Here is a 576716-nt window from a genome sequence, read left to right as displayed (position 1 = left end):
AATCCTTATAGCAACTCTATGAAGAAAACACTATTGTTACTGGCATTTCACAGTTGAGGAAGCTTGACCATTGTAGCTGTGAGACCTTGGCCATATCACTTTGCCTCTTCAAGTTCCAGAGCTAAGACCCAAACATAGATTTTTCACTCTCAAAGTCCATTCTCTTACACACAACAGCTTCTCTTCCCAACACCTAAGTCATGCTCTGGCTTAAGAACCAGAAGTACAGGGATAAAGACTGAGCCTTCTGCCAGAAATTATACTGTAATGAACAGTATTAACTCAGTGGCTATTAAAGGACAATACTTTTTTCTCCAGGACCATGATTCTCCTTACAGGCTTGCCATGATTTCTTTTCCACCTGCTAACCTTGTGCGCTGTGACTCTGCATGCTGTCTGGCTGTCCCATTGAGAGGAGACTGTGCAGAGCATGGCATCTGACAAAATGCAGGTCGTTTCTCTGAATGAGCATGATTCATTCCTGTCAGTTAAATTCAGAGGCAGGAGCCTGCGCTTCTCTCACTGGGCTGCTAAGAGGAACTGCAGGGCATGAGGAGACAGTTTAAAAATTGAAATATTCAGGCTGGGTGTGGTGGCACTGGCCTGTAATCTTAGCACTAGTGTTTTGATAGCAGAAGAGACCACACTGGTTACCTGGTTGAATTCAGGTGGATCACCTGAGGTCGGGAGTTCGAGACCAGCCTGACCAATATGGAGAAACCCCATCTCTACTAAAAATACAAAATTAGCCAAGCGTGCTGGTGGGCACTTGTAATCTCAGCTACTCAGGAGGCTGAGGCAGGAGAATCGCTTGAACCCGGGATAGGGAGGTTGAGATGAGCCGAGATCACACTATTACCAGCCTGGGCAACAAGAGCAAAACTCCATCTCAAAAAAAAAAAAAAAAAAAAAAAAACAAAAAAAAAACGAAATACCATGCTTAATTCCATATTGAGAAGGGCATGCCACTTCATCTCAGGGAGGCCTTAGGGGGCAGAAGTTTTGAAAACACACTGAAATGGTCCTGGGTCCTGATTTAAAATGTCTCTATTCAATTTTATACGAGGCACTTGCTTTTTGCTTGTTTTTGTTTGATTGTTTGTTTTCTCTGTTCCTGAACCAAACTCATAGTTTGTTTTCAGTAGAGAGGGGAGGGAAATCATGGACATTTTATATTTTTTCTTCCTTGAACTATAATCAGTCTCAACCCTAAAGGCTCCTAAAGTTAAAGAAGGGTCAGGGTAGAGAAGAATCCAAAATATCATTGTTTCCTTTTTATAAAATATTCTTTTGTCACTCATTAAATTTATTTGCATTCCTTTCATTTCCATATGAATTTTAGGATCAGTTTCCCAATTTCTGCAAAAAAAAAGATAAGATAAGAAAAAAGAAAATGCATTGAATCTGTAGATCAATAGGGGAATGAAGCCTGAAGCCATCTTTATGGTTTTATCTTCTAATCTATGAGCATAGCATGTCTTTCCAATTTGTTTACCTCTTTTAATTTCATCCAACAATGTTTTGTAGGTTTTAGTGTAAAAGTCTTGTACCTCTTTAATTTATTCATACATTTTATCCTTTTTCATGTTGTTGTAAATTGTTTTTAAATTTCATTTTCAAAATATTCATGGCTAATGTATAGAAATATAATAGATTTTTGTATGTTGATCTTGTTTCCTAAGACTTTGCTGAAATTGTTTCCTAATTCTAGTAGTGTTTTGTGGCTTCTTTAGGACTGTCTACATATATAAAATTATCATCTGAGAACAGAGGTAGTTTCACTTCTGTATTTTCAATCTGGATGACTTTTAATTATTTTCTTGACTAATTGCCCTGGCTAAAAAATCTAGTGTAATATTAAATAAAAGTGGTGAGACTGTCCATTCTTGATATGACATTTATCTTGATGACGTTGAAGAAGTCCTATTTGTAGGTCACTGAGTATTTATTTCACAAAGAGTCGTTTATTTTGTCAAATTCTTTTTTTACATCTGTTAAGAAGATCACTTTTTTTTTGTCCTTTATTAATGTGGTATATTACATTGATTTTCACATTTTAAAACAACCTTGCATTCCTGGAATAAATCCTGCCTGGTGACTGGTGATTGTATATAATACTTTTTATATGTTGCCGGATTCATTTTGCTAGTAATTTGGCTAGTAATTTGCTAGTAATTTAGTTTATTCTTTTTGTATCATCTTACACCATGGTATCAAAGTAATACTGCTCCCATAGAATGAATTGGTAAGTTTTCTCCCCTTTTTTATTTTTTGGAAGAGTTTGTAAAGAATTGCTATTATTTATTCTTTAAACCTTTAGTTGAATTCATCAGTGAAGCCTAGACTTTTAGTTGTAAAAAGGTTTTAATGTACTCATTTTTTTTACTTGTTTTGAATCTATTTCAATTTTTTGTTTCTTCTTGATTTTTGGTAGTTTGTATCTTTCTATAATTTGGTCCATAGCATTTAATTTACCTAACTTGTTGATACACAGTTGTCATGGCATAGTATTATCTTATATATATTTCCATAAGGTCAGTAGCATCCCCTTTAGGTCTTGATTTTATATTCCTTATTTTTTATTTCTGTATATTTTCTTTGACCTTCTAACTAAAGATTTGTCAATTTTGTTGGCCTTTTCCAAAAACCAAATTTGGGTTCCACTACTCTTTTCTGTTGTTTTTCTATTCTCTATTTCATTTATTTCCAGCCTAATCTTTATTGTTTTCTTATTTCTTTTTGCTTTGTATTTAGATTTTTTTTCTAGTTTCTTGAGGTAATGTTTAAGATCTTTCTACCTTTCTAATATACACATTTACAGCTATAAATTTCCCTCTGACCATCAATTTAGCTGCACTTTCTAAGTTTTGATATATTATCAGCTTTTTTCATCTAAAAGTATTTTCTATTTCCTTTTTCCATTTCTCCTTTGACCTATTGATTATTTAGAAATGTATTGTTTAATTTCCACATATTTGTGAATTTCCCAAATTTACTTGTTTTTAATTTCTAATTGCATTTTATTGTGGTTATACAATACACTTTTGTGTCATTTTGATCATTTTAAATTTATTATGGCTTGTCTTGTGGCATAACATATGGTCTACCCAAGACAGCTCCATGTGGTGTGGGATGGGATGTTCAATAGATGTCTCTTAAATCTTGTTGGCTGATAGTGTTGTTCACATAATTTATTTTCTTGTGATTTTCTACCTGTTGTTCCAGCTATTGTTGGAAGTGGAATATTGAGTTCGACATCTATTATTGTTGAATTATCTATTGTTACTTCAATTTTGTCAGTTATTACTTCACGTATTCTGCGGCTCTGTTAGGTGTTTACCTGTTTATAATGTTACAACTTCCTAATGGATTGACATTTTTATTATTATAGATGTCACTGTTTATCTCCAAAAATACATTTTTGTATTAAAGTCTTTTAAATTTAATATTAATACAATCACACTTGTTATCTTTTATTTACTCTTTCCATGCTAATTTTTCTCCATCCTTTTACTTTCAATCTCTTTTTCGTTGAATCTAAAGTATGACTTTAATAGAGAGTACATTGTTGAATAATACATTTTTCCAATTTCTGCCTTTTGTTCTGAGTATACAATTCATCATTTATATTTAATATTATTGTATATTATTATTATATTGATATTATAGTAAGATTTACATTGGTAATTTGGCTGTTTTTATCTCATGTCTTTCTGTGCTTTCTTCTTCCATCACTGCCTTTTGTGTTAGATTTTTTTTTTGGTGGATCATTCTAATTATATTTTTGTTTTCTTCTTTACTACATATTTGTATGAATTATCTTAATAATTTCTCTGGGAATTATTATTATCATCTAAAATACTCTAGTTAAGATTAATATCAACTAAATTTCAATTGCATACACAAACTTTGCTGCATAACAACGTTTCCTTCCTCCTTCTTATGTTTTATGTTCACAGAATTACATCTTTTTATATTATAAGATCATTATACATTATACAGTGATATGGTTTGGGTCTGTGTCCCCACCCAAATCTCATCTTGAATTGTAACCCGCACATGTCCAGCAAGGGACCTTGTGGGACGTGATTGGATCATGGGGGCGGTTTCCCCCATCCTGTTCTCATGATAGTGAGGGAGTTCTCATGAGATCTGAAGGTTTAAAAGTGGCAGTTTCCCCTGCTCTCTCTCTCTCTCCTGACACCATGTGAAGAAGGTGCCTGCTTCTCCTCCCCTTCTGCCATGATCGCAAGTTTCCTGAAGCCTCCATAGCCATGCAGAACTGTGAGTCAATTAAACCTCTTAGGTTTGCAAATTACCCAGTCTCAGGTAGTATATTTATAGCAGTGTGAAAACTGACTAAAACACACAGTATAGGATCATTATATATTATATAATCACAGTTTTTTAATTATTACTTTTTATAGTTTTTTAATCAAATAGAAGAAAAAAATTATCAACAAAAATAAATTTATGTTATCTTTTATATTTACCTATAAAATTACCTCTACTAATGCTTTTTATTTCTTTATATGGATTCAAGTTATTATCTAGTGTCTGTTCATTTCAGCCTGAAGCCTTTAGTATGTCTTGTAGGGAAGTTCTGCTAGCATTGAATCCTTAGTTTTTGTTTATCTTGAAATGTCTTCACTTCTTTTTAGTTTTTGATGGATAGTTTTCCTGAATATATAGTTTTGGTTGCAATATTTTTCTTTCAGTAATTTGAATATGCCATCTCACTGCCTTTTAGCCTCTATGGTTTTTGATATAATGTTAGCTGTTAGTCTTATTGATGAGACAGTTTTCTTTTTTGACTTTTAAGATTCTGTTCTTGTCTTTGGTTTCAAGAGCTTGACCATGATATATCTAGATAGGAGCATCAGTCAAGGTTCTTCAGAGAAGACCCAGTAGGACGTGTGTGAGTGCGTATAAAGATATTCATTATATATAAAATACAGATATATGAAGGCTGGTAAATCTCAAGATCTTCAGGGTGAGTTGAGTTACCAAGTTGGAAGCTCAGGAGAGCTAAAGACCTGAACACCAGGGCCAATGGTGTAGTTCCTATCTGAAGGCCAGAAGTCTTGAGACTCAGGAAGAGACAAAGTTTCAGTTTGAGTACTAAGGCAGGAAAAAACCCAATGTCCCATTTTGAAGGCCATAAGGCAGGAAAAGTTCTCTCTACTTTGAGGATGGTTGGCTTTTTTATTATATACAGCCCTTTATTGGATGAAGGCCACCCACATTATGTAGGGCAAACTCTTCTACTCAGTCTACTGATTTAAATGTTAATCTTATCCAAAAATACCTTTACAGAAACATCCACAATAATGTGTGACCAAATGTCTCAGCACCTCATGGCCCAGACAAGTTGACATGTAAAATTAATCATCATAGTAGGAAAATCTTAGAGTGTATCCTACTTGGAATTTGTTGAACTTCTTCAATGTGTAGATCAAAGTTTTTCATCAAATTTGCAAGGTTTTCAGCCATTATTTATTCAAATATGCTTTCTGTTCCTTCTTCTCTGTCCTTCTGTGAATTTGATTATTGGTACACATAATGGTGTTCCATAGGTTTCTGAGGCACTTCATTTTCCCTCATTTTTTCCCTGTTTCTAAAACTGAATGATATCAATGTACCTATCTTGACATTCCTCAATTTTCTCTCCTGCCTGCAAAAATCTGCTGTTAAGCCTCTCTGGAAAATTTTTAATTCAATTTATTGTACTTTTCACCTGTAGAATTAGTATTTGACCTTTTAAAAATACTTTCGATCTTTTTATTAATATTCTGTTTGTTGAGGCATTGTACCACACTTTTCTTTAGTTCTTTCTATATAGTTTCCTTTAATTCTTTGAACATATTTAAAGTAAATAAATACGTTGTCTAGTGAGTCCAACAAACAGGCTTGCTCAGGAACCGTTTTCACTGACTGTTATTTAATTTTGTTTGGCTGTTGCTGTGTATGGGGACTACTTTCCTGTTTCTTGTATGTCTCATAGATTTTTGTTAAAAACAAAATGTTGGTCAAGTGTGGTGGCTCATGCCTGTAATCCCAGCATTTTGTGAGGCTGAGGCAGGTGGATCACCTGAGGTCAGGAGTTCGAGACCAGCCTGGCCAACGTGGCGAAACCCTGTCTCTAGTAAAAATACAAAAATTAGCCAGGCATGGTGGTGGGTGCTTGTAATTCCAGCTACTCAGGAGGCTGAAGCAGGAGAATTGCTTGAACCCGGGAGGCCAAGGTTGAAGTGAGCCGAGATTGCACCATTGCACTCCAGCCCAGGCAACAAAAGCAATATTCCATCTAAAAATAAATAAATTAATTAATTAATAAACTGAAAATGTTAAATAATATAATGTGAAAATTCTAGGCATCATGTACTACCTTCTCCCAGTGTTTCTTGTTGTTGATGTTTGCTGCTCTTTGTTTGTTTAGTGACTTTCCTGTATTAATTTTGAAAAGTCTTTCAATGTAGTACGTAATCAGTGAAGTTTTTGTTTGGTCAGCTCAGTGGTTAGACAATGATTGAAGAGAGATAGTTTTACATAATGCCACTAATAACTCTTTTACCCTTTGCTCTATTGCATGTTAGGGCATATCTTCAATTCTCCAGCAGTTTATAATTCTGCTTTAGACTTCATGAGTTGCTTTGAAATCCCTCAGGGTTAACCAGAAGATAAGATCTTCCCTAGGCATGCACACATCCCTGCACATGTGTGTAGCCTAGGGGTATAATTGGAGCTCTCCAAAGCCTCCTATGGACATCTCATTTTCCAGATTTTCATTTTAAAATTTTTGGTCAGCCTCTTGTCTGCCCCAACTGTTACAGCTACTTTAGGCAACTGATGTGATAAATAATTGCCACTAATGGATTTTTCCAAATGTCTTGGAAGTAGGGGTTTGCTCATTATGTGAGCTCTGAATCAGGTCAAATAAACACAAACTCTGCAAATAAAGACAAGTCCAGGAATCTGCCAAATACGTCAAATAGCAACAGTTCTCTGGGGATGGGAGCTTTTTCAGGCACTCCATACCTGTTCTTCTCCCTGCAATGATTGCTATACTGCTAATTTTCATGTTTCTTGTGTTTCTGAGCTGTTATTTCTCAAGGCTATTATTGAAGATTTTACTTCCACCATTCTTCTTTTCTGGATAAACTTTTGCTAACATTCATTCAAGTAACTATCCAAAGATATTTACCCTTACAAACCTACTTTCAATTTCTAATAAGAAAAATTTAGCTAAAAACAAATCTGTTTATACATTGTATTTACTCAAGTCCCCATGAAAGAGTCTCTGTTATCTCCTGTCAAGTTAGATTTATTAAGTTCAGAAATTTTTTGTGAGCTGTATGAACTGTTTTAAAACTTTTGTCCATCAACTTCTGTAACATACATTCTAATTAGAATGTGAATAATGCACTTTCAAACTTTAAACTAGTTTTCTTGAATGTCTAGTGATTAAAGGTGAGGAAATAACACCGTATCCTTGGAAATGGTATATTTTATGCTCTTTTTTTTGAAAATAAATAACTATCATTTACTCTATATGTAATTGTGGTTCTTAGTACATCTATACTTTCTTCCAATACATTGTTAAGTGACCTTTTACTACCTGAAGTTAAAAACTTTGGGAAATGGTATTTTTAAACAGTATTTTAAAATATCACTGATGTTAAAATATCTCAGCTTTTCTCAAAGTGAACAAATTTAAAACTTAAAGGAAATATATGAGTACTTACTTCTAGTTGATTCCTATCCAAAGTACATAACTTTCATAATGTTCAGTAATATAATCTAAAACTTCTAGTAGAATACATGGCCCATCTTAAATATTACTACATTTTCCAGCCTTCTTGCAGATAGATGTGACCATGTGACTAAGGTCTGATGGGTGATATATAAATAAAAGTGATATTGGCAACTTCGGGGTAGTAATCTTGCTGGGGTGTAAGGGTATGGTTAGCATAAGAATCCTTACTCCTTCCCTCTGGGTGGAATATAGATGTAAATCCTGGAATTGCAACAGACAATTAGATCATGAGCTCTCCATGGGAATACAAACTATATGTGCTTCAGAGCCACAAAAGCCCAGGTCCCTGACGTAGTGGAGCCACCATAATCACTCCCATCCAAGTGCAAATCTCAATACCTTTACAAGACAGAGAAGAAAACGCCATCTTGTTAAAGCCACTGTCATTGGGGGTTTGCAGGCACTACCAGATGAATCTAATCTTACCTGATACAGCAATTTGCAAAGCTTAAACTTACTTTTCTGAGCTAGTGAAGCTATTAAATACATTGCAGAAATTCAATTAAGTTACTCATTGATGATCAGTGTTGCTCAGTCAGAATAAGCTGGAGGAAGTCTCTCTGCCACATAATAAAATAAATATTCTAAGATAGAACTATTTCTTCAAACACTAAGGTACATTCACCCTTATACCAGTTAATTTCCTATAAAATTGAAGTTGGCCTTCTTTGTACCTTCAATCAGTTTGTAGAGTTGTGAATATTCATGCATTAAGAATTTGTGTCTCTTTCGCTCAGCAATATTATGTGTCTCTGTTATATATTATTTTTCATTATAGGATTCAACACTCACAGTCTCTGAAAGGTCTCTTCTGATTTCCCTAGGCAGAATTCACTACCGCATATAAAATGCTATGGGTACCCATATCATTTTATAAACAACTCCTATCACTGAATTTAATACATTATAATTATATTTGGTGTTTATGCATCTGTCTTGTTCACTATGCTGTAAACATCTCAAAAGAAGTGATAGTGTTCTATTCATCTCGTGTTTCAACACTTCACACAGAGTTTATGCATGGTATATTCTATTGGTTTTCTATTGCTGAATAACAAATGGCCACATATTTAGCTGCTTAAACAACACCCGTTTATTATCATACACTTTCCATGGGTCAGAAGTCCAGGTGCATTTGACTAGGTTCTCTGCTTATGGTATCACAGGCCAAAAGGAAGTTGTCAGCCAGGCTGAGCTCTGGGATCTGGGGATGAATCTGCTTCCAAGCCAATTCGGACTGTTGTCATAATTCAGTTCTTTGAATCTGTAGGATGCACAGGTCATCATTTCCTTGCTGGTTGTCAGCAGCGGGGCACTCTGACCTTCTAGAGGCTGTCATGTGGCCCTTCCTATCCAGAAGCCAGCTATGGCACCTCAAATCCTTCTCATGCTTTGACTCTCTCTACCTTCCATCTTTTAAGATGGAAGAGCTTGAACAAAAAGCTCTTCCATCTTAAAAAGGCTCACATGATAGATTAGACGAGTGCAGATATTTCCCTTTTGAAATGTAATGTAACATAATCCTGGGAGTGGTATCCCAATATTTTCACAGGTTCCACCCACGCTCAAAAAGGTACAGATTATACAGGTGATGGAATGTTGGGGAGTCATTCTTAGAATTCTGCCTATCATGTAGACATTAAAAAATGCATTTAATAAGAGAATGACCTTCCATATGTTGAATTTCCTTAGCATGTAGAGATCTAAAATTTTAATGTTTTAAATTTTATGTTCTTTTTCAGTCACAAAAAGCCACAAGCACACAGGTACAATTTCATCTGGTAGTATATTCAGTATTCTATCATGAAAGCCTTAGGAGCTTCAGTGACAAGCCATTAATAATTGCATCAATAATAAAGAAAAAAATTAAAGCTCAGAATGAAATATGTAAGGTCCTAATAACCCATTTCCTACAGCAATAGATGTTTAATCACTCTACACTAAAACAACTATTATAAAAGGGCTATGTGAACTTTCTAGGACAAAAAGACCTCCTCCAAGGAGACCTTCTGTCCCTGCCTCTACAGAGAGCAACTGACCTTTTTCTAAATAGCAATAAACAAACCAACAAAAAATCACAAACCTGTAACTGGAAAAAAACAAACAAAAACAGTAAACATTAATAGTAATTACATAGATGAAGTATGATTAGAAAAAGGTAATTTGGATGTATATAGATTATATTTGCATCAGAGTTCAATGACATTTTGAATATAGGAAAATAAGCTCTTTGATCTGTATATGTATAAATATATATGTATAAATATATAAATATGAATATATTTATACATATATAATATATGTATATATAAATTTTTAATATTTAAATATTTAAATTTAATATGTAAATATTTAAAAATATATTTATATATTTATACATATATGGATATATATAAATATATATATTTGTACATATACAGATCAAAGAGCTTATTTTCCTATATATATATATATATATATATATATATATATATATATAAAGAGAGAGAGAGAGAGAGAGAGAGAGAAAGAGAGAGAGAGAAGTAATCCGCCTACCATAGAATGTGAACCTAGACTTCTTTTTGCCAAGGTCTACCTAATTCCCCTGCCTCCACTTTTACTTCCGTGTGCAATTCTGTGTAGCTGGACCTTTTGGCCTTGCTCTAGTTTCCAGACACTCTAAGATGTGAAATCATGTTAGTTAATAACTTAGCATTAAGCAACCTCCAACAGAAGACAATGGTACCTCTAGACTTTCATTTTTTTCTCTAAATCAAAGTTCTAGTCACCATGAACTTGTTTCTAGAGATGCCATACTTGCTAGTAGCCTGGTCCAGAGCCCGGGAACCAACACACATGGAAAGAATTCTCCTCCCCACTGCCTGCTGTAATTACCTCTGCTCGTGATTCCATAGGACCTGCTTCCCTTGTCTATGTGCTGCCCACCTTCTATGCTGCTCAGTGGAAACAACTTGGAATTCTGATACACATTTAAAATCACCATTGTACCTGCCTTGTCCTCTGAATATTATGTCTGACTATGGTTAGGCCAGCATTTAACCACGATCTTCTGCCAATTCCAAACTCCTTTCTTCTTTTTTTCTTTTCTAAGCTGTCATTTCTTAAATGGCACCCAAATCTCAGAATATTACACTTGCCTTTCAGGTAAAAAATATGTGTGTAGGCAGTGTCATAATCTGTACACGCTTTCGAGAATTCTTCCAGGTATGACTTCCAGGTATTCTTTCACAATTCTTTCTGGATGACTTGTATGTATATGTCTCCCTTTTCTAGAAACATAGAATATTTAAAATGTGGGGAGAAGCTATCTCATACAGTAATAGTAACAATTTTAGCTGAAATCTAAATCTATACACACACACATATATATAAGACTTTATATGTGTACACTGGATATCGATAGAATCCTTCCCTGCAAGAGGAACCTGAATATGTGTGCTGTTTCCTAGCATAGAATCCCATGAAAATGTGTGAATTTCAGCCTTATTGATGGCTCACAATGAATGTGTCCTCATCAGTATATATGGTTCCCTCCTTTCCCTCACACAGAGGCTATCAGGAATCCTAAAAGCAGATAAAACACCTCTTTAGTGAATCACCTTCCTGCATATTTTTTTGCCACCAGCCAAGGCTCTTGGCTGCGTGTGCTACAGTCAGCTTAGATTGCTACCTTCCACAATTCCAGGAGTTTTGCCATCATAAATTGCAGCTTGATTGATTTTTTTCAATCCTTGCTAATTCCATGGAAAGAAGACAAATTTCTGGTTTTGTATTTGTCATCATTTTCCCTCTTTTCCTATTATTTTTCTGGATTGAACAGAAAGTCAGTGCGTCTTCACATTTTGATGCCTAGGTTTCAGTTGTCTTCCAAAATGTCTCTGTTCACTCAGCCTTTGAGTGCCTTTCTTCTTCTAAGGTTGTCTTAAGCAACTGTAATGTTAAATGTCTAAGGCATGCTTTCCTGTTGTTTAACATCTATCAAAAATAGCCCTCCTAAAATAAAATAAAGTAAATGAATGGCTTAAAAGACTTGATATGACCTGCAAGTATTGCTCCTTTGTAAGTCACAAGTCTGATTTTTGGCATCTGTTGCTCATGATAATTGAACAGCTTTACCAGAACTCACATAGGTTGAGGCTATAAACCAGAGCCTGATGTGAGGGTCAACACACTGTCCCCTGAGTAAATATCCACAGTCATAACTTAGCATATCCTAATTATTGTAACGACAAAAAAAAAAAAAAGAAATCAAGATCCTCAGCTCTATTGAGCAGTTTGTCTTGCACCTGGATGAGACTATGCTTCTTGAAATTATTTTCCCCAAGACTCCCATTATTTTCCATTGGAGCCTGTCATTTGGAGATTTTCCTGATACTGCCCATTTTCTTCAAGTCAGCATCATTTATTTCTATTGCTTAAACAATTTTAGCTCACCCTACAACAATTCTTCTACTATAATATTTCTAATCCATTCAAGGATTAAAGGATGGTTTTTTACTCCCTTCAGCTGAATATATTTTTTTCTAGATCTGCTAGTTATTTCTTTAATAAAATGTTATGTCCAAACATGTGAAAGAGGCTCCGTCTAATTTAATCAAACTTGCCTGCATTTATTTTCATATTCCAAATATGTTTCTTCAGTCTGGTCTTCAGAGGGCAGTTATTTTTCAGGTCAGAAAAAAAATTCTTATTTGAATCATTTCCCACTAGCAACTGGGAATCCAAAGGGGGAAAAATGAAGATTCTGTTTCTCCACCTTTAGAATTTAGCCTGATATGACATAGTAGAAAACAACTATCTTGAGAAATATAAAGATATGTGTGGTCAAATGGAGATGCTAACTTTATCTATCTATATTGTCTTAGTCTGTTTGTGTTGCTATAAAGAAATACTTTATTCTGGGCAATTTATAAAGAGAAAAGCCTTATTTAGCTCACAGTTCTGCAGGCTGAAGAAGAGCATGGTACCAGTACCTGCTTCTGGTGAGGGCTTCAGGCTGTTTCCACTCATGGTGGAAGGTAAATGGGGGCCAGCATGTGTGGAGATCACATGTGTGGAGAGAGAAAGCAAGAGAGAGAGAAAGAGGTGCCAGGCTCTTTCCACAACCAGTTCTCACAGGAACTAATAAGAACTCACTGACTTCTGAAAGAATGGTGCCAAGCCATTCAAAAAGAATTCATCCCCACAATCCAAATACCTCAAATTTCAACATGAGACTTGACAGGGCTAAATAAACCATATCCAAACCACAGCACATATGGATTGGTTGTTTAGATAAAATCGAAGTCAAAACACATATCAAACAATGTATCTTTATCCAATGGAATGGAACAAAAAGGGCATGCATTTTTTAGAATCAGAAGGCAAAGTTCAAAAGTACATAAGGTATTGGTAAATCCATGAACTTCAAATGTAGCTCAGTTGAAAAACACTACACAACATTTTGAAATCAAATATGAACAGAAAAACTGAGAAACTAAACAAACACTTTTAAAGCCATGTGAGTACGTATTGATTCAACAGACTCAGCACTTCTAGTATATATTATGTTATATACTCAAGTATTAATGAAGATAACTCAGAGCCATAAAACTTACTAAGGCTTTTCACTTACAAGAACATCCTATGAACAGCTTTTTTATATATAAAAAATAGCAAATGCTGCATTTTATTAAAAAAAATTGTTGCAAGTTTGGCAGTAAGTCTTCATTCAAAAACCCACCTTGGGTTATCAAAGGTTGAAAATGAATTTTAGTTTTCATCCTATGTACTCAGCCTTATCAATATGCATAAATCATTATGTTATTTTGACATTTAATACAAATAAGTTGATGGGGTTTTTGCATGTTCCACTTAAGGAGTTGAACGATGCTGGGTAATATGGCTCACATTTTTTAAAGTGCGCCTGAAGGTCTAAATGAGATTGTGTACACATATAAGAAAAACACCTTGCTTTTTCAAATTTCATACGGGAGTTTGTAATTTTAAAAATACAGCTAAAACAAAAACCCGGAAGTGATTAAATAAATTTTGCAAGCAGCCAACATATGTAATTAAGGTTCATAATCTTTATGGATATAAGAATATCTTAGAGGCCATATACTCTTAATTCAGACCAAATTCTACTAAGTCAGAAGTTTTTGTTTCTAAGCTAATATCAGATTGTAGTAACACACTGAGGTGCCAGTGAGGTTGTTAGAGGCAGGCACAATAAATGAAACAATGGCTAAAAATTGAGAGTTTAAAATTGAGAGAAAGGTCAGAAAAAATATAAGAAGCAAGTAGGAAAGACTTCTGTGTCTGGTTGTGGCTGATATGATTCTACTGTAGTGAACTATCTTTAGGTAACATCTATAAATTCTGAACATTATGCAGAAAATACTTGCCTGGAGGAATAGAAGAGTGAGCAAAGAAAAGCAAAATATAAGAACTAAAAAGGGGCAAATGGTCATGAAGAAACTCTTGGGGTTGACAGGTATTCCCAGTACCTTGATTGAGTTATTGGTATATATATATATAAATTACACATCTTAATTGTGTAAAAATTATTGTCAAATACAATTGTCTACAAAAGTCAACATGTCAAAATTTGTGGAATGCAGCTAAAGTAATTATTCAAGGGAAATTTGTGATTTTCAATTTATATATTAGAAAAGAAGAATGATCTCAATCAATAATTAAAATTTCTCCCTTCAGAAACTAGAAAAACTAGAGCAAATTACAATACAATACAGGAAGTTAAGATAAGAGCAAATGTTATTGATAGACAACTTACAAAAGCAGAGAAAGTCAATGAAACCAAAACTTGCTTCTTTGAAAAAAAATCAACGCTATTGATATACTTCTAGCTGGGCTAATAAAAGAAGACATGCCCACACACACAAGTGTGTGTGTGAGTGTGTGTGTGTGTGTGTGTAGAGAGAGAGAGGATAAAAATTGTCAATATCAGGAATGAGAGAGTGAACATAACCGGAGATCATCCAGACATTAACTAAACAAGAGATTATTATAAACAATTTTATGAAAATAAATTAGAAAATTTAGATACAAAAAATTCCTTGGTAGATGTAAACTGCAAAATTGTATTGAAGAAAAAACGGAAATCTTTGATAGCCTTAAAGGAGTCAAAGAAATTAAATTTGTGACTAAAACCTCCCCACAGACAAAACTTTACACCCCGATGGCTTTACTGGTGAACTCAAACATTTAAGAAAGGAGTAATACTAATCCTACATAACATTTTTCAGAAAATAGAGAATAAAACACTTTCCAACTCATTTTATGATGTCAAGAACTGACAATGACAATACAAGAATAGAGAAGTGCAGAGCAATATTCCTCATGAAAATATAAAGTTCTTTCCCAGAATATTAGCAAATAAAAATGCAGCAACATATACAATTAATAAAACATCATAACCAAGTACTGTGTATACCCAGAAAAAAATTCATTTCAATCTGAAAACCAGTACAATTCACCATGTTCATAGAATAAAGAAAAACTATCATATGAATGTATCACTATGCAGAAAAAAATTGACAACATTAAACACTGATTTACATAAAGGTTCTCAGCAAACCAGTAGTAATTGGAAAATTCTCCAATCTGATAAAGGGCATTTATGTAAAACCTACAGCTAACACCATAGTTAACTGTGAAATACTGACTGTTTTTGTGAATGATCAAGAAAATGTGAGGATGTACAATAACATATTTTCTATTCAATATCCTATTAGAGGCTCTAGTCAGTGCAATAAAACAATAACAACAAAAAGGCATACATTTAATAATTATTCTGCTCTTGACCTTTATCACAATTACCTAAGCCTACCTGTCACTTGACATATTGTTAAAATGGCATTCACTTATTTAAAATTCACCTAGAACCCTAGGTCCCATAAAACTAGAACTCAGGTTTTTCTGTTTTCCCTCCTCAAAGTTTTATTGAACTTGAAATGTATATATGTCTATATATGGTAAACAGACTCTTCAAGGTAACATTAGACATTAATAGACAGACCTGTGAACACAACAAAAGTCATAAATTACTTTTCAGGATACAGTAGAGCCTTGAACAACACACGTTTGAACTGTGTGGTGGTTCCACTTACACGAAAATTTTCTTTTGCCTCTGCCACTCCTGAGAGAGCAAAACCAACCCCACCTCTTTCTCCTCCTCCTCAGCCCATTCAACTTAAAAAAGGCTAGAATGAAGACCTTTATGATGATCTACTTCCACTTAATTAATAATAAATATATTTTCTCTTTATTTTCTTAATATTTTCTCTAGCTTACTTTATTGTAGGAATATAGTATATAATAATCAAATATACAAAATATGTGTTAATTGGCTATTTATCTTATCAGATCATTATATAATAATTAAAGGGTAAATTCAGCAAGAGGCTATAACAATTGTAAATATGTATGCACCACAAACTGGAGCACACACATATAAAAAGCAAATATTACTAGAGCTAAAGGAAGAGATAGACTCTAATACAGTAGGAGCTGGAGAATTCAACTCCCCAGTTCCAGAATTAGACAGCTTATCAAGAGAGAAAATCAACAAAGAAACCTTGGACTTAATCTGCACTATATAAGAAATGGACTTAATAGACATTTACAGAACATTTTATCCAAGGGCTACAGAATACACATTCGTCTCCTCAGCACCTAAATCATTCTCGAGAATAGATCATTTGTTAGGACACAAAACAACTTTTAAAACATTCAAAAAAAAAAAAAAAGAAATAATATCAGGTATCTTATCTGACCACAATAGAACAAAACTAGAAATCTGTAACAGGAGAAATTTTGGAAACTATACAAAGACACAGAAATTAAACAATATGCTCCTGAATGACAAATGGATCAATAAAGAAATTAAGAAAATTGAGAAATTTCTTGAAACAAATGATAATGGAAACACAAAATACCCAAACCTATGGGATACAGCAAAAGCAGTACTAAGAATTTTATAGCCATAAGCACCATACATCAAAGAAGAAGAAAGACTTCAAATAACCTAACAATACATCTTAAAGGACTAGAAAAGTATGAGCAAACCAAACCCCAAATTAGGAGAAGAAAAGAATAAACATCAGAACATAAATAAATGAAATTGAAATGAAGAAAACAATATCAAAAAATCAATGAAATTGGTTTTTTTGAAAGAATAAACAAAATTGACAAACTTTTAGCTAGACTAAAAAAAGAGAAGATCTAAGTAAATAAAATTACAGATGTAAAAGGAAACATTAAAACTGATACCACAGAAATTCAAAGGATTATTTGGGGCTACTATGAGCAACTATATGCCAATAAACTGGAAAACCTAGAAGAAATGGATAAATTAGCAGACACATATTAATTCAACTTAACACAATTGAACTACGAAGAAATCAAAAACCCGAAGAGACCAGTAACAAGTAACAAGATCAAAGCTGTGATAAAAAGTCTCCTAGCAAAGAAAAGACTGGGATCCAATGGCTTCGCTGCTGAATTCTACTAATCAATTAAAGAACTAATACCAATCCTCAAAGTATTATGAAAAATAGAGGAGAACGGGAGACTTACAAAGTTATTCTGTGAGGCCAGTAATACCCTGATATCAGCCAAAGATACATGAAAAATATAGACAAATGTCCCTGATGAGATGCAAAAATCTTCAACGAAATACTAGAAAATTGAATTAAACATTACAAAGATCATTCATCATGACCAAGTGGGATTTATCCCTGGGATGCAAAGATGGTTCAATATACACAAATTAATCAACGTGATATGTCAGATCAACGGAATGAAGAAGAAAAGCCATATGAACATTTCAATTGACACTGAAAAAAGCATTTGATAAAAGTCAGCATTTCCTCATAATAAAATCCCTCAAAACACTGAATATATAATGAATATACCTCAACATAATAAAAGGCATATATGACAGACCCACAACTAGTATCATACTGAATGGGCAAACACTTAAAGCCTTTCCTCTAAAATCTGGAGCATGACAAGCATGTTCACTTTCACCATAATTATTCAATATAGTACTGGAAATCCTATCTATAGCATTCAGACAAGAGAAAGATATAAAAGACATCAAAATTGGAGAGAAGTCAAATTATCCTTGTTTGCAGATGATACAATTTTATATTTATAAAAACCTAACAGTCTCCATCAAATAACTATAGAACTTATAAACAAATTCAATAAAGTTGCAGGATACAAAATTAACACACAAAATCAATAGCAACTCTATATGTCAACAGTAAACAACTTAAAAAGAAAAAAACTAATCTCTTTTACAATAGCCACAGGTAAAACTAAATACCTAGGAATTAACTGAAGAAGTGAAATACCTTTACAATGAAAACTATAAAACATTTATGAAATAAATATAAGAAGACACACAAAAAATGAAAGATATTACATGTTCATGGATTGGAAGAATCAATGTAGTTAAAATGTCCATACTACTCAAAGCTATCTACAGATTCAACACAATCCCTATTAAAATACCAATGACATTCCTCATAGATACAGAAAAAAGAATCCTAAAATTTATGTGGAACCACACACACACACACACACACACACACACACACACACACAGAGAGAGAGAGAGAGAGAGAGAGAATAGCCAAAGCTATCCCAAGCAAAAAGAATAAAACTGGAGGAGTCACATTACTTGATTTCAAATTGTACTACAGAGGTAGGGCAAACAAAACAGCATGTTACTGGCATAAAAGCAGACACATAGACCAATGGAAAAGAATTGAGAACCCAGAAACAAATCCATACATTTACAGTGAACCCATTTTTGACAAAGATGTCACAAACACACATTGGGGAAAGGACAGTCTCTTCAATAAATAGTGCTGGGAAGACTGGATATTCATATGCAGAAGAGTGAAATTAGACCCTTAACTCTTGCCATATACAAAAGTCAAATCAAAATGTTTTAAAGCTTAAATCTAAGACCTGAAATATATAAAACTACTAAAAGAAAACTTTGGAGAAACTCTACAGGGCATTAATCTGGTCAAAGATTGTTGAGTAATACCTCATAAGTATAGGCAAGCAAAGCAAAAATAGACAAACAGGATCATATCAAGTTAAAAAGCTTCTGCACAATAAGGAAACAATCAACAACGTGAAAAGACAACCCACAGAATGGGAGAAAATATTTGCAAACTATCCATCTAAAAAGGGATTAATAACCAGAATATAAAATGGTCTCAAACAACTTAATAGAAAAAAACTAATAACTGGCCGGGCGCGGTGGCTCACGCCTGTAATCCCAGCACTTTGGGAGGCCGAGGCGGGCGCATCACGAAGTCAGGAGATCGAGACCATCCTGGCTAACACAGTGAAACCCCGTCTCTACTAAAAATACAAAAAATTAGCCGGGCATGGTGGCGGGAGCCTGTAGTCCCAGCTGCTTGGGAGGCTGAGGCAGGAGAATGGCGTAAACCCGGGAGGCAGACCTTGCAGTGAGCCGAGATCGTGCCACTGCACTCCAGCTGGGCGAAAGAGCGAGACTCCGTCTCAAAAAAAAAAAAAAAACACTAATAACTTGATTTTTGTAAAAGGGCAAAAGATCGGAATAGACATTTCTCAAAAGAAGGCATACAAATGCAAACAGGTATATAAAAGGTGCTCAACATCATTAATCACCAGAGAAATGCAAATCAAAACTACAATGAGATATTATCTTACCCCAGTTAAAATGGCTTTTATCCAAAATACAGGAAATAACAAATGTCGGTGAAGATGGGGAGAAAAGGGAACTCTTGTACACCGTTAGTGGGAATGTAAATAGTAAAAGCACTACGAACAACAGCTTGGAGAGTCCTCAAAAAGTTAAAAATGGAGATACCATACAATCCAGCACTCCTACTCCTAGCTGTATAACCCAAAGAAAGGAAATCAGTTTATTAAGAAAATATCTGCACTCCCATGTTTATTGCAGCACAATTCGCATTAGCTAAGATTTGGAAGCAATCTAAGTGTCCCTCAACAGATGAATGGATAAAGAAAATGTGGTACATATACACAATGCAGTACTATTCAACCATAAAAAAGAATGAGATCCTGTGATTTCCAACAACATGGATGGAACTGGACATCATTATATTAAGTGAAATAAGCAAAGCATAGAAAGACAAACTTCACATGTTTTCAATTATTTGTGAAAGCTAAAAATTAAAACAATTGAACTAATGCAGATAGAGGGTAGAATAATTATTTTCAGAGGCTGGGAAGGGTAGTAGGGGAGTGGGAGGAAGTGGGAATGTTAATTAGCACAAAAAAATAGAAAGAATGAAAGAGATCTAGTATTTGACAGTACAAGAGAGTGACTATAATCAATAACTTAATTATACATTTTTAAAAAGTAAAAATATAGTTGTATTGTTTGTAACACCAACGATAAATGCTCGAAGTGATGGATATCTCATTTAACCCAACGTGATTATTATGCATTGCATGTCTGTATCAAAATATCTCAGGTACCCCAAAAAGATATACACCTACTGTTTACCCACAAAATAAAAACTATAAAGATATTTAAAAAGGACTCCAGTCAACAATAGACTATTAGTAGTTAGGTTTTGGAGGAGTCAAAAGTTACATGTGGATTTTCAACTGCATGGTGAGGAAGGCTCAGATCCCTTAACCTCCATAATATTCAATGATCAACTATAATTACCTCCAATTACATCGAAGTCTCAAAAAGCTTTGCCAATTCCAGAACAGATTAAGAAGTTATACTAGAGCTCATTTTGGCAGGTGAACCTTATAATTTTAAGTATTCCCTCAGATAACACTTTACTTGCTTCACAGAAGCCATTTCATGATAGCAACAGTTTTTTTTTTCTCACCAACATCCAAGAGTCCAAAGGAAAAATAATGTCTCATGATCTCTTCTACTCCCGTGTTGAAAAAACATTTAATGCCACATTTTCAGTTTGTGTAACCAGGCAGGTTTTCTGGATTATGTTACCACAGAATTGAGGTTGACAATTTCCCTTAAAAAACTTTAACATTTTAATTATGAACTACCAATCATAATTTTTTAATTTTATAGCAAAATTTGCTATAAATTTTGGCGCAGTAGGTAATGGACCCCATTGTTTTATTCTTGATTACCATAAATGATGTGATATGTGCAAGTAAATTGAAATGTATAAAAAGTGTTTGTAAATTAGCCACATGCTACTCAAAGAAAATACTTGTTTGGGTATCCTCCTGTTGGTTTAACAGGCTATTAAGGCGTAATGCTGCTAATAATTCTTGATATCTCAATTATTTCTAAAAATGTTTATTAAGATGTGCAGTGCGAGCTTATGAGGTCAGAGATTTGGTGATATCCTAACATGAGACATTTGGTTTATTAATGGATTGAGATGCTTAGCAGAAAAGAGGAAAGGATATACTAGATTACCTTTTTGTAAGAATACAAATAACTTTTCACGAAGAAAACAACATTAAGTGCTTTTTTATTGTGTGTGGGTTTCTTTACATTCTGTCCTTTTTTTTAATAAATCTATTATATAGATTTTGTAATTTTTCAAGCACTAAGACATTGTAGCCTAATTTATCAAAGAGAAACTAATCAAAAAGTAGACAACCTTTGGAGAATGACTTTATCAGGCTTAGGAAGGCAAAATTTAAGAGGAAACTAAATTTCATCATAAATATCTTTCACTCAGCAAAAGCTCTTATTTAAAGTGTTTGGACTTCCTGAAACACTTCTACAGTTAAAATTCATTAATTTTAGCAACAATGAGAAGAGTTCAAACAACATAATCCATTTTAACTCTCATCCACAATATCGACTCCTTTTCAGCCTTACCTAGTTGTTAGCTATACTACAGAATGTAGAACTCAAAATTTGGTATTGAAGAGACAAAGTGTTTGAAACCTCTGACTTCATGTTCTAATCAAAGCCATTTCTCATTTCTGGGTTCAGCGATAGTCACTTACACGTTTTTGGATGTGGCTAATGCCAGGTCTCCTGTCTGAGGGTTTTCTACCACCAATATCCGTTACCTAAGAAGTATTCAAAATGATGAATACTAAATATGCACATTCTAAGTTGTTTAACAAAAACACTGTAAATTTGTCATAAGTATCAGCACTTATCAGAAATACCAGCATACGCACTCTTTTGCCGTCTTTCTCCCTCTAGTCTCTACCTTCTTCAAGAGCCCAATTTCTGAGAATATTAGGGGTAAGTCTGAAGGACCCACTCAAAATCATTACACAGCAGTTATTATAGTAGCCAAGAAAAAGAAATTTCTTTTTGCTTAATGTAAGACTGACAGATTGGTGTAGTCACTGGGAAAGTGGAAACTCAGACCCATACTGTAGGAAATTGTGATTAAAGTGGGACTTAAAGAATCAGAAGTGGAATCTTTATAGAAATACTTATAAACTAAACAAAAAGAATCAGAAGTGGAATTTTTACAGAAATGCTTATAAACTAAACAATACATAAAGCATAGTCACATTTTTCTTGCTCTATTGAGGTATAATTGGCAAATAAAATTGTATATATTCAAGGTATCCACTGATGCTTTGATATATGTATATATTATGAAAGGGTGACCATAGTCAAATTAGTTAACACCTCCATCACCTCACATAGTTGCCTTTTGTTTTATGGTGAGAACATTTAAGTTCTACTATCTTAAATTTCAAGTATACATTATAGTATAACTATACAGTATAACTATTGTCACCATGCTATACATTATATCCTCAAACTTACTCATTTTATCATAATCACTTATTTTGCAAACCATATCCATGTGTATGTGTATATGTATTTGTAAATGTTATTACGCAGGTAGGAAGAATATGGAAGGATCACAGTTCTATGCTAAAACTATCATAATAAGAAAAAAACAATTAAATGCTAAAAACAGTATGTGTAAAAAACTTTATTTTAAAAAAAATCTATCCTGAAGCCATATCAAATCATTTTACCTTCTACTTTTTAAAAAGGTTCAATAAAGGTAGCATGGAAGAGTGGAGCAGAAGACTGGATAAGTGAACCATAAATTTGCATTTGGATGTTGATAACCACCAGCTGGGTGAGCTTGAGTGAGTTAATCCTCTCTGAGCTTTGCTCATTTGTGAAATGATTGAATTCAACCAGGTAACCACTGTGGTCTCTTCTGCTATCAAAACACATTTGAGTTTTACAAAATAAACTGTAAGAGTTTACAGAGAAATTTAAATGTATTTCAGGTGTCTAAACCATTATTAAGACACTGTGTTAACTAATTTTATAAAGACATCTATCTTCTTACAAAACAGTAAACCTCAGATCGATGCTAGTGAAGTCCAAGGTGATAGCAATTGCCATTTTTAACCCTATTGGCCTTTGAACCCCAAACCACAGGCTTCTTGGGAACAAGGACCTTGTGGAATCATTGTTGTGTAATTTAGGGCATGCTAAGTGCCCAATAAGTACATAAAAAATATTTAAGTCTTTTAAGCTCAGAAATCTATTTAAGAAGTGGAGAATTATTTGGCATCACTTCCAGAAAAAAACCTAAAATAAATTTTAAAAAAAACAAAGAAATCCATTTTACTGAATTTTTGTTTTCCATTTATCAGACTTTGAAGAACTCTGACCTTACTTGCAGCTGGTTAGGAAAAAGCCCTTTACCACCCTTCTTTAAAAAAAAATACCTAATCATTTTATAATTGCAATAGAGCATAGCAACGCATGTGGCAACACTGATGGATATATTTCTCCTATGAACTTGAAGCTTGACATGTATGTACCTGAACTACAGATTAATCAACATGCAAGCGTGGACTGTTGTGTCTTGCTGATTAATTATGCTGAATGATGGATTCCGGTTTAATCACTTTACCTGATAGATGTAGAGAGCTTGCAAATGACAGTCACTGTATCATTTCTCAATAAGCTGCTTTCTAACCAGCTTACTGAAGAAACTTCAGGAAGTTGTTGTTCCAGGAAAAAAATAAGTACACACTTTTCCATGAATAACTTTACATTTCTCTAATATCTTACACCTTAACATTTGTCCTCTGACCAAAAAATTATATAAATACAATAATTATCCAGGAATCCCATTGTCTGGAAGTCTGTCTGTCTCATCCTGGAACCGGAAAACAAAATTTAAAAGGTTAATAGGATTTATAATTGGTTTTATAATGTTAAGAAAATGACTCCTTAGGCTAGAAAACCATTGACTCATGGTTAAAATTACCTGTCTAAAAATAAAAAAAAAAAAAAGAAACATAGCTATGAATAAGCCCTCTGCTCTTAGGAGGGGAATGCTAGTTTGATTCATAAAAGAAAAATTGAAGAGTTGATTGATAATTTCTCTATCTGAAAAAAAGGATATGTGACACAATTAATGTTTTCTTCCTAGAAAATTCAGTAGGTGGTCCCTAAGGATAAAATAAATAATATCTGAACCAAGTGAGCTTTAACAAATTGGTAGCAATTCCTACCACCCACCCCAGAGAAGTTAATCTCTTCTTCCCTTTTCTTTCATTGCAGGTACCTTAGCATAGCATTTTTCACACTATATAATTCATTAGAGTTGCCTGAGTATGTTTCTATCTCCTCTATTATAGGTAGTGATGGCCTGGAAAACAGCAGCCATTTTATAAATATATATATATTTTAAAAATATACATATATTTGAGTCCTATATATATATACAGGACTCAAGGACTCAAGAAGCAGATTTTATATATATATATATTTTATATTTTTTTCATTATATATCTATATATATGTATGTATGCATTTTTTGAGACAGATTTCACTCCCATCACCCAGGCTGAAATGCAGTGGTGTGTCAGCTCACTGCGACCTCTGCCTCCTGTGTTAAAGTGACTCTAAATACCTGAGATTCTGTGAGTCAATTTGTTGGAAACGGGTGCTCGGTGTCACAAAATCAACACTGAGACAAAGGATCTCTCAGAAAGGCTTATTTACTTTCTGCAGAAAGGGTGCCACTCGCTAGCAGTCTTGCCGCGAGAGCACACTCAAACAAAGGAGACGGGGACATTTATAATCTTTGTAAACTCACACAATGGTCCTATGGCTGTGTCCCATTTCCATTGGCTGGAACGAGACCTCACGTTCTAAGCTTGACCCAATTGGCTAACAGCTTGAAACTTTTCTAAATAGGCAAAGGGGAAAGAGGACAAAGAAAAGAGGAAGCTAGTCATGAGAGGGTCAGGAGGGTTTCCAAATAAGGAATGGCGTGCACTATGGTTTGGGGCTCACTTAACCCTGTCCAGGCATGCCGGGTCAAGTCAGAGCAGCTGCATTTGAACATACATAGATATGCATAGAGTACAGAAATGACAAACTCTTTATGGTTTTAAGAAACTTTGAAGAACTTCTCCATTCCTCACACAATTGAACCTCTTTTCTTTATAAATTACATAGTCTCAGGTATGTCTTTATAGCAATGCAAGAATGGTCTAACACATTGAGTAATGTCACTGTCTAAAAATTTCACTTGCTGACACCTGCTCCTATTTTCATACCAAAGCTTAAACTCTTTCTACCATGTATACTGTCTGTATCAGCCATGCAGAAGTTCCCATAGTCATCATCACCAGCCATCAGCCACCTTTCAGGGGGCTAAACCAAGGTATGACTGGTTTGAGACTTCGACCAAGTTGAAGTTGTAAGGAAGATTTATGGTGCTGTCTCTGAAAAGTAAAAGAATTAGTGACAAGGTTTCAGGTTAAAAAGGCTCTTTTGTGGCAATTACAACATTAGTGGAATGACAAACAGTGTTGAAAGTCAAAGAGCCTTGGGTTATTTAGGTAATTTCTTTTTAATTTATCTTAAGCTTCAGTTACTTCCTCTGTGCAATAGAGACAATGAGTGGGGAGGGAAGGGGAAGAAGAAAGCTTAGTATGTAAAGTGCTTAGAATAGTACCTAGTTTGTTAATCTTGTATAACTATCAACTGTATTCCTCTTTTCACATAAAAACAAACTACAGTTAACTCAATAAAAACAGTCAGCAAATAGATATAGCCCTGGAGGTTGTTAAAGTAAGTACTGAATTGAACCTTAAGGCTCTGATTCAAAGCAGAATGAAGGAAAAATTGTAAGCCCTTCTCTCAAGGGGCATTAACCCTAATAGACTTTGAGTGGTGTAGAAATAGATCCAGCTAGGCTTCTGCCTTTTTCCAACTTTGGTGCTGCAAGGCAAAAACGTTTGAAAGACTCTAGTCAAGAGTACAACTGGAAGCCCATGCACTTTATGTCTAAATATTAAAAATTATAAATGAAGCTATACAACTATTAATTAAAATAAGCTCTATCCTCTGACATACAAGTATATATTTATGTAACTGGGCAAGTTATGTTTGAATTTACTATTACTGCACACTGTGGACTTTCCTGCTAGAGTACGGTGGTACAAGGAGAGCCGTCTCCAGGCCCTTGCCTGCCCCAGCTGGGGCTTCATGGTGAGATTCCTGCTTCATTCCACTGTCTTCAAAAGAAGACCCTTAATAGCCCCTTGGGCATGAGAGTGAACGAAGTGGAGGCTAGTGCCTTCAGGTGGAACGACTCAAGAAGCAGCCTTGGATAAGCCCTGGAAAATGATTCGGGGTCACATAGACAAGGACCAGGTACTAAGTGTGGTCTGGAAGGCAAGGTGCTGTCACCAGATGAGGACATTCCCTTGGTCTTATGCTTTTCTGGTTTCAGCTAGATGGAGACTAGAACAGGGCCCTCTAAAGTCCAGGACCTGGAAAAGGAGCCCTTCTTGCTCACATCTAAGGACAAGATACTTAAGGTGAAGATTTTGGTAACAAAAGGGAAGACTGCACCCTGAGCACAGAATCGGGAGGCCTAGGTTACAAAGTAGAATGAGTTATACCCACAGATAAAATATCAGACAAGTAGTTACATATGTGTTGCAACAGTGGCACAGGAAAACTTCACATTTGGAACTTTTTTAGTCTTTTTTTTTCTTTCTTTCTTTTTTATTTTCCTCTCTTTCTTTTTTCCCAGAGTCTATGTATGTGCACTGTTTTATTATACAAAATTAGCTTTTTTGTGCGTTTCTGGTCAATTTGCAGAAAAGGTATGTAGTCCTTGAGTCTTTTTAATAGAAAAATTTAGACAGCTTTTATTTAGGTAAGGAATCAACACCTTTATGTGCAAAAGCCTTGAACTGTTCTTGCAAATAATACAGCCCACCTAAGGCTCTCTGCCCAAAAATCTATCGACAAAAGATAATAAAATCATTTATAGTTTTAAACTAAAGATTTAAAACATAAAATTTTATTCTATTCTTTCTATTTCCCACATAAAGGAGCTCTTCAAATCAATACTGGGAAATTAGCTGTCTATCCAGAATTACTACATTTGGGAAAGAATTCTGAATGTTAGGCAGTTACTTAGAAACTAAGGTTTTCATTATTCAAGTTATTGTACCACTAAGATTAAGATGTCATTTCTCTATAATGAGTAAAATCACAGCAATTTAAAGTTGGTAGAGATTTTTAAAATCCCAAATCATTGATGTGAGAGGTATACTAAAAAAAAAATTCAAACGGTTGAGTGAGTTGTTCAAGACCATAAAGGTAAAAATTGGGCTGGAACTCAGAACTCATTTCAGCGAAGTGGGCTTTTCTGTGTAATGAGGTATCAACTATAGGACTGTGAATAAAAAATATGTGCCTAGATTTTCTTGGAAGATTTAAGGGTAAGAAATGGTGGTAATAAAAGAAGGAGAAGGTAATACAGCATTAGAATAACTATAAAGGAGATTCTTCTGGGTCAGACACACACAGAGAAGCTGCCACGTCTTCCAGAACCCAGTGCCTAATCTAGAACTGTTAGTGTACCATTTTTCTAAAGAAATTGGCTAATTTAAAGACCGAAAAAAAAAGAGGCGAAAGCATAGTGAAGAGAACACCATCCAGAATTTAAAATATTTTTAAAAACCCAGTCTGAATTTGATTTTAATCATCATCTCACCCACTTGTAAATTTCCAAGAAGTACAGAACTATAAGGCACAGAAGATGAGTCAAAGTCTTTTCCTCCACAGAAATCACTTTCTGCATAGCTCTTTGGGGAAAAGAGCAGGGTTAAATGAGACCAAATACTTTGCATGTTTGATTTGAAGTGGATCTGACAATGACACACCAAGGAGGCATCTGCAACAGTAGCAAGAGCTGGAGTGGCTAAGCAGCAAGCTAGAGGCTTAGAAATCTATAACAACAGAGAATCAGCCCAAATAGGATTAATTTAGGACTGTCTGTCACTTGTGACTCTTGGACCAGTTGTACAAGGAGGACTGGCTGGGATTATAAAATGGCCTTGAACTTGTTTTTAGGTATAATTAGCTGTCTGGACTTGCCTCCTAAATTTAGCACACAGGAGGATAAAGGATTTAAGGAAAACTGAGAGGTTAGCATATTCTCCACTGAGATAGATTTCCTCTTAAACAAGGAGGTCTCAAGGGCACATGTTCCAAGGAATATGCTTGCAATATTAAGGCACTTGAGATGTGAGCTTCTGTTTTAAAGGAAAGCCTAATTGTCACAAATTGGATACTGACCTGGCATCCTGTCAACAGCAACTCATATATAGCACCTTGAGAAGTGGGAAAGGCTACATCATTCCAGGAGCAATGTTGGAAGTGAATTCATGGCTGCCCCACAGGAAAAAAAATTAAACATGTTTTATATAAAAATACACTAAAAAACAAATAAATCTCTTTCCCAGAATCATAAAACACTATAGATGATAAAAATCCTTGAGATCATCTGTTTCAGCTTCATAATTTTGGAGAATAGGAATGAAGTTCCAGAAAAATTAGGGGGCAGAACCAATATTAGAGAATTAATAAACAAAGACAGTACAGACAGTGGTTTAAAAGGACTATGCTAGTGTCAAACTGCCTTAGTGTGAACTCTGGCCCCACTAATTACTGGCTATGTAACTTTGAGTAAAAAACTTTATGCACGCCAGTTTTCCTACGTATGAGTGGAGGGTCATAGTCTCTATAAATAAAGTGTGTCATACAAAATGGTTTGCACTGTTGCAAGACAAATGATAAATAATCAGAAAATGAAATTTATTAAAAAGAATAATAATAAGATGATAATGATGATGACTTCAATATTTGGCAAGAATCAGTCCAGGATTTACATTTTTGCCCTCTAATATTCACCAATGATTTCAGAGTCAAAGTTAACCGCAGTCAACTGTAGTTAAAAGAGAGACTTTTCTAATGAAAGAGCTAACTGAACTATCAACAGGATGGAGTACTACTGGAAGAGTTGAAGAGACCGAGGTGGATAAAAGGACAATTAAACCTTAGTGGGCATGGAGTTGTCAACACCAGCTTAAGACAGAGAGATCCAGCGAAGGGTCACAAAACTCTGCCTTCAGTCTTATTCTAGACAACATATTCATAAACACCCTCAACATAGATATAGAAGATATGCTTATCAAATAGGAGACTGGAATTATATTGATAAGGCAAGATATTAGCAGACTATAGCCAAAAAATTAATCTAGAAAGAAAATTAGTCATATTAGTTTAAAAATCAACTGCACAGACAAAATACAAAGATGACATGTGTTAGCAGTAGACTGTCAAAAACATTTAGAAGTTTAAACCTAAAATTATGCAAAATCCAAAGAGCAGTAAATGTATTGATGAAAAATCCTTGCACGCAGTGAAAATTATGAGCAAACATTTTACCATGAATTTGAAAAGCTAAAACTATTGCCTCTTTGCAATAACATTAAAAGGTAGAATTCAAAGTTCTAAGAAAATAAATGGTAAGAAAGTGAAGATGAAATAAAAGCTGACTTCAAGAAAGAGGTAGACAAAATGTAAAATCAATGCAGCAGTAAAGATGAAACTGGAAAGCATGCAAGAGTGAAAAAACAAAACTGAATAGGAAAAAAAGCAAAATTTTAAAAAGAAATGGAAGAAAGTATAAAAATGAATGAGAGAGAAAAATGATAGAGAAGACAGTCAAAGGGAAATCCAGCATATACCTAAGTAGTGACTTCAAAGAAGGAAGAAACCTTATTGGGTAAAAATAGTCACATTTTTTTCTGAAATAAAAGTACACTTGAATCTACATATGGAAAAGGCTGTGCTAGATATCTAGACTGGATACCAGGATGTATGGATTTAAAAGTACAGAATTTCTTTAACAGCCAGAAAAATAAAATATGAATGGTGAGAAAATCCACAAGAACATTCAAATCTATGATTGTTGACAAACATTTAAAATTAACTTGAAGAAAATAAAAGCCAAGGAAATTATATCAAATGAAATGATCCTTCAGCTATAAAGATGATACACAAATGGTATTAAATATATGAACATTAAGTGGAATTATTCCTGTGGATTTTTCTTGGAAATTAATAGAGGACAAGTTCAGCCTCCAACGATGAGTATGAAGAAACCATAGCAACAGTACAGGGAGAGAACATTGAATGGTAAATAACTGGGAGTCAAAAGATATCATTTAAAGCTGATATATCAAATAATACAAGCTTATTATTTCATTTTTATGCTGCTGATAAAGACATACCTGAGACTACGTAATTTATAAAGAAAAAGAGGCTTAATGAGCTCACAGTTCCAGGTGGCTGGGGAGGCCTCACAATCACAGCAGAAGGCAAAAGGCATGACTTACATGGCAACAGGCAAGAAAGAATGAGAGGCAAGTGAAAGGAGAAACCCCTTATAAAGCAATCAGATCTCGTGAGACTTATTCACTACCATGAGAACAGTACGGGAAAAGCCACCCCGTGATTCAATTATCTCCCACCGGGTCCCTCCCACAACATGTGGGAATTATGGAAGCTCCAATTAAAGATGAGATTTGGGTGGGGACACACCTGAACCATATCAATAAGTATAAGAGCATTTAACTCTATAAAGATAATAATTTTAAAAAAGAATTAAATTTACTGAAATTGAAGAGTAGAGGGGAAAGGGAGAATATGCTAATTATATCATCTCTTATAGAACAGTGATTCTTCTTTAAGAAAAGGATAAATTTATTGCACAACCTTTTAAAATGAAGGCAACCTTTCCTAAATATGAGAACTACACATAAACACACAGGAAAATGAAAAAAATAAAACACACAGCAAAACACACATAAAGCCGTGTGCAGTGGCTCATGCCTGTAATACCAGCACTTTGGGAGGCTGAGGTGAGGGGATCGCTTGAGTCCAAGAGTTCAAGACCAGCCTACAAAAAAAATACAAAAATTAGCTGAGCATGATGGTGCATGCCTGTAGTCCCAGCAACTTGGGAGATGGAAGTGAGAGGATTGCTTGAGCCCTGGAGGTCAAGGTTACAGTAAGCCATGATCATGCCAGTGCATTCCAGCCTGCATGATGGAGTGAGACCCTGTCTCAAAAAAAAAAATAAAAATTTTAAACACACACATACACAAAGGTAGGAATATAAAATATATACATATAGGCATAACTAATAAGAAAATATATAACATGATTTTATTAAAATAGAAAAGACTAGATTATAGAAAAAGTTCAATGCTTTGCAATATACCCACATTTAATATTTCTATTAATAAAAGTGAAATCTATCAATGCTTGGCCCTTATCTTTTATTGTTTTCATTTACTACTGACTTCCTTGCTGTTCTGGAACATGTCGGAAATGCTCTTGCCTGGAAGCCTCTGCACTTAATGTTTCTTTTTGCTTTCTCCAGTACTTTCCCACATTTCCATAACCAGCCACCTCATATTCTCTAGGACTTTTCTCAAAGATCTTGTTCACTGAGAGAGACTTAGCCAATGTTTAGAAAGAAATAGGCAAGAGAGATGAAAACAACCTGTGTGTGTGTGTGTGTGTGTGTGTGTGTGTGTGTACAAACACATGTATGTATATATTGGTTTGTAAATGGACATAAAATATTTTTAGAAGGTTAAACAAGAACTTAAAAATTCTTACCTTCAGCAGGAAGGACACTGAGCAGTGAAGAAGCAATGATGACAGGGGGACTTTTCATTTTATACCTTGTAATAAATTGGATATTTCAATTCATGTGCATATATGATATATGTTTAAAACTGTTTTAACATGATGATACATTGTGATGAGAACCAAAAGAATGTCAAAAGAAAGTTGTAAGGTGACTTTTTCGACTAGGAGAAGAGATTAGCCGGGAGTGGTGGAAATGACGGATCTCCAGATAGAAGAGAGGGATAAAGACAATCTTAAAATCAAGCATCAGCATTGCATATGCACAGAAGTACAAGCCACTTAGTATAACTGAACTACAAAGGAGAAAGCAGAGTGTGGGAGAGTTGAGGCTGGTAAAACAGTCCAGGTATATATACTACGTTGAGTCTCTTACATCTCATTCTGGAAGCAATAACAAGCCACTGCAGAGTTCCAAGTGAAACCTTCAAAAACACTGCTATATATCAGAAGTTAGCTGAATTTTTTATATAATGCCACATATAATAACTTACAATATAAAATCCATACAATCAGCTCAATTAAGAAGTCTATAATAACTAGTTTTGGTATGAATGTGAAGACATTCTAACTTTTACAGTGTTCGTGAGACTATAATTGGTCCAGCCACTTTGGATAGCAATTTGCAATATCTATGTCAGTTGAAAACGGCATTTTATACATCTCAGTAATTCTATATCCAAGAAATACTCATGTAAAAACACAAAGAAGAACATACAGAAGGTTATTGCAACATGTTTGTAATATCAGACCTTGGAAGACAAAAAGGGAGATAAATACATCAGGGTATATTCAAAACTATTATTCATAGTAAAAATGAGGAAGTGAAAAGTCACAGCATAGCACATAGCAAAAAAAAAAAAAAAAAAAAAAAAAAATCTGAGCTTGCAGTGAGCCAAGATTGTGCCACTGCACTCCAGCCTGGGCAATAGAGTGAGACTCCATCTCAAAAAACAAACAAACAAACAAAATAATCAGAAATGTGTTATCTTATAGTTCTGAAAGTCAGAAATCTGAAAAGGGTCTCACTGCGCTAAAATAAAGGTGTTGGCAGAACTGCATTCCTTCTGGAGGCCCTAGGAGATAATTTGTTTACCCTGCCTTTTCCAGCTCCTAGGCTGCACACATTCCTCGGCTCAGAGCTCCATCTTCCTTCTTTGAAACCAGCACTGGCTGGTCAAATCTTTCTCACATCACATTGCTCTCACACTAACTCTTCCTCCTCCTTTTTTAATGACCTATGTGGTTACATGGCTCTCATTTAGATAATCCAGATGATATCTCGTTTAAGGTCAGCTGATTAACAACCTTAGTTTCACCTGCAACCTTAATTTTCTTTTGCCATGTAATATAGTGTATTTGCAGGTTCTGGAGAATAGGATGTTGACATCTTTTGGGGGGCCGTAATTCTGCCTGCCACATAACCTCAGGTAAGTGATGCTCTGTTACACTCTGTTTCACCATCATGAAATAACATCAGCTCAGAATAATGGTAGGTAATAGTAAAATGCTCATTTATGTAGTTATTACACAAAATAACTCTGGAAATCAGAAAGCACAGAATCAAAAGCAATCTCAACCAGCACCATCTATTAACTATTTGGAATTCAAGGTTTACTGAATTTGAGGTTCATAGCACTTAACTAGGTTCAGTGAAGATTTGAAACAACCTTTTTTTTTTGAACCCACAATCTATTTGGAGATGTAGCCAACCAAAATCAAAATAATATTCATAGAGCAATATGTAATTCACATTGATCAGTGTAGACGAGACTTACTAAAATACCATGCAAGCCCTTTTTTTTCTGAGTTTTCATGCAGTTGATGTCCAATTGCCAAAATCAAGTGGGTGAAGAAATCAGTGGTTGCTGTTGATTTCCCAGGCTCCTGCTAACCTGAGATGATTTGGAGAGTTGCTGTTCTCTCAAACTGATCGTGAATAAATGACTGGACACTCAATTCCCTTTAGAATGTCTGTTAAAATATTGATTTGACCTCCGACTGTACTGGGGGTTGAGTAATGTATGTAAAACTGTCATTAAAATTGCATATCATGCACAAGTTACAACGAAGCTAACCATATCTTGCTGGCTAATTTTTCCCCTGGAGTTCTGAGAGAAAGGAAAGAGACAGCAGTCAGTTATTAATAAGATGAGGCAGAACAAGAAAATTTTAACGTTGATTAGAGAAATAAGCAAGTCTCTGAATTCTACTGAGAATTAGCCTCCACCACCCCACCCCCTACTGAAGTACTGTATGGTATTTTCTAAAATATTATAGAAAATAACCCTCTTAAAAACATAAGACCACTGAATGCCATTCTATTTTTGCACAGGAAATTAGGGGTGTAGAGAGTGCAATATAAATGTCTTCAGAATTTCACAAGAAACACTCAGCGGAAATCCTTTTAAATTTATTTGGTGGTTTACCTCCCACCCTGAGGGGTTGAAAATCTCAAGCACAAGAAGCAGTTACTGATTTACTGGTTGATCCACAGCCTTTGTTTCAGTGACAGCTCGTTTGACCCATTTCATTTCTCTAAATTGCTTTCTAATTTCCTGAGGACAGCAGCGTTGTTGTATTGTGTTTAGAGCATTATGTGTTTCAAAATGCTGAACACTCTCATTTTATTTTATATTTCATCTCAGTTGGAAAGGCAGTTTTCCTATGGAGGGGCAGAGTGTAGGTTTGGAAAGTCAAAGGACTCAAGTTCCTGCTCTGCTGTTTACCAGTTGTATGAGCTCAGAGAATTAACTGTTCTGGGCCTGAGCTTCCAGAATCTATTTAAATGAGGGATTGAACTACATTTTCAAAGGACATTTTCTGTTCTAAGTGCTATACTCTTTCAAGTCATCATTATGGGTGCTTAGCCAAGTAAAACTACTGTTGTCATTATTTATACAAAAAAAAGGTAGCTTTGTTAGTTACAGGAACATTGTCCAACCATACCTAATCATTTTGAACAAAAAAACAGATTTGGCCATTAAACAGCAAATAGAAATGATGTCAGCAAAGGGACCGAATAAGAGGTTCCTAGCTCATAGAAACAATGTGACATCCATCTACAGACAAAAATCTACAGACAACAACTTTGTGGGAGTTTGGGGACCCATAGGAGGTTGCAAAACCCTGGTAGAGCCTAAGATTGACGAGGGCTGCTTTCAGAAGGCATGTACATGCCCCAGTGTTCTGAATAACTTAGCCAACTATGGTCTGCACTGTGGACTGGAAGCAGCCTTATGCCCCTGCGGACTTAGCAGCAACCCTGCCTGGCCATGGTCCCGCTACCAGCCCCATCTGCCAAGTGACCCAGAAGGATTTAAACCCATCCATGCCCACAGTAAATGAGCTAGTAAACTTGGGCTCAACCGGGATCCTGAAATAGCTCTATGACTCAGTGTCAACCTTTTTCTACCGTAGTCCAGGGGCATTAGTCCCCACCCAGAGACTCAAAAAGAGATATGCCCATTTGGGACTGTGTGGCAGACCCACCAAAAACAGTTCCAACTGCGGTTGCTGAAGCAGCCCTATGTTCCAGCTCCAGCTCCATGCTACCACAGGTAGGGGGAAGTCCTCCCCACCTCGAGACCCAGTGGGAAATACAGCCATTCATGCTCCCAGTTAAAAGATGACCAAATTTGGTCTTGGCTTTGGAGACTGAAATAGGCCTGTGACTCAGTTCTAGCTCCCTCTGCCGTGGTCTGGGGGCAGTCTGATCTGCCCAGGTTGCTAACAGGACATACCACTCAGTAACCAGACCACTAACCTCAGGCTGAACTGCAGCCCCTAAAGCAGCCCGATGACATAGCTCTGCCGAGACCAGCTCGGTCAGGGAGACCCTAACCCAGCAGCACTAGAGGAATTAAAGACACACACACACAGAAATATAGAGGTGTGAAGTGGGAAATCAAGGGTCTCACAGCCTTCAGAGCTGAAAGCCCCAAACAAAGATTTACCCACATATTTATTAACAGCAAACCAGTCATTAGCATTGTTTCTATAGATATTAAATTAACTAAAAGTATCCCTTATGGGAAAGGAAAGGATGGGCCGAATTAAAGGAATAGGTTGGGCTAGTTAACTGCAGCAGGAACATGCCCTTAAGGCATAAATGGCTCATGCTATTGTTTGTGGCTTAAGAACGCCTTTAACCGGCCTTTAACCGGTTTTCCGCCCTGGGCGGGCCAGGTATTCCTTGTCCTCATTCCCCTAAACCCACAGCCTTCCAGCTTGGGTGTTAGGGCCATTATGAATATGTCACAGTGCTGCAGAAATTTTGTTTATGGCCAGTTTTGGGGCCAGTTTATGGCCAGATTTTGGGGGGCTTGCTCCCAACATAGCTCCTGTCTTCCTCTGCAGTCCAGAGGCAGTTCAGAAATTTGCTCACTGATTAGGAGCCATCATACCCATTCATGTCTTTGGTAATAAGCCCTCCATCCATGTGCAAACTTGACTAGAGACTCAGAAATAACCCCATGACCCAGCTCCAGCGCACTCAACTGCTATCCCAAAGGTAGTTTTATCTTTCCAGGGGCCCAGTAGAAAAAAGGTTTTTATTTGCCAAATCAATCTGTAAAAACTGGAATAGATATCTGCTTCTTCAAATGCACAGACACCAATGCAAAGCTACATGGATCATGAGGAATTAGTCAAATATGACCCCACCAAATGAAACTAATAAAGCTCCAGTAACCAATCCTAAAGAAATAGAAATTCAGGGCCAGGCGTGGTGGCTCATGCCTGTAATCCCAGCACTTTGGGAGCTGGAGGCGGGTGGATCATGAGGTCAGGAGTTCAAGACCAGCCTGTCCAAGATGGTGAAACCCCATCTCTACTAAAAATACAACAAAATTAGCCGGGTGCGGTGGCAGGCACCTGTAATCCTAGCTACTCAGGGGGCTGAGGCAGGAGAATCACTTGAACCTGGCAGCAGAGGTTGCAGTGAGCCAAGATCATGCCACTGCACCCCAGCCTAGGCAACAGATTGAGACTCTGTCTCAAAAAAGAAAGAAAGAAAGAAAGAGAAACAGAAATTCAAAACTACTTGGCAAATAATTCAAAATAATCATCTTAAAGAAGCTCAATAACCTAAAGGAAAACACAGATAGAAAACTAAATAAAACTAGGGAAAAAAATACATGAACAAAACTAGAAGATTAATAAATATGGCCACCATAAAAAGTAAGCAAACAAACTTTCCAGCTGAAGAATAAAGTAATGGAACTGAAAAAATCAATAGAGAACTTCAACAGCAGACTCAATTGTGCAGAAGAAATAATCAGTGAACATGAAGATAGAGGAATAAAATTAGCCAGTTAGAGGGAAAAAAAGAATAACAAAGATTGAAGAAACCACACAGGACTTATGAGATAACTATCAAGTGAACCAATATATGAATTCTAGGGATACCAGAAGGTGAGAGAAACAGAAAGTGATAGAGATCTTATGTTTAAAAACAATGACTGAAAATGTCCCAAATCTATACAGGCAAATATACGTCTTTATTCATGCAGCCCCAAAGTCCCCAAATATATTAAACCTAAAGAGGTACACTGAAATAGATTATAGTCAAAAGTCAAAGACAGGCTGGGCACAGTGGCTCATGCCTGTAATTCCAGTACTTTGGGAGGCTGAGGCAGGTGGATCACCTGAGGTCAGGAATTCAAGACCAGCCTGGCCAATATGACAAAACCCCATCTCTACTAAATATACAAAATATATACTAAATATATGTCTCTACTAAAAATACAAAAAATAGCTGTGCAGGATGGCATGCACCTGTAGTCCCAGCTATTTAGGAGGCTGAGGCAGAAGAATCGCTTGAACCAGGGAGGCAGAGGTTACAGTGAGCCAAGATCAAGATCACACCACTGCACTCAAGCCTGGGCTACAGAGGGAGACTCCATCTAAAAATAAATAAATAAATAAAATAAAATAAAATTAAAAAGTCAAAGACAAAGAGAAAATTTTGAAATCAGCAAGAGAAAAGCAACTTGTCACATACAAGGAAGCACCGCAATAAACACTATGAGCAGATTTCTAAGCAGAAATGTTACAGGCCAGTAGAGAGTGGATAATATATCCAAAGTACTGAAAACAAAACAAAAAACTACCAACCTAAAATACCCAGCAAAATTGTCCTTTAAGAATGAAGGAGAGATAAAGACTTTTTCAGACAAACAAAAACTGAGGAAAATTGTTACCACGAGGACCTGCCATACAGTATATGATAAAAGGAGTTCTTCGAGTTGAAATGGAAACATGCTAAACAACAACATAAAACATATGAATGTGTAAGTTTCACTGTTAAAGGTAAACACAAACACAGAATATTATAATCCTGCAATAGTGGCATGTAAACTACTTTTAACACTGATACATAAAGTCTGAGATAAAAGTAGTAAAAGTAACTGTAACCCCAGAAATTTGTTAATAGAAAAACAATTTAAAAGACATAAAACCTGACAGCAACTACATAAAGTATGAGGGAGAGGGAAGTAAAGTATAGAGTATATGCAATTGAATTTAAGTTGTTATCAGCATTAAAGCAGACTGCTTATAACTATAAAGTATGTGAACCCAGGGTAACCAAAATGAAAATTTGTACAGTAGAGACACAAAAGACAAAAGAATTAAAGCACACCACCATAAAAAAATTATCAAACCACAGACAGACAGCAGAAGTGGAAAAGGACAAAGTAACTATAAAACAGACAACAAACAACTAACAAAATGGAAAGATTAAGTTCATTCTTATTAATAATTACTTTTCATGTAATTGAAATAAACTCCCAGTCAAAAGACAGAGTGGCTGAATAGATACGAAAGCAAAATCAAACCATAGGCTGTCCACAAGAGATTCACTGTAGATTTAAGAACACACATAGGCTGAAATTCAGTAAAAGGATGAAGAAAGATATTCAACACAAATATTTTTATTTCTTCTAAAAAAAATAACAGGATACATGTGCAGAACATGCAGGTTTGTTACATAGGTATACGTGTGCCATTGTGGTTTGCTGCACCTATTGACCCATACTTTAAGTTCCCTCCCCTCACTGCCCACCCACCAACAGGCCCTGGTATGTGTTGTTCCCCTCTTTGTGTCCATGTGGTTCTATTGTTCAGCTCCTACTTGTGAGAACATGTGGTGTTTGGTTTTCTGTTCCTCTGTTAGTTTGCTGAGGATGATGGCTTTTAGCTTTATCCATGTCCCTGCAAAGGACATGATCTCATTCCTTTTTATGGCTGCATAGTATCCCATGGTATACATGTACTACATTTTCTTTATCCACGCTATCATTGATGGGCATTTGGGTTGATTCCATGTCTTTGTTATTAAAAATAGTGCTGCCATAAACATACATGTGCATGTGTCTTTGTAGTAGAATGATTTATATTCCTTTAAGTATATACCCAGTAATGGGACTGCTGGGTCAAATGGTATTCTGGTTCTAGATCCTTGAGGAATCGCCATACTGTCTTCCACAATGGTTGAACTAATTTACATTCTCACCAACAGTGTAAAAGCGTTCCTATTTCTCTACAGCCTCACCACCGTCTATTGTTTCCTGACTTTTAATAATCGCCATTCTAACTGGTGTGAGATGGTGTCTCATTGTGGTTTTGATTTGAATTTCTCTGATGATCAGTGATGTTGCCCTTTTTTTCATACGTTTGTTGGCCGCATAAATGTCTTCTTTTGAGAAGTGTCTGTTCATATCTTTTGCCCACTTTTTCATGGGGTTGTTTGTTTTTTTCTTGTAAATGTGTTTAAGTTCCTTGTAAATTCTGGATATTAGACATTTGTCAGATGGGCAAATTGAAAAAATATTCCCCCATTCTGTAGGTTGCCTGTTCACTCTGATGATAGTTTCTTTTGCTGTGCAGAAGCTCTTTAGTTTAATTAGATATGATTTGTCAATTTTTGCTTTTGTTGCAATTGCTTTTAGCATTTTTGTCATGTAGTATTTGCCCATATTCCACACAAATATTAATAGTAACCAAAAGAGAACAGCAGTTGCTGTACTTATATGTGACAAAGTAGACTCTATGTCAAAAATTGTCACAAGAGACAAAGACAGTAATTATATAATGATATAAAGTTGATTTAACAAGAAGATATAACAATTATAAATATACATGTACCCAATATCAAAGCATCTAAATTATAAAGCAAACATTGACAAATCTGAAGAGATAAATAGATAGCAATACAATAAGAGTAGAAGAATTCAATACCCTAATCTCTATAATGAATACATCACCCAGACAGAAAATTAATAAGTAAATGGCAGAAATAATACTACAGACCAAATGAACATACATTCATACAACATTCTCCACCCAACAGCAGAGGAATACACATTCTTCTTAAGAGCACATAGATTATTTTCCAGGATAGATCACGTGTTAGGTCACAAAACAAGTATTAACAAATTTAAGAAGACCAAAATCATTCCAAGTATCCTTTCTGACCAAAATACAATGAAACTACCAATCAATAACAGTAAGAAAATGGAAAAATTCTCAAAGTTGTGGAAACTAACAACACTCATGAACAACCATTGCATCAAATAGATAATCAAAGGGAACTTTAAAAATAACTTGGGATAAATGAAAATGAAAACACAACATACCAAAATGTATGGGAGACAGCAAAATCAATACTAAGAGGAAAATTTATAGCAGTAGATTACTACATTAAAGAAGAAAGGTTTCAAATTAACAACCTAACTTTACATTTCAAGAAATTAGAAAAAGAAGAAGGCCAAATTAAGCCCTATGTTAACTGAAGAAAAAAAGAACATTAGAAATAAATCAAATGAAGAGAGAATAGAAAAAAAAAAATCTAAGAATTGAATTTTGAAAAAATAAACAAAATTCGCAAATCCTTAGCTAGTCTAACTAAAAAAAAAGAAAAGAAAAAAAGACCCAAATAAATAAAATTATAAATGAAAGAGAAGATGTTACAATGGTTACCTGACAAATAATTCATAAGGGACTATTATAAATAATCAGATAACAATAAATTAGATAATCTAAGAAATAAATTTCTAAAGATATATAATCTACCAAAACTGAATCAAGAAGAAATAGAAAGCTTGAACAGAGTAATAAAAAATAAAGAGATTAAGTAGCAATCAAAAACTTCCCAATAAGAAAGTCCAAGATAAAATGTCTTCCTGGGTGAATTCTACCAAATATTTGAAAGAATAATTAACACCAATTCTTCTTAAATCTTCCAAAATAGAAACAGAGTAGGTCCGAACTCATTTTATGAACCAGGATCACCCTGATATCAAAGCTAGACAAAGACACCACAATAAAAGAAAACTATAGGCCAATATGCCTGATGAAATTAGGTGCAAAAATCCTCAAAATACTATTCAACCAAATTTAACATCACATTAAGTGGATTATACACTATGGTCAGGTAGGATTTATCACTAGAATGTAAGGATGGTTCAATGTATACAAATCAATAAGGGTAAACACCATGTAAACAGGATAAAAGATAAAAACCACAGTTGTCTCAATCGATACAGAAATAACACTTGACAAAATTCAACATTCATTCATGGTAAAATTCTCAACAAAATATGTATAGAGGAAATCTCTCTGAACATAATAAAGGCCATATATGAGAAGCCCACAGCTAACATTACACTCAACTGTGAAAAACTGAAAACCTTTCCTGTAAGATATGAAACAAGACAAGGATGCCCCTTCTCACCACTTCTACTCAAAGTAGGACTGGTAGGCCTAGCCAGAGCAATTAGATAAGAAAAAGAAGGCATGTAAATTGGAAAGGAAGTAGTAAAATGATCTCCATTTGCTGATGACATGATCCTATCTGCAGAAAACCTTAAAGACTCAACAAAAAATTGTTAGAACTAGGGATGGTAGGGGGACTGGAGAAAGATGTTAGGTAAATGTGAGGAAGAGAAGAAGAGTTATATAATAACAAAGCAGCTACATTTGATAATAAACTAAATAATATGGAACTTTGACACACAAATTAGTTTAAAAATAATTGCGAATTCACATATATAAAAAATGAGAATGGAATGTGTGTGTGTGTGTGTGTGTGTGTGTGTGTAATGAACATAACTAGAATAAATAAATGAGAATGAAACTTTATCCATATCCAGAAAGATGGACCAAGTTGTGAAAAATTCCAAATGGCCAAATTTAAGTTTTCTACTTTTAAATAATGTCCCTCCTCTGCACTCCATTGGTTCATTAATCCCTTTACTCCATATTACAGACTTCCACTTGAAAAAGGTAATTTTTCTACTATGCTGATTCTCTTTCTCCCAATAATTCACCCAGAAATTTTTGTCCTTTCACTGCTCAGATTGGTAGATAATCAAATAGAGCTTTTAAAAAAAGGCAAGGGAGGTGGCAAAAGTAAGGAGTTGTAAGGGGTCTGAGCTAATGAGCTGGTCTGACAGTCTCATGGATGCTGGCAGAAGAGCATAGTACTTTGTTATTCACAGCAGTAACAGTAACAAAAAGAGCAGCAGCTTTGCTGGCTTTCCAGGCCCAAATTCCAACAGGAAAATGCAAAGTGGGCCTGGTAACACCTACTCTCAAAGTGGATTGCATCACAAAGAAGGTACCCTAAGCTTGTGCCAACTGAATCTTTTATACCACACAGTAAATATACTTGACTTTTGACCTGAAGTAATTCATTTTCTTTATTTTATTATACAGTAAATAAACCTGCCATTGGTTCTGAAGGAAAACACAATCTACATCTTCCAAAGCTCACTATGCAAATATTCTTGGAAAAGTAGTCTGGAACAAAGACAGTCTTCTCAAAAATGAGTAGGAAAATGAGACCCATGGAGAACTGTCTTCCAACACAAGGCTTTGACCCATGCCCTGTAATTACTTAACACATACCACTGAGTTTGTCTTTACCTATCAACAGTGTGGAGTTGTAAAAAATATATGAGAAGGAAAGTCACTTTTTAAAAGCATAAGCATAGTATCACTGAAGTTTGATAATTAAAAAGTAGACTAGAGAAAATGACATTTTACTAATTCAGATGAAAGGTAACATTAACATATTAATTTGTTATATGATTTAGATTTATTTCATCTTGCTAACTAGAGTTTTTGGCTCTCTTTGAATCCAGAATAGCTAACTATTCTCTATGTCCCTACCACATGGTTAAGAGGGCAGCTGGCACAAAATAAATACAGTGTGTGATATAATAATTTATTAATTTGAATCTGGGCATCTTAATAACAGTGGATAGTACTTTTAATGACTGGCTGCAGGAGTATGGCACAGGAAGGTCTGTATTTACTTATACTTATTCATTATATATTTCACTCCCCAGAAAAGAAAACTTCTCTTTAATGCTACTTGCTTTTTGGGAATTCCCTTTATATGTAAGTTACTTTATGTTTATGAAGAGCAAGATCTAAGCTGTTGTGGCAGACAGTTCCAAAAAGCCAACCTATAGGAGGGTCAAAGTTCAAGCATGTTGCAATGTTCTCATTTTTTGGGGGAACTTGGAAGCTGCATTGCCTTTTTTATAACTTATGTTTTATATCAAGGGTAGCTAAAGTGTGTAGCTGCTTCATAATTGCACAGGCACATTGCTAGAAATTGAATTTCTAATATTGATGCTTCCTATTCTTCATGTTGCAGTTGTGTTTTTTTAATTAATTCAAAAAAATCGTGTTTGTTATAGGGAAGTGCCTAAAGCAAAAACCTGATTCCAAGTACCAGTCAAAAGGAGAAACAAAGCATTCAGTGCTTACTGTGCGAACAATCTCTCTATGAAGGTCAATGCCATAGATGAAACTGCAGTGTTTTGCTGTTGTTTTCTTTACTAAAGTCAGCACTTTTATTTAGAAGCAAATGACAGCATCTCTTATTTAAGTTTAAAAGTTAACCTTTGCCAAATGACTATAGAAATAATTAACAATATTATCTAAGTCAATTTAGCTAATTAAGCTTATGCTGCATCTCTGTCATCTCCTTTGAGTTCTTCAAGGATTTTGGAACCTCAGAAAAAGAAAAAAGAAATTTTCATAGAGGGAAGTTGCATAGCACAATTGAGGTGAAAGGTTGAATAACTCTAGTAGAATAAGTCTTATAAATGTCACTGGAATATATTGCTTTATATGTTATGATACCTCGGTACTTTTAGAATGCAATAAATTCCACTATATTGAACCGATGCTGGGGCAAGTGTGTAGTTGTTATTATTTCCCCTGACTCTCCTCATTTTAGAATTAGTATTGATATACTAATTCTCATCAGTATTTTTCTCATTGAATTATTAAATAATTCATTATTTTTAAGGTTCACCCCCTCCTAACATAAAAAACACATATTTCTCTGAGCCTCGTTTTCACTATGCACTGTGACTTCCCATGTGAATCTGTACCAGAGTGAAGAATGATTTAGTACAATACTAGTTCTCATCTAAAATTCCTCATCAATGTGGGTTTTTTTTTAACCAATAAAGACAATAAAAAAATACTAAAGATTCTAAAGTCTCACTCTTAGAAATTTCAGAACTAACCCTTTTATATTTTGGTTCAATTGAGCAGGAGTCTCCCATGTTGCTGGGTTACTGTACAACTATATAGATGTGTGTATGCATGTGTATGTGGATGCATGTGCAAGTTCTATAACTTTGCAACTGAGAAACAAAGTCACTATATATGTATCTATACATGTAATTTTTATAACTTTACCCACTAGAAATAATAAAAACCTTATGCAAATCAATTCATTCATGATGAGAGCTTACATAATGTGATTTTGTAGTACTGACTTCTCTCTACATAAATGTTATTTTTGTTAATTCTTGAGTCTTCTTCATTCTGAAAATATTAGTGTCTTTTCTTGGTGAGAGAGCCCAAGAGAAATGAGAAGGAGTGTTCTCTTCAGCTCTTGTTCTCAATGCATGAAATGCTTGCCATTGTCAACACGATCCAGTGCCACAGCCACTGTCACATTCACAGACACCACTGCGCAGAATTTATTAGGTTTACATAAAGGTTATGGGGAATAAATCACTGGCTTTTATCTTTGCCTGGTATCACCTTTGCATTATTTATGAGCAAAGAACAATCTATCATGCTGGCCTGCTATAATTCTCCTAGTAAAACATCATTTTCCTGGAGAGCCTGATGCTAGTGTGAAGAGGCAAGTCCTTTTTTGCAGGGCATGTTTCTGACAGTACATCAGAGAGATGTGGACTGCACCTACTATTCATAATCTATTTAAGATGTAGCACAACCCACAGAGGAGGAGAATTTCTCTAGGCTGCATTCTCCAAGAAAGAATGCTTATCTTGTCCATCCTCTGGACACCATACTGTTGCAGTTCAGTGATAAATTCAACAATTTTTTAAGAGTGTTCACTATATTCTAGGCACCATTCTAAGTGCTTGGAATTCTTCAGGGAAAAAAGAAATAATAGTTACAGTCTTAGCCTAGGTTCCCCCTAAAAGGAGCCTGAGAAAAGAGTTTAGATTCATGGATTTTAATTTTGAGAAGTGAACACAAGTAACTGGAGTAGAATACTAGAAGGGCAACACAGGGAAGGAGGGAAAGTTAATTTCAGGTTGCATCACTGAGCTGATTGATTACAGCTCAGTAAACAACTAGAACACAATTCCATTGGGGATCTTCTGAGAAGCCATGTACACAAAAGTCAGTATTGTCCACCTGAAACAAAAAAGAGAAATTTTTGTTCTCAATGGCAAAGGGTTATACCATAGAACATTAGCTCTATGTATCAGAAAGGCTCTCCTCTGCATGTATCAGAAAGGTTGAGCATAATCTTATAGGCATCTCAGAAGTGACAGAGTAAGATGCCAAAAGCAAGGAATTTGTGGTAGAGGTAATGCAAAGTGCTGTCAGATTATACCTGCGTAAAAGTATAGCATAGCAGTGACTGGGGTGAAAACAGTGACCAAAAAGTCAGGAAGTGGGACACAAGAGATGTCCACTGCAATTCCTGCTTCTGAGGAGCTTACATTCTAGTGACTTTATTTTAATCCAATCCAGATACTTTATTTAGGGCTTTCTTAAAGAAGGAAAAAAAAAGATTAAATGAGAATGGTTGTGGTTTACAATACTTTTAGGCATTGCTATACAAGAAAAAAATTAAAATAATAAAATAAAGTTATAAAAATATAAATACTAAAAATAATAAAAAATAAATACATACATTTGTTTCCAATTCCTGTCATGAAGAAATGGATTAAAATTTTCACTAGATTTGACTAAGAGGACCAACTATAGTGTGTCCTTGTCTAAATAGCTCATGTTTTATTTTTTTAGGTCCTACAGGATGGACTTAGAATCAGTTTTAACTGAAATCTTAATAAGGTCATAGATGGCAACTACTACCACATTCTAAAATCAAGACCTGCAAGCAAAAGAAGCAATAACAAAGTAGTTTTAAAACCCTCAACTGAAAATTCATATCCATCTATTAAAGAGGCTGGAGAGGCCAGAGGAGATGGACTTAAAAAATAATTATTGGGGAGAGCGGTCAAGGTTCTCTGAGTTCTCTACCCATATGCCATGGAAGGAGGCTAAGAGGGATTTAAGTTATTTCCAAAACCATGGAAGGAGGATTCAATGGGATGCCTTGGAGAGCTTTATCTGTTTTCTATAGAACTTGGAAGACACAGCAGACTGATCACATGCTGGGAAGCCTAAAGGGAGAGTGGCAACGGCTGCCTAGCTACTCTGCTGGAAGAGAAAAACAAGTTACAAATTTGTGGACAATGTCTATTCCCAGAATTTTCAGGGTATAGTCAAGAGAGTACTGTAGAAAGGTTGACTTAAATTCTGTCCAAGAAGGATGCCTGGAGAGGAGCGGAGTCCTCAGCCAAAGGAACATCTTGGTTTTGAAGGAGAAATAACACATCATCAGACAGAAGCGATACATTTATCCACATCAAGGGAAATACATTTGAAAGATCCCCAGAAATGAAGGCAAGTATAATAATCTCTGGAAATCTCACAAAATCAGCCCAGAAGAGAATAATCTAGTTTTAAATATCTGCCAAATGTGTAGCTTCCCCACTTTGAGTATTCTAAAAGACCCAAAGTATTCCTATATAGAATTCTACAGGATATCACCATAGACATCCTAAAATATAGATAGGAAGGGTTATTTTCCACACTCAGATCATGTGGATACCAAACAGATATTAATAAAGCATTGACCCTACAGAGAGGGCAGAGGACAAAGAAGAAATGAGGAGAGAGGAGTATCAAAGAAAAACTAAGCTTCTAAAAGCACACTCAAGGACTGACAGTACTTGGAATGGAAGACAAGCAATAAGAACATTCCTGTTGTGTTCACAATAGTTATTAGTAAGAATTTTTGGTGATGAAAGTCTAGTAATGAGCTGTCCCTGCACATCTTCCAGGTCTTATAGGACATAATATCAGGGACACAGGTAACTAAAGGCAAATAAGGAAAGAACAGAATTAAAAGACATAATAATGCATAAAGCAGGAGAAAGCTTAGAGGTCAGGGTCTTTAGCACCACTTGGTTTCAGCAGGCAGAGGGAGGACCTGAGATTATTGACAAGAGAGCATATTCTGGGGTCAACAGTCAACTCAAGTATAAGCTAAGTGAGGGAATGCAATTGTTAAAACCAATCTTTCTTCTGAGTCTCTGAATTCTTAATGAACGAAATGCAGCAAGACTGACTTTTCTTTCTGGATATAGAAATTGTGGATGGAAGTAGCGATTGTAACTGATTTCAAAACAATTCAAATAAAGATCCTCTATCACTCCCCTCAGTTTGCTGTCTGACCATAGCTCTTCAAAGGAACTCCTCAAGAGAAGCTGGAAAACTGAGTGGATGATGCACCATGACTATCAATAAATGAAATCAAAGGAATCATCTGAAAACTGGAAACTTAGGCAATAAGCAATTTTCTTCTTCTTTGTGACATCAGATTAATTTGAGTCATTTCTCCAAAATTACAGGGTGTGATGGGGAGGAACTGTGACAACCAGAGTGGAGTACTGAATACATTGTAAGGTGACAGGAGTCAATTTCAACCTGTTGCACAAACATAATTACATGAGCAGGCAAACTAAGTCTTTGGAGAAAAAATTTTCTCCTGTTTTATCCTTAAAAATTTATGCAGATTTTTCAGATATATGATCCCCCAAAGATACACACAGTTCTAGATTTGGCATGCCTAGAGATTTCACTGAAACCAACATTCTCTTTAAAAAAAAAACAAAAACAAAACAAAAAAACTTGTTAGTAAAGTTTAGGAAGGAGGGAATTTTCATTTGTCCTGAGAAGGCTTTGTTCTGGTAGTCAGACACTGATGGATAGTTAACCAGGCCCTCAAGTGGGCAGAGCCTCACAAACCGACATTCGTCTTACTTTTCTAAAAGGATTTTAGCAAAGAGAAATTGATGGAAAGTGTTCTTATACTTGTACAAAGAGAAGGAGATTGGCTAGATTTTCCTTCTGGAAGCTACAAAAACCTCAAAGCAAATGAAAAACTAGAAATCACAGATCATGACTATTCATATTTGTTTTATTTATTTTAATTAAAACCTACTCTTCAGTAAATAGCTTTTCTTTAAATTTATAGATTGCCATTGCAGTTTAACACTTTGTAGAGAGGTGATGTATAACAGAGTTAACTGATTAGTATAATTTCAATTTGCTTTAATATACCAAATCTCCGTTGTGAAATATCCACAGTTAATGACCAGCGTAGACTCAGTTGAGGTCATTGTCAGTATTACCAACTCCCAAATTTAATTTTACAGATGAGGAAAAGAAAAAGGTCATTAAAGTGTACGTTTCTCCCAATTTTAATATTCTATTATGTAGATCTTTATAGTGTTTTATCACTTTGCTTTCTTCCTAGCTTATGTTTTTCCTTATATGACTGTTTCACTTTACAGGCTTTTAGAATTAAAAGCCGTGTAGCCAATATCATGAGCCTTTTCTCATGCCAGCTAGGCTTCGGGTCCTTGTTTTCAATTACATTTAAGTCAAAATGAAGTTAGTCCAGAAAAATTAGCCCACCCACACTGCTACCTACCCCATCCTCTTGAAAATAGTGGTTCTGAGATCATGTCCTTTGCAGGGACACGGAAGGAGCTGGAAGCCATTATCCTCAGCAAACTAACACAGGAACAGAAAACCAAAAAATGCACGTTCTCACTTATAAGTGGGAACTGAATGATAAGAACACATGAACACGTCGAGGGGAACAATACACACTGGGGCCTGTCAGGAGGATGGGGAGAGGAAGAGCTGCTAATCAGGAAGAATTGCTAATGGACGCTGGACTTAATACCTAGATGATGGTTTGATCTGAGCGGCAAACCACCATGGCACACGTTTACCTATGTAACAAACCTGCACATCCCGCACATGTACCTCAGAACTAAAATAAAAGTTGAAGGAAAAAAAAAAAAGAAAATAATGGTTCATCTCTTTTGCTACCTTCTAGGAGTCTCTCATGTACACAATTTAACTGAGAACTATACAGGGAGAGGAATTCTGACTTAGAAGAACTTAGACTAGGGAGCAGTAAGGATGGTGAGATGGCAACAATCAAACACATAGGCATATGAAAATTTGACCTTGATATGGATCCTGACTGATCACCTTACCAACCTGACATCTCCAAGGGATCTCGAAATAATATTATAATCCACTAATATTACAGGGGTTTCAAAACCCCACTGGAAACATTATGGATAGAGAAAATGTTATATGCCGGAACATGTGATTATAAGAAATATTTTGATAGTCACTGAGGGAGAAAGGTGAGACCAGTAAGCAACATGATGAAATAGCAAGGGAGGATCATTAGCTCTTTTCTAAGGAGAGTAGACGTTATTAATAGCAGAGTTCCTGTTAAATGAGTGGATGAGCTGAGGCCATGCCACCAAAAGTCCTTTTTTCCTATGATTTCCCCACATATCACAGTCTTTCCTCTAAATCAATGTTGAACACAGATTTAAGAATGTTCTTTTGAAGCATCACAAATCATTGGTCTTCTGCAGGTGCTTACATTACTCTGTTCAGCTCTGCATTCACGTGAACGCAATCAATCAGTCAATAGCATCCCAGTGGATAAACAAGTGAGAGCCTCTGTTCCAGCCCACCTTGTCTATTAAGAAACTAGCTTCGAAACAACACCCTTTCTGAGATCTCAGTGCCACTTTAGACTTCATAACTAAGTATTCAGACAGCAACCTTCTGGAAACTAATTCCTGACTCTGTATTTGTTATGTTTATTTTTATTTAAGACAAACCCTATTCAGAAAAAGCCTTTTTATTTACACATTACTACAATAACTAAGAGCATTATGTTGAGTTAATATAAAAATAAATTGATTAACCCATTGCAAGACCCTTAAATATAAAGTGTTTAGTTAAACACAAAGAAAATTCCCAGTGGCTGCTCCATATGTACTTCTGTTGGGAAAACAATAACCATAACCACATGGTATATTCATTTAAACTCTATTTTACACCAAAACTCATTAAAGTGTTCAGATGATTCTAGTAAGGAATCAGAAATAATCATCATATTTCACAAGTTTGACCCATTTAGGCTCTAAGATGTTCCTAGTTGCCCATCATTTTAATAATGCCCAATACAGGATTAAAACAATAATATGTATTAGTAACAGTGCACTTTTTTTCTGTGATCATAGTTCATTTTCTTCTTTACTGATGTTCTGAAAGACATAAAGATCCAAACACTGAATGATAAAACTGATAGCAATAGGATATTTTATATATTAAAATTTTATTTGAAACATAACAAGAGGCCACTGAAGTGATAAGAACAGCACCACAAGAGAGCAAAGTTTATCTCAACCTTCCTAGCTTTTCCATTTTGTTGGTATTCCCCCGAGGTGATCATCTATTACTTCTGTAGTTGCTGCCACTGTACCACTACAGTTCCAAAGAACTCCATTTTTGGTGATGGATGTATGACTTGTCCTCAGGATTTTCTAATGCAACCGCAGTATGGTTGGGTTATCTGAATTCCAGACTCAATGGTAGTCAGAGTGGTTAAGGTGGGTTAGGCATAAGTAGCCCAGTTTAAAAGAAATTGAATGTATGGTCCAGCTCACAAATTTCATTAAGTCTTACCTTTATTTTCCTAGGATAATAAGTGCTCATGACAGCAAATAAATTAATAGCATAGAGTTAAGTAATATATTCATATCTTTATCAACCTCCTGGTAATTTACCCAAAAACAGGGGCTCATTTTATGCATTACAGGAGCTATGTCCTTGGAAATACTTCAACTTCCTAAAAAACACAAAGTAGAACTCCAAAAAGTATGTTCAATCATGTTATTGACTTTTGAAAAATAAATTTAACTGTTCATAGTATATCTTTTCAGGACGTGCCATACACTAGAAATTATTCAATAGAAAATGTCCAAGATTCTGAGTTTGGCCATCCTTTATTAAAAACCATTGTTTATTCTATCATGCTCATTAAAGTAACAAATTATACAACACAACCTCCCTGATCAAGCCACAAAGAATATTTGCATTTTAATAAAGCCACATGGAAATCATAAGTGAACATTCAAGCATTCAAAAGAAAAATATTGTGTTAATTACATGCAATTGAAGAGGGTTTATAGGTATACAAAATCCTAGACATCAAAAGGGGAGGATGGGTTGTTATTAGTTAGATTATGTGCAAACAGCACTCATTATATTATAAATATATAGGCAACACTCATGGGATACATAATGTTAGGTATATGTCATTCTGCATCCTAAAGCTGATTTACCCTCCCTTGTATAATTAATTTGGCTAGATTTTGTAACTTTTAAGAAATATACATATATACATATATTTTATAGATACAAAAACACACATACATATGCCATATATATTTTTAACTCTTAAGAAATATATACATATATACACACCTACATATATATGCGTGTATATATACACAAGTGTATATGTATATATACACAAGTGTGTATATGTGTATATGAAAAATACACACATACACACACCAGAATCTAAATATTGGAGTGATTTTCACTTCTAAAAGTGTAGCATTACTGCATCTTATAACATGATAGCAAAGTAGACACTCTGAAAGGCTTAACTCCTGGAGTAAAATGCATACTTAAATCATTTTTCATCTAGTAGAAACAGAAATAGCTAGTGCTTAAAAAAGCTGAAAAAGAATGATTAAAAATTGTGAGCTCAAATTGGATCAGAAAAGCTAACTCAAAACCAAGATTGTCCAACAAGAAAATATTGGTATCAATATTGAGTAACAAAATACAAGGTCTTCTTATAGAACTAAACATATTTTTACCCCACTTTCATCAATGGACAGAGCATCCAAACAGAAAATTGACAAAGAAACATCAGACTTAAATTGCACCATAGACCAAATGGACCTGACAGACATTTACAGAACATTCCATCCAATGGCTGCAGAATACACATTCTTGTGTTCTATTACATAGTGGGGTGATTACAGCTAATATCAATGTATTTCAAGATAGCTGGAAAATAGGATATTAAAAGTTATAATCACAAAGACATGATATAGGTTCAAGATGATTAATACACTACCTTGATTTGATCATAATATAACGTACAACACATATTGAAACATCACACCATACCGCATAAAAATATATAATAATTATGTGTCAATTATAAACAAACAAAACAAAAAATAAACATATGTGTACACAAAAACCTTCACATGGGTATTTATAGCAGCTTTATTCTTACTCATCAAAGCTTGGAAGCAACCAACATGTCCTTCAGTAGATAAATGGATAAACTGTGGTATATCAGAAAATGGAATATCATTTGGCACTAAGAGGAAATAAATGATCAAGTTATGAAAAGACATGCGGAAACTCTAAACGAATATGACTAACTGACAGAAAATCTGGAAAGGCTATATACTGTATGATTCTAGCTGTATGACATTCTAGAAAAGACAAAGCTATGGAGACAGGAAGAACATCAGTGGTTGCCAGGGTTTGAGGAGGGATAAATAGAAGGAGCACAGAAGAATTTTTAGGGCAATGAAGATATTCTGTATGATACTATAATGATGGACATATGTTACTATATGTTTTTTTAATTCACAGAATTTATAACATCAAAAGTGAACCCTAATGTAAGCTTTGAACTTCGGGTGAATATCATGCCAATATAGGCTCATCAAGTTTAAAAAATTTGTCACTCTGGTTAGGGATGTTGATCCTGGGGGAGGCTAGGCATGTGTGGGGCCAGAGATATATGGGAAATCTCTCTACCTTCCTCTTAATTTTGCTGTGAACCTAAAACTGATCTAAAATAATCAAGTACTTTTAAGAAGAGAGAAAAAAGTAACCTTAGACCTTGAACCAGACACAATTAGAGGAGGTAAACTGAGAATCTGGAGGTAAGCTAAGAGCATTGATAGGGCTACAGTAGTAACAAGTCTGTCACATCTCCTGACTCCCAGCAAAAGCAAATGCAAATCCTCCATGAAGGACTGCTCCCTCAGTCTATACACTCAGAATTCCCACAGTATAAACCCAGCCAAATGTGAACCCACTATCAAATATTTTTGAATTCACAAGTAAACAGGTCACTGCAAAAAAAAAAAAATGGTTGGCAAAAACAAACACAACACACACAAAAACCATATTCAGATCCCTAAGGGACTCAGACACTGAAATAATCAGAGATAGTCTATCTATGCCAAAGTATTTATAACATATTTAATAAAATTAAGAGACCAGGCATATACTAATTATAAAATCCTAACGTTTTAGACATGAAAAATTTATTTGAAATTAAAACTCAATATGTAGAGAAGAATAGACAAACAGTGAATAAAGTAACAGTGAACTGGAGAAAAGATCTACCCATTTTACAGAGATAGGCAAGAAGATGACAAATATGACAACTTAACAAACGTTGAGAATAGAAAGAAATATAAAATATGCCTAATGACAGTCCTAAAAGAGGTTAGGCCATGTTTAAACAGACATAGGCTGACAATTGTCTAGAGCTGACAAAAAGACTGGAATCCATAAATAAAAACAATGCTATGATACTAAGAAGAATAAATAAGAAAAAATTCATAGTTAAATACTTTGAAATAAAACTTGAAAACATTAAACGAAGAATATACTCCTAAGAATAGCTCAAAAGAAAACACAAATTATTGAAAGGACAGCCACTGTTCAACAGCAATGACAACAGTTGGAAAATAGCACAATAATATAATAAAAGAAACAAAAGATAAAACTATTTAGAAATTTATATCTAGTAAAAATATTTTCAAGAATGGGGATGAAGTAGTCACTTTCAGATTAAAACAAGAGAACAAAACAACAAAAATCATGACTGAATGAGTTTGCCACCAACAGATTTTTACTATAGGAACCTTAGAAGAAAGAAGACCTCTGACATAAAGTGTGCAATGCAAGAAGTATTGGTAAGCAAAGAAATTAGTAGACATGGGATAAATCTAAACAAACTCATCTTGGAAAGTAATATTAGTCCTTAAATTGTTTACTTAAAAAATGACAGAAACAAAGTACTATAGAATGATTGTCTGGTGAAGAGAGGGAGTTATCACAATTACACCTCTAAAATCATGCATTATTCTGGAGAGGGGACTTAAATATTGATTAACTGTAGAACTTTCAAAGGATATGTGATTAAATTTCAAGAGCAGTCACTGAAAGAATACAACCAACTTAGTAAATTGAAAAAAAAAATCAAGAAAATAAACAAAATGACTAAATCAATGGATTGCAAACATTTAGTCATTAATATGAAAAGAAAAAAATGAAGCATAGATAAAATGAAATAAATAGAAATAAAATAAAATGAAATGAAATACATAGAAAATACAAATTAAAATATTTTAGGAAGCACCAAAATGACAGAAATCACATTCAATATTAATGATCTAAACTTGTGACACAGAAGGTAGAAAACAAAGATTTTCATAATGAGGTGCAAGGGAGGGTGTTGAGAGAGAGAGAGAGAGAGAGAGAGAAAACTCATCAAAACGTAAGGAAATAAAAATGAAACGTTGGAAAGCAAAATAATAGAAAAAGGTATACTAGATAAATACTAACAAAATATTGCTGTGGTAGTTATATTACTTTTGAAACAAAAGAAATTTAAGGCAAAAAATATAAAGACCATTACGTGATGATAAAGAATTCAACTTATCAAAAGTTATAAATTTTAAACTTGTATGCATCTAATTAAGAGGACTCAAAATATAGAAACACACAAACATTTAGCTTTATGGGTAAAAATGAACAAGCCTACCATTATTGTGAAAAATTTTTAAATGAATCTCAAATTTTATAGGTCAATTAGGCAGTAAATTTACAAATACAAATTTAAACTACACAATTTAAAAGCTTGATATAAATGAATATATATAGAACCATTCATCCAATAATTAGAAAATACATTTTCTCTTCAAGTACATGTGTGATATTTGTAAAACATGATCATAAAAACATTTATTATATCATAAACATAAAAACATTTACTATACCATAAAGCAAGTCTAAACCAATTTCAAAAAATGTGTATCAGACAAACTATGTTCTATTTCTTTCCTACTTAATTCTGACTGCTATAAGTGAATACCATAGATTGCGTGTCTTATAAAGTACAGAAACTTATTTCTCATAGTTTTGGAGCCTGGGATATTCAAGATGAAGGCACTAGCAGATTCAGCGTCTGGTGAAGGCTCACTTCCTGGTTTATAGATTGCCATCTTTTTGCTGTGTTCTCACATGCCAAAATCAGGGAAGGATGCTTATAATCACACTAATCCTATTCATGAGGTCTGTACCCTCATAACCTCATTACCATACCACCCAAATGTTCCACTTCCTAATGCCATTCCATTGGAAAGACAGATCTTCAGAGGGCATTGCACTGACCCAGTTCTCCCGTCTGTCTTGCTTACAGTTATCAAAAATAACTGTGGAATACACTGGGAAAGCAACATCTTGAAATGAAGGGGAGCTAGGCACAACAGCCAGGGTTGCTCAACTGCAATGCAAATGAACGATGTGCAGAAAAGACTCTATATGCCCTGTGCAAGCCTTCTTGATCCTTGAGGAACTGGCTTGCTCTGAATCCTGGGCTTCTGCTGTCCCTTGCTGCCTATCTGTAAGTAATCAACTCATTCCATGTAAGTTATGTGCCTGGATGTTTTGTCTCACTGGATTCAGACAAGGTGGTAACTAGTACACAGTGAATCTACTTCATAGAAAAAAACATCCACTCTATAGCACTTACCCAAGGTGTAGTTAGGTTAAATAACCAATAACCCAATTATAAACTTAAAAGACAGTACAAACACAAGTGTGTGCTTTAAAAATCATACTCCTAATAACTCAAAGAACAAATCATATAGGAAAATTTTAAATATTCAGAAAGAAGCAGCAATACCTATATCCACATCAAAGTTTGGGGCATAAACTTAAAATGGTATTAAAGGAATGCTTTTATTAGAAAAGTTAATAATATAAGTAACAAAAATTTTTGGGAGGCCAAGGCAGGCAGATCACGAGGTCAGGAGTTCGAGACCAGCCTGACCAACATAGTGAAACCCTGTCTCTACTAAAAAAAAAAAAAAATAGAAAAATTAGCCAGCTGTGGTGGTGTGTGCCTGTACTCCCAGCTACTTGGGAGGCTGAGGCAGAATGGCATGAACCCAGGAGACGGAGCTTACAGTGAGCCGAGATTGCACCACTGCACTCCAGCCTGGGCAATAGAGCGAGACTCCATCTCAAAAAAAAATTAAATTAGATAAATAACATAAGAGAAATCCAAAGATAGTAGAAGGAAGGAGAAACATAAGTAAAAATCAAAGACCACAAAAACAAAGATAAAGAAAGGGAGACACAATAAAAGCCAAGTTGGTCCTTCTATTTGTTAATAAAATTTCTGGCATTTTTAAAGGAAAAATAGAGAATGTCCAAAGAAACAATATTAAGAAGTGCAAAAAATGAGGCATATAGCTATAATTAGCAACTATGTTAAAGATAAGGCAATATGACAAATGTATTTGTGCTGATATATCTTAAAATGTAGACAAAATAGATAGATTCCTGGGAAAATTGACCAAAAATAACTCTTAAAAAATCCTGAGTATATTTAAAACATTCAAAGAATTGAATCTATAGTTAAACATCTTCCCTCACAGAATACATCAGGATCAGATATTACAGGCAAACTCTACTGACAACAGAAATACAGTGAACATTTTCCAACTTATATGTTGAGGCTTTTGTAAGCCTGATCCTAAAGGTAGACAAGGAAGAAAAGGATATTTAGTATATGTGCTGCCGAAGCAAGCACGAAAAGGATATTTATAAGCCCTTATCAATCTAAATATTGAAAGAAAATTCCTAAATGAAATGTTAGCAAATTGAGTTCATGACGTCTTCTTCCTGAAAACTGCTACAATATTTGGTTGGCTGACAGATAAGCTGGAAGTCAATGCTACTCAGAAGTACTTGAAAGAAGTACTGGATAATCCAATGGGTACATCAAGCATGTGCTTAGGACACCAACAAATCAGATACACCACAAACGAAAAAGGTTAATACTCCATATTTTAAAAACATCAAATTTATTGTGTATAGGATAACTTTATGTTTAAAGTTTAGAATTTTTTAATTAGATATAGTACAGCACCATAGTTTTCCAGAAGTACATGGACTTCCAAAGCCTTAATCCAGTCCTGCTTGGTTTACACTTTGAGTGTGTCCATTCCATAAGGACACTATGGAGAGCAAAGCTACATTCCCATCTTGAAGATTCTAAAATATTTGAGCAGACAACTAGGAATCCTAATTAGTAGATGCAAAGAATAACTACTTTTTTCAATGTAGGTTCCAATGACCCCCAAATTACTGGGATTTAATTTTTTAACATACTTATTGAGGTATAATTTTCATGCTACATAATTTCCAGCTTTATGTGTACATTCAAATGATTTTAGTAAATGTACAGTTATACAACAATCACTACAATCTAGTGTTACAATATTTCCATAACTCCAAAGAGCTTACTTATGCCTATTTGCCTCCAATCCTCACTCCCACCATCAGAATAAGAAATCATCTTTTTTTCTAACAAAGAAGAAAAAGGATAAGCACAAACTCTGACAGATTAGTAGGGATTTATCCTGAGGAAGGAGAATAGAAAGATGCACATCCTGATTTGAGATATGTGTTAATTAGTGGGAGAGTATCTTTACAGCCACTTAGGCTGACATGTCCCAATGAACTCTAGCAGCAATGGAGATCATTCTTCCAAACTTTTCCCCAAAGGCTATAAAGTAAAAAACACAAGGCCACTTTTGAAATATCTTAGAGAAGGAAAAGATAAATAAATAAAATAATTGTAATTTCATGAGGATAAAATTGTTCTCACATTTTAAGAGAATAAGTAGTCAGAAAGGGGAAGAAAAAACAAAGACTAATACGAAAAATAATTCAAACGAGCATGAACCTGCAGGACCCTGAGGAAAGGATAGGACTCTAAAATACCAGGGACTAACCGGTTAACAACTTGAAAATCAATTTGATCATTTCCTAATGCCCTCGATCATGACCAAGAATTGCTTAAGAAATAATAAAGTTGTTCACTGAACATTTAACAGAGACCTTTATTTGGAAATATTTATTAATAATGTTTATGACCTTTTGCTTGAAACATTGTTGATTCTTTTTGTTGTGTTTTTCAGTGTCAAAAAATTCTTTGAGTTATATAACTTTTTACAATTGAGTAAATTATACTCCTGTGAGCAAAATTTTGTTCAAATTTTTTTCTCCCTACTTGATTTCTCCAAGATGGAGTAAGCCATGCTAGACTTTTCTTACTCTCATAATCTTTGCAAAGGTGGTTTCAATGACCCCTTGGGTGTCAGCACACATCAGTCCTTAACTGTGAGCTATGGAGATGGGGCATAGTTGGAGTAGGAGTTGTCCCCAGGGTAAGAGCAATGAAACTGTTTTACAGTTGTTTGCAGGTATTCATGGGTGCCTGGTTGGGGTCTCATGGTCTGCATAACAAAAACATTAGTACTCTTATTCACAGCTTTAGTACAGCACTTCAGTGAATAGTGGACTATAATAAATACTGAACCCTAACATAAAGAGTGAAAGTCCTAGCTTTAGGAATCGCTCCAGAACTTACATGAAGTTTTGAGGGATCCAGGTGAATGAACCCAAGAACTAATCAGATATGGGGTCATCAGTAGATATTCAAAAATAATGGATGAGGCTAAAATCTAATAATAGGTGTACTATAGGTTTTTTTTCTGAAACATAATTTTTCTCTCTCAGTTCTCCAATTTTACCAAAGAGAAATCATAGTAGGACCAATTTATTTGCAAAATAAGTTCTAGTCCCTTATATTTGGCTTGATTATTTGCATAAAAGGCAGGAAAAAATAATTATTTGCCATAGAGGCTTTTTTTCTAAATTGGCTTTCCTGGAACTCAGGAAATCTCAGATTAAACTTTTCAAAATTATCTTGAGCCCAACCAAGGATTTTGCAGATACATGTATGAATTGGGTGAACTCCTATATTCTCAAGGTCCAAAAAAAAAAAAACATGTGAAGTTCCTGGGTCTATTAGAAGGCGATATTCTTTACTTACCACAGGTCAGGAACTCTGCAAAAGAACTGCATAGACAAAATATGAGACCAGTTTTTCCAAAGGGCTTTTATCAGCTCTATAGGTTAGCCTCAATTACTCAATGCAGTCTGAAAAAATGTCATTCTAGTCAAAGCCATGGTAAAATAATCAGTGTCTAAAATTGTGTCCTGTTACAAAAGAAAACAGATTCTTATTGAACTTATACAAATAACTATATTGCCATAAATTAAGAATACTCACAAATAGTTCTCAAATTCTGGAGAAATCAAGTAGAGAAAAAGAAATGTGATTCAAATTTTGCTCACAGAAGTACACTTTACTCAATTGTAAAAAGCTAAAAATAACTCAAAGAAATTGTATTGACCCTGAAAAACAAAACAAAAAGAATCAGCAATGTTTCAAGCAAAAAATCATTAAAAAAAATCAGTCTTCTATTAATTCAGTCCATGCAATTAACTCTTGTTCTGCTTGATATTCATGGACACCTAAGCTGTCCATGAAAGTGCTGGAGGTTTTTCTCCCTATTCCAATGACACAATCTCAAAAGTTACTAGAAACCTGCATTGAAGAGTACATGCCAGAGGCCTATAGCTGATAATAAAATCAACTTATGAAAAAGAGTCAAAGTAAAGCAATAATTATGAATGACAAAAGTGTCAGAACAGCCCTGGCTAAAGATATAATTGAAAAGAAAACTGTTATTTTTTGTGGCATACAACAATTAAACATAATCATAATTATTATTGATAACACTAAGTCCTATCAAAATTTTAGCAGTCTCACACAATTCTGGAACACATACCAATAACACACTCACACAACTGCAATGGAAAAAAAGCCGAACACCATTTCATACTTGACAATGTTTCCTATATTATTTTAACATGCTAAATAAACCAAATATGTCTCTTTTGGACTTCAGAGGACCTAATATCTAAACAAGTTAATGATGTCAAAGGACTGAATTTCAAATTTGATTTCAGAAAGTTTATCAAATACCAAAGGTTTAAATACTTGATATCACAAAATTGGATTACAGATTATTCAGTCAGCTAAAGTGATGACTTCACAGATTTTCAAAAGGCAAAAACATTTACTCTTTGATAGAGAAGAAACTCAGCTTTCTAAACAACAAGAATCAATAAAGACAGCATGAGGTCAACTGAATCTTTCTCTTCTCTCTCCCCTCTTTTGTCCTGCAGTTTATTCCAAAGGCAAACAAAAATCTTTTATTATCTCTCAATATTACACAAAGATCTTGTTCAAAAAAGAAAACCAAAATTCACCTTTTCATTAGTGTACTGTTAACACTAACCTCAATTTTTAATAAAATCTTATAAATATATATATATTCTTTTAATCAGTTTGACCATAAGGTAAGATTTCCATAAACATTTTATAATCCTTTACAATTTCCTATTGAAGAGCAGATCGGTGATCCAAAAAAAACCCTGCTATTCTGACACATGGGCCTAGATTCTTGCCCTGCATCAGTGTGCTTTTTATCTTAATATATAACTTACAGAAAAACAGAATAATCCCCTTCAAATTTTGGCCAACTTTCTCTCACACAGACCTTTCTTTACAAGATAAATGTTTCACATATCTTCTATAATTTGCTTAAACCTTTAGTTTTTTCCTATGTTTTTTAAATTAAGACAATTTTTAAAAACCTTTAAACTAGACAAAATGCTTTCCCTTTCATGAAAACCATATTTCCATGTGCTCTTACAACCTTTTGCCACAGATACCATCTACTTTTCTTATATACCTTGCATGTAAAACTGTTTCTCTAGTAGTCTCAGTTATGTATGTTACAATGCTAACTCTTAGCAACTTTTCCTTTTAGTGAAAACCTGGTAAGTAAGCAATTTTAACTATGAATTAAATTGCAGAGCCCAGAACAAGAACAGAACTACAATATCTGACTCTTCTCAGCACAGCCAGGGGGCACGGCTAACTCCACATGTCCCCAGGCCTTACCTAGAATTTAATGGCTATAAAACAGAGAAATCAATCATCAAAAAATGACATAGAAGCAGTTTGTGACCTTGAGACATCTAGCAAAGACAATATCTAACCTGCCTAATTCAGGCCAAGTATCTAAATTCTGAAAATGTTTTTTATTTTATTTTACTAATAATTTTTAAAACTGTCTTTATTTCCCAAAGATTACGAAAGTGAACTAAAAGGCATTTTAGCTAAAGTTTTTGTTTTTCTGATACAATATTTTATTTAAGTGCTTGTTTTTAAGTCAATTAATAAGAGCTCTTTTATATATTTTGGTAGTGAAAATATCACATACACATGACACATATAAACATGTGGACATACAAACACCAGACAGAAACAGATTTTACAGATTTATGAGGTTTTTTTTTTTTTTGAGATGGAGTTTCACTCTTTTTGCCCAGGCTGGAGTGCAATGGCATGATCTTGGCTCACCACAACCTCTGCCTCCTGAGTTCAAATAATTCTCCTGCCTCAGCCTCCCAATTAGCTGGAATTACAGGCATGCGCCACCACGCCCAGCTAATTTTGTATTTTTAGTAGAAATGGGGTTTCTCCATGTTGGCCAGGCTGGTCTCGAACTCCTGACCTCAGGTGATCCACCCACCTTGGCCTCCCAAAGTCCTGGGATTACAGGCATGAGCCATCGTGCCCGGCCTTATTTATGAGATTCTTTATGTGCCAGTTTTTAAAGTTTCTCTTTTCCATTTTAGACAGTCTCTTAATAACCTGTTTCCTGCCCTAAACAATTGTCAGTGAGGCAGCTCCAATCCATTTCTAAAAGGATAAACTCAAGTGAAATGAAATAAAGAATTAGTATTTTTCTCAAACCAACGAAAAATGGTGTGAGCAAAAGTTTAGTTAAGATGGCCAGGAAAAGGAGACGGCCTTACACATGGAAATTTCTTTAAAGATGCAAGTTTCTAAATTGGGTTACCAGCTTTAGGGTGAAGCCCTTTTAAGGAACAGGGTCAATAAAGCATGTAGTTTCTAGGGCCTAATAAGCAGTCACAGCTGGAAGGCAGAAAAGATTTTCCCAAATAAAGGATTTCATTTTTACACTGAGTCCCAGGTCTCCAAGAAAAGGAAAACACGATGAGATGAGTTAATGCAATGCTTCCACAGTGTAATACATTGTAAGGACATTTTCCCAAGGTTGCTGGGCAACCCAATGTAAATCATCCTGCTCTGTAACCAGCCCATCCACCATTACCATACTTTGTAGGTGCCCAAAAACATGTTTTCCTTATCTAAGTGCACAAAGAAAGGAGTACTGCCCTGAAATAAAAAACACTCACTGTAAGCACCTGCCGTTTAGCCATTTTTAGAAGTATATCTCTTACCTAGTTTTACATACCAAAGTTAATATTTAAACAAACAGAATTCAGTTGGCCAAGAAGTTTTTACAGAGGGAGAGCAGAGGTTTTAAAACAATATATACACACATGTAGCTGAAATATCAGCCTAACTAAGCCTACTTTTAATTATAGAGCTCTTGAAGGGAATTTTTTTCAAATATCTTATTACCAGATTTTATCCAGGACAGATGATACCTCTGTCTCTTAAGCCTTTTTAATGATAGGTATTCTAAGTGAAACCAATAAGCCTTAACTAAGGTTATAACTTAAACATGGACACATGAGGTGTTTTCAAAAGAGACAGTGAGCAGTTTTTACAAGATCTGGAATCATCCCAAAGGTGAATGAAAGAAAAAAAAAATTAAGATAAGAAATCAGAAGCTGCCCATAGAGGGGAAGATAATCAATAAATGGCAAACTATACAAACATCAAACCAGAAATGGCTCATTTCCTAAGCTGGAAATAAAACCCATGCAAAGTCTTAGCTACTGAGCTACAGTATGAGGCAGTTGCCAATGCTCTTCGCAGAATGGGTCTAGATGAGGCATTTTTGAACTTGAAAATAATTTTAACTGCTAGAGAGATGTTTTATGGCTAGCCATAACACTATTAATTGTCCTTTTCTAAATTTAACCTTTTTATTACTTGTTTAGAATAAGGGATTTGAAAAATCCTTTTTACTTTTAATTGCATATAATTCCAATAGTGGCTCAATCCAAAAGCCTTTTAAAACTCAGATGACATTTCTTTTTAGGTTTTTATCATATAAGCAAGAGGTATGTCTAGAGAAAGTGTAGAGAATGCATCTCTATGACCCCCAAAAATTCTCTCTCAGAAATGGGCTTAACATAGCAAAAGACCCATAGAGCTGGGACCTTTTAAGATAGAATTCACCAAAGGGCTTGACGCATTTGGAAGGAAAAGGGTACTGCTGTGTCTCAGCCTCTCAGTCCTTTCAGACCAGCCACATGACACAAACCCCAAAATTCCCACCCTTCAGATGGCAGAAACCAAGAGTCAGTATCCACATGGTCACAAAGTCAAATTCTCAAGAACATAAGACAAGATAAGTGGAAAACTTTATCTGGTTTTTGTTTCAGGGACCTGCAGCATTTAAAACAGCCTGCAGGGCTGGCTCAAAACACGGGGCTCTAGGGGTTCTAGGCCTGTGTTCTATCATATGGTACCCCTCTCCATAACAGAACAACACAGGAAGACAAAAACAAAGGAAGATGGCAAAACTAAAAGTTACTCCTAAGAGGAAAAAGGGGTCAAACAATATGAATATTTGCAGTACAAAGTACAAAATGTACACCAGATTTGCTACAACCTTTGACTAGTCACAAATTTCTTTCTTCCCGTTAATAAAAATCTTTCAGAGGAGGGAAACACTGATTATTTTTTGTTTTTTGAGATGGAGTCTAGCTCTGTCACCCAGGCTGGAGTGCAGTGGCACGATCTAGGCTCACTGCAACCTCTGCCTCCCGGGTTCAAGCGACTCTCCTGCCTCAGCCTCCCAAGTAGCTGGAATTACAGGCGCCCACCACCACGCCCAGCTAATTTTTGTATTTTTAGTAGAGATGGGTTTCACTGTGTTGGCCAGGCTGGTCTTGAACTCCTGACCTCATGATTGGCGTGCCTCGGCCTCCCAAAGTGCTGGGATTACAAGTGTGAGCCACAGCGCCCATCCACAAACACTGATTTTTACCATTTGCTCAACCAGTTTGCACAGAGAGAGAAAAGTCAGAATCCTGGCTAGTAAGAAATTCTTGCTCTTTTTCTGGCATGTCAGGTTTCTGGGTTATCTTTCTCTGCAGCTTCCAGAACAGTATAGTGGTTTTTGATGACCTGGAGAAATCTCCCCAAACCAAGCCTCTTCCTGTAATCTAGCAGAGGTGAACAGAACACACAAAGGAGCTAAGGGGCCAACCAGAACCTGCAAAAGGGGCAAAACAGAATCTGCAAAAGAAGCCACACAATCATTAGGAGAAGGAAGGGGATGTTGGTTGCACTTTGAATAGTCACCACACTAAGTTGAAAGATGCCTTCCAGGAACAATTTCTCCACTGTGATTAGGCTCAAACACTATGGGCTGAAAGCACCCCTTCAGCATGGACAATGCCTGGGATGGCCCTCAGTTCAAGAGAAATAAGCAACTGCTACAATGAACCTCTAAATCCGTTGTACTGGTTGGGGGCTGATAAGCCACCCAAGCACCCAACAGGCAGGTGCCTGCAAAGGCAGATCCTGATTGAGCCTCCACATGTGTAATCATCTAACGAGTTCTTTCTGCCCATTACACAGAAAAAAAACAATTTACTGAGACCACGGTATTGCGGAAGAGAAAGAGTTCTATAAGTAATACAGAGCTAGCCAAGCAATAGGACTGCAGTTATTACTCAAATCAGTTTCCATGAGGACTCAGAGGCTAGGGTTTCTACGGATAATTTTCCAGAGGCCTAGGAAATGGGGTGCTGGTGATTGGTTGGGAATGAAATCATAAGAATGTGAAAAATGGCCCTCAGGAGCTAAATTCACCTCTGGGTGGGGGTTACCAAACTGGTTGAGTCATGATTCCCAATTATGGGTTGAGTCAGTCAGTTGCCAGAATGCAAAAGCCTGAAAAACATCTCAAAAGGCCAATCTTACATTCTATAACAGTAATGTTGTCTATAGGAGCAACTGGGAAAGTCACAAATCTTGTGACTTCTGGACACATGATTCCTGAGCAGCAAGGGATTATAGAAAGGAAAGCCAGAAGAAAATGGCTGGTTATCATTTAGCTACATCTACATCTTAGCAGAATTCAAGCTCCTTTTATAATCCTAATCTTATGGCCTTCCATTAGTCTTACAAAGGTGGCTTTGATCCCTGAGCAAAGAGGATGTTTGTTTTAGGGAGTGACTACTATCATCCTTGCTTCAAAATTAAACTGTAAACTAAATTCCTCCCATGGCTAGCTTGGTCTGTGCCCAGGAATGAGCAAGGACAGCTGGCCTATGATTCTAGAGGCAAGATGGAGTAGCCATGCTTGACCTTTCTCACTGTCATATCTTTCACAGGCAATTTCATTTGTATATTCCTTTACCCAAGGAGAAACCTAATTCCAAAGAACATCAATATATTTCCTTATTTGTTCTTCCGTAATATACACAAAATAGTTTCATAATTAAACATCCATTACCATGAATTACCATTACCATTTCCATGAATTATCCATTCATAATTAAATCCATTACCATAGCCAAGCCTAAAAAAGAAGGCATAAATGTTCTTTGTAATTTCATATGTCCTTATGCAATAAATCCACTAATTATAATGAGTAAAAATACTGTTGATAAAAAGTTACTTAAATTAATTCTTTTTGTTGGGTCGTTATATTATCAATTTGGTAAAGTTAGGCTTATTTGTTTTTGTTTAAATTCCATTTTAGAGGGTTCTTTTTTATTCTCTTTAATTTAATTTGTAAATACATAAAATATTGATATGGTTTAAGGGTCAAAACTATTTAAAACCATGTAATAGAGGATATCTTACTACTGTCCCTTTTATCCTCATTCCACTCAGTCCCCATAGGTACCAGCTTCAATACTTTTTTATTCTTATGTTTCATTTTTTTCTAAATAAACAACATTAGTATTTCACTTTTCACACGCAAAAGGTAGCATAGACTCTTTTGGAGCTTGATATTTTAAGTTAACAATGCATTTAAAAAGTCAATACAACTCCACATCAATTTATACAGACTTTCTAGTATTTTTCTACAGCAAAGCTCTCCATTGTATGAATGTATTACAGATTATTCAAAAAAACCTCCTATGGTTGGACATGTAGGTTGTTATAAATATATTGCTATGGAAAATAATGACAAACTTAACAATCACCTGCATATTTGTGGAAAAGCATCTTCGAGGTAAATTCTGAGATGGGGGATTGGGCACCACAAGATAAACTCATTTAAAATTCTGGTAAATGTAACCAAATTATTTTCCATAGATGTTATAATAATTTGCATTTCTATTGGCAATATAAGAGTCCCATTTCTTCAAAGCCTCACCAGTAGAGTATGTTATCAAACTTTTGAATTTTTACCAGTTATATGAGAAATAGTTATCTCATCATAGTTTTCACTTATATTTCATTTATTATGAGTGAAGTTGAGCATCTTCTCATATTGTTCAAAGGCGATTTTTATTTATTTCTGTGTAACTTAAATAGTTACATTTTCACAGTTTCTGAACTTGATAAAAATATGCTTCTTTATTATGTATTTTCTGGATGTCTCTTAATGTGGCTTCAGAGAGGTAGTTTCTGATCCCCCTGGGATGGTGGTATGTGTTACAGCCTTCTTTCAGAATTTTCACGGTGTCCCAGAGAGTACAGAACAAACCTCTATTCACTGGAAACATCCGGAAAAGACCATTAGTCTTCTACTCCTCTCACACCAATTTCTTTGTCCATTTAGAAACAATTATTTTAAACACACTGATCAAAGATGCTGCAATTGTGCCAGGAGTCCTAGAGAGATGCTGATAGCATATAGGTGCTCCCTCCATCAGCTGAACTCTCTGAATCTAGCCTCACATTACCACTGCCAGTTTAATCATAATGAGCTCTCTCACTGCCTATATGATCTGATGGGGAATCACATAGACATTAACCTCAGCTCATTTTCCTGTTCATTTAAAGAGGCATTAAACCTTGATACAGTGCATACCACTACCCTTTCTTACCATACCATTATTATAGATTATATATAGTGATTGCCCAGCTTTGAGATGTACCTCTCAAATTCATAGCGTATGCTAAGGGCGAACATAGAAGTCAGCATTACAGAAGTTTCTACTGTGTCAGTTTTTCCTCTATCCCTTCCAGATTTCGCTTTCATATAAAATGAAGTCAAGCATGCAGTTGAAAAAGAAAAAAATTCAGTTAATCATTCCTGTCTTATCAAACTTACTCTTACCACTAGGACATGAGGAAATGCAGCCTCCCAGAAGGAAATACTATTATAACTTCACATTTTATTGCTCTCATGACATTATTGTAAGTGTGCATTATTATATCTTGTTGTATTAAATAAGAAGCTATTGAAATAAACCAATTTTCTCTTGGCTAAAAGGCCCCAATCACCATATTTCACCACTTTTCAGGTTTACTTTTTACATTTGTTTGCTGTTCTTTAATTGTTGATATTATGGTTTTTTTTCCCCAACATTGTTCTAACATCTCTTTTGTATGGCAACCATATGGTTTGAAGAAAGGGAATGACATTGACCTTTCTCTCAAATCCAGGGCATGTCCCATCAAGGTAACTTCATTCCTTTTGCCATAGTCACTGCTTCAGGCATGACATTTTCAAGGCTTAACATTATCCTAACCAAAGAAATTGATTGGTTCAAATAAGGCAAAATCAGAAACAAGATCTCAATCTGCACCAAATATGACAAGAAGCACACCATTAGCACTATGTCTCTGGACTATGAAAAGACGGACCACGGATGAAGCCAAATGCAGTGTTGCGGAGCTGAGAATTATAGAACCAACATCCTAATCAAACCATGCCAAGGGCCACCCTACCACTGGTCTTTTTAGTTATATGATTCAGTAAATTGCTTTATCTGGTTTGAGTTGGAATTTTGCTGTTTACTTGCAATCTCACTGATAGACCTTTCTCACAATTAACTGTCACTTCTCCATCTGTCATACTTGTCACTCTGTTAGACATCAATTTCTCCTCGAATTTTATTCATCCCTAACTCTGGCTCTTTGCTGCAAATTGTCTATTTTTTTTAAACAATGCCTAGCCAAACTTGAAAATTAAAGTTGATTTTGCACAACATTTCTGGGATTATAGAAGAATGTCTGTCGGTTACTCTGTATATAATGTGCCCATGAAATGCTACATAAGCCTTGTAATGGCTATTTCTCTCATGAATTGGAGCTCATTTCTGCACACTTCATATATATGCTCGAGAAAGCTGAACTGCTGGACATTTAATTCCTGTGTAAGTGGGACCTATTCTAATTCTACCTATTGATCCCTGCAAGAGTACATAAATGTGTGCGATCTGTGGAGAGTGTTCTTCCTGCCAGAATAAGGGATGTAGAATAAATATAGTAGATTACTCCTTAACTGGTAGGTATTATTCTTTCTTGGTACTTACTTGTCATTCATTGCATTCATCAGTCTGGTGCTGAATCATTTAAAATAGCAAAAATTACAAATTCAAAGCACATCATTGAATCTTGATGCTGTGATATTCTTTCAGGCATAGTATATTATGTCAGAACATAGACTTAATAAATTAACAACACCAGGAAAAATAAGAACAGAAAAAGCCTGCCATCTTGAGCACTGCAGTGTTTGACTCCCTCAAAGCCTGACTCCTAGGTACAACAGCAGGAAAATCTTGAATTTGAACGTCACCAATTCCAAAGATGGCCCCAGAAAGGAGCCTCCTATGAGTTGATATGTCAGGGTCAATTAGTATCAACTTTATTCCTCAACCAAAACTTCCAACTACCCTAGCATAGTTCAATTTGCCTGAACAATTTTCAACTAGCTTCCTTCTGCAGTTTCTCATAATAACATACTCTTTCTAAAATTCTGTTTTATAAACCTAAACTTTGTTATATTTGTAGTATCTTTTTAGGTGTTCTCATCTTACCTCATGTGTAAATACCTTGGGAAAATGCTGCTTTTTGCTTCTCACAACACAACCAGGGACTTCTAACATATCCTCATACTTAGTTATCCTCTCCTGGGCACACCAGAGGATTCCACTTCTCCTACTCCTTGCACTGTGGTTGCTCATGGGAATATTTATAGCTAGCAAAATGTAAGTGAAAGCCACATTTGTTTCTTGTTGGCTAAGACAGTGAAACATATATATGAAATTCTCTAGTTTCTGTTTCCTTACTGTGGTGCCCCAGGAAGATCTGTATCCAGATGATGTTGTAGCTACAAGACAGTGGAGCCACCATCTGCTTAGACCTCTGTGTAAAGCCTCCTTATCTTTTGTAGCATGGATGTGAAGTAAATCTCTGTCCTGTTAGTCCCCTGCGGTTTACAGTTTATTTCTTCAGCAGGGGAATAGATTATTTTATTAATAAAAACATGTATATGAGAAATAATTCTTAAATGTACATGGTTTAATTGGCTTTTAATTAAATCAGCCCTGATTTCTTATTACCTGTCATTTTGAGCTTTTCTCCTAAATGGCAACACAAATCAAGCCAGCATATTTGTTATTCTATTTCCCTCAGTACAGGCATCACTATTTATTTGTCTTATATTTGTCTTAGGTGAAGGGGCTCTTTGAAAAGCTGTATCAGATGTTTTTAAGCCAGGATCAAGTGACATTTCTGAGGCTTTGAAACCTAAATCTGTTGTCGGCTGTGAATATCTACTTCTATGTATTCTGTGGAATAGCAAACCATTAGCCTTTTATCATATTTTTAAGTTTCCAGAGCCATAAATAAACACAAACTTCTAAGTGAGATGAAACCTAAAATTTCTACAGAGCAGGACCATATATATACTTATATATATATATATATATATATATATATATACACACACATATATATATATATATATATACACACACACACATATATATACATATATATATATATATAGGATAACTGAAAGAGTTGAAAGGAGATTGTATTTTTAGTCTAACGTTCTATCAAAAATTCATAACATAATTAAATTAACTAGATATTTTTCTCACATCCCAAATATGGTTTATTGTAGACATGATATCTGAATGATTGCCTATTAAAGTTTTCAACTTCATGGTTTTTTTAACCTCATTTTAATTGATGAGAGAAAAAAATACAGATTATTAAAAAATCTTTAAATCACTTGTTTTATAACAAGGGATCATGCTTCATTATCAAAGAGTTGTATCATTGGACCAATATTTGAATAGTTCACACCATCTTGATGAAGTAGTTATTATGTTAATATATAATTATTAACAGATTCATAACCACCCACATCCTTGTAAGTTCTTACACCTATAGCCAGTTCCCTGGCAGTTCACTTCAGCTTTTTAGTAAGCATGCTATTACTGATAGGTTGTTGATTCACATCATCCAATGAGTTATTGCCCACAGCCTTTATCCCAAGTTCCAGAAAGATTTGTAAATAATAAATTCTGCCACAACACACTCAAGGGCGGTGGTGCTGGAACTCTTGAACTGCCATGATACTGAAGCCACTCCTTTTCACTGACTATTCCAAGGAAAAAGTGTATCAGGCTCTCTGAGGCAATTTCATTTTTATATGCATATATTTAATCTCTATGGACATTATTTATGAAATAAAAACTTCTGCTTCCTTCTGTCTCCTGGTCAACTGGTTCAAGTATACTCACTTTTGCCTGAGTTCATACCCTGGTTGTGGCCTCAGTTCTGCCCATCACTGCCATACTCTTCTGGATTCAGTCGTTTTTGTTTTGGTTTTGGTTTTGGTTTTTTTGAGATGGAGTTTCACTCTGTCGCCCAGGCTGGAGTGCCGTGGTGTGATCTTGGCTCACTGCAACCTCTGCCTCTTGGATTCAAGCGATTCTCCTGCCTCAACCCCCTGAGTAGCTGAGACTACAAGTGTGCACCACTATGACCAGCTAACTTTGTATTTTTAGTAGACACGGGGTTTTGCCATGTTTGCCAGGCTGGTCTCAAACTCCTGATCTCAAGTTATCTACCTGCCTCAGCCTCTTAAAGTGCTGGGATTACAGGCATGAACCACCGCACCCGGCCCTGGATTCAATCTTGACTCAAATCCATGATGATTAGCCTATAATCAGACTCTTCTCCAGGCGAGCTCTTAGACTAGAGACATCTCCTTCAAGGGCTTCTACTGTGTACCTCCTGCCAAAGAACCTGTTAGTTTTCCTCTAGTTTCCCCCTCCTGTAGACTTCATAGAGTAGAAAGTCACAAAAGTTGTGCTATGAAAAATTAGTGCTTTATTTTTCTCTCACATTAATGAAGTTGCTTATTAAGCAACACAGTGAATTAACACCTTAACATTTGCAATATAGTTTTTTCTATATAGTTATTTCTCCATAGTTATTTCTTGGATCATGTATAGTTGCCATATTGTTAAAAACAACAACCATGTTATACTCATATCTCATAAGCTCCTAGCGTCTCTCATAAGTTCCAAGTGCATATAATGTGCCCATAGCATGACTTTGATGAACATGTCCTGAATTATAGTTACAGTTTGGAAGGATGGATGGATACATGAATAAATAAATGGTGTTAAATCAGTGAAAATTCAAGTAAGTTGTGTGCTGTAATAGAAAGGACATTTGCATCCAGAGGCTTATCTTAATTTGCCACTAACTAACCCAGAAATCTTAGACAAGTTAGTCACTGTCTCTAGACTCCAGATTCATCATCTATAAAGAAGAGTGCTAAGATTACATGATTTTTTGTCACCTCTTCAGTATTAAAATTCTATGATGGATAACTATCCATTAAGTTTAGTACTAGTATATTTTAAGGCTCTCTTACCCTTTCCCTTTGTCAGTTGCCTTAAGTATCTTCAAGTAACTGTCCATTTTTCTTTCTCCAATAATCTTACTCAGGCTGAAACAGAAATCCTACAGAGGAAGATCAATGAACAGTCTACAACTTTGATCTTTAGTCTCTAGGTATAAAATAGCCTGAGGATAAGAAGCAAAGAAAGGCAGTGTCAGAGTAGGCAGCCTTGAGAAAATGGATGATCTGCAGGGGAGAAAACCTGGAGTAAACTATTTTGCAGAGAGTTTCTCAACAAAAAGTTGGAGCTTTGAAGTGAAGGAAGTCGTAAGGAAGAGGAATAGATGATTCACCAAATAGCAGACAGAGCACTGTGGTGATAAAGTGAATTAGACATGTCCGGATGGCTAAAGAGAGATTGTAACCAGAATAAGACATTCTGAAAAGTCATGAGTAGGCTATATTAAATTGTCTTCATCTTCATATAAAATGGAGGAATTTATTTCCTGATTCTATGGCAATGTTGGAGGTCGTCAGGAGTGGTAGTTAATAGCATTGTTTTGGGATTCAGACCCATTTTGACTCTGCCACTGACATCTGACATTCTAGTAGGTATCCCAGGACTCATTTTCCCCATCTGTAACAAGTGTAGTTGCTTCATGCATTACTGATGAAGATTAAATGAAGTAAAGTTTATACAATCCTTAGCTCAATGTCTGACACAAGTTAAGTGCCCAATCATTATTATTATTAGATATAAGAAAGAAATTAAGATATTTATGTTGTTTGAGGACCTCTTATCCCTGGATGAGTATGGCACACTCAATGTACCAAAAAACCAGCCCATAAAAGCTGTATTTCTGGTAAATATTGCTGGTAAAATGCTATCAAGTTAAAAAGACTAGAGAGCAAAGTTGTAGAAAAAAATTCCCAGGAGCTGACTTTGCATCCAAACTAGGAATTCAAAGCTGTTTCAAAGTGAGAATTGATAGCTAGGTTCTAAACCACGTAATTTACAAGAAAACAAATCTCCTTTTTGTGTTTGGTCATTATTCTCCCTGTCAAGCAATAAAGACTGTTCAATTCAATCCAGTTTTCAATACCACAGATAAAGTCATCAATAGTTCTTGTTAGTTTGTATAGGTTAAACACAGAGAACATTAGATCTTATCTATTAATTCTATTTCTCATTTTAGCTTTTAAAGGATTAAAAAGAGTGGGGAGGGCTGCTTTTATAAGGTCTTTCCCAGGCAACAGGAAACCGGAAAAAAATTTAATTGATAATTCTAATTACCACCCCCCGGCCCCGCCAAACACTTAGGAATATACTTTGAAAAATGTTTCATTAGATGATAGTCTAATTAAGATAGTGATTTATATGTTAATGACCAGGTGGGTACCCAAAAATGTTAAAAGCCTTGTGGTGCATTTTATAATGTTTTAAAGCTATATGTACTTCAAATTCCAACACTAACCAATGTGATTTCAATTCCACTTAGAAAATGGTGAAGGAAGAAACACAGCAAATACATCAGTAATAACATATCTAATTAAAGCATCTTTTCTTCATCAAAGGCAGATTTTTGACATAGATATGATGTGATATTTAAAGATGTTCCTTAATGTTTATATAGGAGGAAAATTACATCTTTTTAAGATTTGAGTAGACACTCCTAGAGTGATTTGGTTTCTAAAGCACATTTTAATCTCATTTGCTTATTTTTCCTCATTGCCTTACACCTCAAGATGCACTTTTCCTAATTGTATAACTCATCAAGTGCCAGATTCAAATGGGAACAATGAATCATTAAATATAAGAGATTAAAACAGAAGCACATTCAGAACCATTTGAAACAATCACAAGAAACATTCTGTCTTATTTTCATGTTTCTAAAACTCTGGCTTTACCAGAGAAAATGAGCAGAAATGAAAAGCTTCTCATGTCTATTTTCTTAAATCTGCCTTTGTTACTTGGACTAGATCATATACTACTTCTAAGAAAAGTGCATCTACATTCAAAATAGATTTTCATGTTTGATGTCAGGTGGACGCAGAATGGTTTTCCTAAAAGTACTTTCGTAATTTTCTTCAAAATTAAAAAAATGCTAAATAATAGAATACATGTTTATTTATTTTGCCCTCAGAATTACTAGTTTCAAAAAGCTTAGCCAAATTGATCTTATTGTGTTTAATTACTGCATGCTGATTGTCTTTCTCAAATTTTCAGCCTTGGTTCCAACAGCTGAATCAACATATTTACAATGTTGAAAAAAAACCCACTTGCTTTGGCATTGAGAAAGCAAGAAAATATGACACACTAAACCAAAACACCTCAAATTTTACAGAACTATAAAATATTTCATTAATAATGTTGCCACCCAGGAAACATAAGAGATCATTATCAGGACAGAACAGCAAATGTACACAATGATGCTAAGAAAAGATTTTGTAGGGACATCATGGAAAAAGTAAGTTCAGAAATAAACTAATAACTATGGAACGTTATAAAAATTTCTTTCATTAGAATTATTATCAGATAAATAAGGTAAATGATCATCTTTACAGATATTTCTTAGTATACACTTCATTTTACCTTATCCATTTAATACAAAAAATAAAATATTGCAAAAGAATAAATAGCACATTTTGGGAGTTATGACATTTTTAACAGACTTTTCTTAAGATTAGATTTTTTTTTCTTACTTAGAAAATGTCGTTTTGTTACATTACAACTTTTGCAAGATGCAAGAGTTTTTTTAAAACTACACTATTTTACTTATACTCATCACTTTCTTCCTCTCTCTGCATTCATCATTCTCTCACTTTCTCTCTTTCCACTTTATGCTTCATTTCAAAATCTACTTATAATCATCTTGGCACCTCTATTTTTCTATCCACTAAATAGAGATAACTATAATACCTTCCTCCTAGGATTGCTTGGGAGATTAAATATATTATTACTACATGGTAAGCATTTGAGCTATCTGTCACATATTATGCATTATTACTATTCAACATTATATTTTTATACATTTTCCTAGATCCATCTGAATGCAACATGACTGTAATAGAATATGTAGTATGAAAGTCATAATTCCCTTGTTTGATTGTATAATCTCAATAAAGAACCTCACCAATCCCTCAAAAAGAAAATCTATGGTCATTGTGGTATATTTACAAAATATCTATTAGAAAATAAAAAATTAAATTACATAAAATTGTACCACCTAGGGATAACACTTATTAATATATAATGTGTTAATATATAATTATTATATTGTATCATGTATTCATAAATATATTTTTAAGTGTTTTTTTAATCTTCTCTACAAAATTATTTGGTGGTGTGCTTTAATATTTAATATATTATAAATATCTTTCCTGTTATTAAATGTTTTTCTTCAACATAATTTTAATAGCAACATAGTTTGTCCTTAAATATATACACCATAATTTATACAATCCACTAATGTAGGACATTTAGGTTGTTTCTGACTTTTGCTATTATAAACTGCATTAAAATGATTTTTTTAACTACAAAAGTAGAATCTTAAAATAAATTGAATAAGTCTTTGACATAACCAAATATTGAAAAATAGTCTTTAATGGTTAACAGCCCTATATCAAGAGTGATGCAAACAGTGTCCACCTGGGAAACAGATGGCCACGCTGTAAGGTTTGACCACCCAAGTGACTTTCAGCCAGTACTTACATCATTCTAAAATTTGACCATTATATAGGTCACCTTGTGTATTAATTTTTCTCTCTCCCAATAAAAATCTTTAAAGGCCAGAGAATTCTAAAGGAAGATTTTTTTAAACTGTGCAAATCTCCAAATTTTTTAAGTAGGATTTCTCTCAGCAGCCATCCCTGGCAATCATGTGAGCTTTCTTCATAATTTTTAAAAGCCTTAATGACTTTTAATTCATATCTCCAAGTTATAGTGTTTTGATTGGGATGTCTGTATTAAGTATCTTTACTCTATAGCTGATTTATTCATAAGGACTCCTCAATAGTAATTTGCTTGGTGTCATATTGAATAATTAACATTTTATAATACTAAGTAGAAAATGTATCAGACACTTGGCACCTTCAGAAACAAAGTCTTACTAAAGATTGCTTAGATAAGTGACGATGCATTGAAATTTAGCACAACTTCACTTCCAGGAAAAAGCTACAATATCCAAAAGGAGATAATTAAGCTCTGTTTCAAAAATTATGTGAAATTAGTCAAAGAACAGAATGTATTAAATGATTTTTGTATAAATCTCAGTAGTAGTTTTGCCACTGATATCTCTGTAAATAACTTTGGTCAATACACAAGTGTGGCAATCATTTTAACTTACTGAATCAATTGTTTTTAGTCTATTTATTCAAAAATTCAAGTTTTCAGATAACATCTTGCCATTGCTTATATCCAAAGTGGGTATTGTTATATTTTTATTACTTATTAGAAGGCTGTCCTATTTTTTAATTAACCATATTCAAATTCAATACTTTATATTAGGATTAAGGGAGTTTGTGTTTATTGAGTATGTATTATTTATCTGACACTAAGACAGTTGCTAGAGGTTCTAAACTACGCTCTTTAAAAGCTGGTACACATTTTTACCAGCTTTTAAGGAGCGTAGTTTAGAACCTCTAGCAACTGGAAAATGTGGCACATATACACCATAGAATACTATGCAGCATAAAAAGGATGAGTTCACATCCTTTGCAGGGTCATGGATGAAGCTGGAAACCATCATTCTCAGCAAACTAACACAAGAACAGAAAACCAAACACCACATGTTCTCACTCATAAGTGAGAGTTGAACAATGAGAACACATGGACACAGTGAGGGGAACATCACACACTGGGGCCTGTCACGGGTTGGGGGTATAGGGGAGGGACAGCATTAGGAGAAATACCTAATGTAGATTACGGGTTGATGGGTGCAGCAAACCACCATGTCACGTGTATACCAATGTAACAAACTTGCGCGTTCTTCCCATGTATCCCAGAACTTAAAGTATAATAAAATAAATAAATAAATAAGAAAACAAACAAGCAAACAAAACTGGTACACATTTAAACTCTGAAAACCAGAACTCTACTTTTGTCAATAGCATCATGAAGGAGTGAGATGATTTTGCTAAGCAGAAAGCAAACACAAAATGCATTGAAATCATTCAGAATGATCATGTCAGGAACTGAACATGACCAAAGGTAGGGAACATACGTATAGTAGTTGCTTTGAAGTCTTTGTGTCCTTTATCCGATACATGGGGCTTCTTTGTATATGTGCTCTTTTTATGTGAGTTTTTACTCATTTCTTTGCATGTCTAGTTATTTTTTATAGAAAACCAGGCACTAGCTAATGTGTTATAATGATTCTTAAATCTGTTTTGTTTTTCTGAGAGTTGCTGATTTGTGTTGTTTTCATTTTAGTAGGTGATTCACTTTTCTTGTCTCAAAATGTAAAATCTGTCACCCCTTCAACTTGTATCCACTGATGGCTCTGATTACCTTTTTATTTTAACCTTGGTCCCTAGAGGTCTACTATGTGCCTGTGTAGTTTTAGCAGTCAGTCAATGATTTAGACATAGGCTATGCTCAGACACCATAAGTCTGAGAATTTTTTATGCATGAAATAACTTAAGAATTGTATTTTTATGAAAAACTGTTGCTGCATTGGTTAAGAACAGTGAATTTGTGGTATTTCCACACTGAATTGTTTCCATCCTCCCCAGCTCAAGGAGTGAAAGCCACAGCTTCTCTGGCCAGAAGTAATAGTTTGGTTCAAGGTCAACAAAACAGAAACCAGAAACTGCAGAGGAGGTGTTTAAAAGTAAGATAGTCATAGAAAGGGGGAGATAAGCTCTACATGAACCCCTGGATGACTTCCAAACTATATACACATACAGGACACACAAAAAGCCCAATGAAAATTGAAGCCTTAGAAAAAGTTGAAAATTTCCTGAATTTTTTTGATGTATTCCTCAATCACATTTCAGGGTGCAGAGCATAGAAGATTTACTGACCTGTGGTGTCTGAGCATAGCCTATATCTAAATCATTGACTGACTGCTAAAACTACACAGGCACAAAGTAGACCTGCAGAGACCAAGGTTAAAAAAAATGTAAGCAGAGCCATCAATGGATACAAGTCAAAGAGGTAACAGATTTCACATTTTGAGACCAGAAAACTGAATCACCTACTAAAATGAAAAAAAAAAACACAGAACAGCAACCCTTAGAGAAACAAAAAAGATTTAAGAAATACTATAACACATTAGCTAGTGCCTGTTTTTTATCAAAAATTACTAGACATGTAAAGAAACCAGTAAATGTAAATCATAATCACACATACACATAAAGAAGGCTAGATGTTGGATAAAGGAGAAAAAGATCTCAAAGCAACTACTATAAATATGTTTTAAAAGTTAAAAGAAAACATGTTCACAAGGATAAAGAGAAATGTGCTAATAATAAGCAAACCAATAATGATCTCAGGGGAGAAATTGAAATGATACAAAAGAACAAAGTAGGAATTCTAGCACTGAAAAATACCATAATTAAAAGCAAAAATTTAGTATATAAGCTCAATAGCAGCATTGAAATGACTGAAAAAATATTTTGTGAACTGAAGATATACTAAAGAAAATGATTCAATTTGAAGTACAGAGAGGAAAGGATTGAATTAAAAAAACAGAGCCTCAGAGAGCAAGATAGTCATAGAAAGGGGGAGATAAGCTCTACAGGAATCCCTGGATGACTTCTAAACTATGCACACATGCAGGAGAAACAAAAAGCCCAGTGAAAATTGGGGCAATATCAGAAGTTGTGATACAAGTTTAATTGGATTTCCAGAAGGAGATGAGAATAAGAGACAAAAAAATATATTTGCAGGCACAATGTCCAAAATCGTCCCAGATTTAGCAAAAACTTGTAACTTATTTAATCAAGAAGCTTCACAAATGCCAAGTAGGATAATTGCAAAGAAGATCACACCTAGATACATCATAATCAAACTAGTGAAAGTGAGATGCTGAGAGAAAAATTTAAAATCCCAAAGCTAAGGATAAAGAAAAAATAAAGATCACTGAGAAATAAAGAAACTAGAAAATGGACATATAATAAGTAAACGCCCCTAGAAAAAAGCTGAATCTTTGAGATCACTAAAAATGAGAAATCTTTAGCTGGAAGAAAAATTTATGTAGTTGAATCTTAAGCTATAATAGAAGAAATTAATAAAATACACATTACTAATATTGGAAATTAATAAGAGGACATTGGTACAGAGCCCACAGACATTACAAAGATAGTAAGAGAATATTATAAATGTTTAATGTCAAAAAATTTTGCCTTATGTGAATGTAACAAACTCCTTGAGGGACAAACTCCACTATTAATTCAAGAGAAATAAAAAATTTGAGTACTACTATATCAATTTTAGAAATTAAATTTTTTAATTTAAGACCTTTCCCCCAAAAAAGTGGGTCCAGGTGGCTTCACTAGTGAATTATAAAAAAAACATTTAAAGAAGAACTTACGCTGATCCTGACCAAACTTTAACAAAAATAAGGGAGAACTATTTCTTAATTCATGTTATGAGGTCAATACTACACTGATAATCAAGCCAGACAAAGACATATGAAAACTACCGAATGATATTCTTTATATACATAGTTGCAAAAATATTTAACAAAATGTTAGCAAATCAAATCCAGCAATATATAAAAAAGAAAATGCATCAAGATAAAGAGTTTATCCCAGGAATGCAAGTTTATTTCAAATTTGAAAGTCAATCAATGCAATTCATTATATCAAAAGTTCAAAAGTCATTCTCCTATGAATGACTTCCTCCTTTGAGACAGACTTCAACTCATTTAATTTTTTATCTTCTATATAATTGTGCTTATTCCTATTTTATAGACAAGGACTCTGAGTTTAAGAGAGGTTCACAATGACCAAATGTCACCTATCATGTAGAGAGGAATAAGAATTTTAACTCAGTTGTGCCTGGCCCTAAATTATTATTTCTACTGTGGATGTTATCTTTTACAAATGAATTGCAGTAATATGAAAAATCTACATGAATATATGAGATAGTCTTGAAATTCTCTTTAATAAATCGCTTACACTTCCTTTAGTAGTTTCTTTGCTAACACCCTTTATCTTCTTGATAATAAACACTCAATCCAAACCAGGATGTTTCATGCTGCTGGAGCAATAATAACTGCCCTATTTCTCTTGCATAGCACCAATTACCCAGGCTCCAGTCTCAGGAAGAGCTTTGCAACTTATAAATATAAAACAGATATACACGTGTTCTCTACATTCCCTTTGGTTAAGAAAAGCCTGTCACCTCATCTGAGGACCAAGGAAAAATGTCAATGCAAAGGAATTGAGCCCTGCTTCAGAAGATGCTTCTTTCCTCTATAAATAAGAGTGTTATGGCAGCCCCAGTAAATTAGTATATGTAATTAAATTCTGTAAAATGAGAAAATAAAATGTATTTTCATCTATAAATATCCATGCTCATGCATGTCTCTATAAGATCTTTTGAGGCATTTAAATAAAAATGCCATAAAGCAAAAAAATAAAATCCACAGCATGAGAGCGTCTAAAACATGAGAGTGAACCCTGTGGGAAGCTCAGAGTTCATTCTTTAGAAATGTTTTTAAAAACTCTTCTTAAAAAATCAATATTAAAATGCATCAATAAAATGCATGAAACTCTTCTTTAATATTTTAAAAAATTATTAACACAGAGTTTTCAAATTTAGGCATCCACACCCTAAATAATATTACTCCATTCTCTAACAAACAAGTCTTGCTCTCAGTTACTTTCCTGGATTCCAAATGAACATTCAAACCCTCTTCTATAAATATCATTGTATAGTTAATATCTAGAAATATAGAAGAATAGAACTATCAAGTATTTCTGTTTACAAGGTCAGACCCATTGATATTAAACAGTATCATAATACACATATACATATATATGTGTATATATGAATATATATACATAATATATATTTTATGAATATATTTTATGTATTATATATGAATATATAATACATTAAAGATATATATATATATATATATATATACACACACACACACACATAAAAAGTATATATACTATTTACTTCCTTCTCAGTGAATAGCTTCTGGTTATGGCTAGAAAAAAAATGTCCATGTATAGATCTAACAGTGATGAAAACAATCAAATTGGAATGAGATGTAAAAGGAAAACTGTATAAGTAAGGATGTATCAAGTCTAAGAAGTAATGACTAAAATGCGGTTAAAAATATAGCTGGATGTTTAAGAACTACCCAGATTTCTTGTTAAAATATAAGTAGTTCTCTGCCTTCATCCATAGATGGATTCCTAGAGGAACCTATATGTATTAGTCCATTTTCACACTGCTATAAAGAACTACCTAAGACTGGGAAATTCATGAAGAAAAAAAGATCTAATTGACTTACTTTTCTGTAGGTTGTACAGGAGGCATGGTTGGGGAGGCCTCAGGAAACTTACAATCATGGCAGAAGGTGAAGAGGAAGCAAGCACATCTTCACATGGGGCAGGAGAGAGAGAGAAAGAAGGTGGAATTGCTACACACTTTCAAACGATCAGATCTCATGATAACTCACTTACTACCATTAAAACAGCAAAGGGGAAATCTTCCGCCATGATCCAATCACCTCCTTCCAGGTCCTTTACCCAACATTGGGGATTACAATTCAACATGAAATTTGGGTGGGGACACAGAGTCAAATCATATCATTCTGCCCCTCCAAACCTCATATCCTTCTCATATTTCAAAGCATAAGTATGCCTTCCCAACAGTCCCTCAAAGTCTTAACTCATTCCAGCGTTAACGCAAAAGTCCAAGTCCAAAGTCTCATCTGAGACAAGGCAAGTCCCTTTAACCTATGGGCCTGTAAAATCAAAAACAAGTTAGTTACTTCCAAGGTACAATGGGAATACAGGCATTGGGTAAATGCTCCCATTACAAATGGGAGAAATTGGCCAAAACAAAGTGGCTATAGGCCCCATGAAAGTCTGAAACCCAGCAGAGCAGTCATTAAATCTTAAAGCTTTGGCTAAGCACGGTGGCTCACACCTGTAATCCCAGCAGTTTAGGAGGCTGAGGTGGGTGGATCACCTGAGGTCAGGAGTTCGAGACCAGCCTGGTCAACATGGCGAAACCCTGTCTCTACTAAAAATACAAAAATTAGCTGGACTTGGTGGTGGACACCTGTAATCCCAGCTACTCAGGAGGCTGAGGCAGGAGAATCGCTTGAACACAGGAGGCAGAGGTTGCAGTGAGCCGAGATCGCACCATTGCACTCCAGCCTGGGCAACAAGAGCAAAACTCCATCTCAAAAAAAAAAAAAAAAAACTTAAAGATTCAAAATATTCTCCTTTGACTCCATGTCTCACATCCAGGCCACACTGATACAAGAGGTGGACTCCCAAGGCCTTGGGGAGCTCTATCCCTGTGGCTCTGCAGGGTATAGTCACCATGGCTGCTTTCAAAGGCTGACACTGAGTGCCTACAACTTTTCCAGGTGCACTGTGCAAGCTGTCAATGGATGTACCCTCTTATCAGGCCACTGTCCTCCAGACTCCAGAATGGTAGAGCCACTGATGCTTACACTGTGCACCTGGAAAAGCCACAGACCCTCAATGCCAGCCTGTGAAAGCAGCTTGGAGTTGGGCTGGACCCTGCAAAGCCACAGGGGCAGAGCTACCCAAAACGGTGGGATCCCACCCTTTGCATCAGCATGCCCCAGATGTGAGACATGGAGTCAAAGATCATTTTGGAGCTTTAAGATTTAATGTCTGCCCTGTTGGATTTTGGACTTGCATGGGGCCCGCAGCCCCTTTGTTTTGGCCAATTTCTCCCATTTGGAATGGATGTATTTACCCAATGCCTTTATCCCCATTGTATCTAGGAAGTAACTAACTTGCTTTCAATTTTACAGGCTCATAGGTGAAAGGGATTTTCCTTGTCTCAGATGAGACTTTGGGCTTGGATTTTGGGTTAATGCTGGAATGAGCTAAGATTTTGGGGGACTGTTGGAAAGGCATAATTGTGTTTTGAAATGTGAGGACATGAGATTTGGAAGGGACCAGGGGCAGAATTATATGGTTTTGCTGTGTCCCCACCCAAATCTCATCTCAAATTATAATACTCATAATCTCCACATGTCAAGGGTGGAACCAGGTGGAGGAAATCTGATTATGAGGGAGGTTCCCCCATGCTGTTCTCATGATAGTGAGTCTCATGAGATCCAATGGTTTTATAAGAATCTAGCATTCTCCCTGCTTGCTCTTCACCTTTCTGCCACCTTGAGAAGAAGGTGCCTTGCTTTCTCTTTGCCTTTTGCCATGATTGTAAGTTTCCTGTGGTCTTCCCAGCCTTGCTGAACTGTAAGTCAGTTCAACTTCTTTCCTTTATAAACTACCAAGACTCAGGCAGTTCTTTATAGCAATATAACAATGGAATAATCCACTCTGAAATCTAGGCAGAAGTTCTCAAGCCTCAGCTTTTGCCCTCTGCACACTGGCAGACTTAACACCATGTGGAGGCCTTGGTGCCTTCCAAGGCTGTGGGAGTCTACCCTCTGGAACAGTGGCCTGAGACGTATCTGGGGCCCTTTTAGTCAAGGCTGGAGCTGAAGCAGCTGTAATGCAGGGCACCATGTTCCAAGGCTGCGCAGAGCAGCAGGGCCCTGGGCCTGGCCCACAGAAACATTTTTCTCCCCTAGGCTTCCAGGCTTGTGATGGGAGGGGCTGCCCTGAAGGTGTCTGAAATGCCTTGGAGGAATTTTCCTCATTGTCTTGGCTATTAACATTCAGCTTCTCTTACTTATGCAAATTTCTGCAACCAGATTAAATTTCTTCCTAGAAAATTAGTTTTCTTTTCTATCACATGACTAGGCTGAAAAATTTCCAAACTTTTATGCTTTGCTTCCCTTTTATATATAAGTTCCAGTTTCAGGTCATTTCTTTGTTTATACAGATGAGCTTAGGCTTTTAGAAGCAGCCAGGTCACATCTTGAATGCTTTGCTTCTTAGAATTCTTCTGTCAGATACCCTCAATCACCTCTTTCAAGTTCAAAGTTCAATAGATCCCTAGAGCAAGGGCACAATGCCACCAGTCTCTTTGCTAAAGCATAGCAAAAGCGACCTTTACTCCACTTCCCAAGAAGTTCCTCATCTCCATCTGAGAACTCCTCAGCCTGGACTTCACTGTCCACATCACTATCAGCATTTTGATAACAACAATTTAACAAGTCTCTAGGAAGTGCTAAACTTTCCCTCATCATCTTCTCTTCTTCTGAGCCCTCCAAACTGTTCCAAACTCTGCCTGTTACCCACTTTTAAAGTGGCTTCCACATTTTCAGGCATTTTTATGGCAATGCCCCCACATCTCTGGTACCAACTTTCTGTATTAATCCATTCTCACACTACTATAAAGAACTACCTACAACTGAGAAATTCATGCAGAAAAGAGGTTTAATTGACTCATAGTTCCACAGGCTGTACAGGAGGCATGGCTGGGGAGGCCTCAGGAAACTTACAATAATGACAGAAGGTGAAGTGGAAGAAAGCATGTCTTCACATGGCCAGTAGGCGGGGTGCGTGGTGGGGGAGAGAGAGAGAAAGGGAAAGTGCTACACTTTCAAACAAACAGATCTTGTGATAACTCACCCACTATTACAAGAATGGCAAGGGGGAAATCTGCCCCTGTGATCCAATCACCTCCCATCAGGTCCCTCCCCCAACATTGGAGATTACAATTCAGCATGAGATTTGGGTGAAGATCCAGAGCCGAACAATATCACTATATTTTAACAAATCCTCCTGATTATTTAGATGTATATAATCTGATAATTTTTGGCACCAGACTATAATTTGGAGAAGGGTTCAGTTTTTTATAGAGGTTTAACTTTCTGGGGATGTTTTTAGAGACAGTATAATTGCTGGCCACCAGGCAGCAACTTGCCAAACAATATGGTCTGGGGATGGTACCTGTCAGGAGATAGAGACTTCTAGGAATAAATCTCAGAGGGACAGCTTAGTAACATTTAGGCTGTGTATTACTACCACAACTACTATGAACTTTGAATTTATCTCTAAGCAAGGCCTCCCTGGGAAAAAATCTACCCTGACTTGCTTACATATGAGTATGGTTTGAATATGTCCCCCAAATTTTGTGTGTTAGAAATTTAATCTCCCATATGCTGATTGGAGGTGGGGGTCTTTGAGAAGTAATTAGGATTTGATAAGTTCATCAGGACCCCCATGATGGAACTGGTGGCCTTCTAAGAGGGGAAAGAGAGGCCTATGGTGACACACACATTCTTAATTTCTCACCATGTGATGCCCTCCACCACATAACAAACATGCCCTCACCAGATACTGGGACCATGTTCTTGGACTTCCCAGACTCCAGAACTGTAAAACAAATTTTTTTCTTCATAAATTACTCAGTCTCACATGTCCTATTATAGCAATAGAAATGGACTAGGAAACACATTCCCCTCAACTGATAATGGTAAACTGTGCAGGTCTTCGAACCTCAGAAAACCTCTCCAACAGTTCAATACATTCATCTATTATAATTATTTAAGCCCATCTCAAGAACTACGTCCTATAATAAGCCTCTTTTAGATATTGCATAGTGGTTGATTTCTATGTCAGTTAGGATATCTTAAAATTACATAAATCCAGAGTCAGCACAAACAATAAAGGTAGAAAATGTGCCAAGTAAACCAAAACAATAAGTAAGAAGTAAAAGAAAAGGATATTGATCTGATTTTCTTGACTTTATAGTTTCTAGGGCCAAACAGAGAAAGGGAGGCAACACTGAGGAAAAATTAATTGTGCTTTATGTTTATAATAAGGTCATAAAGATATGGGATATAATGTTTATACCAGTCTCTATCATTTCTTCCTTTAGTCAACATAATCTCTGTGGCACTACTCCCATGTCTCAGCAATGATTCCCTTGTCCATTTTACCTGCTTTACATTAACATGGAGCTTGAGATAATAAGCAGGCTCTCTTATACCACATGGCCCCAACTCTGTCATGAATAAAGAGAGAAGGGTATGCATGGGATCGGGGTCAGATCAGCTCATCTCAAGACTGTAATGGTTTCCTATTCAGTTAATGAGCATATTGAGTCCAGCAGTTACCAGCTCCTCAGATGCCACATCACATCAGGTCAGAAAACTTCCATCTGGTCCAAACCATGCTGTCATATTTTATGTAAGCCATTCTTGTCTATGCTGCCAGTATTCCAATAAAGGTGTCAGACTCAGTTAGGGAAATCAAGTATAAGCATATATCATGAATGCAAATATAAAATTAAATCAATGTTAGGTCTTCAATATATTAAACTCCTGTCGAGTCTAATTACAGCTCTCTCAAACATCCTTTCATTGGAGAACATTTTGTGTTGCTGAAAAGGTAGCAGGGATCTTGCTGCAGACCTTGCAATTCCCAAGGGCAAAGAGCTGAGGTTGTTGTCAGTGTTATATGAAATGGCAATATTTATTTCCTAAGCAAGTTTGTAATTGTGTGTATGTGTGAGATGATGTGTGTGTATTGTGTGTATATATATATTCTGGGAGTCTTAAACTTCTAGTCAGTTTGATTAATTCTAGTCTTGGCATGAGTGATGTGTATTTTTTTTCAATTAATTTACTGGTTTAACATAGGTTCTTGTTCAAGTGATGTACCAATGCCCAAAACCTCTGGACCATAAAATTCAATTGTTAAATATTTAGAAAATTTTAAGTCATTTTTAAAACCATAGGTAGCAGAAATTGGTCCGGATGAGAATATTTACACCATGGAAATTGGCAAACACTACAAATAGGAACCTTTTCTTTTTTTCCAGGAAGTAGATTTACTAGCTATTAATGGTTACACTAGATGACTAGTAACGCCAGCCACAGCCACATTACATTCCATACTTTGCGAAGCTGCCCATTCATAATTTTAACTGAGAGAAGTCTCTGAAGGTTATACTTTAATCCCTGGAAGACAAGTTCAATCTATGTGGTTCTCCAGTATGACAAAATATCCAGAGTTTGTGATTGTAAATAACTAAGTGAACCAAATTATCTTTTGCTTCATAATAGGCAGAAGCATTAGGTTAGTAGAGGAAAAATATTAGATTTAAACCGAACCAAATGCAAAATAAAGGAGTGGCTTAATGATGGTTAACGGCATTACAAATCCAAAAAAAAAGAGTTGCATTTCTAAAAAAAAGACACTATACCCTGACTTTCAGCTGCTTTACATTCAGAACCAATTAGTAATACAGTTGACCCTTGAATAATGAGGGGATTTAGGGATGCTGCCTCTCCATGCAGTTGAAAATTCAAGTATAACTTCGACTCCCCAAAAATCTCACTAATAGCCTACTGTGGACTAGAAGCCTTACAGATAATATGAACAGTCTATTATCACGTATTTTGTGCATTATATGTATTATATACAGTATTCTTATAATACAGTAAGCTAGAAAAAATCATTATTATGAAAATCATAAGGAAGAGAATCACTATGTATTAAGTGAAAGTGGATTATCATACAAGTCTTCATCCTCATTGTTTTCACATTGAGTGGGATGAAAAAGGAGAAGAGAGGTTCATCTTTCTTAGGATTGTAGAGGTGGAAGACAATCTGTGTTTAATAGCCCCTCACAGTTCAAGTCTACATTGTCTGAGGGTGAACTGTACATGACATTACAAGGCCTGCTATTATTTCTATGAAATTCTAGTCTCTGTATTTTCTTCTGTAGCCTTACTATCAACTCTCAGGATTTTAGTTCACTTTCATAAGCCTCTCTTTCTTGAAACTAAAAGCCCTAATTCACTGCTGGGCCCTTGCCTTTAATCCCAGCACCTTGGGAGGCCAAGGTGGGAAGATAGCTTGAGGCCAGGAGTTCAAGACCAACCTGAGCAGCACAGGGAGAAACTGTCTGTACAAAAAGTAAAATTTAAAAAAATTTTAGCTGAGCATGGTGGCACACACCTATAGTCCCAGCAACTCAGGAGGCTGAGGCAAGAAGATATTGCTTGAGCCTGGGAGGTTAAGGCTGCAGTAAATTATGATTGCACCACTGCACTCCAAACTGTGTGACAGAGTGAGACTGTGTCTCAAAAAAACAAACCTTAATTCACATAAAATCTGTTTTGCCCTGAGTAGGTACAAGATTACATACCTTTTCTTGTAGAACTCAAGAAGCTGAGCGCTAAGCCTATGGCTCTCCCAATTCTACTACCAGTGGCTAGGTGTTCTGCTTAATAAACTACATTTTTTTTGAAATTTGAGTGCTACAGACCTGCATCTTTCAAAAATGATAAAAATCTTCAATACCTATTTTGAAATATCTTATGCCAATTAGTCTTCCTATATGACCCTCAGTAATTGTTTGTACTGTTCCTGAATTTTAATATTCTTTAACTGTACATCTTTAATATCCATACATGCACTTCATAAGGTTCAGGAAATCATTTGCAAAATATGGAATATGCTGAATATAAGCATTTTTAAGGAAGAAATTTTCAGAAATGTCAAAAGATTATCAGTAAGATTTATTACCCCACAAAAAGGTTATAAGTGACTGCAGTATAATTTATATATTATTTAGATGTTGTATTTATTAGGGTAAAGCTAACTGTTTTAACAAATAGTGTCAACAAATAGAAAATTTACTGTTCATGTAACAATATGAGACAAGTTAGCAGGTGGTCAGGGTAGTCTTCCTTCATGCTGCTATCCAAAGATATGGGATAGTGAAAGCTTGCCATCTTCAACATGCCTTCTTCCATAGTTTCCCTGTAAGTTACTCTATTCCAGTAAGCCATAGTGAGAATAAGCAAGAAGTAGTGCACTTGGGATATGAAAACCAGGTCTGCTAATATGTATATCATTTCATGTCACATGACATCGTCTAGAACTCACTCACATGGGCATATGAATTTTGATGAACACCTAACACCTAATCTATTTTGAGTAATTGTATTTGTGCTCCTCTTAATTTTTATATTTGGATGTTTTGTCTAGTTTAATGTCACCTCTCAGGAATTAATTCACTGTATTCTCTCAAATAAAAGACTTCTGCATATTTCTCAAATTATGTTGACATGCTTCAGTTTCTAATCTGGACACTTTGCAATCTCACCTTCTCACAGTCACATGAGACACTTAGAACCTCATTTTTGGCAATTAGTTTTACTTAACTCAATGTGGTAATACCACACTTCATACTAAATAATAGTATTTACTGATCCACTAAATGTGAATTTTAAATGGCCCTAAATAAGGCACCAATGACTGGATAATTACGCAACCCAGTTCAATGAACTGTAGACCATACACTCATCCTCACACATGATTCACTGACATACAGAGAACCAATGTAAAGGTGACAACCACAACCCAATTCCCATTCTATCCTATACAACAAAGTGTGCAACAACTTTCTTCTCCATAGTGACCCACTAGATGGTATACCACACTTGGCCCATCAATTATGGGCATGAGTTCAAGAAAAGGGTAGAACAGTTCAAAGCATTAGGCAAGGACATCTGCATGATGTCATTCATAGAAAATATCACTCTTGGCCGGGCGCGGTGGCTCACGCCTGTAATCCCAGCACTTTGGGAGGCCAAGGTGGGTGGATCATGAGGTCAGGAGATCAAGACCATCCTGGCTAACACGGTAAAACCCTGTCTCTACTAAAATAAGAAAAATTAGCCGGGAATGGTGGCGGGTGCCTGTAGTCCCAGCTACTCGGGAGGCAGAGGCAGGAAAATGACTTGAACCCGGGAGGTGGAGCCCGCAGTGAGCCAAGATAGTGCCACTGTACCCCAGCCTGGGTGAGAGGGAGACTCTCTCTCAAAAAAAAAAAAAATCACTGTTAAAATAGTTACCTACAATTATTCTGAGGACTGAAGTATAGAAAATGTGCAAAAATGTGTAAAATTGCAAATATTTGAGTTTTACTCATTTGCACAAATATGAAGATATGCATTACCTATTAGCTGTGTATATTGAAGTGAAAAACAGGCCTGTAGCAATCTATTTGGTAAAATACTCTTGCTACATTTTTATACCTAGTTTATTTGAGAAAGACAGTAGTAGTAACATTCTCTTTCTTTTAAAATCTGCATATCTTGGATCTTTTACAAATTCAGACTGGCCTCCTTCCAGCTCAATGACATACAACAGATTGATTTTAAACATTTCTCTACCAAGTGGCTGAAATTTGACTTGAAAAGTACTATGAGATTTATGAGTAAACTTTACCATTAACTATGTTCCTTTGCTAGTAATCAAGGTTAGTCCCACCTTTAGACGGCTAATCTTAACATCAAAATCAAAGTGTTAAAACTGCAAAATTACATAGTCTAACCCCATCTCTTAAAGTATGGTGAAAAGAATGGTCCAAAGTCAACAAGTAAATTACCAGTCGAGTCAAGATTGTAACCCAGGGCTCTTTCCAACTGTTGTCACTTTGAGCCCTTACTTGAAAAGCCATATACTCCTATAATTTCGGGCTCTATACAATTATCATGGAATATGGATTCGAGTTTATTGTAAAGTGTGCATTACTCTTTGCACACTAAAATAACACCAGCCATTAGGAAGGTGTAACAAAAAAGAACCATTGTTTGACTAAGAACCCAAAACCACTAGATACACCATAAGGGCAGTTGTTTGAGCCTGCAAATATTTTTCTGATAATTTTTACCATACTTTTGAATCTGCAAAAAGAGAAAGGGGAATCCTGTCTTAACTTTCATTTTCTTTTCCTTTTAGGGGAACAAGAGGAAAAAGTTACATACAAGACTCATTTCTCTCGACCCTGATGTCCCCTTTGAATCTGACAGACCCGACATTGCATTATTTCCTGAAACTTTTCTTAAGATAAAAGCTGGCACTGATTCCATATCTAGCCTTTTACAGCTGCAAGAGTTAGCACAAACAACATTCATATTCATTAACTGTCCAAAGTATGATCACATATGATAAGACTACATGGCAGTCTCACTATAGAAGTCAGAAAAATGGGAAAAGAGAAAAGAAATGAGTGCGGAGTTCAAAAGGTTCTCTTTAATGTATATCAAGCAGCTTTGTGTAATGCAAGTAATGACAATAATTTGCTATGTAGCAAGGATGGGTTATACACAAACTGGGTTTCTCTGATCCTGTTAGAAGGTCAGCATGTGCTCAGTACCAGTCATCTGCCAACATGTGCAGGATGCTAACAGACTTTCCTGTAATAAGCTCACTGGGCTGGAGTACACATTTAAAAAAAGGTCAAAAATTTAGGTTTGTCTAGCTTCCTCCAGCATATCCATGTCTTTCTTGGATGTGCAAGAAGATAGCTTTCTGTTGCTTGCTATTTCATGCTAAATTAGCTAACCTGTCAAATGGATCAAGGTAAAAAGGTCACAGCAGCCAAAGAAATACAAAATAGGTAGAATAACCTACAGAAAAGTCTATCAACTACAAACATTAGCATGAGTCCTCATTTTTCAGTTTTTAATGAAATTAGGATGGGCCTTAAGTGAGGATATTATGCTCTGAGAAAGTGAATATATATTAAAAGAAAATACTCCCCAAAGGCATAACTCCAGCATTCAGCCTATAAGCACATTATACCCTTAAGCACCTCATTATTCTTCACTAGTAAATAAATGTGAGATGAGCTCACGGATATTTCCAAAGTGGTAACATTTTGTTGAACTAAAAGATAGTTCAGCCAAGATGCAAAAAGGAAAAGACAATGGTAAAAATTTGAATGACTATATCAGGGTAAATTCTATTATAGCATCATCTGATACTTTCTTATTCCTGTGTTAAATTATTAATATCCTATCTCAAGTAACCTTTCTCAACAGCCTTGCCACCCCCGCCCCCAGCATCACTGCATGTACAGAAGAGATCTTTCTAAAAAAGGTCAGTGTGGAATTTCTTTTTTGGGATACTTCTCCTTTTGTTCTCATATTATGTATGGAGTCTCCTATAACAGTCAAAGTCTCAGCAGGCACAGAATGGTACTTAAATAGCTCAAAAAAATTAAAAATATGCTTACAAAGTTCTGGGAAGGATTAGTAAAACCAGCAAGGGAAGTTAAAGACATAGACGTTAGTAACATTAAGTCATCCCTGGCACCCAAAGGCAAGGGGAGCAAAAGGTGTTACTATAGCATTGAGAGCTGAAGCAATGAAGACAGGGCTATACTACAAGAACTGGAGTTATGGAGGGAACAACCATTATCAGAAAACACATCAGAAAAAACAGGAGGGACAAGGAAAGAAAAGCCTTAACCTCTCTCTTCCCACTTTCCAATCACCTGCTGGTGTCTCCCTTTGACCAAACCCCACTAGAAGTCAGAAGGCAGGATGATGCAGAGCCTAGGGACAACCTTTAGTCTTTGGATGCTCAGCATGAGCAGAGTCTAGTATACAACATTTGCTCAACACCTATTTATCAAACAAACTGAGCTCAATAACAAGCTGAGGTTACTAGGATAAATATTTTTATTTCAGTACCAATTTTGTTCTTCCACTGCACCACTGTGACCAATGACAATGTGTTTAACCTCTGGATAGATACAACTTTCAAAAAATGAGAACCACTTATGAGATCTTGAGGCTTAGCCTCATGTCATCCTACAACTTAGCTCTCAGTTGATCCCTGAGTTAATCCACTTTCTCTTGAAGGTAACTTTCCTATTTTAGTGTTGAAGTATCCAACAGTCCTTACATACAAGGTCATGTATTTCTCTGTATTGTGTAGTGATACCTAGAATAGGCACAATAGAATAGCAGTGACTCAGTGGCCACTGAAAACTGTTCTCTACACAACATTTGATACTGCATATATAACATGCAATAGAGAAGTCTATATGGAGAACTCCATATGGAGTAACTATACAATAGAGAACTAATTGGAGCATTACTCCTCTCACCCCAAAATAGTTACTCCACTCTATTATATAGTTACTCCATAACTACACAATATAAGGATGTGCCAAAACTATTCCCATCGCTTTTCTCCTTCCTCAATGATGCCATTATTCTTGTCGTTAAATCAGTAGTCTGTTGGAGACTTACAGACTCAATAAACTGTATAAACTTTGAGTCATTAGAAGGTAGTAAAATCAATTAAGTTGACCGTGATGAGCATTCTTTAATGCATTAGACTAGGGTAAGATAGGATAGAATAGAACATTATAGAAATGAATAGAACAAAATAAACAAAATAGAATGTGTTCCAGATAGCAAGCTGTGGACACTATGAAATATAAATGCATGTTTGTGTGTGTGCATGTATATTGTATTGTGGTGTAAAGTGTATTTCTTATTATATGTTAAGTTAAAAATAATGCTTGAAGTCAACTGAAATACATGGATGTTCTTTTCAAAAGTACCTAAATTACAAAGGGGTGATTCCTGGATCATCCTTCTGAAATAGAAGGCTTGATAATATATCCTGTTTTTATCTTGTTTTCTGTTTTTATCTATTCCCATTTATTTTATACATAATTCACTTGTTTAGTAACCTTGAAAAAGAGCTCTTCCTTCCAATTAACCTAAATCTTCCTGCTGCAAAAGAAGCCTTTTCTTATTGTTCCATCATTATTTACATGGATTTCTCATATAATTCCACTTTATGTTGAAGGTAACTTTTAAATCTTCAGTTATGTTTCCTCAGTCTCTTTAAACATTATGACAGGTTTTATTTCTCACCTCAGTTCTATGTTTTCCCTCTTGTTCCTCATGTACACTGCTGGACAACAAGATGGAACGGACTAGAGATGACCTCTCATAGAGTAGGGAAGATGACTTTGCCATAAAGAGGAGGCTGAACTTCCTGCACAATGTCCGTTTTTCCTTCTCTACAGGCACCATGATCCCAATGTTATTTTTTGTAGCTGTTGATATTGTACAGATGTATATGCAGAAATACATATGCTAAGTAGATAATAAAAGCATTAGAAGTGATTTGGGTTTCTAGATACATGGGTGAGTTACTCAACTTCCTAAACTGTGAAATTGAATATCATAATATCTCACATTGAATTAATTAATATAAATTGCTCAGTACCATATTTATCCCAGAGTAGGTACTAACAAATAAATAGCATCAATCATTGGACGAGTCCACAGTACATTTGGACTTGAATTAATTTCTAGAGTGATACACAGATTCTGACTCATTTTAAGTCATTACCTGAAGATTAAGTCATACACTTAGATTTGATAACTATCTTGTTAAAAAAAAAGAACCATCTCTTTACTCATTATAACTGTTAACATTTCCTTAAAGCCAAGGTTTTCATCATGGGAGCCATGAGGATGTGCCTCTCAGATCTCCAGCTTCAGGGAGTGTAATTGACTTATGAACTCAGTTGCTGCCTTCCAACATTTTTTTTAATTTAATTTTAAGTTCCAAGATACAAGTGCAGGACATGCAGGTTTGTTACATCGGTAAACGTGTGCCATTCACAATAGCAAACACATGAAATCAATCCAAATGCCCATCAGTTGATAGACTGGATAAAGAAAATGTGGTACATATACACCATGGAATACTATGCAGCCAACATTTATTAAGATGTTCTCATGGACCCCACACACCCCATAGACTTCTCCCAACCAGTGCTGAGCATGGCAGGGATAATAAGGAACCTGGCCCTAGAAGATGAGGATTTTTCTTATGTGTAACTGCAGCTGAAGGACTCTCACAGCCTTGATGAGCCCTCATAGAATTGTACCACAGTCCAAGATGGCTCCATCCGACATTCCTTTCTTCCTTTTCTCCTTCACTGGGGGCAGACCTGCATCATGTCATCTCCTTCTCCCATTCCTTCCCTATTGCTGTTCACAGACCTCACCCCTCATCAGTCTCTTGAATTTCAGCATCTGTTGCTGGAGGGTCTGGGTTGACAAATATAATAACCCATAATCTGTGTGTAAAACTGTGTGTGCAGGTACATATATACCCTTTTAATAGTAAGAATATCCATAAGTTTCATCAGCTGTTTAAGTGGATCTGTGAGCAAAAAAGCTTAAAAATTACTCCCTCTTTAAATTCTATTTGAGTTATGAAAAAATACCACCCAACTGTCCCAAAGTCAAAAAGGTGCTTAAGAAAGACCATTATAGAATGTACCATATGCTTAAGTGCTCTTGGACATCATTTTGATATTCTAGGAATCTGAAATGTCAGATCTGGAATATCTACACTTATTGGCAACATAAAGTCATGTGAAATTGTATTATTTCTACTGTTGATGTTTGTTCCTGTTTTGCTTTCCTGTGAGTTTTAAGTTCTTTCTTATTCTACTTTACATCACATTTAACCTGCTATCTTTGGCATTTACAAGCTTAACATCTTGAATTTAGCAAATTGGCATTTAGAAAACATTTGTCATCATTAAGAAAAACTAAAAATTATTTGCAAAAGCTCTGTTACTCTTTGGAGACCCTTGAAAGTGATTATTTGGTTACATTGGAAAAAATCATTCAAATTTGATGGCAATTAAAATTATTTTTAAAAATTAAATCATACACAACAATCTTTCAAAACTTTACATTGTTAAACTTTAAGTGCACATTTTGCCATTTTAATCTTACTAGAGACCCAAAGGGTCAGAACTCACAGATAGGGACTTGTATTTGATTATATTAAGCCATTCCTTTAATATCTAATGCTAATAATCACCAAGGAGAAGACAGGGCTGGCTTCAAAACTATTCTTCTTTTTCCATCCTTATCTCTTTCAATAATGTTTGATGATTTATATTTTAATGCACCTACTTAAGTAGACAGTCTTTTATCTTCCCTCTTAAGTGAAACAGATAGCTTATTTATTTCTTCCCTTCTACTCTACTCAAACACAGTTTAGACTCTTGTGATTGCTTATAAACCAAATCAATATCTGGCTTGTTAAGATTCTGTAATCAAAGTGCTGTGCCACCACGTTGATCTCTTTGATCTATAAACAGACCCTAGTCATCTTGTCTCTGTAGTCCTGAGAGATCTTTACTACAAGTTGGCACTATACTTTCCATCAGGCCTGGTCTGATGCTCTTCAACTTCCAAATTTAATCTCATTGCTACCCATTGGGTTAACCTGACATATTTCATTCCCTTCTTCAAAATAAGTTCTGTCTCATTTGCAAGGGAGAGCACTTTTTAGAGCCATAGTGTACAACTATGCTTCAAACCTGGATATGAAGATCTTGACTTCAGGCAAGAGGTAAAAGGCTATTTCAATCCCTTAGAGCAACTGAATATTTATATGTAGCTTTCTAGGGGCAGTTTTCTTCCTAAATCAGTCTCTGTCAGCTGGTACTTCTATAATATACAAGTTAGAGAGAATAAAATAATAGAAATAATCTTCCAAATAAAAAAAGTGGCCTAAGAAATAAAAAACAAACTCTCATCTTGGTAGCTATATAAGGCCTACTTATTTCTCCCAGCTGGACCCCATATTAAAATTTGGAGGGGAAAAACACATTTCATAAATATTTGGTTATTAATATATACTTTTTAAATTACATATAACAGAGTAGTGAGTTATCACCAATTAATGCCCAAAGAATGAGAAGAATATTAAGAAAGGAAGTAATATGCTTACTATAGGCAATGGTGAGCTCAAATGCAATAGCAAAAGCAAATCTAACTCCTATCTTTGCTAAATGAAAGGGACTTCCAGAAGTACCAAGCAGCAAATTACCATGCTCCAGAAAGGCTAATGACTTATGTTTATTTTCATATTATCAAGTAACACAAATGTTAAGGAAAGTTTAATTTACTTCCTTTGTTATGGGATATTGATAAAAGATTAAATGGAATAGCAAATATAAGATAGCTAATATTATTTCACATACTGCAGTTACTCTTATAATATGAATTTCTCCTTTATTACTTTTCCCTTTCCTTCTGTCTACCCTGTCCAAAATAATTTGAAGACTATAAACTCCATGAGGGCAGGGACCTTGTCTGATTTAGCTTGCCAATGTGTTTTCAATGCATAGGTGAATACACATATCATTAAGAAAAGAATTTGGAGCAACCATCTTTATTGAATGTCTTCTCACTGGCCCTGTGCTAGACATAGGTGATGTGAGGGCCATGATGAATTAGACAGTGTTCCTGCCCATAAAGAACTTATAATACTGTGACATAATAGAAATATACAAGTCTAGCTATTTTGCACAGCAGTATAACTACTCTAATAGAGATGTGGTATTCAAAAAAAAGCTGAGTTTTTGATGTTGAACCAAAAAGATAATGAATCTAAAAATTCCTCTAAATATGGAAATGTTTCACTTGAACTTAAAGACCAGGTTATGAACCATTAATTGGTTTGTTATTCTTGTTGGGCACCTCTGTATGAAGGACAAACAAGAGAAAAAAAATTATTTAATTACAGCGTTTCCTTCTGAGGATAGAAGTATTTTCTGAGCATCAGTCCAAAAAAAATCAAGGCAAAAAAGTAAATTCAGAGGCGTCACAGAAGAGATCAAGATGAAGGCAAAAAGGATACAGGGAAACTGGGTAGTCTGTTGTGAAATTCTGACCTAAGAGGACAAGAGCAAAGATCTTTATGCTTTGGATTAAGTATTACCAGAAGGGGAGGGATATTGACGTGGTTTAAATCAGTAAATGAAATAATACAAAGTTGAATAAATCGATGTTAATGATGATCAGAATTGATATTTCACACCAAATTTTAGCTTTTACAAATAAATTTGGGGAGAGAGAAGTTGTGTCTTCTATTAGTCTCTCCCTGGTAACAAGCAAATAGCATCCTCTTGATAAATGAGTGTTGAGCGAGTGAACTCATGTGAATGAAACATGATAAAAGAGACAATGCATCTGAGATTACAGCTTTCTCAAATTAGGCTGAAGGGTGACAGCATAGAGTCTTAGGATATGTATATGGATTTTGAAACAATACCGGTCTCAGTCTGAAGCTTGAATCCACCTTTATATCACGTCCATAACCTTGAAAAAATGTACACAAGCTTCTAAAACTCAATGTCTTCATCTGTATAATGTGAATGGTACAGTAACTAATTCATAAGATTTTTACAAGAGTAAATGAAATAATATACATATAAAGTCTTTGTAAGCATCTTACACATATTAATTAACCAAATATTGGATATGTTCTGTGCTATAATTTTGGTTTATTTTAGCTGCTTCAAAATCTGCAATCAGAAAATAAACCAGAAAAAAAAAAAACGAAAAACCTTGAAGGGGCAAATAAGAAAGTAAAATAACCTGGAAAATGATCTGGGAGCAATCTAAAATGAGATAAATAAAAACTTTTTCATGTGGTAATGAAGAATAAGGGGCAAAATTTGAATGTACCATGCTTCCCTGCAATTTGACACAATTCACATTACATTATATAGATGTCAACTGAAGCGCCTTAATTAAATCATCTCAAACAGAGAGGCTGCAGGTTGACTCCTCTGTCATCCAAACTGGTCTTCAGGGGCCCTTCTAACCAAATCAGCTAAGTCAAAAGCTACTTCTGCCTTTTTTTTTCCTCCAGACTCAAAATGATACAGAGTCAACACCACAGTCAGCAATAGATTGATTGTGGCCTCTGGGAAGTCACATGGCTCAGTGTTCAGAATCTACAGCTGCTTCTCAAGGTCAAGCACACCCTGCTCGAATGAGATATTTATTCCCAAGAACATGGTGCCAGTTCTAAACTTTTCTTGAGGACCTAGATAAAACATTTCCCCAGAGGACATTTTTACTGGGAAAAGCTTGTGGTGGCCTGTGTAGTCTATGAAAAAAATTCACCTGAAAATATGGTTAATTTGCCTCATTACTGAAAGAAAAATGTGCTCCAAGGCTGCAGTAAAATTCTTGTAGGATAAATAGGCTTTTAGGCACCTTCCAGTACATAATATTGAAAACTGGTAATATGTTCTTCTGAAGGGATTACCAAAAAGATTTGGAGTAAACATTTTAATTCAAGATTGCATATTTTATGATGCAAACTGTTCTCTTCTTTAACTGTCCTTTGTTGAGTACTTGGCTTCAATAGTAGCACTGTTCATTCAGTTTCTGTAAACATTACTGCTTATACGTGTTTATGTCTATCATTTTAATGATAGTCATGTATAGTCTTTAATTGCACTTTATTTTACTTTTACTTCTACTCAAGTTCAGGTCCACTGAGTACAGGTAGATGAACTGATTTTTCAGAGTTCACACAGCAAACATTTATTAAAATCCTATCATATACAGGAAGAACCTATAATACTCTATAAGATAACATGATATAGTAGCAGAAAGTATATACTTTAAAGACCTGTGACCTTAGCTATAAACTCAGCTTCTGGAGTTACAGCCTTATGATATTTGGCCATTTTACTTTCACTTACTAAGCCTAAGTTTCCCTATATCCATAACAGTACTAATGGTGCCTATTAGCAGAATCTCTTTGAGAGTTCAATAAAGTAATATACAGAGCCCAGACGTTCCCTAATAGATAATATGTATTCAATAAATGTGAGCCCCTCCCCAAGCCCTAACTGTCAGTTACTGAAGAGCTACATGATAAATGTGTCATACTTCCAGGGACAGAGATAACTATTATATTTATAACTAAAATCTGTGCTTCTATATTAATCATTCTACAGGCATTCCTGCATTACACAGGCTCCTCAGTTACACCAAGCAAAACTAAAGGAGACTTGAGATTTCCTGAATTGTATTACATCTCATTTGGGATACTTTCTAAACAAGTATATGGAATCTTGGCACTCCAAGTCTGAATACATTCATAGATATGTCTTCAGCTTGTCTTATGCAGTGTCTTAGATATACAGCACTTTATAGTTTATAAATGAGCACAGTTAATTCACATACCCCTGGGTAGTTTTGATTTGCTTTTATTTAAAAAGGAACACTCTATCAAACACCAGAATTTATCCTTTAAATAATTTGGAAGAGTTCTATTAAATTCCACCAAGGCTATTCTTTCAACTTAAAGGTTGTAATTTCTATGCAGAGGAAGGTTTTAATTACCTCCTTAACGCCTCTCAATTCCACTATGATTAATAACTGATTGTAATTTGCCTCCTCCTGGGCCATTCTTGGCCTGGTATTCACAGCATTATAAGCTCTTTCTTCTGCCTTAACTGCCTCCTCAAAACTGGAAATTTGCTAACACTTCACTCTGTTTCTCAGTCCTTCCACCTAGTAAAAGGATCGTCTGTTTGACATCCTGATATTTCAGAAGGGCTACAGTATTTTTCACATTATTTTGCACATTTTAAAATTACATACATTGTAGGTAACCAGTCAATATTGTTGACTGACAGGTTTTTCTCCATTATTTTAAAAATTAGAATTAAGGGGGTGACATGTGTTATCTTATTATACATTTGTGTGAATACAGCTCTTATAATCCTCTAGATCCAGATGGAATATGAACTAAATGAGGAGAAAAGAGGATATAAAAGAGAAAGTATCCGGGTTCTGCTATGGTTCCACATCTGGAGAAAACTACAGAGGAGTCACAGATATCCAATGATTCTGTCCCATTTAGGTCCCTCTGGCTCCATTACGACTTTACTCTTTCATAAAGTTAGCAATGCATTAGTCAACTCCTTGAGTAATTTTCTCAAATCTAACTATTGTCCTTGTTCCTGGCTCTTAATTCTTAGTGAAAATTAGTTTACCCCTTGTTGTCTCTTCCCAAGAAGGGTGAAACCACATTGTCTTCTTTTTCTAGTTTTCAAAGCATTAAAGAATGTGTAGGTCCCCAGGAGGATGTTACTCTTCACAGTGGCTGTAAAAAATGACTAAAATGGTAAATGAAACAATACAGATATGGACTGCCAATGAATAGTGCAGCACAGAAGTTGCAAATGGAGATTCTGGAGTCAGACTCCCTGGGCATGAATTCTGGGCACCACTTTCTAGCTGTATAACCCTGAGTAAGCTACTTAACCCCCTCAAGCTTCTTTTTTATCTGTAAAATATAAATAATAATATTATCTCCCTCACAGGGGTTATTTGAAGATTAAAATAAATAACATGTTGCATGGTCAATATTGCCATTTGAAACACAGTCAGGGCCAATAAATATTAGCTAATTATTGTCATAGAAAGATACCTAGAGCTAATTTTGAACAGATTATAACAGAAACCAGAATACTCGAGAAACAGAACCCACAGTGAAAATGCACTGAGAAATGAGTAAATGAAAAACCAAAGGTCACAAGTGCTTTTCTAAATGTCTTATTAACAACATTAAAAAGAATCTCTTTATTTCAAGAAAAACACTTTGATCCCTCGGGATTAAAGAAAAAGAAAGAAGCAAAAGCAAAATAGCACAACTCTACGTGACTGATCACTGCAGCTATCCTCTGATGCAACCATCAGGTTGCGCTCCAAAGGCTAAATGAGCAGTATTGGTAGAAGGAATGAGAACCCAGTAAGGGAAACTTCTGCTTGGGGTCCTTGAAAACTCATCTCTCATAAAATGAAACAAACAACAAAACAATTGTACCAACTCCCTTTAATTGATAAATAATTTATGGATGATCAGCAGGAACATCCATCCAGGCAGCTGATTAAATGCAAAGTATTTTGATAGCAGAAAGTTACTATGGCAGGCCTCATAGGAGAAGGAAAGCGACCCCAGCAATCAATGCCAGTCCATATACTGATGGATGTTGCACAGTCTCTTCCTAGCAGGCTATTTGCCCACCCTCTTCCCCTTGATCACTGGAAGGAAAAGTTATCCCCTCAGTGAGTTTCTTTCTCTTGTCAAAATGATAGAGGTTAAATGTGGATAAGGAAGGCAATTAAAATAGATCTGTCATGAGTATGTTATCCCAATGTGCTATCCTGATTTCCTTCTCTAGTGTGAACTGCTACCGGAGGATGGTAATTGAAATTCATCAATCTTGACAGCTGATGACTAATATGGAGCTTTTCATTACATATCCCCCCTGGAATAGAAAAGAGATGAGTGCATATTAAACTCCAGATGGAGGCAACCACAGGACAGAGAAACACAGACACTACTGAAGGCAGTAGTGCAATGACTGTTTGGGAAAAACCTGGGACCCTCTGAAACCAATTTTTATGGAAAGAGAGATAGCATTAGTTTTCTTCCTCCTCTGTCTGTGTAGCATTTCCAACATTACCATTATCCTCATGGTCCGTGTATGTTTATATCAACTGAAAGCCCCACCAACTATCCTTTGGCAGAGTAAGTTTGGAAAGAATCTATGAATTCCACTGCTTCTTCAAGTTTGAAAATGTAATTTTATAGTATAGACACCTAGGAGTCATTCATGTTACTCATTTGTATTATTTTATAGTTTATATATGATTTTCCTATTTATCAGAATTGTTCAAAGTAAACTAATTAATTGTATTATCCAAGTATAATTCTGCCAAAAGATACCAAGAAATCACCTTTAATTAAATTTTGGCTGAGTTTTTGCAATGGTCAAAAATAAGTACTCATTTAAATGGACTTTTGACATGTGGAACAGAAAGTATAAGGTCTCAAAGGTGGAGTGCAATATCCAAATTAACGATTACTGTATAACAATTTATGCCAAACTCAGTAGCTGAAACTGACTTGTTTATTACAGCACACAAATCTGTGGGTCAGGAATTTGAGCAGGATTCAGTGCAAATTCTTCAGTTTTGCATGGCATTGATGGAGTCTCCACAATAGTATTCTGCTGGCAGATGGGCTGGTTTTGAGGGCCTAAGATGGCTTCACTTACATTTCAGGTGGTATTAACTATATTATCCTACTTTCTGTAGTCTTGATGCTCTGGCTTCTGAGGCCTTGGGAGACACTTCCCTGCCACTGAGCTAATTCCAAGACATAACCAACTATTCCCTGTGAGAAAACCTTTCATATGCAAACCAACCAATCCAAATACCACACCTTTATCAGACTCTCACAGAACTCTTATACTCTGGGCCAATATTTCTCTGCCCTAATCTTTCCAGGGCCAAGTACCAGACAACTTGAGTCAGACCTACATCCCAGAGCCTGCAAAATTATTCAAATTAGCTAATTCTAAACCTGCTTATCCAGCCTCTTGACCAATCCCAGTGCTTCCCCATGTAGCCCTGAGTAACACAGCATGCCTCCTCCTCTTGGGAACTGTGAGTAACAAACTATCTTTTCAATGGCAGTTGTCTCCTGATCTGCTGGCTTATTATATCTTAATTATGATAAAACCTACATTGAAGTAAAAAAAAAAAAAAAACTGATGACTTGGAAGCAATGTCTATAAGGCTGGGCACTCTAGAATATCATGGAGAGTCCCTACACATCATCCCAGAGTAGTCAGACATTTTACATGGCGTCTCAAGGATCTCAGAAAGAGTGCATAAACAGACTTAAAGAGCAGCTGCAAGACTTCTTATGACCTTGCCTGGGAAGCCTCAGAATGCCACTTCCTCTGAACTGGTCAAGTAGGTAGCCAGGAAAACCCAGTTAGACTCCATCTCTCAATGGGCAGGATAATAAAGAATTTGCAACCATTTTTAATTTACCATGAGCAAGTTCTCTTTGGTCAAGTTTTTACAGATCCCTAATTCACAATCAATGCCAGTGATCATTCTGAAGGTATCGTAAACGAAGTTATTTCCTAGTTTTGTCATCTCTTGGGGATATGACAGTCTTTTCCAGGAGCATCATGTAAGATTTCTTTATGTTTTCAGGCCAAGTTACATCTGATTAATGCAGTTTCTGCTGCAGAAAACAAGGAAAATAAAAATAAAACAGGGTTGGGGGAGCTTCACTTCAGGGGATATGTTCTGTCACATGCCCATGAGGAGAGTGACACAAATAAGCATCTACTGATTTCATGGAGGGAGGCATGACATTATGATAATTATTAAGAGTAAGGAAATAGAAATAGTCCCTAGAGGTGTGCACATGCCCCAAAGAGGCATTAGCATTGGGTTTGTGTCCTATTTGTTTTCTAAACCACGTACTTTCTAAACATGTATTTGCATTTGAATATAACGAGTATAATTTACTCTTACTGACCAAAATTACCTTAAATGTGAAAATGATGAAGCTTAAAAGTGAATAACTCAGCTAATCAATCACCAGCATGCTAATGGCCCCCCATTTAACCAGGAACGCTTTCCCTTGGGCAGGCTCTTAGCTTGCTAAATTCCATGCTACCACTGCATTTAGTGTTCTTGGGTTAACTCAGTCTCTGATGGAAAGGTTGTCACCACCAAAGAAGAAAGGGAAGAGAATGCAAAGTAAGTCCAAGTCATATTTCATTCTCTTTAACCTGAACTGTGACAACAGACATTTAGATATGCAATGATGCCAATTTATTTTCTATCAACGTGGTAAAATATGAATGGACCCTGAATCCAATTACATAAAGAATATTACACAAGCAACTTCCTTACATTTCACTAAAAAGGAGCAGTCATTCTGCTGGACTACATTCAAGAAGTTATTGCTTTCCTATCACCAGACAATTGTACTATTTTACAAAATCAGTATTCACAGGATGGTATTTTACTAATAGGCAAAATCCTACAATGACAATTTAAATGGTTTGAAACATGCACGAGATAATTTGGAGTCACAGCTCTGCTAGTTGCTAAACAAGTGCAGCAGGAATGCAGGCTCTCTACGCATCAAGAGTGTTGTTGGGGGAAGAGCCTGTCCTGTTTGATCAAGGAAACTTTGCTAACATCAAGTCAGGAGCTCAAGTTAATATCATCATTTCAGACTCTTACTAGGGGAGATTAAGCGTCTTCACCGGATAACTTTATTGGTCATGATGAGGCGGGAACCTAGAACAGACAGATGGTTTTCAGTGGCTGGGGTGCAAACTCAGGCTGGACTAATAAAAGACCTCTGTCTGAGACCCAACTTTGCTGCCAATTAGCACTGCAAGCTTTGGTAACTAACTTAATCTCTCTTAAAATGATTCTTCATCTGTTTAAAAAATAAAATTAGGACTTACCTCCCAGAGCTATAAGTATTAATTGAAATATTACATGTAAAACAATGCAAAGTCTGACAAATAATAAATATTCAATAACAGTTAACACCTGTTGTTTAAATGAGGAATTAACATATTTTGGAAATGTTTAACCCTACGTGAATGGGCTTTAGGGGATCGATGAATCTCCAGAAAATGTGACAAAATTCTGGGAAGACATTTCATAGCTTTTGTCAAAATTCTGAATGGGCCCAAAAACAACAACAGAAAAAGAAAGAATCACTACATTACATATTTTCCAGTAGAGAAGACATGTTTATGAACTTTTAACAAATATTTCTGAAGTTTCACTAAGTGCCAGACACAATGCTGTCCTGGGGATACAACAATGAGTCTAAATGTCTTCCCTTAGAAAGGTGGGCTTGGAGGGAGGGAGTACAGACATCAATTACTACTCCATAAATAAATGTGAAATGTGACAAATCTTATGAAAAGAAAGATCAGAGTATTACCAAAGTATACATTAGGGGAAACCAATCTAGGTCATTTGTTAGACAGTTGTGTTCAAGCCTAGTTTTGGAGATTTGATTCTATGGATTGGTATGGATAGAGGCTTAATTTCCTCATGCTTGGTGGGGGATGAATTAAGAGTTGGTGGCTGGAGTCCTGGGTCACATGGTTGGGTGCAGTGTGCGCATTTACTGTTTCTCCTCAGATGTTCTACCTAGCACCCACCTCCACACCCAAGCAACCCAGCACTCCTACTGATTTGGCTAAGGTCTAGATTCACCACACAGCTGACCCTTTCTTCCTGTTCTATAACTAATGTATTTCAAAACTTCAACATTAATACAGACCTATTGGAAACATAACACATATTTTTTCCAACAAATTCCCCTTTCACTATCAATCCATTAAGTTCCACTTTCCTGTTTGGAAGCCATTCCCTAGACGATATTTTGCTTCTATACAGTATTTTTTGCATTTATCATTTTAAAGTATCTGTAAGTATATCTACATGTAAATACAAATTTACAGAAATGCATTAATATTTTATAGCATATTTGCCTTATCTTGGGTGATCTTTCATTGTGTTTTGGTTTTTTTTACTTTCACTTCCCCTTCCCAACCATATCACTAACCCTATAACATGCCTTTATTAACAATTCAGCTAGTATTATGTATCAATATAAAATACTATAATTATCAATATTCATAGTCATGTGTGTAGATACGTTTATGTAGTCATATGTAATATTTTGCATATGTGATTATACTATACATGTTGTAATATATCATATAGACACATAATGTTTGTTTAAAGAAATAAATCATATAATACTTTTCCTTATCTCTCTCTTCTTAGTTAATATCTCATAGACATTCCTCCAAGTCAATTGTTATAGCTCTATTTAATTTTTTAATGGTTGCATAATATTCCATGATGTGGACATACCATGATTGCTTTGATAATTTTCTTAATGTTAGATACTCACTTTTTTCAAGATATTATACCATGATCAACATTGTAATAAATACCTCTGCCTGTATAATCTTATATGTTGGTAATTCCCAAAAAAGGGATATGCTCAGTCAAAAGTCATACATCTGTGTAATTTTACAGGCAATTTGCCTTCCAAAATGACTAAGCAATTCACATTTTGTTTCCACTCATCCTCACATGTGGGGTGCTCAGTGATAACTACTATGCCCTGTTTTCAACCTATAAGCTTCTCTGGAGGACTTTATCCTACCAGGAGTTACAAAAGCCACAATCCAACCACATTATTGACCATGTACCTTGAGCTCTATTTGATCATTTAAGAAGTATTTATTGAACTCCTACTATGTGCCAGTTGTTTTACTGGACATTTTGGGATACAGAGATAAGATAGCTAAAAGCGTATATGGTGAAGGTCACAAAAAAGTAAAATCTGAGGTTCTGGGAAGTATGTGGTAAGGGAAGGGAAGGCCTAGGGAGAGTTTCTGGAATAAAAAAAATTCAACTTTGTTATTTTCTAAACTTATCGTATTTGTTTTCTGTGACTGTTAAAACAACTTACCATAAATTTATTAGTTTTAAATAAGAGAAATTTATCATTTCACAATTCTGCAGACCAGAAGTCCAAAATCACTTTAGTAGGATCTGAATCAAGGCATTGTCAGGACTTCACTCCCTCCAGAGGCTCTAATGGACAATTCATTCCTTGATTCAGCCAGAATCTGATGGCTGCCAGCATTCCTTAGCTTGTGGTTACATCACTTTAATCTTTGCCTTCTTCTCTTTTGTCTGTGTCAAACCTTCCTCCATCTCCCTCTCATAAGGATACTTGTAATTGCATTTAGGACCCATCTGGGATAATCCACAATAATCTCCTTATCTCAAAATCACAAATGTAATCACATCTGCAAAGCCATTATTAGTCATGTAAAGTAACAATCACAGGCTGTAGGAATTGGGACATAAATATCTTTATGGAGGGAGAGGAGAGGAGGGGCATTGTTCAGCCTACCACACTCGTTTATTTATTCAAAAAAATTTTTATATTGGATTTATATTCAGAGATTCTTATTTTTAATGAGAAAAAATAGCATATATCTTATTCATTATTTTGGAAAAATAATATAAGCAGTGATTAAGAAAGTATGTGAGCTTAATCTAGATTGCTTGGATAGAGTGGGAGTCTGAAACATCCATTTGGTCATTCTAAGCCCTGATTTTATCATGTTAAAACAATAACAACCTCCCAGGGACTCTGTTGTTGTTATATCTGAGATAAAAGAGATAATACTTGTAAAGCACTTGGCATATGAGTATGTAATAAACATTAGCTACCACCATTTCACTTTTCACACATAACACCATTCTGAGGGTTAAATGATTGGCTGTTTCTAGTTAAGCCAATTTTTCTTGCCATAGTTCCAAATAGCTCCAAATATAAGCACATGCTTCTTTTCTCCTCACAGTTTACAAAATCATTTTCTATTGTGAGTTCCCCTTTTTCATTCCAGTCTTTTTCAGTCCTTTATTTTCTCCAGCTAATTCATTGTGTTTCCAGCTTTGTCCCAACTGCATAATCAAGTTTCCAGTTTGCCTTGCCCCCACACTGTGTTGAATGAGCACACTGTCTACTTATCCATTTATTCATATTTGTTAGTTTATATATTTTACTTATCAAATATAAAATTTTCATGAACTAAATCAATTATTTAGAGTCCTAAAGTGAACAGAATTTGTTTCTCTACTTCTATATTAAAGAGAAAAGTAAATCATCTCCAAACTTATTGGGGACTTTGTAAAAAGAAAAAAAATTAAAAATAATTTGTTAAACATTGTGTGTGTTTAACATTTATATGTGTATATGTGTGTATGTGGGTGTGTGTGTGCCTTTAAGTTGGCATAGATCTATCCCATCTCTTATAGTACTCAGTTTCTAGTTGACATTTACATTTCACAAGAAACAACCCATCATGTAGCCATGATAGACATTGCTTGTTGGTCTCTGATGCAATCTATTTAGCTGAGATTTGGCTTCAAAATCATTCCAAATGGGATACTTCACAATCACCAATTTGTCAAAACTGACACCAGGGGGGAAACACCTTTACCATTCTTGGGTAGACTCGCCCTTCTTGACTTTCCTCTATGTCTTAGTCCATCTTCTGTTGCTATAACGGAATATCACAGACTGGGCAATTTATAAAGAAAAGGAGTTTATTTAGCTCGTAATTCTGGAGGCTGGCAAGTACAAGAGCATGGTGCTGGCATCTTGTGAGGACCTTCATGCTGCATGATAACATAGGGGAGGACACCACATGATAAGAGGGAAGAGTGTTCCAGATCAGGTCTCTCCTCCTCTTCCTATAAAACCACCAGTCCCATCATGGGGGCCCTATGCTGATGATGTTATCTAATCATTTTTTTTTAAGGTGGAGTCTTGCTATGTTGCCCAGGCTGGCCTTGAACTCCTAGGCTCAAGCAATTATGCCACCTCAGCCTCTTGAGTGGCTGGGATTAGGTCATCTTAATTACCTACTAAAAGCCCCACCTCCAAATATCATCGACATATGAATTTGGGAATTAAGTTTTCAACACATGAAATTTGACAAACACCCTCAAATTATAGCACTCTGCATTTGAAATGTGGTGATAAATTTCCTCGGGTAAGTGCTGTGGGCAGTGTATTTCCATCTCATGAAAATCATCCACAGGGAACCCATGTTTTAAATCATGCCTTTATTAGAAATATAATACTATCTGCTACTTTATTCAGTGAGTTCCTTTCTCAATTTATTAATTTTTACAGATTTTAATAGCCAGAAGTCAGAAGAGGTAAGAAGGCGTGCTCTATTTTCCCTTTGATATAAATAATTTTTTCCTTTTCCACTCTGTGACACTTTCTCTGTTTTTTCCTCTTCCTACACAAAATAGTAATAATAAATATTCATTGTTTTAAATAATATGTAGCATTTAAAATTCTCTGCATGCACTTTGAGATGTTCTAAGTCTAACCAAAAGTAACAAGGTGTTTTGAAGTGCTTTGTAGTTATGAATTACTGATATTGTTTATAACATCACCATAGGAAATCCAATAGATTCTGAAGTGAAAGACAAAGCTCTCCTATGGCAAGACAGATGACTGACACCCCAGAGGAGTATAGAAAATTAAAAATGTTACAGACTAAATTGACAACCTGTCTTAAAACCTAAATGTTGATTCTGTTGCAAGTCTGACAAGAGTAAGAAAACTGAAATACATATATACATATGTGTGTGTGTGTGTGTGTGAATAACTAAGACAAAAATCACTTTTGGAGACTCATCTTCCTAAATGGCACTGGTATACTTCCGACCAGTACTCCCTCAACTGTGACTTATACTTTACAGTCAAACAGTTATAGACTCCAATTCTGTTCCTGGGCCCGATTAGCTGGTAACCTTAAACAAATTACCCTGCCTCTCTGAGCCTACTGTTTTCCTCATTTGTATAAAGAAAAACTGAATATTGTCTGTGTAAAGCATGCAGCACAGTGCCTGGACATAGTACAGTTCATTAAATGCTAGCTTTGTTGCTCCATGGAGACGACGTGCCTTGAGCTGGGGAAGGTCAAATAGACTTCCTTTGAAATTCAGGTGCTAGAAATATTTTAGTGATCAACAATTTCCTATCAGAGATGACTGGGAGATGCTAATTTTAAAATGTTAAACTGACTTCTATACACTCCAATTATGTTAATATCCAAAAGCAAAGTACTGGGGTGATTTTCAGTAGTTCAAGTTATATTAATTGTACAGGTGAATTTAGAAGCTTCCCATTTCTAGCTATTGAATTTTTAGAGCTGATGCTTATAAAATGAACATTAAAACTTGGATAATTTTTTTCTCCTCTCTGGATATCAATTGCAAAGGACACCATGGTCTGATACCTTACATGATTTAGTACCAGGAAGGGCTGCTACTGCATGGAGTAAAACTATAGCACAAGTAGAGAAGCATGAACCCTCAAAATACCCCTTATCTTCACTCTTTAAGCTGAGTTGCTTCAATTGTATATGTTATATGCCATGAGCTTCTACTTAAAATGATTTTAAAAAGGGTTTATACCTTAAAAAAATTAAACCACTGCTTTAAGAGAGAATACTCTCTCCTTGGTCTGACCCTATCTATACCTCTCTGATCCCATTCCAGGCTATGATATTCCTTACTCAACTTAGCCACTCACATTCTTTCCATGTCTTAAATGTGGCAAGCTCTTTCTTACTTTAAGGAGTTTTACACAGGCTATTCTTTCTGTTTGCAAACCTTTTTCCACCACTCTTCTATTGGCCAATAATTACTGAGTCCTTATTCTTTGGTTCTATGCTTATTTATCCCTTTAAAGAGGCCTTTCTTGTACCACAGCACCATCTAAGGTTTCCCCTTAGAATGCTCAGGTAAAAAACAGAGCATCTAATTAAATTTGAACTTTAGACAAACTACAAATACTTTTTAAAAATTTATTATTATTTTTATGGATATATCATAGTCATACATATTTATGGGGTACACGTGATTTTTTTATAATACAAACATACAATGTGTAATGATCAAATCTAGGTAATTGCAATATACATCACCTCAAACATTTATCATTTTTTTGTGTTGGGAACATTCCAAATCTTCTAACTATTTTAAAACATACAATAAATTGTTGTTAACTATAGATGTCATTTTGTGCTACTGTACACTAGATCGTATTCATTTTGACTGTAATTTTCACCCATTAATCTACCCCTCTTTATCCTCCCACCTCTTTCACCACCCTTCTCAGCCTCTGATAGTCACCATTCTATTCACTACCTTTAAGAGATCTTTTTTTTTACCTTCCATATATGAGGGAGAACATGAAATATTTGTCTTCTGTGCCTGGCTTATTTTACTTAACGTAATGTACTCCAGTTCCATCCATGTTGCTATGAAAGACAAGATCTTACTTTTTATGTTGGAATAATATCCCATTGTGTATACTTAACACATTTTCTTTATCTATTTATTTGTAGACACCCGGATGATTCCATATCTCAGCTATTACAAATAGTGCTGCAATAAGCATGAGAGTGCCAATGGTTCTTCAATAAACTGATTTGCTTCTTTTGAATATGTACCCAGCAGTGGGATTGCTGAATCATACAGTATTTGTGTTTTTTTATTTTTGAGGAATCTTAATACTATTTTCTAAAGTGACTGTGCCAATTTATATTCACACCAACAGTGTATGAGCATTCTCCATTCTCTGCATCCTCACCAGAATTTATTTTCTGTCTTTTGGATAATAGTTATTTTAACTAGGGTTAGATGACATATCATTGTGGTTTTGATTTGTATTCCTCTGATTAGTAACGTTGAGCATTTTTTCATATACCTTTTGGCCATTTGTATGTCTTCTTTTGAGAAATGTCTATTCAGATTATTTGCCCATTTTTAAATTGAACTATTTGGGTTTTTGCCATTGAACTTTCTGAGTTCCTCATAACAATATACAGCAAAAATAACAAAGCTGGGGGTATTACATTACCTGACTTCAAGTTATACCTCAAAGCTCTAGTAGCCAAAATAGCATGGTACTGGCATAAAAACAGACACATAGACCAATGGAACAGAGTAGAGAACCCTTCAGAAATAAAGACATGTATTTACAGCCAACTTCTTTTTAACAAAGGCACCAAGAACATACACTGGGGAAAGGACAGTCTCATCAAATAACAGTGCTGAAAAAACATGGATACCTATACAAAGAAGAATGAAACTAGACCCTTATTTCTCATCATGTAAGAAAAATCAAATCAAAATTGGTTAAAGGCTAAAATGTGAGCCCTGAAACTATGAAACTACTAGAAGAAACATTGGGAACATTTTTCAGGACTTTGATCTGGACAAACATTTTTTGAGTAAGACCTCAAAAGCACAGAAAACCAAAGCAAACATTGATTGACAAATGGAATTACCTGAAGCCAAAACATTTCTGCACAGCAAAGGCAACAACCAAGAAATTAAAGAGACGACCTAAAAAAACAGAAGAAAACATCTGCAAACTATACATGTGAAAAGGGATTATCAAAAACAACAAAGATTATTTTGTATTTATCCGAAATTCAAGTTTATATAGGCATCGTGTGTTTTTATTTGCTAAATCTGGCGACTCTAGTTTTTCTTATTATATTTTTTCTCAGCGACCTGTAGTTTTCCTTTATGGCAGTTTCATTGTAATTTTGATTATTTATTTAACACATTTTTATCCACTCCACTCTAAAGCTGGTGGGAAGGATTTATCTGTTTATTTTTCTTCTATGTATCCAGCAATCAGTATAGTGCCTAGCACAAAAAGTTGTAAAAATAATCTGCATTAGTTGAATTAATGAATCCATAGATACAAAAATGGATCTAGGTATGAGTTTGTGTCCCAATATTTATAAATTTCAATGTCAGTTATGATTATTTGTTTCTGAAATCAGTTTTCAACTATATAATTCCCCACACTAACTTGAAGTGAAAATTCCTTGATTACATACTTTACAATAAAACAACTGTTCATTAAGACATTCAGTGTAATGATTTTTGAAGTTCCAAAATAGTACCAAAAAGTCATAATAATAGATATGATTATTTAGCCAACTACCATGCACTAGATACTTTAATTTGAAGGGGATCAGAATATGCCACCTCAAAATATGCCACTTTGACATAAGAATTATTTTGATCTGGATGCAAATGAGAATCAACAGATAGAGAAAGACTTGTCAGAGGTTCCCTTATCCAACTAAGAGCAGAAATTTCTGAGAAATGAGGACTGCCATGAATCTTCTCTCCTAGAGGAGTTTCATGGCCATGAAGATATGGAGAGACAGCACCTAGACGGGTCTGCAAACAAATCTTACTAAAATTCACCCTTATCTTCTATGACATAATTTTCATTATATATAAGCTCCAGTGTATTTTCTAGTTACTTTCCTACAATTTATCACCCCCAACCCAAATCCCTTTTCTCTTGTCTTATCATATCTTCATAATTTATCATTCTTTGTTTTTAAAAAATAAAGGTATATAAGGTCACAGGCTTATCACTTTTTTGAGGTCTATATTTTCCTACAAAGACCTCTGTATGCATATATACTAATAAATCTTTTCTCCTATGTAATCTGTCTTTTGCTGGTCTAATTTGTAGGACCCCAACCACTGATCTGAAGAAGGTAAAGGAAAAAGTTTTCTTTTTTTTCTTTCCTTACGAATTACATGATCTCTAGTGCTTGAACAGCCCTTCGATCTAGGTATTAGATCTATTTTGCAGAAGAGAAAATTAAGGTTAAAATACTTGTCGCATATCACAAGGAAAATGTACACAAGACTCTAGATTGTTTCAGTCAATCCTCATTTGACTTTGTCATGCTTAAACATTTCTCGTACCTCCTTCAAGCTAGAGTTCTAAATATAAATTCACTCCTACCCATTACATATACCAATGCAAGATTAGGACAGTGGAAATGAGGCCAAGGCTGCCTTCTTGTGGCTCTTGGCTTTTGTTGCTGACAAGCAAGCACCTTGAAAATCTGAGGGTTTTCTGTAGTAGCAATCCCATGTCATTGCCCAATCTTTTGGATGTTGGGAGGCAGTTACAGCAGTGGTGCTGGAAGAGATGCATGCTTCCAGCATGTCTCTGGGGAAACCTCAGAAGTAACACTTCCCTAGGAGAGTTGTTATGTGTCTCACTCTTGGAATCACTAGAAGCTGTTTTTTCAGCCCTTCTTATAATCATGTAAGTATCTAATCCACTGTATTACCCTACCGTCTGCTTTAAATACCTACAGTGGATTCTGTTTCCTGCCCTAAATACTGAATATTGACTGACACAGCAAGTAATCAACAGTCTTTAAATTTGATTCCAAGTCTTGCTTTTGTCACCATATCTGTATAATATGGTAGGGGTGGGTATACACACACACACATGCATATATATATATATATATATATATATATATATATATATATATATGTACACACATACACAAAAAGCATGTTAAATTTGCTCTTTATTCACATGACAGTTAGAAAAGTGTATTATAAAAATATATTCTAATGTGAATGATTGTAATAAAGACTCTGACTCCATTTTGTAACATGCTTGACAGCTGATAGCTTTTAAGTCTTCCCCTCTCCCTTCCCCTCCTGGAGCATATACAGTCATGCTGAAAACAAAGCCCAGGTGCTTCCTTTGACTGTTAGGAAGAAACCACCTGCAGGAGCGATCACCTGGTCCTACCTATGTAATCACCATAAAAACCCCAAACCATTCCCCTTTCCTTATTTCCCAAGACATTTTGGACAGCTTGGGGGCCTGCCCTGCTCTCCCCCGAAAGCGTGTGTATGTGAGTAATAAATCTTTCATATTCTTTTGTTGTGCATATGGTATCAGTCTTGACATCCAGACCAAATTTTGAATGAGGAGGTCCATCCTTCTTTTTCAGCCTGAACATAATAAGAACTATAGGTGTTATCACATTGCCTACAAACAATTTAAGTAGGAAATTTAAAAAGAAAACAAAAAGAAAAAGCAAGAATATCTGATTTAACTGGAGGTAAACCTGACTAAAATCCCTTAAGGACAAAGCAGCTTTATTTGAAGAAACCTTAACTATGAACATATGTGAAATATCTGTGCATTAAAATCTTTTATGTGAAATCCAATTGTGATTCATTCTAATAGCTTCAATAGAAACGCAATTATTTCCCACATCCATGCATTTCCAGAAATGGCCATTGTGTTAAAGAGCAGCTTTAATGCACAACTAATTTGAGGTTGTTAAATATTTTAACTACTGAGTGATAAGAATTAATATTTCAGGATTAAAATTCATTGATTATTGAATTTCTGCTATCTAGTCACTATAAACCAATGATTAATGTTATTTCTATGGAATATCTTTTAGTTGAAAAGTTGATACTCTAACAGCCTAAGCAGGGACATAAATAACACTTACAGATACCACAGCATTTCAAAGTAGCCTCAAAGGAAGATAGCACCTCTCCATTAGAGAGCTATTTATGTCTCAACAAGAAGAAACAAAAATCACAACATTTTAGACCTAGAAAGATGATTGGCACCTTGATCTTTAAGCTCTTAATTACAGAGGAGGAAGTAATTCATACAAGTTGGGAGTCCAATGGCCCATGAGTGAAAGTGCTGGTACCATGTAGGTACCAGATCTTCCAACAATCAACTCAGTGCTCTCGTCCCTTAAATATCTCCCTAGGATTTCTGATGGGAATCCAATAGTCCTAATGCTAGAAAACATATTTCTTGAATCTTAAAATATATATTAAATAAATCTATTTCTCTAGTCAAGAAAATTGCTTTTATATACTCATCAGATTGTGAACAGAGTTGCTGCTAGCCTAGATGGCACCTTTGTGCAAGGGAAAAAAGCAGTTCCTCTGGGATCTTTGCACTTTTCTGTCAGTCTAAAATTATTGTAAAACTAGAAGCTCATTTTTAAGATGTACATTAGATTTAATCACCTGATCTGATTGATATCATTTGACTTTAAGAAAAAGTCATCAATTTGTTTATTTGCAAACTAGACAAAGTAAGAATACTGATCTCACTGGACTGTTGCAAGGATGAAATTAAATAATAAATACATGCAAAGCATTTAGCATAAATCCTGACACTTCATAAGAACAAAAAAACTGTTTGCCATTTCTATTAACAGAACCTCAAAAGAAGCTCTTCTCCCTTCCCTTCCCACTTGCTTCTCTACCTATTAGAACATGCAGGGAACATTAGCCATATTGTCAAATTATTCAGGCCTTTTCATCCATAAGGAAACTGATAAAATCAAGTAATGTACTTTATACTGATTATCAATCTTGGTGCCTGTTTAGTTGTCAACCTAAATTGTCACTCCATAATATGAATGACATATAAGAAAGGCCATTAAGGGAAAACATCATAGAGAAATGTTAAAATATTTTTAAGATTAAAATGTCTTATTTCAGCAATAGCTTTATCCACTGTATAGTTGAGCCCTAAATACTTTAGATGCAATTTAACAAGCATATGTTATAAATTACTATGCTTAGAGGAAAAGAGAAAATGAGAGGAAGCTCAAGGTCTGTATTTATCCCAAAGGGTGTTAAATCATACTGTAAATAACATCAATAAATTAACATCTCAATATATACACATAGTATTAGTAAGAAATATATGGAGACTTTTATCACAGTTATAAATTTTTTACATCTTTTTTAAAATTAAGATTACTTTTACACAAAAGTGAAATTGGAGAGCTTTATAAAATCTTTGCAACTTATGAAGAAAGATTTGAGAACACAATTGTGTAGGACCAAGAAACAAATCAACCTTTTTTTATCCTATTGAGTCTTCTGACTGGAGTAAGTCCCAAGCCTTACCTTCTATTGGCTCATGGAATGCATTTTAATTATGCATTAATTATCTTAACAAGAGAGAAGCTGGACTATTTAGGACTTATTCTATGTCATAAAGTCTTTAGGGAGAAATAAATCAGAGAGAAATACTGAGTGATGTTCTTTTCAGTATGAACAGAGACAATGGAGGTGGAGGCAATGGTGAGGTGGTCTTCACATGAGCAAACCTCATCATTCCATTTGGAAATAATCTGGGGGTCTAACAGGCAGAGATGGCCATGAAACTATCTCCCAATCTTATAAGCTTTCAAACACTGGGAGTATAAATAATGCATTTCTCTCTCTGTCTCTCTCTCTCTCTCTCTCTCCCCGCACCCTGCCCTTCTCCCTCTCTCCCTCCCTCTCCCAGCCCCCTTCCCCTCTCTCTTTCCTTACTGTGTGTGTGCATGCATGCTCACTCTTTATGCAAACCTTCCTCTCATTCCCCCTCCCACTTTCCATCTCTCCAGCATTATTTTGGTTTAGTATAGCATTGTCCATGTTTTTAAATTAAGCTTTAGTTTTGTGCTGTGAGAGGCATATATAGTGTAGTGATTTAAAGCACTGACTCCAGAGCCAGACAGCCTGGGTTTGAATACTGCCTCTGTCATTTACTAGGTGTGGACTTGGTAATTTATATAAGCTTTCTGGGCCTCAGTTTTTACATCTGCAAAATGGTGATAACATCACTTTTCTCATAGAAGTGTGTGAAGATTAAGTGACTTAGTCTGTGTAAAGCATTTTAAACGGTTTTGAATACATACTAATCTCTAGAGAAATGTTTACTTTTGTTATTATTTATGTTTCCTAAGCCTAAATTGCCAGTGAGAGTCACCAAAAGAATTGGTCAGGATGTCTAATCCATGGAGTGTGAACCTGGCAAAGATGGTGGCTCCAAGGAACTCAATGACCATGAATCTCTTTCTGTATTAGACAAAATGCAGGGAAGGAATTCCCATGAGAACATGAACCCTAATGTGAATCATAAAGAGGCTAGGGAAGCAGGAGGCAGCTCCAGAGAAGAGGAAAGAATGCTTTGCCACAGGTTTTTACATCATGGGATCTTATTAAGCAGTTCAGTATTTATCGGTCAGGTGGACTATCTGTTGCTGCGGTCATCAGAATAATACCCGCCCCCTTCAAAATGTCCACATCCTAATCCTCAGATCTATAAATAGGTTACCTTAAATGGCCAAAGGAACTTTGCAGATGTGATTAAAGACTTTTAGATGGGGAAATTATCTTGAATTATCTGGGTGGTCCAAAGGTAATCACAAAGGTCCTTAAAAGTTAAAGAGAGATGCAGAGAGATTTGAAGATGCTTTCATGTTGGCTTTGAAGACAGAGGAAACGAGCCACAAGCCAGAAATGTGGACAACCTCTAGAAGCTGGAAACAGATTCACCTCTAAAGCCTAAAGGAAAGAATGAAACCCTGCCAATACCTTGGTTTTCTTTACTATATGAGCACACTCTGGACTTCTAACCTACTGAACTGTAAGATAATACATTTGTATTGTTTTAAGCCAGTAATGTGTTACAGCATCAATAGAAAACTAATGCAGCCACCCAGTGCTTCACTGGCTTGTGTCTCTTTTGTTCCAAGAAACATAGTCGAGTACTATCAGTATATGTGGCTACTCTAAAGAGGCCAGGGAACCCAGATGCCAGGCCATGTAGTGTAGAGGGAACATTAACTTTTGCCCAGCCTGCACTTCTGCTAACTTTACACATTTACTTTTAGTCCACTCTCCTAAACCATCCAAGAAAGTACTTGATCTCATTTTCAAGAGTTGTTTGAAACTTATTTACATGAATGTTTTCTGTTAGTTATTTGAATTTTTAAGTTATTTTTCTCAAATTAAAAAAAAAAGCTAAAAAAAAAAAACCTACTGAGGGCCACAGTGGGGGCAGGTGGGTGGGGAGCAGGTTCTCTTTCTGTCACCCAGGCTGGAGTGCAGCGGTGCAATCTCAGCTCACTGCACCTTTACCTCACGGGCTCAAGCGATTCTCCTGCCTCAGCCTCCCAAGTAGCACACCACCATGTCTGGCTAATTTTTGTATTTTTAGTAGAGACGGGGTTTCGCCATGTTGGCCAGGCTGGTCTCGAACTCCTGGCCTCCAGTGATCCACCTGCCTCAGCCTCTTAAATTGCTGGGATTACAGGGGTGAGCCACCCCGTCTCGCCCCTCAGTAGGTTTTAAGGAGCCCCAGCCCTCCTTCTCCCTTTCCGAGCCTGACCAGGTATTCTGCTCCATCTCCCCCTGCCACACGCCCCACCAAGTACTGCACAGGGACCCCCATCCAGGGGCTCTGCACCATGTAATAATGTGAAATACTGAATGTGGATCAAACGCAACAAAACCTGTTTTTAAGATGGAAAAAAATAAATAAATAAAGCTCTGCCTCCTGCAGATGGAACAAGAGGAAATATTTTAAAAATCAAGAGAGTTCTCTTCACTCCAGTTATTCAAAGCCAAGGCTACTCCAGCAGATAAATTGTCCTTACCTTGTATTAGGAATCTCTGATAGCTGGTTCTGATGGTGTTGCAGGGTATCTAAATTGTTAAATTTTTTCTCAGATCTCTGTTAACCTTGAGCCAACAGTTTGGTGAACTAATCTCTTAGCTTATTTCTCAGCCCAACATAGCAAGATGCTTGGTACCAAGGATACATTTTCATTGTTCGCCTTCCCTTTTGTATTGCTCAGTCTCTGGCCTAGCTCCCCTATTTGTGAGCTACACAGCTGGGAAATGATCAATAGTCACTACTTTCTGCTCCAGACATGCATTTCCTGACCCATGTTTCATCAAGACCTGAAACTCATGGTTCTGTCAAGGAAGAAGTAGGGAGAGTAAAGGTATATGAGATAGGAAAAATTGCATTCGCCCTGGGAAATGTACATAGAAACCCCAAACTCTGAAGAGCAAATCCAACTTGTCTGCCTTGCAACATAGCAAATGTTAGCTACTATGTGATGATTTTATTCAATTCAATCCAACAAACATTGATTGAGACCTTACTCTGGGCAAAGAATAATGATAATTAAGTCACACATGGCATTAGGGAAACTGCTGATATTTGTGTTGATGATTGATACTAAAGAATTAACAAAATTAGAAGAGAAAACCTAAAAAAATTGCTGTGGTGGTATAAGAGTAATACTAATTACAGTAATTTATGGGAACTGCTTATCACTAATGCCTAATTGTTATGCAGCACAATCATGATTATGCATGCCATTAAATGTGTGTATGAGGGACTTTAGTGTGTGTTGTATTAGATTAGATTAAAACAATGAAATATAAACATGCATACTCAGTCCTCATAATGTGTTACTCATGCAGTAATTTGTCATCTGCTCACAATTTTTTAAAATTACAGAAAAAATGCTTAGCCCATGCATAAGATAGCTTGGTTCTTTTCTACCAGGGAAACTATAAATTGATTAGTGCACTTGATTTTCTAAATGAGTCCCCTATCATTGCAGTCAAGAATTGTAGAATGTTTTTTTCTCCCAGGCTTTCTTATAAATAATTTTAATTTCCCTTTTCTAGCAGTCTATTTTAGAATGAATGAAACTCTGAGAGGCTCATTATCTTGAGAGTTTGCAGAAAGGATGAGGTGGAATGAGTCAGAGCAGCTCCCATGCAGTCAAACCAATCCAGTCACCCATTTGTAGATTATTTGTCAATCAGTTAATCAAGGGGACCACGTCCATTGCCCCAGAATTCAGTTAAAACAACAGAGTAAGATGATGTTAGTGTCTGTGGCTGAACTGTGTACAAAGTGGCATTTATGTCCTACCCCTAAAATTCAATAGAAACTTCTGATACAGAAGGATTTGAAAATAAAGGATAGCTTCAACTCCGTAAGACTGAATTCTGACCCAATTTATTCATTCTTTCAACAAAATGTATTTAAAAATGTATTATGTGCCAGGCACTGTACTACATGCTGGGAATGCAGAGACTAGTAAGGTTTAGTTCTCCCAGGAAACTCGGGATGTAGTAGTAGACATTTCCATGGATTTTCAGAAATGTACTAACAAAGCTGCCAGTACTTTTTCATGATCTTCCTTGTATAAACAAAATAAAAAGCATGTATCATTAGCTTCTGAACACCGTAAAAGAAACTGAGTCTGGATACTTTAAAGACCATGCAAATACATACTTGTCTAACCTTCTCACCCCACAGTCCATTATTTCAATGCCGTGACCAACTTCTGGGGCCAGAGATGCACCAGTCTATGCCACCACTGGCTCTTTCTGTTCAATATATCCAACTGCATCAGCAACAGCACATGAAGTCCCCAGGAAAGGGAAATAATTGTATTCTATTTGAATCTGTAGAGCCAGTTGTTCCAGTAAACTACCATTTTCTACCTTCTGCCTCCCGAAACCCATCACTAATGGGTAGGTATTCTTACTCATCATCCTCCTGCTTCATTCACTGAGTTAATGAAAAGAAATTCTTTTAGCTCATATTGCTACATCACTATGATTTATCACTGGAATCTCATTCCTAGAAACTCCAGTCCATCCTTCTTTGCCCTATTCAAGTATTTCCTTTGGCTGGCGCTGTCATTGTGACTGTCAGGACCCATGCTTTGGCTTCTCTTTCAAACACGGCTCCAACCCCCCTCTGTTCAGAAGTGCAAACTGGCTTTCACATTTGGAATACAGGGTGCAATAGAACCTAGTGCAATAAAAAGCTATTACTTGCATTCAGACACCCTGAGTAAGCACAATGTGTCAGTCTATTTAATTCACATCACTGTTCTTCTGGTGGTTATAGCCTTAGGATGATTATAATTCTCTAAGGGTGAGAGGATATATATTCTAGATTGTGGATATCCACAATCTGATATCATTATTGCGAGAATTTGTGGGATGTGGTAGTATATTTGCCAAGTCTTGGCTGACCATTGATGTTTTATCATTTCTCAATGTGTTTTCTCATTTAAAATTCATACCACCAATTAATATAGGCTCACTGGGTTTGATTGTGCAATTTGTGCCACGTACAAAGATGCTCATCTGTAGGAGCCAAAATCCAGCTAAAGCACCACTACCCAAAATCTGATCATTAGCCCATAGGCAGCTTTAAGATTTGGAATCATACCAAGACAATATGTGACCAGTTTTCACCGGCTTTTAAACCACCCTCTCCTTGGTCTCATTATCATCTTCTAAACTCTGGTAATTTACCCATGTATGCATAAGCTTCCAGTCCACCAGTTTCTCTATGATCAGTGATGGCAACTTCATATCAATGATCATTGAAGTGCCAACCTTATAGATCCTTAACTTTCTGAACTCCAGCAACCATAAGTTCATTACACTTCACTGGCCATATCTTAAGATCTCTACTTCCAAGATATAAAATATAAGTTTCCCTATTTTGGCCATGCTTTTTATCTTTCTACTTTTCTACTAATTCATTGGGTTGTACATATTCTTCTCCCTCCTGCAGCCTCTCTTTATCTCTGTAACATGTGACTCCTTTCAAAATTCACTTGCTTTTTTATGTGATCTTGGTTAGTTACTGGACTCAGAGTCATCGTACTCAACAAATGTTCATATTGCTTATTCATATTGCTTGCTTATTCATATCGCTTTGTGATATAAAAAGCTAAGGTAGTCTACTATGTTCACATTTTTCATTCACATTCCAAAGCAGCCAAGTATTAGTGGGGATAATTTTACAGCTAATCTTACTGAGTCTACCTCTATCCATCCTCAATTAGGTCTTAGGTTCTGCTGCTCAGAAAAACGTAAGTGCTATATTGTACCAAGAAGACCTACTTAAAATATATGCCTCCATTTCCTTAATCATAAAAGAGGCCATAATATGTATATGTGTAATATACAATTAATTGATATGAATTACATAAGCCAATGTCTTGCACTTGTGAGGGTGTTAAGGTGTTAATAAGTGTTTGTTCCTTTCTTCTGCTAAGGAATAAACACCAGGCAAACCTACAACTTGAACCTACCAGTGGATGCTCCGATAAATTGGCTCATTGAAACACTCGGAACGTTTATCTGATAATCACCAATGGGCAGACAAGCAGGCATGTATACTGAGATTTGAAAGGCATTTTGGGAATCTATGAGAGTGTAAAAAAGATTGCCAAAAATGGTAAAATGGTCTTACACTCTTCATTCCACACATTAACTGTGCATAGCTATATTCTTTGACATTAAGCAAGAATTTTCAGATTTCACATTTACATTAGCTTTTCATCAATCACATTACAGTGTTGTAGCAAATATGCATCTACTGTCTTCTATCATCTCTACCTTAAAATGGCACTCCATGCATATCTATATAATTTTCCTTCTCCCAATAGAGATAAATAGCATATATTTTTCTTTTCTTCATATCTAAAACTTTAACTCCTTTCTTATTCCAACTTTCTCTTCCAGAACTCTATCGCCTTGCATCTGAATTTTACTCTCCTCTGTTGAATCCTTTCTATAAGTCTACAGGTTTTTCACCACCATTTTATGTTTTAAACTTTATATTTCTCATGAAATCCCCAAGTGGAGATTTCCAGCCTGCAAACAAAGGCCACCTCCTCTGTGAAGATATTTTTTATTCCCAAGTTAGTAATCATTCCACGTCCTAAAATAGCATACAATTTCTCAAAATAATTGTATGGCTTTTAGACAGATAACTACAGTACAAAATATAACATGAAACCTCAACAATAGACTAGACTCCTTTAAAAAGGGATCTATGATTTTTGACTTTGATAATTGCAAATAGTAGGCATTTGATGAAATCATATGAATCACATTTCAATCATATCTCACTACAAATGCGAAGAGTAGGTTGTTTGGGTTAGATCATAACAGAAGCTCCAAAGGTTTTCCATTTCTCCCTACAGAAACCAATTCACTATTTTGAGTTCTGAGAAAAGACAAATACAAACTATAACATTTATTTCCATTCTCTTAATTTTAAATATAAACATGTTGAGAGATAAGTGTCAAAGATAAAGACAGAATGTGACACCTTTGAAGAATGCTTAAGTTAGTGCCAGATTATTAAATGGAATAGACTTCAGGTGGTAAAAATAGTTTTATCAGCTGTAGTGTATATCTTTAAATAATTATGTCTGGGACTTCCAAATTCAGGACTACATGGTATTGATGCAATTAACTCTAAAAGCCATAACTGCCCTCAAAATCATACATAAATATCAGTAAAATTACAAACCTACACATGGAGACACATTTTAAAGTTCAGAGAATTAGACTTGTGCATCACCCAGCCACAAAATGAAACTATAGAATGGCGTCAACTCTATGTAACTGACCACTTTTCTCTGTCATTGCTTCATGCTTAAAAACTAAAAACTTGTTTATTTAAAAACATTTCCTCCATTTTAATATACATCTAGGAGAAAGCAAAGCCTGACAATAGTTAAACATATATTTTCTTATACTTATTTTTATTTTTTCTAAGGAAAGAAACATTTGAACATGACAGAGTTAAATGGCTTAGAGAGTGAAGGAAATAAATGTTATCCAGGAAAATATTGGCTTCTCAGTATTACTTCTGATGAGCTTCCATACCTATAAATTTCATGGGCCAGTTGAATGATTTTAAGATTTACTAAAAACGTGAGACATCTAAATGATAATGATTGTTACTTTTTACTTTGAAGTATAAAAGTCCAACAAAAACACAGATGACCTAGAATATGTTAGAAGAAAAATTATAAGTAAAAATGTATAATAAATTATAATAAAGCTATATATAAAAATTAGAATGTTGAGACAAAACCAGGTACTCTATTCAGATATGGGTCTCCAAATAATTTAGAAAAAAATCATTATTGTTATGTTTTAATCAGAGAACTCAGGTCATTGCAAATGCATTTATGCTTATAATTTCATAATTTCAGACTATATAAATGAACAAGGTTTCAGAACTTATTTAAAGAAAAAAAGAGAATATACAGGTCAAACAGTATTTTGAGTGCAAATATCTCCATGTCCCCACTCCATCAGAGCCCAATTAAAATAAACAAATCAATATAAAAATAATGTAAAATGTTGGAATTTAGGAGCAAGTATGATCTTTATGTCATAAATTTGGATGTCTTTGGCCAAACATAGTACCTGTACCTACAGGACCAATATATGACAAGGGCTTCCTGATATGGCAGAAGCTTGGTAGATGATAGCACAGGAAACAACTCAAACTTAGTCATGCCAGTTATCTTCATCAGAGGTTGAGTAAAGCAGAAAACATACCCTTGAGTCAGTGGCTTCCACGCACATGGAGAAGAAACTAAACATGAAATTTGTTATAAAAGCAATTTTATGGTCCAGGTTCCCTTGTTTCTTCCCAGAGCTGCTGAATTAATAAAGTAGTAACATAAAGATAAATTACTTAGTTATTTAGTCCTACATTAAAGATGATGAATACAAGTAAACAAGAATAAAGAAACATTCCTGATGGGCCACCTTTCCTATTCATGATCCTTCCTTTTTCATAGTGAGCACTTAATTGGCATAGCCCTCCTTGGCTTTCTCTATTGGGCCACTCCTTCCCAGGGCAAGCCTAGTGACATAATTGGTCAATGAGTTTTTGAAAAATGAAAAGGGCATGCTTAACTCAGATTTTCTCTTTTGTTCCTGAGAGTGAGATGAATACAAAAAGCATATGTTTTCCTCTCCTTCTTCCAATAGAAAACACACAAACTGTATTCTATGACTATATAGCAATAAACTTTGAAAATAGTACCTGGGAGAAAAGACATTAGATGTGTTCAATTTGGAAAAATTCGCCTCGCTGTACAGTCATAATTTTTCTGGATATGTTTTACTTCAAGTAAAACTTCATCAAAATATAAAAGAATCAAAGTATAAACCAAAACCCAAAATTTAGAACATGACTTATGAAAACTTAAAATGTGAACTTGGCTATATTTATGGGCAAATTTATAGCTATAAATACTTTTATATTTAAGGAAGAAAGAATAAATTAAGCATTTAATACAAGAGATCATAAAAAGAATACAAAATAATCTAGCCAAAAAAGAAGAGAGGAATTTTATAAAATTTGCATAGAAATAAATGAATTCTAAAACGACAAACAGTACAGCCAATATATTTACCCAAAAATTGGTTCCTTGAAAACAAACAAACAAAAAAATAGATAAACCACTAACTGTCTACTTAAGAAAAAAGGAGAAAAACACAACAACAACAAATTAGAAATCATGAATGGTTTAAAAGATGAAAAGACTTTCAAATCACACGAAAAATACACGTGTATTTATCAGAGAATTATTTACAATGGTGGCAATGTAGAAACCTAAATTTTCAGTAGAAAAACATTATTGGCTAATGGTAATATTTTCATGTAATAGAATTCTATTCAGGTATTGAATAGATCTATCTAGCTAAAGTTTTGTGGGTTTTGTTGTCCAAGAGACTTTTATAAGTGTTATGAAACAAAATGTTAATTTTTTTACTTCTGAGTGGTGATATTATCTGTAAAATATTGCTTCCTGAAGAAATTATTGAGACGATTAGATGAAATAATATATGTTCATATTTTGCATTCAACAGTTTCATTCAAGCGTTTTCTATATGTCAGACCCAGTGCCTAGTAGTAAGTTAAAAAAAGAAAAATTCAACTTTCATTTTACTGATTATCTAATTGGTGAATCAAACATTAATCAAATAACTACATAAATTAATGGCAATGAGTATAAAAGGAAATCCACAGTGTAGTTTGGGATCCTAAAACAAGTAATAGTACCTAACAATCTAGCATACAGCAAATGCTCAATCCATGTAAGTCTTGGCTTTTCTTTCTTTCTGATGCCCAACCTACTTCTCATCCCATGAATCATATTACTTACCAAGGGATTTTGAATAGACTTACTACAATTTCCTAAAGTAATTATTTAAAAACTAATAAAACCAGGGAGTAGTCTCAAGTCTAGACATTGGGGCAATCTAGTACATTGTGTGCTAATAACATCCAGGCTCTAAATCCCAGCCATTTAGGCTTGCTGTAATTCACAACTCAAGTGAATCAGTAATGAGTTTCCTGTCCCTTGCTTGCTCAAAGCACCAGCCTAATAAAAATGCAAATACACCTTATAAATTTATGTGAAAAACAGGTATTAGGCTTTCCTGGCTACCCACAGTCCCCTAACCCACTTGGGTCAATATCAATGAAAGGTATAGGTAGTTCCATAGGTGACAGGTAGGAGCACTGGTGAGAAAGTGCATATACCACCTTACTCTATGGTTTCCCTTCATAATACTTACTGGCATTTGTATTGTGCATGCCCTGGGTTTGCTCTTGTAATTATTTGATCATGTCTTGCTCCTCTTGTTTTAATTTTACCCAGAGCACTTTTCACTAACTAATATTTTTTCTTGTTTCCTCCTCCGCTGAGGGAGAGAGAAAAAAGATGAAACAAGAATTAGCAGGCTCTAGTGGGAAACTTTGCTCTTCCCCTGTGAGGTCATGGGGAAAGAAAAAGAGCCCAGGAGTGAAAGGACTACATGACTACTTCAGAATGTGGGGTCATGGAAGACTTGAATGAAGAGTGATATTTAAGCTAAATGACCATTAGAAGTCATCCATACAAAGACTGAGAAAGCCCAGGATGGGAATAGCTCACAGAAAGGCCCTACAGTGGGGAAAAGGGTTGACTTGTTTTAGGAACATAAAGGATATCATTAAATGAGTGCTTAGAGGGTGAGGAGAAAGTTAGTTGCTATTGAGTTCAAAGAAATAGGTAGAACCAGATCTTGCAGGGTTTTACAAGGTAGAAAAAAGAATTCGTTTGTGTGTTTTGTGCTAAATTCAATGAGAAGCTATGTGTTATTTTTCATCAAGCGAATAATGTGATCATATTTATAGATGACTTGTGTTGGTGCATAGACAATGAATTATGGAAAGTTTTAAGTTACAAGCAGGAGCCGGGTGCAGCGGCTCACGCCTGTGATCCCAGAAATCTAGGAGACCAAGGCAGATGGATCACCTGAGGTCAGGAGTTAGAAACCAGCCTGACCAATATGGTGAAACCCTGTCTGTACTAACTATACAAAAATTAGCCAGGCCTGGTGGTGTGTGCCTGTGGTCCCAGCTACTCAAGAGGCTGAGGCAGGAGAATCACTTGAACCTGGGAGGCGGAGGTTGCAGTGAGCCGAGATCATGCCACCGGGCGACAAAGAAAGACTCTGTCTCTAAAAAGAAAAAAAAAAAGTTACAACCAGAAAGATTCAAATAGAATGCACTCAGGAGATTTTTGCATTTATCAAGACCAGAGGGGGCTAAGGTAGCAATAGTAGAAATGGAGAGAAGCAAATGGTTTGGGACAGGCTTTTGGAGAAAGAGTAAGCAGCATGGACTGATGGCTTTGAGATAGAGGATATAGACAGGAATAGATTTAAAATAACACCTAGAATTTGGTTTCTTAGCCTGGATGCCAACAGAGCTCTTTACAGAAAGGTGGAAAAATGAGAGAAGGAGATTCTGGTTTACATGGACAAACCAAGAATTTACTTTTAGTTTGAAATGCCTGGCAGACACCCAAGTGAAGATACAAAGCTATCAACTGACCTGAAATATATTAAAATAGGATTATACTCTGGCTTATCATAAGCCTAAGAAATATTTTGCCTCTTAGAAGAAATTTCACAAATCTTCACTTGGTCCATTATATTTGTATTTTAACGCATAACTCCCAGAGAATAGATACATCTCACTTACGTTCACAGTCTTTGGAGATTCTTCATTATACCCCCCTAATAAGAGATGTGAGATTATGTCTCCTATTTCTTTATATCTCTACAATCATTTCACTTGATGAACCTGAAAACCTGTTCATAATTGATAAGTTTCTCCAATCTGAAATACCAAAACAGTGATAACCAGTGAGAGAAATACATATATACACATGCACCTATACACATGTATATAATGTCTAATATATAAATAATATATATATAATACACAAATTCAGCTTTTCACTCAAGCTTTTTATGCAGGTTATCCAAATATATAAATGAATATTACATATATATGTGTGTTTCCTCCTCTGAATGGCACATTCAAAATGCTCATTCAGAGTAGCAATCACTCTTACCAAGGATTTTACTTTCTTCCACCAACAATTGCTTTAACTTTTGGGATGGTGCAAAAGTAATTATGGTTTTTGCTATTAAGACTAATGGCAAAAACTGCAATTATTTTTGTACCAACCTAATATAGGAATTCGGATATTTTGTCCAATTTAAAATAAAAGATGCCAGAACTTTTTTGTTGTTGGCATTTATCTCTAATTATCTGTATGATCATGGTCAAGTTACTACATTTCAGTTTTCTTCTACCATAAAATGAAAGCCTCAAACAAGATAATCTCTGGGTCCCTTTCTTCTGCAAAATTAAATGTAAAAGAAATCCACAATTCTCCTAGCACCAGGCACCCTTAACTGTGCCTCATAAATAATAATAATAATGTTTCACAGAGTGTATGGCTCGAAGTACTGATTGTTTGCAAAATGCAATTTAAACAGATCGCATTTTATGGCTTGCCATTTACCATAGTAGTAAATAGCAAATAGGCAGTTGTGCCTACGTGTATTTGCTGATCTGTCAGACACTGGAAATAAGCCCAGTACATTATCCCTTTAAAACCAGGATACGCATTCATTCTCAGGGAGAGGCATTAAGTTTTTATTGAAAATGACAAACCACTGCAGCTGGGTGAAAAACAGAGGGGGCTCCTTTTGTTACCATTTAACATATGCATACATGTTTTTCAGAGTGAGTGCCAGGATTTGCTTAGCCTTCCTCTGCCATGTGTCAGAGTAAGCATTCCCATCTATGTCTATGATTTTTAAAGACTGCTATTTTCTCGTCATATTCTATCTATGTCAAGCTCCAAATCTGCTTCATTCACCAACTCTAATTATGTAACATTTTTTTTTACTGATTCTTTCCCTCAATGTCTCCTGCATGATTTGGTCCTATACCTTCCCCAATATCATTTCCAAGCCTCGGAAGGCTGTTTCTTCACAGCTGAAGTCTACTAATGCTCTCAAGATAATGTCCTTCACCCTTGGAAATGGAAAGAGGATAACAATCATCACTGATTCTCAGTATGAAACATCCAAACATTTTATATCTTCCTTCTTTTAAATACCACACAGAGATAGAGACATTTTATGAAGTAAAAAGGACCTGGGTCTCATAGTATTAGCTCTCCTATACTTCCATGAAGTTACCAAAATTGTATGCAATTTATGTAGTTATACACTTATGAGGTAGGGTTGTATCTAGTGTATGCTCATCTATTTTATTCTTATAAAGAATGGACAACTGGTACAGTGTACTGTAACTCAGTTGCTGGATTTTACATTATCTGAAAATAGAAGCACTTCTCTGAACTACATTATAGAAATTGGAGAAAATTTTATTCAGGCTCTTTATACAGGTGAGAAATGAATAGGATTTACGAATAAGTCTGATTTGGTACAGAGCTTTCACAATTTATGGGCAGCTGATCAGATGACTGAATTGTTTGCTGATATTTTATTCTGTGGCACAGAAACATCATTTACAATTGCAAAGACATGACTGCTTAATTATGTTCAAGAAATCTCCAAAACAGTATAAAACTTAGTACAGAATTTAATCCAATTTACATATACCCAGTATAAAAGGGAGCATGTGCTGTTTAGGCTCATGGGGAACTGATAGAGAATTCTTGTTGGTAGATGCTTCTGTTTGTGTTTGAGTGAAAAAAATAACGCACTTTCTCTTCATGTATGTACATATTTATTGCAGTTACAGTACATTATACCAATTATAAATTATTTATAGGAATAAAATAGATGAACATACATTAAATACATTAGTATAGGTGAAAAATTCCCCCAAGATCACATACACACCTTGGAGGTTACTCTGTAATCTAGTACCATTTCACAAGAATATGTTACATACCTGCTGTCTCACTAGAGAATCAGAATAGAATCTTGAAAGGGGGAAAATATGCCATTGAAAAGAAACTAAACCCAGAAACCAATTCTACAAACACAGTATACAGCCCATGAACCAACTTGAGATCATTCAAAGTAACATTTAAACAGATTTAATGGCTATTTTTCCCTTGAAAGGGTTAAGTTTCCTCAGTATTCTTATGTCACAGTAAGTATGTAGTTTAGAGCAAAAATTAAATCCCAAGCATGATTTACGTAAGCAGCATAGATAAACCAGTAAAGAAAGGAAGTTTTCTTCCTTTCCTCTGTTTACGCATCCACCTACTCCACTTAACTCACACAGTCCCAATCAGGGACTGCAGACTCTGTATTCTGTTCCTAAGGTAACCCCTTCTCTCCCACCACCAAGGTACACTCCCACTGTGGCTTTCCCAACTAATAGGAAGTGAGGTATTGATGATCTTCCTGAATAGCCCCACACTGATGCTTACATAGAGAAAGTCTATTACTTTAGTACACTGGGCATTTTTGAAATGATACTTATGTTCATCTGTTTTCACACTGCTATAGAGATACTATGTGAGACTGGGTAATTTATAAATAAAAGACGTTTAATTGACTTAGTTTTTCGTGGCTGGGAAGTCCTCAGGAAACTTACAATCACAGCAGAAGGCGAAGGGAAAGCAGGCATCTTCCTCACTAGGCAGCAGGAGAGAGCCAAGGGAGAACTGCCAAACACTTTTAAAACCATTAACTAACTATCCTGAGAACTCACTATCAGGAGAACAGCACGGGGGAAGCCTTCTCATGATCCAATCACCTCTTATCAGGTCCCTCCCCTGACATGTGGGGATTACAATTTGAGATGAGATTTGGGTGGGGACACAAAGCCAAACCGTATCAGTACTTGATAGTTGAATTTCCAAAAGCAGAAACGAGAAGCTTGTATGTATCAAGTGAAGATTTCATTTTCAGAAAACTATTGAAACAATGCAGGCTGGCTGATGTTGTTGCTACTATTTTACTTTATGTTATCCAATCTTTAGAATTATTTCAAAGGTTAACAACATGGATTTCTATTTGCTACAGACCACACAAATAAATTTTAAGTATTTTAGAAAGTTAGAATTTTAGCTTAACTACAGTGACCTTGAGTGCAAGGAAGAAATTTGTTCCAATATTGGGAAGAAGGCACTATGACTGAAAACATAGCAAAGCCTTGGATTAAGCATGGATTAAGTCTGGAATTGTGAGGCTGATTCATTTTTCTGAATAGTCCATAGGTAACAAAATGTAATCAGATGATTATGAATGGAAATATTCTCTAAACAAAGGATTCTCTGGTGGGTTATAATCCTATTAATACCAATGTGAAACTATGAACTTTCCTTTGCATTTAGATCCCTAGAATAAAGTTTTGATGCAAATTTCTGTGACCATAATTAAGTAATCTAAGCTCTCAAAGTCTCAGTGTCCCAATGTTTAAACTGGAAATAATAGAACATATATCATTAGAAGAAAATTTCTCATGGGTCCTTCGTATTTCTGCATATATTATAACATGAATAAGAGTCCGGACAATATATTATTTTAGACTGTCTTTTCAACAATATTTGCATAGCAAACAATCTTGGAAAACAGAGATAGTGCTGGAGTAGAAACACTACGTTTTGCTGTCCAGAATAATAGTAATAATGTCTCCCTCCAGGGCAAAAATTTGGCAGGCTTCCTTTTATAGCCCCTTTAAAACACTGGACTACCTAAACTCGGGATTTTTTTCCTTCTTCAGCCCAGGAGTTGCCTGGCCCTCACTGCATTGCCCTGGGGGAATTTGGACTTTGGCAACTGGCTCAAATGCTGATGCTCTGGCTTCTGCTGTTTCTCGAATATGTAGTTCTCTGTCTTTGACCCAAGAGTCTTATAACTTCTGCTTGTAACCTGGACTCTGTATCACGATAACCTGTTAGTTAGCAAGTAGAGTAAAATCTCAAATCCTTCAAAATTCTAGGGACACATTTCATGCGGTTGTTGTGGGAATCAAATTATATAATCTATTTATAACCCTTAGCTCTATGCTTGGGCAAAGAAACATTCAAAATTTTTAGCAATAACGTTACTAATTATTACTCAAACCACAGTTTAATAACTTCTTCTATAAATTCATCACTAAGCTTCACCTTTCAAAGGCTGTTTTCAATTATAGATTTTTAGGATTATATAGTTTAGCTTTTTATTTTGATTTACAATTGAATTAAATATAATGAATATTCAAATGGATTAAAAGTTTCACTTTTAATATGCTTAATATTTCCATCTTTGTAGTACTTTCAATTTTCTACTCATTTCAAAAGGAAAGACATTACAACCTTAAAAAGATAATTGAAAAAACACTGCCACACAAAGCAATGGTGCTAACTCCACAGACTCACAGAGTACACAAGCTGTGAGGCCATGGCAGCCTCCACCTCAATTTCAAAGGATGTTGTGAACACCCCGGGAGCCCAGACAGAAATCTGCTACAGAGGTGGAGCCACCAGAGTTCAATGCTTAGTGGAGCCACAGGAGCGGGGCCACCCCCAAGACCTCAGAGCTGCCAGCATGGAGCCCCAGCTTGGGAGTGCTGCCAGCACATGAGGGCTCAACAACCCATGAGCACACAAACATAGGGTTCAGGCTGCCTGTGGCATTGAGGGTCCAACCCCCACCTCTGGTGTACTCAGAAGGCAAAAGAAGGGTCAAAAAAAGATTATTCTCCAGCTTTAAGATTTAATTTTGTTTGCTCTGTTGGGTTTTGGACTCATGTGGAGCAGATACCCCTCTTTTTTTGCCCATTTCTTCCTTTTGGAATGGAAATATCTATTCTGTGTCTGTCCTATTCTCATATTTCAGAAGTAAATGACTTGTTTGATTTCAAAGGCTCATGGCTAGAGAGTAATTTGCCATAGGATGAATCATACCTTGAGTCCAAGCCACATGATATATAGACAAGTTAAGACTTTGGGGATACTGGAATGGAATTAATGTAGTTTGAATGTGAGAAGAACATAAATTTGGAGAGCCAGGAGATGAATGCTGTGGTTTGAGTGTGTCCTCCAAAGCATGTGTTAGAAACATGTATCTCCAATGCAACAGCCTTGGGAGGTGGGGCTTACTGAGAGGAGATTAGACCATGAGGGTTCTGTCCCCATGAATGAATGAATGTTGTTACACAGGAGTGGGTCTATATTGTGGGAATGAGTTCCTTACAAATGAATGAGTTTAGCCCCCTTTTTTTTCTCTCTCTCTCTCACACCCTCTCTTGCCCTTCTGCCTTCTACCATTAGCTGACACTGCAAGAAGGCACTTGCAAGCTGCTGGCCTCTCAATCTTGGGCTTCCCAGCCTCCTAAACTGTGAGCTAATAAATTTCTGTTCATTATAAATGACCCAGTCTCACCAGTCTCAGGTATTCTGTTACAGCAACAATGAGTGGACTAAGATGACAGTCAAGCTAGAATTAGCATATAAAAACAAACATGCAAACAGCATTGAAAATAAGAATAATTACTGATCCCAATTTTCAGATGCTCAGGTTGGTAGCATATACATAGATAAAGTCCTTTTTTGCAGTTTAGGTTATATATAAATACCTACCAGGTAAGTAAAATAGAATTTCATATTTTTGTCTAGTATCCAATGCAGCAACAAAGATTCAGGTATGCCTAATGTATGTGGGTGTGCATTTGGAAAAAATATATGTTGTTTGTGAAGATGAGAGAACTCTGTTCCAGTGAAGATTGCCTATACACTATCAAAAAGAAAAAAAGTTCTAGAGAATTTTTCACATGTTGTTTGACAATCTAGAAATAGTCCCCAAATATAAAATCAGCTAAGTAGTAATTAAGAACCAAGAAATATATTTCACAGTCTTTTTTTATTACTATAAAGTTAACACTGGGAGTTTAAAAAATAACTAGAAAGGCATGCATTGGATTTAAAACAAATAAAAGAATAATATGCAAATGTATGACAAACAATTTAAACACTCTAAAAGCAAAATAAATTCACAATCTATAGCACTAAAATATTACAGTATTTTTCTATAGTGTATCTTTAAATTAATAGAATGTTTTCCTCTGTTTTAACATGTGAGTGATATTATTATTTAGACAGGAATAATTGCTGTTGAAAAGATATTTGGGACCAGGTGCAGTGGCCCATGCCTATAATTGCAACACTATGGGAGGCCAAAGCGGGAGGATTGCTTGAGCTCAGGAGTCCAGACCAGCCTGGGCCAAGTGGTGAAAGCACATATCTATAAAAAATACAAAAATTAGCCAGGCATGGTGGTGCGTGGCTGTTGTCCCAGCTACTCAGGAGGCTGAGGTGAGAAGATTGCTTGAGCCTAGGAGGCGGATGTTGCAGTAAGCCATGATCACACCACTGCACTCCAGCCTGGGCGACAGAGTAAGGCCTTGCCTCACAAAAAAAAAAAAAAAAAAAAAAAGGTAGTTGGATAGTTGGTTATATTCACAAATTCACAAGTCCCAAGTAGACGGGGCACACCATACCATGGGGATTCACATGGAGAAGCATCAGTGTCAGGAGATAGGGAAAGCTGAGGAAAAAAAGTGGGCAAGAGCCTTTATTGTGGTTTCTTTGAGGAAAAATAGTGTGAGGCAGGGTAAGCAGGTTTAGGATTGGCTGGTTTGACAGGTTTGAATAATTTCAGCAGGCTCTAGGGCACAGGGGCTGTCCCCAGTTGTATGATACCTGGCTGCCATGGCTTGAATGTATTCCCTCTAAAACTCAGATGTTGCCAAGGTGATAGTACTAAGAGGCGGAGCCTTTACGAGTTGACTAGGTCATTAGGGTGGAACCTTTGTGAATACAGGTGTGCTTATACAAGTGCATGAGGGCAGGAGTTCGTCTCTCTTGCTATTTAGGCTTTCACCGTGTGAGAACACAGAATTTGTCCCCTCTGCAGAATGAATTAATCTTTTTTTTTTTTTTTTTTTTTTGAGACGGAGTCTCACTCAGTCTCCCAGGCTGGAGTGCAGCGGCGCGATCTCGGCTCACTGCAAGCTCCGCCTCCCGGGTTCCCACCATTCTCCTGCCTCAGTCTCCCAAGTAGCTGGGACTACCGGCACGTGCCTCCACGCCCGGCTAATTTTTTTTTTTTTTAATAGAGACGGGATTTCACCGTGTTAGCCAGGATGGTATCACTCTCCTGACCTCGTGATCCGCCTTCCTCGGCCTCCCAAAGTGCTGGGATTACAGGCGTGAGCCACAGCGCCCAGCCGAATGAATTAATCTTGAAGCATCATGAAAGTCGAGACTGGAAACTCCCCAGACAACTGAACCTGCTGGCACTTTGATCTTGGACTTCCCAGCCTCCAGAATTTTGAGAAATAAATTTCTGTCCTTTATAAATTACCCAGTCTCAGCCAGGCATAGTGGCTCACACCTGTAATCCCAGAACTTTGAGAGGCCAAGACAGGAAGATCACTCGGGACTCCATCGCTATTTTTAAATGTTTTGTAAAAGGAAATAAAATAATTTGTAAGTTTCCCAGTCTCAGGTTTTGTTGTAGCAGCACAAATGGACTATGATGCTAGACCTGGGGTGATTTGGACAGGGAAATAGTGGCTCTGAGTGTGAGAATCTGACAGAGGAAGGGTTTAGTGGTATACCCTCTGGATTAAATAAAAGACACTCTTCCATGTGAGCCCTTTCATATCTCTAGGAATTGCCTACCCCTAGGAGGGGCTGTCTTTCCATGGATATCAAGACCTCACCATGTGAAAGCAACATAAATGTATAGTTAATACACACTCCTTCACAAGAAAGTTATGAGGCCTTATGAATCATTTATGAATATTTTGGTGATACTTACAGTGGAATAGTATAACAAACTTGTATTGGTCAATGTTACATCAGAGAAACAACAAAAAAGTAGGAAATCACACTCCGTAGACAGTTAGATAGACGACTGATAGACAGATAGATAGATAGATAGATAGATGATAGATAGATTGGTGATAGACAGATAGATGATAGATTGGTGAATTTAGGGACAGAAATAAATGTCACCAATTAAGAAGCAAACTTTTATAATAACCCCCCTTCTTCTTCAAATTAGTAACAAACAGGTAATCAATAAATGCTGAATGAATAGACAATTATAAGAATGGACTATATACACTATTTAATAAATGTTCCACTTCACTTTTCGACCTTCTACATGTGTGGATTTTATTTTTTTAATGAAGTAAATTATTTGATTAGAGAGAAATGTATTATTAGAGTTAAATGTTATTAATACGGGTGTCTTTTAGTAAGTTAATGCATCATAAAACAAATACAATAAATAATATGCAGTATAATATCTTATTAAAAATAAAGCTCATTATCAAACTGAAGGTTTATTTTATGTCAACGGAAAATTTCTCTAACAGTTGCTATAAAATTTTTAAATTAAAAATGTTTAAAATGAAAGAAGTATGAAATTTTACATTTCTAATATGTAAATACTTCCAAACTTTTAGTTATACATACTTACATAGCAAACATACTTCCCATTTTGTATGCTGCTCACACAGAGAAAAGTTTAAACCCCTTCATTCAAAGTAATATAAAATTATCTCACCACAGTTAGGTATCTGACTGTTTCTTACTAAAGTAGATAATTAAGTTGCTATTACTCTCCTTTGTACTACTTTAGTTTTCAAATTAAGGGAAATGTATTGATGTAGAGATCGTTAATGTGTGATAAAATAAAACTAGTGAAGATAATTCTAAAATTATAAATAAAAATTACCAAAATATTGCAATATATTTTATTTCACAGAATGCATACATCTTCTACCAGAAGTCTTCAATCCCTGGGCTGGGCTGTACCAGTCTGGTGAACTCTATTGTGAACTGCACATTCGAGGGATCTAGACTGTGTGCTACTTATGCGAATCTAATGCCTGATGATCTGAGGTGAAACCGTTTCATCCTGAAACCATTCCCTGCCCCCACCCCACAGTCCACCCTCTCAATCTATGGAAAAATTGTCTTCCAAGAAACTGGTCCCTGGTGCCAAAAAGGTTGGGGGCCACTCTTCTAGAGTGTAATAATGTTCTAATAATACTCATATTTGTATAGTTCTTTAAAAAATTACAACTCAAAATTCAACAAGGGTTTCAAAAACAAGGTACATATAAAGTGGGGAAATTCAGCTCATTAAGAAAGATTTATCCGTTCTATATGTGTACATCAACTCATGTTTAATGCTCCCAAATAATAAGGGTACTGTTTATATAACACTGTTCATCTTTAGAGTGTTTCACTAATATTATCTAATTAATAAGCATAGAAAAATCCTGCTGTGTCCTCCAAAGCTGTCAAAGTCATTTCTATGATTTGAAGCCTAATTAAATTCAAAATAGATTTGTTTCTTCACCATAAGAATTTTGCAGCAATTAATTAAACAGTATAAAAATGTAAGAGGCATATTATTTGAATAATTCTAATTTCCGTGAAATTCTCTATGTTTCAGATTTGTTGCCCAAGACTACCCAGATCACTTTCTTATCTCTAAATTTTTACAACCAATTTATTTACCTTCTCAACTGGTAACCTAAACTTCTTATTTTGCCTACGTAAAAGGAACGATGTAGAAGTGATAGGTCACACACACATACTAATTTACAGTAAATTTTAAAAACAGATTTCTTTTAAATTTCAGTTGAAAAATATTCAATGGATATTACACCTCTCAATTAATGATCTGTTCTGAATATTAAATGAATCACATTCTTGAGGGAAATCATTTATTTTATTTCTTTTCTTTTCTTTTTTTAAGAATCAACTCAAGTTTCCCTAGGCCTCCTTGTTTCTTTGTTTTGAATTGTTCAATCACTCTTTAAGCTCTTGTTTTCTTAGTCAACAATCTGATACAAGTAGATTATAACCAGAAAATGTCTGACTCAGAGAGATAGCAAAACTGTCTAGCAGAATATTAAGGAACTCCAGTACAAAGTGTAGCTGCAATTACTCATTGATTTAAATTAAGGGCTTAGAAAAAAGGGAAGGAGCTATAAGTAGGAAGACAAACCTGGAGCTTTCAAAATGCCTTTTCTCATATTTATGATCACTAGTGAAACTCTTATGTTTTTTCTATAATTATTGGATATTTGTGATATGTATTTATAATAGCCAAAGGCACTGTAGGTAAAAAAAAAATAGAAGCTGATAATAATCAAAAAAGGGGAGACTAGAGAAAATAATCAAACTTAAAAATCAGCAAATAAATCATCATCAAATAGGTCTTCAGTATTCCAAACATCAAAGGAAAACATCTTTGCAGATCAAGGAGCTTACAAAGGGCTTACTCTTCCCTTAGAAAAGTTTACCAATGACTATGTAGTGAATGGTTTGTTGTCTCTGCAAGTGTTTATTCCCAGAGGAATGAAGGAGGGACCCCAAAATAATTCTGCTATTTATTCCACAGAAATATTGCTACTTCTGGCCTCATTAGTACTTTAGCTAGGAGAAGCATTAGACAATATTTAGCATACTTCTTCTGACTTAGATAAGAAAAATCTAAATTCTGTCCTCCACACAGCCTTCTCCAAGCACCTACCCTCAGGCATCCCTACTCACAAAGCTTTTTAACACTGATGCAGGACAATTCCCTATCAGAGCATAACTGACACTAGGAAGGATTTTTACTTGACTCCAATGACAGTTTCCCATCTAACTGGAATTGAATTTTAAAGAATCCTGGAGATATTTTACTCTGATGCCTTATTGTGACCCATATTTCTCTCTTTGAGGCAGGATTTCAAAAACTCGGTTTGGGGGTTTCCCTTTTTGGTGGCACTGTCCTGGGTGCTGAAGTGAATACCAAAGCAATATTGTACAATTTATGAATTGAAAGGGTTTTTTTTCTTTTATTTTTTTCTTTCCTTTTATCAAACAGAATTATGTTTTAATCCTGGCTATGCCATATATTACTGTAGCATCCTCGAAAAAGCTATTCAACATCTAAAAGCCTTTATGTTCTCGTGAGTCAAATAGAATAAAGGCTAGCTTGCAATGATTTTGAAGATTAAAGGAAATGACAGAAACAAAGTGCTTATCACATTGCCTGACTCAGAATATATACTCACAAAAATTGCAGTTGTTATTACTGTTGTCAGTGGTTGTGTTAGTATGATGAGACCTGGTTACATTTTTGCTTTTTGATAGAGGACAACCTACTTTGAAATATAATATAATCAGTAAAAAGATAACATTAACTAATAGAAATAAATGTCTCAGACAATATATTTAGAGAAACACCAATAGAAAAAAATATATCATGATCCAAAAATGGTTATAGAGGGAGTGAAGAGTCAAACTGAATTTTGAAGGGGGAATTATATATTTCTTTGGACTCAGAAGAGATGGTAAGGGAGAAAGCATAGGCAACGTTTTGGAAAAAGGAATGAGTATTACATAACTAGATGAGAGAGAATAAACTGATCTAGATGGAATAAAAAATTAGATTGTTATACACCAAAAGGTAGAATTTGGATCCTTTTAAATATTAAATAAAAATGGCTGATAACTTGAATGCCATGCTGTTGAGCAAGGATTTAATCTTGATGTCATAAGTAGTTATTTGATTTTTTTATCATGGGAACAATAGTATGTAATTGGCATTTTAGAAAGTTAGTTTTAAAGGTCATGTGTAGAACAAATTAAAAGTGACAGGAAGTGAAGACAGGAAAAAATGGAATGAGTTGAAAAATAGTTGAAAAATATTTGAAAGAAGATGGAAGCTTTGGGAATAGAAAAGACGAGATGCACAAGATATTTCAAAGGATGGATAAGTCAAAATTAGTCAATTGAAAATTTGAAGATGTTAGTTCATTTCCATTGAGGCTTTTTCTTTTATATTTTTATTCATAAAGTTCTTCTAACCCTTGCTTGATCTATCTCTTTGGAGAAGAAAGAGAATAATAAACAACCTCATCATTTATGTCTCCAGTCTACATCAACATCCTTGGCTCTCAAAATATAAAGGCCAAGTTTATAAATCAAGTGAGAGAGAAAACATATTAGACCATGAGCCTCAGTGTATTTCAACTTGAGTTGAATCCGTGACAAGATATAGTGGCTCTGTCATAGGCAGTTTTAAGAACTGAAGATATTCAAATAAAAACAGTTCACTGATCAACCACCATACTTAGTAAAACAGATCCAGTGGCCTTCTAAACATATAAGAACAACTAATGCATTTAATATAATTCTTCCCAGAAAAAAAGGCTTGAAATATATGAGTCATTTTCTAACACAGAGTACCAGTAAACTCATTTAGAATCTTGAACTCCAGTTTATAATTTTGATGAAAACCAAACATTTTGTTAGCAGCAAAACCATTCCTTCATGCATAATTTTACATGAAAACTTATTAACACAAGCAAAGCTGTTCTGGTGAAATCAGTGGGAGGCGGGAGGGGTCTTCAGAGTCCCAGCAGCACTGCTCTCTCCTCATAGCTGGGGAGTTTTGAAATCCCTCAGGCTCCACAGAACACAGTTTGAAAACCACTGCCTCAACAAGGATCTAACATGAAATTGTTCTCTTGACCAAATCAATTCTAGGGTTAAAACATGGCCTTGGGCTCATTTTTTGAGTACCCATCCAAGTTCAGTAGACTAATGCACCAAAGTTCATTCATCAAAATGAAAAAAAACAAAAACAAAAACAAAAACTTATTCACCCTCCCAATTTGAACTAGGTGCAAACAGTCAGTTTAAATCACTGTTAAACCTACATTTGATTTGGGATCATGTAACACACACACACACACACACACACACACACACCCCATATATCCATTACAATGGGGGTATGGTTTTAACAACAAATTTGGGCAAGATACAAACATTCAGCCCATAACAATAATCTTACATAACCTTTTCAACAAACTCAGGAAGTAAGCAACATTATCATTTCCCCTTAAATAGACAAGGAACTTGGAACCTAAGGTTTAGATAAAAAATAAAATGTATCCAAAATCATGTGAATAGAAAGTGACAAAGTCATGACTCACACAGGATTTATTTTGAATTCTGAAGAAGAGAGGAAAAAAGGAGAAAGAAAGATGCAAAAAAAAAAGGTACAATGCATGATTCATTTAAAAAATCATAAATAGGACTTCATTAAAATCAAAACCCTTTGTAAAACTCAATGTTAAAAGAATGAAAAGGAAAGCCAGAGACTGGGAGAAAATATTTGCTAAAAACACATCTCATAAAGACTTGTATCCAAAATATACAAAGAGCCCTTAAAACTCGGCAATATGAAAATATCATAATTAACTTTGAGCAGACTCTCTGATCAGACACTTTATCAAAGAAAATAAACAGATGGCAAATAATCACATGACAAGATCCACAAGATCATGCCACTAGGAAATTGCAAATTAACACAATGAGGTACCACTACACATGTATTAGAATGGCTAAAATTCAAAAATGACAACACTAAATACTAGAGAGGATATGAAACAACAGAAACTCTCATTCACTGTTGCTGGGAGTACAAAATGGTGCAGCCACTTTACAAGACAGTGTGATAGCTTTTTACAAAATTAAACATAGTCTTACATAAGCTCAGTAATCACACTCCTTGGTATTAAGCTTAAAATTTATGCCTGCATAAAAACTTGCAAATGGATGTTTCTAGAAGCTTTATTTAAAATTGTGAAAATTTGAAAGCAACCAAGATGTACTTCAATAGGTAATGGATAAATAAACTGTGGCACTTACATGCAACTGTATATAATTCAGTGATAAAAAGAAATGAGCTCTCCAACCATGACAAATACAGAGGAATCTCAAGTGCATATTTCTAAGTGATATAAGCCAGTCTGAAAAGTCTACATAGAGTACGATTCCAACTATTTGATATTCTAGAAAAAGAAAAACTATAGAGATTGTAAAAAGATTAGTGATTTCCAGGGATTCTAGGGCAGAGATAGGAAGGGATGAATAAATGGAGCACACAGAATTTTTAGGGCACTGAAATCATCTTGTATGATACTACAGTGGTGAGTACATAACGTTATACATATGTCAAACCTATAGACTGTATGATTAAAAGTGTGAACCCAAGTGTAAACTATGTGTTTTAGTTAATAAAAAAGAAAAAGAAAGAAAGAGAAAGTAAGATAAAGAGAGAGAATATGAAGAAGAAAGAAAAAAAGCTAGAACCAAGTCAAGAAGGTAATGGTGAGAATCCCCAAGATTGACCAAATACATTTCTTGCATTAGCTCAGTGACTATCGTTACATTTGGTCAATTAACTATTACCGTGTCGTGATAACATTCTTTATGTTTTACCTTTTCAGTTAAAAAAAATCTTCATACCAAGTCTTCTGCAAGCTAATCTTAACCCACCTCTGAATTAATCCCTTTTTGATATATAATGAGATTATTCTTTGTTATGAAGACTTAACTTAGTGATCTCTCATTTAATTAACTTAAATTTTCAGAAGTACCGATTTGTGTAGATTTGTGTATTGGCTCCCTGAAAGAAAAGTAATGCACAGACAGACATAGGTTTGCACTCACACACACAAACACCCACACCTGACAAGAAAACAAGTCTTCTGCTTTTTACTAGAAAACCCCGATTAAACCTGACAGTAAAGTCTCTAGAGAACTCTAAGAAAAAGCATGAAACTCCTAAAATTTTAGAATATAGAAATAAAAAACAGGTGACAAGTCACTAATCATGACAGGATTATCACAAACAGGCTAAAAAATAAATAAATTGAAAACTTGAGTGGAAAACATTGCATTCTGGTGAGCTTTCAAGAAAGCAACTAGCCCTTGAACTTAATTCTCAGTTTAATGGGCCTCCAAATAATTGAATAAACAATAAATGATGTAGGAGGACAAGGGATGAGAAGAATTAAAGGAGAGGCATGATTCTGCATAATCTGTCTAGAGACTAGAGAAGGGGGAAGAGGGAGTTAAGAATGAAGGTGAAAGGATTAATATTCAGTGTTATTTTATTGCAAACACAGACAGGAAGATAATGAATGCTGGACCTGGCTCCTGAGATGCAGGTTACCTCCATCAGGGCGAAGGAGGCATGAATAATTAATAATCCACTTCAAAGTTCACAACCCCCATCTCCTCCCCAAGGTAGCCATCAAGAGAGGCAACAGCCAGCTAATTGGAGGATTGCTTAGTACATCTCATGCAAATTGAAGCTGCTCTGTCTCAAGGTTTTCTCTCCTTTGCCAGCTCAGGAAGCAGCTGGTTCCCTGAACTCCAGGAGAGAACATTTAGCCCCTTTCAACCGCAAATCAGCCACCAGCCTTAGCTTCTTTAAAGGTTCAAAACACCATAGGGGTCTGACCATCAATCAGTGATTGTGTTTTTCACTCAGCCCGCTGTACTTGGAAAGTTATTGTTGCTGGAGAACGAAGTCAAAACACAAAAGCACAGAGCTCAGTACATGCCGGGGACCTAATTTATCTGTTTACCCATTCCATACCAGAAAGCCATTGTCTTTCATTACATTTTAAAAGCCAGCTTTCTTGCCTAATGAACAATTGAACATCAGGCTGAGTGAACTCAATGATTTTATGTACTTAATTTTCAATTTTTTCTACCAAACCTATTATTACAGTCTCAAACTTAGGTGTATGCAGAAAGTGTTTCAAGAATTTTTTTTAAAATGAAAGCTCCTGGACTGAGCCCTTAGAAGCCCTGAGGACAGATGTCTTAGGTGGGACCAAAGAAGCTGTATTAATACTAAAAAGAGCTCAATCAATTATGATGCAGGAAATTCTTGAGCTAGAATTTGAGAAACATTGATTAATACGTGATTGGCATTTACACATTTATCATCCATAGACTAAATGTATTCTCAGTTTTGACTCTTAGTGATCAAATCACAATGTGAACGTCTTATGTTTTGTACCTGAGGCGCCAAATTGAAACTCATACACACCAATAAACTCTTTGCTCATCTCAAGGTGATGGCTTTATTTTTATGTGCCCACATTTTTCTGCAAGAATTCTCATGAAATGACTTACAAATTAAAATAAATAAATAAATAAATAAATAAATAAATAAATAAATAAATAAAAACTATCTTTATGGCAAATTGTCGTCAAATGAAAGGGAAAATGTAGAGATGCATAACAGCTTTGTGGAAGAACAATGTAGGAAAAGCCAGATGAAATTGAGCTTACTCCACAGGATTCTCAGATTCTCAGCTGTTGTTTAGTAGTGAGAGAACAAGCAACAAGGAAATTTGCCTACACATATACACATACACCCATACACAGTCACACATACATATTCTGCCATTAAAAGCAGAGTAATGAGAGGAATATAAATCACTCTACCAAAAAGACACATGTACATGTATGTTCATTGTAGCACCATTCACAATAGAAAAGACACGGAATCAACCTAGATACCCATCAATGGTAGACTGGATAAAGAAAATGTGGTACATTCACACCACAGAATATTACACAGCCATGAAAAGGGAAATCATGTCCTTTGAAGAAACATGGATACAGCTGAAGGCCATAATCCTAAGCAAATTAACATAGAAACAGAAAAACAAATACCACATATTCTCACTTATAAATGGGAGCTAAATATTGAGTATGCATAGACACAGAGATGAGAACAGTAGACATGGGGGCTTACTTGAGGGGCCAATGAAAGAGGAGGGTAAGGGTTGAAAAACTACCTATCAGGTACTGTGCTCACCACCTGGGTAACTAAACCATTTGTACACGAAACCCCAGTGACATGCAATTTGCCTGTGTAACAAACCTGTACATGCACCCCGTACCTAAAATAAAAGTTGAAAAATAAAAATAAAAGAGTTAACAAGCAAGTTAGTCTCTTGGAAAATCTAAGTTTGTCACCTGCAAAATAAGGTTATTTGACTAAATTTCCTTTGGCAAAATTATCTATGATTTCATTTACCAAAAATTTCACAGAACTCACTGTAGTGCCTGTGTTAGTGTTATTAACTTATTGTTGAAACACCAACGGCTGCTATTTCTTAGTTATATCTAAATAATGCTGTGTGTGTGTGTGTGTGTGTGTGTGTGTGTGTGTGTGTGTGTCTAGATTTCCTATCAATATTTAGCTATGGTGTAAGTGAGTGTTTTAACTTCTATATTAGTTATGCTTCCAAAAGTAGACAATTAGTTCACACAAAATGGGTAATATAAGAAGAGTTCATTTTTAAAGTGAGGGCATTTGTAAAGAAAATCATCACGAGCAGAGAAGTGCACTGGGGCTAATAATTGCAAGTGAGCTATTATTCTTAGGGCTGAAGAGGCCATGGGACAGAAGAAAAAGGCCTACTGAGATGCAACCTTTGGTGGAGGTAGGCAACCAGCCTGTAGCAACTCTGCAGAAATGGAGTTAGAGAACTAAAGTTCCCACTTCATTTTCCTCCTTGCTCTCATTCCCTGCTAGTGCTCCCTATTGCCCAAAACAAATAAGAAGCCACAGGACAAGAGAACCCTCTGATAAAGTCCATAAAGATCAGCTGGGGCAGAGAATATGGAGAAGAAGCATAAAGAGTGATTCTAGGTGGATTTTTTTTTCAATGGGGGAAAAAATCCAGCACAGTTTTTGTTATTTCTTTTGTAAAAAGTTACTAACAACCCAGCATGAGATTTCTTTAAATTCCCACAGGTTTATAATTCTCCTGGTCACCTCTGAATTTAATACTCTATTTTGGTTTAATTCTGATGTTCATTTTATCACTGTTTCATGTCACCTCATACTTACAACTTGGCTGCTTTCCCTCGATTTCTACAACCACTGCATGAGGCTTGTGTGCACAGAACAGACTTTACTCAACAATCAGAGGGAGGTAGGAAGGCTTAGGCCACAACAATGAAACAAATGTTAGAGTTCCATTTTCTCCAAAGATTCTCAATCCTTCCCACCAATTTGAGCACTGGTTCCCTGCCACATTTTTGAATCCTTTTCCTATCCGCCATCAAGTCCTAAATTAAGACCCATCTTAAAAAATAGTTGAAGAAATTTTAGAAATCACATAATCCCCAAGCCGTGCTTCTCATGGATTCATACACATTTCACTTGCTTCTGTTTCCTTCCCCTTATCACACTATCCTGTAATTTCTTTAATTATCATCTCTCTGCTCCACTAGGCTCCAGGCATTTTTTGGAAAGCTGAGTCATAATCACATCTAGACATCCAGGGTCTACCATCATACTTAAATATAATAGGCACTCTGCTAATGTTTAATAAATAAACATGTGATTCCAGGATTTGGGGTACTTCCCACCACACACACAAAAACCATTCATCATGTACAGACATAAAAACTGAGGCTTTTAGAAGAGAAATAAGATGCCTCAGGTCCACAGAACAAGAATTGAGATATATGATCTCTTCAGATTTAATATTCCCTATGATACTCTGCAACTCCAACAGTTTACATATAAATGTGTTAATGAGTTTCCTTGTCCTTCTCACTCTGCTATAAAACACCTCATCAATTTTTTTCTTAACAAGTTAAATTTAAGAGGAACAAATTAGGGGAAAGTTCTACTGACAGAAAAAAAAATTCCCTACATATTGTTTTCATCAACGTGTAAATTTGTTGTATTTGCAATATTAATTAATATTAGAAACCAAAATTTAATCTCTGTAATTGGTACTAAACCAGAAGACAGGAAAGGAATCAATGCTTGATGATAGGGATTTTGCCCCCAAAGGATCCTTTTACATGTAATGTTTAGCCCAATACTGTTTTCTTTGTGTGAGGCAGCAAAGAAGCAATTCTTACAAATGGTATATTTTGTTTTCCCAGTGAAAATTCATGAAGAAAACTTTTTCAATATTTCAAAACATCTCGATGCAAATCTGTTAACTTTTACAAGGCTTTTTTTTTTTGTGGTGGGAGTGGATTTCATCAGAGAATGTTGCTTATAACTTCATTATTACTGATCATTTTTGTATGACTGATTAATCACCTCCTCACCTAAAATGAGTTGGATATTTTCACTCAACTATTCACACCAACAAAGTGAAAACACAACATCATCTTCTAGAAGTTTTATGCCTCCAGGTTAGTCATACTACCAGGGATTCTATGGAAGCTACCAACTATGGAAAGAGAACCTTCCCCTCTGTGTTACCTCCTGCAAGCCCTTCCTCTACACACTATATTGTAAAAACCCTTCCTCTGCCCATTGCCTTGCATTATCTACTTTATTTTATGAGTATTATAGACAAAATAAGAGAAATATTTTAATGAGAAAATCACTCTTGAAGTATATTTTTCAAATATCTACATTTGTCTCTGGTTTATGCTTGGCAGCATAAAAACAGCCTTTAACTACTTTTCTTGTCACTTCTTCTTGGTTGACTTTTTCTTCCTTCGATCTCACCTTGTATGTGAGAGCATAATTCAAATATATTCGGCTTATTATCAAATTCATTAATCAGAATCTGCCATGGTGGAGGCAGGTAATCTGCATGTTTGAAAGGACCTCCAATAATTGTGACAACTAGCCAGGTTTGGAAACAGACTCACTAAACCCCAAAATGCACCCATGTAACCACTAAAACTAATTGTGAAATAGTTACGTGCATGTGTTATTTATTTTTCTGGAGAGAGGATGACTTCCCTTTTTGAGATTCTCAAATGTACCTTCAAGAATGGGATAGCACATGAATTAAAATAACTCATATGCTAAAAGATTTTGGGTATTTTAAGAGCTCATGTCTCTTGAGTTGAACCAAAAATAGAATCAACTTTCCTAAATTCTGTTCTCTGTTTACTATGAAAAATTATTTTTCCAGAGTACATGGGTCTAAAGAACCGTAACAATAATTTTTACCCTATGCCAAAAAAAGGAGTACTTCTAAAGGTATCAGTTAGCTTATACTCCTTTCTTAATTGACCCTCTCAATACACGTGTCCAATATAATTTATTCCTTCTATGCCAGTACCCACACTGGACCATATAATCCCTTCCACAGCCATCTATTTCCCAGCATTTACACCTGACTGCCGTGCATTTGAACAGGCTGGTGCTGTCCAAGGTGCTGAGCAGGAGGTAAATGGCTCAATGCACCATCAACTCAGTGCTGCACTACGCAGAGGAGGAGCCTCTTTCTAATTCACATAAAAGTGATTCAGGTGGAAGCAGTAACTTTGCTTTTGCCTCCTCTTTTTTCTTCCTACTGGGGGAACAGCATATGCATATCCAAAGATAATGAGTCATATGTAACCTGTCCCCATTCATCTGAGAGCCTTTATCCTTCTTGGGTTTTTCCAAGTGTAAAAATTTTGTGAGTTTATTTCTACTTTACTGCATTAATCACAATAAAGTCAGAGTTGAGATAACAACAATACTGAAATCTTCCTACTTAGTAATCAATAAATTCTATGATATGTTTTGACTTTTGATAAATAACTTAAATTTTCATTTGATTCTACTTTTTCATCTCTAAAATTAGAGTAGACACCTCACACACAGGACAGTGGGGAGAATTGAAAAGATCATATACAAGAAAATATTTTGTTAAACCAAATAAATAATATAAATATAAAATGGCATTAATATTATCAATATGATTATGATAAAAATTTACTATTGGAAGAGAGAATAGTGTTTAGAAACATGAGAATACAATGAGAATAAGCCTCAATGAGGCTTATTGAGAAAGTAACAAGAAAGTGACAAGAAATGACAATGAGACTTATTCACATTGTATTATCATATTCCTAAGTATTAACCTCAAAGAGCTTACAACTCAGTGAAGGACTTAAGACAATCTATATAAATAATGTACCATAGATTAGAGTGGCATAAAAAGTATCAGTTGAGTCAAATGAATAGTAAGAGCAAAAATCTAATCATTGGACTAATGCAGTCCAAGAAAATTCATGGAGGATGCAGCAGCTAAGGTATATTTTAAGAGATGGTTAGGATTTAGGTAGAAAGAGTAGTGAGAAAGCCTGAGAACTGTTACTTTTAATTATGATACTTTTCCTTCCCCACCAAGTTTTTCTGCTAAATAACATTCCAAATATTTAAAAAACTCCTGATCCTCCCAGGCAAAGTCATTAGAAGCATAGCGTAATGATACTATCAATAATAGGCAGATCAGGATTAATAAGAGAAAGGCAATTAGAGAAAATGAAAGGTCACATTGAAACTGTCTTGGCTTAGAGCTCTATTATTGTGTCAGAGTGTTGGTTGCCTTATCATATCCACCTTGCTCATGGCAAGGGGTGTGTTGAAAAGTTTGTTCTAAAAAAAAGTGAAGTTAATAAAAGGGATATTTTCTATATGGATGTGTCCATTGGGCATGGAGTAGAGACAATTATCTCCAAATTTTTAGTCCTTTTTTAGAATCTCACAGCTTAGAGAGGCTCTCCTCAGTGAACTATTCTGCAGAGCACAGGCTTCCCTTCCTATTTAGCATACAATTTATGCCTCAGGTGTGGGCATATTTATGAGGCCTAACTCAAATGCTGGCTTGATAAACAACAAACTGTAGGCTCTCTATTAGCAAGCCTGCAAAATTATTGTAGGCTTGTTATTATGATTATAATAAAGTATTTGGGCACAAAATAAAATGAAACAGCTTTGGATTCATATAGGCACAGAGAATCATAAAGAATTAGGAAAATTCCTGTTAACAAAAAGACTCCATATAACATAGCTTATATTCCAACATTTCTATATAACTCATATTTCTAGGAGCATGTGATATAATTCATGGCAAGTACATTTTTTGATAAACCAATGATTATCCTTCAAAGGAAAGCAGGAAGGGAGCACAAAAACACCGTTAGTCATTTTTACCTCAGTCTTTCTTGTTCTCTTTCTGATGATTCTCCTGTAACTGGTCATCTGCAGTCTCATGAGGCCTCCTGAAAGAATAAATCATCAAAATATTTGTTGAATGAATAAGTAAATAAACAAATACATAAAAAACAGAGATAGTGAAAGCATTTAAACCTGAAAGACACATGATTATGAAATCACACTTTCCTTAGCATTGGTAACAACAGCAGCAGCAGCAGACCTAGCATTGATTGAGTGCTTACTATACGGCAGGCATGATGCTTTTATTTTTACACTGAGTAACGATTAATTACTATGACAAACTCTCCATGTGGGTTCTATTATTATGACTATTTTATAATAAGGAAACTGTGGCTCAGTAACTTGTCAAAGGTCACACAGCTCACAAATAGCCAGACCAGAATTCAAAATCAAACCCATCTAATTCCAGAGTAGATCTCATAACCTCATACAGTTTCTATTTCTATTTATTTACATTTCACAGACAGAAGATTTCTGGGCATGGAGCAAAAAAGGACAACAGAGAAAAGCATGGATTATTTGGAAGATGGGACAGAGATTGCAAAAAAAAAAATCCTTGTATAGAAACCTGAATTGTAAATTTAGGTAAATAAATGCATAAGACAAGCATACTATATTGAATGGGAAACAAACTACAACTTGTATGCACATACTCTATGCAAGATGTTACCTAGTTAACTTCAATCTGATTTTGAATTATATTTTGCAAGCTTCTTCAGTTATGGTTGCCATCAGTAGTAAGAATATCGACAATTCTTAATAAAGTCACAGACTCTGCAGGGCATCCACACTTTAACACTGAAGTAAGAAGGAGAAGTCCCTGGAGTTCATGACCGTCTTGTTCCCAAGAACACATGGTGATATACTTAGTAGCCTGAATTATCTTTACTCTTCATACAGTGGTGACATTTATTGTGACATAAATGAACTATTTCTAGGCACCAAGAGGAACGTTAATCATTTATCCTGGTGTTATCCTCTGGTTTATGCTCTAGAAGCTTCAGTCTAATGCTCTTATCCATTGCCCACTTCCTTGCCCCACCCACTTATCATCTACAAATAATTGAACCAAGTATTTTTGAGTGAAAGGAAACTCCTCTAGAGTTCAACTGAATTAACTTGGAATAGTATCTAACCAATTGCGCCTCTGTTTCCTCAGCTATTAAGGAAAACACAGTGTGACAAATTAAAAAGGAGGATACAATAAAAATAGTCTTTCCAACTGCCTTTACTCTGGTTTTGAGGAAATTGCATCAAATAATATAGAAGGCAATATAAAAATGTTAGCTGTTGTGTGGAGATAAAAATACGCGGGTGAAGGAAGATTTCCATTAACGATTTTTCCAAACATTTTAGGAGATTGGGTGACAAAACACTCCTGCTTTTCCCATTATCATAGGGCCCCATTTCATGTAGCTAAGCAACACCAAATAGTGACTTAGCTCAGTATCAGGTGATGTGATATAAACACCTGGAATAGTGCCTGAAGTCCCCTATGATATTAAAGTGCATTTTTCCCTGACTCTTAATTTTTTAAAAAAGTGTTTAAGTATCAGTGTATAGCACAGTTTTTCTATTACAGCTAAATTCACTACTTCTACTAAAAATTTCTAGTGACAGTAGATAGGAGAATAAGGTGGGTACAGGGAAAAAAGACTATTCAAAGACGGCAAATTTTAAAAATAAAAAAAGTATTTTTTATAAAAGGTTTTTGTTTTTGTTTTCCCATATATCATTGTTAATTTTTTGCTTCTGTACATTTTCTGAGTTTGCCAGTAACATTACCAATATGAGGCAATTTTTATTCCTGTTATTAACAAATATCTAATTATGAACCAAAATACTTACATGATTTTATTTATCAACCCCATTTTAGAGATGAAGACTATTATGCTGAACCAGTATTTAAATATGGATTTGTCTTGCTCTGAAATCTGAACTCACTTCATTCTGCTATACTATGGCCAAAGCATAACATTGAAAATGACAAATTGTGAGGATATTTCTTATGAAATTATCAGTGCTTGGTTAACTGTATAATTTTAAGTTTGTTATATTCTTGAGGACTAATCTTTTTATTCTCCAGGGTTTAATTTTGGTTGGATCATACTTCAGAAATTATAGTATAAATGAGGGAAAGATGGTTATCATACAATAATCTGATTTACAAACCTTTGAGTTCAATGAAATATATTTATCATTGAATTTTCTTTTTCTGCAATATATTAACACGCAAAACTGAAATATTGTCTTTTAAAGATGTGTTTGCCTACTGAGAATCTCACAGGTTTCTGAAATAACGAAATCTTGCCTCTGCCTGAAAGTATCTCTGTAGACAGACAAGAGCGAAATGAAAACAAAAATAGATGTTTTTCCATGAACAATAAGTGTTTCATCAAAAGAACAAAGAAACAGAGCTCTAAATGCTGGATTTTCTGCTTCCCTGAGATGTTACAGATCTGCAGAGAATGACAGGTTCTGAGGTTTCCATTCTGAATTTTAACCTTGTGACATGTCCTTACCACACTCCAGACATCTGAGGAACACAGGCATGAGAAATTATATTTATTGATTGTCCTCTATATGGAACACAGCTAAATATATATATATATAACAATAAACTACAACTTATGTGCACATACTCTATGCAAGATGCAAAGATTATATATAATATATATATCTTTGTGTGACACAAAATTTATCAGTTTATGAAAAAATGTTAAAGTACATTTCTCAACTATAACTTAAGAAGGAAAATATAATAATCCATTTATTATTACATCAATACATAATGAGATATGCAATGCCAAAAGAAACTAAATGGATCCTTGCTGGCAAGACTTGTTTTTACTTAGAAGGAAAGCATCCACATATCCCAAAAAGGGATATAGGGATAGTCACCATGTGAGAAAGAACAATGGCAGAGATTAACTTGGCAGTGAATATCCAGGCATGAACGAGGGAAAGGGATCCTTATCAAATAAGCACAGCTGTCCTGGTCACATTGCCAAGTCCTTCCCCAAAGGGAAGGTGGACAATAGGATTCCAGCCAAAGCACTTCGCATTCTCCAGTCCCAAAGATATGTCTCAGGGTGTCTCATCCTGTTGCCATTCAGCAAAGCATTAATCTAACTGCCCTTGTTCAGAGTCAGTGTTCTCGAAACTACCTTCAGCTGTGATTTGTCTTTCCAGGTTTGTCTGTTGGCTGGTGGAAAAGAAGGTGCTTGGGGAAATGTTAAAGATTTCCACCTATATGTTAGAATTTTATTTTTAATTATTAATCAGTATACTGGAATCTTGATTACAAACTATTTCCTAAGCCTGTCTGTCAATAGACAGAAAATGGACTGGTCAGTTTGACATGTCTTCCAGCCAACAAGAGAGTTCTACATCTCATTGGAAGTTGATGAATCATCATTGTAATTTCATGCATCAATCTCCTATCTTGATTCACATGAGTGTAACCCAAAAAAGGGACATGATATCTGAGAGCTGGATTCCAAATCTGCAACCTGAAAGCTAAGCCCTGAACCTTGGTATTTGCTGAGAGTGTCCTGTGCCTGCTGTAGCAAATTACCAGAAACGTGGTGGCTTAACACAACACACATCTAATCTCTTACAGTGTTGTAAGTCAGAGGTCCAAGTCAATTTCACTGGGCCAAAAATCAAGGTGCCTTGAGGCTCATGCTCCCTCTGGAGCTCTATGGAGGAACTGATTTCCTTGCCTCTTCCAGAGTTTAGATCTGCATTCCTTGCATTTGTTGACTCTTGGCCCCTTCCTCCATCTTCGAAGCCAGTGTGTAGCATGCTAATTCAGTGATCACGTTGCCTTCTTCTTCTGTGTCAAACTCTTCTCTGCCTGCCTCTTATAAGGATACTTGTTATAGCACTTAAGTCTCACCCAGATAATCCAATATAATCTTGCCATCTTGAGATCTACGATTTAATCACATCTGGCAGATCTTTTTTGTCATATGTAGTAAGAGTCACAGGTTCCAGGTATTAGGATATGGGTATCGTTTAAGGCCTATTATTCAGCCCACCACACCTTTTTTTTGAGGCCTCTCCAACTAAAACCTGCTGGATGTATCAAGAACTGAGTACATACCCCTTTCTGCATTTGTCTGGCAGATCTTTCAATATTTTCTTTGAAACTCTACAAGCATTAGGTATCAACCAGGGTTCCAACAGAAAACAAGATTTGTCTCAGATGGTTCAAAGGAGTGTGTAGTGGACAAGATTAAGAAAACAAACAATGGCTGGGCATGGTGGTTCACGCCAAAGTAATTCCAGCACTTTAGCAGGCCAAGACAGGTGGATCACTTTAGCTCAGGAGTTTGACACCAGCCTGGCCAACATGGCAAAACCCCATCTCTACTAAAAATACACAAATGAGCCAGGCATGGTGGCATGCACTTGGGGTCGCTGCTACTCAGGGAGGCCGAGGCACGAGACTCAGTTGAACTTGGGAGGCAGAGGTTGCAGTGAGCCAAGATCACACCACTGCACTCCAGCCTGGGCAACAAAGTGAGACCGTGCCCAAAAAAAAAGGAAGGAAGGAAGGAAGGAAGGAAGGAAGGAAGGAAGGAAGGAAGGAAGGAAGGGAGGGAGGGAAGGAGGGAGGAAAGGAGGAAAACAATAAATATAAGACACTCAAACATCAGAACATTAGCAACAGTGGGATACTGTTACTTGACTTCCTGGGGCTTTGGGGCACGGAGAAAAAATGATGTCACTGGAGCCCAGTGAGAATAGCAACTATGGAGTAGGTTTCACTCAACAGGAGATCTATCAGAACAGAACAAAGCTGCTGCTGTGGTTGCTAAAGTAGGGAGGGGAAACAGGTACAGTGGCCTGTGCCACTGTCCAGTGTGCCAGTGTCCTGGCTACTCCTACTCAAGAGGCTGAGGTTGGAGAATCACTTGAGTCCAGAAGTTGGAGTCCAGCATGGGCAACATAGTTAGACCCCATCTCTTAAAAGAAAAAAAGCCAGTTGCAATGGCTCATGCCTGTAATACCAACACTTTGAGAGGCCAAAGCAGGTGGATCACCTGAGGTCGGGAGTTCAAGACCAGCCTGGCCAAAATGGTGAAACCTCATCTCTACCAAAAATACAAAAATTAGCCAGATGTGGTGGCACACGCTGTAATCCCAGCTACTCAGAAGGCTGAGGCAGGAGGATCCTTTGAACCCGGAGGCAGAGGTTGCAGTAAGCTGAGATCATGCCACTGCACTCCAGCCTGGGCAACAACAACAACAAAAAAAAAAAAAAAAAAGGAAGGGACAGAGTGACAAAGAAACACCTGAACACCTAGACTTCTCTCTCCCCCTACTGATACCTCCATAGTCTAATCTCAATCTGAAGTCAGCCAGCAGGTGAGTCCAGGGGGTACAATCACAGGGACCAGTGTATCCAATGCAGAGCAGGACAGAGAAAGGTAGAAACTGGATGAAGCCTTGGTAGGTGGGAGGAGTAATAGCTACCGTGCATATTGTCCCAATATTATCTATACAAAAATGAGACTCCAACCAAAGCAATGCGATATGTGGCTGATCCAAAATTTGAAGCCATATCTGAGTCTTGAACATCCCCTATATTTCTCTCAAGGCTTTCTACTATAACATTTAGAATTCAAATTTGCCTCATTTTATATATTTGCCTTTGAACTGTTTAACAGCAATCAGATGATAAAGAATCATTCCTGATATTTATAACCATTAAATATATAAGATTTTGTTATCTCCTCATTTATGATCTCAAATTGGTTTGAATCGTCCTCTCACTGTGCCTCTCCCCCGGCATTACTCCTCTTGCTTGAAGAAAAAATGTCCTTATTATATTCAATATTTCATTCTCATTGCAAACTCTGAATCAAGAATAATTAATTTCTATATTTTTTAGCTCCATGCCACGTTCAAAATAGTTTAAGTTTCTTCTGTGATGGGTCTCAGTTTCTAAGGATGTTCTGCTTGCTCACCAATGCTCACATAAAAATATTGATTTACACCCAGAGTCTACAAAGAGATCCATTATATTTTTGGTCTCTGCCTGATTTCTAGATCATACATTTCCCCATAAAATACAAAGTATTTTAACCAACCACTCTTTCCTATTTCTTCCAGGCAGAGTTAATGCACTCAGTCTGACCTCCTTCGGAGCACTGCCTGCTGTCTTCTTGTCTAAACTGAAGCCAGTTCTTATCCACTCATGGAATCTTTCTCCCCTACTCTTTTACTGGCATCCTTGGCTCATCACTCCTGTCTCATATCTCCCCACTCATCACCGTTTTAAAGAGTCTGCATTGAGTGTCACTACATCTGCTGCTTGGGAAATTAGAGCCTTGCTCCAAATCTTAGGCACCATTAAAAAAAAAAAAGAAAAAGAAAAAAAAAAAAACCTTTTCCCTTGCCCGTTTCCTGACATCGCCTTGCAGCCGGAAACTCTCCCAGAAGAGAAGGGGAGAGGAGCAATCAATAGCGTCTCTAAACAGAAGATGCCATTGGCAAAGAGGTAGCACTCAACCACTGCGGTGAACCGCAGGCTTCTGATTAAGACACCCGTGCCAGCCTGATTGAGCTGCCTGTCCGCACCGCATGCAAACCAGCCACTTAACCCTCCCTCCCTCTGCTGCCTTATTCCCCTCACAGAAAATAGAGCACTCAAAGAGAAAAGTGGTGCTTGGGTCTGCAGAGAGCTTAAAAGGAATTACTGACAGCTGAGTGTTCTCTCTGAATTCAGATTCTGCAATCAATTAGGAGAGATTTCATAGATATGATGATTGGAAATGAAAACTCCACATTAGGTCACATTATCCAGACTCCTTGTAGCCCTCCCCATTAAAGAAAGCTAGCTCCCAGTGGTCTGTTCAACTTCACTCAGTCCAACTCTGGACAATTCAGGTGCATTCCCCACACTGAGGACCTTTATGTCACAGTCAAAATTTGCTTCACAGCAATTAACATACAGCCAAATTTTGAAACATGAAATTGGAGAATAGGTCTGGTGAATTTACTTAGGGTCTTCCCAAGGCAAGAAATGTTCAGGCTAATTCCAGTTTTTGAGGCTTCAGGTTTATATTAAATACATACATCAATATATAGTATATAGTATGTTATATTACATACAGAAATGTCAAAACAAAATTTCAAAAGTTGTGGCAAGTTGTAAAAAGCTTGTAATATGTGAACAGGCTACTGTGATGGTCGAATTTAGGTGTCTGCATAGAGGGATACCTAGAGGAATTTTTGCCTGCATAAAGGGATGCCTATATGGCTGGTGAAACCGTTTCTAGGTGTGTTCTTGAGGGTGTTTTCTAGGAAGATTGGCCTGTCAATTGGTGAACTGAATGGGGAAAATCCACCCTCAATGTTGGTGGCCACCATCCAAACGGCTGGAAGTTTGGGTGCAACAAAAAGGTGAAAGAGTGGCTCACGCCTGTAGTCCCAGCACTTTAGGAGGCTGAGGTGGGAGGATCACTTGAGCTGGGGAGTTTGAGACCAGCCTGGGAAACATAGCAAGACTCTGTGTCTACAAAAAATAAAACTAGCGAGGCGTGGTGGCACATGACTGTAGTCCTAACTACTTGAGAGGCCGAGGTAGAAGGATTGCTTGTGCCCAGGAGTTCAAGGCTGCAGTGATCCATGAGTATAGCCACTGCACTCCAGCATGGACAACAGAGTGAAAGAAAGAAAGAAGGAAAGAAGGAAAGAAAGAAAGAGAAGGAAAGAAGGAAAGAAAGAAAGAGAGAGAGAGAAAGAAAGAGAAAGAAAAAGAGAAAGAGAGAAAGAGAGAGAAAGAGAGGAAGGAAGGAAGGAGAAAAAAAAGGAAAGAAAGGAAAGAAAAAGGAAAGAAATGGTGAATTATTTCTCTTTTTTGGAGCGGGACGCCCTTCTTTACCTGCTCTTGGACTTCACAACTCTAAGTGCTTTTGCCTTTGGACACTGGGACCTGCATCAGTGGCTTCCCAGGGCTCCCGGGCCTTCCACCTTGGACTGAGCCACACTACTGACTTCTATGATTCTCCAGCTTGCAGATGGCTTATCTTAGGACTTCTCAGCCTCCATAGTCAAGTGAGCCAATTCCCCTAGTGTTTAGTCCCTTTTTGTGTTGCTATAAAGGAATAAGTGAGACTGAATAATTTATTTAAAAAGAGGTTTATTTGGCTCACAGTTATGCAGGCCATACAAGAATATCTCTGTGCCCCGATCCCTTATTTCCATGCCCTGACCTCTTATCTCTGCACCCCGATCCCTTATTTCTGCTCCCCCACCTCTTATCTCTGTGTCCCAACCCCTTATTTCCACACCCTGACCCCTTTCCCACTTTTCTGGAGGGTAAGAACCCCTGAACCCCTTCCCTCTGTGTCTCTATTCTTCTCTTTAAACTTGCCTCCTTCACTGTGGGCAACCTTCCACCCTCCATTCCCCCTTCTTCTCCCTTACCCTGTGTTCTTAAAAATCTAAAACCTCTTTAACTCACACCTGACCTGAAACCTAAATGCCTTATTTTCTTCTGCAATGCCGCTTGACCCCAATACAAACTCAACAGTGGTTCCAAATAGCCAGAAAATGGCACTTTCAATGTTTCCATCCTACAACATCTAAATAGTTCTTGTCGTAAAATGGGCAAACAGTCTGAGGTGCCTGACGTCCAGGCATTCTTTTACACATCAGTCCCTCCCTAGTCTCTGTTCCCAATGCAACTCGTCCCAAATCTTCCTTCTTTCCCTCCCGTCTGTCCCCTCAGTCCCAACCCAAGCGTGGCTGAGTCTTTCTAATCTTCCTTTTCTACAGACCCATCTGACCTCTCCCCTCCTTGCCAGGCTGAGCTAGGTCCCAATTCTTCCTCAGCCTCCGCTCCTCCACCCCATAATCCTTTTATCACGTCCCTTCCTCACACCTGGTCCAGCTTACAGTTTCGTTCTGTGACTAGCCCTCCCCCACCTGCCCAGCAATTTACTCTTAAAAAGGTGGCTGGAGCTAAAGGCATAGTCAAAGTTAATGCTCCTTTTTCTTTATCCCAAATCAGATAGCGTTTAGGCTCTTTTTCATCAAATATAAAAACCCAGCCCAGTTCATGGCTCATTTGGCAGCAACCCTGAGATGCTTTATAGCCTAGACCCTAAAAGGTCAAAAGGCCGTCTTATTCTCAATATACATTTTATTACCCAATCCACTCCTGACATTAAATAAAACTCCAAAAATTAAATTCCGGCCTTCAAACCCCACAACAGGACTTAATCAACCTTGCCTTCAAGGTGTACAATAATAGAGTAGAGGCAGCCAAGTAGCAACATATTTCTGAGTTGCAATTCCTTACCTCCACTGTGAGACAAACCCCAGCCACATCTCCAGCACACAAGAACTTCCAAACGCCTAAACCACAGTGGCCAGGCGTTCCTCCAGGCCTGCCTCCCCCAGGAGCTTGCTACAAGTGCCAGAAATCTGGCCACCAGGCCAAGGAATGCCCGCAGCCTGGGATTCCTCCTAAGCCGCATCCCATCTGTACAGGACCCCACTGAAAATCGGACTGTTCAACTCACCTGGCAACCACTCCCAGAGCCCCTGGAACTCTGACCCAAGGCTCTCTGACTGACTCCTTCCCAGATCTTCTTGGCTTAGCAGCTGAAGACTGACACTGCCTGATCGCCTCGGAAGCCTACAGGACCATCACAGACGCTCTGCGTAGCTATCACAGTGGAGGGTAAGTCCATCCCCTTCTTAATCAATACGGAGGCTACCCACTCCACATTACCTTCTTTTCAAGGGCCTGTTTCCCTTGCCTCCATAACTGTTGTGGGTGTTGACGGCCAGGCTTCTAAACCTCTTGAAACTCTCCAACTCTGGTGCCAACTTAGACAATACTTTTTTAAGCACTCCTTTTTAGTTATCCCCACCTGCCCAGTTCCCTTATTAGGCCGAGATATTTTAACTAAATTATCTGCTTCCCTGACTATTCCTAGACTACAGCTACATCTCATGCCACCCTTCTTCCCAATCCAAAGCCTCCTTTGTGTCCTCCTCTTGTATCCCCCTACCTTAACCCACAAGTATAAGATACCTCTACTCCCTCCTTGGCAACCAATCATGCACCCCTTACCATCTCATTAAAACCTAATCACCCTTACCCCGCTCAATGCCAATATCCCATCCCACAGCACGCTTTAAAAGGATTAAAGCCTGTTATCACTTGCCTGCTACAGCATGGCCTTTTAAAGCCTATAAACTCTCCTTACAATTCCCCCATTTTACCTGTCCTAGAACCAGACAAGCCTTACGGGTTAGTTCAGGATCTGCGCCTTATCAACCAAATTGTTTTACCTATCCACCCCGTGGTGCCAAACCCATATACTCTCCTATCCTCAATACCTCCCTCCACAACCCATTATTCTGTTCTGGATCTCACACATGCTTTCTTTACTATTCCTTTGCACCCTTCATCCCAGCCTCTCTTCGCTTTCACTTGGACTGACCCTGACACCCATCAGGCTCAGCAAATTAGCTGGGCTGTACTGCCACAAAGCTTCACGGACAGCCCCCATTACTTCAGTCAAGCCCAAATTTCTTCCTCATCTGTTACCTATGTCGGCGTAATCCTCATAAAAACACACGTGCTCTCCCTGCCAATCATGTCCAGCTGATCTCTCAAACCCCAGAACCTTCTACAAAACAACTCCTTTCCTTCCTAGGCATGGTTAGATACTTTCGACTTTAGATACCTGGTTTTGGCATCCTAACGAAACCATTATATAAACTCACAGAAAGAAACCTAGCTGACCCCATAGATCCTAAATCCTTTCCCCACTCCTCTTTCCATTCCTTGAAGACAGCTTTAGAGACTGCCCCCACCCTAGCTCTCCCTGACTCATCCTAACCCTTTTCATTACCCACAGCCGAAGTGCAGGGCTGTGCAGTCAGAATTCTTACACAAGGACTGGGATCGCATCCTGTAGCCTTTTTGTCCAAACAATTTGACCTTACTGTTTTAGGCTGGCCATCATGTCTCCGTGCAGCAGCTGCTGCCACCCTAATACTTCAGAGGCCCTTAAAATCACAAACTATGCTCAACTCACTCTCTACAGTTCTCATAACTTCCAAAATCTATTTTCTTCCTCACACCTGACACATATACTTTCTGCTCCCCAGCTCCTTCAGCTGTACTCACTCTTTGTTAAGTCTCCCACAATTACCATTGTTCCTGGCCCGGACTTCAATCCAGCCTCCCACATTATTCCTGATACCACACCTGACCCCTATGACTGTATCTCTCTGACCCACCTGACATTCACCCCATTTCCCCATATCTCCTTCTTTCCTGTTCTGCACCCTGATCACACTTGGTTTATTGATGGCAGTTCCACAAAGCCTAATGGCCACACACCAGCAAAGGCAGGCTATGCTATAGTACCAGCCACTAGCCCGCCTCTTAGAACCTCTCATTTCCTTTCCATCGTGGAAATCTATCCTCAAAGAAATAACTTATCAGTGTTCCATCTGCTATTCTACTACTCCTCAGGGATTATTCAGGCCCCCTCCCTTCCCTACACATCAAGCTCAGAGATTTGCCCCTGCCTAGGACTGGCAAATTGACTTTACTCACATGCCCCGAGTCAGAAAACTAAAATACCTCTTAGTCTGGGTAGACACTTTCACTGGATGGGTAGAGGCCTTTCCTACAGGGTCTGAGAAGGCCACTGCTGTCATTTCTTCCCTTCTGTCAGACATAATTCCTCGGTTTGGCCTTCCCAGCTCTATACAGTCCGAGAGCAGACTGACCTTTATTAGTCAAATCAGCCAAGCATTTTTTCAGGCTCTTGGTATTCAGTGAAACCTTTATATCCTTTACGGTCCTCAGTCTTCAGGAAAGGTAGAACAGACTAATGGTCTTTTAAAAACACACCTCACCAAGCTCAGCCACCAACTTAAAAAGGACTGGACAATACTTTTACCACTTTCCCTTCTAGAATTCACGCCTGTCCTCAGAATGCTACAGGATACAGCCCATTTGAGCTTCTGTATGGACGCTCCTTTTTATTAAGCCCCAGTCTCATTCCAGACACCAGACCAACTTGGACTATGCCCCAAAAAACTTGTCACCCCTTCTATCTTCTGTCTAGTCATACTCCTATTCACCGTTCTCAACTACTCATACGTGCCCTGCTCTTGTTTACACTGCCGGTTTAGACTGTTTCTCCAAGCCATCACAGCTGATATCTCCTGGTGCTATCCCCAAACTGCCACTCTCAACTCTTGAAGTAAATACATAATCTTTGCTGGCAGGACTATGCTGAATCTCCTTAGGCACTCTCTAATTAGATGTCCTGGGTCCTCCCAATTCTTAGACCTTTAATACCTGTTTTTCTCCTTCTCTTATTCGGTTTAGTTTTTCAATTCACATAAAACCGTATCCAGGCCATCACCAATAATTCTAAATGACAAATGTTTCTTCTAACAGTCCCACAATATCACCCCTTACCACAAAATCTTCCTTCAGCTTAACCTCTCCCATTCAAGGTTCCCACGCCGCCCCAATCCCGCTCGAAGCAGCCCTGAGAAACATCACCCATTATCTCTCCATACCATCCCCCAAAATTTTTGCCGTCCCAACCCTTTACCACTATTTCATTTTATTTTTCTTATTAATATAAGAAGACAGGAATGTCAGGCCTCTGAGCCCAAGCTAAGCCATCATATCCCCTGTGACCTGCACGTACACATCCAGATGGCCGGTTCCTGCCTTAACTGATGACATTCCACCACAAAAGAAATGAAAATGGCCTGTTCCTGCTTTAACTGATGATATTATCTTGTGAAATTCCTTCTCCTGGCTCATCCTGGCTCAAAAGCTCCACTACTGAGCACCTTGTGACCCCCACTCCTGCCCGCCAGAGAACAACCCCCTTTGACTGTAATTTTCCTTTACCTACCCAAATCTTATAAAACGGCCCCACCCCTGTCTCCCTTTGCTGATTCTCTTTTCGGACTCAGCCTGCCTGCACCCAGGTGAAATAAACAGCCTTGTTGCTCACACAAAGCCTGTTTAGTGGTCTCTTCACATGGACGCAAGTGAAAGCTCTCCAATTAAATTGGACTTAAAAATATTAAGGAGTCTACTTCCAATAATACAGAGAGCACTGATAGTCCATAATGTGAACTGTTTAAAAAGCTATCAAAAATATTTGTATTGAATACACCTCATCAACCACTTATAAGAGGCAAGGAACTTTTGAACATTTTTGGAAAACTGAGGAATATAATCTTATTGGTTGGTTGCTCCTATATTATTGGACAAAGTAATAAAAGAAACAGATGAGTTCAAGAATATAAATTTCCAGCTCCAGATGCACACAAATCACCTAAAAGCTTCTAAGTGTGCCCTTAACGAGAAACTTCTTCCCTGTAGCCACAGGATTGAATCTGCTGAAAGTCAAAAGCTATCACTCATCATGTGACTGCCTGAATTACGGTGAAAGTCGAATTCTCAGCCTTGCAGGGTATCTACTGTTAAAGTGAGAGCATTGATTGGGAAAGAATGGAATCCTGTAAGTTGAGATTGGAATGTGTGGGAAGATCCTGAGGAAACTAGGGACATTGAGCATTCAAATTCTGATGAGTCTTTCTTGCTGGATAAAGTGACTTCCCCACCCCACCCCTAGTGGTATTGGTCTTCCCTCCCCTGTTCTGAAGTAATTAACTCTTCATTGCCTTAGAAAATAGCTATGGCCTCTCCTGGGTTGCCAAGCAAGACAGTGCTGTTTCTCTTCAGGACCTACCTCCACCACCCCTCCTCTTTGCTTCTAGACTTATAACCAGACTCATGTACCAGCAGCCCCCAAAAGCGAGGTACAAAGTGCAACCCCTGAGGAGGTGTGCTACACTTCACTAAACTACTTGAGGTTTCTGTTTGTTTTTAATTTATTCAAGCAGAAATCTAGAGAACACATGTGGAAATAGATATTATGAGCGTGGGATAGTAGTAGAAGAAACATAAAGTTGGATTAGGCTGAATTTATTGATATGACCCACTAATCAGAGATTCTGCATTTATGTTGCAGCTGAAAGAGTTAGAAAAGGTGCTAACAGTTTGGTTGGTTGGTTGGTTGGCTGAAACATGAATCTTGGGGAATGACAGTGGATTATCATAAGCTTAACCAAATGGTGACTCCAATTGCAGTTGTTATACCAGGTTTGGCTTTATTTCTTGAGCAAATTAGCACAACTCTGGTACCTATGGGTGAATTGCAGCACAGGCCTTTAGGAGTTTGGAGAAAGGCCCTGCCATCATTTGCAGATAATTACTATCTTTTTGAGAGACCACTCTTGGCCTACTATGAAATGTTTGACAAAGTTACCATGCAACCTGATCTGCCAATCATAAACTGAGTTTGCTCTAACCCACCAACCCATAAAGTTGGATGTGCATAGCAGTACTCCATCACCAAATGGAAGTGGTGTAAATGTGATTGGGTCTGAGAAGGTCTTGAAGTGACAAGTAATTACATAAAGAAGTGGCCCAAATTCCCATAGTTCCTATACTTGCTCTCTTGCCTTCTCTCTCCCAGCCCGCACCTATGGGCTCATGGGGTGTACCCTATGATCCAACGACAGAACACTAGGACCTGGTTTACAGATATTCTGCTCTGCATATGCAGCTACTACCCAGAAGTGGACATTTGCAGCACTATGGCCTCTTTCTGGGACATTCTTTGTGGACTGTGGTAAAGAGAAATCTTCTCAATAGGCAGAACTTTAGGCAGTGAACCCAGCTGTATACTTTGCTTTGAAGGAGAAATGGCTAGATGTGTAATTATATGCTAATTCACGGGCTGTAGCCAACTGTTTGGTTGGATGGTCAGAGTCTTGAAAGGGACATGATTGAATATTTAATGACAAAACAAATTTGAGGAAAAGGTATGTGGATAGACACCTCTGAATGGGCAAAGGATATGAAGATATTTGTGTCTCATGTGTATGCTTACCAAAGGGTGACCTCAGCAGAGAAGGGCTTTAATTATCGAGTTGGTAGGATGACCTATTTTGTAGATACCAGTCAGCACCTTTTCCCAGCCACCACTCTGATTTGCCAGTGTGCTCATGAACAAGGTGGCCACGGTGAAAATAATGGAGTTGATGCATAAGCTCAGCAACATAAATTTCTACTCACCAGGGCCAACCTGGCTACAGCTATCACTGAATGCCCCAACTGCCAGCAGCAGAGACCAATGCTGAGCCCCAATATGTCACCATTCCTCAGGGTAACCACCTAGCTACCTGGTGGCAAGTTGATTACATTGAGCTGTTTCAGTCATGGAATGGGAAGCATTTGTCCTTACTGGACTCACTTGCTGTAGATATGGATTTGCCTTCACTGCATGCAAGGATCCTGCCAAAACTACCATCTACGGACTTACAAAATGCCTCACCCACTGTCATTTTATTCCACACAGCATTGATTCTGACAAAGAAACTTGCTCCACAGCCAAAGAAGTATGGCTTATGCTCATGCAATTCACTGGCCTTACCATGTTTCTGACCATCCTGAAGCAGCTGCTCTGAGAGAATGATAGAATAGCCTTTTGAAGATACAGTTACAGGACCAGGTAGGTGACAATATTTTGCAGATTGGGGAAAGGTTTTTCAGAAGGCTTTATACTCTCTAAGTCAGCATCCAACATATAGTAGTTTCTTCCACAGACAAGATTCACAGATCCAGGAATCAAAGGATGGAAATGGGAGCGATACCACTTACCATTACCCATAGTGACCCATTAACAAATATTTTCCTTCCTATTTCTGTGACTTTATATTCTGCTGGCCTGAAGGTCTGAGTTCCAGAGGGAGGAATGCTTTAAGCAGGAGACACAATGATTCAATTGAACTGGAAGTTAAGGTTATCACCCAGCCATTTTGTATTCCTCATGACTCTGAGTCAACAGGCTAAGAAGGGAGATACACTATTGGGTGGAATAATTGATTCAGACTACAAAGTGGAAATTGGACTACTACTCCACAATGAAGGTAAAGAAGAGCATGTCTGGAATACAGGAGATCTCTTAAAGTGCCTCTTAGTCTTACCATGTCCTATAATTAATATCAATGGGAAACTACAATAACCTAATTTAGGCAGGATTACAAATGAGCCAGACCCTCCAAGAATGAAAGTTTGGATCAAACTGCCAGAATAAGAACCATGATTTTCTTATGGTTCTTAAGAAACATAAGAAACAAGTAGCTACCAAAATGTGGTCAGTTACAGAAATGAGAATTGTCATTATCATAAATATTTTCCCCCTGTATTGCTAAGGATGTATTTATGTGTTTATATATTCATATATTAAGAAAATACCTTTTTCCCTCTCACTCGTTTATCATACAATATAAGATTTATCAACTTTGTACCAGTATTTAGGTATTGCTAAATTTACATAATAGTATTTAAATTATGGGATATCAGGAGAACAGTAAACGTCACCCAAGAACTTTACCTCCTCTTCTGGGGATGGAATTATTGCATTTTTTATTGTATATAAGATAGCTGTATCATGTTAAGTAAAACTGTAACCTTGTTGTTGTCTTTATTTGCAGATTAAGTATAATTTAAGGAGATGCCGTATGGGTGCTAAGTTGAGAAGGGGTGGTCTCGTTATGCTTAATTTTAGGTGTCAGCTTTACTGGAGAGAGAGATGCCTCCATGAGTGGTGAAGTGTTTCCGGGTATATCTGTGAGGGTGTGCTCCACAGGAGATCTGCATGTGAGTCAGTGGACTGAGCGGGGAAGATTGTACTCAATGTGGGCAGCTATCATCCAATGAACTGTGGGCCAGGATGGAACCAAAAGGTGAAAAAAGGATGAATTCTCTCTCTCTCTCTTCCACCTGGCCCCTCCCCCCACCCCCACCACCCCACCCACCCCTTCTGGAATAAGTCACTGTTCTTCTCCAGTACTTGGACATTGAAACTCCAAGTTCTTCAGTCTTTGGACTCTGGAACTTGCATCAGCAGCCTCCCAGAGCTCTCAGGCTTTCAGCCTTAGACTAAGTTACACCATTGGCTTACTCGGTTCTTGGGCTTTCCAACTTGGACTAAGCCATGCTGCCATCTTCTCTGGTTCTCCAGCTTGCAAATGGCCTATTGTGGGACTTCTCAGCCTCCATAATTGTGTGAGCCAATTCCCCTAATAAATCCCCTCTAATATAGCTACATATCTATCATCTATCTGTCTATCTATCTATCTATCTATCTATCTTCTATTGGTGTTCTCTCTCTGAAAAACTAATACAGCAATATATTTTTACATTAATATACTATATATTTACATATGTAGAATATATGTTAGCTATATATTTATATTTATATACTATATATTGAACTGATCTGCACTATAACAGTGTAATATATTATACTTGCTCTGTGAAAGACATGGATTCGCCACTGTGAGAGGGAAAAGATAATAACTGGCATTTACATCTTGTAAATGTTATTATCCAAGCATCTTGTATATGATTAAATTTCTCTGAATCATTACAGTGTGGATATCATTAACCCATTTTGCAGGAGAAATGAAAATGTAACTTGTTCATGTAATTTGTTCTAGTTTTTGCTACTAGTGAACAGCCCAGCTAGTGTTAGAACCATGTGATTTGTTCATTGACAGGGAGACAAAGAAGGATAGCTGTGTTCCCTGCCATCTAGTAACTTACAGTTACGTTGTGGAAATAAGACATACACAGTAAAAGGTTGGATGATAAAACAAAACCATATAAGAAATGTCCTGGGTAATAAAAATGACTAATTCCATAAAGAACAGTATAAACAATAAGTACGTGGAGTTTGGCAGAAAGAGAGCTTCCTTTCTTTCAATTGCTCCCAGCCATGCTGCCTGAAATCCTCTTCTCCATTTTCTCTTCCTCCTAGGTGTTTATATTCACCACAAACCTCTGGGCAATTATTCTTCCCCATCAGCTTGTCATTTACTCAAGTTCATTACACACTTGGCCTCTGACAGTTCCTAAGAACGCAATACTTTCAACCTGCCACAGACCATATTTTCTTTCATTTTGCTGAGCTCTTTCCAACAGCCTTACATCTTTCTGGAACTCTGCCTCTCCAGCAAGCAAAAGAAACAAACCAGATAAAGGAAATCAAGAGTGGTCTGAAATAAACTTTCTCAGTTCTTCTTCTGCTTTCTGTATTTCATAATTGGGGTATTTAATCACACATGTTTATTATAGAGAGCAGAGCTTAGAGTGAGCAAACTACTTGCCAATCAGTGACTAACACAGGACATGTGAGGAAGGAAGTAGCTTTAGTGAGAGGAGAATGAAGTCATTAAAACATGAAAATAGTGTGTAAAACTTTAAAGATCTTCAGTTACTTAAATAGTGAGTGTTTTTGAAGTATTATTTCAGTTAGTTCCTTCCTTCTAGAAGAATGTCTGACTCCTACAGAAGTTGTTTCTGTAACACAGGTAACACAGTAAGATGAATATATCTCGAGTACGACCTGCCTTACAAAAAAAGGAAAAAAAGTCACATATTTTTGTTTTTAAAATATTTTGTTCTTAGTATATTGCTACTACCAAAAAAAAAGTTATCTATAGCCTGCCTACTTTCAAAAGAGGATTGTAGCATTTTATAGTACAGAAGATGGTTGTAGCATTTTATATACATGCATAAATCCAACAGCGTAAGGTTGCGCAGCTATTACAATTGAGCATTAAATCTAGCTCTGAGTTCCTAGTAGCCAATGGGAAAAAAAGAGCAAAAAGGTTCACGTTTTTATTTGATAATAAAAAAGGATCTGATATCACTATGAATGACTCAAATTTTACTGATTCTATATAATAAGGCACTTACTTTGTAGACGATTCTCCACCAACATTATCTTATTTCATCAAAATGATAGCCAGCACTAATTAATATAGTACTTATTCCATGCCAGGCACTGTTCTAAGAGCTTTCTACACATATTAACCAATATACTCTTCAAAATAACTTTTGCTATAGCCACTACTATTATCCTCATTTTACAGGTGAGTAAATCAAACCACATAGCCAGGCATGGTGGCGGATGCCTGTAATCCCAGCACTTTGGGAGACTGAGGTGGGTGGATCACCTGAGGTCAGGAGTTCGAGACCAGCCTGGCCAACATAGTGAAACCCCATCTCTACTAAAAATACAAAAAATTAGCCGGGTGGTGACAGGTGCCTGTAATCCCAGCTACTCAGGAGGCTGAGGCAGGAGAATCACTTGAACCTGGGAGGTGGAGGTTGCAGTGAGCCGAGGTCGTACCATTGCACTCCAGCCTGGCCAACAAGAGCAAGATTCCGTCTCAATAAATAAATAAATAAATAAATAAATAAAAGCACAAAGAATTAAGTGATTTGTCCAAGGCCTAGTAATCGATGGAAATGGGACTCAAACCTAAGCCTGACTCCAGGATTTAAACTCTTAATCACAAGGCTAGACTAGTCCGCAGTTTAATTGTCTATATTGGGATACTAAGAAGGATGAGAAGAAAGTGACTTAAACAGGTGACTAAGACAAAAATTGCCAGACTCAGGGTTCAAACCCAGAACTAACTAGTTCCAAAGTCCCACTGCATTTCATTGTGGGTATCCATGGGTCTTTATGCAAAAAGACCCAAGAACTTATATATATGCTATGTCGGTGTTCTGGTATTCACGTTTGATAAACATTGAGGGTGTTACATTAAAACTTAACTCACTAAAGATATGTCTAGAGAAGGTTAAGTTAAAAAGGTCCAGGAATCGTACTTTTTGGTGACATAATCTAATTCCGAGAATTTACTTAGTCTTGGAAAAATAGTTGAAAAAAAATAGTCCTGTAAAATCCCATAAGGCAACATTTTTATCTCTTAGTGTTTTGGTAGAAGCTGGATATCAGCTGTGGAAAGCAGATTCACATGTTCTGGTTATGCAAGGAGGCAGAGAGAATGTTTATATCTTACCATGAGAATTGAATATTTTACCTGAAATTCCAACAGGCTATCAGAATGTATAGTGTATTGAGCTATGGGGTAACCTAAAAGAAGATTAAGTTAATTCAACCAAGTATGTACATTGAGTAAAGACATTTGTTACACCCCCTAAATCCAGGTACTATACCTATATTTCCAAGTCTCTCACACTTAAGTGGGGCCACTGATAAGTTCTGGCCAATGAGTGGAGCGTGATGTGGATCACTTCCAGGACAGAGCCTAGAGGAGCCAATGTATGTTGTGATCCTTTGCTCTGGTAACACTGGAGGCTAGTGTTGAGATGATGAAACCACAAGTTATTAGGGCTTCCCATTAGCATGGGGTTTAGGGTGGTTATATGGAGAAGAGTTTTCTACCAACTGTGTGGGACATACAGGATGAGACAGAAATTAACCATTGTTGGTGGTTTTCTTGTTGTAAGGTCATTGATATTTTAAGTCTAATTTGTTTTTTGGAGCAAAGCCTATTTTATCCTGACTAGTATAACACTTCAATACTCCACAGGGAAGGACTGCATCTAAAAGCCTAAATCATTTTGAAATTTCCTAGAAATACATATTTTAAAATTTTGTTGTAAAGAGATATTTAACTTTCCATTCATCTTACCTTATTTCTACATATAATATGACATTTATAAAATGAAACATTGTTTTCAAAATGAATGTATGTGCCAAAGTTTTAAGCTTTGAAGTACTATTTGCTGCTCCTTTCTTTTTGTTTTTTAGTCCAGTTTTATTCTACACGTTATATACACCTACATCTATGACACATTTTTCTCTAAAATCAAGTGGATGGGCTTTTCTTCTGCCACAAAACTAGTAGATTGTTGTTCTGCCATTTTAAAAGTGTCAAAAATCTCAGTTCTAATCTACAGCTTGTCACAACTTAACTTACTCTACAGACATGTCTTTGGAGTAGGTACAGTTAAAATATTTAAAAAAAACCAGCATATGTAATTATACCCTTGGGAACTGTCTCATATCTCAACCAGCAGGTGGCAATTTTATCACATTATATGTCCCATTAGGTAAGCAATGGCCTAAATGGTGTAAAAAGATGATTTTTTTCCTGGCAAGTTGGCAAGTTTGTGCTTTAAAAAAAAAGGGGGGAATGAAGCTCAGGACTATGAGTGAGAAGAGAAGCCCTCCATTCTCTGGATGGCAAGAAAGTCATTGCTCTCTTGGTACCTGTGGTTGTGTCAAGTGTATAGCAGGTGAGTTCTAAGCTGCTGTGCACTAACCACACCCACGGGTATGCAAGGGTATAACAGCAGTCAGCTGAGATCACATAAAGGAGAGTCGTAATTTTAGGGAAGCAGCAGACATTTTCTGTCACTCTGATGTTGGAAATCATATTATTTCTTGGGAAACTACAGACTTTAGGCTAAACCTTTTCCTTTCATAAAGGCTTTCAGCTTTTTGTTCAACATTTTCATGATTTTTCTATTCATAATGAATATCTACTTAGTGGTTCTCAAATTTTAGTGCAGCAGAATCCCAGATCTGGGTCCCATCCCAAAAGTTACTGATCACAGTATGTATGGAATGGAGCCCGATAATCTACATTCCTAGCGAGACCCCAGGTGATGCTGATGCTGCTTCTTCAAGGAACACACCTTGAAAACCCTTGATCTACTATGTGTCAAGCCCTGGGATAATCCTTGCAACACAACAGTGAAGAAATATAGTTGCTGCCTGACATAAGCTAATTGTAAGAAATTTGACAAAACAAACTTTTCAAGCTTCACCATTTGTTGGCTATAAATGAGGATAATTTAATCTCATGGGTTTACTGTCAGGTTATTAAAAATATAATACATGCAAAGATTTTATGCAGTACTTAGAAAATAAAAAGCACTCTGTATGATATCTCATAAGGATTTGAGCATCCCGGAAGGGAGACAGACATGTAGGCAGTCAACTACAATGCTGTGTAAGGAGGGATAGAGTCTATCTACTCCAATTTCAACTTAAGCTGAAGTGATCACTCACCAGGAAGCCCTTTCAACAGCTCCTTCTCCCCCTTCCTACCAAGGACAGATACAGGAAGGGAATTAACACCTGTAAGTATTAGCAGCTGTAATATTGATTATTCTTTCAGGTATGAGTAATGAAAACCCACCTTAAACAAGCTTAGGCAAAATACACACACACACACACACACACACACACACACACACACACACACAACAAACAAACAAACAACCACTTAATTGGCTCATGGAACTGAGAAGTCCAGAGGTAGAAATGACTTAGGTCTCAATTAGATCCAGGCGTTTCCTTGATACTTTCCATTTCTCTCTTTCTCATCATTTCTCTCTTTCTCTTTTCCTCTCTCTCCCTTTCCTTCTCTTTCCCCATTGGCTCAATATTAGGCCCTACTTCCCTCTATGCTGTCTTGATTATTACACAGGGTCTCCCTATGAGTTTGATGACTGTGGAGAGGCCCTGCTTGGATTAGGTGCTCACCTGTAGTGGTTTGAATGGTGGCCCCCAAAAGATATGTTCACCAGAACCTGCGTATGTGATCTTATCTGGAAAAGGGCCTTTGCAGATCTACTTGAGTAAAGGATCTCTGGATGATATCATTTTGGATTAACCAGCTGGCTTCCTCACTCCAATGACATGTGTTCATATGAGATGCAAAAGGAAGAAAACACAGAGGAGAAGGCAATGTGAAGATGGAGGCAGATATTGGAGTGAGGTGTCTACAAACCAAGGAACATAAGGGATGGCCAGCAACCACAAAATAGGAGACAGGCGTGAAACAAACTCGCCTTAAGAGCCTCCAGAAGGCATGATGCCTACTGACACCTTGATTTTGGACTTTCAGTTTCCAGAACTCTGAAAGAGTACATCTCTGTTATTTGAAATCACTCCATTTGTGATTATTATGGCAGCCCTAGGACATTAATGCAGCATCTTTTGAACCCACTGCTGAGTAAGTTTGGTCAGGCATGGCTGAATTCCTTGCCCAGCCCTTTAAGCAGAAGACAAAGGGAAAAAAAACTGTTATTGACAGCCTCATCAGAATGAGCCCAAACAAAAACAATACTGATGATGATGATAGTTAACATTTATTGAGTTTTATTATAAGTGCTCTATATTTGTTACCTCATTAAATTTCACAACCATCATATGAGGTATATATTATTATTATCCACATTTGCATAAAAGAAACTAAGGATCAATGAGACTAATTAATTTAATGGACACTTACAAAAAATATTTCATTTGTTCTGTATTTTCAACACATCTCATACGAAAAAGTTTGTGTCTAATGTTGCCGAAACAATTGGATACCGCTGGCACTTCTAAAAGACATTTCTAAAAGACCTGCTGGGCTGAAAATAATTGAAGCCAGACCCTGCACCATAGCCCTTCTCCTTAGCTGCATTGCATCTAGCTAGCTGGAGAACAATTATCTTAATCCCTATCTTTTCTAGACTCCAAAATGTCACATGAAAGAGTAACCATCCATCAGTTAGCCTTATGGCATTTAATTAATAACTCAGCTTAATTCATGTAAAGTCCTAAAAGAGTCCACTAACCTGGGGACAAGGGTACACTGAATTTGGAAGATTGTTGGCAATGTCTGAGTTCATGATCTAAGAACTAAGTTAAGTAATAGTGGTTCGTTCCCATCTTCCACTCTGCATTTAAACTCAGGAGCTTTGTGATGACTTCCTGACTGCTGGAAAAGAAATTGAGAGTGCCTAGTGCAACAAGTCTCTAACTGTAATAAAACTCATGGTTGCTACCAAAATTGTGTCTAAACTGAGAGCCAGTGTGATAAATAAGAAAAAACATGGGCCTGTAAGACACAGTGACATGGGATCAAATCTGATTGTGGCTACAATTACTGGTTAATTTCCAGTTACTGCTCCCAACCCCTCCATTCCATTCTCTACACTCCTATAATCTACTCTCTGCCCTGGGACACTGGCCCCATTAGCTCCCTTGAATGTTGGCATTTGGTTGGGTTTATCCAATGGAAAATAATTGCAGTACATAAGGCAGCAAGAAATGAGAGGGGCTGGGTTTCTTTTCCCTTCTTCCATACCACATTGCAGGCAGTAGCAATGAGCAACACCTGCAAGCCTTCACTACTAGCGTCCCCACCAGTCTTCCCATTCCTCTCTAGTTCTAGTTCTCATTGGGTGCTAATTTCCTCCCTTGGTCTCTGAGGCTGCCAGAAGGAACCTTGTCCTTCCTTTTTCACTCCCTTTACCCCACCCACATCTCTCTCTATATATAGGTCATCATTAACCTCAGTGCATTTGAACCATCTGGGAAGAATTATTTCCTGCCAATATCCTGACTGATATAGCTACTCACTTATCAGCCATATAATCTTGATCCTTTACCTTTCTTTAGTATGGTTTACTGTTTGGTCTACTGAAAAAAAATAGGGATAATATTTGCAGTATTCTTATAGATAATATACGTTACATGCTGTCTGGTACCATGTTTGTTAAGCTCATGGCTTACACTAGACACCTGATACAGGGCAACAGAAAATAGAAAAAATGCAAGCTCTAATGTGTTATTATATGACATACACTGAATATAATATTTCAGTTCTCATTAGCTTATGATGCCCATGATTATACAGATCCTTTGTTTTACCCTTCTGTTTATTTTACAGGAATTTGGTTGTGTTCTACTCATCTGCATTACATCAGTAGAAATGAAAAAGAAATATGTGGAATTAAATGTAACTGAAAAAAATTACTAAGCATCTACCCTATGTCATGCACTGTAGTCCCCACAAGAAACACAATGATGGGAATGAAGTGATTCCTGCCTTACAGTACCTCAAGCTAGTGGGAGTTAACTGCTATTTTTTATTTAGTTATTTCCTCTTTTGATGTAAACTTTAAATTTACACACAATGAAACATACTAATGTTAAGTATGCACTTGTCTTAAGAAATGTACACACCTATGCAACCCAAACCTCTATCATGATATCAACCCCTAAATTTTTTCATGTCAATTCCCAGATTCCCCCTGCCCCCATTCCTCCACTGTTCCGGTTTATTTTCTCATATATTAATTTTCTTCCTCCCTTGTATATGAAATTTCTTTATTTTCTGGCTGCTTCAAGATTTCCCCAATACCCTTGGTTGTCAACAGTTTGATTATGCAATGCTTTTGTTATTGTTATCATTTTATTGCCTCATAGGTCCCCAAAGTCCTGTTCATTTTTTTCAATCTTATTTTACCTGTCTTCAGATTAGTCTTCTATTAACCATCTTTAAATTAACTCATGACTCTATCTTCTCCATTCTGCTGTTAAACCTATCTAGGGAATTCTAATTTTGCTTCTTCTATTTCAGTTCTAGAATTTCCATTTATTTCTATTTCTCTACTGAGATTTTCTATGTTTCTCATGTATTATTAACTTATTTTCCATGACTTCATTGAATATAATTATAATAGCTGCTTTAAAATATACATCTGCTAACTCCAACATCTGGATCATCTCATGGTTGATCTCAATAGAATTTTCTTTATTATTATTTTTTGAGATTGGTTGTCCAGGCAGAGAACAAATTTGTATTACATCCCAGACATTGTAAATATTGTGTTGTAGAGACTCTACATTCTGTCATGCTCCTCAAAAGGGTATTGATGTTTTTGTTTTTACAGGATATTAACTTGGTTACACTAAATATGCAAATTATGTCTCTTGAGTAGCAGCTCAATTTCAGTTCAGTGTTTCATCACTAGCTAGGAAGCTTTGAGTCTTTCTGCACTTGCACAGATCAGGGGTCAGCCAGGGGCTTGAACAGTATTTTTACAGAGAATTTGGAGCTCCCTTTCTCTGGCTTTCTATATCTCAGGAGTCCCTCCCTCATTGTCATGGCTATATTCCCCCACCTCTGCCCTCTGTTTTTCAGGTCAAAAAGACTTCAGATTTTTATCATAGTTTTAACCACTGCATACATTGCTGACCTTGGCCTGCCCTCAGAATAAAAGCCATAAAAACAGGAAACTCATTTTACTCTGACCCCTTCTAACAATTTTTGACCTCTCCTCCTGAATCTGCTTCCTGTTTTTCACTCTTCAGTAACTTCAGGTCATCGTTTTCTTGTATCTTATCTGAAGATTAAGTTGTTACCAGTAGAAGGGTTGTTTGGAGAAGAAATTAAAGAAATAAGATATAAAACATGAAATTGGTGTATGCAATTGATAGATGTTTTCTTATGATAAGGTAAACTGTAAGAAGTAAGCAGTGCTGTTGAATACATGGGGGGTTAGTACACCTAATGTAAATTAGTGAATCCATCAGAAAGAGCTTTCTGTTAGAAAATCATCTAAGCTGAAATTAGAAAGATGTGTAGGAATTAGCTGAGCCAAGGAATGCTTGGAGTTAGAAAATTTCTGATTTAAAAAAATGTGGGTCTTTTTGGTGTGGGAGACAGCACTAAATCTTTCTAAGAGAAGATTCATTACTCACTGAAATATAAAGTTGGAGGTTTCAAGTAGTAATTCAGCTATCTTGGGTTTAAGAGACTTATAACTGTAAAGTTTTTAAAACCTCTTCTTATCTAGGAAAAATTACAATACGACTGTAGCTTTATATATAGCTTATTCTCAGAGAAATGCTAATGTAACTACATAGTTTGATACGCAAATTAGGCTGACTTTCTTGTATGTTATTAAAAGTAGACTCATTTCTTTTTATCATTTGCTGCATAAACACTTTAAAAAATAAAAGTTATAAAAATTCAAGGTCTTCACATCAACTTATGTGTATCATTGTAGTTCAGTCCAAGTAGATAAAGACATGAAAGTTAATATTACTAAAGTTGTTGATGGGATAAAAGTTATTCCAAGTTAAGGCAAGAAAACAGAGTTGACATTTCTGACTAGACATTCAAGAAAGAATGTGTCCTTGCCCTACTATGATATGAACAGCAATGGTACAAAGTCATAAGAAAATACTTATTGCCTGTTGACTCATCTGTGCCTTGGTACTTTCAAGTTTTCTTTGCTCTGTTCATCTTATAGATAAATAAATTCTTTACAGACTGAAACTGATTCTAGCTGTACCAGCTTTGAAAAAGTATGGAATATATCAATATTCTCTTTTTCTCCTATTGGTGTGGAATGTCCAAAAAGCTCATCAATTGAAACTGGTTTTACAACAGATGCCAAAAAAAAATTACTAGCAATTTCTAAACAAATATTAACAGCCATCAACTATTTGAACACTCAAAAGAGAACAGAAAGCTTGACTATGACTCAAAGGAGAGTGGGCAGCATGATCTATTCTTGTGTTGTTTATAAGTAAACCTAGAAAAAGAATGACCTTCAACAAAGCAGCTCTTTATTACTGAAAAAGAATTATACTGTGCAATGCCACCCGAAGTCACAGAAGCCAGCATCTACCAGAATTGAAAAGAAATAAAGTGATAAACATTTTATAAAAATACTCAGAAGAAAATACCAATGCCGCTGACATACTTAATACTGTTTCTTTATTTGCTAGTATAAATGTTCCTTGTGTGTTTGGGGCATAGTTCAGTTTGATACTAAGCACTGCTTACTAATGACATTAAGAAACATCTAGAGGCTATGTGAGAGTGGCCCATTAAAGGTCTTTATTTTTTTCAGGAGTAATGGACAAGTTATCCCTGAAAGCAGTCATTTTAAGAAAAGACAAAGTCTGGCAGGCAAGGAGAGGACCAAAATTGAGGACAGAATATTATCCAAATTTGTCTTAAAGAGCATCCCCCATGGACTGAGCCAGATCTAAATAGGGAAGATTGTCAGCATACAACTTGAAAGATCTATGTCTAATTGTAAAATGTTGAGAAATGAGGCAGTCAACTTGCTGCCAGACACTGGGACCCCAGAATCAGGGCAGGCTTAAAGGAGGAAGGTGCTGCCACATTAAGACACCAGAGACTCCGCAGAACTGCCATGGAATCATGGCTTCATGGCATACTTCAGAACCAATACCAGGAACCACAGTTGAGGTGGCAGTGGGGAGGGGGCACCCACAGCCCAGCAGACACTGAAGGCTCCAGAGGCAGGTTCCAAACCAGGGGAAGAGAAAGCCGAAAACCATGAGCTCATACTATGACTTCTTTGTGAGCACACATGAGACATGACCTGGTCACTTCCAGAAATAACAAGGAGATTTCTCAGGGTGCAGAAGCCTCACTGAGATAGATAATGATAATTATTATTTATTGAGCAATGACTAGGTATCAGACATTGTGTTAATTGCTTTTCTTATATTCATTCAATACCTACAACAAACCTATAAGATAGGTTCTATAAGTACCACCACGTTACATGTGAATACACTTAGACTCAACTTTTATTTTTAATGGTCTGAGAAAACATAGGTGAGGTACATTTGTAACCAGTAAGGAATTAGAAGGCTGTGCCTTCAACACACTGGAATATTTCACAAGTCTGTTAGCTGAACATTTTCCTGGCATATAACCAGGTGCAAAGTAGATAAATAAACTCAACCATTCAGCACTGGAGATGGGTTCTTGTTTCAGGGGCCCTAGGATACCTTTTGTCTGAGAAGAGCCCTAAACACATTGACATATTTCTTTCACCTCCTGCCAACTTTCTGGTCAATAGCATTGAACTACCTCAGTTTCCTTACCTGTGACACTTCTCCTTATTGATGCAGAATCTTATTCAATACAGAACTGTGTTTGACTGGAGTCTGAAACCGCTTTTAGAATTAGAAAAAGAACAAAGTAACATAAAAAATCAAAGTAAGATAAGTTCTCAAAGTAAGAAAACAGTTAAGTTTCAAAATATGTGATGTAAATTTCATGCAACATTGGATTGCCAATGGCCAACTAAAAATTAAACTGGACAATTTGTAAGTAGTAAGTACAAAATGACACAATTTTCTGTTTAACTTTTAATTTCTTAACATTTGTGTTTCAGTTTACAATACACCAAATATTTTTGCATTCATTATCTTATAGGATTCTTAGAATATTTGCAGGATTTTGGCAAGTGCTCATTAGAGAGGCAGAATAGAATAGAATAGAATAGAATAGAATAGAATAGAATAGAATAGAATAGAATAGAATAGAATAGGAGCCAGAATGTCTGGGTTGCAAATCTGATTTTGCCTTTTATTGTCTCTACAAACTTAACCAAATAACAATCTTCTTAGGACTCAGTTTCTTCAACTATAAAATGGGATGACAATAATAGTAATGAGAAAAGAACTTTTATCTGAGGAATACAAGTCGTTTTAATTATCAGGCCCAGAGAGACAATAAAATGAGACTGCAATCATATCCTACTCTCCCCTTTGAACTATGTATTCATCTATTGAAACTGCATTCTATTGCTGCTGGTAGTTATAGATCAACCTAATAATGCCATACCAGACACTTTAACTCACACTCTACAGCTTAACAATGGATAGCCAATCACTAATCAATGTTATTTCTGTAAACCAATGAGAATTCCTGAAAAACAACTTTGTATCAACCCACTCCCTGTCCCCTTTTTCACTGCCTTTAAAAATTCACTGGTAGCTGTTGCTAATCAGAGTAAATATTCAGGGCAACTTGAATCTATTCTTCCTTCTGGTTTGCAATCCTCAAGTTGGGTTCAGATACATTCTCTGCTTATATTAATTTTGCCTCAGCTTCTTCCTTCTAGACTGACAGTACCTGGTGTGTGGGAGACAAATAGATGACATGCTATATGTGAAGTGGCTGGCACAGTGCTTGGCCCATAATAAACACCTTACTCCATGCCAGGTGCAGCTACCAGTGCTTCACATAATTAATTAATTTAGCCCTCATGACAACTCTACAAAGTAGATACTACTACCCATGTTTCACAGGTCAGAAAGCCAAATCACAACGAGGCTCGTAACTTGCCCAAGTGCATATATTCTCTGCATGTTCAATCTTTTATTCTTTTTTTCTTCTTAGTAGAAGCATTCTCTTGTTTACAGATAAAAAAACAAATCTTATAGAAAGGACCTGCCCATGTTATTTCATTAGAAAGTTGTAGAATTGGAATTTATACCTACATTCTTTACCCTATTCACATGATGAACAGAAGATTATATAATTGTATGAACATTTTATTTCACAAGGTATATGAAAACTCTGTTCTTGTACACCAACATTTATTCAAATGTTAATATAAATATGGCTTATATGAAATAGAGTTTTTAAAAGAAAATGAAAACCTTAAAAATGACTGTTAAAAAAGCAGGCTGACTAATAGGGAACCCTTCAATATACCCCTGAGGAATCAATTTAAAATTCAGGATTCGTGGAATTACTAGATAATTAAGTTGTTTATCAGTGGTTCTTAACATGAATTTATGTTATGAACAATTGTTCTTTTTTTCTTCTTTCGAGCTCCCAACCCACTTGGTATAGATGGAAATAAAACACTCAGTGAATGAATAAACAAACACCAATGAAACAATTATTCTGGACCCACCTCCACACAACTCACTGCAGGAAACCAGCACAGAAGTGCAAATGAAACAAAAATACCAGCATTGATCTAGTACCAACCTACCACTGACAGAAAATCCACAGTCATTCTGTAAACATGGTAAGAACATGTAGTTACTAAAAAGAGTGTGCACTAAGTTCATCCCCAGAATCAAGTGCTATAGATTCTCACAGTTTTTTAAAGGTGCTCTAACCCTTTCTGCTTTGCTTCATTTTTGTTTCACTTTTTCCTTTATTTAATTCTTCCTCTTTTTTCAACATTTTAAATTATTTATGAACAACATTTTTCTAGCATAAGAGTTTGCATAGGGAGTTGAGCCTGTAGTTGCCTGGCCTTTGGTGGGCCATGGTTTCTGTGATTGCCTGTTTGCCATCACTGGGCATGGAAGAAGGAAAGGATACCCAAATTAATCCCCAGGTTTCAGACATACTTCTCCCTCACCCCCGTTATCTGGTAGCAACCCTAGTTTTTCATGGTAATCAAGGCTGATGACATTACTAGTTCATTAGCTTCTTTCTTTGCTTGCTGATCCATTAGTATAAAAAAGCTGAAGAAACTAAACGACAATCATGGTTTAAAGTGCAGTGTTTAAATTATTTACTGTCTCCTGATGGAAGTGTTTCTTTCTGGGAACTGGAAACTATTGGTACAGAGGCTTATGTTGTGGGATGGGAAGCACAAATCTTCAGTTCAAATGGATCCTTTAGAGTTAGGGTGAGATGGACCAATTTTACTCTCCCTTGGTTCTTGAATCCATATATTCCAGGTATTGGGGGCACAGCATTTTATATTGGTCATTGTTTCAGCTCCTGTGCTACACTTTGGAGGTCAGCATCCCAAATCCACACTTGTTAGCCTTGACCTTGTACTCTAGCCAAGTCTTTAACAGACAATCCATCATTATGTTTTTCAGCCAATTCTGGATAATGCCATACACAATAGCTAGTATATCCTTCTTCTTTGCCATCCAGTGGGTTTCTTGATCTAAGGCAATGTCATCAGATCAGGCATTCTAAGTGCCTTCTGAAGATGGTGCTAGCAAATACAAAGGGGGTAATGAAGACAAACTCCAATCTAGAAGAGGTACGTACAGCTCTGGAAAGAAAGAACTTCATCTTCTCCAAGAAACAAGGAAACGTGAAAAATATATGCATTGACCACCCTCCCTTAGGACATTAACTCCCTCGTGCTTCTGGATTGGGCACTAAGATGTACATGTAAATGTACAGCGTCTCCAATCCTCTACATCAAGAAAGCCCAGTGCAGGAAATGAGAGGTTTGAAGCATGAGATGAGCCCACAGATTGCTGGTTGCTTTAGCAGCAGCTGGAATAAAACAGCACAAGGCGAAGATGAACTCAGGCAGCCCATAATATAGGGCTTCCTTTTTAAACAGCACTGTAACTTTAAAAATTATAGTGACCTGTTACATGGTTACAAGACTCATGGACACAGTCATCTAAGAGTAGTAGCAGACATTCATAGCAAACATTCATATGGCAGTTTCTATTTGCCAGATATCCATCTAATGGCTTTACATATATTAAGTCATTTAATCATCACCACCAACCAATGGAAGAATATAATCATGCAGTTGAGGAAGCTGAGGCACAGAGTGGTTAAGTAACTTACTAGCATAATGCTAGCAAGTGAAAGAGCCAGGACTTAAACACAGATTTTCATACTGCCTAAAAGGTAAATGGCTCTGCGACAAGTGTGAAATAAGAGAAAGAGTTAATGTGCAGGCAACTAAAAGCCAGAAAAGAGTTTTGAGCTGAGGATGATCTTGGGAGTAAGGGAGAATGAAGGAGATTTTATCCTAGGACTTACAGAGCTGTATCATCTGCTTGTGACCACAGCAAATGGCCCAGGTTATTGTAGCCTTTGATTTACTGTGTTGGAACTTGTCAAAGCACAAGGTAAATGCCTCTCAGATAAGATGAAAGAAACAAAAATCACAGCTTACATGACTTACAGCAGAAATTCTTAGATATTTTGTTCCATGGATCCCTTTGTCATTCTGGCAACAGAATGACTTTTTTTTTTTTTTTTTTTTTTTTTTTAAGACAAAGTCTCACTTCCATTGCCCAGGATGGAATGCAGTGGCATGATCTCAGCTTACTGCAGCCTTGACCTCCCGGGCTCAAGCAATCCTCCCACCTCAGCCTCCTGAATAGCTGGGACTACAGGCACATGCCACCATGCCTGGCTAATTTTTTGCATTTTTAGTAGAGACAGGGCTTCACCATGTTTCCTAGGCTGGTCTCAAACTCCCAAGCTCAAGTGATCTGCCCATCTCGGCCTCCCAAAATGTTGGTATTACAGGCATGAGCCACTGAGCCTAGCCAGAATATTTTTAAATGCATAATAGGCAACTGATGACAAAGGAAACCAAATGAGTTAACAACATTATTATAAAGAAACAAATTTTATGAAATAATATATGCATCTTCTATATCACACACTAAATGATAAGATCTTGCTGGAGTAACTGCCACAATTTCAAAAACATCTTTCAGATATATGAGACAATCGTAGTAAGAAATATTTCTGGTGTTCTTTTAGTTTGGTGAAGCATAATCGTTATACGAAAGTTGTACATATTTATCGTATACACCTTGATGAGTTTGGACATGAATACATAGCTATGATGCCAACACCACAATCAGGGTATCACCATTTCTATCACCTTCAAAAATCTCCTGTGTTCTTTTGTGCGTATGAGCTTGTTTGTTTGTTTTTTGATTAGAACACAACATGAGATCTATCCTCATATATTTTAAAATGCACAATATCATATTGTTGACTACAAATACTACATTGTACAACAGATCTAGAACTTATTCATCTTGCATAACAGAAACTTTATACCTGTTGAAAAATAATTTTCCCTTTCCCTCTTCCTGACTCCCTTGCAACCACCAATTTATTCTTCATTTCCATGAGTTTGACTATTTAAATATCTCATATAAATGGAATCATGCAGTAGTTGCCCTTCTGTGACTGGTTTATTGTACTTAATATCTTCTAGGTTCATCCATACTGTTGCAGAATTTCCTTTATTTTTACGGCTAATATTCCACTGCACTTCTATACCACATTTGCTTTATCCAAGATGTAAATTTTTTCCATTCAAACTAATCGAGCCCCAAATTCTTTGACACACACTCTGCAGAATCACATAACGCCTGGAGACAGACAGGAAAATGAAAATATTCAGTGTAGGAGCAATGGGGAGGGATTCCACTTCTTAAAGTTCACCCAGTGTCCCTATGCAGTTTAAGCTAAATACGCAAATGGATAAACAGCAGCAAATAGTGATTCCCACACTCCTGTAACTCCAATTATGTGTATGTGTGTGCATGTATTTATTGGTGTATTGAGGTGGAGGATGGACAGACATTGAAATTGATTACATGAATTGCATTGTGTCAAGATCAGCATTATGGTGGTAAGTATTATGTGGGATGTTGACATTTAGAAGTTTCTTATGACAATTTATGCCACTAAAGAGCATCTTCTTGTTACTATATGTTTTATTACATAAGCAATGCTGGCATTCAAGTGCTCCCTAAATTAATTTAGCAAAAAATTAGATGAAAGATTTTCTCTAATAAACTTTCATCTCTTCTTTCCTTTTAATTCTTCACACAACCTATACATACAATAAGAGGAGCTTAAAAATAAAACCATTAAGGCACATTTCTTTCAAGAACCAAAAAGCTAGCAGAAGGGGCAGGAGTATTCAGAGAATGAGATACTAATGTTAAATTGGTGTTTTTCACATACATTTTCGAATCTCCCAAGCAGACATATTCATATTCATCCATAAATACAGAAACAGGATCCAAGGATGAATATAAAATACTTTTGTACCAGCTGCCTCTTGAAGAATACCAAGACTTACTCTTTCAGTGTAATTGAGAGGGGCACTGACATAGAATATAGAGTGGAAATCAGAACTCTTAGTCCTGAATTCTAAGGAGTCCATCTAAACAGTCAGTAAATCTAGGGAGGTTGCATGAACCACTGATTTTATATTTTGTATTTGAAGCCTTGATGTTACTAGAAACTAATAATGATTATAATACTAGGAAGTAATCAATTAATTATCATTGTAATGACTAGTGTAAAATTAAGTTATAAAACAGCTTTAATAAATCAAGAGACATGGACACAATCTAAAAGGGTACTATGGAATTGCATTTTCATTAAGTTGTTAGAGGACACAGTTTACCAATAAGAGATTATCACAGGACTATTATCCAAGGTCATTCCTAGACAGACAAGGTTGTGGAAGGGTCCTGCGACATACAGTCTTCATCCAACTACAATATATTTCCCCATCAGGAACTTGTGTTTAAAGAGTATTTACTGATTAAATACTAGAAGCCTCCAACAAGATCCAAAACTTAGGCTGCCACAAGCCAAAGAGCACCTGGGGCTACCAGAAGTGGGAAGAAACAAGCAAAGACCCTTCCCTCGGGGCTTGGGAGGAAGCATAGCCAAGCTGACACCTTGATTACAGACTTCTAGCCTCCAGAACTGTGAGAAAATACGTTTCTTTTGTTTTAAGCCATTACATTTGTGATAATTTATTATAGTAGAACTAGAAAATAAATTCCTTAGGAGTTTTGACTTAGGCCAGAAAGAAATGCCACCAGCGAGATTTGATAGGGGAGCAATACAATCAGATTTAAAGCTTAAAATGATGACTGACTACACTGGAAAATAAAGACTGGCAGGGGAGCAAGATTTGTTGAACAGAAATTAAAGATTGTAGCAATAAAACCGGAAGTTATGTAGCTAAGAATTAGACCCGGTCATATCCCATTAGAGTTGTTCTAGCAAAAGCACTATGGCTTCTGCTGCTTGGCTGCAACACTTTAGCTCAAATGAAGACACTCCACATTGGAAGCCAAACATCCTGTGACTTCTTCTCCTGAAGAATTCAACCTGTCCACCACTACCTGAACCCAAAGATTGATCTTGCATATGCTTTGTCTTCATTGTCCTCCTCTTGGGGAAAAAGGTCTCCTGTCATGTAACTTAGCAATACAGAAAGTTGTGTAAACAAATTCTAGTGTCCACTTTAGTGTGACTTATTCAGAATGTAAACATTTCCAAACACAGGAGGAAATTTTAAATCTCTACAATGCCTAGTAAATGGAATTATCAAACCACTCACTCTGTATTTATCTATTTATCTATTTATTTATTTATTTATTTATTTATTTATTTATTTATTTATTTGAGACAGAGTCTCACTCTGTCGCCCAGGTTGGAGTGCAGTGGCACGATCTCCACTGACTGCAACCTCTGCCTCCAGAGTTCAAGTGATTCTCCTGCCTCAGCCTCCCGAGTAGCTGATTACAGGTGCCTGTAATCCAAGGGACTACAGGTGCCCACCACCACACCTGGCTAATTTTTTTTTATTTTAAGTAGAGACAGAGTTTCACCATATTGGCCAGGCTGATCTTGAACTCCTGACCTCAGGTGATTCACCTGCCTCGGCCTCCCAAAGTTCTGAGATTACAGGTGTGAGCCACCGCAACCAGCCCCGTCATTTAATATACTTGTTCTCGCAAAGTGCTGGGATAACAGGCACGAGCCACCATGCCTGGCCACCACTCACTCTTTAACCAGAAATCTGGGATTCATATTTAATTTCTCTCTTCTTTTATCTCCCTGTCCAATCAATATTCAAATTATGTTGATTTTATAAGCTTGACCAGGTATGGTGGTTCATGCCTGTAATCCCAGCACTTTAGGAGGCCAAGGGTGGTGGATTGCTTGTGTCCAGAAGTTCCAACATGGTGAGACTCCATCTCTACAAAAAAAATACAAAAGTTAGCCAGGTATAGTGATGCATGCCTGTAGTCCCTACTACTTGGGAGGCTAAGATGGCAGGAGGAGGATGGCTTGAACCCAGAACCCAGGAGGTTGTAATGAGCCAAGATCATGCCGTTGCACTCCAGCCTGGGTTATAGAGTGAAAACTTGTCTTTAAAAAGGGGGTGGAGCTTGGTGTCCTATCTCACTCACTCAACATGGTAGAGAACATAGATAACATCTGTGCAATAATCAACATAAACAACTCATTCCCATGAGGGGTTCAGAGATACGACCTTCATGACCTAGCCCTTGCCTGCTTCTCTGAAGTCATACTCCTCATCCTATACTAATCTTTAGCCACCGTGGCCTGCTCTCTGCTTTTTGAATAGCCCGAATTATTTCCTACCTCAGGATTTTTGTATATCCCCATCACCTACCAGGAACATCCTTTTCTCCATTCTTCTAGTGGATATTCATTTTCAGATTTTTGCTTCAATGTTTGTTTCTCAGGAAAACCTTTAGAATATGTAGTTTCTCCCCAATTTACTGATGCAGAACAATGTACATTTTTCCTTCACAGTAGTTACCATGTAGGATCATATTTGAATTTTAAAGCAGATAGCTCTAGGAGGTTTCTCCTAAGCAATAGGTACTAAAAATTTTCTAATTGTTATTAATATCATCCTAATAAAAAATGACCTCACCTTTGCTGTTGGTTTCATCTTTCCTAAGGAAAAATAATCCAGCTGGCATGCACATGTAATTCAATATGCCACCTACTTTATTTCTCTGATGTCTGCTCTACCTCCAGCAAGTTTTGAGGCTCAGTCACTGGGGTGACAGAGATGCAATGTTGAAAGGATTTGAGCATTGAAAGGCTGATTTTATTCAGACTATATATATATGCATCTAAGATTGGCCAGTCAAATTCACTATGATGTTGCTACAAAATTCTTTGATGATGGCTATTTGGAAACATAAGTCCTGTCTTTTATAAATGGGGCCTGGTACTTCTTGGGGATTTAGAATAATCTTTAATGATATATGCTGAATTTAGCAGAGCAAAGAAAAGGGCACACTCACCCTGATGGGGCATCTCTTAATAAAAGTGGAATGTTAAAAATTTACTTTAACATTTTGTAAATTCTTTCCCAGGCATTTATGGCTGAACATTGCCTTAAAGAGAGCTCTGCTGCCAATTACTTTCTTTATTGCCAATGGTTTAACATAAATAAGATGCATTCTCATATAATTGCATATTCACATTGCTTCACAAAATATAAGAAGAAAAGATAAATAGCCATTTCACCTTGCTATGTGTTGTTTTATAACTGGCAAATGGTAAAATGTTAATACTATGCAAATGTTGTTCTCAATGAATATAGGAATGTATATTGATAATTCTTCAAGTATGTCCCTAAACGTTTCTCTTCTCTAAGACCAAAAAAAAAAAAAAACAATGAAAAGAGACTTCGTTAATGGTGGGGCTCCATCATATGGGAAAGCCCAAAAAAAACAATATAAGGTTTTTCTGACTGTCGACAGTTCTGGCTAATCTCATTAAAGAAACCTTCTTCATCAGCCTATGTCAATGGATAGATCCTGAACATAAGGCAAAAAGAAGGGGTGTGGAGGGGAAAAACATATTCCACATTACCCAGTTAGAGGCTCAGTCAACCATCACACATGTTGACCATACACTGAGAAAAAGATAAAGGAACATGTACTTCTTTGAAGATTATATAGAATAATCACTATTGTCAGGCACTTTGTAGGTAAGGATAATTTCTAATAAAATATGTAGCAGCATCAACCATTGCATAAAACACTCAAAAGTCCTCCTCCTGACAACCCTCAGGAACCCTATTTACTTAAATAGGAAGGAAGAAAGAAAGCCTCAAAGTGTCTCTTGGCTTCCCCTACTGACCCTCCAATATTCAGGGACACCACAACAACGCTCTAATTTGAACCTAGAGCCATGTGTTCTCTCTAAAGCATTTAGCCTTGAAACCGTTACTGATGGAGTTACTAACTCAACTCACGGCACAATGCCAGAGCTGCCCAGGCAACCATTGTTGGCTCCAAACTGTCATCATTACACAGCTCTCCTTCTGAGAGCCAGAGCTGATGGAAATCAAGTTGCTTCATCTGGCAGAATTATCTCTATGTCTAAGGAAATATGAACTCTGGAAGAGTGAGGCAATCCTATAAAAAGATTCTGTCCTGATCTTCAAGGAAAAAGTTGTATTGGTTGTTGGGCATGATACATTCAGTCCCCAAATTTTTGTTGACATGGAACACTTTGGTCAAAGGATATTTTTTATTATTTTTTTCACGTTCTATTTTGTTTTTAATTGACAAATATTCTATCTATGTATAGGGCACAATCAGATGCTTTGATACACATGTGTATTGTGGAATGATTAAATTTGGCTAATTAAGATATCTATCACCTCAAATACTTATCATTTCTTTGTGATGAGAACATTTAAGATCCACTTGTTTGATTTTCAATTCCAAAAATATTTTTTCATTTTTAATTATTTTTATTGTGGTAAAATAGAACATAAAGCTTGCCATTTCAACAATTATTAATAAAATTTAGTAATATAAATAACATTTGTGATGTTGTACAATTATCACTATTTCCAAAACTTTTCTATAATTCTAGATACTTTGTACACATTAAGCAATAACTCACCATTTATCCTCCCCACCATCTTCTAACAACTTCTAATCTACTTTGTCTCTGTATATAAGTGTAATAATAACAATATCCATCTTTTTTAAATTATCATAATGTTTTCAAGATTTATCCATGCTGTAGCATGTATCAGTTTCATCCTTTCTTACGTCTGTGTAGTATTGCACTGTATGTATATACCTCAGTTTTGCTTATTATTTTATCTGTTGATGGACACTTGAGTTGTTTCTACCTTTTGGCAATTGGGAATAATGCAGCAATAAACACACAAGTATCTAAGTCCCTGTTTTCAGTTTTGGGGGGTATACACCTACAAGTAAAATTAATAGGTCATATGGTAAGAAATTCTATTGCTATGTTTAACTTTTTCTGGAATGCCAAACTGTTTTCCAAAGCAACTGCACCATTTTACATTCGGTTTATTTGTTTGTTTGTTTTCTCCTGAAACGGTGTGTGAAACACATAAAGGCAGGACAACTCTAGTGGAAGCTTCTTGAGTTAGGCTCTGAGGAAACATCTGGAAAGCTTTGGCTTCTCCAAACACCTTGAAAAAGCCCTCCAATCTCTCTGTCAACAGATGACAGAAGGGAGACCACAGGGTCTGGGCAAATTCCCAGCAATTCATGCAGCTAACTAGTTAGTGTTCAATGAGGGTCTCAAATACAGAGTGCTAAATCCAGGTGAGATTATATTCCCTGCTGGTTGCATCTCGCTAAATTGGGCGTGTTTTCCTTTAATAGTCTACTCTTTTGCCTTTCCAAGCACAAATAGCTAAAGATGTTAAAGTGAATATTTGACTTCCAAAATCTTCCCTAGATGTCATAAGATGAAGAGGGTTTGTGCAATTACATACATCCATGGGTTGTATTTACAGAAACTTAATTGTTCAGCTATAAATAGTAATTTCCCCTTTCTCCTTGTGTTATAATTTCAGAAAAAGTACCAACACTATCAAAGAAAACTGAATACTTTGACAATAGTACTAAAGGAGATGAAAGGGTAGTTTTACCCTCCCAAGTTACAGCCAATCTCCTTGTCCTTACTGTCACTCATGTTATTTCACATGGGTCGTAAATTTATGAGGCAGAACAATGTGGCCTCTACAGTCCTGATCACTAGACCTGAGATGAAAAGGTGAACCCGTATTGATCCACAGCCTCCTAACATGCAGGCAATATGTTGGATTATTTGATTCATTGCATCCGCAGCATCTCCAGAGGTGAAAACTCCAAAATAATCTGCATTGTGATTGCCACTAATTTCACAACTTTTACAGGCCAGGCTTTATGATATATTCAATCAAAGAGGCTTGAGATTACAGGCAAGTTCCTAATTCAGGACTTAACAAAACAAAGGTTGTTTGTGTTTCATACCACTGACAAATACAGGAAGATATGGTATAGTCCCTGGTTCATGCAGTTACTTGAAATCCAAGCTACTTCCAACAAGTAGCTCTGCCATTCCATTTTCTACTGGATATTTGCATTTGTCCAACTGGTGAGATAAATGAGAGAGGGCATAGAATGTAGTGTATTAGTTTGCTATGGCTCCTGTAAAAATGTATCACAAACTTTAGTGTCTGAAAAGAATAGAAATGTCCTCTCTCACAGTTCTGGGCATGGGGAGTTGAAATCAAAGTATTGTCAGGGTCATGCTCTTGCCTAATCCTCTGGGAGAGGATTCCTCCTAGACTCTTCTAGCTTCTGGTAGTCCCAGGCATTCATTGTCTTGCAGCTGCAGCACTTCAAGTATTTGTTTCCTCTGTTACATAGCAACATGTGACTGGTGTCCTTAATCCAATAAGGACACCAGTCACACTGGATTAAGAACACACCCTACACGATTCAAGTCATAGCAATAGAGAATTTTCTTTGGTCCAGGCCCGAAAGTAGTATATTTTACACCCACAGCTGTTTTATTGGCTAGAACTCGGTCACATGATCTCACCCATCAGGCAGGAAGTCTGAGGAATACAGTTCATCTACTGGGTTTGGTGACTATGTAACATCGACTGCGCCACAAGCAGTCACTGTGCAACCCAGCTATTCAATCCTCGACCTTCCGTTGGTGAAATATATTAAAAACACTGTCGTTAATTTTAAATATTATCAAATATATATACTTAAAAATAACTGAACTACATTTTTATCCATGAAAAGGTTTATGTTCTTAAACTAGGATCTGAGTAAAATGCTAGAAAAGTGTGTTAAGAAAGAATATGAGTAGAAAAGGGAACCTGGGATGATTTCCAGCCTCATATACTTGACTATTCAACTTGGGTTAGAGAAAAAAAGATATATGATAATTTTTGTTCTTATTGTTTTGTTTAATTTTTCAAATTTTTACTTTTTAAATTTTTCATTTTTAGTTTTTTGTGGGGACAGAGTAGGTGTATATATTTATGGGATATATGAGATATTTTCATATAGGCATGCAATGCCTAATAATCACATCATGGAGAATGGGGTATCCATCCCCTCAAGCACTTACCCGGTGTGTTACAAACAATCCAATTATATGCTTTTACTCTTTAACATATTTAATTCATCATTTTATTATTGTAATAAATCAAAGGGGTGACCTCTGAAATTTCAGATGGGTATTTAAAAAATGGACTTTGAAGGTTTTATTTCTCATGTCACAATGTGCTTAGGTAAAACAATATGGGCCAGGCATGGTGGCTCATGCCTATAATCCCAGAACTTTGGGAGGCCGAGGCGGGTGGATTACCTGAGGTCAGGAGTTCAAGACCAGCCTGGCCAACATGGTGAAACCCCCATCTCTACTAAAAAGACAAAAATTAGCTGGGCATGGTGGCGGGTGCCTGTAATCCCAGCTACTTGGGAGGCTGAGGCAGGAGAATCACTTGAACCCGGGAGGCGGAGGTTGCAGTGAGCTGAGATCATGCCACTGCACTCCAGCATGGGTGACAAAGCGAGACTCCATCTCAAAATATATATATGGAAATTTGGTTTATATCAGGCACTCTCTCTAGTTGAATCTGACTCACAATCTGACAGAAATGTTAAAGTCAGTTAACAAGTGTGGCTGACTGTTGGCTTTCTTTTCAATTTTCCATACTCAGAGAAACAAATCTTGCTCAAGTGAAAGTATGTCTAGCTGTAGGAGATGAATTTTGATCCACAGTCCCCTGCCACGCAGGCAACATGGGTCACTGGAGTCACTACATCTGCAGCATCTGCAGAAGTGAAAACTGTAGTTGGCGTAAGTAAATTATGGCAAATCTGTTGACAGCTAGTAATTGGTCAAGGTATGTCACATGACCCAGTTCTGGAAAATGAAATGCAATGAAAATTCCCCAAGAGAAGCTTTTTATTTTTTAATTTGAAAAAATATATATTTATTTTTCTTTGATGATGAGAGAAACACTCAGAGAAAGCCCTTTCTCCCTTTTACTCCTATACCTAGTTTAGAATTCTGTCACATAAAGATTAATGCTTGGAGCTGCAGCCACCATGTTGCAACTAAGGGAGGAGTCACCGTCAAGATATTAAGAATAGTACAGTGGCAAAATTAGGTAATTGCATTTGAGTCAACAAAACAACCCTTGGACTGCCTACCATCAGATTTCTTGTTAAGTAAAAAATAAGCATCCATATGATCTGAGCTGATTTTAACCAGGTGATCTGTACTTGTAGTCAAATGTATCCTGGCTCATACAATATGCAAATGCCTAGGATGCCAACATTAATTGTCCACAGTCTCTGTCAGTTAAATTCAAGAGGTCTTCAATCTGCATGTTCCCCTCCTCTTTTTAAGTAGTCATTCCTGACAAGGGAAAGAAATAATATTTGGCTCAACTACACCTACAGACTAGTATGGGAAGATTGCTGAATTCATGGTAACCCATATAAAAGAGACAAATCCTGATTATTCATCTTGTTTCCAAGTATCAATCTTTATCTATCAGATAAAATGTGGGTATAGAAATTTTCCATACTAGACATCTGAGTTGCATCCTGGATTTGGAGTTGGCCTTGTCCTAACCTTAAACTGCTGAAGTTCTGATATGCTCTGACATGCTACTTTGTTCTTCCCAGAGCCTTTCTCTGGGTATGAATCTTCTTACCTCAACTCACAACTAGAGACTGCGTTTTGTAAAATGAGGATCTCAAATCTCAGACTCCGTCTTTTTTTTTTGTTGTTGTTGTTGTTGTTGTTGTTGTTGTTTTTTGAGATGGAGTCTTGCTTTGTCGCCCAGGCTGGAGTATAGTGGCGCAATCTCGGATCACTGTAACCTCTGCCTCCCAGATTCAAGAGATTCTTCTGCCTCAGCCTCCCGAGTAGCTGGGATTACAGGCGTGCACCACCATGCCAGCTAATTTTTGTACTTTTAGTAGAGACAGGGTTTCACCATGTTGGCCAGGCTGGTCTCGAACTCCTGACCTCAGGTGATCGACCTGCCTCAGCCTCCCAAAGTGCTGGGATTACAGGCGCACGCCACCGCACCTGGCCCCGTCATCTAATATACTTGTTCTTACAGTTCCTCCATTGCCCTGTTCACTGTAGTAAATCCCTGGTGTTGCTTTATTCCAGGACCATATCAAAGTTTGTCACACTCTCTGTAGAGTTTTTGCCATTGTTCCTTGTGTCTTCAGCCCTCCAGTGTATTCTGCATCTATCCTCTTCCCTGCAAGTGCATGTTGCTGCTCAGGCACCTGGATGCCTCCTTCCCAAACTGGCATTGGCTAGAGGCAGCAATGAGAAGTAGTATGAAAAGGCCCAGGACCAAAGGTCAGACAAAATGAAATGCAGTTGTAGTTCCATACCACACTGGCTGTGTGACCACAAAAAAAATCACTTCACCTCTCTGGGCCCCAGCTTTGTCATCTGTAAAATGAAGGGGATAAATTTAATGAACTCTAAGGTCTGTCCCTGCAGATCTCCAAAATGAAAAGCAAAGCTTTGAGCTGGTTTGACCATAATCATTTATTTTCATAGCATGAGTCTTTCAAAAGTTTGCCTTTTATTTGAAGTTTCTTCCATTTTCCTGATTTTGTTTTCTTCCTGAGTAACTCTGATTCTCCTTCCGAAGGTCATTCTCTATTTCTGTTATAATATCCTAAAAAAATGTGCTCTATGAAATAGCTAGGCTTCTTACCAAAGCACGATGTAACACTCTTACCCTTTAGAGGACTCTCTTTTTTCTCTCACTCTTTGGAGATAAACATGAAGAAAACTTTGAATATTAGTTAAGTGTGGACCTTCCCATTATATCATCAGTGTTAGAGCAACTCAGTAGAAAACCAAAGAAAAATAACTCCAGGGATATTAATAAACCGATATGAATGTCGTAATAGATTAATTGGCTCTGAGAAAGATTTCCTGATTTCTCCATCCCACTGTGATTCTTCAATTCGCACACTTATTACATTCTAATCTGTACTAAACAACCTAGCATTTGTATTTTCCTCCTTTACAATATGCAGATACATATAATACTACTTCAAAACCTTTTTGGGTTGAAATAGATAATGGATAAGTGAATTAAAATTATCCAGCCATTAAGATTCTGACTTCAGTGTTCATAACACCAAAAATATATATTTTAAAATAATCTAGATCTAAATGTTCTTCTTTATTAAGGTATTGGGTGGGAAGAGGTGGGTGGAGAGGAGAAGGTAATTCTAGCATAACTCTAAGACTTTCCAGTGCTAATGAGTCAGCTCTGGTACTCAAACTGAAAAGGCTACCCCCGCAGCTGCCTCTGAAAGGCACCCACAGAACTCTCTCATGAGAATATATGTGGAAGAGAGAAAGGTGGGTGTTCAGTTTTCAACACTGATATCTGGTATGCAGCCAATTCCTATGATCTGAATCTGTGAAAGGGAATCTAAGAGGAGGAAGCAGGAAGCAATGGGTTGGATTCATTCCACCTCATAGCTCAGTCATTTTTTGCTCTCTACCCATCAAATTCTGATCAACCACACATTGCTCAATAAATTTGTATTGAACACTTAATCTATATAAGGCAGTTGATATGGTTTGGCTGTGTCCCCATCCAAATCTCATCTTGAATTCTCATGTGTTGTGGGAGGAACCCAGTGGGAGCTAATTGAATCATGGGGGCAAGTCTTTCCCATGCTGTTCTCATGATAGTGAATGGGTCTCACGAGATCTGATGGTTTTAAAAATGGGAGTTTCCCTGCACGAGCTCTCTTCTCTTTGCCTACTGCCATCCATTTAAGACATGACTTGCTCCTCCTTCCCTTCCACCACGATTGTGAGGCTTCCCCAGCCATGTGGAACTGTAAGTCCATTAAACCTCTTTCTTTTTTAAATTGCTCAGTCTCAGGTATGTCTTTATTAGCAGTGTAAAAATGAACCAATAGAGTAAATTGGTGCCAGTAAAGTGGGGTGCTGCTGAAAAGATACCTGAAAATGTGGAAGGAACTTTGGAACTGGGTAACAGGCAGAGATTGAAATAGTTTGGAGGGCTCAGAAGAAGACATGCAAATTTGGGGAAGTTTGGAACTCTCTAGAGACTTCTTGAATGGCTTTGACCAAAATGCTGATAATGATATGTACAATAAAATCCAGGCTGAGGTGGTCTCAGATGGAAATGGGGAACCTGTTAAGAACTGGAGCAAAGGCGACTCTTGTTATGTTTTAGCAAAGTGACTGGCAGCATTTTGGCCCTGCCCTAGAGACCTGTGAAACTTTGAACTTGAGAGAGATGATTTAGGGTATCTGGTGGAAGATATTTCTAAGCAGCAAGCATTCAGGAGGTAATTTGGGTTCTGTTAAAGGCATTCAGTTTTATAAGGGAAGCAGAGCATAAAAGTTTGGAAAATTTGCAGCCTGACAATGTGATATAAAAGAAAATCCTACTCTTTGAGGAGAAATTAAGACTAGCTGCAGAAATTTGCATAGGTAACAAGAAGCCAAATGTTAATCACCAAGACAATGGGTGATTATGTCTCTAGGGCATATCAGAGACGTTTGTGGCAGCCCCTCCCTTCACAGGCCCCAAGACCTAGGAGAAAAAAATGATTTCATGGGCTGGGCCCAGGGTCCCTCTGCTGTGTGCAGCCTAGGGACTTGGTGCCCTGCATCCCAGCCACTCCAGCTATGGCTGAAAGGGGCTAATGTAGAGCTTGGGCTGTTGTTTCAGAGAGTGGAAGCCCCAAGCCTCAACAGTTTCCACATGGTGTTGAGCCTGAGGGTGCACAGAAGTCAAGAACTGAGGCTTGGGAATCTCTGCCTATATTTCAGAGGATATATGGAAATGCCTGGATGCCCAGGCAGAAGTTTGCTGCAGAGGTGGGGCCCTCATGAAGAACCTCTGCCACGGCAGTGCTGAAGGGAAATGTGGGGTTGGAGCCCCCACACAGAGTCCCTACTGGGGCAGTGCCTGGTGGAGATGTGAGAAGAGGGACATCATCTTCTAGACCCCAGAATGGTAGAACCCTGACAGCTTGCACTGTGTGCCTGGAAAAGCGGCAGATACTCAAGGCCAGCCCATGAAAGAAGACAGGAGTAGGGCTATATCCTGCAAAGCCAGAAAGTTGGAGCTGCCCAAGACCATGAGAACCCACCTCTTGCATCAGTGTGGCCTGCATGTGAGACATGGAGTCAAAGGAAATTATTTTGGAGCTTTAAGGTTTGACTGCCCTGCTGGTTTTCAGACTTGCATGGGGCCTGAAGCCCCTTTGTTTTGGCCAATTTCTCCCATTTGGAATAGCTGTATCTACCCAATGCCTGTACCCCCATTGTATCTAGGAGGTAACTAACTTGCCTTTGATTTTACAGGCTCATAGGCAGAAAAGACTTTTCTTGTCTCTGATGAGACTTTACATTTTGGACTTTTGAGTTAATGCTGAAATGAGTTAAGACTCTAAGGGATTACTGGGAAGATATGATTCATTTTGAAATGTGAGGACGTTAGATTTGGGAGGGGCTGGGGTGAAATGATATGATTTGGCTGTGTCCTTACTCAAATCTCATCTTGAATTCCCATGTGTTGTGGAGGGAACTCACTGGGAGGTAACAGAGTCAGGGGAGCAAGTCTTTCCCATTCTGTTCCTGTGACAGTGAATAAGTTTCACAAGATCTAACGGTTTTAAAAATGGGAGTTTCCCTACACAAGCTATCTCTTTGCCTGCTGCCATCCATGTGATACTTGACTTGCTCCTCCTTGCCTTCTGCCATGATTGTGAGGATTCCCCAGTCATGTGGAACTATAAGTCCATTAAACCTCTTTCTTTTGTAAATTGCCCAGTCTCACATACGTCTTTATCAGCAGCATGAAAACAAATTAATGCAGCAATGCATTAGGTACTGTGAGGAACGTCACATGCACAGAGACATGACTGTTGACCTTATGAGGTATTTTAAGACACCAGACATGCCTAGGAAAAGACACACGGTCACATATTGCAGCTTATGCCAAGAGTTAAATCAGGGATACAGGTATGGATGGTTGTCTGTTTAATCCCTACATGCCCATCTATCACCTCATTCTCTCATTGATCTGGGGCAGGACTCATACCCACTCTGGATGCACAAGAGTCAAGCTGAAAGAAGACAGTAATTTTACTTGAAGGAAACTTGTGTCTGCTTACAGATCACTCATTCTAGGAGTGGACCAGGGGGAATATCCACTCACTTTCTTCCTTCAAGGACCTGAAAGGATGTGAAGCAGTTCCTCCAATTCCACTGAGGGGAAAAATTAGGTGAAACCAACTGACTGATGGACTAAGTGAGAGGGCGTTTTGGTGGGACTGAGGGCTTTGAAATGTTGTCATTTGGAGTCACTCTTCCTCTCAACATCCCCCTATTGTTTTCCACCCCGTGAAGAATAAAATTCTAAGTCCTGCAAGGTCCTAACATGATCTGGGCCCCCCTCCCTAGCCTGCCTCATCTCTGGCCACTCTCATCCTAGCTCCCTCAGCTCCTGCCACTCTGACCTTCCTGCAGTTCTTCAGGCACACCAAGTTCCCTCCCACCCAAGGATCTTTGTGTCTGCTACCCCTCTACCTGGAGACCCCTTCCCTTAGATGACTGATTCCCTTACATTCATTCAAATATTTGCTCAAATGTCCACTTGTGAGATACATTGTCCCTTAGCACTCAGATTTCTGACTTCCAGAATGGTGAGAGAATATATTTATGTTGTTTTAAATCACTAAGTTTATGGGAATTTATTACAGCAGCTACTGGGAGCTAATACAGAAAGCAGAGAAGAGAGTAAATGACTGGAGTCAGAAATCTGAACTCTGTTTAACTGATCTAAAATCCAGGTGTCAGGGCAGAGCCAAGATAGCCAACTAGAAATAGTGGTGCTCAGAGACTCCCATCGAAAAAAAACATAATAAGCATGTGAATCCTTCACTGGCAGCCAAGGCTTCCAGGTTCTCTCATCAGAACTCACTAGGAGGCTGGCATGACCCACAGACAGAAGGAAGAACAGTGTGGCGCATTAGCCCACCTGAGAACCACACAGGGCAGGGGAACCCCCTCCCCCTCGCCAAGTGAGATGGTGAGTGAGCATGCTACCCAGCCAGGGAAACCATGCTTTTTCCAAGGAACTGTGCAACCCATGGATCAGAAGATCCCACTCGCAAACCCATGCCACTAGGGCCTAGCATCCCAACCCTGGAATGGACAGTTTCTCAACAGCTTCTCAGCTGGAATCTGCTTAAGCCTGCTGAACTCCCTGGGGGAGGGGTGACCAGCACCATAACAGCATGGTACTGGTACAAAAATAAAACAGACATATAGACTAATGGAGCAGAACAAAGACCTCAGAAATAACAGCACACATCTACAACCATCTGATCTTCAACACACCTGACAAAAACAAGCAATGGGGAAAAGATCTCCTATTCAGCAAATAGTGCGGAGAAAACTGGCTAGCCATATGCAAAAAACTGAAACCGGACCCTTTCCTTACACTTTATACAAAAATTAACTCAAGATAGATTAAAGACTTAAATGTAAAACCCAAAACCATAAAAGCCCTAGAAGAAAACATAGGCAATACCATTCAGGACATAGACACAGGCAAAGACTTAATGACAAAAAAAGCCAAAAGCAATTGCAACAAAAGCCAAAACTGACAAATGGGATCTAATTAAACTAAAGAGCTCTGCACAGCAAAACAAACTGTCATCAGAATGAACAGGCAATCTACAGAATGGGAGAAAATTTTTGCAATCTACCTATCTGACAAAGATCAAATTTCCAGAATTTACAAGGAACTTAAGCAAATTTACAAGATAAAACAAACAACCCCATCAAAAAGTGGGCAAAGGATATGAACAGACATTTCTCAAAAGAAGACAGCTACACAGCCAACAAACGTACGAAAAAAAAGCTCAACATCACTGATCAGCAGAGAAATGCAAATCAAAACCACAGTGAGATACCATCTCACGCCAATCAGAATGGTGATTATTAAAAAGTCATGAAACAATAGATTCTGGTGAGGATGTGGAGAAACAGGAATGCTTTTACACTGTTGGTGTGAATGTAAATGAGTTCAACCATTGTGGAAGACAGTATGGCGATTCCTCAAGGATCTAGAACCAAAAATACTATTTGACCCAGCAATTCCATTACTGGGTATATAGCCAAAGGAATATAAATCATACTACTCTAAAGACACATGCACATGCATGTTTATTGCAGCACTATTTACAATAACAAAGACATGGAACCAAAGCAAATGCCCATCAATGATAGACTGGATAAAGAAAATGTAGTACATATACACCATGGAGTACTATACAGCCATAAAAAAGAATGAGATCATGTCCTTTGCAGGGACATGGATGAAGCTGGAAGCCATCATCCTCAGCAAACTAACACAGCAACAGAAAAACAAACACAGCATGTTATCACTCATAAGTGGGAGTTGAACAATGAGAACACATGGACACAGAGATGGGAATGACACACATCAGGACTTGTTGAGGGGTGGGGTTGAGGGAAGGGAACTTAGAGGACGGGTCAATAGGTACAGCAAACCACCATGGCACACGTATACCTATTAGCAAACATGCACCTTCTGCACATGTAACCCATTTTTTTTTCTCTGAGATGGAGTTTCGCTCTTCTCACCCAGGCTGGAGTGCAATGCTGTGGTCTTGGCTCACTGCAACCTCTGCCTCCCAGGTTCAAGCAATTCTCCTGCCTCAGCCTCCCAAGTGGCTGAGCTTACAAGTGCCTGCCACCACGCCTGGCTAATTTTTGTAATTTTAGTAGAGACAGGGTTTCACCACTTTGGCCAGACCGGTCTCGAACTCCTAACCTCAGGTGATTCAGCAGCCTTAGCCTCCCAAAGTGCTGGGATTACAGGCATGAGCCACCGTGCCCAGCCATATCACATTTTTTAAAGAAGAAATAAAGGAAAAATAAATAATAATAATTAATAATAATAATAATGATACACAAAATACATATCAAATCAAATTAAATCAAGGTGTCGGCAGGGCTATGCTCCCTCCAGAGGCTCTGGAGGAAAATCCATTACTTGTCTTCCAGCCTCTGGCCTTATCACTCTAATATCTGTTTCTGTCTTCATGTTGCCTTCTCTTGTTCTGTCTGTGAAATCCCCCTCTGTCTCTCTCTTACAAAAACACTTGTGATGGCATTTAGGACTTACTCAGATAATCCAGAACAATCTCATCTCAAAATCCTTAACTTATTGTTTCCACAACAGCCAAGAACCCTCTTTCCAAATAAGGTAACATGTGCTGGTTCCAGGGATTCAAATGTAAAATCTTTGGGGGCCATTTTTTAACCTCCCCCACACTACTTTATTTTCTTTTAGTAACGCATGTCATCATTTTGCATTATATTATATATTTATTTATTGTGTATTTCTCTCTGTATCCCTGCCATACTTCCAATATAAATAAATAACTATCTGTTGAATGAATGAATGCAGAGACACCCTTTTGACCAACCAGATGAAGAAGATATAGTCAAAGAGATGATCTGTGTGATGGAGCAAATCCTGTTGGTGCTCTTGTCCCTCAGAGGGAGTTTTAGATGCTCCAGAGACTCCTAACCTCTAGTGTATACTTCTGTGTACCTGAAGGGCTATACAGAAGACCATGCTGTCCAAGGATAACAGAACAGAAGTTCCAGGAAAATAGTACCCCCTGACAGTAATGCTTATCCGAGGACCCTAGAGTTTCAGTGTACAGATGCTACAGCTACTTTAGTCCTCAGATGAAATAATTCTATGTGATTGGCATCATTTCCCAGAGCTTTCCCATGGAGTTTATCCCTAATCACCCACATTGTAGCTGACTTAATAGCACACCATTTATTGACTGCTTCCACTGTATTTAATCACTTCCCCACTTCCTACAGGAGTCCCTTTCACTTCCCAACATTCTACCTTGTGTCTCAGCGCCTGCCTTCATATGAACCAAAATTTAAACAAGGATAAAAGTAAAGAACTATTTTGTGCCAACCTCTAGACTCCTCATCAGTGTCTGATAACTTAATAGTTAAGAATTTTCAGCAGTAGACTATAGCTTCCCACCTTTAAAGACTCTGAGTAAAACGAAAAATCTGTATAACTATTCAGGGTGGCACTTAAGCCAATTTTCCCTATCCTTTACCAACATTAAAGTACGTCTGCATCTGAAACAGCACAAAGAATTAGAATGTCCAATCAGACTTAGAAGAATCAGGGATCTTTCCGACTGTCAACCTGTATTAACAATTTTAAAGACATAATATGGTTTGGCTCTGTGTCCCCACCCAAATCTCATCTTCAGTTGTAATCCTCACCTGTCAGGGGAGGGACCAAGTGGGGGTGATTGCATCCTGGGGGTGGTTTCCCCCATGCTGTTCTCATGATAGTGAAAGAGTTCTCACAAGAGCTGATGGTTTTAAAGTGTGACACTTCCTTGATCACACATACTCACCCTCTCTCCTGTTGCCTTGTGAAGAAGGTGCCTGCTTCCACTTCTGCCATGACTGTAAGTTTCCCGAGGCCTCCCCAACCATGTGGAACTGCGAGTCAATTAAACGTCCTTTGTTTATAAATTACCCAGTCTCAGGTAGTATTTGTTTTATTTTTTTTGTTTTTTTTTTTTTTTTTGAGATGGAGTCTCACTCTGTCACCCAGGCTGAAATGCAGTGGAGTGATCTTGGCTCACTGCAAACTCCGCCTCCTGGGTTCAAGTGATTCTCCTGCCTCAGCCTCCCATGTAGCTGGGATCACAGAATATGCCACTATGCCTGGCTCATTTAGTAGAGACAGATTTTCACCATGTTGGCCAGGCTGGTCTCAAACTCCTGACCTCAAGTGATCTGCCCACTTCAGCCTCCCAAAGTGCTAGGATTAGAGGTGTGAGTCACTGCACCCAGCCTACCAAACCTCTACATAAAGACTAAAACACTTCTAATATTAAACATTGAAATAAATGAGAGCTATGCATACATTTAAGAAAGATTAATAGAAAATCAAGTCAGATAATTATTTACCCAATCATTCTACTTCAGGCTCAAGGGCGGCCTGATCACCCTTGATCCTGAACTAGAATGACTGGGTAAATCACACTTTATAGGAGTGTGAAAATGGACTAATACAGGATATAAGTAATCACAAGGTACAGGTGGAAAGAAAAAAATCTTCTTTCTTCCATGCATGCACATAAGGACCCACTGTAGTTCCCATATAACAAATAGTCTCCAAGAGATGCTTGTAGAAACATAACTTACAGAAAAGGGAGTTTGTTTGGTCCTGACGCATTTCCGTTTTGTATCCTCATTGTTATATATTTTACACATTTTTCACAAAGCTACTCTTCATGAATTAATAGAGTCTAGGTTTGATTATCATAGTTTATCCTAAGCAGATCAGGTACAACATTCTAAAAGCATTCCATAAATAAGGATTCTTCATCTAGTAAATACCACATATGTTTGCCAGGAGATCTGTAATTAGCATGTTTCAAAAAGGATTTGACCGGATGATCATTCTTTCTTTCCTGGACCACCACTCAGTAAAGGGAGAAAATAGATTATAGATCTACTTCTAGATATTTTTTTCCTAACAGCTAAATTCATATGTAAAATATTTAATATATAGTATGCAATGACCATCAAAAGTTCATAGACACATCAATTGACTTTGAAGACTTTGAAAGTATCTGCTTTGTTATCCCTTATACATAGGGCATATATTTTGGTAAATATAAGCTATAAGTGCCATTATTTTTAATATAATTTTGAAAGATATTTCTATAATTAATTAGCAAAGCCTAGGCTTTTATGCAATTTTTAAAAAAAAAATTTAAATGAATGAAGAGCTCTAAAAATGACATCTCAATGAGAATAATAAAATTCAAGCCCACAGTGAAGGCATAATAGATAATTTATTATGTGGAACTTGTTCAAGGTATAAATAACTCAAGAAAAAAGATTAGCAGCCTGATGGAAGTCTTCATCTGCTTTTTAACCAAAAGTTGGCAGTTTAATAGGAAGAACAGCATGCTATGCCTAACTCCTGTTTCTTTGATGGGAGGGAGGAAAAATGAAAGCTGAGGAGAGGCATTTTTTTAATTGTTTAGGGCTGACAAAGTTTTTATGAAGTACTCAGTATAATATAATTCCTCAAGGTAAAAATTTATCTTTTTAAATTTATTGTAAAGCAGAGAGAAAAATCAGGAGAACACAAAAAATGAGAATTGGATCAAAATATGTGATACCACTCTCTGTGTTGTCTTTTATCATATGTATTTTGAACCCTGAAATTTAAGTCCAGAGACTCAAAAATATCCCTTCTGCTTCCAACTGTAGCTATTTTATTTTGATTAAGGCCAGGCCTAGGCTCTTGGGGCTAGAATTAGGGGGAAAGCATGGAATCCTCTATTTGCTCATTTGTCTTCACATTCCTAGTCTGACTCTAAGTTGTAGTAGTTGGTTGTTAAAAAATTTGACTACCTAGGCCGGGCGCGGTGGCTCACGCCTGTAATCCCAGGACTTTGGGAGGCCCAGGCGGGTGGATCACAAGGTCAGGAGATCAAGACCATCCTGGCTAACACGGTGAAACCCTGTCTCTACTAAAAATACAAAAAATTAGCCGGGCGTGGTGGTGGGCACATGTAGTCCCAGCTACTCAGGAGGCTGAGGCAGGAGAATGGCATGAACCCCAGAGGCGAAGGTTGCAGTGAGCCAAGACTGCGCCACTGCACCCCAGCCTGGCGACAGAGTGAGACTCCATCTCAAAAAAAAAAAAAAAAAAAAAAAAATTGACTACCTAAGTGAGAGAAGTATCCTCCCTAGAATAAGCACAAAAGAGTAAGCCCAGCTACCTTGTGCATGGGAGGAGAATATTTACCCATTCCATTGATGTTGGGCTTGGCCATGCAACTTTGGCTTCTTCCTCCACCAATCAAAATACAAAGCATAACAAAAATCCACGTACACATCACTTCATACAAATACACCTAGAAGGAAATCAGTATCTTTATATGACCAGTTTTCAGATAAGCTGGGCTAGGACCATCATGCTGTGTTAACTTTGTAACTAGGGCTCATTACCCAGTAAGGAGCAGGTCCCCACACAGAGGCTACCATCATGATCCCAGTTAATTCAATGGGCTGACTTCCCTCTCTAGATCAATGACTGAATGTACTCAATAAGTCTACATTACCATTTCTGGAGAAAGAAGTTCTCTTCAGTTCTTTGTGAACATTAGCATAGGAAACAAAGGTCCTGAGTGTTAGGTTATAATGTTAAGAAGAAAAAAGGCACACCAGTTTTCCATATGAGAATAGCATAAAACAATTGTAAAAAATGAAAACTTTATCTTCAGCATTCACAGCAGACCCACTCTACATATTTTCCCCTCCTCTTCTTTCTCCCTCACTTTAGGCTTCCTGAAATTTCTGTGCCTCTTAAACATAGTTCCAAACCACCTATGTAGAAAGAATTTGAGATGTTAATTTTAATTTAGAGTAAAATTAAGGATGTTTTTCCTGTCCAAAGGTGTTGGCAATTTTAAGTTTTCTTTCAAATTATAAACTAAAAACTCCTGCTGACTCTTTTGGCATTCTGCTCTTTGCAGAAAAAAAAAAATACAAAATATAAAACAGTATGTGTCAAATACAAAGTGACCCTGAACATTAGGCAATTCACATTGGCTAATTTTCACAATGGGAAGATCAATACAAATTTTGGATGATTTTATTGTTATTTTAGCCAAGCTAAAATTCACTTAGTTGTAGTATAAAGTGAATGGTCAAATGTATACCTATAATATTTAGTCTTAGTTTAATTATGTGTGCATATTTAAATCACATATTACATAGAAGATAGAAAATGCTATTTTTTCTGTCTTACATTCCTTGCAACAATTTTATCTAAACCCTTCACATACTTATCTAACAGAGTATCCTGGAACATATCATTTCACTTCTACCGAGTTATTTCAAGTAAGACATTTCAAAATACACGCAGTGCTCACTAGATATTTTGTTCCAAGCTAAAAGTGCCCATTCATGAAATTAGGATATTTTGTTTTCTTCTTTCTATCATAGATAATACACTCACAATGCAAGCACAAAAACAACACACAAAACCTTACTTACCCTATTGTTTTTAAAATGGTCTTTATATTTGTGTACTGTTTACTACGGCATTCTACAGTAAATTTTAAGGTCATTTGTCCAATAATAAACTAATCCTGAAGTCACTTTTTTCTCCATTTCCACAAATTTTGTAAAGTGACTTCTGTAACAACCCAAACCATCTTTGATTAAGGTCATTTCAGGCTAATGTGCTTCTTCAACAATAATTTTCTGTTTCAAAAAAACAAGGAAAGTGAAGAAGCATGCATAGTATGAGAAACTTTGTGAAGGTTCTAAATTAAGGCAATTAGCTCTTTATTGAGAACAATTGTGTGACAGGGACAAGTCAAAACCCCAAAGAAAACCAAAGTTAACAGCTTTCTGCATTTCTCCTAATAATAAATTATTTGACATATTAGTTCCACATTATAGGCAATTTTATATCCTGCCTTTTCTTACCTAACTAAGCATTTTCCACATCATTAAATATTCATCTTAAATATCATTTAAATGACTGCACAATATTCCCTACTGTACACACATCGTAATTTACTCAACATTTTCCCTCTTGATGAATGTTTAGATTATTTTCAATGCCTTATTATAAGCAGTTCAATAAATGTTATTGTGCATAAATCTTTGACTACATTGCTGATTATTTCATTATAATGGATTCCTAGAAGAGAAATTATGAGGTAAAACAATATGTACAACTTTGAGGCTGCTGAAACAGATTGATAAACATTGCTTTCCTGACAGTAATGTTAAATTTTTCACTCTTAGCAGTGGCAAGAGAGAGCCAACTGCTATATCTTTACTGGTATTGAGCATTTTGCATCTTATTTTATTATTTGATAGTTGAAAGTATTCTTTCTGCAGCATTTTAAATCACAAACAAAGCTAAACCTTTTTTTTCTTCTTTTTTTGAGACAGAGTCTCACTTTGTTGCCCAGGCTGGAGTGCAGTGGCATGATCTCGGCTCACTGCATCTTCAGCCTCCTGGATTCAAGCAATTCTCCTGCCTTAGCCTCCCGAGTAGCTAGGATTACAGGCACGCGCCATCACACCCTGCTAATTTTTGTATTTTTAGTAGAGATGGGGGTTCCACCATGTTGGTTAGGCTGGTCTCGAACTCCCGACATTGTGATCTACCTGCCTCGGCCTCCCAAAGTGCTGGGATTACAGGCATGAGCCACCGTGCCTGGCCAGTGAAATCTTTATATGTATTTTGGTAGCCATTTATATTTTCTCTTTTGTGATTTGTTTCATGTTCTTTCCCATTTCTTTATTGATTATTTACTGCTTTATCAGTCTGTGTGAACTTCGTATATGTTTATAATATTAACATTTTGCTAATTATATCTGTTAAAATCACTGGTCTCACTATTTTTTATAATTTTTCCATCAATTTTGCAATCAGAAATGTTTACATTTTTACATAGTAAAATATCATATTTTAAATTAACTATTTTTTATTCCCTTATGTTTACATTATCATTTGCCATGCAGGGTGAAATAAATAGTCACCTATATTTTGTCTATTTTTACTTAATGGCTTGATAATTACTTGTCTATTGATTTCACATATAATTATTTAAACCATCCATGACAGATAAACTTTAAGGTGGTCCCTGTGATCTCTATCTCCAGATGGGAACCCTCCCTGGCTGCCAATTTGGTTGCAGCCTTTCAGGGAACACAGCTAAGCCATGCTCAGAATCCTGACCTATGGAAACTGTGAGATAGAAAAGGTTGTTGTTTAAGCCTCTAAATGTGTGGTAATTTATTACACAGTGTAGAAAACTAATACAGATTTTGATGTCAGCAATGGGGTGCTTATATAACTAATACCTAAAAATATGGGAGTATCCTTAGAACTGAGCATTGGGCAGAGGCTAAAAAAATTTTGAGCAGCGTAATAGAGAAAGCCTAAATGGCATTGAACAGACTGTTAGTAAAACATCTGGACCTGGACTGTTAGTAAAAATGCTGCCAGTGAGGGCTAAGAAAGTAAAAGTAAGATACTGAAAACTGAAGAAAAGTGGATCATATTTGTGTAATGGCAGACAGCTAAACAAAATTGTCTCCTGAAGTGATATGAAAAGCAGAAATTTTACATGATGAACTTGGATATTTAGGTAAGGATAATTTTTAAAAAAAGTGGCGAAGTTGCCACTTTGTTTCTTCTTGCTAATTATAGTAAAAGGTTAAAAAGAGAGAGATAAGTTGAGGGAAGAACTGATGAACGAAAAGGAGCCAGGACGTAATACTGAACATTCTCAGTCTTACCAGACGGCAAAAAATGCTGAAATTAAGAGAGCATGGTTATGAGAAAAATCTGAAGAAAGAACTTTTGCTAAAAATTTAGAGTATTCAGTCATACTGGCTGGTCTTTTAAGAGATTAAAGGACTGTCTCAGAGATCCTCTCACTCATCATAGTGCCTCAGCCATCTCAACAGGAACCCAAATTAAATAACAGATTAACTTGAAAAGATCCTCTGTGTGTTGTTTTGTCTAACGGGATGAACACAATTGAGGTCCACAAAGTTCTTGAGAAAATTATTTCAGCACAAACTGCCAAATTGGACTGAAAGAGACAAAGTAAAAAATGAAAAGAATCTTGTCATATTCTCAAAATTCTATTTGCAGGAAACAGGCTGATAAAACTATTCAGCTGGAAAACACATGCTAACATTCATGAAAAAGAAGAATGTCTCAGAGAATGGAAAGAAGAGCCCAGAGGGCAGAGCTTAGAACCACAGAGAATCATTCCCAGGCCTTCAAGCCTAATCAACAAATTTCTGACATTTACCCATTGGGATTTCAGAACTGCTACTGACTGGTGACTCATACTTACTTACCTTCCCTTTTCCTCTTTTAGAACTAAAATGTCTATATCTGTTATTCTGTCTGTCCCACACATACATGTTAGGTATATTGGGGGAAGATAACTCGTCCCTGTAGTGATGCAGGTCCACAGAGAACAATGTGCCTTATAATCTATAATTAACAGAGTACACATGAGAGTTTCATTCACACCTGAACTTGATGTATATGATAAAACTTTTATTTTTACTCTAAATTAATGTTTTAATGAAATGAGACTCCTGGGAACCTTGGGATAGCGTGAACGCATTTTGCATGTGGAAGTAACAGGAATCACTGTAAACCAGAGAGAAGACTGTGATAGATAGACTTTTAAAGTAGCTCCCATGAATTCCACCTTCTGGTATTCATGCCCTACTATAATTTTCTACCCTTTAGTGGGCAGGACCTGTAACTTGCTTCAAATCATTAAAATATGACTAATGTGATGAAATGTGACTCCCATGATTATGTTACATTATATAAAACTGTATCTAACTAGCAGACTCACTTTGGTTTCTCTCCATTGCATTGCTGGCTTGGAAGAAACAAGCTTTTTTTAATCCTACAACTGCAAGGAGATAAATTCTGCCAACAACCTGTGAAAGCTAAGAATCAGTTGCTTTCCAGTCAATCAGATGCTTCCCAGTCAATCAGATGCTTCCCGGATGAGAATCAAGTCCCAGCAGACAGCTTGAGTGCAGCCTTGAAGAAGACCCAGCCACATTGAGCCTAGACTAGCTATCCACAGAAACTGTGATAAATGTGTAGCTTTAATCCACTAAGTTTGCGGATTTTGTATGCAGCACAAAAAAAATAATACATGACTTATTATGTATTTTGTTTGCTTTTGGTTTTTTATTCTAATTTCAGATTCAAAGGGTACATGTGCAGGTTTGTTACATGGGTATATTACATAATGATGAGGTTTGGGCTTCTAGTTAACCCATCACTAAAATAGTGAACATTGTACCCAACAGGTTACTTTTCAGTCCTCACCCATCTCTCACATCCTCCCTTTTTTTCAATCCTCAGTGTCTGTGTTATTCATCTTTATGTTCATGTGTACCCATTCTTTGGCTCCCACTTATAAATGAGAACATGCAGTATTTGATTTTCTGTTTCTGAGTTATTTCACTCGGGATGATGGCCTCCACTTCCATCTATGTTGCTCGGAAAGACATGATTTCATTCTTTTTCATGGCCACATAATATTTCATGGTGTGTGTGTACACACACACACACACACACACACATAACTTTTTATCCAATAATTCATTGATGAACACTTAGGTTGATTTCATGACTTTGCTAATGTGAATAGTGCTGCAATAAACATATGAGTGCAGATGTCTTTGTTACATAATTTTTTTTCCTTTCAGTAGGTACCAAGTAGTAGGATTGCTTGGGTGAACAATAGGTCTACTTTAGGATAAATCTTCTTGTTGAATTGAACGCTTTATCATTGTATAATGACCTTGTCTTTTTTTTACTGTTGTTGATTTAAAATCTGTTTTATCTGATATAAGAATAGCTACTCCTGCTGGTTTCGTTTTCTATTTTCATGATATATCTTTTTGCGACCCTTATATTTGAGTGTGTAGATGTCTTTACCCCTTAGGTGGGTCTCTTGTAGGCAGCAGATAGTTGGGGCTTGTTTTATTTATTTTTTTTTTTTGTATCCAATCTGCCAGTCTATATCTTTTAAGTGGAGCATGTGGGCCATTAATGTTCAAGGTTAATATTGATATGTAAAGTGTTGTTCCTGTTATAGTGTTGTTAACTATTGTTAACTAGTCAGTAGTCTCAATTGTGTAATTGCTTTATGTCCTCTGTAGCTTTGTAGTTACATGTGTTTTTATGATGATGATTATTATCCTTTTATTTCCATGTTTAGAACTCCCTTGAGCATTTCTTGTAGGAAACAAGTGGTGACAAATTCCCCCAGGGTTTGCTTGCCTGGGTAAGACTTTATTTCTCCTTTGTTTATATAGCTTAATTTAGCAGGTTATAAAATCCTTGGCTGTCATTTTTTTTTTCTTTTAGAAGTCTAAAAATAGGCTATCTCTTCTGACTTGTAGAGCTTCTGCTGAGATGTTCATTGTTATAGGTTTCTTTTATGGGTGATTTGACACTTCTGTCTAGCTGCTTTTAGGACTTTTTTCACATTGACGTTAGATAGTCTGGTAGCTATATGATTTGGTGATGTTCATCTTGTGTCTTTCAAATGTTCTGAGTTTCTTGTATCTGGATGTCTACATCTCTAGTAATATCAGATAAATTTTCCTAAGTTATTCTTTCAAATATGTTTTAAAAGCTTCTTACTTTTTATTCTTCTCCCTCAAAAATTCCTGCAAGTCATAGGAATTTGCCAAAAATTAAGAATAAATAATTTTTTTAAAAAAATAAGCAAAGCCTTTAAGAAATAGGGAATTATGCAAAGTGTCTAAACCTATGACTTAGATGCATTCCTGAGGGAAAAGGAGAAAAAGTAAGAAGTTTGGAAAACATATTTGAAGGAATAATTTGAAAGGCCAGTCTTCAAGCTTTGACATTTATTTCTTCTTCTTAGTTTAGTCTATTGTTAAAGCTTTCAGTTGTGTTTTCGAATCTCTTCAGTGAACTTTTTATTTTCAGAAGTTATTTTTTTTAAATATAACTATCTTATCTTTCATATCCTGAATTGTTTTCCTGATTTTTTTTCTGTTGCTTTTCAACTTTCTCTTGGATCCCATTGAGCTCTCTTACAACTCATAATTTGAATTCTTTATCTGTCACTTCAGAATTTTTATTTTAGTTAGGATCCACTGCTAGAGAGCTAGTGTGGTCCTTTGGGCATGTCACAACATTTTGTTTCTTCATGATGCTGGAGTTCTTACACTGGTTCCTTCCCATCTAGAGAAGCTGTCACTTCTTATTTTTGAATTTACTTTTGTATAAGTGGGATTTTTCCCCCTTGAGGATATGACTGTTGTGTATGTTGGGTAGGGCTCTTTGGCTTTGCTTCTTTATGCTTTCAAGGGGTCAAAGTTCTGTATGAATTCCTTAGTTATAGACAGCTTCATTTAATTGTTTTCTCAAATGCAGATGGTTTGTAGCTTGTAGCAGTTGTATACTGTGTGTGTGATCAGGCTCACTGTCTCCTACAGAGATGGAGAAGTAGAGGTCTCAGGAGGCTTACCTCATTCCCTGGTGCTGTGTACTTCTGTCAGCATGAATTATTAATAGATTATATTGGGTTGTACAGTTTACCCTACAGACCAGTAGGTAGCACTTGGACAGAGCTGGTTGAGTTCTGTACAACGAGGTCGAAAGTTGTGATGGGCTGTGCAAATTGACCTCCCGGCCCATAGGTGGCACTTACAGGCAGAAGGTAGTTGCAGTGGTGGCAGTGAAATTTTTAACTTGATCTTTGTTAATCATGGGAAGTAACAGGGTGTCCCGGGTGATGGGTGGGGCATGAAGCTCCCAGGAGATATGTACCACACTATACTGCCAAGGTGGCTCAGGCTGGGGGTGGGCAAAACTGGACAGAGCTGGGTCCGGTAAGCCTGTGACAGGCTCTCAGAAGCCGATGCAAGCACCAAACGTGGTGTGGGTCTAGGGCAGCTCTCAGACCACTGGGACAACCCTCCAGGGTGAGGTGGAAGCATCGCTCCTGCACCACAGAACCCTCAGGGAAAAGGGAGCTCCCTGGGGTTTTCTGCCCAGCAGGTGATCTTAGGGCCCACCCAACTCCCACATTCCTGACCCAGTGGGTCTCCCTCCAGTGTCCACCCCAGTGGCAGGCTTGAACAGCTAGCTAGTCCCAAGCTGTCCATACCCAGATCGCCAAGCTGGTCTAGGCATGCTGGGCCATGAGACTCGCTGGAGCAGAAAGCAGGGGCATCAGGCCATACCATTTCCAGTCTGGTCTCATAGAGAGCGGTGCCCACCTCCCATGTCACTACAGGAATTCATGCCATATCCTTCTCTGTGTTGTTGCAGTGGGGCTCCTCCCCACCACTCAAAGTCAGACAGACTACAGACCTCATCTCCATTCCCCTGGGCAGTGTGCTCAAGTGCTGGAGAACTGGGGCTAGGCCAGGAGATTTGCCTTCTGGCTCTTAAACCCAAGCACTGGCTGTAACAGGGAGGGGTGAACTGCTCCCAGAGCACCAACAAAACACTCAGGTGGGGCAATGGCAGCTACAGGGTTGGCCCCCTGTGGGAATGGCCAGGCAGGCAGTCCTGGGAAGAACAGGCGGCATGGGGTATCTGACTCAAATGCACCTCTGTCCCTCAGCAGTAGTGATGGAGCCTCTCTTCGGGGTTTGTGATCATGCCTGTGCCCTGCTCACTCCTCAGCCCTGCAGACAGCAGCAGCTGCAGCTGCATAGGAAAGGATGCTGAGCCTTGGGGGGTAGGCACCAAGGATTGCATTTTGCTGTAGCTCCCCAGAACACTGAAGCCTTTGGGGTTTCATGCAAGTTCAAGCAGTGCCTCTGCATGGTCTCTGGGCAGCTCCTTCTGCCAGTCCAAAGGTCTGTGGGGGTCGTGGAACTCTCTTGTAGCTAGGATCCCAGGGGCCAGCAGCAGGAATGTGGTATCCTGGGGTTCCTTCACTTACCCCTTCCTTGGGCCTGGGTCTGGGTCTGAGGGCTGGTCCCGGCACCCAGCGATGTTAAGTAGGCAGCCCTGTTTTTTCCTTCTTCAATCACAGTGTCTTCCATCACCTCCCTATTGAATTTCAGTGTTCCCTCTCAAAAGATGTGTTTGAAGTATGTTTTACTCAATGTTTTGGCTCCTCTTTATGGAAGAGGTGCATCCCAGCTACATCTAATCAACTACCTTGAACCTCTCCATAAAGTATTTTGTTCTAAAATATAAAATGAAATTCCAAAATAATTTAATCTTTAATAGCTACCACGACTTCTGCAAGACATTTCGGACATCATTGGAGATAAAGGATATATTTTGAGACAGGAAGATGAACTTAGAGCTCTGAAAATCATGTTAAGCATTTGTTTGCCCCTTTATTTAAAGTTGTCCCTGACATCTATAATTTCCTAGCAGTCAAATAATCAAAACTATTTTTTAAGAATGCAGTTCTCTCAAGTAGAGATTATTGGTAAGATCCCTTTGAGGTATAAATGAAACATTTTAAATACAGGTAATCTATTTAAGAAAATACAGCATAAAGATTTCATTCAAGAGATGCTAAATCCTCTCTGATTCTAAGGAAATAAGAGATCTCTTTTAGCTGGACTGGTAAGGAAAGGCTTTATGGGAGAGGTGCCAATTAGCTTGAACTGTGAACTATGTTACGTAAGACATTTATTGGTAGGTAAATGAGGGAAAGGTTAAACATTAAAGTTCTGTGTAGGGTAAAGATAACCCATGAAGCATTTGGACTACAGTGAGGAAAGAAGTTTAAATGAGACAATGTATTCCTGTAAAGAAGTAATAAATGATGGAATGAGAAAGGATAGACTGAACCCAGAGAGTAAAGTATCTTAAATGCCAAATCAAAAACTTTGAACTTTATCCCGAAGGCAGGCAATGAAATGTCATTGAAATCTGATTAACAGGAGAATCACAGTAAAAATTTATATCAGTTTCTGTACTTAGTCATAACCAGTTAACCACTTCTCAAGTCAGTTAAAATTTGAAACTGAGAACATAATGTAATTCAGTAAACAAAAATGATACCCATGCTTTCTTTCTATAGCTCAGAAATTCATAGTATTTCTTACCATTGGAGCTAATGTGACTAAAGGTAAGACATTCACATTTGGCGTTAGGAGTCCTGGGTCCTCAGGCTCTGAAACTGCCATTAGGATCTAATGTCACTGGTTAAATCACTGATTTGCTTGACACTTCATAATCTTATCTGTCAATGAGTGATGATGGTAATATCTGCTGTACAGACCACACAGTATTGCGGAAAAATTAAGTGATCATTGCAAACAACCTAATTTTTTGAGAGGCTTTATTCATCAAAAGAATTTTTTATGGATTAAAAAATGGTTTCAATTTAACTGACAAAAAATAAAATGAGTTGAGTTATTAAAGTCCAAGAAATATGTACAAGTCAGCAAGTACCTGGTGCAGAAGCAAAGAAGAAAACTTGGAATGTTTGCACTCTGACTCCAAGAGGACAGGGTCAGTAATCCAGTTGGAGTTTGACCTAATTGAGCAGAGGGTCCAGCAACGTTTGAACTGTGGCCTGAGCATAGACTGTGTTAATAATATTATAATGAGAAAAAGGCTCATGCAAATGAGCTGAGGAGTAATCAGATGTAGAACAACTAATGGTTCAGCTACTGCCCCCTAGGGGAAAAAAATGGGTGCAATGCTACAAGAAAACAAAAACCTCAGGGATCAAAGTGAATGAGTCAATATAAACGCCAAAGAAATGATTTATGGCACAACCACAAAATGGGATACCACGAAATATTGTGAACATGAAGAAAAGTTACTGATATTATTTGCTATATTATTAAAGAAACATGAACAGCATCACACATACACACACGTACATATACAGGGAGAAAACAAACAAAATATGCACCCAGATATCTATTTTTTAAAGAATCTTGAAGAAAGTTATCTCTGGATGTTGAAATTTAAGGTTGTTTATTTGTATTTTATTGGTAATTCCTCCAAATTGGAAAGGTGTTATATATATATATATATACAATAAAATTATGCTTTTTAATTGAATAATATGCTACATATTAAAAGAAGTGGTAAAGTACTAGTCAGATGAGTTATTATTCTTAATTATGATTAATTAATAGTTAACTTTTTCTATCCAGCTGCTTCTATGATTTCAACATAAATCATATCAGTGGGAAGCAGCTCATATGGCCTTAGGAATACAGAACTGGGGGTCAAATATTAGCTTCCCTTCTTGGTAGCTGAATGACCTTGGGCAAACTAATTAACCTTGGTATGTCTTTGATATTTTAAAGGTAAGATACACATAATGATACCTGCACCAAGATTGTTCTCAGCATTAAATAAATTGGCAAGAGTACGGTGCTTTCACTAGGTAAAAATAATGATTCGATACAGGTTAGCCACACTTATTATCACTGATCTATACATTCAGCAAAGATTTACTGAGTTCCTATTCAGTGTCAGAGAACCTCTTGCCTTAGGGAGTTCACAACTTGTGGATAACATTGTCGAGGAAGTTCTGTAGTATGCCTAATACAGTAAATCTAGTACCATAACAATTGAATGAATAACTTCAAGGAGTGATAAAGCATATGTGTTATTCTAAGACTGCAGGCAAGCGGGGCGAGGGGATGGGGGGCGGCATGCACTTATGCCTAGGAAAGGATAGAGTCTTTCCAGTGGAGGTGACAACTGAGCTGAGTCTTAAAGGCTGAGTAGGTGCTTAAGAGGCAAGGGAGAAGAAGAGCATCCTAAGGAGACAAAAGGGCGGAGTCAAAACCAGAGACATTAAAAAAGTCTTATCATATTTGGGGAACCAGAAGTAGTTTCACAGCGCTACAGAATGCTAAGGATGTATTATTATTCAAGCAGAAGCATCTTCTTGCTTTACAGCAAACACATGTAAGATTATGAAATGCAACTGAAAGGTTCAAATATGATTAAGTTGATTTGGTACAAAGATATACAAGAAGTACCATTTCAAAATTAAATCCATAACTTAAGCAGCAACATCTTAGAATGGATCAGAGATTTTAAAACACATTTCACATATAAAATTAAGGGAAATAATGTAATTTTGGCAGTAGACCAAAGGTGAATCTCCCTGCATTCATTATCATTATGTAGTATTTCTATAATGACACTTTCAAACAATATTATTAATATTGGTGATTTATGATACCTCATCATGCTCACCCATTTGGCCCCTGGGAGAACACACAAAGTAAACATGAGAATGTTTGAAATCAATATTTACCTTGCCTTTAAAAAGAAACAAAGAAATTTACTTTGATCATTTTGGGTGGGCACTGTCATTTTCTATTAGCTGTTTTTATAACAAGAGGGAAGTTTTGGCCACAAAGGATACATTGAGTGAAATAATTGTTGTGAGCGAAGTATAACTATTCCACAAGAGAAACTAAACCAATAGACTGAGGATAAACCATGATCAGCTGTCATCATTTAATCCAGTGTGATATACTAGCTACACAAGAGGGGAACAGGGGGAAAAGCCTACTTTGTCTGCTTCCAGGATTGAGTGTGCTGCATTGGAGTAACCCAAGCAATTAGGATCAGAGTACTTAGCAGACAGTAGAAATGGTCTAATCTGGACTCAGGAAGCTGTATCGAATGACTTCTTGTACTTGCTGCTAAGCAAGGTGAAGCTGTAGAGAAAATCCATACATACACAAAAAAAAAGCTCATGTCTTTTTTAAGTCACCAGAGATTCACTTTCTTTGACAAGTCATTAGAATCCTGTAGAACACTGGAACTACCATACAGTTGAGGTGCATTCCTTGTATCCCTAAAAGCATGAAAGAAATACAATTGTAGGATGGAGAAAGGCAGGAAGGAATATGCTGATTGGCATATAGAACATTTGGAGAATGATAAAGTTTAGAAATGAACTGAAGGCTTAGAAATCACCTAGCTCCAATATTACAGTTTTTACTATTGCACAAGGACCTTGTCTGTACTTGTCCAACTTGCTCTCTTACTTGTCCTAATGCCTCTTGTCACATGGTCTTTGCATATGTGGGTTTTTCTTTCTGAAATATTCAATATCACCTCTAACCTTTTCAATTTTTTGCCAAAGCCAGTGTATGGCTCCTTGCCCCGAAATTTGTGATATATTGCTTGTCCCATTGCAGGCTTTCATTTACATCTTCTGTTTGTCTTTTCTAGCATTTTCCATAGTGTCCTATTCATTTGTGTTTGAAAAGTATCTCTCTTCCCCTCTAGACAGTAAGCTTCATGTGGGTAATTGCTTGTCTATTTTGTTGAGCTTGCATCCCCCAGTGCCTGACACATAACAAGCTCTTTTTAAATTAAGAAGTGCAGCTTTTACTCCCATCATAAAACAATACTTCAGTGTCCCATATGTTTTTGCTGTTTCATACCATTGTGCTGGTTATTCCTTCTAGTAAGAATATCTTCCCTAATTTTGTCTGGCTAATTTTTCCCCATTCTTCAAGATGAATCTGAATACCTGTGGATATGCTTCTTCATCTCTTGACTAAGTTCCTAGAAGCCCTGTGCTTCCAAATCCTTCTGTGTATAACCCTCTAATAGCACCAACACTTTTCTTAACAGCAGAAGTTCTTTAAAAACAACATCCACTAAGGTAATCAACTGGATTAACCAGTCCTTTCAACTCTTCCTGAAAAAAACTCTAATACCCACAGGGTACAGATCACTTTTGGCTAGTTGACTGCTCTCTAACAGACCTGTATCCTTTGGCTTCCATTATTTGAGGTCTACGTCCACCAAGAACCATTGTGTTTGTTTCCATAATTTTGTATGTCAGGGATAATTGTTATTCTAATTACATAATTTAATTAGATTGTACATAACTAAGGAAATGTGACTAAGTAACAGAATCATTTCCATAAAAGAATAGATTAAAGCAAGTTGCCAAAAATGAGTCAATCATTTGTTATGATCAAGACTGATGTAAAAGACTTGGAAAAAATTATTTTAAATCTAGACATCTGTACTCACATGGCTTCACAAGTGCTTAGATTCTCTCTCCCCAATAAAGAAGCCAAAACTGGAAATGTTAGATGAGATATTATGTAAGAATAATGACAGAAAACTTTAATTAGCAGTCCTCATTAAAATGTCTACATTAAAATAATATGTTGAAAGCAACCTAAATGTCAATCAATGGATGTGTAGATTTTTAAGATGTGGTATATACATACAATGGAATATTACTCAGCCTTAAAAAGAAAGAAAATGTCACATATGCTACTATATGGATGAACCTTGAAGGCATTATGCTAAGTGGAATAACCCAGTAACAGAAGGTTATAGATTATATAATTTCACTCATATAAAGTAATCAAACTTACAAAGACCGAAAATAGAATGGTGGTTTCCAAGGGCAAAGGGAAATTGTGGAGTTATTGTTCAGTGGGTACAGAGTCTCCGTTTGGGAAGATAAAAATGTCCTGGAGATGAATGGCGGTGATGTTTTTACAACAAGGGGAATATACTTCATGTCACTGAACTGTACATTTTATAATAGCTAAAATAGAAAATTTTATATCATGTGTATTTTACAATTTAAAAACAAATTAATAATAATAGTATGTTCAAGGAAACTTTTATAATCCCTCACTTTGACTCCATTTTATTAATCAAGTAACTGTTGGTCTCCATCATGGTGGATGAGTAGGCTTCTATTACAGTAGCTTTTTTAACTGTCTCTCATCCTTGGTATACAGGAAGCCACAATGAGCAGAAACTGTTTCTTTCATCACCATCTACAGACTTCTATGTTTCCTGAAATTTAGTAATAGATCAATAAATGTTCACTGAAAGAATGAATGGACAAATGCTGTTATTTTGCTGCCGAGAGAACAGAAGCTTAGAAAAGCTAAGATCACACAGCTGGATAGTGGCATTAATGAGACAAGACTGCAAATTCCATTGACCAAAATTATACCTTTTTTATTCAATTTGAAAAATGTACATTAGAACCCTACTACATGCCAATACTGTGTTAAAGATTAAAGATACAAAGATGAAACATATCTAGTTTCTGCTATCACTGCTATATTTTGCTTTAAGACAACTGCATTAAACACTCAGAATTACGTCTCAGTTAAACCTCCAGGAGAAAGACTGGCAGGTGGGTTGCTCCTCTCATGCCAGTCAGAATGGCGATTATTAAAAGTCAGGAAACAACAGATACTGGCAAGGCTGTGGAGAAATAGGAACGCTTTTACACTGTTGGTGGGAGTGTAAATTAGTTCAACCATTGTGGAAGACAGTGTGGTGATGCCTCCGAATCAGAAATACCATTTGACCCAGCAATCCCATTACTGGGTATATACCCAAAGCATTATAAATCATTCTACTAAAAACACACATGCACACGTATGTTTATTGCAGCACTATTTACGATAGCAAAGACATGAAACCAAACCAAATGCCCATCAATAGTAGATTGGATAAAGAAAATGTGCCACATATACAACACGGAATACTATGTAGCCATAAAAAAGAATGAATTCATGTCCTTTGCAGGGACATGGATGAAGGCGGGAAGCCATCATTCTCAGCAAACTAATACAGGGACAGAAAACCAACCACATGTTCTCACTCTTTAGTGGAAGTTGAACAATGAGAATACATGGACACAGAGAGTGGAACATCACACACCAGGGCCTGTCGGTGGGTGGAGAGCAAGGGGAGAGAGAGCATTAGGACAAATACCTAATGCATGTGGGGCTTAAAACCTAGATGAAGGGTTGATGGGTGCAGCAAACCACCATGGCACACGTATACCTATGTAACAAACCTGCATGTTCTGCACATGTATCCAAGAACTTAAAGTTACAAAAAAAAAAAAAATTTAGACTGGGTTCCAGAGACAGGAGTCATGAGTTTGGGCAGCTCAGTTATTAATTCATCATCCCACCTTGAATAGCTCCTCTTCACCTCTCTACACTTCAGTTTCTTCATCTGTAAACCATCTTCTGAGTTAAATTACTCCATTTGGCAACCACAGACTCTCCAGAAACCTTAACAGTCTTTGAGAGCCTGACTCAGACTCCCAAAGCCACAGACAGGAGCATTTTGAGAGAAGAAACAAAAACAAATCATCTCAGGTCTCCATTATTCCAATGGAAACAGCCCAGAACAATAAGCCCCCTGGTCCAGTTACATCCAGCAGGATGTTTCCTGCTTAAGTCAGTACCTGCTAATCACATGGCTGAGCTGTCACACAAAGTGATGAATGTGGAAAACAGCCTTCTGGGGAATGGGCCAAAAATTCTCTTCCTAGCCAAAGAAATCAAAGGAAATGATTGTCTCATTCAAGTTCCATGGCCCTAGTGGGAAGGAATTGTTTCAAGCTCAGGAAGCAAGTCTATCTTCATCAACGTGTGTTCTCAAAGGCATTCCATGGCTTATGAAAAGAGCCTCCAACAATTTAGGGACACCATCAACCCTGAGGGATATCTCCTGCTCAATCAATCACTGCTCTTCATGACTGAACTTAAGTAAAACATTTCCCTGACCAACATCCTCACTTGTGTCACACACCCCTACTCTGTGCTCCCAGAATCCAGATGTAAATCTTTATCACAGTACTAATTATATGCGAATTTCTTTAATGTCTGCTATCAAGGCTATATAGCATGCTCCTTGAGTCTAGGGAATGTGTCTATCTTGTTCTTTATTGCATTTCCTGACAGAGTGCCTAACAGAGAGTTCAACGAATACATTGAATAACTGAATTGGTTATCTACCTCTCTACTCTGTTGAATTATAAGTTTTCTGTGGATGAGGTGTGTTGTTTATTTTCATATTACTACTACTTAAAGTAGATGCTGGCTCACAGTTAAGATCGATTTACTGAACAAAGGAATGATCCTTGAAGAGATGGAAGCACCCTCACCACACTCTACCTTCTGGGAGGTAGAAAGAGTTCCCTAATACCACTTTATTAGTTCAATACGCAAATGTCCATTCATTCTACTTGGTCATGGAAGCCTTTGCCACACACGTATACCAGGCTAGAAAATCTCAGATCCTTTGTATCATTGTGTTGATTGCTAGGCAAATGGACATCTTCAGTCTGGAACAATTGAACCCAAGTTCTTGTAATTTGTAGGTCTGCTTTAAGTTTTTATGGCTTAACCCTCTCCTATGTCTTATATCCTCTAATAGCCTTGCTTACGTCTTCTCATGTAGCAAAATGTCAATGCCCTGAAATTCAAAAAAACCCAAGTTCTAATCCAAAATGTGCTACCAACTCTTACTTTTCCCTGTCATTCAGACTCATTGGGACTTAGTGGACTAATCTGTAAAATAAATGAATTAACTAGCATATCTTCAAGGTTTTTTCCAGGAAATCTAAAATATTGTGAAGCTCTAACATACATCAAGCCCATGACCAAATGAATATAATTAACCAACTGTTTTGAATTTCTCCCCACTTCTTACTTCTTCCCCATAAGATCACCTATTCAAGACAAAGAGCTGAATGTGTTGGGTTATTATTGGAGCCTTGGGCCCAAAGGATCTGTCAGTGTGGTTTTCTGTTTCTTGAAGAGCTCCTTTCCTATATAGTCTTACCAGAACAGTTTGTGGTATTATAAATGAAGTCTCTAGATTCACAATAAGTACAGCATCAGTTCAGAAATATTCAGCTCTTAAAGCCACATTCTGAGGTCTATTGACTTCTCTTGCAGTCCAATTCAAATATCACCCTGGTGACTTCAGAACATTTTCCACTTCTTGCCAATAAGATTTTCTTCTGCCCTGTGTGGTCTCTGGTCTGCTTCTACTTAAGTTAAGGGCATGGCTTACATGCATTCTTTTGAGATTCACTGGTCATTTTTCTCTAAAAAGAAGCATCCAAGTGATATATTGAAAGTACATCTAACCTTCCAGAGCCATATAGCAGACCTCAGCTGAAATGAGCAACAGAACAGCATTCCAGGTGGCTCATTTTTACCTTCTATTGTGAAGTCACCACCTCTGTGGTACAAAAGCCATCTATCCAATTTCAGATCCTAATAATAGTGGAAAAAATCTATTCCAGACAATCATTGGTGAGACTACTGCATTGTGACTCAAAACACAGAACAAAAATAAGTACATTTTCAGTTAAACAGAAGCTGATGTTCACCTGCTTCCTTTTTTATGTACACACACACACATGCACGTGCACACACACTCACACAGACAATTCAGCATTCACTGCATGCAAAAGAGAAGGAAAGTGATTTTGAATTTTACTTTGAAAAATGGATAGAAAGATTGCTTATCAATTCTATAGCCTTTAGATGAGGAATTGAGGTGAATGTTTTTTCCCAGCATGAACATGTCTTCAAATATGTTCATCTCAGCAAGCAGAAATGTGAGTTACAGTTTGAAGATTGAAGGGTAACTTCTAACAGCAATATGGGTTACTGACTCAGTTCTAAAGCTAAAGGGAAAGTACCAAATCTTGGATGGTTCAATATTTTATAAGTGATTCAGAAAACTAATTTCAGTGCATGGACCAAGAACAACCAGTGGGGGTGAGTTGGGTCTCTTGTAGTAACAACTTTGTCACTCTGTTTGGGATTAGAATGAATAATTTGCAATAGCTCCCTTTACTGATCGCTCATTTAAAATAGGACTTCTTTTTTTTTATCTAAAGGCTGGGTCTCACTCTGTCACCTAGGCTGAAGTGCAGTGGTACAATCATGGCTCACTGCAGCCTTGAATTCTTGGGCTCAAATGATCCCTGCCTGAGCCTCCTGAGTAGCTACGGCTATACATGCCACCACACCCAACTAATTTTTTATTTTATGTTTTATCTGTAGAAATGAGATCTCGCTATGTTGCCCAGGCTGGTCTTGAATTCCTTGCCTCAAGCAATCCTCTTACATCTACCTCCCAAAGTTCTAGGATTGCAGGTGTGAGCCACCTCACCCAGCCTAAAATAGGCATTTTAATGTACAAATGATTCACATAGGTCCCTGGTAACATTGAATATTCTGACTCTGTAGTCTTCAGCAGGGCTTGAGATTCTGTACTTCTAACAAGATCCCAGGTGATGTGGATGTTGCTGTACCACAGACCACACTTGAGCAGCAAAAACTTCCAACAGACCAATCATGCCTCTAATACCAACGACAATTTTGTTTCTTAAAGTGACAAGAGGTGGAAAGGATTTGGTAGATACAAAGGCTTTGTGTTCTCTGAAAACAGATGCCATGTATTTATTTTATAATCACTTCCTATCCTTCTTTGCTTACAATGATCAGAACATTATTTGGGAGATAAATCATAGGTCCCTGAATTTATACAGTCAAAATACATTGTGAAAATATTAAGGATTGAAACATATTTAAAATCACAAAACCTCAGAGCAGGGAAGGCCTTCAATGTTGATCTGATAAAACCCTAATTGCCCTGGGTAGGACTCCCAGAATGGAGGAGACTTGACCAAACACTCAGTCTTGTCAGAGAACAGCTAACACTAGAGCCCAGTTTTTCTCACACCTACAAAGATAAGCTTGGTTTACTTTGAGTTTATTATTATTATTATAGAAAAGAAACCACAGTAACAATGCAGTTTGTTTTTCCAGCATTTTTCATTAACTACAACTATATTTTGTCTGCATTTCTTGAGATATGATAACAATAAACATACATATTCTCATTTTATAAACTGAGGAAATTGAGATGGTAACAGAATAAGCAAATAACTTGCCTGAGGAGACACACACACACATAGAGAGTGACAGAGAGAGAGAGAGAGAGAGAGAGAGAGAGAGAGAGAGAGAGAGAGAGAGAGAAAGAGAGAAAGAAAGAGAGAAAGAGAGATAGAGAGAGACAGAGAGAGAGAAATACATGGGCAAAGCTACAATAAGGATTTTCTCAAATGGCATTCTGACCTGTCATTAAGCCAAGTTATCTTCTCCTAGCTTATTGTTTTATATAAACAAAATGTGATTAATAAAACAATGTGTTTTATTTTTGTTACTTTTTTCTTTGTTTTCTTCCTTGTTGAGTTTGGCCAGTATGCAAGCATTGATCTTCTTCTCATATGGCGCTATACTGTGCTTTTTGTTTTCATCAAAATAATTAGTTGCAGCTCGGAAGATATAATTCTACCAGCACATCACAGAAAATCCTGCTTTCTGCCTTCCTTAATGAAGTCAGGCATCATGGGAAATGGAAATACCAGGGAAAAGAACACGTTGTAAAGTATAATTGCTTTCAAGAAGAAAGACCTCCCCAGTGAATCCATTTTGGATTAAATGCTGTAGAACTTTCTCTTTCTTTTTTTAATTTCCTGGCCCTTATATAAGGATATTTTTTGCAATACCCAAACCTTCTGCAAGGTTTGTCTGCTTTCGGGGTTGATAATGTAGAAGATGGACTAAGGTCAAGAATGAATTTTCAACCTTTTGCCCTTTGTCCCAAGAATACTTTTCAAATACCACTCTTGCCAATGTTTTCATGATGAATTAGTAATGTTATCTCTAGGTTGTCCCCACTCCACTTTGACGCCATCCACCCACCTCCAAATCCTGCTCAAAGTTTCAGCTTTTCATTTGTTCTATAGTCCCCGGCTCCCTTGGCCGTCCATCTTTGAGTGTGCCATGCTTGTTCCTGCCATGAGACCTTTGCCTTTGCTGCTCCTTCTGCCTGGAATATTCTTTCACCTCATCCCTACCTAACCCATTTATGCTACCTCCTTAGAGAGGGCTTCTCCAAACTCCCAATCTAAAGTCACCCCCAGCGACTCTCACTCACGGTGCTCAACTTTCATTCTCTTCCACACATTTGTTACTAATACTTCTGTGATTCATTTAATTTTCTTCCTCTCATAATAAGAACGTAAGCTCCATGAGATCAGGAACCCTTTCAACTAAGTTTTGTTTTTTTGGGGGTTTTGTTTGTTTGTTGTTTTTGTTTTTTATGAGACAGAGTCTTGCTCTGTCGCCCAGGTTGGAGTGCAACGGCACGATCTCGGCTCACTGCAACCTCCTCCTCCAGGATTCAAACGATTCTCCTGCCTCAGCCGCCTGAGTAGCTGAGATTACAGGCACCTGCCACCATGCCTAGCTGATTTTTAAATTTTTAGTAGAGATAGGGTTTTTACCATCTTGGCCAGGCTGGTCTCGAACTCCTGACCTCAGGTGATGTGCCCGCCTCGGCCTCCCAAAGTGTTGGGATTACATGAGCCACTATGCCGGGCCCCTTTCAACTAGGTTTCAACATTAATTGGCACACAGTAGGTGCATAATAAGTGTTGGCAGACTGAGTAGACTAAATCAATCATAAGGTATATATTGAAATTCACAGAATCCTAGAGCAGCCAAAAAACTAAAAGGTGATCGAATCCAACTACTTAATTTCCAGAACTATAAAACGAGCTCCACAGAGAGAAAAATGCCATTTTCAAGAAGGATTTCAGAAGCCACAGGAGGGGAAAGATGTCTTTTGTTATTTCTTTCAGCAAATATGTTAGGTGCCAGACATTAACCTGGATTCTTGGGAATCAAATGATGGGGGAAAACAGGCATGGCCTTTGGCATCGTGGCAGTTAGGCTGAAATGTGGGGGATGAGAGAGAGGAGGAATCAAGATTGGGCTATCCTGGGGGACACAATGGTCCCCTCAACCCATGAACTAGTAAAAAGCTCCCTAGTCTCAGAGACAAAGAAAACTGTATAACTATATGTATAACTGTATAACTATCTAAGACATAGCGAAGTACAAGAATAGGCGAAATAGGTGGTGCCATTGTGAAACCTATGTCAGAGTTCCATTGGTCTGTTACCCTGGAAAAACTAAAAGTTATCAAAATATAAACGAAGATGAAAATGGACTCCCAGTGCCATCTCTTGGTGACGTCTCCCACTACCATGGTGGAGTGGGCTTCTTCAACCCTGGAACCCACTACAGTCATGATTGCCCCAGAATTCATAAGGGCCAGATTAAAAAAAAAAACCTATCTGCAAGATAAACATATTAGACTAGGATTTTATTCTTTTGAAATGATTATTGAGGAGTTCCTAGGGAAAAGAAGATAAGCCAAACTGTGTCAGAGAAAGTTCTATCATTAAGAAGGTGCAGCAAAGTCTCAGTCAGCACTACTGAAGTGGCAAATTTCTAGAGACCCATGTATAAAAAGTATTATACAACAGATAATTATACTCCAGTGGATGTAACTTAATAATAACATAATTAGTGGCAGGAAAATAAAAAATATTTCACACAAGCATGAAAATCTGCCAACTTAAACAAATCCTGCTCATTGGCACATATTATGAGCTTAATCAAAATACAGTCTTGATTTTGGTCCCCATAGAAAGTAACAAGCATGGCCTCTTAATTATTATCAATGACCCAGGGGGATAAAATGAGCAGGTTTGGCTACAAACTTACCAAAAATCATATATTTATAATAAATTTAAAGCCTGATGGTTAATCTAGATTATTCTGGACAACTGTGCTTAGCTTTTCCGAGGCTATAAATGGAGGGGAAAAAACATTACTATGTTTCAGTTATTCGAGTCTCAAGTGAATTTGTTTTCCCTATTGAAGTGTTGAAAATGTTTCATCCACCCTATAAATTTAAGAGCCATTGGTCTTGGTTTAGGGAGCCACCAATCCAAAATAAACAAAAACGAACAGTTTCTCCTCTCTGGCTGTGTCTGGATAGTACCAAATTGACTATCAGTTTCAAAAATAATCAGTCAATTATATGAACAAGTCAAGTTGCTGTTAGTCCTACAGACATAAGAAATGAAGACTGAGCAAATCTTTCCATTTTTCCACTAACGTTGCTAGGTCAAGCGTACAATTTTTATAGTGTCTATCAATATCAAAGGCCTGAATCATAACATCACAGTTCAACCCACGATAGAATATTCAATTCTTCGTGTTCAGAGAAGTCTTCTCTATACCATGTAGATGAAGCTCATTGGCCTTCCTGCCATTTACTCCAAGGCATGGCTCATTTTTTGTAAAGGACCAGATAGCAAGTATTTTATACTTTGAGGGCCATGTATGATCTCTGCCGCATATTCTTCTTTGTTTTGTACAGTTGCTTAAAAGTAAAAATCTATTTTTAGCCCATGGACCATACAAAAACAACCACGGGCCAGAGTTTGCCAACCCTTGACTTACACCCAGCATCAAAGTATATTAGGTATGCACAGTCCAAATAAAGAGTGGAGGCAATAATGTTTTCTTCTTTTTTTGAAGACCTATTGTTGCTTGTAAGGAAATTTTACTTTGTTATTATAGCAGGAATAATTTTTTAAATACATTATACCAATGTCTTTTCAGTCCTTCATTGTTAGTTGAAGTAGCACTAGCTGATACAAGAAATGAATACAAAAACCTCAGTGGGTAACACAATACAAGTTATTTCCCTCTGCACAAGAGAATGGGCAAGAATTGTCTAATTCATACAGGTGTGCAGAAACCCAAGCTGACAAAGGATTAACTAGTATTAATACAGGATTAATTAGTATTAACCCTGGGGCCAACACTGATGTTAATATCCAGGTAGCGGACAGATAAAGCACACCCATGTATTAACCATGTCAACTTGGAATTGATAGACAATAATTCTTTCACATTTCACTGGTTAGAACCAGTCCCATGGACACACTTACAAGGGTATATAAGTGGAAAATATCAATGTATGCTGAGCATCCAGGGAAAGCTCTGTGCTGTAGAAGGTGAGCACAAATCTGGAGTTCTCTACCCCATCTGGAACTCCTAATCGTTTCCAAGTGTCCTTAGGATCTATGCCCATCAGCAAATTATAGCCAAGGCATTTGTAATTGCTTCCATGCCAAGAATAAGGGAGCCATTGCCTAATTTTTGTTTTATCAAATTAAACTTCCATATATCCATAATTAAACAGTATTTCTGAGCCAAGGCTTCAAATAAAAGGGTTTCCTGAAAACTCAGAAAGCTGGATTTTTAATGTAATACAAAGCAAGCATCAAAGTGTGACTATATAGTAACTACAGAAAAGGAAGGAAATGGGACATGACATAAAGAAAGTTCCTCCCCATAAATAAAGGGAAAAGCTCTTTGTAGCCTGAGACATGGGAAGGGGGAAAGGAGAGTAAGTGGAGAAATAGAGAGATTTAGAAGGAGCAAGACAAAGATTCAATGCTACTTCTGTATTCAACAGGCTCTGCATTCCCTGGTTTTTGACTTACAGCAAGGAGGCATGCCAATCTGAGGCAGTCAAAGTGGAGCGAAAGAAAGGTGTGGTATAACAAGACAGAGAGAAGGACTAAGATGGTTCTCCCAGCAGGGGACAGTGTCTCACGCCTGTAATCCCAACACTTTGGGAGGCCAAGGTGGGGTGGATCACCTGAGGTCAGGAGTTCGAGACCAGCCTGACCAACATGGAGAAACCACATCTCTACTAAAAATACAAAAATTTGCCAGGCATGGTGGCGCACGCCTGTAATCCAAGCTACTCAGGAGGCTGAGGCAGGAGAATCACTTGAACCCAGGAGGCGGAGGTTGCAGTGAGCTGAGATCGAGCCATTGCACCCCAGCCTGGGTGACAACAGCAAAACTCCGTCTAAAAAAAAAAAAAAAAAAAGATGGTTCTCCCATTTCTCCAGTGACCAACATTTTGTGGCTTGCAACAGATCCAGGAGTTCTCATATACTCCAATGAGGAATAAATAAATAGAGACTAGAAATCCACTGAATTATGTCCATAGTCAGAACAAAGAAGGTGCAGAGTTCATGAAACTTGTCCGTCTGTAGCAAATATTAGAACAAGTCACCAATCAAGTAGGAGCAGTTTCTTTGCCAACAAACACTAGCACAAATCCAGAGGCTACTGCACTGACCAGAGATGCCTCTCCTCTCCATGACTATGGGTTTTAGCTCTTCCCAAATGGGAACAAAGAGAAAGAAAAGGGCTGGTGATATGGTTTGGCTCTGTGTCGCCACTCAAATCTCATCTGGAATTGTAATCCCCACGTGTCGGGGGGGACCTGTGATCCCCACATGTGGAGGGAGGGAGATGACTGGATCATGGGAGCAGTTTCTCCCATGCTATTCTTGAGATAGTGAGTGAGTTCTCATGAGATCTGATGGCTTTATAAGCAGTCTGGCATTTCCCCTGCTTGCACGTCTCTCTCTAATCGCCATATAAAGAAGGCCTTTGCTTCCCCTTTGGCTTCCACCATGATTGTAAGTTTCCTGAGGCCTCCCCAGCCACGTGGAACTGTGAGTCAAGTAAGCCTTTTTCTTTATAAATTACCCAGTCTCAGGATCACCTGGGGTCAGGAGTTTGGGACCACCCTGGCCAAGATGGCAAAACCCCAGATCTACTAAAAATACAAAAATTAGCCGAATGTGGTGGCGCACACCTGTGATCCCAGCTACTCGGGGTGCTGAGGCAGGAAAATCGCTTGAACCCAGGAGGCAGAGGTTGCCATGAGCCGAGATCACGCCACTACACTCCAGCCTGAGTGACAGAGTGAGACTCCATCTCAAAACATAATAAAATTTAAAAATAAAAAAATTATTCAGTCTAAGGCAGTTCTTAATAGCAGTCTGAAAATGGACTGATTCAGATGAATAAGGGAGATAACAGAAGCCAGAAACGTTGAGTTGCCCCTCAACAGTGAGGACACTTTAAACTAGAATTGTGGCTAAAAGAATAATACCTAAATTTGACTGCAAATTTGACCAATTTGGACTGAATATACCAGAGTGCCATAAAATAAGTTGTCTGCTCTAGACAGCTTGAGAGAACTTGAGAACAAAATGGAGTTTAAGTATAAAAAACTAAAAAGTTATATTTCTGTGCCCCTGAGTGATCATGTGTAAATGTATACCTGATACACTATGTTGATTTTTGCTAAATTGTCTTGTTCCCCCTCAAGCTGAAGGCAACATGTCAAAACACTTCTACCTATTACAATAAAGAGTCTTTTAAGTGTAATCCCAGGATGTTACATAAAGAAGAGATCTTCAAAGTAATGTTAGATTTCCGAAGTTGTTATAAACACAAGCTTCAGATTCCCAAAATCTGTGTGCAGATCATAGTTGTACCATGTGCTGGCCACGTGCCGGATCTTCCTGCTGGCCAATAAGATCTTGGGCTGCTTACTTCAATGTTGAGCCTGAGTATCCTCCTTTATAAAACGGAAATAGCATGTACTTCACAAAGGTGGCTGTCAGTTTAATAAAGATATGTATGTAATACACTTACCACAGAACCTAGCATGTGATAAATGCTCAAAAAATGATAGCTGGAACCAGTCTAGCCTCACATTTTTCAGATAAGGAAGTACTGAGTCAAAAGTTTTAGCAGTTCATCAAAAAATAGCATCTGCTGTTCAAAGAATTAATTATATTTTTCAGGTTTAAACAGGGTATTCATTTCTAGAAAATAGGTCAGAGTCCTGTATCATAATTGTTTTATTTTCATTATCAGGACTACCTTGAGGGGCAGGAAATTCAATTTGTAACCATAACTGGCAAAGAGAGACATTTACGGGGTATGCATATTCCATGGATATGTTTCAAATTTAAGACCAAAATAAAGATAGAGCGATAATACTATACTTGCAACGCAAGGATTTTTTAAAGCACTTTAGTTGAAATTTTGGAAGTTTACTGTTGATCTCCCTAAATATGACCAAGTTAATTTTCAAGGCCAAATTAGTCCTCAGCCCTTAACAAGAACTCCAAGTTCCCATAGATGGAGCTATGACTGTAGTAGTGGTATGCAGTGGTAATGGCAAGAGCTGACATGTTATCAAGCACCTTCCACGTGACAACACTGTGGTAAGCATTTCACCCCGCATAAGCTCATTTTATACTTAAAATTTAACTCTTAAAAGATGTGCTGTTACCATTTCCATTTTAACATGAGGAAGCTCTCAGAGGTGGCCCATCTACATGGTTGTTTAGAAGCCAGGATTTCACCCAGAATTTGACCCAAAGCTGGTCTTGATTTCCTTTTTGCTCAAATCCTGAGCAATTTCCTCTGTACTTCCCAAGAACAGACAATGGTAACAGTACCCTTTCTATTTCCATCAAGGTCTTGGTTTATCAAAAGTATTGTTTCCTCTTCTTCAAGCTATCATGTATTCCATTTTTAATTAATATTCATTGTTGCATAAACAAAGGTGAACTACAACTACCTCTCAGCAGTAAAAACCCAACTACCCTTGTCCAGGGTGATCATTAAGTGATCATTAAGTCCTTCCTTCCTGAAAAGTAGCGTGGCTGCAGTCACACAGGCTGGAAATGGCAATGGAAACTGGAACCCAAGTAGTCGCTCTACCTTCAAAAACCTCATGTTTGACCATTATTTCTTTTTTTTTTTGAGACGGAGTTTCACTCTTGTTGCCCAGGCTGGAGTGCAATGGCGCCATCTCAGCCCACAGCAACCTCCGCCTCCTGGGTTCAAGCAGTTCTCCTGCCTCAGCCTCCCAGGTAGCTGGAATTACAGGCATGCACCACCACACCCAGCAAATTTTTTTTTTATTTTTAGTAGAGATGGGGTTTTCCATGTTGGTCACACTGGTCTCAAACTCACAATCTCAGGTAATCCAGTCACCTCAGCCTCCCAAAGTGTTGGGATTACAGGCGGGAGCCACCATGCCCAGCTTATTTCTTAATTGTATTACTAGCTATGGCCTCAGTGGGGCAGCAGTGGTAATAAGAGAAACTTCTAGATCTCTGATACCCTATCCTGACTTCAGAATTAGGCAATCTTTGACAAAATCAGTTTCTTTGAATCTCTGTTTCTTCATCAGCAAAACTAGGACTTAAAGCACCTGTTCACTTGAGTGTTCAGAAGCTGCAGTGTGGTGATGTTTGTGAAGTGCTATGGCATCAAAAGGATGGATGGTCCCAAAACGCTGGAGAAAATACCACACCTGTGAAGGTCGGTTGCCAGGCTGACGTCAGTAAGGAAATGATGTTATTTCCTGGTGCAAGAATTAGTTCCAAAATAAATGGCAAAATTAAAATAAGAGACTCTTGGGCAAGAGTCTCTATTATTTTGTACTTTACCTAATTTTTGAGGCATTCCTCAACACCATCTTCCTTGTTTTCAGATCCTAGACAGTTTTCCATGGATCAAGTGCAAAAAATGATAGTATCTTTTTTTTATTCCTTCAGAGGCTTTGTTTTTCATATTTTGCTTCTTCCTCATGGTATCATTCTTCTCCTTCTTTTCCAACAGTGCTCACTTATGGATGATGAACTTTTGGCAAGGATGAACTAAAGCCACTTCTTAGTAGTAAAAATCAGACCACTCTTCTCCACGGCAAATTCTCTCATCCTTCGTAACATTTTCATCTCAGCATCTTTCAAGTGTCTTCCCCTCTTAAGATGAATATCAGTAACTCTAGGGTTGAGTGGAAAGAAACTAACAGAATCACAGACACTTAAAACTGGAGTCATCTTAGCTATCACCAGTCTCCTCTCTTTCAATTCACATTCAGTTATCAGCGAATTTTTAGCATATAACTAAGCTAGAAGTTTATTGCATTGATGCATTTAATTTTATATAATCCTCACAACAATTCCATAAGCTACGCTTATCCTCATTTTAGGGAAAAATGAAACAAAGGCTAGGAGAGGTTATTTGCTTGTCAAATAGTTAGGCAGTAGCAACACTGTGCCTATACTAACGGTTCCTCTCTTCCAGGTCAGGAAACCAATTTGTTTTAAATTCAGGCCAATCACTGTACATTATCCATAATATCCAAAGCATGTTGCCCAGATGAACTAGCCAGCAACAGGCTGAAAATCAAATAAATACTAACGTAAAATGCTAAATGCCAAGGGTAACAGCCTTCAAAAAGAAAATTCCAATTAAATAACAACAAAAAAACCCTCTTTTGTTGTATATGGTTTACATTATGCTGTAGCTACATTTCTAACAGTGAAGACTGGTGAAAAATGTTTCTCCTCAGATATTCTTAAAAGAGAATTCACCCAAAGTTGCATTTTGCTTGTTTCACTGGTAGGAAGGATGAGATAGAGAAGAGAGACTGATAAATTATTTATGAACAAGACTGCTTCACTGATCAGATTTGGTGATGAAAGCTTCTTTGAAAACCCATGAGGAACATTCTTAACGGAAATTATATGCACTTCTCTTGGGTTGTCACTTTTTTTTTTCCCCTGCTATTAGTTTGATTTTGGCTTCGCAGTCACCACTGTGCAGAAATGTAACAGCAAACACAATGAAAAGCCTTTCCACATGATTATTTTCGAAAGTAATAAGACATGTGTGACCTGGAAAATCAGCCCTTCCGACGTGTCAGGTAAGGAGGTAGATTATTATATTTTTAAAAGCTGCCTTTATCTTTGCATTGTGCAGGAACTCAGAGGCAAACTTTTAGGAGCTAAGGATGGACTTTTGCTGCCATCTACTGGTGTGTGATGGAAGAGCAACATATGCTTCTGAACTTTCTCAAATGGCGATGAGAGAATTCAAAGTTGGGAGATGAGGGAAAGCGTTCTTTTGATTAGGTATGAAAGTCCTTGTAGAGAGGAATTTCTACAGCCAGTCATGGGACCATAGGTACCTTCTGCTAGAGAATTTTTAATAGCAACCCTCACCTATAATCTAATTATTTTACCCATGAGAAGGGCAGTCACTTTCCCCTCATTTCTTCAACCACAGTAAATCTGAGCATCTCTATATTCATATTCATTCCCTTGAAGCTTAAAACTGAAAAGGAATAGCATAACCATTTGGTTACTCATATAAGCTTTTGTTGTCAGAACAAGCTCTGAACAATTATAAGCTGCCTGGAAATTCAGGAGTTATGTCACATCTTTAAATATTATTTTTCTTAATACAGAAAATGGGCAACACTTCAGTGCCATTGTTCATCCATTCATTCCATGTACACTTACTGAGATGCTTGGCATGAGGATTAAATGTGGTCATACACATAAAGTTCCCTGCAAATACCTGACACACATAAGCTCCCAATAAAGGCCAATCTTCACCTCTTAACATCATCACCCCTAACTTCTCTTCATGGTAAAGTGACTAATGATTTCAAATTTGTAATATTGAAGGGAAGAAACTACCCAGAATGAGCTCATTGGATCATAAGTTTCCCTGAGAAGTTAGAAATCTACTTTCTGTGCCTCAAGGAAGGCTGTAACAAGAAGAAAGGATGGTGACGCCAAAAGAGAAAGACAAGTATGTTGATCAGAAGATTTCTGCATTGAGTCTATACGAATGGTAGGATATATCTGAATTCCCATCCAGTTATCACAATAGTCTCAAAGAAGGTGAAATGATTCGATAAGACTTGGAAGTTTAAAAGAATGAATGTACGTGGAAGATAAAAATTATTATACTCAGGTTATTTCACTTTGGTTATACATATTTGTTTTATGAGCAGCACTTTCAATTTGGCCAGATATGTAGATTCAGGAAAAATGGGAAGTTATGCTCTTGGGAGGGGGAGCAAGAAGGAAGTAGAAACAGAACCACTTCCTAATGAATTTCAACAGGCGAAATATGTAAGTATGTGAGATTTTTAAAGCACTTACTTTATAATAGCCTTATAATCATCACTATTAAAAAGATTTAGGAAAATAATCATGCCATACTCATAAGACTTCCTCCAACAGGTCCATTATATGCCTACACTGTACTGTAGTCCGTTAAGTGTGCAATGGCAATAAGTCTGAGAATAACAACGTACATACCTTACTTTTAAAATGCTTTATTGCTAAAAAAAAAATGCCGACCATCATCTGAGCTTTCAGTGAGTTGTAATATTTTTGCTGGTGGAGGGTCTTGCCTCCACATTGATGGCTGCTGACTGATCAGGGTAGTGGTTGCTGAAGATTGTGGTGGCTGTGGTAAGTTCTTATAATAAAACAATGGTGAAGTTTGCTGCATTGATTGACTCCTTTTCTCATGAACTATTTCTCTGTAGCATGCAACGTTGTTTCATAGCATTTTACCCACAGTAGAACGTCTTTCCAAACTGGGGTCTATCCTCTCAAACCCTGACATTGCTTTATCAACTAGGTTTATGTAATATTCTAAGTTCTTTGCTGTCATTTCAACATTGTTTTTCTTTGCTCGTCCATAAGAACAACTCTTCATCCATCCAAGTTTGATCATGAGATTATAACAATTCAGTCCCATCTTCAGGCTCCACTCCCAATTCTAATTCTCTTGCTATTTCGATCACATCTACAGTGACTTCTTCCACGGAAGCCTTGAGCCCTTCAAGATCATGCATGAGGGTTGGAACTAAATTCTTCCAAATTCCTGTTGATGTTGATATTTTGACCTCTTTCTACAAATCACAAATTCTTTATGGCATCTAGAATGATAAATTTTCTCCAGAAGGCTTTCAATTTACTTGGTTCAGTTCCATTAGACAAATAACTACTTATGACAGCCATAGCCTTACAAAATGTATTTCTTAAAAATATGTCTAGGAAGTTGAAATTGCTTCTTGTTCCATGGGCTGCAGAATGGATATTGTGTTCACAGGCATAAAAACAACATTTACAAGGTGTGCATTCTCCTTGCACACCTTTATATAGCTGTTGGGTGACTAGGTGCATTGTCAATGAGCAGTAATATTTTGACAGTAATCTTTTTTTCCTGAACAAAAGGTCTCAACAGTGGGCTAATATGTTCAGTAACCATGCTGTAAACAGATGTGCTATCATTTAGGCTTTGTTGATCCTTCAGAAGTTTTCTTTCTGCTGGTGACTCACAAAGGTTTTTGCTTTTTCTTGTTTGTTTTTGTTATGGTAGAATTCCTTTTTCAAAAAATGATATCACACTCATGTCCTGATATGTAAAAGAAAAAAGACACACTGAATTAGCTGAAGCAGCAGTGGAGACCAGGAAACACCAAAATGTCCCCAGACTCGCTCCTACTGCACTACAGAGGAACCAGGGGATCCCTGGAAACCTGTGAGATCAGTGAGAAAATCACTTATTTTGGCCATTTGTATTTTTCCAGCATGAACTCTTCTGGAAATAGCCCTTACCTGAGCAAATGGAACCATAAACACCAATGGAGAAAGATGTAGAACTTCTTCTCGTGCCCTCGCAGGCATCTCGCATTGTCAGGAATTGGTTCTTAGGTCACAGGTGATGAAAAGACTCAATATAGACTCTACTTGCAAGCATAGAGGAATTTGAAATGCTCAGTTCACCAACTCTCATACTTTGTTTAGTTGTTTGCTATTCATTTAGTTGATCCTCAAACTGCCGGGGTTGGGGGGTGGTGTGAGACATATGGAAAGTTATTCAACGTCGCAAAATGGCATAAGGAAGTAAAACAACTCAGTTGTGCACCGTTGTGGTAATTGGAACGTGTTTTACAAGCCTTGGAGTTCCTTGGTCCTTGGGCCATAAAGCCCCAGCTATGTGGATATAAGTTGAGTCTGACAGCTAACTAATAAAATATGTCTTAGGACAATAGACTCACTTCCTAGCCTACTGTCCTTCCTTATGCTAACTAGTCTTTTATCTTCAAAGGCTGAGAAAATGATGCTTCTGCTCATGATGAAGCTGTTGTTGGTGATGCCAGTGGTGGTGCCCTCTAAAAAGTGTGGCTTTGAACTTCAGCCAACAGCACTAATTTTGCTTCTTGAATGTGTCTATCCAAAGAGCTACTTTTTCTAAATAAAGTTACATCAGCATATGGCAAAAAAACTAATAATTTCAGTACTTATAAAGTAGCTCCTTTTGAGTACACCAGTAAAAATGTTAAATGTTTTGGCATGTGTATTTTATTCCTTATGTTTGTAGTGGTTAAAAATCATTTTTCTTATCTCTGTAGAAGATTAATCCCAAACTTGCATAAGCATTTTTATAGTTTGTTCGATATAAGAATTACATGGAAGTTTTATTGTTTGAAAGTTTTAGAACACATTCCAAGCTATATTTCTGTTTTCAGTGGGTCATAATTTTTAATTTCTATAATTTCCTTTTTTTTTAATTCTGTATGCTCTGTTATGCCACTCAATATTAGTGATTGCTTCACTAAAAGTTTTCTAATTATTCTTCATTTGTAATATAATCTAAGATGTTTAAAATACTATTCTGGTTAGAATATATTGAGTTTTTTAGAAAACAAAACTTTTCTGTCATCTGCCAAAATGTTTTCCATAAGTATGAAAATATTCAAAAAAGTTTTATTTTTCCAGTGAAAAATAAACCCAACAGTGAAATCAACCCAATAGTTTCCTGTTTGGTCTCTGAAAAGGGAAATATAATATAAAATAATCTGAAAACCTCTCATATAAGTAGATGAAGTAGAAGTACAAAATTAGCTGGTTGGCTGGATAATTGTAACCTTACAAAGAATAAACCATAAAGATGTAGTCTAAAATTCCTTCACCATGTCCCATATAGGTATATATGAATAAACAAGCCTTGCAGGAAAATATTTACTTTGATTTGTATGTGACAATTTATCTCTTATTTAAGCTGCTCAGTGGTTGAACCCCCTTTCATATTTGGAGAATTCCACAGTTTATTAGTTTGAGTGGACAGCAAAGACCTGCTTTAGAAAATGGCAATGCTCTCTGATTGCTTTTTTAGCATTGCTTATTTACTTGACATTGACTGAGGGACCTCCAGTAAGATTTATATCCTGGTTTGACTTTGACCCAGTAGCTAGTGATGCAAGAGAGAAAGAATGGAGAGCTCTCTGTTTGTTCATGGCAGCAGGTACTGTGTGGGATGCAAGGTTGAGTGTCTGGTCCAGAATTAGTAGTCATACCAACTCTAGAATCTGGTGTTTGGCAGTGGGGACAGCAGTTTGCTTGACAGATATGTTCTGAGTGAGGCATGCTGGTCTTTTCTTCTGTTCTCCCAGTAATTCTGTGAGCTACACGATAAAATAAATTCATTTTGCTTGAACTACTAGACACAGCTTCTCTGCTTGCAGTGAAGAACTATGAATTAATTCCTCAAGACCTTTGAACCACAAGAGTTACCATTTACTTGTACACCAGTTGGGATTTTTCAAATTGACTTAGGTTTACCTAGCCAACACCACCTTGCTCCTCATATGTTAGAACTTAGCCCTCCTTTTTTTCATACCCAACATTATTTAGCCCAATGGCATCTAGGAGTTGTGTGTATTAAGTCAAAAATTGGTCAACTGATTGAATAACTGATCAAAGACAAAAAGAGAGAAAACGATTAATTCTCTGTTCTGTCTTTGCTGTCCCACATAAGATTGTTTCTTTTTAACATAGTGATCTAAAATAGAGGTTAAGTAACTGCTTTAAAATAAGGTTAACTAAATCCACATCCTTGGTTCTGCCTCATCTCAAGCTTGTATATGTAAAAAGCCAAGCTCAACATCAATTACCCCGTTAGGTCTAATGCAACAACAAACGTGAGGCAAAAGTGATTTCATTATTTTTATGCAATGCACTGAGAAGTTGGCTATGGCTGTCAGTCCTCCTCAGGGTATTTACACCAAAAGTCAATGTACAAAAAGAAACTAACATAGCAATTTATGTATTTCACAGTGCATTCATGGGGAATCTGTTGTTCACATAGAAAGTCTACATGTCTTTGATTTTCATCACCAACATTATATTCTCTGAGATTCCAAGTGAGAGAACTGGAGCACTCACATTATGTCACCTGCAAGTCACTGGCAAGAAAAGTCCAAAATCAGGAGATAGTCAATGACCACAGCTTCTTGCAACACAGAAAGTGGGAAGTCTCAGACTAAGCAGTTTAATAAAATTAAACTTAGCAAAAGGATGATTTGAATTATTTGTTCAAATGAAATAACCCATCAAATATTGAGTTAAGAATCAGGGAGTGTGAAGGGGTCCAGTAGGAAGTGTTCAAAAAAATATTTGTTCAATGAATGAAGAAAGTCATTTTCAAAATATTCCATAAATAATAATGTTATGGTGGGGGCTAAATATAGATGGACAATCTTCCCTATCATTTCTTTGAAACTCGATTAACCATCTTACCGTTTTCTACCTGCCATTCACACACTCTCTCTCCTCGTCTCATCCCTGAATATTTAGTAACATGTGATGCTGCAGTCCACATGCAAATCCAAAAACATTAATGGTTATTATCCACTACTTTGAAACAAACTGTAACTTGCAGAAGGTAGATTACACAATGCTGCATTAAAAAACAGCACTGCTCTGCCTTTCAAATAATGGTTTGCAAACATTTCTCCTGTGCTGCGGTGGAGGGATTTGGAGATGGGGGTTGTAAAGGCCCTGCTATGTGAACTAACTGGGTCACAGCAAAGAGAGCAAACTCCATCTCTTGTAGTCAACAAAACAATGATAAATGTTGTATTTCATTTTCTAAAGCATCATCTTTCAAGAAAGTAGCCAAGCAAGTAAAAATTGGATATCTCAGCCTAAATAATACTTTATTTCCACCTGCCACTGATACTTGCTGCTGACAAATTGGTATAAATATTTGAGATGCTAAAAAAAATTGAAGTCATTGTGCAGAAACCAGCAAATACATTTTTGAAGAGATGAAATGGAGTTGGTCTTAATAAGAGGCAAGACACTATTCACATAGAGATAGGGGTTTCTACGTCTCTCTATGGTTCTAAACTTCCTTAGGGGAGGAGGCCCTCTTCCTGGGGCAAAGTTCTACCATATTACTGATTTGGACACCTCTTCCAGTTAAGTGTCTCAAAGACAGATTTAATTTTTATTGAGTCTAGCCATATAAGATATTACATTAAATATTTATTAAGGAATAATGCCTTTATTACTTTTTAATTAATTCTTGAAGAACACCTTTTGGTGTTTTAAAATTGGTTAACAGTAATAAAAAGCCCCAGAATAGAAAGAGCAAAAATGAAGGATATTATAGACAGGCAGTGACAGGAGTACAGGTTCCTTTCAGCTTCCTTGGGTTTTTCTGAAGCCAAGCTTCTGGATTTATGCTTTGGTTCCCTGAGGAAGCTCTTATTTGCAGAATTATAGTACTATTATCTGGGAAGAAGTGCTTGGTAAATAAAAGAGACTTTCTGGTCAGAAAGACCTGGGTTCCAGTCCTGGCTCAGATAAAGTAACCACTCTATGCCTCAGTTGTCTTCTCTGACAAATGGGGGAAAATCTAACACTTAATTTAAATGTTTGTTTTTAAAAAGAAATAGGATAAAACATTAAAAAGCACAATACCAGGTATGTAGTAAGCACTCAACTAATATTAGCCACCACTAGTATTAATATTTTTATTTCTTCAAAACTGATGCCAGATTATCCCAGGGTCTGCGATTATTTTGCTGCTGCTTTAACATCTAAGTCGGCCGGGTACAGTGGCTCACACCTGTAATCCCAGCACTTTGGGAGGCGGAGGTGGGTGAATCATCTGAGGTCAGGAGTTTGAGACCAGCCCGGCCAACATGGTGAAACCCCGTCTCTACTAAAAATACAAAAATTAGCCAGGCGTGGTGGCGGGTACCTGTAATCCCAGCCACTCAGGAGGCTAAAGCAGGAGAATTGCTTGAACCCCAGAGGCAGAGGTTGCAGTGAGGCAAGATCATGTCACTGCACTCTAGCCTGAGCGAAAGAGTGAGACTCCATCACAAAAAAAAAGATCTGAGTCACCTAGTCATCTAAGATTTCACTCTACTTCAGCTCTATTTCCTAAATTAACCATCTTATGTATTAATATCTTCTGATTTGTGTGTCAAGGTTTATTTTTTCACAATTAATTTTTCTTTCCCCTCTTAAAACAGCATTACCACCGATGTAGTTTTTCAAATTACAGCTTTCATAGCCTTAACTTACACAATTGCCCAAATGGCCATCTTTTTCTCTTCTTCTTTAATTACAGTACATATTTTTAAAAAATCCTTGGGAGGGCAATTCTGTTCTTCCATCATTTATGAAAGTCCATCTCGGAACAAAACGGGGATAAAAACAGACTGATAATTGGTTTTGTGCCAACGGTAAAATGTCCCCACTCTCCTCTTTACCCTCAGCTACTTCTGTAGTTATCCTCAGTCAGGGCTGTGTGAATGGCGAAATGTACTAATTTCAAAAGTCATGCTGGCCTTTGGATTAAATGAAGGTAAACTAAATATGCCTCCAGCCCACCCATTCTCTAGTCCCATGGACACTGAGGACCACCAAGTACTCTACAATTTGCAGTGTAGGATATGAGACGCTGAAAAACTTGGAAATGAATGCAACTTATTCTGCTCTAACCATATGGGTTCCTGCCAATTTCATCCAGGGAGGCGGAGCGTAAGAGAAAGGGGGAAATGGCAAGGCAAGGAGAAATTTCCTTCATGTCAGAAATGTAAGTTTATAATTAGTCACAGAGAACAGACATAGTGAGCACAAAAAAAGTATTACTATTTGTTTTTACTTTGTCTTTTATATCATGCTTTCTCTTCTCTGCTTCAATCCAACTTTATTTTAAGAAAATAAAATCTTAACGCTGAAATTTACCAAGAAAATGTATTTCAGTTCAAATAAAAACCAGCGAGACTGCTGGTTCTTTCATCAATTGTATAGATATCCCACTGAGTAACAAGTTTAATGGATGACACAGGAATGTTTTAGCAGATAGATTATCCTAAAACATTACCATCTTCTAGTGCACATTAACATAACTTTCTCAAGCTGTGGAATTCATGACGAGTTGGAAAGTTTGCTGACTCCATGTTTTCCTAAGACGGCCTTAAAGGAAGACTCCACATACCATTAGCTCTTTCCTTTTATGTAGTGGTTATGCTTCACCATTTAGAAGCTATTTTCTCTTCCAAAACAATAAAATAAAATAAAGCTGCTTTCTTAGTCTCCTAAACTGGGAGGGACCATCGGCTTTGATGATACCAACCAGCATAAATGTCAAAATCTCTTTCCATATACTGCTACCTATAAATTACTGAAGGCTCGAATCTGCCTGGAATTGGGAAATTTTAAGTGTTTCAGGCATAAGAATCAAAATATTTTTATAAAACTTTTACTGAGCACTTTAGCATATTGTCTGGGACTGAGAAATTATGTTAAAGTAATTGTTTCATTTAATGGGCCTACGATCCGCTGACAAAGGTACTATTATTTCCCCCATTTTTTCAGTTGAGGCATGCATATTGGGAGACATGTCCCAATGCTAAGCAGCATGCCCCAAAATAAATGGAGAATACTAATCAAGTCTGATTCCAATCTCATTTCCTTTACCACAGAGCTTGGCTTGTTGTCAGTTAATAGAGCATAACAATAAAAAGCATCTACAAATATTTCTAAGGCACAGACACTAAGAAGATAATTAACGTGAAGGAAAAGGAATACTAGAGATGTGACGGAATAAAATCAAACAAGGATGGAACCTATCCACATCAACTGCCCCCATCCCTTTCTATGTCAAAAAATAACCACGCTGAGATCAGAATAAAGGACTCTTTGTTTCCATCTGCAGAAGATAAACCATCACGCATCTGAGGCTGAGTTTTGGAGCTGCCACTCTCTTCCTGTTTCCCTGCTTGAGGGTCCAATTAAAATTTAACAAAAAAAGCTGGAGTTTGTGTTTATTCGTTACCAATAGCTATATATTATTCACTTTGATTTCTCTAGGCATAAAAACAGTTGGTCTTGTAGGAGGCAAGACACAAAGAGAGCAGTGGCTGCTATCTGCTCAGATCATAGAGGGCAGCCTGTCAGCAGAGAGCTTAATAAAGCCATTGCTTACCAAGAATGCTTATCAACTGTAGGGGTTGAAGGCCACTGAACCTTGTGCAGAGTCAGCATGGCCAGAGCTCAATGGAGTGCCTTTACATACTTCCCTCTGACAGTATCAGTGTCACAACTGCCAGTGCTGTCTACAAGACACCAAACGCCCCTGTTATGAAAGCAAATAATTCCACTAAACAACTGGAGACACTGGAGTATCTAAGTGCTAAATGAATATCCAAATGAGTCAACCTTTGTATCATTTGATTAATTATAAAGTGCTAATCAAGTGTCAGGTGGTATTAAAATACACATGGCTTTCAGATATTACATTGCAACATCTCAACAACTCGGGAAGGTTCGTTATATTGACAGTTTTCAGATAACAGCATGGTATTCCAAATATTTTCTCAGAGGTTTCAGGACCATGAAGTAGTATAGTCTGGATGGAATTGTAGATCTTTTCATTCTCATTCCAACAAGTTTTCCACTGTATCACAGCTAGCGCATTTTTGTTTTTGTTGTTGTTGTTGTTACATGGATATCTTCAAACACAATAATGCTGGAGAGAGTTTATATCACTAATATTAAACCAATCTCATGGCTATATCTTCATGTGTTCGTTTGTTATGTTAATTAAATAAGAACAACAACTTTAGGTCTTCAAGGTTCTGTGCCAGCCTGTTATATTTTAATTGTCCCATACGTGCTTATAAACGCCAATACACTGCACCCACAGTCACTTTTTTTCATGTCATTTTTTCATACCACCAAGTCAAGAATTTCCTATATCTGCCTGGAAGAAATTAGTTCAATGTCCCTATTTTCGCAAAATCTGAAGAAACCCTAATGAAATGTAATAGCCCAAAGTGAAAGAATATATTCCATTTCCTTGAAAGCTACTGCCTGATTTTCTTTAGCCATGGTCTGGTGTCTTTGAATCTGTTGGTTTATGGACCTGTGCTAATCTCATTGTATTAAAAACTGTCTAGAGTTCATGTACTTTATTAAAGCCAAGCCCTTCTTGTCTACCTTTTCTGTCCAGGTGAGAACTGACACTTTTGAAACTGAAATAACCCAAATGTCTGAGCCAGAACAGTCTTTCTATCCAAATTACTCACGTGTCCCAAACTGTTGGTGAGCTGGAGTTGAGTGGCTCTTGGATTTCCTTGTATAGTCAGTCCCTCCACTCCAAGCAGTGGACTTATGGGTAATGTGGTGTGAAGCTTGCTTTTCCAATTGGAGCTGTCTTTTCAATTCCAACCATAGTCAATGCTGATTAAATGTCATCACCTATAGATCAATTTTTGATCCTAAAATGCCATAAAGCATACATCTATGAATTGTTCCAAGGAGGTGACCATCAGCATCTCAAAAACCACTACCAGCAGCATGTTTCATCAATCAATATATGCAATACTTTCTTTAAAATTCTGAAACAAGTCCAAGTTCTCCCAAACTCAAAGTCAAGTCCAAATGCATGGAAAATGTTAGTGATTTTTCCCCATAATTGGCTCTGTTTCATCCCTATTTTGTAAAGATTTAGAATTTCAGGTAAATAATGTATTTAATGGTTTTATTTGGTAGCATCCGAAAAGCCAGTTGAAAAAAAGGAGGCTTATGGCTGACTTTTCTTTTTCATTCATAGATTGTTTAGCTCCAAATAATTCTAGGGTATAATTTCATGGGAACAACAACAACAAAAAGTTCAAATGACCACAAGCACGCAGCATTCATAAAATTCAGTCAACTGCTATGAAAAATGCAATTTAAGTGAGCAAACTGAGGAACTGTAATCTGGACTAAGAAGTGTCCTTACTTAGAACAAAAGGCATTAATCAAACTGCAAATCTATAAACCAGAATAAAATCTAAGCCTGCAAAGAGAGCTTAAAGCTGAAAAAGAAAGTTTACTCTTTATATATTCATTATGAAGAAAAGAGTGCTCTCTAATATTGATTCTTATAATTTATACTAACAACATTAGAATACATTCAAAGAAGAAAAAAGCAATTTTTACTGTGGTATCAAAATTATGGTATTCTTAAATACAAAGGAATTGGGATGATTTTTGTTCAATTAATCAGAAAATTTGTTTAAAGAAGAGAATAATAAAAATTTAGGCAAACATACATTAAACTTTTTTTTAACCTTAAACACATAAAGAATAACTCAGCAATTTTTTTTTTTTTTTTTTGAGATGGAGTCTTGCTCTGTCACCAGGCTGGAGTGCAGTGGTGGGATGGATGTTGGCTCACTGCAACCTCCACCTCTTGAGTTCATGCAATTCTCCTGCCTCAGCCTCCCAAGTAGCAGGGACTAAAGGCATGCTGGTCTCAAACTCCTGACCTCAAATGATCTGGCTACCTCAGCCTCCCAAAGTGCTGGGATTACACATGTGAACAACGGTGCCCAGCCTAAGCAATCTTTTGTTGAAGGTCAAGCTCTCTTCTTTGAAAGCATATCCAATAAATGAAATTTTAGCCTACTTTTCTTGCGTAACACCATATGTGTTGTATCATCCAAGACTCTCAGTTCTCATTTCTTTAAAGAAAAGAGGGAATTTAGGCAGTTACAAAGCAATCTCAATGCAAGATCCTTCTAGATATTTATTTTTCTCCAGTCTTTTAAAAACTCTCACCAACATCTAATTTGATTTCATATTGTTGACAATTTATCTTTATTAAGTGTTTAAAAAGCATTCAACTTAGTTTTACAGAGACAAGTTTGTTCTCTAACATATGATTGATTGGCTTATGTAACATTAGGTAAATTACACAATTAGAATAATGGGCACAACTGATAGACAAGTTTAGAAACAAAGACAACTGACTCTTAGTAAATATAAAACGCAACTGGAGGGTTTAACTTTTATGAAAGTTCAGCATACTGGGGCCATCAATCATATGCCTATATCTGTTAGCTATTACCATAATCATGCAATAAACACATAACCATAGTGTCTCATAACAACAAATATTTACATTTCTGACTCACAGGTTTCTGGATACTTTGGGGTTCAGCTGAGCTGGTTTCAGACTGCAGGTTAGAATAGGCATGCTTTCTGTATCTCACTCTAGATCCCAGAATGAAAGGGTAGTGGCTACCTGGGACCTGTTATTTTCATGATGACAGTAGGACAAGAGAGCCAAGCTAAACCATAAAAATACATGTCAAGTCTCCTCTTACGTCAGATCTACTAGCATTCCATCAGCCAAAGTAAAGTCATATGGCCAAGTCCAAAGTCACAGAGAAGGAAAGCACACTCAATCTGTCATTGGGCCATGTCAAGAGAGTGGCTCCAGAATTCTCTAACAGGTGAAGAATTGGGGCCAATATCTCTATCTACTCCAATGTTTTACAGAGTGAAAAAGCAGAGTGTTTAATCCAGGGAATCTGTTAAGTGGAAGTCAAGAGACATTTGATTAGACTTAGGGTCAAATGAAGTAATGAATACAATGAACTCTACTTTTATTTCTTGGTTATTCCATTCACTAATCCATATAATCAACAAAAGTATATCCTGTGCATTTTATGCACCTAATATTCTGGAGATATGAAAAAATTAAGTAAAAAGTTTCCTTTGCTCTTGACTGCCTAATGGATTATCTATGCTGAGAGATAAAGAAGAATGATTCAGACTAAACAGTAAAACAGAAAAAAAATGTGATTCTTTGACTTTGAATGCCTTTAGGAAGACAATACATTTAATTTCATAATATGCTTCTGCATGAACTAATGATAAAATCAGCTAACATGCTTTGATTATTGTTAGCAGCAAATTATTACATACTGTCTTTTACCTCCATCCCTTCAGATTGTCACACTAGGTATATTAAGTGTGTGTGAGAGAAGAAGGACAACATACTCCCTGAGACTAGGAAATCCTGAAGTGCTCTTCAGACGAAGATACCTGGACAACACCAAATCAATAAACAGGTGCATTTAACAAAAGAGAGAGGTTTTGATAATGGGAAACAGAACAATTACTATCCTGAAGATATTTATATTTCTCTTGCAGGCAAATGTTAAGTACACTTACAGAGGTTACATACGGTAGAGGAAAGAATACTGTATCATCAAGGATTCTCCCATTTCAATTCCTTAAAGTGGAATAAGAACTTAAACCCTCAGGAAAGAGACTGTGAAATTCTAATGTTTACTCTATCATTAGTGATGTCACCTTTGCCAAAGCATCTAACATTTGTAAGTGTTGTCTTCCCTACAAACTGTCCCTACTTGCTCTTCCCCTCCCAAGGCTGGGATAGATGGAACCCTTTGATTCCTTTACATCTTAATCCTATCTCTATTACCTGAACTATTAAATTGCTTTATAATTACTGTGCATATATTTGCCTCTTGCACCACCAAGTTTCTCGAGATCAGAGCCAATGTCTTATGCCTGTTTGTAAAATAAATCTATGAAAGAAAATAAGACTTATTGATGATTGGTTTAAAATACTCAAAACTCTACTATAGCCACCTGTGAAATTGTGTGAAAATCTTTTTAAGTTCATTTTGACTGAAGAAATCCCAATATTTTTTTGAGAACAACTCTCAATCTCTGCCCCATAAAGTATAATAATTTCTATTATAGGCCCCAAGCCCCAATTCAATAGAGCACATTACTACTTTATTTTTCAACATTACATTTAAGCTCTGGCCTGGTTATGTGACTTTGAAAATAAAATTCAGGCCTTCAATCTGTCATCTTTTGCTTGTAGACAATGAAAATGCACAAAGATGAAAATCTTGATGCTTCATGGACTCACCATAATGCTGTGCTAATACAACAGCCTGTGGAGCAGGCCTTTGGTGTGACCCAGAGAAAATGCTTGAATATTAACTTTAGAAGAGAATTGAGGTGTCATTTGATCTAAGATTGTTTATTTTATAATTAAGAAAATTGAGTTCCTAAGAGATGAAGTGATTTGCATAAGGGTACCATAAGTCTTATAAACAACAGGCCTGGGACTTACAACAAGTCTAATGTGTATTTTTTTTAATGAGAAGGGTGGAGAATTACTCAATATCTTGCTTCTTTGCATGCCACACATATCACTTTATTGTATTTACCACCATGAAAACTCTTCACAAACATTCATCACTCCAGAATTCTCTACCTTAATTTATGAAGAGCTGCGCAATGATGGACAAGCCATTTAACCCCTCTGATTTTGATTCTAATAAGGAACATGGCCTAGATGACTTTAAGATCCCTTCTGCATACACTCTGGGCAACAGAGGGATTAGAGTGGGGTTTGGTAATACTTGTTAAAGAAAAGAGATTGAAATATATATAGAGAGAGAATGTGAATATATATCATCCATATATATATATATAGATGACTCCGAGAGCTTAGACATTGATGGAGAGACTTTTTTTTTCCCTATATCAGTAGGTTTTCATTGTGATGTCAGTCTTAAGAATACAACAAACATTCTTATTGTACTCAAACACAATTGGGATCTGTCACTGAAGCATTGCAAAGGGGCTACCAAAATCTGAAAGCTTTTGTAAATAGGGCAAGATTATTTAAATTACACCAAGGAATTGAGCATCAAAGAAAAAGAGAAAAGAAAAACAAATTATATACATGTACATATACATATATACGCATATATGTGTGTGTATATACACACACACTAATCTTGGGTAAAATATTAGCCACAGATAAATTAAAAAGCTACAAAACAATACTTTAAGCCATCTAAATGTTTCTGAAGGCATTCATATCTTTTGTGTTCCTAAGTCATTTTCAAAACTCTCATATTGATCTTGATTTATTTTCATTATAATATTCATTTGGGGAGAATTTGTAGTGAAGTAGGCAAAATTATATAACTAGTATGAGTGTAATGTGGTGGGTTTGTTCTGGTAATAGAATAAACATTTTATAAATGAGTACTTTTGATCTAGCATTAGGAATTCATTCCAAAAAAAAAAGATTCATGTAAAATATTGTGCAAAACCAAAAATACTTCTTAATACCCAAAACTAGTGGCAATACTTTAGTGTCAGAGTCACAACTACCACCAGCCTCCTGAGATCCTGATAGTGGGCTTTCCCTTATACAACGCTACAGCCTACCATCTAGACGCAAACAAATATTAGAAGTGAAAGGGCCTTTTGTCATTATCTTCTCCTAACTCCTCATCTGATAAATAGGAAACTGATGGCAAACTAGTGGTGGTGAAGTGAATCACTCCCATCTAGAACTATTTATAGTCACCGTAGGTTTTCCTTACATAACAAACACAGGAGTGATGGTTCTTCCTTGTCTAGCCCAATACTAATCAGATTTCACCCTTTTTCTATCACAGCTTTATTACTCCACAAAATAGCTAGTTTCTACTGGCAACATTTCTCTTACTAGGCCAGTTCCCAGGAGGAAAATTAACATCACCCACGTGTTCCAAAACTTAACCTACTTTTTTGGTTGCTGATGGATCTGAAGACAGGATCACATTGCACTGGCTCACTCAGACTGTTTTCCACAGGCCCTGTAATGCCTAGTAAATCTGGGTTCAATCTGTGGTTCGTTAAAAAATGCCTGGACTTCTCATAAAACAAAATGGAAAGAATTTCTTACCTGTCTTCTCTTCTGTCTTCTCTTGGTACCAGACTAAGCATACTTTTTCAGTAGATGACATGAAATGACTACCTCATGAAGATCCATTTCACACTTCAACTCCTAAGCAATCATATTTTCTAGGACATGTTCCCATAGACAATTAAAGTAAATATTTTGTATGGCACCCAAAGTCTTTTGCAAAGCCCAGTAATCATTTCAGGTAATGGGAAAATAATGGCAGAAGCTCCGGAACTAAGCCACTAAAAGCCATCTTTTGAGACTAACATGTGCAAATGAGTTGGCTAGGTTCTACTAATTTTAACACACAGTAATTTACATGATTATTTAAATCTTTTTAACTGCATCAGTATTTAAACTGCATTTGTATGTCTGAAAGACCAGAAGCCCTGTTAAAAATCTCTTGGAAACCCACTGGTAATTTATTAAGAAGTAATGACTTTAGTGACCTTAAGAATTCACAACACATAATTTTGAGAATACACCCGAGGTTCACCAGAAGCCTGGAACAACCTGCAATTGGCTATGCTCACTTTGGAAGGCATAAAGAACCTGTCTTCCCCTGAAGCAACTGATTCTACTTCCTTAAAGAGATCAATGACCTAGCTCACTCATCTATCTGAGGGCTCCCTCCCTAAATCTGATCTTCTTCCATCTGCTTTGAAAGTGGGTTAAGCCCTCTGGGTCATGTAAAGTCTGCAGCATAACCTGAAAACAACTTGATATAAGCCCAGCACCAAAAAGTCCTCATGACTACCCTGTTTGGTTCCCCCAAAGCACTACTGTCCATATGGAGAGGTATTTTATAACCCTTCATGGCTTTTTACTTCTTTCCAGTATTAAAGTATATAAGCAACTAAAAGGGATGATTTCTCAGCTGCAATAGCTCATTTGAAATTCACTCCATAATTAACAACTTTGAAAGCAAAGAGGTAAATTTTGTCACATGTATTATTAAAGCAGAGTGAAGTCCCCCAGGACCAAATTAGATGCTTGATTAAAAATGTCCGTGGTAAAAGAAACAAGTAGATAGGGATTTGTGCTCTCAGCAATCCCAAATTAGCACACTGATTGAAGCACCTGTTCAAGCCATGTGGAAAGACACAGATCTTGGGACTGCCCTGGTGAATGAGGACTCAAGTTTCCCAACTTGAATGCAGGTCAGCTAGAATGCAAATGGGGTCATCTGAAACTAGAGGAGATAAGCGAATGAGAGGAGGGACCCAATGGGCAGGTAATCATGGTGTAATGAAAAAAGTAATGAGTGGAAATTCGTAAACCTGGATTCATTCATTCTTTAACAATTCCATTTTATTTCCAAGTACTGTGCTACATGATAGGTTGTAGGCTTCTGTTTTGTTCCCTGCCACTCCTGATCTTGGCCATGACTCCTGCTGCCTCTACACCTCCATTTCCACTTGTGTAAATTAACAGGGTGGAAAGAAATGATTATTAAAGGAACGCACACAATTTTAGGAAAAGAATGCAAGTTAAAACTTTAATTTTTTAATTTTATTTGGAGATACAGTATATTTTCCTTTAACTACATTCAACTGGATTTTGTCAAGACTTTTTAAACTCTAATCCCCTGACAAGCTTCTAAAATTGTTCACAATTGTCTCCAAGTAGTGCTACACAGTCATGGGTAGAAAGTCAAACTTCACCAAGGCAGACAGGACTGCCACTTTGGCAGGGGAATAATCCTACAACTCCGATGCCTCAGAAAGATGAGGACGACAAAACACCTTCTTAACTTGTTGGTAATTATGGCAGGCAAGAGAGAATTTAATGAGCTTGGCAAAATAGCTCAGTGGCACTCTGCCTAGTCTCAGCTCTGTGCATCCCATATCCAGGGAGAGTCCTTTGTTGAAACAGACCTGATTCTCTTGAGTTACTTTTGCCCTTTCTGTTTTTCTCCTAAAGCAATATGTTTGGTTGACAGAAAAATTCTTCCCTACAAAGGCACCTACCAAGCTTACACATAATACAAATTCAATTAAATTTTTTAAAGCTATAAGAAAACACGCTAACGTAGTAATCCCACAGACTGTACCTTAATGATCATGCCGACCGTGGCCAAGTTAAAACTGTTGTGGGAATCATAATTTGGAATTTCCTGCTCCATTTAAAGTCTCCAGGGTCAAATTGCCATAAAGATCTTTCTTATATTGAAATTCCATCTTTCCAGAAAGTAAAGAACAACCTACCTTTATATCCAAAGGAAATCAAATCCAAGAGAAGAATTAGAAAGTGACCTTGGATATGTCATTTCACCCTTCCGAAGCTCATCAATGAAATGAAGGTTGTTGGATCTCTTAGTCCCTTGCCAGCACTAACATCATGTGATTCTGCTGTACAGGTGCTACCCAGTAATTGAGGGTTATATAAATCACACAGGAGTAAGAAAGAACACTAGACCACTAAGAAAGGCAGTTAGAAGCATACAGCTCAGATCCCCTTCAAAACGTCAGCCAACAGGCTTTTTTTCCTTGGCTTACTGCCTTTTTAGCTGTCAACACCTTATACTGCCTCTTCCACAGGATTTTTTAAATGAATAAAATAAAAATGCTTTAAAATGATCTAAACTCTAAAGGATGACTTCAGGCTAAGAAGGTTAAAAACTGCTGGTGAATAAAAGGTTAAGATGACCATTCATTGAAGAATGTGGTTTCCGTGGTTATTTTGTATTATACACTGAAGACATTTTTCCTAAAGTTCTTATCTCAAGATATGGCACATTCCAGGCTCTATCCTCACATGACAACCTATATTTTACAGAATCCTTAATTAGTGAGTGAAGCCCTATGACATATTGTAAGGTTTTGATGACACAGAATGTACAAGTAAAAGCCTTTCTCAGTGACAAGGGAGAAGGTCTACTTATGAGTTGCATTTGAATTAGCATATTTTTTCTCATTCTTGAAAACAACTTTTGTCCATGTGATTAAAATCTAGCTACCACATTAAAGAAGAAGAAAAAGAAGGAAGGAATGAGAATGAAGAAGAGGAAGAGGAGGTGAAGGGAATGAAAGGGAAGGGAAGGATGTAGAACATAAGAGTTGGTATAAGGCTGTGGGAATGAAGAGAAGTGAGGAATACAGGGACCCAGTTTTGCACTAATTAGTTTTGTGCTTGATCTTAAATAAATCAGTAGATTTCTCTGATCCTAGATCCTTCATCTATAGAATGATTTGGCTGAATTATTAATGATTATTAATGGTGTTTACCATTTCTTCCAACTCAAACATGCCATGACTAAAAGTAACTAGAAAATAGTTATGATTGAACACCCATGTGGGAATGTGGAATAATTTAAAGTCCTGATTTGTAATCTTTTGAAGATCAAGAAAAGTTTTGGTGGGTTTGTGTGTATGTCTGAGGGAGCAGTAGGGGTGACTGGTTGCTTGCTTGTTTTTAATCTGTCAGCTCAGGGGGACACTTTTTACCCTTAGCATCTCTCCTAAATTTCTGAATTCACAATATGTCAGAAGATTATCAAAGTTGTCTTATTCCTTCCTCTAGGGACCCATAAACAATTATTCAAATGTTTTCAACTTGCAGTCAACTAAAGCAGCTCTGAAAGAGTTGAAGGAGTTAGGTTAGAGTTTCTGTCAGCGATCTTAGATGGAGGGTGTTAGGAGTCATTGAAATGTAGATGGCAGGGAGAAAACTGTTACAAAGCACTCAGAGAGTCTAAAATGAAAAGAATTATATTAGTGCCAATGAGTATTATTTCATAAAAATTCCCTTTGTGACTGATGAGAAGGAGCTTAAATCTTCAAATAAAGCATTTAATTCACACCTGACAGCGATTTTCAGAGTATGGAACAAGCAATGTTAGTAATTCCATTCTTAGCCCAAGGAAAAACTGTGCTGCAGAATAGAGTGGCAATAAAATAAATGTCTGTGGTTCTTGAAAAAGAAAAACTCCGAACAGAAAGGCCCTCTAGCAAAAGGAGTAAGCCCTGTGCCAGCCTGAATTCCTCTAACTTTCAACTCGCAGGTTAAGGGGCTTGCAATGCTCATGTTATTTCTGCACTGGTTTGACTTAAACACTAGCACCCGCACACAGCTGACCCTTGGCATTTGTGGATTCGACCTTTGTGTTGTTGATCATTCCAAGCAACTTTTGAAGGTCTTTGACTTCTGGTTGTCCTTTTGCTGAAACCTCAGCATGATTAACACTGGGGGAGGGTTGCAGAAGTGAGCCTGCTGATAACTGAATTCAGTATTTACTTCTCAATGTGACTTCATTATTTTATACTTTTTTGCCTGTTTGCATTAACGTCCATGAAGCAATATGCAAAACAGCCCGCCAAACAGAAAATAACTGTAAGCAAGTAATGGATTCACAAATTTTGTTTACTGAGATCCTCTATGTTGGGACTAAGAATGGACAATTATACCCCATCTGTAACCATGTGCAACCAATGGCAAAACAGAAGACATAGGTAGATGAAACGTCACAGTATATTTAGTTGCCAGTAAACTTGATCAGAGCACCTACTTTGGCCTCTTGACACATTTAGACTTCTCACTATTCCTCTATCAGAATTCACCATACCTCCCCAATGATAGCAGAGCACTAGAAAACAATAGGCCTGTGCTCTCAGAAACTTACATCAGTAAGATAAGGAGAATACGTGTGTCCTGAAAGAGAAAGCGGGCCTAGGAATAAAGATTATAGACCCCTTACATCATGTCATCAATCGAACATGCTTCTTCATCCTGGAGAAGCAATAAGTAAGAGGTGGAAAGTAGAGTGCGAGTATCATTCATGGAAATGTGTACACTTTGCTATCTGAATTCAAAAGTTTTTCACGCTCCATTTTGGTTTTGGAAGAATTCATTGGCATCCACTAATTAGAGCAGCAACAAAAATAAACATAACATTCTGAATCAGTCAGAGTAAGCCAGGGCATGCTACAGTAACAAGTAATAACACCTCATTGTCACAAAACATCAAAAATTTACTTTGTAATCACCTTCTATGACCACTACAGATTTGCTATGGACTAAAAACCAAGGACAAAAAACAGACAGTAAAAAGAGACACATGGAAGATGCAGATATTAGAAATTGTTTTAAAATATGTGATTAAGTTTAAAAAATTGTTGAAAAATAGTTCTTAATGGGTTTCTTGGGTTTCTACCATGTTGCAATAAAAGCATTGACACTTTTTGTTCTAGAATAGCTTTTAAAATATACTAATGCAGCAAACAACCTTGCAAAAGAGTGATAGTGTCTCCCTCTGAAGCAGCAGATAGGTTTACTATATGGTATAATAAAAACAATGTCCCTTCCAAGGAAAAAGAAAATATCTGCTTCTAGCCCATTATAAAAGATTTTGGTTTCTCAAGTTGGAGATGCTCAACTTTGACACAGACCCACTTCATGCGCAGTATCCAGCTAAACTGCTCTTCATGATCATCCTATGGGACTAAGGGAGCAAGGGAAACCAATGCAACCAGGAATCACATGCACATTGCTGTGCTGTGAGTAATAAAGTCGTATTTCTCTGATCCAGATGTCTCATGTCTTCTGTAAGGATCCATGAAACTTTGGCATGTTAACTTGTTAGGCTGTAAGTATGGCTAAATATTAGACCCTTGTCAGTTCTTGACAAAAATTAGACAGTTATAAGAATTTTAGCAGAAATATGAAAAGTATTACAACATGGAAATCACAGGATTTAAAGTAAGTTAAAACTGAGAACTCAATAGACAGATTTAACAGAAAATTAGACACAGAGGATTAGTAAATGAGAAGATACATGAAAGGAAAATAACCAGATTGAAGCTTGACAGAGAAAGAGATGAAAAATATGAATACAACTGAAGCTCTCTGTTTATCTATCCATAATTCCATTACTCCTGCCCATTCTAAAAGTAACTATTTTTTATTCAATGTTTATATATCCATGTATGCCTATATATATTTACTTAAATATGTGTGTATATATATATATGTGTATGTGTACCAAATAACATAGAGCATTGTTTGTACTCTTAAAACCTTTATATAAATGGCATTATAATGTGCTTGCCTTTTTGTTTAGTATTAGAATTCTATAAAAAGTTTTTGTTGTGAATTAATTTCACTGACTCTCCCTCTTATTTCACATAACATGGCAAAACATTCTCATAATCAATGTGTGTTTTGTACCAAAATGTTATATTGTTTTATATTATTAGTGATTTTACCAGCTTTCCAGACAATTCCATGTTTATTTCCCAACTGCAAGCATAAACAGCCTCAGTTAGAAAAAAATCAAAAGCCATAAAATGCATTTAAAAAAAGTAAAATCCACTAAGAAAGGAATTTAGATTTATTATCAATACATGGTAGGATCTGGAAAAACAATGTGACATTAAAGAATTAGAAAGCTTTTTTTGTAAACTGCCAATTAGATCATTCATAAATATCCTAAGAGAGATGAAAAGGATATCAGTATGACTAAAAACCAGAAAACACCAAATTATCTTCTTTTGCTGATAGCTCCCATGCCACAGCATAATAGTTTTCATTGCAGATCATAAAGTGAGCAGACTGAGCCAAGATCAGATGGAATTTTCTCTGAATAAGTCACATAAAGCATTAGAGGATACTGGGGTAGAATTCAGGACATTTCTATCTTGGAAATATACAAATTTGTTGACAAGAATGTCTCCACAACATAAATGTTGACATATTTCTCCCAACTCAAGGAAACTTAATTATCAATGTTCAGAATATATGGAATTTTTTAAAAAATCACTAATTGAAATAGAAAAAAAGATAATTCTAGCATGTGCAAAATTTTTTATTATTGTCATTGAAATGAGAAAAGACTTGTTCCAGTAAAAATATTCCAAAGAAAAATTTAATGTCTTATTCTATTCACAAGTTTTCCTGTAATGAACAGTGGTAAGGTTAGGACGATATTAAGTAGAGAATACTTTGTAAAAGATATGTGAAAAGAAGGATTTTAAGCTACTTGATTTGATTGAAAGGAAGTCTATGCTAGAAAGTGTAGAAGCAGAAAAGGTGTAATACCTTTTCTTACCCATCATGAGAGGTATGGCTGACATTTCTGTAACAAAAGGCAGGCAAATAATGGAAAAGCATAACTAATATATTTAATCAAAGTTTTACATGACACAGGAGACTTCAGAAATGAAGACCCAAGACGCAGGGAAAACTGGTTTTATGCTTAGGTTTTATGAAGAATGGACAGCCATATAAAAATGTGATTTGACAAAAGGGTATAATCCAATGGTAACAGATTAAGAGGGGAATCCTGGAAAGGCCTATTTGTTTAGATTCTTCTTGGCCTTTCTACACAGCATACTTCCCCCAGGTATAAGACAGAACACCCCTGGAATGAGGATCTTCAAGGGAGAAGGATGAGGGAAAAAAGTTATCTTTCTAGGTTTTATTGCTTCCTTCGGGAGATCAGGGTTCTGGTTTCTGTGATCCACTTTAGAAAAGAGAAATTCTAGTTTCTATGACTTGCTTCAGGGGACAAAGAGGGATGGGAGACAGGAGGGCAGGATAAGGTCAGAGAGAGAATTTGCTTCTGAGGCTACTTCTGTGCCCTTCCAATATCTTTTTGTACTAAACATCTCAAAGCACCATACTTTGGGGTATCATTTTCTAAGCCCCAATGAAACGATAACTTGACATCTGGCAAGATGGCTTTTTGCAGCTGAGACAAACTCTGATGGAGCTGACAGGTTGAGGGCTGCCTGCTGACTGTATTCCCTTAAGGTGGGCAGCCAGTCTTTCCTCAAAAAAGAAAAATTCAGGATGTTAGAAATGCAAGGGAGAGGCAGATATTTAAATTGATGCAAGGATATGCAGATCTTTTCTTCTTGGGCCAGTTTTGTAAAGGTATGACTCCAATTTAAATAGCCCTCTCTACTGGTTATTTTCTCTTTACCTCTTCAAGCCCTCTACCCTCAAAATCTTCACCCAAGACCTAGAAAGCTGGCCTTTATTGACTTTATCAGTGGGCTTTACTGCCCTTTTGTTTATTGTTGAGATTTGTTGATATTCACCCACAGGAGACCAAAGGACAGGAGAAGAAGGAGTATCAGGGTGTTTATTCCCCTAACTCAGCCCTGCCAGGCTGTAGGTCGAAAGTAATTCCTTACTAGAGGCCAGCTTTCCTGCTGGATGTCCCTCTCCTATAGCTAAAGCTCTCTCTCCAGGTGTCAGTAGCAGCCCCCTCCACTAGACCCTTCAAGTTTACAGGTGCAACAGCTTGTTGTTACAATAGGGGGTATAGCACCATCCTATATTGGTTTTCCTTAACCCTGACCATGCCCATGAAAAAAGTTCTTTCACTAATCTGCCCTTAATTACTCCACCTCTTCCTGCTAGGATCTTGACAATTCACTTATTTTTTTTTTTTTTTTTGAAGCCTCTTCACTAATGCACCTCAAAGCAATAAAGAGATCTACTGTAACAAAAGGAGGAAACATAGGAGAGAAAATTCTTAGAACACAATTAATAAGGCTGACTTTGATGAGAAACAGCAAGTGTCTTCATTTTGCTAGGGATGCCCCTCTCAATTCTCTGCCACAGTTAACACCCTTTTCTGATTCTTTGGAGCATTTGAATGCATAGTAGTTGATCCACCCAGAAACCCCTTGGCCAGGAAGCTTTCCCTGAGCATCTTTGTTTATAAGCCTAAGGAATTAGTAAATACAGTATACGGCCAATAAAACCCACACACAGAGCATGGGCAAATAATAATATAAAAGCATTTTCTTATTAAAGTTATGATTAGGTTTATCACATCTAATCATAACAATCTCTCCAGGGAGAAAAGTAAGCAAGTCTTCATTATGCACCACTACTTGCCAAAGCCAGAATTCTCTTAGGGAGAAAAAAACCCAAGTAAGCAATAGTGTGCTTTTAGAATATAGGCCTTTGCCCAAGCAGTTGGTCCAAAGTGAAACTCACCTAATAAGTAACTGCTCAACCAGTTAGCAGAGCTGTATTTACCAAGCAAAATAAAGCTTAAATTTCAGGCTCCAGAAATTGCACAGACTGCTTCCAAGGCTCTGGGAGGAGCCCTGTAATATATCCACATGGTCCATATGTGTTTGTAAAATTTGCTAATATAAGAATTTTAATCAGAATTAGTGAAGACTGTTATTTCTTTCCACTCTGCTGTTCTCACCATTGGACTTCCCACTGTGTTGGTAAAGTTTGAATGGCTACAGGCATTTTTACAATTTGGCTAAGCAGAAGTTCAGTTGGGCACACATCTAGTTTTGGTTTATGCGGTATACGTAAACAGTTCTCAGTCACTTCTGAATATAGTTAAACTATTATAAGCCCTTCCGTTGTAGGGATGGCCTCCAGGAATATTCCCACCACCCAATGTGCCAACCTGTCCTGCACTGGACACAATGGTGCTGGGCCAAATTGCTATTTGAGGTGAACATGTTGCCCAAAACTGGTAGCATGAAGGAATTAGAGATGTCTTAGTCCATTTGGGCTACTATAACAAAATACCATAAACTGGGTGACTTATAAACAACAGAAATTTATTTCTCATTGTTCTGGAGACTGAGAAGTCCAAGATCGAAGATACTGACCAGCAGAGTCAGTATCTGTTAAGAGTCTGCTTTCCACCTTCCCACTCTGTTCTCACAGGGTCTCCTCTATAAGGCACTAGTCCCATTCATGAGGGCTCCACTCTCATGAACTCATTACCTCCCAAAGGCCCTTCTTCCTAATACCATCACCTTAGGGGTTAGGATTTCAACACATGCATTTTAGGAGGGCACAAACATTTAGACTATAGCAGGGGAAAAACAAGGTTTGAAAGGTCTGTAGCTGGATGCTTGAAAGTGGCATAATGTGAAGAATTGTATATATCAGATATATTAAATTATAAATAGATTCCATTCTCAAGGATGCATAATCAAAAAAGTTCTCTCAGGAATAGACACAATAGTGCGTATGATGCGATTACAAACACCACATATGTCTTTTCTTTTTTGATGGGAATCATGCAAAGTAGAATTAAACTGAATTCCTATGGTTAAAGGGTACAAATCTATAGCTGTCCTACAAACAGAGAGTATGTCTATATATTTATTATTATCAAAAACACAAAAAAGTATCAATCGGCCCCTCTAGAGGAAAACAGAATTATCTTTATATTCTTCCAATAAAAAATAGTATTACAAAATGCTGTTATGTGAAGAAATAGCATGCAGAAAAGATGTATGATAGACAAGTGGCAGGCTACTAAATAATGTAGAAATCATTATCTTTGAGGATTTCTTTGTGTTTATGGCATTTGTCACCTTTTTTAAAAAATGTATACGTGGTTGTGGTTTGTTTCCAGATAAATATTCACTTTTATGTCTAATAACATATTCATAAAATTTGATTCTTTTTCTTACAGAGGCCTCCACTCAAATTGTATAAGCTTTAGAGTCTACATTGTTCTGCCAGTTGGCTTCATATACAGTAATGTAAATTCTAAGTTCGATGTAAATTCTAGCTCCACATACACAAAGCAGGCACCAAATGGGATGGAACATAAGGGGAGGTTCTCAGAGTTAGGAAGAACATATGTCACAGGTAGTATGACAATTGCCATCTGCCCAGAAATGCAAGTTATACAATTGCCCCTAAAACCATCATCTAGAGTAGACTGGCATCCAGCAGACAGCTGTCCAAAGACAGACATCAGAAAAACTGCTTTCTAGTTGTATCCTTGTCTGTAATAATCTTCTAAACAAGAAGAACTCAGATGATTTCTCTGTGCTTTAGTTTCCTCGTACTGAAAATGAGTTGACTTCTAGGACAATTCTCATCTTTACACTCTACACAAAACGGCACAAGGCCCAACCTACCCTACTTACTGAGATTTCCCAGAGGGCCCTACACCTCACAGCCCTCTTTCACTCCAAATTACTGCTGCCCTGAATTCTTGATTGTCCAATTGATAGCTCACCTCTGGCAACCAGAGTCCTCTCTCCTCCCCATCTGCCTAGGATATAGAGCCTCTTACTTCATTTTCTAAAAGAACATTCAGACAAGGATATTTTCTGCAGCAGTTTTTACTGAATATTTTCATAATTAAAGAAGAGTTTGGCACAGTGCTGGGCCAAATATGATTTTGAATGTGATATCAGATACCACTGTATTTCAAAATTTATCAAACATGTCCTGCCCAGGAAGTACTTCTCCTTAGGACATGAATGTTCTTAGGACCCAAGCTTTTCCATCCTGGGGCCTCATCTCTAGAACCTTCCTCCCATTTCCTCTTTAAGGTTGCTACACCCTTTCTTAAACCAACTGACAGTGGTAAAATTCATTATACTTTGCTGCGTATATTATAATCTTTATTTTAATCTGTGTAAGTTTTAATCTTTTTCTTTTTGGCTAAATTGGTCCCAAATAGAAAATAGCCTAAGGTATTTCTTATGAGGTATAAATAAGGATGTACTTCCTAAGGCTACATTTCGTGTCTCTTTGGGCATTTTAAAAATAATTCTCTCTCAAAAAAGAATTTATTCATCTGAGTTCTTCCCCAGCTAACCAACTGAAACTGCAGGCAGCCTTTTAGAGTATAAAAAGCTTTTCCTGTCTGCGTGCAGTGGCTCATGCCTGCAATCCCAGCACTTTGGGAAGTGAGGAGAGAGGATCACTTGAGCCCAGGAGTTGGAGACCAGCCTGGGCAACATAGCGAAACTCCATCTATACAAAAAAATACAAAATTTAGCTGGCAGTAGTGGCACACCTGTGGTCCCAGCTACTCAGGAGGCTGAAGTGGGAGAATTGCTTAAGCCCACGAGACAGAGGTTGCAGTGAGCCATATTTGCTCCACTGTACTCCAGCCTGGGTGACTGAGTGAGAACTTGTCTCAAAAAAAGAAAACAAAAAACAAAACAAAACAAAACAAAAAAACACTTTTCCCAATTGCAGGTTTTGCATTAGAAAACTTGTAAAAATTAAGACAAAAACTATTGTAAAACGTTTTTAAAAATTAAAATGTTATGCCAAAATATTATAAAATGTATATGCATAGAATAGAGCTGTCATTTATTAGATTATTTCTAGTACAAAACATTATTTATGCTACCTCTAGAGTTATTCTGAACTTTCTTTTTCCTGCCATTGAATCAAGTCCTGAATCAAGAATGCAGCTATTTAGACCACTTTATAAGCCACCGTAAGGAAAACCCGGTTATATTACCATCCAGGAAGAGCTGCATGAAAGTTCTACCTCACATATCAATCTGTTTACCCAGGACTCAACTTTCTATAAATGAAATGAGACCAAAAGATGAAAGTCAGAAGCAATATCCTCCTCAAAAACAGAACTTCCTTTTAAATAAGAGAATTATAGAACCACAAATATCTTTAGAGATCATTTATTCTACTAGTCCCATTTCAAAAATAAGGAAAACTGAGACTGAAAGAACCTAATGGTCAGGTGAAGAAAATCATACCCCTGTTTGAGGCCAAGTTGAAAACCAGTCCAGCTCTCCTGACCTTGGCTATTCTCACTTCTAAAATGTAATCTACTTACCTGAGTTTTGGATGCTAAAAATATTTATCATGGCCAGGCACAGTGACTCACACCTGTAATCCCAGCACTTTGGGATGCAGAGGCGAGTGGATCACCTGAGGTCAGGAGTTCGAGATCAGCCTGGCCAACATGGTGAAACCCTGTCTCTACTAAAAGTACAAAAATTAGCCAGGTGTGGTAGCACTGCAGTCCCAGCTACTCTGGAGGCTGAGGCAGGAGAAGAAGCCAGGAGGTGGAGGTTGCAGTGAGCTGAGATCATGTCACTCTACTCCAGCCTGGGTAACAGAGCAAGACTCTGTCTCAAAAAAAAAAAAAAGTATTTATTTATTTAAATAAATAATTAAAATGTATTTATATCTTTAGGTTACAGTTATTCAGGGGACAGGCTGGAGCACAGACCAATGACACACCAATTCTAAATATCATTTCTAAGCTTAATCCTAACGATAATCTACTTGTTCTACAGTTTTTAAAATTTAAGTTCATTTGACATGCTTGGATTGTTATTATCTTTTTTCCCTTCAGAAATACAATGTTGATTTTTCAGTGAACACTCAGGGTTATCAGCATTTAATTGCACATGGGTTAATTGTGAAGCTAGGTGGAAGCTTTAAGAAAAGGATTAATCCCTTTATTATGGAAATAATTAGTTTTTGGTGGTTCCTTGGTATACCGAACTTCCTTGCCTGCGCAATGCTAGGTTAAACAGTCTGCTTTCTATCTAGGGGTTCATAGTGTCCCTGATAGCTAATCAAGGGCATTTTTTAAAAAAACAGAAAAGAAAGCAGAAAATAGAAAAAGAGTAATCCCCACATCATATTAGCACTACAAGAACAGATCTCAAACTCTGCATTTCTGAAGAACTGTATTAGTCATGGTCTCTTGGTTACAAATGACAGAAACTCACTTGCAGTTTAGGCAAAATAGGGCAATTATTGGAGGGATACTGATGTATCTTACATAAAAGCTAGAAGGAAAGGCAGTACAGCTGAGCCTCAAGGACAACTAGAACTACTGTCACTGTCTCTCATCTCTGCTTCTTTGTGCACTTTGATTTCATTCTCTGAGACTAACTTAGAACACAGTAGGGAGCATGACCGCCAACAGCTTCCCTGCCTTATACTCTCAGCACTCAGAGGGTGTTCAAGCTTTGAAAGTCCCAGGGAAGAACATAATTGGCCCAGCTTGGGTAGATGCTCCTTCCTAGACAACTCAATAGTGGTCAGGCAGGCTGGGATACTACACTTTTTTCACGGCTGCGAAAAGGAAGTACTGCTTTCAGCAGAAAAGAAAAGTGCTTGGAAGATTAAAAATTAAAAATAATTTAATATCTACTAAACATATTTTCGATTAGGGGAACTATGAATATATCACAAGAGTCAGTTGTGTGTAAGTGGGGCTGGTCTCTGTTTCCAAATTTAATAGCTCTGGGACCTTGTGCCACTATCTTAATCCATTAAACTCCCTTGACCTCAGTAACTAATTCATAAAATGGGAATAAATACTTTAAGTCATTGAAGGCAGGAGACTAGACCAGGGATGTGGCAGCCATGGGCATGGACCTTGACCTCCTCCACACGGAGCAAACTTGACCAAGGGCTAAGCTTCTGCCCCTTGCAACCCATTGCCTGATTTTGTCAAGGCTGCTCTTGGACAACGATTGAGTATAGCGGGAATGGCACACCCATTCCTGGGAACGTAATAGTTCACAGTACTCCCAATGTCTTCCAACCTTGACTCTCCCCCACAACTTTGCTGCATTTTTCTTAGACTGCGTGGCAGTCTACGAAGTTTTTATCTTTCTCTGTCTCTTCTTCACTTGGTAATCAGACTTACATGACAGTCCAATTGATCACTCAGTCTTTCTTTACTCCCCCCCCGTTTCCATTCACACAAGCATTGCCCCTAATAAATTCCTTGCATATTTAATCTTATCTTTATATTTGCTTCTCAGAGGACCTAGACTAATAATATGAGTTGGTATAAAGTTTTCTTCACAATCTAGGAAATGACTTTATGCTTTTCACCTACGGTAATAGTCCCCTTAAAGAACTGAATCAACTAGAAAAAAAAAAAGTGTTAAGTCCAATTACCCCTCCCAGGCCTACTGTATTAAAATCCCCAAAAGCTTAGACCTAAAATTCTGCATTTTATTTTTTAAAAAGTTTGGGGGTTTGGGGGGTGAGGGAGCTCTTGCAGTCAGTGTGGTACCTATTAGAGATGTTCAATATTTCCTTTACAGCCCCACTGGCTCGTCTTCCCCCCATTAATGCTTCCCTGCATGAAGGCACTCAATGGGATTCAATTCCCTGACTCCTTCATGATTGAGGGAGGAAACATATTATTATTTTTGGCCAATTAGTTTTGAAAGGAAACTATATGTCATTCTCAGGCAAGAATATTAAATTACCAGTGTAAGGCCCTCTAGACTAATGCTACTCCAAGTGTGGGCAACAAACTGGGTGCCACTCCACCCACTAATTTTTCCTAGTCCTTGACAAGATTACTACAAAAATGGAAATGATTATTTAGAAAACTTTATAGTAATTTAACTTTGTTGCAACATCCAAACATGTTTTCTGTAATTTATTTTTATTATATTTCACAAAAGTATTGGTCCACAACAGAGTGAAACTAAAATAAATAAAAAAAATTGGTCCTTCACCACAGGTAGTTAGACAAGTACTACTTTAGAGCTTTCATTTCCCCCTGGCACCAGGAACAGCAGTATTCAAGATGCTGGCCACTCAACCAACTTGGATCCAAGAAAAACTGAATGGAAACTCACTTTATCCCCACCCTGCCTTCAGGCCTAGGTGAACCCACCATAGAAATTAAATTTAAATGAGAAATAAACTTTTGTTGGGTATATTAGTCCCAGTTCTCATGCTGCTATGAAGAAATACCCAAGACTGGGTAATTTATAAAGAAAAGAGGTTTAATTGACTCACGGTTCCGTGGTGGGGGGAGCCTCAGGAAACTTACAATCATGGCGGAAGGGGAAGCAATTACGTCTTTCTTCACATTGGCGGCAGGAAGGGGAAGAATGAGTGAAGAGGAGAAAAGCCCTTTATAAAATCATCAGATCTCATGAGAACTAACTCACTATTACAAGAACAGCATTGGGGAACCGCCCCCATGATCCAATTACCTCCCACTGGGTCCCTCCTACCACACGTGGGGATTATGGGACCTACAATTCAAGATGAGATTTGGCTGGGGACACAGCCAAACCACATCACTGGGTTAAGCCACTAAGATTTGGAAATTACTTATTTCTACAGCAAAATTTAGTTCATCTCAGCTGATATAATCTCATAAATTAGGACCAACTGCACAAGATGAAAATAAAAATCTAGTTAATATAGTAACAAAACAAGGGAAATCTCTGTGTGTCTTGTGATTTCCCGAAGAGAGAGGATGTTAATTTACAGTTTAAAAATATACCTAAATTTTGTATAAAGAGGTGTTTTTTAAAAAAACAAAGTAGAAAAGTAGAGAAATGGTAACTAAGTAATAAACATGGAAAGCCAAATAGCAGCCAACAGAAGTAATTGCTTATCCATAAAAATCCTATTTGGACCATTGATTTACATCCTCCTAGTGATGATGATGATGATGATGATGATGATGATGATGATGATAAAAGACTTCCATTTAAAATGAAAGTTTATAATCACAGTAAGTTCTGCTCAGCAAAGGAACTAGGAATTACTCTACTATGCATTTTGCCCTTTCCTTTTACAAAGTAACTTGATGAGTAGCTTTGAGTATTAAAGGTAGACTAAAATCTCATTATTTCTAAGGACACAGTAAAACAAAAAGATCATTAAACTATTTAACATAATAAGTGAACAAGAATTTAAGACCCTGAGAGGAAAAAAGGTAGGTAGGGAGGAAGAAAGAAAGAGCTTAGATACCAGGTTGGCTGAAGCTTACAGAGAAATGTCAGTGCTATAAATGAAGGTTTGTGTCCTCCCAACAATCATATATTGAAACCCCATCCCCAACATGATGGTATGTGAAGATGAGACCTTTGGGAAATGAATAGGTATGGGATTAGTGTTCTTGTAAAAGAGGCCTCAGAGAACTACATTGCTCCTCTGCCATGTGAGAACACATGGAAAGATGATAGTCATGCAGGAATGAGAAAGCAAGTCCTCAACAGACACCAAATCTGCCTGTGCCTTGATCTCGGACTCCCAGCCTCCAGAACTGTGAGAAATCAATTTCTGTTGCTTATACACCACACAGTCTATGGTATTCTGTTTTCACAGCCTAAACAAACTAAGACAGTCAGCCACTAAGAAATCCCTAACAGGGGAACCAATGGAACCATCATAATTTTAAGCTATTTGTATTGTTGAGATGTAAATGTTCTGCTGCCCTATACATTCATAGAGCTTTGGATTGGTGGTATCTTAGGATGGAGTCATTGAGAAGGCGCCTCATGTAGGGTCATTTCAGTGAGAAAATTCACACATTGAACTCAGAAGAAGCAAGAACTTTAAGTCAATCTCAATTTGAAAAAAATCTGAGCTAGCCCCTGAATTCCCTACAATACACAGATGGAGATTTTAGTCAATTACATTTTAGTCTGAAAGGACAGGGTAACCCTGTCTTTTCTATCTAAACCGTAATGATAATAGCTAAGATTTGAGTGTGTAAAAAAACTTGGAATAAGCAAATAAGATTCCTTTCCAGTGGAAAGTTATGCACTTTGCAGAGCATATTATTTGGGGTCATCTAATTCTGGCTTTTCATCATCTTTGAGCTATTTTTCAGCTTTGTAAGTTGTAGAAAATTACAGTGCAATGCAAAAGACTCTAAACAATGAACATGCAAATGAATCATCTGGTAGTGGAACAACTTATCTCCTCCAAGCCAGTTTGTGTCAATTTGCAAATTAATTTTATAATTTCTGATCTACAAACCTGTTTCCTTTATATCTTCTTTGAGCCAACTAAAATATCTGCCCAACTCCCTCACTAATAACGAGTTAAGTAAAATCTTTAGCATATGTTTATTTTATATCTGTATCAAAATCATTTTATCTATTTTTAATTATTTTTTAACAAAAATGCTTGTTATAAGCCAAACATTACACTAAACCTTTTACATGTAGCACCTCATATCATCTTCCCAATACCCGAAGAGTTGGGTGCTATTGTTATTCCCATTTTGTAAATTAGGGTCAACAAATGACAGCCAAGTGGGTGAAGTCAGGCCTGCCAATGTTTTCTTGCAGCCTGATGTTGCCTACAAAGTTTTACTGGGAACACAGAATACTCATTAGTTTATATATAATCTATGGCTCTTTTTGCCCTACAACAGCAGAATTGAATAGCTGTAACAGAAACAGTGTGGCCCACAAAGCCTAAAATATTTATTATTTGTCCCTCTAAAGAAATAGATGACTGACCTGTACAGATGAGAAGAATAGGCTTTGAAAATTTATAAAAATTACCCAAATTCACACTGTTAGTGAGTGCTAAAGCCCAAACTCATTACCCCCCTCCCATATATCCTCAGAGGTCAATGATCCTGTTTCTGCTTGTCCAAAGCCAGATTTGCTTCTAAACGACATGATTTTGAGTTTTTTAAAGACAAGCCCCTCCTGCCACCATTTGCATTCTCTTATGCTTGAGATTTCTTGAGGAAGGGATAATTCTTTCATGCAACAGTGAAAGATAAGGCTTAAAATGAAACATGCCTGAAAGAAAAATATACATAAGCAGTTAAGTTTGTGTGAAGGTGGGAATGTCTGGGAATAGACCCCATTCCCCGAGTAGAGAAAGAGCTCAAGTCATTTATGTACAACTGGAGAGAAAACAAGGAATGATGGTTCAAAGGGAGGTTGGCAAAAAACAAAAATGAGCTTGCCTAAGGGCAGTCAGGCATCTAACTCAATACTCAGTACATTTCCATGGTTTACTCTTCCTTACCACCTCCAATCTGTTTTGTGTTTTGTTGTCAAAAGTGAAGGTAAAATGTGTTGTTACAACAGTAACCTCTTATCAGCCTGTGTCAGCCTCTGAGAGTCTGGTTGGAAACGGCAAGAGAGCAACTGTTATATCTAAAGCTGTTCTGTGATGTTTAACAAGTTTCCTTTTGGAATATTGTCATCTTACCCTCCTCCTATCTCTTGCTCCCTGATCCCATATGACCCCAATTAGTGTGTGTCGCGGATTAGGGGTGGGCATAATTTCCTTCAAAAAAACAATTGCACAGAACTGTAAAATAAGTGAGGTCTGCTCAGCTCTCATGTCTTCATTATAATTTTCCAAAAACTACAAATAAGTGAAAAGGCCAGGGTGTCCATGAAAAGAATAATCAGAATTTACAGGGCAATGAAAGCCATATAGATAGGATTCCAACTAAAAGTGTTCTCAAAATTAATTCACTAGCAATTCAGCACTAGTAATTGAATGAGAGCGCTACAGTTTTTGGATGTTGTTTTTAGTCCTTCCAAAAAGTTGAGGCAAAAATTCTCCAAAGAACAATTTCCTCTCCTTGCCTCAATTTGTCTGTATCTTGTCTTGAGGACACAGAAAAATCTCTTCAAAACAGACGATGTAAATTACAGTAGCAGAAGGATAGCTAAGAATTAGGATCACATGCTGACCAGTAAGAAAATTCATCCCTTTATACATACCAACATTCTCTGAGATAGATACATTTGGTTCTCTTTGTTCCTAGTACTTAGGTTCTATAAAGTCACCACAAATGCTGACTTAGCAAATACTGAATCATTGCTCCTGGGGAAAATACAGAGGTAGGTTTCTGTAAGCATTTTTTTTGTCAAATGATAATACAAAACCTTGTTTTATGTGTTTCTGTTTAAACATACCTTATTTAATATATATTGTCTATTCATTAACATTGGACTCACAGCCATCAGCACTATAACTCATGATGGAACAAAGCAAATCTAACACACATATTTTCTCCTAATGCACATCAGAGCCTTCTCACTCTTAGAACACTAGACAGTACTTCAGCACTTCATATTGGAGCCATTTTAAACAGCAAAGTCAACAATAAAAAGCACAAAAATGCAAAAACACAGTGACACAAAATAAACCATGGAAAGAAAACTTTGTTACAGTTCAAAAACCGAAACAGAAAGGTAGAACACATCTTTGCTGGACCTCAGCTGCAAGTTTTTCGTCACCCTGCCTATACACATGTTCAAGTATTACTGCAAAAGCACCTCAAGTATTGATTGTGGGGTTACAAATAACTTTTACCAAGTAGATGGCTATGGTCTGACTACGTTCCTCAAAATTTACGTGTTGGAACTTAATGGCCAATGTGACAGCATAATATTAAGAGGTAGGGTCTTTAGGAAGTAATTAAGTGATGATGGTGGAGCCCTCATTAATGGGATTAGGGATCTTATGAAAGGGCTTGCAGGAATAGTTCCACTCTTTTCTGCTCTTCTATCGTGTGAGAATATAGTGCTTATCCTCGTTTTGCCCTTCCCTTCTTTCTACTGTGTGAAGACACAGCATCCATCACCTCTGAAGGGTGTAGCAATGAGGTGCTATCTTGGAAGCAGAAAGCAGCCTTCACCAAACACTGAATCTGCTAGTGCCTTGATCTTGGACTTCTCAGCCTCCAGAACTATGTGAATCAAGTATCTATTGTTTATAAATTACTCAGCCTGTGACATTTTATTGTAGCATCAAAAACTGACTATGACCAGAAATTGGTACCAGAGAAGTAGAACGCTGCTGTAACAAAAATTTAAAAATGTGGAAGTGGCTTTGGAACTGCAGGACAGGTAGAGAAGCAAGAAGAGTTTGGAGCTCCATATTAGAAAAAGCCTAGTCTGCTGTGAAAAGAGTGCTAAGGGTAATTCTGTTGATATTTTAGAATACAAGAGCTATAGACAGCCTAAATCTTAGAAATTACTTCAGTGTTGGTGACCAGAATGATTGTAGAAACATGAACAGTAAAGGCCATTCTGGTATACCTTTATGAAAACTGGAGGAAAGGTCTTCTTTGTTACAAAGTGGCAAAGAAGCTGGCTGAATTGTGTCCATGTCCTAGTACTCTGTGGAAGACAGAATTTAAGAGCAATGAACTAGTATATTTGGCAGAAGAAATGTCGAAGCAAAGAGTTCAGGGTGCTGCAGGGCTTCTCTACGTCTAGTGAAATGTGAGAAAGAGGAACAAATTAAAGGTGGTAATTTATAATCAAAAAGAAGTGGAACTTAAATGATTTGGGAAATTCTCACCCTGGCAATGTAAAGAATTTTTAAAAAGCATATTTAGGAGAGAATATCAAAGGTGTGGTCAAGTGAGATTAGGCCACTAAGGAGATTACATTACACTAATCTCCTTAGTGGCCTAATCTCACTTGACCACACCTTTGTATTCTGTAGTATCCTTTGATAAGGAGATTAGTGTAGAGAGAAGGAAGCAGGATGCTATTCATCAGGACAATGGAAGAGTATCACTGAAGACGTTTCAGAGATCTTTGAGGCTGCCACTCCCATCAGCGGCCCAGAGTATCAAGGCCTTGGGGGCAGAACAGTTTCAACGGAGGGGCTCAAGGTGCCTGTAGAACTTGAGGCTCACTGTTCAGCACTACCTCAAGTCTACTGTCTGTATTCTGGCACAAAGTTTCTTAGCCACCCCAGCTATGGCTCAAGCAGACCCAGGTACAACTTGGGCTGCTGCTTCAGGGGACACAGGCAGTAAGCTCTGATGGCATCCACATAGTACTGACTCTGTAGGAGTACAGAGTGCAAGAGCTGTGGGGACATGGCTGACTTCACCCAGATTTCAAAGGACATCTCAAAGAACCCCAGGGCCCAGGCAGAGAACTGCCACAGGGTTGGGACTACCACTGGGATTTTCTACTAGCATGATGCCCAGTGGAGCCAAGCAGTCAGGGCTGCTGAAGAAGATGTCCACTAGGACAATGTCTAGAGGAGTCTTAGAAGCAGTGCTGCCCCACAAGACCTCATAACTGTAGAGCCAACTGCAAGCATCGCTAGCCTGGGAGAGCTGCAGGTACCTACATCCAACCTATAAGAGCTGCTGTGAGTTGTGTCTAGCAAAGCTGGTAGGGCAGGTCCCCTCAGTACCTTGGGGGCCCAGCCCCCGCCCCAGTATTTCTAGAGGGTGAGACATGGAGTCAAAGGTTATTCTCAAGCCTCAAGATTTAATGCTGTGTGCCTTGCTAGGTTTAGGACTTACTTGGGACCTGTTGGTCTTTCTTATTTTCTGTTGCTCCCTTTTCTAATGTCTATCCTATGCTTGTCCCACCACTGGATTTTGGAAATATACAATGTTTGCTGTCACACATTTGCAGATGGAGAGCAGTTTTCCTTAAGATGAATCTTACTTTGTGTCTCATCCATATCTGATTTGGAAGACTCTGAACTTAAGACTTTTGAGTTGATGTTGGAACAAGTTTAGACTTTTGGAGCTACTGGAATAGAATGAAAGCATTTTGTGTGCAAAAAGAATATGAACTCATGGGGCCAGAGACAGAATGCTATGGTCTGAATGCATGTCCCAAAGTTTACATGTTGAAACTTTATGGCCAACATGATAGTATTAAGAGGAACATGTAGGAGGTGATTAGGTCATGATGTTGGAGCCCTCACAGATGGGATTATGGCTTTTATGGGATTTGGGCTTGAGGGAGAAGGTTCACTATTTGCTGTTGTTCCTTCATAGAAGGACACAGCATTTCTGCCCTCTGGAGGATGCTACAACAAGGCATCATCTTGGAAACAGGGAGCAGCCCTTGCCAGACACTGAACCTGCCAGCACATTGACCTTGGACTTCTCAGCCTCCAGAACTGTGAGAAATAAATTTCCATATTTTATAAATGACCCAGTCTGTGGCATTTTGTTGTAGCAGCACAAATGGACTAAGATGTAGATATATTTGCAAATATGGAATTCACAAATAATGAGGATTGACTGTATCATTTTTTCCTTAGAAACAGCATATGCAGTAAATAACACCTTTGGGATAATATAAACAGATCAGCATTGCAAAAATATGTAAGATAAACATTTTTAAATTCTAAATACTTCAGGCACAGGTATCAAATACAGTGGTTTCTTTAAGGAGAATGTCAAGCTGGACAGTGGTATGAAAGATTATTGAATCGGGAAAACGTTAACTGCTTCATTTCTTGGCAGGCATTGTGTGAAACAGTGGCGATTCTTGACATCCAGGAAGCTGGCAGAGTAATTGATTTCCCAGTTCTCAAAAACTAATACCTAAAATCCAATCTCAAGCAGCCCCAAGGGTTTCTTGAAGTGCCCCTCCAAAAATCCTGAAATCTTCAGCACATTAACCTTGAGAATATTAAAAGTCTTCTAGGACTAAATCCCTTATGTATAATGAGCCTGTTAAAGGGTTGAGTCAAAAAAAAAATACTAACAGTTAAGAAGTCAACAAAAACCAGTACTCGCTATTTTGCATATTATAAAAAAAATGTGTTTCAGTAAAAACTGTGCATTTTCTACATACAGCACATCCTTCCAGGTTATCAAATTCTATCCTTTCATTGGTTTTGAGCTATTTTGTAACACTTTTGAGTTGTAAGTAACAAATAGACATGTAAATTTTGTGTGATCTGACAGAGATTTAATTGACTCCCCTACCCTCCAGGGCAAAAATAGTTTTTGCTTCACTGGCAATTCATTTCCACATGTTTTTGCTTGCCAGATAAGTTTGTGCTTTTTTAAACTTTTTCTTCAAACCAATTATAACATCTGCCTGGTTTCCGCTGTTAAGAAGGACAAACTTTTCTACTACCACCTTAGTTTTCTCCTGGGGCCCTGAAAATTAAACTAAAAAACAAAGGTTAACAGGAGAAATGGTACACAATTTTATTAAAATCTATGTGCATGACAGTTCATAGAAAAGAAGTGAAACTCAAAGAAATAGTTAGACTCAGGGACTTATATATCATTTTAAGAAAGAAAGCGAGGGTTGGGCTTCAAGGAATGATAAATCATGGGAAAATGACTAGGAAATATATGGGGGAACTAATAGAAGATAAAGTTTATTTTAGTAAGGTTTGTTTATGTGAACTCATCTTGGTGTCAGCTCTCCATCTCAGGGAATAAGAGTGCTCTTCTCTTCCTGGTAGACAAGAGGATAACTTGACAAAGGGAAATGCATGCCCTGCTTTTAAGCAGCTAAGGGAAGAGTTCTCTGCCCTTCCCTTCCCAATGCCCTTCAACTCAAAATAATCCTTATACCAAAGTGATATATTCTAGGGTGGCATATTCTGATCCCCTTCAATTCATATATGAGTAAAATAAAATCTTTAATCAGGCACCTTTAGAGTGGTTTCCAGGGCCTTAATTTTACTGTGCTCTGTGGGAGGCACATGAGAAAAGGGAAGTCATAAGTTTGCTAAGTCTTACATGCAATAGCTCAGACACTACTTACAGAGTAAGTACAGTGTTGTCTCTTCTTACTGAGTTCAGTTTTGTAATTAGGGAGAAAAGACACTTTAGAGAATGTTTCTGTGCCCTGGATGGGGTTAAAAAAGCGAGATACCTTAAGTAGTACACACAGTTGCACAGTACCAGAGTAGCAAAGGGCTATGAACAACTTCCTCAAATATCTTTCAAATCTTGAGTAATATTCAGTCTTGGTATAGTTTTCTGAGCAACTTTCCAAGGTGGCTCTTACAGAATAAATAACTGAAAAATCAGGCTACTATGGCACTCAAGAGCTCCTCTAGGCTATTTAAAGTGTCAAGCACCTCAGGTATCATCTAATAGTAGTTAGTAGCCACCAAATACTCTACTGTTAAGAGAATATTCTAGTATAACTTTCTTTGGAAATAATATGTGAGTGTGTGTGTGTGTGTCTATGTATGCCTGTGTACATGTGAAAGAGAGAGAGAAAGAAGGAAGAGAAAGAAAGAGATAAAGATCCTCCATTAGTCTATTATGTAAGTAACATTCCAGAGAAATGATTGGTGGCAATTGTTGGACTTTCTACTAAGTAGTTTATCTAACAATTACCAACATGCAGAAATTCATGGCTGGCCAGGACTCCAGGAAATCTGAGAGACATTGTCATACACAGGCTAATCATAGCTTCTGCATTCCTTCTACTCTCCATACTTGGAGACATTTAATCACTACCTGGAAGCTTAGCTCTACCTTCAGAATAGCAGTCATGCAGCTATCCTGACCTAAAGAGAGTTCTAAACTATTCCAGTTCATTTTGCCTCTATTCAGACTCAAATCCTTCCTGCTGCTTAGGCAACACAGATGCAATGTCTTCTTTCCAATAACCATGCTTTAACCTTATTTCCAAGCCCCACTCCCTTGCAAATATTCTTTTTATATACATGTTGTAGGCATTTGTTCATTAGGGGTCATCTAGTATTCAATCTCCTCCTCCCTATTTACATTCTCATCTTCTTAAAGAGGAAATTCTCTCTTGCAAGTATTCTTGATGGAAGGCAGTGCTCACCTCCTGCGTCCTAACCCAAAGGAGTTGCACTTTTTTTCTCCCTACCCTGGCATAGCCAGTGAGGTGGGTACATTACTTAGTTTCAGCCAATCATATGTCATGTGCATTTGCATTTGAGAATATTCAATTCTACTAGATAAATAAGTTTGTAGTTTATAAAACATAGGCAAAACCCTTTAAGGTATTTTAAGTACAGGTAAGTAGCTGGTAAGCAAAAAGTTTGTTAGATGGAGGTAGAACTTACGGGGCATGGTAATAGGAAGCTAACAAAGAAAGAATGTATGTGTCAGAGAGGAATGAAAGGAGCAACAAATGTTGAATGTTCATGAAGCACCTGGACACTAAGCACACATGAGGCTATATAGAAGGCACTGGATACTAAGCACACATGAGGCTATATAGAAGGCACCGGATACTAAGCACACATGAGGCTATACAGAAGGCACTAAGTATTCACGATACATTAACTATATATGAACACTTAACATTCATGAGGCTTTAAATAATCACTCAATAGTGACACTCATTCTGGCTCCTTTTGTCCTCTGCCCCCCCAAAAACAAATAAAACCCATGGCTTCTCATCAAATTAATTGGTAAGCTCCAGCTGTGGCCAGTTGTACTTGTCCCTGTGTGTCTCCAATAGGGCAAGTGTGTGCCTTGGGCCCACGGTGTCATCCATCTGTGGATTCCTTTACTCAAACCTCAGCTCTGGTCCTCATAACCATACATTGTTGCTTTGTCTCTCTCACTTTGTCTCACTTTGTCACCCAGGCTGGAGTGCAGGGGTGTGATCTCGGCTCACTGCAACCTCTGCCTCTCAGGTCCAAATGATTCTCCTGCCTCAGCTTCCCAAGTAACTGGGATTACAGGCACACACCACCACATCCAGATAATGTTTGTATTTTTAATAGAGATGGGGTTTCGCCATGTTGGCCAGCCTGGTCTCAAACTCCTGACCTCAGGTGATCCACCTGCCTCAGCCTCCCAAAGTGCTGGGATTACAGGTGTGAGCCACCACGCCTGGCCTTAACCACACTTGTGAAAGACTGATGTGGCAGGATATATGAACATTGCATATTCTAAGATTCAGATTATGTTGTCCTTCCATCCCACATGCACTTATCCTAAGTCAGTTAATTCACCCCATCCCTTTCCCCTTGCTTCTCTCTGTTTGTCTTCACTTCATTGGATTGGATAAGTGTCATCGGAGCATCTTGTTTTGCAAACCTTTCTGTTCTATGTCCTCTAGGATAGTCAGCCTGGTAGTGCCTCCTCACCTCCCCTTGGTATCATCTGATTTTTTAATGTTTACCCATCTGGTGAGTGTGTACTAATAATTCATTGTGGTTTTATTTTTGCCTTATTATCAGTGAGGTTGAGGGCCTTTTCATAAATTTTGTAGCCATTTCAATTTTCTATTTTGCTAAATGCCTGTCCGGGTCCTGTGTACAAATTTCTATTGAGCTGTATGGCTTTTTCATATTTCATATTTGTGGGAAGTCTTTATTTATTTTGGATCCGGATCTTTGGTTAAGTGTCACAAATATTATCTTCTACTCTGCTGTTTCACTCTTTTAAGGAGCCTTTTGATGTATATAGTTCTTAATTTTAACATACTAAGAAAAAACAATCTTTTCCTTCATAGATAGCATTTTTTTGTGTCTTATAGGAAAATCCTTCCTAACTGACTCCATGAAAATATTTTCATGCTTTACCTTCTAAAGCTTCATAGTTTTACCTTTCACATGTAAGTCTTTAATCCACTGGGAATTGATTTTTTGTGAAAGTCCTTGCTTTTGTTCCAAGCCAGGTTTTCAAGCCCCCAATCAATTTTGAAAGTCCCCTGTCATCTTATAATAAATTCTTGTTTTGCTTCAGATAGCCAGCATAAGTTTCTGTTGCTTTCAATCAAGAGCCCTGGCTGATAAAATGGACTACTGCCTTGGCTCCCATTCCTGGAGCCCTGCCTTTTAACCCCAGTCCAGTGCTGTGCCCTGTGACCAGATACAGACTGGTTTTTGTCCATGGTTTGGACTATGCCCAAAGTTTGCCATACTCTATGATCTTGTACCTTACCCAGCAGACTACTTCATATTTCTGAACCTGCAGCTGGATTCGTTCCACTGGCTTCTGTCTTATTGCCAGTTCCACTGGTAAAAAGCTATGCTCCACCGATTCTCAAGATACGACATGAAATTGTGAGCCAGCCATTAGACACTGAGCTGGAAGAGTGAGAGGCCCACAGAAAGAGGGTAACAGAGATAACATTCATAAGCCATCACCAATTGACGTCATCTGCTAAGCCAGACAAGTAAAAGCAGGCTTAACTCCCAGTTGGGGATTTCAGATCTTATTGCTGTGCTTTGTGTCTTCTATCAGGAGACCATGCAGGAAGATTCACACTTTACTTCTTTCCAAGTGGTTTATTGATTTGTGGATTCAGTGAAATGTGCATCAACTGAACTAACGATTCCCTTTAAGTAAAGGGGAGGGGGGAAAGGGTTTCACACTGTGCTGAAATTAACAGGCACAACAGAACTGCCTCTTCAGAGTTCAGCCACAGCACAATAGATACACACAGTATGGGAGCAATCTGGCTATTAAACAGCTCCACTTCATCCTTAGCGATCAAAACAGTGTGTTCTGATTTCTTCTTTCTTTGTCTTCCTCCTCCCTACCCTCACCGCCGCCCCAAAACTTACATTTCAGAGATTATGTGCACTATTTAACAGAAAATAGATTTATTTTCCTTCTTCCACTTTCCGTTTATATCTCTAGGTTTTATTTTTTCTCACTACTTTTAAATATATAGCAAACTTTAGATACTGTCTTCCTTGAGGACTGCTTAACTTCGTATCTCTGATTAAGTCACAATGGAAATAATGTCTAAGACAAGACAAGATGGCAAAAATACCACATTTAACCAATGAAATTTTCCTTATGAAAATGCAAGCACTGTTCTCATATATGGATATGATTTCACTGGCCTGTTGCTTGTTTTTCTCTTGATAAGAATAGATAATCTTCTTCCATGAAGTCTGCCTATGGGCTCTTGTGACTAACTGGAAGACTTTGCAATTTTATGACCTTTACAGACTTCAGCGTCCGTTGACATAATCACTTCATTTTCTCTCAAAAACAGTAAGATAGGTAAGACCTGTAGCACTACCTTCAGCTTCTTGAAAAAGAAACTGAAGCCCAGAAAGAATTAATGGATGACTCAAGGTACACTCAGGACCCAATTTTGACTTATCTGACTCCTTGGCCAGTGTTCTTTCTAAGATAATTGTCTAATAATGAAAAGGCTCTCTATGTGGCTAAAATAATATTTATTTTATGAAAAACTTATATTCTTACCAAAAATTAAACTTGCAACATTAGCCACCTTCATAGCTTCTTTTTTGTTGTTGTTGATATTTTCTATTTTTCTTTTTAATTATACTTTAAGTTTTAGGGTACATGTGCACAACGTGCAGGCTTGTTACATATGTATACATATGCCATGTTGGTGTGCTGCACCCAGTAACTCGTCATTTAACATTAGGTATATCTCCAGATGCTATCCCTCCCCCCTCCCCCCACCCCACAACAGGCCCCAGTGTGTGATGTTCCCCTTCCTGTGTCCATGTGTTCTCATTGTTCAATTCCCACCTATGAGTGAGAACATGCAGTGTTTGGTTTTTTGTCCTTGCAATAGTTTGCTGAGAATGATGGTTTCCAGCTTCATCCATGTCCCTACAAAGGATATGAACTCATCATTTTTTCTGGCTGCATAGTATTCCATGGTGTATATGTGCCACATTTTCTTAATCCAGTCTATCACTGTTGGACATTTGGGTTGGTTCCAAGTCTTTGCTATTGTGAATGGTGCCACAATAAACATACGTGTGCATGTGTCTTTATAGCAGAATGATTTATAATCCTTTGGGTATATACCCAGTAATGGGATTGCTGGGTCAAATGGTATTTCTAGATCTAGATCCCTGAGGAATCGCCACACTGACTTCCACAATGGTTGAACTAGTTTACAGTCCCACCAACAGTGTAAAAGTCTTCCTATTTCTCCACATCCTCTCCAGCACCTGTTGTTTCCTGACTTTTTAATGATCACCATTCTAACTGGTGTGAGATGGTATCTCTTTGTGGTTTTGATTTGCATTTCTTTGATGGCCAGAGATGATGAGCATTTTTTCATGTGTCTTTCGGCTGCATAAATGTGTTCTTTTGAGAAGTGTCTGTTCATATCCTTTGCCCACTTTTTGATGGGGTTGTTTTTTTCATGTAAATTTGTTAGAGTTCATGTAGATTCTGGATATCAGCCCTTTGTCAGATGAGTAGATTGCAAAAATTTTCTCCCATTCTGTAGGTTGCCTGTTCACTCTGATGGTAGTTTCTTTTGCTGTGCAGAAGCTCTTTAGTTTAATTAGATCCCATTTGTCAATTTTGGCTTTTGTTGCCATTGCTTTTGGTGTTTTAGACATGAAGTCCTTGCCCATGCCTATGTCCTGAATGGTAATGCCTAGGTTTTCTTCTAGGGTTTTTATGGTTTTAGGTCTAACATTTAAGTCTTTAATCCATCTTGAATTAATTTTTGTATAAGGTGTAAGGAAGGGATCCAGTTTCAGCTTTCTACATATGGCTAGCCAGTTTTCCCAGCACCATTTATTAAATAGGGAATCCTTTCCCCATTTCTTGTTTTTGTCAGGTTTGTCAAAGATCAGATGGTTGTACATATGTGGCATTATTTCTGAGGGCTCTTAAATCATCTTTCATACTTGGCTTAAGTATTCTATTATATAGATTATGAAGACACGAATTGTAAGGTAATACTATTAATAAATATTACCATGTGCTAGGTTTCTAGGAGTATCTAGTACATTGAATACAATCTGATTTGATGTAGGGTTTTTTTTTTTGGCAATTCAGGTTCAAAAATTAACTCATTACTGAGATTCAAAAGCCAAACATATTCCTCTAGAATGTATTTAAACAAGAAAGGTCAAATTCCAGACTTCCATCTTTATTAGCATACAGATTGAGTAAACAGGCTTTTTGGAAACATATTTAGGTCTTTATAACTGTACAAAAGAGGCAGGGGATGGTTGGTTTCAGGGCACAAATCTGATAACACAATCTGTCCCTTTTATTTTTTGAATACTTAGCTGTTAATTTCAAGGCTGGGTGAAATTCCACTGCTTTCAAGGATTTGTTTAAATAGGATTATAAGAAATGAAAGAAGAATGTTTAAGAAAATTTACTGTATATGTGTAAGTAGGTTTTTAAATGTTCTACTCTGGTTATCGTGACTCTTCTAAAAGAACAAAGGGAATTAATTCCTTTTTTGCATGCTATAGCTTATTTAATTCCATTCACTTGTGGATTCATTCTCCACTATTCATATAGTAAATGCCATGTGTTCCTTGTATCAGACCGTAGGCTATAGAAGTAGGGGTGGAAAGTGTAACCTCAGGGGTGAGCACAGAGGTCCCACAGAACAGGAATCAATCACCACCTTGAAAGTCAAGGCAAGCTTGCCAGAAGAGATGATATCTAATCCTGGGAAAACAATAAGAGCATCCTGTCTCAGTCCATTTTGTGCTGCTATAACAGAATACCTAAGACTGGGTAATTTACAAAGAACAGAAGTGCATTGTCATAGTTCTAAAGACTCAGAAGTCCAAAATCGAGGTTGCCAGCAAGTTTGGTGTCTGGAAAGGGCCCAGTCTCCACTCCCACGATGAAGGCTGCATCCTCTGTAGGGAAAGGATGCTGTTCTTCACATGGCAGAAGAGAGGAAGAATGAGAATCCACTCCCACAAGCGCCTTTTTAGTGGATGAATCCATTCATGACCTAAATACCTCCCATTAGGCCCCACCTCCCAACACTGTCGCCTTGGGGTTACATTTCCCATTTTTTGATGGGACAAAAACATTCAAATCATAACACACACTTACAGTAAACCCAATTCCTCTAGCTGTTCTGTGAACTTCAAACCCTTCCCAGTGAATTAAGGACAGCGTGAAACAAGCAAAAAATTTTGGAGACCTCTGATTTTATGACTTCTGTCCTGGGGTCCCAAACAACTATAGTTCCATAAACTAGTTCCAATATTTCAAACAACCTAGTAGAAACAAACTACTATTCTTTATTCTTGTCTGTTACCTACTGGCAGCCCTGACTCAGAACTTTTATACTAGTGTGACCCAGAATGCATCAGAGAAGATAGCCCTTCTGACAATTCCTGTAATCTCCAACATTGTTCGTAAAAATTACCCAAACCTCTCTATCTTGCTTCAAAGTCTATTTCTCTCTTGCTTCACTTAAACTACTTTTGAATTTCGAGCTTGATTACCCATCCTTCTATGTAGAAGCCATCAAGTGGCTTTGGAAGCTTTAGCCCCATAATTTTAATCACCCCTTCCCCCACCACACACACAAATTTCTCCAAGAAAAAAAGACCTTCAAAAAATTTTAAATGTTTTTTATGCAAAAATAGCATAAAGAAATCACCTAGCATCCTCCTCAAATAAGGATGCTGGCTATAGCAGATGCTGTATGCAATATCCCTAACAAATCCATTTCTCCACTCTTGCAAAAAAAATTATAACGATAACATTCCTTTTTCAGATATGGGGCAGCAAAACTCTCAGAGAATATGGGCCACTTTCTCCCCCAAGGATTGAACTCTAATTAGTTTAAGACTACCAAGCCAGTGGTTGACTCAGATATGGGTGGAAGATCTAATTCTGTCCAGTGACATCTGAGAGCAAGTTAGCTAGGGGCTCCTGGAAAATATTTTCCTTATGATAAAGAGAGAGACAGATATCTGATACAAACTATTTTCTTTATTTCTGCCTCTGAATGCCTTTGAAAGTTTTGAGACGCCTTTGGATTCCTTTGATCAAGAACATGATGCCATAGTGTGACCCTAAGTAAACACGCATCAAGACAAAGCTAGCATCCTGGGTGTGGAAGAATAAGAAAGAAATAAGTAAGAAAGAGCCTAGATTCTAGGTGACATCACTGATTCATTGTGTAACCTTGGAACTGCTCTGTCTCTGAACTTTTTTAAATTAAAATATAAAATTTCCTTCTAGTTTAGTCATACTCTATATAGAAATTATAGACTCACCATTGTCTTCCTGCCCTTTTAATCTGACACCATTCCTATTTCCTTACCTTAAACTTTGGTTCTCCCTAAATAATTTAGCTCCAACTCACCATCCTTACCTCCCACTCCTTCTGGACCCCTTTCCAATCTAATAATACCAAGAAAACATACAGCTCAAGCTGATGGACAGAAACCCTTAATTTGAGTCAACTGGCCCATCTCAGTCATTTGAGAGATGACAGAAGATAAGGATATACTTCATTATGTATGCCTTTGAAAGCAAATAAATGAAAATAGAAATCACATGTTGCACAATTAGTTGTGGCAGACAAAAGTAGTTTAAAAGATAAAGTACATAAGCATTTTTTTTAAGATTCTCAGTGATAAAGAATTTGAGAATCACTATTTAGGTATTGATTTTAGGTATAATTTAGGTATTGATTTTGTCTTCAAGGGAAAAAATCTAGAAGATGTGAGTCTCTTTAAGACCTGGTCAACCCAAACCTTTTAAAAAATAACCTTTAATTCCAACTTTAGGTAGTTGTCCAAATAAAAAAATTCCAAATCCAGAAAAAGCTTAAGCTAAAAAATCTATCTGTACCACCAAATATTGGAAATCATCTAAATAATAAACAATGAGAGATAATCTCTTAAGTAGATTATGATGTGGCCATATAATTAATACAGTAATTAAAATAGTATTCTAATATTTTGTTAGCATGGAAAATGCTAATTTGTTATATAAGGAAATAAAATATGGACAAGAGATGTATAATGTGTTTGTCAGAATTATACTTTGACAAAACCACATATAGAAAAAAATGACAAGATAAAAATATTACTAAAATGTCAAAACAGTGACCATATTTGGTAGTAGAAAAATGGACCATTTTTTCTTTCTTCTTCATATTTTTCAGTACTTTCCTACTGTTCTTTTACAAAAGTTTATGAGCTCCTAAACCCAAAGTGTGGCTCCTAAGCCACACTTGTTGATTGGTGGCTTTCTCTCAGTCATTGCCTAAAACTGGACCAGGATAAATCAGGCATAATTAATATATAGAACAATAAATAGATGAAAACTGAATGTTTCAAAGCAAACAACCCAGATGTTCCAAATTTCCAGATGTTTGTTGGAGAGTAAACTAAGTCACCACATCTTTAAGTGCCTAGTTTTATTTTCCATTTGGATGTTTTGCTTCCAAGTAGCTGGATGTTGAAACAACAAAGTCAGCTAAAATGTCTGAGAAAATGGAGCAGGTTGCTCTGGCAGAGAAACACACAGATACAAGTTTACCAAGCACCTGTCTGCACTACATCTGTGCTAGAGCAACCGATTGCTTCCAAAGAAAGGTCCAGATTTTTAATATAAGCATGTCTGATTCAGTAGCTTCCTGGATGCCTCTACTATTCTAGAGAGAAAGGGAGAAATATTGCCATTGACACACGATGAAAGGATGGTTGGGTTCTGTTAGGAATCTCTTATAAGCCTCTAATTCTGTCTTCAAGGACTACAAAGCATCACTTAACCAACAACACAGACTGGGGCTTCCTAGAATGGGCCCAGTTCCTCAGCTGCTTTCTGATCTCCTACTTGCCTGGAGAAGTGCCAAGGTATTAACATTTAAATCACCAAGAAGGGAATTGGGCCCCTGTGAGTTGTTTCTATCCCATTGAGGCTATTTCTAGTAATAGTCTCAAACTTCCCAGGGGAATGGAAAACCCCAGTCTATTAGTATCAGAATCAGCTTACAAGGAAACAGCTGCAGCATCCTAGAATAAGAATTAGATGGGGAATCAGGAAACCTCACTTCTAATTCTAGCTCTGCTGGTAACAACTTGGACCTTAGGCAATCCACAAAAACACTTAAGTCCAAAGATTCTTCGTCTTTAGGAAGTTTATGGGTTTATCTCTAAGGCTTCAATGATCCCATCTCCTTACCTTTAAGTGTTACCTGGATATCTGCCACCCAGATGCCCACAGAATCTTTCCAGAATCACTCCTTACCTTAAAATATGGAAATCCCAGTGCTCTCTCCATGTTTTCTGGAGGTTCCCTGGGAACATGTTTTCAGTCACCTCTTGCTCTAATGACCTCCAGCTGCTCCTTTTTCATTCCTCGCTTATCTTAAATCCAGCCATATTCTCTTCCCTCTACATCTGTTTACCCCACTCTTCCATTTCTTGTTTATCTACTCTCTTCCGTCCGTTGTTCTCTTTCTCCTCAAAGAGAAAGGTAAGGTCTGGAGAATTCACAACTGAAACAGTCAGTACCCAAAGCAAAACAGCCTTATGAATCAAAATGAGCCTGGCACAGTGGCTCATGCCTGTAATCCCAACACTTTGGGATGCTGAGTCAGGAGGAACATTTGAGTCCAGGAATTTGAGGCCAGTCTAGGCAACAGAGCCAGGCCCTGTATCTACAAAAAATAGAAATAAAAATTATCCAGGCATGAATGGTGCACACCTGTGGTCTCAGCTACTCCGGAGGCTGAGGCAGGAGGATCGCTTAAGCCCAGGAGTCATAGGCTGCAGTGAGCTATAATAGTACCACTGCACTCCAGCTTGGGTGACAAAGTGAGACTTAAAAAACAAAAATGAAATCTAACCTTATAAGGGAGACTGGACAGGGGATTGAAAATTGAAATCAGGTCCAATTATATAAATAAATGATTGAATAACAATACAGAAATCTAGCGAAAAGGCAAATCTTCCTTACAGAATTTCAAATAATTTATGTGGATACTCTTTCCTCCAAGAGGTGGAATTTGATCCCTCCCCACCCACTTGCTTAAGTGTGAATACACCTAGTGACTTACTTCTAAAGAACAGAGTATGGAAAGGGGAAAACAAAAAAAAGTAACTTAACAGCGGATAAACCTGACAAACACTACCTCAGTCACATGATCAAGGTCAACATCAGTAAGTCATGATGACAGTATGTGCCCTTGGTACAATCTGATTCAAAAAAAAAAAAATGGCACTTTGGCTCTGTAATGTTCCTCCACAAAACCTAGAACTCCCGTTTAATCATGAGAAAACGTCAGAAAAACCCAAATGGAGAAATATTCTACAAAATACTGGATTAATTCTCCTCCAAATTGTCAATGTCATCCAAAACAGAGTTGAGAAACTGTCAGAGTAAAGAGGAGCCTAAGGAGATATGATGACTACATGTAAAGTGGTATCCTGGGTGGATAAAGGACTAGTGAAATCCAAATAAAGTGAGGAGTTTCCCTCATATCACAGTAATGTACCAACGTTGATTTCTTAGTTACAATAAATGTAAGATGTAAAGAATAGGGGAAGCTACGTAAAGGGCATGCAGAATTCTCTGTACTGTCTGCATTTTTTTTTCAAATCTAACACTATTCTAATATTAGAACATTTAATTTAAAAACTCAAATCCAAGGTCAAGGGCCAAGGTTCTGAATTTGAAGGTAAGCAAAGAAACTTCGGAGGGAAAACAGAAGATGGGTTTGGAGAAGTCTGGGAATGCAATTCCCAGATGCTTCAAAGGGGACAGAGAATTTACTCGGGGATAAGGAGGAAGCTGGAGAGTCAGTCACTAGAAAACAGAAAACATATCCTTTGAGCCTGTTTCAAAATGTGATTTAAATTTTTTAAAAAGTATAAAACATTATTACAGGGTTTTGCAAAATGATTGTTTCTTTTTTATTGAAAGCTTCATGCAGAAAGCAATCCAAATGTCCAGAAAACTCTATTTCCCATTCAGAAGCCCAGGACAAGCTGTAGATTCAGAACCAAGCCTTTCTTCTTTTAGCCATGCTTATAATAGCATACATTGCCCTTGAAAACATTTTGAGGAAAACCAGAAAGCTCTGAAAAAATATCTTGCTGAAACAAGGAGAAGTGACAGTGACTGACTGGCTTGAACAATGCAAGCTTAAGATTGCGCCTGAGGATAAAGTGACAGGAAAACCCTGGTGGGAATCGAACTAAAATTACTTGCTGTCTCAGAAAAGAGCCCGGGCAGAAATGTCACCTTTTCACTCAAGGCATTGGCTTCAGGCTCTCTCCAAGACACATTGACTGAGTTTCCTGACAACCACCCATTTTTCCTCTTTGAAGCCCCACAGCTCCAGACAACTGTCTGGAGGCTGAGCCCCCGGATTATTTTATGGCCTTGCACGTCAGTCAACGGACTGACTTGGGGAGCTCTGTGGGCAGAAACTGGTAAGCTGGACCTGGATAAGTGTGAAACACTGACTATATTTTCCTCCCTCCCATGTATTCAATGGGGGTGCCATGCCCACACATCAAGGGGCAAAATCCATCTTTCCTTTCCTGGTCATCAGCCCAGCTGTAGCAGTCATCCTTGATACCCACTTTCTCCTCATCCCCTAAACCTATCCCATCAGCGAGTTGTACCAATTTAAGCACTGAAACGTTGCCTGAATCTGCCCACATCTTTTCACTTTGACAATTACTCCTATAAGCTACCTCCCCTGAAGTTTGATATAACCTCATTTTGCCTTGGCAGTCTTCCCATTTCCCTATATGCCTACGCAGGGAATTATTTTTATTTATTATGCTTGAGACTCATTGACATTCTGGAATCAGAGAAATGGAGTGTTTCATCATTTCTTGGAAAATCTCAACCATTTCTTCAATCAAATCTCAATCAAATTTTCAACATGTGCTTCATTCCATGTTTTTCTATGATCTCCTAGAACAATGACTGGATTCATATTGGGTCTCCTCATATTATCCTTCATGTCTCTTAAAATCATGTGCATATTGTCCACCTCCTTGCTGCATTCTATGCAACTTTTCTAGCTCCATCTTTCAGTTCAGTAATCTTCCTTTCAGTTGTGTCTAACTTGTTCATACTGTCCATTTATTCTAATGACAATTACCTTCTTCACCTTATAAGTTATATTTGGTTCTTTTTCAGATCTACCAGGTCAATGTTGATGGTTTCTTTCTACTCTTTTATTTTTTAATTTAATTAAATATATTTATTTTATAATCTGTATTTGATCATTTCAATAGCTGTAATTTTGTGGTATGACTGTAGTTTGTTAGTTTCGATGATTTCTCATATCTTTAGGATTGTGGGCTCATAGTAGAATGCTGTGGAATTTTTGACTTCATCCCTCCAGGGAAGGTTTATATATGCATTTTTCAGTATCTTGAGAGTCTAATAAACACGAAATTTTAGGTTTTAGAGTTTCAGGGCTTCCAGAGATTGTTAATTCAGAAACTAAATCTGCACAAGTGTGGGCTATGGTCAGCAGTTCTCAGAGGGGACTTTTTTATTTTCTACAACATTCAGAGCCAAAGTCAATATAGATAAGTATCCCTACAGCCATGCTCCTTTGGGAGGAGGGACAGATTTTTCCTAGTTTACCCAATGATGTCACTATTCCATGGGGCACCCAGCTTTTTGCAGGACTTGCAGATATGACCTCCTACCATGCTTTGGCCCCATTAAAATTGAAATCATTGGCTGTCAAGGATGGTAGATAACAGAATACCAAGGCCAATTCCTGCACCAGAGTATGTTTAACCCTGTGCATTCAATATTTACTTTCTGACTTTGGAGGAATTCCATTACTTTTCCTTAAATTCCATTATACATTAAAGATAATGAGCTTTCTTTTTTTATCCAGTGTTTTCAGGTATGCTATGCAAGGAAGGTTTTATACAAACTTCTAATGTGCCATAGTGTGACACAACTTGTGGCTGTCTCCTAACAGGTCCCTGACTTACTCTGACTTCATACAGTCTATTCTCTACCCAGAAGTCAGAGCTATCTTTTTAAAAGTGCTCAATAAAGAGAAGCAATTAATAAAGATCTCACATAGCTATTTTCAGAATCCCATTTGCAAACATTACCCTTCCCTTCCAGGACTGCTTAGGGAAAGCACCATGACTAAATATGCATTACACTTCAGTGGCATGTGTAACCTGGCTGTCAGCCTTGCATTTTCTCAAGTCGTTCAGCTTGCAGAATTTCCTTGTCCCTTGAGATGGAAGCTAAGAATTGGCTTACATTTCTATCCCAGCACTAGCCCTTGAGATTCTTAGAGGACTTACTTTTCTCTTCAGTATCTCAGGTTCCAAGTACCTGCATCTGCTGAGTTTACAATCTGTCCTTCATGTTACCTTCTGGTGTGTTCTCCCTTCTTTCTTAGTGTGACCCGGTGGGCACTACCTCAATCCTGTCACTCTATAACATAACACTGAGCAAGCTGTATTAAGTCATTTAAAGGACATAAGTTTTGAAAAAAGGATGGTACCCACAATCTCCCTATATTTAAATCAAAAAAATAAAAATAAAATTTATTTTTGAAATGTCACAATTTACATATATGCTGAAATAAAAAGGCTTCTTATTAAATTTTAATATTGCCAAATTCAACTTTTCTCTCTCTCTCTCTTTCTCACATGCTTTCTCAATGTGTGAGAATGTCCATATTAGGTAATACACTAAGTCAACATCATATATAGTAGATAACTCCAAAGGTTTAGGTCAATTGAGAAAGTTGGGGTGAGGAACTTATGTCACTTCTTCACATGTATGGCCCAGCAAACAATATAAAATTAAACAATAAAAATCAATAGTTGATGTCCCTCTTCTCAAGGTGCCTCAGCTATTTGTGCTTCCAGAATGATTTTCCTGGTCATCTCCTCTAAGTGAGCCTCAGCTTCTACCATGTTTTGGGGCCTCCAGCACCTTTGTGTTGAACTCTTTGTGTTGGGCCTCCAATACCTTTGTGTTGAACTCTTCATTTTCCTTCTGGGGAAAAATCTCAATTTCTATATTTAGAATGTAAGATTTTCTTTTAAACCTAATATTAACCTAATATCAAAATTAGGTCAGGTGCAGTGGCTCACACCTGTAATCCCAACACTTTGGGAGGCCAAGGCAGGAGGAGCCTTTGAGCCCAGGAGTTTGAGACCAGCCTGAGTAAGATAGTGAGACTTCATCTCTACAAAAAATTATAAAATTAGCCAGTCATGGTAGTGTGTGCCTGTAGTTCCAGCCACTCAGGAGGCTGAGGTGGGAGGATCACTTGAGCCCAAGAGGTTGGGGCTACAGTGAGTCATGATCACACTATTGCATTCTAGCCTGGGTGACGTGAGTGAGACCCTGTCCCAAACAATAATAATAAAATAAAATTAGCTTGTAGCTGTCCCATGCCATCTGATAATTAAGTTTGCCCCAAAAAGCATTCATTTTTAACCTCAAAAGAAAACGAAAAATGGTTTCTAGGATCTACATTCCCCTACATACTTACAGAGTTCATTGCATTTAGTTTGGCTCTTTTCGACAATTCTTCCTTGATCTTACCAGGCTGTGACCTCCTTGCAAGTAGGACCATTTTCTTATTCATTGATCTAACTCCAGTACTAATAAAGAGGAAGCACTCAATAAATATTTGTTGAATTGAGTTGCTTAGCATATTGCTTATAAATTTAATCTTGGCAGTAAAATGAGTTCCACAGTAATCATTTTAGACCATTTATGAATGCACTAAAAGATGTAATTACTACAAAAATAATATTTAGTGTTCAAATAATAGCAATGAAGTACAACTTAAGCCCTATTCACCAGGTGCAAAAAGTAGGAACTTCAGGAAACAAAAATAACACTAATAGTACAACCCCACCTCACCCTACCCGGATTGTAGAAAAATGAAGAGCCCACTCCCAGAGCTAAGCTATTGCCTCTTCCCCACTTCAACTCAGCCTGTAGAGAAGGAAGAAATGTTCTTCTGGCTTCTTTAAAGGAAGTTTTATACATAGAAAAAGCTTGAATTTTTCTCCTTATTTATATCTCTTATCAGGGTTAAAAAAATAAATAAAAAAAGAAACGTTGTGGGATTAGTTACTTCTCTTGTCTATCCCCGCAGTTTGTATAATGCCCTTTTATGAATGCTTCCTCCATTCATTTTTCATTTAATGAGTTTAATCCTTTTGGTTTATTAAATATTTTACATTCAAAAGATATAGATAGAATTTTGTGATCAGTTTGTTTGTCTGGTTTTTTAACCTAATTTTATTTCTGTATCAATTGGGTAAATGATTGGGTTGAAAAACATCTCAAAATTCACACTTTCTTACTTCCTTAGAGACCAGAAGGAGAACCAAAGAGAAAAGCCTGCTAAAGCCCATGTTTCAAACCCTTAATTCTATTCCTCAAATCTGCACCTACACCTTTGACTTTTTAAGTGAAGTTGAAATAGAGAAGTCAGAAGAGACAACTTCTAACCCTGCCAGAATCCTCCTGTTCTTCCAACTAGAATCTCAAGATGAACAGTCCATGTTATGAGAGGGAGATAACACAAAAAAGAAAAGACCCTTGAAGAAAGACACAGAGGGAGGGGGGAAAATGAATTTTAATATTTATCTGTTTAGTCAAAGGGCTGGGGAAAAAATGACATTGAACAAAGATATTTTGAAAAGTTGCTGATCTCCCACTGGAGGCGGAGTTGCTAATTAAGCTGTGCATTCATCAGTCCATTGTGGTAAGAGATGTGGCCCCTTTCCAGAGTAAGAATGAGCTTTACACAGATTTCATTATAACATCTTAGACAGATTTGATCATTCTAGTAAGCCTCCAAAAAAGTATTCATTGCTCTTTTCCTGCTTAAGACTTGAGGTGTAAAGACTCAAAAGCCTTGCACGCGTGGGGAAAAACATTAGGGAATTTTAATGACCTTTCAGAATCCTTATATTTAACTCTGCAAAAGTTCCCAAAGTCCACAATTACTAGTCATCAAGCAATTATTGAGGTTTAAATAATTTAGCACTGACTCTAGCATTTTAATTGCGGAAATAATTCTCCAGAAAGCTTACAATCTGTACTCATGGGAAAAACTGGAAGAGAATGGCAAACCCACTCAGGGACAGGACCTGATTTATTTCACCCTAAACAATGCTGCTAGTTATTTGGTTGATGGTTCCTCTGGCCTTAAAGCATTGACACTTCCTTTTAATTTAGATGGTTGTTTTCATGCTTGTAAATTTAGTCCTAAGGGACTGAAATAATAAAAAGTCCTTATAAGATATAATGGTATATGGTTGTACTACGCTCCCCTCCTGCACTAAATTCCCTTTTAAAGGCTTTATTACCTGGGATAATGTTCAAACCTCTTGTCACAGGATAGACGACTCTTCATCATCCCTCCCTACCTTACATTTCCAGCCTCACTTCAGGAAACACGGCTGCCAGCACTGCATCTTACTACACTGGATTATTCACTATTCCTGAACACACCCCACCTTTTAACACCTCCGAAGCTGAGCATAGCCTGTACCCTTTGCATAACATGCTCTGCTTCACTATTTTTTTCTTGGCCAGGCAGATGTCACCTCTGAGGTGAAGCCTTACCAGATTTCTTTGGAGAGAGTTATTTGTTCCCTCCTTGGTGCTTCCAGACATCTATGTCAACCCCTCCAATTTTTGCATGATCTCTCCTCCCACAACAGATCCCAACCTTTTGTAGGTAAGATTTCTTCAAACTCAAGACACTGCCAGGCACAAGGCAACCATGCAAATGTTCAAATACATTTGGATGAATCTTCCACTTGTGAAATTCTGTTAACAGCTCTCAATATTCATGTCTAAAAGAGGTGCTGTAACATTTATTGCTCTTTTTAATGCTTGCAATTATACACACTACCTTCCCTGTTTCAAAATGGCATTTGTAATGATTCAATTAACAACTCAAAAAAGAAAAACAAAAAACCTGTCCTCTTACTTTACTCCTTCTACTTTTACTATTTTAAACTTTGCCTCTGACTTTAAGCCAATCCTCTCTGGGCAGATATATCAAACTCTGAACACAGATCCAATTATCTACGAGCACAGTGGTGTTCACACTGGGGTCCTGAGTGTGACTGCACAAGAGACCCAAATGCTAGTCAATATCAGGAGACCCAGTAAACTCTTGCCTCTTTCAAGAAATTACTAGCACATAATTAGATCTCATTCACCAAGCAAAAAACTTTTCAACATTTATTTTCAAAAGGCAAATGGAGAAGAGGAAATCTTTATTTTTAAGAATGATGAAAATAGAGAAAAGTGTGCTACATGAGTTCTCCTCCATGAAGTTTTTTCTTCCTTTGATGCCTAAGTTAAAAAAGAAAAAAAAATCTCTCTTTCTATTCAATTATTTCACATTTTGTTCCTGTTTTTCTGTCTTATTTAAAAACTAGTAAAAATGTTTGGAAGAGAAAAAGGACTGGCCTTCAAGGAGTTTGTAATAACTAACTCAAATACAGGGAGATGACATAATAATATACATAACTCGATGAAAGCACTTAAATGAGAGAGTATTTAATTGTGACAGAATATCAAGGAAGGATTCACAGAGAAAGTGGCATTTTAGCACTTAAGGATGTGAAAAATTTACATAAGTGGCACCATGAACAAAGGCACAAGGCATGACCCAAATGTCATAATAATAGTAAGAATTCCATTGCAATTAAGCTAAAGTGGGAATACATATGGGAATATTTTCAAAAAGTTAATTCTGGAAAAATCTTCAGAGGTCAAATACTTGAGAGCTTAAAAATTTTCATGAGAAGTTTGTACATATATATATATATATGCAGGATTTATATCTTTCAGGATATATCTATATGTCAGGATATATATATCTATATCTCAGGATATATATCTATATCTCAAGATATATATCTGTATCTATATCTATAGATAGATAGATAGATAGATAGATAGATAGATAGATAGATAGATAGATATCTCAGGCTATATATCCTGAAAGAGTTAACTAATTTTGAACAAAGTTATCCTCCATCCAGTAACAGCTAGTCAAGCCGATGGTGGCAGACTACACTTCAATTGTCCCTTTTCTGACTATACCACCACTATATCTTCTTCCAAATGTAACCAACTTTAGGTAATTTGAAACAGTGGATTAAAAATCCCAGCTGTAAAACTTTGGGGGAACATGCTTGATATGGTTTGGTTCTGTGTCCCTACCCAAATCTCATCTCAAATTGTAATCCTCACATGTTGAGGAAGGGATCTGTAATCCCCAGGTGTCAAGGCAGGGAGGTGATTGGATCATGGGGGTAGTTTCCCTGATGCTGTTCTCATGGTAGTGAGAGAGTTTTCATGAGATCTGATGGTTTTATAAGGGGCTCTTTCCCCTTCGCTTCCTTCACATGCTCTCTCACTTGCTGCCATGTAAGATGTGCCTGCTTCCCCTTCTGCCACGATTTTAAGTTTCCTGAGGCCTCCCCAGCCATGCAGAACTGTGAGTCAATTAAACCTCCTTTTTTAAATAAATTACCCAGTCTCAGGCAGTTTTTTGTAGCAGTGTGAGAAAGGACTAATACAATGCTTTAAGGAAATCACTTACTACTAAATTACAGCTTCTTCATCTTTGTAATGGGGCTAATAATCATCATAGCTACCTCATAGATTGAGTCTATGAAAAAACAAATAAATGAATCTATATGCTGAGTCCAAACCTAGCAAATCTATCTATGGGATACAAACAATGTCTATTAAATGTGAACAAACACCTAACAACAAACATCCAGACTGATGCAAAATTCAAAACTAAACCAAGGTAGATGTTTTTGTCATTATTTGTTATTTTTTCTTCATTGCCTGGATTGTTCAGGTAGAGCTGTTGTCTTTTAGACTGGGGGGGGCATCTCTGTGGTTTTTCAGAGTACTAAGAAGAATATCAAGGGATAAATATTATCCAAAGGGGACGCTCAGTTAAAGTTAGGAGATAAAAATAACAGCAACAGTATTCTAAAATCTCAGGTGGAGTTTTTTGCTTTTGTTTTTCTGATGAAATTTTAATTATACCTCTAATTCAAGGATAGAGGGAGAGGAGAATTGGATTTCGTTATACATAATTTTAGTTGGCTTCAATCCTTGTGAAAGGTTAACTTGCACAAGCAGAAACTTGAAAACTCTACTCCTCAATATACTTTTCCCCTTCAGTCCTGTGTTTCCTCTGTTCTATTCCCTGTTGACTTGGAAGTTGCATGGGGCCCTAATGAATGATGGGCAATTTGCTGTATTGATGGCAAAGATGCAAGCTCAACACAAAGCGTCTCTCGTCATTTGAAAAAGCTCATTACAAACCAAATAATTCATGAACTAAGGCCCATCCATAAGGGATGATCTGCATTAATTGTGCTAAATTAAGTTGATAAAGTCTACAGGATTCAGAGACAAAATTCTTATGTCAATATGGATGTTTTCCACCATTTCAAAATGTAGGGTTTAACTAGCAGGTGCTGACAACTTTACTTTGGAATATTCCCTCCAACAGATTAAATCTCAGCCCTTGAGGTAAGATGTGCTTCTTGGAAGTTACCAGACATCTTTTATAAATGATCTAGAAGTATTTCTGTCTTTTAATTGAAGGAAAATGTTATTTCCTACAGTCCGGGATCTCCCTTGGTTCTTAACAAACTCTAGCAAAGCATGTCAAGAAACTTTTCACAATAACACTCTAGGAATAGAGTGACTGGAGGCTTTTTCAACACCATCAGTAAACATTAAGCACAGATTATTCTTCAGGTCATGAGGAAACATAGAATTGTACTCTGGGAGACTCTGAACCTGCATTGATTCCTGATCCAATAGAGCAGTAGTATAATCTCTCATAAATTTTTCCCCTCAACCCACAAAAATTTAAAAATTAAAATAAAAAATTTCCCTCCGCAGCATAGCCACTAGTTGAACAACATTCACACCTGCTCAATTATGAGGTCTTGATTTATTCCAAAGGCATGAGAAGGGCAGTGTGAGCCAGGCAATACCACAGAAAGAACTTGGGTTTTGGAACCAAGCACAACTAACTCTTGACATTGGTGGTTTTGTGATTTGGGGCAAATACTATGACCCTTGGATCTCTATTTATTCATCTGTAAAATAGGGATAATAAAATCATTTACTATAATTGCTGTAATTAAATTAGATAATGCATACAGATAATAAAATATGAACATTCCATAAATGGTAACAGTTATTATCACATTAGTGCCCAAGTTATGGGAGCAATCTCCACTAGATGATAATCAGCTGGATCATCATAAGTTTGGATGAATACAATTTATCACACCTGCTGTATAGGGAGGATTAAAAAATGTCTTTCTAGAGTATAGGGCCTGGAAATTTCATTTTTCCAGTTTCTATCTTGTTAGTGAAAGAGTCCACTTTTTTTTCGGTTGACTGAAAGAGAAGTCTAAGGTACATGTAAACATCATCATTATCATTATCAACCTAATACACACACACACACACACACATATATATATATTTCTAATTTTAATAAAACAGTCACTTGTGAAATTTATTTCCATTAGTCCAGGGGATATGCCCTAACGCCAGTATGATATCAATGCATTCATTAAATATTTGCTAAACAATAAATACAGATCAATGGCTCACTACTTGTCTAGAAATAGAGTAAGGTTTCTCCTAGTAAAATAACATACAGTACGGCCAAATGTACCCAGAAACTCTTAAGGACTCATAGAGGTAGGATCCAGGATCTGATCCTTGGCCATCCAGGCTCTGACAAACTTAACTTTTAGAGTGGCCTTACTTTTGAGAAAAGGAGGAAGTAGATCATACTCTGGAACCAGACCTGACTTGACAAAGCAACTTAAGTTGTGGTAGGTGCCAAAGTTTCAATTCTACCTACTCTGGTGGTTTCAGAAAGAACTCTGTGTTGATCCATGCTAAAAAAAAGAAAAAAAAGTTCAATTCCAACCTGTCATTCTTTAAAATTATAATTCAACTTAACAGGCACCATGGAGCTTCAGGGAACACAACTAATGAGAATCCTTGAAGATATATAATTTAGAGATGACATTTGGAAGTAAATAGACCTTTGGGAGGATGAGTAAATGAAATGTAGTAGTCATAGAACTTTTATTTAGGTAAAATAAGTTTTAAAAGACTTAGTTTCCTCCACCCCAAACAGAAAATCCTTACCCAGCTTCAATTTTCAAAAGACGGTTGAAAACCTTTCAAAATTCCATTATAAAGGCAATATAAAATGATTGTTTCTCAAGACAACATTTGTAGCAATAGCAAACACTTTGGAGCATGGAAGAAAGTTCTGAAGAAGCCTGGCAGTCAGACTCTAGCACTGCAATAGTCAAGCAAGTCTCCTTGTTTTTCACCTGTTTGTCACACTTGTTTCTTTTGGTAAAATGGGGATGGGGGTGAAAACAGGGAGAGAGGTGATATTAAATAAAATCTCCATGATAATCTTCTTGTTGGCCTCCTTCAGCTCCATTAAGACACAGAGAAAAGAGAGAGAAGAAACAGACTGAGTATTTAAGATTGTTTGCCTTGTTCAAATTCAGGTTTGAGGTTTAGAAGGTCAACATCACTACATCTAAAGTTTCCATTCACTCAGATTCTCAGAAGAGTAAGGTGGCTCATAAATATCTAGTTCCCATCCAAAGCTTAATTTGGTGTGTGTGTGTGTGTGTGTGTGTGTGTGTGTGTGTGTGTGTTTCTTTTTAGACAATGTCTTGCTCTGTTGCCCACGCTATAGGGCAGTAGATCACTGCAGCCCCCACCTCCTGGCCTCAAGCGATCCTCCTACCTCAGCCTCCCAAGTAGCTGGGACTACAGGCGCATACCACCATGCCTGGCTAATTTTTGTATTTTTTGTAGAGACAGGTCTCCATGGTCTTGAACTTTTGGACTTCAGTCTCCCAGAGTGCTGGGATTACAGGAATTTTTAGTGGTTTTCAAGCTGTGTTTCATGGAGCTCTGTGGTTCCTCAATGATGCTTCAGCCCTAATCCAGCTTGAGAAATATCACATTTACCTGATTTATATACAGGATTAGCATTCCAGGTAAGATTTTATTCTGAGGAGAAGGAAGATAAGAAGAGGGAGCAGAAAACTCAATAAAAACCTACATTGAAACCAATGGTCTACTATTCCCCAAGTATTAATAATACTCACCCAGTATGTGAGTACAAACACCTGAGTTCCTCAGTGGTAAGGATTCTACCACCTTATGAGACAATGATATAAATTTTATATGGCTAAATTGTAAGGAAACTCATTCTTGTGGAGAGAAGAGGTCTACCTTCTAACTTCCATTCTATTTCTGGCCTCTCAGACCACAGAGAGGAAGGCTAAGGCTTTTTAGCATAAGAATTTCTCACTATTGGAAGACGACTGAAAGGACACCACTCCCTCTGCTGGAGATTTCTAGTTCTTTGATGCTTGGTAGGGTTTTAGCTCATTCCATCAACCAAATCATTCTCTTCTGAACATACTGCAGGGTGTTGAGTCCCACTATGTGTTCTTTTATGTACAGTGTAAGAAGGATGAATAGACTATCACACCTTTTTGGCTCTTTCATTTTTCTTAAGACAAAGAAAACAGAAAGACAGTATCACTCAAATATTTTAAGCTGTTCACTTTGTTCATGGTCTAGCTAGTACATAGTCTGGCAATGGCATAATACAATGACTTTTTTTTTTTTGAGACGGATTCTCGCTCTGCCGCCCAGGCTGGAGTGCAGTGGCGCGATTTCAGCTCACTTCAACCTCCACCTCCAGGGTTTAAGCAATTCTCCTGCCTCAGCCTCCCAAATAGCTGGGACTACAGGCACATGCCACCATGCCACGCTAATTTTTGTATTTTTAGTAGAGACAAGGTTTCACTATATTAGTCAGACTGGTTTTGAACTCCTGACCCTGTGATCCACCTGCCTCCGCCTCCCAAAGTGCTGGGATTACAGGCATGAGCCACCACACCCAGCCTACAATGACTCTCTTTAAAGATAAATTTTGTAGCAAAAAGAAACTACACTTTGAGGCAGGAAACAAAGTTCTACGGCAAGTATCCAAATATCTCCAAGGTTTTACTGAGCAAATATATCCCCATATTTTTCTCACCTGTTTGTCATACTTCCTCCTCCCACTGGTAGGAAATGATGAAGGAATATAGCTTGTTGTAATCATTCTAATAATCTTTCATAAATCTCAGATTCATCTTGCCTTGGCTAGGCAAGAGGAATCTAGTATTATAGTGTGGTGAAAATGAAAAAGAATAAGGTTTTGAACTCATACAAAAAATAGTGTTCAAATTTTGTCTCTCCAGTATGACCTTTGGTAAATCACTCCACCATTCTGAACCTCAGTTAACTCATCACACTACAGAATTGTTGTATTTGAGATAATGTATGTACCAAGCCTAGCACTGAGCACTGGATATTTAGGCTATCAAAGAACATTATAAAAATTACTATAATTGTGAGCATTTATAGGTCTTTTAACAGCACTGATTTCAATGGGATCTTATTTATGCATCTGTTACAAAGAATGAAGAACTTCCATGCAAATTTCCAAGTTACCTGAGGCTTACACTTTAGGATCAAATCGTTTTTGTTTTAACCATTTTAATTGAAATTTATTCCTGAAAAGATTATATACTGCTGTGAATTTATAAAAAGAAATGACAAATGATTTAAATATTTATTGCTTTTTTATTATCATGATATTTACAACACTAATGCAGTATTACTGTAATACCTGAAAGAAAATTTGAGGTGGATAGACCATTTCCTTCTTCATTAAAGGGTCTCAGGCTTTTATAATTTTTGAGATCTTACACTTTCTCAGTTATATGTTTAGTGGTTCTGGGTAGTTCAGACCTCTGGCTTATACATTATAGCAAGTAGAATTGAATGATCTACTTCAACACTCTCCAGTTATATTATTGGTTCTCCTATTTTCATGAGGTTAATAGATATTTTGTTTGAAAAAAAATTGGGGCTATGATATTTGAAGTGAAGCCTGCCTGCAATCAACAAAGAGAATCAAATTTTGTAACTCTTTTTTCTCAGCCCTGGGAATTCTCGGATTTGATCATGTCTCTTGACCTATAGAATGTCATAACTGTGGAATACTGTGGGGTGCAATATGGCCAGCAAACTATGAACAGAGAGTAGTTAGTAGGCCAGAGAGTGATAGCAGGCAGTGTCAATGGGGCCAATAAAGCAACAGCAGACATTGGCTAAGAATAGAGTCTCAGGGGAAGCACTTGGAGTAGAGAATCCAAAGAGGTTCAGTTAGCTGATTTCAAATACGAATAGTCCACCCCACCCTCACTCATATCTCCAGGGCATCCCAGGGAAAAGCAGAGGAGAATGGGGGTGGGGACTGGGGTTCTGTCATTTGACAGAAGGAGCTATTGATTCAACATTTCCATCGATAAGTAAGATCTGAGTGAGACTGAGGTAGTACCTGTAAGTTTTATTGCTTTTTTTCCCATACTGCTAGAAAATTTTCTGGACATTCTTGCTGCTATCAGAGTAATGTCTTCTAGTGATTTCTGCCTCTGACCACCAATGAACTCTAAAAACAAGTAAATAAGCTGTATAGCATTATAGAGAATGAGTCTGTTGACATTGCATAAGGAGTATTGCAGGGGGTACTTTTTTGAGTATAAGCCCACAACCTAAACTCATAGACCATGTGGCATCTGTGTTTAATTCCTCAAGACCACTGTATTAAATAACAAATCCATAATTTGAAGACAAAGGCAGATATAAACTAGGCAAAATTAAGCCAAAGTGTCTCTAACTCCTAAACAGACACTAGTTCTACAACTTCACCAGGTATCTGAGGGTCATTAAAAATATCCATTAAAACTACCAAGCACTATGAAGAACTTTCTACTTTGAAAATCAGAGAAAAATTTTCTGAGAAAATTAGAACTCTTTAAGCATTTCCTGGCTTCTTTAAGCATTAGAGATTTGATTTTCAGACCAATAAGCTGTTATCTGCAGCCTGATGGTCTCTACAAATTCCTATCTTCTATAATATGGATGCTTATCATATTTGCCATATAGTTGTATAAGATTAGTTATAAATGGTTACAATTTTAAAATGCATTTAAGCTGAATTATATTAGTATTAATATGGAACATTTAAACATCACATAATTGCCTTAAAACAGCTGGTGGACTACATAGCATAGAAAAAGATTTTTTAGACTGGCATTTAAGTTTGGTGTGCATCTGAGAATGGATAATTACTTTAGGAAGTGCTAGTTCTGAAGTACTGACCTTGTGATAAAGTAATTATATAAAACATCAATAAAAACTTAAGTGAGTGCCTATTATGTTAAAAGCTATTTTGGTAGCATTGGGTAAATGAAGAGCTATAGAGGCAATCTCTGAATCAAACGGTTTATAGAGCAAGTTGTAGCTCAAATAGAAACCAAGCTCAATGCTTAATAATGATTATTGGCTACTAGATCAACTTGAAAACCTTTGGATTTTTTACTTATAAAGTTAGAAGAGACCTTAGAGTCTAACACCTCCTTTAAAAATGAAGGAACTTGAAGTCAGGAGTTCGAGACCAGCCTGACCAATATGGTAAAACTCCATCTCTACTAAAAATACAAAAATTAGCCAGGCATGGTGGCGGGCGCCTGTAGTCCCAGTGACTTGGGAGGCTGAGACACAAGAATTATTTGAACCCAGAAGGCGGAGGTTGCAGTGATCCAAGATCATGCCACTGCACTCCAGCCTGGGTGACAGCGAGACTCCGTCTAAAAAATATATATATATATATGTGTGTGTGCATATGTGTGTGTGTGTGTATATATGTGTGTGTTTATATATAATGCATCCTGAATGGATAAGGTGTGCATATATGTGTGTGTGTGTGTGTGTGTGTGTGTGTGTGTGTGTGTATGTGTGTGTATATATATAATGCATCCTGAATGGATAAGGAGGGACAACAGTAAAAAATTTTAAAACAGGCCAGGCGCACTGGCTAGCGCCTGTAATCCCAGCACTTCGGGAGGCCGAGGCAGGCAGATCACAAGGTCGGGAGATCGAGACCATCCTGGCTAACATGGTGAAACCCCCCTCTCTACTAAAAATACAAAAATAAAATTAGCCGGGCATGGTGGCAGGCGCCTGTAGTCCCAGCTACTTGGGAGGCTGAGGCGGGAGAATGGCATGAACCCGGCAGGCGGAGCTTGCAGTGAGCCAAGATTGAGCCACTGCACTCCAGCCTGGGTAACAGAGCGAGACTCTCTCAAAAAAAAAAAAAAAAAAAAAAAATTTAAAAACAAACAAAAAAAAAGTATAGCTTAATTTTATAGGCCCAAGGCAGAAGTCTGGAACATTTGACAGAGGGCTAATAGGACATCTGGATTCTATAGTCAGACCTGTTTCTTCCTCACTGAATGACTTTATTCAAATAATTTCATTCATTCATTTGCTTAATAAATGTTTCATATGTTCTTCCTCTGGGCCACGTCCTAGGCAAAGTCTTGGGAATCATTCATTCCCCTGGCCACAGTTCCTTCATATATATATATATATATATATATATATATATATATATATATATATATATATATATATTCCCTTTAGCCACAACCACTTTCTTCTGCCCCATCTCCTCATTAATTCCAGGAAACTAATAATCTGCTCCCTGTAACTATAATTTTGACATTTCAAGAATGTTATATAAATGGAATCATATAGTATATAATCTTTTGGGAAATTTTTAGCATAACTCTCTAGAGATTCATCCAGGTGGCTGAATGTATCCATTTTTCTTTCCCTTACTCTTGCTGAATAGCATGCAATGGCATAGATGCCACAGTTTGTTTAAACATTCACTCATTGTAGGACATCTAGATTGTTTTCAGTTCTTGGCTATTACAAATACTGCTGCTATAAACATTCATGTGCAGATTTTTATGTGAGTAAAAGTTTTCATTTCTCTGAAATAAATGCTCAGGATTATGATCACTGGGTTGGATGACAGTTGCATGTTTACTTTTTAAAGAAACCACTAAATTGTTTTCAAAGTGGCTGTACCATCTTATATTCCCACCAGCAACATGTAAGTGACCTAGTTTCTCCAAATCTTTGTCAGCATTTGGTGTTGTCAATATTCTGATACATATGTAGTAACAGTTCATTGTGGTTTTAATTTGGAATTCCTTAATGGCTAATGATGTTAAATTAATTAAATACCTTTTGATGTGCTAACATATCATTTGTGTATCATCTTGGATAGGTTCTCTGTTTATGTCTTTTACTATAAAACATAATTGGATTTTTCTAATTGGATGGGTTTTGTTTTGTTTTTGTTTAAAACTGTTGGATTTTTTGTGTTCCTTATTTATTCTATGTAATAGTCCTTCGTGAGATATGTGGTTTGAAAATATTGTCACCCAGTCTGTGATTTGTTTTTTAATCCTCTGTTAACAGGATTAAAATTAAAAATGCCTTTTGCAGGGAAACCATTTTTATTTTGATGAAATTCAACTGATGGCTTTGTAACTTTTTCCTTTATGGATCACCTTTTGCTTTTAAGTATAAGAATTCTTTAACTAGCCCTAGTTCCCAAAGGTTTTTTTTTCTATATTTTTCCCTAAAAAGTTGCAATTCTACATTTTAGAATTCAGTTTGTGATAAATTTTGAGTTAATTTTTTGTGCAAGGTGTGAGGTTGATGTCAAGGGATTCTGTTGCTGTTGCTGTTACCTGTGGATGTTCAATTGCTTTGGAACTTTCTGTTGTAAAAGCTATTATTTCTCTATTGAATTAATATCTTTAGCAAAAATCAGTTAGGCATGTTTGTGTGGTCTGTTTCTGGCCTTTCTATACTATTCCATTAAGGCATGTGTGTGTTTATCTCTTCACCAGCACCACACAATCTTGATTACTCTGGTTATCTAATAAATTTTGAAGTTGGATAGGCTCATTCCTCCCACTTTATTCTTCTCTTTCAAAATTGTTTCAGCAATTCTAGTGTTTTTGTACTTTTATAAAAATTTTCAGATTAATCTTGTCTATATCTACAAAAATTATTGTTTGAATTTTCATATCAAAATTGTGTCAAATCTGTATATCAATTGGGGATAATTGACATCTTTACTATGTTGAGTCTTTCCTTTAACATGGTTCGTCTTTCCATTTATTTAGATCTTCATTATTAAATCAGCATTTTGTAGTTTAACACAAAAGTCCTGTACATGTCTCTTTTAGAATTGCACCTAAGTATTTTATTTGAGTGATTAGAATTTGCATTGCATTTTTATTATGGGGTCTCATAGATTCATTGCTAGTATGTAGACATGTAATTGTTTTTTATTGAACGTTCAGCTTGTATTCTTTGACCTTGCTGAATCCACTTACACTTCGGGGAGTTTTTCTGTAGATTCCTAGTCATTTGTAAATAAACACGATTTTTTTTTTTTTTTTTTTTTGCCTTCTTGAACCTGCCAACATTTCCAGAACTACTATGTTTAAAAAGAGTGGTGAGAGCATACATCCTTGCATTGCTTTCAATCTGAGATAAAACATTAACATTCCTTTTTTTAATACCCATTTATAATGTTAGTTGTAGAATTTTTTTAATCAAGTTGAAGAAGTTCCAGTTTATTTCTTTTTCACAGTAATTTTATTATAAATGTGTATTGAATTTTGTCAAATGCTTTTTTCTGCATCAATTGATACAATCACATGGTTTTTCTTCTTTAGCTTGTTCATATGATGGATTACATTTATTGATTTTCACATGTTGAAGCAGGCTTAAACCTCTGAAATAAAACCAAAGTGGTTATGATGTGTAATTCTTATATGTTGCTGAATTATGTTTACTAATTTTTTTAAATGTTTGCATCTATATTTATGAGGCATATTGTTCTGTGGATTTCATTCTCATTTTTTGTATTGTTTTTTCTGGCTTTGGTGAGCGTCTCAAAATGAATTAAGAAGTGTTTCCTCTTTTATTTTCTGGAGAAGATTGTGTAGAATTGTCTTAGTTATTTTTAAACATCTGTAGAATTCTGCAGCAAAACCACCTGTGCCTTTTTCTGAAAAGCTTTTAAAATACAAATTCAATTTTCTTAATAGCTATAGTGCTTTCAAATTATCTATTTTGTATTGAATGATTTGTATTAGATTGTGGAGATTTTTTTCTTCCATTTGTTCCCTTTAAAAAATTGTCCTACAATTAAGACATAAATCTGAGTAGTTTGTGATTTTTGAAGAATTGGTCCATTTAAACTAGGTCATCAAATATGTGTGGAGTTGTTGGCAGTATTCCCTAATAACCTATTTCTTGTCTGCAGGATCTGTAGTGAGTTTATTCTTATATTGGTAATTTACTTTTTTTATCTTTGTCAATCTTGCTACATGTTTTGTCAATTTTATTGATCTTTTTGAAAACCCAGAACTTTGATTCACTGATGGTCTCTGTTGTCTTACTGTTTTCAATTTAACTGATTTCTGCTCTTTATTTCCTTCCTTCTGCTTGCTTTGGGTTTATTTTGTTCTTTTTTCCTACGTTCTTGAGGTAGAATCTTAAATTATTAATTTGAGGCTTTTCTTCTTTTCTAATATATGTATCTAGTGCTTTATATTTTCATCTCAGCACTGTTTTCGCTGTATTCTACCAATTTTGATATACTGTATTTCCCTTTTCATGTAATGCTTTTTTAAAACATTCACATGATACTTCATCTTTGACTGATGAACAATTTACATGTGTGGTATTTCATTTCCAAGTGTTAGGAAATTTTCCCATTATATTCCTATTATTAATTTCTAGATTGATTCCATTGTGGACAAAAAGCACACTCTATATCATTTCAGTTACTTTTTTTGCATTTGAACTGTTATTTCTTCTTTTCCTATGGTGAGATAATCATAAATATATTGTGAAGGAAATTTCTCATAACCTTTCTCATTACTGGCAATATTTATTATTATAAATCTATAGAAATTCAATTAAAATATATAGACACAGGGAAACTATATCATTACCATGGCAGCTAATGAAAAACAACACATAAAAATATTTTCTGAATTTTAGAAAATAAGTTGGAAATACAAAGGAAAGTACTAAGAATTGACCATCATATGTCACTTAATTTTGCTTATTGAGCTTTTGTACTTTTTAATGGAAAATAACCCAGCTCTCTTAAATCTACATCTTCTACTCTCTCAATGTTATAAGTTGAATTGTGTCCCCTGAAAACATCCATTGAAGTACCACAGAATGGGATTTTATTTGGAAATAGGATAATTACAGATGTAATTAGTTAAGAAGAACTCACACTGGAGTAATGTGTGCCCCTAATTCAATAAGACTGGTGTCCTTATGAGAAAAAGAGAAGCAATACAGACACATGAGGGAAGGCAGACGTGATGACAGAGGCAGAGATTGGAGTAATGCAGCTTCAAGCCAAGGAACTCCAAGAATTACAGGCCACCAGCAGAAACTGAAGGAGGCAAGGAAGGCTTCTATCCTACAGGTTTCAGAGGGAGAATGGCCCTATAAACATCTTGATGCTGGACTTCTGGCCTCCAGAACTATGAAGTAATGAATTTCTGTTGTTTTAAGCCACCAAGTTTGTGGTACTTTTTACGACAGCCCTAGGAAAGTAATACATTCGGCTTTCTTTTTAATTCAATTTTTAAGTTTTTTATTCTATTTGTTTCCCTGTTAAATTTCTTTTTTATTAATATGTAATATTTTACATAATTATGAGATATATGTAATATTTTGTCACATGCATAGAATGTGTAATGATCAAGTCAGAGTATTTGAGGTGTCCATCACTTTGTAGTATTTATCACTTCTATGTGTTGGGAACAATTCAACTCCTCTCTTCTAGCTACTTTGAAGTATACAATATATTCTTGCTAACTATAGTCATTCTCCTCTGCTACCAAATGGGAGAACTTATACATTTTATCTAATTGTATATTTGTACCCATCAACCTGCCCCTCTTCATCCCCCCTTCCACCAACCACCCTTCCCAGCCTCTGATATCTATCATTACATTCTCTATGTTTATGACATCAACTTTTTTAGCTCCCACATATGAGTGAGAACATGTGATATTTGTCTCCCTGGGCCTGGATTATTTTACTTAATATTATGACCTCCAGTTCCATCAATGCTGCTGCTGCAAAGGACATCATTTTATTCTTTTTAATGGCTGAATAGTATTTCATTGTGTATGTATACCACATTTTCTTTATCTTCTAATCTACTGATGGACACTTAGGTTGATTACAGATCTTTGCTATTGTGAATAGTGCTCAATAATCATGTAAGTACAGGTATGCCTTTGAAATACTAATTTCTTTACCTTTGGATAGATCCCCAACCGTGGGATTATTGGATCTTATGGTAGTTCTATTTTTAGTTTTTAGGGAAATCTCCATACTGTTTTCCATAGTGATTGTACTAATTTACTTTCCAAACAACAGTGTATAAGAATCCCTTTACTCCACATTATGCCAGCATTTGTTATTTTTTGTCTTTTTAATAATAGCCATTCTAACTAAGGTAAGATGATATCTCATGGTTTTGATTTGCATTTCCCTGATGATTAGTGATGTCGAGCATTTTTTTTTCTGGCTCCAAAGATCTTTTACTGAGATCCACTTGAAACACTTCGGTCCTTAATTTGTCAACTGAGTTGACAGGCTGATGGCTGATCTAGGTAAAGGTTTCATGGTAGCAAAAACACTTCCTGCCTATAATATATCAAAACAGGTTCCTGAATAACATGTGTGAATGTCATCAGGGTCTCTGTCCCATCTACTTCAGGATTCGATTAAGCTCCTCAAATTTGTGGATCTGATGGATGAAGATATCCCCATAGCGCTTGGTGACCTTGGTGTCTATGATGTGGATCATGTCCTTATCGATGTAGAAGTCAACCACTGAGACCGATTAAAATTCACCATCCAGGGCTGAGATGCTGCTGGTCCACACCAGGTTCTTCATCTTGTGTTTGAAGACCAGAAGCTGGATCCGGAACTCCTGTTCTGTAAGGTCCAGGGAGCCAGCAAGCTTGGCCACAGGCATGGTGGTGTAGAGCTTGAGGAAGCTGCAGATGCTTGAAAGCTGGGCCTGCTGCCATGCTTCATCGGAAAACACCTCCAGCTGCTGCAGGAAGGGCTCTCTGTGGTAGTTGGGGTACACGTTATCATAGCTGGGCACTACAGGCGACAGGAACTTGGGGCAGGAGTAACTGAAAAGTTCTTCATAGACTTGTGGGTGACCTTTCTGCTTGCGCAGCAACTTGTCCCCATATTTCTCCTGCAGCTGGAGGTGAATGCTCTCATCGATATGCATGGGGTACATCATGAGGGCAATGGCCAGCAGCGCATGCATCTGATCATTCTGCTTGTTAATCATCTCATACTTACATGTGGTCCTCTGGAACATGCTCTTGGTCCTCTGGATGTAGAAGAGGATATTGGTGAAGACCTGGATGGCGTCCTGGTAGCAATGCATCATCAAATACGCAAACCCAAGATAATAGTATGTGGTGACCTGGCACTCTAACACACAGGAATACATGATCTTCTGGTTCAGCTCGATGTTCTCTAGCACCTTGATGGCCTGGTACTAATCTCCTAACAGGGATTGCAGGCAGAGAAACCCCACAAGGCTGAAGTAACCAAGCATCTCCCCAGCCACACTCTCAGGGTCACCTCGCTTGTGTATACCTCCAACTGTCGGTTGATGTTGGATTTGTCTACCCAGGAATGAAGGACATTGAGGACACTGTGAACATTCCAGATTTTGGGATTGGAACAAAGGAAGTCAATCTCCTCCTCCGACTTCTTAGCAGTCTTACAGCAGTACTGACTGAATGACTGAAACTGGTAGATGAACTCATCAATGATATCCTAGAGCCCCTGGTTGGGTAGTTCAAGGGAAGGAGGACCATCAACATTAAGAATATAGTTGAAGAGATTGCAATTGTTATAATAGGATTCAAACCTCTACTCCAAGGAAGGTCCCCCACTGACTTTGGCATATATGTGCCTGTAGTATAATTCTTTATATAAAACCAGGAAGACAGCATTGTTGCCAACCTGTGGAGCAATGGCTTCAGCCTCGGGCCAAGGTGTAGTTTTGAAGAATCTTTCAGTCAGCTTGGTCCAGCTGTTCTCATAGATGTCCTGGATCCTATACACCTTCTGGTCAATGACATCACTGGAGACACAACTGGCCTGTAGCTCATACACTTTCTGGTCAGTCAAATCCGAGACAGTTTTGCGTAAATACTAGATGGAGTTTTTGATCACTTCAGGCATTACCTGATAGGTTTGCTATTCATACTGACGTTCATAAGCAAGGCCCTGCTTTTGGATCTCCATAGTCGCCCAGATAAGTATAGGGATCATAAGCCTCCTCAGACTCATAATCATCGCGAGATAAGACATGGCTGCCGGGCTCACAAACACCACCAGAAAGTGATATTGAGCATTTTTTATATACTTGCTAGCCATTTGAATGTCTACTTTTGAGAATAGTCTATTCATGTCCTTTGCCCACTTTTTAATGAAATTATTATTATTTGTTGTTGTTGTTGTTGTTTGAGATGGAGTTTCACTCTGTCACCCAGGCTGTAGTGCAACGGCACAATCTCAGCTCACTGCAACCTCTGTCACCCAGGTTCAAGCAATTCTCCTGCCTCAGCCTCCCGAGCAGCTGGGATTACAGGCACCTACTAGCATGCCCAGCTAATTTTTATAGTTTTTAGTACAGATGGGGTTTCACCATCTTGGCTAGACTGGTCTTGGACTCCTGACCTCGTGATCCACCCACCTCGGCCTCCCAAAGTGCTGGGATTACAGGCATGAGCCACCATGCCCAGCCTGGCTGTTTTTATCATTATTATTGAGTTGCTTGAGTTGCTTATATATTCTGTATATTAGTCTCTTGTCAGATAAACAGTTCTCAAATATTTTCTCTCATTCAGCAGGTGCCTTTTCACTCTGTTGATTGTCTCCTTTGCTTTGCAGAAGCTTTTTAGTTTAATATAGTCCCATTTGTCCATTTTTCTTTTAGTTGTCTGTGCTTTTAAGATCTTTGCCTAGACCAATGTTCTAAAGTATTTTTCACTATGCTTCTTCTAGTAGTTTTATAGTTTAAGGCCTTATGTTTAAACCTTTGATCCATCTTTGTTGATTTTTGTATATGGTGAGAGAAAGGATTCAGTTTCATTCTCCTGCACAAGGATATACAATTTTCCCACCACTGTTTATTGAGGATAATGTTTTTTCCCCAGTGTATTTTCTTGGGGCCTTTGTTAAAAACAAGTTGGTTGTAAATATGTGGCTTTATTTCTAGTTTCTCTATTTTGTTCCATTGGTCTATGTGTCTATTACTATAACAATGCCATGCTGTTTTGTTTACTATAGCCTTATAATATATTTTGAAGTCTGCAGTGTGATGCATCCAGCTCTGCTTGTTTTGCTCAGGATTGCATTGTATATTCTGGCTCTTTTTTTCCACAGAAATTTTAGGATTTTTTTTCCTTTTATGTAAAAAATGAAAAGTACAGAGTTTTATTAGTTCTCTCTTTGCTTGTTTGTTTATAAAATTAGTGTTGTCATCATCACTTTAAAACAATGGGTTATAAGATAGTATTTATAAGTATCATGAAAACTTCAAATGAAAAAAACATAAAATGAATACACAAAAAATAAAAAGCAAGAAATTAAAACATACCACCAGAGAAAATCATGTTTACTAACAGGAAGACAGGAAGGAGGTAAAGAAGGAAGATAAGACCACAAAACCATCAAAAAGGAAATAACAAAATAGCAGGAATAAGTCCTTACTTATCAAAAATAACATTGAAGGTAAATGGACTAAATTCTCCAATTGAAAGGCCGTATAGATTTAAAAAATAGAGTGGCTGAATGGATTTAAAAAATAGAGGAGTGGCTGAATGGATTAAAAAACTAAGACCCGATGATCTGTTGCCTACAAGAAACACACTTCACATGTAAAGACACATATAGACTGAAAATAAAGGGATAGAAAAATATGTTCCATGCCAACATGAGCCAAAAAAGACAAGAGTAGCTATACTTATAACAGACAAAATATATCATAAGACAAAAACTGTAAGAGACAAAGAAGGTCATTATATAATGATAACTGTATCAATCCAGCAAGAGGATATAACAATTGCAAATATGTATTCACCTAACACTGGAGAACCCAGTTATATAAAGCAAATATTATTAGAGCTAAAGAAAGACATATATTCAAATATGATAATGTCTGGAGACTAACACCCCACTTTCAGCATTAGATAGATTATCCAGACAGAAAATCAACACAAAAAGGACTTAATGTACACCACAGACCAAATGGACCAGACTAAGAAAAAAAGAGAGAAGATTCAAATAAATAAAATCAGAGGCTAAAAGGTAGATATTACAACTGATACTGCAAAAATTCAAAAGATCATTAGAGACCCATGAACAACTATATGCCAATAAACTTGAAAACCTCGAAAAAATGGATAAATCCCTAGATACATAAACCTACCAAATTGAACCATGAAGAAATCCAAAATGTGAATAAACCAATAACAAGTAACAATATCAAAGTGATAATAAAACATCTCCAAGCAAGAAAAAGCCCAGGACTTGATGGCTGCACTGCTGAATTCTACCAAACAGTTAAAAAACAGCTAATACCAATCCCACTCAAACTATTCTAAAAAACAGAGGAGGAGGGAAAACTTCCAAATTCATTCTATGAAGCCTGATACCAAAACCAGACAAAGACACATCAACATAAGAAAAGTACAGACCAATACCCCTGATGAACTTTGAGGCAAAAATCCTCAGCAAAACACTAGCAAACTGAATTTGAGAATACATTAAAAAGATTATTCATCATGACCAAGTGGGATTTATCCCAGGGTACAAGAATGGTTTGACATACACAAATCAATAAATATGTTACATTATATTAAAAGAATGAAAAGCAAAAGCCACATTATCACTTTAATTGGTGCTGAAAAACCATTCGATAAAATTCAACAGAACTTCATAATTTAAAAAAAATCCTAAAAAACGTGGGTACCTAAGGAACATACCACAACACAATGGAAGCCATATATGACAGACCCACAGCTAGCATCATCCTGAAGAGAAAAAAACTAAAAGGCTTTCCTCTATGATATGGAATACCCCAAGGATGCCCACTTTCACCTCTGTTATTCAACATAGTACTAGAAGTCCTACCTAGAGCAATCAGACAAGAGAAAGAAATAAAGGGCATCCAAATTGGAAAGGAAGAACTCAAATTATCCTTATTCACAGATGACATGGTCTTATATTTGGAAAAACCTAAAGATTCCACGAAAAAAACTATTAGAACTGACAAACAAGTTCAGTAAAGCTGCAAGATACAACATCAACAGAAAAGTCAGTAACATTTTTTTGGGGGGGACGGAATCTCACTCTGTTGCCCAGACTGGAGTGCAGTGGCACAATCTTGGCTCACTGCAACCTCTGCCACCTGGGTTCAAGCAATTCTCCTGCCTCAGCCCTCCCAAGTAGCTGAGATTACAGTCATGAGCCACCACGCCCAGCTAAATTTTGTATTTTTAATAGAGATGGGGTCTCGCCATGTTAGCCAGGCTGGTCTCGAACACCTGACCTCAGGTATCCACCTGCCTCATCCTCCCAAAGTGCTAGGATTATAGGCATGAGCCACCACGCCTGGCCACCACTAACATTTCTATATGCCAACACTGAACAATCTGAAAAACAAATCAGGAAATAACACCATTTACAATAGCTACAAACAAAATAAAGAAAAATAAAATACCTAGGAATTAACCTAACAAAAGAAGTGAAAGATCTCTATAATAAAAACTATTAAACACTGATGAAAGAAGTTGAAAAGGACACAAAAAAAGGAAAGATATTACATTTTTATGCATTGAATGGATTGATACTATAGATTCAATGAAATTCCTATCGAAATAACGACATTCATCACAGAAACAAAAAATAAATCCTAAATTTTATATGGAACCACAAAAGACCCAGAATAGCCAAAGCTATCCTGAGCAAAAAGAACAAAACTGGAAGAACCACGTTACCTGAGTTCAAATTACACTCCAAAGCTATAGTTACGAAAACAGCATGGTATTGGCACAAAAACAGACACATAGACCAATGGAACAGAATAGAGAAACCAAAAGCAAATGCATACATCTACAGTGTATTACTTCATTTTCATACTGCTATAAAGAACTGCCCAAGACTGGGTAATTTATAAATGAAAGAGGTTTAGTTGACTCATAGTTCAGCATGGCTGGGAAGCCTCAGGAAACTTACAATCATGGTGGAAGGTGAAGGGGAAGTAAGCCATCTCCTTTGCAATGTAGCAGGAAGAAATGCTGAGCAAAAGACGAAAAGCCCCTTGTAAAACTATCAGATCTCATGAGAATTCACTCACTATCATGATAACAGCTTGGGGGAAACTGCTCCCAGGTTTCAATTACCTCTACCTGGTCTCTCCCTTGACCCATGGGGATTATGGGGATTACAATTCAAGATGAGATTCAGGTGGAGACACAAAGCCTAACCATATTATACAGTAAACTCATTTTCAACAAAGGTAGCAAGAACTTACATCAGGAAAGGACAGTCCCTTTAATAAATGGTGCTGAGAAAATTGGAAATCCATATGCAGAAGAATGAAACTAGATGCCTATCTCTCACCATATACAAATATCAAAGCACAATGGATTAAAAACTTAAATATAAGACCTCAAACTATGAAACTACTACATGAAAACATTGAGGGAAATATTCAGGACATAGGAGTTGGTACAGATTTCTTGAGTAATACCCCACAAGCCCAGGCAACCAAAGCAAAGATAGACAAATGAGATCACATCAAGTTAAAAAGCTTCTGTACAGCAAAGGAAGCAATCAACAAAGTGAAGAGATAACACACAGAATGGGAGAAAATATTTGCAAACTACCCATCTGGCAAGGGATTAATAACCAGAATGTATAAGTAGCTTAAACAATCCTATATGAAAAAATCTGATAATATAATTTAAAAATGGTCAAAATATATGAATAAACATTTCTCAAAGGAAGGCAATAGAAATGGCAAACAGGGATATGAAAAGGTGCCCAACATCACTGATCATCAGAGAAATGCAAATTGAAACTGCCATGACATATCAACTTACCCCAGTTAAGATGCCTTTTATCCAACAGACAGGCAATAGCAAATACTAATGAGGGTGTGGAGAAAAGGGAACCCTCATACACTGTTGGGGTTAATGGAAATTAGTTCAACTACTGTGGAGAGCAGTTTGGAGGTTCCCCAAAAAAATAAAAATAGAGCTACCAAATGATCCAGTAATCCCATCACTAGGAATATATACCCAAAAAAGGAGACCAGCCTATCAAAGATATATCTGCACTACCTTGTTTGCTGCAGCATTATTCACAATAGCCAAGATTTTGAAGCAACCTAAGTTTCCCTCAACAGACTAATGGATAAAGAAAATGTGGTGTATATACACAATGGAGTATTCTTCAGCCAATAGAAAAGAGTGAGATCTTATCATTTGCAACAACATAGATGAAACTGGAAGTCATCATGTTAAGTGAAATAAACCAGTCATGGAAAGACACATTTGCATATTCTCACTTATTTATGGGAGCTAAAAATTTAAACAACTGAACTCATGGAGTAGAATCATGGTTACCAGAGGTAGGGTAGTGGGGCAGGGGTAGGGAAGATGGTTAATGGTACAAAAATATCACTAGGTAGAATGAATAAGATCTAGAATTTGACAGCACAACAGGGTGACTATAATCGATAATAATTTATTGTACATCTTAAAATTACTAAAAGAGTATAATTGTATTGTTTGTAACAGAAAGAATAAATGCTTGAGTTGACTGATATCCCATTTACCCTGACATGATTATTATGCATTGTATGCCTATATTAAAATATCTCATGTGCCCCATTAATATATACAACTACTATGTACCTACAATTTTTTTTAAGTCCCGGCTCTCTACTTGCCCTTCAGTACCACACTAGTGATGGATTTGGAGGTTTCTTATATATGACTGGTAAGAAGTTGAGGTGTAAACTCGGCACATGGTTTTTGCTGCTGGTGATGGAAATGGGGGTGCAGATTTTTCTGTGGAGTTTGGCTGGAATTAAATTCATAAGTTTTCTGCCTTCCTAGGCTTCTATTATTCTGGTCCTGTAGGTAAAGACAGCAGGATTTTGTTGTTGTTGTTGTTGTTGTTGTTGTTGTTGTTGTTGTTGTTGTTGCTATTATTGTCTCCTGTACTTTTTGGCATGTTTAGATTGCTAGCTTCTTTAGCTCCAAGTTTAGCTCCAAGTTTGGAGCATAACAAAAACCCAGGCAACTCAATACCATGTTGTTCCTTGGGTCTTCAGGCCCCTAGTTGTCTTCTCTCCATTTTAAAGAGTTCTCTAATGTTTTTTCTAGATTTTTTTGTACTTAACAAGAGCAATAGAAAGAAGTATGTCTACTGCATGTTCCCTGAGCAGAAGTTCAGTTTCACTTGATTTTGTGACTTCCTGTTCTGAAAGCAGAACACTGCCAATATTTGAATACTAAAAATTAGCTTTTTTAATATAATGCCTTCAAGGTATGACCAAAAAGGTGGGTTATTGTGCACAAAAAATACCCAATACTCTCACACTTGTCCTTGCACATTGCCCCTAGAAGCTACTCTCAGACTCTTAAACACTTCTACAACCTATTATGAAAGAACAAATGTTCATTATTGGGCTGTTATCTCAGGATATTCCAAAGTTTTGAATTGTTAGAATTTCTGAGTACTGTTGAGCTCCTTACAAAGGTGAGGACAACATCATCTTCTCTAAGTATGCCTTGCTTTTTCATATGCTCCCCAACACAATTCCACTTACTCCTTGATATGGCTTGGATCTGTGTCCCTGCCCAAATCTCATGTTAATTATAATCACCAATGGTGGAGGCGGGGCCTGGTGGGAGGTGTTTGGATCATGGGGGTGGTTCTCATGAATGGTTTAGCAACATCCCTCTTGGTACTGTCCTCATGATCGTTGAGTGAGATCTCACAAAATCTTATACTTTAAACATGTATGGCACCACCTCCTATCTTGCTGCTGCTCCTGCCATGTGCCTGCTCCCTGGTCACCTTCACCATGATTGTAAGCTTCCTGAGACCTCCGTAGAAGCTGGGCAGATGCTTCCTTTACAGACTGTGGAACTGTATTAAGTATCATGCTTCCTTTACAGCCTGTGGAACTGTATTAAGTAAACCTCTTTTCTTTATAAGTTACCCAGAGTGAACTAATATACTCTTTAGGAGAGTATTAGTTCATCCTTGTATTTCTTTATAATTAAAGAATTGTAATACTAGGTATAAGAATTATAATATTGGGTATAAGAATTATAATATTGGGTATAATTATAATATTGGGTGTAATATATTGGGTACAACAATGAACTAATACACTCCTAAAGACTAACCTCCCACCCTTCCTCTCTGCAGAAGCTGGAAATCAGTCAAGGTACCAAGTGATAGTTGTTTCCCATTTCTTTTTTTTTTTTTTTTTTTTTTTGAGACAGAGTCTCTCTCTGTAGCCCAGACTGTAGTGCAATGGCACGATCTCAGCTTGCTGCAACCTCCACATCCCGGATTCAAGCAATTGTCAAATCTCAGCCTCCCAAGAAGCTGGGATTACAGGCATGTGTCACTATGCCCAGCTAATTTTTGTATTTTTTGGTAGAGACGTGGTTTCACCATGTTGCCTAGGCTGGTCTCAACCACAGGTGATCTGCCCGTCTTGGCCTCCCAAAGTGCTGAGATTACAGGCATGAGCCACTATGCTCAGCCTCCATTTTATTCTTTATATGCATTTTCTTCCTAGCCTTGCCCTCAATCAAAACTCCTCCTTCCTCTTTTAGACAGAAAAATGCCTCATGAATGCAAATAGCTAAAATGAGTGAATTAATTCCTCACATTATTTCCGCTCATTCCTGTCTTAAAGTCACTCAAAATTTCACCAAACATGTATTACTAGCATAATAATGTATCAGGAGATTTTAAAAGGTGTGTGACAATATTTATGACATAAAAGATGTGATAATCTAGTTTGGAAAAGAAAATACATATTTCCAAAGAAAGTGTAAATAAAAATAGTTAAACTAGTATTAACATACTAGTTTTGGGCAATCTGAAAAACAACTTTCATTAATTATTCTCTTTTTAATTTTCAAAGAAAAAAAACTAAAAATATGAGGAAACTCACCCCAGAATGTTTAACTAGCTTGTTTCCTGTTACTTTTCTGATAAATTGTGATTCTGGGACTAAAACCTAAGTCTCTCTACCCTGAGTACTCAACCATGTTAAGATAATTTTAATGAGATAGTATTTTAGCTTATACAAAGAAAAATCATCTGAAGATTAAACTGGAGAACAGTGACATGAAGAAAAGTTAGCAAAATGGCTGCTGCAATGCATTAAATTGCAAAAGCAAGCAGCGTCTGGAAATCACCACAGATAAGATTTGAGATACTCATTTTATAATGGTATTTTTTTAAAAAAAGAAAAGGAAGAAAAGATCCATTTCCCCTAACAATCTAATGAGATAAAATTCTGTTTACTCTTGCTTTAATGCCTAAAGCTCTTACTGTCTGGTAGTTCCTGATTCAATAATTAGTAAGTGGTAAACTGGCTAGATTTAAAGTTGCCTAATAAAAGTTTCCTTATAGCAGGCACTAAAAGCATCAAAAAGCAGTAATGAGTTTAAATGGTTTTCAAATAGTAGTCTATAAGAAAAAGTATTTGACGATGTAAAAGAATGCATAAAAAGCATTCTAAACGCAGGAATCGTTATAAATTTTACACTCTATTGCCTTTGCTTAGAACAATGCACAGCACACAGTAGGAACTCACTAGATACTTGTTAAATGAATTCCAGGAAATTTTTTTCCCTTATCGCCAACAAAACTCTCTTAGAAACACATGTCATTGATGTCTCCAGGCAACATTACTGAGCCAAAAACTAACTTTGGAGCCCCCACTCTCATTCTTTCTGTTCAATCAACTGATAGGGTGAACACTTATTAGCAATGTTGACAAATATGATGTCATCACTTATTGAAAGAAGCTTCCTTCAGCTAACTAAAGCCAAGTTCCCATATCCATGTGTTGTGGCAGCAAAAAATTAATCAGAAAAAATAGAGGATCTGATAACTGACACACCTAAGTTCCAATTCCATTGCATCTCTTGCTCCATTTTTTTCTGAGGAATATCATCTTTTAAATACTTGTAATGTTTGAAAGAAAAGATAGATTATAAATCTCTAACACAAAGTATGCACATAATATTTGTAGAATATTTAAATCAGATTCTGAAAATTTACCCCTTCTCTATGATGCTTGCCAACAGATTTATCACTTGTCCCAGAGTAATTTTAATGAATTCTAACAGCTGAGAACTAGGTGGAGGGTTATTTCCATGGATAATTTACACCTGTGTAACTATAACTCCCTCTACATCTGCTAAATCTTATAGCCATTGATGGTTAACAAATGAGGTAAACATCACCTTCCCATTTATCCAAAGCTCAGATGAAAAAAAAAAAAGAAATAGTATAATCTATGGTCATTTGTTACACAATTAGTAATCACGTTTGGTGTGGCTAACAACACCATATGGAAAGATGGTTCTACTTCCTCACTACAGCTTGAATAGGCTCACTCTGGAAAACAATGTTTCAGAACTAGTTTCATTCTGGGCTCTGGATAGAAAATAGACAAAGATTCAATGTTGCCAGGTAGTAAGCCTGAACCTAGATGATTGGAGCCAAAAAACAATAATCACTGAATCGCCTTGAGTCTCCCATCAAAGATAGGAAACTAGACAAGACTTAGATGTCATTAATCTTCTTTCACATGGATTCAGTTCTTTACCCTCCTATATTCAGCATCCTTTATGTATATAAAATTGTGCAGTTCCATGGGGTTCCCACAAACAACAGCTGATAGATGAGTTGATTTATAAGAACCTCCTTGCTCTAATATCCTTGGTCCTGTGAATGTGTCCAAATGGTAATTGACATAGTTAACATTACAACAGTGGCTAATGTTTGTTTGCTATGTGCCAGGCATTGTGCTAAGTGCTTTTATTTAATCACAAGAAGGTAGGTGCTACCAATATTTCTATTTTATTAGTGGAGAAACAGGCATGGAGAGGTTCACTGCTTTTCTAAAGTTCACACCTAAGAAAGTACAGAGATGAGTTATGAAACTAGGCTGCCAACCTGCAAAATCCACCCTCTTAGCCACTACTCTACTCTGCCAACCAGGATATTATTTAGAGAATTACTGAGGCAAGCTTAGAGGCCAGGTGAGTTCAGTGTATTACTATTCAGCCCAGCTTTTGGAATATAAGCTGCCATGATCTGATTTTTGATGATTTTTAAAATGAAAAGAGAGAGAGAAAAGTCAAAAACAAGAATCAGAATGTTTTTTTCTCATGTAATTTAATAAAGGGTTCATTTCTAACTTTTCTTTATATTCTCTGTGAGCTTAAGAATAAAGTAGGGAGGAAAAAAATACGAAGTAAAGTCTTGAATTGGCAAAAGGTGGTTTTCCAAGGCATAAATGCAAGAACTGAAGCTACCTAAAAGTGATGTAAAATATTACTCTTCTCATTCTTCCCAACCTCTTCCCTCTAGTCACACACCATAAATGAGCAGTAAAAATACATATCTCTAGTGTCTCTTCTACTTTTATGCATTTTGCTTTTGGGGCCTATTAAAAATAGCACTAATTAACACCAAACAAGAATTTCTACTATGCATAAATTATCATATCAATTTCAAGAATCCTAACTTTATGATAATAAAATAAACTTAAAATACATCAGACCAGCTCTAGTCATCATATTCCTCCCCTCTCCTACATTCTCCATTTACTTTTTCCCTTTCTGTTATGTTTATGATATGGTTTGTCTCCACAATAGCTCATGTTGAGGCTTGGTACCAAATGTGATTATACGGGGAGGTGGTTCCTTTAAGAGACGATTAAGTCATTAAGAAGGGTTCATGCCTTTATCAAAGGACTGAGTTCTTCCTTGTTACTGTGAAAGTGAGTTGTTTTAAAGTGGGCCTGCTTCTTATGTTAGGTCTCCTTGTTTATGTATTAACTTACCCTTCCACTTCTCCACCACGCTATGCAAGAGCATGAGACCCTCACCAGAATCTGACCAAATGTGGCCACTCGATCTTGGACCTCCCAGTCTCCAGGACCATGAGCTTATTAATAAATCTCTTCTCTGTATAAATTACTCATCCTCAGTATTCTGTTACAGCAATAGAAACTGGACTAAAACACTTCTATAACCACATTCCTAGCTGTAAATTCAAGCTGCAAGAGTTTTGAACCTCAGACAGAGTGGTATTTTTCTAGAGGCTGATTGCTACCTCTGAAGAGTCCTACAATTAGTCACCTACTCCAGTGCACAGAAATGCATGCACGGGCTTTTTTCAGGATACCTCACTCCCACTGCATCCTTGCTTGTGCTGTCTTTCTGCAGTGCACTTTGGGATGCTTTCAGGGTGCAAAGGTCAGTCAAGTCCAGACAGAAGAAATTCCCAGACCTATTCCTGTGGACCAGATGTTGGCGTACTGTATTTTTTATGGTTTTAAGAAATATTTTGTTTGTTTTCATTAAAAGTCCTAATTATACTCTGAAGGTAATATGTGTTCAACTGGGAGACTCGATCAATTCTATCTTTGCCAATTTTATTAGTTGATTCCTTCTGCAGTAAATATAGGGGTGAGGAATTCGCCAGGAAATCTGAATTATTTACTCATGTTGTTAGAAATTAGTCAAAAGGTAGGGTTATGAGGCTGACACAAATGAGAGGGGCTTTATAATCGATAATGTAGACAAGACAATGAGAAAGGTGGAATTGCAACTTGTTTCTGAGCTGGGGAGAGGCAGCAATATGCATAGCAGAAAGGGCTTGTCTTGACTGGGATCCTCAGCCTGAAATGCTTAATGCTTAGTCTTACATACTAAACAAAAATTATTTGTCATGCCTTGAAAACGCTGGAAAACAGAGAAAAGAAAAAATGGAATGGCACTGTACCTAGAGGCTTAATTAAATGGCACCCATTGTTGATTTCTTTAGTATTCAAACTTTTGTATTCATTACATTTCCATAAGGAAGGCAGTCATTAATTAATTTATTTAAGAACGTATTAAGGGGATGTCAGCCAGATGGCACAATAGGGCTCTCCAGCACTCATCTCCCCACAGAAACATCAATTTTAACAGCTATAATGTACAAAAATAAGTTCACAAAAGCTAAGGAAGCCAAGTAAGAGATTACAGCACCTGGGTATAGCACAGATAAGAAAAGACACATTGAAGACGGTAGCAAGGATAGTTTTACGTTACTTATGTCACCCCTCCTTGAACCTCAAACAGCATAGCATGGAAAGATACCCTCCACCTAGGAGAAAAAAAGAAAAAAGAAAAAGAAACACTAAGCTTTGTTTTGGATCTCAAAACCAGGCCTTCTCCAGTAAAACCAAACACTGTGAAGGCCCCCATACCCTTATACTCCAGGTGGCAAGTACCTAAACTGAGCCTTCAGGCCTGCCCCAACACCAGGCTGACAGCAGCCTCAGGCTTCAAATCACCCTCAACACTAGTTTACCCACTATGGCCACAGGCTTCAAACCTGCCCCAGCACGAGGCAAACCCCCACAACCCTAGTCATCAGGCCAGCACCTGTGGTCCTAGCCTCTTCAGATACTGACTCCAGGCACCTGAGGCCCCAGGCTCCAGGCCAGCAACTGTGGACTAAGCCTCCATGCCCATGTGAATGCCAAGCAAGATCCTGCAGCCCCAGGCTCTGGGCAAGCCCCAGTGTCAGGTCTATCCCCACAGAAGCAGGCTCCAAGTCTTCCCAGTGCAAGGCCAGCCCGTGTGGACCTAAGCTTTAGCAGATTCGGAGCCCAGGCCTGCATTAGACCCCAGCGCTGAACCGGTCTGCACAGACCCAGGACTGACCTATGTACCCAGGTTCCAGGCTGGTCTCAGAGACCCCAGGATTCAGGCCTGCTGTTGCAGACCTAGACCCTATTTCAGCATCTGCGCATCCAGTTTCTAGTCTGGCACCAGTAACCACAGGCTCCAGGCCCAGCCCCAGTGGTTCCAGGCATCAAGCAAGACCTATGATCCTAGGTTCCCAACTAGCTTCTGAGAATCCAGTCTCTACACTAGCCACAGGAAAAGGCCAACTCCAGGATCCAGGATGATTCCTTTGCTCTCAGGCTCTAAATGACCCTGAGTCTAGGCCTGCTCAAGAAGACCCAGGATCCAAGTCCACTCCAGCAGACTTTGGTGCAAGGCTTGGCTCCATGGACTGAGCCTACAAGACCACCCCTGCAAACCCAGTGCCGTGACCAGCCCTGGTGAACTCAGGCTGTAGGCCTGTCCCAGTGGTCCCAGGCACTAGGCCTGACCTCATGTCAGTCTAGCTTCCATGGATTCAAGCTCCAGGATCATCCCAGTGGAACTGGGTTCCAGGCTTATCACTGCAGACCCAATCAACAGGTTGACCCTCGCAGATCCAGATTCAGACATATCCCTGAAGACCCAGACACCAAACAAGCCCACTCTTGGATGAAAGACAGCCTCCCTAGAATTTCTGAATGAGCTGACTGGTGAAGGACTTTTCCAGACTAAGCAAGTCTGCAAAAAATTGAAATAAATCCCTACCTTTTCAAATGTGAAGATGTCAACATAAGGCAACAAGAAATATGAAAAACGAATGAAATGTAATGCCACGAAAAGAGCACAATGATCTCCCATTAGCTCACCCTACAGCAATGGAGATATATAAAATGCCTGACAAATAATTCAAAATAATTGTTTTAAGGAATATTAACAAACTTCAAGAAAATACAAACAATTCAGTGATAACAAGAAAACAATAAATGACCAAAATGAGAAATTCAATGGAGAAAATGAAATTATTTTAGAAAATCAAACAGAAGTTTTGGAGCTGAAATATACAATGAATAAATTTTAAAATGTAATAGGCTTGACAGTAGAATTGATCAAGCAGAATGATGTATCTGCAAACTTGAAGACATTACTTGAAAATATACAATCAATTGGGAAAAGAAGAATGAAAAAAGAAAGCTTACAGTGACTTATGGGACAGCATCAAAAGAGCAAACATTTGAGCTATAAGTGTTTAAGTTATAGAAGTTTGTAAAAAGAGAGAGACACAGTGGCATAAAGCTTACTTAAAGAAATACTACCAGAAAATATACCAAATTTGGAGAAATATATAAATATACACATAAAGGAAGGTTAAAAGTCTCTAATCAAATTCAACCCAAATGAGACTATATCAGCACATTACCAAATGGTCAAAAATCAAGGACAAAGAGAGGACCCTGAAAGCAGCAACAGAAAAGAAGCAAATCACTTAAAAGTAGTTCTAGCAAGGCTAGCAGAGAATTCCTTAGCAGAGGCCTTACAGACAAGAAGAGAGTGGGATGCTATATTCAAAGTGTTGAAGGAAAAAAAGCTATCCACCAAGAATACTTTACCCGGAGAATCTGTCCTTCGAAATGAAGGAAAATAAAGAGTTTGCCAGATACACAAAAGCTGAGGGAGTTCTTCACCACCAGACCTGTCTTACAAGAAATGCTGAAGGGAGTTATCTAAGCTGAATGAAAATGATATTAATTAGTTAAACAAAAATATATGAAAGTATAAAACTCACTGGTAAAAGTAAGTACAAACTCAAATTCAGAACACTCTAATACTATAATGGTCATGTGCAAATCACTTATAACTTTAGTATGAAGATTAAAAGATAAAATTATTAAAAATAATAATAGCTAGAATACTTTGTTAAAGGATACACAAGAGAAAAAAATGTGAATTGTAACATCAAAAATTTTAAATGCCTGGAAAGGGGAGTGGAGTAAAAGTGAAGAGTTTTTTATGCAATCAAAGTTAAGCTGTTATTAGCTTAAAATAGCCTGTTATAGCTATGGTTTTTGTAACCCTCATGGTAACCACAAAGCAAAAACCTGTAGTAAATACACAACAGAGAAAAAGTAAAGAATTAAAGGGCCATCACTAGAAAAATATCACAAAATCACAAAGGCAGACAGCAACAAGAAAGAACTAAGGTTCTACAAAACAACAAGGAAACAGTTTAAATGGCAGTAGTAATTCTTTACCTACCAGTAATAATCTTTGATGTAAATGAATTAACTGCTCCAATCAAAAGACATAGGGTGGCTGAATGGATAAAAAGAAATATGACCTAACTATATGCTTCCTACAGAGATTCACTTCACCTGTAAAGATACACATGGACTGAAAGTGAAGGTATGAAAAAGGACATTTCATGGAAATTGAAACAAAAAGAGCAGGGGAAACTATATTTGTATCAGATAGAATAGACTTTAACTCAAAAACTGTAAAACAAGACAAAGAAGGCCATTCCATAATCATAAAGTAGTCAATTCAGCAAGAAGATATAGCAATTATAAGTATACATGCATCCAACATTGGAGCATCTAAATATATAAAACAAATATTAATGGATCTGGAGAGAAAGACTGTAATACAATAATGATAGAGTACTTAAATACCCCACTTTCAGCAACAAATCATCTAGACAGAAAATCAACAAGCAAACATTGAAATTAAACTACACTTTAGACCAAATGAGCCTAACAGGCACATATAGAACCTCCTATGTAACAGCAGAAGAATACACATTCATTTCAAGTGTACACAGAACATTTTCCAGAATAGAACATATGTTAGGCCATAAAACTACAATTAACAAATTAATAAGATTAAAATCATATTAAGTATCTTTTTTTTTTTTTTGAGACGGAGTCTTGCTCTGTTACCCAGGCTGGAGTGCAGTGCGAGATCTCAGCTCACTGCAAGCTCCGCCTCCTGGGTTCATGCCATTCTCCTGCCTCGGCCTCCTGAGTAGCTGGGACTATAGGCGCCCACCACCACGCCTGGCTAATTTTTTGTATTTTTAGTAGAAACGGGGTTTCACCGTGTTAGCCGGGGTGGTCTCAATCTCCTGACCTTGTGATCAGCCTGCCTCAGCCTCCCAAAGTGCTGGGATTACAGGTGTGAGCCACCACACCCGGCCCATATTAAGTATCTTTTTAATCACATAATATGAAACCAAAAATCAATAACAAGAGAAATTTCAAAAAATGCACAAATACATGAAAATTAAACAACATACTCCCAATCAGTAGGTCAATGAAGAAATTTTAAAAGTTATTTAAAAATGTTTTGAGACAAATGAAAATGGAAACACATCATATTATAACGTATGGGATATAACAAAGGCAGTTCTAACAGAGAAGTCTACAGCCTTAATGCCTATATCAAAAAGAAAATTGTAAATAAACTATCTAATGTTACACCTCAAGAAAGAACAAACTAAGCCCAAAGATATCAGAATAAAAACATTAAATGAAAGCAAAAATAAATGAAATAGAGATTTAAAAATACAAAAAAAATCAATGAAACTGAGATTATTTAAAGATAAACAATATCAACAAACCTTTAGCTAGACCAAGAAAAAAGAGAGAAGCCTCAAATTTTAAAAAGAAAAAATGAAACAGGAGACATTAAAACTGACACCACGGAAGTATAATACAAAGCATTATAGAATATACCAACAAACCGGATAACCTAGAAGAAATGACACAAAACCTACTTAGACTAAATCAAGAAGAAATAGAAATTCTGAGTAAGGGCATCGAATCACTAATAGAAAGTCTTTCATCGAAGAAAAGCCCAGTACCTGATGTCTTCTCTGCTGAATTCTACCAAAAATCTAAAGAAGAACTAATGCCAATCCTTTTTGAACTCTTCCAAAAAATTTGAAGAAAAAAATACTTCCAAATTCATTTTACTAGGCAGCATTACCTTAAAACCAAAGTCAGACAAGAACACTACAGGATAAGAAAATATCAGGCCAATATCCCTGATGAACACAGATGCAAAAACACTCAAGAAAATATTAGCAAACTGAATTCAACATCATATTAAAAGGGTTATTCAGTATTACCAAGTGAGGTTCATCCTAGGAATGCAAGGATGGTTCAAAATATGCAAATCTATAAATGTGATAAACCACATTAACAGAATGAAGACAAAAACCATATTTTCATCTCAATAGATGAAAAATTCGGCATTCTTTTATGATTTAAAAAAAAACTTATCTCAACAAAAGGGAACCCTTGTACAATGTTGGTGGGAATGTAAATCAGTACACTTATGATAGAGAACAGTTTAGAAGTTTCTCGAAAAGTTAAAAGTAGAGCTACCATATCATCTAGCAATCCCACTGCTGGGTGTATACCCAAAAAAAGGGAAATCAGTATATCAAAGAGATATCCTCACTCTCATATTTGTTGCAGCACTGTTCACAATAGCCAAAATTTAGAAGCAACCTAAGTGTCTATCAACAAATGAATGGACAAAGAAAATGTGATACATATACTCAACAGAGTACTATTCAGCCATAAAAAGAAAGAATGAGATCTTGTCATTTGTTCCAACATGGATGGAATTGGAGGTCATTATGTTAAGTGAAATAAGCCAAGCACAGAAAGACAAACATTGAATGTTCTCATTTATTTCTGGGATACAAAAATCAAAGCAATTGAACACATGGAGATTGAGAGTAGAAGATGGTTACCAGAGGCTGGCAAAGGTAGACAGGATGGGGCAGAAGGTGGGGATGGTTAATGGGTACAAAAAAATAGTTCTAAAGAATCAATAATACTATTTGATAGCACAACAGCATAACTATAGTCAAAAGAATTTAAAGGTACATTTTAAAAGAATGAATAAAGTATAATTGGATGGTTTGTAACACAAAGGATAAATGCTTGATGGGGTGGATGCCCCATTTTCTATGATAAGATTATTATGCATTGCATGCCTGAATCAAAACATCTGATATACCCCATAAACACATACACCTACTATGTATCCACAAAAATTAAAAATACAAAAAATTATTAAAAATTAAAAAAAATTCTCAACAAACTAAGTATGGAAAGAATGTACCTCAACACAATAAAGGCCATATATGACAAACCAGCAGTGAACATCATACTCAAAGGTGAAAATTTGAAAGCTTTTTATCTAAGATTAGGAACAAAATAGGAATTCCCAATCTCACTACTTCTATTCAACATAGTCCTGGAAGTCCTAGCCAGAGCACTTAGGCAAGAGAGAGAAATAAAAGGCATACAAATTGGAAAGGAAAAAGTTAACTTGTTCCTGCTTTCAGACAACATAATATTTTATGTAGAAAAACCCTAAAGACTACAATAAATTCATTTATTAAAATAAATGAATTTGGTAAAGTTGAAGGATACAAAATTAACATACAAAAATTTATAGAATCTTGGCCAGGCACAGTGGCTCATGCCTGTAATCCCAGCACTTTGGGAGGCCGAGGCAGGCGGATTGCTTGAGGTCAGGAGATCAAGGCCAGCCTGTCCAACATGGTGAAACCCCATCTCTACTAAAAATACAAAATTAGCCAGGCATGGTGGCATGCACCTGTAATCTCAGCCACTTGGGAGGCTGAGGCAGGAGAATCACTTGGACCTGGGAGGCAGAGGTTACAGTGAGCCAAGATCACACCACTGCACTCCAGCCTGGGCAACAAAACGAGACCCCCATGTCAAAAAAAAAAAAAAAGAGAAAATGAAAAGAAAAAAATAGTAGAATCTCTATACACTAATGATAAACTATCTGGAAAAAAATCAAGAAAAAAAAGAATTTATAATAGTTACAAAACAATAAGATACTTAGGAGTAAATTTAACCATGGAGGTAAAAGACCTGCACACTGAAAACTATCAAATATTGATTTTTTAAAAAATTGAATAAGAAATTGACAAATAAATGGAAAGATATCTTGTGTTCATTGATCATAAGAATTTATATTGTTAAAATATATGTACTGCCCAAGGCTGTGTATATATTCAGTGCAATCCCTATCAAAATTCCAAAGACATTTTTACAGAAATAGAGAAAACAATTCTAAAATTTACATAGAACCACAAAAAACCATAAATGCCAAAGCAATCTGGAGCAAAAAGAACAAACCCAGAGACATTATGCTGCCTTATTTTAAACTATACTACAAAGCTATAGTAATTAAAATAGCATGGTACTGGCATAAAAATAGACTCATAGATCAATGTAACATAATAGAGAGCCTAGAAACAAATCCACACATTTATAGTCAATTCATTTTTGACAAAGGTGCCAAGAACACCCAATGGGGAAAAGAAAGTCCCTTCAGTAAATGGTGTTGGGACAACTGGATATCCATATGCAAAATAATGAAATTAGACCATTATCTCACACTACAAATAAAAATCAACTCAAAATGAATCAAAGACTTAAATGTAAGACCTGTGACTATAAACCTACTATAAGAAAACACAGGGGAAAAGCTCCATGACATTGGTGTGGGCAATTATTTTTTGCATGTGAACCCAAAAGCACAGGCAACAAAAGCAAAACTAGACAAGTGACATTAAATCAGACTAAAAAAGCTTCTGCACAGCTAAGGAAACAATCAACAGAGCAAGAGCCTACAGAATGGGAGAAAATATTTGCAAACCGTATGTTTTAGTCTGTTTTTGCTGCTATAACAGAATACCTAAGATGAGTAACTTATAATGAACAGAAATTTATTAGCTCACAATTCTGGAGTCTAGGGAATCCAAGATCAAGGGGCTGGCATCTGCCAAGGACCTTCTTATTCCATCATTACATAGCAGACGGCAGAAAGGCCACGTAGGCAAAAGAGAGCAAGAGGGAGCCACACTTGCCTTTTTATAATGGCACCAATTTCACCTATGAGGGTGGAGCTCTCATGACCTAATCATCTTTTATAGGTCCCACCTTTTAATACTGTTACAATGGTAAATAAATTTCAACATGAGTTTTGGCAGAGACAAACATTCAAATACTAGCACTATACATCTGACAGGGCAAGGGTACGGTGGCCTGTTAGAAACCAGGCTGCACAGCAGGAGGTGAGCAGCCCCGGTGAGCCAGGGAAGCTGAATTTGTATTTACAGCTGCTCCCCATCACCCACATTACCACCCGAGCTCTGCCTCCTCTCAGATCAGCTGCCGCATCAGATTCTCATAGGAGCATGAACCCTACTGTTAACTGCGCATGCAAGGGATCTAGGTTGCATGCTCCTTATGAGAATCTAATACCTGATGATCTGTCACTGTCTCTCATCACCCCCAGATGGGACCATCAAGTTGCAGAAAAACAAGCTCAGGGCTCTCACTGATTCTACATTATGGTAAGTTGTAAAATTATTTCATTATATATTACAATGTTTTGATAATGAAATAAAGTGCACAACAAATGTAATGCACTTGAATCATCCCAAACCATTCCACCCCTTGGTTCATAGAATAATCGTCTTCCATGAAATCAGTCCCTGGTGCCAAAATGATTGGGGATCGCTGTGATAGAGGGTTAATATCCAAAATATATAAGGAACTCAACTCAATAGAAAATAAATAACTCAATTAAAAATTAAAAAATGATAACTCAATTAAAAATATGCAAATAATTTAAATAGACATTTCGCAAAAGACAACATACAAATTGCCAATAGGTATATGCAAAAATGCTCAAAATCACTAATCATCAGAGAAACGCAAATTAAAACCACCATGAAATATCATCTCACACCTGTTAGAATGACTATCATAAAAAAAAAAATAACAAGAGTTGGCAAGGATATAAAGAAAAAGAACCTTTATACATTATTGGTGGGAATATAAATTAGTACAGCTACAATAGAAAACAGTATGAAGGTTTCTCAAAAAATTAAAAATAGAACCACCAAATGACCCAGCAATCCCACTAATGAGTAGATATCCAAAGGACATGAAACCAGTGTGTCAAAGAGTTATCTGTACTCCCATGTTTATTGCAGCATTATTCACAATAGCCAGGATTTGAAATAAACCTAAGTGTCTGCCCATCAACTAATGAATGAATTAAAAAAAATGTGATATTATATATACACATACACACACAATAGAATACTATTAATCCTCCAAAAAGAAGAAAATCCTGGCATTTGCAACATAGATGAGCCTGGAAGATATTATGCTAAGCAAAATAAGCCACACACAGAAAGACAGATACTGCGAGATCTCATTTATATATGAAATCCAAAACAGTGGAACTCATAGAAGTTTAGAGTAGAATGGTGGTTACAGGGGGAGGGGTGCAGAGGGGTAGGAGATGTTGGTATAAGGATACAACATTTCAGTCAGACAGGAGAAATAAATACAATAAATCTATTGTAAAAAATAGTGACTACAGTTTATAACAAAGTATTGTATTGAAAATTGCTAGAAGAGTAGATTTCTAGTATTCTCACTATAAAAAATAAGTATGTGATGTAATGCATGTTAATTAACTCAATTTAGCCATGTACATATTTCAAATATATACATATTTCAACACTACATGTTGTACACAATAAATATATACAATTTTTTGTCAGTTAAGAAAAAAATAAATATTTAAAACTATTTTTAAAATAAATAAAATCACTTTTAAAAAGAATGTGTTGGGCTGGGCACGGTGGCTCATGCATGTAATCCCAGCACCTTTGGAGGCTGAGGCAGGTGGATTACCTGAGGTCAGGAGTTCAAGACCAGCCTGGCCAACATGGTGAAACCCCGTATCTGGTAAAAATACAAAAATTAGCCAGGTGTGGTGGTGCGTGCCTGTTAATCCCAGCTACTCGGGAGGCTGAGGCAGGAGAATCACTTGAACCAAGGAGGTGGAGGTCACAGTGAGCCAAGATCACACCACTGCACTCCAGCCTCAGTGAGAGAGCTAGACTCCATCTCAAAAAAAAAAAAAAGAATGTGTTACGCAACTATGAAAAAAAATCATAGGGCTAAATGCTGTGGGAGATGGGCTGTTATTCTCAAAAGATATATAGTATATAGGGGAGACTTAGAGTTCCCCTCTTTGAATGAACCACAGGACTACTGGTGAAATGTCAATTAAAGATCATCTAATCCAATGCTTCTCAAACATTAAAATGCAAACAAATCACTTGGGGATTTATTTAAATTGCAGATTCAGATTCAACAGTTCTTGGATGGCACCTGAGATTCTTTTTTTTTTTTTCAATAGGTTTTGGAGAACAGGTGGTGTTTGGTTACATGAATAAGTTCTTAGTGGTGATTTCTGAGACTGGTGCACCCATCACCCTAGCAGTGTATATTGTACCTAATGTGTAGTCTTTTATCCCTCACCCCAGTCGAACCCTTTCCCGAGTCCTCAAAGTTCATTGTATCATTCTTATGCCTTTGCATCCTCATTGCTTAGCTCCCACTTATGAGTGACAACATACAACGTTTGTTTTTCCACTCATGAGTTACTTCGCTTAGAATAATGGTATCCAATTACATCCACGTTGCTGCAAATGCCATTATTTTGTTCCTTTTTATGTCTAAGTAGTATTCCATGGTGTGTGTGTGTGTGTGTGTGTGTGTGTGTGTGTGTGTGTGTGTATTCCATGGTGTGTATATATATCACATTTTCTTTTTCTTTATCCACTAGTTGATTGACGGGCATTTGGACTGATTCCTTATTTTTGCAATTGCAAATTGTGCTGCTATAAACATGCAAAGGATGGCATCTGAGATTCTATATTTCTAACAAGTACCCAGATAATGAAGATGCTGCTGGTTCACAGACCACATTTCAAGTAGCATAGATGGTAGACTATAATTCTTGCTTTAAATTACCAAGGTATTTCAATGCAGCTGGGGTCACTGTGCATTAATCCTTTATATATCCAATATCCATGACCCCAAAAGAGCAGCCTCATAACATCTTTACGATTTAATGTTCCCCCTGAGAAGCACCATGCCCACATCTGCAACTCTACCACACTAGAGAATGAGACAGATCATGCCGGTATAGTACCTTGTATATAAAAGTTGGCACACAGTAAGGAGGAATTCTTTTTACATTACTGTAAGTTGAGGAAGATGGATATTTCTTTTTAACTTTCAATAATTATACTTTATCTTTTCTAGTCATAAAATGCAACATCATTAAGAAAAGCAAACCTCAGTAGGAATTTGCAATTTGAGTCATTTTTAAAGCACTGGTGAAGGACATGTTCCAGCATTAGCACTTGGTCAGAGGCTCCCATTAGTAATTAAGGAGTGCTTGCAATCAGCAATGGGCATTTGCATTATATAAGACACACTAATTTCTGAAGGAAGTCAACTCCTATTTCTCCCCTGCTAATAAGAAATTGGGAGGCACAAAACAACCCCAGATGGTGCATGTTTGTAGTAATGAATGGAGGTATTTTAATGGTGTGAGTTAAGTTTTACTTTGTGTTTTTAATGAGGGACCGACTGCCCAAGATATTTTAATTGTAAACCAGATTCCCATGAGGTCTTAAACCATTTTATGTTAAACATAAAACTTTGTTAAATTATATGGGTGATATTATTCATCTCCTAAGCACAAGGGGATATAAAAAATAGTTCATAATGAGCCATGAATACATAACATAACCCCAGAAGTTTAATAATACTAACCCATATTCCATTTCTCCAAATGATTTTTTATTCTACCTGCATGAAGCCACATTCGAATCAGAAGATTCAAATTTTGTTTCGCAGATATCAACAGAGTTCTTTTCCTGAAATTCTAAGGAAAATAACCAAGCAGTAAGTGGAATAAGATTATTTAACATTCTTTTGACAGAATATTCTGGATGGACAGGCAAGTCATTTACTGAAATCTCTTTTCTTTGATTATCTGAAAAGTATCATTATTTTGAGATCGCCTATTTAATAAGATTCAGTCTCCATCACCCAAAAACCATTCTATAATAACTTTAAAAGTCCTATCTCTCATTTGTTAAAATGTTTTTTGCAAATGAATCCTTGGAGAAAGGAAGCCAGTTGGAACATTTACCAGAGGATTTATCAGAGATTACAAAAATAAGACACCTGAGGGATGTTCAGAATCCCTAGTACTCAATTTTCGAGGAAAAATTAGTTTCTAGTACCATTTCTATCACTGAATATGATTATTTGACCTTGAGCAAGTCAGCAATTTTCTGGACCTCTCTTTCTTTGACTGTTGAAAAAGAAGCTTTTCAAACTTCAGTTGAGGATCACCCATATACAGCCTCACCTGGAGTACTTTTTTTATATATGTACTTTAAGTTCTAGGGTACATGTGCACAACGTGCAGGTTTGTTACATATGTATACATGTGCCATGTTGGCATGCTGCACCCATTAACTCATCATTACATTAGGTATATCTCCTAATGCTATCCCTCCCCCATGCCCCCATCCCACAACAGGCCCCAGTGTGTGATGTTCCCCTTCCTGTGTCCAAGTGTTCTCACTGTACAATTCCCACCTATGAGTGAGAACATGCGGTGTTTGGTTATTTGTCCTTGCGATAGTTTGCTCACAATGATGGTTTCCAGCTTCATCCATGTTTCTGCAAAGGACATGAACTCATCCTTTTTTATGGCTGCATAGTGTTCCATGGTGTATATGTGCCACATTTTCTTAATTCAGTCTATCATTGATGGACATTTGGATTGGTTCCAAATCTTTGCTACTGCTGCCATCAGAGTGAACAGGCAACCTACAGAATGGGAGAAAATTTTTGCAATCTAGCAATCTACTCATCTGACAAAGGGCTAATATCCAGAATCTACAAAGAACTCAAACAAACTTACAAGAAAAAAACAAACAACCCCATCAAAAAGTGCGTGAAGGATATGAACGTACACTTCTCAAAAGAAGACATTTAGGCAGCCAACAGACACATGAAAAAATGCTCATCATCACTGGCCATCAGAGAAATGCAAATCAAAACCACAAGGAGTGCTTCTTAAGAATGCAGATTCCTCAGTCACACCCAATCCTATTGAATCAGACTCCAAGGCCGTGATTTTTCTTGACAAGTTTTTCAAATTATTTTTATGTTCACTAAGTATGAGTGCACTGGAGTTGATTACCATTAAGGCCTTCCAGCAATAATCTTTGCTTTGGAATACGTATACAAACTGAAATACCAATCTTGACAAATCCCACTCCCAACACACTTCATCATTTCCCTTTGATAGTGTATCTCAGTCTCCATGGAAAACTTGAGCTCTGCCTTTAATTTTTCAACTATTAATTTCGGTATCTACAATATTCAATGTCCTCTTCATCTCTATCCTAACTGAAATGGGTGTGAAAAACAGTTGGGTGAGTTTATGGAAGAGAGTATAGGCAACTAGTACGAGACTAGAAAATGACTAAGATTAATATATCCAAGACCTCCTTCAATTTATAATCAAAGGGATCATTCCTATGAAAAATATTAGAGTTCCAGTAGCTAAAAACAAGATTATTAAAGTGTGTTTAATATGATCCAATTTTGGTAACAATATAAAAATGCTATTTAGGGATATGTACATGTGTACAATGTCTATATGTACATAGATCATTTTGTTACATAAGCATGGGAATAAGGAAAAGCAATGATTTTTATTGAAAGGCTGAGGGTGAGAGATAATTTGAATGGATGGGGAGAAAAGAAAAAGAAAGGAAGAGGCGAGAAACAGAGAGTAGGTCTGATATAATAGTTATGAATTTATGTAAAATTGTAATTTATGTATGTATGTATAAATACATTTTTAAAATAAAATAGAATAAATTTAAATGTTGAAAACATAAATAAGCCAGAGGTTATGCAAATAACCCTACAGTCATACATGTTTAAAATATATCACATAAAACTGGCCATCTGTTCTGTCCCCCTCAATACTAAGGCTCTGAATTTTTTTTTTTTTTTTTTTGAGACGAAGTCTTGCTCTCTGTCATCCAGGTTGGAATGCAGTGGCATGATCTTGGCTCACTGCAAGCTCCGCCTCCCAGGTTCAAGTGATTCTCCTGCCTCAGCCTCCCGAGTAGCTGGGACTACAGGCACATGCCACCACACCCAGCTAATTTTTGTATTTTTTAGTAGAGATGGGATTTCACCATGTTGGCCACGCTGGTCTAGAACTCCTGAACTTGGGTAATCCACCCACCTCAGCCTCCTGAAGTGCTGGGATTCAGTCCCTGCCTTTTCTAATTAGAGATTTTCTAATTTAAAACCTAGAATCCTCAGGATTTCTTTATAAAGAAGGATCTTGGCTACGTTCAGGGCACTGTATCAATAAAACATTTGGCTTGGATTGGGCTAATCCTGCCAGGAATTAGTTGCACAATTCTGTGCAGCCCCTTTTGTCATCTGGTTTTCATGCAAACATTTGTAAAATGAAGAGATGGAGCTAGATTTTCAGTATTTTTTATGATTACAACTGCTGTCTGCAAATTTTGCCTCTGTAGGAATCCAAGTTTATTTTTTCCCTTAAGTTTCAAGCAAAAAAAATCTATTTTGTAACCATCAAAATAACTTATTTCAATTACCCCTGGAGGAAGGTCCACTATTGACACTGTAAGCTATCCAGAAGACAGTGAAAAATAAAATTCTTTCCAGCCAGTGGGAGGTGGGAGGTGGGGGATTCGAAAGGTGAGTTTTCTCTAAGAAAAGATAAAAGAAGGAATAAAGGGAGGGAGGAGAGAGACGAAGAAAGGAAGAACTCCTAAGCATTTCCAGTGTGAGAATAGGTCTTTTCAATGAAGCAGGTGTGTGCCAGTTGAATATAGCCTGAAGAAAAAGGGAACTGTCCAAGAGAAAGTGGCAGTCTTACATTTTTATCCTAGCCAAGATGTAGGCAATAACCCCATCTGTTAGGGAGATGATGAAATATGAACCAAAGAAAATGACTTCATGAACTTGAGATGTTAAAAAGAAAGAGAGAGCTCATTCAATATCTCAGAACTGCCTAAAGCTTTCTTTTAGTCAAGTTTAATTTTCTTTGTCAAGCATAATTTGCAGATCCCATAGGACATCAGCTGTGGGTGCATGCACTGCTCCTAGTACATTTTGTACTGCACTGTCCATCATGGCTCAGCAGGGTAAAAATATGAAGTAATTTACCTAATGGCTCAGATTCTTTTCTATAATATTGGAATTTTCAGGTCCGAGCAAGTCTTCAGAAGATAGCATCAGTCAAACGCCTGATAAATGAAAAACAATGTTCTTTCTGCACTAGAACATTCAAAACTTGAGCTTACAGATTTCAGTGATTTTGAGGATATAATGTGTGGCCTTGGAGATAGTTACTTCACCTTGCAATATGTTTTCCCAGTTTCCAAAACAAAACTCATGCATCTCAGATTCAAAGTCAGAGGCCCAGAGATGTGAGGTGACCCATCCAGGGTCCCACAGCTAGTAATTGTGTCCAGGAGAACTCTTCCAGTTGCAAATGACTACAAACCCAACCCAAAATGATTTAAACAAAAAAGGGGGAGTTATTTGTTCAAGAGTTCAGGTTTAAATTGATTTGTTGTCTCAAAAAAGTTTACCAGGACCAAATTCTTCTCTCCAGAGCTCTTGATTTTCCATCTTGCACAGTGGCCCACCTCAGCCTCACAAGTAGCTTGAACTACAGGTGCATGCTACCATGCCCAGCTAATTTTTGTATTTTTTGTAGAGGCAGGGTTTTGCTGTGTTGTCCAGGCTGGTCATGAACTCCTGACCTCAAGCTATCTGCCTGCTCTAGCAAAATGCTGAGATTACAGGTGTGAGCCACTGTGCCCAGCTGGTTCTCTTCTTACAGTGCAAGATCCCAGACAGTAGTTCCAGACCTTATTCTCTTGGGTTGAAGTCTAGTAGGAAGGAGCATCTGCCTGTGCACCATAAGTTACCAGCAAAAAAAAAATATATATATATATGTATATATAGATATTGTATCTTGATGTGTCTATAAAAATAAAATGTTCTACTTGAACCAAAATGCCCTGCTTGTAGCCAGGACTAGTCTGTGACTGAACCATGTGCCCAGCTCTAAGGTAGAGGTGACATCCCACAGGTAGCACATGAACTGAGAACAGAGGAGGCATAGAGTCTCAAATAGCAGAGGCTGTTACCAGGGAGGAAAATGGATGACAGGAAGGTCAACAGTGTCTGCCATGTTGGAAGAGCCTGAAATAGATCACAAGTCTTTAGGATTCTGGTTTCTACCTCAAACCACTGCTTTTCATTCTGCATGTGGCTGTGATGTTAATCACTTATGGGAAGGTTAATGTCAGGGAAATTCTTAGGATTTAAATGAAAATCAATATTTAGTAGTAATCCAGGAAACAAGAATACTCACACAGCGCTAACGTTGTATTGTAAAAGTCAAGCATATTGTCATTTGCATGACATTGGATTTAGCAATGTATGCTTAGATATTATGTCAAGAGCATGCACAGCAATACAAAATAGATAAGCTGAACTTCACCACAATTAAAAACTTCTGTGCATTAAAGGACACTATCAACAGACTCAAAAGACAACCCGCATGATGGGAGAAAATATTTACAAGTCCGATATCTGCTAAGGGTTTAATATCCAGAACATATAAAGAATTCCTGGCCAGGCGCGGTGGCTCACGCCTATAATCCCAGCACTTAGGGAGGCTGAGGCGGGCGGATCACGAGGTCAGGAGATCAAGATCATCCTGGCTAGCACGGTGAAACCCCGTCTCTACTAAAAACACAAAAAATTAGCCGGGTGTGGTGGTGGGCGCCTGTAGTCCCAGCTACTGGGGAGGCTGAGGCAGAGCTGGCAGTGAGCCGAGATCACGCCACTGCACTCTAGCCTGGGCGACAGAGCAAGACTCTGTCTCAAAAAAAAAAAAAAGAATTCCTACACCTCAACAACAAAAAGGTAAACAACCTAACTTAAAAATGGGCAAAAGAATTGAATTGACACGTCTCCAAAGAAGACATACAAATGTCCAATAAGCACATGAAAAATGCTCAACATTATTAGTCATTGGGACAATGCAAATCAAAACCATGAGATACAACCCATACCTATTACAATACCTTTTCATATACTAATAATTTTTAAAAACAGAAAATAAGTGTTAGCACTTATTTTCCATTAGCAATCTAATGGGAAAGCAAACTGATGCAGCCACTGTGGAAAAATAGTTTGGAATTTTTCCAAAAGTTTAGCATAAGATTACTATATAACCCAGCAATTCTACTCCTAGGCATATACCTAAAAGAATTAAAAACAAGGACTGAATCAGATACTTGAACACTAGTGTTTACTGCAGCATTATTTACAATAGACAAAACTTATGTGACTGTCAACAAAAAGAAAAAACAAAATGTGGTATACACATACAATGAAATATTATTCAGTCATAAAAATGAATGAAGCTGTGATACATGCTACAAACACAGATGAACACTGAAAACATTATGGGATATGAAATAAGCCAGACACACAAGAAAACTAATATTGTATGATTTCGCTTATATAAAATATCCTTAATAGGCGAATTAATTTTTTCATTAGCATATGAGACAGACAGAGGATGGGGGTTGAATTTTATCCTTTTATCAGGAACCCGCTTTTGAAATAAATAACTTACTCTTGAGACAACAGCATTAATCGATTCATGAGGGCAGAGTTCTCATAATTTAATCCCCTCCTAAAAGTCCTAGCTCTTAACACCATTACAATGGCAATTAAGTTTAAAGTAGATTATAGGTTACCAGGGGCTGGGGAGAGGGTGGAATGAGAAATCATTGTTTAATTAGAGTACAAAGTCTCTGTTTGGGGTGATGGAAAAGTTGTAGAAATAGATAGTGGTGATGGTTACACAACATGGTGAGTGTAATTAATGTTATGACACTTAAAAATGATTAAAATGGTAATATATCTACAATAAAATAATTTTTTAAAGTCAAGAGAATGTCACTTTGCACCTTTGTAGCTAGCAACTCCTTTTCATATATCATTGGCTCAGAACTATCACTTGGTCAGCCAGCTGTAAAGGATGATGAGAATCATTTTTATTTCAGTACATTACACACCAAAAACTTGGGATGAATTAGCAAGGGAGAAGCACAAAGTGCATATCAGATATCTTAGGAGATTTTCTGCTCCTGTAACAGAATATCTAAGACTGAGTAATTTGTAAACAATTACGTTTATCTGGCTCACAGTTCTAGAGTCTGGGAAATTCAAGAACATGGCTTGGATATACAGCCAGGGTCTTTGTGCTGCATCATCTCATGGCAGAAAGTGGAAGGGCAAGTGAGCACATGAGACAAAGAGAGGATGAAGGCTGAGTTGTATCGTTTTATCAGGAATCTACTTTTGGGATAACTGATCTACTCTTGAGATGACAGCATTAATCCATTCATGAGAGCAGAGCTCTCATAAACTAACCTCCTCTTAAAGGTCCCAGCTCTTAATACCATTGCAATGGCAATTAAATTTCAGCATGAGTTTGGGAGAGGACATTCAAACCATAGCAGGATAGAAAACCAGTAGCACCTAACATTTCTGAGTTGTTTTTATTTTCTTTTTCTTTCCTCTTATGCATCCAAAACTTTCTTGGTGTGGTAGTAATCACTAATTGCAGAACATAATCCATTATTTTGAATTTTAATTAAGCAGATAGTCATCCCACTAGAAGCTACATTTTCTTGCATGCCTTACAACTTTGTGGCCATATTCCTAAATTTTAATCAATGTGATGTAAATGGAACAAATAAACTTGTATCATGTTAAAAGAACAATTTTTTGGTCTCTTTGCTATAGTTGCTTGGCTTGTATCCTTACCTTTGGTCTCTATTTGTCACTCTGCCTTTCCCTACCTCACTTCTGCCTTCGTTTTTTGCTCCTAATTCATAGCAACAGAAATTGGGCTACCAGAGCTTCAGGAGGTTGGTGTCCATCATTGGCCTACAGCGTTTTAGGTGCTCAGCATGCCAATAAGGATTGGTAGGTTTTTTTCTAGGTCATAGCCATGACTTAACATTGCCTTTCAGTTCCAGATGGAAATCTAGTCTTTGTCTTCCAGAATGAAATAGACCAGAGCTTACCAAAATGGAAGAAGCATGGGAGTAGTCAGTGTCGCTTCATGCTAACCACATTCCTTAACTGGGAAACATAAGCTATCTTGCACATCTGCTGCCACTCCCCAATGCTGCATACAGGGCACACGTGGCCAGTCAATCATGATACTCACCCTCCTGAGCCTGCTGTCTTCTCAGAATTCTTCTCAATCCAGTGCTGCAAGGGGCAACTATTAAACAATAGGCATTAGCATACCATGTGAAATCTTTTTGTCCTTCCTTGCTTAAATAAAAGGCGTATACAATGAGCACACTGCCAAAATAACTAAGACCCATTCCTGTGTGCAGAAAATGTTTAAAAAGCTCAAAGGGACATGGACACTAAAAGTGATCTTAATACTCTGGCTCAATCCTACACCTCCAAGTGCCAATCTTCAGTCGTAATTAACTCCTCTTTTCTCTCATACTGGATGAGAGGGGTGATGTAATTTCTTCCAGAAAACAACGTATCCCAAATTCATCCATCCATTGCTTTTAAGAACTAAATACCTGTACTGCTTTTGGTGTGATAGGAAATAACAAGACAAGAACAGCCTGGGTCTCTTTAAAAGGAATAATTGTGTCTGGCAGCAGAATGAACAAAGATAGATGGAGTGAAAGAATCCATCAGAGTGAATCTTGATGACGGAGAAGGGAGGTAGTTTAAACTTTGCCCCAGCATAGTAGGCAAGTCCTGCCTAAACAGATTTCTTTCTCTGAGACTGCAAATATGGCCCCTCTTAATTTTTAAAACAAATACATTACAGGTTCAAAAACTGAGGCTGTTAGAGGTTAAGTGACTCACAAAAGGTCGTATAGCTAGGACTCAAATGTAACTCTATCCACCAAAGAAGATGTGTTCCTGAAGGGAAAGGCTGTGTATGATTCATTGTCTACTATCTCTGATACTTGCACACTGAGAGCACTTGACATATACAGTGAAAGGAAGAATATTTCACAATACTTAGCTATGATAAAAATCACTTACAGATTATAAAAAATTCAGGGCAAGCCATTTGCAATTTGGAATTTTCCATTTATGATAAAATATAAATGTCTCTCATATCTAGAGGTTGTCATTGAATGTTTGGCAAAAATGCAACTGTCAAATTGGAGTTGGATATTGAAAGCAGCTGAGCCTAAAATTTATTAACTTAAGGGAGAAATTTCTGTCACTTCAGTTAATTGTTAATTGTTGCAGAATTCCTGTCACTTAACTGTTAATTGTTGCAGAATTGTTAATCATTGCAGAATCAAAGCATATACTCATCAATATATTACGTATTGCATGGTTGTACATCTGAACTTCCCTACTTTGCATTCATGTGTCTTGATAATTTTTAACCTGGAAAATTTGTATTAATTCATTCATTAATTCACTCAACAATCCCTGCGTGCCTACCTGTGCAAGAAACACAAGGTAATGCTGGTATCAACCAGACAAGGCATCCACCTTCAATGACCTTTTGATCAAGCAGGAAAGGTAAGACAAGCTGTCAAATAATTATTAGGGCATAAACAACTTCTCTGACTCCACATTTTCACCCATAAAAGAGAAGTTTCCTGACTTCCACTTCACGACAGAGAACTCCTTCGTATTGAGGTTATCAGCTTCAAATCTCTGTTGAACCTGGTTCTATTCTGACTTTGTGTCCAATTCATAATAAAAGTTTCAGCTTCAGCTCTATCCCTACTCTCTTCTTCTCTCACCATCACTCTCTAACGACCAAAGACTAACTCTAAAATGTATCTGTACATTTATGTATTATGCATTTATTAATTTAAAATATATTTTTGATAAGCCAGGCCCTGCGACAGATGTGGAGATGCTGTAATAAACAAAAGCAACCAGCTGGGCATAGTGGGTCATGACTGTAATCCCAGCACGTTGGGAGGAAGAGGCAGGTAGATCACCTGAGGTCAGGAGCCCAAGACCAGCCTGGGCAACATGGTAAAGCCCTGTCTCTACTAAAAATACAAAATAATTAGCCAGGTGTGGTGATGCACACCTGTAATCCCAGCTACTCAGGAGGCTGAGGCACAAGAATCGTTTGAACCCAGGAGACAGAGGTTGCATTGAGCCAATATCGCGCTCAATATTGCACTCCAGCCTGAGAGACAGAGAGACTCTGCCTCAAAAAAAAAAAAAAAAAAAAAAAAAAAAGGCAACCACAGTCATTACCCTCATGGAGCTACAGTCTACAGAGTGAGGAATAGAGCAGTCAAACATTCTCACAAACATCACACCCCCACAGTGACAAGACTGTGACAGAGGGGTACATGGTACTGGTAGAATCTATGATGCAGGAGCCTGGGGGATTCGGGTGAGGGACTATCTGATAGTAATGGCTAAATACACATATGCATGTTATCAACAAACATATTGGTGGTAATTATGATAGCAATTAACCACTTATTGCTTCCTGTGTGTTTGGTTTCTATCTGCGTTTGGGTGTCTTCACAACATACTGATTGGCATTTGCTGCTTCTGATTATTTCTGTGTGTCTGTGTGGTAAAAGTATGCCTACAGTCACTGACTACTGTATTTTCCCTGCCTAATTTTCCTCTCGTTATATAAAACACGGCCTGAATCATAGGAATACCCCATCCTGATGAGCCTGACCAGTTTCCAGACCCAGGTTTTTCTGGTGTGGCCTGTCTCAATTACACGCTAATCTGCTTGTCTAGTGCAAGCTTTTTGATTGTTTTCAAATTCATACAACTTATGATTTGTTTCTTCAAGTCAAATATTCTGGATATTCTGGGGGTATTTCTCTAGCTTGTGATCCTTAAAGTTCAATCTCTTAAAAAGCATAGCTTTAACTTTAGTTTTGGTTTGTTCATATTTATTATCCCAGTAGCATAAGGCACAACTGCACCTAAAATGAAATCTGGGTAGGTGACAAACTCCTGCCAGAGAATGCCGGGCTGGGGAGGCACAGATGCCTGCTCCCAGCCCTAACTCCAGGGCCTGGCCCTGATCTCCATAGAAAAGGAGTTTCAGATTTTTCAGTTAAAAAAAATATATCTATTTATTCACAGATAAAAACAACGGTCAGTGACTGTGGGCATACTTTTGTCATACTGAAATCATCAGAATCAACATTGTGGAAGGGGCTCTTTGAGTGCCTTATAGATATTACAGCTACATTGGAAAAGAGACCACTTTCTGTATTTTTGTGGGGGACACAATCTTGCTCCAGCAAAAAGTAACTGAAAGAAAGCCATCGGGTACTTTTTTTTTTGTGATGGAGTCTCACTCTGTCGTCAGGCTGGAGTGCAGTGGCACGATCTCGGCTCACTGCAATCTCTGCCTCCCAAGTTCAAGCGATTCCCCTGCCTCAGCCTCCTGAGTAGCTGGAACTACCAGCGCTCACCACCACATCCAGCTAATTTTTTGCATTTTAGTAGAGACATGGTTTCACCACGTTGGCTAGGATGGTCTCGATCTCCTGACTTCATGGTCTGCCCGCCTCGGCCTCCCAAAGTGCTGGAATTACAGACATGAGCCCCCTCACGTGCCCCCCATCGGGTATCTTGAAGGCCTTGATGCCCCAGCACCCCCAGCAGGAAGCCATGATATCCTAGAGTGCAAGGAAGCTTCAAGACTTTCTGAACAAACCATAGTGACTAAGTAGCCATGGTCACCAAGTTTGGGTGCCCAGTCATCAGCCGTTTTTCTCAATTTTCCTGGCCATAAGAACCCCAATTTTGTCCAGAGGCAATCCACTCAGTCCCAGGAGAAGAATGACAACTGGTTTAAATCAGTCTTAGCAATTTTACAGCCCTTTGAAAGTGACTGTTCTAGAGATGGATGTGAGACCTAGTTCTGGCCTAAAGAAAGCCTAGAAGATTCTGAGAATTTTTATCTTTTCAAATAAGAAAGAAACCAACAAAGAGATGCTTTCTGTCTCTTGCTTTGTGCTTTTCACATTTTCCATTGTAAAAGGGAAAATATAAGGGATATGAATGCAAAGAAGGGGCCAAGGCTTGAGAATAGAGAAGGCATAAGAGCAACCTAGGGAGCTGAATTCCAAGTGATCTGGGTTGGCCAGCCATCTCTGCTACAGAAGCATGAGTAGTAAGTTGCACCTATTACCCTCCCTGCCCCATAAAGCTAGTACACAATGAAGATAATGAGAAGATCTGAGTGAAGGCCTTTGTTCTGCTGAGATTAAGGCATGGTACAAATGGGAAGCATTATCATCTTGTTATCCCTCATTTCAGGAGAGGTCCTCATTAAAAACTGGAAGCTATAGTCTGCCATAGCCATAAAGCAATAAACGGCTCGCTTTATGCTTTGTTTTCTATACAAGGAGATGCTTTCTGTACATCTAGAAACATCTAGAAACAAGCAATAAATTACTTCTAATTACACTATCCCCTCACATCAGAACTAGAGACTGCTCCAAATTAACAGGCATCAAATTTAAAGCAGATATCGAGAGACAATTTTCTATGTGATACTTACTTAGCCTCCAGAAACTGCTACCATGGGGCATTACCTTGGGGCCCTACACGCATTTCCCAAAGAGCAACTGCAGTCATGGTGCATAATATAAAATTCAAGTATTCCCATCTCCCAGGGTTTGCAACCCATTCTAATTGCTTGTGATCAGAAAGGATGCTCCATGGTGGAATACTGTTCAATCAACTTCTTACTTAATAAAGTGGATCATAGCTGTTCCTTTATGTCTAGAGCTATGCTACAGCAAGACACTTCATTACCTGTCTGTGGTCTTGTCAATGATCTGACTGAGACAGTTGTGGCTCTTTATGTATATAGTTTAGAACAATATCAAAGACCAACTATAAACTCTATCTGCCAATGAAGGATGGGTAATCGTGGTGGAGGACTCCATAGCCTTCTGTTCAATAACTGCTTAGGGTGTTACTGCATTCAACGTTAGAGTTTAACCTGGACCAAAGTTGAGAAAGTGTAGCACTCACATGGGAAGGCACAAATTATACCATGGCCAATTCTTTTTTCCTCCACTGGCTCAGTAGCTGAAAAAGGCTTTTAGAACAACTGGCTTTAGCAAACTTGTCATTGGATTCTCCTTTGTGATACAAGATGTTCAGTGTCTAATCCTCCTTACTTCCTTGGGTTCTGGACATTATTGCTTGAAAGATATAATTACACCGATTAGAATATATAAGACCTAAAACCAGCTGGAAAAGTATCTCCTTCAAATTTCTCAAGAAAAAAACTAATTATATCACAGAAGCAAAAACATGGTAATTAAAGTGACCATTATATAGCAGCCTTCCTATAATTATTGTTATTCATTTTGGCAACTGAGAGTTTAGGGATTTGAATTTTATTTTCCAAGCCATAAGTGTGAGAAAAGCAATTTATTTAATTCATTGCTGATCACTGGGAATTAATTTTCACCAATTTCTTTAGACTGCATTGGAAGACTACATTGTTTCTCTTCATTCTTGTCAATAATGTTTAAGGGATAGTTAGCCTGTCTATTTTCTGAAGCTTCACTGACAAACACTCTTCCTGGCCTGTGTCAATCATAAGACTCAATGCAAAGCCTAGAAGGTACTCACGTTCTCCAAACAGTTGTTTTCTTTTGTTGTAGTTTTTCATCTGGAGCAAGAGAAAGTTAACTCCAGAGAATTGCTTGAACTCATCTGAATAATTTGTTAAATTTCCCAGTATTGACTGACACAATCATTTACTAATTACTGCTAAATCTATGGCTAAACTGTTAGACTCCATCTAATAACTACTCTATATTATAGTGTCATACACAGCGTGAGAAGATATAATATGTGAAAATAAAAACACTAGAAGAAAATGGCAGGGAAGGATCACAGAATTTCTACAAAATAGAAAGATAAAGACCAAGGAAGGAGAGTAAGAAGTGAGTTTCCATTTTATGAAAAGCCAGAGGAAAAATAAATGCTATTCTATGCAACTATGATATATCATTGTTATTAGTGGTATATTTTTCTCCATCTCTTTACTTTTAACTTACCTGAATCTTTATGATCAATGTGGATTTCTCAAAGACAACATATAGTTGACATTATCTTTTTATTCACTCTGAGAATCTCAATATTTCAATTGGTGCATTTAATCCATCTACACTTGAAGTGATTATTGATATAATTGTATTAATACCTACCATCTTTGTAACTGTTATCTATTTGTTACATTTGTTCTATGATTAATTTTTCCCTCTTTTACTGCCTTATTTGGTTTTAACCATTTTCTAAAATTTCATTATATCCCCTCTCTTAACATATCATTTATTTTTTTAAAAATTTTTCGTGGTTACCCTAGAATTTACAATGTATTTTTTAAATAACCTAAAGCAACCTTCAAATAACGCTATGCTGCTTCACATGTAGTATAGGTACCATGTAAGAAAGTATTTCTAATTCCACTTTCCCATCCTTTGTGACATTACTGTCTTTCATTTTACCTATCCGTGTGCTATAATCAATGAACACATTGTTACTATTATTATACAATTTTATCTTTTAGATTAATAAAGAATAAGAAAAATGAAAGGTTTTATTGCCTTCATTTATTCTTGCTCTGACACCCTTATTTTTGAAGCAAATCAGTATATGCCACCCTAAAATATGCCACTTTGGCATATCGATTATTTTAAGCTGAAGACATTTGAGATTCAACAGGTGCAGAAAATAAAGCCTTCTTGGAGCTTCCGTTATCTAAACAAAAGGAGGAACTTCTTGGAAATACGTCTGCCCTAAATTCTTCTTCAGGGCAGATTTACTCCTAGACAAGAGAACCTAAACCAAAACCCACCTCCAGCAATTTGGATTCATGGCCCTAAAGGAGACAGACCACTTAAACTTGTATAGACAAATATTATCACAGATTTTTTTATCTCCTTTTTGTTCTGCTGAAAATTTGATAATCTTTCTAAATAGTCATTTGCTTTCCCATAAGTGCTTTTCTCCTACTACCCTTCACCTATTAAGATGGTATAAACCCCAAACTCTAACCACCATTTTGAGTAACTCATCATTGAGATCTACCATGTGTATGCACATTGCACATGTAAATAAGTTGCTTTCTCCTCCTGTTGATCTGTTTTTTGTCACTTTAATTCACAGGCCCAATTTACAGAACCTAAGAGGAGATAGGAAAAACTTTTCCTCCTCTATATTTAATATAGATCCAATTTATTCACCTGTATCTTTTTTTATTTTTTAAATTTTTATTTTTTGTTTTTGCCTGAAGTTTTTAAAACATTTCTTACAGGGCAGTCCTCCTAGTAATGAATTCCCTCAATTTTTGTTTGTCTGAGAAAGTCTTTATTCTCTTCCCTTTTTGAAATATGATATTGTTGAATATAGAATTCTAGGTTGGTGCTATCTTCCTTTCAACATTTTAAATATTTAACTGCACTCTCTTCTTTCTGGCATGTTTTCTGATGAGAACTATGCTATAATTTTTTGCCTTATTGCTCTGCAGAAAAGGTGAATATTTTTTATCTTGCTTTTTTCAAAATTTTGACTTTTTGCAGTTTGATATGACACACCTAGGTTTGGAAGGGGTTTTTTGAAATTTATTCTGCTTGGTGGTTCTCTAAGATTCCTGGATTTGTAGGTTGATGTCTGTCATTAATTTTGGAAGATTATTGGCAATTTTTACTTCAAATACTTCTGCTCTATTCTCTATTCCTTCTCCTTTTAGTATTTCAATTATGTGTATGTTATATCTTTTGATATTGAGTCACAATTTTTTTTATCAATTTTGCTTTATAGCTTAGGAAGTTTCTATTGACGTATCTTCAACTTCACTATTTTGTTTTCCTCAGCTGTGTCAAATCAATTCATGAGTCCCCAAGGGGCATTCTTCATTTATGTTACTGTATTTTTTCCCTTATGATACTTGCTTGTAGTTTCTATCCCTCTGCTCACATTGTGCCTGTTTTTGCATATTGTCTAGTTTTTTCCATTATAGCCCTTAACATATTAGCCATAGTTATTTTAAATACACTGCCTGATAATTCTAGTATCTGTGCCATATCTAAGTTAGTTTCAGATTATTATTTTTTCTATAGACTTCTTGCCTTTTGGCATGCATCGTAATTTTTTGTTGAAGGCTGGAGATATATTATCAAGTAATAGAAACTGAAGAATCAAATAGGTCATTAGTGTGATAATTTTGGTTAATCTGGTGAATTATTTCATTCCCACACTGTTATAAAGATACTACCCAAAACTGGGTAATTTATAAACAAAGGAGGTTTAATTGACTCACAGTTCTGCATAGCTTGGAGGCCTCAGGAAACTTATAATCATAGCAGAAGGGGAAGCAGGCTCTTTCTTCTCAAGGTGGCAGGAGAGAGTGTGCGCATGATTGAGGAAGTGCCACACTTTAAAACCATCAGCTCTCATGAGAACAGCTGGGGGAAACTGCCCCCATGATCCAATCACCTCCCACCTGGCTCCTCCCTCAACACATGGTGATTATGGGGGTTACAATTCGAGGTGATATTTGAGTGGGAACACAGAGCCAAAGCATATCATTCCACCTCCCCTCTTTTCCCAAATCTCATGTCTTTACCCATTTTAAAATCAATCATGCCTTCCCAACAGTTCCCCAAAGTCTTAATTCATTCCAGCATTAACCCAAAAATCCAAGTCCAAAGTTTCATCGCAGACAAAGCAAGTCCCTTCTACCTAGGAGCCTGTAAAATAAAAGCAAGTTACTTACTTCCAAGACACATGGGGATACAGGCATTGGATAAATGCTCCCATTCCCAAAGGGAGAAATTGGTCAAAACAAAGGGGCTTCAGGCCTCATGCAAGTCCAAAATCTGGCAGAGTAGTCATTAAATCTTAAAGCTCCAAAATAATCTCCTTTGACTCCATGTCTCACATCTAGGTCATACTGATGCAAACTGGGGGGCTCCCACACCTTTGGGAAGCTCTTTCACGGGCTAGCATTGAGTGCCTGTGGCTTTTCCAGGTGCATTGTGCAAGCTGTGGGTGGATCTACCATTCTGGGGTCTGGAAGACAGTGGCCGTCTTCTCACAGCTCCATTAGGCTGTGCCCCAGTGGGGACTCTGTGTGAGGGCTCCAACCCCACCTTCCCCATCCTCATGGTCCTAGCAGAGGGTCTCCATGAGGGCTCTGCCACTGCAGCAGACTTCTGCCTGGACATCCAGGCATTTTCATACAGCCTCTAAAACCTAGGTGGAGGTTCCCAAACCTCAATTCTTGACTTCTGTGCACCTGCATGACCAACACCACATGGAAGCCACAACTTGGGGCTCGCACCCTCTGAATCAAGAGCCTGAGCTGTACCTTATCCCCTTTTAGCCATGACTGGAGCTGAAGCAGCCAGGATGCAGGGCACTATCTCCAGAGGCTATGCAGAACAGAGGCCCTGGGCCCAGCTCACAAAACCATTTTTCCTTCTAGGCCCCCAGATCTGTGATGGGAGGGGCTGCCATGAAGCCCTCTGACATGCCCTGGAAACATTCTCTCCATTGTCTTGGCAGTTAACATTTGGCTCCTTGTTACTTATGCAAATTTCTGCAGCAGGCTTGAACTTCTCCCCAGGAAATGGATTTTTCTTTTTTACCACATGGTCAGGCTGCAAATTTTCCAAACTTTTATGCTCTGCTTCCCTTTTAAACATAAGTTCCAATTACAAACCACCTCTTTGTGAGCACAAAAAATTGAATGCTGTCAGAATAATCCAAATCACATCTTGAATGCTGTGCTGCTTAGAAATTTTTTTTCTGCCAGATGCCCTAAATCATCTCCCTCAAGTTCAAAGTTCCACAGATCTCTAGGGCAGGGGGAAAATGTCACCAGTCTCTTTGCTAAAGCATAGCATGAGTGACCTTTACTCCAGTTCCCAATAAGTTCCTCATCTCTATCTGAGACCACTTCAGCCTGGACGTCATTGTTCATATCGCTATCAGCATTTTGGTCAAAACCATTCAACAAGTCTCTAGGAAGCCCCAAACTTTCCCATATCTTCCTGTCCTCTTTCTGAGCCCCCTAAATTTTTCCAGCCTCCAACCATTACCCAGTTCCAAAGTCACCTCCATATTTTCAAGTAATTTTATTGCAGTACCCCACTCTCTGCAATACCAATTTATTGTATTAGTCCAGTCTCACACTGCTGTAAAGATGCTGCCCAAGACGGTGTAATTTATAAACAAAGAAGGTTTAATAGACTCACAGTTCCACATGGCTGGGGAGGCTTCAGGTAACTTACAGGCATGGCAGGAGGGGAAGCAGGCACCTTCTTCACAAGACGGCAGGAGAGAGTGTGAGCATGATCAAGGAAGTGCCACACTTTAAAACCATCAGCTCTCATGAGAACTCACTCACTATCATGAGAATAGCATGGGGGAAAGCACCCCCATGATCCAATAACCTCCCACATGGTCCCTCCCTCGACATGTGGGGATTATGGGGATTACAATTCAAGATGAGATTTAGGTGGGGACACAGAGCCAAACTACACCATCTGGTTAGGAATTGGGTGTGTTTAATATTTGCTATAACTATAAGCACCACAGGCTTCAAATTCCTCAACTATCCTTCTTTTTATCTCCCGTCTTGGCTGTGGGGCTTCTCTAAGTGCTTTCAGCTATTATCACTGTTATTTCACTGAAGCCTTTTGGTGCAGTGTTAGGGCATGGGGGTGAGGGGCTTCTATAATGCTTAAAATCTCTCTCCATCTGTGAGCAGGCTTGTATCTCAGGACTGTGGCCTTCACAAGTTTTTCTTTCCCTCCTACAGTGGTATATCTTTTCTCCCCTGCTCCCTACTCCCTTCCCAATCTATTTCCTCCAAACCTTGTCTCCTGTTGACTATCTTTTTAGTTCTTCACTTAGTTAAAACAAGAAAAATGAAGGAAGTTTAAGAGAATAGGAAGAATTTTCCTTCCTCCTGCTGGGATAAGATTTCAGAATTGTGCTCTGCCAAAGTCCTTTCCTCTGCAGAATGTGCCTGTATCATAAAGTCTCAGGGCATATTTCAAAATGATTACTTTTTCCCTCTCCCTGTCAGGGTCACCAGAGGATCTTTCTTGGATCTTTACTATGTAAACCTGGTGGGGTTCCAGAAAGAAAAACCCAGAAAAGTGTGGCCTAACCCCACCCCAACAAACATACACCAGACTAAGCCCTACTCTCAAGAAAGTCCACACTCATCCTGCAGCAAATTGTCAAAAATCTCATCTAAGTGTTCCTATGAGTTTACAGCTCCAGTGCCTTCTGCTCTAGGTAAGAAAACTCAGTGGCTGCATCGTTCTGTATCTTCTTGCCTCTCGAGAATTCAGGGTAAATCTGAAGCCTCAGTTCTCTAATGAGTCCAAGCAATGTGGATGATTTTCAGTTTGTCCAGGTTTTTTTTTTGTTGTTATTGTTGTAAGGATGAGAGTGACAACTTCTAAGCTCTTTACATGTGAGAGCTAAAACTGAAAGGAATCATCCTTTTAGATAAGGGCACTTTGGTAAGAAACAGAATAAACAATAAATTAAAATTTGATTAACAAGACATAGTCAAAGTTTAAAGAACTGAGGTCCTTTTAGAAACTTTATTATTTATTTCTGGTATTTAAGTTCCATCTGTAGTTAATGGAAAGTAATGAAAGTTTCCAGATTTCCTTTCCATGCTACTTCCCATAATGTTACCACAAATGCTAGTCCATTTAATACTCTTTGCCTGGGGGGATATGTCCCTTACCAAAAAGTTTAGGAAATATTAGGTTCTATATTGCTTTAACAAAAATCAAAATGTATGCTAGTTATAATAAAGGCTGAGAAAAATCCTGCATTGAAAGTCACATGTTCATGTTATTTATACCAAGTGTTTCCCAGACTTATCTGACTATGGAATCCTTTTATTCCCTTCTTATTTCCTAGCAACATCTTGATAGACAGAATACTGACACCCAAAGATGTCCATATCCTAATTCCCAGAATTTATTAATATATTACCTTACTGGCTAAAGGGACTTTGCAGATGTGATTAAATTAAGGATTTTGACATGTGGTGATTATCCTGAATTAACTAGGTAACTAAACTATATAATCGTAAGAGTCCCTGAGGGGTCAGAAGTAGAGAAAAGGCAATAACACGAAGGAAACAGAGAGAGATTTGAACATGTTATACTGCTAGCTTTGAAGATGGAGGAAGAGGCCACAAGGCAAGGAATGAGGGAAGTCTCTAGAAACTGAAAAAAGCAAGAAATAGATTCTCCACTTGTGCTTCTGAAAGAACCAGCCATTCTGACACCTTGGGTTGGTTGGTTTGTGGGGTTTTTTTTTGTTTTTTTGTTTTTTTTTTTAGCACAGTAAGATTGATTTGGAACCTCTGACTTGCAGAACTGTAAGATAATTAATTTTTGTTGCTTTAAGCCACTAAATTTGTAGTGATTTATTCCAACAGTAATAAGAAACAAATACAACATCCTATTGTGTTAGTCTTGAATGAAATACCCTCTGGGAAATATTACACTACGTTAGGATTATCGGGGATACAAAGAGAAACAGACTGTCTATACTCTTAATAATTGTGAAAATAGCTTTAGTAGTCCCATGGCAAATTTGTATATGATTTGTATAGTTAAAAGTATCTAAACGATTTAATGTGAAAATGCAATGAAAAAATATGCATTTCCCTTTTCTAAAGTATTAATTTCTAGGCATATTAGCACTATGGAAATAGATGTGGTATTTTTATCTCTAATTTCATTCATAAATTCATAGGTGCTATCTCATTTTATTTTCTCAAAATAACTAGGAATAAAAGTATTAATACTGTCATACTCACCTCAGAAATAGGAAAACTGGTACTCCATGAGTTAGCAACCTAAACCTACCACCTTCTCTACGTATAAAATCTTCATTCTGTAGGCAATTTAAAACTGGTAAGGTCTGTGAGCAGTGGTGTGGCATGATCAAACCTGTGATTTCACTGTCCTTTTTATGGCTTATCTTGAATCACCAGAAATGCCAAATAGAGATTAGCAGTAACAGCTGTCTTCACTCCTATAAGAATATTCTTCTAACCAAGAGAAAACTAAATACAGGTCAAGTACAATTGCTTTTAGCAATGAATAAGTCACAAAACATTGAGTTAAAACTACTAGTATTTCCAGGACAAGAAATTGGGAGGTAAAAAGAAAACAGTTATTTATCCATACACCCTAATCCACAGAAAACGAAAGCATATTGTTATTGAGAACGCTTCCTTGGTACATGGTAGTAACATAATCTGTATCTCATCTTTGCTTACAGGCTCTAAAACAAACACCAGGACCCCAAAACAAAATGAGGGCCCAAGTCTACAAATATTTTCAACAAATATTACTTATTTGATCCCTGAATTCTAAGTTCTTATGAAACTTTGTTTTAGTACAGATAGAAGAATAAAAGTCATCATTTAAGTGATTATTTAAGTCATAAACCTTGAGAAATGGTTATCAGAGGCAGCTAATGACCTAGCCTCTCAGCTAATGGAGGTTAACACTCTAATAAACCATTTGTTAACTGCAGCAATTGACTGATTACAAAAGAATTATGGCTATCATAACTCTGTTTTATGAGTGGTAGTGGGGAAAGACACAGTTGGATGGGGACAGAGTACACAAGTGCACCAAAAGGTGACTATAGAGAAAACAATTGCAACCTGTCACTAAAAGGTTCCCCCTACAATGAATAAGAAGGGAAGGGGAGCCACATGATATAAGTATATAGTGAATCGGAATACGGGAAATGTTAGTTTTGGTATAAAAGTAAAAATTCCCAAAACTAAGCCTGCCTAATGCACTCATAAGTGTCCTCAGTAAAATGGACATTGAATACTCTGATGAAAGCTTAAAGCCACCCACACACTGAGCATGGAGAGAATTTTTGCCTTCACAAAGAAGTCTTTCCAAATGCAATAAAAATACATCTCAAAAATGTGTATTTTGAGGTTGAAAATTGAAATCATGTGTCCCTGACAATTATTTAGATTTTTTCTAATGAGGACATTTTTAAAGGAGAGTAGGCACTATCTTTCTAAATTGGAAAGTCAAGAACATGCAGTTTCAGTTAGGATTATATATAATGATTCTGAGGAAAAAATAGTCAAAATAAATCGCTTGCTTAAGACAGTATTTTTTTTTTGACTTGTGTTAAAAAGTCCATGCTGATGGATGACTTCAGCCACATAAAGTCATCAAAGGTCCAGGTTTCTTCTCAGACACCATTCCAACATCTCTAGGATGTGGTTTTTCCCTTACAAAGATGACTGCAGGAGCTTCAGCCACCAAATTGGAGTTCTAGGCAACAAGATGAAGAGAGGAAGAAAGTCCTGACACTCTGTGTAGTGAAGAATTAACCTTATCCAAAGAGGAGTCTGGCTTTTGCCCTCAGTTACTGGGAGGTAATCTCTTGGTCCCTGAAATCTTCTGTGTGATAGGACTGTGTTTGTTTGCCTGGGCGTTTTGGCCACTGGACAGTCTAACAATGTGATGTATGATGAAGGCCACCTCGTATCCATTCTGATTGCTGAAGGTATTAGCCAACAACCTCTACAAGGGGATGGAGACTACAGATCAGTCACACAGGCAATATGTGATAGAGCCCAAATAAAAACTCTGAACTGGCTCACGCCTGTAATCCCAGCACTTTGGGAGGCCAAGGTGGGTGGATCACAAGGTCAGGAGATGGAGACCATCCTGGCTAACATGGTGAAACCCCGTCTCTACTAAAAATACAAAAAAATAGCTAGGCGTGGTGGCATACACCCGTAGTCCCAGATACTCAGGAGGCTGAGGCAGGAGAATCACTTGAACCTGGGAGGCAGAGGTTGCAATGAGCCGAGATCACGCCACTGCACTCCAGCCTGGGCAACAGAGCAAGACTGGGTCTCAAAATAAACAAACAAAAAAAAAAACTCTGGATGCCAAGGCTTGAGTGAGCTTCTCTGGATGGCAATACTTCAAGTATATTGCCACACATCATGGCCAGAAGGAGTAAACACTGTCCATAACTTTATGGGAAGAGAACATTTAGAAGTTCTGTATTTGGACCTCTCCTGAACCCTGTCTTACACATTTTTTACACTGAATAATTTTAATCTGTATCCTTTCCCTGTAATAAACCATACCTGGAACTATGGCTACTTTACTCCATGAGTTCTGTGACTGCTTATAGTGAATTATTAAACCTGAGGATGATTTGGGAACCTCCAAATTTAAAATTTGTGTCACATGTGAGGAAAGTCATGTTATCTGTGCTCCCTCTAAACTGTATAATTAGCCAGAACTCTTACACTCTCCTTTTTTAAATGGACATTCCAGAAGTACCACATAACTCATCTACTCACTTCTCATTGGCCAGAACCTAGTCATATGGACACACCTGTCTGCAAAGGAGACTGGAAAATGTAGTCTTTTGTCTGGGTATGTTTCTACTCTTAATAAATCAGGTTCTGTTACTTAAAAAGAGACAAATAATGGGCTCACACACTGTGATAAATCTACCTTCTATAAAAACACTGCAAAATATCTATAGTAATAAAAATTCTTCATTCATATATATATAATATATGATAAGCAAAATTAGAAATCTTGATGTTTTAAAGCAAATAATTTTTATTTAACAGAAAGTTTTAGTGTCAAATATCTCTTTTTGCCATATAAATTTTTTTGTTGCTTCCAAGTATGATAACGTGGCCTTTTACATGCCAAACATATTACAGTAGTTTCTTCTTATAAAATTTGATTTTCCATGGCTTTAGTTTCTCATGGTCAACTGTGGTCCAAAAATAGGTGGATACAGAACAGTAAGATATTTTGAGACAGAGAGAGACCACATTCATATAACTTTTATTACAATATATGGTTATAATTATTATATTTCCTTATTATTAATCTCTTATTGTGCCTAGTTTATCAAAACTTATCATGGGTATGTGTACAGGAAAAACATGTATACAGGGTTTGGTTCTACCTATGGTTTCAGGCATCCACTGGGGGTCTTGGAACGAATGCTCTGTGGATAAGGGAAGACTACAATAGTCGATATTTGCAAAAAGACAGAAGCAATAGGGTAGCAACTACATGTCAAGTGTGATGTGTATGGAGTCATATAAAAGTTAATACTCTATCGGGGGGTATTATTTTCATTTTATAGGCAAGAAAACTGTAGCTCAGGGATGCCAATGTCTAACCCTCCAGAACTTGATAGATTCGGGGTCTAGTGTTCTTTTCAAATTATAGGCTTTCCACACAGGCTCCAATTCACTGCTTTACTGAAGGTCAAGATGGATGCTATTTTAACTGGGTAATGGCCTCTCACTACCTTCTTGGTCTGCGCTAATAGCACTGGAAGCTCCTTTTGCTTCCCAAGGAAAGAAAGACTGTGTCCTAGATGAACTGTGTCAATAAGCTGTTACAAGGCTACTTTTGCTCCTTCTGTCTCCTTTCAGACACGTATTTTATATGTGCCTTGTAAATTTAAAGCATGCGGTTGTTCTTTTTCAAGCTATGTTTCTTTATGGTCCAGGAGTGATATTTCTAAATTCTACCCTGACTTCTCTGGATGCCCATTCTTCCACAGGGTCACCTCTGTTGATTCACAATGAATTGGCTTTAAATCTTCCCCCTGAGTCTCTTAATCAGTCTATGGCATATATGTCCCCTGCACTAGAATTCTTTAAATTTCCACACGGCAACCAATTTGTAGTAGGTATAGATTTCATCTGATAAACTCGTACTTCTTTATCTCAAAATACTGAGAATAACCCACCCATCTCCTTTTCCCAGGGATGGCTCTGAGGTTTTCTGTTTGTTTCTTTATTTGTTTGTTTGTTTTTGCAGGTGCCGAGGGTTATATGGTTCCTTTGAGGTGGGAGAGGTGGCAGAGGGTGTGCTTCTAGTCCTTCATGTAGTTGCCTCTCCACACTGAATCTATGAGACATCCTCATCCCCCTACAGTTTTTGTCATCGACCAAGTGCAGATCAATGCTGGTCAGCCTAAACGCAACTCCACAGTCTCATCAAAGCCGCTGCCCTCTGGCAACCACATCCAAGTCTTCCTAAACACACGCAGAGACAATTTTCCTGCTTCTGCCCCTTGTGGAGACTCCAGGAACTCTGTACTGATAGGCCACACCTGTCTACTGAGGCATTTCATATAGCTGCTTCTCCAGGATGCCAAGAAATGGGAACTCCAAGGCCTCGCAGCTTCCATGGGCTCTGTCTAGCAGAAGACACAGGCTTTCTCTGCTCAGCTCCACCAAGCCTATTTAAGACTTCTATTTTTTTTGCCATATATCCTCATCCTCCCCTGGGAAGACAGGTTCCAAGTCCCTTCTTCAGAAACCTACCAATATCTACACTTTCCTTCATTCCCTCTGTTCTGGGAAACTTTTCTAGTCTCAGGATCCAAAAGTGCCAGATATAAGTGGTTACATATCTTTCTATATCCTCAGTCGTTTCACAGTTTGAATTTTCTTTTTCCTTTTTCTTTTTTTTTTTTTTTTTTTTTTGAGACAGAGTCTCACTCTGTCTCCCAGGCTGGAGTCCTGTGGCACAATCTCTGTTCACTGCAACCTCCACCTCCTGGCTTTAAGCGATTCTCCTGCCTCAACCTCCCTAGTAGGTGGGATTACAGGCACCCGCCATCATGCCCAGCTAATTTTTTGCATTTTTAGTAGAGGTGGGATTTCACCATGTTGGCCAGGCTGGTTTCGAACTCCTGACCTCAAGTCTTCCACCTGCCTCAGCCTCCCAAAGTGCTGGGATTACAGGCGTGAGCCACCACACCCAGCCTGAATTTCCAAAATGCAAAAGCCTTGACTTTTTCTGCCATAACAACCCTTTTCTAGGTCACGGGTATTGGATACACCGAGTCATAGTGCAGTCACCTTCAAGTGGCGCTCCCAGTGCAACAGCATCTGCATTACCTGGGAACTTGTTAGAATGTACAATTTTAGTCCTCACCTCAGACTTACTGACTCCAAAGCTCTGGGAGTGGCACTCAGAAATCTATGATTTAAGGAGCCCCCCAGGTGATTCTAATGCAAGCTCAAGTTTGACAAACATAGTGCAAGCTTAGCTTCTAGAGTCAGACTTCTTCGGTCTTATGAGCTGTGTGACTCGGGGCAAGAGGCTTAACATCTCTATGCCTAGGTTACCACATCTATGAAATAAAGGTACTATTTGTATTTGCCTCAGATTGAGGCTTTTGTTATGAGTACATGGGTTAATACACGTAAAGTACTTAGCATAGAACCTGGCATATAATAAGAACTAAAAATAGGTACTACTTTTATTATTATATCTTCTGACTGAATCTTAAATTGTGGGAGGGGTTGGGCAACAGGAGATGTCAGGGAAAGAGACATCAGTTACTATTTCAAATATACCAACCCACAAAATGTGAAGGAACTAAAACAGCCTCTTTCAATTTCTTTAAATTTATTCTATAATTCACATTTTGTGTTAGTTGGCCTTCTCACTTTTTTTAACTTCAAATTAAAGAGTGCATGGACCCACACAAAAAAAGATTGTCTGAAATAAATCATTCAGTACTTTTACCATAAGAATGGAACAATTATATGGGGACTAATTTTGATACCTGTCAAACACCATTTCATCCACCTGCAAGCAGCTGACCAAAGCACTTGTTTACTGGCTTTATGCATTCAGATATTGTGTGAAAGAATCAAACCACTGGCTGAGAAATTGGAAAGACTTTTAAAATGCAAATTCATTTCCCTCAATAGGATTTGACCTGTATTACCATATACTGGCTGAGATTGCTCTTGAGTAAATTACCTATACTGAAAAAAAAAATTTCTCACTCAGTCACATGAGATGAATTTAATTCTTCAAGGAAGCCAGTGTTCCATTTAGTAATTTAAGTAATTTACTAAACATTAGGTATTTACTCCAGTTTGCAGGAAACACTCCTCTCACCTGATTCATCAGCACACCTCTGAAGATGAGATCAGTTGCAGATTGGGAAACTAATACCTTCTGCAACTTTGCGGAGCTATTACCTGTGTGACCAACAACCCATCTCCTGTTTAAGAGGGAGTGTTATCCTGATATCAACATTCTCTCTGAAGTTTTTCCACAAATAAAGGTTAGCTTTGTTAATTAAAGTCAAGGAAAATTGATAATGACCAGAAATCTTGGCCTTTACGATTTTCTTGTAGGTAATATTCAAGAAGGCAAGAAATAGGAAAAAAAAATATGTAAGAATTACCCACATCTGGCCAGGCACGGTGGTTCTTGCCTGTAATCCCTGCACTTTGGGAGGCCAAGGCAGGTGGATCACCTGAGGTCAGGAGTTTGAGACCAGCCTAGCCAACATGGTGAAATCTCCGTCTCTACTAAAAATACAAAAATTAGCCAGGTATGATAGCGAATGCCCGTAATCCCAGCTACTTGGGAGGCTGAGGCAGGAGAATAGCCTGAACCTGGGGGGCAGAGGCTATAGTGAGCTGAGATCGCGCCACTGCACTCCACCTTGGGCAACAAGAGTGAAACTCCACCTCAAAAAAAAAAAAAAGAATTACCTACATCTTCGAAACCCTCCAAACATCTGCTTCACTTTGGCTGGCTTTCTCCTACCAAATTCACAATAAAGAATAGTTTCAGGCATCCTAGTGAAATCAGAAAAATATGTTGGAAAAAAAAGATACGTTATCCATCTAATGAGAAACATTTGGGTATTGAAAAATATCATGTTTTTCTCTAATCTTTTAAGCTTCTTGTTGGTGATGTTTGGTATCATGAAAACATGACAACAATAAAGTTAAAACAGATTAAGTAAAATCACAACATTTTTAAGTGGAGAGAGCCCTATTGATTAACCATATCATCTAACTCTTTCATTTTAAATACAGGAAAACTCAAGGCCTACTTGCAAACTTAAACCCTTCCTAAAACACTGTGGATTTACAAACACATGGATGCAAATTTACAGACCTTGCAAACCTAATCTTTTTATAAGCAGTGATACCTCTGCATTTTTTAGGGACTCTCCTGGCCATTGGGGGCTCAGAAGCTGAGAAAGACCTACTCTCCAACTCACACAGCGTCTACGGCATCTACCATATAATAGAGGAATTAAGACACAGCAAACTGTAATCCAAGACACTAGTTTAATCGGAGGGTAAGCATCCTAGAATGGACCGGCAGGGCATTATGCTTAAAGATAGGTGGAAGAGAGATGATGAAAGACCTCAAATACTATGCCAAGGGAACTGGACCTTATCTATTACCAACAACAAACCGATTTTATTATATATCCCTGTGCCTAATGTGCTACATCATTTCACATAATCTTTTTTTTTTTTTTGACAGATTCTTCAAGTTTTTATTTCTGGACATGGTTACAGAATTTTGAGAGGTTATAGAATAGAGAACAAGAACAATTTTGGTTCATTAGGAGTCATTGTATATTGCATTTCTTGTGCCACATGGTGAGGATTTAAGAAAAACATATTTAACAAATGAATTTGAGAAGTGTCTGTTCATCAAATTCATTTGTTCAGTATGTTTTTCTTTTTTCTTTTTTTTTTTCTTTTATTATTATACTTTAAGTTTTAGGGTACATGTGCACATTGTGCAGGTTAGTTACATATGTATACATGTGCCATGCTGGTGCGCTGCACCCACTAACTCATCATCTAGCATTAGGTATATCTCCCAATGCTATCCTTCCCCCCTCCCCCAACCCCACAACAGTCCCCAGAGTGTGATGTTCCCCTTCCTGTGTCCATGTGATCTCATTGTTCAATTCCCACCTATGAGTGAGAATATGCGGTGTTTGGTTTTTTGTTCTTGCGATAGTTTACTGAGAATGATGATTTCCAATTTCATCCATGTCCCTACAAAGGACATGAACTTATCATTTTTATGGCTGCATAGTATTCCATGGTGTATATGTGCCACATTTTCTTAATCCAGTCTATCATTGTTGGACATTTGGGTTGGTTCCAAGTCTTTGCTATTGTGAATAGTGCCGCAATAAACATACGTGTGCATGTGTCTTTATAGCAGCATGATTTATAGTCCTTTGGGTATATACCCAGTAATGGGATGGCTGGATCAAATGGTATTTCTAGTTCTAGATCCCTGAGGAATCGCCACACTGACTTCCACAATGGTTGAACTAGTTTACAGTCCCACCAACAGTGTAAAAGTCTTCCTATTTCTCCACATCCTCTCCAGCACCTGTTGTTTCCTGACTTTTTAATGATTGCCATTCTAATTGGTGTGAGATGGTATCTCACTGTGCTTTTGATTTGCATTTCTCTGATGGCCAGTGATGATGAGCATTTTTTCATGTGTTTTTTGGCTGCATAAATGTCTTCTTTTGAGAAGTGTCTGTTCATGTCCTTCGCCCACTTTTTGATGGGGTTGTTTGTTTTTTTCTTGTAAATTTGTTTGAGTTCATTGTAGATTCTGGATATTAGCCCTTTGTCAGATGAGTAGGTTGCGAAAATTTTCTCCCATTTTGTAGGTTGCCTGTTCACTCTGATGGTAGTTTCTTTTGCTGTGCAGAAGCTCTTTAGTTTAATTAGATCCCATTTGTCAATTTTGGCTTTTGTTGCCATTGCTTTTGGTGTTTTAGACATGAAGTCCTTGCCCATGCCTATGTCCTGAATGGTAGTGCCTAGGTTTTCTTCTAGGGTTTTTATGGTTTTAGGTCTAACATTTAAGTCTTTAATCCATCTTGAATTGATTTTTGTATAAGGTGTAAGGAAGGGATCCAGTTTCAGCTTTCTACATATGGCTAGCCAGTTTTCCCAGCACTATTTATTAAATAGGGAATCCTTTCCCCATTGCTTGTTTTTCTCAGGTTTGTCAAAGATCAGATAGTTGTAGATATGCGGCGTTATTTCTGAGGGCTCTGTTCTGTTCCATTGACCTATATCTCTGTTTTGGCACAAGTACCATGCTGTTTTGCTTACTGTAGCCTTGTAGTATAGTTTGAAGTCAGGTAGGGTGATGCCTCCAGCTTTGTTCTTTTGGCTTAGGATTGACTTGGCAATGCGGGCTCTTTTTTGGTTCCATATGAACTTTAAAGTAGTTTTTTCCAATTCTGTGAAGAAAGTCATTGGTAGCTTGATGGGGATGGCATTGAATCTGTAAATTACCTTGGGCAGTATGGCCATTTTCACGATATTGATTCTTCCTACCCATGAGCATGGAATGTTCTTCCATTTGTTTGTATCCTCTTTTATTTCATTGAGCAGTGGTTTGTAGTTCTCCTTGAAGAGGTCCTTCACATCCCTTGTAAGTTGGATTCCTAGGTATTTTATTCTCTTTGAAGCAATTGTGAATGGGAGTTCACTCATGATTTGGCTCTCTGTTTGTCTGTTGTTGGTGTATAAGAATGCTTGTGATTTTTGCACATTGATTTTGTATCCTGAGACTTTGCTGAAGTTGCTTATCAGCTGAAGGAGATTTTGGGCTGAGACGATGGGGTTTTCTAGATATACAATCATGTCATCTGCAAACAGGGACAATTTGACTTCCTCTTTTCCTAATTGAATACCCTTTATTTCCTTCTCCTGCCTAATTGCCCTGGCCAGAACTTCCAACACTATGTTGAATAGGAGTGGTGAGAGAGGGCATCCCTGTCTTGTGCCACTTTACAAAGGGAATGCTTCCAGTTTTTGCCCATTCAGTATGATATTGCCTGTGGGTTTGTCATAGATAGCTCTTATTATTTTGAAATACGTCCCATCAATACCTAATTTATTGAGAGTTTTTAGCATGAAGGGTTGTTGAATTTTGTCAAAGGCCTTTTCTGCATCTATTGAGATAATCATGTGGTTTTTGTCTTTGGCTCTGTTTATATGCTGGATTACATTTATTGATTTGCGTATATTGAACCAGCCTTGCATCCCAGGGATGAAGCCCACTTGATCGTGGTGGATAAGCTTTTTGATGTGCTGCTGGATTCTGTTTGCCAGTATTTTATTGAGGATTTTTGCATCAATGTTCATCAAGGATATTGGTCTAAAATTCTCTTTTTTGGTTGTGTCTCTGCCAGGCTTTGGTATCAGAATGATGCTGGCCTCATAAAATGAGTTAGGGAGGATTTCCTCTTTTTCTGTTGATTGGAATAGTTTCAGAAGGAATGGTACCAGTTCCTCCTTGTACCTCTGGTAGAATTCGGCTGTGAATCCATCTGGTCCTGGACTCTTTTTGGTTGGTAAGCTATTGATTATTGCCACAATTTCAGATCCTGTTATTGGTCTATTCAGAGATTCAACTTCTTCCTGGTTTAGTCTTGGGAGAGTGTATGTGTCGAGGAATTTATCCATTTCTTCTAGATTTTCTAGTTTATTTGCGTAGAGGTGTTTGTAGTATTCTCTGATGGTAGTTTGTATTTCTGTGGGATCAGTGGTGATATCCCCTTTATCATTTTTTACTGTGCCTATTTGATTCTTCTCTCTTTTTTTCTTTATTAGTCTTGCTAGCAGTCTATCTATTTTGTTGATCCTTTCAAAAAACCAGCTCCTGGATTCATTAATTTTTGGAAGGGTTTTTTGTGTCTCTATTTCCTTCAGTTCTGCTCTGATTTTAGTCATTTCTTGCCTTCTGCTAGCTTTTGAATGTGTTTGCTCTTGCTTTTCTAGTTCTTTTAATTGTGATGTTAGGTTGTCAATTTTGGATCTTTCCTGCTTTCTCTTGTGGGCATTTAGTGCTATAAATTTCCCTCTACACACTGCTTTGAATGTGTCCCAGAGATTCTGGAATGTTGTGTCTTTGTTCTCGTTGGTTTCAAAGAACATCTTTATTTCTGCCTTCATTTCGTTATGTACCCAGTAGTCATTCAGGAGCAGGTTGTTCAGTTTCCATGTAGTTGAGCGGTTTTGAGTGAGATTCTTAATCCTGAGTTCTAGTTTGATTGCACTGTGGTCTGAGAGATAGTTTGTTATAATTTCTGTTCTTTTACATTTGCTGAGGAGAGCTTTACTTCCAAGTATGTGGTCAATTTTGGAATAGGTGTGGTGTGGTGCTGAAAAAAATGTATATTCTGTTGATTTGGGGTGGAGAGTTCTGTAGATGTCTATTAGGTCTGCTTGGTGCAGAGCTGAGTTCAATTCCTGGGTATCCTTGTTGACTTTCTGTCTTGTTGATCTGTCTAATGTTGACAGTGGGGTGTTAAAGTCTCCCATTATTAATGTGTGGGAGTCTAAGTCTCTTTGTAGGTCACTCAGGACTTGCTTTATGAATCTGGGTGCTCCTGTATTGGGTGCATATATATTTAGGATAGTTAGCTCTTCTTGTTGAATTGATCCCTTTACCACTATGTAATGGCTTTCTTTGTCTCTTTTGATCTTTGTTGGTTTAAAGTCTGTTTTATCAGAGACTAGGATTGCAACCCCCGCCTTTTTTGTTTTCCATTTGCTTGGTAGATCTTCCTCCATCCTTTTATTTTGAGCCTATGTGTGTCTCTGCACTTGAGATGGGTTTCCTGAATACAGCACGCTGATGGGTCTTGACTCTTTATCCAATTTGCCAGTCTGTGTCTTTTAATTGGAGCATTTAGTCCATTTACATTTAAAGTTAATATTGTTATGTGTGAATTTTATCCTGTCATTATGATGTTAGCTGGTGATTTTGCTCGTTAGTTGATGCAGTTTCTTCCTAGTCTCGATGGTCTTTACATTTTGGCATGATTTTGCAGCGGCTGGTACCGCTTGTTCCTTTCCATGTTTAGCGCTTCCTTCAGGAGCTCTTTTAGGGCAGGCCTGGTGGTGACAAAATCTCTCAGCATTTGCTTGTCTGTAAAGTATTTTATTTCTCCTTCACTTAAGAAGCTTAGTTTGGCTGGATATGAAATTCTGGGTTGAAAATTCTTTTCTTTAAGAACGTTGAATATTGGCCCCCACTCTCTTCTGGCTTGTAGGGTTTCTGCCGAGAGATCCGCTGTTAGTCTGATGGGCTTCCCTTTGAGGGTAACCCGACCTTTCTCTCTGGCTGCCCTTCACATTTTTTCCTTCATTTCAACTTTGGTGAATCTGACAATTATGTGTCTTGGAGTTGCTCTTCTCGAGGAGTATCTTTGTGGTGTTCTCTGTATTTCCTGAATCTGAACGTTGGCCTGCCTTGCTAGATTGGGGAAGTTCTCCTGGATAATATCCTGCAGAGTGTTGTCCAACTTGGTTCCATTCTCCTGGTCACTTTCAGGTACACCAATCAGACGTAGATTTGGTCTTTTCACATAGTCCCATATTTCTTGGAGGCTTTGCTCATTTCTTTTTATTCTTTTTTCTCTAAACTTCCCTTCTTGCTTCATTTCATTCATTTCATCTTCCCAGCCAGGTGCGGGATATAATCTCGTGGTGCGCCATTTTTTAAGCCCGTCGGAATAGCGCAGTATTCGGGTGGGAGTGACCCGATTTTCCAGGTGCCGTCCGTCACCCCTTTCTTTGACTAGGAAAGGGAACTCCCTGACCCCTTGCGCTTCCCAAGTGAGGCAATGCCTCACCCTGCTTCGGCTCGCGCACGGTGTGCGCACCCACTGACCTGCGCCCACTGTCTAGCACTCCCTAGTAAGATGAACCCGGTACCTCAGATAGAAATGCAGAAATCACCCGTCTTCTGCGTCGCACAAGCTGGGAGTTGTAGACTGGAGCTGCTCCTATTCGGCCATCTTGGCTCCTCCCCTTTTTTTTTTTTTTTTTTTTGAGACAGAGCCTGGCTCTGTTGCCCAGACTGGAGTGCAGTGGCACTATCTCAGCTCACTGCAGCCTCTGCCTCCAGGGTTCAACCAATTCTCCTGCCTCAGCTTCCCAAGTAGCTGGGATTACAGGCACCTGCCACCAAGCCCAGCTAATTTTTGTATTTTTAGTAGAGACAGGTTTTCACCACACTGGCCAGGCTGGTCTCAAACACCTGACCTCAGGTGATCTGCCTGCCTCAGCCTCCCAAAGTACTGGGATTACAGGCATGAGCCACTGTGCCCAGCCCATGTAATCTTCATAATAACCCTGTGAGGTAGGTTCTATCATTCTCTTTTTTTATACATGAAAGAACCAAAGTAACAAGAGGTTAGTGAGTTGCCCAAGGTCAAATGGACAAATAGAAGAATATAGACTCAAACAAACTTGCTTGACTCCAAGGCCCATTCCCTTAACTGTTTGTTCCTGAGCAGGAGAATTACATAATCAAGCTATTTTTTTGGAAGATTAATTTGGCAACAGCACGAAGCATGCACTGTCTTTTTCCTGGCCCACAAGCAGGAATGCTTAACTACAGTTTCTTTTACCCATTTAGAGATTTATGAGAGAGTCATTTCATACTTCTTGGATTTAAAATGCTCATTTCACACATCTTTTGGCTTCGGCTTTTTTTTTTTTTTAATTTAAATCATGAGCTGTGATCTGACCATTTTCTTATACTCAGGCTTTTTCTCCCTCCCCTCCATTTTATCTCAGTGGAGCCAATTTCTCTCTCCGTGACCATTATTGCTTTCCTAAGGCCTTGGGTGAACAGACAAGGCTTCTCCCATCCAGGCTAATCATCAAAGTAGACACACAGAGGGGAGAGGGGAAGGATGTAATACGCTAATATAATTACAAACAATAGCAAACAAAGCTTCCCTCATCCATTAATGCTGAAATGTATTCGTTCAAACTAATTAGTTTTGGGGGGACTGCTAATAAATCCTAATATTTCTCAAAGAGAAATGGCTTGTAATTCAATTTATATTAAGCTGTAACTGAAGTTTACACTAATTAAATCTGGGCTTCCATAACAATTAATCCCAGGAATAATCTGAAAATATAAATAATGTAATAAAGTAAATAACTCTGCATGGCCCCCTAGAAGCAACAGGCAGTATGGGGGTAGGTGGTGGTGATGAGTCTGTGTGCCGAGAGCAAAAGGAGAAACTGATTCTTGCCCTCTCAGAACGGAACATTTGCTCTTTAATGAGCATAGCAATATTCTGCATGTATTTCCTCTAGAGAATGGATGTCCATTGTAATTGTTGAAGGTTAGCTCTGTAGATGTTTTCTATGAACAAATGGCTTGTCAAGGTGTGCCCTGGGCAGAAAATGAACTAAACAGTATGGAAGAACAAGAAAATCTCCAAGGACAATGCCAGGCCTGAAATCACATCCTAGCAGGTATATGCTGCTCTCTTTGTTTTGTCAAATTGCCTTCTGGTCTTCACACAAGTGAAAACACCTATTTATATGTGTACTTCTCCCGGTCACTCCCATTCAACACCCCCAGCCCAAAGGGAATGACATGAGCCCAGTTATATATATGCTGTTTTTCTGGAAGCCATTTTCCTAATATGGTCTGCCTAGGCTATACAATGTATTTTTTGAAGTTGTGCAATGCCTTCCAAGTAAAACTTCACATAATCACAGGAGTTTTTGTTCTGTTTTGTTTTGTTTTGATTTTTTTGAGAAGGAGTTTCACTCTTGTTGCCCAGGATGGAGTGCAATGACGTGATCTTGGCTCACCGCAACCTCCGCCTCCCGGATTCAAGCAATTCTCCTGTCTCAGCCTCCTGAGTAGCTGGGATTACAGGCATGCTCCACCACACCTGGCTAATTTTGCATTTTTAGTAGAGACAGGATTTCTCCATGTTGGTCAGGCTTGTCTCAAACTCCCGACCTCAGGTGATCTGCCCGCCTCAGCCTCCCAAAGTGCTGAGATTACGGGTGTGAGCCACCAGGCCCAGCCTCACAGGAGTTTTAAAAGGCTGTCTATGGAATAAAATATGTATCTACCAAAACAATTATCCTTTGTGTCCCAGTCTTTGGGGCTCTTCAGCATATGGAAAGCTAAAACCCTAGCCCTTGTGTTGCTTTGATGATAGTGTAGTTCTCAGATATGCAGCACTCACAGAGTAAATGAGACAAGCTGTTAGCCAAATACCCTTGAGGCTAAGGTGAGCAAGGCCTGTGTCTCTCTTGATAGCCCCACTGTCCCTCAAGAAGCCAACTCCTGTCCCCTCTGTTGAATCTCCCTTTGTGGAATTCCCTGTCCACCTTATAGTATTGTGAAGAACAAATGAGATGATGTTGTAGGGCTCTAATTGCCAAAACTTTCTAAAAATGGGGCTATCATCTTTGAAGAATTAGTGAAGTGTATTCCAATTTTTTCTGAATGCTTCCCCAAGTAACCAGTGTCTAAACAGGGAAGTGAAGATTTGAAAGATTCCGGATAATCATTAGGCAAGTACAGTGTCTAGTTATTTAGAGTGTCATGCTAGGCATCTCCTTTTGTCATACTTAATTTTACTCTTAAAACCTTCCTCTGAAAGAGAAATGGTTGCCCCCACTTTAGAGATAAGCACATTGAAGCACCAAGAGAGTATCTTGCTCAGGGTCACACAACTTATCCATGACCAAACTTCAGTTGGATGTTTGTCCATCTGAATTTCAGGTTGAAATGTGACCTCCAATGTTGGAGGTGGGACATAGTTGGAGGTGTCTGAGTTATGAGAGTGGATCCCTCAGGAATGGCTTAGTGCTCTCTTCAAGATGATAAGTGAGTTCTCACTCTGAGTTCACCTTGAGGCAGGAAAATAGGGTCTAGAGACAGGGAACATAATGCCAATTCACACTTCAGCTGTAACAGCAAATATCGTCTCCATATGCCATATGCCATAAATGACTTTGTAACTTTACTGCATCCTCTCTATTTATATAGGGAGTACCCCAAGTAACCAATGGAATCCTCTATGGGGTATTTAAACTCCAAAACATTCTGTAACAGGGCCTTTGAGCTCCTATGCTCAGGCCCACTCCCACACTGTGGAGTGTACTTTCATTTTCAATTAAACCCCTTCATTCCTTCCTTGCTTTGTGCATTTTGTTCAATTCTTTGTTCAAGATGCAAAGAACCTGGACGTCCTCCACCATTAACATATTTTGGCAAGCCAGCCAGGAGAAAATGGTAAGCCCAAAGTTTGGAATTCATTTTTCTCCCTTTCCTTTCTTCTCCATACAGCGGCGCTCCCTCGCTCTCTCTGGCTCTCTCTCTTTCTCTCTCTCTCTCTTCTTTTCCTTTCCAAACCCTTGCGGGGCAGGACCTAAACATGGAAGCAACTGCACGTTTCTGGCCATGGCCAGTGAAACTAAGGGGTTTCCATGTGGAGAAGCCTGACTGCCACCACCAGTTCACTTCAGGAATCTGGGTCTTTTCTCATTTTCTTTTCCTCTCTTTCTTTTTCAGTCTTTGAGCAGCTGTTTCCTAGTAGTCCCTTGGAAATTAAGGGCAATTGGGTGGGGTCACTCCCTAGTGCTGCCTGAAGGCCTAGGAATGAATGGGAATAATTGCCCTGGCCCGAAGGGTGAAGGATCTTTTCTACGCATGGTCCCTAATCCCTACGGTGGCAGCAGAGCTCACAGCTGGGAGCAAATTCGCACAGGTTTCAGGGAACTTAAAACTTACCTTATGCTAAATTCTTCCTTTATTGTACTCAACTGGCTAAGGAACAAAAAGGCCCACCCGGCATCCAGTTCTTGTTACAGTTCATGGCTATTCTTACAAATCTCATAGTATGTTTTGGAGGAGAAACCTGCATGTGGAGTGTGCACTTAAGGCCAGACACATCTAGAATTCTAAGATTGGACCCCACAGGAGGATGTTCCATGGGTTCTGCGGACCTCAAACTCTTCAAAGGGGCTACCCTTGGCAGAGGTTCTGAGGTCTAGTACTAAACCCTCATTAGAATCTTCTCTCGCAGTTGCAATGCTGGCTTGGCCCCAGAATTGTTTAGAATCTGAAGTTTACTGTCTAATGCGAAAGTGGAATGGCGTTGCATGTATCCAGGCTTTTGTGCTGCTGTTATAAGCAGGGGGCCTGGTTAACGTGTGATGCCTTCCTTTGGTACTATTTGGCCCCAGTGCTCTTTGGAGTCTGGGGAAGTTTAGCCTCTAAAAGTCAAAGCCACCGAGACTGCTTTACCCAAAATTTTGGTTCACAGCCTTCCTTGTGTAGGATACAGTAAATTCCTATTCAAAGGTTTTAGCCTGTTAACTTCCTTTAAAATTCAAGAGGGGGACAATTGTTAAATACAATGAGTTCTGAGTTCCTCTTCAAAGAACCAATATGTCAGTATGTTCAGCTTCCCTGTTCTTTGTTCTCCATTTTTAAGTTTAACTTCCTCGTTCTTTAAGTCTCCTTGCCCCTAGTTTCAGTAAACAACCCCCTCTATCTACTGCTCAGTCCTTAGTCACCCTTATTCACCTGCTCTGTCCTTAGTCATCCTTAGTCACCTGCTTTGTAACTGTCCTTCCTGGTGAAACTACTCACCCTGCCACTGTGGCTCATAACCCTGCTCTCTTTATGATAGCCAATTGGAATTAGCTTAGGCTGTGTGGTCCAACCCTAGCCAGTAGGGGAAAGACACAGAAGTAGAAACTAGCTGCATCAGGAATAAAAACCCCCTTCCCCTCCCTTGTCCGGTGTGCTCTTGCCATTGCTCCATCCATGAGATGCACCCTTCTATAGAAGTAAATTGCCTTGCTGAGAAAACTTTTGCCTGAGTGCTATTTTCACTTGGTGGCACCGAGCATTTATTTCCAACACTTGGATTATCTACTGGGGCAAAGTAAAACCAGCAAGCTTGTATGGCTATCTCATGGCTAAGGTTCCAGCTATTGGGTCTTCGTTTATGTGTGTGTATACATGTCTAGATGTGTTTATTTGTATGTACACTTACTGTTATACATTGTATCTACCAAACTGGCTTATAAGTAAAAGAGCACTCATAAATTAGTAAGTCTAAGTGATTTTCAAGTTCACATAACCTAAGTATAACTTTACTAAACAAGCTAGCTTTAAAATTTTTGGTGAAATTAAAATAGAAATGCCTTCATAATTGTCAGCATAAATTTTGTCTGAATTTTATGTTTGTCTTTGCTAGATATTTTAAAATGTCAGTGTTAATTCAGGCTGGGAGCTGCTTAGGGGGAGTCTGCTTCCCATTCTATTCAAAGTCTTACTGAGATAAATGCATATCTGATTGCTTCCTTTGGAAAGACTAATCAGAAACTCAGAAGAATGCAACAGTTTGTCTCCCACCTGTGGTCTGAAAGCCCCCAAGCCCCCTTCCTGCCTGGAGTTGTTCCGCTTTTCTGGACCAAATCAATGTTCATTTTACATATGTTGATTAATGTCTCCCTTGTGACAAGTAAAAATTAAGTACAGTGCATGAGATAAATGTTTTAGGTAGACTTTTTGTGTAAATTAAAATTTTAAAGTCATTTTTAATGCTCATTTAATATCTGGGTTATTTCCAGTTAAGAAGGGTTGTAACATGGGGAAATATGTTTCTAAAATTGTAGAATTTTTCTTATCTATAAATGCCTATATCAAATAGCTCAGGATTTCTTGCTTTTTAGGGTTTCACTAAAGTTTTAGGTTACTAAGGATAAAAATTTTAGTTAACACATAATTCTGTATACAAAATATGCCAGAAGGGGTTATGTTATTAGAAAACAAAAATTTTGTCTAATTTAGAAGTTATGTAAAAGTTAGTTCAAATTTCAGATTTTAAAAGGTTATTTATAAAACAATGTAGTAAGGAAGCATTAAGTAGGGGACAAGATGTGGAAAAAGTTTAAATAATAAAATATTCTTTAAAACCTGATAAAGAATTGGAAACATTTGGCTAATTAACATTTTCATAGTTAAAGCTCTTAGTTTTGATTAAAGTAAAAGAAGACAAGAAGACAAATAGAATTTGAGTAATATTTCTCTCTCTGCCTAATTTCTCCAAAATTTGTGAAGTATATGTGAATATTCTTAATTCATGGCAATGTGTTTGTTTGCATACAGTCAAGCAGGGTCGCCAGGGCACTAAGGAAGAGAGAACCCAGAAACCTGGCATGCCAGCAAAAGGGTAAGAATTTCTTACCAGTCAGTCTCTGGCCTCTTTCTCTTCATGTAAACTGGTTAAATATAAAGTAAAAGTCACTGTATAGCTCCTCTGTAAAGTTTTAAATTAATTGGTTTAGTGATAATAAGATCTTAAATCACATATTTTCTCTGAAAAGTGAAAAACATAATGCCTTTTATTTAGTTCATGTGACTTGAGTAATCCTTGGAAAATAAAGACAGTTTTAAAGATTATTGGTGAAATACAATTGTCTTCAAAATGTAAACATGTGGTCTAAATTATGCTCAAATATTAGGTTTGCTAAATGCTTTAAGGTCATAAGCTACTTCTTTGGCTTTTGAAAATTGTTTCACTTACCTGCTTTTCCAGGTATGCCCTGGGGACGTGTGGAGTTGGCCACACCCTAGCTATGCTGGAAACAGTCAAACCTTATCAGAACATAACTTACCAGGTTTTACATTAAAGTTAAAATTGCTAAGAGTCGCCACTGTGACATGCAATTAAGACTACTGGAAATAGATTTACATGCAAAGTGTGTAAGAACAGTAAAATGTGTTTTTTAAAAGGTTATAAGAAGGTATGGAAATGTAAATTTTGCCTAGGGTTAAAGGATTGTTTTAAGTTAGATGGGAAAAGCTAAAGGCTTGAAGAAGTGGTGGAAAAATAGTGGAAATTAATCTTGTAGAAGAGGTTCACCATGAGAACATGTTGACTACATTCAAAAGGGTTATAAAAGGTTTTTGCTTCTTTAAAATTTCTAACTCACCATTTTGGCAAAATAAATAACTATGGTAATCTGGAATTCCAAAATCAAACTTCAGTTTCAAAATTGCCCTCCCTGGCACCTGACTTTTCAAATACTTCAGAGGGCCCGTGAAGTGTCCAGAAGAGAGGTAAACAGGATTATTTGACTGGTTTAGATAGATGGGATTGCCAAAATGATGTTCAATCTTCTTTAGGTTATATTTTTGTGAGTAATACTAATATATGTTCCAAGATTATATGGGATTTCTAACATTCTAATGTCTAAGTATATGTTATTAGTTATAATTATGGTTATTATGTTAAGTTATTGTACATCATAAAAGTAAACAAATGTTCTTGTCAGTGCTATGCACCTAATTTGGAAAAACAACTGGTATCCAAGAGGATATAAGTCTAATGTTAATCAAGCATGGACTCATGGAGAACCAGGATGGCCGCCTTGTTCTTCCTGAGTCCTTAAAGATTTTATTATTAAGAGTTCTGCATTCCACGACTCATCATGGAAAAGATAAAATGATCCAAGTTGAATACATTGGTGTAGTGACTTACAAATTGTTTAAAATGGTTTATAACCAATTCTTGATACCATATTCCTGGGAAAACAATTAAAGCTTCAGGTACATTTGGTCACCTGATGGGCCATTTAAACATTTTATAAAGAGATTTCATTCTATTGTTATTTTCAATGCACGTTTTCTGGTTGTATAAAAGCTATCCCATGCAAGAGGACTGATGTTATAACAGTAGATTAATAATAATGCTACAGTGTATTTTCACCAGGTAAAGAAAGCTTTTCATGGTTTGAATCTTCTGGAAACATCAGAAGAAGACTGTCCTTGCCATGCACACTACAACAAAACTTCAAGACCTTGAACTTTGGGTTCATAATCTCACAATGAGAAAGGTCCCTCCACACTTTCAGAACTGCGCACCCACTGGAACCCTTGAGGTAAAACTAAGCAGGAAAATTTCTCCCAAGAAAAGGATGGCATCCTTGATGTGAACAGCTTTTGCCAAGTCCACAGATTGACGTCTACTGTCATTAAACTCTTATCTTTGAATATTTTTTTCTTGCTTATGCCTCTACGAACAATAGATGTGGAAACAGGGCCTGTTATGTGCACTAATGGGGTGTACTTTTATTTGTGAAGGAGTTTGCAGCCAGCCTTATACATGGATAACCTTATACTTTGATCAATAAAAGATGAAGGCCCAATGTAGGTAAGAAACTTTAATGGTATATATGTGGCCTCATAATCAGTCAAAAACAAAACATTGGTTCACCCCTCTTAACCCACATCGTGGGTTAAAGAAAACATTGCTAGAAGGCCTTCACTATTCTAAAGGGGCATCATTTGTTAGGTCCTAGTTCCATGGTTTAAAATAAAAGAAGCAATGATTAGAAATGTATCCCTCATGATAGGTTCTATAGCAAATTCTACTGTAAAGGCTACAGTTATACAATAGACTCTAAATTCTCTTGTGAAAGTTATGATAAAATTGGCTAAACGGAGAAATATCTGTGTAGCTGCTGGCACTTGTGGCCTATGGAGAAATACACCAAATGAAGATTATAGAAATTCATTGGTAGGAGATTAACAAAGAGACTGCTTAGTAAAGTGAGCAAACTCTTTATCTAGCTCATTCTTTGATCTATTTGATTTTAGGAGGTTTGGTTTAGGAGGACCTTGGGTAAGGAGCATACTCTGAACTCTTGGTATTATCTTCCCAATAGTCATAATAATAATCTCCCTGGTGTGCTGTCTCAAAGGTTTTAAATGCTTGCCTGCAGCCATCTCTAGAATGTCAAATGGTCTCTCTTCAGCTGGAATAATGGAGCCGAAAGAAATGTTCAACCATGAGGACACCAGAACCTACAAATGACGTGCTGAGACCAGAAACCCAAAATGATGGTAACTGAGAGTGGCACTAGGGCCCTAAGTTTTGGTCACACTCTCACCTGACCAAACCTGACCAAAAATGGAGAATTTTTTAAACAAAATTCCGGGAGGCCATAGTTTTTGACTAATCTCATGCACTAGGCCCCAACAAACCAAACCAAAATGGAGTTGCTTGTGCTAAGAAACACATAGATTCTAGAACAAACCACATTTTTTCTCCTGCAAATCTCTGTAACAAACATTTCTAACAGCATAGGTATCCACCACCTGAAGTCTCCATTAAATCTTTTAATCAAATTCATTTCCTCTCGCCTAGAAACCATCAAGTTTCAAGTGATCATGCAACAAAGGTTTCAGACACCTCCAGGTGAAGATACCACTCCTGGCCATCAGGAAGCTACCCTGCCTCCACTAGATACAGCAGGGTGAGAGTTCCATAATCCCCAATAGGTAGGGTCTACACTCCAAGCCAGCATGAAGTGGTTACAGAAAAAAGACCATTGGTCCCTCTGCCTCCCATAAAGATTTATGGGGATCACATCTCTCAGTGGGGAGATGAGGCAGAAAAATAGGGTCTGGAGGCAGGGAACATAGGCCAATTCACACTTCAGCTATAACAGGAAATATCCTCTCTATAGGGCATATGCCATTAGTAACTTTGTAACTTTACTTCATCCTCTCCAATTACATAGGGCATACCCCAAGTGACCAATGGAATCCTCTAGGGGGTATTTAAACTCCAAAAAAATTCTGCAACAGGGCCTTTGAGCCTGTGTGCTCAGGCCCACTCCCACACTGTGAAGTGTACTTTCATTTTCAGTAAAACTCTTCATTCCTTCCTGGCTTTGTTTGTGCATTTTGTTCAATTCTTTATTCAAGACACCAAGAACCTGGACACCCTCCACTGTTAACAATAAGAGATCTGGTTGTTTACGAGTATGGCACTTACCCCCTCCTCTCTCTCTCACTTCCTCTCTTACCATGTGATACACTGGATCCACTTTGCCCTCTCCCATGAGTGGAAGCAAAGGAGGCCCTATTTGGGAGCAGATATTTGCATAATGCTTCCTGTACAGACTGCTGAATCATGAGCCAAAATGAACCTCTTTAATAACTCAGCCTCAGGTACTTCTTTATGGTAATGCAGAAGCAGACAAATACGGTAGAAAATTGGACCTGAGGAGTGGGGCATTGCTTTAAAGAGATCTAAAAATGCAGAAGCGGCTTTGAGATTGGGTAATGGGCAGAGGTTGGAAGTGTTTAGAGGGCTCAGAAGAAGAGAGTAAAACAAGAAAAAGTTTAGAAGTTCTTAAAGGCTTGTTAAGTGGTTGTGACCAAAATGCTGATAGAAATATGAATAACGAAAGTCCAGGGCTGATGAGGTCTCAGATGAAAACAAAAAAATTATTGGGAACTGGAGCAAAGGTCATCCTTGTTACATCCTAGCAAAGAATTTGGCTGCATTGTGTCCATGTCCTAGGGATTTGCGGAAGGTTTAAATTAAGAGTGATGACCTAGGGTATCTGGTGGAAGAAATTTCTAAGCAGAAAAGTATTCAAGAAGTGACCTGGCTGCTTCTAATATCATATCTTCAGATGCAGGAGTAAAGGAATGACATAAAGTTGGAACTTATATTTAAAAGGGAAGCAGAGCATAAAAGTTTAAAGAATTTGCAGGCTGGCCATGTGGTAGAGAAGGAAAGAGCATTCTCAGGAGAGGAATCCAAGCAGGCTCCAGAGCAACCACTTGCTATGGAGATTAGATGACTAAAAGGGAGACAGGTGCTAATATCCAAAACAATGGGGAAAATGCCCTAAAGGCATTTCAGAAGTCTTCTGGACAGTCCTTGCCATCTGTGATTGTTAATATTAAGTGTCAACTTGATTGGATTGAAGGATGCCAAGTATTGTTCCTGGGTGTGACTGTGAGGGTGCTGCCAAAATAGATTAACATTTGAGTCAGTGGACTGGGAAAGGCAGACCCATCCTCAATCTAAATGGGTATCATCTAATCAGCTGCCAGCATGGCTAGAAAAAGCAGGCAGAAGGTAAAAAGAGCAGACTTGCTGAGTCTTCTGGTCTTCATTTTTCTCCCATGCTGGATGCTTCCTGCCCTCAAACATTGGACTCCAACTTCTTCAGCTTTTGGACTCTTGGACCTACATCAGTGGTTTGCCAGGGACTCTCAGGCCTTCAGCCACAGACTGAAGGCTACACTGTCGGCTTCCCTACTTTTGAGGTTTTGGGTCTCAGACTGGCTTCCTTGCTCCTCAGCTTGCAGTTGGCCTATTGTGGGACTTCACCGTGTCATCATGTGAGTCAATACTCCTTAAATGCCCTTTCATATATTCATCTATAATATTTGTTCTGTCCTTCTAGAGAACCCTGACTAATACAGATTTTGGTACCAGAAATGGTTCTGGAGGAACAGAATTTTAAGGATGGATTTTTTTAGTTGGTTTTGGGGTTTCTGGAATTGACTGCTTAATCTGATTAGACCCAAAAATGTTAAGGACTGTACTTCGAATAGTATGGAGAACACTGATAGTCTTTGGCATGAACTGTTTGGAGAGTTATGCAAAACAAGTGCATTTGATACTCCTGATTCACTGCTCTTGAGAGGCAAGAAATTTAGTGACTCTATATATATCTTTGACCATATGTGGAGAACCAAGGAATATTATGAAATTGGTGGGTTTCTTCTAAGTTTACAAAGTGATGAAAGAAAATGATGAGCTTAGGGATTCTAACTCCCTGCTCCAGAAGCACATACCGAGCTTCAAATCTTCTAAGATTGCCCTGAGTGAGAGAGTCCTATCTCCTGCAGACAAAGACCTGCAATTGTGGAAGATCAGACACAAGTTCTCATCATGAAAGTGACTGACCTGCAATGAAAGGTACATGCTCAGTCTTGCCAGGTGTCTACCGTTTGTTAAGGTGAGGGCGTTGATTGGAAAAGAATGGGACCCTATAACTTGGAATGGAGACGTGTGGGAGGACCCAGATGAGGCTGAGAGCACTGAGCTCCTACATTCTGATGAGACTTTTTTCCCAGAGGAGACAGCCTCCCCAACCCCAGTGGTGGCAACATCCCCTCCCCAACCCACTCTGCCATCAGCCTTTTCACCTTTGTCTGAGGAGATTAACCATGCACTGCCTGAGGCAACAGTGATGGCTGATGCAGTTGCCAGGCAAAACAATGCTGATTTTCCTCAGGACCCATTCCCAACACGGCTGTTTACTTCTAGACCTATAACTAGACTCAAGACCCAGCAGACTCCTAGAGGTGAAGTTCAAAGTGTGACCCACAATGAGGTGCACTACACTCCAAAAAAACTGCTCAAGCTTTCTAATTTATATAAGCAGAAATCTGGGGAACAGGCATGGAAATGGATATTAAGGGTGTGGGATAATGGTGGAAGGAACACAGAATTGGATCAGGCTGAATTTATTGCTATGGGCTCACTAAGCACAGATTCTACATTTAATGTTGCAGCTCAGGGAGTTAAAAAGGTTATAATAGTATATTTGCTTGGTTAGCTGAAACATGGATCAAAAGATGGCCCATTGTGAGTGGGCTGGAAATACCTATCTCCATTGACTTAATACAAAGAAAGAAATCCAAAGGCTCAGGGAGATTGGAATGCGAGTGGATTAGTCATTTTAGACCTACTCATCCCAACTGGGAGGGTCCAGAAGACATACCCTTCACCAATACCTTGCAAAATAGATTTGTGAGGGCAGCACATGCATCCTTGAAGAGCTCTGTGATTTCCCTTCTCTGTATGCCAGATCTTACAGTGGGAACTGCAGTCACTCAACTGAGAACTTAAACACAATGGGAATAATTAAATCCTGAGGTGACAGGGGCCAAGTGGCGGCACTCAACCGTCAACAGCAAGATGAGATAGTTACTATAATGGAAAGTAGAGGCAAAGCAGCAATCAGACTAGTCTGACTTGTGTAGAGCTTTGGCATTGGCTATTTAATCATGGTGTTCCTAGAAGTGAAGCTGATGGGAAGCCTTCCACATTCTTATTTAATTTGTATAAGCAGAAAACTTCCAGGTTGAGTGGACAAAAGACTAATTTGAATTATAAAAACAGAGAATTTCAGCCCCTCAATCAATCTCCAGACTTGAATCAGTTTAAAGACCCAGAACCCCTTAAATGAAGGTGAGCTTGGGTCCCCTTGAGGAATGACACACTACACTACCAACAATTTATACTGTTAATCTTTCTCCCATCTTCCCTCAAGGAGATCTCCAGCCTTTTACCAGGGTAACTGTGCACTGGGGAAAGGGGAATGATCAGATCTTTTAGGGAGTACTGAACACTGACTCTGAGCTGGTGTTGATTCCAGGGAACACAAAACATCATTGTGGTTTTCCAGTTAAAGTAGGGGTTTGTGGAGGTCAGGTAATTAATGGAGTTTTAGTTTAGGTCTGACTTACACTGAGTCCAGTGTGTCCCTGGGCTCATCCTGTGGTAATTTCCCCAGTGCCAGAATGCATAATCGGCACAGATGTATGTAGCAGCTAGAAGAATTCCCACATTGGCTCCCTGACTGGTAGGGTGAGGGCTATTATTGTTGAAAAGGCTAAATGGAAGCCATTAGAGCTGCCTCTACCTAGAAAAATGCTAGATCAAAAACAATATCACATCCCTGGAGGGACTGCAGAGATTAGTGCCACCATCAAGGACTTGAAGGACACAGGGGTAATGATTCCCACCACATCCCCATTCAACTCTCCTATTTGGCCTGTGCAGAAGACAGGTGGATCTTGGAGAATGACAGTGGATTATCATAAGTTTAACCAAGTGGTGACTCCAATTGCAGCTGCTGTACCAGATGTGGTTTTATTCCTTCAACAAATTAACACATCTCCTGGTACCTGCTATGCAGCCATTGATTTGGCAAAAGCTTTTTTCTCCATTCCTGTCCATAAGGCCCACCAGAAGCAATTTGCCTTCAGCTGGCAAGGCCAGCAATATACCTTCACTGTCCTACCTCTGGGGTACATCAACTCTCCGACTTTGTGTCATACTCTTGCTTGCAGAAACCTTGATCACTTTTCCCTTCCATAAGATATCAAGTGGTCCATTACATTGGTGACATTATGCTGACTGGATCCAGTGAGCAAGAAGTAGCAAACACACTGGACTTATTGGTGAGACATTTGCATGCCAGGGGATAGGAAATAAATCTGACTAAAATTCAGGGACCTTCTACCTCAATGAAATTTCTAGTAGTATAGTGGTTTGGGGCATGTCAAGATATTCCTTTTAAGGTGAAGGATAAGTTGCTGCATTTGGCCCCTCCTACAACCAAGAAAGAGGCACAATGCCTAGTGGACCTATTTGGATTTTGGAGGCAACACATTCCTCATTTGGGTGTGTTACTTTAGCCCATTTATCAAGTGACCCAAAAGGCTGCCAGGTTTGAGTGGGATCCAGAACAGGAGAAGGTTCTGCAACAGGTCCAGGCTGCTGTGAAAGCTGCCCTGCTACTTGGGCCATATGACCCAGTAGATCTAATGGTTCTTGAGGTGTCAGTGGCAGATAGAGATGCTGTTTGGAACCCTTGGCAGGCCCCATAGGTGAATCACAATGGAGTACTCTAGGATTTTAGAGCAAGAACCTGCTATCTTCTGCAGATAACTACTCTTCTTCTGAGAGACAGCTGTTGGCCTGTTACTGGACTGTGGTAGAAACTAAATGTTTGACTATGGGTCATCAAGTCACCACACGACCTGAACTGCCTATCATGAACTGGATGCTTTCTGACTCATTTAGCCATAAAGTAGGATGTGCAGAGTAGCATTCCATCAGCAAATGGAAGTGGAATATAAGTGATCACGCTCAAGCAGATCCTGAAAGCACAAGCAAGTTACATAAGGAAGCAGCTCAAATGCCCATAGTCTCCACTCCTGCCACCCTGCCTTCTCTCTCCCACCTGCACTGATGGCCTCATGAGGAGTTCCCTATGATGAGTTGACAGAGGAAGAGAAGACTAGGATCTAGTTTACAGATGGTTCTGCACGATATGTAGGCACCACCCAAAAGTGGACAGCTATAGCACTACAGCCACTTTCTAGGACATCCCTGAAAGACAGTGGTGAAGGGAAATCTTCTCAGTGGGCAGAACTTTGAGCAGTGCACCCAGTTGTACACTTTACTTGGAAGGAGAAATGGCCAGATGTGCGATTATATACTGATTCATGGACTGTAGTCAGTGGTTTGCCTGCATGTTCAGGGACTTGGAAGAAGCATAATCGGAAAATTGGTGACAAGGAAATTTGGGAAAGAGGTATGTGGATAAATCTGTCTGAGTGGTCAAAAACTTTGAAGATGTTTGTATCCCATGTGAGTGCTCACCAAAGGGTGACCTCAGTAGAGGAAGATTTTAATAATTAAGTGGATAGGATGACTTTTTCTGTGGACACCACTCAACCTCTCTCCCCAGCCACCCCTGTCATTGCCCAATAGGTCCATAAAAAAGTGGCCATGGTGGCAGGGATGGAGGTGTGCATGGGCTCAGCAACAAAGACTTCCGCTCACCAAGGCAGACCTGAATACAGCCACTGCTGGGTGCCCAATTAGCCAGCAGCAGAGACCAACATTGAGCCCTCAATATGGCACCATTCCTCATGGTGAGCAGCAAGCTACTTGGTGGCAGTCAGCCACTTGGTGATTATATTGAACCTCTTCCATCATGGAAAGGGCAGTGATTTGGTTTGTCTTCACAGGTGTAGACACTTACTTTGGATATGGGTTTGCCTATCCTGCACGCAGTGCTTCTGCCAAGATTACCATCTGTGGACTCACAGAATGCCTTATCTGTGAGTTCACCCCCTACACCAACGTACACACAATGCAGGATGTGAAGTCAAGAGAGATTATTTTGGACCTTTAAGGTTTAATGTCTGCCCTACAAGGTTTTGGACTTGCGGGGGGCCTATAGCCCCTTTCCTTTGGCTGATTTCTCCCTTTTGGTATGGGAAGGTTTACCTAATGCCTGTACCACCTTTGTATCTTGGAAGTAAATAACTTGTTTTCATTTTACAGGCTCATAGGTAGAAGGAACTTTGCCTTGAGTCTCAGATGAGATTTTGGACTTGCGACGTGGGACTTTTGAGTGATGCTGGAACCAGTTAAGAATTTGGAGGACTATTAAAAAAGCATGATTGTATTTTGCAAAGTAAGAAGGACATGAGATTTGGGGAGTCAGGGGTGGAATATGTGAGGATGTTTGTCCCTTCCAAATCTGAAGCTAAAATGTGAGCTTCAATGTTGGAGGGGGTCCTAGTGGGAGGTGTTTGGGTCACAGGGGTGGATTCCTCATGAATGGCTTGGTCATGAGTGAATTCTCACTCTGAGTTCACACAAGGTCTGCTTGTTTAAAAGAATGTGGGCCAGGCACAGTGGCTCATGCCTATAATCGCAGCACTTTGAGAGGCCAAGGTGGGTGGATCGCCTGAGGTCAGGAAACAGGGTTTCACCATGTTGGTCATGGTGACCCACCATGACCAACATGGTGAAACCCCATCTCTACTAAAAATACAAAATTAGCCAGGCATGGTGGCACATGCCTGTAATCCCAGCTACTCGGGAGGCTGAAGCAGGAGAATCGCTTGAACCTGGGAGGCGGAGGTTGCAGTGAGCCGAGATCGTGCCACTGCACTCCAGCCTGAGCAACAAGAGCGAGACTCCATCTCAAAAAAAAAAAAAAAGAGTATGGTTTAAAGTCAGTTGCCTCTCACATAAAGTTCAGACCTATATCAGCTAGACATTATTAGGACATGGTTTCCACTTCCCCAGCCTAAAATACCCTCAACTCAGTTGCCTTCTCCAGGCCTATTAAATTTTGCAAGGCCCAGCTCAATTACCACCTTAAGAAAGTCTTCCAGGTGACTCTATCCCCTTGTGATTTTTCCCTCCTTGGAATCCTTAATATACTCCCAGTTGGCCACATCTATTCTGGGGTCCCTCAGTGATACACATTCTGACGCTGTTCCTGTGATCATTCCTGAGATTAAGGCTTCTGTCTCCACACACACACACACACACACACGCACGCACACACACACACACACACACAAACATGAATTCCTTGAAAGCAGGCAGAACCTTTTTTTTTTGTACTGCCCCAGAAGGACTTACACTATTCTTTGAATAACTAATAGCATTTACTGGGTGTTCATTATGAGCCAGGCACTGTACTAAGCACATTAAATGTGCTAAGTATTATATATGCTTTACCTCATTGGATTTTCCCCAGAAGGTACCATTTTAATCCCTATTTTAAATAGGGAGAAGCCAAAGTTTAAAACAACAAGTAGCTTGTTCAAGGTTGCTCAGCTTGCAGGGCACAAAACTGAGACTAAAATCACGTAAGTCTGACTCCATAGTTATTTTTCATCCACTGGGGAAGTGGTGTCTCTCTCTTCCTGGTACAGGCACTTTACATTGACCTTAATAGACTACGAACCCAGGGTAAACAGAAAAATTTATGAAACTCTTTTAGTTTAAATTGGATTCAAATTTTCAAACTATGCCTAAGGATTTGGAATTTAATACATTGTGTCCCCCTTTTGAACTGTTTCACTGATCCTTCAGTGGGTTTCTGATATAACAAGATGGCAGAGTGGATGGAGGTTTCTGAACTCATATATTTGGCATCATTAGGTTTTATAGTCTCTACAAGTTCTACACTATGAAATTTTGAATCTGAGATTAATGTGTGCTATGGTCTTCTCTCATTAAAGCTAAAGCTAGCAACAGCTATGCCAGACTATGCAGTGTATACCTAATGAGAAAAACTTTCGTTAGCATTGACCCATCACTAAAGGCTCTTTCATCACACTGTGCATTACAGACAAGCATTAGGTCTGTCTCACCTGAAATCAAATTTCCTGAGTGTGGCTGCCAATATCACAGACATGCATCCAAATCAGAAAATGTTAGGCATGTTACTATATTGCCTTATATTACATTAAATTACATATTACCTTATATTACCTTATGTTATGTATCACCCTTGTTAAAAATATATTAAGATTAAAAATACAGAAGAATGAAAAAGGATAAGGAATATTTAAATATATATATGTGCGTATACATACATATCTATATATACATCTCCAGCAGAATGAGTAAAAACAAGTTGCTACAGAAACCAACTGTAATGCTACAGAAACCAACTGAAAATGAGCGTCAGAAGTGGGTAATATAAAACTTCAAACCATCATCATTCATGACATCTACACCATTATTGTGGTGCTTGGAGACTTAACTGAAATCAGCCGCATGTAGCAAATATTTCGGGTTAGTTCTCAAATACACCATTCTCCTTCTCACATTTCTCATTTCTCCAGAATAATTATACAAACTATACTGCAAAGCCCAGAAGGGAAATTCAACTTTTATGAAGGAAACATGAAAAACCTTACACAAGAAAAATATGCTTAAATGTCTTTCTCCTTTGCTTCCCTGGTTTCTCGTTTATTTTAATTAAAACTCTCCATTTAGGGGACAAGCGATTTCATATACTAAGAAACATAAACAAAAATTTACCCTTTACAAAATATTTTCTGGTCTTCAGTGAATTATTCCTTGCAGGTAAAAAAAAAAAGCCATTGACAAAATTGATTAAATTAAAATGAAACAAACTGAATGATTTTAAGATGAACATTTTTTACACTTGAAATTATTCCCTCATTGTAGTATATTGTATATGTCCTTTCACTTTCATTTACACTTACACTACACACATACACACACACACACACACACACACACATATAATTGTTTATTGCCAATATCTCTCTGAATAGCAGAAGGTCAAAGAGACTACCTTCCTATCTTGTTAGCTGGTAACCTTTCAATTTTAGGAAGAATCACTTGTGTGAAGGCCTTTGTCTTTCTTTAATCCAATCCTCAACCCATTGTTTTATGTATCTTCCCAGGCATGAGGTGCATGCTGGCATATTTCATTCCCATTTGGTCATTTTGGGGTTTGGGGTAAGTCAAAAAAGACATAATATTCTAAATGAAACAGAGGTTTGTAGCATGGTTTTAAAAGATTCATGCATATCAAGATTGCCAGTGCTATTAAAAGATAAAACATTCAGGGTACATCATTTTTCTCATCAGATCATCACTGCATGTATTATATGAAAATATCTATCTATATCTATGCATTTATAAAGTATTTTTCCACACAATTACTGAAAGAAATTATATGATATACCAGCCCAAAAACTTTGGGGATATTCCTGGAAAATTATTTTACACACATGTAGCACTTGATCTTTTGCAAGCATTTTCCAAAGCACAATCTCATTTGGTTTTTATAACAGCCCTATGAGAGTGGGAGAGCCAGCATCATTCTCATTTTAGAGATAAGAAAATTCAGTATTATAAGCCCTTACCTAGAGTCAAAGCTGAGCAAAAAATTCTGGACTCCTAAGACAGTTATCTTTTCAGTTATCTTTTCTACTGGGCCATAAAACTACGCTTTATTCTTCTTTCATTTTTAAAAAAATACTCACAAATGTACTCATTATAAACAAACTGTGGTTTTGAATTCTATAAATAAAGGTGGAAATATAAAGTCTTCCTTCACTCTAAAAGGCTACAACCTGGTAATATCTATAATAATTTGTATGAAACATTTACACTCTATTTACTTATGTGTGTATCTTAGAGTTGGTAGTCACTAGACTACTGCCTACAGATCAAACCTGGCCTGCCATTTTCGTTGGTTTTTGTTTTTGTTTTGTTTTGTTTTTCTTTTCTTTTTAACAGTCTGAAAGGTTACAATTGTTTTTACATTTTTAAATAGCTGAAAAACCACAAAAGAGAAAGACTATTTCATCACAAGTGAAAATTACATGAAATTCAAATTTCAGAGTCCATAAAGTTTATTGGAACACAGCAATACTCATTCATTTACATACTGCTTTTGCTTTGCTGCCCATTTGAGTAGTTAAAATAAAGATTACATATCCCAAAAGCCTAAAATATTTATTATCTAACCTGTTACAGGAAAGATTTACCAAACCCATTACAAAGCGTCCCTTTTTTTTTATTCATACCAAATTATCTTTTTTTAATCAGGAAACAGGTGAATGCCCATATTTGGAACACCCTTTATGCAACACTCAGAGTATTTCAGTCCTTAGAAAGGCAGGTGAAAGTTGAGAGGCCTTTTCTGGGAATATGATTATCTGGCTAAGAATCATAGAACATTCTATATGACACAGGAATCACATAGTGCGTCATTTAGAAGGTTCCACTACCTAACCAACACTGTTATGTAGAGAAGGAACTACATACAGAATGGAGGTAATATAGCAAATTTTAACAGCCTGTACCTGGAAATATCTACCCTATTATTCAGAGTAGCAGCATGGAAACACTTACCCAAAACACAACAGAGAAGTTCCTGTAATTCCTTGCTTCTATGAGAAAATATCTTCAGGGACAGACATCCCCACCTCTCTTTCTCCAAATCTACTAAAATTACAGAACACCCAAGTAACTCTTCAGACCACTAGGCCCAATTACCTCTGGATTTGGGCCCAGTGCAAGTCACAACACGTAACAAAATTGAAATTTCAGACCATATCCTCAAACTTCTGGCCCAGTCTGTTAAAGGGACCAACACACCTGTTAAACATATGATGGCAAGCTGCCATGTTTTGCAGTAGTCAGAAGTTCAGTGTCATGTAAAAGACTTTTGTCCCTGGTGCTGAGATAATGAGCTTGTTCTTTCTTGATGATTTATGGGATGCAGATGAGAAACTGGCTGATTGAGGTTTTGGAAGATGAAAGTTTTCCGCTCTTGGCAGTAGCACCAGTACCCTGGAGAATGAGGTTTAACTGCTCCAGTTCCATGACTGCCATCAGAAAAAGTCGAATAACAAATTATGCCAGGTGAATATAAATAATACTCATTTTGTTCAATTTGCTACCTGCAACAGGGCTAGAAAGCACTCTGAACTTCTTTGCAAATCCAAACCATAGTATTCTGATACATAGTTACTGATATGCACCAGGGTCTTGTTTGTGTAGGGCAACGAACTGGTCCCTAAATTACTACCCGTCCTTCAGTCTTTGTCTTAATGCTTGTATTTAGGCCTCTACATTTGCTCCCTGTTAGCCATAGGCCTAACTTTTTCTCCTACCCGCTTAATGTACCTCAATAAACAATTAAACTTGCTTTCAAGATGCAGATATTATATATCTGAGGTTAATAAGTACTATGTTATATTATGGACTTTGCTTCAAATAAATATTAAGTAAATCCTTCTGTCCAATATAACAACCACCAGCCACATGAAACTATTTAAATTAATTAACATTAAAGTTTTAGATTTACTTCTTCAGCCACTCTAGCATATCCCAACAACTCAATATTCATATGTGGTCTGTGGATAACATATTGAACAGTGCAGATATAGAATATTTTCATCACTGCAGAAAGCTCTATGAGACAGTTCTGCTCTACACCTTAACCCACAAAAGTAAAATTATCTTTTAAGCCCACTCTTTTTATCTACCTATTCTCACAATTCAATGCAAAGCTTTCGCCTTTTTTCTACTTTTGAAAAAAAAAACTAAGGACTAGAAGGAAACTAATATTTTTTGAGTGTCTGTCATGTGCAAGGCATGGGCCCTTAGTTCACACAAATAATTTCATTTAATTCTCCCAAAGTAGTCTAAGAGTTTCTTTATTCCCAGGTCCACTCTCTGTGAGGCCCCTGGCCTAGAACATGTCCACAGTCATCTCTTTACTAATTATTTCTCTTATTAAACAAATACCTACTGACACCTATAGTGTTTCTGGAATGGTTCTAGAAGTTGCTTTTCCCTGGCACTGGTCCTAGGAATCCTATTTTCTCAAGTTTTGCTCTCTTTTCCTTTCTCGGAAATTTCCACAACTCCTCCTCTTGGAATGAGTGTAGCCCACTTTCTCTCTGAATATCTTCCCACAGTTTTCCTTTAACAGCTCATATGATTCCCAAACCTGCCTGCTGTCCATCTTAATCCTCAGCCCATGGCTTGTGAAAACAGTCACTCCTGCTGCCAAAATTGCAAGGGAGATCTAAATATCCCCCACTAGTTTTCATAATACCATTTGAAATTCAAAATTTACATATGAATATTAAAAGACAATGACTGTACATTCACTGGTCTAAGAAAGTCTGGTTGTCTTATTTAAACATTGAATATATATTGAATATTGAATATATATTTGTATTAGTCCATTCTCACACTGCTAGAAAGACATACATAAGACTGGGTAATTTATGAATAAAAGAGGTTTAATTGACTCCAGTTCCACAAGCTGTACAGGAAGCACGGCTGGGGAAGCCTTAGGAAACTTATGATCATGGTGGAAGGCAAAGGGGAAGTAAGCACCATCCTCACATGGTGGAGCAGGATAAAGAGAGTTAAGGGGGAAGTGCTATACACTTTCAAGCAACCGACCTCACGAGAACTCTATCACAAGACAGCACTAGGGGGATGGTGCTAAACCATTAGAAACTGCCCTCATGATCCAATCACCTCCCACAGGCCCCTCTTCCTACACTCAGGATCACAATTCAACATGAGATTTGCGCAGGGACATAGAACAAAATCATATCATTCCACCCCTGGCACCTCCCAAACCTCATGTGCTTCTCACATTTCAAAACACAACTATGCCTTGCCAACATCCCCCAACGTCTTAACTCATTCCAGCATTAACTGAAAAGTCCAACTCCAAAGTCTCATGTAAGGCAAAGCAAGTCTCTTCTGCCTATGAGCCTATAAAATCAAAAGCAAGTTAGTTACTTTCAAGACACAACGGAGTTATAGGCATTGGGTAAATGCTCTCGTTCCAAAAGGGAAAAAGTGGCCAAAATAAAGGAGGTACAGGCCCCACGCAAGTCTGAAACCCAGCAGGGTGGTCATTAAATCTTAAACCTCAAAAATAATCTCCTTTGACTCCATGTCTCACATCCAGGGCACACTGATGCCTGGTGGGTGTGGGTAGCTCCACCCCCTGGCTTCACAGGGTACAGCCCCTGTGGCTGCTTTCACAGGCTGGCATTGAGTGCCTGCAGCTTTTCCAGGCACACAGTACAAGCTGTTGGTGGATCAACCATTCTGGGGTCTGGAGGACAGTGGCCCTCTTCTCACAGCTCCACTAGGCAGTACCCCAGTGGGGACTCTATGTGGGGGCTCCAACCCCACATTTCCCTTCCACGCTGCCCTAATAGAGGTTCTCCATGAGGATTCCACCCTTGCAGCAGACTTCTGCCTGGGAATCCAGGCATTTCTATAAATCCTCTGAAATCTAGGTGGAAGCTCCCAAGCCTCAATTCTCACTCTCTATGCACCTGCAGGCCCAACACCATGTGGAAGCCACTGAGGCTTGAGGCTTGCACTCTCTGAAGCAATGGCTCAAGCTGTACCTTGGCCCTTATTAACCACAGCTGGGGCTGGAGCTGGAGCAGCCGCAATGCAGGGCACCATGTCCCAAGGCTGCACAGAGCAGTGGGGCCCCTGGCCTGGCCCATGAAACCATTTTTCCCTCCTAGACCTTCAGGCCTGTGATGGGAGGGGCTGCCAGAAAGATCTCCAAAATGTCTTGTAGGCGTTTTTCCCATTGTCTTGGCTATTAACATTCGGCTCCTCTTTATGCAAATTTCTGCAGCCAGCTTAAACTCCTTCCCAGAAAACGGGTTTTTCTTTTCTACTACATGGTCAAGCCACAAATTTTCCAAACTTTTATGCCCTGTTTCCCTTTTAAATATAAGTTCCAATTTCAGACCATCTCTTTGTGAATGCACATGAACATATGCTATTAGAAGCAGCCAGGCCACATCTTGAATGCTTTGCTGCTTAGAAATTTTGTCCACCAGATGCCCTAAGTCAAGTCTCTCAAGTTAAAACATAAGTTGATCTCTAGGGCAGGGGCAAAATGCCACTAGTCTTTTTGCTAAAGCATAGCATGAGTGACCTTTACTCCAGTTCCCAATAAATTCCTCATCTCCATCTGAGACCTCCTCAACCTGGACTTCACTGTCAATATCACTATCAGCATTTTGGTCACAACCATTCAAAAAGTCTCTAGGAAGCCCCAAACTTTCCCTTATCTTCCTATCTTCTGAGCCCTCCAAACTGTTCCAACCTCTGCTCATTTTAGGTATCATTATAGCAATGCCCAATTTCTCTGGTGCCAAATTTCTGTATAAGATCCTTTTCACAGTGTTATAAAGACATAACTGAGACTGGGTAATTTATGATTAAAAGAGGTTTAATTGACTCCCAGTTCCACAGGCTGTACAGGAAGCATGGCTGGGGAGGCCTTAGGAAACTTAACAATCATGGTGGGAGGAAAGGGGAAAGCAAGCACCATCCTCACATGGTAGAGCAGGAGAGAGAGAGTTAAGGGGGAAGTACTACATACTTTCAAGCAACTGGATCTCATGAGAACTCTATCATGAAACAGCACTAGGGGGATGGTGCTAAACCATTAGAAACCACCCTCATGATTCAATCACCTCCCAACAGACCCCACCTCCAAAACTCAGGATGACAATTCAACATGAGATTTGGGTGGGGACACACAGCCAAATCATATCAATATTGAATACTGAATTCAATATATTTGAATACTGAATTCAATATATTTGAATATTGAATTCAATTTTTTAATACTGAATTCAATATTTTTAATATTGAAGGTTGTGGCACCTCAGCTTCAATGAGTCTTCAGAAATAGGCAATTTTTATTAGAAATATTTTGAATCTGGCCAGGTTCAGTGGCTTACATCTGGAATCCTAGCACTTTGGGAGGCTAAAGTGGAAGGATCACTTGATCCCAGGAGTTAGAGCTCAGCCTTGGCAACATAGTGAGACCCCATCTCTACGAAAAAAAAAAAAAAAATTTTAGCTGGGCATGGTGGTATGCACCTGTGGTCCCAGCTACTTGGGAAGCTGAGATGGGAGGATCACCTGACTTTGGGAGGTTGAAGCTGCAGTGAGCTGTGATCGCATCACTGCACTCCAGCCTGGGAGTAAGACAGAGTAAGAACCTGTCTAAAAAATACATATATATATATATATATATATATATATACACACACATATTTTATATATATATACATGCACACACATATACCCATAGAAACTTTAATGCAAAGTCTACTAGAAACAGTAATAGATAAAAGACAGCCACCAATTCTTTGACATGCCTCCATCCAGAAGTGGAGTGTGCTTCTCTTTCCCTTGGATAGGGCTGACTGGAACTGCTTTAACCAATGAAGGCTGATGGAAGTCATGTGATGCCATTTCCAGGCTTAGACTTTAAGAGAGCTGGCAGCTTCAACTTTGGCATCTCTTGGTAGCTGACTCACCCCATAAGAATTCTGACAACCTGCTAGAGAGATCACCTGAGGGTATGTGGAGAGGGATCTCAGCTTTTCAGGTGTCCATCAAGGTGCCAGGATGTAGGATGAACTCATCTTGGGCCCTCTGGATGAATCCAGGCACCAGTTATATACCACCCAGTAACCAGAGTCTCTGCCATGTGGAGCAGAATAGCAAAGCCACGTCTTGCCAAATTCCTGTCCCAGAAAATCATGACAGATAATAAAATAGATTTGTTTAAGCTGTTAAGTGTTAAAGTAGTTTATTAGGCAATAATAGATAACCAGAGCTTAGGGCAACAAATTAGCTGGTATGACTGGCTACCATCCTCATGGACATGTTTCAGGATGGTCTTCTAACAGAATCATGAGGAGGTGAGAGACAGCCAGACCCACTTCATGGAAAGTGTAAGTCGTAGAAGCATATGGTGCTACTGGTAAGATAAAAATGGTCTGGGTGAGGAAGAAGAAAAAAATACCACTGGTTTCCCTGGTTGCTCTATCCCACAATTCTACCTGCACACTACCCAACTTTTAAGAAATGGCCTGTTATTAATATTTTGAATTTACTTGATTATCTTCCCCACTAGGCTGGAAGGTTCCTGAAATCAGGGATCTCTTGCCTAGATCCTCAGCATCTAGAGAAAATATCACAAATGAGTTACGACAGGTTTCAGTTTCTAGTCCAGCCCTGCTATTCCCTAGTGATGTAGCCTTCGGCAACTTAACCTCCATGTACCTCAGTTTTGTCATCTATAAAGAAGGGGGAATAGTATGGTGCCTATCTCATTGAGTACTAAGAATTGAATGACAAAATATACTGCTTGATTAATAAATAAAAATATCTACTTCTTGATAATCTTGTACCTGGCTAGCCCTGGTGGACTGATTAATACCAACAAAAGTACTTGCTTGTACACTAAAGATTAATTACAATACTAGTAGAGACCTCGGAAACCAGACTAGGCAGAGGTCTCAAAGAACAGGCTTTTTAGGGGAACATGTTGTGGTGCTAATTGGAGATCTCCAATCCAATTCTCTTTCACTTATATCCACCTCATAATAGGAGCAGATTTGTCATGGCCCCAAGTTATCTATTGGACTTGGGTCATTGTGAAAGAGAGGACAGGAAAGACTCTTTAATCCCTAGGCTGGAAAGCAATAGCCCAGCTTCAAAAGTTGGTTCTTACCCTGGCCTCTGCTGACCCAAGACCCAGTTTCCCAAGGACATGGTAAGTATAGATATGGTTCAGTAATCAGGAGATCTGACAAAAGGAAAAAAAAAGCAGAAAAAAAATGGAGAAACAAATGCTAAATCCACGAGGCTACACATGATGTGGTTCTGCTGTGCTGGAGGTGGCTTCTGGTGGGCAGATGGTGGGAGGCAGGGGTGAAGTGACTGAAGCCCTTGTGATTTTTGCTGGGGTCTCCATAACTAAGAGTAAGCTGGGCCAGTAGAGGAAGGGCTGTCAGTGTCTTCAAGTTCAGCAAGTTCTGGAGAATGTTAAGTAGTTAGAATGTTAATCCTGATAGCCACAAACGCAGTTTCTAGAAGAAGGAGGAAGGGAGGGAAGAAAGGAGAAAGAGAAGGAGGAGAAGGAGAGTGGGGAGGAAGAAGAGGAGACAACATTTTGGGGAGTGAGAATAGCAGAGGGATTGAGGACACAGCTTCTGGAGTCCATATTCCTGATTGGTATCCCAATTCCATTACTTCTTGAACAAACTAGTTAACCTCTGTAAGCCTGTTTCACTCTCTGAAAAGGGGGCACAAAAATAATATGTGCCTCAAAAGAGTTTGGGGATTCAGTGAGATATTTTAGTTATACCCTAAAGCATGATTACCCCATTTAAAGTATCTATTGCACTCTTCCACTTTTTCTTCCTCCATTGCATATAATGCCCTTGAACATTTAAAACTGTGGGTGTGGGTGTGAGTTTGTGTAAACATGTATATACACAGGTGTGTTTGTGTGTATAAACTGTACGTGTGCAGTTTATTCTTTACTGTTTTTCTCCCTCTACTAGAATACAAGATTCAAGAGGGCAGGTATACTAATTCTTATTTTTTAATGGGTCCCAAGTACTTAGAAGGGTACCAGGTGACTAGCAAGTACTTGGTAAATATTTTTTGAATGAATGAATAAGTGGAGGTAAAGCACCTAACTTACAATAAATACTCAATGGCTTCTACTGTTATTTGCTAACTCCTGCTGCTTAAATCCTGTCTGGATTACATTCTCAGAAGTACTGTGTTCCATAATGCTGAGCTCAGTCCTTCTGTACAGCACTTACCGCATTTTTCTCATATTATAACTTCTCTATTTGTGTATCTTATTTCCTCTCCAAGAATAAAAGGGGAGCAATTAGATTATTAGGTTCAGTGATTAAAGACCAGGCCATTATGTGTAGTGGTTAAAAGAATAGACTTTTAAACCAGACCTCAGTTTGAATATTCAGTTTTGCCACTTACTGGGTGCCCTTGGGCAAGTTATTGTCACTAAGCTTAATTGTTCTCATCAACTTAATGAGTATGATAGTTGTTCTTCCCTCATAAAATCGGTTTGAAGATTAAATGAGATACTGCTTTTAAAATGCTTAGCACAGTGCCTGACACATAATAAACAGAAAATAAATGTCAACTGTGATTATTCATCATTGCCTCCCTCTTGGTATTTTGCATGATGCCTTACATAAAACATCCTATAGAGCAAACAATCACTGAATGAATGCATCTCAAACTTAACCTTAAACAACCCAAGGCTTCCCACAGTTCTCTTAATGTTCTCTCATTCTTCCCTGCTTTGTCCTCAGTCCAAGTCTTCCTGGACAACTGAGTTCCAATTTCCCCTGCAGACTGATTGCATCACCTCTCATGTTATCCTGCTCCCAGTGGCGAGCCAAAGCTGTCATTCTTACAGCAGTCTGGCAGGGCTGCAGATGACTCTTCAGGCTCGCTCTCTAGTCTGTCACAGATCAGGTCAAGCAACAAAAAAAAACAGATTAGATGCCAAGGACTTACTGCATTTTAATGCTTGGTTCCTGGCCCATGTATATGCTGAGGGACAATAATTACAACAATATGACCTTGCTTAACAAATTGGTCTGTCAAACCAGGTCTTGCAAAATGACTTGGATGAATTCAAGCTTAACTTGTGATCTTCCAACTCAACAGTTGCTATACACACACTGATTAACATGGTTTGGCTGTGTCCTCACCCAAATCTCATCTTGAATTGTAATCCCTATAGTCCCCACATGTTGAGGGAGTGACCCAGTGGGAGGTGATTGGACCATGCTGTTCTCATGGTAGTGAGTTGAGTTCTCACGAGATCTGACGGTTTTATAAGGCAGTTTTCCCTGCTCTTGCTAGCTCTCTCTTTCCTGCTGCCACATAAGGAAGGTCTTTGCCTCCCCTTCACCTTCCACCATGCTTGTAAGTTTCCTGAGACCTCCCCAGCCATGTGGAACTGTGAGTCAATTTAACCTTTATAAATGACCTCGTTTCAGGCAGTTCTTTATAGCAGTGTGAGAATGAACTAAGACATTGATCTACCATATTCACTGTCAAAACTGAAAGGAAATGGAAGCAGACATTCATTCATTTGTTCAACAATTATTTGCTGAGTGCTAAGCTCACACTGTTGAATGAGACATAGCTTCTTGCACTTTGAAAAAGCTTATAGTATAATGGTAAGGATCACAGAAAAGTCAATGTTCTACGTAGAATAATCTAAACTCAAAAACTTCAGACTCATTCTGGAAAGCTTAGCTGGTAACTAAGGCAAGGACTAGGAAAAACCTATTTGGAAGAAATGTGGCATTTGATATGTTTTCCTCAATCATCCAGGTAATTCTCTCATTTTCAGTTCTCTCTGCCAGGGCAAATTTGAAGACTCCTTTGTGTACGAAATAAGGAACATGTTCTATCACTGATGTCCTCAGTGAAGATGTCCAGCTGGTTTTATCTACTTCTACCTCGGTCAGTGTATTAATTTTCTATTGCTGCTATAACAAGTTACTATAAACTCAATGGCTTAAAATAACACAAGTTTTATATCTGACCGTTATGGAGGCCAGAAGTCTGAAATGAGTCTCACTAGGCTGAAATTAAGATGTCAGTAGGACTGTCTTCCTTTCTGGAGCCTCTAGGAGACAGTCTGCCTTATTGCCTTTTCCAGCTTCTAGAGGGTCTCCATATTCCTTGGCTCTTTGCCAGCTTCCACTTTGAAAGCCAGAGAAATGGCAGGTTAAGTCTTTCCCATGTCACATCATTCTGGTACTAACTCTCCTGCCTCCCCCTCCCACACTTACAGGCCCCTTGTGATTACACTTGACCTGCCTAGGTAATCCAGGAAAACCTCCTGGTATTAAGATCAGCCAATTAGCAACCTCAATTCTCCTTTGCTACATAACGCATTTAAAAGTCGAGTATTAGGATGCAGACATTTTGGGGGGACAATTGTTCTGCCTACCACAGGGATGTAAGCTTTGCTTTCATGCCATTATTACTGAGAGGTGACAGCCTGCTGGCAGCCCTCGCTCACGCTCAGCGCCTCCTCGGCCTCGGCGCCCACTCTGGCCGCGCTTGAGGAGCCCTTCAGCCCGCCGCTGCACTGTGGGAGCCCCTTCCTGGGCTGGCTGAGGCCGGAGCCGGCTCCCTCAGCTTGCCAGGAGGTATGGAGGGAGACGCGGGGCGGGAACTGGGGCTGCTCGCGGTAGGCCAGAGCAAGTTCTGGGTGGACATGGCCTTGGCGGGCCCCACACTCCGAGCAGCTGGCCGCCCCACCAGCCCCGGGCAGTGAGGGGCTTACCACCCGGGACAGCAGCTGTGGAGGGTGCGCCGAGTCCCCCAGCAGTGCCAGCCCGCCGGCGCTGTGCTCGAATCCTCGCCTGGCCTCAGCTGCCTCCCCACCGGGCAGGGCTCAGAACCTGTAGCCTGCCATGCCTCCCCAAGCCCTGGGCTCCTGCACGGCCTGAGCCTCTCCCACGAGCGCAGCCCCCTGCTTCGGGGCCCCCCCGTCCCATCAACCACCCAAGGGCTGATGAGTGTGGGCGCATGGCCCAGGACTGGCGGGCAGCTCCACCTGCAGCCAGGTGCAGGATCCACTGGGTGAAGCCAGCTGGGCTCCTGAATCTGGTGGGGACTTGGAGAACCTTTATGTCTAGCTAAGGGATTGTCGATGCACCAATGGGCACTCTGTATCTAGCTAATCTCCTGGGGACTTGGAGAATCTTTATGTCTAGCTAAGGGATTGCGGATGCACCAATCAGCACTCTGTATCTAGCTCAAGGTTTGTAAATGCACCAATCAGCACTCTGCATCTAGCTCAGGGTTTGTAAATACACCAGTCAGCACTCTGTGTCTAGCTCAAGGTTTGTAAATGCACCAATCAGCACCCTGTGTCTCTAGCTCAAGGTTTGTAAATGCACCAATCAGTGCTCTGTGTCTAGCTAATCTACTGGGGACTTGGAGAACTTTTGTGTCTAGCTCAGGGATTATAAACACACCAATCAGCACCCTGTCAAAACGGACCAATCAGCTCTCTGTAAAACAGACCAATCAGCTCTCTGTAAAATGAACCAATCAGCAGGATGTGGGTGGGGACAGATAAGGGAATAAAAGCAGGCTGCCTGAGCCAGCAGTGGCAACCCGCTTGGGTCCCCTTCCACACTGTGGAAGCTTTGTTCTTTTGCTCTTTGCAATAAATCTTGCTGCTGTTAGCTCTTTGGGACCACACTGCCTTTATGAGCTGTAACACTCACCGCGAAGGTCTGCAGCTTCTCTCCTGAGGCCAGCTAGACCACGAACCCAGGAAGAATGAACAACTCCAGACGCGCTGCCTTAAGAGCTGTAACACTCACTGCGAAGGTCTGCAGCTTCACACCTGAAGCCAGCAAGACCACGAACCCACCAGAAGGAAAAAACTCCAAACACATCTGAACATCAGAAGGAACAAACTCTGGACACGCCGCCTTTAAGAACTGTAACACTCACTGCGAGGGTCCACAGCTTCATTCTTGAAGTCAGTGAGACCAAGAACCCACCAATTCCAGACACATTACCATACCCTAAATATTCGGAGTGAAAGAGAGGAAATATTTCTGAATGTCTCAAACAATTGGATGTAGATAGTGTAGTAGGTTGGATGCAGAACTAAGTCTTCAAACTCAAGTCTCAGAACATAGCAAACCCCTTGTCAGTGGATAGTCTGATATCATCAGAAGGCTACAAGAAGGACAAGTGTGACTCAGATTTCATACAGATCCCTGGAGGTAGTTCTTGATGCTGAATAATCCATGAGATTTAACATCTTTTCATTTCGAATAACCATTTCTCCCTCTCTCCCCATTTTTTCTCCAGCCTATCTTGTATCTGATTCAGAACTGGGAAAGCTCTAGAAATTTGAATAAGAAGATGTTCTTCCTACCAACATTAGCAACTTTTGAAATGATTACTCAGGCCAGGAACTTTGGAATCATTATTGATTCTCCTTTTCCCAGCACCCCATATGCAATTCTTCAGTAATACTTTTTGGCTCTATTTTTCAAATATATACCAAATTGAAGTACTTCTCATCACATCTGCAACTCCCATCCCCCTTCAGCACTCACCATCTCACGCCACGTCTATTGTGATGGCCTGCTCTGCTGGCTTTTCTGCTTCCGCTCTTATTTCCAGGATGTTCTCGATCCTGAAACCCGAAGTGCTATTTTTAAAACAAAAAGCAGATCATGACACTTTTTTCCCAAATGCTTCTTCAGTGGCTTTCCACACACTTAAAATAATATTCACAATCCACATCATGGTTTGCAAGGCCCTATGCAGTCTGATCTGGACAAACTCCCAACCCTATCTACAAACATCTTTTCCTCCTTGTTTCTCACTTAGGGCATTTTACACACACCAATCTCCTGCCCATACAGCATTTTCTCCAGGTCTTCCCATGGTCAGCTGCTTCATATTATTTAAGATGTGATTTGAATGTAGGGTAGCAAGATGAAGTTGAATACATTTGTGAAATCTGAATTTCATATTAACAATGAATAAATTTTTTACTATAAGTATATCCCATTGTCAGAGGCATTTTAACTAGAACAACTCCATCTTGAATAGGGGGTAGGTAAAATAAGGCTAAGACCTGCCAGGCTGCATTCCCAGTAAGTTAAGGCATTATTACTCACAGGATGAGATAGGAGGCTGGCACAAGATACAGGTCATAAAGACCTTGCTGATAAAAACAGGTTGCAGTAAAGAAGCCAGCTAAAACCCACCAATTCAAGATGGCAATAACAGTGACCTCTGGCCGTCCTCACTGCCTCACTCCCACCAGCAATATGACAGTTTACAAATGCCATGGCAATGTCAGGAAGCTACACTAGGTGGCCTAAAAAAGGGAGGCATAAATAATCCACCCCTTGTTAAGCATGTAATAAAAAAAAAGCCATAAAAATGGGCAACCAGAAGCCCTCAGGGCTGTTCTGTCTATGGAGTAGCCATTCTTTTATTCCTTTACTTTCCTAATAAACTTGCTTTCACTTTACTGTATGGATTCGCCCTGAATTCTTTCTTGTCCAAGATCCAAGAACTCTCTCTTGGGGTCTGGACCCGGACCCCTTTCTAATAACTCCATGAAAATACATACTGGGCATCCTGTATATTTATTTGCTAATTCTGGCCATCTTATTTAAATGACATTTATTCAATGAGGTATCTAAACACCCTCACCTCCTTCACTTTCTATCTTTTTAACCTGATGCTATTATTAATATTACTGTTATTGCACTTGTATTAATTGCTTATTAGTTTATGTTTATTATGTATCCACCTGAGTAGATGTAAGCTCCATGAGTTAGAGAACCTATTTTATTCACACAGTAGCTCTAGAACCAGAACTGCCTGTAAGACTTAATAAGATTTGTTTAAAAAAATAAATGAATAAATGTCTAAGTTTATTTGACCTTTATGCCCTGATTTATATGGTACCTCCCTTTTTCTCCTGAAAGCAGTATACAGCTGCCTGGGCTGTTGGGAAGTCACCAGGAATTTGATTATCACAGACAGCACTTAAAAAAAAAGAGCCCCAATCGATGTTTCAAAATATGCTCCCATTAGATGTATTTATGCAGATTAGCACTGGTCAAGCACTATAGGGGTTTCAGTCAATGTCAGACCCTCTGCCATAGAAGGACACTGTGAATGGCATTTCCCTTTCTGTTTGAGAGGAATGAGGAGCAGCTGGCATGAGACTCCTCTGGGAATCCATTTGCATTTAATTGTCTGGGCACTTAAGGAAGAGGTAGGGTCACTTTCCCAGTTCTGCTTTCCTATTAATTTAAATGCATACATTCAAATCAACTTCTTCTTTCTGCCTGGATGGGGACAATTACTATATTTGACATTTGCTAGTCCTCAGCAATGCCTGAGACTTGTGAATAATTTAGGAATGCTGAGTTGTTCCCTAATCAAGACAACTGAATGGCAGTAAGAGCTGGCCTTGTAGTATCAGCAGCTCCCTGCCAAAAATGACAGCATTAAAATAAGGAAAGTGATAGGCACATTTAGAAGAAAAAGCACTATCCCACAGAATTCTGCAATATGCTCATTCTTTGAATATAATCTCTTTCTGATATTTATATCACTATAGCTACAAATAACAACTCGATATATGGTTAACAAGAACGAAGAGAAAACTCACCAGTCCTATACTCTGAATTTTATGGAAAAGTTTCTGCCCCATATAGGCTGAGCCCTCATTCCTCAAAACCACATGCCATGATATGGAATATATGGTCATTGTTTGTTCAATTATCAAAACTACATCAAGTAGCTACTATGTGTTAAATACAATCTAAGAACCAGGGATACGATTTAAAAAAAAAAAAAGACACAATCTCAGGGTACACAGAAGTTATTGATAGAAATAGTTATTAATCAAACAATGCCATGAGTATATGTAAACTTATCCATTGTAGTAAGCGCTATAAAGAAAAACTTTTACAACGAGATGAGAGGTCAATATAGGAAAAACTGATTGGGAATAGTGAGAAAGGAGATGGCTGGTGTCAGAGAAGCTTTTTTTGAGGAAATAACTTGAAAGATGAGATTCAACAAATGAGTTAAAATTTTTCAGAAGAGGACTAAAAGTCTGGGTCTTCAAACTGATGGGTTTCAGGACATGCTACCCCAAAACATGGCACCTTGGAATACTGAATATTTTCAATTAAGGTGAAGAAATTTGAGAAATGACAGAAAGGACTCTGTGACCTTCCCTAGCACTTCTCCCCTGAAGCAGGTCATAAGACCTTCAAGTGAGAAGTGCCATAAGTAAAAACCATCCTTTGCTCCAAAGATGGAGGCATGCTGATAGGAACCTGCATGAAGAGGTCTTGGCAAGTTACCCCTAGTTTACTCCCCTTCGCTCATACCCTTTGTCCTATCACATTTTCCACGCCTTTTTACTCTTCGTGGAACCTAGCATAAATATGCTCAGGTTTAAGCGTTTCTTTGAATCTTCATTTCTTGTTTGAATCTTCATTTCTGTGTCACATAAAACATATATTAAATAAATGTATATTTTTTTCTCTTGTTGATCTGCCTTTTGTTTCAAGGACTCCAGAGGAGAACTTAGAAGAATACAAGGAAAAGATACTTTTTTTCTCTACAAAATTAATCCTACATGAAGGCTCAGTGACAGGAACAAGCTTGTAGCATTTGAGAAACCAAATGGAGTTCAATATGGCAGAAACCTAATAAGCCAGGGACAAAGTGGCAGAGAGGGACTGAAGCAGGACACAAATTAGGTAGCAGCAGGGCAAGGGAGGGCTCGTTGGCCACCAGGAATAAAATTTTATTCTCAGTGCAAACACCTAACTTGTCTTAAGCTGGTGAGCAATAGGATTAAAATTGCATTTCAAAAAGTTCTCTCTGACTCTTGAAATAAAACTAGCTTGGAGGAGATACTCTAGAGTAGGATGAAGGCTCAAAGATCCATTGGTGAGTAAGAAAGGAAATATCAGAATACTGGTATTTTTTAATCAGAACTTCTATTCTTATGCATATTTATAATGCAGAAGAAATACTAGTGCAGTACTACAAGTATAATGTTAACATATAAACAAACATGTATTGGAAGTGTGTCCTCATTGATAAAAGGATAAGAGCACAGGATCAAAAAATACAAGGTAACGAATAGCTCAGGCAAGTTAGAAGCCCATGGAGAAAACGAGAGGGGGGAATTTGAGATGGTTATATGTAAGAGAGGGAAAAAAAAAACCTTTCCTCTACCCTTTTAAGTTCTCGGGCTAGAACCTGAGAATTAGACTGACAAAAAATTAACAAGAGAAAGGTATAACAATTTTATTTGATAATAACATTCTAATTTTTACATGCATGGAAGTCTTCATAGAAATGAAGTAGAGACCCAAAGAATGAGTAGACACAGGGGCATCTATGCCATTTTAACAAAGGATGATAAATTTGTGAAGAAGTGACAAGTCAAAAGAGAAGAGGTTGAACATTTAAGGGCAATAAATGGTGGGAAGAAACATGTAAGAGAAAACAATAAAATATAAGAGTGATTTTTATAAAGTTTGTCTGTGCAGACTCATTTTGATGCTGACATTCTGTCTGCAGTGATAAGGATTGTTTTGATCCTGGTATAATGGAGGGCAGAGGCAATACCTTCACAAAAGGAACCATATATCCTGCTTTTAGGTAGATGGGAAGAGGGCAAAATAGTCCTATGCCAAAGAGATGTATTTTGAAGTGGCATAGACTGGTTTATTTTATACCCAGGGTGTCCCTCTCTGCAGATGATGCTGCATAGCGTTGCTCCCTTGGGGAGAAACACATTCACAAACCAGCAGTCACAATCAGTGTCCTTCTAGGACTTCAGATTTTGGGGTCACACTGCAGACACCAGGCTTTCTTTTCCCTCCACATTTTAACATATCTGGCAAGTCTCTACAGATATGGTCCACCACCAGACTTTTAATTATGCCCCAGTGGTATGGTTTGACTTCATCCCCACCCAAATCTCATCTTGAATTCCCACATGTTGTGGGAGGGACTCGGTGGGAGGTAATTGAATCATGGGGGCAAGTCTTTCCTATGCTGTTCTCATAACAGTGAATAACTCTCATGAGACCTGACGGTTTAAAAAGAGGCATTCCCCTGCACAAGTTCTCCCTCATTTTGCCTGCCTCCATCCACGTAAGATGTGACGCTCCTCCTTGCCTTTCTGCCATGATGGTGAGGCCTCCCTAGCCATGTGGAACTGTGAGTTCTCCATTAAACCTCTTTCTTTTGTAAATTGCCCAGTCTCAGGTATGTCTTTATCAGAAGCATGAAAACGGACTAATATACCCAGTTTCGGGTTCTCCAGAGAAAGACTGTTCATCTTTTTAAGGTCCTCTCAAGGCCCCCTGAAGTAAATTATGCATGTCTCACATAGGGTACATTTTGGGTTCTACTATCCCAAATATACCATCTAAATTTGGTAAAAATCCATCTAGGCATTTTCTTGAGATATGATAATGGTCAAATAGAAATCTGAGCTGCTACTATTCCTCTCCATCCTCACCCAAGATCATTATTTGAATGCCCCACAAAGAATGATGGGCTGGGGTAAGTCTGTGACAGCTCTCAGGACTCATTTTGCATTTTTTATTGTGAGGCCATTTCCCCAAACCCCAAGGCATGGGTAATCTTTACCACCATCTTCTTTGACTTGAGCTCAGTATCCACTAGCCAGGAAATTTAAAAAACAAAAACAGAAACAACTCAGGCATAGTTTTCTTCAATATGTTGTGCAATTGGAAAGTTTGCTTGGTTGTGGTAAGCCTGGATATAACTGAGAAATTTCACTATCTTTAACCTCAATCTGCATAACAAAGTCGATGTTAGCTGCTTAGCATAATGGGAAGATATTCAGAATACCACCCACGCTTGGGATGTTCAACAAAATACAGGCAGACACAGCTCTGAATCCTAGGGCTCAGGATGAAGGAGGAAGTCACCCTCCCTCACCTCTTCCCACTGTGTGGAGGGCAGCCAGCCAGGGACACAGGTGTGCAGCTCATTAAGAACAGAATTAAGCCCAACGGGATAGGGAACAGTCATATGAAGAATGTTCTGCAAAGTAAAAGCACTCTTTTCCTGCTCTGACCTTGGGGAAGGAATCAGGAGGAAAATCCTCCTTATTTACCTATTGTCTGCTGTGCTATCAACCCAATACTAAGAGCCACAAAATGGTTTTACCTCTTGATCTGCAGTGAGAGGCCCTGCAATAAAATTGTTTTTACTAATATATTGAAGGAAATGTCTGCTGTTTTTACTAAACATTGAAGGAAATGTATATTGGCACATAAAGAACTGTCCTGAGTGATGAGGGAAGTAATGAAAATAGCACTGAAGGGGATTAGAAAATACCACTCCAAAATATGCCACTTTGGCAAAAGGATTATTTTGAGTTAAAGGTAATTAAGAAATAGCAGACATGGAAGAGATCGCTCCCCTCTGCCCTCCCTGTTTTCTGCCTAAAGCAGGACATAAATTACCCTTTGTAAAAGTGACATAAATTTCTATTTGCAAAAGTGTTTCTCTTTCTTGTACCAGGAAAAGAGCAATGACTCTTATGTGTATAACAAACTTAACAACCCTTATCTCATATATATTTTCTAGTCTTTCTTCACAACTCACTGCTCCTAGGAGCCCAAACTTCTTTTCCTTTGTCTAGCTGCTTCTCCATAAATTTATCACCCTTTGTTATTAGGAAAAATAGCTAATGCATGTTGGGCTTAATACCTAGGTGATGGGTTGATAGGTGCAGCAAACCACCATGGCACACGTTTACCTATGTTTTTAACATGTGCACATCCTGCACATTTACCCCAGAACTTAAAATTAAAATTTAAAATTTAAAAAAAGTTTATTGCCCTTTGTTAAAGTGGTATATAAGCCCCAGATCTAACCACATCTTTAGGTTTCCACTCCTTTTCTGTGCGGGCTCCTGTGCACATACAGTTAAAAATAAGATGTATATGCCTTTTCTGCTACAAATTTGCCTATTGTCAGTTTATTTATTTATTTATTTTTGCAGATGGAGTCTCGCTCTGTCGCCCAGGTTGGAGTGTAGTGGCGCAATCTCAGCTCACTCCAAGCCGCTTCTCCATAAATTTATCACCCTTTGTTATTAGGAAAAATAGCTAATGCATGCTGGGCACCTGAACCTCCCAGGTTCAGGTGATTCTTGTGCCTCAGCCTCCCGAGTAGCTGGGATTACAGGCACCCGCCACCACGCCTGACTAATTTTTTTTGTATTTTTAGTATAGAAGAGGTTTCACCATTTTGGCAAGGCTGGTCTCAAACTCCTGACCTCAGGTGATCTGCCCGCCTCAGCCTCCCAAAGTGCTGGGATTACAGGTGTGAACCATTGGCCTGACCACCTTTTGTCAGTTTAATTCACAGGCTCCAACAATAGAACCTAGGACGGTGGAATAAAATGTTTTTCTCCACTACAGCAGAAAGTCAACATTCCAATGTAATACCAAAATATGTGAACATAACTAAAATATTATTTCCCCATTAACACTGTTTCTTGACAATAAAGACACAGTGAAGTTCTGGTGGCTAAATTTCTCACTCCACTCACACCAGTTTCAGAGAAGGTAAGCTTCAAATTGGTGCCTTAGCAAAACCAAAGGTTACTTTATTCTATAGGTTTTAATGGTTTTAATAATAAAACTAGAAACAAATCCTCAGTGCCTAAGGCCTATTATATACTCTGTTTTCAAGAAGAAAATGGGTACACAGAGCCCATTAGTTTAAAGTAGTAAACAAAATATGGCCAGATAGAGGCAGGATGGGGAATTTCTGAGTGTAGACTATATGAGAAACTAGGGTTTTTGTTACCCTATCATCTTAATTTATTCTAAAACATTAAATACCACAAAAAAAATTATATCTGATTTATTTTCCTGAAGGTCCTCTGGAAGTATTTTAGTTTCTCTGAGTTTCGGAGGATATAATATCTGACAAGTATAAATAATGTCAAATAAAAAATAAATCTGGACTTGGTAAGGAGAAACTTTATTCAAAAGAACTATTGCAAGGAATACCTGTGGGGCAACAATTGCAATAGAGAGAGGGGTACTATTGCAATAGGAAGAACATTCTGATTATAAGATCTGTAAACACCTCAAGAGTTAGGCAAAAAGGATTTTTCTTTTATAGAGAGGAGTGAACACAGTGGAACTGTTTGAATGGTTGTTCTCTCTAAAACTCATGTTGATATTTAACTATCATTGTAACAGTTAAGAGGAGGACCTTTAAAAGGTGGTTAGCTCATGAAGATGGAGGGTGGGAGTAATGCCAATATAAAAGGGCAAATTCAAATTTTTGCCTTGGCTCCTCTGCTTTTTGCCACGTGAGGATCCAGTGCTCCTCCTCTCTAGAGGATGTAGCATGTAAGGCACTATCTTGGAAGAAAAGAATGGCCTCACCAGACCCAAACCTGCCAGAGCCTTGATCTTAGACTTCCCAGTCTCCAGAACTGTAAGCCAATACACTTGTTTTTTATAAATTACCCAGTCTCAGGTATGCAGCACAAAACAGACTAAGGCTCATAGCTACAAAAATCCAAGTGTGGGGAAGCTGAATAAAAGGTGGTGTGATGGGACACTGGGCCAGAGAACATTTTATCATGAGTCCTCAGTATCCCCTATCCTCAGTTGGGTAGGTGCTATCAAGGAGGGGTTGTGTGCAAGCTCAGGCTGAAGATGGGCCATAGTTTAGTAATGTGATAGAAGGAGGGAAACTTAACCTAAAGTTGGTTTAACCAACAGATGGTTTTGATTGATTAGTGCAGGCAGAGCAATTCAGCTAATCATTTACGTGGTGAAGAACGGGAATTTAGAGGGTTTATGTCTGGCCTTGTCAAAGGTAAACAAGGCATGTTTTCATGAGTCTTATCTAAGTCATACGGGAAAGGGTGGTTCTTTGCACTAAGCCCTTTCTGGGAACACAAAGAATGAGAGGATTTGTCACACTTTGCTCTTTTCTAAGAGCACAGGGCTCAGGTCAAATTTAAGATTGTCGATAGAGTAATTATAGAGATAATAGGGCTGTTTGTTTAAAATCAGATCATCGCAGAAAAATCCAGTTTGAATACAATTTCTTTTAGTGTTTGGGCATGGTGTTGTGGCTCTTCAGTAACTGGACATTTATTTTATAAAAATAGAAGTCCACAACATAGAACCTTTCCAGGATGCCGTTAGAATACTGCATTAATCCAACAAAGCCCTCAATTTGAATATATTATAGTGTAAAAAGTAATTGTCATGGTAAAGAAACCTCTCATTTATGACCAATTTGGTAAATATTAAGAGCCTATGATGTGTATCCAGCTTATTACTTACATTTTTATGAAGACAAATTCCACCACTACTCATTTTTCAGGCCCAACTTTTCAGTTAAAAAAAATAGTTTAAAGAGCTAGTTCAAGTAATCCTACAATAAATTTAGAAAGGAATTTTGTGAAGAAAAACTGTTCCTTTTTCTAAGTCTATCTTCATCTAGGTTGGCTTTATATGAGTTGTACCAAGTGATATTTCTTAGCTGTTGGATAAAAATATTCTGTTATCTTCCAAAAAATCCTGTTAGAGAATACTACAGCCACAGGGGCATGGGAAACAATATACAGAATTCAAGTGATAAAAAATTAATTACAACTTAATCCCTAAAATTCTTTGCAACCTATACACATAATGTACTGAGCCAACATAATAAGCAGTATACATTTAGATAATCCATTTTTAAATATTACTTCTAAACTATAATCTCCGTCAATTATGGAACAAGAATAAAGCATCATTTAGCATGTAACAATGGAAGGGTGAACTGGCTGGGTTGCATGTTAAGAAAGCAAGTCCCCCAAGTAAAGGCTTTGGAAGGGCCCTCCTGCCTCTTCACCTACCCCCTAATTATGTTTCTCCTTCTTCTCTCTCCACCCACCACCCAGAATTCTTTGAAAAGAACTAAAGCTCTTATTTACTGAGTTGCCAGAGTGTTAATCATGTCTAATGGCTTTAACACAAAAGCAGCCAACCTTTAAATGTGCTACTTAAAGACTCTTAATGCCTTGCTTCCTTTTATTCATTTGGGCTTCTCCTCCTATCCCAAATTCAGTTGTGATTCTAGTAAATCTTCCTCCCTCGACTAAAATCAGCACTTCTTATTTTCAAGGTCCTGGGTTGGGGTGACAGGAGAAATACGGAGAAGGAACAGCAACAGTTCAGAGAATATTGGCTTCACGAGGACACCTTCTTGATCTCTATGTCCTTTATACAGTCACCACCATTTAACATGATGCCTGACCCATGGTAGGTACTCAGTCAATATTTAGGAAGTAGGACAGCAGGATGGGGAAGGAAAGAAGGAAGGAAGGAGGGAGGGAAGAAAGGAAGAAGGAAGGAAGGAGGGAGGGAAGAAAGGAAGAAGGAAGGAAGGAGGGAGGGAAGAAAGGAAGGAAGAAGGAAGGAAGGAGGGAGGGATGGAGAGGGGGAGGACGGGAAGGAAGGGAGAAGAAAAGAAATAGTACTCCTTATTAAGAGGCTTGCCCACCTTCTTGGGGGACATTTACCACAGAGGTTGAGTATATGCCAAACAATAGGACATAAAGACATTGGGTGGGAGGGGAGTTCACTCACATTCTCTATTTTCCTCCTGCTCTATATATGTTTTCCCTTTCAAAAAGGAGCCAAGGATAGATACGTGATGGTTGGTTTCAGGACACACAAAAGAAGTCAGCTCTGGAAGCCTCTGCTGCCTAGCTGGCCTAAGAATTAATTGTTCTCTCCTCAAGTTCAGGATCCGTTAGTGTCGTGATGCAAAGATATAGGCCTCAGGCTCCTTTCTCTGAATTCAAGTACTATGATCGATCCTCCCTGGCTAGAGACAGTAAAGCAACAAAGGTGTAAAGAGAGCTGGGGTGCAGCTGTGTGTTCGCCACAAACACTAGAAAACACCTATGGGTCACTGGTTTCATTTTCCATCCTGCATAATTTTCTGAGAAGCTATGGAGTAATCAGTAATTACTTAGAATACAGTCGCCAGAGTTAATTTTTCCTCCTCCAACTGTGTCAAAAAATAAGGGGACTGAACCAGTAAGTGGGTTGTATCAGGAGGCATAAAACAAGACTTAGCACTTTACTTAGGCATTATTTTTTCAGAACGCTTGATCACTTACCAATACATTTTCCCACAAACATCCTGAGGAGATTGGTCTGGTCACTTTGCTAATCCCTCAAGTCTATTAGCAGGAAAACAGAGGTTGAGGGCATGTGGCATCTGAGATTTGTCACAACTAGGCAGTTAAAGACTGACTTAACCTCTACTTCACATAGGAAAGTCACATCGGAGGGAGTCCAGGGTGGCATGACATTCTCCACAGTCAAAACTGCCAAGCAGGGTATGATTATTGCCCCTTGTTGGCAATCTGTGAATTTCTGAGGATAAAACATTCAGTTCCCACAACTGTTTCACAGTTAACATATTGTGGGATGACTCCTGGTTTTCTTGTCACAAGAATTAATTATTTATAAAAAAATGTGGAATATAAACTCAGATGTAGGAATAAACTTATGCCATTATAGACATGGATTTGCCTACACATGCTTAAATGATTCTATGTGTTCCTATGTACATACGCACACGTCTTATAAGACATGCCCATCTAGCAACCTAGGCTACAAAGTCAAAGATGTGGATGTAAGCCACGTTTCCCAATATAACCCTGTGTAAAACTTTTCCAGTTCTTATTATATCAGAGCCCTGGTAAAGCAATAATTTCTCTTTATAACACTCTGTGGCTCCAATCTTTAAATAATTTATGTAAGAAACGTGTACCTGTAGTAAGCATTAATTTCTTATTAACATCTTGTACTCTTCTAATTGAAGATATTTCTCTAACTCTCAAGACTGTATCCAGCCCCTGAAATCTTAGGAATTTATCTCTGCAAATTGAAAGAATGAAGAGCGGGGGCCGATTCCTTTTGGTAGAATTCAGCCATCTGTGGCTGAAATAGTTTTCTTCCTGAGTACCGTGCCTGATGTTAACATTTTTGTTCTAGGAAGCCTGAAGAGGAGCAGAAAGTAGAAATATCTGTATATACCAAGAAAAGCAGATTTTAAACATCTTCAGTAATAGAGGTAATGTCATGATGAGAGCCTTGCTAAAAAATTTTAAAAATCTGACTATACAATCACAAAGAATTCCAGTAATCAAATGAGAGGCTTCTGAATAAACGTGCTGTTCATAAAAGGTCCAGCATTCTAGAATTGTGTTGAACAACACCTTTATTCAGAAGCTTTTCAGTTTTAATAGCCACACATGGCTATTTAAAGTTTAATTAAAATTAATCAAATTTAAAATTCACTCTCTCAGTTGCTCTAGTTATATTTCAAGTGCTCAATAGCTATGTGTTACCAGTGGCTGCTGTGCTGGACGACAGAGTAATAGAACATTTTCAACATCATAAAAAGTTCTATTTGTACAGTTCCAGCCAATGGGGATTTTCTAGAACTACTTAGAAATCTGAGTGCACCATAAAAAATTAAATAAATTTCCAGTCCACAATAAGTTAAATCACGATGTTAAATGAACCTTGAGTTATGATTATGAAGTTACTGCCTAAAGATGTTCAGAAGGCAAAAATCACTACATGAAAATAAAAATTCAAAATTAGAAAAGATTCTAGAAATGACAGACTAATGAATTTTTTTTTTTTTTTTGAGACAGCATCTCTGTCACCCAGGCTGGAGTGTGGTGGTACAATCTCTGCTCACTGCAACCTCCGCCTCCCAGGTTCAAGCGATTCTCCTGCCTCAGCCTCCCGAGTAGCTGGGATTACAGGCACATGTCACCATGCCCAGCTAATTTTTGTACTTTTAGTAGAGACAGGGTTTTGCCATGTTGACCAGACTGTTCTTGAGCTCCTGACCTCAGGTGATCTGCCCGCCTCGGCCTCTCAAAGTGCTGGGATTACAGGTGTGAGCCACCGCACCAGGCCAGACTAATGAAATTAATATGTTTTGCTTGCACACCAATAGAGTAAATGATACACATGTGGCATTGGTGTACACATAAAGATGAAAATGTAATGATTCTTAGGTATAAGAATAGGCTTATTCCAACAAAATACACATATTTTTCCTTTTCATAAGAAAATTTTTAAAACAATGCTGTAGTCACACCATATCCAGACTTCAGCAAGGCTTTTACAAAAGCTTCTAGGACATCCTTGTTGGCAAAATGAGGAAATATTTGCTGACTAATAACACTGTCACAACTTTTCGCAAAGAACAGGACAATGAAACCTAAATAATATTGATTAAAGTGTCTACGTCTGTCTGGAAGGAGGTCCAAATGGCAGACTCATGGATCTAGTTCTTGGTTCCACCCTATTCAGTGACTTTATCTAACACTTAGATTAAGACATACATGTCATACTTATCAGATGAAAGATGACAGAAATTTTCACTGGAGAAGAGAATCAAGCCATAAGTGATTCTTAAGGGATTGAACAAAAAAAAAAGACAAAAATTAACATGATAAAATTTAGCAGAAATAAAAGCCAAGCACTCCATTTAGTATTTTGGGATACTGGATACTTCTTCAATTTGTATCACTATGTCAAGTGAGGTTCAGGAGGTCAAATCCTAAAGGCCCTAGTTGACCTTGCCCTCTCTGTAGGCCATGAATACCAGCTTCATTCTATTAATCAAGTTGTAACTAGAGGAAACTACAGCAGCATAATCAGGAGAAATTATAGTCACCCCAAATTACCTAGGATTCAGACAGAGGGACAGCCAGAGTCTTATAGCCTAGACAGGAGGGAAAGGCAGCACCCCAGGTGGAAAGATGCCTGGGCAAGCCCTCTTTGAGGCCTCCAGGCTTTGCGTCCTGTGCTAAGTCTTTCCTGGTCTCTCCATATTATTTCCTCTAAAATAATTTCATCATAGTCTTAACTCCCTTGATATCACCACATTTCCCTTTAAAATCATTGTAAAGTCATTCATTTAAGAGAATATTGCTTCCCCTGTTCCCTTTCTCTTCTGGAAGTTATATTTAAAGGAAACATAGCAGACCTGGGGTAGATCTTGAGAAAGGTGACTGAAGAATAAAAGATTCAGAAAATATCTTTTTTCCTCAATTAAATTCAGCACAAAGCATAGGAAGAAAGAGAAGAGAAATACATACAAATTAATATGCTAATTAACATGATATAAATTCTAAATGCAAGAAGCAAATAAAGTGCTTTGGAATTGTTGTTTGTGTAAGAAATGGAGATTTTTATTCAGCCTCTAGAAAAGACTGATAGAGGACATGATAGTGAGCTTCAGCTATTTTGAGCGCAATTATAAGAAAGATAAATTTAATCTAATCTGCGTTACTCAAGAGGATAGAACGAGGGCCACTGGGTAAAAGTTATAGGAAGCATATTTCAACTCAACAGAAAGAAGGATTTCCTAATAATTAGCTCTGTCCTAAAGTGAAATGAGATCCCTCAATAGGGCAATCATCTCTCTCAGTGGGGTGTTCAAAACATGCCATATGTCCATGGCACTTAGAAAAGATTCCTGCTACTGGCAGGAGATTGAACCAGATGACCTCTAAGAGCCTTCTGACTTCTGAAATTCTATTACTCTGTTTCTTACTTGCTCTCACCTGCACTGATTCCACTTGATGGATAACTAGGGAGTGGTCAGTCTACCCAGTACAGGAACATAAATGAGACTTTCCGCTGTTCTCTGCCCCCTCACTGTCTCTAGGCAAGATAATGTGGCTACCCCCTCAAAAGCTGCAATGTGTGGGAGTTCATGATGTATTTGATTATTTCTGTGTCTTAGAATTATTTGGTTTTATACAAATGACTTAGTTTGTCTCACTTTCCCTCCTTCCTTGGATATAACACATCACATTTGTTTAACCCTTTTCTAAATATTAAATGTACAGTTAAAAGCACAAGGAGCACATATAATACAAAATATAGAGCAAACTAAGGTGCATGTGGCAATTTGGAAGTTCAAACTGATTCAAACAAACATTTGTAGAGTAATTGCTTGGGTATGTTCAATTACTTGTAAATTATCTTTATTTTTTTAAATGATACCTAATTAAGGATTTAGCTGAGTGCTCAGGATTCTTACCATAGTGTTTTGAGATGCTATTTCATTAAAAATAATCATTAACACCTACTATTTATAAGGCTTATTGCTAATCACTACAGAAAACACAAAGATGAATAAGATAAAGCCCCTGTCATAAAAAAGCTTACTGTCTAATGGTATACAAAATAATTGAAGCAAGACAGAATACGAGTGCCTCCATAAAGTTACACAGTTCTTTGGAGAGAAAATTTGTATCTGGCCAGGGAAAATCAAAGCCAACTTCATCAAAGAAGAGGGTAAAAATCCACACCATGAAGGGCCACTCATCCTGATCCGGGAATAATCTATTTTTTGTTTTGTGTTGTTTTTGTTTTTGTTTGTTTTTGTTTTTTTGTTTTTCCTCAGTGGATGTAGGGAAGTCAGTGAAGGAATTTGTACAGGAGAGTCTCATAATAGAAATTTTATTTAAGGAATATGAATCTAGCAGCCATGGGTAAACTATTTAGAGAGTTGGAGGGATAAGCCTGTTGGTCCTAGATAAAGGGAAGCAACCAGGCCTACACACTACATGATGGAAGTGAGAGTGTAAGGGAGTAGCTAAACTGAAGATGTCATGCAGGTCAGTCGGTAGCATCTGGAAATTAATAGGAAGTGGTGGAGAAGTCTGTGAACTCAAAATGGAGAGGGTGGATTGAGAGAAATCCCAGGTGTCATGGGCTTGAATAAACAGGAAGAACTTTTTGAGTGGGGTAAACAAATGGAAAATAAAAGAGGTATGCAGATGGAAAGGACAATTTTGGAAAACAAGAACCAAACTGATGTGACGCATATTAATCTAATATAGTGCTTCATCTGGGTGGTTTTAGTAAAGATGGCAATCATTACAACTGAGGGGTTAGGGACTTGGTTGAAAGCTAAATTGCCAAGTATAAAAACAGAATATCAAGTTAACTGGGTGGGAAATGGAAAGGAGAGAGTTATGTGCAGAAGAAGACAGAAATCCAACCATTAGGTAAGTTGGAGAGAATATATGAGACTAGATGTGTTAACTGCGTTTTTTTTATTATTATTATTATTTGTATTTTCTTTCACATTCGGGCCTTACTGATCCTTGAGAGTCTGCTCCTCCCTGGGTGAGCCAATTCCTAAAAATAGTAAAGGACTCGCCTGCAACTGTCTTTCACATGCAAACCAACAAATCAGGAGCCCAAACCCCTCAGCTATTTTCTTTATCGGGCTCTTATACTCTGGACCACAAGCCACTGGCTCTAATCACCCCAGGGCCAGGGACCAGGCAACTAGGGACAGCCCCATACTCCAGAGTCTGTTGAAATTATTCAGACTAGCCATTTCTAAACTGTTAACTCTGCCTTATTTGTTTCTTTCCACAGAAACACCAATAATGGCACGTGACTGTGTTCTCCCCTCACTCCTTCTGTCTCCTGACCGCAGTGCCTCCCTGTGTGGCACTACATGGCATGACCTCCCTATCCTCTCGAGAATTACAAATAACAAACTGTCTTTTCAATAGTCTGAATAATAACCAAACCTACATTTTAAAACACTAGAGATGACTAAAATGAGAAAAGAGAGAAGTGGCTAGCAAGGACGTCAAAAAAGGCATAATTCTGAATGAAGACATTCAACTAAACGCAGATACCACAGCTTTTCAGGAATTTTGGGAAAGTCATTTTTTAATAAAGGATTTGTCTATTGAGCAGTGCAAGTAAGGTTGAACTGAATGTTGCAAGGAATATACCAAATCCTGACTTGATCCCTAAAGTTCTAGGAAACACCAAGGGATTGTAAGAAGAAGTTACCAGATATTTTTCTGGTATTTATTTGCCATGGGGGTAATTTGAAATTTAAATTAAACCTGAGGCCAGGCGTAATGGCTTACGCCTGTAATCCCAGCTCTTGGGGAGGCTGAGGTGGGTGGATCACTTGAGGTCAGGAGTTCAAGATCAGCCTGGCCAACATGGTGAAACCCTGTCTCTACTAAAAATACAAAAATTAGCTGGGCATGGTGACGTGTGCCTGTAATCGCAGCCATTCGGGAGGCTGAGGCAGGAGAATCACTTGAACCTGGGAGGCAGAGGCTGCAGTGAGCCAAGATCACGTAATTGCACTCCAGCCAGTCTCAAAAATTAATTAATTAATTAATTAAACCTTGGTAGACAATTAACAATGTGTAGAGGTTAAATAAGATTTAACCCTGGAGAGAATTACCAGGAACAGGAAATTGTGAGAGGAAAATTTCGTTTCATTCGTGATGACCAGGTGGAAGAGTTGCTGAAGTGGGTTTCTAAATGACACAATGGTAGAGTGAAAAAGGGTGGCAGATGCTGCTGCATCAGTAGGATGAGAGTACAGAAAAAGCTGTGTATGGAGAGAGATGGAGGGGGAAGGGTTGGTGCCTGTGTTTTAACCATCAATAAGAGGAGTTATAGAAGAAAGAAGTTCACAGTGCTGCAGGAAAAATACCAAGTAAGCAGAGTTTCAACCCCGGAAAAATGTGTAGGACTAGTAGAGTCTCTGTGGTTCCAAACGGGCCTCCCCTAATGACAGGCTAGGACCAAGGGGAATATTTGCTGACATCTCTAATTCAAGTAAATCCACAAAATGACTCATTTATAACGTGGGTACAATCTGTGCTTAGTGGCAACCATAGTTAGGAATGGAGGAGTTGAACTTGTGGAAAACATAAAAGACATTACAAAGTCACCAGATATTTGTCTGCTGTTTATTTACCATGTGGGGGCGATTTGATGTTTAAATTAAAGCTCAGTAGAAGCTTCAAGTATGATGCCATAGGGATGTAGTTAACTTAGAGAATTTTTGTTTTTAATCTCTAAAAGGGAAAAATAAAATTTTCATGAAGAGTAGCCTTCTCCCCTGCTCAGCCCCTCTTCTATCTCCAAAATGTAACCTACATTAAAAAAGAAAGTAATATATCAGAATATTATAAAATGGCTATTATTAGAAGGGAATAACCAAGAGCAAGATAGATCAGAAGTGCCAATTGGATCATGAGGTGGGAAGGGTTTGAGGTATTAAGTAGGATACTCAGGGAAAGCTTCACTGAGAAGGGAAGATCTAAAGAAATAATTATTTGGTGAAGGTGTGAGCCAAGTAGGTATAAGGAAGAAGCACTTTCTAGATGCCAGACACTGTGCTGAATGCTTCATAGGCATGATCTAATTTTTACCCCTATAAAACATTTGAAAATCTAGCAACAATTATTGATCACTCTACAGATTAGGAAATTCACCAAAAAATCAGGGGATAACCAGCTTTCCCAAGCTCGCATAGCTATTAAGGGACAGAATTGGGGTATGGACCCAGGCAGTTTGACTATTAAAACCGATCCTCCTTTAAAAACTCCTTATCTCCCCTTAAGCTCAAAACTAAAGTTTAGCCCCCGTCAGCCCTGCTACATGGAAGAAACCCTAGGAAAGAGAGTGCTGGAGAGTTGGTTACAGGAGTGTTTTGCTATGTCAGTTTACAACTTCTTCCATGAGAAAGGGGAAGAAAGTCCTGAGCACCAGGAAGAGAGCCTCATACCCAGGCTCATAACCCTCAGTGCACGGTGACACCAGCCCTGCAAATGTGGCCCACTTGGGTTCCTGGGACCCAACATTCAGATTAAGGGGCTCTTTTTTCCCTGGGAGGAGGCAGACACAAGGTGAATTTAAGTGAGGACTTCTTAAACCCTCAGAATATCCCACTTCCTTGACTCTAAGGTGCTGCCCCATTCATCCATTCCACAATGACTGAGACTGAGACTATACCAGGCTCCAGCTGCACATAACAGATATGACTCTTGCTCCTGTGGTGCTTCCAGTCCACTAGAGAAGGGAAAGGTGAGGAAGTAATAATCTGATGAAGGGGCAGAAAATCAGAAGAGAAATTGTAAGGAATGTATTTACAGCTTCTGGAGGCAGGGAATATTACCACCTACACAAGAATTGGAAAACAACTTCTAAGTTCAGCAACTTTAAGCTGAAAAACTCTACCTTAAAGGAGAGAAATTATGGACTTAACATTTTCAAAATATCCAGGGGTAGAATCTGAATGCAATAAATGGCCTGTAAATTCATTGCCCTGAGTGGCCACACTGTGCATTTATCCTAGCCCTCAAGGAAGATGTTGTCTTGTAGTAGAAAGAACTGGGATGCAGACCTGGTTCTCTAAACCTGTGTCAAGCTCCCCAGAGGGCTGGACTTGCCAAGTGGGAATGGGGAAGCTGCTTGACTTCTCAACATCAGTTTGCTCTTCTGTAAGGTAAGGTTAATGAGATCTTCACTCCTAGTCATCTATGAGGGACAAATTAGAGCAAGGATTTGCAAGTTCCTTAAGCTAATATTTCCTAAATACCACAATGCATCAGGTACTGAGTTGGGCACAGATATGCAATTATTGGTCCATTCTTCATTGCTATAAAGACATGCCTGAGGCTGAGTAACTTAGAAAGAAGAGGTTTATTTGGCTTACAGTTCTGTAGGCTGTACAGGCATGGTGATAGCATCTGCTTCTAGTGAGGCCTCAGGAAGCTTACAGTTATGTCAGAAGGCAGAGAGGGAGCTGGCATGTCACATGGTGAGAGGAGGAGTAAGAAAGAGGAAGCAAGAGAAAGAAAGGAGAAGCCTCAGGAAGCTTACAGTTATGACAGAAGGCAAAGAGGGAGCTGGCATGTCACATGGTGAGAGAGGGAGCAAGAGAGAGAAAGGAGGAAGTAGAAGGCTCTTTTTAGCAACCAGAGCTCAAGTGAAAGCATTACCACAGGAAGGGCACCAAGCCATTCATGAAGGATCTGCCCCCATGATCCAAACATCTCCCACCAAGCACCACCTCCAACACTGAGGATCACATTTCAACACAAGATTTGGACGGGACATATATCCAAACTCCATCATGCACATATTAACTTTAAGAGAAAGACAGAGCAAAAGAGAGAGGGGCCTTTATCAGGCATTTGAGTATTTCTTAATTATATTGCAGAGTTTCAAAAGAAATTTTTTGCCAAGTGGATGGTTCACTGGTTAGTTGGTATACACAAAAAAGGGAGTGTTGTGGCCGGGCGCAGTGGCTCACGCCTGTAATCCCAGAACTTTGGGAGGCCGAGGCTGGCGGATCACGAGGTCAGGAGATCCAGACCATCCTGGCTAACACAGTGAAACCCCGTCTCTACTAAAAATACAAAAAAATTAGCCGGGCACGGTGGTGGTCGTCTGTAGTCCCAGCTACTCGGGAGGCTGAGGCAGGAGAATGGCATGAACCTGGGAGGTGGAGCTTGCAGTGAGCTGAGATCACACCACTGAACTCCAGCCTGGGCAACAGAGCGAGACTCCGTCTCAAAAAAAAAAAAAAAAAAAAAAAAAGAGTGTTGTTTTGTTTTTATTTAAAATAGTGATAACTGAAATATCAGGGAGAAGAAATGGCAGGATTCTGAAATGTAGTCAAGGAAAGGTAACTGACTACCTTAGGATGTACTTGAGACCAGCCCTTGAACATAAATGTATGGGTATATCTCAGAGAGTGTCAGAGGTAATAGATGGTGATGGTAAGATAGTAATCAACATCAAACAGCCAAGAATACTCTTACTAAACTGGGGTAGGCAGAATGCCACCCCTGCAAGACGTCCTGCCCTAATCCCTGAAGCCTGTGAATATGTTACACTATATGGAAAAAGGGATTTTGTAGACATGGGATTACTAATCAGTTGACTTTAAGATAGGAACATTATACTGGATTATCCAGTGAGCCTAATATAATTACATGAGCTCTTAAAAATCAATGTTTACTCCTTGCTGAGGACAGAGAGATGTGACCAGAGAGGAAGTGGAAGACATTCAAGGCATGAGAAAGACTCACTGTGCCGCTTGTTTTATGATGGAGAAGGCATTGTGAGGAGGCATGCAGGAGGCCTTTGGGACTTGAGAAATGTTTCTCTCGTACAACCAGCAAGGAAATGGGAATCTCAGTTCTATGACCACACGGAACTGAATTTCGATAAAAACCTGAATGACTTTAAAGGCAAATTATCCCAGAACAAATGGAAAGGAAGGTAGCCCTGCTGATATATTTGATTTCGGCCTTAAGAGATTCTGAGGAAAGGACCCAACTGAGCCATGCTATACCCAGAATGCTGACATACAGATATAATAGATGATGATATAATAGATGGATGATATAATAGATGGTGATATAATAGATGGATGATGTTTTAAGCTGCTAAAGTTATGGCAATTCATTACAGTGGCAATAGAAAATTAATATATAAATCATCATAGGGTTGTGGCAAATCCTACAATTCTCTGTTGTTATGTAGTCTTAGGCTTATTCAGGAAATGTGTAACTTTGGACAAGTCACTTTACCTCTCTCTAAGCATAGGTTTAGGATATTAAGCTCCCAGCCATATATTCTATTCCTTAAAGAAGACATAGTTTCACTATTAGAATTAAATCAGTTGTGATATAAGAAAATGACTGGTGTATCATAATTTTTTTTAATTAAGAAAAATCCATAGTTTATTCAGATTTCCTTAGTTTTTACTGAATGTTCTTTTTTCTGTTGCAGGATTCCATCCAGAATGCCACATTACATTTAGTTGTCATGACTTTTTAAACTCCTTTTGACGGTGATAGTTTGTCCAACTTGCCTTATTTTTGAAGACTTTGACAGTTTTGAGGAGAGCTGGTCAGGTTTTGTAGGATGTCTCTCAGGAATTTGTCTGATGTTTTTCTCATGATTAGACTGGATTTTATAGGTTTGGGAGAGGAAGATCACAGAGGTAAAATGTCATTCTCATCACATCATATCAAGGGTTCATGCTATCAATATGATTTATGACTGTTGATGTTGACCTTGATTTTCTAGCTGAAATGATTTTCAGGTTTCTCTACTGTGTAGTCGTTTTTTCTCCTCCTTTCTATACAGTACTCTTTGGAAGGAAATCACAATGTGAAGTTCACACTTAAAGAATAGAGAGTTATGCTTCACCTCCTTAAGGAAAGGGCATTTACATAAATTATTTGAAATTCTTCTTCCCAAGGGGTTTCATCACAAACTTTTAACATATTTAGTTCACTTTTAGTTCTCAGAAACCTCCAAATTCTTATTTTATAATATCATCTTCTTTCCTCTGAATATAAATCAGAACAAGTGATGCAATTAGAAAAAAACATCACTTCATAGAAAAGTTTCAAGGAAATTATTTTTAAAAATGATCATGGAAAAATTGTCATCAAAGGTGGAGAATTTATAATCTCTCCCAAGAATGGGGCATTGTGTTGTACTGACAACACAGTCTGTAACACATTTTCAGATGACCTCAGTTCAGTCATTATCTTTCTCCCAACAAAAGCATATTTGATTCAGTTCAAGGTTTTGAGAGAAGGTCACACAATTCTCTTTCACTCTCGCTAAACCTGTTTCCCATGCTTAGATGGCAGAGATACGAGATCACAGTCTTCAGCTTTGAAAAGCAAAGTCTCAAGAGTGCTTCAATATCATGTACTTTTTTATATAAGCAGCATGACAAAGAACATCTACAGCATTTAATTATCTCTATATATTACTGTAGACTACAGTGACAATACAGCACAACTGTAATAACTGAGAAGAAAAAGTAAAAGTAAAGTTAGAGCTGGATGGACAGAAGAAATCAACCTCCCAATTACAGTGCAGCATGGAGTACTGACTGACCTTCTTGCTGGTATCAAAGTGTCAAGCTGCATATCTAAGCCACTAGTGGGAAAGCAAAATGCAGAAATTTCAACAGAGAGGCTGCCTCTACAGTATTTCCAACTCTTTCTAATAGCAGGAAAGCCAGAAATGCTGGAAGACTTTCTCTGCCTACAAAATTGGAGAGGTTTGCCAGCTTCAGCAACATCTTAGAGGAACATCTGTGCTTCAAAGGTTCAGCTGAGCAGAACTTCCTATCAGTGCCATCATTACCCATGGCCATTCAGAGCAATATTGAGTGCTGACAGCCACTCAGATTTTCCCGCCATAAGGGAAAAATCAAATTAAGCTAGGGGCAGAGGACAGGAAAGGGAAGAGAAGTATCAAATACTTTTTATAGAACATGTAATATAAACAATCCCGAAGCCCACGTATAAGAAATTCTAAATCAAGAGTTTGTTCTAACGATGAAAATCCGTCCATGGAAGGGGAAAGAGAAAAGAAAGATTCGAAACTCCATGAAACTGACATTCCCAATTTTTCCTCAGAATTATCTAGCCACCTGTCCTCTTAGTTGTTTCCAAGATAAGTAAGAAATATCTTTGAAGCTTAACTATACTTGTTAGTCCCAAGGGCTCAGGATTTGGTATTAATTTAACCCGTGAATATCATGTTATTTGTACCAGGGCTTCCTTCACAATAGTTATATCCCTTTAGGCCCTGGGATAATTTAAAAGACCAAAGTAGGTCTTGTTTACTCACTCACCGTTATTAACCTACAGTGAGGTGAGTGAGGGACAGCAAGGCATTTGAGAAACAGGCATTGGGGCATTCCATGCCTACCTCAAAGGTCTACAACATTTTTCTCATGATATATAGATACTACAAGAAATGTCTTTCCCAGCACAGAATATTTTAATTATCTTTCCATTCCTGCTGTCTTCCAAGAAAGGAATATAATTACCCACATCTTATGACATGTAGGGGGAGTGGAGAGTATCATAGAGAAGAATGGGATCAATTGGTGATTTGCCACTATGAACTCTTCTTTTTGTCCTAGAAAGTTACTTTCAAACCCATCAGGTGCTCCTGATATCTTTTGACACTCATCCATAATAATAATACAAATAATAACATAAGACCTTGAAATTACTACTTCACAGTGCTGTGCTAAACACAGTGCACATGTTAATTCACTTTACCTTCACACAACAATATGACAAAAAATCACTATTGCTATTGTTTTACAAATGAAGAAAATGAGGCATAAAGGGTAAGGCAACTTGCTCAAGGTTAAAAAACTAGTAAGTGAAGGGCTAGGTTTCCACTTTGGAAATCTGGCACAAGAGTCCATGTTCTTAGTCATCAAACTATTATTTCCCATGAGCCAGGCTCATTGATCGTCAGATTTGAGGGTCTTTGCTCACATGGATTCTACACATTGAGTATTAGAAAAAAGCTAATATATGACAACATGGGTAAACATATTTGGAGAGGCTATAACCTGACACCATTATGCTTAATTGGAGAAGCCAGAATTCCAACTGGAGACACCCTAAGTCATCAAAGAAAGATAAATGATTGTTAAACAAACATCTGACTTGAACAGAGCCACATTTGAACATGGCCATTCTAAATTTTATCTGTCAAATTTTATTTTTTTATGCACATTGCCACTTTTGTGGTTCCAAAATAAAGCTGGATTCCATTTATACGTGTCCAGAAGACAAGAAACATTTTTCCAGACTATATATTGCTGAGAGAGAGGCAACCATATCTGTTAGGCAAAGTAAAGCTATTAACAAGAAGTATACAGTAAAATCAATAAACCAGAGGGGTTTGCAGTTGGTGACTTGTGTCTGTAGATAAACCAAGGGTCCACCTAAAAGGGAGCCACCCAAGGGTTGTTGAAACCAGTGCGCACATTCATGGAGTCTAAAGGTGAGTTTTCTAATCATCATTTGGACAATGAATAAATCTTGGGATGGGAGATGTCAGAGAAAGGACAGGGTCATCCTGCCTGCTCAGTTTTCTCTGTGTAGCAAGTCAGACTTTTGCTTTGCTTTCGATTTTCTTTAAAACAGAAAGTCCTACCATTGCACTCAATTCTGACAAAAGGGATCTTTTAAATCTTGCCTCCAGGTTCTGTCCTTGACCTTCCATCTCTCTGAGGTGCCCTTCCCCACACTGAGTCCAAGCTCAAATATCAATCAGTGGGTGGTAAACAGAAAATGAGACCAGGGGCCTTGAGAAGTGGATTATTTTAATAAGAAAAACCCTGAGCACATTTGTAGACAGATGGAAGCTGGGTTCCACAAGTTAGAAGAGAGAAGAAGATCAAAAAAGTAAGCAAGGTAGAAGTTGTCTGCAATTCAAGTCACAAAAGAAGAAGGAAGAGTTAGTCTTGGAAAGGAGAAGATGAGATTACTATAATCCTGGGGTGAAGACCTACAAGGGATTAAACAACTTTGAGAAATCTGGATACCCACTGACCTCCCACAGCCACTTCCAAGAAAAAGACATTTTCTCACCTTGCTTATGGGAATAGAAATGTGAGGTTGAGAAGAAAACACTCATTCCTGCCTCAGAGGTATAAAGATGAAAATTATGCCGAATTAAATCAGGTTGTTGAAAATGCTCATATAAAAAGCTTCCTATGCTTGATTTGAAATGCCAAATGTAATTCCTGAAAATGAAAGCATAAACATACACTCAAAAAAAGATAAATGTGTTGTAGATGCTATTTGATATGAGACAAGGGTGGGAAAGAGACAATGAAGAAGCAAGACTTGTAAGCACCCTACTCATTCATTTTCTGGATGGGTCAGAAAATCTGAATTGGCCCTGTAGACCTGTGAATATTTTCAAGTAAGAGAGGCACGTTACTTGAATTTGTTTAAAGCATTTACCCTAAGCACACAGCCCTGTAGACCTGTGAATATTTTCAAGTAAGAGAGGCAAGTTACTTGAATTTGTTTAAAGCATTTATCCTAAGCACCTGGTATATCTTAAGGGGTAAAACTGCACACTTTCACAGAACGGAAAATTCTGACCTTAGCAATATGTGATGTCCCAGTGGATATGAGGATTAAGTGTCTGAACAGGCCGTTAGAATACAGCAGGGAACTTAACAATCACCACTGAGGCATGAAATGTGAGAGGAATAACAAAAGCATGTTCAGGTTATAAAAGGCAGCATTAAATGTTTGCTGATGTGATCATAAGAGCTGAAGTTTTATCCATGACACACTCTATATGCATAAGAGAAAAGTAAGGATGAGACTGGGTACTGAGTATCAACACTGCTAAAACAGGAGCCAAAGAGAATGAAGAGACAGAGGTGTAATATGCTGAACACAAAAAAAGCAGCAATGTTGAGATCCACTTGATAACAATCGGAGAGAACCCAGACAGAACTTGAGGATTTGTAAGGCTAGAAAAGAACAAAATGAAACTGCCAGAAGGGAATGTTTTCATCTGCCAACACAAAGCAGAACAATGGGAAAAATGGCAGGCATGCTACGGTTTTATAAAACAGATGCTGCTTCTGGTTTCTGGCCCATGTCCCTGACTGGATTCAGTTCTAAAATACATCATGCAATTCGCCAATGCGGGAGTCTGGATGGCGGACACCCCAGAGCCTTCTAGGAACTGTATAGCTCAGTGAGAAAGAGAAAGGAAGAGAGATCAACACTACACAGTCAGGTTGTTAATGCCAATGAAGGAGAAAACTTGAAGTTCCTGGATCCTCTTCCACACTGTTCAGTTCTCACCTAGTCACTAGGGCTCTTGTGGTCTTTGTTTCTTCATCATGGAGGGAGAGGTTTGGTAATGGGTTCTTACTGTACCCAAACTCTACCAAGGTATAGAAAAAGTGTGTATAATCAGCCATTTTAATCCTTGTTAAAGCAGACAATATAAAAGGTTAAATAACCCCAGGAATCCCACTTGAAAAGTGTGCATTATAAGATTTTAAGAGTAAGCAAAAATAATGGCTTTAGTCCTGGTCTCAGGATGTAGAGACCATGCAAGTCAAAGGAAGCCAAATTTGATAATGTAAAAATGAAAGCACTTCAGAAAATAGCTTTGCTACAAAATTCTCAGTGGCAGTCCAGGCTTCAGATAAATACTTAATCTTTTGGGAAATTCATCCCAGTGGTAAATCTAAAACAGTTGATGTTCATACCCATTGAGACTAGATAGAAAAGAAAAGGCTGGGGAATCACATAATGTTTTTGTATCTGATAGGATACTTTCATTGCAAGCAACAGAAACAAATGTGGCTAGCTTAAGCAAAAAGGAAATTTATCAGAAGGATCTTGATGAGAAGGCAGAAACCAGGCTTAAAATTTGGCAGTTCCAGGTATCTAAGCAGCAGAAATTTCTCAAAGAGCCTCTGCCACTGAAATAGTTGCATACAATCATTTTTCCCACCTTGTGTTGCTTTACTCAATATTCCCAGTCCCAGAGAGAGTCTGTTGAGGTTAGCTTGGGTCACATGTGTGCCCTTCTGATAGAGAAAAGTGGAGCCATCTTGGCTTACAATCCTTCTAAGAACAGTCCATTAAAGAGAGAGAGTTTTATAGAAGGATATCAGAAATTGTTATAAAAGGGTGATGGATATTGGGAGTGAAACAAACAAAAGCAAACACCTGACTCAATTTTTTTTTAATCTTGACGTAAGAATTTTAATGCAAAACCAATTATGAGCTATTGTGACAGATACATATAAAGAGAGAGTAAGGCAAACCCACTGTGATTTTATGTGTCCACTTGACTAGACTGTAGGGTACCGAAACACTGGTGGAGAATTATTCTGGTTGGGTCTGTGAGGGTGGTTCTGGATGAGATTAACATTTGAATCCATAGACTGAGTAAAGTAGATTACCCTCCCCAGCATGGGTGGGCCTCCCCTAGTCGCTGAGGGCCTGAAAAAAAAAAAAGAAAATGCTGGCCTTCCCATAAGTTAGACAGAACTCCTCCTGCCCAACTGTCTTGGGCTGGGACATCAGTTCCTCCCTGCCTTTGGATTTGAACTGAAACACTGGCTCTTTCTGGGTCTCAAGCCTGACAGCATTCAGAGTAGAACTACATCATTAACTTTCCTGGGTCACCAGCATACCAGCAGCAGATCTTGGGATATCTCAGTCTTCATAACTGTATGAGCCAATTCCTTATAATACATACTTGCCTCTCTCTATCTCCCCCTTTCTCCCTCCAGATAGATAGATAGATAGATAGATAGATAGATAGATAGATAGATAGATAGATAGATAGATAGATAGACAGACAGACAGATAGACAGACAGACAGACAGACGGACAGACAGATAGATCTCCTATTGGTTCTGTTCTTCTGGAAAACCCTAATACACTCACCTCTCCAAAGTAAGGATATTAAAGTACACGTTTTTCCTCCCCTGCTGTACTTAAAGTAGCTTACCTCGTTCTATAGTCATTTCACTAATGCTGTATATCATTTGTCTTTCTGTAGTCTAATGAAGTAGGCACCAGACTTATAATTGGAAAACTAATTTGAAGTTCTAGCTTTGACATAATTTAATCTTGGGAAAATTGGAAAAACTTTTAACCTTCAGTTTTCTCATCTGCCAGATTTGGACAATAACACCTTTAAAGCATAACGGTTTTGGGGAATAAATGACAAAACTAATGGAAAAGTATCCAGCTGACACCTAGTAAACAGTAGGTATTTAATTAATGTTTATTACATCTAATATAAAGTATAAATCAGGGCAGGGTCCATGTCATCTATTTTCTTGTCTACACTCCCCAAAGTGCTGAGCACAGGAGACACTTAATAAATAATTGTGAGTGTATTAGTCTGTTCTCACACTGCTAATAAAGACATACCCAAGACTGGGTAATTTATAAAGAAAAAGAGGTTTAATGGACTCACAGTTCCACATGGCTGGGGAAGCCTCACAATCATGGCAGAAGATGAAGGAAGAGCAAACAGAAATCTTACATGGGGGCAGGCAAGAGAGCTTATACAGAGGAACTCCCCTTTATAAAACCATCAGATTTCGTGAGACTTATTATCACGAGAACAGCATGGGGAAAACCCACCCTCACAATTCAATTACCTTCCACCAGGTCCCTCCCCATGACATGTAGTGACTATGGGAGCTACAATTCAAGATAAGATTTGGGTGGGGACACAGCCAAACCATATCAGTGAGTAACAGTGAAATATACTGATAGAAATGCTTTATTATACACACTCCTATGTGCATGGAATAAAAAATGCGAATTAATGGAATCAACCAAATAATATCAACCACTACCACACAGCATGTGATTGCAGCACAGACATGAGCAATTGGACAAGACAACTACAGTCTTCTAGAAAGAGAAATTCAACACCCTGCTGATAAAACTGTGATCTTCAAGATAAATGGCAGGGCTGATACTATGTGTGTGGATGTGTGTTACAAGAGATTTTCTATCATCCTCAAATAATCAAAATTGAAGTCAAAGCTGGTCATTTCTTAAATGTTATTGACATAAGCTCTAGTGAGCATGCCATATTTTACAATCACCACTAAAGATCATTTCTCAATGAAAAATAATCTGCTAACAATTGAGAAAATTAATATTTGTCTCAAATCCCAAGATTTTAAGGATCAACTATTCTAGTGTAATCCTAACTATTCCTTTGAATTGTGTTTACACAACCTGAAAATAAACAGGTTTTTTTGATGTCAAATAACAGAATTGATAGAATTAATTGGTTATGTTGGCATTGTGAGGACACAGCCACAGAGAAAGATGCAGAGCACTAACTCCTGATCCCAATATTATATATTCTAATGTCTAGCAAAATCAGTTAAAAGGAAAAGCTCATTGGAATAAAAAATAAAAGTGTAAAGTATCAGTATAAATTCCTTAATATTCCAATCCCATCATTTTGGGAAAACTGAGACTCATAAAGAATATGAAAATTTCCAATTTTTACAGGACTAGTTTTGAAGATGATCCAGATTATCTGACTCTTTCTTTCACCAAATATCACTTAAGTATCATCTTGTATCAGACATTATTCTAAATGCTAAAGATGCAGACAGAAAAGGACAGTGCTCTCATAAAACTTATGTTACCATAAGTAAACAAATAAATAAAAGACACATCCAGATAATAAAGAGTGCTATAAATATAAATACTATTTGGAAATATCTAGAAAATAAAGAGTGCTATAAAGATAAAAATCTGGCTAGACACAGTGGCTCACGTCTGTAATCCCAGCACTTTGGGAGGCCGAGACAGGAGGATCACTTGAGGTCAGGAGTTTGAGACCAGCCTGGCCAACACGGTGAAACCCCGTCTCTACTAAAAAATATGAAAATTAGCCAGGCAGTAGTGGTGTGTGCCTGTAATCCCAGCTACTTGGGAGGCTGAGGTGGGGTAATCTCTTGAGCCTGGAAGGTGAAGGTTGCAGTGAGCCAAGATCAGGCCATTGCACTCCAGTCTGGGCAAGACAGTGAGACCCTGTTAAAAAAAAAAAAAAAAAGTGCCAGAGAGTAATGTGGGTACCTCTTTAGAGGGAATTTTCAGCTAAAACCTCTCCAAGAAAGCAACATTTAGCTGAATCAATGATCACAAAGAACCAGTCTTATGCATACTTGAAGAAAATACGTTCCAGGCAAAGGAACAGCAGATGCAAAGTCCCTGGAATGGCACACATCTGATAGAATTGAGGGACAAAGAGAAACCAGTGTGGCTAGAGAGTATGCATAAGAGGAAAAGTGGCATAAGACTGAGGTGTTTATAGCCATAATGAGAAACAGGGATTTTATTTGAAAAGCAAAGCATATTCCCAGTCTAGTGTTCTCAAAGTCCATTTTCATGAAGCTGAACTTTTTCTGGCAACAAATGGCTCCACTTCTGCAAAAATAACTAAAATGCAGGTTTGGCTCCTTTGCTGTAGGGTTTCATTTATCTGTAACATGAGGCTGTTCAGTAAGCCAAATGGTTCCATAAAACAGATTTTCTTGGATGGCCCAATCCATTTAACCTACGGAAGGTGTGCCATTTGTTTCCCCTGAGCTAATGCAAAGTTGTAAGTCCAACTTGGACATTATGTAGTTGTCTGGGAAGGGAAAGCCCAGCCAGTAAGTAATGATGGATGGCTTGCCTCTGAGGAGTATACTTCCTCAATGAATCTGTATCAGCAGCGCTGGGCCTTCCAGCTTCTTCCCTGGAACAGGGGCCAACTTCAGAGGCTCCTTAGAGGCAAGAAACATTTTTGCTCACATTTTTTTCCTCCCTGAGAAACACAGAGAGGCAGCTCTGTTTTAGATCAAGCCTTCAATCCAAGGCTTGCCTGCATGCTATATTGGAAGGTAAATGAAACAAGTGAAAATTGTTTTGACTTACACCCAATGGAGTTCGAAACTCATTCAAGCATTCAGTGAGTCATTGAGGCAAGTGGTGATCATAGGAATGGCCAAAATAAGATGCTATCACAGGTCATTTTCATTTTGCCCCTCTAGTAGTTATTTGTTATAGCAAATAGGACCCATTTATATGTGCAGTTTTCTACTAGCCTCCCATCTGGTTTAATTCCTCCACAACATCAATTCCATCTCTAGATGAGGATCTATTTTATAAATCTTTATCCCATCTATCTCTGCCAAGCAAAAGGAAGAGAGAAATTAGAAAATCACGAAGCACAGGTCTTGGTCTTGATCTCGATGTGAGAAAACAGGCCTTTCCTTTGTAGCCATATTTGTTCTGCAAAACTTAATTATCAAACTCACAAGGTCTCAGAAGTAAATCAGACACTGAACAAAAATAATAATCATTCCAGGGAACACTAATTATAAAACAATGTTCCATGGAAGAGAACAATAATAATAACAAAGTATCACTTATTTAGGCACTTATTTAGTGCCAGCCACCATATTATAAGTGCACTAAATATATTCTTTTATATATTCCTCAATATGACCCTCTGAAATGGGTGACCTAGAAAGGGACAGAAATGCAATTCTGGTCTTTATGACTGCAAAGCATATACTCTTAACCCAAACTGGAAGATATGTTAGTTATAAACTCTTTGCCGGAAGTGAAAAGTTAATGCTATGTTAGATGAATTAAAAAGTGATCCTCCTTCTCTGCGTTACCTCCTATATTGGGATCAGAAAACTACAGCCTGCTGGCCAAATCCAGCCCACAACCTGATTTTGTAAATAAAGCTTTATTAGAACACGGCCTTACCCATTAGTTTATATGTGTTCTATATAGCTGTTTATATAGCTGTTTTAATGCTACAACAGCAGAGCTTAATAGAGAACATCTGGCCTGCAAAGTATAAAATAATTATTATCTTGCCCGTACAGTCAATGTTTGCTGTAGGATTTCATAAAACTAAAACTAAAGATACAGACAGAAAACTGTGTGGGACAAAAAACCCCTGCCCCATATCTCCAGTAATTCTCTTCACATGAAGATTTAGCTTTTCTCTGTCCTGGGGTATCCCTGCCATAAACAAATTGCTAAACAAAATGGACATTTTGCATGGTGTAGTTAATGCTGTTGATGCCCTTGGCAAGATATGTTTACCTGATAGTAGTGTCTTCATCCTCCGACTGTTCTGAGTCTGACTAATAGCAGCTCACAAATGCTTTCTTCTCATGAGAACCCCCCTTAGCAACCTGAGTGGAGCCACCCCTAGAAAATGCTTGAGAGGTTTTGTTCTCCTTCCAGGGGTAGCCCATCGCCAACGATGAATGGATATTAGAATAACAGAATATAAATTGCTAGCTCTTCCTTGCCTCAAAGTAGGACAAGCCTGTGGTGCCAAAATCCAGAGATTCCTGGGGAATCAGGCAGAGCTTTCTCCCCACGGTCTCCTGCTCTCTTGCTTCTTTCATTTCTTTACGGGTTTCACCTGGGAGCCCTTCCTCACCAAGTTCCTTGCTGAAGAATCCCAGCTGTAGATTCCACTTCTTAATTGCCTGCTTAATACACCTGGTGATTACATAGGAGAAGTATTTGGTTATTTTTTGTTATACTTTAAGTTCTGGGGTACATGTGCAGAACGTGGAGGTTTGTTACATAGGCATACATGTGCCATGGTGGTTTGCTGCACCCATCAACCCATCATCTACATTAGGTATTTCTCCTAATTCCATCCCACCCCACGACAGGCAGTGATGTTCCCCTCCCTGTGTCCGTGTGTAGGAGAAGTATTTATTATGTCTATACATAATTTAAGAGAAATGCATGGAGATATGATGTGTATTATGCAATGGAGTTGGGAAGGAAGAGATGGAAGGAAGGAGATGTGGCCTAGTGCTATCCTACTGTAAGTTGGTGCAATCCTCTATTTCTTTCCTTTCCCCACCAGGAACATTAACTGTCACCCCTAGGACAGCACATTTTCTGGCTCCAGGCTTGATGACCATAGACTCCAAAAGAAGCTTTCATCAGGTTGACTACATTGACAGATGCTGCAAGCTTTGTCAGGTTACCCCCAGTCAGCAGCAGGCTCAGAAATAGAGGCAAATGACAACTGAACATAAAAAAAAATGGTCCACTTAAAAATGTATTTTGTATCTGCTTCCCAGCCTGACGTGCCTCCTGCCATGTCGACCTCAGAAACTTACTGGGGTGAAGAACATAAGTACAATTTTCTTCTTTAAATCAGTGCACAACTTCTCATACACTTTTTAGCTAAATTATGTTCCTTGCTCTGTTCTTTTGCTTAGATTTCTATAAGACTTAAAAAAAAACCTCCTTGGGGTCTCTCTCTCCAGCCACATTCCACCCCACTGCACCCCATGAGATACCGTCCTCTCCTTCCAACATATTCACACACCCCGGTATCCACAAATCATTGGAATGTCTGTTAATAAACACCCTGAAGCATTCTCTTTAGCTGAACAATTAAGAAAAATTTCTAAGAAACTGAACCATGTGTGACCTAAATTGGCTTTCAAAATGCTTTTTAGAGCTGAGGGAGCAGCATTTGCAGCATAATCGCCTTCCACCTTGACATTAATTATGCACCATGATGTTTAGAGAGCAACTCCGAGCCAGGAATATAAGTGTTTGTAAGGTAAACATGTCAAGCAAAACAGAACATTGTAAAATGAAGAAAATATTAAATCCAATGCTGTTATGATCCATTTCTCTACTCTTTTCTTGGTGGTTTTTCCTCATAAATCTTCTACATTCACCTACAAAGGACTGGCATTTCCTTCCTCAATAAGCGATAAGGTGACTCAACAATACTTATAGTTTGGATTTCTTGAAAGAGAAAAAGAAAAAAGAAGGTGCTTTTTTCCACTTTGTGGTTGAAAATAAAAAGGGCTTGCTGATTTAAAGAGCTGCACAGCCTTGGGTAGCCTTTAGAAAGCACTCTGTATAGGAACAATTCTGTTTCTATACAACCATGTGAACTGTAATTTCATTCCCCTTTCTTCATTATCAATGACATTTGCATGACAGCAGGGCCCTAACAGTTCCTGAGTTTACCTATTCCTAATCCTTATTTCTTCCTTTAGCATCATTAGCCCTTGTAGGTGGCATCTTTATTAATTGTTACACATAAAGCTTCAATGTCACAAAGGATCCCAGGTTTAGCAAGATACTTAATGAAAATATTCCACTAATTATAAGGAAAAAAGCCCCAAGACAGTATCCAAAATATTCAAAAGATTCCAGTAGTTTTCAAAATATTTTAGCATCTCTTCAACTAAATCTTATGACAAATTAAAAAAACAAACAAGGGTCAGGCACAGTGGCTCATGCCTGTAATCCCAGCACTTTGGGAGGCCGAGGCGGGTGGATCACAAGGTCAGGAGTTCAAGACCAGCCTGACAAACATGGTGAAACCCTGTCTCTACTAAAAATACAAAAATTAGCAGGCATGGTGGTGCGCAACTGTAATCCCAGGTAATTGGGAGGCTGACACAGAGAATTGCTTGAACCCAGGAGGTGGAGGTTGCAGTGAGCCTACATCGCACCACTGCACTCCAGCATGGGTGACAGAGTGAGACTCCATCTCAAAATAAAACAAAACCAACAACAACAACAACAACAAAAACAGGACAGGCACAGTGGCTCAAGCCTGTAATCCCAGCACTTTGGGAAGCCAAGGGTGGCAGATCACTTGAGCCCAGGAGTTTGAGACCAGCCTGAGGAAAATGGCAAAACCCCATTTCTACAAGAAATAACAAAAAAGTAGCCAGGCATGGTTGCAGGCCCCTGTAGTCCAAGCTACTTGAAAGGCTGAGGTGGGAGGCTCACCTGAGCATGGGAGGTTAAGGCTGCCGTGAGCTGTGATCATCCCACTGCATACCAGCCTGGGAGAGAGTGTGAGACCCTATCTCTCTCTCTAAAAAAAAAAAAAAAAAAGTGGAGAAGTGGAGCAGCCCAGCTAAGACAGACGCTACCCACTGTACACACATCCATTCCCCATGGGTGATTGTGTGAACAACTTCAAGGAACTCTCAGGGTGCTTGCCAAGCTCAGTTTGGAAACCAATGATTTAAACCACACACAATATATTGTTGTCTTCTGGATGAAGTATTTATGCTCACTGACAATAGGCCCATTAACTTTCCTTTTAAAACCATTCTACAGAAAATCATCTCCATCTAATAAGATTTCACTCACTGGATGACAGTTGAAATACACTTTTATGGGAAATATTGCCTTTATGTCTTTAGACATACCCATTGATAAAACATCTCCACCAGGAATCTCAAGTTGGTAGAACCTGTGAACACACTGGAAGATTATAGCATTGAAGAAAAGAAAAAGCATCAAGGAAGGACTTATTGTTGTGAAACCCACAAAACTCTTTAAAAAGTCATAGCTCTCTACAGGTGAAAATATTTACATTTCCTTTGGAAATAAAATACATTTCCTTAGGAAGGAAATTAGCAAGTGCCTGAGACTTGTGAATGATAATTGGAGCTAACCAGAGGTTTTACAGTGACTGAAAAGGGTAATTCTATAAAACTCAAGAGTAGAGTAAGATACAGGAAGATGATTTACTCAGTAAGAGATAGACCATTTCATATGAAATTCAAAGGAGCTAAGACAATGTTTAGCTAGGAAAGAAAGAATGTAGAAATTGAATTGCATTTGTATATTTGAAATTCCACTAAGTAAGAGAAGAAGTAGCCTTGTTTTGTGTTGCCCCAAGAGGAAAATGAGTGGAGTTTACAAAAGGCCAGATTTTACACTAACATAAAAAAGGCTTTCAAACTACAGTTGCCAGGTGATAAAACAGACAAACTTGAGAAGTAATAAGCTTCTAATACTAGAAGCATAAAAGTAGAAACTGAAAGACCTGATGGGGATTCTTAAACAGATCTGTTGTTGGGTTTACAAGACCTTAAAAGTCCTTACCAATACTCAATACAGGTATTCTAATTTGATTGCATTAATTACTAGCAGAAGTCAAAACACATTCTATCAAAAGTCATTAAAACATTCTTATATTACCAAGAGTGCTCTAAACCTTCATCAATTTGTTGAATGTGGCAGAATCCACATACAACATAACAAAGACAAAAATTGGGAGCATCTCTGAGAACGCTGAGGCGACTTCCCAAATGGTTATCAATGAGATTTTCTCCTCAACATTTAAACTCCTCCTATTGTAACCATAATAGAAGTCCATTGCCCGATGTGCAGGGCAAGTCAATATGCCAAGACAGAGTTGCAGCAGAGAAAGAGGTTTTAATTGTAGGGCCACAGAACAAGGGGATGGGAGGAAACCTCAAATCCATCTCTCTCAGGAGTTTGGGGCTAGGGTTTTTAAGAGTCTGGGAATGGGCCAAAGTGTGGAGATTGTTGATTGGTTGAGGAGTGCAGGATAAAGTCATAGGACAAGGAGATGAAGAAACTGCATTCTCATGCTGAGTCTGTTTTTCTGTGAGGGTCTTTAAACATCCATCAGCTGTTCTGCTGGAATTCAAGATCCACTGAAGCAATTCTAAAACAAAAGCTGTACGATTCTAACACCAGAGATCTATCTATCTAACATCAGAAATCTTATCTATGGGAACAATGGGGATGCAAATGGCTAGTATCTAACGTTACCTGACTTTCAGTTCCAAGGAAGTGGGTCAAAGTAAAGCCTCATTAATGCTTAATCATAACTAAATTTCTGTCAAGAATTCTTGTTAACCCCGTGAGATTGGCTTTAATATCTGATCTCAGTTCATTTAGACATAAAAATAGTGTATTAGTCTGTTTTCACACTGCTATAAGGAACTACATAAGACTGGGTAATTTATAAAGAAATAAAGGTTTAATTGACTCACAGTTCCACATGGCTGGGGAAGCCTCAGGAAACTTACAATCATAGCAGAAGGGGAAGCAAGGCACATCTTATATGGAGGTGGTTGAGAGGTACTGCCAAACACTTTTTAAACCATGAGATGTCATGAGAACTCACTATCATGAGAACAGCATGAGGGAAACTGCCCCCATGATCCCATCATCTCCTATCAGGTCCCTCCCTCAACATGTTGGGGATTACAATTCGAGATGAGCTGACACAGAGCCAAACCATATCATTCCACCTCAGCCCCTCTCAAATCTCATACCTTTTCACATTTCACAACTAATCATGCCTTCCCAACAATCCCCCAAAGTCTTAACTTATTCCAGCATTAACTTAAAAGTCCAAGTCCAAATTCTCATCTAAGACAAGGCAAGTCCCTTCCACTTATGAGCCTGTAAAATCAAAAACAAGTTAGTTACTTTCAAGATACAATGAGGGAACAGGCATCGGGGAAATGTTCTTGTTCCAAATGAGAGACATTGGCCAAAACAAAGGGACCACAGGTCCCATGCAAGTCTGAAACCCAGCAGGGCACTCATTAAATCTTAAAGTTCCAAAATAATCTCCTTTGACTCCATGTCTCACATCCAGGACATGCTGATGCAAGGGGTGAGCTACCAGGTCTTGGGCAGCTCCACCCCTGTGGCTTTGCCAGGTACAGTCCCCTCAGCTGCTTTCACAGGTGGGCATTGAGTGCCTGTGGCTTTTCCAGGCGCATGATGCAGGCTGTCAGTGGACTTACAATTCTGGGGCCTGGCAGATGGTGGCCCTCTTCTCACAGCTCCACTAAGCAATGCCCAAGTGGGGACTCTGTATGGGGGCTTCAACCTCATATTTCCCCTCTGCATTGCCCTGATAGAGGTTCTCCATGAGGGCTCTGCCCCTGCAGCAGACTTCTGCCTGGACATCCAGGCATTTTCATACATCCTCTGAAATTGACGGAGGGGTTCCAAAACTGAAATCTTGTCTTCTGCACACCCACATGCCCAACACCACATGGAAGGTGCCAAGGCTTGGGGCTTGCACCCTCTGAAGCAATGGCCTGAGTGGTATCTTGGCTCCTGTTAGCCATGGCTAAAGCTGGAATGGCTGGGACACAGGGCACCATGTCCCGAGGGTGCACAGAGCACCTGGGTCCTAGGAAACCATTTTTCCCTACTAGGCCTCCAGGCCAGTGATGGAAGGGGATGCTATGAAGATCTCTGAAATGCCTAGAAACATTTTCCCCATTATCTTGGCTATTAACCTTCAGCTCTTCATTACTTAAGCAAATTTCTGCAGCAGGCTTGAATTTATTCCTAGAAAAGGAGTTGTTCTTTTCTACTGCATGGTCAAGCTACAGATTTTTCAAACCTCTATGTTCTGCTTCCCTTTTGAACGTAAGTTCCAATTTCAGATCATCTCTTTGTGAATGCATATAACTGTACACTTTCAGAAAAAGCCAGGTCACAACTTGAATGTTTTGCTGCTTAGAAATTTATTCTGCCAGATACCCTAAATCATCTTTTGCAAGTTCAAAGTACCACAGATCTTTAGGACAGAGGCAAAATGCCAGCAGTCTCTTTGCTAAAGCATAGCAAGAGTGTGACCTTTGCTCCAGTTCACAATAAGTTCCTCATCTCCATCTGAGACCACCTCAGCCTGGACTTCATTGTCCATATCACTATCAGAATTTTGGTCAAAAACATTCAACAAGTCTCTAGGAAGTTCCAAACTTTCTCACATCTTTCTGTCTTATTCTGAGTCCTACAAACTGTTTCAACCTCTGCCCATTACCCAGTTTCAAAGTTGCTTCCACATTTTTAAGTATCTGTATAGCAATGCCCCAAACTCTCAGTACCAATTTTCTGTCTTAGTCCATTTTTACACTGCTGTAAAGAACTACCTGAGTCTGGGTAACTTATGAAGAAGAAAGATTTAATTGATTCACAGTTCTGCATGGCTGGGGAGGCCTCAGGAAACTTACAATCATGGTGGAAGGTGAAGGGGAAGCAAGACACATCTTACTTGGAGGTAGGAGAGGGCAGGGAACTGCCAAATACTTATAAGCCATCAGATCTCATGAGAAGTCACTATAATGAGAACAGCATGGGGGGAACCACCCCCATGATCCAATCACCTCCACCAGGTGATTCCTTGATACATGGGGATTACAATTCAAGAAGAGATTTGGGTGGGGACACAAAGCCAAACTATATCAAATAGTAATCGTATATGTCACTTTTAAAAAACATAAACATATACATTAGGTTGTTATTGTACTAAAGGCATACCTTGAATAATATGAGACACACACACAAACACCCACAGAAAGAAAAATAGCATTAAATCATAGAACGTCAGGATTGGTTTTGTGGTTTTTCCCCTACACACTCTTTAACTTTGTCTGAAAAGCTCAGTATGACCTCCATACTATTTGGCTTCAATAGGGCTCCCTTTTCTCTCCCTTTGTAAAAAATTAACAACAACAAAAAATTTCCTTCTCTAAAGGCACTTCTCTTCCATTCTACCTCAGTTCCCAAGTCACATATTTCTTCCTCAGAGAGGCCTTTCCCAACCATTCAATCTATAGAAGCACTTCATTTATTATTTATTTGTTCTTATCTTGTTTTTGGCCTAAATAATTGATTTATTTTCTTAATCTCTGAGTCTGTGCTAAATTAAAAGTTCTTTATTTGTTTTGTTTGCCATTGTAAATTCAAGACCAAACCACAGAATTCTCAATAAATATTTGGAGAGAGAATGAACAAGTTCAAAAATATAAGGAGAAACTTGTTCCTGAGGTTGATTACAAAAAGTATCTTATTAAGCTTTTCAAAATGTATAATCAGCCAGGCACAGTGGCTCACGCCTGTAATCCCAGCACTTTGGGAGGCTGAGGCAGGTGGATCACCTGAGGTCAGGAGTTCAAGACCAGCCAACCTGACCAACATGGTGAAACCTCATCTCTACTAAAAATACAAAATTAGCCAGGCATGGTGGCACATGCCTGTAATCCCAGCTACTTGGGAGGCTAAAGCAGGAGAATTGCTCGAACCTGGGAGGCGGAGGTTGCAGTGAGCTGAGATCGCGCCATTGCACTTCAGCCTGGGCAACAATAGTGAAACGCCATCTCAAAAAAAAAAAATGTATAATCATTTATTTTCAAATTCTGTTTTTTTGTTTTTTTTTACTTTAGTTACCTTTGTTTTCATTTTTTTAATTGTAAATTAGTAAATTGAATAACTATTATGTGCTGATATCATACAGGGATTATGTGGAATATTAGTAAATGCATGAGATATATACTCAAAATCTTACATTCTATTTATATTTATAATATATACTCAGACATCCTTTATAAAATAAGGCAGTAAATGATATTCTAGAGATAGAAAACATGGCATTGTGGTACCATAGGGGAAGGATGAGAAATACCCAGTATGTTTCTAGGTCTTCAATTGTTTTAAACTTTGTGGTAGATAGATTAGATAGATAGATAGATAGATAGATAGATAGATAGATAGATAATCTTACTGCGAAATAAATTTATTTGACATATTTTGAAATGGCTGAAATAGAGCCAGCAGAATGAAGTGGGCCTGCAAAGCTATCTTTTGTAGGATAAATTTGCATCTGTATAGAATTTCCATTAACGCAGCAAGGCCTTCCCTTTCTAGGCTTTTCCCAGATCTAGAAGAGCTTAACAGAGTCTGACCCCTTTAAAGGTCTGAAAAGAAACATTTACCATCTATTCTCTCTGAGGGCTATTGCCTATGAGGCTTCATCTACCTAACAAGACCACCTTCGCTAGCCAAGACCCTTCCTTTCTCCCTCCCATTACCTGTCTTGCCACTATAACCTGGTTTTGGCCATGCTCTGAGCCTGAATTTTTTCTGTAACCTCAAGGTAGTATATGAGCTTTTGTACCCCATTAAGGGGTTAGTTCTTTATTCAGAAGCCTCCCATGTATACACATTAAATAAATTTGTATGCTTTTTCTCCTATTAATCAATCTCTCATGTAAGTGATTTTCAGCAAACCTCCAGGAGGCCAACAGCCTTGCCCCTCACAATATAAACATACATATGTAACTGCCCAATGGATTCACCATGCCCGCTGCCTAAACAGAGCCAATTTATCAAGACAGGGGAATTGCAGTGGAGAAAGAGTAAATCATGCAGACCCACTGTGCGGGAGACCAGAGTTTTATTATTACTGAAATCAGTCTCCCCGAGCATTCAAGGATTGAAGTTTTTAAAGATAATTTGGCAGGTAGGGGCTTGGGAAGTGGGAAGTGCTGATTCGTCAGGTTGGAGATGGAATCATAAGGGGTTGAAGTAAAGTTTTCTTGCTGTCTTCTGTTCCTGGGTGGGATGGCAGAACTGGTTGAGCCAGATTACCCGTCTGGGTAGTGTCAGCTGATCCATCCAGTGCAGGGTCTGCAAAATATCTCAAGCACTGAAATTAGGTTTTACAATAGTGATGTTATCCCCAGGAGCAATTTGGGGGGGTGGTTCAGACTCTTGGAATCAGAGGCTACATGGCCCCTAATCCATACTCTCTAATCTTATAACTAATTTGTTAGTCCTGCAAAGGCAGACTGGTTCCCAGGCAGGAAGGGGGTCTTTTCAGTAAAGGGCTATTATCAATTTTATTTCAAACTATGAACTGGATTCCTTCCCAAAGTTAGTTCAGCCTGTGCCTAAGAATGAACAAGGACAGCTTAAAGGTTAGAAGCAAGTTGGAGTCAATTAGGTCTGATCTCGTTTACTGTTATAATTTCCTCAGTTATCATTTTTGCAAAGGTGGTTTCACATACATTTATGTATGTATGTATATACATATGTGAGACAGGTATGTGAAAGACAAATACAAGGTAGTGCACAGTAAGTGTTACATGAATATTATAAAATAAGTTGATATTACACGTAACTTTCAATGGATCAGTAGTCTTCAGCTTATTAAATAAACTTACTAAAAGCAAATTTTCAAAAATGCTTATAAATACCAAAACATATGTTTTTGTTTCTTTACTAAGTGTTATCTACCATATTTATTATCCTCGCTGTTTTAGCCAGTATTTGACTTGGAAAAGAGAAAACATTCCGTTGGAGGAAGAACCTTAGGAAGTCACCTGACTTAGATGTCAGATGAAACTTTCAGAAGATATACTGACTAAGATCTCGATAGAAATTGCTCAGGAGGGGAGGCAAATGAGAAGACATTCCAGGCAGAGAGAATGTCCAGGCAGAGAGAGAAAGTGAGGAAGTGAGAAAGATGTGCCTTCCAGAAACTGAAAGAAATGCAATATGGTTGGAGTGTAGTATATTTGGGGTTGACAAGAAGCAGAGCTGGAAAATGATGAAAGTAGAGAGGTAATGCAGAACCAAATCATGAGAGCTCACTTAAGCCAATTTCAAAGTTTGGAGGAACTTAGCAATAAAAGGTTGCTTTTGAATATGTCATGAGCAGTAAGGAAGCTTGTTTCTTGCCAAGACAACTCTTTCTTATTATGTTTAATCAGCTTTTTTAAACCTGAAGCAAATATGGCAAAATGTTATGATTTACTTAAACAGAATAGCTTTTGTAAATAATATTCTTTATACTTTTATGCTATGTTTAAATTTGCATAACAAAACTTAAGAGAGGTACAGACTAATGCGTAGATCAATCCAATAAATAAGGACCTCCACTTTCCACTTTCATATCTCCAGTATTATTAATGGAAGGAAATTTTGTATAAAGTCCAAACAGTGGCCCTCATTTTAACTCTTAGAAAGCAGAGGCATTATATGTTAGGGAGTGCTTGTCAAAGCACAGCTGAAATAATGATAGGATTTCTTGCTTACAGCAATTCATAATGTCTATTAATGTATATCAATGGAAACATGTTATATGAAAATTGTAGGTGGGAAATTGGATACGCCCATAATATACCTAGAGGTGCATTTATGCCTATTGAGCATCTTTCTTACATAAGCCTCTACCTATTGATATTGCTGAATCATTTCTACCTGCTGACCTAAGTCCTGGCCTTCTGTGGCCAATAGAAGATGTCTCTAAAACTACTGTGCATCAGTCTTTCACTTCAAGTATTTCTGAACATGTATGTGTAGTAATGTATAGACAGCGTTTTCCCATTGTACTTTGTTTTTGAACTTCTAAGCATAACCCAGATGTCCAAAGGTGCATGCCTGGGGTGGGGGAGTTTGTTCTGTGAAGCATGAACCAGCCTCATTACTTAAGGTAGTTCTCTCCCTTTCCTTCTAACAAATTTAAGTCTCTGCTCCAGACTCCGAAGAGTAGATGTCATTCTTCAAAAGCAATTTATAATGTTTGTTAAGGACTTCTCAGCATTTAGTTATAAAATTACTCAAATGCTTAGCAGTCCTCAAATCATCCATGTCATTCCAAGATCATCTCTATCAACCAGAAATGATATAAAATTAAAGAATTATTATGGACAAGCATAGTAATTATTTGGTAATGGCGAAGTTGGTAATGGCTCTATGGAATCCTTTCCAGTGCCTTTAATTCCTCAGAAACGGTGGCCACGACATTGACAAATTGACTTCTGACACATGGTTAAAATACTGGCAATGACCTATGCCCAAAAGTTCAGCTTTGAACTGGAAACAACAGAATAGTTTTCTTCTTCCATGAAACTTCAAAAAATATATACAGAAGAAAGACTTAGAGGCATGTTGGGATGTTGTCTCCTTTGCATATCATAGAGCCAAGTTTCCCATCTCTAGAATATCATTTATTGCCTACTTTTATAGAGAGCTATTTGTGTTTCTACTTCTCTTACCAGACAATAAACTTCTTGAATGGAATAATTAACTAAGGTTTTTTCACCTTCCAACAGGTGAAATCCAGCAATTAACACACTGTCTGTAACAAAGTAGAAGCTCAGAAAATGTTAACCAACCAAAATTGGCTTGAAATCATGGTTTCCAGAAGAATTAGGCTTTGTGGAAAATCACTGCTGAGTCAGAAATTGGCAAGAATCATTTTATGCCCTATTGGCATGTGGTTCTCTCTCCATTTCTTTCTCTCTCTCTTTTTTTTTTTTTATGAAGGAGTCTTGCTCTGTAGCCCAGGCTGGGAGTGCAGTGGCGTGATCTCAGCTCACAGCAATCTCGTCTCCTGCATTCAAGTGATTCTCGTGCCCCAGCCTCCCGAGTAGCTGAGATTACAGAGATGTGACACCATGCCCGGCTGATTTTTTTTTTTTTTTTTTTTTGGTATTTTTAGTAGAGACAGCATTTCACCATGTTGACCAGGCTGGTCTCAAACTCCTAACCTCAGGCGATCCGCCCACCTCGGCCTCCCAAAGTGGTGGGATTACAGGCATGAGCCACTGAGCCTGCCCTCTCTCTCCATTTCAAAGTGGTTCTTTCAAAATGAATCTGCTGAGAGCAGAGCCCAGGTGTTGAGAGCATCTGTATGTATCTATTTTCATCGATTGTAGAAGTTCCAAGGTGGTTAGGCTGGCAAGTTAAAATTAATGTAAAAATTTTTTCCCAGTGTCTCTAGCACAAAGAGGGAAGAAATCTTAAAATTAAAGTTTTAATATCTGGTGAAGACATAATGAAATTTTAATATTACAAAAGAAATAAGGTTTGTATAAATATTACAATAAGAAATAAGGTTTGTCTAAATAGTTTTGCAATGTTCCATGGAAATGAATGCTATACCAAACTTATTTCAAACAGAAATTTAAAAGTTCCTTAAAAAGTGCAAGAATTGAGAGCCTGCACTTTCTGTTAATCTTGTAATCATCCAGCTATATACCCATGATGAATTTTCTTCATTAGTTTTGCCTTGACAGGAAAATATAGCTGGCTGAAGTGACTGAAGCATTTACCCTTTCAAAAGTAGTATGCTAAGTTTCCATGTATTCATTTTAATTCATTTTTATCCTTTTTGTTTCCATGGGATAGTAGAAATTGTGTTCTCCACCCATCACTACAAAAGTAGTCATCAAAAATACCTAAAAACATAATGGATCAGAAGTTCTATGACACCCAGTGCCAAGAGAATGTGAAGAATCTTATTTACAAATATGGTATGTAAGTTATTCTAGGAAATGAGGGTTCTAACTACCACATAGGTCAAATGTATTGCTGCTATTGGGAAAAGGAGAGAGTCTGACTGGTAATATTCATCATGGTTTTAATGAGAGTTGGAGAGGAAGGTGTGAAGGGAAAACAAAGTTGCATAAAAACCCTTAGAGTTTTTAGAGAGCCAGAAGAATAAAAATTAACCTGGAGCATAGAAGAACTGATGCAGAAAAACAACCTGCAAGACATGGAGAGAAGTGTAGGAAAATTCCAAAGATTTCCCTGAATATGTGTAACTGCAATTCCCTACCAAACCTAGAGCATGATTCATGATTTAGAAATAATTTGGGCTTGTTTTTTCCTCATTGTGAAAGTCATAATTCCCCTGTGTGAAAACTGTGGAAAACAATTTAAGGAGTAACTATTACCCATTATTTAAATCCCCAAAGATAACTTCCATGAACATTGTGCTGTATATCCTTCCAGATATAGATACATATTCATGTTTTATGTAATTGAGAACATATTAAATATACAAGTTTTATGTCCTACATTTGTTTTTCCATTGCCATTAAAAACTCTCTTAATACATCATGTTATGCGTGTAATATTGTGTTAAATAGCTCAATGTTAAATATTTTTGTTCTTTCCAATGATTCACAATGATTTTTTAAAAACCACTGGGAATTTATGATCACCAAACCTGGAAGCAACTAAGATGTCCTTCAATAAGTGAGTGGATAAACTATGGTACATCTATAGAATATAACACTACACAGCAATGAAAGGAATCAGATATCAAGGTCATTGAAAAGACATGGATGAATCTTAAATTCATAATGTATATTTGCTAATAGGTAGGGGGAAAGGTTCTGACCTAAATAATTAGAAATGACCTAAATACCTTGTAAGACTGAAGTCAAAAGAAAATACACAAAAGCATTCTACTCTCACTGATAAAACTGTCTCTGGGGATTGTGAATTGACAATTCTAAAACCACTATACATATGTAGGGGATCGGTCAGGGTGGTGGGAGAAATTATGAGGATAAAGTTACAGAAAATAGACACAAACCTTCTTGGAAGGCCAGGAGGTTTGCATAGCTTCAGTAAAAGATTTGGCTGAAGGCAGCCTAATCCTCTTTACCTTGAGTTGATAGCAGAAGAGCAAATAACAAGGGAATGTGGGGGAGTTTATCTAAATAGCTTGTTTACTCATGTGGTCCTAAGACTGACCTTTGATCATCTGTGGGCCCATGATTGCTCTCTACTCATGAGGTCGGCAATGTTAATTACCCTCTAGTGGTGTTTACCTGAGACCTTTGTCATTTAATCTGTACTAAATAAATGCAAACTTCGCCGGCTAATTGAGGCCAAAGCTGCGGATGCAGGCAGCAGAGACCCGTAGCCACACTGACAGGCAAAATATCTGTGTCAGTGCACGTCTTTCATCTGTCGCTGGTTCAGGGTCTGCAGGTCTGACCTGGCATATATATATATATTGGAATTGAAGAAATTAAATAAATACATAGTGAATGATGAGAATCAGGTTTCTCACTGTTAAAGTATAAGGTTACAAATAAACCAGAGGTGTAAACTAAAATGATCCATGAAGCAATAGATTAAAGACATCAGCATGAACTCAAATTTAGCTTAATGCAGATACAGATGGTTACATATTTATTATTTATAGTTATGCATATGATCAGGGGTTAGTATATACACATATATTTCCTTGCTCTGTCAACTGAAAGAACCTAGAAACACTGACATTTAGTAGCAATAAGCCCACTTAGTGCCCAAATCTTGGTTTCTAATACTATTCTTCAATAAAAGGACAAGGGCTCCTTGGATGAATTGCTGAATCTAGGACTGGGGCAAGAAATACACAAGATGACCCTGGAGCATACAGTCATACCACAAAGAAAGAGCTTTAAAAAATACAATGATAAGATATGTCAAAATGACACAGACATCAACTAAAAGAGCTTTCAGAAGTCAAAGCTGAAACAATTTAACTAACAAAATAAAGTAGTATTGGATTTTTAGCTCAAAACATAAAATAACTATCTATGCATCTATACTATTATAAATAAATGTTAAATAAATTTAATAGGAGAAAAATAGATATATCTTCCATAAAGAAATATTCCAAGTAATTTATGTAACTATTCTGCCCTTACATTTGACAATTAATTTTCTAATTCTTAAATGGGAACTACTTTCAGTGACTTTCTTCCAAAGAGTACACTGGGAGAAGGGGAAAGAAAAGAGTAACTTGACAGTAGAGAAACATGATAAACACTACCTCAACCAGGTGATCAAGGTCAAACTCAACAGTGATGCCATGTTAATAGTAAGTACCCTTGAAAAGATGTGATGATAATGGCACTTTATCTCTGTGGTCTTCCTTCCAAAACCCACAAGTTCAATCTAATCACATTTTTAAAACTCAGAAAAATTTCAATAAAGGGACATCCTATAAAACATGTGAGCAGTAGGCCGGATGCGGTGGATCACGCCTATAATCCCAGCACTTTGGGAGGCTGATGCAGGCAGATCACGAGGTCAGGAGTTTGAGACCATCCTGGCTAACATGGTGAAACTCTGTGTCTACTAAAAATACAAAAAATTAGCTGGGCTTGGTGGCGGGCGCCTGTAGTCCCAGCTATTTGGGAGGCTGAGGCAGGAGAACGGCGTGAACCTGGGAGGCAGAACTTGCAGTGAGCCAAGATCGCACCACTGCACTCCAGCCTGGGCAACAGAGTGAGACTCCATCTCAAAAAAAAAAAACAAAAAAAACCATGTGAGCAGTACTCCCCAAAACTGTCAAGGTCAGCAAAAACAAGGGAAGTCTGAAAAATTCACATCTTAGAAGAACCTAAAAAGACATGATGACTATATGTAATGATAATCTAGATAGGATCCTGGAGCAATAAAATGTCATTAGGTAATAACTAAGGAAATCTGAATACGGTATGCATTTTAGTTACCATCAATGTTGGTTCATTCACTGGGACAAATGGACCTTATCAATATTTATATTAGGGGAAAATGGATGTAGTACATATGGAAATTTTCTATACTATCTTTGTAATATTTCTGTAAATCTAAAACTATGCTAAAGTAAAATAGTTATGTTTTAAACGATTAAGAATAATATTTTGGCCCCAAAGAGTTGTCCATAGTTCTGATTATTTTCTGAGAACTGGAATTACCGATTAAAAGTAAATGAATACTTTAAGGGGCCCTATTGCCAATTACTTACCATTACTTTTGCACTAATTTAATATGTCAGTGACAGCATTTGAGTGAGTCTGTCCCTGTTAGGAACCCTGATTAAAAGTGACTTAGATGTTGAATCTTCCTTACAGAAGCCAACTAGTCAAAAAGGGCTAGCTTTATTCAACCTGAAGTGAAAGAAGTCAGTATAACCTAGAGGATAAGTGTTCAGGGTTGAATGATGCTGCGTGAATTTGTATATGGCTCCACTATTTTCTGACTGACTTTGGGCAGGTTATGTAGCTGCCTTAATCCTCAGTCGTTCTTACCTGTAACATGACGATAACCAAATAACTCTACCATATGGTTTTGAGGACAATTAAATAAGGTAATGCATACCACTTAATTAGTACCATAGCTGGCACAAAGTAAGCACTTGTTCTCAGTTATTGTTATTGGTTTTTACTTGTTCATTCATTTAGTCAACAAATACTTATTGAAGAACTACTATGTGTTAGGCACTCTGGAAGGTTCTGGAGAGACAGTGGTCAACAAGACACAATCCCTGCCTCTAAGGAGCTTACCATCTTGCAGTAAAGTCCAAGACATGCACAAGAAATCACAATCTCATGTGATGAGCGTGCAAACAGACTTCCTGATTCCAGGGAGCAATGGAAGCATATGGCATGATCATGATCAAGAAAGCCTCATCAGGGAAGTAGACAGATGAGCCAAAATCTAAAGGATTTATAGGATTTAACCCAGTGGTGTACTGAAGCCAGCACACACCCGCTCTCTAGGACCCATTGTGCAAATTTCTTCCCAATTTTGTGTGCAATGACATCACATGGGTAGCTTGATAAAAGTCATGGTGAGAATGTTTATGCCATGAAAACCATCAAATGCTGCAAATCTGGGGTCCTCTTCTTCCCCTCTCCCAAAGGCAGTTGTTAAATATTTACCAGCAAAACACTGCTTTAACCAATCAAATTCTGAAGGAGGAATGTGGAGGGAAGCAAGGAGCATGGTGGATTTGAGAAACTGAGAGGCATTTGTCTGAGCTAGAGCAGGAAGGGGTTATGAGGATAAAGAACAAGTGGGAACCAAATCATGTAGCCCTTTGTAAGCCAAATTAAGACATTTAGAATTTTTTTCTGAGGGCAATGGGGAGCCACTGAAGGGTGTAGGGCAGGGGATCAGATATGGTTTGCACATTAGAAAGATTCCCTCTGGATTTGAAGAGCATAGTGTAATTGAGAATAGACAGGGTGTGCTTAAGATTTTATGGATACATAGATGACTTGGATTTGATAATTATCTTTGTCTTCACAGGGTGGTATAATTAAAGTGCCATTATCAGTTAATATATCAAAATGTCTGTATTTTTTTCTTTGTGTTTCCTACCTGGATTTTTTTTAAGTTACTTTCTTAACAAACTGTCACAAAACAGTAGACTGAGATTTAACACTTTTGACAGTTTTATTACATTTCCAACAGTTCCTAGAAAATTTTCTTCTTCCCAATCCTACATTTATGAAGAGAGCAAGACCTGAGACTGAAATAAATGAAAAGGTTGCTGAAGGGAACAAGGTAAAAGATAATAGTCTGAACATGGGGGGTAGTTGTTGTGGTTATGGCAAATGGCTTTGAAAAATATTTAGGAGGTAGTTCATGATGATGGCATGAATGAGGAGAGTGAGAGGCAAGGAAAAGTGCAGATAAATGCTCAGATACCTGGCTGGGCACTGGTTACTTACACCACAAAATAGGAACCAATAGAGAAATAGTAATTTAGGGCCAGAATAATATAGTCCAGAAAACAAGGGGGTATGGTGGTGAAAGGGGGGAAAAGAATGTGTTTGTTCAATTACTGAGTTTAAAATGTCTTTGCAAGTTCTAAGAGAAACTGTGCAGAACTCAGTTGTGTATGTGAATATGGAGCTCAAAGAAACAGGAAAGAAAAAGCACCTTAAAAAACAAGGCATGGCCAGGTACAGTGGCTCATGCCTATAATCCCGGCACTTTGGGAGGTTGAGGCAGCAGAATCACTTGAGGCCAGAAGTCCAAGACCAGCCCAGGAAACATAGCAAGACCCAATCTCTACAAAAAAAGAAAAAATAATAATAACCAAATGTAGTAGTGTGTACCTGTAGTTCCAGTTACTCAGGAGGTGGAGGTGGGAGGATTGCTTGAGCCCAGGAGTTGGAGGCTGCAGTGAGTTCTGATTGCGTCCCTGCTCTCCAGCCTGGGTGACAGAGTGAGACCCTGTCTCTAAGAATAGCATGAAAAGTCTTCTTCCAGCATCTGGACACAAAGAAAGAGAATGAACCCTTGTGAAGCCAAAAGACGCAAGCACGTCTTCAAAGAAGAGCGAGTCAGCAGTGTCAAATACAGTAGAGAGGTCAAAAAAGAATTAAGACATTCTGTCTTTGCTGCTTCTACATGAGAATGAAGACCATTCTCAGGAATCAGATTAAACATTCCAGAAAATGTCAATATCACTCTGAATGGACTCACAGTTACGAAGGGCCCCAGAGGAACTCTGCAGAGAGACTTCACTCATATTAATGTAGAACTCGGTCTACTTGGAAAGAAAACAGAGGCTTCAAGTTGGCACAGTGGAGAAATAAGACAGGAATTTGCTCTGGTTCACACTATCCATAGTCATGTACAGAACAGGATCCAGAACATTACACTAGGCTTCCATTACAAGATGAAGTCTGTGTATGCTACAGGATGAAGTCTGTGTATGCTTACTTCCTACTCAGCATTGTCATTCAGGAGAATGGGTCTCTTGTTGACATTAGAAATTTCTTAAGTGAAAAATACATCTGCAAGGTTCAGATGAGGCCAAGTGTGGCTTGTTCCATCAGTATGTCAAGCCCAGAAAGAGGAGTTCATTTTTGAAGCTAATAACAGTAAACTTGTACCAAATTCAGCTTCTTTGATTTAGCAAGTTACAGCAGTTAAAAACAAGGATACCAAAAAATTGTTGGATGGTATCTATGTCTCTAAGAAAGGAACAGTTCCGCTGTCTGATGAATAAGGTCTAAGAGTTATCCAGCTATGGAAACGAGAAGATGCTGGATGATTTCTAAGACCTATTTGTGATATTTTTTATATGCAATAAAAGCCCTCTATTGTTAGAAAAAAAAATGGAAGGAAGGGATGGAGGAAAGGAGAAAGGGAGAAAGGGAGGAAGGAAGGAAGGAAGGGAGGGAGGGAAGGAAGGACTGGATTTAGTAGTAAGGTTCTCTCCTTAGCAGCCACCTACAGAGCCATTTCTGAAGAATGGCTGCGGCAAAGGTCAGATTGTAAAAGAGTTAAAAATAGCAAAGATAGACTATTTTTACCTGTGGCTTAGGTTTCTGCCTAGCAAGGTCAAACCATGTAACAAAGGTATGACCTAGCCCAGTACTTCTGAGACTCTTCCACCAAAATATTGCTTATAGCAAAACGGGGTGGGAATCTATGCATGTCTAGGGGTATAGGATCCTACAAATACAAAATTTCTCTAGCTTTATCCTAGTAATTCTTTTAAATTTATGTTTGTTATAGTATGAAAATAGTAGTTTTCAGCCCCAAAAAAATCTTTTGGAAAAAAAACATACTCCCAGGAAAATGTAAGATGTTTAAACAGTGGCCTCAGGGAGTTCTGCAGGGTGCATATAAACACTAGTTTGAGAAGCAAGGACTCACTCCAAGTTTTGTGTGGGAAAATGTACCTTTATTTCAATTACTTCACAGAGATTGTGTCACAGTTTACCCCGGGAGCGGTAGCTCACGCCCGTAATCCCAGCATTTTGGGAGGCCGAGGCGGGCAGATCACGAGGTCAAGAGATCGAGACCATCCTGGCCAACATGGTGAAACCCCCAGCTCCACCAAAAATACAAAAAAAATTAGCTGGGCATGGTGGCACGTGCCTGTAGTCCCAGCTACTCGGGAGGCTGAGGCAGGAGAATCACTTGAACCCGGGAGGCGGAGGTTGCAGTGAGCGGAGATCACGCCACTGCATTCCAGCCTGGTGACAGAGCAAGACTCCGTCTCAAAAAAAAGAAAAAGAAAAAGAAAAAAGAAAGGATACAAAGAAAGGGAAGTCATCCAAGAAGGCAAGAAGGCAATGTTGACCTAGAGAACAGATGCCAGACCAAACTAGAACTCAGGTTCTACTCCTGGATCACTGTAAAATGATAGTACAAGTTTGGGCAATCGCTTAAAGGCTGTGAGCCTCAGTTTCTACTTCTGTGAAATAAAGGAGCTAATGTGCACACTTAATAAATTCCTTTCCCGTCATAACTTTCTTCTCTGTTTGCCAGTGTTAACGTTAAATGGGCTGAAAGGAAAGGAACAGAGAAGTTAAAATCCTTTCAGAGCCAGGGCTAAATGCAACTATGTTCAAGAATTTTGAACTATGTTCAAAGAGTAACCACTTTCCTACAAGCCTGCAGTTCCAACCCTGTTTTATTTAGCTATAAATTTTCATAAAAATGGGTCTCAATCCAGATGTTACTGCCTGGCAGAAAATATGAATCAAAACAAAGAAAATTGCATCGTCTCTGTTTTGGCTTTTTTACATGTATAACATTCCTCAAATGCACAACAGCCAACATGCTATTATTCAGTTAGCAAATGTTTGTTAAGTACCTACTATTCAATCACATATAGTTCACCTTATGGGAAATACAGAAATAAATGAAATTAAATCTCTATAAAGATTTCACTCAAAGAAGAAACAGAGGTACACAACTCTAAGAAAAGGCAGAATAAAATAAATGTCATGGATGGAGATACAAGCCACATGCTCAAGGAATGATCATCTTTGACCAGGATCTTCCGCTGGAGAAGATGGTATTCTTTTCTTAGTGCTATAGTCACTGGGAAAGTTATTTAAAGGATGTGAGTCCTACAGTCCAACTAGTCATTGAAAAATGAGTTTTACACAAAAATTCTGACTGCAAATCCAGCTTTCTCTGCTGCCTCTACAAAAAAAAAATTTATATTATGCTCTTCAATTTATGAAAACATATATATCTGTGTCTATTTACACAGAGATGTATAAAATTCTATTTAATCTTCACATCAATCCTAAGAAAGAGTTGTTTTTACTTATCCAAATGTTTCACAAATCTAAGACTCTCAGAGGTTTCAGGACTTGCCCAAGATCAATCAGAACAAATCATAAAGATAGGGCTCAAACCCAAAATTCATAACACCCACGTCTGGAGTTTCCCCTGAAATATTCCTAGCATGCAAGCTGCCGTGCTCTGGGGTAAACTGATAGACCTCCTATCTGATCACTGTTACTACCAGGAAGAAGATAAGGACTGGAATTCCAAAATTCTTCTATTTAAATGATTTTATATCTACTGTATTTATTAAAATAAAAACACACAGGGGATTATGAAGCTATATCCATCCCTTACAATGTAGTAGGGTAAGTGACTGTCCCTTGAGCAGAGCTTAGGAAAAGGTAGATAGTGCAGAGATGCCAAGAACACAAGGACGGCAAGGCACCACACCAGCAGAAGTAGAGAGCTGTAAGACAGAAGCATTGATAATCAGTTTTGCCTCCTTCACAATCCTGCCCAAGGAGAGACTCAGGAATGAAAGAGGAATTTCACCATGTCTGTCACTTTTGCATCTTTTCTGTGAAATGAAAAAAAGAAACCGAAAGGTAAACATGTCTCCAACAGCATTAATTTGTAAAGAGTCCAAATCCCCTTTTAATGTGTTACTTTTCTTAAAATAATTACCAGAAAAGAAGAAAGTCACTGAATAATTTTTCAGCATTTTAAGAGGAGCACTCCACAAATATGTGCATTTATGTGGGCTCTTCCTGTACGCATCTAGCTTATTGATGCTGCAAGTCATGTTTCCAAGCAGATTGCCATGATGGGTCATAATAGATTGCACTGGGGTAGGAATGTGGACTAAGTGGAAATGCAGGGCTAATCTGTCAGGTCCAACCAAGATAAATATCCCAGCAGTACTGCCATATTTCACAGTGCCTAGTGTTGACTATAGATCTCCTGACATGATAAATTTTATGGCCAAATGTGGTGGCATTTTGCAACCCTGGGTCTACTAAGGATGGTTGGTCCTTCTCTGATGGGGTCAGTTGTGATAAATGGCCCTGTTGAACTCCCCATGAAATATGACATTTCAGGATAGCCAAATTCTCTTTGATGCGCATGTCCCAGTTAGCCTCAAGACATTTACCAGAGGAGCTTTTCTAGTTGGAAGAATGAAATGGTACCAGATATGACCTTCTCATCTTCCTTACTATTTTGTCAGCAATGAAAAAGAAAGTGGTAGAATCTCTTTCCCAGGAAGATTGTGGACAGATTTCCCTCTCGAGTGACAGGAGGTGGAGGGCACTACCTGGGAGGAGAAGAAGGAAAGAGATAATTGGTTCAATCTCCTGCATCTTTTGTTAATTCCCCTGACATGGAGCCACCAATTCGTTTTGGAGGAAGTTGTCTTTCCCTATACAAGAGGCCTGAGTAGCCAATAAACTGATGCTACGTATTTCTCCAAGGAAACTGACATTTTATCCAGAGCAAGCCAAAATGATGTTTCCATACACAGAATTATGTATATGCTTCATAAGAAAAGAAAGCTTGAAAACTTCTGTAGACCACCCCATTTCCCATCTTTTCAAGACTAGTTTATGAATGACAGTGATGATAAAAGCGCATGGTACCTGCAGGCTTATGTCAGCATACCCTGTCTCCAGTTAATTCAGCCTTGCACACAAGAGCACAAACTGTCATAGTTTAACATCTGTCACAAAATAACTATGTGACCCCGGGCAAGTAACTAACCTCTGAGCCTTGGGTTTCTCAGATGTAATGAACCCAAATTTCCTTCTGTTGCAAACTTCTAGTAGGTAGTACAACAATGTGTTAAAGAGCACAGATTCTGGAATCAGGCTGCCTAAGTTCAAAAGCTGTATCCTTCACATAATACACAAGGACCTTCAGAAATTTCTTTAATCTCTCTGTGCTCCATTTTTCTCATCTGTGAAATGGAGTTGATAATCAAAGCACTCAATACATAGGGCTGTGGTGAGCATTAAATAATTTAATATATGCAAAGTGCTTCTAATCAAGGACAGAAGATAATGAGTTTTCAGTAAGTGATTGCAATTATTATACTAGGATTCTATGTACATGGTATTCAAGTAATGGTGATCAGTCCAGTACGTGAGCTGTTACATAGTAAAATAATTAACATTTTTTTACTATCTCACCGTCACCTGTAAATGGACTCCTACATGTGGACAAATTGTTATCAACAAACAACAGGAACAGAACTGCATAATATTAATCATTATACTTCTATTTTCTTTATCAGTTTATGTCACCATCATGTCCACAAATGGTAATATTTTAAACTCTTTCTTCCCCTGAATTAGTCCCACCCCCATCTTCTTACTCAATAAACCACACACACACACATACACACAAGTACTCAAACCACAGTCATTACACAAATCTTTTCTAACTTCAACTGCCCAATATTTCAACACCACATCCTCTCTTTTCCATTCCTATAACAATCACACATGGGATGCATTCAATAAAGTTTCCTTGATGATGACGATGCTAATATGACTGAATATGAACATAATGGTCTTAGATTAGTAAACTGTATTTATTATTTTCAAAGTATACAGGTAAATCATATGTGCTTTATTCATTCATTCATGCAGCTGTAAGCCTACCATATATTAAGCCCTGAAAAATCTCTTTTGGGCCCAAAACAATGATGTAACACATCAAAATCTCATCTAAATTTACATTCAGGCAAAATCTTAGTTATTATCTTATGGTCAAGCCATAGAGCATTCATTTTGTAAGCAATTACTTACAGAAAATAATTCATTAAATTCCTAATTGTTTTTCTTCTTAGGACTTTGCTTTGGTCTATAGATACATTTTTCTAGTTGTGACTTCCTCATCTGAATATTAAGGAAGTTTGACTAAATAGTCTCAGAGGTCACTTTCTGTTCTAATGTTCTATGGAACAAAGACAAAAATAGTTCCCCATGATTAGAACTTAAGGAAATAATATCAGCCAGGAAATATAATGGATTCTAAAATAATGACAAAAAGGATATGCACAAAATTGATTATTTCTGGGTGGTCAGCTTGTGGATGAATTTTATTACTACCTTAATGTTCTCTGTCTCTCCTCTTTATTCTTTTCCTGTTTGGTTGCACTATTATTATATGGGCTGCCAAAAGGAGTAAAGTGTGATCAGCTTTCCTGGAACATTAAGTCTGGAGAAATTCTGAGGGGATACTCCTGGCTCCCATTTGATTGATGGGTCAGTTGAGCAACAGCTGACATATAATGAAAAAATCATAGACTTCAGAGTCCAAAGACTATACTTTAAGTCCCAGTTTTTCTTTCAGCTTTATATTCCACTACAAACAATTCACGTTTCTTCTCTGAGGCTCAGGTTCAGCATCTATAAAATGCATATCCTCACAATTGAAGGCACAACCTTTGCCTGGCTGTCTAGCTATGTCATCAGTACAAGAAAGACATTGCTATTCCTTATCTTCCAAATGTGAGAGAAGAAACTCAGTGAGGTTAAAAGAGGTAGTACAAGTGAAAGTACCTTGTAAATCCCAAAGTTCTACATGCATTTTGTTGTAGTTGTTACTGTTAGATTACCCCAACAAAATATTAAGCTTTTACGCCTATGTGATTACAGTAATGCAGACAATAGTATAAACTTTGATTATAAGTAGACATGTTTGTTCTCCTTAATTTGAGATATACAGAAAAAAATTCAAGAGGAGAGTAGCACTTCCTTTTTCCACTAAACTTCAAGCATGGTAGGAGTGGCCTATGTCTATCTTGTACACCAATGGGCATTTGTAGCACGTAGTAAAGAGCCTGGAATATAGAAGGAGTTTAGTAAGTATAGTAAAACTCTTCCAGTGATGGATGTGATTCCATTTTATGATTTCCATAAAATGCCTGATTGCATTATTGCAAGATTAACGAAAAGGCTATGCAGTTTGCTAGCTCAAGGCTGTTGGGTGTGCAATCTAAATTCATCTAGTCCCATGGCTGTGACTTGGTCCCACTTCATTGTCATCTTCTCTGGCTTAAATATTGATTCCAGGTCTTCTGGCTGCCTGAGATTTCCAGGATGGGAAATACAATTATAGACATATCTTTGCACCTTTTCCCCTCCTTATCTGGGTAGGAATAAAGAACTTTGGAAATATGAGGACCCATTCTCTGGCTCCACACTTCCCAAGAAAAACTTTCTCTACTGTTTCTTTTTTTTTCCATAGGTTTTTGCGGAACAAATGGTGTTTGGTTACATGAGTAAGCTCTTTAGTGGTGATTTTTGAGATTTTGATGCACCCATCACCTAAGCAGTACACACTGTACCCAAAGTGTAGTTTTTTATCCCTCATACCCTCCCACCCTTTCACCCAAGTCCCCAAAGTCCACTGTATCATTCTTACGCCTTTGCATTCTCATAGGTTAGCTCCCACTTACGAGTGAGAACATATGATGTTTGGTTTTCCATTCCTGAGTTACTTCACTTACAATAATAGTATCCAGTTCCATCCAGGTTGCTGTAAATTTCATTATTTTGTTCCTTTTTATGGCTGAATAGTATTCCATGGCGTGTGTGTGTATATATATATATGTACATACATACATACATATATATACACCACAATTTCTTTGTCCACTCATTGATTGATGGCCATTTGGGCTGGTTCCATATTTTTGCAATTGCAAATTGTGCTGCTATAAACATGCATGTACAAGTATCTTTTTCGTATAATGACTTCTTTTCCTCTGGGTGGATACCCAGTAGTGGGACTGCTGGATCAAATGGTATTTCTACTTATAGTTCTTTAAGGAACCTCCACACGGTTTTCCATTGTGGTTGTACTAGTTAACATTCCCACCAGCAGTGTAAAAATGTTCCCTTTTTACTGCATCCCCACCAACATCTATTTTTTTTTAATTTTTTGATTATGGCCATTCTTGCAGGAGTAAGGTGGTACTGCATTGTAGTTTTGATTTGCATTTCCCTGATCATTAGTTATGTTGAGCATTTTATTACATGTTTGTTGGCCATTCGTATATCTCCTTTTGAGAATTGTCAATTCATGTCCTCAGCCCATTTTTTGATGGGTTTGTTTGGTTTTTTCTTGATAATTTGAGTTCCCTGTAGCTTCTGGATATCAGTCCTTTGTCGGATGTACAGACTGTGAAGATTTTCTCCCACTCTGTGGGTTGTTTGTTCACTCTGCTGATTGTTTCTTTTGCTGTGTGGAAACTTTAGTTTAATTAAGTCCCATCTATTTATCATTGTTTTGTTGCATTTGCTTTTGGGTTCTTGGTCATGAAGTCTTTGCCTGAGACAATGTCTAGAAGGGTTTTTCCAATGTTATCTTCTAGAATGTTTATGGTTTCAGGTCTTAGATTTAAGTTCTTGATCCATCTTGAGGTGATTTTCATATAAGGTGACAGATGAGGATCCAGTGTCATTCTTCTACATGTGGCTAGGCAATTATCCTAGCACCATTTGTTGAATAGGGTGTCCTTTCCCCACTTTATGTTTTCGTTTGCTTTGTCAAAGATCAGTTGGCTGTCAATATTTTACTTTATTTCTGGGTTCTCTATTCTGTTCCATTTGTCTATGTGCCTATTTTTATTGCAGTACCACGCTGTTGTGGTGACTATGGACTTATAGTATAAAAATGACCATACTGCCAAAAGCAATCTATAAATTCAATGCAATTCCAATCAAAATACCACCATCATTCTTCACAGAACTAGAAAAGACAATCCTAAAATTCATCTGGAACCAAAAAAGAGCCTACATTCCCTGCCATTTCTTCACCTGATCTCACCCTCCCCTTTCTAACGAGTCTCCTCTCTCTCCCTGAGAAGAAATCCAATCAGGGACTGAGCAGAAGACCAATATTTATTACCAATACTCACTGTGTTTTACTATTGGTAAATTAAATGAATATAGAGTTATAAGAATGACTTAGATAAATAAAAGTGGCATGTTTAATATTTAACATATTAAATGAAACTGGTATATATTGAGACAAACAATATTCCCAAAATGATTTGAATTTTTTTTCAGAGAAAAAGAAGTGAGAAAGGGATCAAAGAGAAAAAAAGAAAGCGACATTTGTACTAAGAAATGACCCAGTTGTGTCTTTAAAGATAGAACACATTTTGAGAAGCAGGCAGACCCACAGACAAAACTCTCCCAAACAGCAATTTTTTAATTCCTTGGCTTCCACTATGAAATCAATTACTTTTTCATGAATAGTAAACTTACTCTGTCCTATACTCTTCCAACTTGTCTAAGATAGAGTCTATCATTGGATCATTTAATTGGATCAGCTCACTCTTCATGATAAGCATGAGCATTACACAATATTTTATACTCCAAATTTGAAGGAACCTTACATATCTGCCCCATCAGTTGGTTACCATCTTAGCTTACCAAATTTATGATCTGTGAGCTTCCATGACCACTCACAGCTGTCTTGATTTTCCCTGGGGCTGCAGCAATGATGGTTGAGAAGAAATTCCTAAGTGTTTGGTTTTGAAGTACTGTGTTGGCCTCATGAGACTGGAGTAAGAAAAGAGAGGAAGTTTCTGTTTCTCTCAGATTTCATTTTAACAAGATTCCAGACTGACATGATTTTCCAACCAAGTGGGACCAATTTAAATACCAGGATATGGTGATTTTTTCTTACTATTTGATTTTAGTATTTCACTTTTTAACTAGGAACCATAAGGCATTATTCAATAAATATTTAATAGGCTCTTATAATATAGAAAGTACCCTGCTAAGTCTTGCTGAAGACGTAAAGGAAAATAAAACATGACTTGTTTCCAATCCAGTTATGCCATTTCATATACATGTAATGCAGTTAAATATACGTGAGAGCATAAATGAACTAGAAGCAAACTCTCTCTCTCTATATATATATGTCCCATTATCCTATTATTTAATATTTAAATATGCCACTTTTCTTCATATATATACACACTCATATATACACACACACACATTTTTGTGTACGTATATATGTATCTATATCTATTGTCTATATCTATTATCAACTGAAGAATAATAAGGTTCATAAATTTGGAAGGAAGAGCTTTATTTCTCTTAAATGGTTGCAGCCTGCAGGTGGCCATTCTGACAGGCCAGAAAGTGTAGCATCCAGTCACAAGCCAAAAACAGGAACTTTGAGGGAGACTTAAAGGGAACAGAAATTTATGCTGAGTGGAGTGGCCAAGTATACACATTTAATAAGCTATAGGAGGAGTCATTAATATTTATGAATGGAGAAAGATGCACATGTGCAATTGAGATTTACATCCCTTCATGGGTCACATGTACAAAAAGTGATGGCATCAGCATGATCTGAGGATGGAGTTTTCAGCCCTCTGAGGTCAAAAGATAAAGCAGAGGACACAAAAATCCTCATTGTATACCCTCTATAGACTGGCCAGAACCACTCCATGGTCCCTGGTCTCTTATCAGCAAGGAATGCCATTCAGCCATTGTATTAAAACCACAAAAAGGGAGAAGCAGCCTCAGGGGTTGGTTGAAATCAGCAGTAGAGTGAATCTTTCAAAAGAGCTGGTTTCTGTTTAACCCTCAAGGAAAAAAGTCTAATGGCAGTTAGCAAAGAAGGGTGTATAATGAGGTGAATCTGCCCTCTTATCACTTTACGGCTAGGAACTCTGTTTTCAAGGTTTCCCTAGGGTCCCCTTGGCCAAGAGGGGGTCAGTTCAATTGGTTGGATAGAACAGAATTTCATTTTTATTTCTCACTCTATAGAGAGAAAAATACATAGATAGATGATAGATAGATAGATAGATAGAGACAGATAGATAGATAGACATAGATAGATAGAGATAGACAGACAGACAGACAGACAGACAGATAGATAGATGCTATAATAACTCACAATATAAGACAGCATACAGGCTCCAATAGGTGAATGGCAATATGTAAAAAGGAAGAGTGGAAATATCAGAGAAGAATCAAAAGATATGAGCCCCAACTCACACACAAAAAAATAGATACTTTTTTTTTAATGGAGAGTGTGGAGTCCTGATAAGCAACAAGGATGGAGACTAGCTGTCGAGATAGAAGAAAGAAGAAAAGGGGGAGAGGAAAACCAGTTCTCGCAAGAAGGCTGACTAAACACCCTTGCACAAACACCCTGTCACAGGATGCCTGGGGTGGAAAGGCCTGCCAGTTAAAAATCACCCCAATGTATTTTTAGCAAAGCAGCATGACCCTAACCACATATAGCCCCTAGAGCGTGACCCTATAAAACTTCCCTCAAGCCCTTGACTCTTCTCAAACAACCCCTTCTCTGCTGTGCTGCCCATTGCTTCCTTGCAACATATTTTCTCTCTAATAAACCTGCTTTCTTTAACTCACTACTGTCTTGGTAAATTCTTTTGCCACCCACAATGCCAGCCCCAGTCAGTCACAACCCATGACAGGGAGGATTTCAACTGATGGAGAACAGGTTGGCAGATATGAGATAACCCAGTCAACTTGAGAAATATTGAGAAATATTAAGAAATCATGTTTAAATGACACTTTAGTGCTGAAATTTAAAAGCCATCAGAGTGAAGAATTTGGCCTTCACGCTACAAATAAGAAAAAGCCATTCAAGGGTTCTTAGTAAAGTAACATCAAAAAGTAATATTTAGGAGGATCCATCTATCAGCATTAGGTAGACTCATTTAAAGAAAAGTCGTTTGTAGGCAGAGAATCTAACACAATGAAACTTCATGGGAAGGCAGAATCAGTGGACTGATCTGGCTTCAAATTCCATTCACTAGCTCTATGGCCTCAAGCAATTTACTCAACTTCTCTTTGGTTTCACAGTTCCCCCAACTGTAAAAGAGAAATAAGAAAAGAAAATTTACAAGTTTGTGGTCAAGATTAAATCAGATGGTATATGTAAAGTGCCTAGCAAGGAACTGGCTCAGTTTTTGTTTACGGAAGAATGTCTTAATTTTGCCTTCACTTTGGATGGATGGTTTTGTTAATTATACAAACCATGATTGACAGGTCTTTTTCTTTTAGCACTTTGAATATGTTATTCCATTGCCTTCTGGCCTCTGTTGTTTCTGATGAACTATAAGGCATTTTTCATGTTATTGTTCACTTCTACATGTTGAGTCATTGTTCTCTTGCTGCTTTCAAGTTTCTCTTTTGGTTTTTGGCCTTCACCAGTTTGACTGTGATACGTATGATTCAGATCTTTTTTGTTTATCATTCTTGGGGTTCTCTGAACTTATTCTGCCACTTTGGAAATAATTGGCTGAACCCCTGTCTTTTAAGTAATGTATGCCAATACAAATGTATAAAGTTTCATTAAGTGTGAAGTTTAGCTTATTAATATTTAGCTTAGAATTTATCTTAGAACCATTTTCCTTCTTAGGTTGCAGTATTTTTCTTCTACATTTTGCTCCACTAGCCACCTTATAAGTTACTTCACCACTGACATACTTTACTTGCCCTCAGAAATCAGGCAGAATGGATATGGTACTAGTTTCTGTGATATAAAGAAATAATTTGTAAATTCATTGGTTGCATTTAGTAAAAATTAATATTTATTGGTCACTCCCTCTAATCTCCAATCCTCTTTCTAAGTATTTGCAAATATGATCTCATATAATCATCCTCACAAACCATATACTATATACTATATATTGTCTCATTTTACAGATGAGCAAACTAAGGCTTAGAGGGGTTAAATAACTTCTCTTGGTCGCACAGCTACTAGTAAGTGGCTGAACCAGATTCAGTTGACCAGTCTGACTCATAAGCACTATACATTACTGTCTGAATTGAGGCATGCTTCTTTAATTTTGTATTTCTTTTCCCAAAGGCAGAAATTTATTTCAAATCTCCAACCTTCATTTTAACTTGAACATAATGATAATGTGCTTTCTATCAGGGCCTTTATTTATACTCCGATACAAGAGGCAATATTGCAAAGTGTCTCTTGTACCCTGATTTTGGTAATAGATTATCTGAATTCAAATGTAAGTCCATCTCTTTGCTATCTGTATTGACAAGTAATTTAAAATCTGTGTGTCTTGGTTTTCTCATCTTAATTCAGTATAATAAGAGTAACTACCACTTAGTACCGCAAAATGCTAGGACAGTCTAACCCAAAGTAAGCGCTCAATAAACGTTAGATATTATTATTACCTTGTATCTTTTACATTGTACTTATCAGATTATACTACAATTTTCTGTTTGTCTGATTTTCCTATTAACTATTAACCCCAAAAGGCAGAGACTATATCATTTTCATCTTTGTAGCCCTGAAGCCTATCAGTATCTGAAACACAGTACTAATACATTATATTTTTAAGGGATAGATGGATGAAAGAGTTTTTTCACTGGGCAAGCTAACATTTTACATCAGATTTTCAGCCTAGAAAAAAATAGCCAGGTATTCTCTGTTAATTTTCAGAACATGGTAAGTTCACCATATACATAGCAGTAAACTGCAGATGGCAAAGGAAAACTCCCCGCAAACAGAGAGAACAGAGATGTCTGTGGCCCTAGCTCATCACACATCTTTGACAAATCTAGTTTATGTAACTCCACAGAAGCTAATGAGAAGCAATGAGGACTAATGGCCCAGAAGTTCTCTTGATTTCAGAATAATCCATGCCAATCTTACTTTGTTCAAGGCATACCTGCTTTTGGGTAGTAGTCCACTGGTAGGCGTTTCATTTTCCCTTGTAATTAATGATTTCCTTCTATCGTCCATCCCACCATTCCCTCTCCCTCATCTTCACATGGTCCACATACACACCAGAGGAAATGTCTGTGTTCATGTGCCATATTAGCCTCTTGAGAGGGCTTACATTTGAGATTTTTAGTCTCAAGAGAAAAAAAATGACCAGAAAATTTAATAGTACTGTTTTATATGTGTATATATATGTACATTTACATTCATGCACATATACATATAGGCACATGGATATATATATATGTGCATATACACATCCAACTAAAAAAAGTTAGCTTATTGGTATCATTAGGAATTCAATACAGAAAACATGGACTGACCAAGAGGCTGGGCGCGGTGGCTCACAAGGCTGAGGCGGGTGGATCACAAGGTCAGGAGATTGAGACCATATGGCTAACAAGGTGAAAAAAAATTAGCCAGGCGTGGTGGCGCGTGCCTGTAGTCCCAGCTACTCAGGAGGCTGAGGCAGAAGAACTGCGTGAACCCACGAGGCGGAGCTTGCAGTGAGCCAAGATTGCACCACTGCACTCCAGCCTGGGCGACAGAGAAAAAAAAAGTCTCAAAAAAACAAAACAAAACAAAAAAAACATGGCCTGACCTTAGCCCAACACCTAAAGACCTGATCTCTGGAGTGATACCATTTGGGTTTGAAGCTCAGCTCCATCATTTGCTACCTGTGTCTCTTTTTTCGTAAATCACTTTTCTGAGTATCTATTTCCTCATTTATACCTTTCTCACTGGCTGGTGGTCAGGATTAAATGAGATAATTAATTAGGTACAGTATTTTCACAATGTCAGATATGAAGGAAGATGGCAACGTTATCATCATTCTCATTTTACAGATACAAAAACCAATGGTTAGAGATGTTAGCAACCGGCAGCATGTTTTCCTGAAAATTAACTCCGCAAAACCAAACTTTCTAAACATCTAATTTGTTTTATTTACTAAGTTTCCTGGTTTGATGAAAATGCTTTTTATACCTTTAAGTGATGAGAAAACTAAAAATCAAACAGGAATATTTTAAGAACTTAAAAGGAAGGTTGAATTTTGGTGTCTCACGATAAACGATCTAGCAAAACAGAAATGTCAACATTTATAATGGGAATTTCTCAGTTTCTGTTGATCTCTAGATCCATTTTAACATTATTTCTGTTTTGTCAGATTTTAGCAGTTTCAGGAATTTTTCAGTCATTTTTTAAAATTCTTTGCATTTATTAATTTATAGTCAAGGAATATTAGAGGTACTAATCATGTAATCTACTATAATAAAATATTCTGAACAGCTCCACTTTCTTTACACACTTTGAAATTTTTAACCCTTTTATGTCCAGTATGTCAATTAACTTATAACTATCCCAATTGTCTCTTATTGGCAAATAGAATTTCTGTGTTTCCCATCTGATGAGATTTTTCTCCAATTTATGTTTATTTAAGATGCTTTTAGATTTAATTTTAAATTCTTAATTTAATTTAAACAGTTAATGTAATTCAATCTTTCCTTAATCAAAATAACTAAAAATTGAACTTAAATTAAAATAAAGATTTAATTCCACTTAAAATAGAAGCTCAATTTAAAATTAAAATTTAATTTAATTTGAAATTGTGATTATTTCACATGCTTTTGAATTAAATTTAAATTTTAAATTGTTACAGATACAAACTGAAACTTGATATGCCATTTGAGATATTGGCAGCAGAATATTAAAAGTGCTTGAAATTTGAAAAAATATAAAATGACATTCAAAAGCATCCAAATTCACATCCAAAAGAAGTAACTGAAACAATTCTAACATGTATAAAAGTCAAAATGTTGGCTGGAAAATAGCATTTTTAATTGAACTTCTTATGATTTTTTAAATTCTTGACCATTTTTCTCAGTTACAATATTAGACTTAGTTTAATTCATATTCCTGTTAAGCTGACTAACATTGTTGTTAAAAACTATCAGAACTGGTTATTTGGTTAACAGATCATCAGGAGAATGGATCTGCTTCCTAGGTAATTTTCCCACAGTTACATACTGGCAGCCAATTTTAGAGCCAAAATCTCCTGCAGACATAGTCAATTCTCCTTTCGGTGCACGATTTTAGAGAATATAGGCCAAAGAAACTCATATGGAAAGTCTGCCATGGTTAGTCTACTTGAGCAAGTTTTACATGACCATAGATTACCCAGTGCCAGGTTAAGTGAAATTTTGGTTTTGAGTACATAATCAGAACAATTAAGCAATATGTTATGGGTTGTTTCCACATTTTGTGTTAAAGGATAAAACTTCCATTTAGTGTTCTCCATATTTTCAGCTAAATATTATCTCCCAAACATCTTTTTGATCAAACAAGAAGGAAACTCCATTTTCTGATCCCCCATTATTTTATCAGAAACTACTTTAGTTACCTCTTCAAACAGTCAAACTTTGAGGCACGCCATAATATTTTTATATTGTTGTTTTTACTTCTTAAGGAAGTTGGTAAAATTCTCCTTTAGGAGAAAAGCAAGATGATACACTAAGGAGAAAAAAATCATATTTTGATGAGTACCCAAAAAAACTAGAAAACAAACAATAGTTGCCTCTTTCTTCCAACATCTAACAGTTTTGCTCATTATTTTGAATATATGGTTACTCTTTAGGAAACTACTGTCACCAATGTTTGTGAAAAAATGTTACTAAAATACATATTTATATTATCTCTTTTCAAGAGTTATATAAATCCCTATTTATTTAAAGAAATGTCATACATTTCAATGATTTTATTTCCTTTCTCTAATAGAAGACATTTTAGAAAAAGCCAATAAAATTAAGAAAGAGCAAGGAATGGTATGCCATGCACTGTGCGTAGGTGTTCAGTAAATGGTATTTTATGTTGATAAGGAGAAGTAAGAGAAAAATAAGGAGAAGTACAATTCTAAGTATATTATTTTTTAATTTATGCTGCAAAACAGAATTATTTAGTCACACCTCTAAATTTAGTATAAAATCAGTGATGCGGCAATCACTAAAATGTAAATCAGGCAGAAGAGAATAAAAACCTAAGATCTACTTTTTAACCATTTTCTTTGTGAGTAGGGAAGAAAACATGTTCCATGGTGGATGTGTTTTTGGAATTCAATCGATTGTTGTTGTTTTTTTAAAGCACCAGGATAGGTCAATATGATTGTCATTTTAGTTACCGATCATCAAGTGCCCATTATCTGTTCAGCAATATATTCATTTATTTAATCTTTCAGATAATACAAGGGAACTTCAAAAACTCCATGAAAAATTGAATTGAAAGATGTAAACATAAACTTTCTTAACATCGGCTCCATCAAGTTCAAGACACTTTCATAAATGATCATACCAGCCACTTAGTCCATCTCTAAAGAACTGAGGGTACTGGGAATTTAACCAATGAGGTCTTCTTTACATTATTAACATGGAAGTTTTTCACAGATTTTGTAAGATTAGGAAACAAAAAGAAGTCAGAAGCAGCCAAATCAGGATGGCAAGGTGAATGCCTAATGATTTTTCCATCAAAACTCTTGCAAAATTGCCCTTGCTTGATGAGAAGAATGAACAGGAGTATTGTCATAATGAAGGAGTCTCTGGTGAAGTTTTTCTGGGCATTCTTCTGCTAAAGATTTGGCTAACTTTCTCAAAACACCCTCATAATAAGCAGATGTTATCATTCTCTGGTCCTACAGAAAGTGAGCAAGCAAAATGCCTTGAGCATCCTAAAAAAAACTGTTGCCATAACCTTTCCTCATAGATCGTCTGCTTTTGCTTTGATTGGACCACTTCCACCTCTTGGTATTGCTTTGATTGTGCTTTGTTTTCAGAATTATCCTGGTAAAGCCATGTTTCAACTCCTATAACAATTCTTTGAAGAAAGGCATCAGAATCTTAACCCTACTTTTTAAAAATGTCAATTGAAAGCTCTGCTCTTGTCTGCAGTTGATCTGGACACAACAGTTTTGGCACCCATTGAGTGGAAAGTTTGCCCAACTTTAATTTTTCTGGCAGAATTGTGTAACCCGAACCAGTAGAGATGTCTATGGTGTTGGCTATTGTTAATGTTGTTAATCATTGGTCCTCGTCAATTTGGACATGAAAAAGATAAATTTTTTCCTCAAAAATTGATATGGATGGTATGCTGCTGTGAACATCTTAGAACAAATCATTCATTTGTAAACTTCTGATTCCTTTAGGGCATTGTCTGCATAAACTTTTCATATAGCATCAGTGATTTTGCCACTCTTCCACCCAAGCTTGACCATAAATTTGACATTCATTCTTGTTTCAATTTTAGCAGAATTTGGCCAGCTGTGGTAGCTCATGCCTGTAATTCCAGCATTTTGGGAGGCCGAGGCAGGAGGGTCACTGGAGCTCAGGAGTTTGAGATCAGCCTGGGCAAAATAGTGAGACCTCTTCTCTACAAAAAATAAAAAAAATAGCCAGGCATGGTAGCATGCATCTGTAGTCCCAGCTACTCAGGAGACTGAGGTGGGAGGATTACTTAAGCCTGGGAGTTTGAGGCTGCAGTGAGCCATAGTCACACCATTGCACTCCAGCCTGCATGACACAGCAAGAACTTGTCTTAAAAAATAAATAAATAAAAATATTTAGCAGAATTCACATTACACTTAGAGGGGCTCTTTTCAAACTGATGCCTTATCCTTCTGAGTGTTTCAAACTAGATTCTGCTCAGACGTGTTATAAGATGTTAGCATGAGTTTATTTGAATGAAAAAAATTTTTGAAATCCATTCATAATACACATTCCCATGATCTTTTTGAAGCCCGCTCGTATTATACCACTATTTTATAAAGAAACAAAATTATAAAGGTTAAGGACTTCATCCAATGTCTAATGGCTTATAAACAAAAGAATCAAGATGGACAGTTGTAATTCTAGATATTCAATTTTTCCTCTTTCCTATCAGCTGCCATGAAGTTGCATCCCTCTCTTCCTACATAGCATTTGATAAGTGAAAGCAAAACACTGGGCAGAGAGACTTACAGCCCAGGTGTAAGCACACACTTAGCATTTGGCTTTCATCTCTAAAATCTCTGACTCCACAGAAATGAAGCTTTTTGAAGCAGAATTTTAGGTGCCAATTCAAAATCCCACATGCTACTGAAGCAAACATTTATTTTCATTATTATTCCTTAGTATACTAGATATGAGAAAGATAAATGTGAACTCTCTGCTTCTTGGCCAGACTGCAAGTTTATGACATGACATGAAATTTTTGGTGAAATCACCCAACTCTCCTCTACCAGTGAAATTATTTGTTATACAATCCAATGATCATATTCAGATCCAGACCTTAAGAAAATTATCTTTTTTTCTCCATCTAAAAATACTTTACATAATTGATGGTGTCACGTACATACTAGGCACCACTATGAAAATAATTCTCTATTACTTCAAGCTGGTGCAACCAATACTGTTGAATTTTTTTTTTTTTTTTTTTTTTGAGACGGAGTCTCCCTCTGTCACCAGGCTGGAGTGCAGTGGTGCGATCTCAGCTCACTGCAACCTCCGCCTCCTGGGTTCAAGCGATTCTCCTGCCTCAGCCTCCCGAGTAGCTGGGACTACAAACACGCGCCACCATGCCCAGCTAATTTTTGTAATTTTAGTGGAGACGGAGTTTCACCATGTTGGCCAGGATGGTCTCAATCTCTTGACATTGTGATCCGCCCACCTCAGACTCCCAAAGTGCTGGGATTACAGGCGAGAGCCACCGTGCCCGGCCTTTTTTAATTTCTTAACATCCTCTGCATGCAACTGTCTCATAAGCCAAGTCAGTACCAGCAAAAAAGTTGCAAAAAAGCAGCAGAGAAAAGAAGGATGATACACTAAGAGGAATAAAAAGGTTATTAATAGTTGCAGAATTAGAGAGCCTTGCTAAATGAAAAGGATGGAGATGGCAGTTTCATAACTGCCTCTGATTGATTGATATAACAAATGTAACAATAGCAGATGATGTACAGCACAGCTCCGAACAGCAATACACAATAGCAGACACTCTTTTTTAAAACAAATTTGTTTAATCTCTGAAAGTTTATCTGGTTCACTGACTCCAGTATCTGACTTTTGTTCTCTGGAGATATTTGAGCCATGGGATTTGTGCATGGCCTAGGTTGGTGGAAACAGGGTCTCCTGCCCAGAGCATTGTGTGCTGTCACCGCCAAGAATCCCATGGAATCAATAGTCAAAATATAAGGTGGAGAGGGCCAAAGACAGTTTTCTGGGAAAATGAGACCTAATGAGGCAATAATTCAATAGAAAATCTAAACCAAAAATTGGGGCCTGAAGCATAGAATCAAGGAGAGAAGGAGCAGGAGAGGAGAGTAGGAAACCTTGAATAAAGTACAGGCAGGAGTCAGTGTAAGCAATTGTGAAACAGAACCCACTGGCCTCTGTCGGCCCAAAGGCCCAAGGCCATCATGGCAGGGCAGTTAACGTTGAAAAAGCCGAAGAGTTAGAGAATATGAATGGAAACTAATAATGTCCTATAATCCCCAAACTGAAATGCTAATGGAAGATCTTTCATAGAAGAGAAATTTTTAAATAATTACCAAAAATAATTTCTCAGTTATTTAACCCTAGAATGTAAAATAGTGGATGGGGAAGATGTTTTGGAATTCTGCAAGACTTGAGTTGAGGTCTAGACATTTTCTCTGACTTTGTGTGCTTTGGTTAGTAACTTTGCTTAGCCAAGACTCAGTTTATCAGTCTGTTTACACATTGCCATAAAAAAATACCCAAGACTGGGTGATTTATAAAGGGAAGAGGTTTAATTGACTCGCAGTTCCGCATGGCTGGGGAGGCCTCAGGAAGCTTACAATCATAGCGGAAGGCAAAGGGAAAGCAGGCATATCTTCACAAGTCAGCAGGAAAAAAAAACAAGTGAAGAAGGAACTTGCCAAACACTTACAAAACCATCAGATCTTGTGAGAACTCACTCACTATCATGAGAAGAGCATGGAGGAAACTGCCCCCATGATTCAATCACCTCCCACCAGGTTCCTCCCTCAATACCTAGGGATTACAATTCAAGATGAGATTTGAGTGGGGACACAAAGCCAAACAATATCATTAAGCTTCCTGAGAATAATAATAGTGTTTATCTCACAAGGTTTTATAAAGACAAAATGACACACTCCACATAAAGTGCTTAACATGTTAACCAACACATAGGAAGTACCATATACTTTTGCTTAAAGGAAATGCTTTATTCAGGTATAACTGACCTATAATAAACTACACATATTTAAGTTGCACAATTTTATGAGTTTCAACATATGCATAGGCTCATTAAACCATCTCCACAATTAGAAAAATGAACACACTCATCACCCCCAAAAAGTTACCTTGTGTCTTTTTCTCTACTTCTTTCCTTCTGTTCTCACCATCGCTCCCCTACATTGCATCTCAAGAAACAAATTATTTTATTTCTGTCATTATAGTTTTTATTCTTTAGAATGTTATACTTATGGAAACATATAGTATGTACTCTTTTAGTGGGGAGGGGTGGTCTAGCTTTTGTCACTCAGCATAGTATTTTTGAGATTTATTGTGTCAGGAGTCTCCAAACCACTTGTAGGTTCAATAATGTTCTAGGACTCCAGCGTCTGATTTTTCTTTTCTGGAAAATCATTAAATAATTAATTATGATGTATTTAGGGTTTCTTATACTTTGAACTTCCTGCATCTGTGGGTTTAAAGTTTTCCTCAAATTCTAAAAATTAACAGACATTATTGTTCTGTGCTGGAAATGTATGAGGGTAAACAGCCTTTATCCCAAGTATATGTCAATACAGATATAATAAGCAAATCACAGTGGGAAAGGGAGAAGAAAAAATACATATATATACATATTATATACATATATATATATATATATGTGTATATATATATATATATGTATATATATATATAATATATATATATATATGCACCAGACTATGGAGGAAGCATCACCAGACCAGGAAGCAACAGCTTGGGCTCCAGAGTCAGCTGCCCGTCCATGCACAGATGAGGAGAGGTCTCATGAAGCTTTGGTGTAGTCTGGGACCCTAGCTCTTTTGTAACTATTTGCTTGGTGTGAGGCCCAGTCACTAGGGCCCTTCATGACTGGGCTCAAAGAACACAAAAAGATCAGCTTGTTTTGCGACTGTCTGTTGTTTTTCAATAACTAACACACAGGAATAGATTGAAATAAAGATTTCTCCGAAACAGTGCCAGATAAATGCTTCAAGTGGCTACCTGTTCCAGGACTTGATGACCGTTGTTTGTGTCCACATTCAATTCCTCCACAATTATTTATTTAAAAATTGTCTGTCTCAATTCTTTCTTTCTTCTTTTGAGGATTTCAGTTACACATACATTAAACAACTTCAAGTTATCTTGAATTTTTCATTTTTTTTGCCTTTTATGTATTTCATTTTGGATAGTGTTTATTGCTAAATCTTTAAATTTACTTATGTTTTCTTCTACAATGCCTAATCTGATGTTAGTCACATCCAGGGCAGTTTTCTTTTTTTTTTTTTTTTTATCTCAGACATTATAGTTTGCATGACCAGAAGTTTAATTTGGATCTTTTTATATCTTCTATATTCCTACTTAACATCTACAATCTTACCTCTAAGTCCTTGAAAATATGAAATACTGTATGCTAAAGGATACAAAATGGCAGATATGTAGGATGAACAAGTTTAGAGATCAAGTGTACAACATGAGGACTAACGTTAATAAAATTATATTGCATTAGGGATTTCTGTTAAGTAAGTAGAATTTAGCTGCACTTGTCACAAGAAGAAAGGAATTATGTGAGATGATAGATGTATCAGTCAGCTTCACTTTAATAAGATTTTACTATCTATATGTATCCTATAACGTCATGTTTTAAGCCTCAAATATACACAATAAAATTTATTTTGAAAAAATAAATATATGTTTTAATATTCTTATCTACTAATTCAGTCTTCTGTGACATTTTGGGTTATGGATTGTATATCCTTACTTCTTCACATGCTTAATTATTTTCTATTGAATGCCAGACATTGTGAATTTTATTTCAATGAGTCCTGGAGACTTTGGTATTCCTGTACATATTCTTGAGCTTTGTTCTGGGACAAAGTTAGGTTACAGAGAATCAACTTTCTGGCCCACTTTTAAGCTTTGTTATGCAGTAACATTGCAGCATGTAGGGCTAGGTCTGATTTTAACCCACCATTGAAGCAAAACTCTTCTGAGTATTCTGTCCAATGTACCATGAATTATGAAGTTTTCTGCTTTGGCTAATGGGGCAGGAACTATTTCTGGTCCTGTGTCAGTTCTCAGCATGCTTCCTGCTAATCGTTTTGGATGGTTATTTTCCCAGTCTTGACTAGTTTCCTCATACATACACTGCTCAATATTCAGATGAAGACTCGATAGGGTCTTTTTTGGATCTCCAAAGCTCCTTTCTCTGCAGCTCTCCCCTTTCCATTGTTCCAGCTGCCTTAGTCTCCCCAGACTCCCAGCTCCATCTCAACTCTGGGAGGATATTGTGCTTAGTCAGTCTCCCCTTCCCTGAGCTACAGCCTGAAGCTTTCAACAGGTAGTAATCTTGGGCACTTTTAGGGCTCATCTTGTATCCTATGTCTCAGAGGTCACTGTTCTTTGTTGTCCAATGTCTAAAAAAACAGTCATTTCATAAATTTTCTGGGTTTTTTCTATTATAGGGAAGACAGTAAATGTGGTCTCTGTTTCTTTACCTTGGCTGGAAGCCCTACATACTTTTTGAAATATATGAATAAATTTATTTATATCAACATCTTTCATAATTGAATGACAAACATACTCATCTTTAATTTGCTATAAGATATTCCATAAACCGTTGAAAGCAATTTGTATGTTTATGTATGTACATGTTTATGTGTTTCAAAAGAGAGATCCTAGAGAATCTTCAGTCTAAAGGCTTCAAAATTTATTGTTTTTTAAACTGTAGGCTAGATGATCAGTAATCTTTGTGTACGTGGGCTACACTAAGCTTATTTTGTTGATAAGATTAATAAATAATCTCACCCCTAGCACACATAACAAAAATAGGACATAACATATGAGTTCGTGCATATAAAAGCTTTAGTCATGCTATTTTTTCTCTTTGTCAGTCATCTTTCATAGTGTCCCAGTTTCTTGAGGTAATTTTGGTGGAATTAAAACTGGACAGCTCAAAATTATATAATTAAATACATTCAGCTTCAATTAAAAATTATAATTGATTCAAAGCTGCTAACATGACCCCTGATAGCAATAACACATGAGCACAAATGACCTACTCATTGACGTATGTCAGAAAAGTTTTGAAAAATGGGGGAGATGGGTAGGTAAAACATTTACCATAGAATACCTTTGGTCAGGATGACACATGGTAAACAGCCTGCATGTAGTGCAATGTCTTCCTTTTATAGATGAGGAAACTGAAACCCAAACTTAAATAACATCTCAAGTCACACAGTTGGTGCATTACTAAATATGGATATGACCCAAATCTTTTTATCCTCTGTATTGATTATTAATTTACTTGTTTGTTTTCTCATAATGGAAATGCCCTTTTCAATGTGGAATCATTTCTCCATATCAGAATATGAGACCCAGAGAGAAGCCACTGTTGAGTCCCAATTCAACTATCTGTACTATCATGGAGCATCTAACTTGTGATTGATGTTGTTTGAGAAAGTGAAAACCCTCACAATTCATTTAGTAATTCAATTAATGTTTTTTGGCCATTTTCTCCACACCATTTATCATTCTATTTACTAGAGATACAGAGGTGAACAAGGCAGACAAGATCCTGCTCTGAAGGATTTTACGTTTTAGTTGGGACGAGAGGAAGGGAGGCACTGAAGACGAAAGACAATTGTAGAAATATAACTTTAATTCATGATGAGTGACCATATATAGTGAATACCATACAGTGATAGAAAGTGGTTATCATGAAGAATGATACAAATGGATGCATTTGCAATGTACGTTGCAGGTAGATATCATAAGACTTTTCAATAGATTGTATGAGAGGAGTGAAGGAAAGAAAGAAATGGGGCTGGGACAGCGGGAGATGGGGAAAAGGAAGGGAGGACACCCGGTGGGGAACTGGATGGAGAACAAAGTCAAAAATTCTGTCTAGGCTTCATTAATTGGAAGGTGCCCATTAGAACTGTTTTTTTCAAATTTTAAAATTCAGGTTCTGATTCAGTTAAGTCTTCGGTGGGCTCAGGGGTCAACGTTTCTAACAACATTTCTGGGATGATGTCAGTGATACCGCTACACAGACCACATTTTCAGTAGCAAGTTCTTAGTTAACCAAGTGGATTATAGTTAAAATAGTGATCTAGAGCTGTATAGAAAGGTAAGAAACTGAGTTATAAAATTTGGTAACATTTGATATATTCCTTTAAGCCCAAATTAATTGAGAAAATATAGAAGAATTAGCAAACCAGAGAGTTTAGAAGAAAATCCTATAAAATTTAGTAGACAATGTACAAGAAGCCAACATTTGTATAAGACAGAATGTGAATTTAAAATAAGAAGAGAGAAACAGGGATAAATGTAGAATTCAAGAATCAGAAATAGGTTGTGAGCTAGATATTGCACTATAGTTCTATAAGACAGGTAAGATGAAAAACAATCCCCTTTGATTCCCTTTTTGCTAGTCTTATCCTGACCCATTCTATAAGCATCATTTGAAATTTTAGGGTAATAAAAGCTTGGAGTCAAAGACAGAAGGCAATGCCAATAAGTCACTGAAGTTTTGGCTGATGAATTTTAAATAAGAAACTAACAGCTTAAACACTATTCCTTAGACCAATGGCTAACTGAACCTTTTCTGGGAATAGTGGAGAAATATGAGTACATTCAGGGAGTGAAAAAGGTAACATTATGGCTGAATTTTGATGGAATTGTAAGTTAAAAAAGAGAAGGAAGATCCCCTAAAGGGGCCATTCAAAGTATTTAAATTTGCACTTACCAAAGCACGTACTAATGTTTTAACAGCTGTAGTGGTTAAGCATTCTTCTGTTTTAGTAGTTTTAATAGCTGATGACAAGAAGGCAAGGTTAGACACCCAGAGAGCTCAGTAGACTTACGGCAACACCTGTAATGAGTGAAAGTCTATTTTGATGGAACGGAACAGTGTCTTCTGAAGAACAAAAATGTTTAATAGACTGTTCTATATATTTAAATTAAAGGAGATTTGCCCTTTACTTAAACTTGACCAGCAGACTCCACAAAAGCTCTAAACAATAGTACTGCAATTGCTAGAATACAAAAATGGAGCAGATTATCATCAACGAATGTATATCTAGTGCCTACAGTGTGAGAGCACATCTATTCTGTGTTCAGGCAGACACCACATAAAGCAAAATAGGGATTTGGCCATAAAGTTTAATAGGAATTTAATAATTATCCAGTCCATTCAGTCAAAGAAGAAGGCAATTTGGAAAATTGAGAAACTGGATTAGGATCCTGATCCCTTATCTCTTTCTTATGTAAGCCCTACAACCTATTATGCCCGCTCGTCTACAAACTTTCAGTTTGCAATGTCCTCTACATTTTACACGGGCCTAAAAAAGCAATAGGACATAAAGCTCCTCCCAGTAGCATGTTATCTACTATGGCAAATATAATACTTTCCCCATGTAAATATGAGGCAGAATGCTAACTTTTAGAGTTGGGGTACTTGGATTTTAGTGTGCATCAGAATCACCTGGAGGACTTGTTAAACCACAGATTGCCAAGCCCCACCGCCAGAGTTTCTGATTCAGTAGGTCTGGAGCAAGGCCCAAGAATTTGCAGCTCTAACAAGTACCCAGGTGTTACTGATGCTGCTGACACAGTGACCACAGTTTGTGAACAACTGTTTTAGAGGATGACAGACAGAAACAGTATTTTCAGCCCAGGCTATCAGAGATAGCTTCACTAAGACTGCCAAGCACAAATTGAATCTTGAAGGACTAAAGACTGCAGCGTGGGAAATAAGAGAAAGAGGGTATTAGAAACCAAAGAAGGTACTAGTTAATAAGCTAAAACTGCAAAATGTTTTCCCTGCCCCCATACTATTGTGGTTATTAAAGATCTAAGAATACAATACAGGAAATGAAGATATTCCCATTTTCACATTGCTTGAAAAACTCAAAAAAAGCAAACTTTCCAAGGAGTTCCCCCAGATCCTAATTTTGCAATATATTTATTGAATTTCCTACCTCTTTTGTTGCATCTGTCACAGTGGCAATCCACACTCAAAAATGAAAAACAGGCACTATTAGCCAAAATGCTACAGAAGATTTGGGGGGGATTTTCTTATCTAGGGCCTGATTTTGTTCTTAGACATTCATGGGCACTATCTCTATTTCAGTCTCCTCTGACAACACAATAATTTACGTCTTTTATGTATTTTGCTATTGTTCAGAATACTTACAATGAAAGAAAAAAGATATAAAAATATTTCTAAAAAGAAATATGAAAAAAATTAATTAGAGAGACATATAACAAATTAGGACAATGCGGTATATAACACAACAGTCTTTAATTTGCTGGAAGAGCAACAAAAGAACCAGAAAAAAATGACATTATTCAAATGCCAGTCAGGGTTATTGCATCTTGAAAAAAATTCTAACCCTTGGTACAATTTCAGAAATAAAAAAATAGAAGTTTTTAAAAATTCTATTCTTTAATTTGTGAAAGCACCCTAGTCTGACAACCTAGAGTCCTCAAAACAAAGCCATGGAAAAGGAAATATTCAGAGAATAATGACTGATCATGTTTGGCTGGAGCCTAGATATGACTCTAGGAATAAAAGAAAATAAAGGCAAAAAGGTAAGTTGAGGTCAGAGTCTATATAAGACTTTGGATTTCTAAAGAGAAGAACCAAAGCATATTCCTACCAAGAGAATGTCATCCTTCCCCAGAGTGAAAGCCATGTAAAAGAGAGACTACCAGGAGAGTAAAATAGTAGACATCTGCTATATTTGTCTTTTTAGTCTGCTCTTTCCTTTTGGGCACTGTCTCTTTCCTATTCCATTTGATTCCAGCAAGACTGTTCATCACAATGCCCACCTGTTCACTGGCTGTAAGAGTGGAATAAAGACCTGACCTATCACTGTCCTCCACTCCCTAAGCCACCGTGGGCACATTAGCCAGTCAGAGCATGTCAGTTTCCTTCCAAAAGAATACTACCTAAAACTCAGAAAAAGAACCCTTCTTTTTGACTCTTTACTGTGGGATATGAGCTTAACGCTGCCATCAGCCTATCATCATGAAGAACACAAACAGAAACAGAGTCTAGAGACGATGGCAGAGACAGCCCCAACAGTATACTTGGAGACCTTCCCTCTAGCAGAGGGAACCTCAGAGCTATCTTTGAACTTCCCATTTTTGTAAGCCAATAGTTCTCCCTTTGTCTTTCTTATGCAGTTTAACTTGGTTTCTTTCATTGAGAATTACAAGAATCATTAGGTAATAATAAGTTTATGCCTGTTTTGCAAATGATCAAAAAAGAAAAGCTATGCTACTTGTGAGTCTGCGGGTATCTCATTTTTCAGGAAGGTCACTTCTCAGCCTGAATTGTGGTATAGGCAAGGACTTTGGGGGTATACTTATAAAACATTATCCCTTCTGTATGGTTGGAAAGGGCAACTGAAGTTATAAGTAAATAAGAAAGAAACATAGACGTAGGAGAGAAAGAGGGAGGAAGTGAGGAAGAGAGGACGAAAGGAAGGAAATAAGTAAAAACAAAAGAAGAAACACTAAATTTAAATCAAAATCCAAATACAATTATACAGAATTCCAGGCGGTGGCTGCTAAAGTGCCTTTTGTCTAGGAAGCCTAAATTTCTTCAGAGATTAACTTACATGCAAAGAATATTAGACATAAGATAGTGCCACCAAGTCTGTTTGCATATTTACCAATATATATTTCAGTTTGAAAGACTACATTCTCTATCATGAAACTAGACCCACAAATTGACTTCTCAAATTACACTTTTTACAACAAAGGGTCTTCATGCCAACTTTGGAGCAGTAATTTCCCACTCCATCCAAAAACCATCCCATAGCTCTATTCCCTCCCACCATCTTGTGACTGACCTTATATCAATTACAGTTCAATTTCCTTTACAATTCCCTTCTGTCCCAATTCCCTTGCAAGTCCAGTAAACATCATGACTCCTCAGTCACAAAATACTTCAGAAAGAGAGTATGGCTCTGTCAAGCCCTGATAACCTTTCTTGCAGCAAGAATAATAGAATGGTGGCCCTCTTGAATCACTTCCATCAATTTCTATTAAACTGATGCTTCAAAGCTGTCTAGCCATTTATTTCTCCTTCCTGCTATGGAGAGTGTCAGTGGATTGGGGGAAGCGGGGAAGAGGTGGAACTCATGGGGTAGAGGAGCCTGGAAGAGACCACAAGTACAGCTGACTCGGGTTGCGGGGAATGGGAGAAAGGCATCAAAACCTTTGTGACCTGTGTGCGATGACCACAGTTGCAGAAACTTCACTTAATCTCACCAAGGCTATTAGAAGCTACATTTCCAGGTAGCATCTAGCTGCTCAGAAAGATAACTGCCTTGCAAACTTCAATATACCTTGAGAGAATTAGATTTTTCTAAGCCAAAGATTGAATTCCTCCTTCTTCCTCTCTTCTTCACTGTAACCAGGGCCTCATACAAGCAATTTTATTTTCCTTGTGCGCTGGGCAGATGACATCTTGCTAAGTCCGCCAGAAGCAGGGAAGAATGAAATACTAGGATCTGTGATGTTGCATGCTAGCCCACTTGCTTTGTTTACCTATTTCCAGTAAAGGGACTGCTGGAGAAAACTTTAATCACAAAAACTATAAAATGGAGTGCTCTCTGCAGCTTCCAGGAGCCAACCTATGTTGACAAAGGGTAGCATTTACTTTTAACCCTACACAATTTACTTTGATTCATTTCAGCTAATTGTAATTGTTTGCTGAACAGAGAGAGCACAGAGAAGGAGAAAGATTCATTACTAAGCCCTTATGCAATCAAAGGTCATCTCAAGGTTAGAGAAATAATGTACAATTCCACTTTTGCAGCTTCACCATCTGCAGATAGCATGTCCTCCATGAAACTTCAGCTAATTTCCCAGAGCCTGCTCCACCCTCCTGCGTGTTCCCACAACACTCTATTGCCATCTCCTCTATATGATTTCTGACTTTGTATTACAATTACCTGTTTGCATATCTATCTCTTCTCCACTGTAGTAGGAGTTCCTTAAAACCAGAGGCTGTATTTTTTGTTTATCTTTATCTCTAACTCCTGCATAATATCTACACATGGCTGATGCTCCACATATCTGGGTTGAATGAATGAGGATACCTAAATCAATTTCTCATATATTCCTTGCTGAAGGACTATAAATTTGTAAGCAAACAGGTTTTTTTCCACTCTGGAAACTAAATCAAATCAAACACATACACACACACACACACACACACGGAATCAATGAGTGCATATGTGGCAAGGACTCTTTAATATATTAATCATTTACAAAATAAAATAGTAAAATAATGGTTGACATTCAGATCACCATTGTCAGCTCAGAAGTTTAAAAAAAAAGTCCTTTAGCAAATCTTGAAACATCCCTTTAGGCTAGGTGTACCTGTTCTCTTGTTTCCCCAGGAGGTGGAAACATACATACTGCAGTGCCTTTCAACATCTGAAAATCAGCTGGTGCAATGGGCATCATAGGGTGCTGAGACTGTTCGCCAGAATCAAGAGAACCACTGATGAGGGTAAAAGGCCAGGCCAGAGGAGAGACCACAGACCAAATCGAGCTGTACACAGCTAACTTGGCCCCAGGGAAGTTGTCTCCAGAATGCGTCTTGCTCCTTTACCAAAAACAAACAAACAAACACCTTCCCAAACAAAAGGAACTGAAAACACCCTAGCCCATTGCTTTTTAGATTAAGAAGTAATGCTCAGAGAGGTGTGATCCTTGTCTTCCTGTACCACATCCTTGGAAAGTGGCAGCTATAGAGTTGGGTACTCAGGGCTTTCCCGGCACTGCCCTGACTCCTGCCACCTTCTACCCTGTCAAAGCCAGCCCTGCACTTATCATCAGTCCTCATGGAATGACTCTGAAATGGTTCAGCCCTGGTTTCTCCTCATCCCCCATCCCTCTCAGGCCCTATGCATTCAGGGTCCCTATGTTTTTATTCCCTCCCCGGAGATTGGTTCTTGATCTTTTTACTGACACTAGAGTGCAAAGGTCTCAAAGCCTTAAAGCCTGATGCTCTAGCTGTAAAATTCCCAGGAGATGAAAGAGGATTCAGACTTCAGAGGGTTTTCTGAGAATCCCTAAAATAGTAGTTCAGGGATTCCAAGGAAGGATGTCACTAGATTTGGCCTTAGTCCCCCAGGCAGGCTACTTTCTACAATAGGAGAGTAAAACCTGAAAATTTAGTAGAACTACAGGGTATTGCAGTAACATATAGGTCAGAGGTAAGGAAAAGCAGAAAGGGGGTGGAAGGATTAGAGACAACAAGTGAACACAACCCCCAAATGGGAAACGTCTGTTCTGATGGACATCTCTTCTTTCTCCTGGTGTTATGAAGAGACCATGTGCTTTCTTCTCAGAGAGACTTGGGTCTTTCATTTATTCACACATTTATCTGACAAATATTGCTCAAGTAGCCACTAGGCACTCAGAACTGTGCTAAATTTGATGTCTAATTTTTACTTGGTAAGATAACTAAATTTTTTAGAGGCATAAATGTTGGAAAAAATTAAAAAATTAGAATTTTGGACTACAGAAGCAATAAATATTGTAGTTATTGTTCATACTCTGGACTAAGTTAAATCAAGGTTCGAGTCCAGGCTCTGACACATTGTAGCTGTCAGCTGATCTCTTCCAACCTCAGTCTTCTCTTATGTAAAATGGAGACTGTGATCATTATTACCTCATTAATTGTTGCATGGATTAAATGAGATAATGGGTACAATGTACTTAGCACACTTTTGAGAGAAGAACAAACATGCAATACTATTAACAATTATTTAAATAGGAGGAGGCAAAATCTGAACTGAAGATAACCCTTTCTACTAAAAGGCAAGGATGGAATGGAAGTGACAAATTTCAATATCATTTCATTTTGTAGTAGTTTAAAGTGCCTGTAAAATTTAGTGAAGGAGAGAAAAGATAGATGCAAAATCAACACATAAAATGAAAGTTTGGATTATTTGGGGGACTCTCAATAACTATACTTTATTAACATAAAAATCAGGAATTGTTAGAACAGTGCTTTTTAAATTTAATACATGTGGATCTCCTGGGGATCCTATTAGGATGCAGGTTCTGATTTAGTAGGTCTGGGGTACAGCCTGAGATTCTGCATTTCTAACAAGCTCCTGGTGGCAGCAATACTGCTGGTCCCCAGATCACATTTTGAGTAGTAAGGGAGGTTAGATTAAATTAGAATTTAAGCTATATTCACATATACGTGAACTCACATATATATGTACAGTTAGTTCATTCTGAACATGCGGGGATATATGTATCATATATTGTATGCATACATATGCATATATTACATGTATACATATATAGATATAGATATTCCCTCATGCTAGCAATAAATTTGTAGCTGGGATTCCTATTTTCCTGCTCTGGTTCTGCCACAAATTCATATCATGGCTTAGTTTCTTCTTCTGGCTTCATTTCTTCATTTTAGAAAATGAGGGCATTGAACAACATGTTTTCTAAGTTTCCTCCCAGCTTTAGCTTCCTATTTGAACTTTTTTCCACTGGGAAGAAACAGAAATTTACTTATAATTGCATGGGATTTGAGAGATATAGAGAAAGTGATTTTTGATCCTCAGGTATTTTGTTCACGCTAGCCCTCAGGAAAATCCTCGCGGAGCCCACTTCTCTGGAGTCATTTGAAATATAGAAAATGTAAAACATTTTTCCTTATATGAATGTCAATGAAGGAACAATACATAGATATTATTTAGAAAAACAGCATTAGACTTTCATTCAGAAAAATTTAGTGTGGCTCAATGTCATAAGCAAAGCCAAAAACATTCAGCTTCATATCTTTAACAATTCCGAAGAATTTGCTGGGCCAGTGGGAGGATGAGAGTGGGGCCGGTGGGGGGAACTACAGCAAGAACCTTTAAAAAAGCACCATAGAGAGAAGAGTCACCTTGGCAAATACTCCAGCTCAGAGCATCTCTTTAGCCAGCATAAACACTTAGACACACTTGTTCCTACAACACACTTATGCAAATTGTTCACATTTTCTTCTTACAAGTTCTGTCAAGTTTTTATCATTTATGAGCTAACCAGCTTCATGGCTAGGCTTTCACCTTGTCATATTTTTCTGCATTTTCAGAGCTAATCCAGTCTGCCTAACATCTTTCCTGGCTGCACTGTATAACATAAAAATGGAACCATTAAAAGCATTGTCTCTGATAGGAAGGGAATCCATAACTAGGCAAAGGGATAATGCTATTGGTGAGGGAATCAAGACCCTTCCCAAATCCATGGACCTTATGTTTTCTTTCTTTTAAAAAAAAAAAACTGTTCTTTTTCTGACACTGCAAAGTAGATGCAGCTACAAAATAATTTTTTAAATATTTTGACTAGCTTTTATCAGAAAAAAAAAAGACTTAAACGATACTTGAGGTACATGCCTGTAATCCCAGCACTTTGGGAGGCCGAGGCGGGCCTCCTGAGGTCAGGAGTTTGAGGCCAGCCTGGCCAACATGGTGAAACCCCAGCTCTACTAAAAATATAAAAATTAGCCGGGCATGGTGGTGCACGCCTGTATTCCCAGCTACTCGGGAGGCTGAGGCATGAGAATCGCTTGAGCTCGGGAGGCAGAGATTGCACTGAGCCGAGATCATGCCACTGCACTCCAGCCTGGATGACAGAGTGAGACCCTATCTCAAAAAAAAAAAAAAAAAAAAAAAAGGTATTTGAGTGACCTTGCCCAAGTTGTCTGGACAATTCTTAACTCTAAAATACCCTCCTTCGGGCATGCTGCTAGTACTGGCCCAGGCTATGAATGGCCAGCAAAGGTGCTGGGTGATTTTGCATACAGACAGTATATGTGTCCATTTCAGAGGTTATGTTAAGAATCAACATTCTCTTCACTGTGTTAAGAGTAATAATAAGTAAATAAGCAAAGGAATTGATATTTACTCCAAAATTTAAATGAGCTTTTATTTAAGCACCTGGAGCTATATCCACATCTGAGATTTAAGTCACTAAAAAGCCTAATGATAAACAAAACTAAATGAGAGATGTGGCTAAATTAGACATATCTATACATGTGCACATAATTACACAGAATATGTATGTATAATTTGCCTTTAACAGTATTTCCGTTTATACCTGAAATTCCCAAGTGTCTTCAAACAAGGACAGCTTTGTGATGTCATGCCTTTAATGGGGCCCTGTTACCATGGGGACATCAGAGCTCCTTCTCAGAATAGCATTTAGTTCTGACAATTGAAGAAGCTGGAGAATTTCCACTAAGCCAACATACTTAGTATCTTCCAGCACCTACAAATTTGAAAGTTATCCAGTTCTTAAGTATTGCCATTTGGCCTGAGAAGATATTGACTTCTGGCCATGTTTCAAAGAAGTGCACATATATAAATATCTATTCAATCCTTTATCTTCCAATATCCTATAACATGGAAATGTATATTGCTAGGTCCTCTTTATTCAACAGCAACTGAGTAGAACCCATTAATCCCTTCACTGGTGCATTCATTCAGGAAATACATTTTGAGTGCCTTGAAACTATCTCCAATGCCCAGCATAGCCCATAGCATCTAGACTAATATATGTGTGTGTACATATATATGAATATATATAGCAATATATATATATACTTCCTACCTTCAATGACCTCGAAGTACAGCAAATAATTATTATGTGCTAAATGATGGAAACACAAAGATATACTATGAAGAGAAGTAGGAGTTGGAGGACCAACTGTGTACAGAGACGAGATCATGGAAGATCAACTGAGCGCCTCTGGCAAAACATCAAGAGCAAAGAGAAGATGGCCCATCATAAGCCAAAGCAATTAAATTCCTCTCCCTCTGGCCACACCAAAGAGCATTTAACATGCATCATGGTCTCAGGTCAAGAGTATATTCAATAGTTGACAGTGATGTGGCCTCTAGCTTTCCAGAAGGTGAGTCATGTCTTACAAATCATACCATAAGCAACCAGAGAACCAAGGCCAGAGCCAACAGAAATCCAACCAAGTGGGCAGAGATAATGGTTTACCTGAGACAAAGATGGGAGGAATTTCCTAATTGTTCCCAGTATGCAGTACTTACCATAGAGACAAATAAGCTGCCAAAAGACCAACATCTCTCAATGTCTTACAAACCCATCTAGGTCTCACTGCCCAATGGAATGAAGTAAAATAAACTTAGTAGACTGAGGTTACCTCGGAATTCTCAGTGCCCACTGCATGGTTTTTATGTAGCATTTTCTATAGCTAAATTTCCTCATATACTTTAAGCACTTACCAGAGCGCTTAGCCTATATTTTGGACATTTCCTAGAACTGCTGAAACAAGAGAAAGCAAGTTGGGATTATGTTGGGGAGAAATAATAGATTTCTTCCTGCCTGACATTCAAAGCCCTGGTGATTTTAGCAAGGTAAAGTGGTTCAAAATGCCCCACTAGAGCTCTGGCTCTGCAATGCAAGCAGGCAAATTGCAAAATGTTTAGATTGTTAGTCTATTTAGAAAAAAATTTAACTGCATATCTCATTTGATTCTGCTTTGCCTGAAGGTCAACACAGTATAAAGATGAAGGCCTTGGTTTCTAAAAATAAGGAATCTGGCTCTAATAATGGTACTTCCCAGATTAATAGCTTAGTAGCTGAATAATCTTGATCTTGATCTTTAATCTCCCTAGGCCTCAGTTTCTCCATCTGAAAATGGGGCTAATAAAAATAGCTTATTCATATTGAGTGTTTTCTCTATGCCTGTCACTATCATACTAAACATTAATGCATTTAACCCTCTCCACACCCAATAAGAAAGATACTTCTTATTACTTTCATTTTGCAGATGAAAAAATCATGTGAATAGAGAGATTGAGAACTTTCCCAGACCACATGTGTAGAAAGTGGTAGGGCTGGGATTGGAGGTCAGGCAACTGGGATCTACAGCCTTACTGCTAGTCACTATATTGAATTTCTAAAATAATACCACATTTCCATTAAGAAGCTAAATTGAGCTAATTATATATTTGTCTACTGGGACTGCCATAACAAAACACCAGAGACTGGGTGATTTAAACAACAAAAATATACACTCTCACAGTTCTGGAAGGCAGAAGTCTAAGACCAAGGTGTCATCAGGGTTGGTTTCTAGTGGGGCCTCTTGTACTGGCTTACAGAGGACCTCTGTCTTGCAGTGTCCTTATGTGGCTCTTCTTCTGTGCTCATGCAAGGACAGACAGAGAGAGATCTCTGGAGTCTCTTTTTCTCTTACTATGACACCAGCCTTATCAGATTAGGGCCCTACCCCTATGACCTCATTCAATCTTTTTTTTTTTTTTTTTTTTTGGAGACAAAGTCTTGCTCTGTCGCCCAGGGTGGAGTGCAGTGGCACATCACAGCTCACTGCTACCTCTGTCTCCCAGGTTCAAGCAATTCTCCTGCCTCAGCCTCCCTAGTAGTTGGGATTACAGGCACTCACCACCACAGCCGGCTAATTTTTGTATTTTTAGTAGAGGTTGCACCATGTTGGCCAGGCTGGTCTTGAACTCCTGACCTCAGATGATCCACCCTCTTCAGCCTCCCAAAGTGCATGGGATTACAGGCATGAGCCACTGCACCCAGCCCTTCATTCAATCTTAGTTACCTGCCTAAAGTCCCTATCTCCAAAAACAGTCACATTGGAGGCTAGGGTTTCAACATATATATTTTACTGGGGACATAATTCAGTCCATCATACTATGTAAAGAATTTAGCATAGTAATTAATACACATAATAATTATTCACATAATGTCTTAGAATGTTCAGTATGCTATGACAATATACCATAAACTGAGTGGCTTATAAACAACAGAAAAATCTCACAGTCGTGGAGGCTGGGAAGTTCAAGGTCAAAGTACCAGCAGATTAAGATGTCTGGTGAGACTTATTTTCTGGTTCATGAACGGTGCCTTCTTGCTGTGTCCTCACATGGTGAAAGGAACTAGTTAGGTCTCTGGAATCTCTTTTATAAGGGCACTAATTCCATTCACCAGCACTCCTCCTTAATGACCTAATTGCCTCCCAAATGCTCCACCTATTAGTTCCAACACATTCATGATGAGGTTTTAACATATTAATTTGGAGGGGACACAAACCTTAGTATATTGTATCCACTTAACAAATAGTACCTATTGGTATTTCATGGATTTATTTGGCAAACTCTAGAAATTGTCAAGTTTATGGAAACATATGGAAATCAGAAATTGGAAATTTTGTTTGCTAATGCCATTTGAACAAATCAATTAATTTCTGCCCACCTCCTTTTCTTAAGCTGTGAATTATGATACACCCATCAAACATTTGCATGACCACATGTTTATAATAATATTCTTACAAGAATAATAGAGTCTAAAAAAGAGAGCAACTTTTGTAGGAACTAGGGTTTTTTTGTTCTGTTTTGTTTTGTTTATCACAACTACTTATATTTTGGAGGCGCTAGTCGTTCTTGATCTTCAGGCCTACATTTATCTAAAATCCTGATTCATGGAAAATTTAGGCCCTCTTCTTTTATTGGGCTGTCTGAAGTTTGTCCAGGTTACATATCTATATCCCAGCACTTCCCTCTGCTGTTCTTCACTTTCAACGGGGAGCACATTATAAACGCACCTCTTGTGAAGCTTCTTAAATATGCTGCAAATTCATAATCTATATAAAACTGATTGTTGCTGTCTTTTCAGAGAGGAAGTCACTGTCCATCATACAGTGCTTTAATTTGAGGTAAGTGGGATCAAAGAGATTGGCTGTGTCTACTTTTAATGTAGTTTATTTCTTTTAATCTCCTTTTTGTCCCATCTGTTTTATGATTGATCATACTAACTCAGGTCCCAAGTGAAAGCTGGTAATTTTAGATTTTCAGAAAAGTAGGACAAATTATCCCTTTACTTACAAGGATGCATGTATCAGATGGACCTACTACAACGTAAGTTTTCCCTCTCTCTGGCCTTCCAATGCTGAAAGTTGTGTCCTGCCTAAGGTTGACTTCCTAAGAAATTACATGTAAATGTCAGCTTCCTCTCAATATTGGACACTCATGATATCTTCCTTCATATAAAGATGAACCATACCCATATTTTTTTATTTAAGAGAAGGAATTTTCAGACAACTTAGGCAAGGTCACCTCAAGTATCTTTTAAGTCCTTTTTTTTTTTTCTGGTAAAAAGCTAGTTAAAATATTCAAACCATTTTTTATTTTATAGTTGCATCTATTTCTCCTCCTCCTCAACACATGCTAACATCAAGGAGTTCAAAGTATTATGAGAAGCAATATGATGCAGTTGTGAAAATATTTTTGCCAAGAGTTTTTAAAAAGTGAACTAATTTATATTGCGAGGTAGACATGATATTATATTACCTGAATGTGAGAAAGTGAGTTAGGCGACTTTGAAGGGTGTTTTTCTATCTTAGATGGCCACAAAGACCATCCATGTGAGGAGATGAATAAACAAAGCTGAATCCAGCCAAAGCTTTGCTCACTAACCTGTGTACCCTGGCTTAAGGTTGTGTCCACCTGGAAGAAAAGCACATTTTCTGATTCACATAAAGCTACCATTAGGGCTAAGGAGACTCTGCTCCAACCCTACATGTCCATGAATTTAGATTTTGTTCACCCCACTTTTTAATTGGTAATAACAAGTATTCTATTCTGCAACCATGTAATAAGAATCGTTATGTGTCATGGTCAATGTCCCCTATTCTTCCTGAAATCTGTGAAATCATTAGTGCTACTTAGCAACTCTGATTCTGGGGCATCATTCCAAACTAAATACAGAATGATGATCTCTGTACCTATGGCTTGATGGAGTAAGAACAGTTCACAGCACTGAATGTTGTCGACTCATCAAAAGCATTTTTTAATCTGCAGACTAAGAAACATTTCCAGATCTGAACCTTCATGTATCATGACATCATGTTTATTTATGATACATTTTTAGTTCTCCCAGCTAAATTTCTTTCCCAAATGGATTCATCTTAAAGCAGCTACTAGGGGAAGAGTCAGAACACCTGAATTCAAGTGTTGGCTTTACAACTTCTCACTTTTTGACCTTGAATGCAAGTCATTTGAGTTCTCAGGGCATTGCTTCCCTCTGAACAGCATGAACAGTGAAGAACAACTAGCCTCTGACTCCACAGGGATGTTGTGAAAATAAATGAGATGTAGGTCTAGAGTGTCACTTTAAGCTCTTAGGAATGAAAGAGCTTAAAGAGATATAAGGTTTCCGTAGTTATTCTTTATTTTTTCAGCCTTACAAGTGAGAAAGGTTCCACCTTGGTAAGTTTTGAAGAATACCGCCTCGCTTACAAGCCCCCCCAGATCTGTGGCTTTGCCTCTTCTACATTCACAAAGTCTATTGTAATTCTGACTACTGACTCAGTGAAATTTTAAAAACTCTGCCACATACTTGGAAAACAAAGAAGAGTGGTCACACTCTATGTGGGACAAATTATCTGCCACCAGTTGGACATCACACTATACAGGCTCCTACACTGGCTGTTAAAAAAAAAAAATTCTAACAAGATATTGTCACATTGCAGAAAAGAAGTTGCTAGGATAGACTTCCCACTCAGAATATTGATCTGATAGAGTCTAGAAGTTCATAGGGAATAAACTTCCAGCACTTTCTTTAGGAGAACTAAAACTATATTTTGCCAATGTCAGAGATACACAAGGTAGTTTCACAGGTAGTTGTGAAAGAGAATCACAAATAACCAGCTAAAACTCCTGATCTTCTCTCTGCCCCCAGATACAGAGTCTCTGACAGGTGATATAGATAAGTACTGTATAACCTGTCACTTTATCTTCCTTAAGAGGGCAGCATAATCCATGGAGCTCACATAAACTCTTCTGTGGCTTCGATCCCATTCTGACATTCAGGAGAAAAGTTGACAGTCATAGATTAAAGGAAAACACTATAGTGAAGAGATATTTACAATAGGTAGCTCTGACTAAAGATGTGTTTTGGCAAGAATTAGCTGGAAAGACACATTGGCATGCTGGCATAGATTTCTAAGCTAGCGGATCAAACTAACATCTTTGCCTTGATCTCATTGGGGCCCAGGTTGACTTACATGCTTTGATTGTCTTCATTCATTCATTCCATAAATATTCATTGAGCACTGTAATGGAAATTGCTGGTAGTATCCCCAAATCTATTCTCACCTCCTGTATTACTCAGGGGTCTCCAGAGAGAGAGAACCAATAGGATATATACAGATAAATATAAATATATGAGAGGGGATTTATTAGGGGAATTGGCTCACGTGATTACGGAGGCTGAGAAGTCCCATGACAGGCGATCTGCAAGCTGCAAACCCTGGGATGCTGACGGCGTGGCTCAGTCCAAGACCAAAAGCCTCAGAACCAGGAAAGCCAATGGTGTATTTCTCAGTCCAAAACCAAAGGTCTGAGAATCCTGAAGGGGCCTTCTTGTTAAGCACTGGAGTCCAAAGGCTGGGGAGCCCGGAGTTATTGTCCTAGAATAGGAGAGGAAGAAGTTATCCCAGCCCCAGCAGCAAAATTAACAGACTCACTTTTTCTCTATTTTTGTTTTCTCCCAGCCCCCAGTAGATTGGATGGTTCATGCCAACATTGAGGGCAGATCTTCTCCATCTAATCCTTCAGACTCATATCTAATCTCCTCTGATAACACCCCCACAAACACACCCCAAAATCATGCTTTACTAAGTTGCTAGGTATTCCTGAATTCAGTCAAGTTGACACCTAAAATGAACCATCGCACTTCCTTCCTGAGCAGGTAGCTGTCCAACTAGAACCTACATTTTCCAGTTGATCTTACAGGTGTGTGATCTAAGTATGCACTAATGGCAACTGAGTGGAAAGAGTGGGGGCAATTTCAGCATCACTTACCTTGAAGAAAATCCTTGACCTGGACTTCTCACTCTTGCCTACTTACTGAAAATGGCAAAGTCAAGCCTACCCATCAGCCATAAACTATTATGTGAGAGGAAAATAAATATCTGTGTTTTAGAGTCCCTTTGTTACATCAGCATAGCCTGCACCTTTACAAATAGGTGTGCCATCTTGGTACTAGATTCTGTGCAATATGATGACAATTCTGCTTAGCAAAACACACATAGTGCATGTCCCCATGGAAAGTATAATCCAATGTCTACCATAATCTTCTGTCTGGGAACAAAACATGTGAGACAAGTGTGGCCATATTCATCAATCAAAATAAACCAAGACAGGGAACAAGAGCAAAAGAGTGGGTAAGAACCTGGACTTCAGTGCCATGCAGGTGTAAATTCAAGCTCCTGCAATATCTTTTACTAACCACGTCTTTGGGCAAATCATTGAACTTTTGTAAACCTGATTTTCATTCTTGTTAACTGAAGATAATAGAAATAATAATATGTACCTAATAAGGTTGTGATGATGATCTAAAGAATTAGGTATGTAAATTGCTTAACCTGGGGCTTGAGTTTACCAAGTGTGATTATCAGAGTTCAATTTTTCCACTACTCTTGTTATTTCTAAATTCCATCAGGAGGGGCTTAAAGAAAAGATAGAAACATCATTATCTCATTCAAGCTAAATGAGGCAGGTGTCATCATTCCAATTTTGTAGATAAGAAAACTGAATCTTAGAGGGGCCACTACTTAGTAAGTAGTGTCTAATTCCAAAGCCCATACTACTACACCAGATGTATGACAATCAGGCCTAGAAATCACTGCTCAGCTATTAGTCCAATGAGGTTAATTCTTCAAGGTTACATTACAATTGTTAGTTTCTTTCCACCGCCTAACATACAAGTAAAACCCTTCTGAGAGTAAAGTTTCCAGGTCTGGACCTCAGTGCATAAGTTAGTACCCTCTTCTGTGTTCCTAGGGCACTTTATATCTCTGTTATCATTTAGTCACTATCTTATAATTGTCACTATCTTATAATTGTCACTATCTTATAATTCTTTTTACTCATCTGACATCCTCCACTGGAGTGTGAGCACCTGAAATTTGGATTTCTTAAATATCTCTGTCTCAGGACTTAGCATGATGCCTGGTATGTACTAAGCATTCTATGATTAACTGTTGTAAAGAATTGCCATATGAATAAATGAATAGACATTAAAAACTGGAGTGTTAGTAACCTACCTATTAAGGTGGTTATTTGTTTGATGCAAAGGAAGTGGAGGCATTCAGTTTTGAAAATAAACGATTGGCAATAAAATATTTAATAAAATTCATCAAGCATAAGAAATTAGTACACAGTAGTCCCTTGATGGAAATAAATGTTTTCAAAAAGTCATATGCTGATTGCTTTGACCTCAAAGACAAAATGAAACGTTATGCATCATCTGTAAGGGTCCACTTAGCAAAAGCATTTTTAACCTCAATGGGAACTGAAATATTGTACAATTGTGTTAGAACAATTGTAGCAAACAATATCCTTGAAACAGCAAAGAGAAACACAAAACAAAAATCAAGATTCTGTTCTGTGAGAGTAGATTTAATTAGAGAAAGATAAGGAAGCAAACGTTGACTTTCAAAGACCCTGAATGCATTTACTGTGTATTTTCATTGGGTTTAGAAGTTCAAGGCACTGGTTCTTTATTCTCCCTAATTCCACATCAAAGCTTCCAGGTTTCACTCTCTTTACTATAGAGATATTGCCAGCAATACTCTATATAGAATAGTCTGGATTAGCCCCCTTTTTCTCACAAGTGGAACAAAGACAGGGAGAAAAATATTTCTAAGATAACTGGAAAAGAATGGGAAACAAAAATAAATCTGTGATTTGTCTAAAGAAAGTTAAAGGAGGAGTGAGTAAACTGGCGAGAAAGATAGTGGCTGGTGTGAAGCTTACTGACCTACAATGAGGGAAATATTAAGGAAATGAAGAGATGAGCAAAAGCTTCATATATTTAAAAAGGATAGAAACAGATAGCAGGAAATACAATGACTCACAGTATTCTTCCATGCTGGCTGACAAATAATATCATCGGCCCAAGGAATTTTGTTTGTTATTGAGAACAAACAGGAGGAGCAGATACCTTGTTGTAGGGGAGGAAAGGAGATGTGATAGAGAATTTTTCATTTCCATAAATAGGTTAATTACACCTTGATTTATTTTTAAATTCACAGAGGCTGAACTGATGTCTGTGGAGAAAAGAACACGAAGGAATAATGTAATATGAAACTCCCTAACATGATACATATACAAAGACTATTGAGAAATCAATGTGGAAAATGCAAAACTAAGGGAGAAAGCATTTTGAACCACTCATCTAAGAATATGGTCAGTATTAAAAAGACAAGAATATCAGAAAAATCTCCCAAGTTATGTTCATAGGCTTAGCAGAATAAAGGTAAGGCTTACTAGTTAAATGAATGAGAGAGGAGAATTTTTTCTAAATCTTAGAAAATGTTCAGGCTCTCCCATCTTTCTCCACACCCCTCATGAGCATCTCTGTAAAAACTGCCATCAGGACCAAAGACAGCAGCTCTCAGTTTAACGTAGGTGCCAGTGACCAAACTACCGCTCAAGGAAATAAGAGAGGATACAAACAAATGGAAAAACATTCCATGCTCATGGATAGGAAGAATCAATATCGTGAAAATGGCCATACTGTCCAAAGTAATTTATAGATTCAATGCTATTCCCATAAAGCTACCATTGACTTTCTTGATAGAATTAGAAAAAACCACTTTAAATTTCATATGGAACCAAAAAAGAGCCTGTATACCAAAGACAATCCTAAGCAAAAAGAACAAAACATCACGCTACCTGACTTCAAACTATACTACAAGGCTACGGTAACCAAAACAGCACGGTACTGGTACCCAAACTGATATATAGACCAATGGGACAGAACAGAGGCCTCAGAAATAACACCACACATCTACAACCATCTGATCTTTGACAAACCTGACAAACACAAGCAATGGGAAAAGAATACCCTATTTGATAAATGCTGTTGGGAAAACTGGTTAACCGTATACAGAAAACTGAAACTGGACCCTTTCCTTACACCTTATACAAAAATTAACTCAAGATGGATTAAAGATTTAAATATAAGACCTAAAATCATAAAAATCCTTTGTATCCCAAGTGCTCAGCACACAGTCTCTGACACTAAACATTTGTTGAACTAATTAAATAGAGGAAAGAGAATTAAAATGCCATGGTGAAAAAGAAGCAGCATCTCTGCTGTCTACCCAACAGTGATCTGTATCTGTTTCTCACTTCTGCATCTTATGAAGTCATAAAATTAAAAGTTTTGGGAACCCTGTATGAGAGTAAGGTAGGAAGATAAATAAGAAAAGTGTGATCACAAAGTGTAATCACTTTATATTACTGGTGCTTAACAGTTAGAATTAACATTCTCTTTTATGCTAATTGTGATGTTTTCCATTTTATATGTGTACATAATTTGTTTAGCTGTTTCTCAGATTATTGTACCAGTCTCTTAGCCAAGGGTCTTGCTTCTGGTCTCACCACTTCATCATTACACCTCCTCCTAATTCATTCTTTGCCTTACAGTTTGTTATATTTCAAAAGTGCAAATTCTATTACGTTACTTGCATGAATAAAACTCTTTATTGGTTAACAATTGGTCTCAGGATACAGTGCTAGCTCCTTGGCAGAGCACCTGAGAGTCTCGTGAAATCATTTGTGAAATAAAAAATGCCAAAACAAAAAAGTTAAAGAAAAAGTGCCAAAACAAAAAAGCTAGAGAAAATCTAGCCCTTGATCATAACATGTTGCCATTTTTTAACAATAGCTTGACAATGTTATAACAGCTTATGAAACATTTTTTTCAAAAACATGACCAATAGCTTCATACTCCATCTATCACCTTTACCAAAATATAACTGAAGTTTATCCTTAATTTTTTTCATAAAGGGGATTATTTTACCTGAATTCCTACTAGATACAAATTTAGTGAAAATGTGTATCATAAGTTAGTGCATTCATATTCAATTCAGGCATTGTCTCTTCTACAAGACCAGGCAGTTGAAGTCTGGGCTATGTATCCCTCCTCTTCATATCATAGGGCCCTGCAACTATTTATAATAATACATTTATCTCATTATATCAAATTATTGTTTTAGGTGTCTGCCCTCTAGTCCTATGTGCAACTTAAGGAAAAGTGCAAAGAACTTTATTTTCAATCATTCTCTATGCTCTCAAAATGTGCTGCTTGATGGGAGACATAACTATGATTAAGACATTATTCCTTACCTCAAAAAGTTAAATCTTAAATTGTGAGAGAGAGAAGAAGAAACTTATAATACTGTATCATGAGAGAGTAGGCTCTGATGTTAGTGCTGCCGCTTCTATAACACTGGGAAAATTAATTAAATGTAGCTGAAAATGCAATGACAGTGATAATACCTACTTCAAAGAATTGTTTTAATGATTAAATGATGATGATGATGATGAAAAGTTGTTCTTGCCTATAGTAAGTGCTAAATAAATATGACAATCTGAACAAAGCTATAATAAAATACTGGTGGTGTGTGCACAAACACTGACAAAACAAATAAGGAGAGGTGCATAGATTTATTATATTTTAACCTAAAACTTAACTGAGAAAGATATAAAGGTATGATACATGTTCTAGTGAATTGTGAAATAAATCATTTTATTTACCAAGAGATGGTACTTGATTAAGCCAATGTGAACTGAAGCAATGTAGGAAGAAAGTAATGGAAGACTTCCCAAAGGAAATGGTATCTCGGTTGAGACAGGAAAGATGAGTAAGCATTAACTACACAAAGAGGGGCAGAAGGCAGCCCAGGTCGGGGCTGCCTTTTTCAAAGACCTAGAGATAAGAAACCATGTGATGCTTTCAGGTAATTGCAAGCAGTTCTGTTTAACTGTGACATCAAATCAGAGGTACGCTGAGTGTGGCCCAAGGTGAGGATAGAGGGCAAGCCAAAGCCCTCTCACGAGAATCTCAGGTGCTCCACCAAGGAGTTGGCACTGTATCCTGAGTCCAACGGATAACCACTAAAGAGTTTTATTCATGCAAGTAACATAATAGAATTTGCATTTTTTAAATATAACAAACTGTAATGCAAAGAACGAATTAGGAGGCGGTGTAATGATGAAGTGGTGAGACCAGAAGCAAGACCCTTGGCGAAGACAGTGGTACAATAATCTGATAAACAGCTAATAGTGGCCTGTATACTTTGTATCCCAAGTGCTCAGTGCACAGTCTCTGAACCTAAACATTTGTTTAACTAATTAAATAGCAGGAAAAAGAATTAATATACCATAGTGAAAAAGAAGCAGCATCTCTGCTGTCTACCCAACAGTTATCTATATCTGTTTCTCACTTCTGCATCTTATGGAGTCATAAAATTAAAAGTTTTGGGAACCCTGTATGACAGTAAGGTAGGGAGATAAAATGAGAAAAGTGTGATCACAATGTGTAATCACTTTATATTACTGGTGCTTAACAGAATTAACGTCCTCTTTTATGCTAATTGTGATGTTTTCCATTTTATATGTGTGCATAATTTATGTTTCTTGGGACATGATTTGACTTACAATCTGCCCAAATTCATGAGATGGCACAAGATACTAGTGGGTATAAATCTACTTATACTAATGGAAATACATATGCATATTTCAATCTCCATATTTGTACATCACACCTAATTTAAAAAGAAAAGGCTGCAATATTTTTAAAAACATATTGGTTACTTAAATCCTCTGTCTCTTTCATAGTATCTATTTCTGGCTCCATAAAAATCTTTTTTTTTTACAGTTCAGTTATTGATATAGGATTCTCAATGGTCATGACCACAGCCAAATACACCTACATAGGTCATCCCCTATTTGTCCAATCTATTACAATTCCAAAAGACTTTCAAAGGGCCCTCTGGCTTCTGGTGGCTTTTCTGTGTGTCTAATTTCCTCCTGACCCCCCATTTATTGGCATCCATGTTGGAACAGGTGTGAGCAGACATGGGCAGGTCCTTGGAGCCCACAGTTCAGTGCTGGCACAAGATAATGGTTATTTTCCTAGAGGAGATGACTCTGACAATGTTTTCCAGGATGCCAATTTCCAATTAGTGTCATCTTTTGCTCCACGTCCTAGGGCAAAAGTCCATTTTATATTGAGTAGACTCGGTGTTCTGAGAGATGTGCACGAATGCCAGAAATGAGATGCATTTCAGCTTTTTCCTTGTTGTCAAGGATGACTGGTCTGTCAACCAGAGACACAGTCCCCACTGTCCAGTCTCTTACTCATGAACAGGGATGCTAATTTATTTTCTAACAATGAAGCCAAATGTGCTTCCAGATGTTGAGCTAGGAAGCAATTGTGATTGTTGCAAGCACATGGTAAAAAAAAGAAAATTCCACAATTAAGACTCACAAATTGTCTTCAGGAGACTATTTGCGTTTCAGGAGTGTGCTGATGTTTTTAGCAAAGCAAAACATTTTGTCAACTGAACTCATAAGGGTTTTTAACAGACAACCTATTGTCACAAAAACAATTTTTTTTTTTTTTGAGACAGAGTCTCACTCTGTCGCCCAGGCTGGAGTGCGGTAGCGCGATCTCAGCTCACTGCAACCTTCGCCTCCCGGGTTCAAGTGACTCTCCTGCCTCAGGCTCCTGAGTACCTGGGACTACAAGCACGCGCCACCATGCCCGGCTAGTTTTTGTATTTTTTAGTAGAGATGGGGTTTCACCATATTGGCCAGGCTGGTCTCAAACTCCAGACCTTGTGATCCACCTGCCTTGGCCTCCCAAAGTGCTGGGATTACAGGCATGAGCCACCATGCCTGGACCAAAAATTCTTATAATAAATTTCCTAAAGACCGTAGATTTATCTATAGCTAATATGCAAGGAGAAAGAAACAGGGGAGGGTCAATTTCAGAAGACTATGTTCATATGATACCATAACACTGTTGGTGGGGTCAATTCAATGGCAAATAGATGAAAAAATTCTTGGATCAAGTAAGCCGGTTTTTGTTTTGTTATTGTTGTTGATGTTGGTTTTTGCTTTTCCTACATGAACTGGGTAAGCAATTGTCAACAGTGTTACCCTGTGTAGGCAGAGGGCCTTTGCAAAGTCCTCTGTTTAAAATTGCTGACAATCTTGGGCACGTGCCTGACACACGAGTTCAGTAGAAGAACCTAATCCAGGGACAAGCAATTCCTGCTCCATTCCCTTACATGGGCCTGGCCAATGTACACAAAAGACTCCCTTCTAGTCCAGGCCACTGGCCAGCTTTGGTCTACTCTTCAATGTCCTATATCTGACTCTGAAGACACTTTATGTACTTATTCATCATTAGCCCTTGTTGAACACTCATGTATAATTTTGTACTCACATTATGGTCCTATAAACCATCAGCTATGAATCAGAAACATATTTCACTATTCTCTCCAATCCTTACTGTACCAGTAAGCAGCCAGACCACTGTTCTGCTTTGCCTTCTCCAGTGAAAGAAAAAAAATGGATATTAACAGTCAATTCTTGTGCAAAATCAAATTTTAGATATAGAGTTGCTTCCGTTGTTGAAATATTTGGCAACTCTCCTCCTTCATAAGTCCCACCTAAAATCTCATCTGAATTCTATACTCTTTCGGCAAAAAAATAAAGCTGAGACATGAGAACAAGAGTTTTATGAGTGAGGCAGTGTGGGGTAGCAGAAGCAGCATAGGCTTTGAAACTAGGTGAGCTTGATTCTCAATGCCACCTTTCTATTATGCACTTGACTGCTATGAGGGCTTATGTAAGTTACTTGACCGCCTCCTGCTTCAGTTTCCTCATTTGTAAAAATGACGATTAAATGAGAGAAGGCATATTGGGACATTAAGTGGAGACTTTAGAATATAGAATCACTTTTTTTCTTTTTAAATTTTTGATGAGAAAGCAGCGACAGTAGTTTTATTCAAATACAGTCATATATAACTTAGTGACTGATGGGGATAAATTCTGAGAACTGTGTCATTAGGTGATTTCATCGTTGTACAAACATCATAGTGTGTACTTATACAAGCCTAAATTGGATAGCCTACTACACATCTAGGCTATATGGTCTAGCCTATTGCTCCTAGACTACAAACCTTTATAGCATGTTACTTTACTGAATGCTGTAGGCAATTGTAACAAAATGGTAAGTATTTGTGTATCTAAATCTATCTAAGCATAGAAAAGGTGCAGTAAAAATATGGCAAAAAAGATTAAAAATGGAATGCCTGTCTAGAGCATTTACCATGAAGGAAACTTATAAAACTAGAAGTTGCTCTGGGTGAGTCAGTGAGTCAGTGGTGAGTGAATGTGAAGGCCTAGGACATTACTGTACACTTTTGTATGACTGGCAGCACAGTAGGTTTGTGCACAGCAGTGTCACCACAAACACATGACTAATGTGTTGCACTACAACGTTAAGATGGGCTACAACACCACCAGGTGATGGGAATTTTTCAGCTCCATTATAATCACACAGGTCCACTATTGTATATGCAATCTGTCATTGACCCAAGCATTATTATATGGCTTATGACTGTATACGCAGAATGTAACAGATTATGTTTTTCAAACACGGCCATGGCAATATTTCCAGTCTCATTTGCTCTTCCAGCACCTTGCCAACCCCCATCAAGAGGGGAGTTTGTTTCCTTTTCTGCTGATCTGGGCAGACCTCTGTGAATTCCTGGACAAATAGTATGTGGTAGGAAGGACTCTGCATGACTTTCAAGACTAGCTCATAAAAAGCAATACAACTTTCTCCTAACTTTCTTTATCTAGATGCCTCTTCTGGGAACCCAGCCACCATGTTGTAAGGACGCTCAGAACACATAAAAACGTGACATTTAGATATACCAGCCAATAGGAACACTGGCTAAAACCCAGCTAAGGTTTCAGCTAAGCAGCGAGCATCAACCACCAAGTGTAAGAGTGAACAAGCCTTCAGATAATTCTAGCCTCCAGCCTTCAAGCTGTCTTAGGTAATGCTGACTGGAGTAGAGATGACTGTCCTCACAGGTTCCTGCCCAAATTGCAGATTTGCAGGCAAAGTATGTGCTGTTAATATTATAAGCCACAAAATTTTGGGGTGGTTTGTTACATAATAGATAACCAGAACACGGAATCTCAGAAATTAAATGCAATGCTACCAATTTTAGAATCAAAAAAGGTTTTCAAAGGATGTCATCTGAGATTTTCAAAATACAAAGCTGAAATGTGTCCTCAAAAACTTCACAATCCATCTTTTATATTTTGTAAAAACCTGAGGAACAGAGATGTTCTGTGACTCACTTGTGATCCTAGAAGTAGTTAGGGGTATGGTCTGAACCAAGTCCAGTTCAATACTGTACTTTCCACAATATGACTATGAATACCACACAAGTTTGCTGGGTTCAAAGTGTGAGGGGTCAATTTAGTGCAATTATTCTGCAAGTCTACCAGAGTTCAGTACAATGTTTCCATGCTCCTCTCTGCTTATTTCTTTCTTCCTGCTTAACAGAAAGCCTGATCTGAACTTTGTTGATTTAGTGTGTAAGGTTGGGAGGCTGGACGGGATCCAAGAAGCTCAACTGAGCTAACAAGAATTTCTTTTTAAAAAAAGTGTCAAACCATGAAATCAGCAGATGTGACTCAAAGCAAGGGAGAGAGAGGGCAAATATGCTGAGTGTAAAGCTTCTGTTTTTCTACAGTCACTTTTCAGAGTATAAATGCCTGAAAATTCTATAACATCGATCAGATGGTTTGGCAGAAGCCTGTTTTTGGCAGGCAGAGAGTTCCACATGATGGTTTTATCTTGTTAAGAGCTAATCTATTATGATGGACTAACATACACAGATAGCCCATCAATTAGAAAATGTTTTATCACATAATTGATTGCAGACTCTTCAGTAATTGAAGTGGCACTAGGAAAGAGTGTTGACATGAATATGTGTCTTTCTTCATTGCTGCTAGTCGTACAAACTACTTAAACTGGCCGACAAAAACTTTGCTTTTTGATGCAGAAGTCTTCTTCCAACCTCATTCTCAAAGAATTCATATGCATATGAATGAGAGATGAACACAAGTCTAAAAAGTTGTGGGAAATAATAAGGAGAAAATTGGAACAAGAAGGAAAAAGTAGAAAGGCAAAAAGGAAAAGAGAGCAAAAGAAAGAACTAGAGAATTAGGCCTACCACATTCATCACATTTGTGGTTCAGTGCTTTTCTCCCATTCCAAAAGGTACATCTCAATTAGAGAATGAGGCTCCAGGTTCTGTTAATCAAAGTGTTCACCACTTTTTCCTGGAGTTTTAACTCAATACCTCGCACTAGTTCAAAGATCTTTTCTCTCTATTCTCCCTAAACGCTTGATATTCGTGATTAAATCAAGGGTCAGCAACTTCTGAAAGCTTTATGAAATTTTTCATTCTCAGTGAGGTTCTTCTTTGTCTACCAGCTGGTGGGGACACCTGATTTTAAAGGCACAGCAGATAGGACCACGAATTCTATTATTTCAATGAAGTTGAGAGTTTGTTCCATGGAAATTTTCCACAAGGATGCACTTTAGAATGTGCTTACTGAGAACATAGTTAAGGTTTTTCACAATTTTACTTCCTTCATTTTGAAACATTTGTAGCATTTTGTAAGATTTTGTTGAACACGAAGTGGTGGGAATAACTTTTGTGAACCTCCTGTCTTTAGCCATTAACTGCGGACAACAAAACTGCTTCTTCTACTGGAGCAAATTCAGCTTCAATAAGAAAGTTGGACTTCTTTCTCATTTAGCCACAAGGCACTGATTTTCTTCTTCCAGCAAGGAAAAAATGAGAAAAGATAAAAGTCAAAACAGCATGTCTCTTATGTGGTTTTGTGCTGATCTTTTGAGCCACAAAAATCCTAGAGAGAAACTTGAAGGGGAAATAACAGAAAGAAAAGGGTAAAATAATGGGGTTTTAAAATCACAGAAGAGAGAGAAGCTGTTAAATCATTTTCATTATTGTTCAGCCTGTGTTCTGCTGAAGAGTAATTAAATGGTTATCTAATAACATGAATTATTTTCTATGTTTAAAACAGAATAAAATATGAATATTGGCTAATGTTATGGGGCATCTGAAATTGCCCTAAGGGTGATAAAATGCATCTGAGGAAAGACCCAGAAGTAGCAGCAATGTTGGTATTTGACACTCAAACACAAAAGAAAATGGATTGAGAATGAGCATGGCACCAGAAAGTGAAAATGGCAAGTTGAAACATGAAGGATAAGGAGTGAGGAAGCAAGAGAGGCTAGACTATATGTTTAGCTCTGTCTGAATTCATAGTGTGGCTTTATACATTGCTCTGAAAGAAAAACAAATTGGAAAAGCTTTGAAAACGTCGCCATACATACCTCAGTGTTCTGATGGCTTTCCAACTCAGGCAAGCTGGGTGCTAATGGCTCATTATAGCATGCAAGATGCATGTATGTTCTCACAATTCACAGCTAGTTACTCTGTACTTGTCTATGGATGGTGAACTTCCATTACATTTAATCACCAGTTTTGTCAACCCTGGGTGGTTAGATTCCCAGATGTTGACTAATTGTAAGGATTGATGTTCTTCCAGATGTGTTAGGTTTCCACACATCTCTGTCAACTCCAGGAGAGTATGTGAGTGCTTTTCTAATTCAATGACCACTGATGGATCTCTCATAGACGTCTCTGTGGCAGAAGTGCCCCCTCTTCTAGAGAAATAAAATTGAACAGTGGCTTCTATAAACAGTAGAACATGCTAACCACCAGTCCCTCGCCAATGTCACCAGTTGATTTTAGAAAATGAAAAACAGATGCAAATTAGCAAAGGGTAGTAACCTGGTCCCATCATTTTTGTATCTTGTATAAATAATAACTTGGTGAAACTGTAAAATTAAAAATGATAGGGCCCCAGGCTTAACTCAAAATGAATTAATGTTGCCATTGGAGATAGACATAGTGAACAGAATATAATAAGCATCTCAAACTGTGTGGAAGTAGGCTAGACCTAGACATTTCATAAAATACTGATCATGTTTTGTTTAATAATCAATTTTTATTTCTACGAACCTTTGAATTTCTTGATTCCAAGCAAAAGTGCCAAGTACCTTAATAGATGAGTCTTGCACAGTCCCAAACCAGACAAGAAGTTTGGACAACTTTCAGCTAAGCATCCAAGCTTCCAAGCATTTATTAAAACTTAGTTAAAACTCCAGGCTTTTGCAAACCCTTAATTTTTGATAAATATAACAATGTCTACACCAAGAGAACATAAATATTCTAATAAAGCCAAACTTGAAATTGTCCCAAAGCAAGCTATCAAGAGTTTGAGTTTTTTTCCCCAATGTAGAAATCTATCTTTTTTTCTCTGCAGTAGAGTCTTCATTTCAACCAATGATGAAAATGAAGACAGTGAAAGGTTATTTGGTGATTACAGTTACAGATCGTTAATATGGGCACAAAGGTTTATACTACAGCCAGTTCTCCACTTTAAAAAATGAACTACGTTTGCTCTGTGATGCAAAACGTCTGGTTGGACAATGAACACCTCAATTAATTATTAAACCTTTTCTAACATTCTGGATATCTGGATAATTAATCAATTTTTTCCATTTACATCAAGACTTTAGGCATCAAATAGACAGTGCCTTCCTGTGGACTAACTTTAAGTGGTCCTCAAAGAAAGAGTTTTCAAGCTGTGCTATGTGTTTTATCCAAAGCATTTTTCTCACGCTGGTATTTACTAATGCAGAGTTAAAGCAGTCTTCAGAAGATTATGATGGGGTGCTAGTATCTATAGATTACGTAAACAAATGCCACAACTTTTCTAAATAAAGGATCAAAAAGCAAAGTTTTGGAAGAAAATGTCCAAGAACATACACACTAATTTAAAAAAAAAAAAGCAGAAATCAAAACTGAAATCCACATATTCTTTGCCAAAACTTTTGCCTACTGATCTACAGGGCTCTTTAAAAATCACTCAAACAGCTTCTTTTTCAAACAACTTGATTCAACTCAGTGGGGGTGGGGGAGAGGAACTGGGAGAGGAAACAAGGAGAAAACTGCAAAATTGTAGAACTAGATTTTTCTCTAGATTTGTGATTTTCATAAAAATGGAATTCCATAAAGGAGTTTTAGGAGCCAGCACCATGGAAGAGCATAGGCCAGAGAGAGCCTGAGGGTTCCTTCCAGCCATCTCCATTTTCTCTATGTTATACTTGAATATTCCATATAAGACTTCACACAAAAAAAGGAAGTATCTGCAGCTAAAATCGTTTTGAAAGTGGTCCTCAAAGTATGGTCCCCAGACCAACAGTACAGCACCACCTGGAAACTTGTTAGAAAAGCAAATTTTCAGGCCTTATCTCAGATCTACAGAATCAGACACTCTAGGTACAGCCCAGCAGTGTGTTTTAACAAGCACTCCAGACATTTTGATGCATTCTACAGTTTGAGAACGTCTACACTGTAAGAGCCCCAGCCATCACCACCTACCAGAAGGCTTCTATAGCTAATCATTTGTCCCCTCTCCCACCTCCACCCACAACACACATACCATACATGCTCACACAGCTAGGTTGTTGGTGTCCTTCCAAACTTGCATCCACCAGAGTGTGCACCACATTTTTTGTGTTATTATTTCTTTATGTATGTACCTCTTCTATAACCGTATAAACTCATCCAAAACATCAATGATGGGGTACCCTTTTTTTCCATTTCTTGAATTTAGCATAGTGACAGGCAAAAACAGGTACTCAGTAAACACCAAATGAATTAGAGATACATTGACATTTGTGTATCTGATGTATTTATTTGTATCATACCTTCTTCAAATAAATGAAGTCTTACATAAGTATGCTCATTGTATTACGTTGTTTTTGCACTGGTATAAAGAAATACCTGAACTGGGTAATGCATACACAAAAGAGGTTTAATTGGCTTACAGTTCTGCAGGCTGTGTGGGAAGCATGGCACCAGCCATCTGCTTTGCTTCTGATAAGGTCTCAGGAAGCTCACAATCATGGTGGAAGGCAAAGAGGGAGTTGGCACGGCACATGGTGAAAGCGGGAACAAGGGGTAGCAGTTGGGGGGGTGGGATGCCACACACTTTTAAATGACCAGATCTCCTGAGAACTCACTGTTGCAAAGACCGCATCAAGCCATGAGGGATCAGCCCCTGTAATCCAAACACCTTCCGCCAGGCCCCACCTCCAACACTGAGGATTACAATTCAACATAAGATTTGGGTGGAGACAAATATCCAAACTATATCGCTCATATAAGTACAACGTAACCAAAATTAAACCAAATAACCAAGACAAAGATAATGAAAATCAAAAGGTTTCATCAATGAATCATCCTAGGAGCCAACCGTTTACATCTATTAACCCAATAGGCAGCTGCTCACGACTGTTTAGTCCTTTTCAAGCAATTCTCTGGCTGACTGTTTAGTCCTTTTCAAGCAATTCTCTGACCCTCAGGTTTCCTGTGAAAGTGGACCTTGCTTCAGACTACTGCACTACACCACATGCGGGGAGGGTTGTTTCATTGGCAATGGTTAACTTCAAAAAGCAAAGACTGGGATCTTTCCTTTTCTAAAAAATGGATAGATGAGGGTCAATATTATTAAGGAAATCCCTTATGTGTTTTTCATACTGTTTTCACCACAACTCAGAGTAAAATAATACATTTTCCCTTTTGCCCCAATAAACATATACACAGACATATACACTTATGTTTTCAGAAGCCACTCATCCTATGCCATATGTTACTCTCTGGTATTTGCTCTTCTATTTTATATTATCCTTTTTCCCTAAAATTAAAGTGTTTGTGATACACTAAGTAAATTTCATGATTTGCCATCTGGTTGCAAACTACAGTTTTAAAAGTACTGTTTATATAATATATCATTATTAATGTACTTAAGTGGAGTTTGGTTTTATTTTACTTTGTTTTTAACTAAATGAGTAGTTTTTCAAATTACTTGTTCCGAAATTTAATCTACCCTTTATCTTCCAAAAGTAGAGAGCATTAATGCAGTCCTCCACCACTAACAACTCTGCAGCCAAATTTTCCAGAAATCCCAGTTCTATAGCTTAGTATCATGTGACTTTGGACAAATTATTTAACCATCTTGAATGCTGCTTTCCTTAGCTGTAAGAGTCCTAATCCACCTCTTATAAAGCTTGGCGGAGGAGTAGAGAAAATGCATTAAAAGCACTTGGCCATAGATGCTCAACCAATTTTTTTGTTTGTTTTTTTGTGTGTGTTTTTGTTTTGTTTTGTTTTTTGTTTTTTGTTTTTTGAGACAGGGTCTCACTTTGTCGCCTAAGCTGGACTGCAGTGGCACAATCAGGGCTCACTGCAGCCTTAACATCCCCAGCCCAGGTAATCCTTCTGTCTCAGCCTCCCACGTAGCTGGGGCTACAGGCACATGCCACTATACTTGGCTAATCTTTTGTACTTTTTGTAGAGATGGGGTTTCACCAGGTTTCCCAGGCTGGTCTGGAACTCCTGGGATCAAGCAATCTGCCCACCTCAGCCTCCAAAAGTGCTGGCATTACAGGTATGAGCCACCACACCCAGCCCAATGATAACTTTTACTATCATCTTAGACCGCTAGGAGAACTATCAGTTAATATTTTTAAGGCATTCTCAGATATCCACGTAAAAGAGGGCATCAAAATTCTCTGCTACAGATAAAACTGTGCATCAATGAAAGTTCTGATGCAAACTCTGATTATACCCTTTAGGAAGGACCCCCTATGACTCCAAAGTAAGTCATACCTGTTGGGAGCTGGCAAGGTCTCTTCACTGTTGAATGGGATTTGGGATTCTTAGGCCTTTCCAACTAACACCTTGCACCATCAATAAATGTACCATCTCCTCTCCTCTGAGAGATTCTTTAGAGTTTAAAACCCCATGTGCTTCCCAGTCATTTGCTATAGCTACTGGTGCAAATTCCATGTCCTTATTGGGCTTATCAAACCTGGTGCCTGAAGATTACTGTAACATTTCATTTGCAGAAAGATAGCTCAAAAAAATAATAAAATTTTTGAAGTTATAGCTGCTTGTGTGATCCTGAGATATGGGATATTTAATAACTGAGCAGAATTTAAAACATCTCTAGTTAAAGCGGAGGAAAATAAACAAGAAGCAAACTGCAGAACAGGCAGGCCCTTTACTTAAAAACTCAGGATCTACAATATTCTTACAAAGAGACACCCACCATCACTCCAATCCCAGGTGCTAAATAACCCATTCCTCCCAGTTTTCACTCAGCTTTGGAACCACTTTGACAAAATTGAAATAGAGAAGATGTAGGTTCACAAAACTGGAGGAATGAAGAAGTTGAAAAAGCAAGAATAGTTCAGAGCAACCAACTGCCAGGGCTGCACCCTTAGGCAAAAACATACCTAATAACCAGGCAGATATATTGCCCAAATATGTTTTCCTCTACATTTCCAGATTATGTTTGTCTCCCTTTGTTATTCCTCTTAAAATCTCACCATTCAGAGATTTTATTAGTTTAATGACCAACATTTGTAAAAAGATAAAGGGTTGCTGAGCTATCAGATAGGCACATATTGGAGTGAATAAATTAACAAGACTGTTTTCCACATAATATCAGGCTAAAATCAGAAGATAAATGTAGGGATGCTTCCAAAGAGCATCTAGGATTAAAATTCCCATAACACTGAAAGCCTTAAAGAGACCCTTTCTTTTGTAGGTCCCCGAAGCTGGACTGGGAGTGCAGGGATGGGGTGATGACAACCTGAAGAAGTTGACTTTCTATACCTAGGATGATGAGGGAAGGAGTTAGTGCGAATTGGCTTTTATGAAACCAAACCAAGATAAAGCTGAGTTCTAAGTACAGTTTAGGTTTTGGGGAGACCTTCCTCTTCTCTGTCTATATCCTTTCCCTGCTTCCTAATAATTATAACAAAAATAATAACCAACATTAATTGAACACATTCTACATTGCAAGACTCCTGAACCAAAAAAATATATACTATATATGGCACCTCATTCGCTCCTCACCACAGTCCTATGAATAATCACCTTTATTATTTCTACCTTACAGATAAGGAAGCTGAGGCTCTGAAAGTTTCAGTTGTCCATTGTTGCACTAGCAGTTGAATCCAGAACCCACTGAGCTATGCTTCCATTCCACATTTTCTGTGGATAGATCCAGATAGTGTAATTGAGAAATTAGGGAGAGGAGAGCGGAAGCAGAAGCCAGCTCTCAGGAGAACACTTGGGTACTGTGGTAGCTGAAAAATGCACCCCCCCCCCGCCCCAAGATGTCCATGCCCTAATGCCCCAAACTGATGAATATATTACCTTATATGGCAAAAGAAACTTTGCAGATATGATTTCATTAAGAATCCTGAGATGGGGCAATTCTCATATATTATCAGGTGGACCCAATGTAATCCCAAGGGTCCTTATAAGAGGAAGGCGGGTGGGTCAGAGACACAGAAAGACTGGAAGATGCTACACCGCTGGCTTTGAAGATAGAGGAAGGAAACCACGAGTCAAGGAAAGCAGGCAGCCTTCAGAAGCCAGAAAAGGCAGGAAATGGATTCTCCCTAGAGCCGCCTGGAGGAGTACAGCCCTCTGATAACCTTGATTTGGGGACTTCTGACCTCCAGAACTACACAAGAATACATCTGTGTTGTTTTAAAACACTACATCTGTGGTAATTGGTTACAATAGCAAAATAGAAAACTAATAAGGTCCCTCTACAAAGAAAATGCATGGACTCTTTTTTACCCCATGCTAATGACAAGCAGTGTTTGTTTGCACACTGCAGAGGCATCTCAAAGCAGCGTGCCTCAGATTCCAGGTGGGGAGGCAGCAAACTCACCTCATGGCAACTGCATCTTTGCATTTGTTCACCACACTAAGCACAAGTTTGGCACTCACATATCTTTCCCAATTTGCGGAGGCCCTTCGTTCCCTGGAGCTCCCAGCTTTCTCAGCAGTTATTTATTTACATCTATTATGGCACCCACAGCATTGTTGCTTTTCTGATTTCATGTCTCCCTCCTCCATTGACCTAGTCTCTCCAGGAAAGATACCATATTTTTTTCTCATTTCGATGTCTCTAGCACCTGGCACCATGCTTGGCCTATAGGGATGTCCAAGCCCAGAGCAAAGGAGAGAGGAGATGAAGAAAAGGGGCATGAGAAGGTGACCCAAGTTCCACTGCTACTTAATGGAGAGACTCCTGGACCTAAGTGTATCCATCACTCTCACATAATCTGCCCTGAGAAATAAACCCGTCTGTACCTTGATATAGAAAACATTTGCTGCTTTCTGCCTACAGTCCCCAGACTTACATCTTCGAAGTCTCACGGCGATCCATTCTGTATAACAAAGTAAGGTTGCAAAGCCCTGAATACCTGTTGTGGTAAGAAAGTAGCCAAACAAGACTTGTGCCATCTGTCTGTCTAAACTTTGAAACTGATTTCTACCTCCAGGATCCACAAGGAATTTGATGCCTGGTTTTTAGCCATTTAGGATAAATCTCCCCTTCTCTATGGAAAATGTTCATACCCTTTCTCCCCAAAGACAGCCACCTTCTCAGCAGTTCTTTAACAGTTACACCGTGCTTTCTGATTTGGTACCAATTTTTTAAGTATTGCATTGTTGGGCATCTTTTCTTTATGTCTTATCTCTCTAATTAGATACAAAATAATATGTCTTCATCAACCAACAGACATCTCTGGAGTGAATTCTGCATGTCAGGCACTGTGCTAGGCTCTGGGGACACAGTGGCTTTAAAAAGTCACAGTTCTGTCTCACATATAAGAACTAGGTTTCTTTATTTCCTTACACAACCTTCCCACCACCAGTGCCTAGCACAGAGAAAGTGCATAAAGTATTTTCATTCTCTGATCAGACTCTTAACCAAAACAAATAATAAGTCTAATCATATAGATCTCTCTATCTTACAGTTAGCTAGAACCTCAGGGATTATTCATTATCTAGTCTAAATCTTTAGCTTTATGGATAAAGACACTGAGACACAAATATGCAAAGTTATACAACAAATGATACAACTAGGGACAGAATTAAGGTTACATCCCTGTCTTCTGCCTCCTAATCCAGTGTGCCCTCTAATTGGACCCAGAGGTGACACCTAACTGGATTCTAGGGACAGCTCAGTTTGAATCATTCTGAACTTGCTGCAAATGTTCAGGCTTACTAAGCCGTGCACTCATCTGATTCTGCTCCCAAGTCCTCACCTACATCATTTCTCCTCACTGTCATTTGCTCTCAGCAGTACAAAGCAGCTGGTACTAATGACCTTTAGGGTCACTGGGAAGCAATTTATTTCATTTTTTAAAAAATAAAGGAAATGTTAATATCACAAGATCTGTGTCTGAAATGCCCCTGGGCAAGTTTCTTCTCTGACTTTACTTTGTCTCATTTTCAACTTCCTTTTTATTTTTTTTCCTTTGTCCATGTCAAATTGTCAGGATGACTTTGATCTCAGAGACATACTTTTTCTCCCTTCCTGACTCCCACCTGCCACCATGAGACAGTTCTACTGAAACCTATTAATTCTTTCAAGTCTAAGATCAGTCCCTGCTCAATTTCCATAGGGGCAGGAAGGGTCCCCAGCACAGAAGATAGATGTAATTCGAAAGAAAAGGATAAGTGTGTATGCATATCAATGGGTCCATAAAAAGGAAAAGCAGTTTGTCTTCATTGAATCTGGAGATCACAGTTTCCCGGACATTCTATTTTAAGACAACCTCTGGAAACCAACTTTTATATCAAACGGAAAACAAACAGTCAAAAGAGCTCCATGTGATATTCAAAACAGTGGCTGCACATCTGAACTGTGGCCCAATTACCTCCAGTTGATAAGAACTGCGTTTCAAACAGAAGGGAGACGATTCTGCTTAGTGAAGCTCTTTGGTTACAGAAAAGTAGAACAACTCGCAGAGAAATTGTCTCTTTCCACCTTCCATTTTCATAAGCGTTATAGTTAATTCTGGGTAATAAAAATGTAAAGTTTAATCAATGAAACATTTTGGCAGGAAATTGAAAATGATTTATTGGTGAGAAATAAACAAGAGGGCATTATGTGTTTAACAGTCAAACTGGCGCCAATTTTTCCTTCCACCTTAGTTGTTACTTATCCTCCACCCAACATGTCTGTTCTACAAGGCAAGTAAGAACGGGAGAAGAAAGGAGAGACATGTAAATTTAGACAGAGAAATAAAAGAACTGGATGGCTGCCTTATGAATAATAAACCTCTATTTGTAAATTACCTATGTTTAGAGAAAATTCAGCTCATTTAAAATGTTTAATAGATGTGAAGAGCTCTGAGGTTTGTAGAATAAAGCAACTAAGTCAAAACATTTTTGAAAATAAACAAGAGAGACAAAACATCCAGCACATCCCCACCCTTTCTGTCTTCCAAGAAGTAGCAATCTTAGGCCCAGGGAGGGGAACCATAATTTTTATTTGAAAACCTCTCAGGGCGGTCCTTTTGTATTTCCCTTTCTTTCTTCTCAGATCACAGCAGCAATTTTCTTTTATTGTCAGCTATTTATAGTTTTCTTTTCTCAAAACCGTGGCCAGAAAGAAATTGGGCAAAAAGCATTTCTTTCAACAGCCACGTTATTTTGTAGCACTCTTCAAAACTATTAAATACAATCAAAAAAGACCAAAAAAAAAAAAATCCCCGAACTTGTTCAACAATTTCTTTTTTTTTTTTTTTTTTTTTTTGCCACTTAGGCTGTTTTACTTAAAGAAGTGAAAGCCAAACAGATACTCTCATCCTGCCCCCAGAATAGGGAGCTGTGGAGAGAAGAGTCACTCAAAAGCTATCTTCCTATTCACAAATGAACACATAACAGTAAAGGAAGGCACTTGGTATAATGGAGTTGGCATAAATCTCAGTCCTGTTTCCCATGTCTCAGACATTTCACAGAAGCTTCAAAATACTCTGGACAGATTAGGGTGTGGATGGTCTAGATTTAGAGACCTGTCATCCACCAACAACCCTCTGGCACTTAGTCATTTCTTTTGTACCCATAGCAGAGTGGATAAAGGTATGATTTGTAGTCAGACATATGTGACTCCAAATTCAGGCTCTATCTCTTGCTAATCTTGTGAGCTTGGGAAAAATACTTGGCTTCTCTCCACCTCGGGTGCCCCATTTATAAAACAGGACAACTTAGCACTCAGTGAATACACAGAGCTTAGCACATGGTTACCACTTAAGGCAAATACTATGCTTGTTTCCTGCTATATTGCCTTGTCCAGGGCACAGAGAAGATGGCACGTCACAGACTAATACAATTGGGACCATGTCACTGAGCTCTGGATGCAAGCAGAAGTAATTTAAGCCACTTCCAGACCCTGCTATAAAGGTTCTCTCTTCCTCCATATCTCTCCGGCAAGCCTTGAAGTCATGTATAGGCCTGGGCCCCTGTCAGCTTGGGCATCTATGAGAAGCAAGGCCTACCCACCCACCAACATCAAACACAGAGCATGAGAGGTATCAACCTTTTTGTATTAAGCTACTGAGATTTTGAAATTAACTTGTTACTGCAACATAGTCAGGCCTTTTCTGACAAACGTTCCCTGGGTCAGTTCAAGTCCTCCAAGAAGCAGACACCAAGACAGAGTTAGAAGCACAAGAGATTTATGGGAGGAAGCCCCTGCAATAGATAAAGAGGACAGGAAGCAGGAGTAAGGAGTGAGAGCCTGGAGGCCGTGATGCAGGTCCGACACACTCAGAAGGTAAGGGCAGAGGTGGAGGATTGGGTAGCAGGAGTCTCAGACTGTATGGTGCAGCTTTGTGGAGCTCTAGGCCAAGGGAACCCATAGCAAAGACGGCCCACAGGGTAGTCCTGTATTGCGCAGAAACAGCCCACCTCTAAGCTCCCCAAGGTCCTCAGTTGTTGGCTGGGAGCAAACTAGGGAGAATGTGGCCTTAAGGTGAGCAATGCCCTGGACCCCAAAGGTGGAGCTGGAGACTGTCAGCTAACTGTGCCTCTTACCTTGGGGTCTTTTTTGAAGGAAGGTCTAAGAAATGCATTTCCAAGGTTGCCTGAACCTCTCAATAAATAATAGCTATATTTTACCATCCCACAGTGTGTTTTCTCTCTCTCTCTCTCTCTCTCTAATGTGTCATTAATCAAGGGTGTCAGCCTCTCTAGAAAGTGAGCTCCTTGGGGGCACCATCAATGGCTTCATTGTGATTACAGTTTAGTGTTTGGTTGGTATGTAGTAAGAGCTTAATAAACGGCAACTGGAAGAGTAAGTAACTGAGTGACAGCGTGAAAGTCCTTAGAAGAGTGTAGCTAACTCCTAGGAGGTTACTGTTGAGAGGACCTATCTTGAGCATAGTGAGCTGTTTCATTCAGACTGAGGTATACCCGCTTCACACACCTAAAGTCATATGTCAGAGCGGGACCCAGTGCGGGAAGTTTGTATGCTCCAAAGTGCCTCAGGCTACAGAGGGAAAAAAAAAAAACTGTAATGTATCTCTTCCCCCTAAGAAGTCCTACACAGCTCTCCAGGAGCTTTAGGTTTGCTGCATTCAGTTAGGGAAAATGAGAAAAAGTCAGAGACACAAGCAGAAGGAAGATGAAAACACAGTGCAAAATGGCAAAGCAAAGACTACGAAAGTAAGGAAGCCTTCCGGGAGCTCTGAGGGCTTAGCAGCCCCATCAGAAGTGCACGGAATATTAGAAGCAGAGAGGTAGGTGTCTTTTAAGATGTGGCTTTTTTGAGACATCTCAGTTCAAACCCTGAATATCTGCCTGACCCCAGACAACTCACTTAACCTCTCTGGCACTGAGAATCACATTTCATGAAGGGAGGGATCCTGTCTGCCTTGTTTATGCTTTGTCCCCAGTGCCCAGCGTAGTTCTGGGAGCATGACTGACACTCAAGCTATGTCATAGTAAGGTCTTGGAATTGGAGTCAGACGGTCTGGATTTGAACTCTGGCTGACATTTACCATGGGAACTGAGGTGAGTTACTTAAACATTTTCTGCTTAGCTTCTTCAGCTGTAAAGTGGTTATACAAATGGTGACTATTTCATTGGGGTTGTTATGAAGATTGAAATGAAATAATTCATGTAAGTATTTCCAACAGTATCTGGCACATAGCATGTACCCAATAAATGTTAACTGTTATTATAATTATTATTTTTGTTGAATAAATGAATGAATCTCTCAGACCTTTAGTTTTCTCTCCTGTAGAAATGGACTAAAATAATCTACCCCCATATATTTGTTCTGAGGATTAAATGAGATAATGTAAGTAAAATGCTCATTTCAATGCCTGGCACAAACGTGGTCAGAGGAAATGGGGTTCTTGTTCAAAGCTGCCATATCCCTTCCTAGAGCCTGAGGTGAATACCTGGGTCTCTCTGTAGCACAGTAGCTGGGAAGATCTTAGCCCCAAGCCAGGAAGTCCTTAGGTTCTGGATCAGAGCCCCACCCCTTCACCGTATTTACCAGCCATCCAAACCCCACCCAGCCATTAGAATTTCCCTTTCTCCCTCTCTGCTCACTTAGGGACTGCTAACTGTCAATAATTTATTTTCCCAATGGGAAAAGAAAAAGTCTCAGGGAGCACATCTTTCTCCTTTGTTCAGGTCTCTCCATTGCTCTCTGCAGCTTCCACTTTTTATAAATGCTTCAATCAAGCTGCCTTCTATAACGCATTCTCCATTTGCTCTCTGCTTACAGCTGAAGCATTTTTGTGACACAGCTTCTATGAAGAACATTATGCAAACTCATGTTGCATTCTACTCTATTCTAAATCTCTAACCTGAGGACATTCCTCTAGAAGTTTAGACACCCCAAAGTCAATGAAGATCACAGCAATCAAAACTCCCATCATCTATTTTCCATTGCAGAGGATGCACACCCCACACAGTGCTTCCATTATAGACAAGTATAGGTTTAAGGCATTGGTGAATGCCAGAGAGAAAGAGCAAAGATTAGACAGAAGGTGTCTGCTTCAAATCACTGGCCCCAAAAGTAGCAGGGCATCAGGAGCATCCACTCAGCTTTTAAGAAGGGAAACTCCTGGCCAGGCACAGTGGCTCATGCCTGTAATCCCAGAACTTTGGGAGGCCAAGGCGGGCAGATCACCTGAGATCAGGAGTTCAAGACCAGCCTGGCCAACATGGTGAAACCCCATCTCCACTAAAAATACAAAAACTAGCCAGGCGTGGTGGTGTGCACCTGTAATCCCAGCTACCCAGGAGGCTGAGACAGGAGAATCGCTTGAACCCAGGAGGCAGAGGTTGCGGTGAGCCAAGATCATGCCACTGCGCTCCAGCATGAGCAACAGAGCAAGACTCCATCTCAAAAAAAAAAAAAAAAAAAAAAGAAGGGAAACTCCTTACTCTTCCCTTGTGGATTATATTATAATGACACCACCAGGACATACAGACTTACAGGGACAAAGTATCCCACAGGGACAATGGGCCAAAACCTGTGGAGTTTCGGTTCTATATTGATAAATCAGTGACACAAAAGCATCCCTACTTCAGGGTCTGTCTGGTAGGAAAGGACACAATGAGAACCAAGCAGTAGGTCTGAAAGACCTTTCCTTCTTTTTTATTGAGTAGCTACTTCGATTTTCCCAAACATATTGTGTCCGGAGTTAGTTCCTTCTGGTGGTTTCGTGGTCTCGCTGACTTCAAGAATGGAGCCATGGACTTTCACGGTGAGTGTTACAGCCCTTAAAGATGGCACAGACCCAAAATTGAACAACATCAAGATTTATTGTGAAGAGCAAAAGAACAAAGCTTCTGCTGCTGGCTGGGGTGGCCAGCATTTATTCCCTTATTTGTCTCCGCCCACGTCCTGCTGATTGGTCCATTTTACAGAGCACTGATTGGTGCATTTTTACAGAGCACTGATTGGCGCATTTTACAAACCTCTAGCTAGCCACAGAGTGCTGATTGGTGCATTTTACAATCCTAGCTACAGAGTGCTGATTGGTGCATTTTACAATCCTCTTGTAAGACCAAAAAGTTCTCCAAGTCTCCACCCAACCCAGAAGTCCAGCTGGCTTCACCTCTCAATATGACTTTGAAGAATTTGGAGGATGACAAGCAGAGATTTATTTAAGTCTAATGATGAGATGAATCATTTTTTTAAAAAGATAAAACCAAAAATGACAAAGAAAGACAGACTTGTAAATGAGCATTGCCTATATACACACACGGGGTGCGGACTGGGCAAACTAGGAGCAATCAACCCTCTACTTTATCTTTCAGTGTCTAAAACTGAAAGAGAGAGAAAGACAAAAGCCTTCAAGATGAAGCCACCCCAGTCAGGCACTTAGGGTAGCTTTTTTTTTTTTAATAGAAATGTGAAATGTGGTTCAAAGAAAGCAATCACTGTAGGTCGTAAACTCTCCCTCTTGCTTAAGTTCTTTTGAGTTGAGGTTCTTTCATTGACTACTAAATGATGTGTTGCCCAAAGGCCTTAACCTACCTGTGGTGCCTCAGCCTTTGTAGTTTAACTGTTTCATTCCCACTTGTGTGTGTGCTATAGCACCTCTCAATAAACTTGGAAAAAGTTCTGCTTCTAGGTACCCTGAGGTTACCTTTACGAGTTCATGACACAGATCTTGGACTGGACTTTTACTCAAGAGGAGGAAAAAGTTCCTGGTTTGGACTCAAGACTCCAAAATCAAAGTGAGGAATGAAAACAGAAACTAAAGATAACTTTTTCTATTTCCAATTCCCTTAAGCCCAGACACCTGATACCCGGATATGGTTCAGACTTCATCCCACTCACAGACTGCAAAGTAAATGTGGGAGAAGTGTGGTTCTTATCCTTAGGGTGGCTTGTTGCCCTCTTATATGCATTGCTTCTTTCCTTCCATTATGCAAATCCATTGGCCAGTATAAGCATTGTACACTCCTACAACCCCCAGCCCCTGCAGTAGGCCACCAAATGTTATTTCAGGTGGACTGAAGGTCACACAGGAACTCCTACATGTCATAAATGACATGGAAGGAACAGACTCTGAAACTACAAATGTCTGGTATTCAGTAAACTAGGCAATCTGGCCTCAAAAAGTTCACAGATGTTGTTACCCTAAGACAACATTTTTCTTCCACTTTTTTAGGCATAGCAGATCTTTTTTTTAACCCTACACATTCATGCCTTCTTCTACTTTGTTCTTTTATCTAGACGGTGAAATATAATTGGCAAATTTAAATCCATGCAAAAGGATTAATGCCTTGTGGAAAGAAGTGCAGGTGAATAGAAATGCTGGAGGTGGATCCCAAGATCTAAAGTCAAGGACTGGATCAGGGAAGTCACTGGACAACTTTGAGCTTAATTAATCTCATCAAGAAATATATATAAAGATTAACTTCTCCATCTTCCATGTGTTGTGAGAATCATTGAGAAACAGCAATACATTGTATTAGAATAAAGACAGTGTATAAAAACCAAGAAGATATGCCTCACTCACTATCATCACCATCCTCACCATCACGATATGATCATCACCATTTTTACTCCATTAGTGCCTTAAATGTTTTCCATGTTGTACTGCTGCCACCTAATGGCAGAGCTGAATGAATGTGAAGCTTCCTTCAAGTCACATACTCTGGTTTTGCCTTTTCTTAAATCTGTATTCACCTGGACTGAAGTCAGAAAATGTACAGGCTGGAAAAAAATAAACAGAAATGACTGCACTTGTTATACTTGGCAAGTAGAATTCTGCCCCAACCTTGAATAAATGGGGCAGAAATGAGCCCCAGGTCTAGATTAAGGGAACGCCCACCAGGTGGTCTTATCCATTTTTCATTAGTCCAAATGTGTTTTGTATGTAACAAACCATGCTCCTATTAACTTCCAGACATAAAATGAAAACATTTAGAGCAAGCTGTGGACTGATTATCAGAATTGGAGGGAGTGTGGCATTTTGAAACTCTTGAGACAGAAGACTGGGTCTACTGGTGTAAGGAGCTGTAGCGGCAACTGGTTGCAGGAATTGTACATATGGCCTTGCAGAACATCTTTCCAAGGCGTCTCAGACTGTGTGGTCACTCTCAAAAGGACAACAGTTTTACTCCCAGAATTTATGAAGAGACAAAGGCTCTGACTCCTCTTTGGTTTCCTTCTTAAAACATTCTACTTAGACATTCCACAGGGCAATAAAAACTAATAACTAGCCGTTTGCACTTTTCATTTCCATGGTAACTTTCCTACGTAGGTATTCCAAAGTTCTTATAAAAATAGGGAATGCCGATTGACCTACATCCAGGAAATGAGGCGATAGTTTTATTTCAGGTCCTTAAGCAGAAACCTACCCATTTTCATATGAGTATCTGTCTGCAGAAAGTCAATGGGGCTCTAAGTGCAAGGACATTGTCCCACACACTTGGACAGAAATAAAGCAGCTGGAGAAGACTGCTGAATTCAGGCTTCTCTCCAACAGTGAAGAAAGCCCAACCTGGCATGGTGAAAGAACCCCTCTATCACAATATAACTTGGGATTCACGAAGATGGCAGAAGATTTTGGAGAATGACTGGATTTACTATCTTACAGAACAAGAACTAAATATATTTTAATGTACATGAAACTGCAAACAAATTTTCAATATGATAGAGAGTCTGAGTGAAAAATGAAAATCCATACTTAAAGTAGAGGAGGACAGAAATAGAAATTGTTACATTGAAAGAATCAATCTGAACTCATCATTTTAAACAGGAAATATATTTTCCATCCCTGTCAATGATCCAAAACCAGCAGCTTCACCTTTTCCCAACACTCACGTCTAATTCTGGTCTGTGCAACCAATTGGTCAGCAGCCCAGACTCTTCATCTTAGCTAGTCTGGGAGACTATTATTTTTCAGTTGAGAGTGCTAAGATTATCACAAGCCTAGGATGAAAATAGAATACTGTATGTGGTAAATTTACTGTAATTCTAGAAAGATAACTCTGAGAAGAAACCAAAATTAAGGTGTAAGAATAAGAATGGAAATAAGAATTACAATGAAAATAGAAATAAGAATAAAAATAACATGAGAATAAAGACGTGGAACATGACATTTCAATTCATGTTATTTGCATTATGGTAGTAAGTTTTATTGTAAGTGTGTTAATGTATTAATCACTGAAGTATTTTGTATGTCTTCTGTCTGCATCCTAGCATGTTTAAAGCATTTTGAAAAATTTCTGGAGATGTGTGCTTTTAATTAAATCATCAGAAGGGTTTTATGGGACAAATTTAACTTTGCAGCCAATGTCTAAGAATTTGGGAAAATTCATTGAATCAATATGTTTTTATTTATCATAATCTACCAATATGTGAATATTTAAAAGAATGTTTATTATTTATTGCTTAAAAATAATTGGTTGATAAATTCAAAATATCAAGAATTTAGACATTAGGCAACCATCGAAAGTTAATAAAAAGGCTTTACAGATAAAAGCCATTTGGGTATTAACAATTTTTTTATAGCTATATAATAGCTCTAGTATGCAGAAGGTTGTGTAAATGTTCAGCAACTCTTCTCAGTGGGATGGTAGGAACCTTACTTAGCCCATGTATCTGAGCAAGTAGTCCTGGGTTTCTACTTACCGTACGTGGGGAAATGTTTCCTTCTATTTCCAGGCCTTTGTTATTTTTGTAAAATGCCCATAGTTTTGTCTGTCTTTAACTTTGGGCTTGTGTTTCACTTTCTCTATCCTAATCAAAGTGTCAATGCTCTATGCTGATTTCATAGGCAGTATATGGCAACCTTGTTCCTACTGACTCTTTGGTGTGAATTGGCGTTTGTGTTAGCAAGACTCCTTGATTGCTTGTCAGAAGTCCCTACACAAATTACCTCAGACAAATACAAATTATGGGCTCATATGTCCTGCACAGACAAAGGTGTGGCTGGGATGACCAGACCAGACACTCAAAGCGCTGCCAGATCTCTTGTCTGTGCTTCTTTCTGAATACTAGCTTTGATTTTCTTTTACTGTAAACAGATTTCCTCCACACTGTGGTAAATATGGCTGCCTGGATCAATGGGCTCACATTCTAACAGTTACCTGACTCAAAGACAAAAGTGTTTCTCTCTCCAAGCTTGAGTTTAAGAAAATTCCATGGCAGAAAAGAACAAAGATGCAGGCATCACACTCCCTGACTTCAAACTATACTACAAGGCTACAGTAACCAAAACAGCATGGTACTGGTAACAAAACAGAGATATAGACCAATGGAACAGAATAGAGCCCTCAGAAATAATACCACACATCTACAACCATCTGATCTTTGACAAACCTGACAAAAACAAACAATGGGGAAAGGATTCCCTATTTAATAGATAGTGCTGGGAAAACTGGCTAGCCACATGTAGAAACCTGAAACTGGAACCCTTCCTTACACCTTATACAAAAATTAATTTGAGATGGATCAAAGACTTAAATGTTAGACCTAAAACCATAAAAACCCTAAAAGAAAACCTAGGCAATACCATTCAGGACATAGGCATGGGCAAGGACTTCATGACTAAAACACCAAAAGCAATGGCAACAAAAGCCAAAATTGACAAATGGGATCTAATTAAACTAAAGAGCTTCTGCACAGTAAAAGAAACTACCATCAGAGTGAACAGGCAACCTACAGAATGGGAAAAAATTTTTACCATCTACCCATCTGACAAAGAGCTAATATCCAGAATCTACAAAGAACTTAAACAAATTTACAAGAAAAAAAATCAAACAACCCCATCAAAAAGTGGGCAAAGGATATGAACAGACATTTCTCAAAAGAAGATATTTATGCAGCCAACAGACACATGAAAAAATGCTCATCATCACTGGCCATTAGAGAAATGCAAATCAAAACCACAATGAGATACCATCTCACACCAGTTAGAATGGTGATCATTAAAAAGTCAGGAAACAACAGGTGCTGGAGAGGATATAGAGAAATAGGAATACTTCTACATTGTCGGTGGGACTGTAAACTAGTTCAACCATTGTGGAAGACAGTGTGGCAATTCCTTAAGGATCTAGAACCAGAAATACCATTTGACCGAGCCATCCCATTACTGGGCATATACCCAAAAGATTATAAATCATGCTGCTATAAAGACACCTGCACACGTATGTTTACTGTGGCACTATTCACAATAGCAAAGACTTGGAACTAACCCAAATGTCCATCAATGAGAGACTGGATTAAGAAAATGTGGCACAAATACACCATGAAATACTACGCAGCCATAAAAAAGGATGAGTTCATGTCCTTTGAAGGGACATGGATGAAGCTAGAAACCATCATCCTGAGCAAACTATCGCAAGGACAGAAAACCAAACACTGCATGTTCCCCACTCATAGGTGGGAATTAATCAATGAGAACACTTGGACACAGGGTGGGGAACATCACACACTGGGGCCTGTCGTGGGGTGGGGGGAGGATGGAGGGATAGCATTAGGAGATATACCTAATGTAAATGACGAGTTAACGAGTACAACACGCCAACATGGCACATGTATACATATGTAACAAACCTGCACGTTGTGCACATGTACCCTAGAACTTAAAGTATAATAAAAGAAAGAAAAAAGAAAGAAAGAAAGAAAGAAAGAAAGAAAGAAAGAAAGAAAGAAAGAAAGAAAGAAAGAAAATCCCACGGCAGGACTACAGTTGACCACATAAAGCCAGCCAGACTATGATCAGCTTATGGCAGTGCCAAGGCCTAAAGATGAATTACAATGAATTAGATTAAGTTCTAGCCATATCTATCTATTTGCCCCATGTCATAATAAAACCTATACTTGGACTTAAATGTAATCATGCGAAGATAAAACTTAAGTTGCATTAAGTCTTCAGGCTCTTTTTTGGATTGAGACAGAGAGACAATTAACAAAAAGCATAAATATATTTGAATGCATGTTAAAATTGTGAGTGAGTGGGGAGAAGCTCCAGAAGCACCAATGAAGTAACCATAAAGACGTAGTTGAGCACTTACTGGAAGCTAAGTGGATGCCTTGCAGATATTTTTGCATAAAAGAGATGCAAACCTTGGTAGAACTAAAAAACTTTGTCCTCTTTATAGGAAAATGGTGTGACTGATCTTCTCAGTATATTGGAAGCTTTGATGTGTGCTTCTTACCTTTTAACTGTTTTTCCTACCAGTAGAATAGATTCCTACTGGGCCTTCTGTATCTTTTGTAGTCTCTGCTTTTGATCAAGGTCATGCACATTTTTAAATGTGTGGCTAGGACTCCTTGATGCCTTGACATTATAAGCCCAACTCAAACGCTAGGGGAGAAATATCAGCTGTTAAAGTTGCATTTGCTTCAAGAAGTCCATGCCTAGCGCTCATAAAGCTAAAAAGCTAAATACTCAGCCTCAAAGTCCCAAATTCCTACCTACCTTCCTCCTATAAACATCCTCATATTCCCCTTGGTAAGCCATAAAAAACGTGCCAATAAAAGATGGATTTCCATGAAAACTTATTTTGGGCCACCTTTTGGTTCCTAGATCAGATCCCTGTAGGCAATGTGATTTGAGTCCAATATCAACGACTCAGTCATGTAAAATCACTTTGCAGATGACCTGAGAAGGATGTTTATTTAAATCCAGTTTTCCAAAATTAGGTTGAGAGATGATACAAAGTCAGATACCACCTTGCAAACCTCCCACTGATACAGACAGAAGGCAGGAGGGCGGGGTCTCTGGTGAGGGTTCCACCCTCAAGCCTGGATCCATGGCCCTGAATGAGAATAGTTATCCCTGTTTCCCACCCAAATGTTGCTTTTACCGAAACCACTCTGGCCTGCCACACCCGCCATCCTGTACCCACGAAAACCTCAAATCCCAGGCTCCATGGGCAGAAGAGCAGCAGAGCAGTGTGGCAAAGAAGGAGAGAAGAGAAGGAGTGTCTGAACATCAAGAGGAGTTCCACTGGGGACAGTCAAAGAGGAGATCAGCTGCGGGACAGCTGCACTCCAGGGGAAGATCATCCTCCCAATCCATCCCCTTTCCAGCTCCCCATCTATCCTGCTGAGAGCCACCTCCGTCACTCAATAAAATCCCCACATTCACCAACCTTCAAGTCCGTGTGACCTGATTCTCCCTGGACACCAGACAAGGACCTAGGTACCAAGAAGGTGGGGTGTAAAAGGCTGTCACCCTGACTCTCCACTGAGCTAGTGAACATTTAGCCATCCTCAGACAGCAACTGCTAAAGGATCATTAATGGTAACACATCCCTAGACACTACTGTGGGGCTGGAGCCCAAAAGCACTCACCCTGTCTCCTGTACCTGCCAGTTTGCATGCTCCCTCTCTCGTAAGGGGCTGAACAAACAAGCCACACCCCTGCTGCAAGTCCCACAAGGAGGTCAGGGAATACTCCTGTTTCATCACTTTGACCTCTTGCCTTAGACGTAGGAGTCCATGATGGAGGATGTGTAGCGCAGTAGGTAGTTCTCAATATTGGCAGCCACAGCAAAATGCCGACAAACCACTACAGAATCCCTTTTGTTTGTCATCTCTGGCTTACATCTCCTCACCCCTATTTACCCCAAATATTTATTGAGCATGTGCTGTGCCACAGCCACTGTTCTAGTCACTGGAGATATAGCTATGGACAAAAACAAGGTTAGTCCCTGCCTTCATAGCATTTACATCCTGGTGGGGAGAGCCAGAAAATAAACATCTAGATCAACAACTTCGATCATTGCAGATAATTTCTATGATGTAAAAAAAAAAAATTGGTTTTAAAATATAAGGGTGAAGGGATGGGCCTACTTTAGATTGGATGGTGATAGAAAGGTTCTCTAGAGGGTGACATTTAAACTGAAATCTAAATAATGAGAAAGAGCCAGCCAGGTAAGGACCTGAAAAGGGGGCTTTCAGGTAAAGAAGCAGAGCAAATGCAAAGAGACGGGATGACGAGAGGTTAGGAGGCTGGAGTATGTTGGGGGTAGAGTAGTAGGAGACAGAGAAGTGGGTGGAAGAGAGCATGGAGAGCCTCTAGGGAGTCTATCCCATTAACTCCTACATACTTCCATTATTATACATATAACAATATATTCTAAAAGTTAATTTACTCTTCTCTCTCTTTGAGTAGACTTCCTTAAGTACACTATATCTTATTCATGATAATAATTATAGCTACCATTTATTGAGCTATACCAGGCACCAAGCTAGCTACTTTGCATACATTATCTCCAATCTTCACAACAACCCTGCAAGGTAAGTATTATTAACATAATTTTACAGATGACAAAACCAACTAAGTGATTTACCCAAGGCCAAAAAGCTAGCATGTGGCAAAGCAGGCATTTGAATCTATGTCTTGTCTGCCTCTGAAATCCAAACTCTTTTCACTATCCCACATCATCTTAACCTCTGTGCAGTTATTCGTCTTTGTAGTTCTGGCTCCCAGCACAATGCATGGCACATTACATAGGCTCAATAAATATTTGTAGTATTGAATTGGAGTGAGCTGAATGTGAGCCCACACAAGAGGAGACTGAACTCACAAGGCCACAGATTTGGGGAGACTTTACAGGACCATATGTGGTGGTGATGGTAGCCTTCTGTCTCAGGATGAATTCAAAGCATGGTGGAAATGGGTAGGGAGGAGGCTGTACTTAATAAAACTAAATGAAATCTATTGGGCTTCCTGAGAGCTAATATATGACACACTGACACAGCTGCATAACACGTTCTGAAAAAATTAATGGGATTTTAAAGACAGAGGCTGCTCAATGTGCTTACAAAATGGAGATACAGAAGAATGCACCCCAATGATGAGAAAAGCGCATTGAGAAAGGAGGATGGCACTGTTGTAATTGCCTGTAATCTTCCCCCCTCCTCCTCCTGACTTTAATTAGGACACTTGCGAGACACACACATTTGTAAGAGTGACAGAGCTAATTGAAGAAAACCACACGTCTCATCAACAACAAAATCAGGAATAATAATCAAAGCAGCAGAAGCAAAATTGGAAGCCATGGAGCTGTCAAAAGCAGGAGGAACTCAAATACAATAAGCCATGTAATTTAGAAAAAGCAAGATGGCTATATGGAAACATAAAAAATGGGACATGAAATAAAACAGTTAACTTGACTCAAACTGAAACTTTCACTCCCACAATCTGGTCACAATTAAATCTGGTCAAAATTCATCTAATCCTTTCAGCCTGTGTTCTGGGGATGCCTGCATTTTTCCATTTCATTGCTTAGAATGGCCCCGTTAAGTGAAAAGTCTCCCACTGCCTCCCTGAGCTCTTCATTAATTCACAATGCTCTCCTGTCACCACATTGGTTAGTGCTATCCTAAGTGGAGATGGAAAATGACAGGCCCTCATCCCCATAATATTGCTTACATTCAGAGATCATTATGAAGTTATTCCTCCATCCTTGACTTGCAAACGTACAAAAAGATGAACTATAAGTTCAATTGGGGAAGAATTCTCCTTACTCTTCCAGTTTCTTAACTGATTGGATCTTTGTTGCTTATCTCCCCCAGCACCCATTCCCCCTTCTCTCAATAGCTCTGCCCTATCCTCAGCCAACACAGTCGGGGTGGGCTCCATCCCCACATCTGATCCAGTGCATGAGGCTGTAGTTTGCCTCAGAGGTGGGCAACTGACCCAAGCTGTCTGGTCAGACTCTGAACACACATCTATGTCTGCTGGGACTAAGATACTCAATCTTTCTTATGACATGGGTCTTGGAACTGGCTGAACAATCTTGCCACCACACGGAGACTGAGAATGAAGCTATTATGGCTCAAGAAATAAAGAAGGAAGAAAGACATCCTTGTCACATTGTATCAGTGTGAATCAGTTATTCTTGAAGTCTGATCTATTCCTGAACTTTTCCATTATATAATCTAATAAATGTCTCCTTTTTTGCTTAACCCAAGTGGATGTGACTTTCCAGTGTTTGCAGATAAGTATTCTAAGCATAATTTATTAATGTAACAGTAAGATAAACAATAAAATTGAAAAAACAATAATAGCTGATACTACTGAGTGCCCTTATGTGCCAGTCAAAAGGTCCTCTGCATTATTTTAGCATATCCCATCTGTATTGTTATTTTCACTTTACCAACATAGAAATTGACTGAGTTTGTGAAACTTCCCCCAAGCTAATGAAGATGAAATTATAGCCAAGGATTATTTCTGGAAGCTCATGATCCCAAAATCTATTGTAATGGCAATTAAAAAACAGAGTTAGGTCATAATTTCAATTCTAAACTTCCTGTATTGATCAGTAAATAAGCAATGGGAAATGGTATGTTTTCCTTCTTCCTCTTTCTCGGGATACCTCTAAATGTTTCTGATAAATTCCTTAGGCGTTTTCATCATGCCTATTTCCAAACATATGATATCACAGATTTGCAGATTATGTCCTTAAGCACGACTCCACAACAAAAGCACATTGCAGAAACTGAAACACTTGTCATCACTCAGGGTCTCAACCACCCAAACCGATGTGCATGAGTAGAGGTCACAATCCCAGAAAGAAAGCTACAGAATATTAGAGGTTGCTCAACAGAAGCAGTGAATTGTTACCAGAGCATAAAAGTTACCAGAAAATAACCACACAAAGTCATAACAGAGGGCTACTTTCTGGATCAGGTATCATAACCCATGCTAAACTGCTGTTTTCTAACTCCATTTCTAGATTCAGAGGTTACCAGGTGACTCCAAAGCTTCCTTTACAGACATGTGGTAACCATCTGTAATTCTGTACCTATACCTACTTCCAAATCTTTATCACTTTCTTTCCATTTCAATCCTCAGTGCAGAATATGTCAGCCGTTTCCAAGTCCAATCTGCCACTTTTCAAATGTGAGACACCATTGAGGTAAGAGCATGAGACAGAACAGTGAGCATGGATTTTGTTTCTCTCTTTGAAGTTGTGACCATCGCTCATGGGCTTCCCATTAGTTTTACCCAAGCACACAAGCACTAAGTACTCATTAGTTTTACCCAAGCACTAAGAATAAGTAAAACCTAGGTAAAGGAAGTTAACAATGCACCCAAGAGAACCAACCCAGCAATCTAAGAGTGGACAAAAACATAGAAATTTGTGATTATGTACTTTGAAGAGAGAGAGGATTTCCAGAGGAGAAAGTTGAATTTTTAACAAAAATGCAATCAAATAGAATGAAAGTAAATCAGTGTTAGCACAATAAAAGTATTCCTTAACTGGAAAACATACATTTCAAACTTACAAAGTGAATATATTAATTGAAAGTGACTATTATTATTATTGAAAATTAAATTAGCGATCTAGAAGATTAATTGTAAGAAATACCTCACAACTTAGAAGAAATACACCTAGAGATGGAAATAAAGAAGAAAAAAGTCTTAAAAGATGGAGAAGTAATAGGTGTTTCAGAAAGAGAAAAAGAATAAGTTAGAGAACCAGCAAAAATAATTAAGGAAATGTTTCTGGCTGAACACTTGAGGCTGCAGATTAAAAGGGCCGAGTTCCAGAGTGATGCAGAAGAGGAGGGAGAGAGCAAGCAAGAGAGAGAGGGAAAGAGAGGTATATTTACAAAAAGAAAAGAATAAAATTGTTAAGGGCTGAATTTTGTTACCCCAAAATTCATATGTTGAACTCCTCCCAATACCTCAGAATGTCACTGTATTTAGAGACAGGACCTTAAAGAGACAATTTTGTTAAAAGGAGTCATTACGGTGGGCCCTAGTCCAATGTAATTATTGGTTCATTCTCACAGTGCTATAAAAAAACTTCCCGAAACTGAGTAATTTATAAAGGAAAGAGGTTTAATTGGCTCACAGTTCCCTATGGTTGGGGAGGCCTCAGGAAACTTACAATCATGGCGGAAGACAAAGGGGAAGGCAGGCACCTTCTTCACAGGGCAGCAGGAGAGAGAATGATGTAGAAGGAACTACCAAACACTTATAAAACCACCAGATCTTGTGAGAACTCACTATCATGAGAAGAGCATGGGGGAAACCAACCCCATGATCCAGTTACCTTCACCTGGTCTCTCTCCCTTGACACATGGGGATTGTGGGGATTGTAATTCAAGATAAGATTTGGGTGGGGACACAAAGCCTAACCGTATCAGTAACTAAGGACACAGACACACACAGAGGGAAAAGCATGTGAAGACCTCTCGCAGAAGAGGGCCATCTGCAAACCAAGGAGAGAGGACTCAGGAGAAACCAACCCTGCCTACACCTTGATCTCAGACTTCTACAGCCTCCAGGACTGTGAAAAGATAAATTTTCATTACATAAGCCACCCAGTCTGTGGTACTTTACTATGGCAGCCCTACAAAACTAATACAGAAACTAACACTAATTTTCCATCTGTAACTTTAGATACTAGAAAACAGAAGAATAAGTTTTATTGGTTAATGATGTAAAAAGATTATAAGAAAATCATCTTTTATCCAGACCGAAGTATATTTACAGACATATAAAAGATTCTGAGAGCACGTCACCCAGAGAACCCAACTGAGGAAATTACTTAGGAAAGAACTCTAACCAAATAAGGGAACAGAAGGTGAGATAACGGTGGTCAGCAGTAAACCAGAGTAGAAATGATAGACTCATTAGGAATTTGTAATATTACAAATACTTGAACCAGAATAGTCACAGAGCAAAGCTGAAACTAACAGTGGTGTGAGACTAAATGTAATCAACTAACTATGACTTTGGAGGGAACAGGGAATTATAGCCAATCATTTTGTAGCACATAATATGTGTAGCATTATTTAATTAAATTGTCACAACAACCCTATGAAGCAAATGATATTATCCCCTTTCTAAAGATGAGTAAATTGAGGCAGAGACAACTTGCTCAATATTGTAGAGCTTGCACACAGCTCTAGAGTCTACTTTTAACTACTGTACTATGCTGTAAACACAAGAAAATGAAAGGCATTCTTGCATGTATTCTTGCTTGTATGCATTCCTCTACATATATATTCCTGTGTATGTAGGAGAAGGGTGGGAAGACAAAAACAATCTAAGATGTTTATCATGCACATTTAACTGTATACATATAATTTCACATACAAACTGAAACACTTTTAGATTAAAAGAGGGTACAATTACTAATTATGACAGGGTAACAGAAATAAACTGGGATTTTCAAAAGTAAATCAAGACATATGACCATCCTGTATCTGTAGGTCTCAACTTAATAATTGGGAATGGTAGATAGCCTTGGTTGAGGAATATGCTTAATTTCTTTATTTCATATAATAGTAGAGAGAGATATATTCAATTATGTGTGTTGGGAATAAAAAGATTCCAAATGGCAGAAGAGAAAAATACCAAGAAACAACTAATTAACATGAATAAAAAGGAAATGATCAGTAACTTGATCAAACATACAAAAATAAAGGAGAAAAAGAGGAAACAACAAAGTAAAATGAAGGGAAAAAACTAAGTTTTCAATTCTTAAATTAAATATAAACAACCTAAACTTTTTTATTAAAAGAGGGACTATTGGCTGGGAGTGGTGGCTCATGCCAGTAATCCCAGCACTTTGGGAGGCTGAGGCGGGCAGATCACTTGAGGCCAGGAGTTTGAGACCAGCCCAGCCAACATGGCAAAACCCCATCTCTATTAAAAATACAAAAATTAGCCGGGTGTGGTAGCATGTGCCTATAATCCCAGCCACTCAGGAGGCTGAGGCAGGAGAATCACTTGAACCCTGGAGGCAGAGGTTGCAGTGAGCTGAGATCGTGCCAGTGCACTTCCAGCCTGGGCAACACAGCAAAACTCCATCTCAAAAAAAAAAAAAAAAAGAGAGACTAACAAATTAATTTAAAGAACAACAAATGAAAATATGATAAATGTTATTATAAGAAAAAAAGCAAAAAAGAAAATTTAAAATAACGGCATAGAACTAAGGAAGATAAACTATGTTTGTATAGATATATTTATATATATTTGTATACATGTGTATATATATTTGTGTGTATACATATATTTTTTTTTTACTTATACATGGAACACAATTTAGCCTTGAGACATAAGAAGATCTTGCCATTTGCAACAACATCAATGAACGTGGCGAGCATACACTAAGTGAAATAAGCCAAACACAGAAAGAAAAATATCGCATGATCTCACTTATATGTGGAATCAAAAAAAAAAGTTAAACACATAGAAACAATAGAATAGTGGTCACCAGAGGTGAGGAGGGAGAGAAAATTGGGAGATGTAGGTCAAAGGGTACAAACTTGCAGTTACATAGGATGACTAGGTCTAGAGATCTAATGTACAACATGAGGACTGTAGTCAATAGTACGTTGTAAATTGAAATTTGCTAGGAGAGCAGATTTTAGGTGTTCTTACTAAAATAAAGATATATGGAAGGTGATGGATATGTTCATTTGCTTACCTTTAGTAACCATTTCACTGTATCTGTATATCAAAACATCATGTTTTACATCTTAAATTTATACAGTAAGAAAATTATATAGGTTTTTTATATGAGGGGACTCAGCAAAGGGGAAGATAGATGATAAAATAGACAAACTCTTGGCCTGTCTAATTAATAATAAATGAGACAGAATAAACACAAAATTAGAAATAAGGAATTCTAAAGCCCAGAGGCAGATGTGAAAGAGGAAGACTACGGCCTGCACCAAGCATGACACAGAGCAGACAGCAGAAAATAGTGAAATGGCCCTGCCTACCAAATCAAGAGTATCTCTGGCCGGGCACAGTGGCTCATGCCTGTAATCCCAGCACTTTGGGAGGCCAAGGTGGGCGGATAACAAGGTCAGGAGATCGAGACCATCCTGGGTCACACAGTGAAACTCCATCTCTACCAAAAATACAAAAAATTAGCCGGGCGTGGTGGCACGTGCCTGTAGTCCCAACTACTCTGGAGGCTGAGGCAGGAGAACTGCTTGAACCCAGGAGGCAGAGGTTGCAGTGAGCCGCGATCATGCCACTGCACTCCAGCCTGGGCAACAGAGCGAGTCTCTGTCGCAAAAAAAAAAAAAAAAAAGGTATCTCTACAGCTGCTTGTACTGACCGGGGATTAAGGGCCAAACTAGACAATGGATGTCAGAGATCCTGTGTGGACACGTGACCGGGAAAGCTATAAGCCCCCCTCTCCTCCACCACACACACTGCCACAGCAACACATAAATCCTCCTAAACTTAGATCTGATGGGGAACTAAGCTAAATGAGAATCTTAAAAAAATTGTTGTATTACAGAAGAATGAACAAGTACAATTCCTTGCACACCTGACCTTGTGCTATGCAAGTCTTTCAGCTTCTTGTTAATGCATTCTATTTAACAAGTTTGTTTTGGACAATATTATTTCTGTTTAATCTAACTCCCTTGCTAGCAAGGAAGCTTAAAGGTCTGTGAAATCAAAATATTTAATACTGCATTTCTCGCTCCCAAAATGATTTCAATGTGAACGACGAGAGACAGAGAGAGAGAGAGAGGGAGAGGGGCTGTGCTTAGCTGATGACTAAGGGCTTCCTAAGGGACAATTTTATTCAGCCCTAGCATCTTATTAGCAGCAGAGAATAATTAAGAAGGGAGAGGTTTGAGGGAATAGAGAAGAGGCCTAGTAGCCTTGTAATCAGACATCCCAAAGTCAATTCTTAATTTTACTTGAAAAATTATAAATTTCCATTTAGAAGATGCACATTTTAAAATTAGGAAGTCTATACTTTTGTTTCAGTTATCTTCTACTTCTTAAAGCCACGAATAGACTGCCAGTCCTTGTTACTTTAAGTTCAAGTACCAAATTAATACTAAAGCCAAATCTGAATAATTTCTTAATTAATACACAATGTAATGTACATATCTGATTGATCAAATCCATGAAAAGCTCAGCAAAATGTTCACCCTTTATGTATAGATACAACTTTGTCTTATACTAAGGGTACATACTTTAAAAACAAAAAAAAGTGGACTTTAATGAAGCAAAATATTTTCCACCAACCACCAACTGTGAACCTAGTTCATAGATATAGCTAATAGCAATGCAGCCTATCAACTGATTTCCTGTTCAAATTTACCTTAAATGTTTTTTATAACTACATGTATAGCTAACAGTTCATCACAGGACTGATCTATCTTCTGCCCCAGTGTCTCTAACTGATGAAATGAATTTTTTAATGAAGCAAATTTATTTGAAACACAGTACTATAAAAAATAAATACAAATGTTTCCCTGAGAAAATTGAAAAAAAAAATACAGTTGGACTTAGTCACACCTCCAAGCCATTGTGGTAGGCCAAGATCCAGAACAGAACTTCATTCTTAAAATCATTTCTAAGATTTTAAATATTAAAATAATTAGTGGGGCAAAGTCATGGTCCCCAGGAACCAACCCCAGTCACCACCTGTGAAATGCAGATTAAAAAATGATGGGAGAAAAAGATTGAGAGGCTTAACTTACAAATGTAAAGGGGAACAGGAATGGTTAGGATAATTACTACTCTAGGCTGGTATTAAGAATGCAGAGAACAGCCAGGCGCGGTGGCTCATGCCTGTAATCCCAGCACTTTGGGAGGCTAAGGTGGGCGGATCACGAGGTCAGGAGATCGAGACCATCCTGACTAATACGGTGAAACCCCGTGTCTACTAAAAATACAAAAAATTAGCTGGGCATGGTGGCGGGCGCCTGTAGTCCCAGCTACTGGGGAGGCTGAGGCAGGAGAATGGCATGAACCCGGGAGGCAGAGCTTGCAGTGAGTCAAGATCGCACCACTGCACTCCAGCCTGGGCGACAGAGCAAGACTCTGAAAAAAGAATGCAGAGAACTGGCCAGGCACAGTGGCTCACGCCTGCAATCCCAGCACTTTGGGAGGCTGAGGTGGGCGGATCACCTGAGGTCAGGAGTTCAAGACCAGCCTAACCAACATGGTGAAACCCCTTCTCTACTAAAAAAAAAAAAAAGACAAAAAAATTATCCAGGCGTGGTGGTGCACACCTGTAATCCCAGCTACACGGGAGGCTGAGACAGGAGAATCGCTTGAACCCAGGAGGCAGTGGGTGCAGTGAGCTGAGATTGCACCATTGCACTCCAGCATGGGCAACAAGAGCAAAACTCCATCTCAAAAAAAAAAAAAAAAAGAATCCAGAGAACTGCCTAGAAAATAAAATTTGATTTAAAAGGAAGTTTTGCTAAAGGGGTGTTTGAAGAATATCTCTATTAGAATCCCAACAAATAGAAAATTAAAGAAGACTATGTGAAAAAGCAAAGGAAGTATCAAAGAAAACACTATCAACCTACTCTCCATAAATATACTTGTAAAGAATTATTTTAGTTGTTGTTCTGTGGAATGCCAAAAGAACCACAGTAAGCCACCAAGCAGAGATTCATCCTTGTCTGATCCAAGGCTCTCTGTAAATATTTTCCCTGGGTAGTCAAATAGTCCCATGGTGCCAAATACGTAAAGGGAGATAAACAAGCAAGAAATAACAGCTCCAACCCTGGCCATCCAGTAGCCCAAGGCACTCACTCCATGATGAAGTGAGGCTGACTTAGGACAAGAAGCAATGATGCCCCCATCCAATAAAAACTACAGGCAAAATTGAAACAAACTGAATGTAATTTTTGGTTTTGAGTTGTTTTTTTGGCAAGAACTTTCAAATTTAATATTCTTGCCCAGATGTGTAAGTGGAGAAGCCAGTTAAGGCACAGTTCCTTCCCTGTTTCATCCCAAATGGAAGTCCTGGTATCCTAGGACTTGCAACTGGTTTAATACCAACATAAAAGCTGGGAGACCTTTGTTAAGATTTACCACCAGCCGGCCGGGCGCAGTGGCTCACGCCTGTAATCCCAGCACTTTGCGAGGCTGAGGCGGGCGGATCACGAGGTCAAGAGATCGAGACCATCTTGGCTAACACGGTGAAACCCTGTCTCTACTAAAAATACAAAAAAAAAAAAATTAGCCGGGCATGGTGGCAGGCACCTGTAGTCCCAGCTACTTGGGAGGCTGAGGCAGGAGAATGGCGTGAACCCGGGAAGCGGAGCTTGTGGTGAGCCGAGATCGCGCCACTGCACTCCAGCCTGGGAGACAGACGAGACTCCATCTAAAAAAAAAAAAAAAAGATTTGCCACCAGACACATACCAAAATATTTTACCACTTCTCAACTGCTTGCAGTATCACAGCAAAAAGGAGAAAATAATAGAAAAGGAATTCCCTACTATCATCATCATCACATTCAAAGACAGACACATTCATTCTGGGGGTTTCCATAATGCATTCTTGCTGCTCAGCATTTTGAGGGTCCCTGGAATTCTGCATTAAAAAGTCAGGTGAATATGAATCTAGAAATTGCATAATCTTACTAGAATGTAAACTCTAAGAAGGCACGAAGCAGTTCTGTATTTTCCTACCAAATTTTCAAACCTAGACATATCAGGTGCTCAACAAATGTGTCCAACTTGTGAATGATCAACTAAGGAAAGTGTGAAGGCAAAATGTACCAAAGCAGAAAGTCTTCATGTTATCCCTTGGACCTCTATTTAGTGGATAAACCTGCAGTACGTCCAAGGGAGGGCTGTAACACTGCTCAATTCTGAAGCATAGGAAGGAAGAAATCTAATCAGGGCCACTAGAATTCTGAACTAATAATGCTCAGAAAGCTCCCTTGATTCTGATTAAAGTCACCCTGAACATATGGAAATTAATAGCCACAAAGCCCTGATACTGAATAGGAAACAAGATAACCTGGCCCCTACAACTTCTTTGGGCATTGTCAGTTAAGGATGCTTTGGGCTGTAAGCAGTGAACTACCAAACCAAGATTGGCTTAAACAATGGATTTTTTTTTTTCTCACATGACAAGAAATCTGGAGGTAGGTGGTCCAGGTTTGGGGACACTGTTTCAGTGCATTGTAAAAGACAGAGTCTTTTCTATCCTTCTGCAAGACTATTATTCACATATTGATTCTTCATCTCTAGGTTTTTAGCCTCATGCTTTCAAGATGAAAGCTTAGCTCCAATCATAAAATCCTTGTACAACACTGCATGGCCAAAAAAAAAAAAATAGGACCATCCTCATTACCATTTTTTGTCTTACCAGGGAGCAAAACCCTTCCCAAATTACCACAACAGATTTTCTTATATGCATCATTGCCTAGAAAGAGTTCTCATGTGCATTCCTAAAGCAATCATTAGCAAAAGGAATTGGATTATGCTGCCAGCCCTAGAAAAAACATAATTTATCCTCTGAGGTTGGGCAGTAGCTTATCTTCCATGGGAGAAGATAAAAGGTAAGGTTTTAAAAATAATAAAAGTTGGAGTGGGAATCGAGGTTAGATAGGCAACTAAGAGTGACTGTCTACATCCTGAATTACTTTTTAGAACCTTGTGTGTCCTGGAATCTTGGTTGATCTTCTCCCTGAAAGATTCCCATCTCCCTTATTCTCACATTTGTGCTTGAGATAGGCCGAGTGAGTCTCACGCTCTCAGTGTAACCAAGGAGCCTAATCTACACACTAAGGAATTAAAAAGTAGTCATATATTTAATGAATATAATTTTATGTATGTGTATGTATACATACATGTACATGTATGTGGAAATGTGTGTTTATATATATGCAAGTGTATAGATATTTACACACACACACACATGCACAGGTTTACATTAACATCTATTGCCATGGCTGAACTTTGAAAATTACACTGAACCCTCTAATAGAAGTGGCTTCCCTTGTTAGGTACTTACTCAACTATGTGATGGACCATGTGATGGCTTCGGTCTATTTACCCAGGGATTTCTCATCAATCAGCACCACTAAAAATAATTACAATTTTATTTAAATAAACCCAAAACTAACAAAGGATGGAATTAAATCCAATTCTGGCTTCCTCTCCTTTCATTTGCAAAGAGCTGTTTCCGCTGGTATCCAACACCCTGGAAGCTCTCATTTGGTCTGAAAGTCATTAGACTACAGCTATCAGCTAATGAGGCACTAAGTGTTTGGAAGCAGCCTGAACTACTTCAGCGTATCCAAATTAAAATAAGGCAAATTAGTAGTAAAACTCAAATTGGTTTAAACTATGAAGTGAGTGTGAAAACTATTCCCCTGAAAAGTGGTATTGGGTCAAATTGCTGCACTGGGACATTGCAGATGATTTCAACTTGCAGAAGAAAAATGTTACTTTTAACGAATTTTATTCTTTAGAAGGCAGTATATCTTAACTATTCTGGAAATCCAAAGGTTTTATTCATGGAAGAAAATATACCTAGAGAGGTAAGAATATATGGTTTCCTCATGAAGGAGACAAAATTTATTAACCAAACTGGACCAGAATTCTGGGGAGTGAAGGTAATTACACTAGAATAACAGGTGTAAACCAGGGTCATCCTTAGTATCTAATGCCTTTAGGAAGAGTGCCAAAAAATGATGGGTGAGAAGGCTCTCTATCCCCAATACTCATGAAAATCTAGAAGTCTGCTTTTTCAGCCCATTTTGAAGGGAAGAAAAGGAATTAAGTTTACTTAATTACTTACATGTGGCACTGAGATCAAAGAAAATTAAACCTCCTCCACTTTCCCCTCTCCAACCCTCATAAAGAAAGTCCAATTCTTAAGCAAATGATGAATATTAACAGAAATATGAAAGAAATAATATAAAATCCAACTTCACATGCAAGTGTTAGAGGACTCAAACTCATGGCTCATTAGCTGAATTTGGCCCACAGATGTGTTTTGTTTCACTTCAGAGATGTTCTCTTAGAGTTATTTTCCAATATAGAAGGATTAGAATATTTCACTTACATACTTGCATTTCTAGCTTCTCTTGAAAAACAAGATCTGACATCAATGGGTCTACATGATTGTGCATGGCAACAGTTGGTGGAGCTGAACAGTTGCTATCCCCTTGTCTTAAATTGACTTTGAGATGGGAGTTGCATGCAAAAGGTTGATTGGTGGTTGCTCCTGAGAGATACATTGTGAGAAATTGGGGAGAAAAAGAATTTAGCAGAGGGAAAAGCCGGCCTGAAATGCACTTGCCTTTTAGGCCTCAGGCAATCATATGGGGAGCCCTGGAATGGAGATGAGCTTTGGGGATTGTCCCACAATGAGACACAGGAGTCAGTTCTCTGTAATCCTTCATCTGTCAGTCTTTGGCCACAAGCCACCCCAGGGATGAGACATAACCTCGGGTGAGGTACTTCCCTGTGGCTTAAGGCAATGCTCAGTGAGGAATGAACCTGTGAACCACTAACAGCCAATATTTCCAGGAGCTGGAGACTGGGTATATTACCCCTGTGGAGGGAGATTTGAGGAGGGTACCACATTGTGAACTATATTCCCTAAAACTAAGCTTGACCTCTCCAATTCACCAAGCCCCTAACCCACCCACTTGACTCATTTCCTGGGACCATAGCTATTAGTGTTTGCAACCTCATCTGTACATGGATCTACCACTGTTTCTCATCCTGACAAATATTTCTACATTTCTACAAACTCTACTCACTCCATCTTTAGAAACGAGATGTCTCCAAGCCTCTCCCACTGTTGCTCACTCTTTGACCTTTTTATATTAGCGCTAAACCTCAACCTTCAATGTCACTTAGCCCCTTAAATGATCAACTTCATTTGGTTTTGTTATTCTTAAATTTCTCCATCCATTATTTAGGCCTCTGACTCCAGGCGCAGTGGCTCATGCCTGTAATCCTAGCACTCTGGGAGGCCAAGGCGGGTGGATCACGAGGTCAGGAGATCAAGACCATCCTGGCTAACATGGTGAAACCCCGTCTCTACTAAAAATACAAAAAAAAATTAGCCGGGCGTGGTGGTGGGCGCCTGTAGTCCCAGCTACTACTCGGGAGGCTGAGGCAGGAGAATGGCATGAACCCGGGAGGCGGAGCTTGCAGTGAGCCGAGATTGCACCACTGCACTCCAGCCTGGGCGACAGAGCAAGACTCTGTCTCAAAATAAAATAAAATAAAAGTAGGCCTCTGGCTCCATGCAACATGACCCCAATTAAAGGACAAAGACCTTTCAGACCAAATTAGAGATTCCACCTCTCACCCTCACCCACCTGAGAGGGAAGGAAACAGATGATTTCCAGGTACCTAAAAGCAGATTTCTTCAGCGTTCCAGGCATTTGTTTGCTCCAGCGCATAGGTATATGGAGTATGTTATCTATTGCTAAATAACAAATTACTCCAAATTTCAACAGCATGAAACAACAGTCATTTACTATCTCACAGTTTCTGTGTATTAGGAATCCAGGCACAGCTCACCTGAGTGCTTCTCCCTCAAGATCTCCTACAAGGCTGCATTCAAGGTGTCAGTCAGGGCTGCATTCTCATCTGAAGACTCAACAGATGGATAATCCATTTTTAAGATCACTTGTGTGATTACTGGCAAGATTCAGTTCCTCACAAGCTGTTAAATTGAGGGTCTCAATTTCTTGCAGGCTGTTGATCAGGGTCTTTCTTCAGTTTCTTGCCAGAGGGCAGCTAAAAACATGGCAACTGACTTCCATCTCATTGAGCAATAAGAGTGAGCCAGAGAGAGCTAGCAGGACAGGAATTATGGGTTTTCTCGTAGCCTAATCTCAAAAGTGGCATCCTTAAACTTTTACATTATTCCAGTCACTCGTATCAAGTGACCAGGTCCATCACACAGTTATAGGGAAAGGGGTTAGACAAGGTTATGAATTCCAGGATGCAGGGATCACTGGGAATTATCTCAGAGGCTGCCCACCACATGGATCCTAACCAGAAGTTTGTAGCCTAGTTAGAGAGAGAAAAACTGACACACACATATATTAAATGCTGAATAACCATGTGTATGTTAATAATAAAACTAGAATATATATGAATGCCCAGTGAGAGGTAATGGCAATTGGTTCTACTTCAGAAGTTCACATAAAGAACTCACTGTGAGCTGGAGTCATCAGGGAAGGCTGCATGGAGGTGATGTGCCCGGAGGTGAGCCTTTTGGATGGGTGATTATGGACATAGGGCCCCATAACTAGAAAGACATTAATCAGAGATCCTCCAATGGTACAGGGAAAATTTGCTATACAAATGTGACAGAGACACGCGGTATATGGCTGAATACCAAAAGTTGGTTTAGGTATGCTCTAATTGCAACCCTCTTCTTGATACATAGCCTGTTAAGATTCCTTTAGATTCTTCTCTATGCAAAGGATTAAAGAATAATGCAGAGAAAATATTAGGATGGGAACAGGATAGAGAAAATGGAAAGAGAATGATTTTCAAGGCTGTAGATTTTATGCATAAGCACTATAACTTCAGAGCAGAGAATCTCTAGGTTTATCTCCAAACTGACATGACCTGAACCTGTCAAAACTATAAATAAGAATGATTAACTTGTATTGAGAGCTTGCTATGAGCCAAACATTATGATAAGTACTTTCCATCTCACTTTGGAAGTGAGCAACAGCAAATGAACAATCGGTCTGCTCCCCATTCTTCTCATTCTGCCCCTTCTCCCCATTTCTTTTTTTTCTTTCCATCCAGGCCAGAGGCTCTTTCTTCCCTCAATCATTAAACTTACTCTCAAGAGAGTCCGGGCTCTAGTCGCTCGCACCTCAGTGTGTTCTTAAAGTCACACCTAAGGTGCTTTCATTATGAAACTTGTTACTGACTGCTAAGTGAAAGATATTTTTCCTATAAAAGACATTTCAGGCATCAGTGGGCACATAGGAGCTGTATTTGGCATGTAGAGGATCAAGGGAGTGGTATTTCAGTCCCTGAAATGAAACCATATGGGGAGTTGCTTACCCATCATGCTGGCCTTGGACTTGACCCATGTAATGGGTATTTGCTTAATAAATAGGGTCTTTCAGTCATATACCCATTGACCTCTTGATCTGGTCCAAAGGGGACACTGTTTTCCATTCACTAATGAGGTAGATTTTGGCTTCTTCCTGCCTGTTAGAAATGTGTGATATTTTGTTTCTCTTCAAACCCTTAAAACCTGTGAGAACAAAGTTGTTACAAACTCCTGCTGGTAAGTAGTGAAGACAATCTGAGCCATTAGAGAAAAAAATGTTTTTCCTCCTCCCAGGGAAGCTGGTGAGGATCATATAACAAGCCAACTGGAGGCCATGTTACGGCTGCAACCACTGCCACCCTCTCTGCCTGGTTTTAGCTGTGAGGTGTGCAGGCTTGATCCGGGGTTGACAGCAACTTTTCAAAACCAAACCCCCACTTTTCCTCATTAGGAAAGAGAAGCCTACTCATCTGTGTCCCTACCAGAGGAGTCTAGTATGTGGCTTTTCTTTTTGAAATGGGTTTTTTCTAGAAGCGGTTGAAAAAGACTCTACCGCCAGGTGTGGTGGCTCACACCTGTAATCCCAGCACTTTGGGAGGCCAAGGTGGGTGGATCACCTGAGGTCAGGAGTTTGAGACCAGACTGGCCAACATGGTGAAACCCCATCTGTACTAAAAATACAAAAATTATCTTGGTGTGGTGGCAGTTGCCTGTAATCCCAACTACTCGGGAGGCTGAGGCAGGAGAATCGCTTGAACTCGGGAAGGGGAGGTTGCAGTGAGCCAAGATGGCACCATTGCACTCCAGCCTGGGCAACAAGAACAAAACTCCATCTCAAAAAAAAAAAAAAAGACTCTACTAGAAGAGTCTAGTACGTAGTTCTTCTATTTAAAATAGGTTTTTTCTAGAAGGTGTTGAAAATGAAACAAAAATGTCTACTTTTATCTATAGTCATCTTCAGGGCTCTACTTTTGTCCATCTCACTACCTTCAACAATCTATGGTGAGCAAGGGAATTTATACATTAAACATTTGCTGTTGAAGCTTTTTATTTTATTGCATTCCTTTCTAAAGCTGTGTATGTAACTTATAGAAAATTGAGAGGCATTTTTAAAATAGGGAACCTGTCTAACCACAAAGCTGTTCCCTTATGGGCACTCCCGATCGCACTCAACTTCAGTGGATAAGAGTTGCTATTCTTATCCTAGGTCCTTAAAATTCTGCAAGACTCAAGTAATAAGTCTTGGTCTCTAGTTTGGCCGGAGAAACTACCATGGTCTGCTCAGCTCCCAAAACGTTATTTTAATTTGATTGTGCATTTCTAAGATAGGTAATTTAAAGATGTTTAACTCCAGCCTGTATAGAACGCTAAGCAGGGAAATCACATTGTTGCGTCTTGTGGGGTGAGTCAAACCATTTTGCAGTCTAGCACTTTGGATTAATTCCTCTCTGTTAGTCCTTAGTTCTCCTTGTCAAAATGGTTCCAAAAGCCTTGACATGCACATTCACACCCATACACACACACACACACGCATCCACGCTATCCTTTATCACGAATAGTCTTCACCTTGGCTTATCTAACATTTTCTGGGCTTCCACCCAAGAAAAAAAGTCTTACTCCACTTTTAACAGCAGGACTTCTTCACACCTCTGCAGAAACTAAACATCACACAGTTTATGGTATGAGCTTAAAAAAAAATCCTTCTGTTTTCCTTACTAACAGGAAAGAAAGGTCAATTTAAATATTGAGAGGGAAAATTACTTCTGGCAGCCAGGCAAAGTAAAAGGAGTTAGTACTTGCTTAGTACCTACTATGTGCTAGATACATTTTTTTTTCTCATTTCAAAGAAATCTCCATGGTTTGTGTGTGTGTGTGTGTTTGTGTGTGTGTCTGTGATGCCCTGCATGGGATCACACACCAGCACTTTTTTTCCTTAGAGCAACATTGATATACGCGCCCACTGCACCTCATTGCCTCATTAGGTGGGAAGAATAAGTTCAACATGTTATTGTGACAGAAACGGTGAAGAAACATTGTAGAATTTTCCAGAATAAAAGATTTGTAACCACATTTTAACCAGAAAAAAAGGAACTAACAGTACTCTAGTATTCTTTCTCATGTTAATAATAAAATAATGAAATCTTCTTTCAGAAGTTCTCATTTCTGTTTTCTATTTAGCATAAATCAGAGTTCTGCCATGGGAAACTAGACTGTGGACTAAGAAGGGTAAATTGGTGAGAGAATCGGGTGTCTATACTAGTTAGTCTCCTGCAATTATTGTAAGACACAACACAAAGCAATTATTTATAATCCAAGAAAAAAAACTAAGAGATATTATAATAAGGCATGATTCTTTTTCTAATTTCTATATTTATAAAGCATAATATACTGTCAGACATTGCTTTAAGCTTGTCAAAAATATTTGTGTTTACTCCTGAGATAGACACTAATATTTTATTCCCCATGTTATAAGGGAGGGAACTGGCCAGGCACGGTGGCTCACGCCTGTAATCCCAGCACTTTGGAAGGCTGAGGCGGGTGGATCACGAGGTCAGGAGTTCAAGACCAGGCTGGCCAAGATGGTGAAGCCCTGTCTCTACTAAAAATACAAAAATTAGCCAGGTTTGGTAGTGGGCATCTGTAATCTCAGCTACTCAGGAGGCTGAGGCAGAGAATTACTCAAACCCAGGAGGTGGAGATTGCAGTGAGCCAAGATCACGCCACTGCTCTCCAGCCTGGGCAACAGAGCAAGGCTCCGTCTCAAAAAATAAAAATAAAAAATAATAAGTGAGGAAACTGAGAACAAAGAGATCAAGTAAATTGTCCACTGTCTCACAGCTGCTAATTATCTGAACTGGGTTTAGAACTGGACACTGAAGCTGAGGAACTCATACCACCAACCACTGTGTAATCTATTTCACAGCTTCTATCCAGAGATCATTGTAAAATATGGAGCAGATCAATCAAAAGCCTTTTATATATTGAGTTCATAAGACTCTAGATGTATATGTTTGTATGACTGAATATGAGATCATGGACAGAAGCAGAGACCTGAAAACCAGGACCACTGGCCAGGTGCTTGAGCTATTAAGTCTGACAGTTCTGAAAACAAAGGTCCAGAGTGAGGACTCCTCCCTCCCACCATGAAATTAACAAAGCATCATGTCAAGCCACAGAGAGCCCAAATTGAGAACATGTTTGCTGTTCTGGTTTTCATGCTTCATGAAAATTATGAGCTTAAATAAAGCTTAGAAGGAAGTTAAGGGAATTAGTGACCTCATATCTGAAGATAATAAGCAAGGAAGATCCCCCAGCCTAGAGAGGTGGAGGCAGGAAAATCAAACTCAATACTATTTGGGTTAACACATCAGAACAAGTAAATCAAGATTCTACTTCCCCAGGACTACTAGTTTGCTTAGTGTGTTGACTCATGGAATGACATAATCTGAAAACACAGCCAAATTTTTTTTGAAAACAAGTCTTATAAGAAGAGTTAAATTCATAAGTGACACATTAATGGTGAGTTACAAGAAACTAGTGTGCATGAAAAATATTGTTTCTATCGCTCACTTTGTTCTATCCTTTGTGATTCTCGAGTAAAAGTGTCTGGGATTTTATGGCTCCGTTCACTATCTCATTCAGAATCTCTGTCACCCCATCAGATCCTGTACTAGACTATACGCATCTTGAGGACACAGACTACATCGCTGACATCTTGTAGTCCTCTTAGCATATTCTTTCATATATACACTGAGTGTGTAGACATATTCATTTAAAGATGGAATGAGAATCCAAACCCCATTGGATTCCACATACAGGAACGCTCCTTTTATTTTTGACTCACCTACTAATTTACATGCCCATAAGTCTACAATATAATATTTCTCCTAAAGTGAAGATTCTCTTACTTCCTACAAAATTTATCTAACTCTTGCTTTTCTAGAGCATTAAACACTTGGTAGATTATCCACAAGTACATGAACATGGAAGGTTTGAAATTTTTAAAGTCGTATAGAAATATGGAGCAGAATTTAAACCCAGGTCGGCCTAATTCTAAAACTACTGCTTTGTAAGTTTCGCCATACTGCCTCTCTTAGAGTCCTCACTATACTAGACCTACATCAAGGCCCAAGCTATGCCTTTTACTTTTCATCAACCTGTCTACTCCATTTCTACCACCTTCCTAGGAGCACCAAAAAAGTACTTCGTACTTCTCTGCAGGAGGATGAAGAGGGGATGTAAAAAAGCTAGAACAATCAGTTTATAATGCTACTTGTGCAGAAGAGTTAACGTAGCCAACTGTATGTGTAGCGACTGCTATCGTGAGAAAAGATTTTTTGCAAGATTGGCTCTTGACTAGCAACTGGGAACTTGCATTTGGGGAGGGTTACCACTATTCCCAGAACTGGTAAGAATGGTTCGATGTGCCTAAACTATTCATGCATACAATATGGTTTGTACTGGATACATGTGTTTCTTCTGGAGGCTGGCATTCCAGTACATGCTAGCGTGAACCCAGAAAATCGGAGACAGGTCTCAACTAATTTAGAAAGCTTATTTTACCAAGGTTGAGGACACGCCCGTGACACAGCCTCAGGAAGGACATGTGCCCAAGGTGGTCAAGCACAGATTGGTTTTATACATTTTAGGGAGACATGAGACATCAATCAAGATATGTAAGAAGTACATTAGTTCCATCCAGAAAGGCAAGGAAAACTCAAAGCAATCCCTACCCCCACCCCACCCACCCCACCCCGCGGGGGGCTTCCAGGTCACAGGTAGGTGAGAGACAAATGGTTGCATTCTTGGCCAGGCACGGTGGTTCACGCCTGTAATCCCAGCACTTTGGGAGGCCGAGGCGGGTGGATCACCTGAGGTCAGGAGTTCGAGACCAGCCTGGCCAACGTGGTGAAACCCCATCTCTACTAAAAATACAAAAATTAGCCGGGCATGGCCTGTAATCTCAGCTATTCAGGAGGTTGAGGCAGGAGAATCACTTGAACCTGAGAAGCAGAGGTTGCAGTGAGCTGAGATCGCACCACTTCACTCCAGCCTGGACGAAAGAGCAAAACTCGGTCTCGAAAGAAAAAAAAAGGTTGCATTATTTTGAGTTACTGGTAAGTCTTTCCAAAGGAGGCAATCAGCATATGCATCTATCTCTGTGAGCAAAGGGATGACTTTGAATAGAACAGGAGGCAGATTTTGTCCTGAGCAGTTCCCAGTTTGAAGGGGCCCAAGATACTTTCCTTTCACACTAGGCAGAGGGTGCCTACATGACCAACCTTCCATAAAAAACCTTGAGCACTGAGTTTCTAATAAGCTTCACCATTAGACTATTACTTCACATGTGTTGTCACAACTCTCTGCTGGGGGGATTAAGCACAAGCTGTGTGACTCCCCTGGGAGAGGCTTGCACCTGCTTTCCTTCAGACTTCATTCCCTGTGCTTTTTCTCTTTGCTGACTCTGCTTTGTATGTTTTCACTATAATCGATCTCCATGACTGACATGATCCCCATGCTGAGTCCTGTGAGTCCTCCTAGGAAATTATGGAAACTGGGAGTGTTCTTAAGGGACCCCAACACACGCCATCATCGCAACTTTGCTGAAAACTTTCTTAGGGAAAGAGAGGACTGAGGAATAAATTGAAATTTGGAGTCCGGGGATTCCTAGGTATGAGCTGCCCCCTTTCCAAGGGCTATTCCGGAACGCTACTGCCCACACTATGCTCTTAAAGGTTTATTTACAGGAAAAAATATATTATCCTCAAAAACATTATATATTTTCTTATCTATAGAATACAGTTTTGCTGGCACTCCAAAATGGCCAGAAAGCATGATTATAGAGCAGCCTCCAGGACCTGTCCTTAAGGACACTGGCAATGTGAATGCTCTAAAAACAGCCTCAGAATGTTTACAAACCCTAGGATCCTTTGGGATGGAAAAGCTCTCTATGAACAAAAGGTGATTTGCCTGTGCTTTGTTCTCAAAATAAGCATGCCTTTGATGACAATAGACCTTTCTGGCAAAAAACAAAATCAGGAAAGTTTCCTTTTTCTCTACCTCCTATGATTAAAATAAGCACATATCTGGATCTGTGCTTCTAAGGACAACAGAAGACATATGGGGCCATCACCAAGATATCAATCACCGGAGTATCTCCTTACGAGCAAGGCAGGGCAATGAACGACTGCTTTCAAGAATGCTGGGGAGAATAAAACTATCTTTGCAAGAAATAGAAAATTCCAGGAACTTTTTCCATGCAAATATTAAGTCAGAAGAAGCAAACAGATTTTTTTAAGTTTATAATCTGAGTTCAATTTTCTTGATGAGTGCTGTTGAGTTCGTTGTTTTGTGGAGGCTTTTTCTTAATCGTTTTTCTGCAATGCAATAAGGTTTGCATGGATTTTATCCAAACCAGGCTAGGGAACTAGGGCTTTCTGCATCTATTGCCAGATTAGATCCTTGCCTAATAAATGAGTTTCGTGAATCTTGACTTAGGCAATTTACTCCAGAGAATTTCCTGCTGTCAGTTTCTCTGGAGTGGAGAGATTTGAGTTGGGGGAGAGGGAAGAGAGTGGGGGGCTGGGTTTATTACTCCCAATATGCTCTGTGCTGTTGTGCCTGGCTGTACATATGCCTGGGACTCACACCATATGGCCCAGAGGACGCCAGTGGCCTGCTTAGCAGCTGTCTCCAGCATATTTTGACATAAAAGCCATTATATTTTTGGCTGGCTAATTGCCTTTTATTAAACAATTGTTGGGAGTTGGATGATAACTTTTATGAATTTAAAATGAAAGCCTCGCTGAGAACTTCTGAAAGCAAACAGTGCTTAGTCCACCTGGGAAAATTTGAAAGGGCTGGCCTTCCATCTGCCAAACAGAACTCATACCAGGCTTAGCAACTGAGAAGCAGAGGGTGACAGTTTCCATTTTCATAGTACAAGGTTCTCCTAAAAGACTCTGGGAGAGGACAAACAAAATGTTACTCTCTGTAAGGTCTGTTGGGGGAAATGCAATAAACAAAATCTTGTCCCAACCCAGAAATTATCTCCACAAAGGTAGCAGAGAAAGAAACCAGTTTTATTAAGGAATAGGCATTAAACCACAATGTGATGCGTGTCACAGGCAATCCACGAAGAAATTACAAAAACAGAAAGAAATCCAACGCGACTCATCACATACATGTTTTCAAGATGAACAATAACTAGTCCTCAAGGAAGACGACTGCTGATCCCAAATACAGTCCATCCAAACTATACTTGGTAATTGGGGTAAATTTCTTGGTAATTGGGGTGCTGGACTCTGTTAGCTAATTGATTTCAACCAAAAGTCGGGGATAAGGAGGTCTTTATGACAGGAAGTAGTTTTACCATCTGGAGCAAGGTAGCCGTGAAGTTAGGCTCCAATAACTCCAGAGAAACAGGGAGATAAGGGCACTATCTCTCTTGATGTTACATTTCAAAGAGATGGCCCCCAGATCCTTGAGAAAAACATTCCCAGGTCCTAAAGCTGACAAAAGACTTTTTCTAAAAAGATGTATTTCAAAAAGATAGAGAAAGTACTTACATTTACCAGTTTTTTAAGGTAAATGTTCTTACAAAAGGAAGGGGCGGGAAATCTCTTGTTTTCAATAGGAGAAGTTAAGCCTTTTGTTTTTCATTCTGTTTTTTTGTTTGTTTTACTACAGGTCTTATTTTCAATGATCTGTGTTAGGGCTTCCCTAGGGACTTAGGCACTTCCTCAGATTCCCAAATCACTGAAGGTAAAATTAAGTGCAATGAACTATTTAGTTAATTGTTATATCTAAGTCCTTCTTAAGAAAAAAAAAAAAAGAAAGGAGACAAGGAGGGGTAAGATAAAAGAGAAAAATATATAAAGAAAATAAAAAGGAAATACCAGCAGTTCACAGATTTGTTTCAAGTTATTTAGCAGTTATTAAACGGATCTCTATTGTGGAAAAGAGATTTGATTTTAAAAAAGGAAAATTGAGGAAGTAAAGGTTTTGTCTCCATTAATTTTATCCTATTCCCAGGCTATTCACAGATCCTTCCTCTCACTCTGTCTGAAATCCCCCAAATGTTGGTCACAGGGGGAAGCAGGAAAGAGGGTGTAAAAAGACTTCGCAGCAATTTGTCACCAACCCAAGAAAAACTCTTCAAACTGTTGTAGGTCCTTTGGGCTCATCACTCCAGACATGCTGGACTCTCTACTCCCAGCAGACACCAAGTCATCTCTTTTTAGGACTTCCCACCTGGCCCCTTCTACACAAAACACTTTTGTCACTAGCTCCACTCCCATCTCCAACTCGTCCCCTAGTTAACTCCCTCTTGTCCTTCATGTCTTGGTTTCAAAGCCATTTCCTCTGAAGTCCCACAGGTAGGTGCCCCTCTCACATGCTTCCATGGTTCCTCATGCAGCCCCTCTGTAGCACATCACACCTGCATTCACAGGTAAGGCACATTCAAGTGCAACTAGGGGTCAGGCAGTAACACAAACGAGTGAGCCTGTGAGGGTCTGAGACCACAGCAGTACTTACCCCCATGTAAACGTGAAAGGTGACAACGTGCTGGCAGCCCTTGCAGCCCTCACTCGCTCTTGGCACCTCCTCAGCCTTGGCGCCCACTCTGGCCGCGCTTGAGGAGCCCTTCAGCCCGCCGCTGCACTGTGGAAGCCCCTTCCTGGGATGGCTGAGGCCAGAGCCGGCTCCCTCAGCCTGCAGGGAGGTGGGGAGGGAGAGGCACGGGCGGGAACCGGGGCTTCGTGGGGCGCTTGGAGGCCAGTTAGGGTTCTGCGTGGGCGTGGGCGTGGGCTTGGCAGGCCCCACACTCCGAGCGGCCGGGGGCTTAGCACCTGGGCCAGCAGCTGCGGAGGGTGCGCCGGGTCCCCCAGCAGTGCTGGCTCATGGGTGCTGTGCTGGATTTCTCCCCCGGCCTTAGCTGCCTCCCCGCAGGGCAGGGCTGGGGACCTGCAGCCCGCCATGCCTGAGCCTCCCCCTCTCCCCCACTGTGGGCTCCTGCACAGCCTGAGCCTCCCCAAGGAGCACCGCCCCCTGCTCCGCAGCGCCCAGTCCCAGTCTAGCTCAGGGTTTGTAAATGCACCAATCAGCACCCTGTGTCTAGCTCAAGGTTTGTAAATGCACCAATCAGCACTCTGTGCACCAATCAGCACTCTGTGTCTAGCTGAGCTGGTGGGGACTTGGAGAATCTTTATGTCTAGCTGAGGGATTGTAAATACACCTATCAGCACTGTGTATCTAGCTCAAGGTTTGTAAATGCACCAACCAGCACCCTGTGTCTAGCTCAAGGTTTGTAAATGCACCAATCAGTGCTCTGTGTCTAGCTAATCTAGTGGGGACTTGGAGAACTTTTGTGTCTGGCTCAGGGATTGTAAATGCACCAATCAGCACCCTGTCAAAACGGACCAATCAGCTCTCTATAAAACAGACCAATCAGCTCTCTGTAAAATGGACCAATCACCAGGATGTGGGTTGGGCCAGATAAGGGAATAAAAGCAGGCTGCCCAAACCAGCAGTGGCAACCTGCTCAGGTCCCCTTCCACACTGTGGAAGCTTTATTCTTTAGCTCTTTGCAATATATCTTGCTACTGCTCACTCTTTGGGTCCACACTGCCTTTGTGAGCTGTAACACTCACTGCAAAGGTCTGCAGCTTCACTCCTGAAGCCAGTGAGACCATGAAACCACCGAGAGGAACAAACAACTCCAGATGCGCTGCCTTAAGAGCTGTAACGCTCGCCGCGAAGGTCTGCGGCTTCACTCGTGAGCCAACAAGACCACGAACCCACCAGAAGGAATAAACTCCGAACACATCCGAACATCAGAAGGAACAAACTCCAGACACGCTGCCTTTAAGAACTGTAACACTCACCATGAGGGTCCGTGGCTTCATTCTTGAAGTCAGTGAGACCAAGAACCCACCAATTCTGGACACAAAGGCATTCAACTCACTTTCTTCTAAACATGCACTAGCTAACCACATTGATAAACATATCTGTTGGCCAAATTCGACTAAGTGGTTGTGGAGCTCTGGCAAAGGAGAGAGAAGGCAAATGCTAAATCATGTAGCAAGAGTTAAGGGGTGGACTTCGCTGGGGAAACTTGCAAGCGGAGGCTTATCGAGAAGAAGTCTATGATCTCATCATCCCTTAGAATGCATGCAGAGGAGGGTGTTTATGGACTCAAAAGGTGTCTATTTGGAAAGGGACACTGCCCTTCTGCTATTTTACCTTCCCATAGTGCAAGCCTGAGAACCACCTTATCAGGAGGAGAACAAAGGACATAGGTCCCAGGCAGTCTGAGAGGAGTACCAGGTCTGCAGAGAGTTGTCTGAGAGTGCCAGCTGCCAGCACCAGGCAACCTTGGGCAAAATTCCACAAACAGTTGTGATTGTGTGCTGTGCCTTCCACTGGGGAGAAAAAAGCTCTTCCAAGCACTATGAATTTCCAGGGTCATTCATGAGACAATCTTTTTCATCTCTCTTCCAGAGTGGGCCATCAGGCCACAGCCCCGATTGTTGGTTCTCTCTATCATTTCTGTCTTTACATAGTTATATTCTTGGAGCCTGAGTGCCTGGCATGTAGTAGGAGCTAAAAACATATTTGTTGAATAAATAATCATCTTTATAAGACAAACAAGTATCCTAGTTGCCTGGGATTGCAACCTAGATACCCTGAAAAATTGTCCTGTGAAAATCATAACAGGATACAGGGAGGAAATAATCTATTGTGAGCTGGCTGTTATGACTCTCTCCAGCCCTCCTCCTTTTAGTCAAGCCTCCTTTACTCTCCAGGGCTTTGCTCTACCTCATTAATGTTAATATCTTATCTAACCTTTCCTTGGCTCTCTGCAGTGATGGGACTTCTATTCCACTGTCTAATCTCTCTTACTCTTCATCTTTCAAAACGTCCACCCTAAACTTTTCCTCTTTTTAGCTTCAGGCCATTTCATGCCTCTTCTGAGACTTAATCATCTTTCCATTTGCGTGGTTTTGCTGAGAGAAGTGGACTGAAAAATGCAGAAGGATTTTAGGAAATAAGGGAGAAATCCTGTATCAGGCACATTCTTACAAGCAGTAAAAGATTCGTTCATCACTTATCCCCGCTTTCCACTGGGAGTTGAGGTCCTCCTGGTGGAGAATTTGATGTCAAGCCACGGGCAGGGGAATGAATAGATCTGCCTGCCAGCCTGAACGCAGAATAAAATGAGAGTGCAGCACCTGCGATTTCTTCTGAGTTCCCACACTGCTTCCAAGAGGCCCGTAGTTTTCTATCAAGGTCACTGTCTCTGCAGATCAATAAGCAAAGGAGATCTCAGATTTTAAGGGCCCTTTTTGGTAGCGCCAAGACCACAGGGAAGCATAAGGAGGTGAGAGAGTTAAGAGCTCAGTTCACAGGTATTTAGATCTCAAATGTTTCTAGACATAATACGACAGCCTTTAGCTTCCTCAGACAGCACCTGTATGCAGGCTATTTAAGTCTGAGAAAAAAACATAAAACAAACCATCAAAACAGGACCATGAGCATTACAGCAACCCAGGTGCCACCATTACCGAGCAGTTTGAGGCACCCAGAAGCATCAGACAGTGGGGCTGAGTAGGAAAAGCAATCAGATGTGAAGATTTCAGTCAGGGAACAACTTTGGATTGCTCACTCTCTGATTAAGTGCTCAAAAAATGGAGTTCTAACTTTATATTCCATCCCTCACTCTGAGTCATGATTGCACTGTAAAATATCCTTATCAAACATGAGGGGGGAAATTAATAAGCTCAAGGAATGACTGAGATTACTTCAGCAAAAGAAAGAAGGCAAGAAAATAATGTCTCCGATGTAACTATTCAGGTCAGGGCAAGAGTTGGAGAGCAGATAGTAACATCCTTAATGATACTCAAAATGTGTAGCCTCAAGTAGAGAGGACCAGGCTAGCAAGAAGCAATAGAAGCAACAGAGCAGAGAGAACCAATACAATCAAAAAATAAACAGTTGCTCTCATTTTTGTCTAAAAAGGCCATGTCAATAATCTTGATAAACTGTGAACAAATCATGGGCATGCACTTACGACTGTGTTTACTCTTATTTTTCTCTTTCCCAAAAGAACACTAAAGGTTGCACTTTGAGCTCACCTTCAAGAAATGCAACATGAAAAGGCAATTTCAGAACAGCAGGGCATGGCTTCTGACATCTGATAGACAGCCTAAACACATTTCATCTTATCAGCTCCTCTCACTCTCCCTCCCCTCCTTTTTCATTATTCCCCAGTGCAGCCATCTTTTGCTTTTCCTCAAATCCCTGACTCCCACCTCACTCATGGAAGATTTTAAAAGAAAAACATGTTTTTTATTAAAGTCATATACAAAGCATCCCTGGGTCCTTTGCCCTCTGGCAAGTGTACATATTGGTTTGCTTCGTTTAGGAAAAGAAATCAGTGTTGTATTTTCTTCCACATCTGGACGTCAAAATAGTTAAACTGGGTATCTTCCTCTCAGTTGATGGCACTTACACAAAGCCATTCCAATCAGCGTGGCCGGTTTTTATTCTTTGGGTTCTGTGAATTAAAAGAGTTTCAGGCCGGGGGCAGTGGCTCACACCTGTAATCCCAGCACTTTGGGAGGCCGAGTCGGGCGGATTACAAGGTCAGGAGTTCGAGACCAGCCTGGCCAATATGGTGAAACCCCATCTCTACTAAAAATACAAAAATTAGCCGGATGTGGTGGCACACGCCTGTAGTCCCAGCTACTCAGGAGGCAGAGACAGGAGAATCGCTTGAACCTGGAAGGCAGAGGTTGCTGTGAGCCAAGATCGCGCCACTGCACTCCAGCCTGGGTGACAAAGCGAGACTACAACTCAAAAAAAAAAAAAGTTTCAAAATTATATTGCCAGAATATGATCTAGATCTATAGAAACATATTTTGATATAAACAAAACTCAACTAGGTCGAGAAAAGAAAAAGAAATCTATGACCAAGAAGCTCCAAAGAGGAGTAACGAAGGGAAATAATGAAATTATCCAAGTAATTCAGTACAGCCAGCAAACTGGAGGGGATGAGATGGAAGGTAATGTTTCATGACTTACCTGATTTAGCTACACATATCAATCAAATTCAAGGGGGGCGGAAGAGAGCGATAAAGCCATTATTAAATTAATAAACAATGCCTAGAGATATATGTATTTTCCTATTCTCCCCTCCAGCTAAGGGTTACTTTATTTAATTGATCCCTGTCATCATGACCATATGACAGCAAAGTAGAGCAATATTTTATTGTGTGATAAAAATAGAAATTGTGCTATTGTTGACCACTTTGTTCCCAGAGATGACAGGTAGACAGAGGAAGCATATAGCACAAACGGTAAGAGCATAGGTTTTGGAGTCAGATCACTGAGACTCAAATCTCAGCTCTGCCATTTGCTGGGCTGATAAGTACACCTCTCCAAGCCTGAGTTCCCCATGTGTAAGACTGGGTGACAACAGTTCCTACCACATAAAGTGTGGTAAAAATTAAATAATAAGTTAAACCGTGACAGCTGTTTGCAGAGTTCCTGGTGTACAGACATGCAAATACAGATGTCCCCACTCAGGGTCTGCCAGCTGCTATTATTACCATTATTACCACTTCTAAGTCTAAAAGTCTTGATGGGAATAACGTATCAAGGGCAAATTGAATAAACAAATTATCAGCATGAGAGCAGATATGTCTACCTATATAGAGTTTACACATTTACTAAAGGTGAATAGCATTTTTCAGACTTGAGGCATGGGTATGTATAAACTTCTTTTCCTCCATAAATTGATTGAACAAAGAATTTCTAACATCTACTTTGTGTACAGAAACAGATCATTTTAGCCACATCATGAGGTAATGAGCTATTTGCTGCATAAATGAATTTTCTGAATGTGAAAAGGTGAAACTTTTAATAGAGAGCCAGAGATAGAGATTAGGAGAGAGGGATAGAAAGGGGGTTGGGGGAGTATTAATGGAAATCATTTTTTAAGGCAATAAGAACTCACTTGGGTTTTAAAATGTAACCTTTCCTGAAAGACATGTCACTGATATCAACATGAGCTATATTGCTCCACGCTGGCTCCTATTTTCCCTAAATAGAAATGTTCTCACTGCACAGTGGAGTGTAGTATGAAGAACTCTCTGCCTCTGCACAGAGCGGCCTCTAGCTGCTATCCTTTTCAAATTCCTCTTTCAACATGTGGTTCTGTGTCTCCCCAGCTTCTTACTCTCATTTGCTTGTTTGTTTGTTTGGGCAGTGTTTATCAAATATAGTGTGTCAGGGATTGTGCAGAGAACGCAAAGATAAATAGGACACTATTAACTGCCCTAAAGGAGACTGCAACATAAAAGAATATATAAATGTTGATTATTATCTCTTACTCTACATAATATGTGTGTTTCTTTTACATTTCTTTCCCCACCACCCAAACTTCTGTCTTTCTTCCTTCTGCTGAAAGCAAAGAAACCAATTAGCCAAGCTGGTTGAAATTATGTTTTTAATGGAAGCAAGTGGGTTCTGAGTCAGAGGTTCTCCTTTTAGTAAAACGCATGAAATTTATTTTTAATAACCTTGATGCATCTAGTTCAACTGTTTGGAAGCAATTTGTTTTACTTTATTATTTTCTGTAGTGTTCCAAACAGATGAGGTTGTCAGAGTAATTACCTCTGGATAAGTGAGGAATTGGTATATTATAGTAAATAAAAGCTTATGCGGTTAGTCCACACTTCCAAACGTGTCTGTATCATAAAGCCTGAATGTTAAGTGATATTTGTGGTATTTCTGCAATAGTTTTGGCAATGAAGGCTGTCCTTCAAATTCTCATTTTAAAAACTGGTATCTAACTTTAGAGCACTCATTTATCTCAGATCACACAGACATATTTTTAATATTAGGATTAGGGAGGAAATATTACTTTAAACAATAAATATGTCATATAATTCATCACCTCTAAGAGGTTGCATAGCCTGCACATATAAATAAGATTAAAAATGACCTAAGGAGAGACGGCAAGATGTCAGCCTGACTATGCTTTTGAGTCTTTCCAAAACAAACATGAGAAACAAAACAATCAAAAAATATATAGATGGTGTAACTAGAATGGCAAACAAACAAAAAACCCACAGATAATATTTTTAAAGGCCTTTTTTCTCTTCATTTTTAAACTCTTTAAAAGATAGGTGTTTAAAGCAAATATAGTGACAGTAAATTGTGGGGCTTATAATATATGTAGAAGTAAAATATATAATAACAATAGCACAAAGGACAAAAGGGAAAAACTAGAATGAAGTGGCATAATATTGTTTGAGGGCAGACTGTAGTAAGTCAAAGACATGTATTGTAAAGCCTAGGGCAATCACTAAAAACTAAAACAAAAAGGTATGCCAAAAAGCCAATAGTGGAAATAAAGTAGAGTCACAAAAAAATAAACAGTTAATCCATCAAAGACACTGTAGGGGTAAGGGGAAACTTCCCCATGATCCTCTAGAGGTTCACTGAAAATTCCTGACAAAAGGCAGATTAATAGGAGAAAAGGCATACGATTTTTTATTATAGTTTTACACGACATGGTAGCTTTCAAAATGAAGACCGAAAGATACAGGGGAAATAAATGTCCATTTTTATGCTTATGGTCAACAAAGTATGGACAGCCATGTAGAAATATGAGTGGACAAAAATGGTGTCTTTTTTTTTTTTTTTTTTTTGAGATGGAGCTTCACTCTTATTGCCCAGGCTGGAGTGCAATGGCACAATCTCGGCTCACCACAACCTCTGCTTCCTGGGTTCAAGTGATTCTCCTGCCTCAGCCTCCCGAGTAGCTGGGATTACAGGCATGCACCACCACGCCCAGCTAATTTTTGTATTTTTTAGTAGAGACAGGGTTTCTCCATATTGGTCAGGTCTCGAACTCCCAACCTCAGGTGATCCGCCCACCTCGGCTTCCCAAAGTGTTGGGATTACAGGCGTGGGCCACCATGCTCGGCTTATAATGGAATGTCTTAATGCTGACAAACAGTGGGGAAACCCAGCAAGGCCTGTCTGTTCAGATTCTTCTTGGCCTCTCTGTGCAGCATGTGGTAGGACCCTCTCTGGAATGGGGGCTCTTATGACCTACACTCAAACAAGGTAGGTCAGATAATTCCTTTATGGCCAGTTTTTACATAGAAAGGCAGGGAGAAAGTTATAGGGTAATATTTTTAGGTTGTACAGCTGTCTTTGGAAAAAGGGGTTTGGTTTCTATGACATGCCTTGGGGAACAGGGATTCTAGTTTCTATGACGTTAGCCTTTAAGGAGAATGAGAGGCCAGAGATAGAAGAGTAAAGGAAGGTCAGAGAAAAACTTTCACTTCTGAAGCTGCTTCTTTGGGCTTCATTTGGGGCTATTGTTTTCTGAGCTCCCACAACCAGAAAAGAGGTCAAAGGGAACAGAGAACAATGGGACAAATAGAATACAAACAGCAAGATATTAGATTTAAGCCAGACCATATTGATAAAAAGTCTAAGAAAATCAAGATCCAATTTTTTACTATATATAAGAAATTCACTTTAAATACACAGATATAGATAGTTTAAAGGTAAGCATATGAAAAGATATACCATGCAAGTACTCAATAAAAGCTGGTATGGCCATATTAATATCAGACAAAACAGACTCTAGAACAAACAATATATAGATTTAAAGAATGGCATTTCATGATGATGGAAAGAAAACATAAGAATCCTAAATGCATATTCACCAAATAACAGAGTTTTTAAATATATGGAAAAAAAACTTTACAGAATTGAAAAGAGATAGAGACAAATGATTATACTGGACAATGCTCTGCTCTCTAGAGATTGATGAAAGAAGAAAAAAAACCAAAACCACGCACATACATAGGCACACACACACACACACAGGCAGACACACACACACACAGGCAGACACACACACACACAAACACATACACACACACACGGTTATATAGAATACTATGAAAAAACTTAACCTAATTGCCATTTATAGAAACACAACCCCAAGATAGCAAGGTAGACTTTTGTTTCAAATTCATATAAGACAGTCATCATAAGAGACTCTAATTGGGCCATAAAACAAGTTCAAATAAATTACAAGATTAAAATCATACAGAGAAGGTTATCTGGCTCCAATAGAATGGAACAAAATTCAATAACAAGATATCTGGAAAATTTCCAAATATTTGGAACTTAAGCAATGTACTTCTAAATAACCCAAGAGTGAAAGAAGAAATCACAAGGGAAATTGCATTACCTATTTAGAACCAAATGAAAATAAAAATACATCAAAATTTGAAAGATGCAGCTAAAACAGTTCTTAGAGGAAAACTTAGGGTCTGAGATACTTATATTAGAAAAGATACATAATCTAAAACATGATCCAAACGGTAACCACAGGAAACTAGAAAAGCAAATTAAATCCAAAGTACACAAAGTAAGGAAATAATAAAGATAATAGAAGTCAATGAAATAGAAGTGGACAGAAAGTAGAAAAAAATAATAAATTCAAAAGCTGCTTCTTTGAAAATTCAATAAAATTGATAAATGTCTGGAAATATTGATCAAAGGGAAAAAGAGAGAAGACATAAGGAACGCTTCCTACCCCATGGTAAACATCCTCAACATGTTTCTTCAGCAATATTTAAAAATTGGTAGGAACTGGTGACTGCTATGTGCCATCCATTTTTTTCTCTTTCCAAATGAGAGTATTTATTGATGCTACCTTGTCACTCTTCCATCAAAATATGCTGGGGAGAGGTGGAGGTAAACAGGCAAATCATCTTTTTGAGTCAGAAAACAACAGATGTTGGCAGGAATGCAGAGAAAATGGAACACTTACACACTGCTGGTGGGAATGTAATTTACGTTTACAACCTCTAGGGAAAGCAGTATGGAGGTTTCTCAAAGAACTGAAACTAGAACTACCATTTGACCTAGCAATCACACTACTGGATATCTACCCAAAGGAATATAAATTATTCTAGCAAAAAGACACCTGCCTTGTATGTTTATTGCAGCACTATTCACAATAGCAAAGTCATGGAATCAACCTAAGTGCCTATCAGCAGTGGATTGGATAAAAAAAAAAAATTTGGCACATATATCACAGATAACAGCCATTAAAAAAAAAAGAATGAAATCATGTATTTTGTAGCAACATGGATAGAGCTGGAGGCCATTATCCTAAGTGACATGACTCAGAAACAGAAAATCAAATACTGCATGTTTTCACTTATAAGTGGGAGCTAAGCAGTGGGTACACACGGACAATACACAGAGGACTAATAGACACTGGGTACTCCACAAGAGGGCAGGGTGGGAGGGGAATGACAGTTGAAAAATTACTTACTGCATAAAATGTTCATTCTTCAAGGAAGGGTGCACTAAAAGCCCAGACTTCATCACTATGCAATATATCATCAAACAAAACTGTAGGAGATTGGTCAGAGTGGTGGGAGAAACTATAGGAAAAGGAGTAGGTCTTCTGAAAGGTCAGAAGGCTCTGCATAGCTTTGGGGGAGAATAGATGAAGGCAGCTGTTCTCTAGCCCTGAGGCAGAGGGCAAGGAGTAGGTACAAGGGAGTGTAGGGGAATTTATCTTAAACAGGTTTGTTTACTTATGTTGACCAGGAGCTAATGTTTTATCATCCAGGCTTCATGAGGTTCCCTGAAAGAGGAACAATAAATGTTAATTACCCACAGATTGTGTTTGCTCCAGGCTTTTGGCATTGTGCCCACACTGAATAAAGGCAAGCAGCTCCAGCTTCTCAGGGCTGCTGCACTTCGGCCACTAGAGCCCACCAGTCTCCTAGCTGCTCTTACACTGCATACCTGTGTCTGAGTACTCCTTTCATCTGTAGGCCGGCCAGGGTCCACAAGACAGACCCAGCACAAAATTGCACATATACCTTGTGAATCTACAAAAATTAAAATTAAAATTTTTTTATTAAATTATTTTAATTTAAAAAATTTAATCATATTTTTGTGATAGTGAGAGGTGACAACGTGTTAGCAGCCCTCACTCGCTCTCAGCGCCTCCTTGGCCTCAGCGTCCGCTCTGGCCACTCTTGAGGAGCCCTTCAGCCTGCTGCTGCACTGTGGGAACCCCTCTCTGGGCCAGTCGAGGCCGGAGCCAGCTCCCTTGGCTTGTGGGGAGGTGTGGAGGGAGAGGTGCAGGTGGGAAACCAGGCTGCGCGCGGCACTCACAGGCCAGCACGAGTTCCAAGTGGGGGCGGGCTCTGCAAGCCCCGCACTCCGAGCAGCCAGCTGGCACTGCCGGCCCCGGGCAGTGAGGGGCTTAGCACCCGGGCCAGCAGCTGCAGAGGGGGCACCAGGTCCCCCAGCACTGCCAGCCTGCCCACGCCACGCTCGAATTCTCACCGGGCCTCAGCCGCCTCCCCACAGGGCAGGGCTGGGGACCTGCAGCCCGCCATGCCCAAGCCCCCCACCATGGTGGGCTCCCACGCAGCCTGAGCCTCCCCAACGGGCGCTGCCCCTTGCTCTGTGGTGCCTGGTCCCATCGGCTGCCCAAGGGCTGAGGAGTGCAGGCACATGGCGCAGGACTGGCGGCAACTCCACCCGCAGCCCTGACACGGGATCCCCTAGGCGAAGCCAGCTGGGCTCCTGAGTCAGGTGGGGACTTGGAGAACTTTTATGTCTAGCGGGAGGATTGTATATGCACCAATCAGCATTCTGTGTCTTGCTCAGGGTTCATGGATGTACCAGTCAGCACTCTATATCTAGCTAATCTGGTGGGGACTTGGAGAACTTTTATGTCTAGCTAAAGCATTGTAAATACACCAATCAGCACTCTGTGTCTAGCTCAAGGTTTGTAAATGCACCAATCAGCACCCTGTGTCTAGCTCAAGGTTTGTAAACGCACCAATCAGGGCTCCGTGTCTAGTTAATCTAGTGGGGACTTGGAGAACTTTTCGGTCTAGCTAGAGGATTGTAAATACACCAATCAGCAATCTGTGTCTAGCTCAGGGATTGTAAACACACACCGATCAGCACCCTGTAAAAATGGACCAATCAGCTCTCTGTAAAACAGACCAATCAGCTCACTGTAAAATGGGCCAATCAGCAGGATGCAGGTGGGGTCAGATAAGGGAACAGAAGCAGGCTGCCCGAGCCAGCAGCAACAACCCGCTTGGGTCCCCTGCCACACTGTGGAAGCTTTGTTCTTTCGCTCTTTGCAATAAATCTTGCTGCTGCCCACTCTTTGGGTCTGCACCGCCTTTGTGAGCTGTAACACTCACCACAAAGGTCTGCAGCTTCACTCTTGAGGCCAGCGAGACCATGAACCCAGCGGGAGGAATTGACAACTCCAGATGGGAGGAACGAACAACTCCAGAGATACCGCCTTAAGAGCTCTAACACTCACAGCGAAGGTCTGCAGCTTCACTCCTGAAGCCAGCAAGACCACGAACCCACCAGAAGGAAGAAACTCTGAACACGTCCAAACATCAGAAGGAACAAACTCCGGACACACCATCTTTAAGAACTGTAACACTCACCGCGAGGATCCGCAGCTTCATTCTTGAAGTCAATGAGACCAAGAATCCACCAATTTCGGACACAATGGTACTAGTTTTGGGTAGTTTTGTTGGCTTATCGTTTAGTGTTTTTGTTCATTCTCTTCCCACTCAAGAATCACATCTGGAACTAATAAAATATGATCACAAAATACTAATCTTTGGGCCAACATCAAGATTGAATGGAACTTTGGAGAAATCTACTTTGGGAAAGGGCAAGGGAATTTCTATGTAGGAGCAAACAAGACAGCAACTATGTAGGTTGTATTATTTTGCTTAAGTATTTACTACTAGATGTGCTGGTGTGAACTCCTCTGCAGGAAAGGGGTATTCCTGCAGAGAATTACATATACTAACCCATTGCCATGACTTGCAGAGCCTCCTAAGAGAAGAGTGCGCTTCCCACTAGAACTCAGCCTGTAATTTTCTGCTCCATTATTGAAAGCCGCAGGATCTATCACTCCAACAAGCAAAGGCATAGCACAGCTATATGTGGCCTGAAACCAATGCAGTTTGGGTGACTGTATTTTTAAAAAAAGAACACAAAATTGTGACTATAAAGTTACAAGTGAAAATGATTATTTAAAATGAAAATAGTAAAAAAGTTACAAATTCTAAAAAGCTGACAAAGTTATCAATCACAAAGTCCAGAAAAATGCATAGTATTTAGACTGACACACATCTGTAATACTTTTTCCTATATATTTTTGGTTACATTGCTTTGTTTTTTTACATGACAATGATTTTGTAAAAAGAGAAACAATTCTTCCTAAAGAGAAAAAAAATAATTCTTCCCCTTAACCTGGTTGATCAAAATTTATATTTTCATGATGGATAGTTAAGAAAAGTTTATTTCAACCTCACAAACTCCTGATTAGTAATTTCTGTACAGTGACTAGTCATACATACTTTGAATTTATGGCACTTATTAACTAATTTATTGTTGATGTCCTTGTTGCAATGGCCTAGTGAGGGTTCTATGTTGGATCCTAAAACTCGGCATCCTGATGCAGGTCATCTGGCACAGTGAATGAGGAGAAATATTCCTGGAAGGCATTCCAACTATGAGACAGCTAGCAGTAATTCATGCACAAAATGATGGCAAACTACATAAATAGATCATCCTAAACTCACACTAAATGTATATTAAATTCAGTTTCCCCTTCACAAAGATGTTCTTAGTGATAGATGTTTTGAACCAGCAATTCCATTTCCAAAGATCTATCCCAAATATCCAGTGGCAAAATTATTAAATATTTTTTGCACAAGACAATTGTTTTTAATACAAAAAGGCTGGAAACAACTTAATTGTCATTAATAAGGAGCTGGTTTAATAACGTAAAATACATCCACAAATGGAGTACCCTGTAACTGCAATAAGAAATGAAGAAATCTCTATGTTCAGCTATGTAGCCATCTCCTAGATATGTTAAGAGAAAAATGGAAGTTGCAGAATAGTGTGAAGGGCATGCTACCTTTTAATCTAAGAAGGTGGGAAATAATATAAACATATACGTATTTGCTCATAAAATTTATTTATTCATTAATACTTATTTATTTATCTATTTATTTTTGAGACAGAGTTTCGCTCTTGTTGCCCAGGCTGGAGTGCAAAGGCATGATCTCAGCTCACCGCAACCTCTGCCTCCCAGGTTCAAGAGATTCTCCTGCCTCAGCCTCCCAAGTAGCTGGGATTATAGGCATGCGCCACCACAACTGGCTAATTTTGTAGAGACAGGGTTTCTCCATGTTGGTCAGGCTGGTCTCCAACTCCCCACCTCAGGTGATCAGCACACCTTGGCCTCCCAAAGTGCTGGGATTACAGGCGTGAGCCACTGCGACCCGCCTGCTCATAAATTTTAAATGGAAACATAAACCAAAAGTTTATAAGACTATACAAGAGAAAGAACAGGGTGAGGAGACAGGGACAAAATATACTGAATATACTTTGTTTTGAAAATGTGACTTTGAAGCCTGTAACTATTTATCATAAGTTTAAAACAAAATTAAACAGAAATGAAAGCCCCTTAAAATCAAAAGCAAAACTGAAACAAAAGAAACTGTGTACCATGCAAAGAATAATTATTTCAAATGACTTTAAAACACAACAATTTGGCTGGGCACGGTGGCTCACACCTGTAATCCCAGCACTTTGGGAGGCCAAGGCAGGTGGATCATGAGGTCAGGAGATTGAGACCATCCTGGCTAACATGGTGAAACCCCAAAATTAGCCGGTCGTGGTGGCAGGCACCTGTAGTCCCAGCTACTTGGGAGGCTGAGGCAGGAGAATGGCGTGAACTCGGGAGGTGGAGCTTGCAGTGAGCCGAGATCACGCCGCTGCACTCCAGCCTGGGTGACAGAGCAAGACTCCATCTCAGAAAAAAAAAAAAACGCAATAATTTGAGCCTATCTGCCTAATGTGATATATCGTAAAAAATAACTGCAAAGAAATTCTTAAATTTTTCCACTATCATATCGATAGTAATAATATTCTTTAGATAATTGTGATACTATTATGTGTGTAAAATTCACATATGCACAACACACACACAGCCGGATTGATCACGTAATAATTAAGTCAATGTAGTTAGGACGTAACCTAACTACATTGACTTTTAGCAAACGTGAAATCATAAAATATTATATTCAAAAAGGTAAAACCCTGTAACATTACATTTCAATTGGAAATACAGTACTTACTTTTCTTTTTAAAAATATGTTTTTTAGCTCCTTCCATTAAAATAATCTAAAAAAAAAATGACCAGTCACCACTTCTAATGCCTTAATAGCAATTTCTAAATTCTATTTCCCAAGAAAGGAACAGGGCTCTTCAAAAAATAGTCGATTTCAGGCAGAGGACAGAGAATGTACATGAAAGCCTAGAAAACCTTGTTGTACTAGAAAGTAAAAAAGCTATAAAAGATTACTGAAACTTTACCAATAGCACTCAGAAGGAAATTCAGTCTAAGCATCAAAAAGAATAAAAACTGCGATATATTGAAATACATAGAATCTGTTTAGAAAAATAACTTCATTATAATATGAAAAAATCCCACATCTGTCGTGGTTAGAGAATGTTAGCAGAACAACTCATTGGTCTGAAACTGATAAAAGGAAAAAATCATACATAATGTGCTAACATACTCATGAAACAATGCTGGCATGAATACAGAAAACTATTAAAGATGGTTACATCTGGCCCGGCACGGTGGCTCAAGCCTGTAATCCAAGCACTTTGGGAGGCCAAGGCGGGTGGATCACGAGGTCAGGAGATCGAGACCATCCTGGCTAACACGGTGAAACCCCGTCTCTACTAAACATACAAAAAAAAAAAAAATTAGCCAGGCATGGTGGCGGCGGGTGCCTGTAGTCCCAGCTACTCGGGAGGCTGAAGCAAGAGAATGGCGTGAACCTGGGAGGTGGAGCTGGCAGTGAGCCGAGATCGCGCCACTGCACTCTAGCCTGGGCAACAGAGCGAGACTCTGTCTCAAAAAAAAAAAAAAAAAAAAAAAAAAAAAAAAAAAGATGGTTACATCTGAGAGGTGGGCCCAGGAAAAAGGGGGGATGAAAAAGGAGATTTTTTTACTTTTCACCTATACCCATCTAACATTGTTTGACTTTTTCTCAATACCATGAATACTGCCTTTAATATTTTTAAACTTATTAATTTTTTAAAAGAAATGTTTGAAAAATTGATGGATAGTTGAATCCATGATAAATTACTTAGAGAAGTTGGAATATATCTGGTGAGAATTCCTAATATTTTAAGAAAACCAACCATCTTGTCATTACTCATCCTTTGAGTTGAGTTTTCTGTTACCTGGACGTGAAAGCTGCCTGAAGAACCCAGGCATGATTTCCTATTCTCCACCACCACAGTCACCTTTCTCTGAATTTGTTTCCATATGTGTATGTTCCTCATAAAGTATGACACCCACACCTGAACACAGACCTCGGATTGACGGGCTTAGATCACTATGTTTTGGACCTGATACACCAGACAGCCGAGACTCAAGGAGGCTAAAAGTGCATTCACTATTTTTTTTTTTTTTTTTGAGACGGAGTCTCACTTTGTCACCCACGCTGGAGGGCAGTGGCGCGATCTCAGCTCACTGCAACCTCCACCTCCCCAGTTCAAGCAATTCTCCTACCTCAGCCTCCTGAGTACCTGAGATTACAGATGCATGCCACCATGTCTGCCTAATTTTTGTATTTTTAGTAGAGACGGGGTTTTGCCATGTTGGCCAGGCTGGTCTTGAACTCTTGGCCTCAAGCGATCTGCCTGTCTCAGCCTCCCAAAGTGCTGGGATTATAGGCATCAGAAATTCAGTCCTCAACTCTGTGACCCCAGGATTGATCCACAGAAGCAATTTAGGCTCTTGAAATTTTCTTCGTATTCCTTTATCTCCCAAACTTTATTTTTCCTCATTAAGCTTTGTTTTAATGGGTCTCAAAATTCTGTGATAGATTCTTGGTCAAGTTGTTTCCATTAAAAAGTACTGATTTTAAAAACTAATAACTTAAAACTGCCACACACACACACACACAAATCCACAAAACACTCTCCTTTCCTTGTGAATTTTTTACAATGCACTGTTATCATTAACCAGCCTTTATTAACCTTAAATGGTCAATTGAAACAAATAATTCTGAGACTGTTCTTCCACCACTGATTAAAACCCATTTATGCCTACTGTTCCATTACTGGAATGCTAAGCATGTGGGAGTTATTTATATCCTACTGCTCAAGGTCATTGCCAAGGTCTGAATGCAAAAATTCAAAAAAAAAAATGCAACGTCAGGCATAAAGGGTGAAGACTGGCATGGCAGGTATTAGGGATAATATTCATGTAACCTTCCGAGCTTTCTGGGCAGGCTTGGTGACCTTGCCAGCTCCAGCAGGCTTCTTGTCCCCTGCTTTGATGACATCCATAGCAACTGTCTATCTTATATCACAAACAACAAAACAACCCAGAGGAGTATTGTGAGAGAAGCTCTCAACACACATAGGCTTGCCAGGAACTATACCAAAAATAGCAGCATCACCAGACTTCAAGAATTTAGGATCATCTTCCAGCTCCTTACCAAAATGGTGATCCATCTTTTCCTTCAGTTCAACAAAGTTGCAAGCAATGTGAGTTGTGTGTTAATCCATTACAGGGGCATAACCAACACTGATTTGGCCTGGATGGTTCAGGACAGTTACCTGGGCAGTGAAGCCAGCTTCTTCCACTGGTGGGTCATTTTTGCTGTTACCAGCAGTGTTGCCACAATGAACATCTTTGACAGGCACCTTTTTGACATTGAAGCTTACATTGTCCCTAGGAAGAGCTTCACTCAAAGCTTCATGGTACATTTCAACACATCTTTAGTTGCAATGTTGACTGGAGCAAAGGTGACCACCATGCCGGGTTTGAGAAACCCAGGCTTTGCTCGGCCCACAAAGATAGTATCAGTACCACCAACTCTGCCCACAAAGATAGTATCAGTACCACCAAGTCTGTAGACATCCTGGAGTGGCAGATGCAAGGGCCTGACAGTTGGACAAGTTAGTGATAGGACGCAGTCCAGAGCTTCAGGCAGTGTGGTCCCACTGGCATTGCCATCTTTACGGACGACTTTCCATCCCTTGAACCAAGGCCTGTGAGCACTTGGCTTCAGCATGCTGCCACCATTCCAACCAGAAATGGACACAAATGCTACTGTGTCAAGGTTGTAGCCAATTTTCTTAAGGAAAGTACTGATTTCCTTAACTATTTCCTTGTATCTCTTCTGACTGTAGAGTGGCTCAGTGGAATCTATTTTGCTAACACCAAGGATTTGTTGTTTCACACCCAGTGTGTAAGCCAGGAGAGCATGCTCCTGGATCTGCCCATTCTTAGAGATGCTGGCTTCAAATTCACCAATGCCAGCAGCAACAATCAGGACAGCACAGCCAGCCTAAGATATGCCTGTAACCATGTTTTTGATAAAGTCTCTGTGTCCTGGGGCATTAATGATAGTCACATAGCACTTGCTGGTTTCAAATTTCCATAGGGAGATATCAATGATGACATCAGGCTCAGGCTCAGCTTTTAGTTTATCCAAGACCCAGCCATATTTGAAAGAGCTTTTTCCCTCTCAGCAGCCTCCTCCTCAAATCTTTTGATGATTCTTTTGCCGATACCACCATACCACCACATCTGTAGATCAGATGGCCAGTAGTGGTGGACTTGCCTGAACCTAAGTGTCCAATGACATCAATGTTGGTTGGAGTCTTCTCTTTTCCCCTTTTGGCTTTTAGGCCATGTTTTTCATGACACTTGTGTTCTAGCAGCAAATCCATTGTGAAAACACCCAAACTTTATTGTAATGGATGCTTTCCAGCCTTCTCTTGACTACTGATATTGAAGGTGCATCCCATTTCTATGTTCTAGTCCACTTAACAAATTCTGAATCTCTTATCCTTGTAACTTTTAAATATCTATCTTCCAAGTCACTATCACCTGTGAATACCATAAGTATTTTTCTTTCAGAGACTTTATGACTTCTTGCAAAGCATCATTTACTCTAGTTTCCTCTTAGGACTCTAGGGCTGACTATCTAAATAGTATAATGTTGAGCTCTTGGCCATTTCCTACTTCTGCCCACATATATTCCATTCCACAGGATATAGTCCTTCCTAGAAGACAGAAAATACTTTGATACATATAATATATACAGTGCATCAAATTGAAAGAGCATTCCTGGGCTTCTGAGTCCCAGTCCTTGCTAAATGTCTTTGGGGAAATATTCCAAAAACCCTGAGCCTCGGTTTGTTGTTTTTCTGTTGTTGTTTTCTTGTTTTGTTTTGTTTTTGTTTTTGTTTTTTGATGGAGTCTCACTCTGTCACCCAAGCTGCAGTGCAATGGTGGGATCTCAGCTCACTGCAACCTCCACCTCCCAGGTTCAAGTGATTCTCTCACCTCAGTCTCCCATGTAGCTGAGATTACAGGTGTCTGCCACCATGCCCAGCTAATTTTTGTATTTTTAGTAGAGATAGGGTTTCACCATGTTGGCCAGGCTGGTCTCGAACTCTTGACCTCAGGCAATCTGCCCACCTTGGCCTCCCAAATTGCTGAGATTAAATTGGTGGTTCAGTGGTAGAATTCTCACCTGCCAAAGTGCTGGGATTACAGGCATGAGCCACCACATCCGGCCCTCAGTTTCTTTATACATAAAAATGGGTAAAAGATGACCTACCCATCTCGTGGATTTGTTGTAAAGATTTAAGGAAATAATATTTGTAAAACCTAATACAGAGAAGGCACTCAAATATTGTTTATTATCATCAATTATATTCTACCTAAAGCTAGGCAAATAACACAGCAGTCATTTTCACATTGCTATTCAAATTAACATTCTTCTACAAAGGCCAGCAGGCATGGGAGCTAGCCCTGGCCTTCTACCCTCTGGAATTCAGTAGTGGAATTCCATCTAAAGTCTAGAATAAAATTAAACTTGATGGGTTTCATCTTTATTCTCTTTCATATATGTCAACCACTGCCAACAGCCATCATGACCTCTGCTTCCAAAGCACTTCAGGACTGATCAAGCAAACTCCTGCTGCACTGGGGGTGAGATTTCCAGGGATTTGAGGTTCAAACACAGGACTGTGGCATGCTGGGGAGATCCCTAGATAGTATCACAGCAACTGCCATAGGTACAGAAAACAGTCACTAAGGAAGCAGGAGAGGTGTGTTTCTCTTTTCATGTGCCTGTCTCTTCACTTACAGAAATATTGACAAGGAGAAAAGAAGCGCTTTGCCAACCAAGCAGAGCTTGTGCTGAACACAACACTTGACCACACTGCTTTCAAGTCTCTCTCATGCTCTCTGCATAGCCAGGACAAAGACATTCAGATGGAGGGTCAGGGCAGGGAGAAAGGAAAAGAGGGGAGAGAAGGTGGGGGTGGGACGGAGATTTAATTCCTTAGCCTAATGTGTTTTATTCCTTTTCTGAAAATAAATAGAAGACTGAGCTCCTGTCAGACCTGTTGATCCAGGACCCCTTGACACTCCATTTTAAAATCAAAGTATTTTGAAACAAAACTTCCTTAATGAGCACCTGGAAGTAGGAATGAGGAAGACTGTTTGAGTGGTTTTCTTTTCAAGTGGAGTCCTTTCTTTTCTGAAAGCTACAGACTCAATGACAATAACTATCTGTGGAACAAATTGAATGAATTTGTGTCTCTCTTGTTTTTCTCTAAGAAACCTTCCAGAATCTGACACTCTAATTAACCAAGGTATCTCTTCTTTTGCTCTGTTCATCCTTAATACACAAACACAAGTGCAGCTCCACCTTGATTGTCAAAGGTGAATACAATCACACAGCATGCTTTTTGGCCAGAAACTTTGATGCCACGTGTAGAAATCACATAGAGGGCAAAGATTTAAGTTCCAGGGATTTTGGAGATGGTGCGGGTGGAGGAAGGGGAGGAAGGAGATGGTTATTGATAGCATAGTAACATCTAGAAAACAGGCTTTCCAACTGGAAAAGCATGTGTTCAGATCTCAGCTCTTCCAATTACTGCCTCTTCAACAGAAATAACATAAATAATGGCCAGGCACAGTGGCTCACACTTGTAATCCCAGCACTTTGGGAGGCCAAGGCAGGTGGATCACTTAAGGTAAGGAGTTCAAGACCAGCCTGGTCAACATAGTGGAACTATGTCTCTACCAAAAATATAAAAATTAGCTGAGTGTGGTGGTGGGCACCTGTAGTCCCAGCTACTTGGGAGGCTGAAGCAGGAGAATCACTTGAGCCCAGGAGGCAGGAGTTACAGTGAGCTAAGATCGCACCACTGTACTTCAGCCTGGGTGACACAGCAAGACTCTATCTCAAAAACAAAACAAAACAAAAAACTGTAAATCAGTTATTCAACTCCCTAACTTTCATTTCCTCATCTGTCAAATGGAGGAAAGAGCAGTGATCAGTAGTTCTGTGGTGGTGATTAAATATACAGAAAGCCCTTAGAAATATGGTCAATAAAAGGCAGCTGGTATTTACACTGTTGTTATGATTATGAATTTTTAAATTAAATACTATTTAAAATAAAATAAAAGAGGCCTATAAACCCGAAAACACGCGCCCAACAATCTTAGACATAAAAGAAAGGTGATTCAATGAAAGAAGGAAAGAAAGCAAAAACCAAGAGAGAAACACAAAGAGGGAGGAAGGAAAGGTAAAGGGAAGGGGACAAGACTGGTGACGCAAGGAGGGGACCTCCAGGAAAGCTCTATACTCGGGGACTGTATGCTCCAGGTCCTGGGGAAAACAGCAAAAGGGGGCACATGTTTTTGCAACAACACCTAAAATATGCAGACTTATCTGTGCCTATTAATGCTACCTCCTTCCCTTCTACCAATTTGAACACTCAACTTTAAATAACTTCCTCAATTTTGAAGGCTCAAGACTTCTCCCTTTAGGAAATAAATTAAGACTCAAATAATCAATATTTCCACAACTCCTCACTCCTGCCCCACCACCCTTATCCACAACAGCTGTTTTCCACCCTCTACCCTCTACTTTCCAAGGGAGTGGTGAGGGAAATGATTGAAATTGCTTTTCCCAGTCTTCTCTTGCTGTAAGAAAAGGTTGCAGTGATAAAGAAATATGGGAAAAAATTAAAAGGCCATGCAGAGCTGAGTGATGCAGGGGAAACTGGCAAAGAGAAAGTGATCAAACAACTCAAAGATATCTGCAAGATACTCTAGCCTATTTGAAGATTAGAGTTATTTAAATTCAGTGTTATTGTTACAGGAATAGGGCAAAGAGACTGTGCTGCTTTGTAAGAAATTTCCATCACCAAAACCATGTTTATAACCTGGAAGAAAAAAAGGATATGTTTTAAGTGTAAAAGCACTGAGCCCTTTCAAATCCCTCCTTCCTTTGTTAATGACATTGTGTTTCTTTGTTCTGGAGTCTCCCAGAATGATGCAGGAGAAAATTTTTCAGGTTAGCTTTGACAATCAAACTCTTTTCTTTACATTTGCATGCTTGGAACTCTCTTGTTAGATATATTTCTACCAAAAGCAAGAAGCTGGGAAACTGTTTTATTCTTGTACAGTTTTATTCTTTCCCCAAAGACCCCCCTTATTATCTCTACTGAGAATTTCAGCATTCTCTCTGTTAAAACTCAGTCTGCCACTTTAGAAGTTAAAGATTAATATGTCTGTGCCTTTAAGTGTAATCTAGATTCTGGAATTAAATTAGGTGTATGGGAAGAATAGAATTAGGACGGCTGGGCTCTAGTCCCAGTACTACCAATAACTAGTGGTGTGACCTTGGGAAAGCCTTCAGTTTCTTTGGAACTCCATCTATAAAGTAAGGTGGTTGGAAATGACAATCTCTAAATACCTTGTGGCTCTAAAATTCTATGTTCTTATGGACGAGGAACTCTCCAACTTAAAAGCTAACTGGTTGCTGATAGTCATTTTCTCAGCTAGTTAATTCAATTCTAAAGAACAAGAACCTGGTATGATATTTTTCTTCAACACACAACTGTCTTTTGAAATAATAACAGCAGAAAAGAGAGGAGCCCACTCTAGCTAGCAGTAAACAATCAGCCTTGGAAAAGACGGCCATGGGAGCCAAGGGAACAATGAGGAAAATTACTGAAATAATCCCTTTGTCCAGTCTCTTTTCTCTGGAAAAGTTGCTATGAAAAGGGAATATAAAAACAATAACAAGGCCATGCAAAGCTGAGCCAGGCAGGGAGGTCGTGTGGGGTGGACGTCATCAAATTCAATGGATCCATCCATTTCCTTTAACCTCATCTTTTCCTTCCTTAAAAGATATACTTTGCCTCCTCCTCATTCCTGCCGTATTGTGAAGCAAAAGAATACTGGCACTTTCTTTTTCTTCTTTATTAGTTCAGGCAAAGGATTCTTCTGCAAAAAGTAAAAAAGAAATCAAACCGAAAATAAGCTTCTGTTCGGGGAAAAGAAATGGTTGGGGTGGGTGAGTTGTCTAAAAATGACTGTGTGGATGGTGCACTTATTAAAAAGTAACAGACTGCAAATCTTCAAATTTAAAAAAGATTTGAAAAGATCTGGGCTCAGGAGGTAGCAGAAAGCTGGTGCAAAACTGAGACAAACAATGAGCCTTGGGGTTTTGCTTTTCTTTTGGTTTTTGAGTCCCCTAATTGAGCCTGTAGCAAAAAGTAAGAAAAAAACAGGAGCTGAACTCTCAAATTCAATGGTTCACAGCCTTTGGCAAAAGAAGTCTCTCCCTTTTCTTTGCCAGATATCTTAGTGAAAACAGAGGTGACACTAAAAGGCTGGATAGGAAATTGACTCATCCAAGGGCTTCAGTGAGTCTCGGAGAGCCAATCAGGTGATTTTTATCTGGGGAAAAGAAATGGCAGTATAAAATGAGATAGACTTGAGAACATGAATTGGTTTTCGACAAGCAGAACCAGAGAGAATAATTTTACTGGTCTCAAAGCTTACACGTAGTCCAGATGTAAACTATGGTCTCTCAGCCCTTAAAAAAGAAAAAGGATTGATCTGAATGCTCAGTCTGTGGATTTTGAAGGGTTAACTGTGCAAAACACACACACACAGTTTCTGCAAATAGAGGATTTTCAAGGTCACCTGGCTTCGGATTCCTACTTAATGAGCTCAGTGTTGTGTCATCTGAATTCACTCTGTGGCAACCTGATTTGCAACTCATACTTTCCCTTATTCTATTAGTAAATAAACAAATAAAATAAAAATCCTAATTCAAGGCAGTGCATGTGCATGCATGCCAGTGAACTTCCCCAGATTTCCTGAAGGTTAGAGGATGTGGGTGGCATTATTTAGCAAATACTGTTCTTAAATGTTCACTCTTCCCTCCTCCCCTCCTCTGAGGAAGGAATAGACTTCCGCTCCCTCCCACTTTGATACTGAACTTGGCCATGTGACTGGCTTTGCCCAATGGAATGGACGCAGACATGATGTAAGCCACCTCTGAGCAGAGGCTTTAAAAGTGCTTGCCCAGTCTGGCTTGGCTACTTCTGCTCCAGCCCTCCTAGAGAAGAGCTTGCCTCAGGGAGCTACTGCTCCTTCAGCCTGGGCCAAAAAATGAAAGCCATAGGAACAGACCTAAATTTGACCTGCAGCTGGGAGCACAGTTAACTGCAGTTAACCCCACAGACTGAAACAAAATAAATAAATGTTTGCTGTTGGAAGCTACTAAGATTGGGGTTGTTTATTGTGCAATATTGTTTCAGCAAAAGCTGATTTAGGCCAGGCATGGTGGCCCATGCCTGTAATCGCAGCAGTTTGAGAGGCCAAGGCAGGTAGATCACTTGAGGCCAAGAGTTTGAGACCAGCCTGGCCAACATGGTGAAACTCCATCTCTATTAAAAATATTTTAAAAAACCAATTAGCCTGGTGTGGTGGCTCGAGCCTGTAATCCCAGATACTCTAGAGACTGAGGCAGGAGAATTGCTTGAAACCAGGAGGCGGAGGCTGCAGTGAGCCAAGATAGTGCCACTATGCTCCAGTCTGGGCAACAGAGTGAGACCCTGTCTCAAAAAAAAAAAAAAAAATACATAAACAAACAAACAAAAAAAGCTGACTTAAAGAATTCTCCGGGGAAAGGGGTATATATCACAATAATATACACAAGTTCAAATTAAGCATTAGACATCCTTGTTCTTGAAAGATATTATCCAGCCTGGGTCATCCTAAGGAGTTGTACTATTTTCCTTCCAACTTTACACATTATTTCCCCGAGATCCCTACAGCCCTCCCAACTCTAAAATCTCCTTAATATATGATGAAGAACGAGTCAGAGTTCTGCCCTGTAGGCCACCTTTTCATATTCAAGTTCACCAAGGACTTCTCCTGTAACAGAAGCATCTCTATGGAAGAACAACAATGTTTTATTCACAATGATTTTCCTCCCTATTACATACTCATACATGGGAGAGATGAGTAGTGTTAAGTTCTAATTAGAACCAGAAAACATCTTGTAGGGTTCCAGATGAGAAGTCAATGCATACCTCTCTCTCCTGTCTCACCTTTCCCTTGTGTCTTTCCTCAGTCTCTGATCGCTCTTTTCTGCCAAGCCATTATCTTCTTCTATGGATGTAGAGGAGACAATGTGTGTCACCAATTAGCAAGAAAAGTTCCCTCTTGTTTCCCCTTGAAGTTCAAATTCCATTAAGTAATGAGAATTTAGCCATCAATAATTAAGACTATCCCTGGGAAACACTCTCACAGAAGAAGCTAACAGCAGTGCTTTTTGAATAATAAAGCAGAAAAAGATTTTTCTAACCACAATGATTTCTTTTTGTACTTTCACAATTCTCCAAGGAGGAGCAGGCAGCCATTTTAACAAGATCCTGCAGCGATTCTGGAGCCTCTGGTAGCCGATGATCACAAAATACTCCAGTAGGTTGGCCCAGTTTAAGCCAAGTACAAATAACACATCACTTTTGAAATAAATGGCATAACGGCCTTTGAAATGTAAAAGCCAGTTGATTTTGTTTCTAAAATTAGAAGATTGAGTTTGACCTTAATTTTCTCATTGGGGTTGGGGGGTGCCTCTGGTTCAGCCAAAAATCACTAGCCAATGGCTGTCACTAAACAAGGACATGGACAGCAGGTAGAAGAAGTGAGTTGTTGACTTCCACTATACAAAAAATATTACAGGAACATGGGGAGGGAGGAGCCTGTTCTTCTTTCTTCTGATAGGAAGAGGAAACCTGAGTCTATTTATTTGTAAGATTTCCAAATAGCACTTTACTCCTAAAAACACAAGAGAATTATTCAGATTTAAAAATCACAGTATGAACAATCATATCAAGCATCAAAATAGAGCCACAAACAAAGGCAGCTGGATCAAGCTAGGAAAAGATGTCTTAAGAAAGCTGAAACATTTCTGTCCTTATGCCAGCTGACATGAAAAAGGCAATTAACTATAGATTAAGTTGGGAGGGAAGGGGCAGCAGAAAGGGAAACTAAGCACGAATTATTTCAGGAACCTGAAAGAATGAGATTTCTTGGAATATATTTTACTGAGCTATAAGGGCAAATGACTATGCCTCTCTAAGTTCCAAAGTGCGTGAGTATACTGGATAAACCAGCTTAATGGTAAGCCAGATCTGGGGCTCTAAATTACTAGACAGTCTTTTTGGTTCTGAAGAGACATAGAAAAGTAAGGGATATGGAATAGATCCAGCTACTTCCTTTGCCTGCCAATCTAGAAGATTAGAGAGGGCAGAGAGATGCCATCATCATAGCTTCTATCCAAAGCTGCTAAAGTTGCATAGAGTTAGAGAGATGAGAAGGCATGGGCTTCTCCAAGGAGGGTATGAGAGATTGGAGCCATGGTTTGGGAGACTCTGTCATGCTGGGGGAGTGTATTAGTCCATTTTCACACAGCTATGAAGGCATATCTGAAACTGGGTAAGTTATAAAGGGAAGAGGTTTAATTGACTCACAGTTCCACATGTCTGGGGAGGCCTTAGGAAAGTTACAATCATGGCAGAAGGGGAAGCAAACACGTCCTTCTTCACATGGCAGCAGGAAGGAGATGTGCCAAGCAAAGGGAGAACTGTCCCTTATAAAACCATCAGATCTCGCAAGAACTCACTCACTATCACAAGAACAGCAGCATGGGGTTAACTGCCACCAGATTCAATTACCTCCCACTGGGTCTCTCCTGCAACATGTGGGGATTATGGGAACTAATATTCAAGATGAGATCTGGGTGGTAACATAGCCATACCATATCAGGGAGTAAGACCTCTGGGGATTTGAAAAATTAAAGCAGGTGACAAAAAAGCAAATGAACTTTTATAGCTGTAGGCAAGTGAAAAACTCTAACATAACAGCCAAGTAAAGATTCCAATATTCTAATATCCAAGGCAATATGAGCTTTACGTAGACATTGCCTATACTTTTGTCTCACCCTTCTCTTAATCTCTGGCCTTCTCATACACTAGGAATGGCTTGGATCTCTCTCCCTCTCTCCCTCTCTCTCTCTCTCTCTCTCTCTCTCTCTCTGTCTTTCTTTAGTATGACACTCTCATCCCCCCATTGATCAAGACAATATCCAATTACTTGTAAGCTCTCCAGTATGGACCCATTTTTATATTCAACAAGCATTCATTGAGGACCTGTCTCAGGTACATGGAATAAAGAGATAAATAAAGCAAGGGGCCTTCCCCTCTAAAAGAAGGGGTATCTAAATTTAGGGACGGGCTTTCTGGAGAAGGTGAAACCAACTCATGTTCTTATGAGGTGCCAAGCCTTGGATTATCACACAGGGTTCCTTGGGGAAAGCAATAGTGACTGACTCTGCCAAAAGAAGCAATATTCATAATTTTTAAAGTGGGCTGTCTTAAAGGAAGAACAAAAGTTAGCCAAGTACAGGCAGTGAACATTCAAAGGCACTGAAGTAGCAAGCAGTCCGTGGTGGTGGGAGGACCTTGGTATTGTTAGTTGACTCTGAGAGGGTTTTCTTACTGTCAATTTTCAATAAATTTTGCCCCAAAGAAAAAGTAACAAAAAGAAAATCAATAACTAAGGGCTGCACTTTTATGAACTTATATTGTAACTGATTCACTAAATCACTATTTAATCAACCTCAATTACTGCCTTAATGAACAATTAATTCTACCACTTATGTAACAAGCCCTATGCAAAGACAAGCTGGAGTCTCATTCTCAAAGCAACCATGATAACACTGAAAATTCAAAATTACCTTTAAATGTACCAGGAGAAGCCAGCCAAATGTAGAAGAGGTGACTGTGGCACCTGAAACAGGTAAAGTGAGCTTTTCCAATTCAAAAATATCTTTGCCACATATTTTACCAATTAGAGATTCAGCTGTGGCAACATACTTCTCATTTTAAAAGCAGGTAAAGAAGTAAACAGAGTAAGCCTAGACATCATTCACCCCTTAGTAAATGTTTTTCTTATTTCAATCAATAGAGGCACCATTCTCTAATTCTTTGCTTTTAGAATCATCATTAATTCCTGTCTCCTTTCATATTTGATCTTATTAGTTGTCAAGCCTTAGATTATCATACAGGATTCTTTGTGGGAAGCAGCAGACTGATTCTGGTTGATTGAAACAATATCCACAATATCTTTTTAAAAAGGTTATTTTAAGCGGCAGACATTGTAGATTAGCTTTCCTTTTCTCAACTTCTTCATCTCCAGTTGTATCATAGAGGTTGGACACTCCAAATGCTCATTAAATACTCATTTCTTACATTTCCATGCAGCTAGTTGACCATGTTACTCAGCTCTGGCCAACAACATGTACGCCTAAGTCTGCTGGAGTTTCAGGAACCTTTGGCTCCTCTGATTAAAATGAAATACACAACTGGTGCTAACCTGTCCCCTCTTCTGATCCTTGTCTTGACAAAGATGGCAGCCTAAGGGAAAGGCCAAGAGGCTGAAAGAGAACCTTGACACTGTCAACCTATTGACAAAATGTCAGTAGCACACTTTGGGAGGCTAAGGCAGGCAGATTGCTTGAGCCCAGGAGTTTGCTACCAGCCTGGTCAACATGGTGAGACCCCAACTCTACAAAAAATACAAAATCTAGCCAGGTATGGTGGCCCGTGCCTGTAGCCCTAGCTACTTTGGGGGCTGAAGCAGGAGGATCACTTGGGCCTGAGAGGCAGAGGTTGCAGTGAGCCTAGATTGCACTACTGCACTTCAGCCTGGGCAACAGAGTGAGACCCTGTCTCAAAAAAAAAAAATGTCAGTAGCTATTAACACCAAACTTATTTTAAAATCCTAATGGCTTAAGCCACTACTAATGATGTTTTCTGTTATTGCAGCTGCAAAAATGCCTGCCACATCTTCTGACTAATTGGAAGGGCTCAAGTCTAATCAGCTAGCACCAATGCCCAAAAGCACACTACAGAGCTAGTCAAATAAGGGCCATCAATCTACTAGACACTGCTGTTTGTACTGCTGCCACTTCTGCACCAGAAGCGTAATCTTACTGCAACCACTAACACCACAGTCAACACTGTCACTTCTGTGTAAGGCCCACAGTCTTGCAGCACCATATACTATTTCTGCTACTGTGACTCCAAATTCAAAGCCTACAGTGGCTACATCTAGTTGATGGCAGCTGGGTTCCACGCACGTTTTAACTGCAAGTACAGCTTAAAAGTTGAGTATCTGCCATTTTCAACTGTTAAGGATTTATAAGGTGGATAATTCTCCTATGTATAGGAAAGAGGTGTGCACCTCATTTTTTCAATGCTGTGATCTCTCTAGATCAGACCTTATCTTATAATTTCCAGCCACTACATAGAAGTAATTTTAATCAATTAGAATTGCTGCATCTCTGAAATCTTACACTCTATTACAGGACCCTGTCTTGGTAGCTCAGCACCTTACTTCTACTTCCTTTTCTTGTACATGAAGGTGGAAAATAATGGACAGACTAAATAGATATTAAAGATGTTAAACTGACAGAATTTGGGATAACTAGAGGTGAGTGACACAAGGAGATGATTTAAGAATAATTCCCCAAATTCTGGCATGAGCAATAACAAGGTAGGCGGTGGTGTCATTCACTGAGGGAATGAAGGTTGAGGAGGGGACTCAGAAAGCAAAAATAACCACATTGGTTTGGGGACATGGGTTCAAGCACCTGTGAACTGGTGAAGTGATCCAATAAAGAGCTAGGTGTGTGGATCTAGAACACAGGAAGAAGGCAGGGACTGGAAGTACAGATTTTGGCGTCATCAATTTGTAGATCATTGAAATCATGAAACTGCCTCATCCACCTGCATTTCTTTTTGTTTTTTGTTTTTTTTTTTTTTTTTTTTTTTTTGAGACGGAGTCTCGCTCTGTCGCCCAGGCTGGAGTGCAGTGGCGGGATCTCGGCTCACTGCAAGCTCCGCCTCCCGGGTTCACGCCATTCTCCTGCCTCAGCCTCCCAAGTAGCTGGGACTACAGGCGCCCGCCACTACGCCCGGCTAATTTTTTGTATTTTTAGTAGAGACGGGGTTTCACCGTTTTTTAGCCGGGATGGTCTCGATCTCCTGACCTCGTGATCCACCCGCCTCGGCCTCCCAAAGTGCTGGGATTACAGGCGTGAGCCACCGCGCCCGGCCTATAAGGAGTCTTTCTCCAAAGATCAGGAGCCAGCAATCAGCCTAAACCAACTCATCCTCTGGGAGACAATGGGAGGTAGAAAGCTGAGCGCTTGAACTGGAGGCTATGAGAAAAGAATGCAAAGGTTAAGCCTCTTGAATCAAAGACTTTGGTCTTCTATCAGCCAAGGCAGCTTGTTTTGATGATGCTATGGAGAAATACCAACCCCAGAGTTATTTTGTGCTCTGTGTTGAAACCTCTCACTGCTTTGTAAGATAAAACTAACGCAACAAATATCGATTGAACATTGCACTATCTAATATGAAACATGAGACTGTCCCTGTCCTCAAGAATCTGATTTATAATAATAATAGCTATTATTATTAAATTGCTAACGTGTATTAAGCACTTGCCATTGGACAAGTTAAAGTATTTATTTAATCTTTCCAATAATTCTATGATAGATTCTATCTTCATTCCCATTTGCAGAAAGGGAAATACTCTCTTAGTTATTTTTAAATGTACAATTAAGTTATTATTGACTGTAGTCAACTGGTTGTGCTATAAAATAGTATGTCTTATTTATTCTATTTTTCATGCCCATTAACCATTCCCACCTCCCCGCAGCATCCCACTACCCTTCCAAGCCTCTGGTAACCATTCTGCTATCTCCATGAGTTAAATTGTTTGATTTTTAGATCCCACAAATAAGTGAGAACATGTGACATCTGTCTTTCTGTGTCTGGCTTACTTCATTTAACATAACGATCTCCAGTTCCATCCATGTTGTTGCAAATGCCAGGATCTCATTAATTTTTATGGCTGAATAGTACTCCATTGTGTATATAAACCAAATTTTCTTTATTCATTCACCTGCTGATGGACACTTAGGTTGCTTCCAAATCTTAGCTATGGTGAACAATGCTGCAACAAATGTGGGAGTGCAGATATCTCTTTGATACACTGATTTCCTTTCTTTGGGGTATATACCCAGAAGAGGGATAGCTGAATCATACTTTTAGTTTTTTGAGAAACCTCCAGACATCTTCACAGTGGTTGTACTAACAAGGTGGAGATTCTAAACACACCTTTTATTTCC

General features: G+C 38.1%; 3 long non-coding RNA genes and 3 pseudogenes across 7 annotated transcripts, besides 6 other annotated features; 3 read left to right on the top strand and 3 right to left on the bottom strand.

Moving 5' to 3' along the window:
* Positions 149407-149607: a silencer, noted in NCBI's record as "peak2224 fragment used in MPRA reporter construct". NCBI's record gives its function as "represses an SCP1 promoter by STARR-seq MPRAs in K562 erythroleukemia cells {active_cell/tissue: K562}" and the evidence as "EXISTENCE:reporter gene assay evidence [ECO:0000049][PMID:32103011]".
* On the bottom strand, positions 151113-488062 carry LOC107984704 (uncharacterized). Of its 5 annotated transcripts, none has more exons than XR_007064292.1 (4): positions 481407-482026; positions 473017-473142; positions 397358-397452; positions 151113-151331 (listed from the first exon to the last, which is right to left on the bottom strand). It is a non-coding gene; the product is annotated as an uncharacterized LOC107984704 (long non-coding RNA). The 5 variants fall into 5 exon arrangements; XR_001750835.1 differs by lacking the exons at positions 151113-151331; positions 481407-482026 and adding exons at positions 385411-386221; positions 487564-488062; XR_001750836.3 differs by lacking the exon at positions 151113-151331 and adding an exon at positions 385411-386221.
* Positions 164539-165100: an enhancer, noted in NCBI's record as "OCT4-NANOG hESC enhancer chr14:82526503-82527064 (GRCh37/hg19 assembly coordinates)". NCBI's record gives its function as "activates a minimal SCP1, AML or CMV promoter by ChIP-STARR-seq in naive H9 embryonic stem cells {active_cell/tissue: H9 hESC(naive)}" and the evidence as "EXISTENCE:reporter gene assay evidence [ECO:0000049][PMID:30033119]".
* Positions 224073-225272: an enhancer, noted in NCBI's record as "BRD4-independent group 4 enhancer chr14:82466331-82467530 (GRCh37/hg19 assembly coordinates)". NCBI's record gives its function as "activates an origin of replication core promoter dependent on BRD2, P300/CBP, MED14 and CDK7 cofactors, and independent of BRD4, by STARR-seq in HCT116 cells {active_cell/tissue: HCT116}" and the evidence as "EXISTENCE:reporter gene assay evidence [ECO:0000049][PMID:35650434]".
* On the bottom strand, positions 307201-309059 carry EIF3LP1 (eukaryotic translation initiation factor 3 subunit L pseudogene 1; annotated as a pseudogene).
* Positions 369024-370223: an enhancer, noted in NCBI's record as "CDK7 strongly-dependent group 2 enhancer chr14:82321380-82322579 (GRCh37/hg19 assembly coordinates)". NCBI's record gives its function as "activates an origin of replication core promoter dependent on BRD2, BRD4, P300/CBP, MED14 and CDK7 cofactors, with strong dependence on CDK7, by STARR-seq in HCT116 cells {active_cell/tissue: HCT116}" and the evidence as "EXISTENCE:reporter gene assay evidence [ECO:0000049][PMID:35650434]".
* Positions 396347-397546: an enhancer, noted in NCBI's record as "BRD4-independent group 4 enhancer chr14:82294057-82295256 (GRCh37/hg19 assembly coordinates)". NCBI's record gives its function as "activates an origin of replication core promoter dependent on BRD2, P300/CBP, MED14 and CDK7 cofactors, and independent of BRD4, by STARR-seq in HCT116 cells {active_cell/tissue: HCT116}" and the evidence as "EXISTENCE:reporter gene assay evidence [ECO:0000049][PMID:35650434]".
* Positions 405176-413784, top strand: LOC105370598 (uncharacterized). Its single transcript, XR_944083.2, has 4 exons — positions 405176-405299; positions 406989-407125; positions 408875-408953; positions 413306-413784. It is a non-coding gene; the product is annotated as an uncharacterized LOC105370598 (long non-coding RNA).
* RPL9P6 (ribosomal protein L9 pseudogene 6) lies at positions 447626-448339 on the top strand (annotated as a pseudogene).
* Positions 482121-490647, top strand: LINC02311 (long intergenic non-protein coding RNA 2311). The gene is made up of 3 exons (NR_146498.1): positions 482121-482220; positions 484983-485022; positions 490405-490647. It is a non-coding gene; the product is annotated as a long intergenic non-protein coding RNA 2311 (long non-coding RNA).
* Positions 544087-544888: an enhancer, noted in NCBI's record as "OCT4-NANOG hESC enhancer chr14:82146715-82147516 (GRCh37/hg19 assembly coordinates)". NCBI's record gives its function as "activates a minimal SCP1, AML or CMV promoter by ChIP-STARR-seq in naive and primed H9 embryonic stem cells {active_cell/tissue: H9 hESC(naive and primed)}" and the evidence as "EXISTENCE:reporter gene assay evidence [ECO:0000049][PMID:30033119]".
* EEF1A1P2 (eukaryotic translation elongation factor 1 alpha 1 pseudogene 2) lies at positions 561956-563867 on the bottom strand (annotated as a pseudogene).

Source organism: Homo sapiens, chromosome 14 (genome assembly GCF_000001405.40).
Source record: "Homo sapiens chromosome 14, GRCh38.p14 Primary Assembly".
Taxonomy (NCBI): Eukaryota; Metazoa; Chordata; class Mammalia; order Primates; family Hominidae; genus Homo; species Homo sapiens.
Note: the sequence above shows the minus strand (reverse complement) of the source record. Positions and strands in the feature narration are given on the sequence as shown.